The sequence below is a fragment of the Uloborus diversus genome, chromosome 6 (assembly GCF_026930045.1).
Source record: "Uloborus diversus isolate 005 chromosome 6, Udiv.v.3.1, whole genome shotgun sequence".
In the NCBI taxonomy this organism is placed as follows: Eukaryota; Metazoa; Arthropoda; class Arachnida; order Araneae; family Uloboridae; genus Uloborus; species Uloborus diversus.
The window spans coordinates 107,199,132-107,723,739 of NC_072736.1; the positions used below are offsets into that span (position 1 = coordinate 107,199,132).

Genomic DNA, 524,608 nt, shown 5'->3' on the forward strand with positions numbered 1-524,608 from the left:
CTTAGTAATTTATAAGTATTCTTCAAAATAGCATCAATCGCGAGTAAGATCTGTTATTAATAGTTTCATAAGTTAAACAAAATTAGCTTAAGAATGCACAGAAGAAAAAACATGTTCTACAAACTACTTGTCTTGTAGTCCGGTGTATGAATAAACGCTTGCATGTACTTAAATTAAACGTTTAAGGCAGTAGCATGTACTGTATAATTAACTATCCAAATCCCCAAATTTCATATCCACCCTATAATAAGAATGCACGAATCTGTGAGCGTTTCTCGAGGGAAAATTCTATGTAAGTGGTTTTATCTCGGCTCCAGAGGCACCTTAGAAGTCGGCTGCTTTTTATTCTCTTCAGACCACGCGTATCAATTACGTGCTTTTAAAGTGCTTCCTAATTGCTAAGAAGCCTCAACAGTGTCCATCAATCACATTTTATTTGAAGAGAGCTGTCAGCGGGAACGCCCCTTTGAAGAATGACGTTGGATTGCTGGCTCCGCCTACGGTTCCACCTCAGTGACACGAAACCAATGACATAGGCGAGTCCGATCCGAGTGCGGCCAATGAAATCAGAGCCGAAAGTGGCATTTATTCCTCCGGAGTAAAGGGGACCTCGCCGGGATTTGTAGGGTGCCTCTCGGATGCATTCCGAGATGTTGCCCCTAGAGAAAACGAGTGATTATGAATCCGTGCCTCGACTTCTACTGAAGATGCCGAGAGTTGTCGTGGATCAAAAGGCCAAGTTCGAATCCGATGAACTTTTCAGGAAGTTGAGCAGGGAAAGTGAGGTAAATAATAAAGTAATCTTTCTTAAAGTTAATTACTTTATGATTTGAATAAAAAAAACTGTTGTATAATGAACATTAGCGCAGTCAGAATTTATTTTCTGGAGGGGGAGGGGGTCATCATAGTCCGCACGTGAAAATAAAGTTTCTGTACTGGGATTGGTAATAGTGATTTAAACTCATGTATTCCGGGGAAGGGGGGGGCTGACCCTCTAAAAATCCCCCTTTGCTGCAATCCTGAAATCAACACTTAAAAACTCGACAGCGGCGGATTCAGAAATAATTTTTGAAGGGGCCCTGGAAATTGAGAAACGTAGACCCACCCCGTCCCATGCAATTGTTTCATAAAAAAGTTTTCATGACTTAATTGTTATTTATTTATTTTTTAGGGTCCCTTAAAGTCAGCGAATCTGCATTGAAGTTCATAAATGTTGTGCAGTAATGTACTTTGAATGCGGACATTAAATATTTCTAACATTTCAAGCCAATTAGTTACTAAATCCTATAGGGGAAGGTTGCCGTCAATGAACCACATAACAGTTTTCGATTTTTGAGAAAGGAAATCTAACTCAAATTTCACGTTAATTACAGGAACAATTTCCCCTTTATATTTCTCTTTTAATAAAAATATTCAAATTCATGATAAATATACACAATAAAGAATGAAAATTAAAAATAAATATTTTAGTATGTGGTCCATTCATGGTTACCGGTTGCTATGGATGGACCATCGAGTTCCCATCGATGAACCACATTCTCAAATGAAAAATTCAATGCGTAAATTACAATTATTTATAACGGGTGATCACTAAACAGTACAAATAACAATAAGTGGTAGAAAAATAGATTTATCTTCTTAAATGTTTTGTTTTTAGATAAGACGAACATAACAAAAACCCAGCACTCACACAACACACAGCTGTTGTCATCACACCTCGTTCATTACTTGACATTTTCCCAACCTGTGCTACACTGTTCTTTGCTAATATATTTTCAACCTTTTTTGAACTGCTGAGAATTTTGTTAAATCGATTTTGAAAATTTTCATTCGACGCAAGATCGTATTTGCTCTCTAAAACGTCAGAGAACTTAGTGACCATTTTATTACTGAAACTAGAAGCTTAAGTCTCAAACTACCAGAGAATGTAGTACTAACAGACTTATTGTATTAATTAACCCTGTGGGACATGTTATTTTTCTCAGCCTCTTGAAAGACCAATTCCCACAATTTTTCGGAAGTAATTCCAAAAACGTCTTCTCTAGTTTCAAAATATGATTCACTAATCATATTACTATTTCGGAGGGCTTACCTCCTAAATTTTTAATAAGTGACTAAGGTAACAACAAACCGGATTTTATCTTCCCCATGGGACTGTTTAAAGTTGCTTTCAGGGATTTATATTGTCGGCGGTCTGTGCCACCATTTCTGTAAGCTACTGTAGCACGTTACATGCTCTCACTTGTCCACTGGCCACATTTTACTAATTTTCGCATTTTTCTGGAACAGCAAAAGTATTTGGAACTGTATTATTTATGCTTTAAATTTTTAACCAATTTTATAAAAATGTTTGACTTGAACTTATAATAAAGTATAAGAGTTTTCACGAATTACTGAGATTATTTTTTTCATTGTCATATTTATTTTAAAACAATTGGGCAATTTTCAAAGGCAATTGAGCTGAAGTTACAACAATATTTTGAGATTTTCCATGAATGAACCAATTTGTCATATGGTCCATTCGTGAAAACACCTAGCGGTCCAATGATAGCAACTGCGTCATTTTGAATGTTCTTGTAAGTGTTACTGCTGTGACGAATCATGATGAAACATGAAGTATAGGGAATTGTACTTTAAAAAGGACTCTTTTAAATCAATGTTCACGTTTAATTGATCGGTGATGATTAAAGCATTTTATAATAAAATGAAAATTTCAATAATTAGTAAGATAATAGTAGAAATCTTTTTTAACCAATTAGCGATGTGATGAAATAATTTTAGCTACTTGACGACTCTGCAGTAGACTGTTTTCAGATAAAAGAAGGTACTAAAACTAATTACGCGTCTGCACAAACTCTGGTACGGGAAATATCTTTGCGGTCTAGTCATGGAACCGGTTCATTTACGGCAACCTTCCCCTATAATTTCACTAAGATGCTGTACAATGAGTGGTTTATAGGAACATTGTCACAATGGTTATAACACGAGTTCAAAGCTATTAAATAAATCCAGACCTTATTTGAGCTTTTGTAACTTAATTCATACTTTATTTATAGAATTTTATGTAATTAAGAAAATCATAGCTTCATAAAAACATAAGTTTTTATTCAGAAACTTTCTCTGTGAATTTGATATAGTTGAGACAAAATTTTGATACTACATTCCATTTCCACTAGTATTATGGTTTTGGCAAGAATCTACCATGTGATTCTTTTTTTTTTTTTTCATTTTGCATTTTTAATAAGTTGAAAAAGGAATCTATTATTTTGAAAATAGCTTCCAGGATCGAAATAACTCCTCTATAAATATACTTCTACACATATTTTTTAAAAAATGTTAATTATTTGCTCCATCAAAAAGAATGAGTGGAAGAATCGCGATATTGCGTTTTCTTGAATTCGAAACCTTTAAGTTAAATGTATTCTGGCATCTCACTCCAGTATTTCTTCTTTAGAAAACAAAACTACTTTTATTCGAATATGCTCTGTGCGTTTTGTGTTTGTGTAAAAAGATTTCTTTAAGTTTCCACAAAAGCGGGTTACTTTGGCCCTAGGGTCCTTCTTTGGACCAAATTGAGAAAAAGATACAACGTTCTCTGTAAACCTTCAGGAAGCAATTTTTAAACATATTTTGACCAAATCCGTCATAGAGAAAAATCCTCAAGGACTCCGTAATATGTACAAAGCAGTTTGATAGCTCTCCACAAGGAGCAACACTACTAGTTTTCGGTTCCTTGTGCTAACATGTGGCTTTTTATAACTTATCAAACTTTTGCATGACAGACAGTTTGTACTTCTCCTTTTTGTTAAGGTTTTTATTTAAAAATTTCACAATAACGACATATCTCCTAACTTAAAAATTACGACCTACTTTGCTCAAGCATAAAAACTTGGAAAAATCCGTCAGAGAGATTTGGAAAAGAAAATAAGGCTAAAAATAAATCTCTAAGCAGGAAAAACACAAGAAAAAACTATGAATTCTCAGCAACGGATTAAGATAGCGATTACAGACTCAAATCCTCAGGGCTCAGCAAGGCCCGAACTGAAAGTGAGGCCCTAGGTCACAATGCTTTAGAGGCTCCTCTCTCTATTCTATCACTTTTAGTCAATGCAAAATAATGCTTAATATTTACTTAAAAGGGGATTTTTTATTATTTTCACAAAAATACATGATTTTTTAATGCTATGCATGAGTTTTTTAAAAATTCGGGGCCCCTTAGAAAGATGGGCACCAGGCCGAGGCTTAGTTGCCTGTGCTTTAATCAGGCCCTGGGGCTCAGTCAGATGCCTATTATTATGGCAGATGAAGAGAAACTAAAAGTTGCAGAAAATTTAAAAGAAGTTGATCCAGTTACGTCTAATTCTTACAAATTTTGTTAAATTTGTTATAAAGTTTACGGAATTTTGTGATTGCAGGAGGAAATGAGCTCAGGTTTACAGAGATAACTGTTCAAGCAAGAGAAGAAGGATCTAATGTTGAAAGCATGAAAAGTACCAAAAAGTTTTGGAAGCGACCGAAAATTTAGGATCTTGTTGGATGATGTTATCTTAGTAAAATTATGCATTCTCCATAAAACTGACGAAAATATAACTGTTCTCCGTGAGTAATTTCTGAGAAAATAACTAGGTATGCTATGCACACACATTGAAAAAAAAATAATAATTTTCCTTAAAACAAATACGTGGGACTCAAACTTCTGCCAGAAACATATCTTAGGGAAAAACAATAAATTCGAATAATTCTGAATAACCCACTTTATCAGATGTTTCGCCTTCAGCTCAGTTACGGCTCTTCAAGATTAAATGAGTCCCAAACAAGGGTGAAGTGCAGTCTCTGGATACTGTAGCTTTGCAAAGAATTGCAGGTAAATATGATTTTCGGTATTTGCTTGCATTTGAGCCCCAAACAAGTGCGAAATTCAGTCTCTGGATATTGTAGCTTTGCAAGAATTGCGGGTAAATATGATTTTCGGTATTTGCTCGCATTTGAGCCCCAAACAAGTGCGAAATTCAGTCTCTGGATATTGTAGCTTTGCAAGAATTGCGGGTAAATATGATTTTCGGTATTTGCTTGCATTTGAGCCCCAAACAAGTGCGAAATTCAGTCTCTGGATATTGTAGCTTTGCAAGAATTGCGGGTAAATATGATTTTCGGTATTTGCTTGCATTTGAGCCCCAAACAAGTGCGAAATTCAGTCTCTGGATATTGTAGCTTTGCAAGAATTGCGGGTAAATATAGTGTCCGGCATTTTCATGCATTTATGTTTAAGTTTAGGACGCGTTTGCTTCAAAAGCTTTCCTAGTAAGTCTGGAAGGTGACAAACCATTGCCATAAGCGTATCTAAGATTTCTCTAAAGGTTCCTGATTAATTCCAGTGCAAAGGCGGAGATTGTGACTGAAAGGTGGGGGGAGCGGGGACAAAAAGAAAAAGTAGGATTTTTAGCGACAGCAAAAAATGAAAAAAAAAAAAAAGAGGAAAAAAAGTACAACATTTTACTAAGGTTGGTTTTTAGAGCATATGAGTGATAATTGATGCAAATTTAACAGCTTTACTCACATTTTTTAAAAAGATTTTGATGAATTATGTACACAAATACTTTCCCCAAAGAAACACTAGACATGAATTAGATTTACATTATTTACCCCAAAGTATTTTGAGAAGGCACAAATACTCGGTGTTCAATTCATTAAGCAAATATGGCTTGTTTTAGGTAAACAATTGATTTACTAATATCTAAACAATGAATATATAAACAAAAAGTTACTGCTTGTGCTAAATAATATTAATTAAACAGATATACAAAGTAAAACAAATAATTATGATCTGAAAGCTTTAACACTTCTGCTTTTTTGTTCTTAAGTTGGAAAAATAAATAAGTAATTGAACTATAAAAGGGGGGGGGGCGAATCGCCGCCTCTGTTCCAGAGACAAGACTAGTTTTCATTCGGGAGGTTTCTGAATTCCTTCGGAAAGATTCATGTTAATTTCAAGAAGGTTACTGAGTTTTAACGGGAAACTTTATTGTTTTTCTCCAGATATGTTACTGGTAGAAGGCACGCATTTAGCTACCTATTATTTTTCAGAATCGTTTCGAATTGTTATTTAGTGCATAGTCCTCTTTTTTTTTTCCTGCATTTCACTTCACTAATATAAATTTCACTCCCTTAAAAAATGTCAAAGAGTTTTTTAATACCTTGGAAATCCCAGCAATTCGTCCGATACAGAAACATTTTTAATAAGTCAGCAATGATCAATATGTGATACATATCCGATGATCTTTCAGAAACCACAAAAAGGAATAATCAGATCAATGCGAAGCGAAGGGGGGGGGGGGATGAAAACACTCCACAGAGCCAAAGGTTTTAACATAAATGCAAATTCTAATGCAGTAGTTTATGCACATAAAAGAGTTGTTTTGATCAAAAAAAAAAAAAAAAACCTTCAGAAGGTATTGTTGATCAAAAAATCCCCTTCAGAAGGTATTTCTCATGAAAAAAAAAACAGTAGGTATTTTTGATCAAAAAATCCCCTTTAGAAGGTATTTTTCATCAAAAAAAATAGGTATTTTTGATCAAAAAACCCTCCAGAAGGTATTTCTGGCTGGGCTAGTGAATCAGGTCAGTTGAAAGACATAGTAGATAAAACTGAAACTCTAAAATATAAAAAGAAGCCTTAAAATGAAAAAAAAAAAAAAAAAACTCCAAACGTTCTCATGAAGAGAAAACGAAACCAAAAATAAATAAATAAATAAATAAAAAGGTAAGGAAATGTCATCAAAATTGAAATTACACATTATGCAGTGTATAGTTTTGTGAATGCCCTTTAACGTGTTTAAAACGACCTTCAAAATGCCTCTTGTTAATTTATTTATATGGATCAAATGAATTGAATTTTTACTGTTTCGGAAAAAAAAAAAAAACTGGAATGTGCGTTTTATACTTCTGTTTGTATTTCACTTATTTTCTCTCTTATTAATCCACTTGATTTAAATGCCATTATTTTTGTTGAATGTACCAATGTGATTTACATGTCAAAGCGTGTTGTATATAAAAAATCAACTGACTTTTGAAAGACACTCGCCATATGTGAAAAATCGCAAGCCAGTGAACAAAAATATCTTGCAATTCCCTATCCATCATCTACAATTACTATCAAACGCAACTTTTAAACATTATCAAAATTAATTTCTTTATTTTCAAAGATCACCGAAACCGAAACTCTCCGCATTTTGACATTGGGGGTCATTTATTAATTTCGTAAGGATGATTTCGCTAATTTTTGATCTCCTCCCTGTCCCATGTAAGGGTGCGTAAGATTTTTCAAACCCCTCCCCCCTCATTCTTACATAAGATTCCATTTCGTTTTTCAAAATAATAAAATAACGGACTTGACATCACTGGAATCGATATTAAATTTGCTACAATTAAATTAAACCTTTTTGGGTAAAAAAATATTCACTAAAATGTTGGAATCTAGACTGAAAGTTTTTTCGACTTTTTTTGTACAAAATGCGATGTTAATTAAAAATAAAACATGCCATACATAGTGTGATTCTTTCATTATATTCAACACTATTCTTCTTTGTAAAACAAATAAAAAACAGCTCATCCTAATACATGTTTTACTCTCCAGACGCAAAGGAAATAGATCAATGCCAAACAACTTGACCGCGCGAATATAGACTTGAAATATATTAGGTATTAATGGGTTTGGCCCCTCCCTCAAAGTAAGGGTATGTAGAGATCCCCCCCCCCCCCCATCGGGAGCCTTAGGTAATTAATGAATGGCTCCTTGCATGCAATATTATGCTGATATTTCCCCCTACATTTCCCCTACAGTTTACTACAATCTTAAAACTTAAATGAGAAACCTGAGAAGTAACAATAACAATTTTTATCAAAACTTTGTTGCGTTACCGAGATAGCTGCTGAAAATGATTATACTGTCTACGATTTTGAAATAAATTTACAACTACTTCTGTATGATCAAATCAACTTTGTGCCAGTGTGCCTGGCATTTTGTTTACATTTCGTTGGTGAAACATTTTTCCATGTAATTTCAGGTACGATACACTGGACACAGAGACAGACCTTTAGAGGAAAGGCGCATGAAATTCAAGGCTGCCTGTAAAGAAGGCTACACAGAAATAGTAAGCGATGAATTTATTTTCTATTTTTTTCAACTTTCAAAACCTAAGGCTTTTGTTTGGTGGGAAAATGTGGTTTATCACCAATATCGTCGACATTTAAAATTTCCTCCCCCCTTTACTATATCAAAGTGTATGATTGAAACTGAAAAACAGAGAGGGGGGGGGGGTTGTGTCGGCGAAACAGGGGAGACACCGAAAAAGTATTTCTTATGTCCATCTTTGTTGCGTTATGCTTGTAAGTATGGCAATTTGATTTTAATGTTTTGAAATTCGAAATAATCATGAAATCAAATCGTTTACAATTTTGTCTCTATAGTTTTTTTTTTGGAAAATAACTTTTATTTTACCCAACCCTCCTGTCCCAGATTCATCACCTGCCCCCAGCTAAAGTTGTAAAAAATAACTTCATCTGTGTTTATTTCTTCGTTTCCTGTCAAAAAGAAGGAAAGCATCGATCGACTCGTGCTTCAAAGGGTCAAAAGGAGTCGTAATTCGACTTTCAGACAGCACAGGAGAAAGATGTCTGGGAGGAACGGCTGAAAAACCCGCTGGACGGTTATAATTTTCGGCTGACGGTCACCCCGATAGTATTTCATTAGTAAATTGTGACTGGATTACTTTGCAAAGAGTCCAAAGCTTCCACTTTTAAAAACTACCCATTTAAAAAATATATATGTCACGTTAAAATTTTTTGAGCAATCACGATTGCTTATTGTTCTCACTTGACTGTTTTTGGCGTGCTATCATTTTATTTTCCCACCGCTACCCTCTGCCAGCACCGCCGTCGACCGGCCGGCCGGCTCACGATGCTGCTCCTCTAACGAAAACCGTCACCACGTTGCGTCCATATCCTACAATCATACATACACACACGCATGAGTACACACTCACACACACACACACACACATACACACACATACCCACACACTCATGCCTACACACAGACACACAAACGCCTGCACACAAACACACACCTACACACAAACACTCACACACACGCATGCCTACACACACACACACACATACCCACACACTCATGCCTGCACACAGACACAAACACACACCTACACACACACACGCCTGCACACAGACACAAACACACACCACTCACACACTCACACACATACCCACACACACTCACACACATACACACATTCACACACATACCCACACACACACGCACTAACACGCATACCCACACACACACATGCCTGTACACACGTAAAAAAACACGTGATTGCGAAAAACATAATTTGAATTCTAGATGTCAAAATTTAAATTAATTAATTAATTATTTTTTGAAGACTCTTTTCTGTTCTTCGGTTTTTAATTTAGCATGTTTCCTTTATTTAAAATCATTCAGCTTTTTTCGCTCGTCGCTCATTTTCATTTGCCTTCGTTAATATTAACAGAAAACATTTTTTTATTGTTAATAATGTAGAAAAGAAAATAAACGTCACAATACTCAAGAAATCAGTACCGAATAAACTTTAGTATAACGCTAAAAATCTTAGTCAAATTCCAATCTTCTTACGTATCGTTTTTAACCTATTTTTCGGGCTATCCGCGAAATTTGCTTATCCGTGGCTACCGTGCAAAACCTGCGGATTCTCGGAAGTTAACGATATTTCAAACAGAATTCTCATCAGGGAGATTGAATAAAAACTTCAATCTCTCAATCGATTTTTTAGATAATTCTGAGATCACTTGCATTCTAACTGCGTGTTCTAACAGGCGCATCACAGCGAACGACCCTAATTATAAAGTTACCAACTTAGAAGTTTTTAGGGATGCTTATTGAGGACTAATTTATCAAAAGGGAACATATCCATTTTCCAAAATGTTCAGGAGGTGAGAAAAAAGAATTTGGGTAAGAGCAAAATAGTTTTATCAACTGCTCTGGGTACAGAATTGTGCACAAAATCATAACAAATCATGGCCTAGAGTAAGAAATGTTTGTATTTAAAAAAAAAAAAAAAGGAGATACCGCCCTCTTAATTTTGGATATGTACCCTTTTTAACGAAAACCTGAATGTTGAAAATTCCAATTCCACCAAAACTCTAATATTTCACCTTCTCATAGTCTCTAATCGAAGTACACGAACCTAAAAGTAATGGATTAAAATTTGAGGATTTTGGACATGTGTTCCTTTGGATCTAAAAGTCTTCGCACTACTGATACTTTCAGGATGTGTCCCTTTTTGTTCAAAATAAAACGCGCAGAGGACGGATTTGTTAACTTTTGATCAAAAAGCCACACTTTACCCTTAAATAAAATAGGATTTTCCACGTTTGGACTTCTTCAGAGTAAGTGATGGACATTCTTTGAGAATGCTGAAAACATTAGCAATCAGTTTTTATTGTTCTGTTTCGTCTTATTTCAGGCATTTGAAAGATTTAGAAAATTCATAAAATGAATTTTTCTAAAAAGTGGATATGTTCCTTTTCGATAAATTACTCCTCAACTACCATTTATAGCGAAACAAAAATGTTCCGTTACATTCTTTGAGAATGCTGAAAACATTAGCAATCAGTTTTTAACCGACTTCAAAAAGGAGGCGGTTATCAGTTCATACCGTATGTATGTTTTTTTTTTGTTTTGTTTGTCCACTCATAGCGTCTCACCTAGTGAACCGATTTTGATGATTCTTTTTTTAATGGATAGGGGATGGCTCAACTTAGGTCCCATTACTTTGTTTGACCATATTTGTTCTTTAGAAAAAAAGTTATGGGCAAAAAACAGTACATTTTATGCAATTTCCCTATTAAATGATTAAAATGATATTGTAGCGAAGTTCGCACTTTTCATCCGTGGATAATGGTGGCTCAGTGGTAGAATTCTCGCCTCCCACACGAGCGACCCGGGTTCAAATCCCGACTAGGACAAAGTGAATTTTACTAAAATTTCGTTTCTACTGTTTCCCGTATTTTCTCGAATGTTCCATTAATTTCTGTAGCTTTCCAAGTCTGGAAAGTTCCAACACTGTCTCAAGATGTATATAAGGAGATGTAACGTTCATTCGTGGTTCTGAATAAAGATCTCGAGTTGAGACTAACGAGTATTCGCTTCATTTGGCTTTCACATTGTCTTCGCTATCTTCATCTACGCGACAATATGAAACTCATTGTTTTAAAAATTTGGTGCCATATAACATTAATAGTAATAGGGAAGTTTTCGATTTTTCAATTTTATTTTTATATGATAGAGTAACATGTATGAACATCATAGGTGAAAAAATTTTTGCGATACGATAAGTAGTTTTTTTTAAATTAATTTTTAAAGTTCAAGCGCTTGTGACTTCAAATGGCACAGGAAGTGACGCCATGCGCTCTTCCGCCGAGAGAGAAGGCGAAGGACATCCAGTTGGCTTTGAAGACGAAACGTAAGGCTTACCTCCTCGCATTTAACTCCTCGCGTTTTTGGAACATTAAACCTCTTATCCTCTCGGAAACATTCGAATACCATCATTGATGTTACTTAAGGAATATTATTTAGATTGTACTTTAACGAATTCGGCCTCCATAGTGTGTTCAAAAGGATTATTGAATTTTTAAAAAATAAAAATATCAGCGCTCTCAAAATGTACGTAGCGAAAACTAGGGATCTTCGGCGGAAGGCAGACCATTAGTGCCCTGTGACGTAAACTCGTGACGTTTCAGAAGAGCGCACTTTTGCGCGTGGATTTTAAAAAAATCATTAAAAATCAATCACGGTGTTTTAAAATACGGCGATGGTGAATTTTTTAGTTTTGAGGGTCTATTAACAATATCCAATAGTCAAAATATGAACATTTAATAGGTTACAACTTCCCTATTGTAATGATAATTTTGAATAAAGGCTTTTCTAAAGCAATACAGTGATATAGAGCCGAACTTCTTACTAGGTAACTTCTTACTTTTACTGAAATATCTACATTTACACTAAAAAGAATGAAATAAAAAAATTTTGAAAAAAAAAAAAAAAAACAGAACCGACTTCAAAATTGCTCTAAAAAGTGAAAAATAATTTTATTCTTTAAACACCATCGATAATGCTTTTAAACATAATTTTTGAAGTTGGCGCAAAAACGATAGATAAAATCATTCACAGTCATAACTCAACTACAACTATAAATTTAACCAGGCCCAGTTTCTTCACTATCACATAAATTATGCATTGATGACAACATATTTGAATAACGATATAAATGTTTCGTTCGTAACTTTGGATGCTTTTCTGAAAAAAATATGAACTAAGCATGGTTACACTGGATTTTATGTTTTGTTTTTGCGCCAACTTCAAAAATTATGTTTAAAAGCATTATCGATGGTGTTTAAAGAATAAAATTATTTTTCACTTTTTAGAGCAATTTTGAAGTCGGTTCTATTTTTTTTTTTCAAAATTTTTTTTATTGTTCTGTTTTGTCTTATTTCAGGCATTTGTCAATACGGGAACAAATTTTCAACTGTTGTTTGGCCCATGTAGCAGCAGCTGCAGAGATCGCTGCGAATTTGACACAGACAAAGGCAAGGTAAGCTTTTATATTTTTTGATTGCGAAGCGGTCTACAAATTGCAATAATATTCCACAACCATATTAAAAAAAAAATTAATTTGAATTTTTGGCATCTTGAATTCAAATTATATTTTTCGCAATCACGAGCGTGTGTGTTTGTGTAGGCGCATGTGTGTGGGTGCGTGGGTGTGTAAGTGTATGTATGCATGTGTGTGAGTGAGTGTTGTGTACGTGCGTGTGCGTGTAGGTGTTCGTGTGTGTGTGTAGGCGTTCGTGTGTGTGTCTGTGTAGGCGTTCGTGTGTGTGGGACATGGACGCCACCGCCCAGCAAAAGTGGATTTCGGGGGACAGTGCTCAGGACCAGCTACGCCGCCGCCGCCGGTGGACGGTGGTGCTGCAGGCCTGGTCCAAGCTGAAAAAGGAACCACAACGCCAAAGACAGTCAAATGAAAGCAATAAGCAATCGTGATTGCTCAAAAAAAAAAAAAAAAAAAAACTGTCTTTTAATCGATCAATGCAAAATCCCACATTTTAAACTTATGGAAGAGATGGAAAATAAAAACTTTTCACCACGGATTAGAGATAAGGAGAAAACAGTATGGGGTCTTCTCGTTTTATCAATAATTGTTTTTCAGAATGGCAACATTGAACAAATATTCGGAACTTTTTCTAAAAATTATAAATAAATTATTAGTATTATTTTTTTTTTGTTAGGATTTTTTAAAATTTCACATTTTGCTTTAATGCCGTTAAGTAAAATTCATTTATATCAACGCTGCTGTTTACTTTCATAAACTAGTATGTTGTGGCCATCACGAAACTTTCTTCTATATCTTTCTTATAATTTTAATCCCTCCCCATGCTTGACGAGGAAGCAATATTCCCAACAAAAATGAAATTACACACGCCAAAACTTGACGACCATTCCAATTCCTGATTTATCTCAAAAGCAAAGCAGAAAATGAAAAATGAAAATTATTTTAAAAGCTTTGCGATGGCAACAGTTAGAAAGCTTAAATTATCGCGATTTTCTGGTCATTTTCCAACAATTAAAATAATACGCAGACGACAGAATATTACTATTTATCTTTCTTATTGTTGCAATTATAAAGCTATTTTTATTCACAAAAAAAAAAAAAAAAAAAAAAAAAAAAATCAGCCCCCCATGGAGCGATTGGTTGCCAAAATTGAACCAACGCTTGTTTACATATGGATTCACATTTATTCCAAATTTAGCCCAGAACGTAGCAGGCATTACTGCTTGAGATACGGCACTCACAATGGAAAAAAAGAACGTTCGATTGCGCCGCCCTCTTTTCAGCTGTAGATGGCAAAATAGAATCAGCTTTTATACCCTCTAAGGGCTACTTGTCGATGAATTTTTGTTTGATTCCGTTTATTATTTCTTGAGATACAGCAGTCACAATTGACGACAAAAAACGTTCTATAGCTCAACCCCCGTTTGAGTTATTGACACCAAAATTGAATCAGCACCTGTTCCTGTTGATGGCAACATATGGATCAAATTTTGTTTGATTCCGCCAGTTACTTTCTGGGGAATAGCTCGCATAACTCAAGAAACGTCCCACTGCTCCACCCACCTCGGAGGAATTCGCTCCAAAAACCAATAGCACAAGGTCACATAAGGTCACATATGAGTACCAAATTTAGTTCGATTCCATGCGGTAGTTTTTGCTGTAGAGCGGCCACAAAAAACTGGTTACACACATACGTGACACACACACACCGACACACACATACACCGACACACACATACACGGACACACACATACACGGACACACACACAGACAGACAGACATTTTCCAAAAATGGTAGAAATGGACTCAGCACACCTCAAAACATTTGAATCCGTCAAAATTCGAAAATTTGCACGAATCCAATACTTCCTTCTTTATATTAGGATAGTAGAAAATAATAAGGCCCCTATATAGAAGGTGTATAATAGGTAAATATAGCGGCTCTAAGGAAAAATACTTATACGTAACAACTGATATAAAATCTGAATTTAATTACCTTTCTTACCATCACAGTACTGGCACAAAGTTGCCTATCTGCTGCGGGATTGTACATAAACGGTGTATTCAACAGTGACATATCATTAACCTTTACAATTAAGAAGTAAAATCCTCAAACTTTTAAGCACGCACTCTTAATTTAGACTACTAAACAAACTAGAGATGTACCGAGTACTCGGTAACTACTCGGTACTCGGCCTACTCGGCCAATTTGCCGAGTACTCGGTACTCGGCCAAATTCTGATCAGATACTCGACCAATACCGAGTAGTTGGAAAAAATTGAATATTGTCCAAGACAGATACTAAAATTTATTAAAAAAAGAGCAAGTATTATATTCTGAAATCATTTACAATTAAAATCTATAAGTCAAATTTAAATTTTGAAAAAAAAAATGAACTGCTTCAATGAAATAAATCTTTATTTTAATGTCCCCAAAGTTAATAAAACTTATTTATTAAAAATTATGCAAAAAAGGTAAGTATAGAAAATATGGAATTTTTAGATTAAAAATGGATTTTTGCTACAAACAAAAATTAGTTATAAAAAATATAAAAATACCTTTGCTCAAAAAATAAAAGGAAATAAAACAATGTTAAAAGCACAGTGCAGGAACACTGCAGACACGTGTTTTGGCATTACAAGGAATTTCTTTTTCAATGCACAAAATGGGAGCTCGTGGATTTAAAGGCATCAGACAAAAGTCGGATTTTTTTGTCGTATGTCTTTACATTCTTTAGCTCACATGTTATGCAATGAAAAAGACGTTCCTTGTAACGGGGGTCAGAAACACGTGTCTGCAGTGTTCCTGCACATTTGTTTTACTGCTTTTAAAAATAATTTATGTTTGGCGGACTAGAACTATAATTGATTGGTATAGTGAAACCCCTCCTAACGGACACCCCTCTTATGCGGACAATTTTTAATTCCCCAGTTCCAATGCAAATAACATTATTAAATCCCTGTCCTGCGAACACCTCACTATTGCGGACAAAAAAAAAAAAATTGTCCTGTTAGTGTCCGCATTAGAGGGATTTCACTGTAATTTGTTTTAATTCCAACTTGATTAATCATACCTTTTATTTATTTATTTTTAATTTAAAAAATATTTTTTTTTAAATTTTTGACACAAGTAAAATTGTTTATATAATGCGTAATTAAATTTCAGCAGGACTTTAGTTTATAAAAATATTATATGGACAAGGAGGTCTATACTACTATTCCAATAAGTTCAAAATTCATCACATGTGTGTCGGTGGTTCTTCTTAAAACATAATTGGTACTTGGTAACTCGACCGAGTAGTGAAAGGCTGAGTACTCGGTAACTCGGTACTCGGCCGAGTAGTGAAAGGCCGAGTACTCGGTACGTCTCTAAAACAAACCATTAAGCAAAGCATCGTAATTTTTTACTCGTATTGTAGTATTTGAGAAAAACCAGTTTAGCATTTCTTAAAACCTTGACTTCGTTTATTACTGTTTTTACTTCCTTTTTACATAGTAAATAATGTAATGAATAGATAAATGAAGTATCGCGAAAGGTTTTCACTCAAATTTCAGGCAAAATTCCTGTTATACTCACCCCCGAATAAGTGTATAGTAGTTTTTTTCCGAACGACGAATAGCTGCAAACACAGGGACTGCCGAAATATCCATTTTGAACGATTCCAGAGTATCTCGTGACGTCAGTGTGTGTGTATATGTACGCACGCATGTATCTCGCATTAGAGCGCCTTGAAAAGGACAGGCTGACTATACCGACGTTTTGGTTCCAAGACAGAATTGGATCCAACTTCGTTTCTGGTATTTATAAATACGTTATAATATTCGCTGGTTGCTAGGTCGTAAAACAATTGATGATAAGTTGAGTAAAATGTCACTTAAGGTGAATCTAGAAAGATAACTTAGTTCACAAATTTAACAAAAATGTATCGGGAAATATTTACTGGAATGAATCTCATTTTCACACCTTATTTGTTTTTAATTTGTATTAATGAAATCACCTTGATCTACAGAATAAAATAATCAAACATCAATCAGGTAACACATCTAAAGCTTGGACACCAATTTCCAGCAATGAGGTTTTTGTACAAAAACAGTCGAGTCCCTACTTACGCGAGGGATGCGTTCCAAGATCCTTCGCGTAAGCCGAAATTTCGCGTTGTGGAAAAGGGTATGTGTAAAAACTTTTATAAACGTATCCAATTATTTTAGACACTTGTAAACACCCCCTCAACTGTTAAAAACCATTTCGTAACTAAAACTAAACATTACTCTTTCTTACATAAAGAAGTGAATGTTTCTAACATTAAAAAAAAAACAAGAAGTTCTGTCTAGAACTAAACGAGCCTACTTTCCCATATACCCATACAACTTTCTAGTACCTGATCAATATTCTCAAAAATAGCTAAAATCGCAAATTGTTTCAAAAATATTTTTTTAATATTTTAAGCTGATTTCTAGAAATAAAATATTCCTCACTCATCTTTTTTTTTTTTTTTAAAGCAGTACCTTTTAAACAAAGCAGCTTATTAATTTTTTTTCCATTAAAAAAAATCTTTAACAGCTTTCAAAACAAAAAAATAATAATTAAAATTAATAAGTTTATTAAAATAAATACATTATATCAAAAAAAAAATCGTTTCTTTTTCCCTGTTGTCAAAAATATTTTTTTAAATGAATTAATGCAATTACCAAAATAAATAAAAACAATAAAATGTCAACTTAAAGAAATAATTTTCATTGTCAAAAAAAAAAAAAAAAATTGTCTGCGCACATTTTTATGTAGAAACATGAATGACTTCGAGTTTATTCGCCGAAAACTGAATGCCTAAATTAAAACTTTAGCGTGAAAATAAAAAGTCATATCAACAATAATTAAAAACATAGTTAAAACCATAATTGCGAAGTCGGAGTCAATCTCATTTTGGGATAAAGGAGTCGGAGTCGAATATCCAAGAATCGGAGTCAGTCATCTGTCCTCCGTGTATAAATGTTTGCCAAAGCAGGAGTCGGAGTCGGAGTCAGGTGCCCCTAAATTCTCGGAATCGGAGTTTGGAGTTTGGCGTCAAGAGCTATTTCCAACAAAATTTGTTTGAAGTAAATCCGCCTTCAAGTACAGAATCTACGTTAACTTTCAGTTTCCCCGTAGGCGCTAATGTTAAGGAATTTGAACTGTTCAAAATTGAACGGAAAATTGTTCAAATCAAAAAGATATTTTATATACAAGTTTTTCATCAAAAGTTTTTTTCTACAAAGTTTGTTTGAAGCAAATTCGCCTCACAGTTAAAATTGCCTTGAATTTCCCCGTAGGCGCTAATGTTAAGTTTTTTTGAACTGTTCAAAATTGAACAAAAAATAGTTCAAATCAAAAAGTGAAATATGAGAATGAGGTGTCCTCGCCGAGATCTTTCGAACAAAAAAAAGTTTGTTCGAATCGGACTATTCATTCAAAAGTTATTAGGGGGGGGGGGGGATAGACAGACCGACAGACAGACCGACAGACATTTTTCCCCATCTCAATACTCTACTTTCCAATTTTTAATTTTTCAATATTTATCTAACTATTTTATTTATTTTTGACTTTTTTTTTTGTTTTTCGGGATATTTTTAAAATGCATTAAGCCTTCTTTCATGCTTTTTTCTTCTTTCTCTGACTTTTACTGGGAAAGTATAGGCTAAAAACGTTTTATTCAACGTTAAATACTGCTACAATGCACAAAATCAATGATCAATGGGAAAGAAAGACAATTAACCAATATACGGTGCGTACAGTGTATAGTAAGAAAAGCTAATGCACTATGTTGTACTGTACAGTAGATCCAGTAATGATATTTGTAACTTAAAAAGTGAAGTTGACAATCATTTATGCTGCGTAATCAAACCGTTAAACTAATATATTTTTAAACAGTTGCTTCACTGTTCAGTGATGCGAAAGGGATGAAGGTCTTTTTTCACGAAAAAAATATTGTAGCCAATTACAAAGACAATACTTGCACACCACGATTCCCCACCGAAAAATTTCGCGTTGCGGGTGAGGAATTCACGTTAGGCCTAAAATTCTTTACTGGTGAAAAAATCGCGTTATAGCCATTTCGCGTAAGTTGGATGGCGTTGTAGCGGGAGTCGACTACTATTTTTTAACCCCGACAATTTTGGAACCAAAATGTCGGATAAATAAGCTCCCCTTATATAGGAGCCTTATCTTGCATAGCTCGGATGCTAAAAACAGTGCTGAGTAGAAGGTTGAAATTTCGTAGGTGGGATCTAGTTGCGCACTTCTCTTTTGGTTGCATGTGGACGGCCCCAAAGGGATGTTTTACACGATTTTTTTAGGGGGGTTGGAGGAGTGTTGATAAATTCAATCGCATCAGTGTAAATTCAATGCAGACTGAAGTGATGTCATAGTTTGGCAACCATCTGGTGATGCATCGTCAAGTTTTTGTCACCAAATTCGAATTTTATGTCAGTTTGGTGATATCGGTGATATTTTGCGAGATTCCCATACAATCAGCGTGAAATTGTCAATATTTGGGAAACCAGAGGTGCCCACCTAAAGGGGGAGTGGATCGTTGCCATTGAGTTTTTATGGGAGGGGGTATTTACAGGGGCATTTTTTCTCTTTTCTGCATGAGGGCTCTCATTTCTAAAGAGAACAAAGTAGTCCTGGAACAAAGTGCCCTTGCTCCGGACGAACACAGGAAAGTTTTATAGCACAAAGAGGAGGAAATTACTCCCAGGACGCAGGTGTGGGAAACGAACCTAAGACTTCTGACATAAGAAACGAAGCTTCTACCATAAGAGCCACGGTGGACCCGAGTTAACTGTTAATAAAGTTAACAAATTGATTTCAAGGTTAAACTTAAGCAAGCATAGAACTGTGTGTTTGGTACTTTTAAAACTCGGTTTCCTGGGTTTAAGTCATCAGTTTAAAAAAGGTTTTAGAATCTTTTTTCATCATTACTTGTCCTTCATTTTCAAAAGATTCAGAGTCAGCAAATAAGATTAGACAGAAACGCAGACCTGGCGTAATAATCTGGCCTCTTGGGCGTAAGAATATCACGGGTTAAGGGCGTTTTGAGGCTTTACCGCATTTGAGTCATTAGTCAAAGAGGGGACGAAGAGCTCCTTGAAAGGACCCACCTGTTCGAATCCTTGTTGTGGACACCCTACCCTAGGTGGTCCCCAATTACAAATTTCGCCACACCAAGCGCATCAGTCAGGGCACTGGGTCAGAGGACACCCACGCGCAGTGGTGTTTCCATAGGGTATACTCCACATACGCCGTATACTCTCAAATATTTTTTAGGCATATAGTGTATACCCTCAAAAATTTTCATATAATGACATATTATGCATATGATCCCATACACATATTGTGCGTAATTGATTACTGGGAGTATACCTTCAGAAAAATAGATGGGAACATCAATGCCGACGAGTATATTTTAAACTGGAGTTATCTAATATGAGAAAATTAACGTTGTTACAATACAAAATGAATGCGTATACGTATTGGCGATACAAAGAACCCCATTTTCAACGTGAAAATGTTTTAAGCTTACAAAAGATAATTGCAACAGCAGTAGGACTCGACCCATGCATCGGCCTGTCCGATGCATCAGCGCCGATGGTTCATCAATTTAGCCATCGGCATCGGCATCGGCGGCCGATGCTAACTTGCAGGAAACGTCGGCCCATCGGCCTTAAAAAACATCGAAAAGCCGATGGAATTGGCCGATGTTTTTGAAAAAGAAAGGACCTTTGCTGTTTTATTTTTTAGTACAAAGTAAAGGGAGTTATTGTTATTATATAAAATTGTTTACTTAAATTTCAGTATGAATTTCTATTTTAGTCACCCCTAAAAGAGTTTTTAATACTGCATTCAGGTACCAAACAAGTTAATTATTGCGTTATTTCTTGCAGCTGGATGTACGTATGCATCTCTCCTAAGTCATAACTCAAAAATGGTAAGCTGTAGAAGGATAAATTTTCGCATGAATGGTGTGCGTACGTTCCAGTTGTGCACTTCCCTTTTTGTTTTCGCTCGGGTGTTCTGAAAAGCCTGTTTACTCATTTTTTGTGGCTATTTATTACTTATTTCAATGCAAAACTAATATAGCATCTGAGACCATGGAAACAAATATGAGATGGCGAAACCAGTTTTTGTGTCATTTTATCAGAGTCCCTTTGAACCGACGGCAATTTGTAATTTTTCGGTATTTGTTATATGAATCACAGTTATGCAGTCTTTTCTGTATCGCTTCGACGGAGTTACAAGTTTGGGGCCCGTCGAAATACATTTTGGGGCCCTATTTCTCTATCACAGAAGTTGTAAAACATTTATCATAAGCATTTTTGTAATTCCTACGGTGCCCCTATGGTTATGGGGCCTCTCGCGCAATTGCAACATTTGCTATATTTTAATTCCGCCACTGCACGTCAAAACAAACTCGGGTGCAAGTTTTGAAAGGGTTTTTCTGCTGAATGTTTATGATTATTATGAACTCTATTTTTTACGACTATTTTTTGAATTTCCGAGAACACTTGCGTGCCCCTCCTTCCACTCCCTATATTTCTGAAATTAAACTCTAGTTGTACTTCTGAGTTGTTTAAAACTAACACCGTTCATAAAATTAAAGATTTTTTTTTCAAACTTTATCTATTGTTTAGAAAGAATTTAAAGTATTAATGTAAGAAATTGATTAAAGACGTTTTCAATGGTGACATAATTCGGAAATCAAAGGGACTTCTGAATTTTTTCTTCGGAAGTGCTGAAGTAGATTCAGAAACTCTTCCGAGGCGTTGGGGGTAGCGGTTCTGTACTAAAAAAATGAGACCGAGGTTGGGGCCGAAGTGTGAGTTACTCCAAAATCAGAGGGTGATCCCCTAACCCTACCTCGTCGTTTCAAGCATTTTTTAAATATTTAGCGATTATTTATTTTGGTCAAGGAGTGTCATTTTGCGTATTTCTCATACTTGTTTCACTTATATTTCGTAATGCGCCGTCTTTTTTGCACCATTAATAGCAATCGATTTTTTTCTGTTGTAACTATTTTTATGTATTTATATAAAATCAATGAATAAGTTATTTTAGTTTTTTAATTAAAAGTTTCAAAGATTTTCTATTATGCAATTTTTTTAAATTTCAGAAAATTATTGTTAAATTGAAAAAATTAATTTGAACTTGTTTGTTAAGCTTCATAAAAGATTAAACAGTCCAACTGCTCAATATTGTGCAAACATCAGATCACGTAGTATATGTATTCAGTTATTAACTTGGTGTAAATATTGAGTTTTTTTTTTATTGTAGTTGCATTTTAAGAATCTCGCTCTTTTCATGGCTACTTCTTTTTCCAGCAAAATTTATGTCACTGTTATAGGTTTTTTTGAAAAATGCAAACTTTTCTATTCATAAATTTTAAATAAGTATAAAAATATTCCTGTTTCATAGTTTTATTCTTAATTTTTTTGAATGATTAAACAACATAATTTAATGTTTTTTAATTATGTTTAATGTACCTAAATCCATACATTATTACAATATTACTGAAATCTTAGCTATATGTTCAATTTATAAAAAAAAGACAAATCAATTGGTTATTAAACAGTCTCTTTTTTTTTTTTTTTTTGCTGTTGTTCTTTCTTTTTAATCACAGCAGTCAAAAAAGGAGAAGCACAACTACACCCTATACAGATTGTACGTAGTACGATCCAAAAGTTCGAGGACCAGCTGTATAAAACCTTACCCAGAATAGTTCACATTACCGAAGCACATCCACCTTCAAAAGGTCGTCTTATGACTGTGTACTTCTGCCAGTGTTCATATAACTTTTGGAATCACTCCTGGAAACATTTTTCGCTACCTTCTATGATGCATCTTTATCTTCTCCTCACGGAAGAAAGCGGCGCGCATTTTTTTTTTTTTTTTTTGCTGGGAACAGTTAAAAATCACACGGAACTAAGTCCGACGAAACGTTATGTTATTTGTTTGTCATATCAGAGTATTGACCAATCGAAACGTGCATCCTCAACATGAAAGTCGCCTTCTTCCCCACGATGAAGTTAAAAGCAGCAGCGCAAGAGGCCTTACAGGAGGTTACGAAAAATGTCTTCCAGGAGTGCTTCTAAAAGCTATACGAACGTTGGCAGAAGTGCATAGTCGTTAAAGGTGACTATTTTGTAGATAGATGTGCTTCAGCAATGTGAACTATTCGGGGTAAGGTTTTATAGAATTTGTCCTCGAACTTTTAGATCATACTACCTACATACGTATGAGTTTTCAACTTACTATTTCATAACGTTTTTGAGGGACGCAAGTTTACGCGCATGAAGACATCACAAGAGTATATGTATAAATATGGTGATCGTAAAATCGAAATGTAAGTCGAAATCTAATTTTTTTTTTTTTTTTTTTGTGTTTACAATTCCTTATTCGTAAAAAGGAAGTAAAGTGAAATGAATCAATGATACTTTAAATCCCTGACAATCTCATCAATTTATTTCTGTTTGATTTTTTTTCTTTTTCTTTTTTTTGCCATCGGTCAACGGCATCGGCCATCGGCCATCGGCCATTTGGAGGAAAACAATCGGCCATCGGCCATCGGCCATCTTTGAACAATCGGCCAACAATCGGCATCGGCCCATCGGCCAAAAAATGCCATCGTCGAGCCCTAAACAGCAGTGTCTCTCTCACTTGCTTGGGGGCTTAGCGCTGCAAATTGCGCAACTGTTTTGCAATGGAAAAAAATAAAATAAATCCGGTTCATTTGTAAGAAACATGTGGAGGAAGTGTGGATATTAAGGAAAAATTTGACTATATATAGAATACCGAGATTTCTCTTCCGTTAACTCGCATGTGCTGAATGTTGCTGTTTTGCAGTACCGTAAACTAATTATTTTCTGAAGCTCAGTAGTCATCAGTAATCAGCTTTGTTCGTTTAGTTATCTGCACTTGCAGTGAAAGAATCCTTGTTTTCGACTTGCAGAAATTTAGCAAGGAACTTATCAAAATTCTGTACCAATCAATTCGTTGCAAGAGGTTATGGCATCCGGGGCAAGTGGTCTTGTGCGCCCCATCCCTAAACCAGTGGTGTTCTCCATATATGCCGTATACTCTCAAACTTTCTTGAGACATATAGCGTATACCCTCAAGCTTCAAAAATGTTTATATTATTACAAGTATGTATCGCATACACATATTGTGCATAACTGATTACTGGGAGTATACCCTCAGAAAAATTGATGGGAACATCACTGCCCTAAACTGTTATTAAATAAGAAATATGCTCTGAACTGTTTGTTGTTGTACGTAAAAACAATGTTTCGTCTTCCAAATTCCACTACTTGCTGCTAGGGTTTCCAATCCCGAATTCCGCGGGATCCCGCATGATGTTTTGCGAGATTAATTCCGCGGAATTAAGAGCAAAATCCCCAAGATTTTCAATCCCGCAAAAATTTCCCATGCAAAGTTTTTCCAACATCTGTTGCTCATAAAAAGAATGTTTTCATAAGCAACATCTGAAGTTTCGAATCGCCTTCCTCCACTAGCGCAGCCAGAAATATCTTTTTGGAGGGGTTTTTTTTTTTTTTGGATGAATCATGGATGGGGTTTTGCGGTCAAAAATAATATCTTCTAGAGGAGTTTTTTTAATCAAAAATACCTTCTGGAATGAATTTTTTGATCAAAAATACTTTCTGAAGGGTTTTGTTTATAAATCATTACAGCCCTTTTAATGCACAAATTACTGTATTAGAATTTGCATTTTTGTTAAAACCAATGGCTCTGGGAGGGTGTTTTCACCCCCTGGGGTTTGCCAATTAAGAACACAATAAAAGTAGAGCACATTTCTCTGAGAACGAATTAGTATTCTCATCCAATGTTACACATACGTTCAGCGATTGAGAAAATGCGTAAAAATTATGAATGTTTTCGAAAACATTCACTAAAATTTGAAACCCAGAAAATTGTGCTTTGGAAAAAATTGAGAAGTGTATTCCATATTGCAAAACTCGCTGGAGTAGCCTGAATGCAATATGTTGGAACGCTTCTGTCTGAAACGCGTTTTCATCAAGCGTCATGTTTTTTGGCGTGAAACTCCTCTCCCGTTTGCGATGCTTTGCTAAGATGCGTTGGACTTTTTTAGGAAGGCACTTTTGCATACCAAACGATAGTTACTAATTGGGATGTGACTTTGTAGTATCCTACAATTCGTTTATTGGATTCGAAAAAACTACTTCTTCAAGGAACAAATGCAGTCCTTCCTAAGAAACATAATTTTTTCCTTTTGACATTAAAATCTAACTTTTAGAAGAATAAAGTCAACCCCGCTGGATTGGCTTCTCACACTCCCGAAATCCCGCGGGACTGAATTCGGCGCGGGATTGGAAAGCCTACTTGCTGCCCTTCCCGTGTGCTTCATAACCATTCATAACCTTTTCGATTCATAATCATTAACTGCAGGGAAACTTTCGCTTTATCAATAAAGCTGCGTGGTAAAAATATTCGACGCCTTTCATGCCCCCCCCCCCCACATGTTCTTGGTATTAATTATTGGAAGTATTTACTGCAAGATGAGACTAAGCCTAATGGACGCTATGTCATTCATACTGTGGCAGTTTTTTTTTTTTTTTTTTTAATTTTTAAGTTGATATCTGTTTTCTGTTTAGTTAGGAGGTTATTTATTGATAAGATGGCATATCCGATTATATGGAAAACTATGATGGCGCCCTCACATTGAGCGCCGACGCACAGTGTGGCATAGTGGGCAAAAATCCACCGAACTCGCGGGTTTTGAGCTAGAATCTTCTATTATGGCTCAAAATACGGTAAAATTCTTCGACTATTTCGTAGTGGTGCTAAAATTTTGAATTTCTCAATCCCCTAAGCCCCGCAGAGCTCAGAATGGACCCAAGTGGCGATTTTGAAAACTAAAAAGTATGACCATATTTTTTCCCTGATATGTGGCTCAATGCATAGTATAAATCGAGGAATTGGATAGTAAAACACAACTTTTTTGATCGCTGCCGGGTATTTAGAAATGCTTTTTCCCACCGTATAAGTGATTAAAAACATGATTTTTCAGGTTTTTCCGTTGAAAAAATGGGTTTTAACGGTCTTCAGATATCTCCTGCTCAAGAACAAATATATATTTTAATTCTAATCTACAAGTTTTCAATCATTTTTCAAAGTTCAAAAGGTAAAAACCTCCCTAAAACACCGAAAAATTGCTCAAAGTCCGAATTTCAGCTCGAGATCCTACCATAGTCCACGGGTATACATCTGTGTAATAGCGGCAAACAGCTTATTTTATAGGTATACATTAATGCGTATACATTTTGAGAATAAATCGTTTGCATTCGAATTAAGATCTTCACATTTAGAATTTCTGAATGCTTTTGATGTTTTTAAGAAAATTTAATGTATTAAAGAAACAGTTGAGCAAATGTGTAGACGCAAAATTAGTATGTTTGTCTGTTTCCTCGGAATAATCGTAATATTTGAATTGAAATAGGTAAATTCACTCTTTTACGTAAGTGTTTTTGTTGGAATTCTAACTTAAAATGTAAAAACACATGTTAAAATGTTAATGTGTTTTAAACTAAACAATTAATGCTCAGATGAACCCTTTTAGCCCCAGTTTTGTTCCTAACAACATCATTTATAAGTTATAATACAGCTAAATTTAGGGTAGGGATGAAAGGATTAATGAAATTATATGATTTTATTTCACTCTATTTAATTTACAAAACAAATATTTACAAATATATGTCCATTAGCTTTCACTTTAGAAGTATGAAAAACAGTTAAGACATGTTATTTTAACTTTATTATAAAATTTTATTGAATTTATATTGAAATTTATGTTGTTTTGTTAATTTTACACGCAGAAACTGTTTTTTAAAAAATGTAATTTACATAATTTGTTTAAATACTTATTTATGTAACAGAGAACAACGTTTTCTATTTTGCATACTTATGTAAAAGAGTGAACATACCTGCCATAATTCAAATATTCCGATTAATCCACGGAAACAGACAAACATACTAATATTGCGTCTTTGCTCAACTGTTACTTCAATACATTAAATTTTTTTAAAAACATCAAAAGCATTCGGAAATTCTAAATGTAAAGGTCTTAATTCGAACGCAGACGATTTATTCTCAAAATGTATACACATAAATGTATACATATAAAATAAGCTGTTTGCCCCTATTGCACAGATGTATTCCCGTGGACAATGGTAGGATCTCGATCTGAAATTTGGACTTGGAGCAATTTTTCGGTGTTTTAGGGAGGTTTTTACCTTTTGAACTTTGGAAAGTGAGTGAAAACTTGTAGATTAGAATTAAAATATATATTTGTTTTTGCGCGAGAGATGCGTGAAGACCGTTAAAACCCATTTTTTCAACGGAAAAAACCTGAAAAATCATGTTTTTAATCACTTATACGGTGGGAAAAAGCATTTCTAAATACCCGGCAGCGATCAAAAAAGTTGTGTTTTACTATCCAATTCCTCGATTTATACTATGCATTGAGCCACATATCAGGGAAAAAATATGGTCATACTTTTTAGTTTTCAAAATCGCGACTTGGATCCATTCTGAGCTCTGCGGGGCTTAAGGGATTAAGAAATTTAAAATTGTAGCACCACTACGAAATAGTCAAAGAGTTTTGCCGCATTTTGAGCCATAATAGAAGATCCTAGCTAAAAACCCGCGAGTTCGGTGGATTTTTGCCCATTATGCCACACTGTGCGACGGAGTGAAGTGGTCACTGGTCTCTTACACTCAAAGGCTCAGGTTTGATCTTGGGTCCAGCCGGTGGATTTTCAAGATGCGGAAAATCGACAGTGACCATGTCGTGTGATTTTGCGGCATGTAAAAGATCCCTCGAGTACTCATTTAGCTTGGAGTGCTCTTGGAAAAATTAAATTCCTAGTGCAGTTTCGCATCGAATAGATGCTTCCATCTGGTGGGGAAACTGGGTCTCAAAATGCTCTTGGTAATAACGTCCTCCGATAGTAGTGCTACAAGAAAGAATGGATCGCACTTGGTCTGCAAAAGGCAGTGCATTTAACGCTGTTCCATTACAAAGAAGAAAAAGAAAAAAGAAGACTCACATTGAGCATTTTGCAGTTCATGTAACTTTAGTTCAAGTTATTGATGAGCTGAAACAACGAGTCATTGCAGAAATACCCGCTAAAACGATGCAAAACACTTGTTGCGGAAATGAATTTCGGCTTGATATTTTGCATGCCAGATACGGAGCTTACATGGAACTTTAATAATGTTTAAACTTGTGTTGCAAAAACTGTTTTATGTTGTCTTTCCAATAAAAAATAAAGCATGTACGCATCCCAATTTGTTATTTTTTTCAACCAAGGAATGAGCTCAATACTTTTGGCCCACCTTGTATTTTCGAATAAACTGTGTTCTAATCAAGCAGGATAGAAGGTTCTTCTATCCTCCTTGGTTCTATCCAGGGTCTATTACTGAATACGCAGATTAGGTCATAGCCTAGGCTAGGACCCCACTCTTTAGAGGTTCCCAAACGGTCAAAATTGTTTCACTCAATGGCTAAAATTGTACAGTTAAAATTATACAGGGGGGTCCCAAAAAATTATTTGGCCTTGTCTAGAAATTGCTGTATTTATTTATTCTTGTTTTATGTAGCAAAATCAGTTGAAAAAGTTACATTTGGGTACATTTCGCTAAAAACCATCACAGTTTAATCTCCTTTCCGGTCATTGAATCCCAGAATACGACTGCTCGCTCAGCACATGGCTCCATTCCTATGGATTCCTCTTAGTTCCACCACTCGTCAGCGAGGGTCGCGCGCTTACGGATCTTCTGCAGTTGTTGCAACTAATGGGCTTTACTCAGTCCTCGCTCGAATGCCCTCGCTAATCACTTCGCACCTACCGAGGCTGAGTTGTATCCAGTGCCCTTTGCGGGGATCCCCTCCTCGACTTTGTAAATCCTGCATCAACACAAAGGAAGTTGATTCCATTAACGATTTTCCCCGCCTGTTCTGATCGGGGCTGTTGACGTTTTAATGAGAGGAAAAAGGTGTTTAGAGACTCATCTCGCAAAATTATCTGCTTAATAGAGACATTTATTTGTGGAACTGTTGTTTATTTCCTGAACTAATGCAAGCGGCAAAAATAATTGTTTCCTTTCATTAAAAAATGGTTTGTTCCCGTATTACAAATTTATTTCTTTTTTCTTTAATTTTAAGATATATCACTGGCAGGGTGCAGAGAGGGGATTTGAAGGCTTGGAGGGTTGACAACTACAACTCTTGATTTTATGCAGTTCTGTAGTCGACAACAAAAATTTGGGGGAACTCACCTTTAGATTTAGGTGGGATTCACCGATAGAAATAGTGGTTTGAAACCAATTTACTTTACACATTTGCATTATTTTTACAATAAAAATCAACTGTTAAACGGGGATGGTTTCCCCTCCCGTTTTCTATAACCACAGCACTGAATTTAAGCATATCGTTAGTCTTAGTACGTTAGCATTTTAGCATGTAATAACTTCATGACCAACCTCCCTCTCTTGACGAAATTTTGGCTTGTGCCCCCCCCCCTCAGGAGAAAATTCTGACTGCGCTATACCGCAATGCAATGTGACTTCTATTTTTTTTTATCGAGAAATGGAACGCTTCTATTGGACTGCATATAAGATGCTATAGTTGAGAAAAATCAATCACATTGTCGGTGAAAGTAATTGTCATTACCAAAGGACCACGTTCTTTTTGAGCAATCACATTGCTTATTGTTCTCACTTGACTGTTTTTTTTTTTTGATGTCCTATGATTTTATTTCCTCCCTGCCTCCCTTTGCAGTACCACCATCGACTGGCCCCTCCCGATGCCAGTCGATGTTCCTCTAGCGAAAACCGTCTCCAGGTTGCGTCCATATCCTACACACACACACACACACATACATACGTACCCACACACATACACAAACACACACATGCACAAACACACATACACAAACAAACACACACACATAAAAAACACACATACACAAACATTCACAAACACACACACACACACACACACACACACACACACTCGTGATTACGAAATACATAATTTGAATTCAAGGTGTCAATATTCAAATTAATTTTTTATTTATTTATTTATTTTTTCCTTTTTTTCATTTCTAAATAGCGTTCTCACATTCATCAAACAGTTCAGTACAGAACCACATCTTCTTACAGGATGAGATCGTTATTATCTCATTTCATAACATAGTTTTTAATATGCAACAATTTCCCACGCGGTAAAAATACGACGCGACAAGGTAAAAGTGAAAAATACTATCTAGAAAGGCTACACACATTTCAGATGTGATGGGTGTGGTTGCAGGTGAGAAGTGTGGGTTGCAACTCTGCCTCATAACTCTGCTTTCATACATTTAATGCGAATTGAGTTCTGATCAGTAAATCAAGTTCATGGTCGTGTTGCTGTCAATTTGCAGCACACATCGTACCCCTGCGTCCCGACAACAAAAGTGACGCATCAAAAGAAAAACAAACAACATTGGAGAAAATAAGGTTTTAAGTAATACTCCTTTTTTCCGATTCATTCCAATACTTCAATACGTGTAAAACTTTTATGCTGTTGGGAGGAGGTGGGGGTTTATAGTCTAAATTAATTTTAAAATGTGTTCTCTAAATTAGGAAATTTTAATGATTTATCACTATTGGGTATATCGTTCATACGGCATCACGCACTAGTTATGTAACCCGACGTTATTTTAATACAATTTTTTTTTTTTTCAAATTTTTGAGTTGTGTCACTTTCGTTTCTGTTATGGGTCATTTTCAGATACTAGTAAATTTTGGTTTTAAAAGAATAAATAAGTTTGATTTTTTTTCTGCATGAACTCCACATTTATTACAGGGTCCCCTTGATAGATCATGGTTCCTTTCCAGTTTTGTCTAAAGTTGGGGTAAAGTTTAACAACTGTGAAGGCTACGAATAGCCTAATCACCCCATACGTACACTGCCAGGTTAGCTTATTAGACCCCAAATATTATTAGGTTATACAGTTGAATCTATCTGTCTATTTTGAATTTCACGAGACACAGACAGACAGAAGAAAAATTCGAGGTATAGAGGTTTTGAGATGAGACACAAAGGTTTTGATAAAAGTTATCAAAATAAGCTATTGGAACAAAGAGTTAACAGATTCTCATTCATTGATACTGTTGATAACTTTACAGAATAATATGTTGGGATTACACATTTTACTAAATTCTAAATGCAATGATTATATCAATAGCAAATTTGTGCACATCTTAAAGGATGAAATTTGTATTTTAATAATTCGCGTTCAGAAATTTGTCGTTCAAGATTTTTATTTTTTCCTCTAACCAAATAATTTAAACCTTAGTCCTGGCGCTCTAACTAATGACTCTAAATCCAGAAAAATCAACAAAATTACTGTTCTCAATATCTCGAAAGTAAAACTCACAAAAGTTTCTCGCTATTCAACGACGACCGCTCCCTCCAGTTTCTGAGTGGATAGAAAATTTTCTCCTTGTAGATGTATAGTTTTCCTTCGTCTACATACAATTGTATTTCACAAAATCTGGAAGACGATATGCCTGTTGATATTAGAAAAAAAGGGGGGGGGGAGGGTTGTCTTCAAATTTTATTATTGATAACAATCACCGGGGATAGTATGCGAATAGGACTGAGAAGTTGGAACTTGAATTATTAAATGAAGGAATGTAAAAATAATAATAATAATAATAATAATAATAATATTTATATAAATGAGTACGGAAGTGAGTTAATAAATGATTGAATAAGTAAGCGAAAATGAACTATTTTACTCTGCCCCATCCACTAAGCCAGCATGCGCTTGAGTAATTTTACAAAATATTTAAAATAAAAATAAGCTTAAATATTAAATAAATAAATACTACATCGAGTATTAGTGGGTTTCAGTTAATATTTAAAATGTTAATAACCCTAATTTTATCACTTTATAGTAACAAAAATTTTTTTTGACTTACTGCAAAATATTACAAAATGAATATCAATTTTTGAAAATTGCTTATATTCTCATATTGCTCTGATCTTCAGAGATACCTTTTTCCTGATTATAATAGACTACATTATACTAAAGACTACTTAAAGTACTACATGATTAAAATATTATCAGATAGGTGGCGTTAAAAACAGAGTTAATATCTCACCTTTTCACTTCGCCCCACATTCCTCTACTTTCTATTTATTCTTCAAAGAGTCACAAAAGCAAATTTTAATTTTTTTAAGGGTTTGATTATTAACTCTTGCTGCTAGTACCCTTAAAATTTCTTTGGGCTTAGTCTTCAGAAACATGTGCTCTACTTATGCGATTTTCGCAGTTCTGCAGACTATTTTAGAAGCGGCTTTTAATAACATTAAACAAGAAGTTCCGTCTAGAACTAGACGAGCCTACTTTCCCGTATACCCATACTACTTTCTAGTACCTGATCAATATTCTCAAAAATAGCTAAAATCGCAAATTTTTTCAAACATATTTTTTTTTAATATTTTAAGCTGATTTCTAGGAATAAAATATTCCTTACTTTTCTTCAAAAAAACGAACAAATAAAATAGCAGCACCTTTTAAACAAAGCAGCTAATACACTTCTTTCCATTACAAATTTTTTTTAACAGCTTTCAAAACGAAAAAATAATAATAATAAGTTCATTAAAATAAATACATCTTATTAAAAAAATCGTTTCTTTTTCCCCTGTTGCCGAAAATAATTTTTTAAACGAATTAATGCACTTACCAAAATAATAATAAAAAAAAAACAATAAAATGTCAACTTAAAGAAATAATTTTCATTGTCAAAAAAAAAATCGTCTGCGCATATTTTTCGAGTTTATTCACCGAAAACTAAATACCTAAATTAAAACTTTAGCGTGAAAATAAAAACAAATCATATCAACAATAATTATTTCACAGTTAAAACCACAGCAGCGGAGTCGGAGTCGGAGTCAATCTCATTTTGGGATAAAAGAGTCGGAGTCGAATATCCAAGAATCGGAGTCAGTCATTTGTCCTCCGTGTATAAATGTTTGCCAAAGCTACGAAGTCAGAGTCGAAGTCGGGGAGTCGGAGTCCGATTAATTGTCGGGAACAGGAGTCAGAGTCGGGGTCAGGTGCCCCTAAATTCTCGGAGTCGGAGTCGGGAGTAGGTCCTCAAGAGCTATTTCCAACAAAGTTTGTTTGAAGTAAATTCGCCTTTAAGTTCGGAATCTATATTGACTTTCAGTTTCCCCTTAGGCGCTAATGTTAAGAGATTTGAACTGTTCAAAATTGAACGAAAACTTGTTCAAATCAAAAAGATATTTTCGATACATGTTTTTTATCAAAAGTTTTTCCCTACAAAGTTTGTTTAAAGTCACTTCGCTTCTAAGTTCAAGATTTATTTTTGATTTGAATTTCCCCGTAGGCGCTAATGTTAAGTTTTTTTGAACTGTTCAAAATTGAACGAAAAATTGTTCAAATCAAAAAATGAATTATGGGAATGAGATGTCCTCGCCGAGATCTTTCTAACAAAAAAAAATTTGTTCGAATCGGACTATTCATTCAAAAGTTATTAGGGGGGGACAGACAGACAGACCGACAGACAGACCGACAGACAGACCGACAGACAGACAGACCGACAGACAGACAGACAGACAGACCGACAGACATTTTTCCCCATCTCAATACCCTACTTTCCAATTTTTAATTTTTCAATATTTATCTAACTATTTTATTTATTTTTGACTTTTTTTTTGTTTTTCGGAATATTTTTAAGATGTATTAAGCCTTCTTTCATGCTTTTTTCTTCTTTCTCTGATTTTTACTGGGAAAGTAGGCTAAAAAGCGGAATTTTGAAAGTTTGGAAAATGTGCTATATGAAACTCGGGTGTACCAACTATGTTAATGTATATCCAGGGCTGTCGTTGGAAAAAGAAAATATTTAGAGCAACTTTTTATGGGATAGATGTCATACTTGACGGATTTTTGAATAAACTGGATAACAGAAACCAGTTTAAAAACCTTAAGCCAATTGTGATTTAAAAAGCAATTTTTTTAAAGGGTGAGTTTGTTCGAAACCAATCCACACAAAACTTGCAAAAAATTTACAGTAATAAAATACCCCCCCTCCCCCGCAACTGCAGCACTGTATACATTATAGATTTATATTTATATGTAATGTGTTCTCAGCACCGCTCTTAACATTTAAACACCTTTTTTTTTAAAATTGACAGTAGATCTGTTTTACAGTTTATCATACCATCTATTAAATAGTTAAATTAATTGCCTTGTTTTTAATCAACTATGTATAAAATATGACTACATTTATTCGTTAAAACTTTTAGCTTTTTAAATATAATTTTATCGTGATAATTGATTTAATTATTTTATTTTATTTCACAAATGCTGTGTCAGTTGACCATTAGGTCATTAGACCATACGGACTATCCAATATCTCTCGGCAACACACTTAAAATTAATTAACGCGGAGCTACCGTTCAGATGAGCAGCGTCCATGACTTGTCTTGAGTTACATAATGCAGATCGGAGAATCCGTCAGGTGAAAACGGTACAAATAGGCATTGAGACAATCGTGATCGTATCCAGTTAAAAGTCTGAAAACAGCCACAGCAGCAGCTTTAGGAGAATTCGAGATGCGGTGGGACGTCTCGCACAGTTTTCTCCTGGGTTTACTCTCAGCAGCCCGGGAAACATGACAAAACGCATTTCTGTAAATTCTTTTGATCTACAATGTAGTAGAGAGGAGGGGCAAAGGCTTCAAAAAACCTTTGGAGAAAACAAGTTTCTTTTTTTTGACCAATATGTCAGCCTTCTTATTTCCTGGCAGACCACAGTGGGATGGTACTCACTGAAAAGCTACCATTTTCCCAATACCCCTCAGGAGTTTTTTTGCAGCTTACGAGAACCCTTAATATCTTGGCAATTACTAGACAGAGCCTGTAAAGCACGGGTTGAGTCTGAAAGTACTACTGCTTTTTGGAAAGGATGCAGATGAGAATCAAGTTGTTGTAAGGCCACATGAATGGCTTCGAGTTCTTCATCGAACTGGCTTGTGAAAGGTCCAACATGTTGGTACCCCATCGCAATTTGTACTCCTTCCTCCAGGAAATTGTTTTCTCCTTTTTAATTTAGTGTTTGTGTCGTGAAAATGTGATTCTGTCCTTTTCTTGTTTATCATGGTGAATTGTCCAACTATTGTTTTTTCCATTCTTTCTGAATTCATACGTAGTTTAAATGCTTTTAATGTTTACATGTTTTATACTACTTATTTTAAACTACTGAATTTTTATACCTTTTACCTCAAAACACATTTACTTTTACAATATCACGACTTTATATAAATAATGTGAAACAGAAAACGCTTGGCGTAGTATAGCCCTCAAGGGCTCTTGCGCCATTAAAACTAAACCAACCAATCCAACATGCTGATAAAAAGAAAATTGATTTAATTATGCATTGATAACTTAGTTGATTTAATTATGCATTGATACATTTATCTATACTTCTGCATAGTTGAAGAATTACATTAAAAAAAAACATGAAAAATAGACTACAAAGACATTTTGTTTCTAAAAAGATTGATAATGAAGGATTTAATTTCGAAACAAGAACTAAGTTCAGCCTTGAAAAAGCGACAGCAACAAGAGCTTTATTGTAATCATAAAAGAGTTGATGAGCGGAGGAATTTAACTTCAAGTTCCTCAAAGGAACGATAGCCTGAAAAGTTTGAGGAAGACTGCTTTAAATGTTACCGTGATCATTGTGACTCAGAAACAAGGTAGTTTAAAATTGAAAGGATAATAGGTAGTCATTTACACCTACAGCAGCACAATTAGATACGCTAATCTGTCGCAGCAGACGCACGGCGGCCATTCCTTTGTTCTTAAAATAATGCATATGATTTTCAGCTTTCGTCTTGTCAGCCGTAACGCTCGAACAGCTCAAAAAAAAAAAAAAAAAAAAAAGACTACGGTACATGTTTGATAAAGATGAAGTGATTGGACATAAATCCGGAACATTGCGGGAGAAGGGGATATTTATTCTCCATGTGTTACTATATCAGGGCCGGATTCACCTGTAAACTAAACAAGCTATATCTTAAGGCCTCCGTTTTGTTGGGGGCCCCGAACTCCCGAAAAATTGCAAGATTCGTTCCTTTAAAAAAAAAGTGCATAAGAAAAAAAAAGTGCATGAAAAAATATATTTCCTTTTCAAGTACTTGAAAACCTTGAAAATATAGACAAGTGTGGCTACAAACTTTAAATTTTTAAATTTCTAACTATTGGGAGAAGGGAGGGGGGGAAGAATGCCAAAATATGTCAAAGTCAGCTCTTTGCTACATTCTGCATTAAAAGTGTAAAAAATCATGGTTCACAAGTTTCTGTAACATATTACTAAAGATACATTTTTGACACTGACATGTTTAATTTCTTGCCATTTATTTATTACCGATACACTATTTTGGATATCCTTCTGTTATTGCTTGCTTTTATCTTACTTCTACTGCATATTGTAAATCTGTTTAGCCCGAATGAATGAAAGAATATATATATATATATTCATTCGGGCTAAACAGATTGACAATATGCAGTAGATATATTTTAAGTTTATGTCTATATATATATTTTAAGTTTAAGAGAAATATATATATATATATATATATATATATATATATATATATATATATATATATATATATATATATATATATATATATATATATATATATATATATGTACATGTATATTTTTTTTCTTTTAAACTTAAAATATCTGTTTCTTACAAAGTTAGAATAATACTGTAACACGATACAATCAAGTACTAAAATTAAAATGTGATGAGACTGGAAAGAGCAAAAGGAGTGCCTTAAATAATTTTAATTGTTCTAGTCCTTAAAAATAATTGGATAAGTCTTTGAAACTTTCTAAGCAAAGTGTGCTTCAATTTTATTTCATATATCAAGTGAGTATAAATTATGAATTATCCAAATCGGTAGTATGTTACTCTCTTGTTACCTATTTTCTAAATTTATATACCATTTCTTTAAAAGCATTTTTTACTGTTGATCATTTTACGTTTGAAATTCATTGTTGTATTTGTCCGTGGGTTGGAGCGGTGATCAAAAATTAATTGTGTACCGAAAGCTGATGCGAGCAAGTAACAATGCATTATCTTTTCTCCCCCCTCGCTCTTTTTCTTTGTCGACTGCTGCCATTGATTTGTCGAACCAAAAACAATGATTATTGTGTATTATTTCAATTTGCAAAAGAGTACAGCTTTACAAAAGTTTTGTGTGCATATTGTTTTCATCGCGTGTTTTAATTGTTGAAACTTCTGTTCTTTTAATTCATGATATTATGTTATGAGAAAATATTTCATGTAAAGAATAATAACATTTTCCTTTCTCACTTGTTCTAAACCTTAATGAAATCTTTTGTTCTTGTGATTGATGATATTGTACAGAAATTGAATAGCAAATTTCCAAAAGGGCCTATTTTGAGAATTCTTCAAATTTAACTTTTTCGTTTTTTTTTGTCCGTATACAATTTAATCTAGGTTTTTTTTTTTGAACAATCACGATTGCTTATTGCTTTCATTTAACTGTTTTGATGTGCTATCATTTTATTTTCCCTCCAATACCTTGGTCGACGGTGATGCTCCTATAGCGAAAACCGTCTCCAGGTTGCGTTCATATCCTACATACACGCGCATACACACACACACACACACACATACATACACCTACACACATACACACACACTCATACAAACAGACACCTACATATACACACACACCTACACACAACTACCCACACACTCATGCCTGCACACAGACACAAACACATATGCCTACACACATACACATCCCCCTACCACAAACACTCATACACACAACTACCCACACACCCATACCTGCACACAGACACAAACACAAACGCCTACATACACACACACACTCGTGATTGCGAAAAACATAATTTGAATTCCAGATGTCAAAATTCAAATTTTTTTTTTTTTTTTTTGAGCGAAAAACGAATGAGATTCGGTAATAAATTTCGAAAAGTTTCTATTTCACCAAGATAGGCCTTCTTGAAGATTTCTGAAGATTCTCGAAGATTTTTTGAAGGCTTTTGATGTCTTCTATGCAGGCATTCTGCAGTGGCTGACAGATGAGGCATCATCGATGGACGTCGCAGATGATTTTTAATGAAAACATCATGGCGGGGGGGGGGGGGCATATTTTTGTGTGATAATGCAGTCACAATGCATAACAATATATCGAAATGTTTTAATAGAGTGGTATTTGTACTAAAACTTTTACTAAAACTATGTTGTATTCTTAGGTATTTTTAAAAAGTAGCTTTATCATGAACGGTGTTTGCGTAAGGTGGTGTGGTTCTTTAGATCTGGAACGGCTGGATGGAATAGGCTGCTTGGAATTCGACGAGGAATTCGCACAAGTAAGACCATTGCACAATTTGTGATAATTCAGAAAAGGTACTATTTTAGATTCTGTGACACTCTTCGAATCAATGTTTCTGAATGATTTGAATAGGATGATTGGTTCAAGTTTTTGTTTTTGATTGTGTGATTTCTAAAAACGAATGCAGGATTAAGTCAGGCATAATTCTACTGATCTGTTTCTTTCCACAATAAATCGGCAGAAACAACTGGAAAAAAAATGATTTAATGTGTTTAATAATGTATAAAAGTCAACATTAATTTGATGCATTATTCAGTTTGCACAAATTTCAGTCTGTCTTTTCAGGTTTTTATTCTCACTAAAGCAATCATCTTTACTAATCTTTACTAATAATAAACCTGAATGTCTGGATCTCTGTCCGGATCACTGTCTGGGTGTCTGTGACGCGCATAGCGCCTAAGACCGTTCGGCCGATTTTTATTAAATTTGGCACAAAATTAGTTTGTAGCATGGGGGCGTGCACCTCGAAGCGATTTTTCGAAAATTCGCTGTGGTTTCTATTCCAATTTTAAGAACATTTTATCGAGCAAATTATCAGAACATGGACGAGTAAATCAATAAAACGTGGATGAGCAAATTACCATAACGTGGACGAGCAAATCACCGTAACACGGGCGAGCAAATTAACATAGCAAATTGGCGAGATATTCATCATCCATTATCTGTAAATATAGAGGCGAACCAAATGATCTATTAATTTTCTACTACGGGCAAATCCGTGCGGGTACCACTAGTAAAATAATAAATTTATCTATGCAGTAAGTAATACAAGGTTACTCCAAATGGTTAATTCTTTTCGAAACGCTAGACGTATGCATATATCCAAAAGTATTGCACGTACATTGATGTATAGGGTGTCTGAAAAGTCCTTGACACACTTTAAAAATTCATAGAAAAGCAAAAAAAAATGCCGTTTCAACGTTCAAGAAAAAAGTAATTATATATGAGGCAGTGAGAAGCAAAGGGATGTAAATGGCAAAATTAAAAATTTGGAGATAACTAGTACAAATGGTAGATGAACCTCTCCTCTGTCTTGAGGTAAGAGATAGTACTAATAGCCCTGGTATGTGCTGTTATGCAGCAGAATAGGGAAGTTTTCGATTTTTCAATTTTATTTTTATATGATAGAGTAACATGTATGAACAACATAGGTGAAAAAAAATTTTGCGATACGTTAAGTAGTTTTTTTTAAATTAATTTTTAAAGTTCAAACTCTTGTGACGTCAAATGGCATAGGAAGTGACGTCATCCCCTCTTTCGATAGGGGAGAAGCGAAGGTCACGCATTCGACTTCGAAAACGAAACGTAAAAGGCTTTCTCCTCGCATTTAACTCCTCGCGTTTCTGGAACATTAAACCTCTCATCCTCTCGAAAATATTCCAATATCTCATTGGTGTTACTTGAGGAAGATTATTCAGATTGTGCTTTAACGAATCCGGCCTCCATAGTGTGTTCAAAAGAATTATTGAATTTCTAAAAAATAAAAATATCAGCGCGTTCAAAATGTTCCTAGCGAAAACAATGGATCTTCGGCGGAAGGCTGCCCATTTGCGCCCTGTGACGTAGGCTCGTGACGTTTCAGAAGCGCGCACTTTTGCGCGCGGATTTTTAAAAATTCATTAAAAATCAACCATCCCTTTGTTTCTCACTGCCTCGTATGTTATTTATTTTAACTGCTGCATCGTCACAGTAAGAAAAACAAATTCTTTCTGTGACGTCACAGCAAGCTATAATATTTTTCTTTGTTAGTGTTTTTCTTTTTTTTTACAATGTCATAGAAAATTCTAGAACCTATAAAGTATTATAATGCAAATCACACATTGATACGAGAATTTGTTGCTTTTCAATGAATTTTTATAATCTGTCAAGGATTTTTCAAACACCCTGAATGAAAATGACCATGGACACATCAAGATTGGAAATTGTGGTGGCTATACAAATGCAGTATTTTTAAAATGGCGACAAAACAAGATAAGCTATGTTTTTTTTTATGTGTGAGTACGTCCTGGTATCGTCCAGCGTCGTCCTGGTATAACGTCATCAACGGCAGGTGGAAGCTTTGAGTTCTACGATTTTGGTAGTAGGGGTTCTTAAAGAAAGTGATTAATGTGCCAACAAAGTATTGCAATAACAGATGAACTTCACGCATATTGTAACACACACACACAAAGTTTTTCCTGTTTTGTCGCCATATTGAAAATACTGCATTCGTGTTATGACCTGGTTAACACAATTCCTAATCTTGGTGATTTTATGGTTATTTTCATGTGTTACACATCGTTGTTCATGCAATAGTTTTGGAAATACAGTAAAACCTGTCTACAACAATACTGTTGGGATCAAAAAAAAAAAAAAGAAAAATCGTAATAGACATGTTATCGTTATAGACAGTTTGATTATTCATGCTGACATTTGCTGGGGCCAAAAAAAAAAAAAAAAAAAAAAAAAAATTGTTATAGACTGGTTATCGTTATAGACAGTATCGTTATGCACAGGTTTCACTGTATAGCGTTTTGAAAATGAATGAACCACTAGTGGTACTGAAAAATAAGAGACACTGTTAAAAAACTGTAACGTAATAAAGTTATTTATCTTAAAGAGGGGGGGGGGGAACATATTCTGAATGAATTCATTAAAACATATTTGTTATGAAAAGAGTCTTAAGATATGAATAAAAGAATATTCACTACACCGTATCTATCGCATCTTAAGGTCCTCAGGTAAGCGACACGACAGCGCTTTACCTGAGGTCCATTTGTCACATGAAACAATGAATCATGTGATTTGATATGTACCAATCACAAAATGAATAAACTAACGCCAAGCCACAGCAAAATGAAATTAATCTACAATTTCCGTTGCTCAATAACTTGAAAGTCATCCTGAGCATCGCATAAAACGCAACATTTTCATCCGCATAAAATACAACGCATTACAGTTTCAGTTTAATCCTCATATAAATAATAGCCAATGATCGAGTAAACCGTGTGTTTCTACAATGAAACTCGCGCCACGGCATGATCATTTGATAATGTGTTTTGGTAATGTTTAAGATGCAGAGACAGGCCTTATTGCGACAAGGCTGAACTCGATCCGGTAACTTAACTGTTTTACTGGTAAGACTGTGTCATTTTAGGGGAATGAAGAAACGTAAAAGCGGTCAACTATGAACGCTACCTACTGGAGTTAAGGGTTAATCCACTGGAGTTAGGGTTAACCATCAAAATATCACCATCAGGCAATGGCTTCGTTTAAATGTAGAAACAATTTTCACCCGTCATACCTTGATGGGCGACTTTCTGGTTTGAAATAGTGCTGAAGGAAAGTTGAAAATGAGCGTTTTAATCCGCATTCGAATCTGAACGTTTGTTGAGTTCAATCGAAACTCGTGCCAATGGTTAAGTTACGTGCAAGCCTACAACTGATTTATTGGTAAAGGTTCAGTAACTGAAGAGCTTTTAAATACAAAACTGTAATGTATTTTTACATGCTTGTTTGTTTAAAAAATCATTTACAAGAATTTGTCTTTTTTTGTTTTCAGAAAGAAGATGTCCGTCTTCAACAACAAATTGAAACATATAACAAAAGAATTCGAGATTTTGAGAGCAAACACAGGGCGTTTCGGCCACCTCGGTTTCATCGTCCAAGGAACGAGGTACTTGTTATTATGTTATTTATTGTTTCGTACTTTCTAAAAAAAATATATTGTGTGTTGTAAAGCCACACGATATAAATGAAACTTTTATCTTTTCTTTTTTATACATTACATTCTGAACTGTCACTTCACATGCACGTTTTCTCTCACTCCACGCTCTTAATTCTTCTGCACCTGGCTTAGGCATATTCATAACACAATTGTGCATTTTAAATGAAGAAAATACATTGATGTGCAAAAATTAACGACGAGACGGTTTTTTCAATAAAACTTTGTACAAAAGCTTTCCAAATCAACACATTTAATACCGTAAGATCCAAAATACGTAAGGACATGTGTAATGTAAGCAATACTTACTAAAAGAGAAATCCGAGGGATAAAAAGAAGCTTTATTGGAAAAGTAGCATTGAGCGTAATGCGACAGAAGGCCGAAACATCCCTATGATGGGTGTCCAGCAAGAAACACCCGGTCTTTAGTAGGGGATCTTAGGGGATCTTTGATATGATCTCCCCCGACTGCTAGGCAGGTTTCACAGCGTCTGCCCATGCTGAGAATGAGGGTGTCAATGAGTTGTTGAGGCATTGCTGCCCATTCGTCTTGCAGCGCCAATCGAAGCTCCCGAATCGCTACTGGTGGTAAGGTACGAGCTGCCAAGCGTCTGCCTAGAAAATCCCATACATGCTCGATGGGATTGAGATCCGGAGATCGTGCCGGTCAATCCATACGTTCAATATCCTTACTCTCTAAGAGCTGTTCGGCAGCTACTGTGCGATGACATGGTGCATTGTTGTCCATGACAACTAACTGCGGACCCATAGCGCCTCTAAAAAGACGCACATATGGAAGAAGAATCTCGTTAAAATAACGGGTCCTGTTGACTTAACCTGCCTCGAAGATGTGAAGGTCTGTACGACTACCAAGCATGATGCCTCCCCAAACGAGAACACCGCGACCTCCATACCTGTCCATTTCAATGATGTTCGAGTGATGATTGCGGCTTCCCCGCTCTCTCCAGATGAGCATGCGATGAGAATCGCTACTCAGACTGAATCTGCTCTCATCTGTAAAGAGTACTCGTCCCCATTCATCGTCTCTCCAATTCTGGTGTTCCCGGCGCCACAGAGAACGCTTTCTCCGATGGACAGGCGTTAGAGGTACACACCGTATAGGGCGTCGTGCAAATAGACCACCAACGTGCAGTCTTCTGGCCACGGTGAAACGCGATATCGGTCGTCCAGTCGCCTGTGTCGTGTGTCTAGCGATTTCTCCCGCTGTCTGCCGCCAGTTTCTTCTGGCCTGTAAGACAATATACCGGTCATCTGCTGGTGTGGTTCCTCGTGGACGACCACTACTGAACCCCCGCATAGCTGTTCCTGTAGTTTGAAATTGTCTCCAAAATCGTGAAACGATGCTGTGAACAATTCCGAACTCTGCAGCCACACTTGTCACACTGCGGCCTTCCTCCAACTTCCCAATGATTCGACCTCGGGTAAAAGCATCCAGATGTCGTCTAACAGATTGATTATTCGCCATTTCTCGCTTAGGCAGCAACTCGGTGTGATTGTAACTGCTATACGGCGTGCAATCTCTTTGCCAGAAATACTGATCGTACACCGACAACATGCTTTATACTACTCAGACATTGGTCTTTCTGTCCGCTCTGCCTCTTCGTTCAGCTGATATGCTAGTTTTTCGACTTCGTCCTTAATTTTTGCACACCAGTGTATATTTCAAACAACGAGAAACTAGACAATACTCGAAATCAGCTTGCTTAAGTTCAGTCTTGAAATTAATTTGTTGTTTGTTAACTTCTAACTTCATAATAAGCATTATTTTTCATTGTTTTCGGCATCAATTAAAAATCAACTACGTCACTTCCGTAACACAGGTAATAAAGGTAATAAAGATAAAGATTTTATGGCCGATATCCATCAGTACACTTTTTCATAAAGATTATTTACAGCGTATAACGCTGTGTATTTTTTTTTTTTTTTTTTTTCTTATCCATCTTAAATGATGAGAATTAGTAATCTGAAAATTTTGTATTGAGATGAAGTTTTGCAGTTTAAATTCATCTATATCGGAGTTTTTTCCTGGAAAAACGTAATTTTACACAGCCCCCCCCCTCCCATTTTTAAATGGAAAGTCTGCTTGAGTTATGCCCTGAAAAAAATATGAATAAAATCACACCGCCGACAATTTGTAATTATGACGACGAAAATTTCACTCTCTAAATAAATACAAAAACAACCAGAGCAACATCAACATTGGTCAAGTGAGGATAATAAGCAATTCGTGATTGCTCAATAAATAAATAAATAAATAAATAAATCTCCTTCATACCTTATAGCGAAATGGCTGTAGCAAACTCATAAATAAGAAACATGCAGATGAAAAAATACTGCCCTTAATTAATTTAGTCACATTATTTCAATGATTTTGGAAGCTCATAAATACAAAGCAGATTAAAATACCAGCTCCTTTAATAAATAAAATGTTTCTTAGCTGTTGTCATTGACATTCATCATTTCATTTTAACGTTCGGTAAAGAGAACGGAAAAAATAAAAGATAGGCATTTAACAACTCGCATACTAAGCACTTCATTAAAAGCTTGATTTATTAAGATTCGGGTCTTGGCGCTGGATAAAGATAGTTGGTAATTAATTGGTACTAATTGCAATTTATAAGGATGATGTTGTTAAAATTTGCTTCCTTTTCCAATAAATTCTAGCTCCACTTTTGATCTACTTCGTAAACGATGTATCAATGCGTCAGCAACGAAAGCTGTTTTTCCAGTACTGATTATACAGGGTGTTCCGTTTTAACCTGCAAAGACCTTTATTTTGGCAACCGTTAGTCCTAGATGTATACTTTCAATTGCAAAAATGTTCACAATCAGATGCAGAGTTACGATATTGAAAGTTTGAAGCAAAAATGAAAACGAGTCAAATAATACGAAATTTAACTTTTTATACGGGCCCTAGGTCCCCTATCTCGTATTTAGAGAAATAATCTCCATTAAAAACTATTACTGACACGAAAAACTTGACATTTGTGCGACCAAAACTCAAGGAGATATTCCAATTCAAAATTTTAAGGGACCATGCTGAAGATGAAATTGGAACTTATCGCCCTTTCAGAAGAATGACATTTCATTCAAGTAAATAAACAAGATATTTATATTTTTCATTGCTATTCAAAAATAAATGCAAATGTCATGCCGTGATACGCAAAAACACACAACTAAACCTCGAACCATTTGAAAAACCACACGCTATGCACACATAAAATTTTTAACACTTGTTAACCGCTATATTTTCCCCCAAAAAGTGTTATTGACAGTGAGTGAAAAGTGGTGTAAGTCACAAAACGCTGCGTTTCACATCTCGGTGAATATTGGTCATACTAATTTCAAAGTTTTTGTGTTGGAATTATTTTTCAATGGAGATTATTTCCCTAAATATATGTTAGGGGACCTGCGGCTCGTATAAAAAGTTAAATTTTGTATTTTTTGACTTCTTTTTATTTTCACTTCAAACTTTCAATTTCTTAACTCTGCATCTGATTTTGAACATTTTTGGAACTGAAAGTATACATCTAGGACTAGCGGTTGCGAAAATTAAGGTCTTGCAGGTTAAAAGGGAGCACCCTGTATACAGAGCTGCCAACGTTTGAAAATCTAAATCAGTAGCAGAGTTTTGCGTGGGGGGAGGGGGGAGTAAAACGGCACTTATATTAACGAATGTGACAGAGACAATGAATAATTTATGTTCGTAAAACCCTGAGGGTCCCCCCCCCCTTTTTTTTTCAAAACCAAACTGATAAATTTCAGTTGGATCGGAGGGAGGAGCAATGCATATTTTTTTGAAAATTGCTTTTAGTATTAATTTAAGAATTTGAGTGTGCAGAAAAAGAAACAATAAGTATGAATTTAATATTAGTATTAGACAAAAATTATAAATGGATTAATATAGCCTTTTATAATTTTATAGATGCAATAGATTGTGCATGGGATGCCATTTTTTACCGCAAAAGCACCTGAAAATTCATCATATACTGAATGTTCTAAGGTTTTACAAGAAATGAAAAGCAAAATTTTAGTGTAGTTGTTCCAGAATAGAAGCAAAAATTGAAATCGCGGCATAAAATTCGTGACAAGAATCCCAATTTTGAAAAACCGCTTCACAAAATTTGATCGTAAAAACGGGCAAATCTTATGGCAAAAGAAAAAAAAAGATGAAAATCGTAAGTTTTGGACGTGTTTTCGTAGCATTGTAGTTCGTAGAAACTACAATTTTTTTGTAGCAATTGGCAACTCTGATTATATATGAAGGGAACAAAACTTAAATCATTCGCATTGTACTGGGCCGTAGTTGTAGTAGACAAGAAAGTACTTTTTATAAAACTCGATTTTGTTTTCTTTTTACTTCAATTTTAAGCGTATTTTTCGCATAAATTTCTTGATTTGATGGTAAGACATCTTTGCACGTGTTTGATTTTCACACCAATAGAAAGATCGGAACTTATTTCGTAAGATGAACTTTGTTCGAACTGCTAATGCGGTTGGATAACTTAGAACCATTTCAACACAATTCATTTTAAATGGCTTTCATATTTATTATTTCTTAATTTTCAATGAATAAGGCTTGTTCCAGAAAGTTTTGCACATTAAAAAAAAAAAAAATTTTTTTTTTTTGAGTTGTAATTTTTTTTAGCAAACCCTGAATTCTCTGTATATCAATGGAACGTTTGTGTTTCGAATAATTAATCTATGTTATACATATCTATGTGTTATTCTTAGAAAATCTTTGTGAATAAAATGACATCAAAACGTGAACATGGTTCGTTCGAAAATAACAAAGAAACTTACAATGGGATTACAAAGGTGATTTTTTCCACAATTAATGAACCACATTTAGGTACTGAGATTAAGAATAATATTCCAGATTCTAAAAAAAAAAGTATCCATTTAAAAATATGGCAGCAAAGTTCTTGTCTGGCCGGCCGAGAATTCGTCAAAAGACTCACGCTCACCATTTGCCACGAAGACACAATAAATTCCACCGTTTATGGTTAATGAGTGCCATCGGAACATCTTCTAGCATATCTAGAAAAGTAAAGGTTCTGTACGCTTCTGGTCTGATTTAACTACTTTACATTACTCAAAATCGGCAAGAGATTGGTTTTCTCCAAAAGACAAAAAAGCTTGACTGGTTGATACGAAATTCAATCCTTCTGTCCTAATGCTCCTGGTGTGCCTATTGAGTGTTGTTGGATTTTTGCTAAACAAATACTTTGTAAAGATGATAAATGTGCCGAAAATTTCTTAGCTTTGAAGAAAATATGGTTGCATGGCAGCGAAAAACTTAAAACTAATCGTGCGAAAATTGATATGCACAATCGAGCAAAAAAGTGACTATTTTTCCCTAAATATTTGATAAAATCGTCTTTTTTTCTTTTATAAAGCAAGTGTATAATCTTAATTTTGCACAAAGAAATTGCCTTATTCACCTTCAAAATATGTGCAAGCCTTTCTTGGACAAGCCTTTCTATGATGATTCTGTTCTAAAGCTTTTCCGATTTACGGCACCCTTTGAAGAATTAGAATTTTCTCACAGCATTCTTGCCTATCCCTATTGTATTATAATATATTGATACAATCACAATGAAGATTTCGCGGCACACGAACCTTTTTTCTACGGCACCTCAGGGTGCCGTGGCACCCGCATTAGAAAACCCTGCCTAATACAATTAATTAATCAGTTTTCTTTTTAACACGCTTTTATTAGCTTCACCTGTATGTATGTATGTATCTTGAAACGGAATCTTGCAACTCAAATTTCGCCCACTCCTTGTAATCGGATTCTTTTGAAATTTGGCACGAGACCTCAGACCCGATGACAATGCAATATTCTATGATCAAATTAATCAATTAACTATTAATTGATAGTTTATTCCAATTTTAATCAATATTTTGGCCTTAATTTCAACAATGTAAAGAAGAAAAAATTTTAAAATATACATAAAAATGCTCGCAAAAATTATTTAAAAATATTTATAAAAACCTTTGATTTTTCTGCATCAGACAAAAAATTTTCCATTGTTCCAAGGTTAGAACATGTGTTTTTTTGTTTTTTAACTAACTTCATGCCAAAATTGACGTGAGAATTCAATTTGCAATTCATTGCTGATCAGGCCATTGATGAACAATACTTTTTTTAAAATGTAGTACCTCAAATTTTCAAGATAGTGTAAATATGATTTCCGCTCCCATACATCGATGACTGAGATGGATTAGCTGGATTAGACAATTAGTCGACAGGCAATTTATCAGCGCAGCTGAATGTTTTTAGAGCTCGGTTATTACACTGTAAGGGGTATAGTATTCTTTTTGGAGTTGGAGAGACCGCGTTTCGAATGCTGCCCGAGAACTTTAACCGCTTTTTTGGGGGAAAATTTCATGAATATAAAAGATTTTGAGTTATGTTGAAATGAATATTTTTTCGTAAAACAAGTTAAACTGAACAAAAAAAAAAAAAAAAAAAAAAAAGAAAAAAAGAAAAAGAAAAAGAAAATAATAGTTTAAAAAACTAAAAAAAAAAAAAAAAACTCGCTTTCGTAGCAAAATGAACTAAAAAGTAAAAAATAATCTTTGAATGATAGTAACAGACCAAACACTTAATTTTAATGTAATACAAAAAAGCGTGGGGCTTCTTATCCCTTGTCTTGAATTTCTTCCATTTGTTGTCCATGCAAAAATGTAAATAGACAGCACCCCACGATTTTTTTATTGCATTAAAATTAAGTGTTTACTCAATTACTAGCATTCAAAAATTATTTTCTACTTTTCAGTTCACCGTACTAGTCTGAACATCGCTTATACAAACAACTACTCCTCATTTTCCTTTTTTTTTCATTCTGAATATTAAAGTTCATGAAATAAAATGATACCTAAAAGCGCTGTTTCATCTTGTGAAGATAGAAAGAAAATAAGAAAAATTCCGACAATTAAAAAAAGTAAAGATTATGTGCTTGAACAATTATTAAATGCGTCGAAGATATCGCGACAATTAGGTATGAGTGAATCTTCCATATGTACAATTAAAAGTCAAAAAAAAAAAAAAAAAAAAAGGAAATCCGTAAAAGTTCCCCGAATAGTATCTAAGCAAAATGCATAAATTATGAAAAGGGATGCTGCTCTTATATTGTGAATTTAAGAAACCAGGAAGAGGGGTGTTGCCATAGATGGAAACGTTATAAAAGAGTGAAGCAACTGTATTGCGTGTTTAACGGTTTTATAAGAATAACGGTTTGATCACGCAGCATAAATCATCATCAACATCATCTTCACTTTTTTAAGATAAAAATATCATTACTGGATCTACTGTACATTACAACTATAGTGCATTTGTTTTTCTTACTACATACTGTACGTACCATACTGGTTTATTTTATGTCTTTCTTTCTCATTCATCATTGATTTTGTACATCGTAGCACTATTTTCTGTAAAATAAAACTTTTTTTTTAAATACAAATAAAAATTCCGTTTTTTATGTAAGAAACAGTAATGTATAGTTAAGAAATGTTTTTTAACAGTTTAAGGTGATATTTACAAGTGTCTAAGGTAATTGGGTATGTTTATAAACGTTTTTACACATACCCTTTTCCGCAACGCGAAATTTCAACTTATGCGAAGTATCTTGGAACGCATTCCTCGCGTAAGTCGGATCTCGACTGTAGTTGCAAAAGCGCAATTAAAATGTGAGTGATGCAGTTAGAAATAGGGAAATTGTGGATCGAAATTACCCTAAATGAATGCGAAGGCATTAGGGAACAGCAAATTCCGTTTAGATTTCTGCTCCCAGAAATTGAAATATTAGATTAATAGAATATACTGCAACAAATCACCTCTTTCTTTTAAATTGATAAAAGCCATCCTTCGAGGGTAAGATGAGATCATTCGCACGCTATCCCCCCCCCCCCTCTTTTTCTCCGTAATAAATGGAAGCGAACGAAAACGGAAAAGACGGATCAATTTTCAAGCGCGCTTTTTTAGCGACGATCGACACCATCTGCTTACTGGGGACAATTCCTCACTCGTATGGTGTGAATTGGAATAAAACACCACTCCGTGCAGGCTGTTAATAGTAAAAAAGAATATGAATATGGAACTTTTTTTTTCTTCTTTTTCTCACTCTATATGTCCCGCGTAGGATTCATCCCTTTTAAAAAGGGGATGATAACAGAAGGACACCCAAGGGTGTAAATCTCTGTTAATGATTCGGCATACGCGTGGCAAAACCGCAAAGCATAACCATCTGCCGAATTGTCTTCTTAAAATTACAGAGGATTAGTTTGGAAAATGATACGTTTTTGAGAGTGGTAAGTAACACGAGGGAGGAGTTATCACTTGTTAATGGCGAGTAGAAAATATCTGAATTTTAAAATTATGCATGGAAAAGATAACGATTATTTTGTAACTAGAAGGATTTACTTGATGATAGTGGCTATCTATAATTTTCGCCAAGGGAGGCTGTATAACAGCTATCAGGCGTGCAGCGAGGAAGGGATTTTAGGGGTTATATCCAGAGTTCAATGTCGAACAAATGAAGTGTGGGAGCCGTACAGTAGGATGGTTCAAAAAAAAAAAAAAACTTTTCTTCAGCTAGAGTCCAGGCAACCCTTATTTTTTTTTTTTTTTTTAACTTACTAATAGTATTATGCTGTAAAACTTTTAGCTTCTTACTCAAATTTTAAAAGGGTGCTTAATAACTCCTTAATTTAACATTAGCCGTAGTATAGAAAATGCCTCAAGTTTAGAAACATGTAACTGTCCCAGCTGTTTTTTTGAAAATAATTATTTTATTACAATGTTTATGCATATTACTAGTGTATATTATAATCAGTTCATTGTGTTTTTTTAAACCCCTTCCTCATACTTATGAAGTTTGGGGGAGAGGGTTGAGCACCCTCTTTCAGTTAAAATAGGGAGCTAAAATTCTTCCAGTATACTACCATCCACAGGTTTTAAAAATATTGAGGGGTGTCCCGTTATCAAAGAGAAACTTTTTTTTACATGTATTTTTGAACCATCCTACCGTATAGTCTTCAGAGCTTAGTTTTATATCTTAATTACCCGAATTCCATATAATGTGGAAAAATTTACACAATATTTGACTAGAAGCAACATGCTGATTAAGCCTGGTTATACCCCACCCCTTGAACCCTTTGTGTTATGCCAAATTGCCAATTCTAGTACTAGCAAGGAGAAGGTATGGGGAATTATTTTATTTTCAACCAAGTGTCAGTGTCCCGATGCTTTTTAATGCAAAGTGTTTTTAAACACCTATGCTTTAAAAACTGAATTCTGACATAAAATTAATTTAAAACACAAATTCTTCATCACTGTAAATAAATCAATTTTCTTTTATTTATGTAAATTGATTAAAAACTTAGACTCGTTAAGCAAATCAGATGTAAAACAACTGAATTGCAAACTCTGGTTTCAAATACTGAAGCTAAAAATCCCCCAAAATAAAGAGGGATGAGAGAAATTTTCATTTACTGTGTGGGCATTCTCACGAAAATATAAGTGCATGTCCGACACCTCTGAATTTTGTTTATCAATTTTAATAATTTCCGCCAACTAATCTTTCTTTAGGATTGATTTTTCATTTATTTGTGCATAACCAATTATCAATGGAATGGTTTGCATACAAGAAATTTAAACGCCCAAAAAAAAAAAAAAAAAAAAAAAAAAACGATCTAATTATAAAGAAAAGTTACGATTCCAGAACTAGCATGAAATGAGATAATGATTATGAAACTAATTCTGTCTGCAACTTTAAGAATAATAACAATAATAATAATAAAACCACACACACACACACACAAAAAAAAAAAAAAAAAAAAACAATAAGAAAAAGAAAAGTAAAAACACACACACACAAAATCATTATTACAAATGTAACAGGGTGGAAATTTAAAATTCAAAATTTACTATCACGAAAAAAAGATTAAGACTCACTTTGTTTGTAGAATTCGAAGTGGCAAACTAAACACAGAAGTTATACTACTTATAGGTTTCTAAACATAATTACCAGACTAGATTCAACGTAGAAAGTGTTCACTTTATTTTCGAAAGGGTTGGAATAGACAATATGAACATGAAAAAAAAATGTTGGTGCATTAAATAAAAAACTTTTTATAGGTGGTCCCCCCCCCCCGGCAGTCGTATTGCGAAAGCTATTTTGGTGTGAAAGATAGTGATATTTTATGTTGTGGCTGCATTTCAGCATGATTTTGAGTGTTATTTTAAATTCCAATGATTTGAAACTGGCACAATATACTTCCTTTTCCCAAAACAAAATATTTTTTAGTCCTTCTTAAATTACTAATGACACAATTAAATGGAGAATCAATACAAAAACGATCAATGGGTTGTAATTACTAAAATTAATTTTGAAGAATTTAAAAGTGTTGTAAGTTCCATTCTCGTGAGGATGACTCAAGTGCAAAATCAAATTTTCAGAATCTGTACACTGATCTTTGGCTCAATACGTTTTTCTTTTCCTTCCTATCTTTGTGGCACTATTGTGCAGTTGTCAATGCAGGAATAATCTTTATCCTAATCTACAAACAGGCTTCCCACAACGTTCGCTTGTTGCCGGTGATGCTATCTGAAATTCGCCAACCCCACATTTCCCCCTGTTTGAAAGATGATAGCACTTTGTGAGAGAGAATTTCATATTTTTTTTTTGAATCTCACTGTTATATTTCATGAGAAATACACAGCTCTATTTGAGACAAAAACTCCCTTTTTGAAATTGCTTTTGTTTAGGTTCCAGCAATAGAAGAAATGAGCCCAAGGAGTTCTGGATCGGCTAGCAATTGACAGTGAGAGAATTATCTAAAAGTTATATACGTAAAATATGCACACAACTATATTTATGTAAATAAAAATAATTAATTGTTTCATATATCTAAAGGAATAAAAATATTTATACGTGTAGTTTTATTTCAATTTCACTTCTTTCTGTTTCTTGTTTCATATTAATTTTTAAATCATCCACACTTCAAAAATGAAATGAAATAAGAATTATGTACCGAGTTTCAGTACTACCGAAATAAAATTAATTTCATAAGAATTCAAATATCAGTTTGGATGGTTTTGGGACACGGTTAAAGAAAAGTTTTTCCTGCGTACGCTTTTATGTACGGATTTCCAAATTACTTTTTATCAAAAAAAAAAAAAAAAGATGGGGTATCACATCCCGTCAGGAAAAATGCCCCAGTATCTGTATTCACGATTTCAGCAAGAGCGTTGCGGATTTTTCTTCTTTTTTTAGTTTTTACATCAGTTTTTTTGATAATGTTCGTACTTTTGACGAATGCTCATTAGCTTTTACGATTTTAGGCAAAACATCAACTTTTTTCTGACATTGATAAAATCAGTTTTAAACTTTTAATGTTTTTTCAGAAAGCGACAGCAATTTTCATTAAATTTCAGCAATATTTCTCCACGTCACGATGACTAGATTATTTAGATTTCCATATGGCAATGACGGACTTATTTAGTTTTGAACTTTAAAATTGATAACTTACTGTTTAAGTAATATTTAGAAAGTAAGTGAAGGGCTATCCCCCCCCCCCCAAATTTCAAGGTTGCCTTGCCTCTGAGTTAGGATACTAAAAATAGTCATTTTAAAAGCCCTAAGTATGAATAGGTTTTCCTCTTATTTTTTTATAATCCAACAAAAGGAAAAAGATTCTCGAATTTGCCAAGAACAAGAGTCCTGCCATGTAAATAGGACTCAATAGGTAATTTCAAGAAATATAAAAAATTAAAATATTTTTCTCTCTATCATAAAAAAAAGCTAAATAATAAACTAGGGGAAAACAACCAAAACAGTTTAGTCAAACATTATCTTGCTCATTTTCTACAAGAATACCTCTCGCATTAAAATTCTTGAATCATCCTTATTTATTTATTAAATTGTTTTCCATTGAAAAGAAAAATAATCTTGGATTTGCCAATAACAAAAGACTTCGCATGTAAATAGGACTTTATGTGTGATTTTAAAAATTATAAAAACATAAGAATATTTTCTCTCTAGAAAAAGTAAATAATAAATTGAAGGGAAAAATAAAAACAGATCGTGAATAATATCTTCTTCATTCCCTTCAAGAGTACTACTATTCGAATAAAAATTTTGGATCATCTTTATTTATTTATTTATTTATTCCGACAAAAGGAAAAATAATTTTGAATTTGCCCACAACAAAAGCCCTGACATGAAAATAGGGTTCAACATGTAATTTTAAGAAATGCAAAACCATAAAAATATTTTTCTCACTATCGTAGAAAAAACACAAAGAATAAATTAAAAAGAAAAAATCAAAACATTTCAAGAATATCTTCTTTATTTTTCTTCAAGAGTGCCACTCGTATAAAAATTCTTGATGCATATTTATTTATTTTTCGACAAAAAGATATATAATTTTGAATTTTCCAACAACAAAAGCCATGCTATGTAAATAGGACTTAATATGACATTTCAAGAAGTATAAAAACTTGAGATTTTTTTTCCTCTATCATAGAAAAAACAAACAAAAAATTAAAGAGAAAAAAACAAAACCTAATATTTTTCTTTTTATCGTAGAAAAAACACAAACAATAAATTAAAGAGAGAAAATCAAAACAGTTCAAGAATAATATCTTCTTCATTTTCTTCAAGAGTACCACTCGGGTAAAAATTCTTAATGTATCTTTATTTCTTTATTTATTTTTCGACAAAAGGATATATAATTTTGAAATTTCCCAACAACAAAAGTCATGCCATGTAAATAGGGCTTAATATGTAATTTCAAGAAGTATAAAAGCATAAGAATATTTTTTCTCTCTATCATAGAACAAACACAAACAATAAATTAAAGAAAAAAAATCAATTCACGAATAATATCGTCCTCATTTTCTTCAAGAGTACCATTCGGATAAAAACTCTTAAATTATTTTTGTTCATGTTTATTTTCGACAAAAGGAAAAATATTCTTGGAAAAGACAACACCTAAAGTTAATATGTAATTTCGAGAAGTATAAAAAATGTAAGAATATTTTTTCTCTCTATCATAGAAAACACAAACAATAATTTAAAGAGAAAAAATCAGTTCACGAATAATATCGTCCTCATTTTCTGCAAGAGTACCATACGGATAAAAATTCTTGAATCATCTTTATTTATTTATTTTCCAACAAAAGGAAGAAGAATCTTGAATTTGACGAGGGAAGTCGTCCCAGTCCTGCCATCTAAATAGGGCTGATTAAAAAGACTGCATGAAGGGTCATTGTGCTTAATCGGAGACCTTTATTATTAGCTTAGGTAAATGGTTGGGGCGGTTCTTTCTCAATACTCTGGGCGGGGACACTCGTCTTTCCGTCATGTGTCTGATAAAAGAGGAAGAAAACATCACAATGCAGCTTGAAATTGCTTTCAGATCTGAAAGCAATTTCATGACTGGCACCATTGTGTGAGGCTACTTACAAGCAAAAGCCCTACACATGTCCTACATTGTGACTTAATAACCACGTAAGACGTTGTGTTGTCGAAGCTGTCAAAACTTTCCCCTCCCCTCTTAATGTTTGTTGATTTCTTTCCAGAGATTTGAAATGAGAGAAGTGTTAGGCAAGTTTTCAGGTGGCTATGTGAATCGTTGACAAACAGAAATTCTGAAACTAAGGTGCCATAGTGACTCGATTTTCTGACATTCTATTCTGATTTCAATGTTGTTTTCAACAGGGTTGTGGAGTCGGAGGAAAAATGACCGACTCCGACTCTGGGAATATTAGAGTTTTCGACTCCGACTCCCGACTCTTTTATCCTAAAGTCAGTCCAACTCTGACTCCGTAAACACTGGTAGAACTGCGGAAAAATGACCAATTCCGATTTCTTTACCCCAAAATAAGTCCGACTTCGACTCCGACTCCGAAACCCTGGTTTTCAGACGAAGTAAGGTTTTCCTTCTTTTAACTTGCTTTTTCTTTTCGAAATTTATCGAAAAGAAATGCAGAATTTTGCAATCTATTTTGGCTTTCATGAAAGAAGTTAAATCCTCTTTCACATGAGGCAACTTATTTGAATCAACTCTCAAACGGGCGGTTATCAGGATTTATAACCAGATAGAAGGAATCGCCCGGCATCCTTCACACGACAGTAAACCTGTATCATACTGTCGCTATCTTTCAGGCGTATAGAACACAAAGCGGCCTAGGTCAGGCCCTTCTTCATTTCCATCCCAAACTTACTGAATTCAAACAAACAGGGTGTGATCGCTGAGACGTGACGTTGTCAGGGGCGTGGTTTGGCGGAGCAAGAGCTTTCAATTACATACATGATAAATATGATAGCGTGTCTAAATTTGATGCTTAGTTATACAGAAGACTTTGTAATGTCCTGATAATACGTTGTACCAATGTAGCCAAATAAACGCGATTTATTGCTGTTATGATTTTAGGAAATGTCTTTTTATTTTCTTTTTTCATGGTTTGCTGAACTAAGGGAGGATAATAGTTTTAAGTATAAAATTATGAAATGAATGAATTTCACAAGTTTCGATTTACTTTTTAAGCCTAGGAAAAGTACTTTTTTAAGTGGGTAAAACTTATAGAAAGTGGGGGAAAGTAAAAATAGAAATATGATTTTAATTTTCGGAGGAAAACACATTTGTCTACAAAAGAAAGTGGTGTTTTCACAAATTTAAGTAAAATTTCTTCGGAGTTTTTTAAAAAACGGAAAATATTATTTACAATATGGTTTTCACGACTTACGATATGGTTACAACTTGTTTTCACGAGGAGAGCTTTAATGGGCAGTTCTCAAAAGGTGGGAGCAAACACAGACCTCAACTTTGAAGCTTCAACACCAAATAACTTTCATTTTAATTAACTCAAAAATTTTTGAGTTAAACTATAATACTGTATAGAGACAAGAATTGACATAAATTATGGAAAAAATGCTCTTCAAATGCCCTTAAAAATATATTTTCTTTGATAAAAGGCACAATTTTGGACATACCAAAACGTTAACTGAGCAAATGTACCATTAAAAAAAATTTTTTTTAATTATTTCCATACATTTCAAAAAAAAATTAAAGGCATGAATCTTACACTGAATAACTTTTTGTTAATATTTTACACAAATAACAAAAGTAAAGATAGGTTATTTACTTTGTAAGCGATTTAAAAAAAAAAACGCAAATTTGAAATTTGATGTATGTCCAAAAGTTACGATCTTTACAATGCTATTATTTGAGAACTAAGTATATGATGTTTTCGTTTTAAAGGTATTTATCGATCCTCAGAATCAATTTTTAATTGTTTAAAAGTGTTTTCATAAGCTTTTATGCAGTATCTTAGAAGAAAAATGATTTTTCTTAAACATACATGTGAGATGTCCAAATGGCGTTACGATCTTGACGCCGATAATTCTGCCCGTTTATTCATAATTTTTGATGATCCACTGTCTTCTAACCTCAATAAAAAAGGTTATTATAATGTTATCTTCTTTAATCCATCGGTATTTTGCATAATTAATACGTTACACATTGAACAATACATAAATTACAGTAGAAACATGGCTGGTTATGTTCGTAACGAAAGCCATTTTGCGCTAAAATCGCCACCAGAGGGGAATTCCAGTTTGACAAATGTAGTTTATCGTCAGCTGCACCAGTTTTGGCGACTTTATCACCTGCGCTAGCAATATTTTTATTCTTTATTTTTTCGTCTGCAGTTGATTTGTAAACAAATATCAGTTGGTAATTTTCATTCTATCTTGAGATTTGAGAGATAGTAAGCCTTTTGAATTAACAACATGTTTTGAAAAAGTGCTTTAAGCAATTTAATTAAGTTCTTTTCTGGAATTTGTGTTGTATATGTTTTTTGAAGTCATTATTGATTTTTAATACCTATTTGCAAAATGATTTATTGCAAAGTTTAATGCTCACACGAGATTATGTCTCCTAGAAGTAGAACAAAAAGTGAGGTTCTGGTAGAAGTACATTCTAAGTTTGGAAAATATCTGCAGAAATGAAAGTTAATAATCCAGAGAAATACAAATGTTATTGAATAAAAGAAGCTACGAGTTTGTATAGTTATTTCCATGAAGGTTTTTTTTTACCTTTCATCAACTTCTTCAAAATCATTCCAAAACTTTATTATATGTAAAGAGCAGTATGTATAGCCATTCAAGTACTTCATTAATATCCTCTTTATTATTAAATTCCAAAATTCAAAAAGTAATAAATAAAATTTTCATTGGAAAAGTTAAAAATCAGATTAACAATTGTCAAAAATGGTGAAACTTACATTATGATGATGTCCAAAATCCGTTACCTACAGGACAACAATGTCCAAAATCTGTTACCTACAGACTGCTGATTTGATTTGCTAATTAACAATTTTTACAAATACCTGCTGTCTTTTCATGTTCATATATTGTGTTCTAGGTACGCATGCTGTAGAATAAAAGCAAAATTGATGTCAAATTTGAAAAATTTTGAAATTGCTCAAAGTTAACTTTTTTGTTCCCACCTTTTGAGAACTGCCCTAATATTTTTGTCAAACTTTAGTAGAATGTTAGGAAATTATTCGCTCGTAGCGCTAATGTTACGATATTTTCCCCTGAACTATTCAAAATTGAATGGAAAATTTCAAATCAAAAAGATATTTTCTATACATGTTTATCGTCAAGACCTTTTTAGTTCGTTTAAAGCCCACAAGTTTGGGATTTATATTTGTCTTAAATTTTCCTATAGGCGCTATTGTGAAGTTTTTTTCAAATGTTCAAAATTGATCGAATAATTGTTCAAATAAAAAAGTGAAATATGAGAAGGTCTATAGAAGGTATAGATGTCCTTGCCAAGGTCTTTCGAACATGAAAAGAACTACACATATTTTCCCCATCTCAATACCCCACTTTCCAATTTTAATTTTTTCGAAATTAATTAAATTATTATTTTTATTTTGGACTTTTTTTTTTGTTTTTAGCGATATTTTTCGACGCATCAAGCTTTCTTTCTTGTTTTCTTCTTCCTTTTTTTACTTTTACGTTAAAGTTGCTGAAAATGGGAATTTTTAAACTGTCAGAAATGTTATTTTTCTGTTAAGAAGCTGCATTACTTTTCTTAAAGTAACTAATTGCGTTGCCCAATGTTGCAGGGTCTATCTCGAAAATAAAGGTTGCGTCAAGTGTAGAGATGTAAAATTTTCGGAAATTTTGAAGTGGTGGAAAAAACCGGCTTTTTACCGGGTTTTTTTCGGGAAAAATTGAAAAAAATTGGAAAAATTAATTTTTTTTATGAATAAAAATAAGATTTTTTAATATCTCTGAGTTTTTGGGAACATATAAAGGGCTAAACATTAAAAAATATATGCAATCCAAACTTCTTCCTTTTCTGCTTGACAGTATTACACATAAAGGTAAGTTTAATTAGAAAAAAAAAACTTTTTATTTTATAACTAAGAGCTTTCTCGGTCAAACACTAGAAATAAGTCAAGTCGTCGTTCAACTAATAGCACTAGACAAGGTGTGTCCAATCATAACAATTACATTTTCTTTTTTAGATTGCCTTTGAAACTTGAAATAATAACTGTAATTTTTGACTTTCAAACATAATTGATATTGTTTGAAATAAAAATAAGTATGATTTCCCTTCCTTACAATGTAACTTTACTGTCTGAAAATGAAAGCTATTGAGTTTTGATTTTTTCCAATCCAGTCGAAGTCCAAATCAAAACTAAATTAGTTTTTATTTTTCTTCCCAACAGAAACCCTAAACCAAAACTGCATAATGGTTTCTAAAGCTGAACCAAAACTCAAACTAGAGTTTCATTCAGTTTATTTCATACGGCCGTGCCAGTGGCGCACACAAGAGAGGGGTCCAGGGGGTCCGGACCCCTCCCATAGGTCCTGCTTTTTCCCCCGATTGATTACGATTCTATGTATTTTTTACGTAGAATAATTTTAAACAAAAGTAACAATAATTTCAGTTCTTATAAGTGAAAAAATAAAATCCTCATGTTAAAAGATTTTTTTTTTAATATTGTACATTTTTCCTATAGCGAACTGCCAATAAGAAGCATAATGGTGATTATAAATGAATACACTGTAATAATGTTTATAGTTTTGTAATTACAGATTAAAATGAGATTCATGAACTTGAATCCATTTTTTAATTATGAGAAATATGAAATGGTAAATTATTTTGCTCTCTTATTAGTCATTTAAGCAAATATATTTCATTATATAATGCTAATTATTTATTCAATTGTTTATTTTTTACTATTTTTGGTTCTCGGGAATTGATAAAATCATGTCAATATGTTTGTTTGACGGCGTATTGATGTATAATATCAGAATGAGCTTTCGACCTTGAACCCTCCCCTTGCAAAATTCCTGTGTGCGCCACTGGGCCGTGCTAAGCACAATAGTAAAAGTAGTCATACCTGCACTTTTGAACGAAACTGAGTTATTATAACCAAGTTTTTCTCTATTTCTTATTTTATTGTACTTGATAAATAAAATGTTTTAGGGTCATTTTATCAGAACTATTTTGCTAAAAAATTTTGAAAAAAAAAAAAAAAAAAGACATCTGAATTAAATGTATGGATGAACCAAACTTCAAAACACAATATCTCAGCTTGAGCTCAACTGCAGATTCAACTTTTGTGCTTAGCACGGCAGTGTACAGGGTGCAATAAAAAAAAAATAAATAAATAAAAAAAAAATAAAAAAAAACTCGGACAAAGATTGGATTATCGAATTGAAGTAAAGTAATTTCATTTTGAATAGTGTCTCATTTGTTTTTGTCTCTAACTTTATTAGAAAATAACCTACATTCAATATATCTCCTAGTTTATGTATTGTTTTTCGATTTTCTTACAATTTTAAGCAAAAGACCTGCTATTTTAAAGTTGTTTAACCAAGCAGAGAGACAGTTCGTTTGCTTGTTGTGCCTCTGCAAACAGTATTTGATGCGGTATGCTGCTTCAAGTGGCTTGGATGATAGTCGATATCCGGAAAGTGTACAAAAACGAACAGTGAACATTTTAGTTAATCGTCAGGTCATCCAAAAGTGAGTTCAATGAAATTCTTGGGTTTCCACGAGAGAAGTTGTTTGTAAGATGGGGAATTTATAACCGAAATGTGAAATTGAAGGCAAAAACAGCTCAAATAGAAGTTTTACGAGTTCCAAAAAGTTCAAGCATTCGTATGACTCCACAGATGCCAGAAACGTTTGAGACGGGCCGCAAGTCCACGCTGGAAGAGATAACTTTCACTGATTTACCGTTCATCCAACTCATACTTACAGCTCTTACTTTTAATCTTCAATAAGATTTAAAAGTCAGCTTAATCTTCGCCACCCGTGTGTGGTGCACGTGCTACTATCGGCCCTGCTATACTGACAAATATCTTTGGTTTTTGTGGATGAGGGCCGTGAAATGAATCAAAAAGTGTGCCAGAAAGGACATTTTAGAAGCTGTTGTACTTCTGCGAACCTACTTCCGCATAGCAATGTGGAGAATGGATATTTCAGTTTGACTCCTTGCCAGTTCATACGGCCAAAAAGACAAGAGTGGTGCAAGGCGCATTGTTTTTGACATGTTATCAGCTTTAGAGTGGACGCTCTAAACTCGCTAGACCTCAATCCCATTTATTACATTGTATGGCCTGTTTTAGAGTCAAAGGCCTACCCTAAACTACACATAAGTTTGAACTCTCCAAACCAATTGCTTTGTAGGGAATAGGATTGATTAAAGGACTTGAGGCCCTTGAATGAACATTTCAATAAACAGTTGCATCTCTGTATTACTTCAAAAGGCGGCCAGTTTGAAACCAATTAATTTATTGATTACTAAAGGTTTTCTCATAATATTATTTTTTATGTTTTGTTAATTAATTCATTTTTAATAAAGTTACGAGGAAAGTTTTGCCAAAGTATTAAATGTTTTTTGATCTATATGCACATTATATTATCATACAACAACTTGCGTTATCAAAGTTAGACAATATTTTAACATACAAAGGGGGGGGGGGATTGCATCAGAAAAGTTGAAAAAATAATTTTTCAATTTTTCCGGAGTAAAAATAAATCCTTTCAAAAAAAAAAAAAAAAACGTCTTTTTTTTTTTTTTTTTTTTTGAAATTTTTCAGTTCTTTTCCGACCGTTTTCATCTTTAGCCAAGTGACGCATGCTCAACAATCAGATTTAAATAAAAGAAAAAAGCGCAAAATTTCTTGTCAGTGTGCGGAAAAGAACAATTTTTGGACTCAAAATTTAAATGTAAGCCTTTATGAATTTTTTAAAATTCCAAAAATTCATTCATTGTTATTAATAGAGGTAATCATTCCGTTTCACGGATTTTTGGCGACCCCCCCTCCCCTATGTGAATTCCTGAGCATAATACCTTTCTGCCTAATTTGGGAAAGATCCGAGGAAAACTTTGAATCAATGCTAATAACTCATTGAAATGGCTTTTGTAATTATTATTTCTTAATTTTGGATAACTATACATCATTTTAGAAGTTTCTCTTCAATTTTATGACATCAATGCAGTAACACTATCAATTATATGAGTGGGGTTTGGTTAACATAGCGAATTTGTGGATTGAAGTTTCAATGGATTAATGCACACACCTTTTCTGTTATACTTCTGATAAAGTACTTTTAACTGTCTTTCTAAACGGGACACTTTCCCAGCAGACGAAATCAAATTTGCAACCTGAAAGGAAAACTGCTTCGTACATCGAAAAAAAAAAAAAAAAATCATTGAAAGCCATTTAACTCGGCTACTGAGTTTAGAAAGATAACTGCTGTCATTTAACTCGAAAAGACAATAGTTCATGCAACATCTTCAATTTGATAAACTCGGATGGATATAACCTGTTGGTTCCACCTACCCTATCAGATCGCCACTGAAGCGCGACGTTTCTTGACTAGAGCCACCAGATTTCGCTCACCCTATCTCAGGATCAAACAAGTGAGACTACTTATTTCAGGCAAAAGAAAAGAGGAGGAGGACGAAAAAGAAGCCAGTATCTTGTTAGAGCCCTTGATCAACGACGTGAGCAGGACTCTATAATTAAAGGTGCTTGCTTATCATCCACCAGTTGTTCCTTGCCTGAACAGCTCAACAAGACAGAAGAATGCGACTCAACCGACGACAGACTTTATTATGTACAAAACGTGAGAAAAATGGCTAAAAATTCAGCAAGTTGGGCAACCTTGGATAAATGGTGTTGTTGATAGCATCGATGTATCCCCCCTTCACCACTTCCGCCTCGTAAAGGTAATTATAAGGTTACTTTAAAAAAATGGAAGATTAATTAACTGGCCTGCTTCCTCCTCGACTGCCTGAAGCTTTTCGTCGTTTCGCATTCTTTGTTGATTCAGATATTAATTATCTGTCAATAATCAGTTTTCATCATCTGCGTAAGCTATAAACGTGCCCATTCGTGGACAACTAGGTAATTAATGTTGTTCAGGAGCAAAGTGTCTGCTCTGGCTGTGAGAGATCGTTAAGGCTGTTTAAGAAGTTATTATTGAATATTGAGTGTTCGATCTGACATGTATACACATGGCATAATGATTGCTTAATATTTTCAGTCAAAAATTTTTAAGAAAAAAAATTGTCTTGTGGCGTAGATTCAGTATGCATATAAATCTGGCTCTTTAATCAAAATTTCCATAAACATAATTTTCCGCAGTTCAAACCGGTCTTACACATTTTATCTTTGAAGACTATCATGATTTACAACTTATTTTAATATTATTTTTAGTTTTTATTTTTCTTGCTCTGTTGTTGGTTGGTGGAACAAAATAAAAACTGATAGTTATTTATTATGAGGTAAATAATCTTTCTCATTATATATATATATATATATATATAAATATATATATATATATATCCCCGATGGTGTTTCTGCCTTGAAGGGGCGGTGGAGCTTGCGTGCACCGATGACCCGGAAAGCTATGCCGGCGATAGCTTTGCTACTGGTAGGGTCTCCCAAGCCGGACAGGTCGAAGGGTAGGTGCCAGACTAAAAGGAACACCCTGGTCCCCTCCAGGTTGGGGGTTGGGCACGAGGCCAACAACCTCACCCCGGAAAACATATCTTGTTCAGAAATCTCAAGAAGCTAAATCCGGACGGAATCGACGGAGACGACAAGGACCTTAAAATTTTGGGAGTGAACAGGTGGAGAAACCTGGCAACGTGTCGTACCGCCTGGAGGAAGCAGACGGAGAAAGCCTTGGCCTGCACCAGGCTGTTGTGCTGATGAAGAAGAAGAAGATATATATATATATATACAGGGTGTCCCAAAATGGCCGCATAAACTCTGCACAGCTAGGTTCCTCGCTGGGATGCCAAAAGAAGCGTTTCTGTACGATATATAGTTTACGAGAAAAAAAAAACGAGAAACAAAGTATGACGTCACTGCCGATGCAAGAAAAAACACTTTATTGAACACATCAGAAGCAGTATACGTACATTACGCATAACAACAAATATGTGTAAGCCCCCTATATATACGAGCCGGCGCATCAGCTTAAGATCAGCCATTTTGGATCGGAGCGCGTGTTTGAGTGGTTGTCTTTTCTGGCAAATTATCGCGTTTGGTGATTGTTCACTGCGAGCGATTATTAGCTGCACACACGTGAATTGTTTATTAAATAAAATATTATTTGCGGCAAATTTGGAGAAACAAGAAACTTTGCTGTGGTAATCCTAGCTCCGCAACAATGAAAAATTCGATCCAAAATGGCTAAACTTAAGCTGATGCGTCGACTTATCTATATATAGAAGCTCTATCTGGAACGTTATGAAAATACTGTAGTTGATGGGTCCAAAAAAGTGTTATGTACTTTCACCGGCAGTGATGTCATACTTAGTTTTTCGTATTATTCTCGGTAAGCTATGGATCATACAGGAACACTTCTTTTGGTAGTTTTTACGTACTCCCAACGAGGAATCTAGCTGTGCAGAGTTTATCAGGTCGTTTTGCGACACCCTGTATATACTCGTATAGTAGCTTGTTTTGAACGCACAGCCAAAACTACTGAGGGTAGAAAGCTTAAATTCGGAACATAGGTTATTTCATAACGTAAGCGCGTGCAAAGAAAGGATTTTCAGAAGTTTCTATTTTAAGGGTATGAATTGGGATGGGGTATTTTGCGCATTTATACACAAAATTCTCGAGAACGGGCTCGAGTTCAGGGTCGAAAAAGATATTGAAAAAATCGAAACTTAACTAGGATTACGAATATCAGAGCCTCATCCACGTAGAACGCTAATTAATGGAGAAATTAACTAAAAACTCAGTTTTACGTCCAACTGAATGTACATCTATGCCAAGAAATAGCCCAATCTTTTCGATTTTTTACAATTGTAAAGCCTATAAAAAGATCCCTTTCGAAAATTTCCATATAAGGCTTCTAACCTCGGAGTGCCATAGGTGACTGCAAAATACACTGGTGTGCAAAAATTAAGGACGAAGTCGAAAAATTAGCATATCAGCTGAACGAAGAGGTAGAGCGGACAGAAAGACCAATCAGGAGATTAAGTAAGATGATGTACGGTAGCAATGCGCAGATATGCAGGCAGACGTAATGGGGGAGTGTCTGAGTAGTATAAAGTATGTTGTCGGTGTAAGTTCAGTATTTCTGGCAAAGAGATTGCACGCCGTATAGCAGTTAAAATCACGCCGAGTTGCTGCCTCAGCGAGAAATGGCGAATAATCAATCTGTTAGACGACATCTGGATGCTTTTACCCGAGGTCGAATCATTGGGAAGTTGGAGGAAGGCCGCAGTGTGACAAGTGCGGCTGCAGAGTTAGGAATTGCTCACAGCATCGTTTCACGACTTTGGAAGCAATTTCAAACTACAGGAACAGCTATCCGGGGGTTCAGTAGTGGTCGTCCACGAGGAACCACACCCGCAGATGACCGGTATATTGTCTTACAGGCCAGAAGAAACTAGCGGCAGACAGAGGGAGAAATCGCTAGACACACGACACAGGCGACTGGACGACCGATATCGCGTTTTACCGTGGCCAGAAGACTGCACGGTGGTGGTCTGTTTGCACGACGCCCTATACGGTGTGTACCTCTAACGCCTGCCCATCGGAGAAGGCGTTCTCTGTGGGGCCGGGAACACCGGAATTGGAGAGACAATGAATGGGGACGAGTACTCTTTACAGATGAGAGCAGATTCAGTCTGAGTAGCGATTCTCATCGCATACTCATCTGGAGAGAGCGAGGAAGCCGCAATCATCCCTCGAACATCATTGAAAGGGACAGGTATGGAGGTCGCGGTGTTCTCGTTCGGGGAGGCATCATGCTTGGTAGTCGTACAGACCTTCACATCTTCGATGCAGGTTCAGTCAACGGGATCCGTTATTGTAACGAGATTCTTCTTCCATATGTGCGTCTTTTTAGAGGCGCTATGGGTCCGCAGTTCCTTTTCATGGACGACAATGCACCATGTCATCGCACAGTAGCTGCTGAACAGCTCTTAGAGAGTGAGGATATTGAACGCATGGATTGGCCGGCACGATCTCCGGATCTCAATCCCATCGGGCATGTATGGGATTTTCTAGGCAGACGCTTGGCAGCTCGTATCTTACCACCAGTAACGATTCGGGAGCTTCGATTGGCGCTGCAAGACGAATGGGCAGCAATTCCTCAACAACTCATTGACACCCTCATTCTCAGCATGGGCAGACGCTGTGAAACCTGCCTAGCAGTCGGGGGAGATCATATTCCTTACTAAAGACCGGATGTTTCTTGCTGGACACCCATCACAGGGATGTTTCGGCCTTCAGTCGCATTGCGCTCCATGCTACTTTTTCAATAAAGCTTCTTTTTATCCCTCTGATTTCTCTTTTAGTAGTGTTGCTTACATTACACATGTTCTTACGTATTGGGGATGTTACGGTATTAAATGTGTTGATTTGGAAAGCTTTTGTACAAAGTTATATTGAAAAAACCGTCTCGTCCTTAATTTTTACACGCCAGTGTAAGTTATAAGCGTATGAAGTAAAAATATATTTATTTCTGAGAGCACTTAAGCTATCTTTCCCTTTTGATTACGTTCCCACAAATTGAGAGACGATTGATGTTTCATGTACGATTTTAATGGGTGTGTAGTATACTCCTTAGTAAAATCTGACCCTTACTGGTTTTGCTAACGTTATTTTTAAGAATGGATGATGCTAATTAGGATTTTGCCGGGTTAATATGTTTTACTGGCGATATTGGGGTATACTTCACTAAATTTGAAAGGTTGTTTTTTGTGCCATTATTCCTATTCTGATGAATAGTGGCGTACGCAAGATTTTTCTCAAGGGAGGGGGGCTCGATTTTTCCCAAACATGCCCTCTCCTTGCCTTCCAAAACCCAAAGTAAACAAAGTCTAAAATTGTGGCTAATATATTACTGTCAGACTGTGGCTAATGCAATACTGACGGATTGTACGGAAAGGCAAACATCCGGTTTACAGGCAGAAATGGACACATTTATAACTTTTTAGGGATGTTAGCTTTTGCAGATGTATGTTAGCCTCTAAATTAAGCAGAGTCTCATTCATATGAGCGGAACACGAGCATCAAATTTTATTTTTCTCCCTCACTCAGATAGACTCGTCTTAACTGGATGTTGCCAATTACATATAATCCGTGGTTGAACTGTACCAGCACTGGGCATTTTTTGAGCAATCACGATTGCTTATTGTTCTCATTTGACTGTCCTTGGCGTTACGCTGATTTTATTTCCCCCCCCCCCCTCTCCCTCTGCAGCATCACCGTCGGCCGGCCGCCTCAAGATGCTGCTCCTCTAGCGAAAACCGTCTCCACTTGCGTCACTTATTTGCCTACAAACACACATACACCTACACACACATACGCTTACACATACACCTACACACACAAACACATACACATACGCATACATACAGACACACAAACACATACACACACGCATACATACACACACACAAACACATACACACAATTACCCACACAGACACATACCCCCCACACATACACACAACTACCCATACACACACACATGCTACACACACATACTCATACCCCTCACACACACAAACACACACGCCTACATGCACACTCGTGATTGCGAAAAACATAATTTGAATTCAATATGTCAAAGTTCAAATTAATAATTTTTTTTTTTTTTTTGGGTGTAGTAAATACAATTTTTGCCACTTTTTACATCTGATCTCAATAAAGTCAAACAATGGGCTGAACTTGAGCAACTTCTTTCCCCATTCATTTGTTGAGACTTTTCTCGTGCGGCAATTGAATTTGAGTTGCGAACTACATTCAGTTCGAGCATGGAAATTCATATTCCGCAGTTAAAGGATTTTTTATGCAAATTTGTACCAAGTTATGTCACTAAAATTAGAACTATGAGCTTGTAATGAATGAATGAAGATAATGAGGCACATTGGAGTATCGAAGACCCTCCTTTTTTGCGATGGTCTATTTCAGACGTGTCTACTTGGATGGAACATATTGGATTTCCTCAATATAAAGTGAGATGATATTTCTTTACCAGCGCACTCAACGTTTTTTTTGAGTAAGCGAATTACTTATTGTTTTCACTTGACCGTTGAATGATGTCAGCGTCCTTTGATTTATATATTTTTCTATGCTTATAATGCAGGCGTCAAAGTGCCTCGGAATCGAATTATTTATAAACGACCTTCTCGACTTTGGACAATCCTCTTTACGCGAAAACAGTATCCAGCACATAATATCAATCATACAGCCCCCGGCACTCATTTGAATTTTGACGTCTTGAATTCAAATTATGGTTGCGATAAAAGCCATTAGTCGAAACAAGAAACCCAACAAGTAGGGTCCTATTGCAATTCGTGATTGCGAAGAACATAATTAGAATTAGAGATCTCAAAATGCAAACATTTTTCTTAAACCATCGGCAACTTTTTTGACGCCAAAGACTAGGAGATAGTGTTTTTCTGGTAGAATTACGGTAACCGGGTCGCGCTGGCGTATTTTTCAAAAACAGCCAAATTTGGCACCTACGACTCAATGTAAACAAAGTACTACATTGCAAACAAAGGAAATCTTCCAATGAGAGACACCCAAAGAAAAGTGACGGAGCTTCGGATGGCTCAAATTATCGCCTTGGTAACTAGAACTGTTTATTAATCTTTTTCTCTTTCTAAATTATATTCGTAAAGAAGCAAAAAAAAAAATAAATAAATAATTTGAATTTTGACATCTTGAATTCAAATTATGTTTTTCGCAATCACGAGTGTGTGTATGTAGGCGTGTGTGTTTGTGTGTGGGGGTATGTGTATATGTGTGTAGGCATGTGTGTTTGTGTCTGTGTGCTGGCATAAGTGTGTGGGTAGTTGTGTATATGAATATGTGTGTGGGGGGGGATATGTGTATGTGTGTGTAGGCTTATGTGTTTGTGTCTGTGTGCAGGCATTAATGTGTGGGTAGCTGTGTGTATGTGTTTGTGTGTGTGTGTGCGTGTGTGTGTAGTTGTGTATGTATGCGCGTGTATGTTGGATGCAACCTGGAGACGGCTTTCGCTATAGGAGCAGCATCGTGAGGACCCGGTCGACGGTGACGGTGCGGATGGTGGCGGTGGGAAAATGAAATGATAGGACATCAAAACAGTCAAATGAGAACAATAAGCAATCGTGATTGCTCAATAATAATAATAATAATTATAATATTAATCAAAAATTACATTAATTTGAATTTTTGGCATCTTGAATTCAAATTATGTTTTTCGCAATCACGAGCGTGTGTGTGTATGTATGCGCGTGTGTGTTTGTGTAGGCGCATGTGTGTGAGTGTGTGTGTGTGTATGTATGCATGTGTGTGGGTGCGTGTGTGTGTGAGTGTATGTATGCATGTGTGTGAGTGTTGTGTATACAGTGCTGTGCGTGTACGCGCGTGTGCGTGTAGGTGTTCGTGTGTGTGTGTGTGTAGGCGTTCGTGTGTGTGTGTATGTAGGCATGTGTGTTTGTGTCTGTGTGCAGGCATGAGTGTGTGTAGTAGTGTGTGTATGTGTAGGTGTGTGTGTAGTAGTGTGTGTATGCGTAGGTGTGTGTGTGTGTGTAGTTGGGTGTGTGTGTGTATGTATGCGTGTGTGTGTGTAGGATATGGACGCAACCTGGACACGGTTTTCGCAAGAGTAGCAGCATCGTGAGGCGGCCGGTCGACAGTGATGCTGCAGAGGGTGCTGGTGGGAAAATAAAATCAGCGTAAAGACAAAAACAGTCAAATGAGAACAATAAGCAATCGTGATTGCTCAAAAATTCTTTCTTCATTCTTAAATGATGAAAATATAGCGAAATATGCAGAAACATATCAAAAAGCCTAATTTTTTTATAGAACTTTATTAATTTTCTTATTTTGAAATTAAGTTTGCAGAATAGACAAGTGAAAGGTAACTTTTTTCAAGACGTTAACATAATTTGTGTGGGAAGATCAAGCGCATAAAACGAAAAGGTCCATGATATAAATGATGTTACACTTTTCATGTTGGATTTCCTTAGGAACATAAAGATGAAACATATATTTCTAGCAAATTTAACAACATTAAAAGTTGAATAGAAAACTACATTAGTCTGAAATAGTTCGTCAAAAAATAGAAAGAGCCCTTAAGTAAATTTAATGTTCCAATAAAACTTAAAACGATCAACTAAATAAATTAAATCATATCAAAAGATCCATCCAGAGAACGTTAGAACTAAAATTTTAATTCAAACTTACTGAATAAGTTATCACGATAAGTAATGAATTTTAAATTGAAGATGGAACAATAAAACACGAAGGAAATTACTTACTGCGAACAAATTTCAAAAAAGTATCCAAAGATATAAATAACTAGCTTTTAAATCTATAACTTAAAATAGTTAAAAGTGAAAAACATTCCACCATGTAAAATTTTATAAAATGTTGCTAAGATCTAAAAATTGAAGAAAAACAATACAGTGGCTCCCAAAAGTGTTCGTACACTTTGAAATTTTTTAGTAAAACCAAAATAACTCAAAACTGAATTCGAATATAATGTCCAATATTTTTTCACATCATTCCTATGTCATTCTAAATATAACCCATTGGTTTTACTCAAAATATTGACGGATCTTCTTTTTGAAATACAGTGGCTCCCAAAAGTGTTCGTACACTTTGAAATTTTTTAGTAAAACCAAAATAACTCAAAACTGAATTCGAATATAATGTCCAATATTTTTTCACATCATTCCTATGTCATTCTAAATATAACCCATTGGTTTTACTCAAAATATTGACGGATCTTCTTTTTGAAATAGGTCAGAAAACGAAGAGACAGGGAAATAACACGCCACAAAAGTCATCGTACACTCAAATATTTTCGAATAAATTCATGATTAAAATTATCATATGCCGTTTTATTAATATTTTTGCATTGTGTTGACCCTTATAAGTCATTTGGCTTTAATTTTTTGTTTATTTATTCCTTAATATATTGCTTACTACTGTAAAATGGCTGGTATTCGTAAAAAAACGCAAACGCCATTCAAAATTTGAATTTTTTTCCCATAGTAGTGGTAAATTGGTTTGAAATGTCTCTGAATTAGTTAATTTATTTGTTTGTATAGTAAGGTGCTTGATAAAATGCTTTAAAGAAAGGAATCGCACCGAAAACAAGGTAAGAAAAGGTCAACTGGCAAAGTTGACAAAATGTGATCGGAGATTTAAAGTTAAAAAAATTATGAAAAATGCACATTTGAGAACTGTAAAAGTTTCTGCAGGGTTAAATGAAACATTTTACATTTAATTTACAACTAACACTGTTCGCCAAGTTCTGTGATTAGCTGGATTAAATGGGACCTCTTCCCGCTGAAATTTTCTTGGTCGTGCGAAAAACAGAAAGCTAACGCTTTTCGCCCCAAAATCAGTGATAAATAAGCTAAAAACAGTTTAGAAACATGTCCTACTTACAGATAAAAATTAATTTAACATTCTTGGTTAAATTGTTGTATAACTGTAAGTAGAAGAAAAAATTAGGAACTTAATCTTAAGAACTTAGTTGGATCAGTTAATCAGGACGGTGAAGGTGTTTTAGTGTGAGGGTGCATATCAGTATCAGGACTTGGTAGTTTGTAATTTTTTGATGAAATAATGAATCATGCTGTTCCTTTAAATATATTAAAAACGAATTTTGAACTCTTAGTCAAAAATTTGGTTATTGGGAACAACTTTGTTTTTTATCAAGATAACGACGATAAGCACACGGTTTTCAACGTTTGCGTCTAGTGCCTCAAAAATTGCCCTAAAGTTTCGAAAATACCCCCTCAATCTCCAGATTGTAACTTAATGTAACGTATTTAGAGATATCTGGAGGCTAGATTACGAAAATGGGGCTTTAAAACGAAAATAGAGCTAGAAATAGTAATACTCGAAGTGTGGTAGAACACTTACTCAGAAATTAAGCTAAAAAACGAAAGAAAAAGAATGAAATCTATTCCCAGACATTTAAAAGGTGTTATGAATACTGTATGATATTCTACTAAATAATAACTTAATCAAAAGTTAGATTATTCAATAATATATAGACATTTTATAAAGTGTACGAAGACTTTTGTGACATAAAATTTCCGGCACTTTTCGGTATTTGATTTAAAAAAAATTAAGTTTTAATATTTTTTAAAAACTTTTCATGCAGTTTTGTTAAAAATTGATCATAGATCTTATAATTAAATACCTATTCCGAAATATTAATTCTAACCAATGATTTGGGGCCTATTTCGTTGAAAGTCGTAGGTGTACGAAGACTTTTGGGAGCCACTGTATATGTTGCCAGTTCTCAGGAAAAAATCACCTTTGAGGATATTAAAAATATTGTTCTACGTAATTAAAATAAAAATATTTAGTAGACAAGTAAATTACAATTTTGTGTAGTGAACTCTGAAATGGTTGATTGGTCACAAATGAATAGCAAATAAGCTTTGGTGTAGGGTTGCCGAAATTGCTCCGTCGCCAAGGTAAGGTAGCGGGTTGCCAGAATGAAATATTTATCGCTGCGATCCGGTTACCGTAATTGTACCATTTTCCGGTTTTGCCGGTTGAGGGGGGGGGGCTATTATTTAAAAAATTATTCGATCACGTCAAAATGTATTCATGACGTTTACATTTGGCGATTTTAAAATTCTTCGCCAAAATAGTCGAAACAAAGCACGTATCTGCATCTAATATTCCAAAAACAATGTCGCTGACATAAAAAAATAAATAAATAAGACTAAAAGTCCCTTAAAAAGGAAAAATGATCCGCCAAATGATTAAATTAAGCTTTTAAAATGCTGAATTATACGCTAAATAATGTATCAAGTCATAAACAAACAAAGTTTAACTAAAATGTAAATTTAAAGCATGAAGAGCAAGCATGGGAATATCAATTTCCACAGCGAGAAAGATTTCCGGAGATTTTATTGGTGACATGTATTGCTGCTTTAAGATTTTGCTAAGGAATTAAGATCAACCATGTATTCCGATTAGGACACTGAAAAATATTTTTAATGCCATAATACTGTTTGACCACACTCGACGTTAAATCCCGGTTATCACAAATTTGCCATTTCAACTGCGCTTGCGTGCGGACTTGGCTGATTTCAAAAATCTTGCTAAAATTAATTACAAGCATTTTAAATTTGTTAATAAATATGAGATGGCAACAGATAAAAATTAGAAATCACAAAGCTTTCTCTGATTTAGTTTTTAGCATAGACTAAAAATAAGAGTAGACCGAGCTTTCTCATTCTTGCTGATAAAGAAAATTGGTTCATAGATGTATCATGTGACTAGTGGAAGGGCTTGGCGAAGACTTTGGCAGCATGGTTGCTAGATGGCAGCATTATCTATAGTTTGGCACTCGACATGTATTTTAAGACAATGTGTTTTCATTAAAAAAAACTTCCAGGTGCAGAGATTGAACTGTTTTTCTTTTAGTTATGCATTATTTTGACATTAGTAATAGTTTTTGATCAGTTTTCGGTAACTTTTATTTCATTTGGAGCTGTCAGCGTTGGCGTGAACGAAATGGCGTAAACGTTTTGCGTTAACGCAAAAATGTACTAATCGGTATCTTAAATTGAAACTGTAGGTAAAAATCTTACCGTTTGCTGATTCTTCTTGGTCGCTTGCATCTTTTATTGCTTAGAGAGTTATTGAAATTGACTAAAGAAAATGCACAATACTATCTAAACGAAAAACTCACTATATTAACAAAATATTTACAACTTAGAATAACAAATTTACAAATCGGACTCCATAAAAGATCATTCTTCCGTGTTCCATCAATTCTATTTATTTTTGTTGTTTATTGCACTTAACATAAGCCTTGACTAAATTTAGTTTTATTGTTTTTGTGCCACAGCGGCAACAATACTTGAATATATTGGTAGAATAGTTTATTATAAAATTATGAATGTATCTTGTAGTCTTGTCTATTAAATGTTACTTTATGTTGTTAGTCATCCTCTGTAATGCATCAAGTTTACAGGTTATGGGGACCAGGAATAGCTTCTAATTAGTGAGTACTTTAAAACTGGAAGATAGATTTTTATTTTAAGTAGTTATTTTGAGTTTAAATAGAGTTGAATATGGATAAGACAAGTGCGATAGTGCTAACAGGAAATAACTGGAATTTATGGAAGTTTCAAATGAAAATAATTTTAGAAAGTAAAGGGCTTTTTGAAGCTATTAATGGAGATTTTCCAGTTGAAGTTGACACAGAGGATGAGAATGATTATTTAGAAAAATTAGCTGAATATAGAAAGAAAGATTTGAAAGCTCAAGAAATAATTGTGAGTCGAGTAGAAGAAGGTCCGATGGCTCATATTATCACTTGCGAAAATGCAAATGCTATGTGGAATAAACTGTGTTCAGTTTATGAGCACAAGTCAGAAGTGAGCATTTATATGCTACAAAAGAAGTTCTTCAATTATAGTCATGATGGAAAGGATTTGTCTTTGTACATATCTGGACTTGAAGAAATTAGGACTAAATTAAAACAATATAAGGAAAATATCTCCGATCATATGTTTATGACCAAAGTCCTTATGGGCTTGCCTCAGGAATATCAGCATTTCATCAGTGCTTGGGAGTCAGTACCAGTTGAAAACCAATCAATTAATGAACTGGTAAGTAGACTGTCGATTGAAGAAGAAAGAATGAAAAATATGTCCAGAAAAACAGAAACAGCTTTAGCAAGCAAGAAAATGAACCAGCATACAAGGAAAAATCACAAGAACAAAAATATAACTTGTACTATTTGCAAGAAAGAACATTTTGCAAACCAATGTCCCTTAAAAGAAGATTTTGATAAAAATTTATGCTTTATATGTCATAAGCCAAACCATAAAGCAAAAGATTGTCATCGAAATGAAATGCATAAAGGAAAGGGAAAGTACAATCGTGCTGCTTATACAACTATGGCTTTGTTCACTGAAGAAAAACTTCAAGACAGAGAATGGTACGCAGATTCGGGTGCTAGTGAGCATATGACTTGCAATAAAACGTGGCTCCAAAATTATACAGAATTAACAAATGCGGTGAAAATTAAAATAGCTGATGGTAATATAATTGATGCAGCAGGTCAAGGTGACATCAAAATTAAATATTTTAATGGTAGAAAATGGGAGTATGGAGTTTTGAAAAATGTGTTATATGTTCCAGCTTTAAAATGCAATTTGTTTTCCATAAGCTCAGTTACTGACAAGGGATATATATTTGAATTAGATAGAAATACATGCAAGGTAAAGAAAGAAAATGATGTCAAGATTTTTGGAAAAAGAGATGGAAAACTTTATAAACTAATGTTTGAAGTGGAAGAAACTGCCTTTTTGGGAACATATTGTAGAAAAATAGAAAGTTTGAAAGTTTGGCATGAAAGGATGGCGCATCAAAATATTCATCAAGTAAGAAGAATTCTAAAAGAAAATGAAATAAAATTCCTTGATGAAGAAAACTTTTTCTGCGAATCATGTATTTTTGGAAAACAACACACCTTGCCATTTACAAGAAGTAAAAACATTGGTAAAGTCCCGGCTGAAGTCATCCATGCTGACGTATGCGGTCCAATGGAAGAACCATCTATTGGGGGATCCAGATATTTTTTACTACTTAAAGATGATTTTAGTCATTATAGATCAGTTTATTTTTTAAAAAATAAATCTGAAGTAAAGAATAAGATTAAAAAATTTGTACTACTTGCTGAAAATGTTACAGGAAATAGAGTAAAAATTTTAAGAACAGATCAAGGGTTGGAAGCATTAAATGCAGATATAGCTTCATTTTTAGAAGAAAAAGGAATTAGACACCAGAAATCCTGTACATACACTCCACAACAAAATGGAAAAATAGAAAGAGAGAATAGAACAGTTGTAGAATTAGCTAGAAGTATGCTTTGTGCAAAAGATATGAAGAAAGAATTCTGGGCTGAAGCTATAAATACTGCAACGTATGTTCTTAATCGTACGGGAACAAGTACTATTAAAGGGAAAACTCCTAATGAATTATGGTTTAACAGGAAAACTGATTTGAACAAATTACAAGTGTTTGGAACAGATGTATTTGTTTTAATTCCTAAACAACATAGAAGAAAATGGGATCCAAAAAGTAAGAAAGGAATCTTTGTTGGCTATGAAGAAAATATAAAGGGATATAGAGTTTATTTTCCAGATACTGGAAAAGTAGAAATATCAAGAAATGTTATTTTTAAACCGAACTTTGAAACTGACAAATTTTCAATTCTTAAAGAACCGAGCTCAAATAATGCTAATATTATATCAGAAAGAGTTGATGAAATATCTGAAGACATAAATACATTTGAAGAAAGAGAAACTTCATGTATAGATGTAACAAATGAAGTTTCACATGAAGAAACAACCAATTTAAATGAAAATGAAACAAACGACAGTAAGGAAGAAAATTTTGACACTAGAGACAATAAAGTTGTTGAACAAACTGAAGGAGGAAGACCAAAACGCGATAGAAAACTGCCTGCCTGGTTAGAAGATTATGATCTTTCTGACACTTCTTTTCTTTGCGATGAAACAATTGAGTCATCATCTTCAGATTGGAATGAATCAATTAAAAATGAAATCAAAGCTCATATTTTGAATGGAACATGGGAAATTGTTGAGAAAGAAAATAATTTCAATGTAATTGATTCAAAAATTATTTTAAAGGAAAAACTAAATCCTGACGGAACTTTAGAAAGGAAGAAAGCTCGCTTAGTGGCAAGAGGATTTGCTCAACGACCAAATGAAGATTTTTTTGCTACCTTTGCGCCTGTTTCAAAACTAAGTTCAATTAGATTTCTGTTGGGTATTGCTGCTGAAGAAAATTTAAAACTTTCACAACTAGATGTATCAACAGCATTTTTAAATGGAAAGTTGGAAGAAAAAGTTTACATGGAGAAACCTAAATGTCTTGAAAAATTTCTTCAAGAAATACTTTTGGAAGAAACTGAAAATGAGATCAGTGAACTTTTCTTAAAAACTCAAAAAATGTTAAGTGACATAAAGAAAAACTCCAAAGAAAAGGTTTGCTTATTAAAGAAGGCATTATATGGACTTAAACAAGCTGGAAGACAATGGTTCAAAACAATTAATGCGAAGTTAATGGAACTTGGATTTTCATCATCCACAGCTGATCCATGCTTATACTCAATGAAGAAAGGGGGAGATAGAATTCTTTTAGCTGTGTATGTTGATGATATAATTATTGCGACAAATAACAATGAAGCTGTAAACGATCTAAAGAAAAGTTTAATGGAAAGTTTTAGAATAAGAGATCTAGGAGACTTAAAATATTGCTTAGGAATGGAATTTGAACAATCGCATGATAAAATTGTAGTCAAACAACGAAAATACATCAAAGAAATTCTAGAAAAATTTCATATGAGTGACTGCAAAACGGTTTCAAATCCAATTGATCCTGGTATCAAATTAGAAAAAGCGCACTCTGAAGAAAAGAATAACATTCCATACCAAAATTTGATAGGTTCACTCATGTATCTTTCTATTGCCACAAGGCCAGATATTTCTTATGCCGTAAGTTATTTAAGTCAGTTTAATACATGTTGCAACATGCAACATTGGAATGCTGCTAAAAGGGTTTTAAGGTATCTCCAAGGCACTAAAGACTATGGTCTAATATTTAAGAAAACTAAACGGTTAACGAAAATATAACTGGATTTACTGATGCAGATTGGGCTTCGTGTACATTAGATCGCCGTTCCTACACAGGATATTGTTTTATATACGCTGGAGCTGCAATTAGTTGGGAATCAAGAAAACAGAAAACGGTTGCTTTATCAACCGCAGAAGCTGAATACATGGCATTGACTGAAGCTGCAAAAGAAGCTTTACATTTAAAGCAACTTGCAAATGACATGTGTATTCCTCATCCTAGCATTCAAATATTCAATGACAATCAAGCAGCTCAGAAGCTTGCATCAAATCCAATCATAGGTTCAAGATCAAAGCACATTTCTGTCAAAGAACATTTCATCCGAGATATTGTTGCCAAAAATGAAATTCAGATAGCTTATAAAAAATCTGAAGACATGCTGGCAGATCTATTAACTAAAGCTCTTAATGGTCATAGAATTAAAATATTGTGCCAAGGACTTGGACTTATAAGCTTATGTTCGTGAGGGGGAGTGTTGTTTATTGCACTTAACATAAGCCTTGACTAAATTTAGTTTTATTGTTTTTGTGCCACAGCGGCAACAATACTTGAATATATTGGTAGAATAGTTTATTATAAAATTATGAATGTATCTTGTAGTCTTGTCTATTAAATGTTACTTTATGTTGTTAGTCATCCTCTGTAATGCATCAAGTTTACAATTTTATTTCTCGCGGGCGTTGATCGTCTGCTACTATTAACGCCCGCTGTTGCTAGGATATCCACCAGTCACATGGTTTGGTTTATGAGCAGCAAAAGGGTTGCCATAGCTCGGTCTACTCTTATTATTAGTCTATGGTTTTATGTCCTCGGTAAAGATTGAGTTTTGCGTCTTAATTATTAATGGATTCGAAGTCTGATTTTCTATTAAACAAAGGCCATTTTCAGGGCCAAATTTTTAAATAAAAGCCGAACCCTTAACCTAAATGAAAATGTATAATACTAAGCTGTATACGCCTAACGTAAAATATCCGCAAAAGACATATCTATACTCATGTTCCAATCATTTTTGAAGTGCACAACGTGTTTTACGTTTATGTTAAATAAATATTTCCAAAACCAATAAATATTGAAGTGTCATTTTTCTCTTTACATTATAAAGATTATCAGTTATTCATATCCGTGGTTTCATATAATATATCACGAAATCGCTGTGAAAGTATTCTAATCGCATTCATTAATTTGTTGGGACTCTAGCTCAGCCTAAGTATAAACTAGCAACACGAAATCATTAAACAGAAAGCCCAAAAAGCGAAGTGTGCGCGCAAGCGCAGTTGAAATGGCAAATTTGTGATAACCGGGATTTAACGTCTAGTTTTGACCACGGATTGTATGTAATCAGGCAATCTGCCAAGTAAAGACGATTCCATCTGATTCAATCTAGCAGGGAAGATGGGAAAATAGCGATGGCATATTGATACACGCGTTTTATAATGTCACTAGTGCCTTATTCATTTATTGCACTCTCAGAAATAAAGTAAGGGGAAACAAAGATAGTTACCATGGAAACAACAAAAAGAAAATAAAATTTTTTCATTTCGTTCAGGAACGTAAAAGCAAAATGGTAAGCTCAAAACTTTGTTGTGAATAAATAAATCTATTAACTTTTGCCGTGAGGATAGAGATCGAATCTACTTTAGTTTTAAAAAATGTTGCTGCGAGCAAATTTTCATTTTTACAAAACTAAGGCTAAATAATAGAGATGCAAAAGTGCACAAACCAATTAACACCCCTATAAACTAATAGATACGTCCATTTCCGCCTATAAACCGGATATTAGACTTTCCATGTAATCGATGGTCAAACTGTTCTGGTACTATTGGAAATATATAATGAAATTTTGTTGTACCAAGTTAGTACTGTCTGACCACGGATTGTATGGAAAGACAAACATCCGTTTTACAGCCGGAAATGGACAAATCTCTCATTTTTTAGCGATGTCAGCTTTTGCAGAAGCAGAGTCTCATTCAAATGAGCGGAACACGCGCATCAAATTTTTACTTTTCCCCCTTATTCATAGATTCGTATTACCTGGATGTTTGAAAATTCCATGCAATCCGTGGTTGGACAGTAGACTAGATACCCTGCAGGAACTGAAATTTTCACTAACATATAGTTAAGGAACGAAACTGAAGAGTAAATTTTGTGGCGCATTATAATGGAAAAACGAAATGACCTGAAATGAAGACTCCATAAAATGTTATCATGGGGGGGGGGGACATGGCCCCACTAAATTTCGCTTACGCTTAAAGGCCGTGACAATCGCTGAAACTTATTGCACCAAAGCGGGCACTACAGAGAATCCCTGTTTTCCATTACGTTGCCATTGATTGGTGGATGCCAGGGTTCCGTTCAGCGCCTCTTGCGTTCAAAAAATAAGCCAACTTTGAAACACAGAAAAGTCATGAATTGTCAAGGCCGAAAGCGTCAGTGCCATCTAGTGAGGGCCATGCATGAAAGTAAAGTTCGTTTAATAATTGGGTCGTTTCCAAAATTTTAAAAGTTTTTTTTTCTGAAAGAACATGCTTAAAAACATAGGATCAGGATCTGACCATTTTTTAAATAAATTGTTTAAGTTTTAATATTTTTAAAAAATTATTTAAATCGGCACGCTTTCAATGTTTATGCTTCTGTCCGATGACATCACAAATGATGAAATGCCATTGTGTGTTGCCATTCACAGAGCAAAATATTTGATTCGCATCTTTACTCACGTGTATTGGCAACGATATCGTTGATAGCAAGCGTAGAGCGCAATTTTAATTCGCTTCTTGATTATCATAACGTGGAATCGCGGTAGAAAGATGCTGCCAAGTGCATCATTTGTGACGTCATCAAGACCACACCTTGTTTCAAAAATCAGGCATTTTAAAAAATTAATTAAAAAATAACTGTAGGGAAAATGAAAGTATTTTCTGGGTCCATGTTATTTTTGAGCAATCACGATTGCTTATTGTTCTCATTCGACTGTTTTGAATTCATATCATTTTATTTTCCCACCACCTCCCTCTGCCAGCACCACCGTCGCGTCGACCGGCCTCACGATGCTGCTCCTCTTGCGAAAACCGCCTCCAGGTTGCGTCCATATCCTACATACACACGCTTACACACACACACACATACACACTCATGCCTGCGCACAGACAGAAACACACACTCCTACACACACACATACACACACTCATGCCTGCACACATACACAAACACATATGCCTACATACACACATACACGAACGCCTACACACACAGCACTGCATATACAACACGCACACACATGCATACATACACACACACACGCACCCACACACATGCGCCTACACAAACACGCACGCGCATTCATACACACACGCGCTCGTGATTGCGAAAAACATAATTTGAATTCAAGATGCCAAAAATTCAAATTAATATATATTTTTTTCTAATTTTTTTTTTTTTTTTTTTTGCTTTTTCTATCAATTTCAGTGACTAGAAGTACTACTTTTGACTAAAGGAAACAACCCTATTGGCGAGAAATTCACCATACATTATTTTGAAAATATACAGGCGAACCAAAAGACCTTTTAACTTTTCTACTACGTGCAAAGCCGTGCGGGTACCACTAGTTTAAAATAACTTTCAATTTTCGCTCTTTGCTTTGTTTTTGCGATAGTTCGGAAATTGGGACGGTCCTCAAGTTTTTTTGTGTGCGTAATTTTTCTTTTTCTTTTTTTGCGAATATTGCTTTCTCCTCAAGCATGGGGAGGGGGTCAGAATTCATAAAAAATATATAGAAGAAAGTTTTGTGATGACCACAACATACTTGTTTTTTTTTTTTTTTTTTTGCTTTTAATAAGGATAGATAACAGGTAAATATGCTTTAAACTTCAAAAAGTTTCATCTCAAAGTTCATTTCAAAACGGAAAAACTAAAATGTAAATTTTGTTTTTAAATCAAAGGACTATTTATTCGCAACTCCAATTAATTATAGGGGGCGCTGCATCCACTGTCTAACTGCGAATGAAAAAGTAAAACAAGCAAATGCCGTAACTTATAACTTGCTCTTACGCTTTGTGAATGACAGTAATTTTTCTTCGTGTTTGTGCGAAGCTTTCTTTTCTATTCTTCTGAAATTACATTATACCATAAACTGTTTGAAGCCCGTAATTTACCCCAAAGAAATCACGTTGAATGGAATGTTTTACTTTTTTCGATATTATTGTTAATCATCACAAGGTAGCGTATTCGAGCTCTGGAGTTGCGAATAAGCTTCGTTCGCACTAAAAAGTACAAAATAAAATAAATAAGTAAAGAAATTACATAGAGAGGCTCCGCTATACTAAGAAATTGAAGTCGGAAATTGCACCGCTGCATTCCAATCCTTAGCTTCTTGCTAAACATCTTTAGATACAATTTAATTCAAAACATTCCATTATCCATTATTGGATTTCAATTGGTAGTTAATTTAAACTTAGATATTAAGTTTATGAAGCACGTTTCTGAAATCGCAAATGAATTAAAATGCAAACCAATAAATCAATCCGCCAGCTACATTATTCGATCACTTCGCGTGATTGGTAAAAACTATTCTCGGGAAGCGACCATGTTATCATAAGCCCGCTTATAATTGCACCGCTGTATCCCATAATTACAGCTTCGATTTCATATCCTTTTTAGCACAGACGGGGTCTCTCTATGTGTATTTCTTTACGCTATTTCTTTATCACAACATTCAAAAGTTGCAGTTCAGCAGTTCATATTAATCACTTTATGCTTAAGTGCATTCTAAAGCAAGCAATAAAACGTGAACTAAAAATTGAGAAAAGAAGGAATACAGGCGGTATACATCAGCAATGGAAAAAATTATAAGGACACGTTGAAAAAGGAGTGTTATGTATGAAAGTAATCATCAACTGCAATCAAATTCAAACATAATTTACTACTTGTAAATAGGAAGCATTAGAAACCTGTTATTATGAAATTAAATTACAATATAATTGTTAAAACACAAATTAACACAAATGTATTACGTGACACATGGGAAAAATTATAAGGACATTGAACAAATATGTGCCCTCAAAAATTAATATTCTACAAAATCATTGTTTTTTCAATTACTCTCATCAATCATCCAGTCGTCAACTCAGAAAGTTCAATTAAAGTTGATTCAGAAATATTTTTACATGCCCATTCAGTGGATGACGTCCGTTCGTCTTAATTTGCATGTTGTGTCCCATCCTTAGACACTTTTCTAGTTAAGATGACCCACAGATTCTCTATGGGGTTTAAATCATTGAGAAGGAATAGATGGAAAGAGTGCAACCCTACTATCCCGATACGGCAACAGTACCATGTGACCTGCGGAGCAATTTCGAGTTGACCGTAACCGCTGAAGAAGTTTTCATTAGCTGAAGCCATGCATGATAACAACCTTTAACTGTAGAAGGGAAAAATTAGATTTATAGTAATAGTGCAGCATTCCAGCATTGTAAACTGTGAGGAAAAAGCCACACCAGGAGGTCCAGTAACTTTTCCCTAGCATGTACGAATGTTTTTTTATTTCTAAATAAAGAAAAAATAACATTTATATGCATTCAACGAGTACAGTTGCCTATAATTTTTAAATTTTTGTACTTATTTTACCCATAAAAGGTATAAAACATTGTATATTTTGAGTGTAAATAACATTTTAGTTCCATAAAAACACTTTTTACTTAACTAGTAATTATTTTAACGGCTCTTAAGCATTTTGTGTACATTTGCTTTGTTGGCGAGTATCTTCTCGCCAAGCTCCTGTGAACAGCAGATGCGGAAGAATAAAGATTTGCTATTTTTATGCTTCAATTTAAATACTAGTATGCCTGCGTATGAAATCATTTCAAAACATTGATTACTATACATATGAATCCATAAATTTTCAGTCAATAACAGAATACTTTAAACTATTTGTACATGCCCGTCATTTAAGGGAATAAACATCAAAATACATGAAAAATGCAATTACATTATATTTTAAAATCCGGAAAAAAGTGGGAAGAGGGAATTTGAATGATAGGCCTGTATTTGTATCCGTTATTTATTTATTTATTAATTATTATGCGGTAAAGGAGTTGGAGCCAGAGTTGCTCTGATTTGTAGCCCCGACTTCATAATAAGCGCCGGCTGAAAAATATTTAATGCCGAAAGAACGATTGCGTGCCAAAACGCGACAACTTCCCAGCCAAACAAGTCACCTGACCTGGGAAACATTGGGTCCCAAGCTTATTTCACTGAGACATTTGCTATGGCTCCCTCCATTAGTATTCCTTCTCAATGGTTCAAATAAAAACTTCTTGTCGGCCAGTCCAAAATTATCACTGAATTTGCCTCAAACCATGAATGTGATCCACAAGACACGTGGCAACTTGCATTGTCCTGTTGAAACAAATAATCACTACCTGTGATTTCTTCAGGCAATAAATTTTCAGTTAGCATATCAACATATGATAATGAATTCAAGGGAGATCAAATGGACACAATTTGTGGTGCTCCATTAGCTGCAAAACCTGTCCACACCCATCACAAAACCGTCTCCGAATTTTCGTTTGAAAAAAAAAAAAAAAAGGTTTCGTTTTGAAAATCATACCAGTAATGATGAAAATCATCGGGTTCGTGCAAATAAAAGTTTTTTTCATCAGAAAATACGACATATTTCTATCGAGACCCAAAAGAAACGGGTTTCTTAGCAAATTACAATCAAAGTTTCTTTTGAAAATTTGTAAAAGGTAAATGTGACCGTAGTTTAGCATGTGTAACTTTGGAACTCTTTTGCAAAACATTACGCACTGTTCGGTTAGTGCAAGGTACATTCATGTATCTTTTAATTTGAATAGAACTCTGTTTCTTTAAGCAAGTTCCATGAACAATTGCTCGTTTCTGGCGCTTAGTAAGAGTGCGAAGCTTGCCCGTACGCTTTCTCTTGTCATAATTTTTTTTTTTTTTTTGGATTCTTCAAAAAATTATAAATTACTGTTTTATATCTGTTACCTTTCTTGCACTAGTAAAACCTTAACAATTCATGCATTTTAATGATTTTTCAATATCTTTTAAGCAAAGTTTGTTTGAAAATGTTTCATTTCATGTATCTTTATCGTGAAAATATTTGCATACCTTTCTAACCAAGTGGCACTTAGAATTGGTGACTTTTTGCTTGTCCTTATAATTTTTTACATGGCTGTAGTAAAGGCTATTCGTACAAAATTGACTAACTCCAGTATCTTCACTCAAATTTTTAATTCAAATTTTATAAGCTGCTATTTAAATTAACTTTAATATTAAGATTAACTTCAAATATTGAGTGTTGGAATGCAGTAATTATATACTTGTTTGATTTCACACTTTTTACAGCGAACCAAGCTTACAGAAATGGTCTTCAGATTAAAAACTTATTTTTTATTATTTATTGATCCTGGAGATTATTTTCAATTTTATTTATTGTCGTCACGTTTGGTCAAAGTTAGAGAAACTACTAATTGATTTATAGTTTATTCTTTTTATTAAGTTTTCACATGTTGGGGAAAATCTTTAGAAAAATCGTTCGGCGGTACCTGTTATTTGATCCTTTCTTCGGATTTACACTACACGTGATTTCCCATTTAAAATCAGTGAAGCTTTGGACAGACAGATCTGAATACAAAAACAAATTTATTCTGTAAATGTCGTTTCTTTGCAATCACAGTGTCAGTGCGGAGAAAACAGCACTGCTTCATAGATACAGTCGATCGCACCTACTCCGCAATGCTTGGAACCAAATATTTGCGAATTACGGACGTTTGATTGCAAAAATTGTTTTGTGTAAATATTGTTTTGCTAAAGCTTTCTTAAAAACTTGACGTTATTTCTATATACAGTCAACTCTCTATAACTCGAAGTCCCAAGAGACCGGGGACCTTCTTAACAATAATTTTTATTTTCTTTTTCAGGAATACTGCATAATGGATAAACTATAACACTTATAGATAGGATAAAATTATTCATTTGTACAAAGTAAAGACATGTTTACAGATAATAAATTTTACTTCGAAAAAGGAAGTTATATGTTTGAATGCTTACACTTTTTATCGCATCTCTTGAGTCACCATCAAGTTTGTATGTCTTAGACCCAATTTCTTTCCTCTTGATTTCAGTTCGTATTGCTTTTTCTGTCTTTTTGTCCTAAAACCTCAATTGTTTGAGTCATCCAGAAAATAAAGGATTTTTTTCTTCAATTTTTGTCAAAATTTTAGGTCTTCCGAAGAATAGCCAGCAATAAAATTTTAGGTCGTCAGCCACGGCAAAAAGTAGCGCAATCGACTTTTTGCCGATAGAGCTATAGTACTAAGGGGATACTGGGTACTGCAAAACGGAAATTTTCAACGTTTGAAAAGTAATTTTAAAATTAATGGTCAAAATTAATGGTCCATAGTAATATTTTGCGTTTTAGCTCCAAGCTTGAATTGAGTTTAGCGACTTTTGTTAAAATACATGCTGTTCTAATTAATTGAGAAAATTGGAACAAGCTTAATCTAATGAAAAAAGCTTTCTTGAGTGACATGGATGTGGGAAATCTTTCATCCCTATTATAGACAATTTATGTGAAACTTTTGAGCTTAAAAAATTAATTGCAAAAAATTCGAAATTAAAAAAAAAACGCCACGAGAGGCAGCAAGCAAACTACCGAGGGTCGAAGTAATTTGATGCCAAATTTCAAGGTTGTGGGTCGATGGGCTCTCATAGACGCTGGCTCGCCACAAACATCCTTTCACAATTTCTTTGACGCTACTTTTTTTAATATACAGTTGACTCTCGATAACTCGAAGCCTTATAACTCGAATTTTTTTTCTCGAAGTTTTCATTTGGTCCCAGAATCATTAGTTTTCAGTACTAAGTTATATCTATACCTTGAATGTGCTTCTTTTAAGTCGAAGTTTTTACGAACCTTTCGTTTTCATTTTATGCATAAAAATACAGCTAAAGAGAGGGGGGGGAGGTTCCCCCTTTAACACACAGCTTTGCTTATCAGCTTGTGTGATGAAGATAATTTATTTACGCTAGTGCTCCTTAATGCACACATTGTTGCAAGCCGACTCGAATATTGAAGGCAAGGCAGGTATATTCATTAAGTTACCGCTTTATTGCCAGGGCTAAGGCATACATGAAATACACCGCCAGCTCAGTCTCCAGCCGAGGACTGCAGTTTCGTGCTTATTAGCACTCATCAGCCCGGCATAGGAGTGACTGAGCTGGAGGTGGTAAACCTCTTAAGGAAGCCTAGAATATTTGAGTCTAGCTTGCCTTCAATATTCGAGTTGAACCGAACCATTGTTTCGGTCACTCGTCTGGTCAGTGCTGATTCTGTATTAGCTACCAATTTGTGTGGCACTCTAGGCTTCCTTAAGAGGTTTTCCACCTCCAGCTCAGTCACTCCTATGCCGGGCTGATGAGTGCTAATAAACACGAAACTGCAGTCCTCGGCTAGAATTGACTGAGCTGGCGGTTATTTCATGTATTTACGTAACCAGTTTTTTTTTTGGTGAAAAAAATGGAGAAAGGAATATTTTTTAAATGATGAATTGTAGACCCTTACTTGAATTAGAACACCAAGTCCAGAAAATTCCCATTAAAGGAGAACAAAAGCAATACCTATTATGACTTCTCGTCAGAATAATAAAACATTTACTAAAAAAGGACATGTTTCTTAAAGACCTTATTCAAATAAGGACAACTGCTCCTGTAAAAATCCTCTTGATATCATTTGGTCCATAAAACTATTAACGTTCCTAATATTATTTTTGTAAAGTGTTTTTTTGTGGGAACGCCATAACTTTATTAAATCCTCAACAAACTTCACGAATAAGGTATCATTAAAAAAGTTAAAAAAAAAAAAAAAACCGCTTATGAAGAAAAATAAATTAACAGCTTACATTTAAAAAAAAAGATAAAACAACAGGATGGATTATTCAATGTAAATTTCAAACTCCTGCATGCATTGTTAAACGGGAGAGCCGGAAATAGGCAGAGCGTAAAATGATTTTGTTTCCCCTGTAAAATTTAAAAGAAGTAACTAAAATTAAAAAAAAAAAAAAAAAAAAAAAAAAAAAAACCACGACTGAGTCGCAACTGTAGAATCAAGAGGGAAAATTGAAAATCCTTTTAAGAGTCTTATAATATTACTAGTGGCACCCGCACGGCTTCGCCCGTAATAGAAAAATTAAAGGTCTTTTGGTTCGCTTCTATATTTACAAATAATGTATGGTGAATTTTCTCGCCAATTGGCTTGTACCGACGTTACAGTTCCACGTTATGATAATTTCGTATCTCGCCAATTGGCTTGTGCCCATGTTACGGTTCCACGATATGATAATTTCGTAATTTATGATAGTTTTTTTCTTAAAATTGGAATAAAAAAAGAACCACATCGAATTTTCGAAAAATCGCTTCGAGGTGCACACCCACATGCTACATACTAACTTTGTGCCAAATTTCATGAAAATCGGCCGAACGGTTTAGGCGCTATGCGCGTCACAGACATCCAGACATCCTCCGGATAGAGAGACTTTCTGCTTTATTATTAGTAACTAGTGGCACCCGCACGGCTTCGCCCGTAATAGAAAAATTAAAAGGTCTTTTGGTTCGCTTGTATATTTACAAATAATGTATGGTGAATTTTCTCGTCAATTGGCTTGTACCGACGTTACGGTTCCACGCTATGATAATTTCGTATCTCGCCAATTGGCTTGTGCCCATGTTACGGTTACACGTTATGATGATTTCGTAATTTATGATAGTTTTTTTTCTTAAAATTGGAATAAAAAAACAACTACATCAAATTTTCGAAAAATCGCTTCGAGGTGCACACCCCCATGCTACATACTAACTTTGTGGCAAATTTCATGAAAATCGGCCGAACGGTTTAGGCGCTATGCGCGTCACAGACATCCAGACATCCTCCGGACAGAGAGACTTTCTGCTTTATTATTAGTAAAGAAGAAGAAGAAAAATCAATTTCAAGTATTTTATTTGCTAACAAATAGAAACTGGCAACAGATAAAAATTTTAAACGATTGCGTTTAATTTCTTTGTCGGCCAACAATGAATGTGGTGATTAATCACGTGAATAAAGGCTTAGCCGTTATTAAAATCTGCTTTAAAAAGACGGTATAATTCGAATTCTATATAACATGGAAGAACTAAACACATTCTATCAGACGCAAAAAAAATCTCTTTATTACGGTATTAAATTTAAAATTTTTTAAATATGTTTTTATTGTAAAAATTACAAAAGACCTTTCAGAGGTTTTTAATTAATATCTTCGTTAATTAATGTCATCCAAAGACGCAACCTAGCTAAGAACACTCGATCAACTCTCCTTTCGTTCAAAAAAAAAAAATGTTTTACAAAATCGGTCCATCCGTTTAGGCGCTAGAGTGCCACAGACAGACACACAGATACGTCAAATTTATAACCCCCTTCCTTTGTGTGTCAGGGCTTAAAAATGGATTGAGCTGGTTTTGATACGATAAACGCTTCTTTTTTCCACACGTTGAAAAGCATTAATTTTTTTAAATGGCATGCTCATCATTAATAAATGTTGTAGATATTTAATGATACCTTTTAGAAGATTAAAAGCCCAAGAAATAACTTTTGCAAAACATATATATATAATTTCGAAATCAAACTAATTTTTCACATTTTCCAGGAATGTTTTGAGAAGAATTTCATCACAGGAAGGAAACTAATTTTAATAGAAGCATCTCGCTTAACAAGGATGGGAGTCAGAGATTTCGAAGATATCAAGGTGATATAGATTTATTTTTAATATCAACTTAAGCCTATTGCCATGCTTACTCGCATGAGTTGCATTCTTGTTTTGAAGCAGAAAATTATGCCTAAATATTTCCTTCACCACATAAAATTCGCAGGCTTTCTCGGGGTAATTATCATTTTCCAAAGTAAAAGGCATCTATCACTTGAACCTCAGTTCTCAGTTTGGGGCACAGGCCCCCTAGGGGCGTGCAAGGCCTTTAAGGGATGAGGGAGGTAGTCCATGATCTGACAGAACTTATGTAGGAAAGTTTGAGTAGAGAGAATTTTTTTTTTTTTCAAAAATATTTAGTTGATGTCCTAGAAAGTATTTTGAACTTGGGTGTGGAGATCCATCACCTGGTACATTTTCCTACTATGACGTCATCAAAATGGCGGCCGCGTGCTCTCATAAATGCTCACATCTATATTAATATTTGACAGATTAACATGACTGTATTGCACATTTTTATACTATTTTGTCTAATTCTAGTTTTTCTTTAAGTTACACATGAATTTTATTTATTTATTCATTTTTTTTTATATTTACAAATACGCATGTGACGACCAGCAACAGGCTCTCCTCAGTCAATTAATTAGTCCTCAATGAAGATCAATGGCCCTCTTAAAGCTATCCACCCCCTTGCTCATTACCGCCTCTTCCGGTAAGCTGTTCCAAGTGCCTACGACCCTACTGAAGTAGTAGTTTTTCTTGATTTCCAAGTTAGGGGGCCTGAGATTTAAATAGCTTAAAACAATAACCCCTCGTCCTGCTTTCCGTGCAAAAATTTAATCTATTAACAGCTTTCATTTTGATAAATTAAATAACTGAATCATGTCCCCTCTGACTCTCCTTTGCTCCAGGCCATACATATTAAAGCCTATTAAGTTGGTATCATAATCTAAATCTGAAAATCCCCTTACTAGTCTAATAGTTACCCTTCTTTGAACCCTTTCCAATATAGAAATATCTTTCTTCAGGTAAGGCGACCAAAACTGAACAGCACACTCCAAATGAGGTCTTACTAAACTCCTATATAAAGGCAGAAGAATCTTCTTAGATTTGTTTGAAATAGATCTATTGATAAACCCAAGCATTAACCTTAAGAAAGGGCATCCAAAGAATTATTTGTGTGAAAAATGTTTATTTACTGTTTTCACCTATTGTGACTAATCAACAGAATCATTATTATTCGCTCCTTTAAGGAGGCGGCACAGACAATAATAATCAAACGCATTGTTGCTCTTAAAAGTAGGAAGACGGAGACTATCGAATCATATGTAAGGTGAATGTTAGACTTTTGGCTGATAAAAATGTATGTATGTTAGGGCGTAGTATACCAAAAGTTTGTGCAAGAATGGGAGATAACACATGAGGAAATTCTCATAAAATCTTTCTCGAGAGGTAACAGATTCGATTGCTTTCGTGGGTGGATGTTCAAAGGTTTGAAAATGTCATCCACCAAAGTTTTTCTGATAAGTAAACTTACATATCAGATGCAGAGATTGTACCAGTGTTTAATATATGCTACACATGATGGAAACCCCTTGGATATGCTCCCTAATCTGTTACCCAATCCAATCCTGGTTGTGACCGATCACCTGGGGGGGGGGGGGATCATGGCGCAGGAGTACACTATTGAAACTTTTAGGAGGGGGAGAGGTTGCTTTGAGGGAATTTTCACTTTTTTTGGGGGATGGGGTTCTTTGCAATGTAGGGGGTCCCCTTGCTCTTAGGGGGGTTGGCACCCCAAACACAATCCACTAAGAAAATAATTTTTTTAGAAAAATACAAAGGAGAAGATGTTAAACTTATTTAAGATGGGTCAGAACATGTGTCCATACACTACGCAAAACATGATACAGGGACAAAGCAGTAGGAATCTCAAGTACCGCCCATATCCTGTATTTCATTGCAACAAAGCACAAAATTTAGGTGCTACATTAAAAACTACTAAAAAAGATGTTGAACAGTCAGTCTCGTCGCATCATATAAATAGCTCGAGCTCGTTCATATTATATGCAAGAGGATTTTCAGTATAAACTATCTGAAGCTGTTCATTGTTCGAGGTTAATGAGAAAACCACAAAAATACTGCATTGTTAAAATAGCTACAAAATCTGACAAAGAAACCTGTTATTAAATGAATGAATTACCAACATTTTAAAGCACAAAGTTATCCCTTTCCTCCAATGATTTTTCATTCAAGAGCTCACACTTCTTTGCATTGAAAAAATTGGTTCCTTGCAGTCCTGAAACATGTCGCTGCAGTAATTTGCAATTTTTGTGCATTAAAAAGTTTGTAAGTTACTCATTTAATTTTCAAGCACAAAGGTATTTATTTGCTAAACCTGTTATTATTTAATGCATTTTCGATTTTGGAAGAGGAGCAGTTGCCCTCCCTTGCCTCCTCTGGATACACCCATGCACGATAATCCCTAATCATCTATACATTAAAATAAGATGTTTGTGTGTGGCGCGCATCCCGGGGAAACAGTAAGGCCTATAAAGATGAAATTTGGTATACAGGTGCAATGTTGGCCGACAGTGTGTACCTCGGGCTTCGATTTTAGATATTTTAATTAGAAAAATGTTTATTTAATGTTTTTTGTGATTTTTAGCACTTTTTAGTCATTTTTTCCTCACAGACCCCGAACCAATCGCCCCAGACAAATTTTTTTTGTACTATAGTGTAGGAAATTTAATTTTAAATGTGATGACCGAAAAAGCTTTGAAGATAGACCAATTTTTGTATTTTTTATGAATTAAAAAAACCCCTTTATTTTGCGTTTTTTCTTAGGTTTAATTTTTTTCCAAACTCATCCCGCGAAAAGTATAAAAGATTCCTTTCTGAAAATTAAGAGTGTAATAGTGAAAACATTTCACCCTCTTCAGAAAAAAAAGTCGCAATAGTTTTTTTTTTTTTTACAATTTTTTAAATGCAGAACAACATTATCGTATCTTTACCCATTGGTCGAAAAAACTATTCTTCTCTCATGCTGCTGACGTCACAACCTGGTACATATAATGTACTTGAATGTGATTTAACGGTAGCGCTTCCTTTTTTCTTTTAAATTTAGGATTTCATTTCTTTTTCCAGCTCCCCCCCCCCCCCTGCTGGGCGTTATGCTGTACCTAAAACACATTACGTTACATATGTGCAAATTTAATTCAATTAAAACCAAGGACGGATACAAGGGACCCTACGCCCAGAGCTGATCAATACTACGAATAAATCGTAGTTTCTACAAATTACAGCTTTCAATTAGGACACTACAAAAGCGGGTCCAAAAATTACGATATTTTGTTTTTTTAATTTATAATCCCAAGAAGGAAGGGAAAAAAACAAACAAACAAACAAACAGCATGAAAACTAAACTCGCAAAGTTTAGAAAATCAAACTTTTACACCTGTGCTGATGGTATCTGCACTACAAGCATCGCTCTTCGAAAGTTGCATGGTGTAAAGATGGATCGGTTTTTAGATCGCGACGCTGATCCAGTCATTGAATCTTCGGCAAAAAAGCGGAAAAACTGCCAAAAATTCCGTGAAGAATACAAACTTTTTTATTCCGTATTAATATTTTCGGCATCATATTTGAAATTTCTTAAGTATTATTGTTTTTGTACTTTATACTGTTGACAATTCATCACTGTTTAAATCTGCGGCAGCAGTCATCTGCTTTTTATCATCCTTTCTTTATTTTCTTTTACCCGCAAAGGCTATCACAGAAGCTATACGGAAACTCTTGAACATAAAACTGATTCCATACAGCCGAAATCTTCTGCGTCTACCAAGAGAGCCTTGGGCTTTGTACCTTGAAGAACGGAGTAAAACTGGAAATCACGGAGATAATTTGACCTACTCGTACTTTCTGAAGGAAAAGGGTTTGAAGCATACGGATGAATAAAGAAACTTTTTTTGAAGAAAATCAAGCCATGAAAATATTTTCAATTTTGAAGTTTTTTTATTTTTTGCATTGTTTTGAGTGTTGATTTAAGGTTGAATGCGTTAGAATATTTTAGCAATAAATTCCTCAATTTAGATGCATTTCTTCATTTTTTTCAGCTAAACAGCTAACAAAATACAGCTCTTGCCAAAATTGCAGATTTTAATGTCAAGTTTTCAATGAAAGCACACTGATGACTACTCTATTTGTTTTAAGTTAATGGCTGTTGAAAGATATAAAACAAAGAGATTCAGTAATTTATAATCTGGTTTTAAACTTACTGAATGATATTAATCTTTCTTTGCATTTATGGGGTTTTTCATTTCTATTCTCTCAAAATACATTTTTTAAGTCTTGTGGATCTTAGTCTTATGTGACAAGAGATGAGAAATCAAGAAGTAGAGAATTTACCTTTTTTGCTAATTTTTTAAACCACCGCAAGGTGCTGCATTCAAGCTCTAGAATTGCAAATAGTTAGGGGAAACCTTACTTGGCAGCTTTGTGAAGGCTACAAAGATTGTAATCACAGCATTAGGACACTTCCAGGTTAGGTTTACCCCACTTCTAGAGTCTCAAGCAAAGTATTTTTTATTTTACACATGAGGCTAACCAGATTCGAATGATCAGTGAACTATGAACTTAGTATCCTGCCTCCATTAACAGCACAGGAAAGATTTACATCCCTAAGGAAAGGAAATTACATCCAAGGGGGAGGTGGGAGCTAAACTTCCAAACTGGGCGCAAGTGATTCACGTATAAACTGTTTTAAATGCTTTAACTGCAATGGTGACCATCATGTACATAATAGAAAATAGAGAGATACTGAGTACTCGGTAACTACTCGGTACTCGGCTAATTTGCAGAGTACTCGGTACTTGGCCAAATTTTGATCAGGTACACGGCCAATGCCGAGCTGTTGTAAAAAATTGAATATAGTTCGAAGCAGATTTTACTATTTATAAAAAAATGCAAGCATATAATATACTGCAATCGTTTACAATTCAGATTTACAAGTCAAATTCAACTTTTGAGAGTAATGACGTTTGTTATGTTTCGATAAAGTAAATCTTATATTTTAATGCCCCAAAGTTAATGAAACTTATTAAAAATGGGGCAAAAAGGTAAGTACAAAAAATATGAAATTTTTATATTATTAAATGGATTTTTGCAACTAACAAAATTATTTATAAGAAGCATAAAAATCCCTTTTAAAAAATAAAACAACGCTAAAAGCACAAATGTGCCGGAGCACTGCAGACACATGTTTCTGCAATACAAGGAATGCTTTTTTCAATGCACAAAATGTGAGCTCGTGGATTTAAAGACATCTGACAAAAATCGGATTTTTTACACTCATTAGCTCACATTTTAAGCACTGAAAAAGATGTTCCTTGTAATGCAGAAACATGTGTCTGCAGTACTCGTGCACATTTGTGCTTTTAGCATTGTTCCATTTGTTTTTAAAAATTATTTACGTTTGTCAACTAGAGGTATAGATAGATATAATTTGTTTTAATTCCAACTTGATTAATCCTGCCTTTCATGTTTTTATGTATTTGTTTATCTTTGATTTAAAAAATAACTTATTAGTAAAACTATTGACAGAAATAAAATCTTTTAAATAATGCATAGTTAAATTTCAGCAGGAATTTTGTTTTAAAATAGATTATTTGGACGTGGAGGTCCATATTACTATTCAAAGGAGTTCAAAATTCGTCACGTCTGTGTCAGTGGTTTTTCTTAAAACATAATTGGAACTCGGTACTCGGCAGAGTAGTGAAAGGCCTAGTACTCGGCCAAAGTGCTACTCTGTACGTCTCTAATAGAAAAGTTTGAAAATAACAACCGGAGAAATAAATTCAGGTACATGATCAGCAAGCATGACAAGGTTTATTCGTTGAGAGCTATTATTTTTTGATTTATGCTTGTAAACAAACAAATCTAAACACGCACACAAATATGTCTTCATAATACCAGACATTTTTTTTATAGCCCGTAAAGTTCAAAAAGAAATATAATGGGATTTTTAACAGTGATAAAATTTTTGGGGGATGCTATGCAGAATTTAAGCTGCAGTTCTGAAAAACAAGAAGTAGTTTGAAATTTGTTTTATGAACATCTTCAAAAACCTAAATTTTGAAAACGATACCGTATCAGAGAAAATACTCAAAAATATGCCGCATTTTTCAGTAAAAGAGCTGTCAAATTCATTATACAACAATATAGTGTGAGCTTTGAAAAAGATAAAACAACATTTTAAAAATATAACTTTTAATAATGATATAAATAGAGCTTAACTAATTATAAAAATAGATATAAAATTTGAACATATACCAACAAAAGGTAGACTAATACATTTTTGACTTTAAATAATAAAAATACTATTACAATACGATTACAATAATGCGTTCCCATGCATCAGATCAAATATGAGAAAGTGAGAAGCAAAGGGATGTAAGTGGACATTTTCAAGTTTTGAGTAAAATGCATATAAAGAAAGATTACGTCTTTTCATTGAAACACTTTTCTAAATCATATTGTATAACAGCACCCACCAGGGCTTGACACCTGACACCCTCAGAGACCACCCGCACCTACCAATTTCTTGGTTTATCGGTTTTAATTGCTCAGATAAATCTGAGCAAGTGGGTACCCATCAGGGCTACTAGTACCATCTCTTGCCCCAAGACACAGGAGGGATTCATCTACCATTTGTACTGGTTATCCCCAAATTCTTAATTTTGCCACTTGCATCCTTTTGCTTCTCACTACCTCATATAACAAATAAATAAGTGTACAAGAAATATACTTTTCTTTTCAAAGATTTTGTAATTCTTCAATTCACTGGATACTAGGTTTTAATCAAGGTATTGGTAACAAAACTGACCCTTATTACTTGTTCAATCTTTCATTGTAACAAACAAGTAGATAGTTCTCATTGGTTACACGAATAATAATGTCATCAAAATGAATTATTTACTTTCTAAGATAGAAAAAAATAATAAATAAATAAATAACGCAATGTTATAATAACACAAATACTGCAGACACCTGTTTCTAATTTACTAAAGAACCCTTTTGTAATGAATAAAAACAGATTCTCATGCAAGACATCCAACCAAACAACTTTTAAAAAATATATATTTTACTAACATATGAATAGAGTTTTAGTGATTTTAAAATTAGAAATAAAATTTGAGCATATTTTAGAAAAGTTAAACAGTTTTGTTTCTTCATGATAAAAATAAAGCAATTACACATTCCAATGTATCAGAACAAATCTGTACCTCAAAATTGGGTCAACAAGTCACATTATTCAGTATGCAGGAGAGTGTAAAAACTTTTACGAGCTGCATACAAAGGTTCGGACTCTCACTCTTGTAACAGTGGTAAGTAAATAGAAAGGATTTTTTTTTTATAGAATGATGATGTTATACAAATGTGATGACCAGCAAAAGGCTCTGAGTCCAGCAAGAGGTCCTAGTCAATTTATTAATCCTCAAATCAATGGCCAGCTTAAAGCTATCTACCAGTTTGTTCATTACAGCCTATTCCAAAAAGTTGTTCCAAGCAGGGAAATGCATAGAAATTTTGGGGCCAGTCACAAATGACTTTCCCCGGCCCCCCTCCATATTGTTAACCCTTATATTTCACCCCTAGTTTTAAAAATATTGGGCCTTCCTCAGGTTCAAGCCCGGGTCAATAAATGTCCCTTCTCTCCCTCTGTGCACACCTCTGGTTCCAAATGTCCACAACCCTACTAAAATAATTCCTTTTCCAAATTTCCAGATTAGTCTGAGATTTGAATAGCTTAAAACAGTGACCACTCATCCTGCTTTCCGTGCAAAGATTTAACCCATTAACAAGTTTCATTTCGATAAATTTAAACAACTGAATCACGTGCCCTCCGACCCTCTTTTGCTCCAGGCTGAAGAACCTTATTAGATTTGTTTGAAATAGATCGATTTATAACCCAAGCATTTGTTGGCTTTGTTACTCGCAATGCTGCACTGCTGACTAAACTTGAAGTCCTGATTTATTGAGGCACCCAGATCAAACCCATTTTCTGCCCGACTTATGACATAACCCTGTAAATAATAACTTGTATGCTTATTTCCATGACCTAAATGTAGCACTTGGCATTTCTCAACGTTAATTACCATATTCAACTTATCTGCCCACTTAGTAATATCCTCTTGTAGCTGTTTCACTTATTATTCACTTTCTACAATCCCCATAACTTTGACATCATGAGCAAAACCATCTATGTTTCAAGAAATATTTTCATGCATATCATTTATAAAAATAATAAACAAAAGAGGCCCCCAAAACTGAACCCTGCAGAACCCCACTAAAAACATCACTCCATTTAGAATGATTTCCCGTTACAACTACTCTGTTTCCTTTCAGTCAGCCAATTCCCAACACAATGTAAATCCCTCCTATCAGCTAGTTTGTTGAGAAGAGCAACATGTGGTATCCTATCGAAAGTTTTTTGAAAATCAATATAAACAACATCTACATACTTTTTGTTATGTAAAAAACAAAGAAACCTTGTCATAGAAATGCAATAAATTAGTAGAAAGCAATGTACCTTTCCTGAAACCATACTACAAACTAGTCAACAGACTATTAGTTTCTGAGAAATTCATTATTTTGATTAAAGTTTAAAAGAATTTCCCAAACAACTGAAGTAAGACTTATGGATCTATGATTCCCTGCATTACCTTTAGACCCTTTCTTGAAGAGTGATGTTATGTTAGCCAGCTTCCAGTCCTGTATTGATGCAGAATAAGATTCTACTTACAATGCAGCAATAAACAGAAAATTGCCGATTTCAGACTTACGTTAGTCTGTCCAGTCCTGTATTGATGCAGAATAAGATTCTACTTACAATGAAGCAATAAACAGAAAATTGCCGATTTCAGACTTACGTTAGTCTGTCTGGCTCTGAGGTACAGAAATATAACACATAAACACACAGTCAAAAAAGATTGGTTATTTTATGCATAGATATTGAGTTAAATCACTGAAGCGCATGTCCATATCTTGATACTATGCTGAACTAGAGCCGATATCTTTACGCAAAGGGTGCCTACAAGAGACTGCCCCAGTCATGGCACACACCACAGTCTTGTTCTTAAGTGGGTGGAAAAATCTCTCTTGAAATGCATCATAATCTTTTCAATTTAATTGTTTAATGGCAAAGTAAAAAATCTCTCTTACAAAGCATCATAATATTTTCAAGTAAAATAACTTAAAACCATGTTCAAAGCTCTTTGCTAATGTATCAAAATACATGGGAACAGAACACTTTGATTTTCAAAAGAAAAATATATCATTTCTAACTAAAGTATATTGAAACAAATAATTGAAAATGAGTTATTTGTCAAAGTGAAAGATTCACACATGTTTATCAGAACATCCATCAGCTTATACTCAAAGTTACAAAAACAGTAGTTCTGTAACACAAAATACATTTGATTTAGCAACATTAATAAGAAAATGAATGCCAAAACAAACACTTTTTTTCTGACAATAATGAATAAATTAAGTATATATTTCTTACACCCAACATGCATTATAAATATTTACAGAAATTTAAGTATGTAACAAATTATTTTTAGCAGGCAAAAAGCTAATAAATAGCACCCATTAAAAAACATCATGCAACATTTCCATTCCATATCCATGAACCAGTTACTGTACAGAATGCCCATTTTGAATTTGATGTCTAATGTACAAAACATACTTTAATAAAATGAAGAAATGATCCAGTTATATTTTTCAGTAATTAAATCAGTCATTTAAGAATTATGGGTTTTCAGGTTTTGATTTTGGTAATGAAATAGACTGTTAACTTCAATGATACAAGATAGTATTTTTTTTTAAACTTAAACCTCAAAATTTTAATCTAATTCTGTGAATCTAATTTTCATCATCTTATACATATAAAATCTGAGTATCTATCTATCTATCTATCTATCTATGTCCAAGCTTCTTCTCCCGAACGACAGTGAACTGACCATCGAACCAGGTATCGATGGATTCGTCATCTTCCCGTCTTCATGTTTGGCTATTTAACATAATCCTCCGATAATAATTAGCGGAGATATCAATTAAAAATTATTAATTATGACTGTTAGATTACAAAATCAAATCCCTATTTTTCGAAGGCTTTCCTCCATTCAAATTATTATTCAGTGCTTCATCTCAACTTTCCGCATCAACGCTTTTATTAAATTGTATAGCGTGAAGAAAATTATTGAGATGAAAGATCTGTTGCAGTTTTTTTTCTCGAATATAAAGAAATAAAATTAGGCTTTTGTTTTAAGGCTTTTCCTGTAATCAGGGTGTTTAAGTTGTTTACTTTTCGATTATTTTGCCGTAATCTGCAGCAAAATTTTGCTGTTTTTTTTTTTTTTTTGTTCAAGCCTGATTGTTAAATACGCGTCACATGACATAACTTTCATTTTCGAGGAGGACCGTGCACGTCGTAAAGTAAATGAGTGATTTACAAGTTATTTGAGTTCTTTGAGGGTTTGTACCTGGAAAACGGATTGATGTAATTCTTGTACGACCATGTGGATAGAATCCATCCAAATATTTATCTGAGTGGTATGTTGCATTAATAAACAACAGGGCAACGCCGGGTAGTAGACTATTTAATGTAAAAAGCGGATTGTTATTGTGCATAAATATTTCCGATATAGTCTATCAGATGTAATTCAGTTTAACGTGAGTAAAGATTATAGTTGATAATGCATATATTTTCCCCTTTTGTGCTGACTGAAAATGTACTCATAACTTGTATCATTGATAACGATTATTAACGTTGATGAGGTGTTTTGGCAAAAATATGTTTTACTGGTGTTTTGCAAACCTTGCTTTACGCGCATTTATTTATTCCTTAACGCGTTAGAAACTAGTGTCAGTGTACTACAAAAGCATCAACTGGACTGCTCTTACATTTTTTAGGTAGCCCGTGCAACGCCGGGCACGCAGCTAGTATGATCATAAATTATGCTTATGAATTATTTTTTTTACTTATAAGGCCAAGCATTTATTGAAAAATAAAACTTGATTTATTTATTCATAAATATCTTAGATAATGAGTTTAATATCAACTAAAAACCACTAATTAGGCACATTAGATTAGTGATGCATGAATAATTCACACTTTTTTTAGTTATCATTACTTAATAACGTATACATAGTCATGAATACATAAAAATTAATTACTATATAAAACAAATTTCATTTTCAGATTCAATCTCTTTTGGATTCAAAAGCATTTGAAAATTAGAATTATTTAGCATTCCAAAAATGTATTGGTAGGTTTGAAAAAAAAAAAAGAAAAAAAAAAAAAAAAACAGAATGAATGAAATGCAAGGATTATTTAAAGCCTGCAGCGGGAATGACTGCCTTCAGTGATCATGAATTTATAACAAGATTCAAAGAAACTGAAATTTTAATTAAATGAGGATATAGTTAAAAGTTTTGGATAATTGATTTTCTACTGTCTGTACTAATGATAAAAATATTTAGTACAAACTTCCCTTGAAACATTATTTACAAAAAAATAGAGCAAGTTATGTGATCTTATCAAATTGAAAAAATATCATCATAAATATCTTCTAAAAATTTCTATTTAACACAACTTTACGGGTTTTAAAAATCTTAAATATGATTCCAACATTAAATGCACATTTAACTGCTTTGTTACATGCTTGCAACATTTCAAACCACGCACATAGAAAGGTATGATCATTGGCAATACGAAATAAGCACCACATTGCAAAATGGGAAAATGAAATAAATAGATATGAAGCTCGATATTTTTTCCTAAAGCTAAGCAAACTTCTGAACAAAGCTCAAATTATTAAACCACAAATAATATTGGTAAACAAAAATCCTAGTATAAGCTAAAGTTCTAGCAAATGTAACTTTTAAAACACCTAGGAAGGATTTACAATTTTTCAACTTTTCTTCATAAAGAGCTTTGATGCAGCATTTTGACATGGCAATAAATGATCCAGCGGCACCTTTCACACCTGAAATAATTCATTAATGATGTAATAATCAAGTATTTCTGTTGCTAAGAATTTCAGCAATTAACAAGATGTCAGACTAGTATCTCTCAACCAATACTAGTTTGACATCTTGTTAATTGCTGTAGATGGGGATAAAATATTTGGGAGAACCTCGGTAGCAGAAACAGCGTGACGCACATCCCAGATTCTTGAGAATGTTTGCCGATTATTTTTTAATTAGGGGAGAAAAAACCTAAAATTCTTAAAGAAAAATTTCTTTTAATTGCAGCTGTTAAAGATTTGTATCATATTTTCTGAGATATAACCCACAGGTAGCATGTACTTGCATTAGCTTCTTATTTTTAAGCATTTCTTAGTACTGATTTAAGTTTTACAATTAATTTAATGTTGGTTTTTCTTGCATACTATTTTTTAACTTTTGATTCGCATCAAAGATTTCTGAAAAAAATTCTGCTACCGGAGTGAGAACAACATTTTCATAATCTAGATGGCAGGGTTGATGGACCTTTATTGTTTCAAAAAAGGTCAGAAATAGATTATTCTTAGTCAGCTTTACTCTAAAAAATATTTTAAAATGCTGTTTTAAAAAAGATTTACATTAAATTAGCCTTATTTCTACAATATCAGACCAACATGGGCGCCCATATGCAAAATCTTAAGGGAAGGCTCAGATATTTTCCTCATGGAAACTGATTTCAGTACAGATTAGAGTTATTAAAATTTGACATTTTTAATAACTTATTGATTAATGGCTGGAGAAGAAATGTTTTCATGTTTTTGCAAAGAAAAAAGTACTAAAAGCAAGGAAGTTCTAATTTCTAGGGGGGGGGGGGGGGCTCAGCCTTCACTTGCTCCCCTATATAGGCGCCCATGCAGATCAAATATTTTGGGGAACAACATAAACTGTTTTAAGGTTAAAGATAATTTAATAGCAGCTGCCCCAAAAAACTTTATTAATGTGCTCCAAACAATGTATTTCTTACCTATGCTTAAAATATCAGAAATTCTTTTTAAGTTCTTATTTTGCAATTGTTTCAGCATATATTACATATAAAAAAACTCTTTTAAGGTAGTGCAACAATGGCTAAAAAAATGCATATTAAAAAAAAAAAACTTTTTTTAGTGAAGGAAATTACTGCTATAAATACAAAAATAAACGTACATACACGCATATACACGCAAACACACATACACGCAACCACACATACACACCATAAATATATGCATAGCTTACCTAAAGATCCTTCAATACCTCTCAAGAGATCGTTTGTTTTGAAAATAAGTAGCATTTCTCTAGGTACTTTGCTTAAAACTGTAGTAATTTCAGGTAAATAATTTGCAGCATTACTACGAATCTCTTTTTTCTATTAAAAATAAAAATGAATAAATCAATGGTTTTATGAGGGAAAAAATCACTAAAAAACAATTTTAACTTCATTAAAAATTTTTTAACGTTTTATAACAATCAGATAAAAGAAATTGCAAATTAATTGCAAAATTCTAAATTATAAAATTCTGATGATGAAAAAATTCTGAAATGAATTTATGAAAATGAATAAAACTGCCAACAAATATTCAAACCTTATCTTGCAACAAAAATCTCAATCATCAAAATGAAGTTTATAAAATATAAGAATACTGTATAAATTAGTCACGACCAAATAGAAGATACAAATTATCCAATTATACTTAAGCAAACTCAAAGCATTGCATCAGGAGCAATTAGTGAATGATGCCTTTCCGTTATCATTTTGCAACTGCTAATAACTGATAATATATATACTTTTATCTTTTGTATACATGTTTGAAATGAAACTAAATTTTTTTTCGATAAGGCAGATTTAAAAATAATAATTTGCCACTCGGCTCCAAGAAATAAACAGTCTACTTTGATGGCTAAATAAAATTTCTAACTGACCACAATGAAAATTCCTAACAAGTCAAGGATCATTTTTACATTATCTATCATTCATTTTTTAAATCTATAGTAGAATACCTTTATAATGCTGACCTACATAACACAATTCTCTATAAACTGCTGTTTTCCTTAGTTTTACAAAATCATAATAAACTTAAGTTAAACACTAAATCAAAATTTCGAGTGGGTGTGGCAAGATGATGAGCTTGCAAGTCCCCTACTACAGAACATGAAAAATAAAAATAATTAAAAATAACAGTAAACAGAAAATTAGCGATGTTGAAATAGCAGAACCACATATAGAAGAAAAACCGGCGAATTTTGCACAAATGGATGCAATCGGCTTTGGAGATGTAGAAAAAATAGAACTGACGAGTCAAAATGCCCAAATTTACGTGCAATCTGAAAAAGTTGGCAAGAATGAAAAGGGATTAATTTTTCACTAATTTTCAAGCACTTTTCAAGGACCCATCAGAAAATTTCAAAGATTTTTGAAGGATTTATTGGAAAATCAAGAGGCCTCTAGTACAGCAAAATAAAACTCAAGGAGTTGTCAAGGATTTTCCAGGACTATGAGAACACTGCTATAAAAAGTCATGAGTACTAATAATAAAAACAAAAAAGTGGCAACTAGAAGCAGTGACATGCGGTCTGCCCAAACAATCCAAGCCTGCTTGGATTGGCGAAGTAAAACACGCTTCTTCGGCAGTCTCCTCTTTCTGGACAAAAGCTAGGGTGACGTGAGTTGTCATGGCAACAACTCTTCATTCACGTTTCTACTTGGATTAATCTTGCTGAATTCTTGTGAGTTGCTGTTTGTCAGATGGGTGAAATGTGCAAGGGGGATCTTGGTTGAGCTGCTCGCAAATTTTGCTTATTTTGAGGAACAGAAAATAATATTCATATTTCATGTCCTGAATGAGCATAAAAATAACAAATTATTATTTTTTAAAATTTCTATTTCAGAGTGCCCAAGCATTGTTTGTTTTGCTAGGGCGAACAGCACGTGACTGACTTTATATGTCAACCAGCCAATGGTTTCTAACTAAAAATTTCAATTTTCAGACCTGCCATAATGTGTGCTAAATATCAACTCCTACATTTCTAACAAGATTATGGCTAGAAAATAATCAAAACTTCTAGAACATTTTGATGGAAACTTACTTCTTCAGATGTTGGTTTCACTTTTTCAATGCCTTTTGTTACAGCTGTCCATGATCGGGCTGTGATCATACAAGCCAACAAACCATACAGCTCTCCAACACCAAGTTTACGTCCCCAATACTCAACACCTTTAACATCAGCTTTGATTAATGATAACCACATATTGCAGTAATCCATTCTGAACTGATCAGTTAAATCCTGAAGAATGAAAATAAGTTAAATAAATAAATCCGATAATAATACTGAATAATAGCATGAAGATAGTCAGCAGTAATATGAAAAAATACTAAATCTATTTTCAGCACATAACAATTTCATTTTTTAAAATGAGTTCCACAAAAAAGATAAACTCAATTTTTAGAAATCTTGAAATCTTCCAAAAAGTTATTTTATTCATTTATTTATTTATTTTCAAATCAAACCTTCAAACAGTTGCAGATTGAAACATTTTGCACATAAGGACTTAATTTGCATATGAGCATATGGAAACTCGGCTCAAGCACTTCTTTTCAATTTTATGTGTCTTGTACATATTTTGCTGACTTTCGACTATAACCACTATGCCTGCACTTTGTTTGCTGGAAAAAAGCTCTGGAATGAAGAGTATAGAAATGCCAATTAAAATTTCATCAAAGATATTGAAAACTGCCGCCATGATCTTATTCTTTAAAATTTCATAATGGATTAACATTACCATATTTTCTCATGTATTATCTGTTAAAAAGTAAAATTCAGGGAGTGTGGATCATACCCTGGCGAGGAATATCTATGTTTTTTTTTTCTCAACTCCAATGCATTGAACCTCAATTTGCAGCAGGATTCACCAATAGAGATCGTTTTGCTGACCGTAGGGTTTTTTTATTTTACATAGCTTGAATTTTCCCCTTTTGAGAATTCAGGTTGTGTAAAGTAAAAAAACACACAGTTAAAAAAGAAGCCTTGATTTGCACAAGATTCAACTGTTTGCTCCTTTGTCTTTAAATAATTAATATACTATAAACACTTTTTCAAGAAGAAATTATTTTTTTGATTAATTTTGGCTACAGCATAAAACGTATTACTTCTTCACATTTTTAATTTAGTTTCTGAAAAATTGTATGTTATCTCAAAACAACTTCGTTTTTTTACACCGTATTATTTGCGGATATGGCGAAGATTTTTCTTCTTCTTCAGGCTGATTTTAGGACCTGCGGAATATACATAGAAAAATATGGTATGTACAGAAACCACTAAAATTCAATTTGTGCAACAGTGGAGCACCCCAGTCCATAGGAAGCAGATTGTACTTACTGTATAAAGCCCGTGATCAAGTAACACAATTTTTGCTTCCTGACTGTTATCATCTTTTTGTATCAGAATGTTTCCAGGATGTGGATCGCAATGAACATAACCATTGACAAAAATCATTTGACTGTACAATTCACCCAGCTTTCTGGAAACCTCTGCTGCAGATATGTTATGGTTGCTTATGTATTCTTCATCATCAACCTGCCCACCTTCACAATACTCCATAGTAAGCACTCGAGTCGTAGATAAATTCCAATATATACGAGGAATCTGTAAAAAGTAAATCAATAAATTAAAAAATGGATTGCTTGTGATGCATTAAAGTGTTTGTTACTTGTATTACTTAATGAGTACCCGGACGACCGAGACTCGCTCGGCTTTAAAAGAATTTTTTTGCCAGCTTGTTTTTTTTCTAAGGTTTGATACTTTTTCAAATATACTTAAAAAGCATTACGTTAACGAAATATTAAGGCTATCACCAGTCGTTCGTTGGATATGCTTCTGAGAAACGAGTGATATACATGTAAACACTTCATCAGCATTATAATCATTTCAGCTATAAGAAGCCTACTACTGAATATAGGCCTCCTCTCTCCCACAGACATCCACCAAGAGAATCTCTGAGCTGGTTGCGTATAAATATTTAATGCACGGTATTGACAAAAAAGTAGTTTCTAAGAACAAACATGGCGACAATAAATATGAAAAATTGGATTGAAAATGCGCCACGACCTTCTTATAACATCAAAGTACCGAATAAAGAAGATTCTGAATGCAATTAAATCAACATTTTGCTTTAAACTATCTGTTACATTTTTGTTTCCACTATACAATTTACCTGTCATTTATCAAAAGAGTTGCGATTAACAATTTTATCCCAATTGAGATTTTCATTTGGAATAAGTACTTTTAGTGTAGTTGGTCTCTTTATGTCAGAAAATGCTACATACAGCATGCTATACATAAAAACCGATGATCCACAAACCACTCCAACAAATTATAACAACAAAATATAAACAGCCTCACAACATACATATAAAACTATTTAAAGAGCAAAAAAGAAAATAAGTAAATACAGTAAAATAAGACGGTCAAGCAATAGTTTTGCTGAAAAAAAAAAGCCTTGCATCGACTTACATAATGCTTTTGAATTTGTTTTTAGCCAAGTGTGATTGAAATTAGCCAAAGTGGCTAATATCAACCAAACCTGGCAACCCTAAGCAGGTTTAAAATTTTAAAGCGAGAAGAGACGGATTTTCATTGTTATGGTTGCAAATCGTCTGCCTGATGTGTCAATTCAGTTTTTTTCAAGGCTTAACTTAATTAGTCTTTATATTAAAAAACTGTTTTTTGTAAAAAATCGCATTTTTACAGAAAAAACACTGATGTAGATGAACTTGGAATGCAAAACTACAATTAAATCCAAAATATCATCCAAATCGTTAGAGCCGTTTCCGAGATACGAAATATAAATATATATACCCACAAGAATTGCTCGTTTAAAGATATAAGATAGACAAGAAATGGTTTTGCACATTATCTGAAGGTTATTCAGTTTTTGTTTTTTTTTTTTTTAAATGCCACCCACATTAACTTCTGTAATCAATACTTGCCTATTCTTGCATGATTAACTTGTGGTTTTTAGTTGTTAAAATTACTGATCCTGCTTGTTTTTACATTTGAGGCAGTGAGAAGCAAAGGGATGTAAGTGAACGTTTTTAAGCTATAAGTATATCCCGTGCAAAGTTTGAAGCCTGAGCATGCTCTGAAAAGTTTTCTGAAATCAAGCTGTATAGCAGCACCCCTTGCCGGAAATATTAGCACCATCTCTTGTACCAAAACAGATGGGAGTTTCTCCTACCATTTGTACTAGTCATTGCCAAATTTAAAACTTTTGTGCTTACACCTCTTTGCTTCTACGTGCTTCATTTATATTTTGAAGAATGCAGATGTTTATTTATTTTTTTGAACCTCTTTTGAAACAAAATGTTCATTTTTTTAAACCTTCATGTAAGTCAAAATATCCACCTATATTTTCATTTGAAATCTTTTAACTGCACATTTAATGACAGTTAAATATACTTATAATGTAGGGCAAAAGTCATCAGTTTTATCGGATGTTTTTTCACTTATAACTTTATTTCTTCACATTGAAAAGAAGAGTTGCAAGTCAAGAACGGATCTAGCTTTCGTTTTTGGAGGGGGTCATTTTTGGGAGGTGATTAGTGATTTGGGCATAAGTGGGGAGGGGGATGAGGCAAATTTGTAGAGTAAAAAGTCCTGAAAACCCAATTTATGCTATCTTTGGTCACTTGAAAGTTGTCTTACCTCCCCCCCCTCTCCTTCTGGATCCATGCTTGTTGCACGCTCAAAACACATTCCTGTAATTTTATTACTATTTGAACATCTTCACATTGCTATAATATTCTTAAATTTTACAGGGAGGTAAAGATTTCCTTTATAAATGTTGCAATTCTAATTGTGGTCCACCTTACTATTATTGGCACTCAGCAAACTAATGAAAATCAATAATTTTAAATATGTACCACTTGCAAATTTGTTAACAAAAGTCATTGCTTCACGAAGAAAACTAGTCGAGCCAATGTTCGATTTTAGCAGCCTTGGCTTCTCTTATTTTCAATCAGTTTTGAAGTAGATTCGACCAAAGATGGATGTTATCAACCATGAGGTACACAATAAGGGGAATTAGGGCTCCTTGGATCAGTTTCAATGGTTTTAACTATTAACACTTTTTGTTTAAATTTCTGACTAACAAATAGCATTTATATTCCGACAAATGCCATAATGAAATTTTATGGTACAGAAACATTGGATAAATTTTATTTCAGAAAATGTCATTTCAGTAGTGCTGAGTAACTTTCAGAAGTCTGCAACATTTTTTTAAATGGTTTTCATCAAGGCTAGAGCTATAAATTGCAATCCTCTATTAAAGTCAATTCTTTTAGCTCAGGGTTATATGTTGTTTCTTCATTTTTTGTCATAAGAAAAAATGAAAGCATTTTCTCAGACCAAGACCCCGGAGCACGTTGAACCACTTTTAGATGACCACAAAAACAAAAACTTTTAGAAGAGTTAAAAGCATATAGTTTTATATGATATGTTATATTGATCTTAAAACTTAACATTTTTCATTCTAAACAAAAAAGAAAATAAGTTACTGTACAATATTGGATAATATATATCATTAAAACCTTAACAAAAGTTGTTTGCTTAATGTCCACCAACATACTTGTGGCACGGGGTATGTTGTTCCACTTTACAAGGTTCCGATAAACAAATAATCTAAAAAAATAAATAGCAGATTTTCAAAAAAATCTGGGAAGATAAAAAATATTTGATGAAACTCAAGGTAGAAAATCAAACTGCTCATTTAATTTTTCAATCAGCTAAAAAATTAAAAGTTAAAAAGCAGACCATTGTGCCCCAATGCTCTCTACTATTTCTGTTATTAGAATTGCAACATTTACAAATAAAATGTTTACATCAATTGACCCGACGTCATGTAAAGGGCAGAAAAAAAAGTTCAAATTTGTTGTACAGTGTAATTAATGACATAGTTTTACACATAAAATATTTTTATTGCTTTCATTTCATTTCATGATCAAAGTTTATGGCTGAAACTTATCTAAGTGTAAAACTGTATGTAGTCTAAATTATTACACATCTACTTTTTAGATGAAAAAATTACTGATACATTTGGAGTGGAAAGAGCATATTTACTTACTTTCAACCAAGAGAGAGATGAAAACATTCTACCAACTCGTTCTGCATTTTGGCCTTCATGAATAAAATCTAGCTCTATAGGCAAGTTTCTTTTAGTTTCTTCTGCAAGCCACATGAATGTGAACTCAGGAAATAGCCATGCTACAATGTTGACTAGAAGCTAAAAATAAATAAATAAATAAATATGTTTATAATATATGCTTCTTAATTAAGACAGAATCACATGTAGAAATCTTAAAATTATCTTAAAGATTAATGTGTAAACGCCTATAGATTATTCCATTGCAAAGCTAGGCACTACATAGGCAAAGCTAGGCAGTTTGAAGCTGTGAAAACCAAACAAATTCCCCTTTTCAATGTATTGGCTGTCAGATCTTTTGGAGTCATTTTCTTAACATGTGAAAAGTGTTTAGATCTGAATTCAAAAAGTATATCAAAAGTTTTCATCTATGTCCCTACTATTTTCACTTTTAATTTCATAAATCATATCAGTGCCCCTGTAACACTAAATGCCAATTGCTTTCTAGTTTTTAACATCGTTCAAAAGCAAACTTAAACTTGTTTAGATATCACTACCATCTATTAGAGGTATTAGAAATTAGTAGTGGAGAAATTAGTTTAAATTAATAAATTAACTTGTGGATTATTTCTAAATTTCAATTTAGAAATTGGATCATTATTTGGATTAATTGCTACTGCAAAGCCTCTCTGAACGGAAATTCCGTTTTTTTGAGGCAAATGCGATAAGCATTTAGTATTATGGAGGCAATGCTCAGAAATCATATTTAGGATTATGAGTTTGTCTGAAAATTGACTGAAATACGTATGTGTTTAGATGTTAACCTACCTCCATAGTAGCCATATCAACTCGCGCATGTGCCTGCACATGCCTGTGTTGAACTTTAACAGCAACTTTAGTATCATCTTGCAAGGTTGCTAAATGTACCTGAGCTAAAGATGCAGCACCTATTGGATCTGGCTCAAAACTTTTAAATACTTTAGCAGCCTGGAAAACCCATAAAATATGCATTAATTTTTGACTTGAAATTATGTCACGTCAATAAACCAGTACAAGCTAACTAAATCACTCAAACAAATTAAATAATTTACTGTATGCATATTATACTCAGGCTTCAGGCAAAGAAAATTTTATGAAATATGGATGTTGTAAATGGGTTATAGGTTAGCGGGAAAATATGTAATCATTAAATTAACAATATTTATGATTTTCAGAAACAGTAAACAACCCTAAATGAAAAATGATCAAATAACCTTTGTGCTAAAATATGATTGAAGTGAAAATTAACACAAATAAAGCACAAATTATCAAGAAAATACAGCATATAGATATTTTTAGGCTACGATGATCAGTGCAAAAATGCTCACCCAATAACAAATAAAGTTGTGAGAGAAGAAAGACATCCTTTTCATGAAAGTTTGTAGGTTGGTTTATCATTTCAATAATAAATAACTTTGCAACATGAATAGCGTCTTTTAGTACCAAACCAAAGGGACAGTGGTGCAGCCACGGTGGCCACGGAAGGGGTTATCGGGTTAAAACCCCTCCCAGAACACAAGCACATTCATTTCCTCCATTAAAATCAAGGAGAAAAAGCAGAGTATTTCAGCTTTTCCAAGCGGAATAGGTTTCAAGAAAATATCTTACTGCTTTTAATGATCGGGAAGCAGTCAGAAATTACTTTTCAATTCTTAAATATAAAAGTTGTATTTCATGATGAGCACCCCACATCCCCACTGGTATAAGATAGCTAAAATGGTGTCAATAAAGCTCCACAGGGTATCATGGTCATTCAGTTCTTCCATCACTGCAAATCCTTTTCAGGGACATCTAGAGAGAGGAAGCCAGCCGCACCGGATTTTCTGAGGCTCTTAATCAATTCTCATTGAAAGATCAAATCCGTTATTAGCTAGCATTTGACATTCATAAAGACATGAATGAATTTGAGGAGGAGGTTTTAAATGCTCTTGCGAAAAACACAAAAAATGAATATAAGATTAAAGTAAAACTAATAATAAATATTCTGTGTTTTTTCCCACTTTCTTTGTATCATAGTGATATTAATACGAATTATTAATTGTTTTTAAGCAGTTACTTTGAATGAATAATTACTAATCTGTAGAAATTCTTTGATACAGAATAATTACACATTGTAAATGAATGGGAAAGAAAGCAAGAATTTTCGATTTTGAAAACCCCTCCCAGAAAATTTTTCTGGCTGCGCCACTGCAAAGGGACAACCAAAATAAAGGAACTTAACCTTTAAAAACATGGATGGCATACTGAGTACGCCACTCAGCAAGAAAGCAGCTAGGAATTTCAGAATCGTCACTTGACAAACACCTGACCATTATTAACCCTTTTTCAAAGGTCCTTTAAGTGACGTACTGGTATCTAAAGTAAAAAGCTGCCATTTTGTCTTGTTCTTTTCGATTATTTTTCATAGAAACCACACGTGAATGTTCCAGTTTTGTATGCAAAAAGCGTATAAAAAGTAACAAAATACAATTGTGAACTGCAATAACTGTTCAACAAATGCCAACAAGTTGTCTCAATGACTAAAATATCATTTATATGTACACATTTTTAAAAACATTTTTTTATATTTTATATTCGTGAAATTTGCAAATTAAAAATTATCATTCTTTACTACATTGAGATTGTATTCATTTTAATTTGTTCATCTGTTCATTCAATTACATCTTTGCTCGTTTTATAATATTAATAGACATTGTATTAAATACGAAAATCTTTAAAAATTGATAGTTAAGCTTTAAAAAATGCTGGCGTATGTACACCACCCGTATTCTTATGTTACTTCAAACTGTCTGTGTTCTTAAAGGTTAATAAACATAAATAAGGAGAAAAAGGAACAAAGCTATCATTTCACCATCTGTTTTAAGTTTGAAAAATAACCTTAAAGTTAGAAGTTCCCAGTTATAAAGTTGTAGAACTTTTGTAACTTTGAAAAAAGGACTTTATTATTAACGAACCTCATCTCCCAAATCTTCTCGTATGACATGTAGAACATCATCTATGTCAGCTTTAGGTGCTTTATTATGCAGAATTTTAAGTGTTGATACATATTCATATGGTAATAAGTAGTTTAAAGCTCCAATATGCTGGCCAACTTTTATAAAAGCACCTCCATTCTTGCAGCACAAGTCCAGGAGCTTTTTAGCTGACCTAAAATGTACCTGTATAAAATCAAATAAATTTTAGTAAGAAAACATTAACTATGATATACACTTTTAACAATGAACTAGAAATAAATCAAAGAAATAAACATATAAATATTACAATTAATCGAGCAGACATGCATGGTGCAATAATTAGTGAAGAATTACCAGTAATTTGAGTATTTAAAGAAGTTGAATACAATTTTCAAATTGAAGACTTGAATTGAAAGATTGAAAAGTTAAATTTAGTAACTAATCAACAATGTCCATGGGTATCATTTTAACCTGCTCTAACAAAGAGAACTTCGAAAAAACACATTTATAGCATTTAATATCCAACCTTAAATCACAATGTTGAATAACTAAGTACATTTTAAATGAAATTATTCAAAGACAAAAACTTGATCAAAAAACAATTCGAAGAAGTGTAAAACTGACTACGATCTAAGTATTTTATTTTTCCTTATTAATTGAAAAACATTAGCTCTCTTTTAGTATTATTACTGTTGATTCTTCTACTGCTGTTATGACACCACCAAAAATACATACCGTACATACTTGCATATAGTTAAGAAATTTATTTTATTGATATAAAATCAAAATAAAAAGCAACTATTAAAAAAATCATAACAGCAAAATTGAATCCTTTACAAAAATTGCGATTGCAAAAGTGAACCCTTATGCTGCAAAAGAATAAAAATCGGATATTTTTAAAGATAAAAATGTTCATTACATTTCATTTTCCTCTTTTCTATAACACTTAAGTTTAAATTTAGCAGCAAAATGCTTCCGTTTTTTTCCAAAAGTGGGGACTCGACTTATACGCAGGTTTTCAATTTTCCCCGATTTTTCTTCTACAAGTAGGGGGGTTGACTTATACACGAGTACATATGGTCAGGCCCGGACTGGCCCGCCGGTGCGCTCCTATGCCAGATTTTTTGTTTTTTTTTTTGGTTCAAAAAGGTTTTTTGCAAAAAAAAAAAAAAAATTAATTTGAATTTTGACATCTTGAATTCAAATTATGTTTTTCGCAATCACAAGTGTGTGTATGTAGGCGTGTGTGTTTGTGTGTGGGGGTATGTGTGTTTGTGTGTAGGGGTATGTGTATGTGTGTAGGCATGAGTGTTTGTCTGTGTGCTGGCATAAGTGTGTGGGTAGTTGTGTATTATATGAATGTGTGTATGTGTGTGTGGGGGGGGGGTATGTGTATGTGTGTGTAGGCATATGTGTTTGTGTCAGTGTGCAGGCATGAATGTGTGGGTAGTTGTGTGTATGTGTGTGTATGTGTTTGTGTGTGCGTGCGTGTATGTGTGTAGTTGTGTATGTATGCACGTGTGTGTAGGACATAGATGCAACCTGGAGACGGCTTTCGCTATAGGAACAGCACCGTGGGGAGCCCGTCGACGGTGACAGGGTGCGGAGGGTGGCGGTGGGAAAATAAAAAGATAGGACATCAAAACAGTCAAATAAGAACAATAAGCAATCGTGATTGCTCAAAAAAAAAAAAAAAAAATTATTATTTATTTATTATTTTTTCTTCTTAAAAAATATTTTTTCCCCTTTAACTGTCGATTTTTCTACTCTCTATTCCTGGCACCTTGAAATTCTTCAGGCAAAAGTTTCACGGCAATAAAAGCCTTTTAGCTAATCACTGAGGAGCCTCGAATTATCTTGCCTTCCTTTTCAAAACTTGTTTCTTTCTTTTCAATCATTGTCACTGGGCGACTTTAAAGGTTATTTGACGGTCAAAATCCCTGGTCCCCCACTGCTTTGGACTAAGGTGTCTTGAAAAGACAGCTGAAGGTAAGTGGGAAAGCGCCCTTAATAAATTCCCGGAACCCGGAACCGCTGATAGCTTACTCAATACCACCCAGAATCACCTGTGAAATTCTGGCAGGGAAATTTTACATTGGTGATTTGGATGGAGGGAGGAGAGCGGGTAGACATGGATGAAAGAAAGTTCAGTTTTTATCTTGGGTGATTCCTTTAAGTAATTATCAGTTGTATATATTACATTATCATTTTTAATAGTAATATAAGGTTTGCCTAATTTTTTTTCCTAAATAAAAATTGTACAGATCGTTTTGTTTCTGTAACAGTGTATTAGGACCGCAATATTTCCCATTGCAATTTTAATCATCAGTTTTCTTGCTATCGTACCTCCGATTGCATTCACACAATTAACGAGCATCTGGAGGTGGCTCATCTTTATTTGGCAGAAGGTAACATCTTGTTACGCCCTTTTGCCTTCTAACAAGTCCTATAGATTTTTTTCCCTTATGTAGACAAACACCTCGTACCTGTAATCTTTAATTTTTGAACGCCCAATTGCGCCCTTCTGTCATTTTAAAGCGCCCTGCAGCCAAATTGTGACTCCCCCCCTCTTTCCTTCTTTTTTTCAGGTCTTTAAAAGAATAGTTTTTGAGGGGCCCGTTTTTGTGATCATTAATTTCAAAATCACTTAAACTTAAACAGATATTTTCAGACATTGAAAAAACATTTTCAAATAAGATATTATAGAATTAAGACAAGCCTCCCGTACTTGTAATTATTAGTCAGTTTCTAAGTGCTCTGTTGCACTTTTAGATACCCCCTTCAGTTATTTCATGTTATCGCGACAAAAATGTCTCTTTTCCAAGTTTGTGGCGAGTCAGAGGCGAAAAGCCCGAAGTCAGGCTGATTTTAGGGTAAAGGAGGCCCCCTGTGGTGTGCCCTGCCCCCCGCACTGCGGCGTGCGGTTACGTAAATCCGGGCCTGCCTCTTCCCTAATTTTTCAGGTCTTCAAGGATTTTTTTTATACATTGTTGTAGGCGAATAGTTTCTTGAAGGGTCCGTTTTTGCCATGTTGAATTTTGGAAAGACTTATTAAAAATACATTTTGAGACAACAGAAACTTCTTGCAATTTACAATGAAAAAGTTATTGATGAACTGTGGGAAGGTATTCAAGAAATGAGACTACTTTTATCACTGTGAGAATATTTATTAAATTAATCCTTTAAACTTTATATTTATTACCTTTTACTTTTTTGAGGAAAATGTTTCCTTTTTAAGAGGCATCATTATGCACATATATTGTTAATTCATATCTTCTCTTATCTGATTCCACAATCGCTATTATTGACTTCAGTTCATTTTCTCACTTCGTAAAATTTATTCACAATTATTTATAGATTTTCCGTTATTTTCCGATAACATTATATTACGTTTTTATTTAAATGTTTAGTTATTTTACTTTAGCTCCGGATGTGGTAATAATGTTGACCACAAGAGCAATTTCTTGACCTTGTACACTATGATACGGTAATCACAATTTTTAAATATAATTTTAAATCCAAAAGAATCATATTTTCCTATTATTATAATGAAATATTTAATATTATCAAGTATCGGTAAACAATAATATTTTAATTCGTTCAAAAAGAGCAAGAAAGTCAATGAAATGTAATCAGTTAAAGTAGAAATGTCATAAAAGCTTTACAGGTTCCATTTGCAAAATTTCTATGCAATTATTAAAGAAATTTTGGTTGGAGGTCAGTGGCGCAACCTGAAGGGTGTCCCTCCCCCACAACGCTGAGTTGAATGTTTTTCAGAACTATTCTTTATTATTGAAGAGAAGCAAAGAACATGTATTGGAAAAACAAAGCGATTTTAATGTAAAAAAAATAATAATAATACAGTAAGGAGAAAATCTTAATTTCTTTTGAAGAAATCTTTGAATGAAAAATATTCAATAGTTACAGCTTATTCAGTTAATTATCCCCCCCAATCCCTATTCCTTTCTTTTTTTCCTATTTCGTCTGAAAATAAGTAAGTCTTCAAAATGCTACTCCTCCGGACCCCCCCTTCCCCCCTCTTTCACACCAAAAGCATTATGTAGCATCTGAAATTTCATGTCCGAATCTTAAATTTCTCAACTTCCAGGGGAGGCTCCAAATACCCAGCAAGTTCGAAAATCGCTAAAAATTGCGTTTTTGGAGCTTTAATTTCGAAAAATTACTTACTCTAGTACAGTGGCCGCCGCTTATATGAATCACGTTTGCTCTAAACAGTTTTGATTCCATAAAGTGGATAATTATTCAACAAAGCTGGATTTTATTCTGTTTTTGACAATTTGATTCTTTAAAGCAGTTGATTCAATTAACCACTGATTCAATTAACCGGAGTCCACTGTATTACAATCGTGTTTTTAAGACATATGTTATATACGAGCAAAGGTTCCCGAACCACCTTCCTCTAATACAGCGGTTCCCAAACTTTTTCAGCTACGTACCTACGGAACCCTCAGTACTTCACTTACACTTCAAGGAACGCCCAAGAAAAAATGCTAACAATCTGAAAATCAAATGAAAAGTAATTTTATTTTTTTAAATTCCCAAACATAATGTAGTAAGTAATGCAGTCTTTTATAGTAACTAAACAATCACCCATCAAGGTATGACAGGTGAAAATTGCTTCTATATTTAAATGAAGCTATTTAAATCTCAGGCTAACACGGATATTAGGAAAAACTATTATTATAGCAGGGTAGTGGAACCTTGGAACAGCATACCGGAAGAGGTGGTAATGAGCACAGGAGTAGATAGTTTAAAGAGGGCCATTGATCTTCACTGGGGATTGTAAATTGACGAGGAACAGTCTAGCTGGGCCCAGAACCTGTTGCTGGTCGTCACTTTTGTATTTGTATTTGTAATAATCATTCGCTATCATAATTACTTATATAGAAAAAACTCTGTTTTGAGAAAATTTTCATATTTTGACATATTAGCCAGTTTTCATTTGTGTTAACCTACTTTAAGTATTTTTCGAATCTGTCCGTGTGTCTCCGTCTACATGTATTTGACTGATTTATTGTGGGCACTCCAACTCAAAGCGTAAAGCATAGAATCGGATGAAATTCGGTACATATTTGTTATCCCTATTGCTCCGAGTAGAAAATATTGAAAGCTTACAGATACTGATGTTTTTTATTCCAGTTAAAAAAGCTTCCGTTCATCAGGAAGTTCATTCAATCTCATAAAAACTTTTCCTGCGGAAAGCAAACATATTTCTGTCTGGGAAAGTAGTTATTTGTGTTAACTACTCATGTCTCTAATATGAATAATATAAATATAGCTGAATAGTCTTAACTGGAGGGCATGAAACTTGTTAAAAATACTGTTAAAGCTAAAGGAAGAATTTGCTTCAAATCAGATGGAATTTTCTTTGTCATGCTGGCATGGCGATGCGAAACACAATGACGACTACAACTACAATCTGTCATGGCACTCTAAATCCTTGATGTTATTTTTTTTTTTAAATTTTTTATTAGTTTACTGTAGAAAATATGTTTTGCAATAACTAATTTGTGGCGGAACCCTAGTGTTCCACAGAACACACTTTGGGAATCAATGCATAAAAAAATAGGTTCTTTAAATTACACTTAACTCCTTACCTTTTCCAGGGAAAAGCTCCAGAACCTCCTTTCCGTAAAATCTTCAAAGTTTGTCGACAAATGAGTTTTTTTTTAATTTTAATTTCGAAAATTTGAAGGGAGAGGAATAATTAATTTCGATTTTTTTTTTTTTAAATCGATTGGGGCCAGTCCTTGAAGCTCCATTCCTTACCCAAATTCAGTAAATCTGGCCTATTATCGTTCTTTTAAGGCTTCAATCTCTAGAATATCCGCTGAGACCAATGTACTTTTTTTCCCCCTAACATCAGCAAAGAAAGTCTAAAATTGCGTTTTTAAAACTACAAGTGTCAAAATTTTTCCGGGGAGCACCCCCGGACCCCACCCTTTCCTTCCTTCCCCTTCCCTATTAGATCTGAATCTTTTTATCTTTCTTTTTATTTTCATGTGTTCCTTCTAAAGAAAATTCTTCTTGCGCCCTTGTTAGGAGAAAACCCTAAATTTTAGAGTATACATATCTCACTTAAAGGAAAACCCTGCAGTACTCTCCTAATACCGTTCCCTCTCTTCAGATCAATCAAAAAAAAAAAAGATAGCAGGCAAAATATTATAATCCCACGCACACACACACACAAGGACGACGACTCCCCTCCCACCGAAAATACCCCGCAAAACGCCCAAATAAAAGTTTAAATGCACCTCTCGTGTGAAAACGTATACAAGAAGTTTTGTAATTAGTAATGAGCAATGACACATCATGAAAACCTTTTCTCCCTCGCACCCCCCTTGTTATATATAATATACAATTGGTAAATAAGTGCAGACATATCATGCGCCCCTCTGAAGTTCTAAGGTTTGCGCCCCTTTGAGGAGTCCAGTCCGGCCCTGCATATGGTATATGCTCAAACTCAACCATTTATTAGAAATACTGACAGCCATAATCAATTGAAAGATTATGAAACCAATCATACGGTTATTTAAAACTTTTATTGATTATGAATGCAGTGGTTATTCCTAGGCAGTGGCGTTGTCCTGGAATAAAGTGAGCTTACAGACAGGTGAGTGGGCTTACAGACACGAGCATAATATAATAAAATGAAAATGTGGGAGGACCCTTGTGTTAAAAAGTTTTAATTAAAAGGGGGTTATGACAGGACTGTCATTTGGGCAATTTACTTCTATTATTAATATTCCACCATATCTAAGTTAAAACTTACTTCTGATTTAAGCTTTTCATAATTCTCAGTGTCAACATCTAACCCTTTTAAAGTCAGTTTGTAGTCGACAGCAATTTTTCCAACCTAAATATCATAAACAAAATCAATTGATTAACAACTGAACAAATAACTAATTTACATAAATATATAGTAGATCCTTGTTTTATATGGAGGTTATGTTCCACGGAAATGCGGCCAAAACAAAATCATGCAAATTAAGAATTAATAGTAATGTTGTTAAAATAAGGGATATGTTTCATAGATTTCAAAAATACTTCATTCTAATGACAGATAAATGTATAATAAGCTTAATGTGTTCTTATTTCGAAACAAATACACAACGTGCATGAAGAAAACGTGAAAAGCATCTGTATAAAAAAGATGGTTATGATAGTCTTTTGGCAATCAATTATTTTTTACTATAGTTTTCTGTGGGATATAATTACGCAATCATTATCGCTCAAATCGATTTCATGACAGAACATGGAACAGCTCAAAATTTTAAAATGTGAAAGCTTTTGGCTGTGTGTCATCCGTGTTGGTAGTCTCATTAGTTTTGTTTTCCTTTGTCACTTCCAACAGCTCTTCTTCAAGTGAGCTCTGAAATGTGCGAGTTCAATAAATTTACTTCTCAATAGAGCTCTGGAGTAGAGATGAGTTCAGGCTCATTTTTGAGAGCCCGGTCCCACCCGAGCTCGAAAACTTGTAACCGAGCCCGCCTGGGCCTGGATGATATTGTCTCGGATCAAAATCCGAGCCTGAAGGAAACTTTCTTGTATCAAAAACCGAGCCTTCTACAGTCTGACTGTTAATAAAAAATGTTAGGTCAAATGTTCTTCATTAACAGAAATTTCTAAATTTTCTCAAAATGCTCCACTTCAAATGCATTACTGTATGACATATTGCAATAGTAATCGCAAAAAAACATTATAAACAAGCGTTAATTTATTTTTTCTAAGTTTTTTTTTTTTTTGGTTTAATTTTCACATTGATTGAACTGATTTAAATGTTCCTTTCATTTTCTCACAGTTGGAAAGTTTTTATTTGTTTTGTATAGAGACGTACCGAGTAGCACTTTGGCCGAGTAGCCGAGTACCGAGTACTCGGCCTTTTACTACTCGGCCGAGTACCGAGTTACCGAGTAACTCGGCCTTTCACTACTCGGCCGAGTTTCCTAGTACTAATTATGTTGAAAGAAGGACCACCGACACACACCGATGAATTTTGAACTTATTGAAATAGTAGTATAGACCTCCTTGTCCATATAATAGTATTTAGACTAAATTCCTGCTGAAATTTAACTACAAAATTTTGCAAAAATAATATTTTTTAAACTAAAAATGAATAAATAAAAAGTATGACTTATCAAGTTGGAATTAAAACAAATTATACAAATTTATTCATTATAGGTCTAGTTCGCTAAACATAAATAATTTTTAAAAGCAAAAAAACAAATGTGCAGGAACACTGCAGACACGTTTTTCTGTGTTACAGGGATCGTCTTTTCAGTGCATAACATGTGAACTAAAGAATGTAAAGGCATACAACAAAAAATTCGACTTTTGCTGGTTGCCTTTAAATCAACGAGCTCACATTTTGTTCATTGAAAAAGAAATTCCTCGTAACGCCAAAACACGTGTCTGCAGTGATCCTGCACTGTGCTTCTAACGTTGTTTTATTTCCTTTTATTTTTAAAGCTAAGGTATTTTTATATATCTTATAACTAATTTTAGTTTGTGCCAAAAATTCCATATTTGCACAATTTTTAACAAAAAAGTTTTATTAACTTTTGAGACATTCGAGCCAAAATTTACTCCATTGAAGTATTTCAAACTTCATTATTCTCAAAATTTAAATTTGAATTGTAAATGGTTGAAGAAAATTATATATGCTTGAGCTTTTTTGTAAATTTTAATACATTCAATTTTTTGCAACTACTCGGTATTGGCCGAGTATCTGATCAAAATTTGGCCGAGTACCGAGTACTCGGCATATTGGCCGAGTAGGCCGAGTACCGAGTAGTTACCGAGTACTCGGTACGTCTCTAGTTTTGTATTTGTTTGGCGATCAACAATTGAATATCTTTGTTTGAATCCGAGCCCGAAACCTATTTTCGGTTCTAGAGCCCGAGCCCACTTCCGGCCTGGGCTCGGGCTGTCAGGCCCAGGCTGAGCCCGTCTCATCTCTAATCTGGAGCCAATTGCAAAAAATGTCTCCATCCATGTGAAATCAAAACTCATCTGCGTAAAATAAAATAAAGGTGTCGAATCATAAACTGTGTACAATCAAATCCAAGAAAAAAAAACAAACAAATAAACCAGCATAAAATGAGAATCCACTGTAATTACAAAATTGTTACATATACCATAGTAAAAATTAATGCTTCATAGCAGTTCATTTATTTTTTAAAACATATAGTACATAATACTTTGTAAAATGTAGTAATTTCCCAAACTAACAGAGGTGTTTATGTTATGATTATTTCTAGAGCATTTGCTGTAAATGATAATTTGAAGTAGTGGGGAGAAAATTCAAAATTTCATATTAACGCCTTAACTGTGACATACAATTCAGAAAAATGGACCAAAAACGGGAAAATTTTGACTGTTTAATTCTATACTTTATATTATTATTTTTACATTCACATTTTAAAGTAATGTATTACACATATATCTTATTCAATTATAGTAAATTCAATTACAGTATTAGAATTATAGTAGTTCAATTATAGTAAGCAAAACAAAATTTTTATGCTAAAATGAAATAATAAAAATAATAATAAAAAAAACACTACAGTATGGTTTTGAATAAATAAATTTTACAAATCTTTTACTAAACTAATAATTTTTACATACACATAAAAAGTAATGGATTGCACATACAGTGCAGAACCTTTTAACCGGGAACCAAAACAACCGGGAAACAAGAAAACCGGCACCTTTTTGCCGATTTTTCTGCCATTTAAAAAAAATAAGCACACTTGGCAATTTTTGAAACATTAAGCATATTTTTGAAATACCTAAAAGAATATAAAAGGTTTCTTAATAAATATTATGTTACTCACATATAACTTGGGAAAATGTTTACAAAAAACGAACTTCAAAGGGTTATCCTTTACGCAGGGCAAACTTTCTGAAATATTATCTTGAATAAAAAAGTACACTCGTAAGTATAAAATTTTTGTGTTTTATTCCAACTGAACACTAAAGAAATAATATTGTCGCATTCTAATGCAATATATACTTGAATTGCCTTTCAATAAAGCCGTTTAGATTGCAAGTGACGTTGCAAAATGTGCGGGAAGCGCCGAAAACCAGATTCGCGAGTTTTCCGGATAGTCGATCATGGGATCAAGAGATTGATTAACACAAGACTGTAATAAGGCTGCAAGAACTGATAAATCAAATTTCTATTGATATTAATGGAATGCAAAAGCAATAGTTACCAATAACTACCATAATCGCAAACACAAAATCTTTAAAAAATTTTAAAAATAAAATAAAACGCATTCATGAAAACAATTTTTTTATACACTATAGTAGAAAAACTGCACATTTACGTTCAAAAACTTGTTTCTTGACTTTCCCTTCATTTTCTTTCCTTCCTTTTCATTAAAACATGTTTAAATTTCTCTCCCACTAGTAGTTTTTAATATTTCAAAATTTATAGGCATTTCTGAACTGTTTTCTTATTATTTTAATATGTATTACTATTCATTACAATAATTTAAGTTTTATGAGCAATTGGCCAATAGAGCTTTTTAGCAATCCAGAAAGCCATGAAATTCAGATATCCGGGATAGCGATAGTCCCGAACTTCCCGAATAATTGGTTCTCTACTGTACATCTTATTCAATTTGTGCAATTTAAACTAAGTTTCAAAGCTAAATACAATATAACTAGCATAATAAATAACAAAAACACAAAAATATGATTTTCAATACATAAAGTTAACAAATCTTTTCCAGTATAGTACATCTCAAAGCATACTACTATACACAAGCCCATATCGCATTTTTTGAAGTTGCATTGAAGTTGTATGTAATGGGCGAAAAAACAAGACCACTAAAACCATGTATTAGGAAAATAGTGAATTAAGTATGTATCCCAAAGTCGAAACAGACTAAGCTCGGGCCAAGGGCGGATCCAGAAAATGTTCAAAGGAGGTTGCGATTGTTTTTTACTCTACTCTTTAGAACCTCAATTTCTAAAAACTTTTGAAGGAGTGCGCTGATGAATCTTATTGCTTATCCTTATGTAATCAAAGGTGTCCTACGATTTTGTTTCTTTCGAAAAATATTCAGGGTGAGCCTTTGAACCTATCCTTTATACAGTGAAACTTCTATGAGAGATCACCTTCATTATTGACCACTTTTCTGAGGTACCGATTTTTCCCCATAATTGCTAAATTAATTATTAATGCTAAAATACCTAAGGTAAAAACCATTGAAACCTCTCACAACGACTGGCAAATTGTAAACCTCAGCATTAAAAAATATAGGAATTTTTGTTAGAGAAAAGTCAAAAAGAAAAACAAAAGAAAAACAATAGAACATGGAGTTCATATACAGACCAGTTTTCTCATGTTGACAAATGTGGAAAGAAACTAAGAAACCAGAATAAGGGATTTAAATCTATTCTCCTGTGGGTCCAAACATGTTCCTTTCTTGCTCTCTGCTTTGAACCTCAAAAATGTCACAAAAAGGAGGGCGTTGTTTTTCGGAGAGAAGAAGGTGGCACATGCAAATCTCAAGGCAAGTAAAGCGTGTGCCTTTCATTGAGGGATGTTGATAAGAATAGAACTTCGTTAAAAGGTTATTTCTTGGAATTTCTTGGTTGCTGACGGGAGAGGGGGTTAGAATGGAGCATTTCTAGTTCATCAGCGTGGACAAAATCTATTTTTCGTGCCTTTGAGTAGCTCAAAAACTGGTTTCACTAATTACATTGCAATCAAAATTTCGAAAAAGGGAGTTATCTCATGCTCAAGAAACACTTAGATGCCATGAACTTACACGAGAAAGGAAAATCAGAAAGGAAATTGAAGGAAATTAGCGGTAAAAAAAATGTTTTTGTCTTTCAGGCACACAGAATCCGATGAGGAAAATGAATATGATGAAAATGTGGAGTTGAGTGATACTGTATGGCCAAAGCTGTAAGCACAATAAACTCTAACAGAAATAGATACTGTTATCTTGTACCAATAATGACATATTAGTAATTTATTTTTGCAGCTGAAAACTAAACTAGAAACCAAAGTTGTTTTAGACAAAACAAAGAATAGGAAGCTAACAAATCTCTTTGCATATTTTAAAGCTATTAGTTTTATAAATAGAAAAGTCATGTACAAAGTATATTTTACATTTAAAATTAAAAAAAAAGTTTTTATAAATACTTTTTTATCATAATATTCTTGATTAATATACTGCAGGAAGAAGGTCAATAACAACTATGGTGCTATATTTGCATTTTGGAAAAGGACTTCTAAGAGCGACCAACCTCCATTAACAACCACTTTTTTCAAGAACAGAGAGTGGTCGCTCCAAAGAAGTTTTACTGTACCATCTAAGATTGTCTAGAATTGAGATTTTAAAACTTCAATTTCAGAAAAATTCCGTAGAAAGTTCCGATCCCAATCCTCAGAGAAATTAGAGATGGGCTACGATCGCGTTTTCAAGACTTCAGTTCTGGAATAAGTCTGGGAAAGGGCACCTTTTCTTATGACAGCCTTGACTATTTGTAAAATTGCGTTTTTGAAACTTTAATATCGAAAATGTGCACGAAGAAAGTTTTTGTTTCTCGGCTTATGGAGGGGGCGATCTCCCCCTCCTTAAGGATGCAAGAACAGATCCCTTGCATCCGTCCTTGGCTTGGGCATCACAAAGTAGAAACATTAATTTTTCTCATGCCTGACGTAAGTTTGGGCATTAAAAAAACTGCACATAGTCATTGTCCAAACTGGATTTGGGCGACAATAGGAGTTAAACCTTTCCAACTGTCCAATTCTAAACTGTCTAAGAGATCTTACCTAAGATTACTAAAAAGACTTAAAGAGATCTTTTGGTCTCCTTATCTTTAAAAAGATATTAATATATTGGAAAGGGTTCAAAGTTGGGCTACAAGGCTAATAAACGGACTCTCTCATTTAGACTATGATTCCAGGCTTAGAAGGCTAAAAATGCAGTCTTCAGCAAAGAAGAGACCGAGGGGACATGATTCAGTTGTTTAAATTTATTAAAATGAAAGATGTTACGGGGCTGAAGTTTAGCAATGAAAACAGGACAAGGGGTCATTGTTTTAAGCTATTTAAATCTCAGGCTAACATGGGTATTAGGAAAAATTATTATTTTAGCAGGGTAGTGGAACCTTAGAACAACTTACCGGAAGAGGTGGTAATGAGCAAGGGAGTAGATAATTTTAAGAGGGTCATTGATCTTCACTGGGGATTATAAATTGACTAGGGCCAGTCTAGCTGGGCCCAGAGTCTGTTGCTGGTCGTCACTTTTGTATTTGTATTAGATAAGAAACTTTTTGAACAACCAGAAAAATAAACTAGAACTAAACTAGAAACAATAGTGCACAATTCATGTCTACTAGACAACAAGTAGTAATTGGAAATTTCCTACCAAACTATAATGTACTAAAAATAAAGGGGAAAAATAGCTCTTAAATCATGTCACACTGATGTAGATTCAAATTTAATTAAGGAAAACAGCTCATTACCAAATAACATAAAACTTTTAAGAAGATCAAAGACAGTCAAATGTGGAAATATAACTGAATCAAATATATTTTATAACAAAAAAGAAAAAATACAAGCATTTCAAAATATTTTCTTACTGTAATAGCAGCACGCCCAAAGCGAAGAGCACCTATAGTTGATACCTCCCATTCATTTCTATGTAATGATGAAACAGTGACACCAGCAATTCCAGCTATGAAACTCCATTTTAAAACTTTTCGCAGGTACATTAGAGTAATCTAAAATAAAATTTATTATTAATAATGCAAATAACAGTGATTTACAACTAAATTTTATATTTCATTGTTTAAAACGCAATACTTTATTATATTGGATAAAAGTCAAGGAAGTCATTGCACTAATTATTTTCAACAGCAAAAAGTTGATGGACAATTAAAAAAAATAATCAAATATACAATATATGAACAACATCACACTTATAAAAGATGATGTAGAAATTATATTTAAAAAACTAAAAGTTATGTTGGAAGTATACTGTCATGCTAAGTGCAAAAGTCGTTCCTGCGGGCGAGTTCAAATTTAGATATTTAGAGTTTTGGGCCTCCTTGTACTTGATTCATATGAAAAATTTTCAGAATTAAAAAAAAATTTCTTGTAGAGGAATGACCACAAAACATTGCATTTAGGTAAAATATGTGACAAAGAATCACATGTTGACCGTAACTCAATTTTGACAAAAAGTACAGATACGATTTTGTGTTTAGCACGGCAGTATTATGAATGCAAAAACTTTCGGAAAATTAAGAGAAAACTGGGGAGATTCTTAGTTACCACTAGATAGTACAACAATGCTTGGATGGGCGTTCACCATAACCTTTCCAAAAATTTCCTTATTCAACACATTTGGAGACAATATTCTTTACAAAATTTTACAACTTTTTAACGATGCAAATGTCCCTTATCATTAGATGCTATGCTGTTATGGTTGAGGTATCCATAGTGCAAGAAGGTTAGATGGGGCCAAATGAACGAAGTAATGCTTTGGCCACTTCTTCAGCATGGTCAGAGAAAACAAGGTCTTTGGTACAGTTAATATCGATGCTGAAGAGGGCCGAAGCCATAGCTGGACACTAGAAGAGATGATGATGGTCTAGTTGTGTAGATGAAGTGTTGACACATTGAATCGTAAGCTCTGGACTCATCTGGAAAGATTTTCATGCCTTTTAAGTGTCCAGTCCTAAGACTTGAAATAGGGATGGTGACCTCTCGGGAGCAGTTGAGCTGTGCAGTAGGGAACTTTCCTCATGGGCGAATGGACAACCTATGTTTGGCAACTGCGTTAGCATCAGCAAGTGTGGTTAACAATGAGGTGGTATCAAGAGTTCCAGCTTCTTTAGCCAGAGAATCAGCCTGTTCATTTCCGGCTATGTCTACATGGACTGGAATCCACTGTGAACTGCACTTCTTGCCCTTTTCCACGATGTTGTAAATCTCGTGACTTAAAAGTCCTTTCTGTACGGCTTGTAGTGAAGACTTGCAACCTGAGAAAATGACAATGCTATCAGATGGAGAACCTTGAGAATCATAGGCGGATTTAAGCCGAAATATTTGGGGGTGCAACAATAACAGGGATCTGGGGAGGGGGTATTCCCGGAATAACAAGGCAGTGGCGAAATCAGAAAATAATTTTAGGGCAGGACACACTTTTAAGTTTGAAAAACGCAATGTAAACCATATTTAGGAAGATTAGGGGTTGGGCAATTCTTAACATTTCTAACTGCAGAAAAAGTCTTAAACGAAAGTCGATATTAGAAGCAAGGGGTGAATCCAGCTACTGGTTTGGAATGGGATTCACGCCTCAGAAAAAATTTGAAATAGTAGTTTTGAAAACGCAGTTTTACAGTTCTTGGTGATATTTTGGGGGCAAGAAAGGTACGCATGGCTCCAAGGTCATTTTTAGAAATTTTAGTCATATAAATGTAATTATAGTCCATATTTATAGTTTGGGTTAGGAATAACACTCATAGACTGTCTCCAATCGATTTTTTGAAAAGCAAATAGAAATACGTACCCCTCTCCCCTCCCCCATGCTACCTCTTTAACTTTTCATAATAAAAGTTCCAAAAATACTACGGAGGACAATTTTTGATACTGTTACCGGACAGGGTGTTCTGGAGCTCTCCCCTAGAAAATTTTCGAAATTGAAATCCTAAAAATGAAGTTTTTCTGTAATACCTCCATGGTATTAAAAAAAAGGATTCTAACACTTAAATATTTCGAAATATAGTAGTTTTCAATACCAAAATGTTAACACTTTTGATGATATTAGAGAAAGGGGAGTCGGAGGGACTAGTTCGAATATTTTCCAAAATTAAATTCTTAAACACATGAGTGTATGACCATATTTGGTAACGTTAGGGACACTGCAGTTTTTCAAAACTGAAGCTCCAAAAACGCAATTTTAAACGATTTTTGATGTATTTAGGTGATTAGAAGATCTTCCTTGGAAATTTTGCGAAAGTGAAGCCCAAGAAACGAAATTTGAGTTACTCTGTAATAACTTTGGCTGGAGAAAGGGCTTTGGAGAAGAAAAATTTTGAGAACTAATAGGGAAAATGAAAACGAAATAGAAAAAAAAAATGAAAAAAAGGGAGGAGGGAGATATGAAAGAAAAAGGATTTTGCGAGGAGGAGGGAGGAGGCACAAAATTCACCACCAATAATCTGAAGCTGTTGAAAAATTTAAATGTCAGTATTTCTTTTTGAAAGAAATTAAAATTTTTTCCCAATATTCTTTTTTTTTTCGTAAAATAACTGTTTTCCCAAAATGAGATCTTTTCTTCTCTTCAATAATAAGAATATTTTTTTAAAAATCTACTCAGCATGTGTGGGGAGAGTCACCAGTCTTGTGTCCCCTCCCCCCTGGATGCACCACTGCAGCAAAATGTCCGGGAGTCCTCCTTCAAAAATTTTTGAAAATTTACCTTAAAATGTTAGTTTTCTGTTGTTTTCGGTGTAGATTTTATTGATAAAGTTTCTTGCAATAGCCATGGTTTTTTTTTTTTGGACTTTATTAGCCATTGTTGTTTCAAAATAGAAGAATTGGTATTGATATACGAATAAATACCCAATTACAGAACATGCTATTATTCTATACAATAACACAGCACTGAACAATATATTGTTGGAGAAGTGTTTTTATTTGCATGAAATTATTTATTAGGTTTTTTTTCCAAATGGATAAAATTACTTACATTCTTAATATCAGCACAGTTACGTTTTTCTTGCACTAGCGACGTGTGGTGATACACTGGATTCAAGTAAATTTACTAGTATAGCAGCTATGCATCCCTCCCCCCCTCCAACTGCGTTTCCGAGTGAAATATACTAAACTATTTTTTTCAAAACCCAACCAAAAATTTTGGGGGTGCGGCGCACCCCCTGGCACCCCCATAAATCCGCCTATGCTTGAGATGAGTTGCAGACGGAAAGAGCTTCTCTAATAGCAACAAGCTCACTTGTAAAATTTGAGGCACTCTTTCACACTGGGAGTTTGTGCTTTGAGCTGCTGCCATTAGGATTTATGTAGAAAATACGAGCACCTTCTCTGTCACAGTTCGAGCCGGATGAACCATCCGTGTAAACTGTCATCATTTCAGAAGTCTAGATAGCTATGAATGTAGAATGATATGTGTGCGTACTCTATTTTATCATTCACTAAAATTTTAGTTTCCTTCGTCAAAATTAAATTTCCCTCCACCCAAAAGCTTTAGTTTGAAGTGCCCCTGGGCTGGTAGAAAGAGCTTCAACAGTAACTGCTTTTTAAGAATTGTGGCCAGCTTTTTTTACTCTAAGTGCTAAAAAGTTATTTTTTATTTTGTTGATGTTTATACTCCTAGAAAAACTAATGTTTAAGCAATAAACTTTTAATAATTTCTTATAATATGAGCATCTTGATTTTGATGAAAACATTTTGCAAATTACTATATGCTTGCAGTAACTACACTTTAAGATTATTTGAGGCAGCGACATAGCCAGAAATTTTTTTCATAGGATTTATACCTCCTCAATGGTCAGAAAGGGAAAATTTTTGAATTTCGGAGGGATATATGATCAGATTTATTCCTTTTTAATGGTAAAAAGGGGAAAATTTCTGAACTTTGAAGGGGGATGTATCCCCAAATCCTCCCCTCTGGACAAACCACTCTAGGCAGCGATTGACAGATGATTTAAAAACATAATTTCTTTCATTTATCTACCTTGGAGTCAATGATGATCACAAGTTTTGCCCTTTATGAGAAAGTATGAAGTAGGAAAGATTTTCAAAATTGAATTCAAAGAGTCACAGCACATATGGCAGGGGTATGTGTGTTACTATGACACTTAACTTCATTACTTTTTCCTCTTCATAACTTCACATTAATTTATTTCTGAAGATCATGCTGTCCAATACTGCAGAAGTACGTAGCATACAGCTTTATGTTACTTTCCTATCACATTATATGGAAATCCTGTAACAGGTTGTTAGTGTCTACTCTTCGGATTTTCCAAGCTGGGACGAATCTTGAAACTGCCTTCCAGACCATTCTTTTTTCACGTTTTAATATCTAGTTTAAACGAGACAAAAAACAGAAATAAGGTAAATTTGCACCCAGGCCCTGGCTTACTCCTCCCTAGATCCAGCACTGCAGATTGTAGTGTTAATGAGAATACCCACAATTTAATCAATTGCTATTTGGAGTAACAACTGAAGTAAGAGGATACCCATATAATACATTCTCTGGAATTCTTCGTGTATTAGCCAATAGACAATAAATTTATACATTACAAATGAATCCGAATCTAATAACAGCAAGTGCCTATGGCTAGGGGATGTAAAAAAGCATAAAATGTTTTTTGAGCAGCTTCATAACTCACTGATGACTTTTTAAACTCCAAGTAAAAACTTGCACTAATCATCAAGTTACCAAACGATTTACTTCACTTTGTAAACGTCACAGGGTAATTTTGATACTTAAGAATTCGATCCGGAAAAACTGCAAAACTAATCACAGGAAAAATGTTAAATGCACATTCAACAAAATTTAAAAGAGCAAAAGGCAGAAAATTCCAAAATTGAAATTTTTTCTCAGCAAAACAGGTAAAGGAAAAGAATGACTTCTAAATTATTGATTTACGTAACTGACTTTAAAGAAGCTGGCACTAAAATACTTCCAACCAAATTAAAGAGCTATTTTCACGTTTTGAATAAATTCATGCATATTCATTAAAAAAAGGAAAAATTACCAAGAAAACTTATGTTTCTTAATATATATTTTTACGTAAAGCTTCCGAGCATTTAAACCATACGGCTCAAATCAAATACAAAACCACGAGTACGTAACTACTTGTTTAGTTGCCACTACTGCTTTTCTTAATACTAAAATAAATAACATAAATAACAAGACACAACGAATTGAACTAGAGTCCCTATATTAAAGCGTGAAAAGATCGCTTGATTTTTTTCGAATGAAAATGAAATAAAATCTGACACGGGTAAATTTTAAACATGTTCTTTATATCAGTGGCTACTTAAGTTTCATTCATATTTTAAGCCGGTGCTTTTTAGAGATGTAAGAAGGAAAAGGGAATTTCACATACATCAAACTTGTTTAATCCTGTTTGAAATAAAAGAAAAAAACAATCCTTTTGATGCAGTTTTGTAAAATTTTATCGACTGTGTGATAACTTGCTTAGTATGTGGTTTTTGAACAAAGTTTAAAACCTGAAATTTACTGGTACAACATCTGGATCACGGAGGCAGTGATGCGTAAACAATGTTTATGACATTGGCAGCTGTTTCTCAATAATCATGACCGTTACAATTATCTTATTTTTTTACGTTCTCCTCTTGTTCTGCCCTAAATTTTGGAATTTTTGTTTTCTTATTCAGATGCTGAGTGTTTCTAAGTCTCAGTTTCCTGAGACGAGAAATAGCTGTTTTTCCCTCGTTAAGTATTTAAAATTGAAGTAATGTTAATAAAAAATTATGGCTTCAGCTCCAAACTCAAACATTTCCCGACGAAATCCCCAAGATGATTACGAGTTGATACAGAGAGTTGGAAGTGGGACTTATGGTGATGTTTATAAGGTTTGTTTCATGTTTTCCTGTTTTGCTTGTGATACTTAGTTATTTTTTCGTTTCAAAATGAAAGATGACTTGATTGCTCCAGGAAATATGGTGTAATTTTTTGCTCACTCGAAGTAAATAACTTGGTACTTCAATGTAAACAAACCAATTTTGTTTTTTAAATCTTCCATTTCTTACATTATTAAACTATTTCATCCCATTTAGAAAGTAGCTTTCATATTTGTCTCATCATTTTTTTGTAAATTAATCAAAAGTCAACTGCTGAGAGGGTAACTTTGTAGTTTTAATGTCACAGGCTTTGATCATGAATGCTAAAAAAATTTGTGTGTGATTATTATTTTTAATTTTAATTTTTTTTTCTTGATCGATAAATCTAGATCTTGTGAAAAAAGTACGACTTGATGACATTCTGTTGGTCGACCAAGAATTTTAAATATGTAGTACTTAGGGTGGGCCGATATATATTAGTCGATATATACTGTCTGACCATGGATTGTATGGAAAGACAAACATCCGTTTTACAGTCAGAAATGGACGAATCTATTATTTTTTACGGATGTTAGCTTTTGCAGAAGCAGTCTCATTCAAATGAGTGAAATATGCGCATCAAATTTTGACTTTTCCCCCTTATTCACATGATTCATCACATCTGGGCGTTTGAAAATTCCATGCAATCTGTGGTTGGACAGTATCATGATATATATCTGGGGGATAGTTCAATATTTGGGAATCTGGCGATCTTTCTTCACTGGCGTCAATTTTTGACTCCAGCGCCTACGTGAGAGGTATTTTTCTTTGCAAATCTAAACAAAGAGACTGGAAACATCTATTCACATAGAGTTACTATAAACCAGCAGTGTTGCCAAAATAAAACTATTTACGCCAAAGATGAGACGTCCGTGCTATAGTCCCAATTATCAAAATATCCCCTATATGCGAAATTTAATTTGAAAATATGATATTTTGATATTACCATTACCACTCAACTGTATTAAATTTCATTCCACTATGATGCTTCCTTCATGGTGCTGCAATTTTCACAAGCAGGAGTGTAGTTGCTCTAAATTGATGCAATATTTAAATCTTTGCTGCTGCAAGCTGCTCCTAGTTTGCAAATTTACTACTCCAGGGTGCTCCAAATTTGCAATTTTACTGCTCCAAATTCACAGCTTTACTGCTCCAAACTCACCATTTTCCTGCTCCCAAGATTGCTCGAAAAGCAAGTTTTGGTCGGCATATCCCCGATATATATAATGTGTGTGTAGTAGTTCCTTACATCAAGACATACTTTTTGCCGCTCCAATTACACTATTTTTGTACTCCAAGTTTCTACAAAACAAACTTTTTGGTCAGCCAAACTGCTCCTAGGCCACATTTTCCTGAGCCAAGCTGCTCCAAAGTCACTATTTTCCTGCACGTGAGATTGCTCTAAAAGTGAGTTTCAGCTGGCACATTCCTGTATATATCTTTTCATACTGGCTATTTTATAAAATACTAGTGGTACCCGCACGGCTTTGCCCGTAATAGAAAAATTAAAAGGTCTTTTGGTTCATCTGTATATTTACAAATAATGTATCGTGAATTTTCTCGCCAATTGGCTTGTACCCATGTTACGGTTCCACGTTATGATAATTTCGTATCTCACCAATTGGCTTGTGCCCATGTTATGATTCCACGTTATGATAATTTCGTAATTTACTCATCTACCTTATGATATTTTTGTTCTTAAAATTGGAATAAAAAAAGAACCACAACCAATTTTCAAAAAATCGCTTCAAGGTGCACACCCTTTGTGCCAAATTTCATGAAAAGCGGCCGAACAGTCTAGGTGCTATGCGCGTCACTGACATCCTCCGGACAGACTTTCAGCTTTATTATTAGTAAAGAAGTTCGGTGAAGATTTTGGGTATGAATTAATTTTTGTATGGTTATGAAATTTATATTTTTTGCTTCAATAAAGATATGTTATTTTTTTAATAGGCAAAGAGAGTAAAGGATGGATTGTTTTCTGCTGTTAAAATAATAAAACTTGAACCAGGTATGTATCTTATTAAAAATTCTTCTAATTGTTCATTAAAAAGTTTCTGCTGAATCTTAATTAGTTTAACAGCATAATAATCAACTTTTCTAAATAAAAAATTAACAGCTCTTAAATATGAAAGTGTACCTATTCAACCAATAGCTGTAGAAGTCAATCTGTAAACAATTTTTAAAATCATAAATCAAGGCTAGAAAACTTTGGTTTGTTTCTTGCATTTCTTGGTGAATCTTTTTTGACATTAAATTATGGTAAAAATATTCTTGTTTAAGAATTAATTTTATAGCCGATTATGTGCTTAATTCAAGGCAAGTTTATAAAATTAGGAAAAAGGGTACTGTTTCAAAACCAACCATGGTTTCTATCTTGAAAATAAATTCTTTGCATTTCAGTTTCATAATTTCATCTTTAACAACAAAAGAAATTGAAATTCATTTTCCTACAATTTTTTAAAATTTTTCAAAGTCACATATGCGTCCCTATTAGCACCGAAATAGTAAAGCAGTGAAAAATATTTTCTTTGAACGAATTACAAGAGTTGAACTCTCATACAAATTAGCTCTGTAGCCCAGGGAGCTCTAGTGAACTTTTCTGCATTGGGACATTTGGTATGATCTTATCGTAGACTGCTATCAGTAAGAGGTGTTCTATATTCAGAAAAATGTCATTAAATTAATACCATTAATTGGGTAAGTGGAACATAAAGGAGTTATAAAACAATGACCTTAAAATTAAAAATAAATTGAAAACTGTAGTAGAGCATAATGTAAAAGAAAAACTTTCAGAGATTTCGCTTTACTGTAATAGTACTGTACAAGAAATAAAGGTAGTTTTGCATCATAGCCACTCTACCAGTCTGTTCTAAGAGATAAAACTCATGAATGTATAATTTTTGGTGTTAGAGAAGCTGCTAGCTTGTGTAGCAAGTTATATCAAATGTGTGATTTTTTCTGGAAAGAGAACAGGAAGTATAATGCAGGAAGAAATGGCTATATTCTTCAGTTTCAGAATTAATGTTCTGGTGGCGTAGGCGACTGGTGCACCAAAACAGTGGGGAGTCAAAAGAAGTGTGTACGGTTAGGAGGCATGGGCCCTGGAACTGTTTTTTTTTTTTTTTTTTTGTTTTTTGTAAAATTAGACTTTTAACATTATTTATTATGTGACCTCCAAAAAATGGAATATGGCCTGAAAACTTGGGACGGATGACCACCGTAAGCCTTCTCTTCTAATTCAGAGTTCCATTTTTATGAAATAAGAGGGGACAAGTTCATTTATTAGAAATTTTAAATTTTTACTTCTGTGAAATAAATCAATCCACCCTATAAAACATCATTTTTCAATCGATCATTAATTTAAACTTTGAAAAGTGAGGTGGCAAGGCCCCTTTACTTTTTAAAGTGAGGGAGCAGTTGCCTCCGCCTATGTCTTGGGGCTCTGGAATCCAGTATTGATAAGCTCTGATGCTTAACGCCTAATTTGCAAAAAATTATTGCAAAAAAAAAAAAAAGTACCAGAGCTGAGCTCCTATGTAAACTAAGCCCTGCTACCGCTACATATTTATTATTGTTCTTTATGTATTTAACAGGGGATGATTTTTCAATAATCCAGCAGGAAATATTGATGATGAAATCTTGTAGGCATCCAAATATAGTTGCATATTTTGGAAGTTATTTGAGGTATGTTTTCTTTACTAATCTAGGATTTCTTTCTTGAGAATTATTGAAAATCTTGTTCACTTTTTGTTTTAAAACCTCAAGTTTATTACATTTTTATAGAAGATTTTTACTTATAAAATAGGTGTTCTCTGGTTCAACAAATATCTATCATAAACAAACGCAAAATTTAATAACAACAATTACACTGCAGTTTGACTCTAAAGTCCCAATTATAATTTAATTTACAAATAACGATATTCAAATTTTTTATTGTAACTTCTTTTAATGTCTTTAGTTTTTAGAACATGTTTTGTTTCGAAAATTTGTCATTATTTAGAACATGGATCATGTAATGTCAAAGCACATGTCTGCAATGCTTTGCAAAATACTATATGCCTTTTTTAATGTTATATTGGTTATTTTTACTTTTTAGCACCATGGTGTTTATTTGTTTATTTCTTACTGTAATTTATGTTTGACTTTTTTGTTTTTTAAAGGAGGAGAAAAAAAATTCCATGCAAAAAAAAAAGAAAAAAAAATTGACAAACATGTGAAAACTTTTAAAGATTTTTAGTTTTGAAACATTATTTGAGAAAAATTGGCATTAAGAATATTGATTTTTTTTAAATATGTTTCCAATTTGTTTTAAAAAACTAAGCAATGAGTAATGTTTGAAGTTTGATATGTTGTCCTGAATAATATTGTATGTCATTAAAAGTTTGCTATGTTTTATTTTTTTTTAATTACCTTAAATAAGGTTTTGCAGGATGCTTTTCTGTGTTTTATTTTAGTTTTAGTTTTTATAAGTTTTCTGCATATATTTTTAATTGATATTGTTTTAATATTATTTTTCTTTTCGTAGAAGAGACAAATTATGGATTTGCATGGAATATTGTGGTGGTGGATCCTTACAAGATATTTATCATAGTAAGTTATCTTTTGAGTGATAGTTATTGTTGTTTCTTTTTAGTGACAGTATGTGCATCAATAATCCTGTATTTATATTATGCATGTAAAAGAAACACTTTGGTCCATCTGTATTTTGACAAACAAACAACAAAAACATATTCATCTAATCATAATTATGTATAAAAATTTTGTTTCCTTCAAAAAAAAAAAAAAAAAAAAAAGAGATGGAGGTAGAAATTTGCAGATCCATATTGTACTTAAAGGGCTATGACACATTTACTAATCCTTTTTTTTTTTGACTAATGTTGATTTTATTGTTTCAAACAAAAGGCTTGTATTTCTGCACAACTTGAACACCGATATGATTTGCTGTGATATCATTTGAAAATTAGTGAGTTGGACTAGTTTTTGGTAGATTTGACCCAGTGTTGCTCATACGATTGTTTTTGAAAATGCCGTGCACAGATTCTGGAGCAAATTCAACTTTGAGTACTTCCAATATTTCAAAGCTTGTAGCTCGCTGAAAAATTTAACTATCTTGATGAATATAGTGTTATTTCATTGCATTTTGTCTGCTCTTTTGCTCTTCCCAAATATGTACAGTGAAACTTCGATAAGTCGAAGTTGCCGGGAATGCAAAAAATATTTGAACTATCAAAAATTCGGCTTATCAAATACAAAAACAAAACGATAGAATTAAATAAATACCAATACAAAGACTAATTAAATTTATAATATCAGCAAAAAAGAGATAGAATAATGCATCTAAGATACTATTGTCACTTCAAGGCAACAATAGGATATCTTACTGTTATTCCTGGGATTAGATGTCTTACTGTTGCTCTGAGGCAACTACATATGCTTGACATTATTAATGTATAATATAATTATGTAAATTCATGAGTTTGTATTGTTTGAAAACAAATTTATAATTTTATGTTGGATATAACAATTTTTACTAACCAATAAATAAATAAATAACCTGTTTTCAAATATTGCTCTTAGCAGAAATATGTTCTTTTATTAAATAGCCCACCAATACTTTCAAAGCATCTAAGTTGGGAACATTTGGACAGGATTCTGTAAAACGTGCAATACATCTGCTGCTTTTCTTGCACGTTGAATCGAAATGTTTTTTCGATTTTTTAAAATAAACTTAGAGGCACACCAAACTTCAATCCTATTCTTCAATACTATTCTTTCTAACCTGCTAGTTCTATCCCAAATGGTCAGGAATCATTAAAACGGCACCATAAACATTTGCTTTCTATAACAACGAAAGAAAAAAGCTACTCTTGGAAAGACCAGCAGCTTTGTAGAATATCCCAAAAATAGCTGTTCCGTCCAGTAACTCCCCCCCCCCCCCTTTCGTCAAAAGTGGAAATTTTCCATAATCCTGAGCATACACACCCTTCCCTGTAATTTTTTTTGATCCCATTTTCAAGCCGCACTGAATCAGAGCTTGGTTTCCCCCATGTGCAGGTTTTTCTTTTATACTGAAAGAAATGAAGTAAACATTAATTTAAAGCAAAAATAAAAAACAAACTTACCAAATTATGCGCAAATAATCAATTTCAAAGATTTTTTAGATCCATTTTGTCTATACCCCTTTTGATACAATACAATGACTCGAGTTTCTTTCTTTTTGTTCATACTTTTTGGGGAGTAAAAAAAAAAAGATTTTCGCTTATAGAGTTGACAACAGTCAGGAAATAATATTTGACTTGTCGAATATTTCCACTAATAGAAATTTGGTTTATCGAAAATATGTAACATTAATTCTCCCTTCAGTTATGCGGGAATAAATATTTAATTCGGCTTATTTTCAGATCATTGAAGTTTAATTTATCGAAGTTTCACTGTACTTATTTTGTGCGTAGATTATCCAAAAATTTCAGAAATTGGTCTTTTTCTCAGAAATTTGTTTTTTTTTTTTTTTTTTTTGCTCATTTTCATTCTATTTACCATACACCAGGGTTCGTACGCTCCTTCAAAACTCCTCCATTTTTCTTTTAACTCCTTTTTTAGTTCAAGACTACATAATCTTCCTCTGTGAAAGTAATTTAAAATACTCCTAATTACTACTACAACTTACTACTTAAATACTTAACTACTTAATTTTGTCACAAGGGCGATGTTATACGGAAAATTTTAATGTAATAGTAATTTTGTATATTTATTTTTTCATAAAGATGTGATTTACAAATTGATTATGAAAGTCATAAAAGTTGAAGGTAAAAATATTATGTGGCTAAGACATTTCATAAGTGAAGTAAATGTAGTTTTATGATTTTTACTTTTCCTTCCACCACTTTCAGCAGCAAAAGTCAGTTTATCTAATTATTATTTTAGTATTTAAAAATACATAAAAGTAGATGTGGTTGTGTTAAAAGAACAATTGTTTAGTAAATTGCAGTTTTGACAATGTAAAAAGGGTCATCCACAAGTGATATCATGCCTTGAGGGGAAGACGGGTTTATAAAATTGTGACAAGGGGAAGTGAGAAGGTGATAAAAAGTGACATCATGCAGTTATTATGACAATATATTTATGAAAAATTTGGCATGTGACAAGGGGAGGAGTAAGGTGAAATGTGACACTTTGTGACAAAGGATGAAGTCGATCGAATAATGTTGAAAAAAATGTGACATCATTTAAGAACAGCCCGAAGGTACTCCTTCAAAATCTCATTTTACTCCTTCAAAACTTCTCCAAAACTCCTTCATTTTATTTCTGGAATCGAGTACGAACCCTGTAACACAGTTACAGATCAGACTTGGGCTCTTTTATGCTCCACTTGGGCTCTTCTATTGTGGTTTCGTTTGGCAGATTAGGTCAGTACAGTATAACCTAGATTGTCAAGCAACTGGAAAAAGTTTATCGTTAAATCAAGGAGTATAAATATTTAATACAATCAAATCTGGACCAGTGAAACATATCATTAAATTGAGAAAATCCTTAAATCAAAGTTATACTGTATATATATTAAAGCCCAACTTTTATAATTTGATGCTACAAAAAATCATTTTTCGAATGTGGAAGTAGTGAACTTATAGGTTGAAAAAATGTGCACTTTTGTTGGATGCTTTCACTTGTTTTACATGCAAAGAGAGGTTCCTTATAATCCCAAAACATATATCTTGAAATGTTTTGAAAGTGTTACTCTTTGATGACATTTTTAGCATTTATGTTTTCAGACAAAACTCCAGTTTTAAATTCTGTTTTATTATTTTTATTTTATTTATTTATTTTTTTAATGCATTGTTCTTAAAATATTAAGTGTTTATTTGAAAAGTATTTAATAACAATCTTTTTCCAGTCAGCGGACCATTAGCAGAACTGCAAATTGCTTATGCTTGTAAAGAGACTTTAAAAGGCTTGGAATATTTACATTCATTAGGCATGATGCACAGAGATATCAAAGGGGCAAATATTTTACTAACAGATGATGGAGATGTAAAATTAGGTAAATTTATAATTTTAATTATCATTGCTTTTTAATAATGTATTTTTGATTGAAAGACTGAAGTGTTTTAATCATTCAAAGTTTTTTCAAATGAAAGTTTCATTTTTATTCTTATTGAAATGGTTTTGTGGTTGATCTGAAAAAAAAAAATAAATAAAAAGAAATTGATAACTCATAAATGTAAGATTGTGTTGTCAAGGTGCCAAGTACCCCATTATGCTGTCCTAGTTTAAGCACACATTGAATATAATCTGTGAAATGCTCCAATTGTGTTGTAAAGCTGTAGTTTTTTATTTACTTTTAAAAACTAAAACAATCATTATGTTTTTTTCATAACATTAACCTAGAATCTATGTTTGAATTTTTTCTTTAGCCGACTTTGGAGTATCAGCACAGATCACTGCCACCATAAGCAAGCGAAAATCTTTTATTGGCACACCATATTGTAACTTTTTCATTGCTTGTATCTTTTTTTGTTTTTCTTTTCTTAGTAATTTATTGTGACGAATAGTTAACATTTTTCTCATGAGGGGCTGTCCATAAATGATGTCACATTTTAAGGCCGATGGAAGTTCATGAAATTTTGAGTTTGTGCTGGGAGGGGGGGGGGGGAGGAGAGTATCAAGAAATGGGACATCACACATTATTTATTTTAATATGTGTATGATAAACAGCATGACATGTGACAAATGAAGGGGAAGGGTATGCTGAAGCGTGACACTGAATGGAAGTCAAAAATGTTGGAAAAAAAGTGTGACACCATTTATGGACATCCTTCTAATACTACAAATGAACAGTACCAAATAAAATGGCTATCATTCATAAAATTTTCTAAATTATTGTATCAATCACTTTGTTGATCAAATATCAGAAGAACAGATTTGAATGTAAGATAACAAATGATGGAATTTTATTGCTTGTTAGATTAACAAATGGAAAATGCTAGAATCAAAGTATTATATATAATCAGTAAGATTTTTTAAAAGATGCTATTACTTTTGTATCGAACGTACTAAGTGCTTCTGAAGCGCATGCTTTCTTAGCACTTATTTCTTCCAAAAATGCACATTTGAAGCTATTATCCCAGCATCCTAAACAAAAAATGGGAATAATAATAAATTAATTAGTGGAATTGACCCATTTTACCCGCAGCATTATTAAGTAATCAAAGTATTTTTTAAATAATGCTTAAGATGAAGATTTGCTCAGGCAACTGAAAGGCATGAATGCTAGAAGATTGAATTGCATAAAATGTGAACTTTTAAGAACATGACCTAAAGTGAATTTCCGAAGTTCCTGCAAAAACTCCAGGAAACAATGTCTGGTGCACTGTGGAATCTAGGAAAAAGAATTAAAAAAATGACTTATACATCTTTGTAAATGTTGTTAATTATTTTAACAGTTAAGCTCACACCAAACGTAAAATATAGGGGCCAATTTTTTAAAAGCGTAATAGCCCGTCCCGAAAGGAGAGAAAAGAATGTTAACTGTTGCATAATTAAAACTTTTAGCAGAGAAACATATTTTTCATTGTGCATTCACATATTCTTTGTGTCTGCTGGGGTCAAAAGTTTGCGTATCCACATCGTTTCTGTTATGTTCATTTTACACTGGATGCTAACTATAAGTTTAATTGTAGACAGATTATTTGACTGCATAATAGTTGTATTGAAGAACTCATTGGGGGAGGGGGGGGGGTTAAGAATAGCAATATACATGTGAGTGTGAGTATATGTGCACTATATGATATGCTAACATTTTCTTTGTTACTATTACCATTTAATTTCCAAAAAAAAATTATAATTAATTGTACTTTAACATTTTTTAGGATGGCACCTGAAGTTGCTGCAGTTGAAAGAAAAGGAGGCTATAACCAACAATGTGATATTTGGGCTGTTGGGATTACTGCCATTGAGCTGGCTGAACTACAACCTCCAATGTTTGACCTTCATCCAATGCGGGCTTTGTTTCTAATGTCAAAATCAGGATTCAAACCTCCTACATTGGCAGATAAAGTGAAATGGTTTGTGTATTTCTAAACTAAAAATGAGGTTTTGGTTTATTTGTTTACATTTATTGATTAATATTTCTATATTTGAAGGTCAGGCATGTTTCATCATTTTGTCAAAGTGACATTAACAAAAAATCCTAAGAAAAGGCCAACTGCTGAGAGACTATTGCAGGTAACAAAATTTCAGTGCTTTATTTTCAAATTTTAATTATGTTTGAAATTATTCTTTAATCAAACTGGAATGCAGGTAAATGTGGCAGTAGTTTATTCTGAATTGGTTGAGGGTGAAACTTACCTAGTGTACACAAGAATTCCAGGGATTTCAACTGACAAATCCTGGAATTCTAGTACTTTAAAGGTGTTTACGTTTGTGAATGAATTCATACCATCATCATTTCAATAAATTCATATGTAAGGCTTTCACTTGAGGCAAGAGCAAATATTTCATGACAACTGCGGGATGTTCATCACACATAACTCTTTAAGGGTGTTTGACAAGCTCACCTTGTCATTGTAATTTTACACTATAGATGTGTTTGACGAGTCCTACTCATCATGCAATTTTAAAGTCAGCATTTCTACGTGTGTGATGGAAATAACTCGTCATATTAATATATTCTTATTAATTTCAAACGCTGCCACCAGATGGCAGCATCAGACAATTTCTTAGAATAAAAATAGAGCGATGCTTATAAGCGCTTTTGTGAGAAAAGACTGATGTTATCAAATGATTCAAGTGATTCTGAAGATGAGATTTTGGATCATTCTGACTTTGAAAGTAGGTCTGATGACGAAACAATAGTCAGGTTACAAATCAGTTACAAGTTACAAGTCAGGTGAGGAAACAAACATTTTGGATTCAGCGCAGAAATAGTTTCAAGTTCTGCACAAGCTCCACCGCATTTTCGATTTGATGGAAGGCCTGGAACAAATTTTCAGAATAGAAATTACAATAATTCCCTAGACTTTTTGAATTATTCATAAGTAATTATTTGGTGGAAATTGTTGTAAAATAAACTACCTTCGCGATAAGCATTCCCCAATGCAGTGCGCGGGCGGGAAAAAAAACCACCTACTTAAAGGGTTTAACGGGTACTTTCAAATTCAGGAAGTACAAACAATCATCAGTAAGAGAGGGCTAACACATAATACCATTAAAATTCTTCCTTGCCTTCCCCAACAGAAGGTATGTGTGACAAAACAATCGCTTAGGGTCATATAAGCGTGACTACATTTTTTTATATTAATAATTGCAAAATGAGATGAAAAATTCTTCATCTGAATGTTTTTAATAATTTTCATGCACTGTAAAAGTTATTAGTTAAATCAAAAGTTTTGGAGTAATTTGCTGTGATTTGTTTATGGACTGCCAAAAATAGCCATTTTTTGGGACAATATTTTGGAAGGTGGCGGAGCAACTTTTTACAAATTCCTTTTGGCTGCACAACTTTTTTACATGCGAGTAGCAATTTTCAAGATTTTTTGGATCCAGACCAAATTTACCCTCATATTCATTTTCACTTCAAATGGGTTCTACGTTGGGGGGTTTGCACAGGGTTCTAAAATCTTTCTGATTTTCAGCAGCTGTCATAGTACTTATTTTTCTCCCTAGGCAAGCATAGAGCAGTTCATCACAAATACATTTCACATAGTGTTTTTCCCCCAGAACAGTTGTCTCTGGTTACAGTGTTTTTTTTTTTGTCCAAGGGTGTTTGAATTCCCCCCCCCCACCCCCCATTTTTTGTTCTGCAATAAAACTTTGTTCCTTGTTTGGGAAAAATGCTCTAGGAAGTGTTGAGATGTTAAACACAACTTATAAGCGCAGTCCTATGATAAAAATTGAAGTTTATTATTAAATTTCACTGTTCAAAAAAAAAGGGGGGGGGACTGTTGCTCAAGGGAGAAATGGACCAGCAAAAATGTCAACAATAAAAAAGTGCTTCAGCACCAACAAAAAGCCAACAAAGCTCTGGATAAGTTATTTGCCTTATTTTTTATTTAGGGATTCAGTTAACCAATTTTTTTTTTGTGTTCTTAAACTGGAGACTTTTTCCTTCATTTTAAGATTAGTTTGAAAATTTGTACAAGTTTTTTTACGCTCCTTCATGTATATATGTCTCTGTGCATGAGAACCCATATGTAATATTTAAGGGGGGGGGGTTGGCTCAGATATTTTCCCTATGGTTTAGCAGGATATTTATCCCATGGAAACCGATTTCAGTACAGATTAGAGTCATTAAAATTTGAAATTTTTAATAACTTATTTATTAATGGCTGGAGAAAAAATGTTTTTCCATTCTTGCAAAGAAAAGAATATTAAATGCATGGACGTTCTAATTTCTAAGAGCCACTTGTCCCCACTCCCCCATATGAGTGGGCATGTCTCTGTGCTTTTAGATGTAGCAATTTATCCTGTAATTTTCAATGCTTTTTATAATTATTACTATTTAAAACAAAATTTATTGCTGATAGATTGTTTTGTTTAATTCAATTGAATGTTATGAATAAGCAAAACATTATTTTTTCAGCATCCTTTTTTGGCAAGAAATTTAACGAAACAGTTGGCTAAAGATCTTTTGGATAAAGTGAATAACCCTCATGCACACATTAATTTTACAGATGAAATTGATGATGATGGAGTAAGTATTTTAAACATCTTCCAATTTTTCTTAATTTCGATATTTCTATATAATTTTTGCTTGTTTTATCAATGCATAATAGAAAGTTCAGTTGTCAGTGCAGACTTTTGTTTTCATTTTGCATTAGTTCTGAAAATTCATTCTACTCTAATGCTACGTCTAGTGTTTCATGATTTTCATATCCAAAATAGATACTACCAGATGTTCCTCAGCGGATTGCTTCTAAGAAACCTGCTCGTGACAAGCAACGCACAAGATCAGAACTTCACAGTAAGTTATTTCATTTTCTTTTAAATTCTAGTCTGATTGTTTATTATAAGTCTATCTTGTTTTTTTTTTTTAAATTTAATCTGTATTCTCTCTATTTTATTTTAGTTTATTTTTTAAAGGTTTTTAATGCTAATAAGGAACAATATTATGTGCATTAGTAAATAACTAACCTATTAAAACTGCTAGGGAAAATTTTACAGCTAAAAATCGTTGCCAAAGCACGAAATTTTACAAAAAAAAAAAAAAAATGGATATGTTCGTTTAAGTTTCATTCTGAAAGGATATGAGCAAAAGGATATAAAGTTCTTCTTACTTTCTTTTTAGCACAAATATACTTGTTCCTTTTTTAAGGCTATGAGATATTAAAATATAGTACATATATATCTACAGTGGCTCCCAAAAGTGTTCGTACACCTACAATTTTCAATGAAATAGGCCATTATCCATTGGTTAGAATTAATATTTCGGAATAGGTATTTTATTATAAGATCTATGATCTATATTTAACAATACTTCATGAAAATTTTTAATAAAACATTAAAACATAATTTTTAAAAAATCAAAAACCAAAAATTGCCGGAAATTTTATCTCACAAAAGTCTTTGTACACTTTGAAAAAGTGTCAAAACATTAGTAAATAATCTAATTTTTTACAAAGTTATTATTTAGTAGAACATCATGCAGTATCATCAAGAGCTTTTAAACGTCTGGGAATAGATTTCATTGTTTTTTCTTTCTTTTTTTGCGTAATTTCTGAGTAAGTGTTCAACCCCAGTTTGAGTCTTACTGTTTCTAGCTCTATTTTCGTTTCAAAGCTGTATTTTCGTAATCTAGCCCCTAGATATCTCTAAATATGTTACATTAAGTTCAAATCTGGAGATTGAGGGGGTATTTCTAAGCTTAAGGACAATTTTTGAGGCACCAAACGCAAACGTGTGCTTCTTATCGTTATCTCGATAAAAAAACAAATTTTGGGCTAATAGTTTAAAATTGCTTTTTAAAATATTTAAAGGAACAGCATGATTCATTATTTAATCAAAAAATTCCAAATTTCCAAGTCCTGATGCTGTAATGCACCCTCACATTAAAACACTTTCACCGTCCTGATTAACTGATCCAACTAAGTTCTTCAGATTAAATTCCTCATTTTTTCTTTTATTTACAATTATACAACAATTTAACCCAAAATGTTAAATTTATTTTCATCTATAAGTAAGACGTTGTTCCAAAACGTTTTGAGCTTATTTATCATTGATTTTGCGACGGAAAGCGTAAGCTTACTGTTATTCGCACGAACAAGAAAATTTCTGCAGGAAGAGGTCCCATTTAATCCAGTTAATCAGAGAACTTGGCGAACAATTTTAGGTGAAAATTAAACGTAAAATGTTTCATTTAATTCTGCAGAAATTTTTTCAGCACTCAAATGTGTATTTTTCATAATTTTTTTAACTGTAAACCACCGATCACGCATTGTTAACTTTGCCAGTTGACCTTTTCTTACCGTGTTTTCGATCCTATTCTTGTCTTTAAAGCATTTTATCAAGCACTTCACTATAGAATGGTATAAATTACCTAATTTAGAGACATTTCAAACCAATTTACCGCTACTGTGAGTAAACAATTCAAATTTCGAATGGTGTTTGTGGTGTTTTTCAAATACCAGTCATTTTAAAGTAATAAGCACAATATTAAGGAATAAATAAACAAAAAATTAAAGCCAAATGACTTTTAAGGGTCAACACAATGCAAAAATAATAAAAAAATGACATATGATAGTTTTAATCATGAATTTATTCGAAAAAAATTGAGTGTACGACGACTTTTGTGGCGTATTATTTCTCCGTCTCTTCATTTTTTAACAAATTTCAAAAATAAAATCTGGCAATATTTTGAAAAAAACTACTGAGTTTTATTCAGAATGGCATAAGAATGGTGTGAAAAAAAATTGGACTTCATATTCAAATTCAGTTTTGCGTTATTTTGGTTTTACTACAAAATTTCAAGGTGTATGAACATTTTTGGGAGCCACTGTATATATAGTGTATTTTTTGTCTTCCAAAGCTCTTATTGTAAGTGAAAACACAATATTATTACTGTCTTTCATAACAGGGGAAGAAGACAAGTGCTATAATTCATATTTTTTCATTACAAGTATAGAAAATGTCATTTCTCCATTATTAAAAATTTCTCCAAGTTCTTCATCCATTGAAAGATAGGAATATTTTTTTAAGTTTGCATCACAATAAATTATTTATCTTCAAAAAGAATTGTAATTGTATGTATTGCTTTTATTTAAAGAGTTTTTATAGAATGGACTTATTGCTGTAACTTTCTTTATATTTTATAGTGGAAAGTGTTAATTTTGATGCTCCTTTGCTAACTGCATTGTCAACATCTACAGACCAGGTACTCTTAATGTCATTTCATTTATTAAAAGTTGTTAAAACCAATTTCATTAGTGTATAAAAATTCTTTGCTGTTTGGTTTTTAACTATTAAATTTTGTTTAACTGAGCGTTTTTAATGTGATTCCTGTTTTAATGTACTTAAAGCCTCATGAAGAATCTGTTGTTTCTGAAACTTGGGGTATTTCAGAAGTGAGTATCTTGAATTTTTAACTTTTTTTTGTAAGAAGAAGAAATATTTATAGCAATTTTTGCTTATTACAAATTTTTGCCATTATTTTATTTTGTTATTTAAGCAGGCTCTTTACTTGTTTTAAACTTTCTTTGAATTGTATTTTCTTAAGCCCCTGTAAAGCTTTGAAAACAAAAAAATAGTTAATTAACTTGTTAATATATGTTCTAACTCATGTTTGTGATAAGATTTTGTCTTTTTTTACTACTTTTTTAATTTATGCAAAACTCCTTTTTACATTAATCTTTGAATTGCAGGGGGTCCAGCTTCTGGTTTATGTAGGGTAGGGAGTCATTATTAAATTATGAACAAACATACTGGAAGGGGGGAAGGGGCATAAGTGTTATATTCAGGCACAAATGGTTTGGGTGGGTCCCTCCAGTAATTTCTTGATACTGATATCTTCAAAATGCAATTATAGGCTATCATTGTTTGCATAAAGCAGGAGAGGGGATGTCATCACTCCCAAGACACTCTTCCTGAATCTGTGCTTGCCTCGAATGGATTAATCAAAAAAAAGCTTAAAAGGTCCACTAAAAGTTTTTTGGCCAAAAAATGGGAATCATACATGACAAAAACAAGATTACTTATGTATTTGTTTTCAATAAAAATGCATGAAATATCCGGCAAGAGTTTTTTGCCGAAATATTTGGGGGGGGGGGAAAAAACGTACTTTTTATCCTTGATTAATAGTTGATTTTTTAAATTTCTGTTGTACATTGAAACAAAATTCATTACCAATTATTTTTTGATGACCATCTTATATATAAAAATGCAGTGTCTGTATATTTGCTACAGCAAAGCATAAGAACTAGTGGATGGATTTATTTGAAATTTTTACACAACTGTAGAATAGTGTCCCAAAAACTTTTTATCCTGACAATTCTAAATATTTCACAAAGATTAATTTAAAATATTTATGTCTGATTAATGATTTGTGTGTATTCTTGCCCTTTGTTCAGCTAGAACTGAAATAAATACTTAACCCATTACTAAGGACAGCAAGAAATTCAGCCCTTTCACTCATCTAATATCTAAAAATACTGCTTTCAATTTCATTTCTTCAAGGCTTAAATGAAAAAAATTATGTCTAACAAATATATTTATGCATTTTAGCCTATTTTTAAACAAAGACTGAAATAAATATTCAGCCCATTGACAAAGGGACAGTAAGAAACTGAGCTCTTTTAATCATTTGTTTAAAAAAATTGATTAAAATGACTGAGTTTCTTATTGTTCGTATTGCAACAGGCTTAATATATGATTTTGATAGTAAACATACAATTACAAAAACAATACATCTCTGATTGTCAGTGGTTCTACACGTGACCAGAACTCCATTTAATATTTCCTGTTTTCCAAAATTTTCTCACAAATTTTTCTTCCTAGAGTGCAACACATATTATATAAACGTAGTCATAGAAACGACAGCAACAAATGGATTTACATCTTATGTATACAAATGCAGGGACCATACATTAAAACGCCAAACTCGAAAAGTAGTCAATAAATTAATTTGAAAATTTCTCACAACATGTCTTTTCTACATAAGACTGCTTTTTTATAGCTTTTATCCCAAAATTTTGAAGCATTTCTTGATAGTTTGTTTTTAGCAATTAGGTTTGACAAATAAATTTTCTTTGAATGAATTACTACCGAGAGCAGGCTTTATAAGTAGGGACTGTTATCTTTTCTGAAATGGGAATATTTGTAATGGGAGCGTGTCTTTCATTTTGCTCTAATTGCAAAGCTTATTTTAATTAAATTCTTGTTTATGGAGGGCCAAATTTTGTTTTCTTATAACTATAAAGTGCCTTTGTATTTATTCATCTTTTCTTCAGGATAAGGTGCTTTTAGGACTGCTATTATTATTCTAATAGGGGATTTTAATTCTTCACAGAGCATTCTTGAACCTTAGGTTAAAAAATATGTGCATCTTAATAAAAAATAAAAGAGAGAGTAAAAGATTTTTTTTTAAGCATGGGAGGAGATCTGTAAAAATTCAAGGGACTTCCTTTAAATTCTTTGCACGGACATCGCCGTGTGGGTACAGCTAGTCACATAATAAATTCAGTATTACATAATTTCCTTCAAGAATATTTTTAGCTTTTATGACATCAAACTCAAGTAATATGTTTGATTGTGACTAAAATATTTTAATTCCACAATTAGCTACGTATACTTAAAAATACCAAAAATATGCATTTTATGTTTGAGAAAAAACATATTACATTTTCCTGACTTTTTTTTTTTTAACTTTACAAGCAAGGTAGTTGTTGTATTTTTTTTTACTGTGCATACATCTTCAGATTCCTGTACTGAAATAATTTTTGGTTTAGGAATCTGCACAAAATGAAGTTTATGATTTGCCAACAGCATGGATGGAACATGATGACATTGACATCATAAGAAGGTACTCATGCATATTTATGTTAAAGTTGTAATGTTAATTAAAATAATTAATGGATTTCACACATGTACAGCTATTTATTTAGAACCATAAAATGCTAAATTCTTTTCCTTTAAAATTTTATTTATAGGGACGGGATAACAAATTCTTCAGAGGAAGGAAGAGATTTTCAGTTTACTCAACAGTAAGTCTTTTTCTTTTAGACATTTTTAAATCATAGCAACTTGAAAGAGTGAATATCTAGTAACACTGTAATCATTTTTAGGGCAACCTTACCACTTAGTGAAAGAGGAGACTATTCTACTGTCGAAGTAAGTTTATTGCTTTATTACTCAACATTTTTACTCTTCTCCTTTTTAAGTAAAACAAAGAGTTTGATTTGAAATAAATGCATTTTAAATTTAAATGTGAATGTCATTCACAGAATCGGGAAACGTGTAGTGAGGAATCAACTTCATCAAGCCAAAATGAAATGGAAACTGCTCCTAATCAAGAATCCAATCAGTTAGATGATATAGGTATGCAGTTAAGTTCAATAAATTTATTTGCATTTTGATCTTTTATGAGGTGTTCCAAGAAGTTATGTACGACTATGTTTGTGTGACCAACATAAAAAAGTTAACGCATGGAGTATTTAGTATTAAAACGAGTTCAATCCATGAAGTTTCGGATGTTTGTTTTTTCATGACTTGACACTGTCTACAGGCCCACACAACAAAGCCATTGGGAAGGAATTCCTTTCAATCAGGTCAAAAACCCGCTTTACATTAAAACCAGCTCAATCCATGCAGGTTTTAATGTAAAGTGGGGGGTGTATTTTATGAAATAGACCCAGTCAAAATGTACAGGTTACATCAACAGAATTATTGTAATAAATTGCTCAAACAATGACCAGTACATGGCGTAAAATTCAGATAGCAGTTGATTCTAATTGGAATTTGAACAGGGAAAAAATGTCTGATTGACTTAAAAATAAGCTCGATCCAAATTGTTTTTATCTCTATAACTATTACTCCTAATTTAAAAAAGAAAACAGAAATAAGGTCTTACACTGATTGTTATTAAAACAAAAAAGGAAAAAAAAAGTTTGCAGAACCTGAAATGTGAAATGTTTTTTGTCTCTCCTGTAATTTTTTAAACGATGGATTGAACTGTTTTTTTATTTAACTCCTCACATGAAGTAGTGCATGAAAATATAATATTTTCCTTTGATGACAACACAAAGAGTGCTAAAATGCAGTTACCAGAATATACCATAACTTTGTAGTTCATAAAATACGCTACGTACGTTTCCAAAATATTATGAACATATGATACATATTAAATAAAATTCCCACTCGATAAAAAGCACTTGTCACTCTACTGAGCTTGTTAGGTAGTGCTTCTAAATCAGTGTGCCCTGACAAGGTCCTTGATGTGCTACAATAATTTTGGAATTATAGAAAAAAGAAGCATGTTTTTATATGTGCAAAAGTTTCCAACGGGACACAAAAGGTGGACTATAATGCTGCTAGATTAAATCCCCCTGTATATTGAATTCAACTCTCCTGCCCCCCCCCTTTTTGAAAGCATTCTTATTTCTGAAGTTCTTTATCAGGCCCGAATCTACAGATTTTGGGCCCCCTGCAACAAAATCTGTAGCCCCTCCCCCTTCCCACAATATCCCAGAGGCCAGCAGTGTACAGTTGCAACATTAATAAGTCTTGGTGCTAGTTTTTTGCAATTTCTTGAGCTTTTGGGCCCTTTAAGGACGTTCCCCCTTGTACTGGGGGTCTTCATGTAAGCAGATCCGAGCTTGTTCTTCACATGCAATGTTTATTATTTATGCATGCATTTGTTTTAGTTTTGTCAAAATAAAGGTTTGTATTAATATGAAGTGTGCCTCTTTATAGAGCGATATAGGATTGCTACAGCTGCCAATGTAAGCGATCTTCCTGAAGAACCTTCCACACCTCCTGTAGAAATGGAAATGTCTCCACCTGAAGTTCCACCGAGACCAAGAGACAAAAAACGAAGCACACCTCCTGTAAGTTCATTTTAAAAATGGAGTAATTGCAATATTTTAAATGCTAGTGTGAGGAGGAAGGAGCATATTAACTAAATTCAATTTTGGAAAAACATTTTATTCATAATTTTCTTCCATAATCTTACTTTTTATTCAGATATTTTTTCAAATGCTAAAAATCAATGATTTTAAAGACATTTTTTCTAAATGTATCCTATTTTAGAATTTAAGGTTTCTTCTTTCATGCTTTTTGCTCATGTTTGTTACACATATGGCAAAAATTTAGCTATGTAGTAATATCTTAATCTACCTTTAAATACATACATGTGCATAGTTACCAAACGTGTTTTTCTTGGTTAAAACTTAAGAATTTAATTACTTTTATGTCTGCTGCTGATTGCTGCAAAGTATGTAAAATATAAATTTGTCATAGATTATTTTTCAATTTATGCTGCAACTAGGGTTGATAAAAATCACGATCAAAATAGAATTTTTGAAATTTAAATGTATTTAAGTAACATTTGATGCTAACAAATAAAGCTGTTAAAGTTAATGTCTAAATCAAATAATTCTTTTTATATACAGTAGACCCTCTTTTCACGCAGGTTTATTTTACACGGTTTAAGATTTGACACCTTTATTTTATTTTACCCGGATCAGTTTCAGTTTTACGCGGATGCGGCAATGAAAACATATAACATTTTCCTCTCTTTCAAAATCAAAACTCCTAAAGATTGCAGATTACACGTAATAAACTGCATTTTGGCGAGCTAATAACCGAACTTGGGCCCCTGGAGAGATTTTATGCGATTGGTTAAAGAGCTCTTTCCAGAAGTGAAGTTATAAAACTAACAATAGTTCAGAACTCACTGGAAGAAGAGCTTTTAGGAGTGACAAAGGAGGCCAAAACCAACGAGGATACCAACGTTGGTGACGCACAACCAAAAACGTCCACTTTGAAAATTTTGTGCCATTCCTAGCAATAGAAATGATCTTTCTGGTTTGTTAGTGAAGAAAGATTCTATCATGGAAATGATGAAAGTGATCATGGATGTGTTCATACTCTGCAAAGAATTATAGAGAAAAATTCTTAATGACTGCCAAAAGACTATCATAGCCAGCTCCTCTTTATAAACAGAACACGAAATTAGTTTGTTTTCTTTATGCATGTTGCGCGTAAAAGTCAATATAAGTACACATTAAACTTATTACACAATTAGTCATCACTAGAATGAAGTATTTTTTCATCTATGGAACCTAACCCCTACTTTAACACTATTATTAGATCTCAATTCAGGCGACATTTCCATGGAAAGTAACTCCCACGTAAAACGAGGGTCTACTGTATAAAGAAAAATATGTATAGTTAAAGTTGGCTGGATTGGATAATTTTAGCCACATCTGGCATGAACTGCAGGTGCATGTATGAGTTTGACAAAAATTTGCTATAATATAAAGTCCTACAGCCAGACAGATCTATTTCCCAGACATTTTATAGAATCAAAATAAACAATGTCTTTCCCTTTTCTAAAAAAAAAAAATAAATAAATAATAATAATAGTAATAATAAATTAAATTTTGAAATTAAAAAAAAATGATAGTGTAAATAAAGAATAAAAATAACATTGAGCATTGAATAATCTTCCTCAAATAATGATTTTTTTTTTTGATAAAAGGACCCTAAAATTAAATACGTGATTAAGAAAAGAACAAGAAGTTCTGTCTAGAACTAGATGAGCCTACTTTCCCGTATACCCATACTACTTTCTAGTACCTGATCAATATTCTCAAAAATAGCTAAAATCGCTAATTTTTTCAAACATATTTTAAAAATACTTTAAGCTGATTTCTAGGAATAAAATAATCCCCACTCATCTAAAAAAATTTTATGCGTAAAAAAAAAAAAAAGCAGCAACTTTTAAACAAAGCAGCTAATACACTTTTTTCCATTAAAAAAAATCTTTAACAGCTTTCAAAATGAGAAAATAATAATTAAAATTAATCAGCTCATTAAAATAAATACATCATATCAAAAAAAAAAATCGTTTCTTTTCCCCTGTTGCCAAAAAACATTTTTTTAAATGAATTAATGTACTTACCAAAACAAAACAAAAAAAAAAAAAAAAAAAAACAATAAAATGTCAACTTAAAGAAATAATTTTCTTTGTCAAAAAAAAAAAAAAAAAAATCGTCTGCGCATATCTTTATGTAGAAACATAAATGACTTTGAGTTTATTCGCCAAAAACCGAGTACCTAAATTGAAACTTTAGCGTAAAAATAAAAACAAGTCATATCAACAATAATTATTTCACAATTAAAACCATAGCTGCGGAGTCGGAGTCAATCTCATTTTGAGATAAAGGAGTCGGAGTCGAATATTTAAGAATCAGGGTCAGTCATTTGTCCACCGTGTATAAATTTTTGCCAAAACTACGAAGTCAGAGTCAAAGTCGGGGAGTCGGAGTCCGATTAATTGTCGGGCACAGGAGTCGGAGTCGAAGTCAAGTGCCCCTAAATTCTCGGAGTCGAAGTCTGGAGTTTGACGTCAAGAGTTATTTCCAACAAAATTTGTTTGAAGTAAATCCGCCTTCAAGTACGGAATCTTCATTGACTTTCAGTTTCCCCGTAGGCACTATTGTTAAGGGATTTGAACTGTTCAAAATTAAACGGAAAATTGTTCGAATCAAAAAGCTGCGATACGTTCACATATTAATGAGACGTATTGCAAAAAGCAAATACGTCTCATTAATATGTGAACGTATTTTGTTTTACTGTTATGATTTAATGGAAGGTGAAGAGGATTGTATGATTGTTTATTTTTAAATGAATAATTAATTAGCTTAAGTCCTAACAGATAAATGTCTAATCTAATTTATTATGCCTAATTTCATTGAAAATAAATATTTAGTTTCTTATATATCTTTTGCAAGTTCTTTGTTTTTAAATTTTATTGCTATTTTGAATTTTTCTTTTTTTCTTCAGTTTTGATTTACTTCATTTAATAACAATATGAATCATTGATTTTTCTTTTATTAAGATTGTTTATTATTAATATTTGTTTGTTTATTGTTTTTTCTAATAAAAATATTTTGATATTTATGCCCATAAAAATTCATTCTTCTGAACTTCTAAAATTTTAATATTTAAAAATCATGATTTAAATCAATGATTCTTTTAAAAATAATTAACTGATTTTAATCACAACTTAAACCAGGATTTAAATTGCTCAACCATGGCTGCAGTTGTATACTTCACTGTATCTGTAATCATTAACCTACCGTAAAAACTGCAGTATTGCCTGTTTTTTTTTTATATTTGAAAGACCAAATACAGACATATGCAGTTGCCATTTATTATAAATATTTGAGTGTGATTTAAATCAATGGTATAATTTATAGTGTTTGTATTTTAGAATATGTTTAAAATTATGTTTTCAGTTTGCAAAACTAGCAAACAAATACCTGTACCTCAGAGGCCGACTAATGCAAGTCACTGCAGGAGAGCAAAAAACCTTTCCTCTGATGCATACAAAGGATGGGACTTGATCTCTTTTATGCTGATAAATAATTATAAAGAAATATTTTCGATTGATTTGCATTGTGATTTCTCATTGAGGAATAAGACTCTACATATAAAGCAGTAATAACCTGAAAATTGCTATTTTTGGACTACGTTAGTCTGGCTCTGAGGTACAAATATAAGGAATGAGCTCTTGATTTGAGTACAATGAACTCCCTCTATCCGAACACTCTCTAATATGAACACCCTGATATTCTGAACACATTTTGATGGTCCTAGCGAAGCACCGTAGACTTAATATTGGCTTAGCTCGCTGTACTTTGAACACCCTATAATATGAACACTCCAGTATTAGGAACGCTATTTTCAATCCCCTTCAGTTTTCACCTCTCTATATACTGAACATGTCACAATCAGTACTCAGGAATTCCTAAGAATCAAATTGGAAAGCTTAAAATACTTTCACGATTTTGTCACCAATTGAATGGCATTAAACAGAAAATTAATAGAGGAAGAAGAAAAATTATTTTCCTGGATATTACTGCATCACACGAAATCATTCAGCTGAGCAATATGAGCATGATGTTTCTGCCACTGAACTATATTTCAAGAATCCAACCATTGTATCAAGTTGTTTTCAAGATCTTTAAAGTATGATTAAGGAAAATGCGACTGAGAATCACCTGGAAACATTTTCACTTTTATGATAGCACATACCTTGCATGAAGATACATAATGCAAAAACAGATTAAAAATAACTTTATTTTTTCAAGTATTGTACCGATAGCTGTATTACAATATTTTACTGTTGAATGTTACATTAAACATTCAAATTAAAAATAAAATAAATAAATGCAAGGGTTTAGGTCCTACCAAGTTGAATTAGACATGGCACTAATCATCAATCCAAAATTCAGCACCTCTACCTCATTCACTGTATAACTCACTGGGCAAAGTACTGAACATAGTCCACTAGTGCAATAGAATGCATATACAATGCATTATTCAGCCTCCCTCTATAACAAACACTCCCATAATCTGAACACTTTTGTTCGGTTGCATTAGTGTTCAGAATTGAGAGGGCACTGTATTTTGCTTATTGTGTTTTGTGTTATACTGTTATTCGTAAAATTGAAACTGAGCGTAAAACTACAAAATTTTGCTGTTCAAAAGATTTTTGAATGTGTACATTGCAGGCTTCCTTCTATTTCAAAATAACCATTAATATGTAAATTTGTGTTCTTAATAAAATGCAGGATAAAATTGAAACTTTAGTATTAGTTGAAAAATTTTGATTCATATATTTAAATTTAAGGAGTTTATGTTTTTAATTTTTTTGAAACTTTCTCTTTTTGTAGAAACCAGTTTCAAACGGGCTTCCTCCAACACCAAAAGTACATGTAAGTATAATTCATTTTTTATGCTAAAATATTGCTCTTACAATATTATCTTGATTGTGGTTCACCACACTTCATGTGGTGAAACTATTGTTTTTTCCTTTTAGCATGTATTATTTCACTTTTATCAGTACAAAATATTTTATTCTTTCCGATGGGGCTGCATAAGAGACCTTAGACTTTTTCACATTCATTGTGATTTTCCAATATGGCATCTAGTTTTTCATAATTCACCATTTTGTATCTCGCAGCCAAACTAATGTAAGTCACACAATTGCTACTTTACAGGAGAGCGAAAAAAACCGTAGCTTGATGCATACAAAGGATTGGACTTGCGCTCTTTTAACACTGGTAAATTATTGCAAGGTATTTTTTTTAGGATTATATTCATATGGCTAGATGGGGAATAGGATTCTACATACAATACACTAATAAACGGAAAATCACAATTTTCTGGTTTGCGTTAGTCTGGCTGTGAGGTACAGCATTAAGGTGCAAATGTCAAGACCACAGAGAATTTTGACACCCAGTTTCTTACCAGATGGGCATCTGGGTTCTCACGTTGGGAAAATACATTAGAAATTTAATCTGATCAAGATTGCCTCAGCCCAACAGACATTCAAGGCAGTAGTACTACCTGAAATTACCTTCTGAGTGGGGTTTTGGTCATAACTTCCCTTTTATGTATATAAAATACTGTATTGAAATTGTGGGTTCTGGTAGAGATTTTAACCCCCAAACCTCCTCCTTGACTGCACCACTGACTTAAAGAACCAAATGCATACAAGGCCTGCATCTAACCGCTACACGTCTCAACCAACTTATCTGTAATTACAGTTGTAGTTTGCAATTGCTGCTATCTTCTAATAGCTTTTATATCAGTAAAAGTCAGTTAAACATATTTGTTTTCTACTTCCCTCTCCTTTGCATTGTAAAATGACCCCTAAATTCTGTATTGTTGGAAAAGTTTTTCATTTAGATTTTCTTCTATTGAAAAACTTGTAATAGTTTAGAAACTGAATACGTAAAATATATATAAACGTGATCTGCTGTACTTTATCTTCTTTTTCAATGTATACAATTACATTTACTGAAATGGTGTTTATGTATTTATTCCGTAACAGATGGGTGCATGTTTCTCTAAAGTTTTCAACGGTTGTCCCCTACAAATTCACTGTACTGCCAGTTGGATACATCCTGAAACAAGAGGTAAGTATTAGTTTAAAAAAGAAAACAATTGCTTGTGAAAACTCGTCAAATAGAACAAAAACAAAAATTGTATCAATTTTTTTCCATTACATTTAACACATTGTGTACATACACGGCTGTTTCACAAAATATTTGTGCTTGTCTTTAGTGAAATTAAAAGCAAAAAAAAATTAAGTCTTGATAGATGAGAATTACCAAACAACAGCTTTCAAGCAGTAAATACTAGAAAATTTAAACAAATCAAACCTTTGCAGAACATTTCATTCAAAAAAAGATTTTGATTTTAATGTTATAACTCAGTTATTGAGAGTTTCATTAAAATTATTATATGCCACATTTTTATGACCTTATTACATTCAATTTGTGACACATTTTTAAGCATTTAACTTACTGGAAAATTCGTGTATCCAGAATTTGGTGTTTCCCTTGGTTTCCAGATTGTAGATCTTTTACTGTAGTTTTCCTAATACTTTTTGTCATTCCCTCATTTATTTACTTGGCCCATTTTGGACTCTTTTCTTTATTTTTTTTTTTAATTTTTTTATTACTTATTGTTGAAAATTATGTTGTAATTCAAAATCCTCAATTGAATCAGAAAATAAGACATGTAAACACATAGCTAAAGTAGTATAAGGAAGTTTTTAATTAACTTTGAAACTAATAAAATTCTCCACTCAATTTTAGAAAATTCTCCCTAAAATTTAAACAAACCCTGGTCTTTAAAATGCTACAACATTTGAAAAGATGCATGAGCATACCTTTTTCCAATCTCATACTAGGAATATTCATATCTATCTAGGAATATTTATATCTTCATTAAAAATTAATAATAAAAAATATAACAAAATCTAATTTCATAGAGATTGGTTGAAGTGCTCTGCATCATAGTCTAAAATATTTTAATAACAAAATCCAAAATCCATCAAGTGGGTTTGATGTCATACAAAATTAAAATTAAGACTGACACACTTTTTATTTTGTAATTTGTAAGTATAGCACAACCTATTTTACTTTCAGACCAACATATTCTTTTTGGATGTGAAGAAGGTATATACACATTAAATCTGAATGAGCTTCATGATGCTTCTGTTGATCAGGTATTTGGTTAAGCATTTTATCTCATTTATGTTTGTATTAGTTTTTGGCTAAATAAATAGGCAATCAATTTAAACATAGTAGGAAATTTTGTATATAATGTATTCATTATTATTTATACAGTGAAACCTCTCTTAACGGACACTCCCGAACAACGGACACCTCTAATTAACGGACATTTTTGCAAGTCCCTGTCCCTCAATATAGGCCATTTCGTGTAATTCACTCTGAATAACGGACACTCCGAATAACGGACAGTTATTTCACAAAAAATTTCCCTTGCGATCGTAGCACTTCTGGGGTTTTTTTTTTCTTTTCACAGAATATCTTAGTAACTGCTTGCCTTACAAAGCCTTTCATCCCCCACAACTGATATTCCACCCTCCCCCCGTCATTTCCTGATCACTGTTTCTTGGAATTAAAAGGGTGGTAATGGGCAGAGGCAGCGATTGGGGCTTAAAAGTTGGGGGCAGAAAAAAAAGAACTAAAAGACGTGGTACTTTTTGCAGGCAGCAAAAAATGAAAAAGAAAAAAAAAAGTTATAATTTTGTTCCGGCTAGTTTTGAGAGTATTGAAGCAGATAAATGAAAACTGATATCAGTCTAACAATTAACGTATGTTTTTCTTAAGATTTTAATGAATTTTGTACGCAATAACTATTCAAAACTTAAGATAAAAAAAGGAAACTGGGCCCTTTTCTAACTGGGGCTCTCATACGATGCAATTGAGCAGACCGGCGCCGGAAGTAGTCGGCTTTATGGCTGCAAAAAAGCTATCAGGGTTCGTACGAGTCATGGAAATCCTGGAAAGTCATGGAAAAAAAAATTAGCAAATTTCAGACCTGGAAAAGTCATGGAAAATTGAAATTTTCTTTTCAAGTCATGGAAATTTATTTGAAGTCATGGAAAAATGTCCTGACTGAAGAGAAAGTAACGGTAGCTAAAAGAGCATTAGAAATTTTGAGTGATTTAACAGCATTGCACATAAAATCTATTAAAACTGAAAAATTGAACGATCCCAAAAACAAGTCTGAATTTTGAAATCTTATTGCATCCACTTCTGTTGTAGCCATTCATCTTTTTTTGCATTGTAATTTTACTACTTGGATTCATTTTTAATTTACTATTATTTTCAGCACTTCTGTAGAATCAAACTTGCAGATTTTTGATTTCGTCCACTCAAAAAATGCGATTCAATTGCATTCAAGTTTTCCATCACTTGTAAAAACTTTATTATTAAACTTATCATAGTTTATCTTAAAATGAAGATCTTTAGTCAGGCACTAGGATACAGAAATAGGGGAATTCTAGTACACTCTAAAACAGTAGTACCCACCATGTGGCCTGCAAAACTAATCCCTGCTATTCACTGCTACGTTCAATGACAGGAATCAAAAACAATGTTCTGGAATTTCTGAACCTATTTATTTATATGCATTTAAAAATGTGCAAATAAGTTAACAAGTAGTTATGAATCAGAAAATTTATTCATTACTAAAAGTTTTTTTAAAACAAATATCTGGTTTAGAAACATGACTTGACTAAAGAATGTGTGTTCTCTTTAAAAAACGAAAATACTGTCATATTATGTGCATGGTTAAATGCGCAGTTGACATTAAAAGGCAACTTTTGAACAGATCTATTGAAACTCAGTAATAACTCATTCAACCTTTGACCCATTCATTATCATTCTGCCTGTTAATAAAATTAAGAGTAATTAAGAATCACTATATTCCATTTACTGTATTTTTACTTTGCTTTGAGATTTTAAATTTATTTGATGAAGACAAATAATAGATTTTTAGATATACACTGATAATTTTGCAATTACAAGTGCTTCGATGAGGTAGTGGCACTCACGTAGGAGTTTTGCTAATGCTTTTTTCTGAAAAAATTGGCAAATTTGATATTAAATAGTACTATTCCCTTCTTGCAACAAGGTCATGAAAAATTTTATGAAGTCATGAAAAAAGTCTTGGAAAAGTCATGGAATTTTTTCATCCAAATAGAGTATGAACCCTGAGCTATGTCAAACTATTTTAACTGATTACTTTAATTGATTAAATGCTTTTTAAGACAAGTGTGTGCTGTCAATATACCTTTATTATGAAAAAACAGATTAATTACACTTGACGTAAAATGTAATAAACCTTTCGCAATTGTTTTGATTGTGTTCTACAAAGGGAACAACAGCCCATTTTGAAAAAGGTAAATTAAGTAGTTCCTCCTAATAGCGGACACCTCCCAATAACGGACAAAACTTCTAGTCCCTTGACTGTCCGCTATTCGGAGGTTTCACTGTACTTGATTTTATCATGAATTTTCTCATTTTTCCTTTTGAATATGTAGTGGATTTATTTGGTTGTCATATTGACTGAGATGTCCTCTTTTGTTTCAGCTGTACCCAAGGAGAACTGTTTGGATGTTTGTCATTCAAAATGTGTTAATGACGCTTTCAGGTACTTTCTAACTTCATTTTGTAGTTATCTTTTGTGAAGTCATTGAAATAATAAATATTACCCAGTGACTAAAGCCCATGCGCATAAAAATGTTTGATACTATTCAATGCAGCCAAATTATTTAATGCAAAAAACATATGTATGTATAGATTTTTTAATGTAAAGCTCTCTCTCGTCCAAATGTTTAGTACTATTCTGTATAGCCAAATGTTTAATTTGAAAAAATATTTAATTTTTTTTTTAATTGCATTATTAAAATTTCATATGGCCAAAAAAAGAAAAAATCCTTGGTGATTTTTTTCCCTCAAAACTTTTACGAAGACAAAACGTTTTTAAAGTATCCTGTTGTAAGTTTCAGGGGCAAAAGTCTGTTTTTCAACTAATCTTTTATTCAAAGTACACAACTAATTTTTTTTCTTTTTTTTGTCTTCAAACAATACTTTTGTTTAAATTATGACTCTCAGCAAACTTTGGCAAAGTTGATCGAAGCCTCAGATTTCTTTTGCTTTCTGATACATTCTTGGGTCCCTAACTGTAAACATCATTTCATGCACAATCATTTCTCAGAAAAATTCACTCACAAAATCTCACAATTCTTAAAGAATGATAGTTGATGCTCCAGTATTGGTGGTTCATTTTCAATAAAATTCTACTACTCAGGAAACCTTAATTTTCTTTATATTTTACCTAAAATCTAGAATAATTGCTCATGTATATTTTAGATGGTTCTGAAAACATATTTAATTAAGCACTTTTGCTTTCTATATTTTTTTGTGAACTGTTTTCCTCAAAATTGTGTGTTAATTTGTCAAGTCTGTTACCAGACATTTTCAGTTGATTTTAGGCATGCAGGTAAAAATTAGCCAAAACTTAGTTTCAATGTTTATGTTTTGTGTCCCTGTAAGTAGGAGCACAATATTTTAATACTTGGTGAATATATTTAAATTTGAATAAAAACAACTTATTCTGAGATATTCAGAACTGTCAAATCTGTTAGCAGTAGCATGGTAACAGGTTTGAGAGTAACTGCAAAATATCTTCCAAACCTTCATGTTAATCCTCATAAATATAATAGCAAATTCACTGATCGAGTAATGCTGACGTCACCAACAATGAAACTTGCGCTACAGCACGATAGTTTGATAATATTTTTTGGCAATGTTTGACATGCTGGGAAATGCTTTATTGTGACAAGCCTGAACTGGATCCGGTAACTTAACTGTTTTACTGGTAAGACTGTGTCATTTCATTAGAATGAAGAAACAAAAAGGTAGTCAACAGTGAACGATATCTACTGGAGTTCAGTGTTCATCCACTTGAGTGAGGGTCAAAATTTCAACCATCAAAATATCACCAAACTAGAAATTGCAACAGTTCAAATGTAGAAGCAATTTTCACCCGTCATGCCTTGACGGGTAATTTTCTAGATCACTAAGGATCATATTTTTTCTAGATTAACTAAGAATTATATTCAAGCAAAGAAAGCAATATACTAATACTTTTACCACAAATATTCGGTAATGGACTTGATGCTAAAAGTACATGAATTAAAATACTAGCCTTTAAAACAAATTATTTATACTACTACACTGTTATTTTTCAACTGAAAAGGAAATGGCTCCAGATAAATTCCAGCATAAACTAATGGGGAAAAAAACTGAAACAAAACTCTTTAGCAGAAATCTTTATTAAAAAAAAAAAAGAAAACCAGTAATATTCTCAGAATTTAAAAATAATAGTTATTTACCTCATGAAATGTTGCAATTATTATCCTTTTTATAGTAAAAAAAAATGTAATTGAATTCTAAAAAAACCAATGCAGTACAGTTATTTTTTCATCTAATAGACATAAAAGTTTAAATTTTGTAATGTAAAAATAAGTGATTTTTTTTTTTTTTTTTTGCATTAGATGTATGTTGTGTAATGTACTTTTAAAAAAATCTAATATTTGCAGTCAGTTTTAAATAACATATTGAAAGTATAATCATCTTTTTCACCGTAGGACAGCATATGTATGAATGTTTTGAAGATGGCTAATTTAGTCATCAAACTAATTTTAAAAAAAATTCTTATTAATGCCACTATTTTTGTACAGTTTTACATAAAAAAGTCAATTTTTTTTTAAAACTTCATTAGGTAAATCTCCACAACTATATCAACATGATTTACTTCAGATGTATGCCAAGCAAACTCATAAATTCTCACTGCCTGTGAATTTACCTGAAAAATTTGTTCCAAGGTAATTAACTGTTTCTGTTTTTATGTACAGTAAATACTTTATTTAAAATATATTACCTAAATCAGTAATGTTGCTATTTTCTCAATAACTTTACTATAGGAAGTTCTCTGCGACATCTAAAGTGCCTGACACCAAAGGTTGCAAACGTTGTTGTGTGGGCAGGAATCCATATAATGGTTATAAATATTTATGTGGGGCTATGAGAAATGGCCTTTTCTTGATGCAATGGTACAATCCCTTAAAGAAATTTATGCTATTGAAAGTAAGTTTGAGTTACATGTAAAATGACTTATTAATGTTGGATTCATTTTTTTTAGTGAGGCTTTTTCTTTCTTTTATGCAGAAGCTTAGTAAGAGGTCATATGGAATATGCTGTTAAGAAAGATATTAACTTATTAAAAAAAGTTCAGAAGAGGGTACTAGGTTAGCAAATGAACTTTCAGATTCCAGGCTTAAAATGCTTAATATGTATCGTCTTAAGCAAAAGAGAGAGAAAAGGAATATGATCCAGTCATGAGTACCCAGGGAGGGGGAGGGCAAGGTAAGACAGCTGTACCCCTTCCAAAATACAAAATATTTAGATTAAGTAATTTATTTATTTTTTTTTTTTCAAAAATATAATTAACTGATGATTGCTTCAATTTCTAAACTTATTGATGATTTAGTCGCTTGTAACATAGTGCCTGGTTTTGAAAGTATTTTTGGGGGGGAGCTCATTTAAGTAAGAAGTGAAAAAGGGGGTGCTCGAAAAGAGCGCAAGCCCTGCGACCACTGGTCTATTGTACTGTACCTGCTAGGACCTCTAGCAGAGCAGAATAGCATAAATGAATTTCATCAGTTCTCTAATCAATATATTAGGCAGCTCCCAAGGATCCACGTAGTGGTATCTTAAGTGTTCGAATCTTTGTGCAGAATAATGTCACATTCATACAGTACATGAATTAAGCTTTCTTCTGCCATTTGGCATCCTCTAAACCAGGACTTCCCAAACTGTAGTCCGTGGACCCCTAGGGGATCCTCGGCGAACTTTGAAAAAAAAAAAAAATAAAATAAAAATGGTAAGTGATATTAAAATAATGTTTTTGCACTTCAAAAGAATAATTTTCTGTTAGAAACTGGTAAAAGAATTACTATTTCGGGTTGAAAATTCCACAAGATTCAAATGGAGGGAGAAAATATAATAAGGGCTGCATGAAAAAAATGGTTGGCCAAACTATGGAGTCGGGGCTATTGAAGTTAAGATTTTTCACAATACTATGTGGTGAAATTGAAAGCCTTCAAGATTCTGTGCTTTTCCTTATATAAATGAAGTGGATATCTCATGGGAAAGCCTTTTACACGATTACTGGATTTCTGTTCTAAAGTCTTAGACCTGACAAAAAAAAATCTGCTTTGAATCTGATGAGAAGTGTTGTTCTGTATTGAATTATTTTTCAAAGAAAAATAAAGTGGAATCTTAAAAAGAACTCTTTTCCTGATAAAATAGGTGAACACCTTCGAAGCACGGAGTTGTTTTTTGAGTACTACATCCTGCGGGATCATGCATAGGTGGTCAAACCATTTTTTGTTTTGATGAAGTCATGCAGTCTTAATTAGAAAGAAATAATCTGAATTTCTTTAAACTTAGAGTATATTTTACTTCTTTTGAAGTACACCTTATAATTTTTTGAAGTTATTTCCACCAGAATTAGTGGAGTTACAAGCTGCAGTCTATGGGCGCTCGCCATCAGAGCTTGCTGCTGGTCGTCATTACTAAAATCATAATTTTTGTCTGTAATCATTACAATTTTTCTTTCTCTTAAACAATATATTTACCCTAGAATATGAACCTAATTGTGATCAGAAAAGTTGAAAATTGCACGTTTAATAAAAATATTTTTTAATGCAAGAAATGTGAAGAAAAAAAGGTAGAAAAACACAACATTGTAATATCGTCTCAGTATGGCTGTGAAGGTAATACAATGCCAAAAACATTTTCCTTTCGCAAACTCCACACAAAAACTTCTTTCTTAAACAAAAGTGTGTTATAATACAAGATCCCCCTTCCCAAACGCCGTGAAAAAAAAAAAAAAAATGTACCTTCCACAGGCCCACCATTTCAGAATTTACTTAGGTTTCTTTCTTTCTTTCTGTTTCTCAAAAGAGAAGGAGACTTTTAAAAGTTGTAACTTTAATACTTTCAACCTTTTGCTCACTGATTACAACAGTATTTATAGCACAGAAGTATTCAGTTCCCTGAAGACTCAAAACATGAACCCTGTCTGTTGATCCTTGGAGAAACAAGTGCTCAGAAATTTAAATCATAAAAATTCTGGATAAATTTCCATCACCAATCACCAGTAATGTGATATCTAACCATAATTTCTGATGAAAAAGTATTCATTTCTATGACACCTTTTTCTAAACTTCATTTTGGGGGAGGAGGGGGGGTGGGGGTGTTGAATGGTTATTTTCTAAAACCATTTTATTTTATATCAAGGAAGATACTATTTTTTGAACTTTTATTTTTACACTTCAGTTACACGTGTGTTTATTATGAATTTACTACTGTTATATTTCAATGCTTTTTTCTGACTGACTTATGTACTGAATTTTGCAAGAAATGCCTTTTATTTATTTTGTACATTGTTATTTGTTTACTTTTTACAGCAAGTTGAGTGTTATGTTCCTGCAATTCTTAATGTGTTTGAAATGATTATTACTCCTGATTTGGAGTATCCAATGATTTGTACGGGTGTCAAAAAAGGGTAAGTGATTTTCAGTGTGTATTTTCATTCATGTAATCTTGAAAAAGACCCAATAATATATGTACTGTAAAACTTGTAAAGTTAACCACCCATATAAGTTGACTGTATTTGTCAGGCACAAAATGAGTCAGGACTATATCATAATATATGTCAACCTCTATGAGTTGACTGCCTGTCTACATTGACCACTACAGTACTTCCCAGCAAGTGGTCAACCTATGCAGGTTTTGCTGTATACAGCGAAGAAAAATAAGTTATAATATGCATTGGAAAATGGGTCTTTATAGTAGCTTTTCAAAATCAATGTAAACTTAGCTCATTTAAAGTATTTGTAGTGTATGCAACAAAATTGTATTACATTTTTCTGTTGGAAGAAATGATTCAAGAAATGCATGCAAAAAGTTCGTACTTGTTAGCTCTATTATGTGACTGTAATTTTTTTAAATAATAGCTATAATGTTTAAATGTTATGTCATAAGTTTTCTGAATTATTTTTTTATCATAAATTTTCTGTTCCCAGATATGACAAAAGTCAGCTTGAACTTGATATGATTAACTTAAACTCTTCCGAAAATTGGTTTAATGATGATTGGGAAGGAACAGATACCATAGTTCCTCGCCATGACACTATGAAGATCATTAATGTAACTCAGCTCGAAAAGGATGCAATTTTAGTCTGTTATGATAGTAAGTTTTCATTTTTGCATGAAATATTATGCACTTCTTTCTTGGTACAAAAAATTGCCTAATGTGAACTAAAAATGTTTTAACAGATCAACTCTGTAGGTATGTACTTTTCTATTCATATAAGGTGGGATGTGTGTGGTGAAATAGATGCCTGAGTACCTAACTCTAAACTGTTGAAGATGGCTGAGGGTATTGATATAGGGGCAGTTCTCAAAAGGTGGGAGCAAACACAGACCTAAACTTTGAAGCTTTAACACCAAATAACTTTTATTTTAATTCACTCAAATATTTTTGAGTAAAATTATAATACTGTATAGAGACAAGAATTGTCATAAATTATAGGAACAATGCTCTTTAAATACCATTAAAAAAATGTTTTCTTTGCTAAAAGGCACATCTTTTGGACATTCAAAACGTTAACTGAGCAAACGTATCATCAAAAAAATCTTTTTAAACATTATTTCCATATTTTTCAAAAAAATTAAGGGTATGAATCTCAAACTGAATAATTTTTGATAATATCTTCCAGAAATTGCAAAAGTAAAGACATATTATTTATTTTGTAAACAATTTCGGAAAAAAAATTAACTTGGAAGTTAGATGTATGTCCAAAAGTTACGATCTGTACAGTGCTATTTTTTTGAGAACTAATTATATGATTTATAAGTTTGAACGGCATTTTGTGATCCTTAAAATCAATTTTTAATTATTTTAAAGTGTTTTTATATGCTTTTATGCAGTATCTTTGAAGCAAAATCATTCAAACATATGTGAGATGTCCAAAATACGTTACAACCTAGACGCCAATAATTCTGTCCATTTATTCATAATTATAAATGATGTATTGTCTTATAACCTTAATAAAAAAGGTTATTATAATGTTAATTTCTTTAATCCATTGGTATTTTGCTTAATTAATACGTTATGCATTGAACATTACATAAGTAAGAGTAGAAACACAAGTTCACAATCCTAACAAACGCATTTAAGTTAACAAAACAGCGGCAGCTCATAACATTTCGGACATGATTATCTGTTATTTTACTGATATTTTGGATAAAAGGTTTTCTGATTACGACAAATCGAAACCTAAATGGAAATTATTTAATAAATAGTTCTTTAATGTTATAATATTTAGGTATTTCTATTCTTTGCACAAAAATCGTCTAGCAAACCTCTATTGACGACAACTCACAGCGCACGATAAGCATAGGGTGACCAGCGGGGAATTCCTTCGCCAACTGCGCCAGTTTTGCAACTTTATCCCCTGCGCTGGCAAAATGGATGTTTTTTTTTTTCGCACTCTGCGAAACCATAAAATTTTATTATTTTAAGACCAATATATAAAGTCATTCAAGTACTTCATTAATCCTCTCTATTTTTAATTGCAGAATTTAAAAATAGATAAAATTTTCATTGGAAAATTTCGAAAATTGTGAAACATAACATTATGATGATGTCCTGTTACCAACTATGCGCAACTATATGCAAAATCTGTTACCTACAGACCAATCATTAAATTTGCTATTTAATATTTTTCATAAATACCTGCTGGCTTTTTATGTTTATATATGATGTTCTAGGTGTACATACTATGCAATAAAAACAAAATTGATGTCAAATTTGAAAATTTTAAAAATTGCTCAGAATTAACTTTTTTGCTCCTACCTTTTGAGAACTACCCATAGAATAATGCCAAGAGGAAGATACAAAAGCAATTATGGATTTAAATGGAAAAAATTGCACCCTGTTATAGAGCACTTGCTAATATTCGTCCAGTTATCAGCTCTTGTGCTGAATCAAGTTATTAGCTCTTATTTTTGATTGGGCAGTCAAATTAGTGACTTCTCAGGTTAGAGGGCTGGTCCATCACTGACATGGTAGAAAGCCATTGTTTTACCTAGCTCCTCTCTTTGTTGAAAAGAGAGAGAGATGTGGTTGACCAAGTAAAAGCCGCCTGGTCCCTGATTGTATATTTGGACTGATGATTGCTTAGCTTAACTCTTGCGGTTGTCAGTCCACTAAAGGTATTTACTCGGTCCTGAACCCTACAATCGAGTTTTGCTATGATTAAATTTTAAGTACTTAGTGGTTAATATGTTCTGTTTTTACCTTATTGCTCACACTGAGAAATGGAGGGTTCGAAATATTTCCTATCTGTGGGCATTCCTAAAACTGTCCACCTATGTATTTGTGTTTAATTTTAGCATTTCAAATTATTTATAAGTCTGCCTTTATGTTGACTTCTAAGTGCCTTCTGTCTAAGGTCATATGTTGATTCTGCTTATTGATAAGTGCAAATCTATCTCTATGCAAAATTATCTGCGCTTCTGCATTGATAGTATTTTGATCATTATTCAAAGTATATAGATCTAATATTTTCGCAAACGTTTGAAATCTTATTAGTTTGTGGAAAAAAGCTCACATACTGGTAGTAAACACTGCTATATTGTGCTTAGTTAACACTGCAAAAGGTCATGAAGATTTCAGACTTCTGTATGTTTTTTCTTTCACTGTGTAATTTACAAAATTTGGTTACAAGGCAATTAAAAATCATTGTTATTCAATGTGAGTTTGGGGATTGCAGCCAACTTATATAGAATTTCAAATGCAGCATTTGGGATGCAAATTCTGTCCATATTTGATTTCTAGTTAAAGATTTTTTAAATTTTTAGATCATTTCTTACATTTTCCTACTATACTTTTCTTGGTCTTCATCATTCTAAATGACCCATCGATTTCCAATAAAAAAATTTTACTTGTGTGGTTTACATTTGATCCGGATAAAAATTGATACTCATTACTAGGCAATACCTTTGCATATGATTTTTTCTAATTTAATACCAATCTTAATGTAAACCATGTTTAAATATATTCATGCTTTTTCTATATTTTTCTAGATCTAGTCAGAGTTGTTAATGTTCAGGGAAAACTAAAGTCAAGTCGGAGACAACCAGCCGAATTAGTTTTTGACTACAAAATCGATTCTATTGGTAAAAATATTTTTATTATGTAATTAAAATTTTATTTATAAGTTGACAACAAAACATTTATGAATCATTGATGATATTTAATTTCTAAATTTTCATTTGTAAAAATTATTTATTGTTTGTACCAAAAATTGTTTGGTTGTTAATATATGTTGATAATATGAAATATTATTTATTATTAAAATTGTATACTTTCACTTACTCTATTTTGTCCACTTTGAATACTGATAGAATTTTCTTTTTTTTTATAAAAAAAAAAATGTCTTTATTGCTGAATTTAAGAACCCTTTAGTTTAGCCAATGCTTGTGTTTGTATGTGTTGGTTTTCTTATTTTTTTGTGTGTGTATGTTAGCATTGAGCAGTAATTGTTCCATTTTATTGTTTTCTTTTCAGTTTGTTTAACTGATAGTGTATTAGCCTTTCATAAACATGGTATGCAAGGACGCAGTTTTAAGAATAATGAAATTGTTCAAGAAATTACAGATCATTCAAGAATCTTTCGTATGCTTGGGTCTGACAGGTGAGTTTTCTAACTATTCAAAGTACATAACGTCGCCTCAGAGCAACTGTAAGACATCAAATCCCAGAAATAACAGTAAGATATCCTACTGTTGCTTTGAAGCCACGATAAGGTAAAGAAAAACTTTAATGGTTATTTTCTTTAAAAGTTACGTATGTTAGTAAGGTATGTTAAGGCAATGTTTTTAACCTGTCACAATATTACTTGGAATGCCTTACTTATTTTTCTTTGTGCAAGTAATTTAAAAATTTTAATCTTTTTTTTTAATGCTGTAACCATTGTAGAAAATATTTTCAGCTCATTGTACCATCTTTTTCTAAAATTTATTTTATACAAAAAATGAGCAAAAACCACTCTTTAGATTTGGAGGGGCCAGTTTTTTTAATTCCCTGATTCATCAAAGAGAAAGATGATTAAATGAAATAAATAAATAGCAATAAAGAGATTTATTTTGAACCTTTTTGTCTGCTTTTTTTTTTAATGAAAATTGGTGCATTAAGAAGCAAAAGGATGTAAGTAATTTTAAAAAAAAAATCAAACAAGGGCAAAGCTCAAACCGCATCGAAGCTTCAATAGTTGTTAAAAACCATGCTAGCTAATCACATCTAACAGTACTATCACTATCATCTCTTGCTACTCATCAGGCATGCAAAATTTTGGCATTTTCAGGAAAAATCTTCTAATGGTTTTCAAGCTCATTTTTTGACTGATCTAAATCTGAAAAATAATTATGACTGAAAAAAAAGCCAATGATTTTTGTTTGAAAGAAATAAGTTTTGCATGTTATATGCAGATATAACATTGTTGTACACTAGCTAGTGCTGTAGTTGTAAAAAAATATTTAGGAGAACTCCCCTTGGGATTTCAGGGGGCACACCAAAAGAAAAGGTGGTTTGAAACCAATTAACCTTACATTTGGGTTATTACTTCCTTGTACAAGGTACAAAAAGTATTGTATTTGCAAAAAAAAATTCCACTCAAATTCCAGCATAAATTTGCCTTTTACTAACTCCAAAATAAATATTGAGTACTTTCGACCCCTTTGCACGTGCATATCTACTTATGAACGAATGGACTGCAGAAACATCAATTTCAACCATCCCCAAGTTATTTTTACTATAAAATACCAAATATTTCAGAAGACGGTATCCCCACGTTCTCCCCAACTACAGCCCTGATGCCAGCCATTGCGCTCCTGCAATATTATGCGAAATTGTACTCTAAAATATTTGACAAAATGTCATTCAAGTAAAATGATCTGGATTTCATTTAGTGTTAACTGATATTTTTGTTTAAAAAAATCTTGATATGTCTTTGTTTTTATCCACAGGATAGTCGTTTTGGAAAGTAGGCCTACTGATGATCCTAAAAGCTCATCCAATTTATACATTTTGGCAGGTCATGAAAACAGTTATTGATGCTCTGACAATCACAATGTTCAGTATTATGTGTGTGTCAAATTAAAAACCTAATAAATTAATGCTGTTTTAAGCATTCATTGACAGTTCAAAATGCACATCATGTAGAGACCCATTATCATCAAAATAGTGTAAACATATGGTCAAATCATAATGTACAGTATTTTTATTGCTGGAGCAAAAAAAATCTTGTATTATAGTGTGAATTTTGTAAAAGTATTTTTTATGATAGATAGTTTGTTTTGTTTGTGCATAATTTAATTTTTATGTAGGATTTTCGATTTTGAAAATTCCTCCTATTGGGGTGTTCAAGATTGTATTTTGTCACTGAGCAATATATTTTAAAATCTGTTACCAAGTAACGAAATAAAGTTACATACATTTGATTCAATTTTTTAAAATGCGAACTTGATGGTGAAATATTTTCTTTAAGCAAGTTTTATTGTATATTCTTTGAATACATGTGTATTAATTAGACTTTTAATATAGACAATTTTTGTCTAAAGTCCTCTCTTGTGCAATATTTAATAAATAAGCACTATAATTCATTTTAAAAAGAATGAAAGTAATGGATGGCACAGTATTGTTTACCTATTTTTAACAAAATTCATCAATATATATATATATATATATATATATATATATATATATATATATATATATATAAAGGGTGTCCCAAAATTAACGCAAGATTTGAATTTGCTGCCATTTTTGCAATAAATGGTTGGCAACCCTGAAAAAAGAACAATTTGACAGCTGAGAGTTTAGGGTAATTAAAAATGGAGCGTTATACGATACAATAACGCGCTTTCATTATTGAACAATTGTTTCAAAAATAATGGAAGTTGAGGCTGGTCAAGCAGTTACTGTTATTGGCGCTCAGTATCGCAACACGGTAATGCACGGGTGGTTGTGGGCTTGTTGACATAGACCTTTGAATTCAAATAACCCCATAAGAAGAAATTTTAAAATGTTAAATCACACGATCTAGGGTGCCAATTCTGATGACCGAAATGAGAGAGTACGCAACTAGGAAATGCCTTATGCAGTAATTAAAATGTTTCACTCTCTCTAGCTGTATGGTACAATAACACCCCATTTTTACTAACCCTAAACTTTCAACTGTCAAATTGTTCTCTTTTCATGGCTGCCAACAATTTATGGAAAAAATGGTGGCAAATTTAAATCTTGCGTTAATTTTGGGACACCCTTTATATATATATATAATATGATGGAATAAAAAACAATTGCTTTTGTGTTTTTTAGTTATATCCTGCATTTTCCTTGCATTTTTTTTCTCCATTTTTCTTTATTTAGACTGTTTACGTTCAAAGCTATAAACTTATGACATTTTTTTTCTTCTAAATTTCATTGCACTGACAGGCCTGAACTTTTTTTGTTTATTTAAGCTATATTTTTAAATGCTCCTCTGTTCTTTCCTTACCTTTGACCCCCAAAGTAGAATACTGGACAATGTTCTGCAACGTAAGATCATTTGACCAAAGTTGTTCTGCAAGTACTTCACAAGCATTGTATACACAAGCAAACTAACGTGACCCTTTCCACAAATCGGGGTCCCTAAATCAAAATTTCATACAGGAGGGGGGGGGGAGTTTTTAAAACGTCAATTTCAGTTTTTAAAACTTCATTGTTGCTATGCATTCCTGCGGAATCTAAATCGATTGAGATTCTCCAAAAATATTTTATGCACTTTCTAAAATGCATAAAAAGAGCAAAGATACAAAATTGTATAAAAATTCGAACCTTGGTGTCAAACTACGTTTTTTTTGGTTAATTTTACATGTCATGAAGGAGAAATTAAAATAATGTTAATAAATAAATTACTAAAATAGTAAATAAAGTGAGTCGAGTTTTGGTAGCAAATAATAAAACACTTCAAAACTTTCTAAATAATTGAAATATTTTCCAGATGCAAAAGGATTTAAATCTCAAACAAGACACGAAATTTTTGGCGATGGACGTGTTTCAATGTTGGCATATTTCCAAAACATACGTTTACGGAGGAAATCGCAGTGGATGAAGGTCAGTTGGGAGAAATGAGGAAAAGGGGAACCAAAGTCGCTAGAAACAGCAGAATGTTTTTAGATTCAGAATATGAAATTTTTGCAAAAACTGCAGATTTTCTACAAATTTAAGTTCAAAGAACATCTGAAGTTCCTGCAGATGACTTATCAAATTCAACATTTTTGGCGAGCTTTCCTTCGAATTATTGTAATTTCCGAGAATTTTAGATTTTCTTCTAGAAAAAAAAATCTATAGAATTTGCAAAATTTCATTTTAAGTTGGAAGATATTTGCAGTTTCTGCAGAAAATTTGTCTGAGTTTTTTCCTCTCACATTTGAACAGAAATGTTCTGGAGCTCAGGGATCTGTTCTGCAACGTACGTCACAAATTTAGTAGTATTTTGCTTTGGGGGCCTTGATATTTATTGAAATACAGTTGGTTCTCTATTTAACAACTTTCAAGGGACCACAAAAAATGGTCCTTAAGTAGAATGCGTCCTTAAACAGAATGCTTTTAAGACTACAGTGAAGCATTCGGGACTGTGAAAAGTTGTCTCTAAAGAGAGAAAGTCGTTAAATAGAGCATCCTTAAACAGAGTGCCAACTGTAATTGTTTGAAAACCCCCCAAAAAAGAATTTTTAGCATTAGCAGTATTATCAGTAAAACAAACCAAGTCCTGTGTGGTGTACTGGTTAGGGCTATCGGCTTTGAGTCACACAATCCAGGTTCCAGGACATTGGAAAGAACCTACCACTTCTCCTATGGCAGTTCCGAGACTTCATGTTAAAGGGTAGGTAGTTTTTGGAGAGAAGTATTACAAACTATTTTATGCAATAAATGGCCATTATTATCAATACCTAACATCAGTGATAGAAGTCCTTCTGTAACATGCAACCAAATTTATTATGTGCAGAAGGATGCAAATAAAAGTTTTTATGATTAATTATTAAACATAATCATAGTCGGAAAGTATCGATTATAATTATTTTGGAACATGTGAGCTTTGATCTATGCTTTTACTTAGAAATTTCATATGATTATGTTAAGATACACGCATTTTGTCTTGTCTTTAGTCTTTTTTTTTTTTTTTTTGAATTGTAGATAGGAAGCATTCTTGTTTATGCAATCTAGTTTTGATTTTAACTTACTGAATTACCCCGCATTATCCAGCATGCCGCAAAATTCGGGGGTCACCAGATTTTCAATACCACTTGCCTGGTCCTTTGCGGCATGCCAGAAAAGTCGAGGTTAGGGAAAAAAGTTATACTATAAAAAATATATGTTAAGCTTAAAAATGAATATAAGTTCTATACATATCTTATTAGCATTAATAAACAGTTTAATTTTGTAAAAATATTTACTAACAATGTCATTTGTTGTTTCAACAAGATAAATATTGTATAATAACGAATAGTTTATAAAAATTAAACTAAAACTAAGTAAGCAAACATTTAAGCAGTAAGTTACTAAAGAATTTACCATAGCTATTCAATAAATAAAAATTAAACTTACCTCTCTAAAAGGACCCTAAAATAATTTATTTAAACATATTTAAATAAAATATGAACAAATTGCAGTAATGATGATTGCTTCTAAATTGATTACTTTATTGGCATATAATTAAATTGATTGATAATGGCCTACCATAAACAACAAGCACATTTATATGCAATACACATTTTTTTTTTGAAAGAAGGTTATTTTCTGGATTTAGGAGCCAGACGACCATATGCTCCAGTTTATGCCTTTAGAAATTTAAATATTAATTTTATAACTTATCTTAACACATACACTTTTCAAAAGTTAATTTATGTGTGTGTGTGTTTTTTTTTTCTTTTGCAATACTGAATCAAGGCATTATCTTGCTTTTTCTCATGAGTAAGCGACCTGGGTTACTACATATCCCCCCCCCCCCAAAAAAAAGAAATGAACAGAATTTTAGGGGTTTATTATATTTACTGATATACCAGTAAACGTCAATAATTATATTACTAGTATATAATTACTGCTATTCAACATTGTATATAGCTTGCATTTATGCTTTTCTTTGTAAAAAAAATTTATTACTTGCATATGTTTTGGAAAAATTAAAAAAAAAAAAAAAATTCCAAGAAATATCAAGTTTGTTTTACTTTAAATGGTATGTTGTTTCAAATACACAAGGAAAATGCAGGAAACCTGTTCACTGATTATTATAGCAACCCTGCACAAGAATATGCTTTATTGAATATTGTTAATCATAGATTTTACTAGTAAGTTAATATGATTGTGTATATTTTCAATTGTTTATGCATTTTTGTTTCCTTGAGTTGAAATTCAATGTTCAACTTTCTGCTAGTCATACTAAACATTCATATCACTTGTATTTTATGAAAGACTTGAATTTGTTGAAAATGAATTTTAATTTCTATGTTATTTTTAGCAAGTGTATATTTTTCCATATTCATTCATTTTATCTATGCATTCACTTGTCTCACGAATTCTTTAATAAGGGGGAAAGAAAAACGCTGAAGTGTTAAACCACATGTCAGTCATTGATAAAAGTATGTAATTTAAGTAAATATGTACATAAGGAAGAAACCCATTTTAAGATGTAATTGGTATCTTAGTACAGTGCTTTTCAACCTTTGTGCCTCGGTACACTGGTGTGCCGCAGCAAGGTCCTTGGTGTGCGGCAGTATTTTCAGAGTTGAAGTAAAATGAAGAACAGAGATGTATTTTAGTTGCGTAAGATATCAGTTATGATGTTCCTAGTTTTATTAATTGCTGAATTGCATTGAAAACTGCATACCAACGGTAAAACATTTATTTTTCCAGTGTATAATGAAATTGTATGGGGAATGATAAGTTCTGATGCAATGAATGAGGTAGTCAGACTGAAAATTCCAGAAGATGTTTTTGGATGACGAATTAACGACATGATGGGTGACATTTGAAAAATATTGGTTGGGAAACTAAAAATATCTAGAAAATTTTTATATCAAGTTGATGAATCAACAGAAATAAAACACACTTTTTTACACTTTTGCTTATTAGGACAGCATTCAAGATCCATATTTTTTCTGAAAAGAATTTTCTCAGCTTGGTGAAGAACTATTCAAGTTTTTTATTCGTGTAACTATTCAAATTACATGAATTAAAAAAAAATCCTATATTTTAATCAAACTTTAATCATCATGTAAATTTGTATTGCTTAGATTACAAAAAATTGTATTTTCCTTGAACTTTAAACAGTGTTGAGTTGTAATAATGATTTTATTTCAAAAACGTTTGTGTTTATGTATCCCGCCTCTCACTTAAATCTAGTTTTCTCATGTTTATTATTTTCGTCTTATACACCAAGAAACAATTGTACTTATCCTCAAATCTCATTATTTTTCAAGTGTTAGATAATATTAATAATATAAAGATTTTTTTGTTCAAATAGTAGCAAGGCAACACTATTTTTAAAAATTTGATTCTGTGTTGATGCTAGTCAGTATTTATGAAAATAATTTGTTGACCTCAAAGAAGCACATTGTAATGTTTGGTTAGCATTGCTGTGACTATTTTTTCTCCAGGAAAAAAAAGTCAAAAAAATATTTTTCCAGTTTGTAGCTGTAATATCTTTAATTATGTGAATGTTTTTTCTTGTGTACATAGTCCTTTTTCGCTCATCAAGAGATTATTTTTATGGCTAATAAAATTTTAGAAAAGCTACCAGACAATATTAAAAGTTTCAGTAGCATAATCTTTAAAAACGCTATTTTTGTTCAATCAAGATTCAAACTACATGATGTCTCAGGTTCATATGCAAATATTTTTGTACCAGTGTATATTTTAAAAAAGTTGTCTTGTAATAACCAAAATGTCATGTGTACATTCTAATACGCCTTCATGGTAAAAATATTGAATTGAAAAAGCTAATTTTGAAAGTTTTCTTGAGCAATGAGAAGTTCTCCTGAGTGGAAAATAATTTAAAATAGCTTTCAAAACCTTTTTTTCTCTCCAACGTTTGCGAATGAATGTCGTGGCAAAACTCTAGCTTGAAATGTTTTTAATGTTTAACTCAATCATTGTGTGCCTGAATCAAGCTTTTATAGTGCATTTCTGCTTTTAACCAATTTGAAGGAATACATAGATTTATTTTTTAAGCATTTGATTTCATTGGAATACGTGTTGCAATTTTTTGTATTTTGGGAAGCTAGGGCTAAATTATTTTCATGACAAACTCTTGGTTAAAGAGGAACATTTGGTTGCTTTCTCTAAATGTAGTTTCTGCAATTCTATAGCATAATAATAAGGCTTCAATTTTAAGAGTTAATGATGATGCAGTATAACATGTGAAGTTGACCACCCTTGTAAGTTGACACCTGTCTAAGTTGATCGCTTTTTTCAGGCATGGAATTAGCCCTTATCATATAAATCAACCTTTGTAAGTTGACCACCTGTTTAAGTTGACCACTAAAGTAGTGCACTGCAAGTGGTTAACTTACACAGGTTTCACTGTATATGTTCATATAATGTGCCATAAGGTTCTAAGGAATTCTAATACAAAATGAATAAAATAGGAATCTGAAAATTTTGATGTTGGAGAAAATACTTTTCTTTAAAATGACTTAAAACGGATACAGTATTAGCTAAAAAATGTAAAACAGGGTACTATTGGGCAATTTTAATTACTTATCAACTGTTACGCAAACACTGTAAAAAGTCTCAAGACATGTTAGATCCTTGTTGATATATTTTCAACATGCGAATCTATCTGTGCTGAAGGGTTGCGAGAAATTGGTTTTCTCTGCATAAAAAACCAATTTCTTGCTACATCATAAAACTTTGAGTTATTTTCTATATTGGACATTTTTTGAGGATCTCTATCTACTGCATAAAAAAAACAAGGAATTCTTACAAACTAAAATATTTTCTTTTTTTTTCTTCATATATTTTATAGTGTTTCAAAAATTTTTTTGCTTTTTTTTTTTAAATTAATTCCTAACCTCAGCACTAGCATAACAAGTTTAAATGTATGAATTTAGTAAACATAGATGTATATAATTAAGGGCATTACGGGAGGGGGAGAGAGAGCGTGTAGTTCGCGTCAGGTAACATCCTTCTTGGGGGTAATGCCCAAATGGATTTAAAATTTTATCAAAAATATAAATACTTAATTTTTTAACATTTTATACAATACATCTTAAATTATATTGGGTAAATAAAATGTCAACAAAAATAGCACAATACTGCGGAAAAGTGTCGGTTACCTAGGTGTCAAGGGCAAATTATACAGTAAAATGGTTTCATAATTTATATTTGTCTTTTTATGTATATTAGCTAGTTTAAATTTTCATTACACCACACAAATAAAAGAGTTATTTCTGTAAGTTGTTCATACTTCCTGTTCACATAAAACTTTGAAGGGGAATTTTTTTTTGGGGGGGGGGAGGGCACCAAAAATTACGGACTTGGGTGAGACCTATTCTAAAAAGGCACTAATAAAGATGTTTTTGCATTATTTTTTGGAGAACTAAAGGATAATTGCCAAATTAAAACTTTTGGATCAAAAAAATATGTGAGAAAGAAGAATAGTTGAAATAATGTAATAAATAGAAATACATTCTTACAATTTGGCATATTCACTTCTGCCATGTGTTAAGGACTACTAAAAGAGGAAAGAGAAGAGAAAAAGCAATATTAAAATCATGTAATAAATAAGTTCTTACCAATATGGCATATTCACTTCTGCCATCTGTTGAGCGTCAACCTTGTGTATGTATTTTTTTTTTTTTTCAATCATTTTTTTTAAATCTAATTTTATTCGTTTATTATATTTTTCTACATTTTGCAAATAAGCAAAAATATAAAGACTAAGTTAATTATTTTAGTAGTAGAATATATGTGCAATGTTATATTAATATTTAGCAAACTATTTAAACTAAATAAATTTTATTGCCATTTTATTAATCTTATCCCAGTGATTTCATATGAATGTAATTTAGTGTTTGTTAATAAGTGTCCAATTGCACTTTTGTATATTAATTACAAAATTTGTTTTGAACGTTTCAGTAGGTAATGTTCAAGTTTTAAAAGCAATAATTTTCTATTTTTTTTAATCCTTTTTTGTAGATGTAATGTATTTTCTATGAAAAGCAGGGTTCAACAGCTAATTTGCGGTATATTTAAACAGAACCTTGCACAGTAAAAATTTAAAAAAAAAAAGGCTGGTTTATTCAAGTGCATTTTAACTTTTATTCTGTCTCTCTTTCTTTCTATCTTTTTTTTTTTTTTTTTTTTTTTTGTTCCCTTTTGAGTTAATTTTTGATTAACCATATGTGTTTCATCAAATTCTATGTTAGAAGGTAAAAATGTTAATCTCTCTTTTAAATTACATTTTTTTTCCAACCAGAGTAGTAGGCACCAGTTTCTTCTGAAAAAGGTAGGGCGAATCGAGTGATGAACTGTCAGTATTACTAATGATGCATCATTGACGATTGCACTTACAGGTTTCAGAGCTAAAAGAAAGATATAGATATGATATGTAATTTTGTGTAAATGCTTTGCAAAAGAAATTATGATGTGTTATACTCCAGGCTAAAGACACCAATCTAAATTGTAATTTGATGACAAGTTTGATTACACCTTTGCTAAGCAGATTCTTAGCTGCCAATTTAATCATTTATTGTATTTTTTTTTCTTTGTTAAATTCTTTAATATCTGTCCACTTTTTGATCTAGCTATAAGTTTACTTTAAAGTAAACTGAAGCAACTATGATGAGTATTTGAAATCCTTAACTACATGCTTATAAGCAATATCTTCCCTGCATTTAAACTACCATGAATATGGGCTACTTCGGTTCAAGAATCCATCTTTGACCTAAACTGTGAGAAAAATACAACATTCTGTGTTAACCTTTAGAAAACAGTTTTTTAATTAACTTTAACAGTTTTTGCTAGGGAGTTGTGTCAAACCCACAGTGATGTATACCAAGCAGATTGGTACCTCTCCACAGGAAGCATTGTTAGTGTTTTTGTTCACTTTGTGCCTGTATAACCTCTTAAACTTTTATATGTAGAAACAGTTCTACATCAGCTAAGAGTTTAAGTACCTATTTGTAAATATTATTCAGTACTTTATGCGGTAGGGTAGTTGTACTTCTCATTCCCATTAAGGTTTTTATTAAAAAATTTGACAATAACAATAGTTCTCCTAACCTCAAATATACCCCCAGCACAAAAACTTGAAAAAATCCGCCAGAGGGATATGAAAAAGAAAAGAAAGGCTGAAAGTGAAGCTCTAGACTGGAAACGCACAAGAAAAAGAAAAAACTGGGAACTCTCATCAACGGATACAGAGAGTGATTACAGTCTCAATTCATCAGACCACAATGACATGATTTTTACTATGGAAGATCTAGAGGAACAGGAAGTTTTTGGTAATCCCAAAGAAGTCCACACAGTGGCATCTACTTCTTACATATTTTGGGAAATTTGTCGGAAGGTTTAAGGAATTTCGTTGTAAAATGGAATGAGTTCAGGTTTTCAGGGATAGAGCCGTTGATGTGAAAGAAGGAGCCGCTGTGATTGAGTGCGTGAAGTGCACCGGCAAGTTTTGAAACTGGCCAACAATTAAAGATCTTCTCTTCTACAATAATGGTGTTCTATTAATAAAATTATACAACCTCCAAAACTAATGAAAATATGACTGTTCGTTAGTAGCAGTTTGTGAGATAATAACTAGGCCTGCACACATATTTTTAAAAAAAAATAACTTTCCTTCAAACAAATATGTGTGACTTTCATATAAAATGCATTTTTCTTTCAAGCAAATGGATATCTGTATGAATACAAATCTTTCTTTAATTCTAGTTCTACATACAATGATTTAAATGGGGAAAACTACCTTGGGCCAAAGTAACCCAAAAGCAAAATGTAACATTGTCCCCCCCTCCCCCTCAAAAAAGAAAGAACAAATTAAAAGGAGTTATATTACTTTTACTAATTAAAGGAGTTTTATTACTATTCAAAATTTAAATTATGAGTACTCTATATGTGTAAAAAAGATCACTACTGCTTAAAAATAGGAAAAGTTATTGGGAAAAGATGAATAAAATTCCAAAATGTGTGCCAAAGTAGTCCATATTCATGGTACATTTTAGAAAAAAAAATTGGGATATTTATGCACCTGGCTTGAAAATTACTTTGGAATACTTTTTTCATATTTTTTTAGGTACAACAAGATACTTAAATGAAATAGTACATGAAATATGTAAAATACATTTTGAAAAAACTTTTCATTGTTAAATTTCACACTATTGTAAGTTCTGTTATGCAAATATTTCAAGTTTGAAATATTAATCTATGCCAGAAGAATATGAACTATCTACGTACTATCAGAAAAACCATTAAAAAAGTTATTCTAAAAGCCAAAACTATTATATAGAGTTGGGAATTTTGTTGATAGTATCTATGTTGAAAAGGTTTAATAGGATTAAGAATGAACTAACTCATGAATATATTTCTGAAGATTGCAGTTATCCATAAGTTAAACTAGATGATATGTATAATGAATGTCTTCTACCGGTCTGTAAGTAAAGGTAAATGATTTATAATGGGTTTACTTTAAAAACAAAATATATCATTTTCTACATTATATTACACATTAACAACTTTAAATCGGTATATTTGACTTACTTAGAATTTAGGAAGGACTGGTGCCAATAAGAGTAGATATAACATTCTTAAAATTTTTAAGTTAACTGATTTTATTTAAAATATTCTATATTTTTAAAAATTTCAAAAAGGTAACAACATAACTTAATTTAAAAATTACATTGGCTTTGAGAACTCACAATTTTTGTAAAAAATATTCCTGCCTGACTTATCAAAGTGATTTTGAATGATTAGAGTTTTGTAACTAACATAAAAGTTTGACTTATACTGTATTGTCAAAAATATTTACATTCACTATAAAAGGAAAAGTATGTGTATGTCATACACTTAACTTTAACCTATTGAGCTGAATGTTATTTTTAGGATTTGATGATATAAGATGTTTAGTGGCTTTAAACGAATGAAAAATTCTCCAATGTATGTGATATACTTTGAATGCATTTGCATAGAAAATATTTTATGTTGTGCCAATTTCAAGTAAATTGTAGCATATATTCCTATTTCAGAATTTTTCCTTATTGACAAGAATCATGCCTTCTTCCAGTACCTTTACTGCTGTTTTCCTTCGTGTACAGTAAATCAGAATGTAATTTTATAGTAAATAAATTAATATTTATACAGTGCCAAGAGCAGTTTGTTTTCTTTGCACCTAGGCTATCATGTAGAACATCGGTTTCCAAACTTTTTAGGACACGGAACCCTTAGTCATTTGCTTTTACCTAAAGGAACCCCAAGTTTTGTTTATGACTAAAAGACAAAATGCTAACGATATAGGAGTTAAATGATAAATACGAAAAATGATCATCATTTAATTACTTTCTTCTGCATATTAGAAACTATTGATTCTAATATGCAGAATGTGCATCTTCATGTGAGCTGGTGTTGATTAGTTTTGGCACTAATTTCTTCAGGGGTTGACCTTATCCAACTATTTCTTCTTTTGACCTGACTTCTGTCTGACAAACAATAACACAAAGATACGCTTAAAAATTGGTACGCATATGCGTACCAATTATGCGCGTCAATGGGGGAGGTGCAGATAAATTCTTGCCACAAATCATTTCCAAGAGATGACACGACAGAATGACTTTCTCGCTAAGCATTACTTTTTCTATCTGGGAAAATAATACACGAATTCAAAAAAAAAAAAAAACTGAAAGAAAAGGGAACCTTAACTGAAACATTTGTGGATTCACCTTCAGTTTTGGCACCTATTGCTCAAGAAAAGGAATTTGAATGCTTTTGTCGTCCAGCATGACTGATATATCCTCTTCCATAACTCAGTGCCTGTGCAATGCGCGTTAATAGAACTGCGGCCAAGGCCAACTTTGTTGCGATGACATATAAATTTGAAATTCCTCCAAGGCAACAAATTGAGCCAACCTTGCTGATATAAATCCTGAAGTTCAAATGTTACAATAAAACCGAATTTTGGTAAATGGTGATAAGAAGTAAGCATCGATTACTCAACTGAAATACAGATAGGAAAGTTTTGCTATGTCCACATCATACTTCACTGCACAAATCAAGTTCATCTGCAAAGGCGGATTTTTCATGTCGCAAAAATCAAAAGTTCTCCAATAATTGTGAACATTTAGCAAAAGACTCCTATCAATTTCATCACCTTCTGAAATAGATTTTTCTTTTCTTATGCTTGATTTTTACTCAAGTAACTTTCTGACCAAAACGATGTCTATTGAATATGTGTTTTGCTGTACCCAACTTAGAATGTACCTTTCATTGAGTATAACTTGTTGCTTCATTCGTTGGACATAGTATCAATGGATTTGATTCATTATAATTTGATCTCTCACTTTAAAGAGACATTCAAAAACTTGAACAGCTTAACTTACTGCACTGTGAAGCGAGTCATCCAGTGTTTCATCCAAGTTTCTGTCGTCTCTTTTAGATTCGTGCCGAATTCTCATATAAATAATAGCCGACGATCGAGTAACCCGCGTGATTCAACAATGAAACTCGCGCCACGGATGATAATTTGATATGTTTTGATAATGTTTAACATGCAGGGAAAGGGTTCATTGTGATAAGGACAAAGCTGAACTCGATCCGGTAGCTGAACTGTTTTACTGGTAAGACTGTCGTTTCAGGGGAATGAAGAAACGAAAAAATAGTCAACAATGAACGCTACCTACTGGAGTTTAGGGTTCATCCACTGGAGTTAGGGTTACAATTTCAACTATCAAAATATCACCAAACTTGGAATGGCTTCGTTCAAATGTAGAAGCATTTTTCGCCCGTCATACCTTTATGGGCGATTTTCATTGCTTTCTTCTTTGGAGAAAAATATTGTGAACTTTTTGTAAATTAAAGGTTTTCAGTGCATTCCTTAAGTTTACAGAAATGCAGCAACATTGCATTTAGGCTACTGCTGCGGTTTTGTAATCTGTAATATACTTTCTCTCTATTTTCTAAAATGTAATGATCTGGATTTTAAATTTTAGTGATGGTTTTTGAAAATGTGTGTAAATTTTAGGCCTTTTCTCTATTGCTGATGGTATGAAAAGTTAAACCTCGAATGAGAATATCAATTCGTTCCCAGAAAAATATACTCTATTTTTATTGTATTCTTAAATGGTAAATCCACCGTTTATCATACGAGACACAAAGTTTTTCTTGCTCTTCCTGCAGATATACGAGGAAGGCGATTCAAACTTCTGATGATGCTTCTTTGTGAAAAGAGTCGTTTTATGAGCGGCAAAAGTGGGAAAAAACGTTTGCATAGAAAAATGCGGGATTGCAAATCCCGCGGGATTAATTGCGCTGTATATCATGTCGGATACTGCGGGATCGGGATTGGAAACCCTAATCAGAAAAGGACAAATTTGTGTGCAACAAAATCAGCAAACTGCGAATCGGCATATTTTAAAACAAAATTAACTTGGGAGGAGCTCTTCATCTTCTTTAGAAACCAAATCAAAAACCTTTTTTTTTTTTGAGAGAGAGAGAAAGGGTGATGGTGATGAAATGAAGTTAACAAAAGTAAAGTATGTGCACAAGACACCAAGGTATCTGATGAAAATCTTTTGCTCAAACTCTTATTTTCTGTAATCAGATATGACAGTACTTGAAGAATGCCTATCAAATTTGTGATAAATCACTACTCACTTTTTTCATGTGATGAGCTTTCCACCCGAATTACAGTACTGCGCCAAAATTCCGCCATCCCTAAACCCGCCGAAGCCCAAAAATCCTTATCACAATTTGTAAAAAAAAATGTCTAATTTTTTAGTATTAAGAGAAAAAAACTAGCATTTTAAAAGGTATACCAAGTTGTGTTACTGAACAACATCTAATGATTATTTGTAAAACTAGAAGGTTCCTCCCCCTGCTCGCTGACGCTCACCAACCCCTGAAGATTGCTTCGCAATCTTATTTGATTCGCTTTAAAATCGTCGACTAAAAATAATCAGAATAAAAAGCGAGTTACGAGTTCCGCTTCGACAAAATGAAAATCCTCCTCTCCCACCCGTAGAAAATAGAATCAAAGTAATGAGCTCATAATTAGAACAAAATCACGCCGCCACCCGAAGACAAAACGAACTTGATAGAAATATGCATGACAGAGATATTTAAGAGTTTTTTTTTTTTTTAAAGCTGGACACTTTTGATAGTTGATGTGTTCAATTTTCGTAAAAATTTCAGGATATGTTAGTGGTACTATGATAAGAAAAAGCGAAGTTTCTTTTTCTAAAAAACTGATTTGTTTCGTGACTGCAATGACTGAACCAAGCCAATTCTTTTAAATAAGTATACTACTTGATACTAGGTACATGCTAGCATAAATATTTTGGTGGCTCGCTCATGGCTTTGAGGGCAAAGGTCTCCCGGATATCTGCTAAAGCCGTGAGTAACCCTTGGAAATAAGTATATGATTAACTGCTCACCACAGTGTAGTACTAAGAAAAGTATAAAATAGCTTTCGCTTCTCTTGACTTAAGTAATTAAACGATCTCAAAGTCGATGATTTTTTTAAAATGACCAAGTTTAAATGTTAATAATTTTAATCATGACGGGTCAACAACTTTGGGACACAGCCAGCTGTAGTTATAGCTCGAGTGGTGTAGTTTAAGGTCCAGGTTAGAAACTCATGGCAATTAATCAACTTTTTTTAATTACGCGGACTCAAAGTTCATAATTTGAAACAAAAAGAATCATAGTTTTAGGTCAATTACTCTAAAACGCCTGAGTCAATAACTTCATGAAAGAGCTGTAATTATGCTCTACTTGGTATAGTTTTAGATTGATGTCAGAAAACCATGAGATCTAATCATCTTGCTTAATTAAACGGTCTCAAAAACGATGATTTCTGTATAAAAGGGCGTTTTTTTTTTACGAGTTTATATTCGTGCAGCGTGCTACTCAAAATCTTAGGAACTCAAACTCACATAAATACTAGAACGAATCAACAGCCAAATGTACTTTAAGCTCCCAAAATTTCATGCTTCCAGTGTAATAAAATTTTCTGTAATCTTGACCATAACATGGCAATTCTTCTCACAAAGCTGATCCGCCATTTTGGAGCACTATATTTTGGAGATCCTAGATACTCAGGATTCGGCTCTCGGAAGCTGAAAATTAGCATCAGGTTAGTTTCAAAGACATCTCTACGCCTCTATAAAATTTCATCCCATTCGGGGATGATCGAGCGGGGACAGTTTGAAAAATCATGCCAGTTGACGTGGAACCACTCTGATATAATCACTATGCACATTTCACCTGCATCTTTTGTTATTGTCTAAGAAACTTTTTTTTTTTTGACGTTATATTTATATTTTTAATTTTGAGTCTTATTTAATAAATTAGTTTATTTATAGAAGTTTATTACTAAGTAATATATTTGCAAATTCTACTGTAATTATGAACTCAATCTCTTACCCAATTGCAATCCTCTTCCTAAAATATAGCATTGATTTATGATCATTATAAAGTCAAAAACAACAAAAGATGCATGTGAATTGTCCTATTGTTATATCTGGGTGATACCACGTCAACTGACCTAAATTTCTTAAATTGTCCCTGCTCGATCATCCCCGAATGGGATGAAATTTTATAGAGGTGTAGAGATGTCTTTGAAACTAACCTAAGCAAATTTTCAGTTTTCGAGATTCGAATCCTGAGTAAGCAAATTTTCAGCTTTCGAGATTCTAATCCTGAGTATCTATTATCTCCAAATTGCAGATCAGCTTTGTGAGAAGAATTGCCATGTTGTAATCAAGACTACAGAAAATTTTATTACACTGGAAGCATGAAATTTTGGAAACTTAATTTACATTTGGCTGTTGATTCGTTCGAGTATTTATGTGAGTTTGAGCTCATAAGATTTTGAGTAGCACGCATTTAAACTCGTGAAAAAACGTTCTTTTATACAGAAATCATCATTTTTGAGACCGTTTAATCAAGTAAGATGATTAGATCTTATGATTTTCTGACATGAGTCTAAAACTACACCACGTAGAGCATAATTACAGCTCTTGCTCGAAGTTATTGACTCAGGCGTTTTAGAGTAATTGACCTAAAACTGTGATTCTTTTTGCTTCAAATTATCAACTTTGAGATCGCGTAATTAAAAAAGTTGATCAGTTGCCATGGGTTTTTAACCTGGACCTTAAACTACACTACTCGGACTATAACTACAGCTATGTTCGAAAGCTGTTGACCCGTCACAATTAAAGTTATTGACCTCAAAACTTGGGCATTTAAAAAAAAATTATCGACTTTGAGACTGTTTAACTACTAAAATCAAGAGAAACGAAAGCTATTTTATATTTTTCTTAGTACTATACTGTGGTGAGTAGTTAATCATATACTTATTTCCGACGGTTACTCACGGTTTTAGCAGATATCCGGGCCTAAACAAGGCGAAAAAAGTTGCAGTTTCAATTGACCTTTGTCCTCAAAGCCATGAGCCACCAAAATATTTATGCTAGCATATACCTAGTATCAAGTAGTATCCTTATTGAAAAGAATTGGCTTTGTTCAGTAATTGCTTTTGAAACAAAGCAATCATATATTTAGCTCTTTTTTCTCTCGACCCTAAACATTGACCTCCACTCGACGGCCAACAAGTCAAATTAGGGAGGAAATAAGATGCACTTTTTCTTATCACCATACTTGTGTCCTGAAAGTTTCAGGAAAATTGAAGGTGTCAACTATCAGGCCCCCATTAACTTTGTCTAGCTAAAAAAAAAAGACTCTTAAAAAAAAAAAGTTTTGAAGAACACCCCTTTTCCAGGTTCCAAAGAAACTTGCACCAGCTTGCACAGATATAGGTGCTGAGGAGCTCCTAAACTATGCAAAATGACAGTTTTGTACGTTTGAAAAGTCGCTTTCAAATTCGTGGTGTCAAGTAATATATTCTGCTCTCAAATCCGAGCTTGAATTAAGTTGAGCATTGGACTTTTCGCTAAAATAGAAACCCTTATGTCTGCTGTTCTAATTAATTGGGGAAATTGGAATAAGCTTGATGCAGAAAAAAAAAATTTCTTTCGAACGATATAGAATGTTAAGAGGTGTGGGAATCTAATTTTAAAGAACCGACTACATACAAAGCGCTGAACAGGAGCGTAAATTACATGTTTTGTAATTGCAATACGCTCCTTAGAGAGGTATTTTGTTTTTTTAACTATCTATGCAATTCGAAAATTTCGGCTTGACAACCAAGAGTCGTTCATTCAAAAAATAAAATTTTCGAATTCCCTTAAATCTTAAATTAAAACATTTTTCTATGAATGTTTCAAAATTCTGCACGATGGATCTTTCAAAATCATTTTCGGAAGAAAAAAAAGTCTGAGAGAGATCTATTTGGAATGAACTCAATTTTGTTGATGATAAACAAAACGAAAACGTATCTCAATAACGATTAAGCGTTGTGCAAAATTCTGAATTGATTTGTGATCACGTGGCATTAAACTAAACAATAATGTCAGCCTCTACCTGCATTAAACGAAGGGTTGCCATGGTAATGGCCTCAGCACCTGCCACAACACTCTGTGCGACTTGTCCACCTCGCCGGAATAATTTTTGTTGTCAAATGGTGCCCGTATCTCTTTACCGTTCGGTTCTTAACATAGAAATGCTGTAAAGCTCGAAATGGAACAACTGAAATTATGCTGCCGCCGGTGAATGCGGAAGGACATTCTATGCCGTATAATGGTAATATCTAGAAATGTCGATAAAAGCCTGAGAACCATCAAATCAAGTAAGTATACTTTGCCAGCGAAATTATTACGCAGCTTGTGTTCTAATGCAAAAACGATTTGTTTACTATTTTATGAAAATTTAGGTAATTTTACATTCCACAGTAAACAGTATTTCGTTCAATTAATGTTCACGAATGGAGTGTCATTTTGAATGAACTATTATCTTCGTTTTCTTAGATTTTATGTATGAAATTAATTATGTATAAAATATTATGTGTAATATTTTATGTGTATTAATAATTATGTATTAAAGTGTATTAATAATTATGTATTAAATTATTAATATTAACTAAACATAATTATTAAGTGTACAATACATAATTATTCATACACTTAATAATTATGTATTAAATTATGTATAAAATAAGGATCATATTTCCATTGATTATACCCGTAGAAACTTATTCGATAAAAACCCTGATGAGTTTCTATCGAATAAGTTTCTACGGGTATAATCTAAGAAAATATGATCCTTATTTTATTTTCCCGTATTTATTTTATATTTATTGAGCAATCACATTGCTTTTTGTTCTCATTTGATTGTTTTGAATTCCTATGATTTAATCCCCCCCCGCCTCCCTCTGCAGCACCACCGTCGACCGGTCCCTCCCGATTCTGTTCCTCTAGCGAAAACCGTCTCCAGGTTTACACACCTACAACTCATGGCTGCACACAGACACAAACACACATGCCTACAAACACACACGCCTACATACACACACAAACACATGCCTACATACACATATACACACAAACACTCATGCCTGCACACAGACACAAACACTCGCGCATACGTATACATACCTATACACGCACATACCCACAACCTCATGCCTGGACACAAACACACACACACCTACATACACACACACACTCGTGATTGCGAAAAACATAATTTGAATACAAGAAGCCAATTCAAATTAATTTATATTTTTTGAGCAATCATATTGCTTATTGTTCTCATTTGACTGTTTTGAATTCCTATGATTTTATCCCCCCCCCCCGCCTCCCTCTGTAGCACCACCGTCGACTGGCTTCACGATGCTGCTCCTCTAGCGAAAACCGTCTCCATGTTGCATCCATATCCTATCTACACACACACACACACATACACACCAACACACACATATACACACACATACACACGCATACATATACACCTGCACACACATACACACCAACACACATATACACACACACAGACACAAACACGCCTACATACACACACACACTCGTGATTGCGAAAAACATAATTTTAATTCAAAATGTCAAAATTCAAATTAATTTTTTTTTTATTTTTTAAATTTTTTTAGAAATGGCATAGGAGGAACTTTTGTTGCAGTAAAGGCACAGTATAACATAGTGAACTGTAGTTAATTAACATAAAAAATACTTACTCGTTTTTAAATTAATTTAGCAAAATCTTGCAAATATCGATTGCTTGTAACCAGGGATGCGGAGTCGGATTGATTTTGTTGTGTCGGAGTCGGGAGTTGAAGGTTTAAAGTTCCGAGAGTATGAGCCGAAGTTGATCATTTTGCTCCAAAGTTTGCTACTCTGCTCGTGGTTGCTTTGGGGTAAAGGAGTCGGAATCGAAGGTTCTAAAACTTCCGGAGTCGATGTCGGAACCGGAGCTAATCATTTTCACTCCGAATCCGCAAGTATCCCAATTTGGTATTTTAAGAAGATTTGGATATTGGTCTACTCCACGGAAAATAATATTTCTTCAACTAATGTTCACAAACAGAGCGTCATTTTTAATGATCAATTAAGTTTTGTTTACTCAGATTTTGAGAAATTGTTATCGAATAAATTTCGTCGGAAATTTTAGTTATAACCAATGAAAGTATGATCTTTAGTTCATTTCCTAGATTTTTATTCTTGTAGAAATGGAATGGGATGATTTTTTTAACTGCAGTGAAGGCATGTATTGTTATGAATTGTAGTTCATTAACAAAGAAAATACTTACTTCAATGGGGTCGTTTCCAAAATTTTAAAAGTATTATTTTTCTGAAAAAGCATGCTTAAAAACATGGAATCTAACCATTTTTTTAAATAATGTGACTAAGTTTAATATTTTTAAAAAATTACTTTAATCGGTGCGCTTTCAATGTTTACGCTTCGCCAATGACATCACAAATGATGAAATGCCATTTAGTATTGCCATTCGCAGAACGTAATATTTAACTTGCTTCTTTACTCATGTGTACTGGCAACGATATGGTTGATAGCATGCGTAGAGCTCAATATTTAATTCGCTTCTGAATTATCATAACGTGGAATCGCGGCAGACAAATGCGCCAAAAGTACATCATTTGTGACGTCATAAAGACCACGCCTTGTTTGAAAAATCGGACCTTTAAAAAAATTAATAAGAAAATAACTGTTGGGAAAATTCAAGTGTCTAAAAGTAGTACTTCTGACTGAAGGAAACAACCCAATTAATTTAGCAAAATTTTGCGAATATCAATTTCTTGTAATTTTTCCAACGTAGCTTGGTCGAGAGAACTTTGAATCGTTTCTTATTCATTGATTTTTTACTGAAACGTCATCCTCATAATTGGATAAATTGGGTAGAAAGTTGACTGTAGGCCATTGCCTTCCTTAAAAGATTTCTCGACAGTGATTTCTTATTGACCTTCGATCTCCAGTTGTCGTCAATTGATGAAATATCCGACTTAGTCGAATCAGCTCATCTCAGTCATGATCGGCTACGCTTTCAAGTGGGTTAAGTTGCAGTTGAATCGCAGTGAAGGGAGACTGGAGTTAGTTGAAACAGGGTACGGTTGGAGCAATATTAATGTTGCCGAGGGAATCATCTACAGTGGGGAAAATTCTAGAAGAACAGAAGCAGCTTTCATGCAGTGGCGGCTTCAGATGGGGCCATGGCCCCCTGCGAGAGCCGAGAAAGATTTTCAAAAATGGAGAGCTGGGTCTTGATTATTTAAAATTATATTGATTGTACCAATAGTTTTTGCATGGGAAAAATTTTAATACTTTTTTTTTTGAGTTCAGCTTATCAAAAAAAAAAAAAAAAATCTTCATAGAGAAAATTTACTTTACTTTATTTGTTTTCAAAACCAATGTTTCGTTTGAAAAAGCACCACAATATAAATACAGTAGTACAGTATGTTAGCACATTACTTGTACTTTTGGTTTTTTTGTTTCATAAGTGAATTCTTTAAAACTTCATTGTCGAATTTTATTTATTTTTTAAACACTGTGGCACATTTTTTTTAAATTCAGAACGAATTTAATTTTTTCATTAAGAATAACAATCAGGTTAGAGAAAAGCAGAAATGGCCCAGAGCACAATATATAGCAAAATATACTATGTGGGGCAAAGCAATTTTTTTTTCTTCTAAAAAGAAAGAAATGGAGAAGTTTAAGGGTACATGAAAATGGTGTTGTGAGTGTTTATTGCCCCGCATGGTTATCTTCAAATGATTAGGAATGAACAGTAGGTTTGGTATCAAAAACGCCTCAAGCAGGTTCGAATCGACTCGCTACAAACAATTTTTTTGTAGCGCATATAATCAATTTATAAAATTTAAACGCTTGTTATCTAAGGTTACTTTTGCGATACTCTAAAATAGTAAGCATAGGTGTAACCAAACTTTTTTCGTATTTTTTTCAAATTTAATTCGTAGCTAAAATTTTTAGTTTAAGCTTTTGAACTGATATGACCCTATTCGCAACTCCAACAAGTTATAGGGGACGTTGCAGCCACTGTTCAATGGCGGATGAAAAAGGTAAAACAAACGCACTCCGTAACATATAAATTGCTTTTAAGCATAGTAAATGACAGAAATTTTTGCTCGTATGTATGATTTTTTTTATTCTTCGTCTTTTGAAAAGATGTTTCAAAGTCTTTTGGATATTCTGACCCGTGTAGGAAGAGATGAGGAATCAAAACGTATTACGAAAGTAAAAAATTAATGCAAAACACACAGTAAGTTGTTCTGAAGCAGCCATTTTCAACATGTTGAATTCAATATTCATAAATTTTTGGTTCGCTTCGAACAACATTTTCATTTTGTACTGTTGTTTTCTATACATTACTAAGTATTATGTCCAGTTTCGTGACCCGGCTTTTGTTGACATTTTTGTCACATAGTGCGCATACGTGACCGTAACACTGTTAAGAGTAACATTCAATACTAGATAATTTATTTCTATGACTATATGATTGGATATCAAAAGAGGAAGATGATATTTCATTCTTTTATTTAGCTGGCGCAAATTGTTTTATTTATGCAATTGAGTTATTTCTTTGAATCGGTTTATTTTAATTCTCGCTGTTTCATATGCTTCTATTTCTCAACTAAATGATTAAATTCTGTCATGCTTGTTGTGTGAATCATCTACAAAATGTTCACAGATATGTAGTGGAAGTTCTGTTTTAAATCATCATGCATTTAATTCATTCGTCATGGAAATGATTTAACTGATAAGCGAAATCTTGTCAAGATACATTATTCTTTCACACAATACTGAAACCATAACCCTATAAACCATGGCGAAACTCTTCCACCGATAATAACAGCTTTTGCAGAGCAATAAAGTAAAGTTGGCGCACTATTTTAGGATAAAAATTCAAATCTTTTATTTTTTATTGTTCAAATTCTTAACTTTTTTTCTGGATTTTTTGATTCTTTCTGCGATAAATATTTTCAAGAATATTTATTTGCATACTGTCCGTTTCAGTTAGATGCTGTAGTAACAAGGTTATTTAAATCAATTATGTGGAAGGAAAAGCAGTAATTTTTCAGCATTGACCTTGGTGTTCAGCCATCACTATCTACAAGAAGACCTCTTCAGTGGTTGCCTTAAATGGGCGATGACGTACTAGAAAACGGCCTAGTCAAATCCTTATTTGGCTGTTTAGCACTCTCAGCACTCGCCAACCGGAGCGCCAATCTCAAATTAAGTTTCGAATTCTTTGCCATTTGTTTCACTTATGCTACTGACAGCAGAGTTTAGCCTGGATTTACTAAAACTCCTTTTTATGGTTAAATTTATTAAGCAAATATAAAAGCATTTTAGTAATATTACACTATAATGAAAAATAAAAAAATTAAAATCTTTGATATTTAATAATCTATAATGGATATAATTTACAACATAAAAACAGGTAAAAAAATTTGTTTTCTTTTTCAAACCATCCTTGTTCTTTCTCACAAATTCCATTTTTGCAATGAAAGAAATATTTACAGAACTTTAACATTTTAGATATTTTTTTATATTTTGCATAAAAGAAATTCTGATCACTAAATGTGTTGTCATCATTTCAATAATTTTAATAGAATGCAGCTACTAACTTCACTAAAATTCGTAACAATAAAGCTAAAAACATGTTTTAATTGATTGAAAGATGGAATTTATGTCACCAGGGAAAGTAAACGAGAAAAAAAATTTCACTCACAACTGACATTTTTTTAAAATATTGCTTTTTGTTTCGCAAATATTCATTTGATTAATTTCTGTTGCAGATAATGATGCATGATTAATATAATTCCCGTGTATATTTTCGTATTTATGCAGAACGCGTTTCATATTCAATTATACACTTTTAGAATACTTTATTTTGATAGCCATTGTGTTACTACGATAGTGGATGGGGAAATTTAAAGTATGTCGTTCTTGTTTAAACATGAGTCATAAATTTTTCATTTATGTTTACTTCGTTATGATATTGGTAATCAAGACATTAGTTTTCGAATCTAATAAGACTCCTTAAAAATCATACGGATATGATAAAATGTATTGAAAATTTTGGCTACTCCAATCTTGTTATTCCCTAAGTTCTTTCTTATATATTTGCTCAATTTAAAGAAAAAAAGAGCTTTAACTTGTGGAAAATAAACTTTTGATTTCTCCTTTGATTAATGTCAGTATGTTTTGTGAACTACTTTTCACCAAATAATAGCTTTAGTATGTTAAGCTATATAAATTAAAGCGATTTTCATCGGGAAATTTCTTCTTTTCGGTCACGTGACGAAACCAGTGATAGGGCTTTCTATATAGGAGGTGGTGGTCCAGCCCATGTTGTTAAGTCCGCTTTTTTTTCATTGAAATGAAAAACTAATGTTTATTCAAATTCACTCAGAACAAGATAAATAAAATGTGTACTCACAGTGTTTTAGGTGATACTTTTGGTGTTACACTGTTGCGGATGACTATTCCAAATGATGAGTTACACAAATAAAAAAAAATACACATAACAAACTGCTTGTTTTGCCCAAAATGGAACACGTGGAACGAATGTTATACCTAATATTTTACCTTTTTCGGCAATTTTGTAAATCATCGCAAGGTAGCGTATTCGAGCTCTGGAGCTGCGAATTCCCGGGATCCAGAATTTTATTATTCTCTTAATTTTGCTATTTATTTCTTACTCGTGTTATTTGTGGGCGACAAAAATGAAAGGCACTCCTATTCGGCGCCTTTATCGTATAACTGGACAAAGTTTCCCTTTTGAATAGGTATTCCACCAATAATTATACAAACGGCGAAGCATATTTTGAAACAGAATCTATTGCCACACTCAGGTCTTCGATTCTATGTGTCTTAGTTTTTGTTTGCAGCTGTTCCAAACGTCGTCCAGCAGATTTGATGGAGCGATACGAGAAGGTGTCCAAGATAGGCGAAGGATCCTACGGAGTGGTGTTCAAGTGCAGGAGCCGGGACAATGGTCAACTGGTAGCCATCAAAAAATATGTGGAAACAGAAGATGATCCCCTCATCAAAAAGATAGCACTCAGAGAGATTCGCATGTTGAAGGTAAATTTCAGATCTTTTTTGGAGATGAACGCTTGTAGACTTATTGACTTATGTCTAATTGGAAAGCGATACTGGTGAATTATTTGAGCTTTTAGGAGCTAAAACTTATATTTTATTGACTAAACCTCCCAGTCCTGTCAGTTTTCTAACACTACTACATTATTTTTACTGCTTTTTGCCCTGGCGGAATCAATTGGTTCTAAAGTTGATGTCTGCGGAAGGTAATGTAAAGAGCTTTGAAAAAATCATGAACTAAAATTAATTTATTTACCTATAATTTCGAGAGGGGGTATTATCAATAATAATTTTAAGATAATATATTTTATAATAATACTAAACTAAGTTACTTGATTTATAATGATATTTGATGATATGAGCAAGAATTGCTTACTTATTTTCGAACTTTAACTAAAAATTTAAATTATTTTTCACGCTAAAGAAAGTTTTTTCAGTTTTTTCAATTTTCCTTAAACAACACTTTGTAATAGAGAAAACAACAAGAATATATTCAGCATAGCAGTGATATCTTCTGAGAAATCATACATATTTATGATTTTAGCCTAATATCACTGAGAAAAATCATTGAGTTAATTGACCCAATGTTCCAAAACGTTCCCGATTTATTACTCAAAATTCCCGGCTTGTTTCCGTTACTCAAAATCTGAGGATTTTGTTTCTCTAATTGTGGATAACTTTTGTAAAATTCAATTCCTTGAAGCTGTAATTTACATATTTTTTCCTAATCGATGTGGATTAACTATATTATTTTAGGTACATATTTCATTGCGTAAATGGCTTACTCATATGGAGCTCCATTTTGCTTTGCGCAATTGAAAGTAGGGGAATGTGAAGCAAAGTGAAATAGTTATGAAAAAAAAAAAAATTGTTTTGACTATTGCAGTACGTAAAGAAAGAACAATTAATTTTATAATAAAACTTGCATTGAACCTTTATTTTATATTTTCGGAAGTAAATTCTCACCTGAAAAGAAGTGGAAACGTTTCCTTCTTTTTTAATATTACTAATTAATATAAATTTATTAATGAGTAAATGATTACTTAAGTGATTTGATAAGTTATTAAATCAGTAAACGAAATGAACAACTATGTACTTCACTTTGTCCCCCGTGCACTTAACTAATGGTACAAAACATTTAAAATGAAAATAAGCTTAAAATTGTATAAATAAATACTATACTTAATGTTAATGAGTATCAGTTTATATTTGAAATGTGAATAACAAGAACTTTATCATTTTAATATAATTTTTGGCTAACGACAAAATATTACAGTATGAGTATTAAGTATGTTACAGTGTGAATATTTGAAGATTAGGTTAAATAAATACCTTTGAGCATAAAAAGTAAAATACTGTTAAAAGTTTCGGTGCGACTTTCACTTTCTTGAAATGAAGAAACAGTTCTTGAGGGAAACGCAGGAAATTTATTTACACTATGTACAGGAAAGATCGGTAACAACTGCTAAATTAATCATCAGAAATTAAGCAAATGTCAATCAACACCGTAAACTCAACAGTTACACATATATTTACATCCAAATACGTAAAACAACACAGCAAAATGCCTCGCAATAAACAGAGCTAATTCACTCTCAGTACAAATTCTCAACCGAAACTGAACTCTTTATCATGCGTAACGGCTTTTTATATACACCGAAAGAGAACTCTCAAACATTCCACAAGATTCCAAATTCTTCTCGAAAATCGTAGACCGTTATTTTATTTCTTTTCCATTCACAAATTTTATCATTCAGAAATGAGGGGGGTCGCATACTTCAGCCGAATGAATAGGGGCTGTATATTCATTACAGGAAACTATTTACAGGTTACGTTACTACAATAATTTTAGATGACAGAATTTGTAACAATACGAAATAACAACGTCAAAAAGCACACATTTTTTGACGTTATTTCTTATTTTATTATTTGAAGATTGCTTGTTTTATCATATGCTTTGAGTTACTTTTTCCTGAACAGAATAGGATACGCGTGTTACTACACAGTTAAATTATTACCAGATAGGTGGTGCTAAAAACAGACTAAATATTTCACCATTTCACTTTTCCCTACATTCCCCTGCTGATGTTTCAGCTTGCATTCATTGATGATTTTGTTGAATCATCAGTGAAAGAAATTAATGAATTCCGTAAAAGCTGTTTCTGTGCTAGAGCAGTATCAACGCGGAGAAAACAACATCAACCAAAACTGCTTTTGTTCATCCAATTGACACCGATTGCTATGTGTTCTAGACATGGGCAATGTCGTTCTTTTTAATGATCTGTTCATCGGAGAATCATTCATTTTTTTAACCTGTAGACTGAACTTGTTCATGTGAATGTTTTCGTTCATTTAAAAATGTTTCAGGTGATCTTTCTGCAAGACACACTCACGTACATTTAAAATGTTTGATTGGTTTCGTTATATTCTTTTAAGGAAAATCAACTAAAATAAACTAACAGTTACAAAATGTACCAAAAAATTTCATAAAAAATATTTTATTGATGTTTAGCTGTGTAAAGCAATTATAGTTCACAGCTGCTTTTGTGAACAATTTCTTGGTAACCGAGGGGTAAGATATCAGTTTTCCATTCCAAAAGTCGCAGGTTCGATTCCTGCACGGTACAAAATTAAATTATCAAACTTTATTTAATAAAATAAATAAAACATACGTGACGACAAAAAACTTGCAAAATTTATCTTTAAAGAAAATTAAATAAATCAATAAAAAATCGCTGAATGCCGTCCTATGAAACATTTTGAAGATGAATATAAAACCAAAAATGATTTTGAATGCGTAAAATGAAAGTATAATACAAAAAGACATAAAAAAAACGTTTTAATTAGGAAATTTAATGTGTCAGAAAGAACTATATAAAATAAATATCTTCGTTCAAAAGAACGGCCTTTCAATTTTTTGGGAGATCGTAGGAGGATTAAGGAGTCCATCATTTAGACTCGTTCGTTCATGAAGGAACGAGTCATGACACATCCCTAATGTGTTCGCTAATCTGAACTCATTCATTGAAACACCTATATTGATTTGAAGTATTACTTAAAACTTTGGTTTGAATATTTCCGAGCCTTTGTAATTCACTGATAAGTTGAGCGCCAGAAATGAGTTGTCTTTATGAGTTATCCACTCTTGACCATCCATTTAGCTTTGTATGTCTTCTGTTAATTGTTTTTAGGCTTTTAATTTGATCACACGTTGAATCGACTTAAAGATATGGAAGAACTTCAACTGTTCACTTTTGTCTTTCCAACTGACTCTAAATATCAGAAAACCTTGAAGCCATTCTTTGGTCTCAGTTTTTGAACAAACAAGGAACGCTTGGAGAGAAAAAGTTTTTTTTCCCTAAATTTCTCTTAATTAACAGAATTGTCAGACGATGCAACACAATGTCAGTAATTTGAGATGCTTATGATACTAAATCCTTCAATGGTATTTTACCTACGGGGTTCGTACGGATCATGGAAAAAAATAAACAAATTTCAGACCTGGAAAAGTCATGGAAAGTCAATATTTTTATTAAAAATCATGGAAATTTATTGAAAGTCATGGAAATTTTTGTTGAGAAGTAAGAAAGTTAACAGTAGCTAAAAGAGCATTAAAAATCTTGAGTAATTCAAAAGTATTGCTTGTAAAAGATATTAATACAGAAAAATTGATTGATCCAAAAAATAAATTTGAGTTTTGGAATCCCGTTGCATCCGCTTGTGTACCAGCCGTCCGCCTTTTTTTGTAATGTGATTTTACCACTGGGACATCACTAATTTTGAATTCTCTATTATTTTCAGCACTTTTTATATTCTATATTCTGTAGTGGTGAATTACATGTTCTTGATTTTGCCTCGCCCACTTAAAAAGTAATTAAATTGCACCTGAGTTCATTTCAACCACTCGTAAAAAAAATCATTATTAAATATATCAGAGCTTATCTTAAATTGTTGAAGGCTTTAGAAAATCAATACTTTTGTCTGGGGATAGAACATTGAAATAGGGGAATTCTAATACTCTAAAACAGTGGTGTCCAACATAAATATCTCCAAACTGATTCATGTGGCCAGCTGAAATATCTTGTTTAGATAAATGAATTTACTGAAAAACTTGGCTTCATAATTTAAAGAACGAAAATACTGTCAAGTTGCAGGGATAGTTAGATGCACTGTTAACACCTAAGGGCATTATTTTTATAAAGTAAATTTATTATTTGAAACTTTAATGACATGCAAATTTTTGCCCTATTCATTACTATTTAGTAGACATTCAAGCATTAGTATATTGCATTTTCTATATTTTTACTTCACTTAAATTTATATGTTAAAGACAAATAAGAACAGATTATAATTAGTTTCTATATAGTGTGTACTGACACTAAAACAAGTAAGTGTTTCGGTGAGGTAGTGGCATTCACGTAAATGTTTTACTAAATGCATATTTCCGAAAATTGGAGAGTTTGATATTAAATAGTACTATTCTCTTCGTATAACAAGGTCATGAAATTTTTTATGAAAACATGAAAAAGTCATGGAAATTTTTTATCCGAAGTGAGTATAAACCCTGTGTACATAATAATTTAATTTAAACTTTAAATCTTTTACGAAGTTTCTAGATTCAAGCAGAATATGATCTATATTTCTGGTTTTTTCATAAACACCGCTAACTATATATCAACAGTAACTTTTTTTTAGTTACGTTTGATAACAAAATAATAATAATAACAATAGAATTTAGAAACTTTGGATTGAGAGTTACACATCTTTTCGAAATACGGACTTCAAATTGTCAGAAATATAAATTTATCTTAAGTCACTTCTTTGTTAGTGATTTTCATGATAAATAAAATAACTAGTTTTACTCTATCTTTTGAATTACTAAGCAGAAATTTAACTTCATGCCGCCTGGAGGCTAACCCACCATCTTCTGCCCTTCGTTCTCTTAAAAGAAGAAATAACCTACTTCGACTTTGAAAACTACAAAAGTTTCTAAAAAGGAGTATTGCCAAAGTAACAAAATCAAGTTTGTGTAAAGATGGTGACTTTTTACATTATTTTATTCGAAATGTTTCGGTTTAACTTTTGGTAAAACATACCTTTTACTGTCATGTTAAAGTCAAAGTTATTTGTTCTTAATGAAATTTTTTTCGAATCAACTAATTGTTTTTTTTTTTTATTTTAGCAACTGAAGCATCCTAATTTGGTCAACTTAATTGAGGTTTTCCGAAGAAAGAGAAAATTGCATCTCGTTTTCGAGTATTGTGACCATACAGTTCTAGACATTTTGGAAAAACATCCAAAAGGGTGAGTGTTCTTATTTCTTTTAATGCCACAAAAAAAGTGAAACATTCTCTCAAGTAATACTTCAAAAAACGTGAAATATTACGGGGACAGTATTCATTTTTTCTTAAAAATTAAAGGTGAACTCAAGTTTTCCCTGAAAAATATATTCCAAATCATTATTATTTTCTTCTTGATCATAGACCATGCGACTTATAAACTTGACTTGGAGATGGACCTTTGTAAGCTTATACTACATACAAAGTGTCATTGGTGGACATGTTAAGAAAGCGTACCATCCTGCCAAATTAGTGAGAAAAACTTTCAAATATTTCCTTGCAGTGAATGTAGTGCGAAGTGGTCGTTGGGACACAATACCTAATGGATTAGAATTTAAGCCCAATTTATACGAAATTAGTATTAAGAAAGTTTCTGAATCAGAAGGCCCACGGACCGCTTCCCATCCAAAATCGCTAAAACCCAAAAAATAAAGCTTGAGAATAACACAAAAACAAGAATTTCCCACTTATTACCCTTTCCTTTTTGCGACGGGGGATACAAATTAGCTTCGGAAATGATATCTCATAATTTAAATAGGGAATGAAACCTAATTTAAACAGAATTTAATAGTTTTTTATTCAAATATTTAAGAATTTTTAGAATAGAAAAGATCCGTTTAAGATCCGTCAAAAAATACCGGATACGGATACAGATCCTTATTGTCCCTCGAATATCCGCGGATATGGATACGGATATCCAGAACATCACTACCCGCAATGCTATTTACAAAGGATAGCACCGATAATGCGAAGAATTTAAACATTATTTTCTGCTGACTTATAGAGGGGGGTATTTTAATTTAAACCTCTAAAATATTGGGGGATTCCATGTCTGACAATGCCCAAAAAATTCGGAGTAAAAGGAACGCGTTTGATAACACATTGAAATGAATGTGCTCTCCCGCCTAATAGTGCCATTTTGCCCAGATCCTAGAATCTAGCCTGAAAGGAGAATGTACTAAGCGAAAGTTTGATTATACATTGAAATAAATGCATTTTCCAAAAAAACTGTCCTACCGCTTACGGAAGGAAAGTTTACACCTTTCAGGCCTTACAATCTGCTACAATACTAAATTGAACTTTTCCGGTACTGGAAAGTTTACGGGTACATCGCACATCTCTTCATGGTATTCATCACTCTGAAAGACAATTTAAATAATTATAAAGGGTGTTTTTCAGAGGTATAGAACTTTAAGTCGGGAACACTGTTTGATCTGTCGGCCATTTTGATAGTTGTCACTTGTTTTGTGTTTAGTTTGGTTTGCCATTTCATCATGAATAGACAACAGGACGGTGCAACATGCCACACAGCGCGTGTCACGATTGATTTATTAAAAGAAACTTTCGATGAACGAATAATTTCGCTTAATGGACCCGTGAATTGGCCTGCAAGATCATGCGATTTAACTAAGTTGGACTATTTTTTATGGGGCTGTGTGAAGTCTCAGCTACACCGACAAGCCACAGACGATTGACGCCTTGGACAAGAACATTCGCCACATATGACTCACATACGGCCCCCATTGCTGCAAAAAGTGATAGAAAATTGGACTTCCCGATTAGACTTTCTACAAGCCAGCCGAAGTGGCCATATACCAGAAATCACATTTAAATAAAAATGGCAAAGAGTCATCTTTCGAATAAAGCCACATTTATGGCGATTTATATCATTTAACGGTGTTTTATTTGAACCTTAAGTTTTATACCTCTAAAAAAACACCCTTTAGTTGTATTAAAATTCTTCATTATTTTTTCTCGAATTATTTTTCTACAAAATCGCTTTTGTTTTTCTTTTAGTGTTCCAGAACTGTTAACAAAAAGAATCCTTTGGCAGACCCTACAGGCCATTAACTTCTGTCATCAGCACAATGTAAGTAATCAGTGCTGCTTATGTATCGTGTTACTTATATGTTTTTAAAACTATATTGCAATGTTTTTATGTAAGTATGAATATAGTAAATAGACATAAATTTAATTTGAAACTGGATGCAAAGTTTCATGTAAATTTACGTTAAAAGTTTATGAATTTCATGAAAAGAAAAAGTTACAACTACAACATATCTTCAAAAGTTGCGGGTCGTACTTCAATATAACGGAAACTGGTAACCTTTTTCTTATTTATTTACAGAGGAATAATACTGGTAGAAAAATAGTAGTTTCAAACCTTTTTTCGATTGATACACATGCTGTGTCATAAGTGATATTGAGGAAATAAAAGTAGCATGTTGTTTCACTCAAGAAAATGTTTTCTTTTTCTTTCATATTAAAATTTTTTTAATAAGTAAAGAGGCAGCATTCGCTTTGAACAAATGGCGTTGAGAGCAAATCAGCACCAGTTCCTATCAGGAGTCATCTGTCTGCAAATTTATGTTTCAGCTTTTGCATCATTTTTGTTCAAATATATCAGTCACGAAAAAAATCCGCACCAATTCCTATTGGGATCCATCAGTACATGAACAAACGTTTGATTGATTCTCTGCGTCAACTCTTGATGTATAGCAGACACACTTCCAGCAGAAAAATCTTCTACTGAGCCAACCCCAGCAGATTTTTTTTCTTTTTTTTTCTTTTTTCTTTTCTTTTCTTTTCTTTTTTTTTTTTTTTTTTTTTTTGAGCAGAGGCTAGTCAGTACTGGGTCATGTGAGGGTTATTTGTGAAGGGTACACTGGTGCACGTTTACGCGGTTGTTTTTGAATGAATTTTCTTGTTTTAACTTAGGAAATTTTAGACATGGCGATTTTATGAAGTAGTTAATGGAGTCAAAATTGGTATATTCAGTGGTTGCTCAGTTTGTGTATTTAACCGTTAAAAAAATATTTTTGAGTTCAAGTCGGCTGCGTAAACTTGCCCCGGACACCGGGGCACGTTTAGCCATATTTATTTTGATATTTAACGTGTTTTGTTGGTGTTTTGAACATAAGTCTTACCATCGGTAAAATAAAGAAAATTTATTATATATTGAATGGAGTATAAAATAAAAGCTGAATGGGCATGAAGACAGCACTAATTGATTGTAACCTATAAGATACGAATTTGGAACTCATTAAAAAATAAATATTGGTTTTCGAAACTAAATAGCCTGAAAATACTAAAAAGGTTTCAGACAGTTCGGAGCGAAAAAACGTCATGGCACGTTTCGAAGTAAGAACTCGTAAGAACGTGCGTAAAGGTGCTCCGACGTCAACGCATAAACTTGCCCCGTTGCCAAGTTTGGATTAATTTTTAAAATAAAAAAAAAATTATAACATTTCAGTTCATACAAGTACAATTCTCAAAAAATTATAAGACTCTGCTAATTTTCTTTCTTAACTAAGTATTATTTATTCACAATGAGCTTCAAAACGTTCATCACAAAACTTACTCAACTTGGTAAAAAACAGATTTTTATTTCTGCATGTTATACCGAAGCTCGACTGATACTCAAAAACTTGTGAGAATATGTGCCAGAGAGCAGCATCAATCTATTATGACTGTTGGTTCTCCAGTTATAATTCGTTTAAAAAAAAAAGGGCACTGCGTAAACGTGCCCCGGTCTACAATACCAATTTTTGTTTTATTACATACGTTTTAAAGAAATGGTAGTCATATGAAACGAGGATAACGTTCTTTTTGCGTTTCGATTCGCCAAATGCATGTGCGTTCAATTACCCCCTTCTATTAATTGGCAGTAAAACGCAACCTGCTACATCACTAGCTCCCATTGAAGTACAACTGAATACCACCTTTTGTTTGATTCCTTGCCAAAACTTCTTGAGACGAAGTAAATTACGATCAAGGTTAGTCCAGTTCGATTGCGTCATCTCCCATGCAGTGATCGACGGCAAAAATGAATCAGAAGCAATCTCTATTAGTAGCAATTTGTATACCAACTTCACTTGGGGAACCCTAACATATTTTTTTTCAGAGATAGCAACCACGCTTTAGGGGCGGAAATCCAATCGCATCCTCTCCCATTTGTAGCGATTAAAGCCAAAGAATAATCAATGTGCAACAAATTCTGTATTATTCCTTCCATGACTTCTTGACCAGTCACGATTAAAACGAGCAATGTTTGATTCGCCTCCCCATTGAAGTGCAAAAAACTAATCAGCACCAGCTTCTATCAGGGATCATCTGTGCACCGAATTTTTTTTCTCTTTTTCGCATTACTTTATGAATTAGAATGCCCACAGAAATATGTTCATTGCATGTATCGTAACATGTTCAGTTAAATATGTTTTTGTCAGGGGAGAATTCGAAATTTTTCTAGCACCGGAACGCCAAAGAAATATATTTGAATTCTGAGCAGTTGCCAAAAAAAAAAAAAAAAAAAAAAAGGAGAGTTTTTTCCCGGAAAAGCAATAACCTCAACGGTGTTCCTGTGTATTCCTGCGCCGAATTATGTGCCTCTTACCTAATGTGCCGCCGAATTATGTGTCTCTTATGTGCCGAATTATCCCGGGTTTACACCCGGGATAATTCGGCACATAAGAGACATTTCCTGAAAATGGCCAAAGTTTTGTTCAGCACTTATTAAATCCTTATTTATTATTAGTGTTTAAAAAATTCTTATTTTAACACTTATCAATACTTATCCGTCAAATTTCGAAAATCGATAGCTTTCTAGAAAAGCTATCCATAACTTTTATCTGTTTCCATTTAAAAATCTAGAAGAAATTCAAAAGGAAAAACATTTTGATTTAAATTTCGTATGATTGTAGTGTGTTAATGAGAAAATCAAAGATCCAACAAGGGTAATTTTTCTCTAATAAACTTCTAATACCCCACCAAACACGCAATAACAGGTCATTAGATTAGATACTAATTAAGGTCAATGCCTGAATTTACAACATCACTATTATTCTAATCCTTACGATGTTCGCAGTAATTTGGCTTTTGATATGAAAATCCGGAGACGATGAATGGTTGTTCTTGTACATTGTCAATGGGTCTTCGGAATCAGTTGCTTCACGTTAATTCCTCGGATCACGCTAGTCTTCTGACATGCTTTGGGTATGACTTTGAATGAACTTTTGATTTCATTAACATAATTGTTAAATACTGAGTAAGCAGTGTCATTGCTGTGACTTTTGTAATGAAGGGTTTTTTTCATGACATAAGTAATGGATTAGAAACAATCGTTTTGAAATATCGCAGAAAACCTGCATTTTTATTTCTGATATAAAGTTGATCTACGCTGATCTTTTCGCAATGAAATTTCATATGTTGGAAGAACAGTTGTCGAGTTCATAGACAACATTGGTAACTATTCTATAGATTTTTTTTCTAGCTTTTTCGATGCATTTCACTGAATCTTAAACTTCTTTGACATCCCTTGAAATATTTCTTTCTGTTTCGAATAGGAAGAAAATTTATTATTATAAACAGTATAAATTTTAATACCATAGTTTTCTGGTCTGTACTTACCTTGTGATGAGAAAAACTTCGTGTCATAAACAATAGTTGGGGAACATATCGCACCCCGACAACAAAAGGGACACAACTCAGAATTTTGGAAAAACATTCTAACTATTGAATTAAAATATAAATTTTATTTCCTTTCTTGCCATAAAACTCGCACGAAACTTACATAACTGATGCGTGGAGGCGTACAAAATATAATCAATAGTGACACATCGTAAAAATTACCTAATTTAGAAGGAAAAATTTCAAACTTTAAGGATACATTATTAACTTAGAAAGCAAAAACTAACGAGGAAACATGTAAAATGTTTTGCGCGTATTGTAATATTTGTGACGAAATCGCTTAAAACTGCTATTGCGTAAAACTATTTCTCCATTGCTGTTTTTTGAGTTACGTCACTTTCCTTGCCAGGATGCGATATAGTTGTCCAATCAGGCCTCGCACCAAGTGCCCCTATGAATCACTGAAAGACCTAATACCATTTTAAGTGGGATTCGAATTACCAGAACATGATCGGAAAATGTGCTAAAGATTTTCGTGCTCTTACCCATTAATAACATCCATTCCATAAAGGAAATAAAAAGTAAATAAATACCTTTGCGCATAAAAGTAAAATTAAAAATAGCAACGTTTTGTTTCACAAAACTTTCAGTTTTACAAAATAAAGCGTTGTTATTTTTGATCCATTCTATGGTCGAGATTTGAACCTGGTCTCACATGCTGAAACCTTGTGGTGTACAGACTATGCCATTGGACACCTTTCCCCTCCTTTAAAACCAATGATTTGACGAAATGGAAATTTTCCTCATTCTGTCACGTACTCTCTAAAACAACATTTTAATAAGGGACCTATAGGCAGTTTTTTAAAAGTAAAATATGTTTAATATTTTTCGACACATATTTTTTTTTTATTTTTTTAAAATGAAGTTCTTGTGGTAGAGTCCTTCGTCGGAAAGTCGATTACTAAACAAACTTAGTCATTTTTTTTCAGAATTTGAATGACGTATTCTGTCAATCTCATAGTACACTGCTGTCCAAAATTAAGGACGCAAACTAAAATCTGCGAAAACTGAAAAAATATTCACTGTGTTGCCACGCAATTTGACTCAGAGGTATATTACAATGGAAGAAAGAACATAGAAACATAACAACAACATGGAAAATATTTTAATTGGGAATTAAGAAACAAAGTATATCAAAAATTGCTAAATTATGAATAAGAGATAAAGCATTTGTCTCGGGAAAAGCTTGCCTAATATGAGGGTGTCAATAAATGCTTGGGGCATCAAAGCACATCTTCCAAAACAGCGGCTTTTAACTCTTGGAGGATATTAGCAGAGGGGTTACGTTGTGAAATGGCCATCTTCCTAGACCATCCGTAACATGTTCAACAGGATTGAGATCCGAAGATCTCGAAAGCCTGTCCATACGTCGAATATTTTCTTCCTCAACATGTTTGTGACCTTAATTTTGGACATGAGTGTAAAAGAAGGATTTAATGATTTATCTAGTTAAAGAATTTAATCATTAACGTGATTTTTGTACAATTTTACAATTTCTTCTGGTAAATTCGATTATATTTCTAATACTGCAGTAAAGAAAATGTAATGGTTACGAACCATCTTTCTTTTTTTTTTGCAGTGCATTCATAGGGATGTCAAACCTGAAAACATACTTCTGACCAAAGACGGAATCGTTAAACTCTGCGATTTTGGATTCGCTAGAAATTTAAGTAAGTAAATAAACCTATATATAAAATATGTATATGAATTTTTAAATCCATTTACGTTGAAAGTACTGAAAATTTGAAACTTTTATCACAAGTAAATATCTTGTTTCATTAATCTGGACTAATGCAATGAAAAAAAGAAAAAACTATTCTTGCAATACTGAGAAGGCTGGTATAAAGCTCGAGATCGCAGTTTAAGTAGCGACACGTCCGCCATCTTGGGGCAAAATGCCGTTTTCTTCCTATGCCTGCTAAAATGAAGTAGCGTGTTTTGCTTTTTGATTGTGGTACTTCTTGATTGTGGATTAACAAATAGAGTTAACAAGAAATCACAATCAAGAAGCAAAACACGCTAATTCACCATAGCAGACATAGGAAGAAAGAATCGTTTAGCTCCAAGATGGCGGACGTGTCGCTCCTTAATTCTAGATTCAGGACTTTAGGCTGGTATGCAAATACACATTATCCGTTATTTTTATCTGAATATGTTTCGAATAATTATTTGAACGATTATCAATGATTCTTATACAGGGTGTTCTAAAATTAACAATCCATTTTTCTTATCAGCATGTTTAATGAAAGAAAAGAATACATACACAGACCAAGGAACATAAGTTAAAATAAAATTATGTCAACCCTGTACATCACTCCACAGAGACCAACGTTTCGCCGTAGAATGGAACCTATCCTTCAGTTGATAAGCTATGATGCTGTTGTCTGCTTCCACAATCCTTATCCTCAGCGGATGCAGACTTGTCATTTTAACTCAGTAGGCAAGAGATTTGATGTGACTCCAAGCGAAGAAGTCAAGGGGTGTTAAATCAGGTGAATTGGTTAGATTGGTGGCTGTTTTCCGCAATTTCGCCTTTTCAACTGACATACGTACCACTTTATTTGTTTTACCACCCAGTTTTGTGGAAACGAGGGCTACTCTTTCTTCTAAGGAGAGCATTTCTTCAAACACTTGTGAAAGAAATGAATACTGAACTAAATGAATGTTTTAATGGAAATGGATCGTTATTTTTGCAACTCCCTGTTTATAAAAAAGTAGCTCAAGTGTAAGTAGACACCATTTCAAGTTTTAAAAACTTCGTGACAAGAAGAAATATCTTACAGAGCCAAACAAAAAAGATTTAACATTGATTCCATATTATAGTATTTTTTCGGATCTAAAAAGGTTAATAATAATAATAATAATAATAATAATAATAATAATAATAATAATAATAATAATCATAATGAAATTCCTGTCCCAGGGAAGTCAGCCGACCCTTTGACCCTCCTCTGAATACGCCCTTGCCAGTAGTTAATTTTTTTCTAATCCAAAGAGGTATTTAAAATGTAGCAGAAGCACTGATTGAATGCTAAAAGTATAAAAGGCTCTTAGTAATATATTTTGAGGAAAAACAATTTAAGCATTGCAAAAATGATTTTCTTTTTCATTGGTCAACTTAGTGGTTAGCTGTAAGACAAAAATAATTAATCGTCAATGAGTTTCAACCACATTGGTGTTGGGACTCTTTCTTTTTTCTAAAAAATGTCTCTTAAAACAGCTTTGTCTATTTCCAGTATTCGATTCTTTTTATTTCAAATATCGTAAAGAGTTATGTTTTCTCTGACTCTACATAGGTCCTGGCGAGAACTATACGGATTACGTGGCCACCCGCTGGTATCGCGCCCCAGAACTGCTGGTCGGGGACACGCACTACGGTCCAGCCGTGGACGTGTGGGCCGTAGGCTGCGTTGCTGCCGAACTCATACGTGGAGAGGCGCTGTGGCCCGGAAAATCGGACGTCGACCAGCTATACCTCATCAGACGCACACTAGGTGAGTAATGAACAAATTAGTGCATATTACACCCCGGCAATAGAGCTGACACAATGGGGTCGTTTCCAAAATTTTAAAAGTATTTTTTTCTGAAAGAACATGCTTAAAAACATAGGATCTAACCATTTTTTAAATAATTTGTTTAAGTAAAATATTTTTAAAAAATTACTTAAAATCAGTGCGCTTTCATTGTTTACATTTCTTGCCGATGACATCACAAATTATGAAATGCCGTTCTGTGTTGCCATTCACAGAGCAAAATATTTAATTCACATCTTTACTCACGTGTATTGGCAACGGCATGGTTGATAGCAAGCGTAGAGCGCAATTTTAATTCGCTTCTTGATTATCATAACTTGGAAACGCGGTACAAAATGCGTCAAAGAGCATCATTTCTGACGTCATCAAGACCATGCCTTGTTTGCAAAATCGGACATTTAAAAAAAATAATTAAAAAATAACTGTTGGGAAAATAAAAGAATTTTCTGGGTCCATGTTTTTTTTTTTTTTTTTGCTTATTCTATCAATTTCAGTGACTAAAAGTACTACTTTTGACTGAAGGAAACAACCCCTTTCAAGAAAAAATAGCATTGGGGAAAATCGAAGTTTTGCAAAATACTACTTTTAACCAGCGCTGCGGAGTAAGAGCCATGTATTATCCGTTTTCCACGAGAAGGCACTTCGAGTCTTCTCGAACGCAGAGCTCCATTTTACGCGCGGGTGATCGGTAATCATATCCCCGCGCTTGTAAATGAGACAACCAGACAACCTTAACTTTGGCGTGCTTTTTAATGTGCAAAAAAGGTCAGTGTCCTTAAAATCACTCGCTTCATCTGTTTCTACTTTCGTTATTCTTACATTTTAAAAACTGCTGCTTTCACGACAAAGTGCTATGATTCGAACATGCCTTCTGACGAAAACAGCGAAATAGGATCATCGGATACCACGCGACAAAGGCGGAGTCAAGTGCCTTCTCATGGAAAGCGGACAATAGTCGGAGTGGACTGATTTTGGGGTAAAGTAATCGCAGTCGGAGTCGGAAATAGGAGACTTTAGATTACAAGAGTCGGTGTCAGAGTCGTGGAGTAGGAGTAGGATTGATTGTGGGGTAAAGGAGTGGTAGCCGGAGTTGAAGTAAAAGTTTCTAAAATTCCAGAAGTCGAAGTTGGCCATTGATTGATTTATTTTCAAATGCTTGAATAAGCGCAAAACATTTATCATGTTATGTGAAGTGGTTGGTTTTTGTTGCTAAAATTTATAGTGCCTAACTCAAATTCGAAAAGTTTCCTCCTAAATTATGAAATTTGAATGATGTTTCACTCTTTATCGCATTGCTGATATTCCACTGCGTACCAGGTATATAAGCTAACTTTTTGTTGAGTTTTATTTTAATGATGTGTCGTTATTTGTTATATCGTTTATTCGTCACCACGTACCAATTACGTAAATTAACTTTGTGCAAGTTTTGGGGCAAGAAAGAGAATTTAATTTATAATAGATCTTAAATCAATAATTTGTTCGTTTTTTAAATTGTTTGAGTTGCGTCATTGGTGTTGCTGGGATGCGATATGTGCAGCCATTGATGAAGATATAGCGTGGTCGAAGAGATATAGCGGGGTCGAAAGGCGCCAGTATTTTTCCACTTACCGATACGCCGTTCCAAGATACTATTTCAAGTAATAAATTTATTTTATTTCAAAGTACTGATTTCACTCCAAAACAGACTAATTTGACCTGGGGCCTGTCTAAACTGGACATATTGTAACGAGTTCAGTGCAACTTCAAACTTTCTTCGAAATAACGATTCCTATCTTGATAAAAACACAATGCATTTATTTACAAATCATCAACAATAGAGCAGGTAACAATTGCAAACATCCAGCAATTAATCGAATATCGTTAAACACTGTACATTACTCAGTACGCCACGCATTTAAACCCAAAATACGTGAAAAGAACAAATTCGAAAATCACAGCGCAAGCGCTAATACATTCACAGACAGCAGTGAAAAACGAGACTAAACAGTTAGAAAGCAAAACTGGCTCTCCTCTTCATTCACAAGACGCCCGGCGTTTTATACCAGCAAAGAAATATCCAGAAAATCATACAACGTTCTATCAATTTCTCATATTTTCTTTTTATTCCATTCACAACTGTTATCCGGGGACCATATACATTCTACGAATGTTGTGAGGTTGTATATTCATTACAAGAATCAATTTACAAGTTAAGTTACTGCGATAATTTTAGATGAAAATTAATGGAGCAAACGCCAAAATTAGCTAGATTACAACAAATTAATCGTAGAAACAAGGACTATTTACAGAATTTGTAACAGTATTTTGAAACCTATTCAATTCATATTTTTAATGATGTTACTTCAAACCAGTAAACCAAACTGTAGCGTGTATCTAACGCCCATGATTTGGTCCACCACACTCGCCTCTGCCGACACACCGATCACTCCAAGCAAGGCCTGATTATGGCACAGGCAGATTAGGCCTAGGCCTGGGGCTCCATCTTTCTAAGGGCCGCCAATGTTCTTAAAGAGTTATGCATAGCATTGCAACTATATGAAAAATAGCTGTATTTTTAAAATAATAAAAATTATTATTTTAAAAATACACGTTAATTGGGGAAAAAAACTTCCCTAAAGGGAAATTTTTAATCATTCTGCCCGTAACAAATTTACTCTGTCACAATTATGAGGGTATTCATAAATGCACATGATAAATCATTTATACATAGATCAGTGATTAGACAAAGAAGCCCCCAAAAGTGCATCCCGGCGTGCCCTAAACCTGTAAATCAGCCACTGCTTAGTCTTCAGTGGGTTTCCAAATTAATGCGGGCCTAGGGTCTCACTTTTAGTTACTTGGGCCCTGACTCCAAGCACCTCAACTTAGAGCAGTTAGCAGTCAAAGGAATAATTTTCAGAATTCAAGTATGCATCTGCAAAATACGGCTGCATTCAGAATGAAATTTGCGTTACAAATGTAACAAAAACCTGTCCCAGCAGTTGAAAACTGCGAACCAAATATTTATTCTGATGGTCTGCTGAGCAGCCGAACCTTTGATGCATGAAAATGTTCTTCATGATCGTGATACTAATCTAAATGGGTTTCAGTTAGTTTGTTCAAATAGCAATTATCGTGGGACAGCAGAGTTAAAACGATGACTGAGAAATAATGGAAGATGTTTGACTGAAAGGAGTGAATTATGGGTGAAATTGGATACTCTGATTGCGATAACCTGACGCTTGACCTTGTACTAACTCATTTATATTTGGATTGGTGGGAGAAATTGTTAGATCGGAACAACGCCGTTAACCGTTATCGTCAATATATGCCGACTTTCCTAACTATACTGTTTCCTCAAATCGAGTCGTTCAACTCCTTTTCTACCGGATGCCATATCAACGATCTAAAACTATAAGAAAGCGGCATTTACCTCGCATCGTAACATCGAAGGTGTTTTGAGATTTACATTAAAAACCACCATTTTGCCTGAGCAAATAATATCAAAAGTTAAGTTTCTCATTCAAATTATTCTAAAGAAAAACTAAAAACAGTTTTCCATTATTATTATTATTATTATTATTATTTTTTTTTTTTTGCTTAAATTGGTTTGCTAATAATTTTGTTTTCATTTGATACACTTTAAATGCTTTTATTTGTGTATAAATTTTTTAGCAAGATCGAGGAAGGGAGAGGGAGGTGTTGATAATTTTGAGAGGTAATGTTGAATTAACAAATTGTTTTCCACGTTTTCCTACGTTAACTAAAAGTTTTTCAATCTATTTTAATTTTATAATTGCTCCAATCCGTTAGATTGATCTTAGAATGAGGTACGGACCTCAGGGGGGGGGGGGAGACACTGCGCTTGCCTAGTCTTCATTCACCAACAGTTTAATTTCAAAAATTACCACAAGGATGTTGATAGAGTCTCTTGCCATTTACCACATGCTTTCTTTTACCTCAACTGGCCCTTCAGCTGTTGGCAAAACTGCAGTGCAAGATTCCATGCGCAAAGTTCTAAACGAGGCTATAAAATATTTACGAATCTTTTTCGGTAAAACATTAACACACGTATTAGGACTTTTCCTCGGAAGTAATTATTTATTGATCTTTCAGAATCTTCTCGTTGCGTGTAAAACATTGAGACTGTAAGCACGCAATAAGCTCGAGCATTCACCTACAACATAACGGGGCGTTGTCACTTAATAGCTTGGAAAAAATGAAGTGCTGGTGAAAACGTCTGTGTTCCTTTTAGGAGGAACATTGAACTCCGAAATTTTTCGAGATTTTTACTCTAAGAGTTTTTTGGTTCCACGATTAGCACCCGGAAGTTGGAATTTTCCCCAAAATTGTAATCAAAAAATAAATAAATAAAGTCATTTCTTTCAGAGGTTGTTGACCTTTGAAACGAGGTACATGGAGCGAACATAAAAAAGTACACAAGATTCTAATTTTTATCTTTTAATTTACTCTATTTTATCTTATTTTATTTTGTGTATGAGCATATTGTGCATTTCTCTCTTACTCCTTTTATTTTTCGTTGAACATTTTTGTTTTAAATTTTTTTTTGAAAGTTGATTGCTGTGCCATAGTGCTATGGTTGTAAATATAATGATTACAAAAATGCGACAACATTATTCGCAAATACGTGTAACACTTTAAAAATTCTTGAAGAATGTAAATTCTTAAGAAATTTAGAAAAGCAGAATTTTATTGACATCAAAATGATGTTATTTCTTTTTTTAGAGAGTAAATAGAGAACCCCTTTTAGAGAGTTATAATGTATAACACAGTATACTCTATTTACTTCCTTTTTTTCAACTATTAATACTCATTAATTGTTTCATGTTTGATAATCATAACATGATGTTAGTTCGAGAAATCCTAGTTTACTTAAAATGCCGAAGTTCCGTTGTACTGTTTTCCTATGCTTGTTCAGTTGAGACTTCGCTGTTATTACCATCAGGCTCTTTTCCTAGGCGTCGAGTGCCTGCATGTAGGCTTTTTATGTGCTCGCCTGTAATACATAAAACAAATTAAGGTAGAAAAAACATCACTACATCACTATTTGTGTGTGGGGAGGTGGGGGGAGAGATTGGGTTGAACTTTAAATTGTGCTTTTTACCCTTCAACCTCCGACAAAAACAGTAACGGACGTTTGCTATATTGAACAAAAAATCTTTGTATTTTAGCTTAGGTACGGGAGTATTTGCTATTTACAGGGCATCGACTAAATTTGGCCCACTGCACACGAGGCATCATTCCCTGCATACTCATTAGAAATAGCGCAGTTCAGACCCGTCATTTAGAAGAGCCAGGAAGATGGCAATTTCCCCCGCCCGACTTCTACAGCCAACTCACAATAACTCGAAGCCTTAAAACTCGAGTATTCTTTTCCTTGAAATTTTCATTCAGTCCCAATTTTGATGTAAGAGAGCGTGATTTTTGCTGTTTTGCACATGATTTTCATCGACTATATATATCTTGCCCCTTGTGAAAACCCGAGGTGACGGGAATGAGACTGTATACAAGTTATCTTATTGCGGCAATTCCAAAGATGCTTTAAAAGACGAAAAAACATCTAGAGCAAACTAGTATTTATTGTTTTTGTAATTTTAACTAAGGATTGTTACACGAGTTTCTTATTTTTAATTGAATTACTTAGTAAATATTTCTAACTTTCAAATTTATTTTTCAGGTGAACTTATTCCTCGACACATGCAGATTTTTAAGAAAAATGATTTTTTTAGTGGAGTTACTATTCCAGAAGTAGACGTGAGAGTACGTTCTATTAATTTCTTTTAATGAATTAATTTTAAAAATATTGATGATATTTTCCTCGTAAAATTAAAAATCAAAATTTAGTTTAATGGAAATTATAACAGTGCTCAATCTTCTAAAATTTCATGTTGTATTTGCATGTGCTCATTTAGTAAGCGGTTAGAGTTCTTGTTTGCAAATAAAGCTTAATGTGAAAGTAATTCCATTTTCATTACACTATTCATCATATACTTTTCATTCATAATAAATCTCATTATTATTGCAGGAAACTTTAGAAAGCAAATTTTCTCCTAACATATCGGAACAAGAAATGGACTTTTTAAAGGTAACTAATTGCGTTTTGTTCTTACCAATCACGGTAGCCTGTTAAGATCCCTGATGTTTCTTCTAGTACTTGCCGCTTGACATACGTCGTACATCAAGTTCATAACCACCATAAGTGCAAATATTTAATTTTTGATTTTATGGCGGTATTACAACGCTTTCATGTTGGACTTCGAAATGAAATGCAATTAAACTCGATAAGTTTAATATTCATGTATAAATACTAAGTTTGATTGTATTTTATTTCAAAGTTCAACATATTATCGCTGCAATAACGCCATAAAATCAAAGATTAAAATTTTGCACATATAGCGGCATTGAACTAGATGTGCGATATCAGTTCTGAGAAAATTTCAATCCAGTAGATTATCTCAATTAACTGGTAGCATATTAACCAGATAATAGATTATCTAAGAGTCCTCTTTAAAGTGTGATAATATTTAATGATTTGACCCTCTAATGGAATCATTAGCTGTCAAATCATTAAATATTATGTTTCCATTAATGGCCCCTTAATGGAAAGGCTCAAAAATTTCATTGAATGATTTCTTTGTGTGCAATTTAGGACAATATTTTCATTACATTTACTATTGTCTTACTTTTCTTTTATATTCTCTTCAAAAGTTATGTTGATAAAGAGCGGTGTACCTAGCATGGGTGACACCTGGGGCGGTAGTCAGGGCCTGATTACTCAATAGGCCAACTAGGCCGTAGTCTAGGGCCCCCAAATGCCTAAAATTGTTTTAGCCAATGACTAAAATTGCAAGTTTTGAGTACAAAGGGGCCACAAAAGAGCTTTTGGCCTTGGGCCCCCCGATATCTTAACTAAGCCCTGGCGGTAGTTTGTAGTTTCACCCCCTCCCCCACCCCCACTACAAACGAAAAAAAAGAAAAAAAGGTTTTAATACTCTACGTAAACATATGAAAACATAAAATTTATGCAATTTCAGAAACAACTACTGTTGCATTATAACGGAATTTTAAGTGGGCTGTTGTACAAAAGACAAATAAATACTATGAATGCTTTTTATATACCTTGTCCTGGACTCAAATGTGTCAGTCGTCAAGAGGTCAAAAAATAAGGGGGTGTATGAAATTGATGGTCCCATTATTATTTCAAACATATCTGAAATCCCCAGGGAAAGATAATGGGCTTAAGTTTTTCTAGATCAAAGTATTGACAATGTGAACCTAATCATCGAGTGAGTATAGTATTCACTCTAGGGGGAGGGAGGGGGGCTTAGAGTTTTACCCCCGGGATTTTAAAAATGCATTTTAGTTTCATATTTCTCAAAACCTGCGATTCCACTTTGGGCTTCATCCCCCTGACGGATGACACCCGGGGTGGGCCCCCTCCTCCCCCTTCGTAGCGACGCCACTGCTGATAAACCATACCTTATTTTAAAAATATTTTATTCTAATCTTTCCACTTACCATCAACCGAAAGTTTCTGAAGGTAGATAGGGAGACATTTGTCAAAATATAGCCTTTTTTCATATCAGACAGGTTGATACCCTGTGTAGAATAACCGGGTTAAATAATATCAATTCGGAAACCTCAGACAGTATTCTACTAAGCATTTGATAATAATGATTCTTTTGGTTATGTATTTCACAGAAATATGGGTTATCCATATGGTTTAGCTTGCCCACTGGAGCCCAATATACAGCCCGTGGAATACATGCGATCTGCAGAACTGATCTGTGTGACCCGTACTTCGTTTAATTTTACAAGTCGAGAACCACGATTAATCGCAATGTCCCAAATTTGTAGCCAAATATTCAAAAATTGGTCTCTGGAAAACAGATGCAAACTTTTCATTAATAAAACAAGCATCAAATAATGATAGTAACAGTTCTTGGTTTGTAATTTTCTTCCCCTTTTCACGTTTTTCCCGTATTTTTTTGAACATTTTTAAATTTTTGGAATTTTATCATGTTCTGACCCGAGTGATGCATCTTTACGGTGCTGCTCTCTGGTAAAAAAAAAAAAAAAATGTTCGGCGCCATTGGACTAGCCTATTAACGTTGAGCCATGTAATTTAACTGCATTGACCATTCACTGCTCCAGTAGTTCAATATTAAGACAACTTTAAAAAGTGATTTTTAAATTTCTATATAGATAAATATCTTAACATATGCTTTATCTATTTCTACGATGAAATATGAAGAACTCCGGTTAGTTCACTCTCTGATTTCATTTTCTCTGGCCCATTTCCCGAGCTACATGACTGGAGTCGGTGATCAAATAGACTACATTAAATAATTAGTTTCAAAATGCGTGCGCAATTTATCGTGTTTCGTCTGTTGATCACAATGCTAAAAGTAGTTCAATTTCAATTATTTTATTAAAAATAAATGTAAGTAAATTCACATCCCACATAAGCCTGTGTAAACTTCTTGGTGCATGATAGCGTTTTACACTTTCGCAAGTATGATATTTCATACGATTTAAGTAAGAATATTTTTTATTTGGGGTTTGTTTTCTGCATTCTACTTCTACGGTATTAGTAAAATTATACTAAGAGAGATTTGTTATTTTTCTAACATAAATCTTCCTCGTTACTTCATAATCGCGTAGTCCCATAATACTCTGTCAGCTAAATAGTAAGACAGTTACTGTTCAACCGCCGATACAGCTATTAGTTTTCAGGGATGCCAGTTTGCCGATTTCGAAGGAGGGGCACATCGAAATGAACTGAACACGCGCATTAAAATCTCCTTGGTATTTTACCCTATTCCCTGCAAAATTCATTGCAAGAAAATCGTCTCAAGTGACCGCTTGCCAATTTTTTGTGTGAAATGTGGTTGGACATTAAGTAACTAAATCGATTTTATCCCGAAAAAAATTAGTTCATATGCAAAGTATATTTACTGCTATTTTCTTCAAGTGCTACAAGTTTTTTTTTTTCTTTTTAATTTTGACAGTAGATTTTTTGTTGATGTTTTGTTAGTTCAAAAATATGTTTTCTTTTTAAAGAAATGCCTGGACAAGGACCCAGACAAGAGACACAGTTGCGAACAGCTCTTCCACCATCCTTATTTTGATGGATTCAACAAGTCTGAATTCGACTATGACATTCTCTCTAACAGGTTTCGAAGAGACAAACTCAAGGTACGTCAAGACGTCATTGCTACGATTATGTGAGACAACTACTCTTTCTTGTTTGAGTTCTTCAAAAACTTTTTTTCATTTTTGTATTTTTTGTGCATTAGTGATTTAAAAAATGACTTTCATCAACCTTTAGCATGAAAACGTAAGTGAACGTTATAGTAACATAACTGCTATCTTCTGTTTTAGTATAACAGTGGTACCTAACCTACGGCCGGCGAGCCATTTTGATGTTGAATCATTCATGTGGCCTGTTGTTATGCTCGATATTATTAATCAAAAAACAGTTCCAGAACATGCAAAGCAATATTTCGTTTTCATTCTGTATTAAACACGCTTGCTTCAAATTTTCTCAGAAACTGGTTTCCGAAAATTAGGAAGTAAACTTTGTATGAATAAGATAAACATGTAGCATTAAAAAAACAATTGTAGGTTTCTTCTTTTCTCTCCTTTTCCGTGCTTTCCCAAGTTATAGTCTATGTAATGAGAATTGGCGTGTCAAGACCAATCAGCCGTGGCCAGGTAAAGGGCAGTAACTGCAAATTTGTCTTTCTTTCTTTTTTTTCCTCCTTCTGTTCTTCCCCTAGTATGGAGTCCAACACTCATTTCTTCAAATATCTCGAAAACTTATTTCTGCCGATATTGCCCACACAGTAGAAATAATTTTCTCACTTGCCACTCTTTTCCACTTCAAGTTGTCATAGTGGCGGAATACAAACTTTTTCTGTGTAAAAAAAATCGCTTTTGTACCATTTTTATTCTTAGAAAAATACACGCGTTTGAAACTCCACCCCATTATTCTTAAATCATCCCGTAGATTTTAAATAACATGGTATCACGATCCCAACCATTTTATTTTAGATCTCATTTCTATCGTTTCAGAGTGGTCATTATCAGAGTATGCTTCCTCAACTCTCCACGAATTCCTTAGGCTCCTCCACTGACCTGAGATCCAGTAACGCCCGCTCCATGAAAAAGTATGACCCGCTCCCGAACATTTGACAGAGCCCTCGCTCTAACATCAAACTTGTGTTCTCCCGCGGCAAGAACAAGAAATGTGTGTAAATTAAAAACTGAAAAAGTGCTGCTTTTATGCGTGCTCTTGTGTATCATATGAATAAATTATATATCTGTATATATCTGCTTTGTATTTTGTACATTTATGATACTTTAAAGAAATATAAATTGTTTTTTATGGTGCAAGGGGGTGTTAACTCTCTCTGAACAACGCGCAAATTAAGAGGAGAAAAAATTTTAGATGTCACAAAGTAAGCTTATTACTTTTGATGAACTAGTGAATAAAAAATAGACTTGTCATGCTTTATTAAAAAAAACCCGAACAGCTTTAAAGAGTGGAAAATATTGGATTTTGGAGAAAAAAATTTTTAAACGAGTTCTTTCATAGCGTAAAGAACGAATTTTGATTTTTGAGAATTGCAACGATCATGGCAGAAATTACCATTTTTAGGACGTTGGACATTTTCGAATTACAGTGGACACTCTCTATCTGAACTCTCTCTAATGTAAACACCCCTATATTTTAAACACATTTGGATGGTCCCGGTGAAACTCCATAGGCTTGACATAGGATGAATTCTCTGTACTCTGAACACCCTATAATATAAACACCCCAGTATTATGAACGCTATTTTTTTTTAACCCTGTTCAATCATTTATTTTCAGAATATGTTCACAATCGATACTCGGGAATGCCTGCGAATCAAATTAGAAAGCCTGAACTCCATTTACAATTTTTTCACAATGATTGAAGGGTGTTAAGGGGAATGTGGAGAGAGAAAGAAGGAAAATTATTTTCCTGGATATGACTGCATCACATAAAGTCATTCAACTGAGCAGTATGAGCCTGAAATTTATGCCACTGAACTATTTTTCAAGAATCCAACGAATGTATCAAGTAGTATTCAAGATCTTTGAAGTAAATTGCGGGTGAGAATCACCCGGAAACATTTTCACTTGTATGATAACACGTACCTCGCATGATAATACACAAGGTAAAAACAGATTAAAAATTACTTTTTTTTCCTCCGGATATTGTACCGAAAGCTGTATTATAATATTTTATTGTTGAATGTTGTAAAAAACTTTTTAAATTAAAAAAGAAAGAATACAAGACTAGGTCTTGCATTCTTTCAGGCATTCGTCTAGGCAAGACTTAGGTCCTACTAAGTTGAATTAGACATTGCACTAGCCACCAATACAATATTCAGCACCTCTATCTCAGTAACTGGTATAGCTCACCAGGCAAAAATATTGAACATAGTCAATTAACTTAATAGAATACATATATAGGGTGGTTATGAAATAACGTGAGGTGTTCAGAGCCCTCTAGCGAGTGAAGTAGTGGACGAAGCATTGCCGAATTTCATGTGCATGCACAGTAGACCATGAGATTTTGATTTCTGAAATAAAAAAATAGTACAAAAAATCGCCACCAGGGGAAATTGTGGCGTGGAAAAGGTGTATTACTGTGACTATTGAAGGATTAAATGCTAACTCATAAAATATGCATCAATTTTATTGACAAAATATGATTTTTACCAACAAGTGAGATTCAATATGACCAACATCGAGATTTTCCACGTACTGCATACAATGCACAATATTTTCCACACGTCTGGGGGGGGGGGGAGATTAATTTCGCCTACCAGTAACATATTTCTAGTTGTGAAAGTTAAACATGTCGCAGATACACAACGCCGTTACGAAACCCCCATAGTGCAAAATCACAAGGTGAAAGATTAGGTGAAAACGGTCTCCCTACCGTAGGAAATGCATGACTAATAAAACTGCTATCAAAGAAATGTTGCCGCCATACACTCAGTACCTAAAGCCCAACATGGGATGGTGCACCATCATACATGACTATTGTTCAGAAAGAAATCCTTGCTGCCGCGCCGAAATTTCTTCCTGACGACTTTTGGTAAAATTCTTCTGTTGTTACAAATTGAAATTTCTTGTTGCTTTTATTGAACCTCATTTATAAGTAGCAATTATTTGTAGCAATTATTTGTAGCAAAAAACTTGATGTGTGCTTTTGATTGACATTTTTGGGCATATAAGTTTTCAGTATTCGCAAGTAACACACTTTTCTAGCGCCAAAATTTCTCCTGGTGGTGACTTTTGGTACTATTTATTTTAATTGTAGAAATTGAGATCATATGGTCTGCTATGTACGCTCATGAAATTTGGCAATGTTTCGTTCAATACTTCACTTGCTAGAGGGCTCTGAACACCTCACATTATTTTATAACCCCCCTGTACATGCATTATTCAGTCTCCCCCCATAATGAACACCTTTAAAATCTGAACCCTTTTGTTCGGTCCCATGAGGGTTCAGAATAAGGAGAGTCCTCTGTATCTCGTTTTGATGGTTACGTTTGACTATTAACTGAAGTGATGTTGATAAGAAACACACATTTAGACATTATGAATTATTTTATTGTTTAAAAACAAAAATAAATAACACCTATAAATCAGCATGATCATTAAAAATTTAAAATAATTTAAAGTTAACACATTGAAATGATGACTATAGTAAATGTGTTCATGTACATATTAATTATAATAAAATTTCAAAACAGATGTAGATATGTTCCACATTATTTTCTTTTTCCCTTACAGTCTTCTTCAAATAACGTCTTAGTGCATTCCTGCGGAAAAAAAAAGTTTATTGTTTTCGAGTTATGTTAATGATGTGTTGAATTAAAATTATTTTTCCGTCCTTTTGCAATTAAAAAATATGGCTAATGATATTTTTGAAATAAATAGTAATATTAAAGTTCTCATTGAGTTTTAAAATTAATTTTCTTACCTCAAAATTAAGCATGATTTTCTTCTCAGGGAAGGCCAGCTGAAATAGGAATGTATATGTAATGCATGGTTTGATACGAATATGAAATTGGATATAATGTTTTAACAATCTCACAATCTGTGTATTCAGGTAAAATTACTGAATCAGTCTGCGATTATTTATTTTAGGCCATTTCATGACCTTGCTCAAGTTTTAGCGTATCAATACTTTACCGTTATGTTCATTTGTTTTTATTGAATTTAATTCGCTTTTAATATCTCATTTTAAAGGTCCCAGGGGATCCCTATATTTTCTGCTTACATCGCTTCTTCAAATTTAAATTTTATAAATTTCGTTTTATACTTAACTTTCATTTTTATTTCAGGGGTATAGATACTACTTTTTATGCATTAATTTTTGTTAATCCCCCCCCCCCACTTTGTTTCATATCCCTTTATTTATCATTTTCTTTTACACGTAACATTACGACGTGACAAAATTCTGTATTGTTTTATACTATGTTCTGTATGCTTTTATTGTCTGACCTTATGTTATTGATTATTGCTTGTTACAGACTACATATTCTCAGGCCCGTCGCTTCAAAATTTTCCGGGAGGGGGGGGGGGAGGGGCAAAACGGTTTGTGTTCAATACATTTTGTAAAGATAAAACAACATAATACGTACAAAAATCCCTAATTTCATTTTATTTCTAAAATCCAGGATTGTCTCGTCATCTTTAGACGACTTGACATTATTATGATCTCATGTGCTCTTTGACGCGCATCTGCGCTGAGACTACGGTGGAAAGCCAAATTATGCAATCATGGAAATTGAAAAAATATGTAACCATGGAAACCCCCACAAGCGTTACACCATCCTAGTGGAGCATATATTTTCTTACATTATGAAAAAATAATTTTTCTTCTCGCTTTTCAAACTGAAAAATTTCACTCTGGTTCTACTCTAGCTCTCCAAAAGGGATCGTTAACATTTCCTAATTTTTGAACCTCACATCCATTGTCACTGTTCATTAGAGCATAGGCAGGAAAGCAGTGGAAATTTAATTTATTTTTTTTAGTTGAATACATCGAAAGGCAAATTATTTGTAATCATTGAGAGGAAAGTTCTAAATATATTCGAAAACGTTGAATCATTATTAACGTCGTGGCATTGTTATGGAAGCAATTTTAGAGCTAGTTCTAAGGTTTTCATCCACAGGTGCGCGATATGTGTAAAACTATAGCTGGCGAGCACGAGTGTAACAAATGAACGATTAAGATTTGCATAGTTTTACTAACTTAATAATATTTTAGCGTATTTTTTCTTTTTTCTGAAGAAATATGAAGCACTATAACTTACCGTTCCTACTTTCTCAACGACACAGTCGAAGATCTGAAATAAAAAATAAGAGCACGGATGAGTTGAAATATTTTTTATCTAGTGGGTTTTCTTACCAAAGAATGCTAAGTTCCTGTTCTCAAATAAGGACTTACTAGATCAATTTTCCACAATGAGATGTAAATCAAATATTATGCATGATTTTTAAGTAAAATAAAGTCGTTATATTATTGGAACAATAGAAATAATTGTTAATGAACCAAAATTCTTCTGTGGTTAACACGAGATAAAATAAATAATAAAATTTAAAATAAAAAACAACTGGCAAATACAGTCGAGTCCCGACTTACGCGAGGGATGCGTTCCAAGACAATTCGCGTAAGTCGGAATTTCGCGTTGTGGAACAAGGTATGTTTAGTAATTTTTTATAAGCATACCCAATTGTTTCAGACGTTTGTACACACCCCTCATATTGTTTCAAACCATTTATTAACTATATATTGCAGTGTCTTTTACAAAGAACCGACTTTTCTGCATTTTAGAAAAAGCGTTATTATTTGGCATAAAATTCTGTAACTTAGCACAAAATCAAATGATTAATGGGGGAGAGAAACTTAAAATAAAGCAGTATGGTACTTACAGTATGTACACTGTAGCATTATTACAGCCTTAACAGTATAGATATAGTAAATATACTTATAATTTAAAAAATGAAGAAGGTTTATGCAGCGCGATCAGAATGTTATCAGAATGTATTTTGTCAACGTTCATATGCAAAATGAAAAAAAAAAAAAAGTTAATCGGAGCGGTTATTTGTATAAACTAAAGCAAAGCGTTGTTTAGACCAGCGGTTCCCAACCGGTGGTTCGCGAACCCTTGGGGGTTCGCGAGAGGTTTTTAGGGGGTTCGCGCAAAAAATACTGTAATGGCGGAGTTTTAACATGCCTGTTTGTGATGAAGTTTTATGCTCAAGCAGTTTCAAGCAAGCCTGTTTGTGATGAAGTTTTATGCTCAAGCAGTTTCAAGCAAATGTTACTCATTTTTTATTCATTTGTCTCTCGCACATTTGATACTCTTAGCTTGAAAATATTTGCATACTTCCTGATATATTTTACATTCAAATACATTAGTCTGTCATTGCAAAGTGCCGGTTTTAGCGCTTCCATTGACAATGATAGGTGATAGCTCTGAAGCCAAGATGAAAAAGCTTTACTTATGAATACAATGTCCTCAGATGAAAGAATTTGAAAGCGTTCGTTTCCTCAGAAGTTTTTGATTGGAAAGATTGATTAAAATCGATGAAAACATTACATGGAGCATGAAACACGTACGAGAGTCTAAAATATTTTGATATTTAGTTTTTTTACCATTTGAGTCCGACGAAGAGCTACCGATCTTGTGTTGTGTCAAAAATGCATAGAAGTGTGATCATGCTGTTGTTTGTTGCTATAATTTTCTCATTACACTTTATTGCCTTTTAAAAGAATGGCTAGCAACGCAAAAAATATCTATCAAGCACTTAGGCTCGTAGTCCTTTTCAAGAAGACTTAAACCAAGATCTTTCTCATTTTACTGTAAGAAAAAAAGTTAATTTAGTTAATCTGATGAAAGTTCCCTGAAAGGTATTTTATAGATCATTCTTTAATTGACTTCTGATTTAGTGATAATAGAGATAAATGTACGCCTAGGGTCAAAAAAATTTCACCCAAATTTAGAACCACTATGTTCCACAAATATCCCATTTTCATAATTGTTTCAAAGTTGATTGAAGCTCAACACAGAATAGTCACTCTGTTTATTTTTTGGTGAATTTGTTTTGCATTCATTTTTTAGCGATCATTTTAGTTCGTAGCAATATTTGTAATTCTTTATTTTGTAAGTATGTTATCGTTCTTGTTATAAACTATGTAGCAGCATCAAACTAAAAAAAAAATCTCTCAAACTTTATTATCTATGTGTATTTGTGTGCGTGCGCGTTTTATTTATTTATTTATTTTTTGCTTTTTACTAATTACCTAGTACTCTAGGGGTTCGCCAACTTATTTTGGAGTTTGGAAGGGGTTCGCAAGGGGGAAAAGGTTGGGAACCGCTGGTTTAGACTAATACAGTGGGTGAACTTCCGCTTTCAGTGATGTTTATGGGGTGAAATTCCATTCACAAAACCGAAGCCCATTCTAACTCTCCGCCGCTCTTTTCCGAAAAAATTTCATGTTGCATGCGAGTAATTTGTGTCCGCACTAAAAAATTCATCTCACGAAAAACTCGCGTTATAGCCATTTCGCGTAAGTCGGATCGCGTTGTAGCGGGATCCGACTGTGAACATTAATTAGAGAGAGAGAGAAAGTAAATTTTTAAAAATATATTTACAACTGTTGGGTATAACTACAAGGATAAGGAAGTCAATATTTGGATGGTAAAATGATGGAATACTCTGTCAACACTTTATTCAATCAATAAGTATAATCATTATTCTACGGAACTATATCGTGAAAAGATAATTGCATACGAAGTCATCATGACTTTCTAATGAACCGCAACCACAAGACAGCTATGAAATGATCCGTTATCTATTTCAAAAAGTATTGACTTCATAGGAAGTATTGGTGTGACATCAATATCGATGTTTTCAAAGCATCGATGTTTTTATCATTGATATATTTGAGTGAATGTTTTTCCTATCATCCATGTTTTTCGTTCAATGTAATATTATTTTTTCGATGTCGATGTTTTAGTTAAACCAAAAGTATTAAACAGAGAGAGAAAAACATGACAAGATCATGTGAAATACACCGCCAGATCAGTCATTTCCAGCCGAGGACTGCAGTTTCGTGCTTATTAGCACTCATCAGCCCGGCATAGGAAAGTGACTGAGCTGGAGATGGAAAACCTCTTAAGGAAGCCAAGAGTGCGAAACAAACTGGTAGCTAACCGAACCATTGCTTCGGTCACTCGTCTGGTCTGCTAATTCTATATTAGCTACCAGTTTGTTTCGCAGTCTTGACTTCCTTAAGAGGTTTTCCATCTCCAGCTCAGTCACTTTCCTATGCTGGGCTGATGAGTGCTAATAAGCACGAAACTGCAGTCCTCGACTGGAAATGACTGAGCTGGTGGTGTATTTCACGTATTTCTGCTTTAGCCCTGGCTAATGGGCGGTAATTTACTGAATATACCATGCCTCGCGTTCAATCTTCGAGTTGAACCGAACCATTGCTTCGGTCACCTGTCTGGTCTGCTAATTCTATATTAGCTACCAGTTTGTTTCGCACTCTTGACTTCCTTAAGAGGTTTTCCATCTCCAGTTCAGTCACTTTCCTATGCCGGGCTGATGAGTGCTAATAAGCACGAAACTGCAGTCCTCGGCTGATGACTGAGCTGGCGGTGTATTTCACGTATTTCTGCTTTAGCCCTGGCTAATGGGCGGTAATTTACTGAATATGACAAGATCATGTTTATGTAAAAGTTATATTAAAAACTACACCATCAATAAATGGTCGTGTCATCCATTCTGTTGGAATCATTTTTCTATAATTTGTTTTTTAAAGATTAAAGAAGTAGACTTGCATTGCAGAAAAGTTAGCATTATCGTTTTCTGGTATTAAGTGTCTAGATCTAGAAAATTCAGTGTTATTATAATTTCCCTCTACTAGTTAGGGGTTCGACATCGCGGTCGACGAAATGTCGATGCTTTTGTTAAAACATCGATGCGTTAGAGTCGATGTTTTTCCTAACGTCGACGCTTTTTGTAAGATGCTTCTTCGTTGTCAATATTTTACAATTGGAACAAAATTATGAAAAAAAAAAAACCTGGTATGATTCAGTCCAAGAAAATACAGTTGTGCTGAAAATTGTGCAATTATTCAATGGTCGCAACATCCACTCCATAGGCAAAAGTTTTCTATCATTAGTTGTCTAAATATCGAAGAAAAGTTAGCAATCTTTTTTTCCTAACACAATGATTACCAAAATGTTTGACTGTTGTTATATATTTACCTTACTTATAGTTTTTACCCCATAAGTCGTTGATTTAAATTGACAAATTCTAGTTTTATCTCAAACATGCACCATTAGGTTAGTAGTGATAGCACATGTATTTTCAATCACTACAAATATATTAAAATCATTGAGCATGTTTTAAATAATATCACTATCATTAAGTCAAAATTAAATCTACTATAACAAATATTTTCCCTTATGAATCGCATTTTTTCTTCTATCTTTCAAATTATCTCTTTTGAAACATTTACCAACTTCCCTAATTATTAGACAGACTTCTTAAATGCTTCATTTTTACATGAGTTAAATAATCCTTTGTATTACTTTAAAAATAGGTGATTCTGGTCATGCATGCATGCATGCATTAATTTAAGCATTATTATTGAAGTTTTCCAGACAACTCAAAAATCTTAGTTTTAAATTAATAAGTATAGGCAGTGAATTCCCTTCTACGAAAGCATTTGTTAGAGTTCACAAGGCTTAAATGTATTTAAAAATTCGTTGTTATATAACACCGATGTTAAAAAACATCGATGTTTTTGGGTTTCGATGTACCGATATCGTCGATGTTTTAAATTGGAACATTGATGTTTCGAAACATCCTCACCTTTTCAGGAACTTCCTTTGATTCGAAAACGATGGAATGGGGTGTGCATCTTTTGATACCGTCTGGAACAACTTCAGCTTTACATTCTTCTAAAGCAAATAGAACCTGAAATAAAAGGGAAAATGTATTGTTTCGATTTAAGTTAAGGAAAATGAAGCATTCATTCATTCGCTGATTTAGTTTAATGCTCTGTTTAACTTTCTGTCGTGTATAGTATTGAAAAGGTTCTTGCGCCTTCGGAGTTGAGCGTTCAATTTGATCCTTATTTACGGAAGTCTTTCCGTCGCCTCAGAGCAATCGTAAGGCATCTGATTCCAGAAACAACAGGAAGATATCGTGCTATTGTTCTGAGGCGACGATTTACTTTTCCTCTATTTTCTTCTTTGACAATGTATTGCATCGTTAATATAAAAAAATTATGTCTGTTTTCCGCTTATATATTTCAATATTGATCCATTGGTCAATCCCGTGGTTTGGATATTGTCCCACTTTGAACTAGATAATTATTGGGCCATTCCATGGGAAATACAGATATTTTGTCCGCACGAGGCAGCTTATTTGTTTCAATAAAAATAATAATTCAAAATAGTGATGAAGAAAGTTTTGTGACTTATAAGAAATCACAATTGTATGAGTGATTTGTTAAGAAAAACATTTTGGTCATTACCTTTAAGAATGATTACTTTTTAATGAAATACTTGAGCTGTCACGTACAGGACAAACTAGCAGCTTTTTCGTGAAATGGAGTCATTGCAGTCTTACGTAATTGCTCTGTGAGATTGGGATTTGTTTATTGTTTTAGTTTTCGTTTTTAAAAATACCATATTGGTTAATAAGTAAACTTCAGAACTTTCAAAGAGTTGATTGTAGAAATATATGTATACTTTCATTTTAGAACGCGCACTAAAACAACGAGTATTACTCGCATTCAAGTAAAAATAGAACTTTCGACACGCTTCTTAAAATTCAGTTTGAAAAAGGTTGTCGTATGTCTTGAGTCTTCTCCGTTACAAACTCTCTCCGAAGCAAGGAAAAACTAGTATTCTTTACAATATAGGACCGCAAGAGTTCCTTGAATATAAAAATGTTATGAATTACTAGCAGTTTTTTTTTTTTTGGATAAATCTTCTGATTAAGAATATTTGTTACAGAACTCGTTTTTTTTTTTTTTAACGATAATTATACTAAAACATGAAACCCACCATGTTTAAAAGGATTTTTTGTTATTTCTTTCTTACTTTATTTATTCATATCATGTATTTATTTATTTTTCCCTTTTATTTAGGTCGCGCATAAAGGCCTTTGCTTTCCTTTGTTAACACTGATGTAGTTTTTGATCGAATTTGTTGACTAAGGTTTTATTTTACCATGTTGTATCACTAGGGATAAAAACATTTTTGCTACCTTAGCTACTTCAAGAAAAAAGTTAAAACAAAAATTTAAATCATTGAATTTTTCGCCATACATGTCGTAAATAATCTCTTAATTTTTTCGTCAATTCAAAACAAAGCAATTTAAAAAGTCTTAAGATGTCACAACAAAAAAAAAAAAATATCAGCATATTTGCTTACTCTTGGAGCCATGAGCTTTTCACAAGTGGCAAATTTGGTGCAGAGGAAGGGATTCTTACCTACAAATAAATAATACAGATTTGTATATGTTTCAATGCACAAAAATAAACATTTCTGGCTTAAAATACTATATGCATATATTTATGAATATTTCATTCATGATATTTTTATGAAAATTTCACATCAGTATTAGCTATCACAAAATGTAATATTATTACTAGCTACGTCGATCGGCTTTGAACGGCCCACCTCGAAAATAAAAGTTACGTCAAGTGACGCGTGTTCAACAATCAGACTTCAACAAAAAAGAAAAAAATAATAAATAAATAAATAAAAAATCCGTAAAATTTTGCGGCATATTTCGGAAAATTAACCAAAAAGTAAACATTTTAAATCCCCCGGTTACAGGAGAAGCCTTTAAAAGAAAACCCAGAATTTTATTTGCTCATATTCGAGACAAAAAAATGGCAACAGATCTTTCGTCTCAATGATTTTCTTCACGCTATAAATTTTAATAAAAGCATTGTTGCTTAAAATCGAGATGAAGCACTGAATAATAATTTGAATGGAGGAAAGCTTTCGAAAAATAGGGATTTTATGTCGAAATCTAAGTGTCATAATTAATAGTTTTTAATTGATATCTCCGCTAATTATTGTCGGAGGATTATGTCAAATAGCCAAACATAAAGACGGGAAGATTACGAATCCATCAATACCTGGTTCGATGGTCAGTTCACGGTCGTTCGGGAGAAGAAACTTGGATACATAGGTACGTACATAGGTACATACGCTCAGTTTTTAATTATATAAGATTTAAAACACCCACACACTTACACACACACAAAAAAAAAGAAAGAAAGAAAGCAGTGAATGAGCTCACTCTAATATTAGTGTAAAAATTACACTACTTAAAAGCAAATTTACTGACTTCTGACAGTTAAGAGTTACAACCAGTGGTTTGCAACTTATGATTGTCAAGTCACCTCGTGACCCACTAGGAACATTTTAGTATTAACCTAATAAACAATTTTTAATTTTACAGCGATCCAAACCCTTCTGTCTTATTCGCAACTCCAATAAAATATAGGGGGCGCTGCAATCACCATCTAATAGTGGATGAAAAAGGTAAAACAAACAAATACCGTAACTTATAACTTGCTTCGACGCTTAGTGAATGACAGTAATTTTTTATCGTGTTTGTGGGAAACTTTCTTTTCTATTCTTCTGAAATTACATTACACCATAAACTGTCTGAAGCCTGTAATTTACCACAAAGAAAACACGTGGAATGGAATGTTTTACCTTTTTCTTTAATATTGTTTATCACCGCAAGGTAGCGTATTCGAGCTCTGGAGTTGCGAATTAAAAACGAATCAAATTGAAATACTTTCACTGTTTAATAAAAGTCGTATGCTTTTATTTTCCTAGTTCTAATAGAATTATGCTCAGTAAATTATTCTTTAAAGTCAAGTTGTTGCAAGGTTCTTTCCAAAACGCTAAATTTCAGAAAAATGTAATATTTTGCTTGAAGTAAGAAAAGAAAACTGGAAAACTCTTTTATTTCTTTCCAAGCTTCTCCTGGTTTATGTGAGTATAACAATTTTTTTTCCTTTTGTCTTTCTTTATACAATTAATGAAATAGAGTTGAACTGTACCTAAAAGTGTAATTATTTAATTATGCACTATCGGTTTATTACTTCTGATTCTGATTTAAACTGTTAATATTTCTTTTTAAATAATAAATGATTTTCAATTTTAGTTATTGCAGGAGGAAATAAATACTTTGTTTTTCGTTTAGAATTAATATCGTTTACGGCTTGGTATTTGATTTATTACTAACTAGCGACCCGTTCCAACCTTGCTCAGGTTTAAAAAAATCATCTATCATTAAAAAATATTATGCTGTTACTTTTTAATTTAAAGTTCAATAGTAAGCCATATTTTTTGTTTGGTTTTTATGAGATTTGAAACAAATTGATTTACCTCATTTCCTGATCAAGAGAGACCAACATATACTTATCACTGAACAATGCAATCTTCCCGTATGCACCGTTGTACTACGTACAGCAAAGTTGTGCGCTTGAACTTCAGATTTTATGATGGTGATGGCATAAGAAATTTTCATTCGAAATTGTAATCACTTAAATTGGAAAAGCAAATATGCAGAGACCATGGGGATGCAAGGAATATGAGCCAACTGATCTACTGCTGATGCTGTAAGAACAATGCCCTAAATCTTATTATTCCTTAGTGATTTTAATTGAGGTTCGATTCCCCCCATTGCATAGATTAGGCAAATTAAAGTTGCGCAATAAAATTATTGGGATATCGCCTTTAATTTTAAAAGCATGAAGAGAAGTCCAGAGGAGTTAAGGGAATCAAGGAATTTGTGTGGATGATGCACAGCGATGTTGGAAAAAACTAGTCCCCTCTCGCACATCCACGTGTAATATTTTTGACAAAGAGTTTTGGTTTCAGGATAAACATTGAGGAACAAATCATTTAGAGAGAATTTCCTAACTCATTTATTTTGATAAGATATCCTTTTGCAGGTATTTTCCCGTTACTTATAATAAAAGACTCTAAGAATGCGTATTACCCTCTCTTAAACGAACTCTTATAGTTGTTCTTAAGATATAGAGATTGTAAAGGGCTGCTAAAAGTAGACGATTTTAATCAGGATTGAAGTATATCTGCACGCGTTTCTCTAGGGCGTCTCAGGAAAAGCTTGATTAAAGTCACCGTCAAGTTCGAAGGTGACACCTCTCATAATTTTGTCTGAACCTTTTTATATTTTAGGGTTCTATCCACGCCTTCTATAACCAAACGATGGCTCATCGAAAATTCGTCCACATTATGAGACACCTTCTTGAAGAAGTTGTCATTGCCAAGTTTTTCTTGTGGAACGTACGGAGTCTTTCTGCAGGAGATATTCAAAGTAGTTTTAATGTGGAATAGTCCGTTTTTGAACCACTAAGTAAAGTCCCGACAGTTCCGTAAAAAAACCATCGCAAAAACAAGTCTGCCTGTAGATCGATTTTTGGCTACTGTTGAATTTATTAAATTTTCCAGTTCCATTGGGTATGCCGAAAAACATTAATTAGCGTACCTGGTTTTCATGGACTAATCTTGTTTTTGTAGAATTTTTTTAATTAAGTTTTCGCTTCATTGACAAATTTTGCCTTTTAAAAAAATAGACTTTAGTTTATATTGTTTGACACTAAACGACTATGTTAGTTTTTCTGTTGACGCTCTTCTTGCAATATATCGTCACAAAGATCTTTTTTAAATGTTTGCCTCAGAGCAATAGAATCTAAAAGTTCGCATAAGTGTTAAAATAAATTGTAAATTCTGAGCTTAGGAGCGGAGTCAGAAAGCTTCATGTATCAAATAAGGTTAGCTTTCAAGGTTTGTCGTCCTCTATAAGACTACATGCTGCTTGATAGGTTGGTAGGACCTTTAACTGTCAAAAGACTTTGAATATATGTTGTATCACGAAACTGTTCTAAATGAATTCTTAAATGACAAAATTCCGATTGGCTAGTAGGATGAATATTGTATATTCTACTAAGAGATGAGTCTTTTTCAATCCCGGGATAAATTTCCACCTCTTTTACTCGTTTTCTTTGGAAAACACCTTATCCTCTGCAGCCTCAAATACATGTAAAGCTTTCGGCGGGGTTCTTATGCTGACATTGTGAGAAATTCTTTTCGTTCACTTGTTTCCATCATCACTCAGCATTTAGTTCAATGAGAGCCTCCATCCATTCTGTGTTTGAAAATGCTGTACAATCTTGTTTCCTTCCCTCAGCATTCAGCTCAAAGAGAGATGCATCCATTTTGTTACTGCAAATGCGGTACAATCGGTTCGTGTTTTTACGTTTATAAGAATTAAACTATACAAAACATAACCAGTTTCCAAAAACTGGAAGCGAAATCAAACTAATGGTTTTAAAAAATATTTTGAATGCATATATGCATGATTTATAGCCTATGTCACTCAGTAAGGATGCACCTTTCATGTAGTGAAATAATTTTTCAAATAGTTGCAATGTAGCCCGGTCAATTTAGACATAAAAATAGTGATCAAATAACAAAAATTCCGGGAAAGCTAAATTTTTGTAGAGATCTTGGGTTTAGCATTACAAATAAAGTGCCAAAAGTCCCCGTCAATCCCATGTGCGCTAAAAAATTTATTCGGGGTCAAAGGTCAAAATTTTAGGTTTTTTGGATTTTTCTCAAAAACGGTAAGTTTTATCGAAAAGTACCTCAGACCAAAGTTGTAGATCTCAAAATTCTCTATAAAAATGGTCCTTATAATTTTTATCTCCAAGACCAAACCATTTCCCAGATATTGCGTACTCTCAAAAGACAGCCAGTCACTTACAGAATCCCCTCTACTCGCATGACCTTGAATAACATTTGGTTATTCTAATCCGTGCGGCATCGTTCACGTACCCGGAGGTGCCCAACCCACTAAGGGCATGGGCGCACCCCTCAATATCGTGGAGCCCCCCCCCCCTCAAAAACAAGAGCCTTCTCCAAAAACTGAAAAAATGACCCTCTAAACAACCTCCCCCCCCCCCTTAAAATGTTTTTTGATCTCTCAAACTGTAACCACATTTCATACAATAAAACATAGTTTGGCTGGAGAGTCGCATTATTATCTTGACTCCTGACAATGTTTGGCCTTAGTGATACATTGTAGTTAAGATTTCTAGATTCTAAAATCCATCTCTCTTGGTTAGACAACAAACTGTGGTTGACGCTTCTTCATCTAATTTTGCGCGTCGTCTCACTGCTTTAGTATAACGTGAGGTATTGGAAATCATATAATTCAATAGTTACGCAATCAAGCACCATTTCTTTTAAAGTTTTATCTGATATTCCTTTTTTAAGAAGATGATTCGAGTTTTCCCACTTCTGCTTATCAAAGAACTCAAGTTGAAATCTGGAATAGTAAATTTTCGCTGTACAATCGAATTCTTCAAACTTGTCATCGTATTATGTTTGGATCATCAGCTCTTGTTCTGCAAACTGGTTACTTTGAGATTCTAAAAAATATAACACTAGGTATTGCGGATGGTCATCAGAGAACTTGTTTCGAGACGGATTACGACGATCAGTTCGAAGATGGACAAAGAACATTTATAATTCCAGATTTCAATTTTGAAGCTGAGAGAATACTATGAGCTCATTGATAAGCAGAACTGGTAAAACTCGGCAGCTCCCTCTTTCAAAAAGGGGACTTTCGATAAAACTTTGAAAGAAATTGCTTGATGGCGTACCTACTGAGTAGTATGGCTTTCAAAATCTCATATGTCATGCTAAAGCAGCGAGACGATAGGTAAAATAAGAGAAAGAAGTGTCAGGTACAGTTTGTTGTCTAACCAAAAGGGGTGGATTTATTCGATTCAGATTAGAATCTAAAAATATTAAGCCACAATACCATCAAACCACAATTTCAATCGACTGAAAATTATGAGAAGCAAAATAGTTCAACTCGCACGCCAAACTTATGTTTTATTGTAATCAATGTTGTTACAGTTTGAAGGCTCAAAACCCATTAAAGTGTTTTTAGCAACGTCATTGTTTTAAAGGGTGAATTATGTGGGCTGTTGCAAGCCACATTTATATTTAAAAATTTTTATACTTAACCTTCGTTCTCTATCATAGGTAAATTTGACATTTTGAGCCAAAGTTATGGGCTAAGTGGAGAATTAACATTTTTTTTTACTAGATAAGAAATGCTTTTATTGCTCTTTTTTCCGTATCTATGTAAGAATTAATTAATATGAAAGCAAACTTTTACAAATCATAACTTCTAATGTTTTTTCTCTAGGTACGGAGCAACACTGTGTTAATCAATTCTCACACTATATTGGTCAAATTCAAGATTCAACGCATGTGTAAAATACAGTTTATTATTAAAATGATCTTATGCAATGTGTAATCTACACAAAAAGCCTGCTCTTAAGAGCGATAACATCAAATTTATCAAATTTTGATACTTGATGAAATTATTGTAACTGTTTCCAGTTTTTATGCATTTATGATCAACTTCAAGGCGGAGCGACACCTCAAGATATTTTTTGCGGTCGAAATCCTTTTGCCCATAACCAAATATCTCTACAAAAGGCAACTTTTCCGGGTTATTACTTAGCGTTTATCAGATTTTCATTTTTTTCAGTCCACCCTAATGAACATATGCAGTACTTCAAAAGTAAGTCCACCTCGTACTAGAGCGGTATTAAGTGAATATGAATCCAGCTTTTGTTCTAAAAAACACTGCTTATTTTGTGGCGAGGAAGCGGATGAAGAGGCTGAGAAGAACAAAACGCAGAATTATGGCAGAAAAATTCTTAAATTTTCTACACTTGCATTCAAAGAATCCCTTTTAAAATTACCTAAAGATCGTTCGAAGGTGTGTCAAAAGCTGTCCTTGCACGTTTTAATGTTGAGTATGATTTAGTCGCTGCTTTATGAATATTTCTGCGATAATTCTGCGCTTTCTTCTTCTCAGCCTCCTCATCCGCTTCACAGCCACAAAATAAGTAGTGTTTTTGAAAACAAAAGCTGGATTCAAATTCACTTAATCGCGCTACAGTACGAGGAGGACTTACTTTTGAAGTATTTGGCCTTGGAATTGAATCTTCAATGTTGCCGCAGAGATTGAACTTTTCCGGGTGTCTGATTTTCTGCAATACACGCGAATTGTAACGGACTTTTGACTTCATAAATAATCAACATTCTTATAACTTCTCCCGACACTTGCATCGACTAAAGTTGGCATTCCACGACTGCCCAGCACAACAGTTTCACCTTCAGTCAAAAGTTTGTTGCAAATAAAGCAAAATCGTGACATTTTTCTTAAGTATTGATAAGCACAAACAGTACACGCTTGTAATAAATACGTTTATTCACTCGAATTGCACGTTTAACTCTAAAAGAAGCATGTACGTCAGCCCACCTAGAAGGGGTCATGGCCCAGACTGCGCCATCGAAATTTTTAGGGAGGTTGTTTTGAGGGGTATTTTTCTCAATTTTTGGAGGGGGGCTCTTGCTTTTGAGGGGGGGCTTCGCGATATTGAGGGGTGCGCCCATGCCCTTAGTGGGATGGGCACCCTTGGGTAGTGAACGACGCCACACGGACTAGAATAGCCAGATGTTATTCAAGGACATGTGAGTAGAGGGGATTCTGTAAGTGAATGGCTGTCTTTCAAGAGTACGCAAGATCAGGGAAATGGTTTGGTCTTGGAGATAAAAATCATAACGACCATTTTTATAGAGAATTTTGAGATCTACAACTTTGGGCTGAGGTACTTTTCGATAAAACTTACCGTTTTTGAGAAAAATTCAAAAAAAACTAAAATTTTGACCTTTGACCCCGAATAACTTTTTTAGCGCACATGGGATCGACGGGGACTCTTGGCACTTTATTTTTAATGCTAAACCTAAGGTCTCTACAAAAATTTAGCTTTTCCGGAATTTTTGTTATTTCCATTGTCTAAATTGACCGGACTAATGGTTCTGGAGATTACCTCGAACATATAAACATACAAAACTCCGCTCTCTCTCTCTTTATAATACTAGTATAGATTGAATATATTAAAATCAAATGTGTAACATTTCTTTATAAGCGGACTGTTCTAACGAATTTTATTGAATAAACAAAACAAATGCTTTGAAATTCACAAATCATAAAGTTATACTACTTTTGGCAAGATAAGATTACATTTTAACTTACATTGGTAGTAAAATCACGGAAATAATGGAACGGAAGTGGCTTGACGGTAGCTTAGAAATATCTCAAAAATGTTGAAGCCGTAATGTGCTAAATTCAGTGATAAGCGAACATGAGTACATGTAACCTTGTTTTTGTTTTCTTTTGCGTTTTCCCCGCAGAAAATAGTAAACAACTGGTGGCCGTAGAAGAATTTTTTTCGATCTGCCGGAAATATGTAGAGATTTTGGAAAACAATATTAATGTAAGGATAACAGAAGTTGTAAATATACAGGCGAGCGAAATAACCTTCTTATTTTCTACCACGGGCAAGGTCGTGCGGGTACCGATAGTAATAAATGAATATAATTTACAATCGAGGCAGTGAGAAGCAAAGGGATGTAAGTGGACATCTTCAAGTTTTGAGTAAAACGCGTATAAAAATACGCGTATACGTCCTAGGTAGGCTTTCATTGATTTTTTTTCTAAATCATGCTGTACAGCGGCACCTACCAGGGCTACTAGTACTATCTCTCGCCCCAAGACAGAGGAGGAGGGGTTCACCTACCATTTGTACTGGTTTTCTCCAAATTTTTAATTTTGCCACTTGCATCCCTTTGCTTCTCACTACCTCAATTGTTTTTCAGAAGCTTCATTTTCGCAGCCACTTTAGTAGCTTTTTTTAAAAATAATATTTCCAATGGCAGATTATGAACAGCTACGACATGAATATAACAGGAAACAAAAAACGAAAAGAGAAACAAAGTTCATTAATCCAACCATTTAGTAGCAAGTTCTTTAAAAATTTCTTTTTCAAACGATATTAATTTTTCACAAGAACTGCTAAACTGAACATATTGTTGTACCCTAATATACCTACTATTGCATTTTGACACATCATCTTTACTTATAATAAAGCTGAAAGTCTCCCTGTCTGGATGTCTATAGGATGTCTGGATCTCTGTGACGCGCATAGCGCCTAGACCGTTCGGCCGATTTTCATGAAATTTGGCACAAAGTTAGTTTGTAGCATGGGAGTGTGCACCTCGAAGCGATTTTTTGAAAATTCGATGTGGTTCGTTTTCTATTTCCATTTTAAGAACAAAAATTATCATAAGATGGACCAGTAAATTACGAAATTATCATAACGTGGAACCGTAACATGGGCACAAGCCAATTGGCGAGATACGAAATTATCATAACATAGAACCATAACATGGGTACAAGCCAATTGGCGAGAAAATTCACCACAGGCGAACCAAAAGACCTTTTAATTTTTCTACTACGGGCATATCCGTGCGGGTACCACTAGTTATTAACATTTCTGTTGGAAATAACTGCTACATAACCGATAGTACGTCACGTCACGAACGTTAGGAACACAAGCTAGACACATTCACGTCTTACGTCATACTCTGATGATATGCTAACTGTTGAGTTTACCGTAAAAAATTAACTTTCTTAAAGTATGAAATACTATTGCCATATTTTACACAACTGCCTATAGATAAGTGTATTTATTTATACTTTATTCAAGTGAAACATATGTAAGGTGCGTCTTTTATTGAATAGCATAAAGCAAAATTTCGATCCTAAAAATTGAGTGTCAAGTCGATTATAAATTTATCCAAACATTTAGCTCCGGTAACATAAAAATGGCCTCCTTCGAGTAGAGTGCAATTGGTAAACTTATGAAACATAATATACATTTCTAACGTATTCTTTATACATTTAAGTTATGACTAAAATATTATCGAATGATTTTTAAACATTCAACTTACTTTTCGAAACACAGTCAACAACGTCAATAAGTTCCTTTTTTTCCATAGTAACCAAGTACGCACCAGGACTGCATACTGCCCTTGCGCTAAAAATGGCAGATACAAAATATAGTGAGAATGCAAGAAAGTGCATAGTTGAATTAGTTTCGAGTGCAAGAGATGACTTATCAAAAAACTCTTTCTCTACACAATCTTTTTGACGTATGTTCACAAGAATATATGAAGTCTCCTTAAATAGTCAAGGAGTTGAAGGATTAGATGTTTTATCTCGAGGGTCATTGAACAATTGCAGATTCCTGGTGCAAAAGCTTAGAAAAGAAAATAAACCTAAGCGATTTCTTTGGTAAAATATGAAATAACGATTATGATTCGAAAGTCAGCCATGCGTGTTCACTGTCCACCAGAGCTGCTAACAGTAAGTCATACGACCTCAAAGGTGGGATTAACTCGTATTTCAAGAAAATTGAAAAAAAAAAAAAAAGATGATGCTGAAAACACAAGTGTTTTTTCGGATGAGTGGAGGAAACTTGTGTTTGAAATTATTCAGTTAGCAACCAGGGATAAACATTTTAGTGTTTTAACTTTCACTTCTTTAAAGAAATACTGAATTTCTAAATAAATGAAAAGAAGTTCCATCTAGAGCTAAACGAGCCTACTTTCCCATTCTACACGCCAGCATCGATTTTGCAGAGTCAGATAAATATTCTCTAACATACTCTCTCAACAACTAAAACTGGTTTCTGAAAACAAGGTATGCCTCTCTGATGATCACAGATACACATTTCATCCATCTCAAAACTTTTATGAACTTAGAAACTTTTATGGGTTTAAAGAAAATGCAACTCCAGAAAATGTAACTTTTGAACGCAAATATTTTCACTTTTGATTTATTTTTATTTTTATTTTTACATGAAAGTGTTACTAACTAGAAGCAATCATAAACAATGGCTCAGCTAAATTCCATTATTTTATTCACAAATTTAAAAAAATAAAAATAAAAAAATGCCTTGTTCACGGGGAAAAAAAACTTTTAATGTTTAAAAATCGAGGCCAGTTAAATATCAAAGTAGTAATTCTGTTAATTGTGCAAACAATGAGCTATTTTAATGACTAGTGGGAATCTAATTTTTTGCTCTCTTAATTAAAGTACAGATTAATTTTTAGTTATCCTTTTAGTTCAAATGTGTGTCACAAAATAGTATTTAGTAAATTTGAGAATATACAGGCAATTTATAATTTTGGTAGAATGCCTAATTTTGATGTATCCCCCCCTCCCCCATCATTTATTTTCACCTTAGAAATAATGACATTGGTAAGGTCTGTCACAGAGGTGTGGAATTTTCCATTAATATATACCTAATGGATACATTTTTCAGGGAATTTTTTTTCCTTCGTTGCTAGAATCTGCATATATTAAACATATGAAAACATGTTCATTTCTTTTTTACATTAATTTATATCCCTGAAATTCAAGTTCACGGAGGTGAGAGTTCATAATAACCACACTTAGATTTTCAATTAAAATCTATCTTCTTGTTTTTCGAAAAAAGTCCCACAACTTTTTTATGGCTTAAAATGGGTCCCTTGAATCACGGAAAATAAAATGTGATGTCACTTACTGCAAAGTGTTAATGAGAAATGGTGTTTTGTGTTTACGTAACGGAGGTGAAAATTTATTGTGTGACATGATTCCTTATCCTACTAAAACGAGCTAAAACACAATATTAAACAAATAAATATACTTAAACAATTAGTATTTGAGACACTTGTAAAAGGAATAATAAATAAATAAGTACATACTCTTAATTAAACAAGTTATTATGCAACATAAACAGTCACACCAGGTGTGTGACATGCCACGGAGGTGAGAATTCACATGTTGTGAACAAAAAACATATTAAAATGAAAATTATTGTTAAGAAATTGTTGGCTGGTTTAAATAGATATATTTTTGATGAAATTAAAAAGCGTTGTTAAATTAATTGTTCCTTAAAGTTTTCACAGTAAAAGGCGTGTGATAGAAAAGTTACACTTTTTGAAGAATGAGCCTTATGTTTAAATATTTATATGATTATTCAATTTATTTTTGAAGAACTAATTTTTCTTTTTTTTTTTTCTTTTTTTCAGCGATATTTTTGCAGTACATCAAGCATGTCACGATTTCTCTCCTTTTTCTTTTAATTTACGGAAAAGTAGCCAAAAAAAGCAAACTTCACAATAAATTTTAAAAAAAGTGAGTCTAAGTTAAATTAATAAAGAGGCAAAAAAAATATGAAGAGAAATACTCCATTAACTAATTTTCTTAATAATTTGCATTCCTTTTTTTCTTTTCTTTCCCATCTCTCTCTCTGTCTTTTGTTTTCTGATGACTTCAACTAAGAAAACTAAAGCATTTTTCTATTGTTGCTACCATATTCTAAATTATTCTTTAAAGTTTTCCGTTCCCATACAAGTATAGCCACCATATTTCATTTCTTCTTCTTTTTCTTTCTTTCTCATGTTATTTTAACAGTTTCTTATTTTATTACATCTTAGACGTAACGTTTACTTTTCCAAAACATTTCTTACATTTTTCATATTTAAATTCTTCAATCTGTGTAAACTGAAATGGCACGCAAAACTATTCTTAAGGGTTAATTTTAGAAATAAAATGATTCATATAACCTTAAAATTCCTCATACTTCCTATAAAGCTACAAGAGTAGTGATACTACATTTAAAGTTTTAGTATTGATTATTTCAACCTCAAAGGCAAATAAAATCACTAGATAAACTAGTCGAACGATGTCAGCAAATAAGGTAGACCTTAAAGCTTACGTTTTCATTTCCAGAATTCAATTCTAAAAACCGATTTTCTATTCTTAGAATAACGAATTTTGAGTGAAAACAAGTCTCGATTAGAATTCAGAGATGGAAAACAGTATATGATTACTTTTGGAACAGCTTTATAGGTAGTCAAGCGTGAAAAGCAATGGTGTTAGTAGCTTTCTTTGTTCTTATTCATTTCACGGAATAATGATCTATATTTCTCGTGCGTAAAGTGAAGGAAGGTTATTCTGGCATCACGTTTGTTTTTTTCTTTTCTTTACATTCTTAAAATTAATGTACAGCTCATAAATTTTCTTTGGCTACGATATTTTGCAAAAATAGTTGTGCGGTGCAGCAACCTAAACCAGCCATTCCCATCAGATAGTTTCCGCTATCCATTCATTAAAGAGGTATACCGAGTAAGTAAAGGAACTTGAGAATGATTATGTCTGTTACATTGAGATTTGAAAGAAACGTATATTTAGGATAATTTCCCTTTAAAGTTAAAAAAAAAACAATTATAAAGACATGAAAAGTGGCATAATGCATTGTAAATATATTGCTAAATATGGGGAAAAAATAAAAATAAATAAAATGATTAAGAAATATTGAAAAATTAAAAATTGTTAGAGAGGGTTTTGAGATGGAGAAGATTTGTCTTTGTCGGTCTGTCTGTCCCCCCCCCCCTCCCCTCCAGTATCTTTCGAACGAATAGACCGATTAGAACAAACAATTTTTTTCTTTGAAAGATCTCAGTGGGGACACCTTATTCCCACGGTTCACTTTTCGATTTGAACAATTTTCCGTTCCATTTTGAACAGTTCAAAAAAAATCCCAAACTGAAAGGCGATTTTGTTTTAAATAAACTTTGTTGGGAAAAGCTCTTGATGAAGAACAGGATAGAAAAGATCTTTTTGATTTGAACAAGGTTTTGTTCAATTTCAAATACTAGTTCAGAAAACCTTAACGTAAGTGCCTACGGGAAACTTAAGGATAATGAAAATCCCACACACACAAACTGAAGCGTAGATTTGTTTCAAACAAACTTCGTTGGAAATGGCTCTTGATGAGGAGCATGCATAGAGCAGATTTTTTTTTTTTTTTTTCATTATTATTTAGCTATTTTAAGGGTACATTTTGAACAATCCAAAGCTTTTTAACATTGGTAAAATGCGAAAAATTGTTTTTTTTTTTTTTTTTTTTTTTTTTGGCACCAAGAAATGGAAAATTTAGTGTAGGTTCTGAAAATGTTCTCACTTTTTGGTTTCAAGAAATGGAAAAAAAGCTACCGATAAAAATCAAAATTAATGTACCGTAGACTTAACATTGACACGAGTAGACAAAATATGACTGAAATAAAATAAAATATGGTTTTGCCAGTATCTGGAGTCGGCGAGAAAATAATGGACCCCAGACTCCGACTCCTAGAATTTTAGGGCCGTCGACTTCGATTGTGACTCCTGTACCCCAAAATTATTCGGACTCCTACTTCCCGACTCCAACTCTGACTCCTCCGCTTTAGCAGAAATTTGGACTCGGAGGGAAAATGACTGATTCCGACTCTTAAAAGCTTACAGTCTTCGACTTTCGACGCTGACTCTGATTCTTTTATCCCAAAATTAGTCCGATTCCGACTCCGAAAGCATTATCAGAGTTGCCGAATTTGAGTGAAAATGACCAACTCCCGACTCCCAAGTGTTTGAATTAAAAATCTTCGAATCCCGACTCCGACTCCAACTTCACAGCCCTAGTTTTTACTGTAAAATAAATATTGTTGATATGATTCGGTTTTATTTCCACTCTAAATGTTTAATTTATGGCAGCGGCATTGTTGACAAATGTGTTATTTTTGGCAACGGCAAATAAAGCGAAATTCGGAGTCCTTTATGTTTTGACCAGGGTTGCGGAGTCGGAAAGAAAATGGCCGACTCCGACCCCGACTCCGACTCCTGTATTTTGAAACGCCCGACTCCGACTCCAACTCCGACTCCGACTCCGAATTTTTTTTAATTTTTTTAATTGTATTTTTTCAACTCCCTCTCTCCATTCAAGGGAAGGGGGAAAACCTCTTCACACAGATTGAAATATTAATTCCTTTTTATGAAAATTTCACATTTTGTGTTTTATTGTAAACCCAAGACGCCATACAACGTTAGAAATTCAATTTAAAAACCAAACTTTCCAATAGTTACGAGTTAAAAAGTGAGATGACTTAAAAATCCCTTTTAAAAATTTTAAAAAGGATTATCTGTAATTTCCCCCCTTTAATGTTTAACAAATAGATATTGATCAAATCGTGTGCTTTCAATTTTTGAAAGCTGTAACTTGAGAGAAAAAAACCTTTTTTTCTAAATCCAAGTTCTTGAGAGGGGGTGGTTTGTCCCGGGTGACACCCATCTGGTAGATGACACCCAAAGTTAATTTCAGAGTTTATAAAAAAAATATAAATACTTTAATTCTGAAAATTTTCACGAATACATTTTAAATTATATTTCATCAAAAAAATTTCAACGAAAATAGGGCACATATACGTCAGGAGCTAATTTTACATAAAACGCGGCGGTATACAAATTTGTACGAATAACTTTTACTATACCTATATTTCTTCTTCGCTAAATTTTTAATTTAAATTTTATTGACTGCTTTAGAATTAACCTAAATATGAAGATTTTAAGATTAACTGCAATTCTTGAGTGTTGTAATCAAGATCTCATTTACTTATTTTGTTCCATACTTTTTAGTGAGAACCAAGCTTACAGAAATAGTCTTAATAAAGAAAAAAACATTAGATTATTTCATCGAATCTTTTGGATTCGTGCTTTCGCGCCAGAACTTCTTTGAATTTGCCGATCACACTTAAACGTTTCAACCTTAGCTACGGGTGTCGACTTACTAATTTGTTACGTTTCTTTTACTATTTTATAAGTGAGATCAAACAAAACACTATATTTCATTTTTATTTGAAAGTGATTACTTGAAAATGTTAGGCAACAAAACCGTTTGCTGACAGTTGCTATTAGTTAAGTTAAAAAGCAAGCAAACTAGGGGACAGCTACAGAAAGTTCGGTAAGCATTCAAGCTAGCTAATTGCCATAATGGCAGTTATTTTCTCATTAGTATCTTTTTATACATGTAATCGAACCAATTGGTAATCAGTTTTTAAAAAATGCAAGGAGAGTCAGTGAAAAGGAAAGAAAAAAAGAAGCCCGGAGTCGGAGTCGGAGTCGGCATGTTTTCTAACGACTCCGACTCCGACTCCTTTATCCCAAAATCAGTCCGACTCCGACTCTTAGACTCCGACTCCGACTCCACAGCCCTGGTTTTGACACAAAGAGCTGCGCAGATTTTTTTTTTGATGATTTCATAAATTATTTCTTTGAGTGGTTTTTTTTAGTATATATATATTTTTAATACTACTTTTGGGCAACGGGGGAAAAATAGACATCGAGGCACTTTATTTTTACCCGAAAGAGCTTAACAGATTTTTTTTTTTTTTTTTTTGATATAATGTGCAATAAAAGATTTTTTTTTATCCTAAGAAATGTATCAGCTGCTTCGTTTAGAAGGTGCTACTGCTTTATTTTTTCGTTTGTTTATTTTTTACATATATATTTCATCAGATGAGTGATACATATTTTTCTTCTAGAAATCAGCTTAAAATGTCGGAAAGGTATGTTTGACGTAACTTGCAGTCTTAGCTAATTTAGAGAACATTGATTAGATACTAGAAAGTCGATATTGGTTTTCGGGAAAGCAGGCTCTTTCAGTTTTGGACGAAATTTCTTGTTTTTTCTTTCCTTTACTTTTACGGGAAAGTAGGCAAAAAAATCATTTATTCATTGCTGCTTCTTTTCTCTGCCTCAACCTTTTTCTACCTGCTCAGCTTCAGTTCGGCGCACTTTTCTGTTGTATCCAATCAGTAAGCGTAAGGTGAAACGAAAACAAAACTGCTGTAGCAGTCCCCCCCCCCCCCCCCCGACACTTGTTATTTAATCTGAACTTGGCGACACGAGCTTGACCAAAAAGTTAATTTGCACTTTAAGTAAATTTACCATTAGTTGAAATTTATAAGGAAAAAATTAGTTAATAAGAGAAATTATAAAATTGTACATACATAGTAAAAATGATGCTGAAATTTGAAATGCTTACCTTTCAGCTTACTCTTAGCTGTTTTTTTTAACGCCTGCCTTTATCTTGTTCATTTATTTTTCTCATATGAGTGTTAACTATTTATGCGACTGTCAACTACTGTATTGTTAAAAATTCAGGAAACTTGTATGGTAAATATTACTGTAAAATAGAATATTTACAATACAGAAAATATTTATAGTAAATTGTACCGAAAAAAATAAACGATTGCAACGCCAATTGATACACCGCGCGACTTACAGTGCGAAGCAGATAAACCCGTATTTTCCCTCTCGTATGGTGAGCAGTAAAGCCGCCTGCCAATCCGAAGGTCACGAGACCGAACCAGCTGTTTGAATTTTTCGTTTTTTAACTCTCATTTACTCTACCGATAAATTTTACAGTAAACTAGGATTTCACGGTAAAAGTTACTGGCAACACGGATGCCAGTAACTTACCGTAAAATTTCAGGATTTTTTAAAGCAGTGTACTAGCCTTCATTGCAGCTTTAAGGTTCCAAAATAATAATTTCAAAAACTAAAAATTGCTCCCGAGTTTTTCTCTTTGACCTTTTGTAATTAAACTAAAATGCATATGCGATATCTTTGCGCAGTAGACACATAAAAATGTCCTCAAAGGAAAATACTTCCAAAACAAAACAAAAGGTTCTGTCATCATCCATTTTACTTAGCTGGGCTGGTTTAATATCCATAATTCTTTAGCAATGTTTGAAACCGTTGGGTAAATGTCTTCTAATGGATGCGCTTTTGTGTACTTATAAGCCCTTAATCGTCTTGAACGATCGTTTTTAATCGATATGATTACTAAATGGGCTCTATAAATAAATGTATAGCTCTAGCAATAATGGCTAAGTGCTTGTCATTCGATTAATACGACTTTCTCGAAGGAAACGTTAAAAAGTTTAAGTAAAGTGTCTCAAAAGTAAACTTCGTCTGTTACTTCTTTTTACAAAGTAAAGGAAGTAGTGTAATCACGAAAACGTTTCACTTAAGTTTTGGTCTGAATTTCTATATTTACTCCCCCCCCCCAAGGAATGGTAAGTACTTTTTTTTCAACCCGACCTTACGTAAGGGAGACTGTTGTACCTTGGCCCACTTCTAAAACTTTTTGGTTTTCAAAAAAATAATGTGTGATTTTTATGGTTTTTAGTTATTAAAACTTAACTTCAGGCATTTTTGCATAAGTAAAAAAATATTTCGGATTATAAAAAAAAAATTTCTATTTTTGTATATTTTTTACAAATTTTATGTAATTTGGTCCATGGTACATGACGCTCGTGTACCTTGATAAAGACGTCTTGTACTTGCCTCTCTAAAAGTCATTTTTTTGTCAGGATCATTATTTCTTACTGCTTCAATAGCATTTTGCAATGCCTCAACATCTACTGGATCCCTCTTGATTCCAGTTAATTTTCGAAGCATGATGAAATCCTGCCTTAAAAAAAAAACAATCATTACAACCTATTGTACCTATTGTACCTTGATCCAGTGGTTCAAGGTACAAGATGGAGCTTGGTTTCAAGGTACACGAGGGTGCATGTTTATACAAAAATGGCTTCCCGAACCTAACAGCTACGTAAAAAGTAAAGACTAAATGTTGAATACACATACCGAGAGATAGGCAATAGATATAATGATTAATCAGTTGGGTAACACTAGTCTTTAAAAGTCCGATTTCATTTAAGTAACACTGGGATTAGTTACTTTTGTTTGCACTAATCACAAAACAATCACTGTCCACATAAAAGCTGGAGTTTCAACCTACAACTCACTCTGGCAGGTGGAGAGACTGTCATGGCTGACATAGTGCCGTCATTCCTCACTACGTAAAAGCGCTAGCTGATTAGAGTGCATGGCGCAAGGTACATCATGGTCAAGGTACAACAGTCTCCCCTATATACAGGGTGTTTCAGTTAAATGTTTCAGAACACCTAGGATGGGTGCATCCTGACGACTCGAAATCATACAGCAAAGGGGGGTCGGAAATGCTTTCCTGAAGCTGCGATGTACATAGAAGCCCCTTAAAGAAAAGAGACGGAGAGTAAAAAATCTTTCTAATTTTACATGTAAAAACGCAAAAGGTACCTGGGAAAAAGTAAGTGCTCGAAGTTTTTTCCCCTGTCTACAATGCACACCTCACATCTTCGGCGCATGGAACTCCGAACAGTCTGGAATAGTTCCGGCATATCATTTCCGACCCCCCTTTGCTGTATGATTTCGAGTCGTCGGGATGCATCCTACTCATCCTAGGAGTTCTGAAACATTTAACTGAAACACCCTGTATGTATCTATACGAATTTATGGTTGGCAGAAATATCAATTTTGACCGCCCTTGAGCTGATTGTAAAGAGTTTTCGCTCGTCGTATATATGTATGTCTCTACACACATTGTTCGCATGGGGCCTACTCTAGAGACACATGTGAATAATTGAAGACATTTTTAGAAATTTCATAAAGTAAAGAAATTTTTTTTTTTTTTTTAAATCTCTGAAAATTCCATCACACTAAGAAAAGACTATTCAATAATAAAGACATTTTTGCTCTTAGAAATTGATAACATTTTTTGAAAAATAAAGCAATGAAAAAAAAGTGTTTTCATGTACGCCCCTTTCCCCTATGTAGCAAACTCAAGATTATCCGCGGGTTGAAAATCTGTGCATCAAGTTATCCGCAGTCTTTGGTGATCACGTTTTTATGCTGATAAATTAAAAAACAAGCACAGGGGCCATTCCACGGAAAATGGCAATTTTGTCCCGCACGTGACACTTCATGTATTTCATAAAAAATAATAATTTAAAAAGATGATGAACAAAATTTTGTTGCTTAGGAAATCACAAACGCATGTGTGACTTCTTAAGCAAAAACTTTGTTTAAAAATTATTTATTTTTTAGAAATACAGGAACCGTCACGTGCGGGACAAAATGACCAATTTCAATGGAATGGGCATAAACATATTTTTTTTTCAATGGTTTAAATAATTAATTCTAAAACTAACGTTTCCTTTAAGTTTGAACCATAGCTTTCAAAATCTACAATTTGTTTCGTCATTACTGTATTAATAGAGCAAAAATATTAGTTTATTCATAAGCAAGTTATCAGAGGTTGACTTTGGATGTCCCGTACGTGACGCATGTAAATAAATTTTATTTTAAACTAGCATTCCCGTATTCGGCATTGCTCGGGTAATGGAATTAGCAGGGGTCAACAGTGCTTGGTGCACCTAGTTTCGAAAATCCCCTATAATAATTACTTATTACCTATAACTTTTTCTAATTTGGGGAGGATCCCGGGGTCCCTGGACTCCTTATATATATGCCCTTGTCCTTAACCGATCTGTAACTGTTATTAACTATCCTTTCAAAGTATTGATTATCTTTGCAGACCATCCACATTTCATTGATATACCTATGTTTAAGCAAAAACTTCTTTGTATACAACATTTTTAGTTTTTTTTTTTTTTTTTTTTGAGCAATCACGATTGCTTATTGTTCTCACTTGACATTCCTTGATGTTCCGGTTCCTTTTTCAGTTTGGACCAGGCCTGCAGCACCACCGTCCACCGGCGGCGGTGCGGCTGGTCCTGACCACTGTGCCCCGGAATCCACTTTGGCTGGGCGGTGGCGTCCATGTCCTACACACGCATGCTCATACACACACCCCTACGCACGCACGCCTTTACACACATACACACGCCTACGTGCACGTAGCGTGTGTATGTGTGCCTACACACACAACTATACACACGTAACCACCCAGGAGGAGGGACATGCTTGGGAGGGGGGGAGCCAATTCTAGAAACAATAACTCTAACCAGTAGAGTCTTGTCGCAACTCGTGATTGCGAAAAACATAATTTGAATTCAAAGTTTCGGAATTCAAATTAGAGTTCATTTTTTTTTTCTGTTGCTGAAATTATTAAGCTGCTTGATGAACTGACTTTGGAGCAAGCTACATAACATTGGCCGTGTGAAAAAAAGTCTTCTCTTAAATCGATCCCTGCTACTTTTAATGTCTGTCCATGCGACTTATTAATGGTTATTGCAAAGCAAACTTTAACAGGAAACTGCACTCTTCTAAATTCAAAAGGATAGTCCGCCTGTGATGATGTTCTTAAAAACTTCGTTTCTAGTTTTGAAAAAAAATGAAAGCAATAGACAGAAACATTATGATTTGACTTGAGAAAAGCCTCGAAGAATAACGTGAGAAACAAAAACAATATCAAATTTATAGTTCGCTATCGACCAAAAGTTGAGATGAAGTATTGAATAATGATTTGAATGGAGGAAAGCCTTCGAAAATAAGGGATTTGAATTTCAACGACAGGTTTTAATTTCTCAGAAATTAATGGGTTTTAATTAATTTCTCCCGAACTAATTGAGATTTCGAAAAATCCTTTCTTAGTGGTTACTTTCGTAATCATGCGGACATGCCTGCCAAATTTCAAGTCTGAAGCTACAGTGATTTTGGCTGTGCGTTGATATATATATATATATATATATATATATATATATATATATATATATATATATATATATATATATATATATATATATATGTTATCTCAGGACATTGATTTTTATATATTAAGATAACACAAAGTTGTTTAATAAAACTATAATTGTGTCAGGAGTATCTTTGTATCAAATGCAAAGATTAAAGAAATTGCTTACCCCTTTTTCATTAAAATATTAAGAGATATGACGAAATGTTAATGAAATTTAAGCGTATTTTTGTCCCGCACGTGACGGTGGGATGGCCCACAGGCTTGTTAAAAGACAGTACATGAGCTAAATTTAGCAAGTGCAAAATCTGTTAAGCAAATGCAGATCTAATCAAACTAAGAGGATTTTCTAAACAAAAAAAAAAAAAAAAAAAAAAAAACTTTTCTGGAAGGGAGGACTATTAGCGGAGCAAACTTGAGGAAAATAAAATCTATTTTCATCCTTCAGCTCTTTTTTTATTTGAATTGAGAAAGGGGCTTGATAAACCCGAAACAGGTATCTGCACTTTGTATTGCTCTTTGTGCAATTTTTTAAGGTTGTTTCTGTGATTTTAACCTTTTGCACAAAATAAACATTTTATTTGTGTAAGTGAAAACATTTTTATCTCCAAGCAAGTAATATTTTTCAACTCAGAGATTAATGAAAACTAGAAATCAAGTAATTCCATAATAAATAAACATTATAAGTAAATAAAAATAAATAAGCAAATACACATTAATAATAATAGTAAAATGCAGTAATTAAAGTAAATGAAAAGTTTACATAAATAAAATAATAAATAAACAATGCAAATAAAAAAAAACACAAAATATTAAAATGAATAAAAGAATAAGAAAGCAATGTAAGTAAATAAAAATAAACAAACAAATAAAAAAGTAAATAAATAAATCATAAACAAATAAGTAAATAATTAAATAAATCGCAAATAAGTAAGAAAATAAACACAGAGTTTAAAATAATTGGACCTTTGCTTGGAAATAAAATAAAAGAAGTGCAACAGCTCTTTCTTGGAGCTATGACGGGCGTCCATTCCAAAAATTATGAAGATATTTATTTCAATGATGATATTTATTTCAAACTGTACAAAGAAAAATCTGCTTTAAGACTTGCACTGCTTAGGTATGCTACTTACTATCTTAAAGAATTTTTTGAGAAGTCAAGTACGTGAAGAAGTACCAAATTATATAGTAGCCTATAAAATCAGTTTCTGTTTCTCTCCCCTATTTCACAAAGTAGGGGAATGCGGGGGCACAGTAAAATAGCGCGGCAAAGTGAAAAGGTGCAATATCTCCTCTGCGCTTAGCGCCACCTATATAGTATTATTTTAACAATGTAGTTGCACATGTAGTCTATTCCAGCCAGGAAAAAAATACCGCCGAAGATTAAAGTATACAAGCAATTTTTAAAAATTGATACTCATTCTGTAATATTTGTTGTAAGTCAAAAATTATTTTTGATATTATAAAACTACTAGTGGTACTCGCACGGCTTTGCCCGTAATAGAAAAATTAAAAGGTCTTTTGGCTCGCCTGTATATTTACAAACAATGTATGGTGAATTTTCTCGCCAATCGGCTTGTCCCGGTGTTACGGTTCCACGTTATGATAATTTCGTATCTCGACAATTGGCTTGTGCTCATGTTACGGTTCCACGTTATGATAATTTCGTATCTCGACAATTGGCTTGTGCCCATGTTACGGTTCCACGTTATGATAATTTCGTAATTTACTCGTCCATCTTATGATAGTTTTGTTCTTAAAATTGGAATAGAAAAAGAACCACATCGAATTTTCAAAAAATCGCTTCGACGTGCACACCCCCATGCTACAAACTAACTTTGTGCCAAATTTCCTGAAAATCGACCGAACGGTCTAGGCGCTATGCGCGTCACAGAGATCCAGACATCCTACAGACATCCAGACATCCTCCGGACATCCAGACAGAGAGAGTTTCAGCTTTATTATTAGTAAAGATAAAGTCCTTTTTATTAACATTTTAAATCCAGACATCCTACAGACATCCAGACATCCTCCGGACATACAGACAGAGAGACTTTCAGCTTTATTATTAGTAAAGATAAAGTCCTTTTTATTAACATTTTAAATCCAGACATCCTACAGACATCCATACATCCTCCGGACATACAGACAGAGAGACTTTCAGCTTTATTATTAGTAAAGATAAAGTTCTTTTTATTAACATTTTAAATATCAATTGAGACCTTCTAATATGCGGTGCAATATTTATTTAGTTAATACTAGTGTTCACCCAGTGGTCGAAATTCGACCCTATTCATAAATGAATATTTGAGAAACCTTGTATGAATTTAACTATTCCCAACAATTTTATTTCTACTTTTACTCTTGTTTACTGCATATCTGGAAACATACAATTTTTATGCGCACACACAATAACAAAAGGTAATAATTTATTCCAATTTTGCATTTTGTCTCTTAATCTCAAAATATGTGGATGAAAAGGGATATTTCGGTAATGGGAACGCTTCCGAAATTTTTAAAGTGTTTTTTCTGAAAGAGCAAGCTTAGAAACATGGGTTTTAACCATTTTTTAAATAATGTATTAAAAATTTAATATTTTTTAACAATTATTTTAATCGGTGCACAGATTGAAATTTACGCTTCTGAACATGGCATCAAAAGCGATGAAATGCCGTTCACTGATGCCATTAGCGCACAGCGCAAATTATCATAGCGAGGAAAGAAGGTTGACAGCAAAGCGTAAACATTTAGCACGGCAGTGGAGTAGCGCGCCAAAGTACATCACTTGTAACGTCATAAAGATCACGCTTTAATTCCAAAATCGAACGTTTGAAATATTAATAAAAAATAACTGTCGAGAAAACAAAAGTTTTTTCTGGCTCCACGTTATTTCTTTTGCTTATTCTATTAATTTCAGTGACTAAAAGTAGTACTTTTGACTGAAAAAAAACAGCCCATTGAGAAATTGGTGCGGTCGTCAAATTCTTGGCTTGATTAATTTTTTTTGGATACCATGTTGCTTTGTGCTAACCCTATGCAAATAGATACTTCCTTACTCTTTGTTTATGTATGCAAAGGAAAAACATTTTTTTTCGCTTGCATTGGAAACAAAAAATTTGACGCCAATGGATAAAAATCGTCAATAATACAATTTTCGAAATCTTCCCGTATGTAATGAAGTATCAAAACTCAGTTTATACGAAAAACTTCTGTGTGAACAATATTACTTAAAAAGTCTACTATTACTGAGTAAGTAGCTTCTTCGTCATTAGAAATATAAATTTCTAAGCATCAAATGAACGAACTCTACTCGTGGCAACATATAACTGTCCATTAGAAAACACTGGACGTCGCAATAATAGTACAATTTTTAAAAAATGTCATCTTTGACATTTGTTTATGATTGAGGGTGGTGCATAACTGATGTCACACTTTTCAACATTTTCGACCGTCTCCCCTCTTTGTCAAAGTTTCACAGTTCACCATACCCCTCTTCCATTTGTCACATGTCACGCTGTTTTTCATAAACGTTCATATTAAAAAAAGGCTTGTTGTCACATTCTCCTCATTGTATGTTCCTCTTGTCATTTCTTTCCTCTCCCTAGTCACAAACTTTTACTATTTCGTGAAACCCACCTTAAAGCGGGACTTCATTCGTGGACAGCCCCTGTTTTGTGATAACCGTACGAAAATATATATATTTCCCTACTCTTTGTTTACGTATGCAAAGAAAAACATTTCTCACGCTGCAATTGATGCAAAAAATTTGACGCCAATAAATGAAGAGCGCCAATTTCCCAATTATCAAAATTTTCCCGAATGAAATGATGCTGCAAAAACTCAGATTATACGTAAAACTTCTTCACGAACAATATTTCTTCTAAAAAGTTTAATATTATTGAGTAAGTTGCCTTGACCTCTTCCATTAGAAATATAAAAATTCAAACAGACAAATGAACGAATGGTACTTGCTACATTAAAAATTGTCCATTCAAAAACACTGGACATCGTAATAATAGTGCAATTTTATAAAAATAATTGTTTTTGTGATATGTTTACGGTTTAGGAAAGAACTGACTTATGCTCTTTTCAAAATTTTGTCACAAAGTTTCACACTTCACCATGCTTCCTGTTCCCTTTGCCACATGCTGTCATACTGTGTTCAATATAGTTTCTTACCAGAAAAAGAAAAGGCTTGATGTCACATTTTCTCCATTGTATGTCCCTCTTGTCATTTAATTATTCCCCCTTGTCACGAACGGTTAATTTAATGAACCCCACCTTAAAGAGGGACTTTATTCGTAGTCAGCTCCTTGCAAATAGATATTTCTCTACTCTTTTTTTTACGAATGAAAAAGAAAAATATTTCTCGCGCTGGCATTTTGGTGCCAAAAAATTTACACCAATGGATGAAGTTCGCCAATTTCACAGTTATGGAAGTCTTCCTGAATGAAATGATACCGTAAAACTCCTTTAATACGTAAAACTTCTGTAGAAACAATATTCTTGGTAAAAGTAGGCATGACCGTTGCCGTAAGAAATATAAAATTTTCAACAGTCAAATGAACGAATTCTACTCGTGGCAACATAATTGTCCGTGCGAAAGCACTGGACATCGTAATAATACGCCAATTTTATCAAAAGTTCCACCTTGAGATTTGTTGCTGACGATAGCAAATGCAGGTATTATTGTGAAAAGAAGGTAATTTTATCGAAACTGAAAGCCTTCCCTCCCTCCCTCACTACGTAAAAGGATTTATTTAAATATTAAAATCGCGAAAACATAATCAAAATGAAAATATTTTTAATGCTCATAGTTACCCAAAAAGCCTCAATAATAATAATAATAAAAATGCAAGTATTTCATTTCTTTATGCTCAAGCGAGGAATGGCAACAACCCAATATTATCCAGCAATTTCTTCACGCTAACTATGTCGCGTGAAAAAGCAAATAAAAATGAATTATCACTAACTTATAATTGCTTCTAGTTTATTTTCTAGTCATCTTAGCGGGTTTTCGTTTTTTTTCGTAAACGGGGGGTAAACGTTTCTAGAAGTACTTTTCACGAGCTTTCCAACCATACCAAGCTCAAAGCACTAAAATGCATTTTTCGTGTAGAAAAAGCGGTTTAAAAAATGAATTAAAACTAAATGTTTCACGCTTACAACAATGAATTTCAGCAATAGAAAACAGATAAAATTAAAATTTTTGAGTTTCGCTAACTAAAAACGCTTATAACTTTTTTTCTAGTGGATTTAGGTTATTGGACCTTGGGCTCCCTGACAATTTTTTCGTTAGGAGTATTTTTTAAAGACCTTTCCAACCATACCAAATTCGAAAAAATTGGACCGCCCGTTCTCATAGAAAGAGTCATTTAGGACGAAAATTCGTTTTTTATTAATATCTCCGTTAATTAGCGTTCGATTAAAAAAAATTTTATTCATGACACTAAAACTCGGCAATAGCTACTGAACAAAAAAAGAATGAAGGAAATCGGTTCACAAACAGAAGAGGAATCGGAACCGAAAGAAAACAGCTTGCCTATTAATATATAAAGATTAAGCTTATTTGTATTTTAAATATTTTGTTCAAGTAGTCGAGTACACGCGGGGCAAAGTCAAATAGCTTGTTTCGTTTACTTACTCATCATTTACTAAAACACTTACTTATTCTTTTATTAATTCATTCATTTAAATTCCCTCATTTAGAAAGTCACTTATTTATTCATTCACTCACTTATTTTCGTATTCATTCCCTCTTTTACTCACTCATTTATTTTTCTTCATGCATTAATTAATTTATTAATTTAATTATTCGTTTATTGTTCCATTTTCTTTTCATTTATTCATTCAAAATTTTATTTACAGATTTATTTTATCAAAAATACTTTTTTAATAAAATAGAAAATTATTCATTAGAAATTTTTTTTTTTTATTTTTCACTTTGTCCCATGGAAAAAATAAGTGAAAATTTCCCACTTTCTTTTAGAAGCTCAAATTTACTGCCAAACTAAAAAATAATCTTTCAATGAAAGTTTTATGATAAAATACAATGTTCTTTCTTTTTGTTCTGTAATTTTCAAAGCAAATTTCCAATTGGTTCATTTTGAAAACGCTCAGTCATCTTAGCCACTTCACTTTGCCCACATTCCCCTACTTTGAACAATTCCTTTTCTTGAGTATCTGATAGTCATTTTCAATGTTTTTCAAAAAACGTAACATTTAGTTTTCAAAATTAGCTTTGCATATCTTTCTTTAAAAAATGTCTCACGCAGTAAACAAAAATATATGTTCACGCTTAATTTTTGAGAAGAATTTGACATCATTTTTTTTAAAGAATGTTAAGGGACAAAATAATTAGTTTTGCGTCTTCTTAAAAAAAAACCACTGGTGTAGCCAAAGCTCACCTTTTTTTTTTTTTTCGGGGGAAGGGGTGGGGGTCATGAAAGTTCTTATACGAAAAAAATACCATTTTAGGATTGGCGTTATGTGCTGAAACCAAGGGTTTAGAGGATTGACCTCTAAAAATCCCTTTCTCTGCTATCCCAATTTGAAAATTAGTGCGGCTATCTAAATATCAAGTAATGACCATTTTATTTTGTAAAATTTATCCGTTAAAGAGTTAAAGTGGTAAATGGAGTACTGGAGTTCAAAGTAGCACTTCAATTTCAGAAAATTATTTGTCGGAAAAATCTTGATTTCAAATTGAACTTATAGATGGCAGCACTAAAAGAATGTTTCTTTCCTGAAATGAAGTTTCAAAAAGGAGAAAAAAGATGTATAAAAAAATTAGTATGAAAATATTAAATTAGTGTTTAATAGGTGCAGGCCCGTCAGTTAAAAATTTCCGGGGGTCGGGGGGATTTGTCATTTGGGCAATCAGGGGAGTGAGGAAGTCAGGAATTGACCACCCTGGATTTTAGAAACATAATGCAATTAGGTATTTCTGTGCTTATTTTGCTGTTCTTCAGGGGTGCCCACAAGGGGGGATTATGGCGCAAGTTGCGCCATCAAAAAAAAATTTTTTTGGGGGGGGGGGGAGATTTTTTTCTTTCCAGAACTTTTTTACTTTACAGCATGAAATTTTCGTTTTTTCGAAGGAAGAAATATTTAAACTTATTCAACAAGAAATAGATGTATAAATAATACTTTTTTCGCGTACTCTTTCCAAAATTTAATGACCGTGTCTCTTTTTCAATAAAGGGAACATCAGAGACGGGATGGAGTTGGTGTCCGTTTCAAAACTGGATCAGACGAGTTGCTTTCTTTTTAATTCATTATAAATTTTATGGAAGTAGCACAATTCTGCATGATGAATGCGTGTGACAGTGATGAGAGAGAGGGAGAGGTCAAAAATGACTGAAATAAAAAGTTTTCCCCTCTTCTTCATGTATTGTTTGTTATAATTCTGACCACTATGCTCTAGTCTTTCATTGATTCATTTGCACCTTGACACTCGTTAAGAACTAGTTTTGAAGTTTGCGAACAACATATTTTTTATCCCTCCAATTGACAATATATTTTCTTCATAAACTAGTTTAGATTCATGTTAATTTTTCATTTCACTTTACTATTATCTTCTCTACCATTTTTTAAAAATTGTTTCAATTTATCATTAGATGATTTTTATTAACACTTTTAGTGATGTTGGTCTTCGCTGATGGAAGTAGAACAATCTGTTCTTAAGGTGTTTTAATTACTTTTCGTGAATCATTTTTACTTTCTTCTATATCTGATATGTATAGAAGGATATTTGATTTCTTAAAATTCTCCAGTTCTGATTTTCGATGGTTGCCGAATAACTGAATCCATTTTTGAGGATTTCCGAAAAATATCTGTCCCAAGGTATCTGTGTGTGATCCATCTTTATTTGACTATGCGACTTCAGTTTTGGAAAAATTCCAGGAAAGCGCCCCACCAGGGGCGCCCATATAGGGGGGTAAGTAGGGGTTCAAGCTCCCCTTAGAAATTAGAACTTCCTTGTTTTTAGTACATTTTTCTTTCCAAAAATGCAAAAACATTACTTCTAAAGCCATTAATGAATAAGTTATTAAAAATGTCAAACTGTAATAACAAATCTGTACTGAAATCGGTTTCCATGCAGAAAATATCCTGCTAAACCATGGGGAAAATATCTCAGCCCCCCTTAAAATTTTGCATATGGGCGCCCATGGCCCCCACTGTAAGGCCCGAATAACACCCTATTTATCATCAAGAGTCATCTGAAACTGAGTTCTAGAACTATAATTTTGAAAAATTTAAAAGGGGAGAGCCCCTGATTCCCCCCTCTCCTTAACACAATAAAAGACATTCCTAGAATTGCGTTTTTGGAGTATCAATTTCGAAAAATTGCCGGAGGAATGGCACAGAAATTCACCTTCCACCAACATTACCAAGATCTATCGAAACTGCGTTTTCAAAGCTACAAGTTCGAAAATTTAAGTGGAGCGCCCCTCTCCCTTCCCCCACTCTCGTCAATATTATTAAAGATCACCTTGAATTTGGTTTTCAGGACTTCAATTTCGAGAAAATTCCGGGAGAGTTTCCGAAAATTCTTTTTCTTAACGTCACAAAGGTCGGCTTCAATTGCGATTTTAGAGCTTGAATTTCTGAAAACTGCCAAACTGCCAGTCCCCCAACCATACATAGACTAAAATAGCGTTTTTAAGACTGTAATCGCGAAAATTTTCTGGGAGCGAGCCCCCGCATTTTTTCTTTCCCTAACATTACCACAGATAGTCTAACTGCATTTTTAGAACTACAGTTTTGAAAACTTATCGGATTAGAGCCCCGAACCCGCCACCTGTCCCTGACACAACGGCAGACTAGCTACAACTGCGTTTTTGAAGTTTCAATATTGAAAAATTACCGGAGAGGGGCCACCGAGCCTTTTATCCTCCTAACATCACCAGAGAGCGTCTAAAACTAGTTTTAGAACTACAATTTCGAAAATTTTCCGGGTGAGAAACCCCCGAACCCCCTATCTAAGTGAATACTATATTTTTCGTTTCAAGGTTCATATTGTATACATCTAGTAGTGATTCCATCCCAAACCAGAAAGTTCAACCCACTCTCCTTGTAAATTATTCATAAGTTAGAAAAAAAAAAGGCACAGCAAAACTAGGGGGCTCCCAAACTTGTTTACTCAAGGTCCACGTTGTAAATTTTGGGAAGGCGAGGCCGTTCAACAATCTAATAACATTTCAGCTCAAACGATATACGCTACACCCCCCCCCCCCCCGTGAATTTAACTGGAAATTACACACTCTAAAGACTGTTTAACCCGATTCGAAAGCGAAAAAATTTGGGGGGAGGGGAATTTGCGACATTGAGCTTGGGGGGGATGGGCACCCCTGCTGTTCTTTCCCTATAAAATGTATTGAGTTCAACCCTTTGAGCTTTGACCCAACCTTAGAAAATTTTGAAATGACTGGTCTGGAGAAAGGGGGGAGGGGGCAAAGAGTACATACTCAGTGTAAATTTACCAAAACGCGTCAAAAACCCCATCTACTTACATGTGAATACATTTATTTTTAAAAGTCAGGGAGCGGGCAATTGAACCCAATGGCTCCTCTCCCCAACCCCTAAATAACGGGCATGTACTGGTGATTTTTTTTTCTGGATATTTCACGAAACATCGTGTCTGCTTGCTATGCAGTTTTTAAACTAACATTTTGAACAAAGACATTGGAACTAATTAAGTAATACCAATGAGTTATAGCTACTAAATTCTAACTTTTTTTTTTTTCAAAATTTACTTCTTTAAAACTAAAATGAAATTTATATCACACCTTCTATATGTTTCCGTCTTTGAAAAACTTTACTTTTCACTTGTAAATTCATTTATGGGTGGCACGAATCATCACATTTTCCTTAAAGCCATGCTTGTTCTGTTGAATGTGAAATTAGGCTCTACATTAAAAAAGTTTAAATGTAACGGGCATTTCCGTGAGTGCCTAGGGGATCAATGTGCATGGGGGTGCACTTGCCTGTAAATCACAAAAAAAGAAAGAAAAAAGAAAGAAAAAAGAAGAAGGAAAAAAGAGAAAGAAAGAAAGAATTTTTTTTTTTTGAAAAATTTACTTGTATAAAAAAAAATTGAGCTATTATTATTTTTTTTTTTATTTATTTATAAATATTTTCGTCTTTGTTAACATTATTGAATTCATAAGTTTTATTTCTCTGATCACAAAATTTTTAATTTTGTAATGTGTCCTTTCCCTAAAATAAATCAAATTTCGCTTCAAAATTAATAATTAGTTTTAAAAATAAAAAAATAATAATATTAAAAAGAGCATTAAAGTAATATGACTTTTTAAAATTAATTTATTTTCTTGAACTTCATGCAAAGTTAAGTTTAGTTGCAACTATATTATTTTTCATTAATAAACTGAGTAATGAACCTAACAATACTATAAAAAAAGAATTGTTTGGTAAATTACTTTTTTTTTTCTTTGAATATTTTTATGTGTGTGGGGGGAGGGGTAGACAATATCTTCTGAACTATTTAATTGAGCTATAAAAGTATTAAGTTATAAAATGAATATAAAAATGCAGTGGTGCTGCTAATCATAGGCAAACAGTGGGACTGCACAGTGCACAGGGCCCCGGGGTGCAAAATGCAAGTGATAGTACCGAATTGCGGAAAAATTAAACATTATTTTGAATTAACTTAAAGTGATAGAATAGAGTAGGGAGGTTGTGCTCCAAATTTTTGTAGGCCTTGGGCCTCACTTATAGTTAGTCGGGTCCTGACCATACCTAAATTAAACTATGATTTTTTTAAATATTTTTCTCATAATGGGGTAGTTTCCTTCAGTCAAAAGTACTACTTTTAGTTACAGAAATTGATAGAATAAGCAAAAAATAATAATAACATGGAACCAGAAAATACTTTCATTTTACCCAACAGTTATTTTTCAATTAATTTTTTTAAATGTCCAATTTTCAAACAAGGCGTGGTCTTTATGACGTCACAAATGATGTCCTTTGGCGCATTTTTCACTGCGTTTCCACGTTATGATAATCAAGCAGCAAATTAAAAATTGCCTCTACGCTTGCTATCAACCATATCGTTGCCAGTACACGTGAGTAAATATGCGAATTCTTCACTGTGGCATTTCTGAATGGCAACAGTGAAGGCATTTCATCATTTGTGATGTCATCGGCAGAAGCGTTAAACAATGAAAGCGCACCGATTAAAGTATTTTTTTTAAAATATTAAACATAGTCAAATTATTTAAAAAAATGTTCTTTCAGAAAAAAATAATTTTAAAATTTTGGAAACTACCCCATTTGTACAGAAGTACAAAGCTGAAAAACATATTTTCAAAAATCTCGCATTTAAGGGTTAATGAACAAGATTCGAACCTTGTAATGACAATGCATGGAACCAAAACATCAATAAGAGAAAAAAGACGACACATAAGAGCGATGAAAATGTCTTCCGAAATGCCGGGCGTTCCGAAACACTTTCCATTACGGCCTTTGATTCGGTTTGATGAATGCTCCTCCATACCCTCAGCGACGGTTCGGGCGACAAACTATACTCCCGCTAAGTACTGCCGACATTTGTGGGTGTAGAGACATTTAGAGACACTCCGGTTGATAAGTGTCTCGAAATGTCTTCCGGATGGGTGATCTATTAGGGAACATCTTGTAATGGACTAAGGGGAATGTTGCTTCTTGTTCGACTTTTGCAACAGGCAGTGTATCAAATTTAGGGGATAATGCTTTTTTTTTTTTCTCTCTCTATTGAAGTGCGGTATAAATTGTTTCTGGAGGATTTTATTGAAAATGCTGCGGATTCTCCTTGCAACCAAGAAATGAAACCCTCGATAGAAAAAAGATTTCTCTCTCTTTCTCTCTCTCTCTCTCTCTCAGAAGCCAATATGATATTTAATCTTATATTTCTAAAGCCTGTACCTTAACTGGTCGCTCTTCTCCCCATTTATTTCATTTATACAGCTGGTGGCGGTGATTAATCCTAAATGTTCTTCTGGTGAAATTTTTAAAAATATAATCGGACCCTAATTTTAAAAAATAAGAAAGCAATTTCACTCCAGTTAGATGAGCAGTTGAGGCAGTGAGAAGAAAAGAGATGAAAATAGACATTTTAAAGTTTTGAGCAGAACACTTGCAAGTTCAATTTTAAGTTGATTTTTAAATTCACGTTCTTTTTTTTTATCTTTATAATTTCTGACAGTGTAATTACACTTTTTCTACGTTCACAATTATTTTCTTCATCTGAAGGAGAAGGAATAATGCGCAGCAAACTGCATGCTACAAGAGTTAACTTTTGCAAACTTGAAAATTATGAATGCAGATAACTTGCCCAGCAACAAATGGCATTACTGCATTACAAATTTTCCGCGGTAAATTATTTTATCTTACCTAGGATAGGAATTCGGACGTACAGGAAATTACACCACTTATCATTTGAGACAGTGAGAAGCAAAGGGATGTAGTAAGTGGCAAAATTAAAAATTTGGAGATAACCGGTACACGTGGCAGGTGAACCTCTCCTCTGTCTTGGTGCAAGATATGGTACTAGTAGCTATGGTAGTTGCTGCTATACAGCATGATTTAGAAGAAAAATTTCAATGAAAGCCTACCAAGGAATCTATCTTTAAACACGTTTTACTCAAAACTAGAAAATGTCTACCTACCTCCCTTTACTTCTCATAGCCTCATTTCATGATTTTTATCACCATCATCTTCTTCTTTAAAAGCACAACAGGAATTGGCTTTCACAACAGCATGCTTCTTCCAACAATTCTTTCGACAGCAACAATTCACTTATTTCAAATACTTAAAGTTTTGAGGGGTTTTTTCGGGGTTTTCTAGCCATCAAGTTGTAAGTTTTCCTTTAGATCGGGATCCTTCAGGCCTTTTTGAATATCGCGATCTTAGTGGGATTGCCTTCTGAGCTTCTCCAAACAAGATATTACAATGGATCAAGTGAATGCGTATGAAGAAGAACTTCTTTAAATACCACACAGGCTCAATAATGAAAAAGGCTCCATATAAACGAGGTGGCATCCAAACGTTGACAACCATGCATTTGAAAGTTCACAAAAGACGTGCTAGTTTTAATCCCTTTGATACTACAAGATTGTTATCGGCAATCAAAATACGTTACCAAGTAATAGCTAGATACTATATAAATACTGTACAGGTTTCAGCGAAAAAGGTTGCACACAAAAGAAGCGAAGAGGTTTTACTCTGAGGGATTACAACTATGAGCGCATTTGAAAGTCTGTAAAAATCATAATTAGTTTTAATTATTTGTTACTGCACAGTATATATTAGGTATTCCAATCCCGAAATCCCGATCCCGAATCTCGCGGAATCCCGCATGATTTTTTTTGCGGTATTAATCCCGCGGAATTGAGAGCCAAATCCCGCGGGATTTTCAACCCCGCCAATTTATTCTATACAAACGTTTTCCTACTTTTGCCGCTCATTAAATGACTATTTTCAAAAGCGTCATCTGAAGTTTGAAGCACCTTACTTTTATATCTGCAAGAAGAGCAAGAAAAACTTTGTGTCTCATATGATGAACGGTGGATTTAAGAACACAATAAAAATTGAGTTTATTTTCCTAAGATTGAATTGGTATTCTCATTCGAGGATTCAATTCAGATAATGGGGATCTTTTGCAAAATATCCACAAATATTTAATCTCAGTAAAAATAACTGCAGTGGAGTCACAGTACGTGTTTTCGTCAATCGCATTATTTTTTGAGCAAAAATCCTTTCTGATCCTATACGAGCGATGCTTTGTTAAGACGCATTGGACTTTTTCAGGGCACACTTTTGCGTTTCAAACAATAATTACTAATTGGAATTTGACTTCGTAGTGCTCTTCAATTGGTGTACGGAATTCAAAATAATAATAATAATAAAACTACTAATTCAAGTAACAAAAGCTGTCCTTCCTAAAAAGCACAACTTTTTCTATTTTTAGAAGAATAAAGTCAATCCCGCGGGATATCGTGATCCGGCGGGACTAGCTCCTTACAATCCCGAAATCCCGCGGGACTAAAATTGGCGCGGGATTGGAAACCCTAGTATATATCGGTAAGTTTAAATATATATGTTCGCAAGAAATGACCAGCAGCTATATTAGTAGTGTACACGCTCAATGACAGAGGTTCCATACAAAAGAAGTGTATGTCTGTCATCCTGAGAGATGACAACTATGGGCACATTTGAAAGTCTGCGAAAGGAATAATTAGTTTTAAATCAATTGCTACTGTACAGTATTTATTAGTAAGTTAAAATGTATGTTCACGTGAAATGGCAAGTTGTTATATAAATATTATATTCGCTCAATGAAACAGCTTCAAATACAAAAGAAGCAAACAGGTGTCGTCCTGAGAGATGACATCTTTCGGCTCAATTGGTTTAAAACTCATTATTCCTTTTAAAAACCTTAAAATATCTTTAAAGACCTTAAAATGTCTTTAAAAGGAATAATTAGTTTTAAACCAATTGCTCCTGCGGAGTGTTTTTCGGTAAGTTATAATGAATGTAATGGCCAGCTGCTATACAAATATTGTACACTGTCAGTAGTAGAGGTTCCATTCAAAGGAAATGAATTCGGTGTCACCTTGAAAGATGACAACCACAAACACATTTTAAAGTCTGCAAAAAGCATAATTGAGGCAGAGAGAAGCAAAAGGATGTTAAGTGACAAAACTAAAAATTTGGAGATAACCAGTACAAATAATAGAGGAACCTCTCCTCTACTTTGGGCAATAGATGATACTAGTAGCTCTGGTAGGTGCTGCTATTACAGCATGATTTAGAAAAAAATTTAATGAAAGCCTACATAGGATCTGAACTTTAAACGCATTTTATAAGAAACTTTAAAAAGTCCACTTACATCCCTTTGCTTCTCACTGCCTCAATTATGGTTTTAATCCATTGCTATAACACGATATTTAACGGTAAGTTAAAATAGATGCTCGCAATTGAGGGGAGTCTCCTGAAAAAGGTTTCTTTGTAAGAAGAAAAAATAGTTTATTAGCAGTATGTTTTTTATTTCCGACTGCATTCTTCTTGGTGCTTCGAAATCCCAAATGGTGGGCAACTTGTGTTGCCATCCCTCATATTTTTGCTCGACATTTCTTGACATTTCTCCGGATTTTCGGATTCCCATCATTTGTCATCAGGTTCTCGACAGTCCCAGAATAATGAAGGACATTTTTCATCCCGTCTCGTAAACCATTTTCTTTCGGATAATGCATCTTGTGTGTTTTTTGCTCTTTGTTGAAGCTTGTAGTTTAGCTCGCGATTGGTTCAGCTTCGTTAATATTTTCTTTCAGCTTCATTGTAGATTTTTTTTAATGTTTGTTTCAGCTGATAAATTTTATAAGGACAAAACAGGGAAGCATACTTAATAAAAGAATACATTTCAATTTGTTTTATAGAAAATTAATTTTTTAATAAAGTATAGATTGATTCAAGCATTGTTCTCATTAATATGAAAGTCTCAAAGTTGGGATGATAGTAGCTTCAGATCTTATTCGTTTCATACACAGAAAAGTCATTTTTATTTGCCGTCTCTCACATCTATTTATTTTTGACAAGGTTGAAGAAACTGAATGCTGCACACATATATAAGCGATTTTCAACAATAGAACATAATTTCTTTTTTTTTTTTTTTTTTGAGTAAAGGAAGAATAAATGAGGATAGGGAATCAAGATGGCTGAAAACCCATTGGAAAAATAACATGTGAGTGATTGGCAATGAAAATGAGCTGTCAGCATAATAAATAGAATTTCGGAGAAAAGAAATCTGCTTTGTTTGCGTCAGTGAAGGCATGGCAGTGAATACATCCATTTACCGAAACACAAATTAGAAGTGTCCACATACGTGCATCACCTGAAGTACAATGAAAAACTCAAAAAGTTTAACAGAAGTGCACAAATATGTGCACACTGCACATGGCTGGTGATGCGTTAAAAGAGAATCACACACAAGCCCCAGTTGCGGAATTTGTGGGAGTAGGAGCACGGTGAGGCGAATACTGAACATCAGCCGCCCCCCCCCTCCCCCAGAATCCCTGAGTATAGACCATATTTCTGATTTCCGTATAATATTTTACACGCAAAGACTATTATGACCCTTACGAAGAAAACGCCCACTGCTTGTTATGCCCCGAAGAATCACAGGCGGATTTAGGCCGAAATATTTGGGGGTGCAACAATAACAAGGATCTGGCGAGGGTGGGGGGTATTCCCAGAATAACAAGGCAGTGGCGAAATCAGAAAATAATTTTAGAGCGAGACACACTTTTAAGTCTAAAAAACGCGATGTAAACCATATTTAGTAAGATAAAAGGATGAGCAATTCTTAACATTTCAAACTGCAGAAAAAAGTGTTAAACGAAAGTCGATATTAGAAGCAATGTGTGAATCCAGCTACTAGTTTGGAATGGGATTCGCGCCTCAGAAAAAAAAATTGAAATAGTAGTTTTGAAAACGCAGTTCTATAGTTCTTGGTGACATTTTAGGGTTCAAGAAAGGTATGTGTGGCTCCAAGGCTATTTTTAGAATTTTTAGTCTTATAAATGTGATTATAGTCCCTATTTATAGTTTGGGTTAGGAATGAGACTCATAGACTGCCTGCAATTGATTTTTTGAAAAGCAGATTGAAATATGTATCCCCCTCCTCGCCCCCACGCTGCCTCTTTAACTTTTCATAATTGAAGTTCCAAAAATGTTACGGAAGACAATTTTTGATGCTGTTATCGTATAGGGCGTTTTGGAGCTCTTCCCTGGAAAATTTTCGAAATTGAAGTTCTAAAAACGAAGTTCTTCTGCAGTACTCCTTGGTATTAAAAAAAGGATTCTCCCATTTAAATATTTCGAAATAGTAGTTTTCAAAACCAAAGTATTAACACTTTTTGATGATATTAGAGAAAGGGGGTCGGAGGCTCTTGTTCGAATGTTTTCCAAAATTAAAGTCTAAACAAATGAGTGTAAGACCATATTTGGTAGCGTTAGGGACACTGCAGTTTTTCATAACTGAAGCTCCGAAAACGCATTTTTAAAGGATTTTCGATGTATTTAGATGATTAAAAGATCTTCCTTGGAAATTTTGCGAAAGTGAAGCCCAAGAAACGGAACTTGAGTTACTCTGTAATAACTTTGGCTGGAGAAAGGGCTTTGGAGAAGAAAAATTTTGAGGACTAATAGAAAAAATGAAAACGAAATAGAAAAAATGAAAAAAAAAGGGAGGGTGGGATATGAAAGAAAGAGGATTGTGCGAGGAGGAGGGAGGAGGCACACAATTCGCCGCCAATAATTTGAAGCTGTTGAAAAATTTAAATGTCAATATTTCTTTTTGAAAGAAATTAAGATTTTTTCCCAACATTCTTTTTTTTCGTAAAATAACTGCGTTTTCTCAAAATGAGATCTTTTCTTCTCTTCAGTAATAAAGAATTTTTTTCCAAAACATCTACTCAGCATTATGTGGGGAGGGTCACCAGTCTTGTGCCCCCTCCCCCTGGATGCACCACTGCAGCAAAATGTCCGGGAATCCTCCTACAAAAATTTTTGAAAATTTACCTTAAAAATGTTGGTTTTCGGTTGATTTCGATGTAGATTTTATTGATGAAGTTTCTTACAAATGCCATGTTTTCTTTCTTCCTTTTTTTTGGGGGGGGGGACTTTATTAGTCATTGTTGTTTTAAAATAGAAGAATTGGTATTGATATACGAATAAATACCCAATTAAAAAACATGCAATTATTCTATACAATAACACAGCACTGAACAATAAATTGTTTGAGAAGTTTCTTTATTTGCATGAAATTATTTATTAGGTTTTTTTTTCCAAATGGATAAAATTACTTTAATTCTTAATATGAGCACAGTTATGTTTTTCTTGCACTAGCGACGGTGTGGTGATACCCTGGATTCAAGTAAATTTACTAGTACAGCAGCTATGAATTTTTTCCCCCAACTGCATTTCTGAGTGAAATATACTAAACTAATTTTTTTCAAAACCCAACAAAAAATTTTGGGGGGTGCGGTGCACCCCCTGACACTCCCGTAAATCCGCTTATGCGAAGAATTTTCTGGCTGCGTTTAGAGCTTGGGAACATCCTGGAATGTGATTTCTAGGGTTTTGAATCGCTGGGGGGGGGGATGTGTACAGTAAGTGCCACTGATGTCCAAGTCAAGGCCACAGGAGCATAACCGAATTAAGACTCATATTTCAGGCTATTGGGCAAATTAATGTCGTACGATAAACACCACTCTTCTCCGACTATTCCTTTATAACTGGAATGTCATCCCGAGGAAGCTCAAACGGATTACCGAGTATCTCCTCACTGACCTGTATGAGGACAAATGCCTGGAGGTTACAGATGCTGTCTGAACCACCTTCGGTCCTATTTAGACACATGGGCAAGACAACAACAGTAGCGGGCTGCGATAATGATATTAATAATGATTCTGAAAACTATAACAATAAGTAGAAATAATAACAACACATGGTTCCGGACACTTTTGACCACCACTTTATCAAAGTTACACTTGAACAAATATAAAATTAGATCTATGATAGCATTGAGTGAAAACAATGGGCAGTAAGACTGATAGCAGTAAATTTAATTGGACACCGAGCATTCTTCCCAGCAATTTTTCCAGTTAAATTGTAACTGCTTTCTTATTCCTTCAATTGTCAACCAAGATTGATCGAATAACTGAGAATTCATCTTATACATATAAAATCTGAGTATCTATCTATCTATCTATGTCCAAGCTTCTTCTCCCGAACGACAGTGAACTGACCATCGAACCAGGTATCGATGGATTCGTAATCCTCCCGTCTTCATGTTTGGCTATTTAACATAATCCTCCGATAATAATTAGCGGAGATATCAATTAAAAACTATTAATTATGACTCTTAGATTTCAAAATCAAATCCCTATTTTTCGAAGGCTTTCCTCCATTCAAATTATTATTCAGTGCTTCATCTCAACTTTCCATAACAATGCTTTTATTAAAATGTATAGCGGGTGAAGAAAATCATTGAGATGAAAGATCTGCTGCCATTTTTTTTCTCGAATACAAAGAAATAAAATTAGGCTTTTGTTTTAAGGCTTTTCCTGTAATCAGGGTGTTTAAGTTGTTTACTTTTCGATTATTTTGCCGTAATCTGCAGCAAAATTTTGCTGTTTTTTTTTTTTTTTGGTTCAAGCCTGAGTGTTGAACTCGCGTCACTTGACATAACTTTTATTTTCGAGGTGGACCGTGCACGTCGTAAAGTAAATGAGTGATTTACAAGTTATTTGAGTTCTTTGAGGGTTTGTACCTGGAAAACGGATTGATGTAATTCTTGTACGACCATGTGGATAGAATCCATCCAAATATTTATCTGAGTGGTATGTTGCATTAATAAACACCCGGGCAACGCCGGGTAGTAGACTATTTTATGTAAAAATCGGATTGTTATTGTGCATAAATATTTCCGATATAGTCTATCAGATGTAATTCAGTTTAACGTGAGTAAAGATTATAGTTGATAATGCATATATTTTCCCCTTTTGTGCTGACTGAAAATGTACTCATAACTTGTATCATTGATAACGATTATTAACGTTGATGAGGTGTTTTGGCAAAAATATGTTTTACTGGTGTTTTGCAAACCTTGCTTTACGCGCATTTATTTATTCCTTAACGCGTTAGAAACTAGTGTCAGTGTACTACAAAAGCATCAACTGAACTGCTCTTACATTTTTTAGGTAGCCCGTGCAACGCCGAGCACGCAGCTAGTCAATAATTAAATTTCGTTTTATCTTATCACTTCAGTGATTTAGTGTAATAGATAATCTCCGTTTCACAATGCTCTCTTTATAGCGGGTAAAGGAAACCTAAAATTATATATATACATAAAAAAACCAAATGCATTAAAAAATTAAATTTGTTTCCAGACAATTTTTCCAGGTAAATCACAACGACCACTTCATTCTATCCTGTCACCTCCATCCATCTCTGCCAACATCAAATAGAACGAAGGGAACGGAACCCTCTTGGAGGGGGGGTATAGGTATGTCGCTGGTGGTTAATTGATTCTCCCAGGAGTGTCATTATGTGCTCCTCCAGTGATGCAATCGTCAGGTGACAGTGATGGATGACCGATGACATCACTTCTGCTGGTCCCCGTGACGTAGACATGCCACGTGGGAAAGTCTGCAGCAGTTGCCATCATTCAGAGAGATGAGATAGAATTTGTTTCTCGCTTCTTCCCCTGATGGAAATAGTGCGATTGTTGACTACAACAAATGATGTAATATTGAATAAGAGCTTGTTCAATGAAATAGCTTGCAATAAGTGTGGTCTCGAAAGGTATCACTTGTCTGTAGGCAGAAAAGGGTGCATTATAGTCAACTTTTGCTTTTAATTAGAATAAGTGAAAGTATTTTCTTATACAAGGAAGTGATAATGCAAATGCAACAAGCAACGCAATGAAAATATTTGCAACAACAAATTGCCAAAAGTTGACAAAAGTACAACTCTGGAAGTCATAATACAATCATAACAAGCAACTCAATGAAAAACTCAAATATTTTTGACGTGATTTATTAGACGTCAGGTTATATAATTGGCTATTACTTATTTTTTCTAATGGGACAGTGTGTTGCTCCTTACCATTATGCAGCCATAGTTAATTTTTTTGGGGGGACTGGCATTCATTCTCTCATGTGGCATCATTATGGACGGTTGCTATTGCCATTTTCAAATTTCTGACGCCCAGTTGATAGAAACTTGATAGAAACACCTGGGATCTTATGATTTTAAATTGCATTAGAAAGTTAATTCAACCGAGAGCCAAACATATTTAAAGGATCTTTGACATGTAGCATTATCTTCCGACATAGACAGTGGCAATTTTCTGCATCTTGAAAACCCGCCAACTGAGGCCAGGTTCGAACTCACGAAATTGGGCAAAAGAGGCCAATACTTAACAACTATATCATACAATCAGTCTTGGCTATATTATTGTAGCGTAACGTAACTTCTATAAAAATTCTGCAGACAGTAAAGGGGAAAAGCACAGTAACAATTTTTCCCTTGAAGGACATGGGCGGATTTATGGGCGGGCAGAGGGGGGCAATGCACCCCCAGTTTTGGGAGGACTTTATATAGTACACTATAGGACTTTATATAATAACAACACATCTTCCAAAAAAATTTTAAAAAGTCTTTTTTTTTTTTTTGACTAGTTCAGAACGGAGAATTTTTATATTTGGATTATTATTTGGATTTATTGGAGGGGGGCATAGGGGCAATGCCCCCTAGTTTTGTGAGGACTTAAAATAGTAAGAACACATGTTCCAAAATCTTAAAACAAAAAAATCCTTATTTTTTTCTTTTTTGAATAGTTCAATGAAAATGAAGAGAATAGCGAATGTCTTTTTCTGATTGGAGAAAAGAAAAAAAAAAAAAACAGCATTAAATACAAATAGTACAGTTGTCACTGGGGTGCTAAATATATGCCTATATTCACTATTTTGGACTGAAAACCATTTGCGCAAGTATATAAATGAAAACATAGGCTAAACGAGCTATGCATTCAGCTTCAACACTTATAATAATTGACAAGTATTAAATTAGAACCTAAAACAAAGAGAACCCCCCTCCTCCATTTGCGCTAACAGAACGATCTACTCGTTATGATTTGTTTTCTTTCTCAGAATGTTTATTTTCAATTTGCGTGACTTCAAAAACATTTTGTATACTCTTACAGGCAAAAGATTTTGAAGAACCTTCTGGAATTCACACGTTCAGATTGGTAAAATTGTAAAAACCAATTAACCGTAAAAACTGACGAATTTTCGAAAAAATTACAAAAATCTGCAGGGAAGAGTGAATTACATATAGGGCCGGATTTGCCTATAAGATAAACAAGCTATAGCTTCGGGCTACTGCTTTGAAGTGGGTCCGTAACTCGTAGAAATATTGCATGATTTGTTCCTTCAAAAATGAAAAGTGCTTGAAAAAACTAATTTCATTTTCAAGTGCTTGAAAACCTGGAATATTTGGAAATGTGTGGTTACAAACCTGAAATTTTAAAATTTCTAACAAATGGTAGGGGGCGGAATGCCAAAACATGTCGAATTCAGCTACCTTGCTGAATTCCTTGCTACATCCTGCAACAAAAGTGTAAAAATCATGGTGCTTACGTTTTTAACATATTACTTGAAATAAATTTTTGTGACTCACATGTTTCATATCTTGCTATTTATTTAATACCAAATGCAGTATTTTGGAAATCCCTTGGATTGATTGCTTTTATCTTGCTTCTACTGCATATTGTTAAGGGGTCTAAGGACATTTAACCTTCAAAATTTTCGATTTTCTGGAAAAAATATATGTTGTGCATATATTAATTCTAAACAATTTGATACCTTATATATTACCATACGCAAAAAACTTTTCAAGTTATCGTAAAAAATGCGTTAACTTTCCCCATAGAAATTTATGTTAACAGCAGCTGTTTAAGCCTCTTTTTCTCAGGTCCCGGTTTCTTCGGTTTTCTCGTTTTGTGCGCATGATATCTCAGAAAGTTTCTTATATATTTCCGTAAAACTTTTCATGCATGTTTGTCTAGTTTACTTTTATGATCTGAACCTAAATTGTAACTAAAAATAAAAGTTAATATTTAAAAAAAAAAATTTTTTTGCCCAAAATTTTGGAAATTTTCGATATTAACTTATAAAATTTCAAAAAAATAAATAAATAATTTTAAAAAAAAATAACTAAATTTAGGTTCAGGTCATAAATATAAACCAGATAAACATACATTAAAAATTTTACGGAAATATATAAGAAACTTTCTGAGATATCATGCGCGCAAAACGAGAAAACCGAAGAAACCGGCACCTGAGAAAACGAGGCTTAAACAGCAGCTGTTAACATAAATCTCTACGAGGAGAGGTTACGCATTTTTACGATAACTTGAAAAGTTTTTTGTGTATAGTAAAAAATAAGGTATCAAATTGTTCAGAATTAAAATATGCATGACATATATTTTTTCAAGAAAGTCAAAAATATTGAAGGTTAAGGGTCCTTAGACCCCTTAATCTGTTTAACCCGGAAAAAATGATACACTACCTCTATTCCTTTTTGTTTTCTGCACTGCTTATAATTAAAAAGAAGGTTGTTGTAATGAGAGAATTCTATAGTTTATTTTTTCTTTTAAACTTAAAGTAGCTGGTTTTTTTTTTTTTTTTTTTTTTTTTTTTTTTTTTTTTTTTTTTTTTTTACAAAGTTTGAATAATACTGTACAATTGTATAATCTAGAACTCAATTTCAGAGACTGAAAAGTGCAAATGAGGTGCCTTAAATTATTAAATGTTCTAAAATCCTTGTAAAGAATTTGCGCAGTATAACCTACTAGGGCTCTTGTGCCAAAACACCCAACCTAACCAACCAAACATTGGAAATAATTAGACAAGTCTTTGAAACTCCTAAGCAAAGTGTGCTTCAATTTTATTTCTTATCAAGTGTATAAATTATGAATTGTTCTACTAAGTAGTATGCTACTCTCATGTTACATATTTTCTAAATCTGTATAGCATTTCATTTAAAGTACATCACAAAGCACATTTAAATCATTAAATTTAATAAAGTTTTTTTTCCCCCCGAGATTTTTGTCTATCCAATTAACTCTTTTAAGGCTTCGAAATGCAGAATTTTGTATCCATTTTACGAAATTTTCTCTGGGGGACAAACCCCCGGACCCTCTACATTAGGGAATATTCTATGTCCTACTTAAAAGGGAGCCCTGCGTCACTCTCTTGATACCAGTCACCTCTCTTAAGGTCAATTCAAATAGGACAGCATGAAAACACATTAATGAAAACAACACAAAAAAGTAAAGCATGGCCTTTTGCATCACAGGGAAACAGACCAAAACATCGGGGGGGGGGGGGGGGGGCAATTTAAAATGTAGCTCAAAAAAAAAAAAAATCCTGCCCCCCCCCCCCCCCCAGGAACTCAGCCCTAAATCCGCCTATGTTGAAGGAATACATGCATCACAATGTTTAGAAACACTAGTACTGGAGATGTTTGATCAAACTATCAAACTACCCATGAGAATTTCTATTTGTCCATACTGATTCATATGACTGAATTTTGAACAAGGCTGTCGACGTACTCGAACTTAGTTGTTACTCTTAATTGATGTTACTTTGCGGCACTTAAAATATAGTAAAAAACTCTATGCATTTAAAGTAAGCATTCACGAAGCTAAAACCAATTAAATGTAAATAACAAAAATGCATAACTACATAAGCAGTTAATGCAAACATTAAAATGCTTAATGAAAACATTAAGACGACTTACGGTTAATTTAAAATGAATTCTTCCATGTTGACTAAGAAGTGTTTAATCAGCTTCCAAGAAGTCTTTAGCATTAAATATAGGTATATAAAGTGGTCTGGTGCTTTTAGCAAAATATCTAGCTGCTCCATTGATTGCTGGCAGTATTAAGAAGTGGTAATACTCTTGAAAAAAAAAAGATTTTCCAGACCCTTTATTTAGGCAGGAGATATATCCCCCTTCAGAAAGAAGCATAGTGTTCTTATACATTGAGAATGTACCATTTTCCAAGCACCCCCACCCCCATCATCTTCGTAAAAATTTGAAGTGCAGATTATTTCCGGCTGTTCTTCATATTCCACCAAGGCTGATTCCAGCTTCTAGTTTTTAGGAGGTCATTTCCGAAGGGAGGGAAGGAGTCTAAGTGTCGTTATTTGGAAAAATATTGGGGTGTGGGGCGAATTTTTCGAAACATAAGTTTTAAAAACGCGGTTGTAGGCTTTACTAATCACCTCAAGGTAAGTCATGACCCCGAAGATCCCCCCACCCTTCTGGATCCATGTCTGTATTTCACAAATATTAGTCTATACCAGTGGTCCCAAGATCTTTTTACCTGAGGGTCACACCTCATACAAAGATGAATCTCACTGGCCAGAACATATATTCAATTAAAATGTATTTCAATCCTTTTAGACAACATTGGAAAAAGCAAAAAAGGATGGGAACTTACAAACCAAGAACTGCTGTACCTTACATGCCAACTTTATTGATGCGAAGTTTCCATCTGGTTTTTCGAAAACCCATATTATTTGGTTTCAAATTTGCGACAATTATTCGTAATACCGAAAATGGATGACTGAATGTTTTGGAAAATACATGTATATAATTTTCGGTTTTTAAGATTGAACATAACTACGGGCCACATGGATAAGCTTCGTGGCTCACATACGGCCCGTGAACAGTTAGTTAGGCACCACTGGTTTATACTATACAATTTACGTTTCTGTAGGTATTTCAGGGGAAAAAATGTAACTTTTTCTATCAATTGCTACAAAATACATTTTTTTTTTTGAAAGTATCTTTTAGAAAATGTTAAAAATCGATAAAAGAGAATTTTAATCAATACACTTGTAAGGGTTAGGATATCATTCATTATGGTGTAAAATGCACGGAGTTAAATTTTGCTGCGAGCATGCTTTCTGTATTTTTTTATATATTTTTTAAATTTTAAACATGCTTATAATTAATTTTCATAAAAATAAATCGCGTAATATACAGTGGCGTACATAGCACTCCCGTAACCGCCGCGGCAGGGGGGGGAGGACGTAAGAAGTATGAGGGCGCAGGTTCATGCACAGAAATTTTTGGGCCTGTAACAAAAGACTTTTCCGCCCCCCCTCCATATTTCACCCCTAGTTTTAAAAATATTGGGTCCCCTTCAGGCTCAGGCCCAGGCCAACAGGCGTGAGTGGTCCTTTCTCCCCCCCTCCCTCCCCGTGCACGCTCCTGTGAAGGCGCATTCTTTGAAAAAATAGTACTATGTGAAAATTAAAAAAAAAATATGTATATAATAACATATAATAAGGGCCCCTTATAAATCTTATAGGGGGTGGGCACTTTCAAATCGTGCGGAGGGGCGCACCGAAGACTATTTTACGCTACTGGGAATACACAATATTTTCTTCTTTGAGAGCCGATACTAAAAGCGCTAATACATATGTATTTTTTTAAATGATTCCTAGATGGCAGCAGTAGTCACCGCGTTTTCGGTGAGGTTCGTTGCGTTGCAGCAAAGACTCACGTAGATGCGGCAAAGATTACCAAATATTTAAAAATCTAGCTATATTTGATTTTTTTTTAAAAGTTGCTTTTTAATTCCTTACTACTCATGTTTTTTTCCCATATTTTCACGAAGAAAAATCAGATTTGTATTTTTTATTTTCATGACCCTTATTCCAGTCCCGTCATTTCAAAGCTCTCCAGTGAATTAGGGGGAAAACGGTATTTACGCAATACCCTTTATAAGAAAAGAACAATAAATATTTACACAAATGCACGGTTATGGTGAAATTCGTAAGTATAAGGGATCAGAGCAATTTACACCCCTGATCTCCCAACCTGCTTTTCCGCACAAATGTTGCGCGAAAACCGAACAATAATTTGTTAGTTATTTGCAAAATAACAGCAATTATTATCGATCACTAATGATCGATCTGTCATTGAAATATTTTGTAACAATGAAACTTTTTTTCTCTTTGCATAGCTGCTCCGAAATGCAACATGTAATCAAATTCAATGTAATATACCGACAGCCCGGTTATAACATCCAGAGATTGCATGAATCCATGTTATGGACTCATTAGTCTAGAATGGTCAATAACCGAGCTGGAGGTTGTTGCCTACTTTTTGACTGCTTGAAATTTTCTACGAATTCATTTTTGCCTCTTTAATTAATTTTTTTCATTTGTGTTAATGTTAAATTCATTTCAGATTTTGTTCTGTCGTGAACCAAAATTCACAGAAATTTTTGTTCATCCGAACGGGTCAAAAGATTTTTTCGGAAACTGCGTCGACCATTTTTGACGGCATTTCTGCCTAATTTTGTGAATGCTTTTACTCCGTTTTTTAATTTTCATATTAATCTTCATTAACTGTTAATTTTTGAGTGTTGTGTGCTTTTTATGAGTTGAGATACAACACATTAACTTCAATCTTTTGATCAAGCTATTTTTTTTTCATCCTTCAAATTTTCAGAACGGATGTGACTTTCATTAAGATATTTCAAAACTTTGATGGTTTCTCATGCTCTTCGTAGATGTATTTTTATTTTGCTGTTTAAAAATTTGCTTAAATATCACAGTTTGACGGCTTCTACTAAGTTTTTTCTATTAAGATTCGCTGACGTTCGATGTTTGCTAAAACAGAAAAACATTTTTAACTTGTAAAATTTGAATGTAGTTTTTTTAGCATTATTTTTTAAAGATTCTTTGGTTTCTAAGGCCATGCCCCCGCCTTCGCACTTCAGTGCCAGTGGGTATGTAGATCCCCGTGTGCTTGCCTCCCCCCCCCCTATAATTGCTGAGCACCAATGGACTTCTGTGCCAAATCTGGCAAAGGTCTGACGTAAACTGGATTTGGACCTAAAAAAAAGGCATACCCGTAACCAACATAGTAGCTCTTTAACAAAAACGCTCTTTAATTGAATGAGTAGTGTACATTGTCAGACTGAATAAGTTCATTCTAAAAGTTCTACAACAAACATATACACTGCAGAGCTAAAACATTATGATCACCTAATCAATAAAACAGCTCAAATTCGTCTTGCCATGGATGGCACAAGTTCTTGGTAGATGACTGGAGATAAGCTATACCAAATGTCTAACCGGGATTCAAAATCTCGAACCACTTGAACACAATATGAGCCTTGCGACATGAGATATTACCTCTTTGGAAAGTTAGATTTCCTGCTGGGAACATGCACGCCATGTAAGAGTGCGATTGATCCGCGATTACTTTCATATGGTCAGTAGTATTCATAACATGTTCTACCACAACTAATGGTGTCAGAGCAGACCCTGAGATCGCTCTCCAGTAGATAAAACACTGCCACCACCGGCATGCATATAACCTGCTGTACAAAAAAGTAGCAACTCTTCGTCGGGAAGACAGCGGCGTGCTTTGTCACGATCATTAAACTGATGAATAAGAAATCGAGATAAATCCGACCAGGTCTTCCACTTATCCATGGTCCAGTCTCGATGTTACCAGGCTTTTTGTCGAAGTAGTTAACATGCACCCGGTCAACAGAGATACACGATTGAGCTGACTATTGCTCAGCCCCACAGGTGTACGCTGAACTGTGTCTTCATAAACACTTGTACTTATACCGTTGGACCTGCATTGTAGGTTGTCAACTCAGCCACTGTATGGCGTCGATTTAGCTTTACGAAGCTGGACGGTCTTCGAGATTTTTTTCGTCACGTGGACGTCCTGAATCTTGGCGTCTGCTGTTAGTTTTACCGTCCTTTTCCCACATTTTAAAATACTAACAACGAAAGATCGTGAATAACCAACCAGTCCTGTAGTTTTGGAGATACTCTTTTCGAGTCTTTGAGTCATTACAATCTGCCCTCTATAATACTCGCTTAGACCAGCTGCATTTCCTCTCACTCGCAAAAGTAAGTTCAATAAAAATTTCTTACCTTCTCTAGCATCAGTTGCATATCATTCCAACTTAATCACGTGCTCTCCTCGTCATCCAGACGAGTTCACTGAAAAATGTGAAGGTGGTCATAATGTTTTGGCTCTTCAGTGTACATTGTTGTATAATAAAAAACAAATGTTTTTGATTACATGACGAAGATTTTAGATAATTTGCTTCCCCGAAAGTTAAAAAAAAAAAAAAAAAAAAAAAAAAAAAAAAAAAAAACTGCAATCTACAAAGAAATTTATTACTGGAAAATGGCAGCATGGGTATCTAGTAACTATATCACTGTAAAACCATATCATACAAATCAGATATGATGTATCAAATCCTAGGCTAGAAACTTGATGGTTTTGTACGAAATCAAGAGTTATAAAAAGAGAACCTTCTCTTTGAAACTGTGCTAAGAACTAGGATATTTCACACATTGAACCAGGAAACTATGTTTTCTTGTGAATAAAATGATATTTGACTTGCTGGTACGAAGTGTGTTTTATATTTTAATGCTGATATCCTATTTTTGATGGATTGGTTATGTTAAGGTACATATGCATGCATATATAATTCGTTATTTTATTAGTAGTTTAAATTTACGGGAGTGATGAAAAGCGTTTTTAAGTTATTTCATACAAATGGAAATATTCCTCACATTTATTCAATTTAAATGTTTACAAGTCAAGAGCTCATCATATTACAATTGTAGGAAGTTATTCTTATCAAGCAGTTCTTTACCTGGTCTTCCTGGTTACGTACCACATCCCCAAAAGGAAATTAGGACACTACTACACACCCAGCAAGTACTCCGACCGTACGAACTCAATCAACAAGTCAAGAAATGAAAAACAACACAACCGTAGCCAATCTCCGCAGCATTTTTGCTCCGGAACAAGATTAAGTAATGCTAAGTGGCAGCATCTGGTAGTGTCAATGAAAAATGTCGCTCGGGGTGAGAGGGGGACGTCTCCCAAATGACGTAATCCTTCATGCATGGCGGGCCCGAGCTCCAGGAGTTAATGCAGGCATCCTTTATTCAATTCCGTCACCTTCTCGTGGAAAGGGGAAACTCTCTCGTGGGACATGAAAGACTGGAATTTGCATAAGCGGTGCAATTGCTCGTGGAGGTCGAGTTTGATAAGAATGATGTCGAAAAGACAGCGGAATAATTACTTCTCAGCGGAATTTGTCGAGTCTGAGGATTTTAAACTAGTGGCATTTCAAGGATATTAAAAACGTTTGAAATGGTATCCAACTAGGTTCAGAGCAGTTTTTTTTTAAGAACCTCATTATGAAATAATATTAATGTTTTTTTAGAAAGAGAAGAATCTTAAAATAGGGGGTGCCCAACTAGGGGGGGGGGGGCATGGCGCAGACTGCGCCATTGAAAGTTTTAGGAGGGGTTGAGTGGTAGTTTTCTCTTTTTTTGGGGAGGGCTCTTCCTTGGGGGATCTTCGCCATATTTAGGGGGGGGGTGTCCTTGCTCTTAGGGGACACCCCTGCTTAAAATATGTATTTTACTTTAAAAAACCATAATATCATTCATTTTTTAAAAATTGGTGATTATTCGGTAAAAATTACAGAAAATTACCAGTTGGGAGAAACGCTGCATTAAAAAAAATAATTAGTTACATACAATTTGCTTGGATTATTTCACATATATAAATGTTACAAATGTAACAGACCGCCGGTAAAAAAAAAATTTCAAGAATTTAAAGATTTATGACAAATTACGTGAATTTATTCAGAAATTTCTTCAAAACTAGTCACCTTTTTTTGATAAAAAGTCTATAAATCAAGAAATATTTCATCATTTACATAATCTGAGGTCTATTACACTCACGAGTACTTATAAGACAGACATGCCAAATTTCATGTTTCGATATTGAATAGAGTTTGCAAAATCATGTTTTTCGTAGCCTACAGAACGAAAATTGCCTTCTTCAAAAAACGAAAATAAAGATTCAACTTAACATGTGTTATACTGCAGAAACTTAGTATTCAAATGCTTATAACTTGAGTTCTAATTCACGTAGATTAAACATTTAAAATGTTTTGTAACCTTAAACAAAATGGGTCTGTTCTATGAAATTACGTTGAGAAAAGTGACTTTGATCAAAAATCGTCTTTTCAACCTATTCGGATTTAAGTATCCGAATAGGTTGAAAAGACGATTTTTGATCAAAGTCACTATTCTCATAGTAATTTCATAAATCAATTAATAATCAGCCCTTAAATGCGTGATTTTTTTTAAAACACTTTAAAATATGGTCCTTAGCATTAAACTTTTGTTCAAATCAGGAGAAAAATACTGTAAAAAAAAATCATATGTTTAATTTAGGTATGGTTAATATTTAAACAAAACTGACATCCAAAATGTTACATCAATGCATTTTGGTGCAAAACCCTGATTTTTTTTAAAACCGGAATTGAAATTTTTCATATTTATTCGGCAAAAAAGAAAGATTACGAGGGTATTTACATCATTGATTAAAAATAAAATTGTTTGAAAATCTATTGGTTTGAAAAAAAAAAAAAACGATATTACCTCCATGTCCCCTTAATATTTATATTTGTTGCACTAGTTCACTAAAATGTAAACTTTCTGTTTTTTTATTATTGCACTTCGTGAAGTGAAACCTTGATTGTGACACGTAATTTATTTCGCAATCTATATATTTTTAATCACATTTATAGGTAGAGAAAAAAATTAATAAATACAAATCTCTGAAATATAATTTTGCAGCAGATTCAACTATCGCAACTACCGCCCAAATTTATTTATCGCAATAAAATACTCCAGATTATTATTTGATCTAATAATGTGAAATATAGATTTCTGAAATGCAACAATCCCCTTTCATGGAAAGAAAAAAAAAAAAAGATGTTGTATAAATAAGGTTACTGTTTGTAGAGGGTTGATGTACCAGGTTTCCCTACTCCATCCCCTCAGAATGTTCGAATTTTTCATGCAAATGCTTAGATGTCATTATAGCTGTTAAATATCAGGGGAGGGATTTTTGTGCTAAATGGCCCTAGAGAGCGACATTGTTAAAAGGTATGTACCATGTGCACAGTTTAAATTCGGCAGAAGACAGCCTAATGTCCCGTGAATGATAAATGGCCCCAACAGCGTTCCTTTCTTGAGTTTGATTCTAAAAGTTCTATTATTGCTGAGTAACAGTTTTCAGTTTTGTGTTACTAATCAAAGAGATCTTTGTTTAAAATTTTGGATTTTGATAATTAAGCAGGAGTTTTTGTTAAAAAGAATTAGTCATTTATTTTAAGGTTCCTGGAATAAAAAAAAAGCCTTAGACACACATATTGACATATTTAATATTTTCCTTTTGCACTGCAACTATATACAGATAGATTAAGCAAAATTTATTTAATGAATAGAGCCTGTATTATATGCACAATAAAAGCATCAAAATATGCATGCAAATATGCACTAAAAATTCAAAAAATATATGACTAAACTTTTGTTTTATCACGCAAAAAAATTTTCATTTCTGAATCAATATACGAGTGGCCTATCTATTCTTGCTTTTTTTTTTAATTTTTGTTCTTTTAACAATAACTTCTAAATTTTACGCGGTAATATGCATAATAAATAGTATGCAAAAAAATCAGGCAGCCCAAGAAAAACCCAGAAGTTACCCCATTTTTTGTTCTTTATGAAGAACAAAATAATTATGTACAAAAGCAGTCAGAAACTGTACAATGAAATAAGTAAAACAGCAACAATGTGTATGCTTGTACATTTTTTTTTTCAAATTCTTTTTTTTTCTGTAGAGGTATACATGGTGTGGTAATTTTAACTCAACAACATAATTGTTTGTAATCTTCCTTTTACGCAAAAAAAAAAAAAAATCTAAAACTGATTGAAAAACACAACAATATGCAATTACTTACTCTCTGGCCACGGATTGTATGGAAAGACAAACATCCGTTTTACGGCCGGAAATGGACGAATCTATTATTTCTACCGATGCCAGCTTTTGCAGAAGCAGAGTCTCATACAAATGAGCGGAATACGCACATCAAATTTTTACCTTTCCCCCTTATTCACATAGATTCGTCTTATCTGGACGTGTGAAAATTCCATGCAATCCGTGGTTGAACAGTACTGCAAAATATGCAGTTGTTTTGAAAGTTTGCCGTTTTCATGGATTAACGTCAAAAGAAGCAAAAATACGTAATTGCATACGTACATATAAATTTGCATATAATACGGGTTCTAGTTTTGAGATACACACACTTAAACTTATTATTTATTTTTTTTTTAGGAAACAGCCTAAAAATTATATCCTTGATAAGTATTGCACAAAAACTGCACTAAGTGATTTTTAAAAAATTTCTTTTTTCGTGATGAGATTTAGAATTTTTTTCATTGGAGGAAATTTTTGGTCTAACTCAGTTCTAAATGGATTTCGCTTTTGTTCGCTTATACTCTGTTAAAAAAGGGCTTGAACTTAAAGTGTTCCTAATAATAATTAAATAATAGTTATACATCAATAGGTGGCAATTACTGAAACATAACGTCTAACATTGACAATATATATATATATATATATATATATATATGTATATACTAGCTTATTACCCGGCGTTGCCCGGGTGCTTCTCAATGCAACATATCATTTAGGTAATTAAATGGATGAATTCTATCTAAATGAGAGTAAAAAACTGCATTCACACCACTCTAGGCTCAAATTTTCAAAAGACTGTAAATAGCACAGAAAGTTCAGCATTTGCTGGAAAAATAGCATCAAGTAAAAACGAAAAAGCAATGAGACATGTTATCGGAGTTCTGTCAACGATATTCTTTGGTTCTGCCGTGTCCACTGGCACGTTATCTGCGGTCGAATCAGACGGGCGGTACATCCAATGTCTTAATGCTGAGACAAATGATTGTCTTGCATATCTTGTGGGATAACCTTTTGCGTGGTGCTTCGAATACCGAAACCATTGTGCTGCCTTTGACGGTTTTGTATACCTCAAGACATTAAAGCATGCTATAGTACTCTTCACATACATTTTATTCTGGAAAAAAAAAACTTGGAGTGTTTTCCTAGAAAGAGTCGTTAATAAATTCAATGGCTTTTATTAGTTACAAATATATGCAAAATATGCCACCGTTACAATATTTTCAGATATGAAAATCATCCTCAATGTCCCAAAAGCTAAACAGATAGTCCACTGTACCGAAAATACGGAATTCGGTCATTATTATTAATATCCGTTAACATTTCGTTTTACGGATAATTGGCGGTGTTTTTACTTTCAAGGTTTCACGTGTTAGGTAGACTCATTTTATAATTTTTTGTAAGTGTTCAGGAATGTAAGCACATTCCGTAGAAAACGTTCACTTAGTATAAATAACTTCATAAAATGTGTCTGTTTTCCCTTTCCGTGGCGATTTAGTATCATGCCATGGAGTAATATTAGATAAGTGTAAGTTGCATAAAAAGACGTACGTCAACTGCATTTTATTTCCTATATTTATTTCAAATTTCTATTTTCGTAGGTAAAAATGACAGTTAGATATTAATATTGGTGTCTTGCAACGATTCAAAAGTTGTCTAGATTAAAATTTTATTTCAAATTTTTAAAACCTCACACTTGCCGTAAATGTCGTTCATGATAACTCAAACTGATGCAGGTAGTAAGATCACTTATTTAAGTGCTGCTATGAAGTATTCCTTTGAGAATATCGAAATTTTAATTTGCAGAGGCACAGTCGTCATTAGGGGTAGGAATGGTTCCAATGAATAATAGTTGCCATAGAAACAGTTACCGTTATTATTTTAAGATACAGCATTAAAAATGGAGTACGTGGAGGCGAATTAATGGAGCGAGCTATATAAAACCCGTCAATTGAACTGCCTTATAGAAAAAGAAATAGGCGTACACATTTTGGTCACTATACGCGTCGTTTTTTTTTTTTTTTTTTTTTTTTTTTTTTTTAAACTATTTGCAGGCCAAGAAATTAAAAGAAAGAAAAAAACCGTCTTGTTTCTACTCACAACTGTATAATAGACGATTCTTTTGTTTATGTTTTACAAAAGCTTGTTGCACATTCTGTTCCCCATATCCGCAGCTTCAAAACGAAGGAAATGTATCACCATGTTTAGAAACGTAATCCAAGTACTAAAAAGTTAAATTATTCAAAATTTTCTAATTCTTAAATTTAACTCAAATCTTGCTCCTAAATACAATTCTTAGTCCCCCTTCCAGCAGCAAAATGAAATACATTTTTGAATGAACCCAACCTTAAGCATGAACATAAAATTATCTATATGGGAAATAGGTAAATTTCACATGCATTTAAAGTACTTAATCGCCTGCCCTTCTGACTTATTGATTGTGATACAGAACTTAAGTCTCACTGGAGATTTTAATTTCTTGAAGTTTAAAGAATGATGTATGGCGATTAGCGGATATACGTGAGATACAAATTGTTTCACCTTATCCCTCTACTGTGAACAGAGTTGCTTCTATAACACTCATACGTATCCATTTTTATCTTACAGCATATTTTCAATGACGGTTGAATTACTTAGTGTCAAACAAAGAAGATTTTGAATGTAATTAAATCAACATTTTGTTTTAAACTATCTGTTACATTTGTTTCCGCTATACAATTTTCTTGTCGGTAATTAAAATATTTTGACCTTGGAGCCAGTTTTGTTATGGTGAAATCGGTTTTTAACCGAATACTTCCTTTCATACTATGATGCGTTTTACGATTTTATCCCAATCGAGATTTTCTTTTTGAATAAGTACTTTTAGTGTCGTTGGTCACTTTACGCCAGAAAATGCTACATAGAGCATGATATCCATCAAAACTGATGATCCACAAACCATTCCAACAAATGATAACAACTGTCTTAACAAAACATAAAGTCTCTAGACATATGTTTTTTCGAAATAAAATTTAGATGCGTGATTTAAAAAAAACATAAAACTATTTGATGTGTAAAAAAGGATATAAGTAAATAAAATAAGACGGTCAAGCAATAGTTTTGCTTTAAAAAAAAAAAAAGCCTTACATCGACTTACATAGTGCTTTTGAATTTGTTTTTAGTCAAGTGTGATTGAAATGAGCCAAAGTGGCTAATGTCAGCCAAGCCTGGCAACCCCAAGCAAGTTTAAAATTTAAAAGTGAGAAGAGACAAATTTTCATTGTCATGGTTGCAAATCATCTGCCTTATGTGTCAATTCACAGCATTTTTCTAGGCTTAAATGAATTAGACTTTGTATCAAAAAACTTTTTTTGTAAAAAAAATCGCGTTTTTACAGAAAAAACACTGATGTAGATGAACTTAGCATGCTAAACTACAATTAATTCCGAAATTTCATCCAAATCGTTAAAGCCGTTTTCGAGATACGAAATATATAAATACCCACAAGAATTGCTCGTTTAAAGATATAAGATAAAATTTTAAACGATTAAGAAATTTGTTTACGTAAAAAATGGAGACATTTTATGCATTTTAAAAGTTTAAATGTAAATTAATATTTCTTTTCGTTTTTCAAACTTTAAACTTTTACCCTTCTAAAACTATGAATTCCGCCGTATTTAATTTTCGTGTGGATTTCGAGTTTAAAGGTGCACAGCCTTTTTAGCCTACCACACATTAGCAATCCTAGTATGATAGTTTATGTAAATGTAATGAACCCCATGGCTATCCCCCTTCCCCTTGAAAGATAAATTCAATCTACGCTACTATGCACAGAAATGATTATTTTGCAATTCATTAGCCGTATTAGTATTTTTACCCCTGGTCTCTGATAACATGGAGCGATTTCTGTGAAACTTAGGTGAACTGAATTAGGTAAATCATGGAATAGTATAAATAACATATACATATTGCTTTGTTTAAAGATAATACAATACTAAATTATATTTCCGATGCAATGATGTCGTTTTAATATAAATTTAGTATTCTAATTGTAAAACTATTGAAGATTGTACTTCGATAATACCTATCCCATTTTGTTATTTTCTGTGCTGTTTATGTATAGAAAATGCAGATCAAAAGTTCGTTTACTGTTACGGTATTATTACTTGACAACTTATTAGCAAAATGCGCAAGCAAATTGAAGAAACACCGATGGTGATTTCAATGCATTCCTGTGTCTTTGCAGGGTGCAATTTAAAAACTACTGAAAGACAGCATTTCTTTTTCGTTCGGCTTTTTTGCCAAACATGCTATACGTTTGTCGCTAATCGACATTTACAGCCATTGTTGAGGATACTTTTTGTGTTGATTGCATTTAAAATATCTCCTGGTGGTGATATCTTGTTAACCATTTTCATTTGCTTTGAACCAAGGTTCACAAATACTGCTATATTTGAACTGAATTACTTAAAGATTCGACGTAAATCAAGCAATAGTATAAAGAAAATTTACAAATTGCAAATTGGTTTGATAAGGATCATAGAACATTAAATAAAATTTCTGTTGCAAGGATGAAATAGATGTGGTTTTAATAAAAGTAGTCTAATGTTGAAACAGTCGAAGATTGTACGTCAATATTAAATGCAATACTATTACCTTACTCATGTTTGTATTTTCTTGCTATTAAAGGGATAAACACTGATCAAAAATTACACGAAGCCTTACTGTTGTGGATTTTATAATTAAACAATATTTAAAAATTATAATTAAACGGTAACATCAAATTAAGTAGCACCATGAGTAGCATCAATGGACCCCTGGGGCCTCGTAGGTCGCAGTTTAAGAAACGATGTATAGCATCATTTATTATATCTACGGTTTTCTCGCCAAACATGCTTCAACGCTCATCGCTAAACGGCATTGACGGCCATCGTTTAGGATACGTTTTGTGTTGATTGCATTTAAAATATCTCCTGGTAGTGATATGTTGTTAACCATTTTCATTTGCTTCGAACCAAGGTTCACAAATACTGCTATATTTGAACCGAATTACTTAAAGATTCGACGTAAATCAAGCAATAGTATAAAGAAAATTTACAAATTGCAAATTGGTTTGATAAGGATCATAGAACATTAAATAAAATTTCTGTTGCAAGGATGAAATAGATGTGGTTCTAATAAAAGTAGTCTAATGTTGAAACAGTCGAAGATTGTACGTCAATATTAAATGCAATACTATTACCTTACTCATGTTTGTATTTTCCTGCTATTAAAGGGATAAACACTGATCAAAAATTACACGAAGCCTTACTGTTGTGGATTTTATAACTAAACAATATTTAAAAATTATAATTAAACGGTAACATCAAATTAAGTAGCACCATGAGTAGCATCAATGGACCCCTGGGGCCTCGTAGGTCGCAGTTTAAGAAACGATGTATAGCATCATTTATTATATCTACGGTTTTCTCGCCAAACATGCTTCAACGCTCATCGCTAAACGGCATTGACGGCCATCGTTTAGGATACGTTTTGTGTTGATTGCATTTAAAATATCTCCTGGTAGTGATATGTTGTTAACCATTTTCATTTGCTTCGAACCAAGGTTCACAAATACTGCTATATTTGAACCGAATTACTTAAAGATTCGACGTAAATCAAGCAATAGTATAAAGAAAATTTACAAATTGCAAATTGGTTTGATAAGGATCATAGAACATTAAATAAAATTTCTGTTGCAAGGATGAAATAGATGTGGTTTTAATAAAAGTAGTCTAATGTTGAAACAGTCGAAGATTGTACGTCAATATTAAATGCAATACTATTACCTTACTCATGTTTGTATTTTCTTGCTATTAAAGGGATAAACACTGATCAAAAATTACACGAAGCCTTACTGTTGTGGATTTTATAATTAAACAATATTTAAAAATTATAATTAAACGGTAACATCAAATTAAGTAGCACCATGAGTAGCATCAATGGACCCCTGGGGCCTCGTAGGTCGCAGTTTAAGAAACGATGTATAGCATCATTTATTATATCTACGGTTTTCTCGCCAAACATGCTTCAACGCTCATCGCTAAACGGCATTGACGGCCATCGTTTAGGATACGTTTTGTGTTGATTGCATTTAAAATATCTCCTGGTAGTGATATGTTGTTAACCATTTTCATTTGCTTCGAACCAAGGTTCACAAATACTGCTATATTTGAACCGAATTACTTAAAGATTCGACGTAAATCAAGCAATAGTATAAAGAAAATTTACAAATTGCAAATTGGTTTGATAAGGATCATAGAACATTAAATAAAATTTCTGTTGCAAGGATGAAATAGATGTGGTTCTAATAAAAGTAGTCTAATGTTGAAACAGTCGAAGATTGTACGTCAATATTAAATGCAATACTATTACCTTACTCATGTTTGTATTTTCCTGCTATTAAAGGGATAAACACTGATCAAAAATTACACGAAGCCTTACTGTTGTGGATTTTATAACTAAACATTATTTAAAAATTATAATTAAACGGTAACATCAAATTAAGTAGCACCATGAGTAGCATCAATGGACCCCTGGGGCCTCGTAGGTCGCAGTTTAAGAAACGATGTATAGCATCATTTATTATATCTACGGTTTTCTCGCCAAACATGCTTCAACGCTCATTGCTAAACGGCATTGACGGCCATCGTTTAGGATACGTTTTGTGTTGATTGCATTTAAAATAGCTCCTGGTGGTTATATGTTGTTAACCATTTTCTTTTGCTTTGAACCAAGGTTCACAAATTTAACGATTAAAGTCAATCTTTGAAGAAACTTCATCTAGGGCAGTTTTTTACGGGCTTTTCATTTAGACTAAATTTATAACTATACAAAAATTAGTTCGTGTAGAAAAATGCAATTTTATGACTCAAAATATGAAATTAGACCTCTTTGGTTGTTTTTAAAATTCCAAAAACCCGCCTATATGAATTCCTGAGCAACAATTTACCTTTGTGTCAAATTTGGAAGAAATCCGAAGAAAACTGTGGATTTGTATAAGGAATATACACACATACCCACACACTCACAAACATACATCCATTTATATATATATATATATATATATATATATATATATATATAATTGTTTTTTAGTACTAATAGTTTTCGTTTTGCATAAAAAATATTCTACTAAAATGATTTTTAAACAATTTTAAATTTGAATCTATTTTATAATTTTACTGTTCAAAAAAGTGGAAAGAAAGAAAATTAACACATTTTAACGCGATTCTTTGCCCACTCCCGCAATTTTTATAAGACGTTCTCAATGTTTAACCATGATTTATTTGTAATTTTTTATATATATAATGTCAGATTTTGCATGTTTAGATATTCATTAATAAATTTGACGTAGTTCATCTCATTATGGCTCCAGAGTCATATAACCGACCAATCAAAGCTCAGTCAACTTTCTTTTGCCTAAAAAATTTCTTCAGGTGTTTTAATCCCCTTTTTTAAATACATTGATACAAAAGTTTTAGTTTCTTTAGCCTTGCGGAAATGGTGTTATATAAGGCTGCTTCATCTATGAATATCTCTTTTAAACACACACACACACACACAAACCAAAATTACGAATATATCACCCTATATTGTATAATTCATTTTATTAATTTTTTTATTTTATTATTATTTTTTTTTTCATTGAACTCTACGACTCTATCGTCCATGCTTCTGAGCTTATTCGGTTTCTCTAAGAGTCTAGATCCATACGAAAATAACTTCCGAGAGCGGTTTCTCCATTTTCCTTGACTTAACAGCTAACGTTAAAACTTCTGCAGGATTCAACCTTTTAGCAAGTAATCTCACAAAAAGGAACGAAAACGGAAAAGTGAAATAAAAGAAAGAGAACGTAAAGTAAGTACTTCGACAAATTTAAAACAGGAAAAAAAAAAAAAAAAGGAGCCTGGTCGGGTAAACGTGCTTCGCGCAGCCATCAGAAGTAATCAGTTGTCTTCTTCACCGCTTGAAAAAAGAAAAAAAAATCTGCTTCTAGAATCGACGAATCCTTGTTAAACATCTCTCACAGAGCGAGAAAGTTTGTGGGACACGCAGGCCTTTTACCCAAGAGTCCTCAAAACGTGAAAAATCCAATCGACCAGAGTCGGTCCACAGAGAACACAGAGCCCAAAGTTGAAATCCCTATTTTTACCATGATTATTTCTTTCCTCCGTGTCCTCTCGCAGCGCCCACCATGTTTAATTCATGGTGTTCCTGGTCACTTGGGGTCGGGAAAAGTGCGACTTGTAATCACATTGCGGTGAACGGCAATCTCGCAGCAATCTCGCGATTGCTCCTCGTCTTCTTCGAGTCATTAGTGGAGCAGCATCCAGCCCGTTTCTTGCGCCCCCGCGAATTTCTTTTTTGCGCCCTCCCCGCTCGGTTAATGGCCTTCGGAGGTCAGCGTTAGATGAATGGGCCGATGTGCCAGGGATGGCACCCGGGTGCTCTGTCCTCGGTGCCATTGCTTATTTGCTGCTTCCGATTATGGTCACCATTCACCTAATGGAAACGATATTTCACTTTCGCTGTGGTGTCTGAGCTTGTGCGGTGTCTCAATTATTGCATTAGTTAGCTCTTAATCAGACGGACCAAAAGTTGTGTTGTGACTAAAACACATAAACTTGGCAACTTTTCGTACTTTGTGGTCAAATTTATTAGTCTATCTCCGAGGGAAAAACCCCAGCAAATCATAAAATAAAACTTAAATTTTAAGCATACAGAGATATATCTTGGGGTTTTTCAAAACGTGAAAGTACTCCTTGACATTTTTTTCGGATACATTTTTTATTTAGTGACTGAGCTTGTGATATCTCAATTATTGTTTCCGTTAGATATTTATCAGGCGGGCAAGTTACGACGGACGTAACATCGCCTCAGAGCAACAGTATAGGATATCTTAGTGTTATTCCTGGGATTAGATGTCTTACTGTTGCTCTGAGGTGACGATAAGGTTGTATCGTGACTAAGTCAGGTGTAGGTAAATTTTCTTATTTTGAGGGCAAATTTATTATTTTGTCTCCGAGTGAAGAATAAGAGCAAATTATAAAATAAATGAAATATTAAGTACTCAGATATTTATCTTGGGTTTTTTTCAAGTTTGAAAATACTCCTAGACTTTTTTTCTGTAACATTTTTCATTTAGTAACTGAGCTTAAGGTATTTCAGTTATTGCATCTCTCAGATCTTAATCAGATGGACAAAAAGTTATGTTGTGACTAAATCAGGCGTTGGTAATTTTTCATAGCTTGAGGCCAAATTTATTATTCTATCTCCGAGTGAAGAATCCCAGCCAATTATAAAATGAAATTTTAAGTGCACAGAGATATGTCGAGGATTTTTTTAATGGGAGAAAATACTCCTTGACTTTTTTTCTGTGAGATTTTTCATTTAGTGACTGAGCTTGTGGTATGGCAGTTATTGCATTAGTTAGCTCTTTTAATAAGACGGACAAAAGGTTATGTTGACTAAATCAGACGTTGGCAACTTTTCTTAACTTGAGGTCGAATTTATTATTCTGTCTCCGAGTGAAGAATCCGTGCAAATTATAAAATGAATGAAATATTAAGTGTACAGAGTTATATGTAAAAAAATAAATAAATAAAAACCCTTGAAAATGCTTTTTGATATTTTGTTCCGTGACATTTTTCATTTAGTGGCTGAATTTGTGGTATCTTATTTATAAAACTAGTTAGTGCATATTATAACTATCTTGTAACTATGTAACTTATCTTATAACTAAATCCTGCGTCGTAACTTTTCTTAATATGTGGTCACATAAGTCTGTCTCAGAGTGAAAAAAAACGAGCAAATTTTTTAACTAAATCAAATTTTAAGATACCGAATTAGTTAGAGGTTTTTTAAGACATTAAAACACTTCTTGACTTTTTTTCAGGGTCATTTTTCGTTTAGGGACTGAGCTTGCTGTGTCACAATTATTGCATTAGTTAACTCTAAATCTTTTAAGGACCATAAGATATGTAGTAGAGTATGGGTATTTTTTATTCATAAAATTAGTGAATGTTGACGTAAATACGGTGTCCAGTTTTGTGAAAAAGGGTTCCGTATATTTTGTGTAAATGGATGAGATAAACGTGTCTATATGGTCCATAACTGATATAAAGTTGCAACTGTTTGCAGACATTTTCTTAAATTATTATTCAGCTCAGAAATATCTTGATAATTAATGATACTACTTACTTTTTTAGTTTTTAATTAGAAAGGAATCTTACTTAACTTGTGATCAAAATATTGTTCCGTCACCGCGTAAAGAGTGCAAGTAAATTATAAATCAAAGTTAAACTTTACGATATACGTATATAGAGATATAGCAAGGTTTTTTAATGTGTAAAAGTACTCCTTAATATTCTTTAGATGAGTGAAATTCGATTTGGAGGAGTGAAATATACGAAAACAACAAAGGCCAGAAGAGTGATCAGTTCGACAAAAAAAAAAAAAAGAAAGAAAAAAGAAGGAAAGAAAGAAAGAAAAGAAAAACGTTCTCTGGATATGGAAGATGACAAAGGGAGCAGAGATGAGTAATATTTTTATTTTTAACGTTTAGAATGTTTGCGAAGATTAAGTACAAAACAGTAAAATGAAATATATTTTTAGTCGTTGTTCTTTTATTTACATTTTCCACGTTGTTAGTTTTTTTTTTTTTAAATTTATAAAAATGCTGAATATCAGGGTTTGATCATTTAAATTAGCTTGATTTAAATAGTGATTAAAATCATGATTTAAATCAATTGATTTGAATGAAGTGATTTTTTAACAAAATCATTAATTAAAATCAGTTGATTTTACTTTTATAAATTCGTTCTGTATTTTTAGGATGTATTGCTCTAAATTTAACTACACTGCATTATACTATCTTAACTTCCACAGGCAAAACTACATAGATCTCTCTTTCTGTGTGTGTAACAGATTTTCACTCTATTGATTTTACTACAAAATTAGTTTAGAACAAAATAAAAATTTTGAGTTTTCCTCACACACCATGACTAATATAGTTCAGAAAAGTAATTGTTCAACACATTCTTTTACACTAAAAACGTACATGATGATGGAAACCTTATCGTTAAGCAAAGCTTAAAACAAAATCACATCTTATCTAAGCATTATAACGTATTTATAAATCGTAAATAAATCGTATTATTGAATAGTTAGAGAACTTATCTTAATTTTAAAAGTAAGTTGAATGGATTCATCTATTGTATGAAATATGTTTATAAATTTAAAGTAATTAGTGTCTACAAATCTTTGAACATTAAAGAAAAATAAAAAAAAAGTCTGATTTAAATTTTAAAAAAATCCGATTTAAATTAAAAAAAATCACGAACCCTGCTGAATATAATAATGTTGAAAATATATTCGACTAAATTTTTGAGGTGTGTTTCAGTTTTCCAATGTGTGAAATCCGCTTGTAAAAGCGTTTAAAAAGGTCTCTGCATCCACATTTGATTATTTGTTTCATTCATTTATTTGTTTTATTTTCTTTTTTATATTTATTAATTTTGTTTTTATTTATTTTTGTAGTTGTTTACAGATGTAAGTTTAAACATATTTCAGTTTTTAAAAAATAACATAAACTAATTGATAATTACTGATTTAAAATTCAGTAAGCTAGATAACGTATTTTTCGAAACACTATACTATAAAATCTAATTCGCAACTCTAATAAACTATAGGGGGCGCTGAAGCCACTGTATAATGGCGGATGAAAAAGGTAAAACAAACAAATGCCGTAACTTATAACTTGCTTCGACGCTTAGTGAATGACTAATTTTTTATCGTGCTTGTGGGAAACTTTCTTTTCTATTCCTCTGAAATTACATTACACCACAAACTCTCTGAAGCCTGTAATTTTCTCCAAAGAACTCACGTGAAACAGAATGTTTTACCTTTTTCATTAGTATTGTTAATCACCTCAAGGTAGCGTATTCAAATTCTGGAGTTGCGAATTTGTCTGAAGACACAATCTTCGTTGAAAATTTTTTCTAATAATATTCTTCACGTTGTCTACTTCAATAAAGATGTTACACAGGTTGTATTTTTTTTTCTAAATGATTCATAATTACTTCCATTGCAAATGGATTTCAAAAATTTAGATTTTCTCCGAAGTTTTACCACTTGAAAATTTATTTTAAGTTTGTTTTGCAATTAATAGCTCTATAGCTTTATAATACACCAGAAAACATTTGCTGTTTTATAAAACTTATAATGGTATCAGAATAATTTTGGTAGGTTAAATCACTGCTGTGTTATGTTTGGAACAAAGCAACTAATAACAAAATTTTGGTACTTCAGAAATTAAGTTTTAAGTTTTAGAAACAGACAAAAAAATCGGTATTTCGACCGACTTTTGAAATTTCAATTTGTACACTCATTTTAAATCAGTTTTCATCACTATTCTAGTCATTTCTTCTCTTTTTTCGAATTAATCAGACTCCCAGGGGCACAGCAGAAAGGGGGAGGGGACTGGGTTAACCCCCCAGAGATTTTGATTTTAAAACATATTGCCAATCCTTCGTATTAAGTATGTCTCCATTATGTATGTTCGCATTTCATACATAGTTACAGTAGGCGGTTTGGCGGTTAGCTCGTGGTGGATACGCAGAAGGGGTCAATAATTCGAAGTGGGGATTAAAACAGAAGCCTTTAGCACCAGGCATCCTATGACAGCGAGAATACCGATCTGTCACTGAAGCTTCCAAATTTTTTTATTTATTTATTTTCTTTCTTTCTTTCTTTATTTATTTATTTTTTTATTTATTTATTTATTTTGTGGCTAGTTTTAATTATATAAAAAGACTTAGACTACGTACATTAGAATAAGCAAATTAGGTTACATTTGTGCTTTGTATATTGCTTAGAATAACATGTTTTGCACTGTTAAAATTGTCACATTCTGTGATCGGATTTGTAATTCATTTTATTGAATGCTTTTTCCAAGCAAGCGACTCAATAAATCTCTACACTTCGGCCGATTACGGTGTGAACGATCCAATATCGGAATTTGTCAATGAGCAATTAATCTTCACCTAGTTTTCTTTAACAGTTTGAAAAAACTTCAAAGCACAAAAATTCGAAAATAAAAAAAGGCTCAATATATCGAAAAAATATGATTGGAAATAATTTTGAAAAAGCCAAAAACAAATTAGTTTTGTAAATATTGGAAAATAAAACAATTGAAAGATGGAATTTGTGCACTTTTCGATATCTTCTTTTCTGGAGGTGTTATGGTTTTTTTCCCCCCAAAATCCATCAAGCTGTCCAGCTTTGGTGACCAATTTTGTTGCTCTGTTTCCTATGGGTAGAATTACCAGTGAAGAAAAATCTGTAAATGTTGTTTTTCTGCTAGCGCAGTGTCAATGCCGAGAAACCTGCCGCAGCGTGAATGGCTGCTAATTCACTCCGCCATTACCAATCGCTTCGGATGAAGTTCAGTCCTGGTGCTTGTGGGTCAGTTTATTTTACGTTAAAAGTATCCAGATTACGCAGGGGAATGTGAGGCAAAATGAAATAGTTAAGATAACTCACTTTTTCCAAAATGAAAAAATAGGAAATTTGTTTTGAAAAAATTACGGTTTATAAAGAAAGAACAATATTTTATTTTTAAAAAATAGCATCGAAATATTATTTTTTATTTTTCGCAGTGAATTTGTACCTCCCCTCCCCACCTCCACCCCCAAAAAAAGTGGAAAATGTTCACTTTTTTTTCATGGGGCAAAGTTAAACATAAAACATTTTTTATTTGATAATTAAAAATATTCTTGATCAAATGAATGAGTAAATGAAAGGATTATGATAAAAGAAATAGGATTAATGAATAAATGAATACATAATACAACAATAAACGAATAAATAAATTAATTAATGTATGAGAAAGAATAAATGAGTGAATAAAAGAGTAGATAAATAAGAAAATAAGTGAATAAATAAATAAATAAGTGAATTATTAACTCAAGGAAAGTATATAAATCAGTTGCAAATGGATGCGTAAATGATTAACTAAGCAATTGAATAAGGTTGTAAATAATATAATAACTACTTAATAAAACAATAAACGAACAAATTAGTTAATTAATGGATGAGAAAGAATAAATGAGCGAATAAAATAATGAATAAGAAAATAAGTGAATAAATGAATAAATAAGTGTATTTTTAAATCAAGGAATGTAAATAAATCAGTTATAAATGGACACGTTAATGATTAAGTAAGTAGTTGAATAAGTTTATGAAATGAACTATTTCAATTGTCTTCATCCTCTTTGCCTCACATAAAGTTGACTAATTGTGCAAAACATTAAAAAATTTTAGTATCATTAAAGCAATTGTACTGGCGAATATAGTTGAATTTACTCATAAGATCATAAATCTTCCTTTGAAAGAGGAAAAAATAATATTCTGAATTTTTTGTTGTAATTTTTTCCAAGTATTACTGATGGTCAGGAATCAACTTTTGTGTACCTACATGCACTGTTTAGGATACTTTTTCAATAAAATTAGTATTTTCTACTAATTCATTTGATTCGATGAAAGAAATCAAAATCAAGAAAATTGATTTAAAAGAGAAAAATTGAAAGAATCAAATTTAGGTTTCTTGTAATCTTTATGTCGTTACATTTTTTTCAATTCCATTAAATCATTCACAATCACAGAAATACTCGCAGCTCTTACATTTATTTTAGAAGCTACCCCAAGCTTTAAAGCTTTCTTTTGCATTTCCTTGCTTAATTTCTGTTTGAAATCAAGAAATCATGTTAATCGCATCAATAACATAACTTTCTTTTAATTACCTTTTCATTACATACTGAAACATGTTTACATTAAGCAGCTTGTCCCTTAAAGTGGAGCAAATCAGCATTGGAGTATTACACGTAAATCGGGGACCATTTTTCTTTCCCAACTTTCCCGAGAACAGGCTTTTTTAAGTGGCATCGGCAAACATTTCAGATTTTTCACTTACACCTGACTGCTTGTAGCGTTCGCAAATCGCAGGAATAAAAGAGCACTAAAAGGGAGTAACGAAGGTTTAGAGTTGAGCTTCGATTTCCGACTCAGACGATACAGTTGCCGCCTCCTCCTTCAATCACGACGTGGCTCTGGGTCCTTAATTTTGGGGTAATTGCCCTGACTGCTTGTCATCAATATAAGAGGGACGGGCTTAACTCGCAAAGCCCGCGGAGTCAGGGGTGACATTCATCACATTCACCCTCATTAGTCCGGCATCAACGGGTTTATCCGTCTCTCGGTCCCTTTGTTTACGATCGTCTTGAGGGGCGGAGTTGAAGTTCCGGGTCACAATTTAGAGATTGCTATTCCTGCGACAAGCATTTGAAGTAATTTCAACAGTAATTGTATATTTTGAAAGACATTGCTCCAATCAGTATTCTCAATCATCTGGGACATCAAAACAATCACTATTCCTGCAACAAGTACTGAGAGTAATTTCAATAGTATTTGTATATTTTGAGAGACATTTTTCCAATCAGTGCTCTAATTCATAAATAGCTCACGATTTTGAGACTATCACTACTCCTGAAACAAGTAGTGGAGGTAATTTCAGTAGTAATTGCATATTTCGAAGACACTGTTCCTATCAGTATTCTAATTCATCTAGGAAACGACTTCGACAGTATAGCTATCTCTGCAATAAGAAGTGAGGGTAATTTCAATAATAATTGTATATACAGAAACACATTGTTGAAATCTGTATTCTAATTTATCTAGGTCACGATTTCTATATTATCGCTATTCCAGCAACAAGCATTTGGGGGTAATTTCAATAGTAATTTTATACTTTGAAAGACATTGTTAAAGTCAGTACTCTAATTCATGTAGGAAACGACTTCGAGATTATCGCTGTTCCTGCAACAAGGAATGAGGATAATTTTCATAGTAATTGCATATATAGGAACACATTGTTCAATTTAGTATTCTAATTCATCTACAAGGCAACGATTTTGAGACTATCGCTCCTGCAACTAGCAGTGGGGGTAGTTTTAATAATAATACTGAATTTCATAAAACATTGTCCAAATCATTATTCTTATTCATCACTGAAGTAACGAGTCACGATTTCGAAGCTGTTATTCCTGCAACAAGTAGTCGGGGTGATTTTAATGCTATTAAAAATTCAAATAAATACAAAACAGATTCCAAAGAGCAATTATTATTAAGCAAGAAATTATTTTTTAAAACGACTGCTGATATTTTCACCACAATTTTAATACAGTACTTTTTTTGTTATGTGCAAAAAAAAAGCATTTTTGAAAGCTTTCAGTTAAATAAAGCTCTTTGTTTGCTCATAATACTCCGCGGGGCTAAAACTTCTTTCTGAAATTACACTTTAACTTGGAGAGCAAAGTTTTGGTAAAACTCTTGAACGATGGAAATTTATGAATCATGGTAAACTTTCCACCAGTCAAGTGTACTATGATCCGTGGAAAATTAAGCAAGGACAAATTTAGATCATGCAGTTCCATTTCAACTTCTTGGTTTAAGTTGGCGTACCGATTGATAGAAGATAATCTAAACCTATTTTATAATGTTGGGGGCACATTTGTTTTTTTGTTTTTTCAGATCCATCGCCTATTTGTAATATATAAATGAATGACAAAATTATACGAATACCTTAGAAATAAGAGAGGAACTTTACTAGCAGAGGGTTGTAACACCCTTTGACTTAATTATTACAAATTTTAAGTGATGCGTAAAGGATTCATAGGGGTTGCTAACAACATTTGATGGAATATGAAGCCATTCTTCTTAAAGAACAGTTAAAAATTCCAAAAGCGAAGATGATTGAGGAAATCAAGCGCGGAGTTTTGATTCTATCTTCACAAATGTTGAATAGTGCTCAAGTTAGAAGCAGTGGCTGATACAAGAGAATGGTCATGGGGGTCGTGACCCCCGTAAACCGTTCACAACACACACACAGTATCCGTCTGCACTGTGTTCAAATACTTTATGAGTAAAAAGTAAACGATTACAGTATCTTTTCAATTCATTTATTATTTTTGAAAGTAAATTATTTCAACTCCTACTTTGTTTAATTGCTTATGAAATTAATTTTCAACGTTTATCCCCAATTAGGTGCCTTATTCCTGGCCGTTTGGAGCTTTTTATTAGCCCCCAAGCAGTTTCAGAAATTTTTCGTGCCTAGAGTAGTAGGCTCGTTCATGGGGGGGGGGGGTCATTCTTCAGCATGAACTCCCCTCCCTAAAATGGTTTTCTGTATCAGCCACTGAGGGAGTCAAGCGAGATGATCTATTTCCTCCTCATACCCATCATTTGGAGGTTTCTCGGATGACTTTTCATCCAGAAGCTCACACTTCTTTGCATTGAAAAAGGTGTTCCTTGTAACACCGAAACACGTGTCTGCAATAATTTGCATGTTTTGTGCTTCAATACGTTGGATAATTGATTATTTCATTTTGGTGGGTTCTGCAGTGTGAATAGGAATTCTTGTTGTCTTGGCAAAACAGACGTTCTCTTGGAAGCAAATTACAAACAAAAGAGTGTGCCTAATCCCCTAGAACAGCGTTTCTTAATTTTTTCGATAAACGGAACCCATTTTAATATCCACTTTTTTAAAGGAACCCCCGATCTATCTTCAATAGTATAATTTAAATGCAGTATTCAAGAATGACTTATTAATAATAAAAATGAAAAACATTCTAAATAACTTATTGTCATCAAAAGTAGCACTTTTTTATTAAATGTCATTTCAATACAAATTTCATGTTCTTGTGCTAACATAGTCACAGGTCATATATTGACAATAATTGAGTACATGATTCGCAATTTGTTTAGATATTTTAATTGCAGTTTATTCGGAAAATATGGGTTGATACTTCGTTCAGAACTTTTTTAATCGACTTTTTAAGTTACTATTTTGAATTAAAAATAAGAACGTGGAACCCTTGACTGATCTCTATGGAACCCTGGAGTTCCGCGGAGCACAATTTAAGAAACGCTGCCCTAGAATATTGGCATAGTGGAAAACTGATACAGTAAAACCTGTAAAGTTGACCACCTTTATAAGTTGACCACCTGTCTATGTTGACTGCTTTTGTCAGGAACGGAATTAGTCCTATGTTATATAATGAAGGAAAACCTGTGTAACTTGACCACCTCTCTATCTTGACCACCTGTCTATCTTGACCACTAATGAACACCAAATTTGGTTTGGAGTATTGTAAAAAACCCTTTGTAAGTTGACCACTTGGTTTATTTTTAAAATTTTACTTAGCAAATTATTTTATTTTATTTTTTTTAAAGCTTTCCAAGAATATTTTTGATACCAGAACAGCATTTTACTAACTAAATGGAACAGCAGCATAACTAAACCTCCTTTTGAGCTTAACCACATGGGAAAACTACTAAGAACCCTATAGAGAAGTACAAAGTATTTTTTTCCAGTTGCAATATTTTGTGGCAACAATGGAATTGTGCTAAAGAGTAAAGTTACTTGCATTGCAGTATTTCTGGTGCAAGGGATTAAGAGATACGACATTTTCATTTTCAACTGCTTTTTTGAACTATGAGTTTCCAACTTGTTGCTCTTTGTGTTATAGTTTTACATAAAATGGCTTCAAAAAGAAAGTTAGTTAAACTTGAGATTGATAAAAGATATGAAATATTAAAATTAATTGAAAAGGGAGAAAGCCAGAGAAAAATAGCTGACACATATGGAATTTCTAAAACTAGTGTCTGATAAGTGCGCCAACTTTAATAAGGAGTTATTTTGTTGAAAAGTAGATCATCATGGGGTTATAAATGTATAAAAAATTTGTAATTTTTGAGAAGCTATGAATTTTTAGGAACTATTAATATCAAATGAGTAACTTTTCATATTTTTTTTGATCAATTTGCTGAAATTTTAAATTTGCATGACACATTATGCGTCATTCCGGGAAAATAATCTTTAAAAATATTTGAATAACATTTTAAATTATTGTTTCAAAGTAATGCTAAACAATGAAAGTGAATTGAACAGAAAGAGTAAGTGTCAATCAATCAAAAAATGAATACATGGTGCAAAAAATGACAAAAAAAAAAAAATCATTACCCCCTTTATAAGTTGACCACCTGTCTAAGTTGACCACCAAAGTACTGCACCGCAAGTGGTCAACTTACACAGGTTTCACTGTACCTTCCAATGCAGGGTAACAAGCGACCTATACCCTGCACCCAATCCATAAGAGAACCACCTCCGTACTTCACAGTCTACAATAGATAGTCAGAAGAAAATGCGTCTACGGACTTTCTCTTCACATAAATGCGACGAGTTGTCTGATACATGGTGAATGTTGTTTCATTGGACCAGATGATTTGTTTTAGCTTTTGAAGAGGATGCAATATTAATTACAAAAATATTTATTTGTGAATGTTATTGCAAACAATCTTTCATTCATTGAAATGGAACAGAATGTAATGACTACACAAATCATTGGAATTTGTGACCGCGAACGTCATGGCTTAAACGCTAGTCAAGCTTGCAAGATCGTCGGGCGTAATCAAAAATACCAGCTATTTTGGGAATGTCCGCTACGGCGACAGGCCTGAATCTATAAATTTTGAGCCCCTTCCCCTACAATAAAATCTGTAGAGCCCCTCCCCAGAGGCCAGCAGTGTATATTTACAACGTTAATAAGTCTTGTGCTTGTTTTTTTTTTTTTTTTTTTTTCGATGTACTTGGACCGTTGGGCCCCTTAAAAACGTTGCGGGGTCTGCGGGTACACACATCCGGGCTTGACTGCGAAGTCACAATGTTATTTGGGGCCCTTAGTCAAACGAAAACATTTCTTCATGAGCAGGTGTAGATCTCTTTCAGCGCCCTTATGTCGTGGGAGCCCCTTCCGATTGCGACATTTCCGACACGGTGAATCCGCCACTGAACGGACCTTCAAATTAGACGGCGTCTTATGTCTGTTCCCTGAACAACAATCCTTCTGCTATTTGAGTCCTCGTTCCTGAGCGCTGTCGCCCCTTCGGAGACCAATAAGGAGGGTCTTTTATCTTAAAAGAGAGTTTAATGCCGGCCTTACAGGGGATTCGACAAAGGTCCCGGAAGCGGGGATTACGTCACTCCCTGTAAAGAACGCCCATTAACATTGCTGCTTCGAATCCATCCTTCCATAGCATACACACACTTGCAGCTACTTTTTAAGGCGCTCACATAAATATTACGAGGCAAATAATGGCGGCTGAAAGCTTTTTTATATCGCAGAAGCCAGGGAATCTTTTTCTTTCGCCTCGCGTAAAAGGCTCTGATGGGTTTGTTCGGAGGCACTGTTGCGTTTCGGAGAAATTTTTAACGATTTTTCGATGTCGTGGCAAATGAAGTCTCGTGTTTGAAATTAAGAAGGTGTAAAAACATTTAAACGAGAATAACGGTCAAGAAATAAGAATCACTTCTGATTTAGTTTCAATTCATTAATTAATTAAGTTTTAAGCCATTGGTAATTTTTTATCCCATGAGTTCATTACGGACTTTGAGGAAACTTCGATGTTTAATCTCCCAATGATGAAAAAAAAAGTCAACCGTCATCAAGATACATATGTAGATGCTAGTTTTACCGGCATTAAAAATCCTGTGACTCGAGACTAAATAAATAAATAAGCAAATTGCTTTAAGGAATCAGGTTATAATATTCCAAGTCTAAAGACATTTTTTGAATTGAAAATTACCGTCACTGAAACTTGCCTGTAAACTTCCGTTACTTAGTTACTTTAGCAAAGGATCCATTTCACGGAAAAGTAGACATTTTGTACTGCAAGTGACAACTTTATATTTCATTTCAAAATGTGTAATAAGTAAAAAGTGTTTGCCTAAGAAGTCATACATGTATATGTGTGATTTCATAGGTAAAATATTTCTGTTTACTATATTTTTTAAGGATTACTATTGAAATAAATACAGAGCTGTTACGTGCAGGACAAAATGTATCATTTTGTGTGGAATGACTCAATATTTGTTTCGTTTTTATACTAACACTAAAAAAAATTAACAGGGAAGAAAAATGTACATTTAAAACATTTTACAGCAGTAGATTCGGAGGATATTTTTCTAGAATTGCAAAGTCTAACACTAAAGCGAAAAATATGTCCTGCTAGTAACAGGCGAATTTTGCACTAAACAAATCATAGCAATTCAAAAAGGTACAGTAAAAAATTTGTTTGCTTAACAAATCACACAAGTAAATTCCTTTCACTAGGTTTAAAAAATTTTAACTTTCAGCTGAATAATTTGTATATATATGTATATATATATATGTGTGTGTGTGTGAAAATATAAGGAAAAATTTAGTCCAAATTGTCCCAAGAATGCATAACTTTTAGACAAACTATTTGTAGTTTAATTTTGTCTTAGTAGTTTTGTCAATCTCTAATTTTTACCATTTAAACTGTCTTTTGTTTCATCTCGTTGCTTTTCTCGGCTGACTTTACATCCAAAAGATCACATTTTTGTGTATTGTTAAAAAAGGCTACTTAAAACCCAGAAACACGTGTCTGCAATCAATTGTTAATTTATGCTTCATCATCGTTGTGTTTACTACTGTTACTTTGTTGCACAAAGGTACTATACTTCTTTATTTTGTATTTGCATGTGCTTAAAATTAAACACGCGCATAGTTAATAATAATTCAGGAAATACAAAATGTTATTTCATTTGAATGATGCCATTGATATTATACACTGTTAAAAATTTCCCTGAAATGTAACGATAAAAAGTACTGCCATACATGTTAAAAATACTTTTTACCGTAAAATCATATTTCATGGTAGAAAAAAACGAGAACGCTAGGCATATAGTTGCGCTGAAGGAAAAGATTACGATGAAAGTTGTAGGGTTTGAACCTGCTTTCTTATTCTTCAGAGTATGGTATGCTCTCCCCTATACTGAAAATAAGGCTCGACCCCCTATACTGAAAATGGGGCTCGACGGGGCAGCAGAAATGAAGAGATGTATGCTTTGTACCAGAAACGATGTGGTGTATCAATTGGCTCTGCAATCGCTTTTTTTTTTCGGAGCTATTTCCAATAAAGAAAAAATTTTCTCCGTAAACACTGCATTTTGCAGTAATATTTACCCTTAAATTTTCCTGAATTTTAACAGGGTGTGCTTAATAGAAATTGTATAAGATTTTGTCGAAATGCTAATGAACCATAATGTGGTGTTGCCCAATTTTTATAGAGATGTACTAATGTAGCTTCTCACAGCAAGGCAACCTATGCTTTTGGCAAGAATAGATAATTTACACGGAATTCCGTGCTTAAAAAGCCATTCCTTCAAATCCCCTTCGTTACACTTCCACTTGCATTATAATAGCTTAAAATTCAATGAATTTTATAAACATCACCTAAGATAAACATCGTATTTTTCAATCTTTTCTCACAGACACTACGTTAGCCTAAAACTTCCTTAATAACTTCTGAGAACCGATAACACAGGGGGAAAAAAGTTTCACCTTAAGTAGCGCTCATATCTTAATATAGTAATTTCGGAAAAGGTGGGTGGGAGAAAGTCTCATATAGTACCTTAAGCACCTCTTCGGGGCAATTTTGTCGCCGCAGGTCGACTCTTAATCGTGTCCCGTGGTTACTCAATATCAGAGTTTAATAACTTTCCAATTTGGAGGCGCATTTTATTACCTTTATTTTATATATTATGAGTCTGGAGGCTGTTATGAGAAGGGCTTCATCATTCCGGTTAAATCGATTGTGAGCCATTTACTCTTCTGGAGGAAAAAGAAGTGGTTCATGAGAGAGAATATCTCTTTCTTGAGGCTGTCAGGGCACTGGGAGGAATATCTTGCTTCAAAGTATGTCTATGTTGTAAACCGGTAAAAATAGTCCCTATTATCAGAACGAGTTTTAATTATTTTGTTTATGAATTATGATGGGACAAAAAAAAAATCCTTCACAATTTTCCCCAGCCAATAGTTATTCATGCTTTATTGTTTTAAAACTTTATGAACAAAGGTTTTAAAATACTTTTGTTACTTGCCAATCCTAGGCGTTTGGCAACTAAACGAACTTCCCAATATTTTTGAACAACAGGAGTAAAGTCAAACGAAGCAGTGCATATAGCCTAGTCATCTTAGTAAATAAGTAATCTAGAATCATATATCCAGTAATACATACCCAGAATACTAAAATCATTGAACTTCTTTACTAATAATAAAGCTCAAAGTCTCTCTGTCTGGATATCGGGATCTATCTTTGTATGGATGTCTGGATCTCTATGACGAGCACAGCGCCTTGACCGGTCGGTCGATTTTCATGAAATTTGACACAAAATCAGTTTGTAGCATGGGAGTGTGCACCTCGAAGCGATTTTTCGTAAATTCGATTTTGTTCTTTTTAACCGACTTCAAAAAGGAGGCGGTTATCAGTTCATACCGTATGTATGTTTTTTTTTTTTTTTTTTTTGTCCACTCATAGCGTCTCACCTAGTGAACCGATTTTGATGATTCTTTTTGTAATGGATAGAGGATGGCTCAACTTAGGTCCCATTACTTTGTTTGACCATATTTGTTCTTTAAAAAAAAAATTATGGGCAAAAAACCGAAAATTTTATGCAATTTCCCTATTAAATGATTAAAATGATCTGTAGCAAAGTTCGCACTTTTCATCCGTGGATAACGGTGGCTCAGTGGTATAATTCTCGCCTCCCACACGAGCGACCCGGGTTCAAATCCCGACTAGGAGAAAGTGAATTTTACTAAAATTTCGTTTCTACTGCTTCTCGTATTTTTTCGAATGTTCTATTAATTTCTGTATCTTTCCAAGTCTGGAAAGTTCCAGCACTTTCTCAAGTTGTATATAAGGAGATGTAACGTTCATTCGTGGTTCTGAATAAAGATCTCGAGTTGAGACTAACGAGTATTCGCTTCATTTGGCTTTCTCAATGTCTTCGCTATCTTCATCTACGCGACAATATGAAACTCATTGTTATAAAAGTTTGGTGCGATATAACAGTAACATTAATAGTAATTGTAATGATAATTTTGAATAAAGGCTTTTCTAAAGCAATACAGTGATATAGAGCCCAACTTCTTACTAGGTAACTTCTTACTTTTACTCAAATATCTACATTTACACTAAAAAGAATGAAATAAAAAAATTTTGAAAAAAAAAATAGAACCGACTTCAAAATTGCTCTAAAAAGTGAAAAATAATTTTATTCTTTAAACACCATCGATAATACTTTTAAACATAATTTTTGAAGTTGGCGCAAAAACAAAAAGTAAAATCCATTGTAACCATGCTTTGTTCATATTTTTATCAAAAAATCATCCGAAGTTAGGAACGAAACATTTATATCGTTACTCAAATATGCTGTCATCAATGCGTAATGCATGTGGTAGTGAAGAAACTGGACCTGGTTAAATTTATACTTGTAGTTGAGTTATGGTTGTGAATGATTTTATTGATAGTTTTTGCGCCAACTTCAAAAATTATGTTTAAAAGTATTATCAATGGTGTTTAAAGAATAAAATTATTTTACACTTTTCAGAGCAATTTTGAAGTCGGTTCTATTTTTTTTTTTTCAAAATTTTTTTATTGTATTCCAATTTTAAGAACATTTTACCCAGCAAATTATCATAACGTGGAAGGGTAAATTACGAAATTATCATAACGTGGAACCGCAACATGAGCGAGCAAATGAACATAACAACTTGGCGAGAAACTCATCATCCATTATTTGTAAATGTACAGATGAACCAAATGACCTTTTAATTTTCTATTACGGGCAAAGTCTTGCAGGTACCACTAGTACTCCATAAAATCGGTGGCAGCATAGCTGTCTTCACTGCTGTGGAGTAACTTTACTGATATAACTGAAGTGAAGTTACACGTCGCTTGTGGAAGATTACATTGCGGTAATGTAACTGTAGCATAACGTTTCACAAATTTCTGTGTAAGATTACGCCAAAAATTTCTGTATGCTTGCAGAGAAATTGTTTGAACGGTTATACATAAGCAAAAATTAAGCTTTTATCTGACTTTGTTGGACGGTTACTCATTTTTAAGTGTCGGTTCACTTAGACTTCACGTTAACTGTTCGATGGTTTATATTATTCAAAGATATTAACTCATCGAGTAATAATTTCTTTAGACACGTTCTAAATTGAAAGTTTAAAAATAAACTAGTTAGTTACAATACTTGAAATTTCTTTATAGTAGTATATAAAAAGAGCAATTTCATGCTAGTTTACAGCATGGTGTGGGGAAGGGAGCAATCTCGAAGAGTTTTTTCAAAAACCATAGCATTTTTTCTATTCCAGTTTTAAGCTCATTTTTCACATAAGTTCTATCGTACGAGGGATAACTATTTCATGCACATTTTAAAACATTAGGTCATTCTAAAGCTTGGAATTTTCTGCATAACATGAAGTTTGTTCGAAGTTTTTACGAGCAGTAGAGAGCTACCTGAACTGGTTTTAGGAATCCGAGGTTTACCTCAAGCAAGGCAAACGATTCTAAAGGATTGAGATCGAGAATAAAATTAAAAATCAAGGATATTCTTTTTCGCAACTAAAGTGTAAACATTTTTGTTGTTGCTATGGTTAAACCTTTTTGCTGATGCGTTTTTTTTTTTTTTAACATGTTTTAACATTTGTACAAAATACTTTATTCCGCGGTGATATAAGCCCTTCTGTATCATTAATAATGAAAAAATATAATATTTTCACTGCAAAACTCGTGCACAATATTTAAATCCCTTAGTTCAATGTATTGATTGGAATCTTGGGCTGAATTTTTACTGTTAAAATTTTCAATATTGTTTCCTCGACCAAAAAAAAAAAAAAAAAAATCAAATAATTTAAGAATCAGCACATTTTATTCAAAGTCAAAGAGTCAACTTTGGAACAAAACTTTACTTTCCACGAGTTTTATTATTTTAAATCAAGTTCGAAATTTACTTAAATAAAAACTTAATTTTTGAAAACAAAAATGCAAGTTAAAGCATAACGTATACATATAAACATCAAAGAGTACATCATACTAAAATTTAAATCAAAAATACTATCATCAGCTCAAAAATATCCCATGTACTGGTTCATCAATAACGAGACGACGTCTTAAGATTTTCTCTAAATGAGAAATGGCGTTGTTTGTGAAAAAGATTTTTTCTGTCGCATAATTTAGTTGTTTTAAGAAAAAGAACTTTTCTGAACAGGCTGTCAATTTTACTCTTCAATTAAGTGCCACGCAGCAATTTTCCATGCAAAAAAAGGCAACCATTTTATCATTAGTTTAAACTTCTACCATGCAATTTTAAAATTTTCCACTGAATAACATTTTTTGGCTAATCCACTCGACTGAACCGTCACGCGCGAATGCTTTTGTTTCTAAAATCCTCCAGAATTTTTGACTTAGAAGAGTAGCAGCGTGTTATTTCACTTTTTTCCTCATTTCTAGAAGTCAGCGCGAAGAATTATCCCAGTTAATGATAATTTCACAAAAGACAAGAATAAGCGCTTTCCAAACAAAACCTTCCCCCAGATGTTCAAATTCCGCCTTCCATCCCAAAAGATTCATCACCGAGAGATATTCCACAAGGAGAACAGATCATCACCATCCTACTCCAACTGATGATTAGAGGCCGTAGTCAGTCACCCAAAATGTTTTGCGGTTGTCTCTAATTGCTCCGCAGCCTGTGTCCAAAGGGATCTTAATGACTCAGGTGGAGGGAGGGGGACAGAAGAACAAAAGAAAAAATTATCCCGAAACAATGGGTTGAGACTTTGGCGTATGAATGATGTGTCCCACGCTGCTTGATGAATTGTCAAAGCGCGACGCCACGACATGACACCTGATAATTAGCCGGCGATCGCACAGAGGTGCGAAAGATCACTTCTTTTGTTTTGTTTAGAGGGTGGACCTTGAGATTTCAGGGACTGATCACAAATTTCAAGTTTTAAAGAGCTGTTCTGTATTATTGCAACTATTCATTACAGTTTAATGATTTTCAAATATTTTTGAGAGCAAAGATGTACAAGGTATTTATAAAGTCTTGAACGGATTTAAAAAAAATTGAAATTTTTTTTTAACTTTCTACTTCTCACATCAAATTTCATCATTATATTTCTCTAGGGGCTTTATTCTGCTGTGGGAAGGAAAAGTGTAGTATCTGCAGATATGAGTTTTTGAGATGTTTGGAAACACACGTTTTCGATTCCATACTAAGAAGAGAGACGTGTTGAAATTCGACTCTTTTTTTTTTTTTTTCGTGCTTTATTTTCAGTGTAAATCAAATAAGCAAACTTGTACTACAAAGTAAAAGTACAACATATGAAAAAAATGCGGAAAAAAAAAGAAGAAAAAGAAAAATTTGCAGTTACTGCTCTTTTTTTTTCCCCATGGTAGTGTTCCTTTGTTGACCAGTGTTATATGAGTGGTGCAACATGGCTGCTTTATATTTAGGTTGTTGGCACCGACACAAGTTAATATTTCTTTCACAAAATCACAAACATATTTTAAAAACACAAAAGCTTTGAAAAACAAAAAAAACACCTTATGTGTACTAAATATATTATTCTTTAACATTCTGTACAAACAAATATTTTTTCCGCAGGAAATAATAATTTTGGTAGTAAAGAGTTAAAATTTATACATATTTTTTTTATCTTTATACGTCAAGTTTACTCCATTGGGACAATATTCGCTACAGCCATGTTGGTGGTGCTAATTTCGACGTTAAAAGCGTTATAAAAAAACCGTTTTGAGACAGGGATCAAAATAAAATAAATAATTATGTTGAAATCTGAAAAAATATTATTTTCTTAAAGAACTTTTTTGACAGTGCAAGACTTAATGAACAGTATGTAAGTTATTATTTAGTACTATCAATTACGTTTTTTGCTCTGTTTCTTTTTAAACATGATTCCTAATCAGATTTTTTTTTATATGCGTCAATTCGCACAGAAAATACTGACCAGGTGGTAAGACATAGAATTTGTGAATGGAAAATCATGTAATAAAGTAGAAAGTCCAGTGAAATTGATACAAATAATCAAAATTCTTGCTCGTATTCAGCAAGAAATTTCAAATCTAACACATCTTAAGAATCTTATAAACTATTCTGTTATTTTCTATTAATTAATTTGAGTTATTAAATAACTATATTTCATTTGTATTAATAGTTTTTTTAAAAAGTTTTCTGGGTTTCCAAATTACATCAGAATTTCTGTTTTACTGACTTTGCTTTATTTTATGCTTGTTCTGTAATTGAAACTTTTCCTTATGATTAGAACGCTTTTTTTAAAGGCATAATTTTTCACCTTGTTATTTGTCCTCTCCGTTACATAACAAGATGGTTGAAATATTTTAAAAACCCCTAAAAACTACAGATGTACAAACAACTGACATTAATAAATGGAGAATCGATTTAAAAAATACGATTAATTGGTGGAATTATTAAAACTGATAAACAAAATTCAAGTGTTGGACATGATTTGTATTATTTTTATGAGAATGACCTTAAAACAAAACCCTTATACTCTCCTCCAGAGTTCGAAATAAGCTGTCGTTAGCCATATTTTACATATAAAAAAAAATAAAATTTCGTTTTCACGACCACGACTTGACATTCTGTCTTTATTTTCAACGTCTAAGTTGTCAGAAAAATATCACCTGATGACCATGATTTTAATGATTTTGACGATTTTTCTGTATTTTATTTCGCTAAGCGCTAATGAAAATAGGCATCTATCTATACGCATGCGTACACTTAAATAACATAGCCTTTTTCTTCAATTTTTTTTCTATAGAAATTCACTTTTAAAACTGGTTTTTACATGTCCATGACTTTGTCAGTAAAACTGCTCGATGTCTTCAGATACTTTTTTAAAAATGCATAACATTTAGTATTTGGTTGATCTGCTCAAAAAATTTGAATTATTTTTAAATTACGCCAAAGACAAAAATTTTGACAACTAAAACAAAAAATACCAGGTGACAATGATGCCTAACTTATGTGTCCTAATTTCTAACCCTGCTTTAACCCTACAAATATCGAAGGGTGACATGCTCAGTCCCTCCTTCGGAGCAAAAAGATCAGTGGGACATTAAGGCTATTGATTAGTCCGGTGGCAAAGTAGGGATTAGGCGGGGGATTGTGCCTGGCTTAATGAACACCAGAAGATGAAACACATGAATCACTTGCCTCTATAAGGCGACAATTACCTGGCGAGTTTTCTTTTTTTCCCCCTCCATCCTGCAAATTAGGCGGATTTTCGCTCCACATCAAATGAGTGTTCCCTCCAGTTGATTTATCATTTCGTGCACTTCTTTCGAAAAGTCCCAGAGTCGTTTAAGATGGGAGGAGGGAAGGTCCTTAAGAGTCAGTCACTACGTTGTTTTCTTTTTTCATATCTTTCGACTGTTGTCTGATGAAAGAAGAGATTGGTTAAGTATCAAACTTACCGAAATGATGATCTGATTATGATGTATGTCTTCCTGTCCTTACCTGAATTTTTTGAGATTGAAATTCGGGCTACCATTTGCAACAAATGTGCAGAACGGTGTTTCTTTGAAATATTTTTAAAAGCAATGGCTCTAAAAGCATAAAGCAAACGACGCATATCGACCGTATTCTCTAGCCGAGTTGAACCTCAGTCAGACCCGAACCGCCAATTGAAGCCTTCTGTTTGGTTAACGAAAGGCTTAGAAAGAATCAAGCAAACAACTAGGGCTGGTGAGCGAAGCGAGCATGTTGCAGAACCCTCTAGAATTAGTTTGGAAATGCGAAAGACGTGTGCAAGTTTTGACCCACGGGAGATTTTCGTTCCTATAGATTTCTGTTACTATAAATTTCTGGTGACTTTCGGAATTTTTCTTAGCCAAATTGTGTAGAAAGATATAAAGCAAAAGTTAAGCAAGGAAATAAAAATGTAAATTTCTGGAAGCCAATCTGAATTGGAAACGTAGGGGCTTCGAAAAGGACCTTGTTTCTCTAACTCTTATTTTAAGATAACTAGACAAGGTCGCCTTTCATCGCCACCGCATTTTTTATTGGCCTCATTTCCGCCAGATGATGCTGCGGGATCCGTTGAACTTTTGACAGTTTGAAATTTTAAAAGTTGCTTTATTTCACTTCTCATACCGGCCCCCTATTTTGGAAGACACCTATTGCTGTTGCACCCCCTAGTCTCCTCATGTGGGAGCCATGGGATCCTCAAACCTGTAACTCTCCCACTGATGGAGAAACTGAATTTGTTACAGTGGTAAAGTGAGCTTTATACTGTCAGACCACGCTTGCTTTGGAATTGGCAAACGTCCAGTTAAGACGAGTATATCTGAATGAGGGGAGAAAAGTAAAATTTTGATGCGCGTGCTCCGTTAATTTCAATGTGAGTCTGCTTAATGTAGAGGCTAACAGACATCTTCAAAAGCTGGCATCCCTGAAAACTAATAGATGGTTTCACTTCCGCCTCTAAACCGGATGTTAGCCTTTCCATCTCATCGGTGGTCAGACTGTATTTGCCGATCCGTTTGCCGAAACTGTTAAAATTGAGTACTGATACAACTGCCAATTTTTCAATACCAACAAGACTTTTCCAGTTCATACACTAAAACACATAAGTGTTACGCACGCTCATCTAGTTTAATCGAATTCATTTAGATGTTAAAACATATGTTTTTTATTTTATATTTAGTTAATTAACAATGAATGTGTTGTGTTTTGACAGTATTTTAATTCAACATTGTGTGCATTTCTTGCTGCATAGATAATTATTTTTCGACGATTTCTTTATGTATTATGTTACAACTATTAAAGTGTTTCTATTTATTCGCGTTCTTTTCGCTTGATATTTAGTGCGAATAAAAAAAATCTGAAAGGATAGTTCAAAATTTATGTGGAACTTACTTTTAAAAACATGGAACAGTCAACTGCAGAGAACAAAAAATTAAAAATGAAGAAATGCTTGCAGAAAAAAAAAAAAAAAAAACAGAACCTGGCTGCAATTCTTCAGTAAAAACTTCAAATTTGTCAGAAAAACTCTTTAAAAAGAAATTAAGCATGATTAAAAGAATATACTGTGCGCATTCACTTATAATATGAAATGAATGTTCAAAAGGAACAAAATCAATATTTTCTTTTGCAGAAAACTACTCTTGAATTTCTGGACACATCAGTATGTCGACAGCATGTAGATATTTTCACACGAAACTGAAAAACTATCTCTTTTCGAAGAAAACAAACATTTTCAAAGAAATTTTAAATTACGGAGAACCAAGAGCAAACAGCTCCTCCCTCAAAGCATACTGCAACTTTCTGCAGTTTTTACTGCATAGATAATTCATGTTTTGATGATTGCATTGTATTATGGTACAACTAACAAAGTGTCCAGATTTATTAGTGTCCATTTTGTATGATATTTAGTGAAAATAAAAAAATTCTCAAAAGAAAGTCTAAAATTTATGCAAAACAATAAAACAGTGCTCTGATTTATTAGTGTCCTTTTTGTGTGATATTTAGTGAGAATTAAAAAAAATCTCATAAAATAGTCTAAAATGTATGCAAAACCATAACTTTTGTAAGCATAGGAAAATTAACTATAGAGCATGGAAATTTGAAAGGAGAAAAAAACCTTTCTAAAAATAAGAAGAAAGAAAAAAAAACCTGTGTTACAGAACCTGGCTTCATTCTTTATTCGTAAAAACTTAAAGTTGTCTGCCTCAAACTTCTGTTTTTGAAGTGTCAGGATTAACAAAATATGTAGTGAGCCTTCGTTTACAATGCAAAACGAATCTAATGTTCAAAATGAACAAAATTTACACTGTTTTTTTTTTCCAGAAATTAACCCCTGAACTGTCGGACACATCATTTTGTCGTAAGAATATGAGTACTTGCACTTCAAGCTAAAAAATAATGTCTTTTCGAAGAAAACAAACAACCCACACAAAATTTTAAATTACCAACACCCGAGGAAAGAGCAAACAGCACCTCTCCTAAAGCATAAAACTGCGAAATGAAGGACAGTCGCAGCTTCATTATGGAGAGGGGCGAAGTGAGGGTGGGGGCGATAAGGGAAACATCGCCCCCATACATCAGCAGCCCTGTCATCTTGGTCAAATATTCCCGGTCACGTCTAGAGGAGCTTCCAACGTCACAGGTGTCCCCCGACTAATTAGGAATGGTAAACAAGACCCACGTGTCGTTATAACTCGAAAGGGGTACACACAAGACAGCCGAGGACCCTGCGCCTCGCTTGAGTTATGGCCGCGCCGGAAGAGAGAGATTTACATATTCAAGATACGTTTTATATGCACGGGGTCGAGCGAAGTCCGAAATTTGTGTGTTTGGCCTTGCCAGGCGAAAATTGACGGCACGGTTTCGCAGCGAATATATTTCGCGATATCTTGGGAAGTTTCTCGGCTCTTAAAAATATATCTCATCGCTGATGACGTAAGTTAGAATAGACATCGTCGGTTAGTGCCAGGATTTTAGAATGAACAAAAAAAATCAAGATAAAATAATTAATTGCAGCAGTTTTCGCTCGTAGTGACGCCAGGTAAAAGATGGGGCAGCGTTAAGAGACAGAAAAGGTTTTTAAAAAATGCCGTTTTTAACGAAAAAGATATTTTGACGCATTAAAAACGTTAATCTGACGTAAAATAAGTTATCCTGCTCAAAAGCATGCCGTTTTATTTGTAACAATAGATAGCTTTCTGAAACTTTAAAACATCGGTTATATTGGTCTAAAAGATAATTGTTTTATTTCGCAAAAAATGTCTGAATTTGAAACCAATATTGAAGAGACATGTATCAGTGTTCACGAAATGTTCTAAAATGCGTCCTCAAAAATGCTAAAACGTATGCTGAACATAAATAAGTGTTCGGAAAAGTGTTCTTAGAAGTGTTTTGAAAACTATTCCACAAAGTGTTCTAAAAAAAGGGGACAAGTGCCAGTGTTCAAAAAGTGTTGTTCAAAACGTCTTCAAAGTGTCGGGAGATGCAGTGTAGCATTGGTTTATTCTTATTGCACTTCTCTCCAAGATGTTAGATGTATGTTTGATAAAAGTTTCATAATATAGATTTTATCAAAAAAATTGTTGCTTCAACTGTAGAGGGCGCAGCTTGCCCTGTGGATGTATATAATATTGCCATTAAAAGTTTCAGTTGTTGAAAAATCAAGTATGTGTTAGTGGCTTGCTTTGCATTTGAAACAGCTGCTAAATTTGGTGAACGCGATATTGGGTTGCTTCCCATTTTTCAAAAATGTCTTTTTTTTTTCTTTTTTTTCTGAAAGAGCATAGTCAATAAATCGGGTAAGTTACTTTTTTTTTCTTAATTTTGACTTATTTTCTACCTTAAAAAAATAATCTTAAAAGACGTTCAGTCGTTGCTTTCATTTTCGCTGCTGACGTCACAAGTGAACAAGTTTCAAGGAGTTACCACTACCAGAACAAAGTTTCAGGATATTTCCAAATTTTGCCAAAAGAATACTTTGTTTGATCAACAATTCTCGTTTCGCTAATAATTACTCGAAGTGAAAAATCATTACTAGGCAATATCTTGCCAGAAAAGACAACCACGCGCTACGATTAAAGATGGCGGTCTTCTCTTGTGACGTCACACGAGGAAGCATTTTGGTTTAGAAATCTGATATTTTAAAAAGTTAATTAAAAACTAAATATTGGGAAAATAAAAGTATTTTCTGGCTCCGTGTAAATTATTATTACTTTTATTATTATTATTATTATTATTATCTTATTCTATCAATTTCAGTGACCAAAAGTAGTACTTTTGACTGAAGGAAACATTCCCATTGTTATTCTTCTGACTTATGGTGGAAAACATAAGCATAAATGAAAGTTAGCGCACACAATGTCCTTTGCAGTCTAAGACGACACGAAATTGCAATTTCTTACGATCCCCAACTATCAATTTGCTACTTGCAATTTCGTCACCTTCGGTCGTCGACGTTTATGTTAAGTACGGAGCAAAATGAACGTGGGTGTTTCCGTTTCGGGCTCTTTTCATCATCACATCATCTCTTTAACTCCGTTGATGCTAGTTGATCCATCTTCTAAAATACAACTCATCACCATGACAATGCGATCTCTCCGCGTTGACACCTGGTGATTAACTCTGGGACCCACTTTTGTCAAATAGCTTCATGCTAATACCAGGGCCCGTCGGGTCTCCACTTTGTACTTGTATGGAAATTTTCGAGTCTGGTGTTTATTGTTCATCTAAATAGAAAGGAAAAATATATGCCATAGTCTTTTCCAGAATTGAAAAAGAATATAAAGAATGGTCGATTAATATTAATACGGAGTCACCTAGCGTGGAAACATCTCTTTGGAGTACGTAGGCTCAAAGTGTTTTTCGAGTTCGAGGTGTTTTGAATATTGTGCAATTTACGGCTTGTAGCCCGTTGATATTGTGAAAAATGTCAGAAAATGTTACCACGTGTGATTTACTGACATATGCTGATTGTAGTCTGTTGCATCATCAATGTCAGAACGTAATGAATACAATTAGAAGTGCAGTCAGATCGTAATTTAATGAAGACGCAAAATTCATAGAAAGGTTTTGTTACGTAGACAATTCGTTTAACTAATGGTATATTGAACGACTACAACAGATTATCAAGAAATTAATGGCGTGATTTTTCAAGTATTCATCAAATTTTTCTTACTTATAAGAAATATTTTCGTTGCTTAAATAGTAATATTTCACTACTCACATGAGCTGAAAAAATGTATGCAAACATGTTCTAAAATGTAAAAACATCATTTTTGAAATTAAAACACGAAGAGGAAAGGGAGGCAAAATGAATTACTGGGGCAAAGCGAAATTATAAAATAGTTCAGAGATTTTCAGCCACCTATGTCGTGAGGCATGTATGTGATACCAGTCAAAAAACGATTCATCTAAAGAACAAGATAATATGTAATAATGCAAGGTTTTTTTTTTTTTTTTTTTTTTTTTTTCAAATTTTGATACTCCTATTTTGCAGTTCGTGAGAAAAAGTTCTAGTTATTATAAAAATAATTTAGTTCTCGTAACTAACATTTTAAATATTAATTGAGATCTTCGTTTGTCCAGTGCAGTATCTATTTATTCCACATGAGTCGTGATTTGATTTTAAATAATTACCATATTTTTCAAGTGCAATGCGGAGCAAAATGAATACGACAAAGTGAAATAGTTTACTTCTCTTTCTAAATTGTTGCTGTAATCGTTACTTAATTAATTAATTTACATTTCTTCATTTATAGTCACTTATTTTCTTAATCATGCAATTTTATTGGACCATTAATTTACTCATGTATAAATCCTTTTTTTGTTTATTTGTTTACTTCATTTATTCATTCATTTGAAGAGAAATATTTTCAATAAGCAATTGCAAAATGTTTCGTTAAACAAACATTTAAATCATCACTTTGCCCCATATATGAAGCAAAGAGATGATTTCCCACTTTAACTTGAAGGAATTTGCAGGTTTTATTTGAAAGAATAAAAAATAGTATTTCAGTACAAGTTTTATTTCAAAACGCATTGTTCTTTCTTCATGTACTGTAATTTTCAAAACAAATTTCCAACTTGTTCATTTTGAAAAAATAAGTTACCTTAACAATTTCACTTTCCCGACCTTTCTCCACTAATGATTTTACTGACTTCAAAAAAAAATTTTTTTTTTTTGAAAAGAATGAGGTTTTGTACTATATGTTGTTATGATTTGATAACATTTATTTTTATTACAATAAATAAAATTTTCGAGACTTTTCATTTTCACTTTTGGTCCTTCAATATCGATTGATCAATGGTTCTGCAGCAAAACTACTTTGATAAAACTCATCTTCGAAACATTGATCAAACGTACTTTTCATTTTGTTCTTGAAAAAATAAATGAAAGTGCTAATTTTCTTAAATTCATGTACTTAAAAACAATTTAAATTAATCTTGAAAAAGTTGTTACGTCAAGTCAAGTTGAAGTGTTATGAAAAGAGCAACTTATACTCAAATTAATGTTAGCATCGAAATTATTTGAAATAAAAATGAAAATTAAAAGAAATCTAAAAGAAATTCCAAGCTGCTAATTGTCTTCCACAAAACAAAGAGCCATTTTTTGTTCTTACATTATAACACTTGGAGCTTAGCGATATTTATGCCTTTTGCATTCTACCTCCTGAAATAGCCGGTGGTCTCTTTCCGAGAAATAACGAAGTCGGAATAATCCCGTCAACTACGGTTACATTTACACCATAACTTTTCCCCCACCCTCGATTTCGTCGCAATAAATTACGCAAAAGGCGAAAATAATGAAAAAAATCCCCAACTTCACTGCGCGCTACACCTCAGTTTAATCTGGCCCGCTCCGCTGCCACCGCGATTGGATTAACTCGTATATTTTGGTTTGGCGAGAGCAAAAATTATACGCTTGTGGAAGACGTATTTCGGAGGTCTTGTTTGCGCCATTAAGGACCCTCCGACTAACGAGGAAGAGCTGGCGAAACGACAGGTAGGTGATAAAATATGCGGCCGTGCCCATTCTGGAAAATGGCTACTTTGTTTGGCCAACCATTCCAGTCACCCTTTTTGAAACAAAGATAAAACGAATGCGACATATTTCCCCTTCGGCGCGTAAATTGCACCCGTTTTTAATTTCCTCAAGTGACGCAAAGTTCACAGTTTGTAATTTACCAGTTATATAAATCCGTAAGTATTATAAAAAGAAGCAGCAAGAAAATTGAGCAGATCCTGCGCAATCATTTTCTTGGTCCATGGCCCCACTTAATTCTAAGCGTCAGCGCCATCTACGAGGGCAAATCAAAGTCTTTGCGCTTATTTTTTTTAGCCAAAATACGGCTGTGAATGCAAAGCAAACATATACATTCCCAGCAGTAAGTTCCTTGAACCGTACCAATCGTATCTGTGTTTTGCTCGAAGGAGCGGAGCTGGTATCAGTCATTTAAGATGTCGGTTGTTCTTCAGACGTCCACAGCTTATGAGCAGCGAAGTGATATTCGTTTTGGGTGGAGTAAGGGACAAAAAAAAAAGCCCATAGCAATTCACAGGGAAATGCGCCTATAGTCTAGTTGCCCTAGTGATTTTCACCTTTCCGCTCCACTGAAGAAGTTTTTGGCAGGACAGAGATTCACATGTGAGGAAGAAGCCAAGAACGCGATCCGACGGTGGTTTCACAGTTAGCCGGAAGAATTTACCATAGGGAGATCTCTAATTTAGTGCTGCAATGGAACAAATGTCTAAACCGGTGTGGTGACTATGTGGAGAAGTAATGTAGTACACTACGTATATTTGTAAATACCTGTATGTACCTGTTTTTGGCGAATAAAAAATAGGCGCAAAGACTTTTTGATTTGCACTCGTAATAGATCCATACTTGGTCATTTCAAGTAGACATCCAGAATTTAAATGCAATTAATTAGGAAGATTGACTGGGTTGGGAAAAAACCTAACCTGCCAGCGTCTTAGTGCAGTGATTAGAGTCTTCGAAGCCGTCACAATGCTGCGAGGTTAGGTTTGCCAAAAATAAGTTATTTAGTGTACTAAAATTGTTTCTTCGACTTACATACTGTTAACAGCATTTCAAAGACAGCAAAGTCTCTGCAGTTTGTTAAGATTTAAGCATCAATTTTCCAGTCAATTTGAAAAGAATTGGTCAAATGACATATTTACCAATCAATGCATAGATTGCATCCGTTTTTAGTTATTTTTTTCAAGTGGCGTTCAAGTGAAGTTCACAGTTCGTAATTGACTAGTTATATAAAACAGTAACAAAACGAAATAAGTGTAGAAGAAAATTGACCAGATTGTGCACAGTCATTTTCTTGGTCATTTCAAGTGGACATCAAAAGTGTAGATACAACTACATCTCTGTTTAAGCCATTTAGTGCAATAAAAAATGTTCTTTGACATTTCGTCACCTCAGAGCAACACTAAGACATCTAATCCCAAAATAACACTAAAATGCCCTACTGTTGCTCTGAGGCGACGATATATACAGTTCAGTATTTCTAAGACAGCAAAACCTTCGAAGTTGTGAAATGTGATGCATCAATATTCCAGTTGATTTGAAGAGCATTGATAATACGAATGCGACAAATTTTTCTCTCAGCGCACAAATTGTATCTCTTTGTTTAGATTCTTTTAAGGAGTGAATAAGTTCATAGTTCGTAATTTACTAGTTTTAGAAAGTATTATTACAAAAAGAAACACTAGTACAAGAAAATTGACTAGATTTTATGCAACCATTTTCTTGATCATTTTAAGTAGACATCAAAAGGTTGGATATAATCAAATCTATGTCTAAGTTATTAAAGTTTCGATACCACCATATTTATGTCTAAATTATCAAAAGTCTTGATACAGTCACATCTATGTCTAAATTATAAATGTTTCGATAAAATCCCATCTATGTCTAAATTATTGAAAATTTAGAATCACATCTACGTGTTTCAGTTCCGATACAATCACAAATATGTCTAAGTTATCAAACATATTTATACAATCACATCTATGCCTAAATTATAAAAAGTTTTGATAGAATTCCATATACAGTGGCTCCCAAAAGTCTTCGTACACCTACGACTTTCAACGAAATAGGCCCCAATCAATTGGTTAGAATTAATATTTCGGAATAGGTATTTAATTATAAGATCTATGACCAATGTTTAACAAAACTACATGAAAAGTTTTTAAAAAATATTAAAACTTAGTTTTTTAAAAATCAAAAACCAAAAAGTGCCGGAAATTTTATCTCACAAAAGTCTTCGTACACTTTATAAAATGTTTATATCTTATTGAATAATCTAACTTTTGATTAAGTTATTAATTAGTAGAATATCATACAGTATTCATATCACCTTTTAAACGTCTGGGAATAGATTTCATTCTTTTTCTTTCTTTTTTTTGCGTAATTTCTGAGTAAGTGTTCTACCACACTTCGAGTCTTACTGTTTCTAGCTCTATTTTCGTTTTAAAGCCCTATTTTCGTAATCTAGCCTCCAGATATCTCTAAATACGTTACATTAAGTTAAAATCTGGAGACTTAGGGGGTATTTTCTAAACTTTAAGACAATTTTCGTGGCACTAGACGCAAATGTTGAAAACCGTGTGCTTCTTATCGTTATCTTGATAAAAAAACAAAGTTGTGTCCAATAACCAAATTTTTGGCTAAGAGTTCAAAATTGATTTTTAAAATATTTAAAGGAACAGCATGATTCATTATTTCATCAAAAAATTACAAACTACCAAGTCCTGATGCTGATATGCACCCTCAAACTAGAACACCTCCACCGTCCTGATTAGCTGATCCAAATAAGTTCTTAAGATTAAGTGCCTAATTTTTTCTTCTACTTACAGTTATACAACAATTTAACTAAAAATGTTGAATAAATTTTTATCTGTAAGTAAGACATGATTCTAAAACGTTTTTAGCTTATTTATAATTGATTTTGCGACGAAAAGCGTAAGCTTTCTGTTTTTCGCACGACCAAGAAAATTTGTGCGGGAAGAGGTCCCATTTAATCCAGCTAATCAGAGAACTTGGCGAACAATTTTAGGTGAAAATTAAATGTAATATGTTTCATTTAACTCTGCAGAAACGTTTACAACACTCAAATGTGTATTTTTCTTAAATTTTTTAACTTTAAATCTCCGATCACGTTCTGTCAACTTTGCCGGTTGACCTTTTCTTACCTTGTTTTCGGTCCGATTCCTTTCTTTAAAGCATTTTATCAAGCACTTTACTATACAAACAAATAAATTAACTAATTTAGAGACATTTCAAACCAATTTACCACTACTGTGGGAAAAAAATTTAAATTTTGAATGGTGTTTGCGGTTTTTTACGAATACCAGCGATTTTACACTAATAAGCACAATATTAAGGAATAAATAAACAAAAAATTAAAGCCAAATGACTTAAAAGGGTCAACACAATGCAAAAATATTAATAAAACGGCATATGATAATTTTAATCATGAATTTATTCGAAAATATTTGAGTGTACGATGACTTTTGTGGCGTGTTATTTCTCTGTATCTTCGTTTTCTGACCCATTTCAAGAAGAAGATCCTTCAATATTTTGAAAAAACCAATTGGTTGTATGTAGAATGATATAGGAATGATGTGAAAAAATATTGGACTTCATATTCGAATTCAGTTTCGAGTTATTTTGGTTTTACTAAAAAATTTCAAAGTGTACGAACACTTTTGGGAGCCACTGTATATCTAAATTATTGAAGTTTCAGAATAACATTTACGTGTAAGTTATTCAGTTTCGATACAATTACAACTATGTCTAAATTATTGAAAGCTTAGAATCACATCTACGTGTAAGTTAATCAGTTTCCATACAATCACATTTATGTCTAAGTTATCAAAATTTTGATACAATCACATCTATGTCTAAGTTATTAAAATTTCTACCGACGTTCACTTAAATGATAGTTTAGCATACGCTAAAATTGAAAGTTACATCTCAATTCTAGTGAATAACCACTTCGTTTTTGATAGACGATATTCGTCAATGATTTCAGCAAAGGAATTTCTTTATTTCTCTCAAAAGGTTTATTATCTTGAAAAATTCGTTCTGTATCGACATTCGCTCAAACGAGACTTTAAAATTATTAAAACTGAATTGTAATTCTCAATTCTATTAAATAATCATTTTGCTTTTGCAAGGGCTGATATCGACAAAGGAATTGATCAAAATATTTCTAACGGTGTGTTATTTGGAAACATTTGGTTGTACCGGTATTTGTTTAAACGAGATTTTACTGCACATTAAAACTGATTTTTAGTTCCCAATTCCAATGAGTAATCACTTCGCTTTTGATAGAGGAGTCGTCGATGATTTCAACAAAGAATTTGTTTTAACTACTATTTCAAAAGTTGAGTTGTTTTGAGAAATCGTTCGCTCAAATGAGATTATCAATTGCATTAAACTTAAATTTCATTTCTCAATTCTAATAAATGCTAACTTTGTAAGGCAAATCGTCACTTAGCTCGACAAAGGAAATCAATAAAAATGCTTCAAAGGAAGTGATATTTTAGAAAATTCGATCTTCCGACATTCATTTAGACGAGATTTTACTGAACATTAAAAATATATATTTTACCCCTTATTTGTAGTGAATTCACTTCGATATAGACATATTGCCAATGATCTCAAGAAAGAAATTGCTTGCTTTAACGCTTTAAAAAGGTTTGTTATTTTGAAAAATTCATTACTGACGTTGGTACAAGTGATGTTTTGTAATAAACTAAAACTGAACTTTTGTTCTTATTTCTGAAACATAATTGCTTTGCTTTCGACAGATGAGTCGCTGATGATTTCTATGGATTTTTATCTTATTCTCTCAAAAGGTTTGTTATTTTGAAAAATTCACAAATACCGATGTTCATACAGGAGATATTTTAAAATAAATCAAATTAAATTGTACTTCTAAATTCCAGAATCTAACTAATTTGCTTCTGATAGACGAGTCGCCGATGATATTAAAAGATTTGTGTTTTAATTTTCTGAAAAAGTTTGTTATTTTGAAAAAAATTTTACACTGACGTTCGTACAAACGATATTTTTTAATAAATCGAAACTGAATTTTTCTCCTTAATTCTAGAAACCACTCTAATTTGCTTTTGAGAGACGAGTCGCCGAAGATATCAAATGATTTTTGTTTTGAATCTCTGTAAAGGTTCGCCATTTTCAAAAATTCGTTGTACAGACGCTCGTTCAAACGAGATTTTACAATAAATTAAAACTAGATTTTACAGTAGACCCTCGTTTTAAGCGGGGGTTACGTTCCACGGAAATGCCGCGTAAATCCAAACCGCGTAAAATTAGACCTAATACTAGTGTTAAATTAGGGATATGGTTCCGTAGATAACAAAATATTTCATTCTAGGGATGACTAATTGTATAATAAGTTTAATGTGTACTTATGTCGTTTCTATGCACAACATGCATAGAAAACATAAATTAGTTTCGTGTTTATGAAGAGGAGCTGGTATGATAGTCATTTGACAGTCATTAAGAATTTTTTCTCTGTACTTCTTTGCAGAGCATTATCGCATCCATGATCACTTGCGTCATTTCCATGATAGAACTTCCTTCAATATCAAATCAGAAAGGTCATTTCTAGTGTCTAGGAATGGCTCAAAATTTTCAATGTGAACGTTTTTGATTGTGCGTCACCGACGTCGGTATCCTCGTTGGTTTTGGCCTCCTTTGTCACTCCTAAAAGTTCTTCTTCCAGTGAGTTCTGAACTGTGTGAGTTTAATACTTTTACTTCTGGAAAGAGATCTGGAACCAATCTCATAAAATGTCTATAGTTGCCCAAGCTCGATTATTAGCACGCCAAAATGCAGTTGATTAAGCGTAATCTGCAATCTTTTGGAGTTTGGATATTGAAAGAGGAGAAAATTTTATCTGTTTGCATTGCCGCATCCGCGTAAAACCGAAACTCATCCGCGTAAAATAAAATAAAGGTGTCAAATCTTAAACCACGTATAATCGAAACCGCGTAAAATAAACCCGCGTAAAACGAGGGTCTACTGTACTTCTAAATTCTTGGGTTTAATAATTACATCGCTTTTGCCAGGCAAGTCACCGCTGACCTTTAACAAAGAAAAGCATCACTTTATCTCAGCTTCAGTTATGATATTTCACTTGGGGTTGAATTTCAAAAACGACTAAACTCTCTCTCTCTTTCTCGCTTTTTTTTAATGCCTTTAAAACGCCGTCTAAACTGTCGGCTTTCTAGGAAGCCGAACGACAACCTTTTAATTAAAAAGCCCACTCGGGCGTTGCTGTAGACGGTTTATAAGCCGATGTTTGCCTTTCAAAAATACCAAAAAGCATTCTCTGGCTTGTTCTTTTTTTTACAAGCATTTACTTTTTTTTTTAAGCACACTGCTTTCAATCCACCATCCTCTTCTACTTAAAGTGACTTTTTTCTTTGCTATGTTTGAAGCGGCATTAAGAAAATATATTTAATAATTAGAAACCGAAAAAAAAAATCTTAACTTGCCTTCATACTCTTCACGCTTAATTTCTTCTTAGCCTCAAAGCGCTTTTAGAATTAGGAAGAAAAAAAGAGGAAGTTTCTTAATATCCTAAATACGTTTGTTGACATTGACTGAGTCCTCGAACAACAGCTAGTGCAAAATTTAAACGTGGATGATGAAAAGACCAGATTTTTTAAAAAATTCTCTTTCTTCATAAATTTCTTCTTTGCACTCAAGTTTAAACGCTCGACAGAGCTTAAGTTTGATGCTTTGAAGTCTTAAATTTGACAACTTGTGAGGAGTTGTTAATTAACTGCACCTTTCTTTGCGCTTTTTTCCTCCTTGCTGTGGTGAACGAAGAATTTAAAATTGTGATTTGTGTAGTGGCAACGTCTCTTAAACTCCCACGAAATGTCCACAGAAAATATTTTCGGTTCATGCTGAATAAATGAGTTTCGTAAGATGGTATCTTTTATGTAAAATTAAAGCCTTTAAACTTATTCTCGGCACTATGTTTCTGAATTATGAGCCCCAAAAAATGAAAGAAAAAAAGAAAGGAAAAGGAAAAGAAAGAAAGAAAATGAAAAAAAAGGAACGAAAGAAAATAAAAGAAAGAAAGGAAAAGAAGAAAAAAGAAAGAAGGAAATTAAAAAAAAAAACAATAAAATTAAATCTGCAAGGCAATTTAATTGAGATTAGATAAAAATATATTTAAACTACAAGTTTTATTTACATGAAATGGGTCCGTCATATCAACCTCTCGTATTTGAAGGGGAGGACGCTGCGTGAGTTGCAGTGGAGAAAAAGTTGCAGTACCGCCGTGTGTTGTAGAAGAATACAATCGTAATGATGGTTCTGTAATTACAGTAAAACCTTTTAAGTTGATCACCTGTCTAAGTTGACCGCTTTTTTCAGGCACGAAATTAGCTCTTATCATATAAATCAACCTCTGTAAGTTGATCACCTGTTTAAGTTGAACACTAAAGTAGTACACCGCGAGTGGTCGACTTACACAGTTTTCACTGTACTACTAAAACATTATTTCGCATTTAGTTCCAACTTGGTCAACGTGATCCTGTTCGAGATAGAAAAGCTATTCACGCTTGGGTATCAAACTTCAGAGCAACAAGTACTTCAGTGAAAACATAAGAGCCTGGCCAGCCCCAGATCGTAACAACGTTGAAAACTATGTGACATATGAGAGCGTCCATCCAGGAATCTCCTAAGCGTTTAGCACTTAAACGTGTAGCTGCCGAGCGATTCTCTGACAAGAATGTAAGAAATATCCTGTACAGAGATCTTCACAAAATGAATCGTTTTTGCAGCCGAAGCGGTTCAGTACGGCCAAGTTGGAATTGAATGTGAAATGTTTGCAAGAGTAGTAAAATATGTGACATATGAGAGCGTCCATCCAGGAATCTCCTAAGCATTTAGCACTTAAACATGTAACTGCCCAGCGGCTCTCTGACAAGAACGTAAGAAATATCCTACACAGAGATCTTCACAAATTGAATCGTTTTTGCAGCCGAAGTGGATCAGTTCGGCCAAGTTGGAATTGAATGTAAATGTGGATTAACTCCGAAAAATTTAACATCGTTCACGCATAATGTAAAAATTTCTCAAGCTCAAATTCATAATTGAAACATAGATTAATAAGGAAACGATCCAAACTAGGTTCACTCCGATTCATTTTAAGTTACAAATTATAGAACACATTATTTTGCAAATACAATCATCATTTTACCACATGACAAAAAATAAGTACTGACTTATATTCGACACTTGCTTACTTAAATTTTTGTTTCATTATTTATTTGGACATAATTCAGAAAAATTTTCCTCAAGTTGATTTTTTACGTAGGATACAACTGGTGGATTTGACACTAAATATAGATTTATGGTAAGTGATTTGTTTACAGTACGAACAAGTCAGTTTTATTAGAATTCACATTTAAAAATCTTATACTATATTGAATATTGATTTATATCGCCACTAGTAACGAGACAATATATTTTTTCTGTAAACGTAATATTGTGGCATCTAAATCATAACTGGTAAATAGTTAAGTAAATGCACTCTACAGCAACGAGAACAAGAATTTGACGTCAACCGGGAGGTTAACTCTTTAAAAAGTACATCATCTTTCATGAAAATCTTTTACAATGAAAATCTTTCTACCATCGATGCCTCTTTCTTTAATCCTGATTATAGTTAATTTTCTTATCGCTACTTGAAAGTATTGTCCAAAAGTATTGTCCTTTTTTTTTCTTAAATATTGGGGATGGGGAAATGCAGAGATGATGAACCATTGTAGATTTCGTTTTTTCTTTATCTTCTTTTTTTTTTTCTTTTTTTTAAGTACAGAAAACAATCATGAACAGAAAATACTAACTACTTGCTAAACAAGTGGTTTAAACTAGAAACGAAAGTGTGAAGGTTACTAGCATTCTTTATTTTTATTATTATTATTTTTTTAAACATTTAACTTGCAAGAACTTCAATTGGAGTAACCCGGCTAATTCCAGGTATATCAGCTGGTAAATTTGAAACATAAATAAATAAATAAATATGTGTGGGTTTTTTTCGTATGACAAACAAAATATTTTTGATTTTAAGAATTCTTAAGTTAATCTGACCAGTAAATCATTTTAATAATTTTCACCCAAGGAAGAAAGTTTTTATTTTCTGTTCATGATTTTTTTCTGTATTAATAAAAAGAAAAGAATAAAGAAAACTACAATGATTCATGATCTCTGCATTTCCCCGGCACCAATATTTATGAAAAAAAAATTGGACAATACTTTCAAGCAGCGATAAGAAAATTAACTATGCTCAGGATGAAAGAGAGAGTCATTGAGGGTAGAATTTTTGGGTCTGCTCCTAAGGGAAGCACGTTAGTTCAAAGCAGCATTAGTGAAATGCAGGTTGCAATGTAAATGAGTGTTATCGGAAATCCCTACTCTTGACTTTCAGCCGGTTCGCCACATTTCTTTGTAATTTTCCATTATGGTAAAAATTTCAATGTTGCTCGTCCTATGTTTACCATACTTTTAAAGGTGTAGGAAAGTATCTAAAAAGTTATGTAGCTATGAAGTTGTACTTCTAACGTACTTAAAAGTACACGCTCATTCTTTTGAGTTATTAAAAAATATCGATTCATCTGTAAGAAGTTATGTGGGATCCATATCAGCTTTTTAAAAATTGATTTAATATTTCTTTTGAAACACTCTGTGCATCGATAAAGTTCGAAACATTTTTCTGAACTAAATTCATTTCCAAAGAAAGCAAAAGGAGAGTCCATGATTAAAGTTTTGAAACACATTTAATTCACCTCCCCTCTCATTTTTTTTTTTTTTTTTTTTAGCTGACAGTTCGAAGATTCTTAAATTTAGAGCTTTATGTGACTACAAGCTAGACATATTTGCTGAGCACTATCCATTCCAGTTTCCTTATACGGGAAAAAAAAAAAGATAAAGAAAAAAAAAGAAACCAATCTTTCTGATAATGCAATCCGCAATTTCTCGTTCCATGTGACTCTTTTTTCCATTTTTTTTTTCTTTTTCTTTTTTTTATCATTTCATTTTCTCTCCAACTAAGGGCACTATCTTTTACAGTATTACCTTCAACGCCTAGGACCAGAAACAAAAGAAGGAAAAAAATAGAGAGAACCATTTTTTAATCTATTACGCGGCATTCTCTGGCTTTAGTTCACCACTGACTTTTTTTTTCCCTTGATCCGAAGGCATAGGTTGGCTATAAATAAATAAAGGTGGTCTTTGAAGGTTTTGTTTCGTGGCCACAATTTAATTGGGAGGCTGCGGTATTCTGTGGGCGGGGCAGGACAATCGGCTTAACTTGGTTGGTTGGAAGAGGGGAAAAAGAGATCTCCGGGTCACGTTGTCAACTCGCAAACTCTTTTTCATTAATCGGAAACTCTTTTTCAAAAGGAGTTTTTTTTGTGTTCTTACTGGTGCCTTCTTGGGTGTTAGGATAGAATATTTCGCGCTTCTTTATTTTTCACAGGGTGCATTCTCAAATTGCTTTCGTTATTCCTCCTGAGCAAGCCAATGAGGGAAAATGGAGTCAGATCGCGTTAAAACGAACCTCGCTACATCAAAAGCCTCTTTTAAGAGGTTTCTAACAGTGCACATTTTTTAAAAAATCTAAAGAATCTAAACCCTAACCCAGTAGCACAACAGCCTACTCCGCACATCTCAAATTTCCCGATCAAGGACTCTCTGAGGTGCAAGGCAGATGTTCCGGTTAAGTGGTCAGTCGAACGCGGAACCCCCAGGGTTCAGTTCCCAAGCACGCTTGGTACTCATTTTATTGACCCAATGAAGGTATGCGCAGCTCAAAGAATCTAAACATTTAGCATTTTCATTATCACCGCTTTTCATTAATATTCATAATACCCTGGTAGAGTGGCATAGTGGTTAAATGTTGCCTTCTTACGCCTGTTGGGCACGGGCTTAAACCCGGTTCCAGACTGGATTTTCAAGATGCAGAAAGTCATCAGTGCTCATGTCGTGTGATGAAGATGCATGAAAAAGTTCCCTTGATTACTCAAATCTTTTGAGAGATTATTGTCCTCCTTTCACCCACAGTGCACGTTGGGTTAAGGATGCCAATTTTACACCCTAGTTAAGGGTGCCATTTCGGCTCACTTTCTGATGCCGCTGGTGCTACAAGCGTTTCACCCCTGAAAGGTACCAAATGCAACCTGCAGTTTTAATAATGTAGTTGCGTTGTAATAAAACAGAGAAATAAAAGAGTATCCATTAAATTAAACGAAAAACAAAAAAGCAAAAACATGAAAAAAAATTGAAAAGTGAACCAAAAAAAAGGGGGGGGGGGGAAGAAAAATGAACATTCAGAAAATTTAGCTGTCTTTATAGGATGCTATCAAATCAGTTAAACATGTGAGAAGGCAGGTACGGAAGTCTCGCTAGTGTAGCTCTTTTACAATCTATTGCAATCAAACAAGTGGAGGAACAGCAAATATTTTGGTTAGTGAAATTTAAAACAGATAGGAACTTCCACTTTAAGGACACACCTTGAGGAACAAAAATTTTCTTCTCCTTTTAATCAAACAATTTCTTTCGAACTAGACTTTTCATCCTAAAGTCACTTCTTTGCCTTGAAAAAGGGATTCCTTAAAACCACAAAACACGTACCTGCAATCGATTTACTAATTTGTGCTTGATATAAATGTTGTTTACTATTGTTGCATTGATAAATACAGATTACATTTTCAATCCCTTTTAGAATATGTAACATTTATTACCGAGAGGAATGATACGTGGAGATATATCGAACATTTCGTTTGGAGATTTCCCCCCAGATCCGACCGCGGCTGATTATGGTAGCAAAGGAAGATGACATTATTCTGTATTTTTATAGTTATTTTATACTACTCAACAAACAATTTAGAATGGTGTATTATTTCTTTCATTCCGTTTGTTTCATGGCGGATTACGTTTTGAAAAGACGATTCATTTGATCCGCAATTTACGCTCGTTTTTATTCTCCCTCTTTGTCGCTTCTGAACAAATGAATCCTTGTTGACTAGCTATATAGATTTAAAAAAAAAAAAAGGAAAAATGGAAGAAAGGAGAGGGTTTTTTTTTTCCAGAAGTTACTGTTGGTGATATTTCCTTTGAGTTCAGTAGTTTTATGCGCAGGGAATGCTATATTTTTCAGTCATCTTGAAATTCTTTTATTTCATATCGTCAATCTGGGCATAATTTACATGGGAACTTATAGGAGCTGCACTCCTGCGCTTATTTTAAATTTTATGTGCATTTTAACATTTTAGACGAAATTTAGGGTATTTTCGCACGAAAGCCAGTTGAGGACTAATTTATCAAAAGGAAACATATTTTCTAAAAATGTTCAGGAGGTGAGAAAAAGTAATAAGGGTAAGAGCAAAACAGTTTTATCAACTTCTCTGGGCACAGAACTGAGCACGATAGCACAGCAAATCATGGCCCAGAGTAAGAAGTGTTTCTGTAAAAAAAACAAGGAGATATCGCCATCTTAATTTTGCCCTTTTGAATGAAAACCTGAATATCGAGAATTACAATTTCCCCAAAACCCTAATATTTCACCTTCTCTACATGAACCTAAAAGTAGTGGATTAAAATTTGAGGATTTTGGACATGTGTTCCTTAGGATCTAAAAGTCTTCATACTACAGGTTCTCTCAGGATATGTCCCCTTTCGTTCAAAATAAAACGTGCAGAAGACGGATTTGTTATCTTTTGATCAAAAAACCGCACTTTTCCCTTAAATAAAATAAGATTTTCCACGTTTGGACTTCTTGAAAAAACCGATTTAATAAATCATCCGAAATATTTAGAAAATGTCAAAAAATAATTTTTTCTAAAAAGTGGATATGTTCCCTTTTGATAAATTACTCCTCAGTTCTGAGGACTATTAGAGCTCCCGCACTTCTTTCATTCACATTCAGTCCTGTCGTAAACGCTTTTGAATACTTATCACAATAAATAAACTAAAACAAGCACTAAGCCTGCGTACATGCTGAAAAAAATGGTTTTAAAAGTTTGGTCAACTTTATTAATAAACTTGCGGCCCAATGCACTAATATTAATTACTAATATTATGTACTAATGACATTGCAGCAGGTGAAGTTGAAATATTCGGCACCTAAATTTTACAAACTTTAGACATTTATATACAGATATTTGCAATGGCTTTCTACTGAAACCATGATTTACGCAACACTCTATCTCAATCTGAGGAACTTGGGGACGAAGTTAAAGTAAAGTGTAACAGCAATTTTACCGAACTGTTAATAAAAATTTCATGGAACCACAGTACCTAAGTTCAACGTCTGTACCACCCGATACGAGAGCACCACAGGAAAAACACTACCTGTCCTAAAAGAGTCTCCAGTTCATCGCTGTCATCAAAAACAACATTCACTTCTCGTGAAACACTTCAAGGAGCACGTAACTTCCAGATCCTTTTGTGCTTTTCATTGGTCACATTTCATTTTGTCTGTGATTGTCGCCCAATTCATGAAGAACTCTGATTAGCTCGATCGCAGGCTCTAAAAAATCTGTAACAGTCCACCGATCTGCGGTAAACGGTAACCGATAAAAGTGCAACTTCCAAATTGGGTTTCAGTGGACGCGACACCGAAAAAGACAGAACTGTGTCCCAGGTTCATTCATGGTGCAGACTGAACGCAATCACCTCTGTGACTGTCCGAGGTCTAACATCAGTAGAAAGGAGGTTAAACATGTCATGGGGGAGGGCGCAGTTCCCCGAAATATTTGTCGTTTACAGTAACAATAACGTATATGAATGCAAATTGGTTTCAAACCACCTTCTCTTCTTTTGATGAGTCCCTCAAACTTCAAAGGATCCACCATTTTTTTTTCCTATCCACAGCACGGGTTAAAACACACTGTATTGTTAATTGCATTAAGGTGTTGAGATACTACAAAATCTGTTTTTGACCCACTTTTATATGTACATGAGTCATTTCACGTCAACTGACTTAATTTTTCATATCGCCCCCAGTCGACCATCTCCAATTTCGATGAGTTTTAATAGAAGTGTAGAGATGCTTCTGAAACTAACCTTTGCAAATTTTCAGCTTCCTAGATCCAAAACCTGAGCATCTAGGATCTCCGAAAAAATGTGATCCAAAATGGCGGATCAGTTTTTTGTGCCAAATGACCATATTTAAACTAAGTTTACAGAAAATTTTATTACACTGGAAGCCAGTGTTGCCAGATTGGGGGAAATTTCCCCATTTTGGGGAAATCTGGTGCTCTCTGGGAAAATTTTGGGGAAATGGCTTTTGAGGAGAATTCTTTGGGGAAAAATTTTTTTCTTGGGGAAAACCTGGGGAAAAAACCTCGGGGGGAAAAAAGAATTTTTTTCGTATTTAGATTCGCGTCAAGAAGTAGTAGTTACATTGTTTATATCAAACAGCGTTGGTTTAGCTTTGCTCAACTTTATGGAATTCGCATTTCGCATTATGTGGAATATTATGCTACTTAATTCGCAATAATAGTTCTGCGTGAATAACTAGTCGATACGTAAAACAGGTAAAAATAAGTGTGATGAAGAATGTTCTTGGACAAATGTATACAAAAAAGATTGTTTAAATGTACATACAGAAGCAGAGTAGTCAATGCAAGTAGAAAAAAAAAAACATTTGGCTATTTCTTATCTTTCGATTAAGCGCTTGTATTTATGACTAGTGGTACCAGCAAGGCTTTACCCTCAGTAGAAAATTAAAAGGTCTTTTGGTTTCCCTGTATATTTACAAATAATGCATGATAAACTTCTCGCCAATTGGCTTGTCCACGTTACGGTTACACATTATGATAGCTTGGTAATTTACTCGTCCATCTTATGATAATTTTACTCGGGAAAATGTTCTTAAAATTGGAATAGCAAAAGAACAAAATCGAATTGTCGAAAAATCGCTTCGAGTTGCACACCCCCATGCTACAAACTATCTTTTTGCCAAATTTCATAAAAATCGGTCGAGCGGTCTAGGCGCTATGCGCGTCACAGAGATCCTGACAGACAGAGAGATATCCAGACAGAGAGACTTTCAGCTTTATTATTAGTAAAGATAAAGAAGTCAAAAAAAAAAAAAAAAGCGAAAATGGGAAGAAAAAAAGTTGGGGAATTTTATAAGAAAATTTGGCTATTTGGGGGTATCAGAGGAAGTCGATTCATTTTATGAAAAGATTAGCGGAAAAATAATTTTTGAATTTGGGGAATTTCGATAGAAAACATCGCTTTTTGGGGAAAAGTTGGAAGGGAATTGGGGAAATCTGGATTTGACCATCTGGCAACACTGCTGGAAGCTTGAAATTTTACGCGCTCAAAGTACGTTCGGCCGTTAATATATTCAAATGTTTATGTGAATTTGAAATCGTTAGATTTTATGTAGCATGCGCGTGAATTTGTGAAAAAACGCGATGTGGAAAATGTTCCTGGGTTGTCATAAATCTGAACAAAAATTATTCAAAATCTCATGCTTCTTGATTCCATTGTAAAAGTACTTGTTTTTAATGGGTTACAGTTGCAGAGCTTAAATATCTATTTTCTAAAAGATATTGACATTCAAAGTGGCTATCAAAACCGTTCAAGTGAAAAATAGCCTATTTTCAAAGCGCTATAGCTCAAGTTTGTCACCTCGCATCTCCTTTTCGTTAAAACCATTAGAAAAAACAGATTTTTTCCTTTTAAAATATACCTTTTCTTTGATGGTGTTTTTTCGTTTAAGGATAAAAAAATGAGCTTAAAATTTGAACTGTCGTAATGAATTACAATGTTTAAGAGCAGGTTGCGGAAAATTTTATCACATGGAAGCCTGAAATTTTAGGGGTTTAAAGTACTTTGGTTGTCAATACGTCTTAGTATTCTTATTTCATTAACTTTTATGTAGCCGGCATGCAAAGTCACAAGAAAAACGCAGTGGAGAAACTTTTTCCTGGATTTTAGAATGTCATAAATTCTGAACAAAAATATTCAAAAGCTCGTACTTTGTAATTCTATTGTCAGCTTACATGTTTTTAATGGTTTATAGTTGTAGAGCGTAAATATTGATTTTCTAAAAGATATTGGCATCCAAAGTGAATCTCAAAATCGTTCACATGAAAAATAACCGATTTTTAATGCGCTGTAGGTCACCTCGCATCATTTTTTCGTTGGAACCATTATAAAGAACATATTTTTTCCTGTAAAAATAGTTTTTCATTACGAGGGTGTTCTTTCAGATAAGCATTAAAAAATGAGCTTGAAATATTGTTTGTCGTTTGCAAGAACGTCTCGCTCTACAATAAAGAAAGGATATTGAATGCCGTGGGCACCGACTAATAGGGATTTCGCAACTGTTATTAGTCAGAAATAGGTATGTTAATTCTCTTCTCAAAAGTTCTTTTGCAAATTAAATGTGTTAGAAACAGAAAAATATCCAGTTCAGGAAGGGGCATTCCAAGGTATTTTTGACATTTATGTAGAGTCCGTAACGTGACCTTTTTTGCCATAACTTTTTAATTTACTGTTTGATTAACATATTATTTTATTTTGATATTTTCGTACCAAAACACCAGCTGAAATTAAAATAATTTGCAAATCAAACGGTAAATTAAAAAGTTATGGCAAAAAAAGGTCACGTTACGGACTCTACATAATGTCAAAAATACCGTGGAATGCCCCGGAAGCAAACTGATACATCAGACAGAACTAGAAAATTTTGTTTTTCTACCATATTTCATTTTCGAAGTGAACTTTTGTCAGAAGTCAGAAACAGTTTCAACTGTTTCTGACTTAACAGTTTCGGTTTCCACGGTATTCACCATTTATTATTTATTGCAGAACGAGATTTCTCGCTAACGACATAGTATTTCAAGCTCATTTTTTTACGCGTATCTAAAAGAACACCACTGTAAAGAAAAACTATTTTTATAGGAAAAAATATGTTCTTTCTAATGGTGCCAATGAAAAGACGATGCAAGGTGACAATCTTGACCTACAGCACATTAAAAATAGGCTATTTTTCATTTGAACGTTTTTGACAGCCACTTTGGATGCCAATACCTTTGAGAAATTCAACATTTGCGCTCTGCAACTATAAAACATTAAAAACGTGTATATTGACAACAGAATTACAAAATACGAGCTTTTGAATCAATTTTGTTCAGAATTTGTTATTCTAAAATGCAGGAAAAAGTTTCTCCACTGCGTTTTTCTTGCAACTTTGCATGTGTGCTACACAAAAGTTAAAGAATTCAAATTCATAAAAATACTAGGACGTATTGACAACCGAAAGTACTTTAAACTGCTAAAATTTCAGGTTTCCAGGGTGATGAAATCTCCCGCAACCTGCTCTTAAACATTGCAATTCGTTACGACAGTCCAAATTTTAAGCTCATTTTTTTATCCTTAAATGAAGAAACACCATCAAAGAAAAAGCATGTTTTGAAAGGAAAAAATCTGTTCTTTCTCATGGTTTTAACGAAAAGAAGATGCAAGGTTACAAACTTGAGCTACAGCGCTTTGAAAATAGGTAATTTTTCACTTGAACGGTTTTGATAGCCACTTTGAACGTCAATATGTTTTAGAAAATAGATATTTAAGCTCTGCAACTGTAACCCATTAAAAACAAGTACTTTTACAATGGAATCACGAGGCATGAGGTTTTGAATAATTTTTGTTCAGATTTATGTCAACCTAAAACCCAGGAAAAATTCTAAAACCAGGAAAGTTCACGCGCATGCTACACAAACTCTAACGAGCTCAAATTCACAAAAATACTTGAATATATTAACGCCCAAGCGTAATTTAAATGCCTAAAATTTCAGGCTTATAGTGCAATAAAAATTTTTGTAAACTTAGTCTAAATATGGCAATTTGGCTCAAAAAGCTGATCCGCTATTTTGGACCACATTTTTCGGAGATCCTAGATGCTCAGGATTTGGATCTAGGAAGCTGAAAATTTGCATAGGTTAGTTTTAAAGGCATCTCCACACCTCCATAAAATATCATCCGAATCAAACATGGTCGAGTGGGGACCCCTAGGTCACTTGACATTGGAATGACTCACATAACTTCAACTGCTGTGAAATTCTCTGCGTATGGAAGAACGTAAATCGAAAATTAAAATTTCTAATTACTTTTTGTTGGTTCATCAGTTGGTCACCGTAGGCAACTTGAACAAACAAAATCGTTAATAAAATTGCTGAAATATAAAAACAAAACATCTTTAAGATTTATGCTAAAAATAAAGCCAAATTGTTATTGTCATATGATTTATGAGATCAACGAAAATACTTTTAGAACCCGTTCACGTTCCATTTAGCAGCGTAACCGCTCGTTAGCCTATCTAATTTCCACATTCGAATGCGACACGACCAAAGAAAAAAAAAAGAAAAACGATAATAAACAAAATCATTGCCCGACCCGGATGCTAAAGACAGAGACTCCCGAGCTGATGCCGCGAGAAAAGATGGGGGGGATGAGGGAGAGAGAGAGTGCACATTTCAAGTCCGAGGGATCATTTCTCCGCGTAAAAAATGGCACAAAGCGAAAGGGGGAACGGTATAAAATAAAAGGTGAGGCTTTCCCTTCTTTTGATAAATGGAGTTGGAGCTTTTGTGGAGCTGAGGTCGCGGCGCTGGCGACCGCCGTGGCGTATAATTAAAGTGCGATATTATCACGGATATGCGGGACGGTGACGCTGCATCCCACGCGAACGGGGATGGCTATGTGGTTGCTTACATGGGACCAGCACTGATTATGATGAAGTGTAATCGATTGTGATTATAAGTTGTTCTTCTTTTGTCTGTCTGTGTGATGGTTTCGGACTATCATTGTCGCGTTTCTCGGCGACATTCCTTAGAATTCCTTAGGAGGAATTCGCAGAAAATGTAATCGAGTCGTGCGTTGCTCATTTAGCTAATACCGATTGGAAAATCATGATGAAGGCAATATAACTTCAGGTAAACAAATACAGTGAACCGCTAGCTTCAGTAATCCGAAAGTCCGCTTAACCAAATGCTGAAATTAGGAAATATTTTATATTGGGTATGTTAAAATAGAGTAACTACTTAACTGGTGACTAACCAGGCGCGTTCTAATTGAACCACCAGTTGATGAAAACTGAAGAAAACATCCTATGATCACTCACCATGAAGTCATCAAATCAGCCACTGATGTCACTAATGAACCAACCAGTTCAAAGCAACCAGTTACCCTATTCGAACCTACCCATGGAGTCGAAAGGAACTTAGATTGCAAGGAAACAGCCGTAGGGGAGGGAGAGTGTTGTTCCTTGGGTGGCTGCTAATTTCTAAGAATCTATTTTTAGTAGCCATGTTTTTGTAATCTTTAATAGCAACCTTCACCACTAAATGGTGCCATAGTAACAAACAGCATCAAAAGAGTAAAATTGATGATTTTGTGAGAGAAATAGGTTCTTCCAGTCCAAGACTAACCAGTCTTTTATGAGCCCAATTTTTTGAGAGAAAAAAATTTCATGACTCCAGAGTAAATATTTTCTTCATTTCTATTTCATTTTCTGTTTTTGTATTTGCGAAACTAATGAACTGAATTTTATTTTGTTGTAAAAGAGAAGTACTTTAAATATTTTGGTTATGAGAAAATAATGATCGTGCATCTAGATTGACCACCATCTTGGTTTTTCTTAAACCACGTAATGATTGTACTTGGGACAGTCAAACATATTGTACCTTAGGACGCGTTCCAAGATGCAACATATGCATGGTTCTTAAAAATTAAGATATGCTTTGGAACATGGAAAAATCTTCTAATCTGATGTAGTCTTTTAAAAACATTTAATGATAGACAATAATTCGTTATTTATTATTCATAATTCATTATTCATATTTTAATTCATTACCATGATTTTTTTTTTTTTTTTTTTTTTGTGCAAAATTGATTTAAGTATATGGCTGTTTTCTGAATCATGAAGAATTTCCCATCGTACCACATGATGTATCCCAAGACTAGAGATGTAAAATTTCCGGAAATTTTGAAATGGTAGAAAAAAACCGTTTTTTTACCGGTTTTTTTCGGGAAAAATTGGAAAAAATGGAAAATTTGATTTTTTATGAATAAAATTAGGGTTTCTTAATAGCTTTGTGTTTCTTGGAACATATAAAGGGTTAAGCATTAAGAAATATATGATATATCCACACATTTGCTTGACAGAAATACATATAAAGGTCAGCTTAATTAGAAAAAAAAAATGTTTTATAACCGAGAGCGTTCATGATCAAACACCAGAAATAAGTCAAGTAGTCATTCAACCAATAATATTGGGTAATGTGTGTCTAATCGTAACAATTACATTTTCCATTTTAGATTGCCTTTGAAACTTGAAGCATTAATTGAAATTTTCGACTTTCAAACATGATTGATTTCTTTCTTTTTTTTTTTTTTGAAAGAAAATATAATACAATGCAACTTTAATGAATGAAAATGAAAGCTATTGAGGTTTGATTTTTTTCCAATCCAGTCTCAGACCAAATCAAAATTAAATTGGTGTTTCTTAAGCTGAACCAAAACTTAAACTACAGTTTCAATTTATTCATACGGCCGTGCTAAGCACAGTAATAAAAGTCATACCAGCACTTTTGAACAAATTTGAGTTATTATAACCAAGTGGTTCTCTGTTTCGTATTTTACTTAATAAATAAAATGTTTTAGGGTCATTTGATCAAGAACTATTGTTTCGAAAAATTCTTTAAAAAAAAAAAAAAGACACCTGAATCAAATATATGGAAGAGCCACACTTTAAAATACAATATCTCGGCTTGAGCCCAACTGCAAATTCCCCTTTTTCGCTTAGCACGGCAGTATACAGGGTGCGGCAAAAAAAAATATCGGACAAAAATTGTATCATCGAATGGAAGAAAGGTAATTTCATTTTAATGAGTGCCTAATTTATTTTTGTCTCTCACTTTATTAGAAAATAATTTACAATATATTACCTAGTTTATGTATTGTGTTTTGGTTTTCTTACAATTTCAAGCAAAATATCTGCTATTTTAAGTTGTTTAACCAAGTAGAACGACAGTTCACTTGCTTGTTGTCAATCGACAAACTGTATTTGAAACGGCATGCCGTTTCAAGTGGCTTGGAAATGATAGTCGGTAATGTGTACAAAAACGAACAGTGAACATTTCAGTTAATCGTCAGGTCATCCAAAAGTGAGTTCAATGAAATTCTTGGGTTTCCACGAGAGAAGTCGTTCGTAAGATTTAAATTTGTGACCGATAAGTGGGACTAAGGGAAAAAGCAGCTCAAACAGAAGTTTTACGAGTTCCAAAAAGTTTAGGCATTCGTAGGACTCCAAAGATGCCAGAAACGTTTGAGACGGGCCGCAAGTCCACGCTGGAAGGGATACTTTTCACCGATTTACCGTTCAACCGGCTCACATCCCCCCGAACCATAGGATTTGGTCTGTAGACACTTTACGCACCTTAGAAAGGTTTAGATATCGCAAAAATCCGAAGTCAGGCTTGGTCTGAGATGGAATCAGCACAAGCGACAAAAAATCTGTAGTTGTTTGTGAATAAGGACCGTAAAATGAATTAAAACGTGAACCAGAATGACATTTCAGAGGTTATTGTACTTCTGTGGGCCTAAAAGCACTTCAGCATTGTAGACTGGACATTTTCCTTTAACTCCACACCGATCCATATGGCCAAAAAGACAAGAGTGGTGCAAGGCGCAGTGTTTTTGACATGATATCATTTTAGAGTGGAAGTTCTACTCGCTCGAACTCAATCCCATTTATTACACTGTATGGCCTGCTTCAGAGTCAAAGGTCTACCCTAAACTACACATAAGTTTGAACTTTCTAAACCAATTGCTTTATAGGGAAAATGATTGATAAAAGGACTTGCTGCCCCTGAATGAAAATTTCAATAAGCAGGTGCATACCTGTATTACTGCAAAAGGCTGCTAGTTTGAAACCAATTAAATTCATTAATTTGCTAAAGGACTTCTCATATTATTTTTTGTGTTTTGTTAATTTATTTGTTTTTAATAGAGTTTCTTGGGAGATTGCTTGCCCCCCCCCCTTTTTTTTTTGCTGCACCCTGTACATTTTGTTCGTACAGTCAGCAGAAACACAGTTTTGTGATAAGTTATGCTTGTTTGTTTTATGAAGAAGGAAAATTAATTCTTCACTAAGGTTATTGGTTTAAGCTTTTTTGCAAAAAGTATTATTAAACATTTTATGCTCTATATGCAAATTATACTGTCATACAACAACTTGCATTAATGTTCGACAGTATTTTAACATAAAACGGGGGGGGGGGGGGGAGGAAATTGCATCAGAATTTAAGCGTGAGAAATTTCTAATCACTTTTTGATGAAAATTTCAATTATAACCTTGAAAAGTTGAAAAAATTATTATTTTTTTCAATTTTTCCCAAGCGGAAATTTACATCTTCGGAAAAAAAAAACGGTTTTTCTCCGTTTTTTCGGAAATTTTCCGGTTTTTTTTCCGACCGTTTTCATCTCTACCCAAGACACAATAAGATGTTGTACCTTAGGATATCTTGGAAACCTTACTTTAAATGGCTGTCAATATTTTATTTTCAAACTGTCTAAATTTTAAAAAAGATATTGCAGAGAAATATGTTGGAGTATTTATGGGACTTTTAGATTTTAAATTTGATTTTAGTAATTGACGTTAAAAATTAAAATATGAAAAGTGTCCCAAGGTACAACACTTTCCTCTAATGCTAATTGAGTGTGAGTTTTTCTTTTTTTCTCTGTCTGTATGAAGATTTCGGGCTATCATTCAAAAATTTCTTTGTGACATTCATTTTTAATTCCTTAGCAGAGGTTGACGTTTCTCATTCAGCAAGTACCAATTGGAAAATAATGAGGATGGAAAGTAATGACGTGGGTGACAATAAAAGCGCGTTGTTAGATCATGCGTCGTCCCGCAAACGTATCATTTATTGTTGTGTTTGTGAATGAAAGGATTAGTTCGAAAAAGAATTGTTCTTCATATGTCAAAATATCCAACAAACCATAAAAATGGGGCACGGGCGTGAAAATATCACAGTCATAAGAAAAAAAAAGAAAAAAAAGTGGTTGCAATATTTATATATTGCAACCTTATAGTAATATAATTTTAAGTAAATTTGAACTATTAAAAGAAAACTCAAAGTTAAACAATGTACTGAACTACATTGGTTCAAAAAAAAAAAAAAAATGCATTTCTTTTTTCCAAGAGAAGAAAAATTGAACCAGGTTGCACCAGTGCCTAAAAATTGGTATCCACTTGCTCCTAGAGATGCTTTGTGCCGCCAGGTTTTAAGTTATAAAAGTGACAGAAATTGACCTACTTTTCCGCAACAATGCACATATGTGGGGAAAGGAATAGGTCCTTCCTATAACGGGGTTCGACACCCGGTCGTAGCAAGAAGCCCGAGTCTATAATGGCCCAAACCATTAGACCACGACTTCCAGTATAGTGCACTACATTGCGTTCCTCGATTTTATTACTAACTTTGTCATGAAATTTAGTTATGTTTAGATAAACCGTATAAAACCACGCGTATGCAACAAGGTTATTTAAACAACAATGTTGCTTAATCCAAAATATTCACTAGTTTGAGAGGGGCTTTTTCCGACAACTATCTCTTTTTAGCGTAAAGCCTTAAGGACAGTTCACTTATCGGCCGTCCGTCCCGTCCATCCCGTTTTTTGACGTGACGGACTGCCGACGAAAGCAGAGTAGCATTCACATACGGTCGCCGTACATCAATCACGTGGCTGAATTCACCCGCCAGAGAGAAGAGCGCGCTGCTTGGCGGAAACGAATGAAATGCTGGCCTACTTTTGACGGCCGTCAGGTATCGAGGTTTTTCTAATCGAAACGGCTCCCGTCGAAGATGGCTTGCTGTCATGTCAACCAACTAAGAAAACCTGTTTCGGGTGAAAAGAATCAGTGCGGACGTGACGGACGGCCGATAAGTGAAACAGCCCTTATTAGGATTACCTTATGGAACGGAAAAAATGGTAGGTTTCCCATGACCTACTCCGAGGATCGAACTCGAATCGTCTAGAACTAGGAAGACTAACCAGTCTTTTACCAGTCCAAAATTTTACACAAGAAACCACTTTATATTATGTGAGTGAAAGTGGACGAATTCTCCACACTTAACTGCACAGAGCTGTAATACCTTAAATATGATCACAACCAGTCTGATTTTTTCAACGTTTGAAACATTAGACAACCAAAATTTGCTGCACAAAGCATCTGAGCAATTTAAAAATAACTTTATGAGATTAAAACTAAAATCTTGTATCGCGCAGAGTTACCCTCCCCATTCAAGAAATTTCGCACACCACATGTACCAGCTAAGAAAATATACGATGCAAGAGCGCCCATATAGGGGGGAGGCAAGTGGGGTCTCAAGCCCCCCCCCCCCCTAGAAATGAGAACTTCCTTGCTTTTAGTGCTTTTTTTCTTCGCAAAAATGTATAAAAATTCCTTTTCCAGCCATTAATTATAAGTTATTAAAAATGTTAAATTTTAATATCTCTAATCTGTACTGAAATCGGTTTCCATGGGGAAATTGTACTACTAAACCATGGGGAAATTTTTTGAACTCCCCTTAAAATTTTGCATATGAGCGCCCTTGATACGATGTTTTATTTGTTTCAAAACAAATACAATCGTCGACAGAGCTTAATTTTTCACAAAAATGAAGTACAGGAACTATGTTCTTCATAATTTTTTTTTCGTACTTAGGAGGGTTTGTAAGGTCCTCATGCGACACTGATAATTGACACATATTTTACGTATCGCTGAGCATTATTATCGGTGGACAAATTATCTTGGTTTTCTGATATGAAAAAAGAAGGAAAGAAAAATGTCAAAGCTTATCCTCTTGTTTTCCATTTGAAACGTGTTCTTGGGCAAAGTTTGAGATCTAATGCTTTATTCCGTTCGCTTAGGGTTATTTTAGTTCTAAGAAAAAAGCGAATTCTAAAAAATATTGAAGTGGTGTAAGTCAAAATCATCACCGAACGTTTGAGTTTTATCAAAAAAAGTTAATGATGTCGTAATTAGTTTTTTGTAAAAGCTAAATGGTTTTGCTGTTACCTAGAACACAATAAATTATTTTTAGAAAACTAGTATGTGGTGGCTATCAGGATCGAATTTAGCTCAATGCCGCCCCTTTTGAAATCTGCCCCCCCCCCCCTAAAAAAAGCTAAAACTTAAAAACACGCAAAAATGGGTTCCCGAAATTTAAATTGTCAAGCTTATGAAGAAATGATGACGTTTCACATTCAGGGATGCCCCGATGGGAGGTCACAACAATCTCCCCCCTCCCAAAAAAAACTCCTTATTCGGCAAATTTTGCTGATGATTCAGAAAATTTAGAGATTACATTGCAATATATTCTTTTTTCTTTTTTTTAAATTCTAAAAATTATTTTTTTAATGATACCTAACGTTCCTTCTCATTAGATGTTATGTACGTATGTATGATATGCGTGTAAGCTGGTGTTTTATCATTCGGTAAAATTAGAATTTTCTTCCCCCAAAAAGTTATAGTTCGATGCTCCTCTATTTATATTATTTAATTTTGTACATCGTTCATGACTCAAGTACTGCTCTTGAGCAGGTTATCACGCGATTAATATAAGATCAATATAAATAATATTTACAATATGTATATTTTTTTTTCAATTATCAATTAATAGAGTGTTTTTTTGGGAGGGGGGGTTCATGGCCCTATAGTTTCATAAAACATGTTCTCTTTCATTCTTTGAAGTTTTAAAACATTTCCTTGCAATGACAACGCAGATGAATTACTGGAAAATGATATAGACTTGAGTTAGACCTATTAGGGAAAATATAATGATAGAAAATGGGGAGATAAGGAGTAACCGAGATTTTTTTCGAATGCTAAGCATGTTAGTGTGTTTCATATAAGACAGCATCTTTATTTTCAGAAAAAAATAACTAACTTCTTTATTGTTTCATTATTTGTTATCATTTGCTCAAAAAGACTTTTTAAATTGAGAAGAAGAAAAAGGAAAAAAAAAACGATTACATTCCGAATAAAATTCACATAAGGGTGGGTCTACTAAATTTCGTTAGATTTCATGCAGTAGTTTCAGACAGGACATTTTCCAAAAATGGTCAAAATGGACAGCACACCTCAAAGCGTGCAAATCCGACGAAATTCGAAAATGTTGACAAATCCAATACTTTCTTCTGTATATTAGATACCATCAGGCACTGGTGCCAAAAAAATAAATGAATTAAGATCGTCAATTTCCCAATTATCGAAAGCTTCCTGCTTTTGCAATTAGCAGAAATTTGTAGTAGCTATTACGTTTCGTTATGGAGACAACATACTAGTTATTTTTCACAGTTATTTTTCCCACCAAAAAAATCTGCATTTTATTATTAGACAGCTAGCGAGTTTTCTCTACTTCGATTATAACAGAAGCAATCTCTGTTTTCGCATACTCATAACTCCATTGTTTAGTAAAATAACACTAGTTCATGAGCCCCACAGTGTTAGGTTTATTAGCTACTTTAGAATGTGCATAGAATTTTTGAGGATATTATTCTGTGATTCAAACTCATTTTCCATAGAGATCGGACCCTGCGTCTTCTAAAGGGTTACGCCACTTTTTATCTGAGACGTTGATTAGAGATGCATCAGTATTCACGCCGCGTAGCTCTCCAAATGATATCTCTAAATTGTTTCTTGGCGAAATGCACGCTATATTCGTGCCAGGCCTAGACAAATCACTGCACAAGGTTTAGTGTCATTCCAAACGGAACAGGAAAATATTTTGAGGAGAACAGGCTTTTATTTTTTCCTGATGACGCTTCCTCAGAAAGTTTTTCACTTATTTTGATGGTGAAATAACACAGAAAATTTATAAATAATGAGACAATTTCTTTGTGCATTATTAAGACTATGTAGGGTAAAAGCAGCAGTAGTTGACCTTTTAAGAGATCGATTGTTAACTTTGTAAAAGTATAAATTTCGGCAATTACTGCAACAGCGAAAACATTGTAAAATTTTAGGCTATATACTTATCTAATTGTTTTCCACTTAGGGTAACGGCACCAGGAACAGACATGCTTAAGACATTGGGTCAACTCAATTTTCTGAGCCTTTATATAAAGTATATGTATTTAGGCTTTTAAAACTATTTTTCTCCCATGCAACTACATCTTATCTAATGTTTGGCTGCTTGGGGATGCTCTGTTAATTCTATTTTTATTTGCTCAATTTCGAGAAAAGGTCCGACCCCCAGTAACAGACACCAAAAAATCTGATGATAACCAGGAACAGTTAGGATGAGGAAAGGATGAGTATTGGAAAAAATTCCCTTTTTCTCTTCAAAATGTGCAAAAGTTCTTTACTCTTAGAACTAAAGCCTTATTAAATTTATGTGAACATAAAACATCAACTGACATCATGGTAGCTGTTCATAACATTCCACCACTGCCTTGTAAATACCAATTGGCTCATAAAGTTCACTCTAATAACACTAGATGGTTGCACCGTATTCTTAAGCCACAGCAACATTAGTTTTACTCACCTATAAGTCTTATTATTTAAATCCAAACTGTCTGTTACTGGACCCTTGTCTGTTATCGGCGCCGTTACCCTAATTGTTACAGAAATAACACATATATTTTCAAAAAGGAAATTGATTGTGTGTAATAAAGACACACGATAGAAGTGAAACTTATATATTTTTTTTTTCTTTTTTTTTTCACTTCACACTTACGTTTTCTTTCACGCTACGTTCTGTTCTGTTTTTTTTTTTTTTTTTTTTTTTTTTTTTCTGGTCCTGACTTAGGCATATTCACAAAAAAATGGATGTTTTGATAAAGAAAATAGATTACAAACAACGAGAAAATTAAACATACTCGAAATCCGCTTTTTAGTTACTGCCAAAAACAATGAAAAATCACTGTGTGACACAGTTTTTCTAACACGAATACTATTGCTCGAATTGAATTAACTTTCACAATTGTAACCAAAATTGCTAAATGACATCTATATTTAACACGTCATGTTTCGTAGTTATAGACTCTACAACATTTTCCCATACCCTCGTTTATAATGTGATAAAAAAAAAATTCCATATTTATTTCAATAATTAGAGGCATAGAAGAGCTTATTAGTATGTAATGTCAAAAATATCATCTGCAACAGTTTTTGTTAAGTACACTTTTTTATTTCAATTAGAATTGCGGTAATTTTCTGAACTGGCAACATTTAATTTTTGAATTTTCCTCTTAATCAGTAAGAAAATAACTCTTCCGCCTTTACATCTAATACTTGGTTTGACGAAAATTTTTGTCAAAGCTACGAAAAAAAATGGCAAAGGATTTTTGTATTTTAAAAGTATTTTTCCAAATCGGGTCATGTTAAATTAAAATTAAGGCATTTTTGTCAACCCACAAATAAGAAAGCTCATAAAGAACGATGACCTCGATGTAAATCTCACCAAAAAAAAAAAAAAAAACTAACGGCTTGGTTGTCGCTAGAGGAGGAAATTCGAGGATTTTTAGTCGGTTATAAAACTAAAAATGCCAAGTTTTAAGTGAAAAACTATGAAACAAATGCGTTGCAGAATGCCATTTGAGATACATTTCTTGCATTCTCACTTCGATTTTTTCCCTCTTAATGTTGCAATGGTGAATGATGACAAAGTTGAAAGGAGATATATTCGATCTTGTGACTGAAACTTTAGGTAAAATTTCTCATTAATTTCTGAGGATGTTTGCATATAGCTGTCAAAGCTTTTTAAGACGAGATTTCGCATCAATTGAAGCTTGTAAACATCAAGTGAGTTCTCGGATGAAACGGAACACGATTATATTCTACAATCTTAATCATGGAAATCGAGGGGGGGGGGAGAATCCCTTACGCGTAAATGCCTCATTCGATTAACTAGTGTCATCAGAACTATTTAAATAGAAAACAAGTGGTGATTTCATCGGATGATTCCATTTTTAACTTGTAACGATTGTTTGTATTTTTAACGATTTTCATGTAAAGTATAAAAAAGTGCCCAAGTCCTTTTGACTGTGTCGTTCTTGAACGAACCGGTCTAAAAGACCGATTCCTGATGAACGGTGCTAAATGAACGGTGCAGTACGATCTTCTAAAAAATTAACGGTCGTTCTTTTGAATGATGATAATTATTTTTTATAGTTTTCTCTGTCTCATTTGATTTCTTAATTTTATTACTTTTTACATCATTGATGTTGCTTTCATTTTACACACTCAAAATCATTCTTTGCTGTATTTTCCCTTACAAATTGTTTTATAGAACGGTTTTGGATTTTATTTATTTATTTATTTATTTTTTAAGGATCAATTTTGCAATTTTTTTGACGGCATGTCGATTTATTTTCTTTTATTAAATAAAAATTAATTATTTTATTTTGTTCCATTCAGGAATAGAATCTGCGATTTTTGGAATAACATGTCTTACCACTTGGTTACTGAGAAACAGCTTACAAAATGAACAATAATTGCCTAATATATCTAAATCAAAATACAGTAGTTCTTTATTAAATTTTTATTGGTAAATTTTGTAAGTGTTGTGTACTTTTAGTTGCTTTTCCAAAAGATCTAACAAAATCAGTGAAACATTTTCAGTAGAGATATCACTTGCAACATTTTTTTTTTTATGAACGAAATCGTTCAAATGAACGAGTCCAGTTGAACGGATCAAAAACACGAACAAGCCTCCAATGAACGGATCGTTGAAAATAGCGACATTGCTCACCTTTACTTCGGACGGACTACCCAAAAACATTTCACCCTTGGTCTTCAAATGTTCAGAAATGGCTCGTGGAAGTACTGCGCAATATATTCTGTACGATGTTCTACAGTAACTGTCCATGAACATTGGAAAAACAACTCTATATGAGATACGTATACTGTTTATAATTCTCCTGACTTATTTGTATTCTTTCAGCAATGCAACCAGATTAATAGCACTTTTTACAAACAATGCAGCAATTGAGACATCATTAAAGTCTTCAAACGCAGTTTAAATCAAACGATCACAACGTGTTTCAGATTTATTTGATATCTTCTTTGCATTGTGCCAGGGCAAACTCAAATGAATTTCTTACATTGTAAATGCGAGAGAATTTAGATGTGACCTGTTGTTACTGCATATGTTCGAGATCTACTCAACATATTTATTCGTGGTAATAGCAGATTATTTGCGTTCAATCCTGATGCATTTATCAACCTTGTGCGCATTGAAGCGATGGATTTCGTACAAAGAAGTGATGATTGCGCTTTAGAAATTCGTTTTGACGGTATGAGACAGACAATAAAGGCTTGTCGAGATGTAGAAATTATTCTGCTCAAAAGATTGCCACTTGTTAATCCTCGGAGTTGCTAACGCAGATTCCACCGGATCATTTCAACATTAGAGTTCGCTTAGCTCTCTCATAGGACATGAAAGTACAGAGAAACCCCGGTTTTACGTCCCGTGAATCAGCGTTTGCCCCGCATTTCACGTTTTTTTCTCATCAGGTCCGAAGTTTGTCCGTATATTAATAATGTTAACTTAACTTGGATGAAAAGTACGTTATTTGTGAATTTCCCGCATTTTACGGGGCCCCTGGGAAGGAAAATAAAAATCGAAAAATTTTATTTCTAAAATAAGCAATATGTTTTATTTGACGCTATTTTAAAGCTAATCCACCCTGTTGAAAGTAAATCTTTGGAAACAGAAATGCTATTGCTCCATCCGGTTATACTACAGACAAGTATACGGACTATTCACCCAAAACGCCCGGATTCGCAACTAAATGTGTTAAAATGATCTAAAATGGTATGTATGTTCTTTTCGTAAAATATAGATATTAAACCTTTTCAAACAGTCATCTTTACTAACTTTAGTGTTTTTCTATTTGATTTTTGTTTTCTATGCTTTTCCTGTATTTTACATTTTCTCGTATTTTACGTTTTTTTTTTTTTTAATAGTCCCTTGAGGAACGTAAAATTGGAATTTCACTGTATCTTACTCTACTGTCTGACCCCCGATGAGATCAGGACCTGATTACTGAATAGTCCAGCTAGACCGTGGTAAAGAGCCCAGCCTTTCAGAGCCAAAGGCTAACTAAATGACTAAATTTGTTTTAGCCATGGTCTAAAACTGTAAGGTTTGACTACAAGGGGCCACTCGGAAAACTCTCTTTATCCTAGGGCCTCCCAACATCTTAATCAGACCCTGGATGAGATGGAAAGGCTAAAGTTCGGTTTACAGGTGGAAACGGACACATCTATTAGCTTGTGGAGATGTCAGTTGTTACAGATGTGTTGGCCCCTAAATTAAGTAGAATCACATTGAAATGGACAAAACAGGAGCATTATTCTTTTCTTATTCATTGTCATTCAGATAGACTCTTTTTAACTGGCCTCTTGGCCATTGCATGGTAAGCGTGGGCGGACACGGTACCTTTATCACAATCACAGGAAGAATTAGTACTCTATCAACATTTTGTTCTATCAGTTTGCGAATTAACACGATCTGAAAGTTGCTAGTTTGGAATATCTTGTCGTTTGTATGAAGATATTTTGGTTTTCCCAAGCATATCTGATTCCTTTCCAACTAATAACTTTTAAGTACAGAGGGGTGACAAGAAATGACTTGAACACACATGATACGGGTTAATTTTAATGCAAATGAAAATATTACTTATATATTTACTCGCCTTATATATTTACAAATTTTCAAAGTGGCTATATTTAACCTTAATACAGAGCTTTAAACGTGTCATAAAATTTTAGGCTATGGGCCGCAATCTCACAATAATGATATTATCACTTAATGATTTATCCCATTCCTTGCATAACGATTTCTGTAGGAATGCCAAAGTTTTATTAGGGTTAGCACACTTTTTGTAGTTTCGGAGCGCCAACCCAAGTGAGGCGGATTATAGATTCAACGCCAGACACACCTGGTGTAGAAGGCTGTATTGAACAAGAATCGTCCGTGTAACATTCGTACCTCTGAACACGTTTAATGCTTGCATTTTCTCAATTTGATGCGCCATTTGTCTTGTTTATGCACGACGTTTAATTTAACGTTTCATTTGAACCACCAAAATTGGTGTTTGCCACAATGTGTGTCACGTCCACAACTTTTCGTCAAGTCTCTGTAAAGATGATAAACTGCAGCAAATAATAGCTTGCCTCAAAGATTTACCAAACGGTAACACAGCTGCAAAATACCAAACAGACTCGGAAGAAAAAAAGAACCTAACGTTCGAATATGTCCTTGTTCTATTTTGTATCTAAATGTTCCTTTATTTCTTTGATTCGTATTCATGTTCTCTAGTCCCCCCACTCGGGTCGTGACTTAATTTTTCCCAAGAGCTCTCACTGGCAGTATAGTGTCCCGCCGCAAACCATCAAAAAGTGGCCCATTACGCGGGGTGGATAATTGCCCATCGACCGTGCGTGAGGGGTAAGGGGGAGGGGATGGCGAACAATCTGGGAAGAGGTTGCTGAACAATTATTTGTCTCTGGTCGGATAAAAAATGTTCTACAATGGGATCATCAATTAGACCATTGGCGTTGTATAAGTGATCTGGAATAAGGTTGTAGGGTTCAAGACGTCCGCCAAGTTTGGCATTTTTTTTTAATGTCCTTATGTAATTAATAATACTAGTTGCGTAGCCCGGCTTTGCACGGTCCACCTCGAAAATAAAAGTTATGTCAAGTGACAAGTGTTCAACAATCAGGCTTGAAAAAAAAAATCAGTAAAATTTTGCGGCAGATTGCGAAAAAATAACTAAAAAGTAAACATTTTAAATTCTCCGATTACAGGAAAAGCCTTTAAAACAAAAGCCAGTATTTTATTTGTTCATATTCGAGAAAAAATGGTAATAATTCTTCTCAATGACTTTCTTCACGCTACAAATTTTATTAAAAGCACTAGCTGCGTCGCCCGGCTTTGCACGGTCCACCTCGAAAATAAAAGTTATGTCAAGTGACTCGAGTTCAACACTCAGGCTTGAACCAAAAAAAAAAGTCAGTGAAATTTTGCGTTGAAATTTTTTTTGTAGTTTTTGCAGAATTAAATAAAGCATTTTACGTTTCAATTTTTACCTAAAATTGTTCGCCAAGGTTTCTGATTAGCTGGACTAATTGGGATCTCTTCCCACAGAAATTTTCCTGTTCATGCGAAAAACAGTAAGCTTACGCTTTCCGTCGTAAAATCAATGATTAATAAGCTCAAAACGTTTTGGAACAACGTCTACTTATAGATAAAAATAAATTTAATAATTTGGGTTAAATTGTTGTATAACTGTAAATTGAAAAAAAAAATGAGGAATTTAATCTTAAGAACTTAGTTGGATCAGTTAATCAGGAAGGTGAAGGTGTTCTTGTGTAAGGTGCATATCAGCATTAGGACCTGGAAATTTGGAATTTTTTGATGAAATAATGAATTATGCTGTTCATTTAAATATTTTAAAGAACAATTTAAACTATTAGCCCAAAATTTGGTAATTGGGAGCAACTTCGTTTTTCATCAAGATAATGATAAGAAGCACACGTTTGCGTTTGGTGCATCAAAAATTGTCCTTAAACTTAGAAATATATCCTCAATCGCTAGATTTAAACTTAATGGAACATATTTGGAGATATTTGGCGGCTAGATTACGAAAATACACCATTGAAACGAAAAGCGAACTAGAAACAGTAAGGCTCGAAGAGCGGCTGAACGCTTACTCAGAAATGGATTAAAAAAAGAAAGAAAAAACAATAAAATCTATTCCCAGACGTTTAAAAGCTGTTGTTGCTACTGCATGATATTCTACTAAATTATAACTTAGTAAAAAGTTAGATTATTTACTAATTTTTTGATATTTTTTCAAAGTGTACGAAGACTTTTGTGAGATAAAATTTCCGGCACTTTTTGGTTTTTGATTTTTAAAAAATTAAGTTTTAATGTTTTATTAAAAATTTTCATGTGGTTTTGTTAAAAATAGAGCATAGATCTTATAATAAAATACCTATTCCGAAACATTAATTCTAACCAATGAATAAAGGCCTATTTCATTGAAAGTCGTAGGTGTACGAACACTTTTGGGAGCCACTGTATATAAGAGATTGTTACGGAAAGTTGAGATGAAGCACTGAATAACAATTTAAATGGAGGAAAGCCTTCGGAAAAATTAGGAATTTTATGTCGAAATCTTTGTGTCATAATGAATAGGTTTTAATTGATATCTCCGCTAATTATTATCGGAGGATTATGTTAAATAACCAAACATAAAGACGGGAAGATTATGAATTCATCGATACCTGGTTCGATGGCCAGTTCACTGTCGTTAGGGAGAAGTAACTCGGACATAGATGACTACATACATAGATGACTACATAGATACATTCGCTCAGTTTTTAATTATATAAGATTCTAAAACAAAAATCCTTTGTACTAATTTACCAGTGTTGAAAGAACATGAGTCCAATCCTTTGTATACACCACACAAGCTACCGTTTTTTCGCTCTTCTCTAAAGTAGTGATCATGTGACTTACGCTAATTTGCTCTGAGGTAGATGTGTGCTGTAAAAAAATAACATCAAAAACTGCAATGCTACTAAAACATCTCTAGAAAACCGGGAAAAATAACCGGTACAGCTTCTTTTTAAGCAACGTTACTGCATTGGCAACGAAGAGTCTGCTTTTCTGTTGGCGTGTAAGGGTTTTTTTTTTTTCATCTTTTTACTTTCTTTTACGAAGTAAAGGAAGTATTGTATTCGCGAAAAAATTTTCAACCAAAAATCGGCCTTAATTTCCATTTTGCTCGACCCCGAATGAATATTGAGTTTTTTTTTTTTTTCATCCTGACCACACGTGGATGTGTTGCCCAAGAACAGATAGACAACCGAAATATCCATATGACGATCCCCGAATAAATTACAACGAGTTTTCTCGTGACGTCTGTATGTACGTATGCATGTGCGTATGTGTGTATGTACGTATGTATCCGTTACCGTCGCAAAAGTCGTGTGTTGCGACGGCATCGATGTATCTCGCATAACTCAAAAACGGTATGTCCTAGAAAGTTGAAACTTGGTACGTCGACTCCGAGTGGGGTCTAGTTGTGCACCTCCCCTTTTGATTGCACTCGGATATTCCAAAAGACCTTCCTTTTACTCCTTTTTGGGACTGAAATCATTGTAAATTTCAATGCAAACTCAAGTGGTGTTATAGTTTGGCAAACACTTGACGATATGCCACCAACCTTTTGGTCGCCAAGTTTTTTCGCCAACTTTGCGACAAGTTTGACGTTTTTTTTTTTTTTTTAATCTGGTTTTATTTTGGCCACTATTGGCGAGAGAGTTAACCATTGAATCACATTAAAATGTCCAATATTGGGAAAATTAATCTGTATAAAACGATTTTTTGCTTCACTTTGCAACAAACGGTAAAAATATTTAAAGTTTCTTTGCTTACTCCAAGGGACTATTATAATTAAATTTGGCGTAAAAGGAAGTCATGTGATGCACGCATCAGCTCGTTTATTATAATTATTATTTTTTTAACTGGGTATTACAAAACTTAAGAATGGGTAAAGCTAATGTGAAGAAACAGTATCACTTAATGAAAATAGCTTTAAAAAGATTAAACTGTAAACTATTCGTATACTCATGAGGAGTCAATAAATTTCAGGGCAAGATTTATCATTTCTGCCAATAAATTTCAAGAATTTTGAAAATACCATGAGCTTTATTTATCGGAAGTAGGGGTGCGACATCGATGTCGATGTTTTGGAAACATCGATGTTTTTGTGAAAACATCGATGTTTTTAACATCGATGTTTTATTTTCGATGTTTTCGGAACATCGATGTTTTGGTTTCGATGTTTTTTCGATGTTGATGTTTTTGTATTATAATTGAAAATTATAGTAAAATTTGCTCCAATTTTCTCGCTAGGTGATTAAGTTACTTATGGAATTGCTCCAAAAATGTCATTTATTTACGCACATTTAAAAAGATCGATCTTTCTGTGTAAAAGATTGTTTTGAGGAAGATCACTACAAGATGGTAAAAGATAACTGGAGGGTGAGGAAGAGGTCAAAGCTATTGGAAGAACCCGACAATGGTAGTCTGTTGCCAGTTCTTGCAGTCGATTCTAAGACTCCAATTCTTAAACTAAAGGAGAATCCTATATATTACTACGGTGAATATTATAACTGTAAAAATTCAGAGCTGTTAAAAGTTGTGCCGAAGTATTTGATAGTGATGTCGACTTATGTTTCATTGGAAAGAGTTTTTTCGCTGCCTGCTGGAATAGTTAGCGAAAAGAGAAATGCGCTTAAACACCAAATATTGGGGGTTACTTATCGTATACCCAGGGGCGGATACAGACTAACATTTTAGGGGGTTCATGCTAAAGAATGACCCCCACCCCCCTTCTCCATGAATAAACTTATGGTTTTTGGTATGAAATATTTCTGAAACTGCTTAGGTGTTTAAAAAATACCACATCGGTCAGGAATATGGCACCTAGTAGGACAAAAACCTCACGAATAAATTTTATAAACAATTAAAAAGAAGTAATATTTCAAGTATTTACTTTTAAAAATATTCAAAAACTGAAACAAAAATTGAAATCATTTGCATTTTATCCAATGCGAACGGATAATATATTCGACGTTTTAGGGGGGGTTCATGACCCCCATGACCCTCCCCTTGTATCCGCCGCTGCCGAGGTGGGCACCCCTGCGAGAACCTATGTATGCTGAGGTTTTCTGCTAACACGACACTCAAATTTTACATTTCTTGCACGATAATAAATCCTAAATACTGATTTAAACTAATAAACTATTTACAGACATTTAAAAAGAAACTCAGTACGACTAAAAACTGAACTATCTAAAAATTACGTCAGAAAGAAATTCTAATCTATAGAGACTTTACATTAAAAAAAAAATCTCAAGAAAAGCTATATTTACTGTCTACATATTTTAAATATATATGCTATAAATAGAAAAATGACAGTTAATATCCCCCCCCCCCCCAAAAATCGAGAAACATTTACTGTTTTTTATTATAGTTTCCGTCCGGCCTTTTTTTTTTCAAGCAGTCATTTTCACTACTCAAATGCAATGAACCTTGAAACAGATTACAAAGTATTGTCACAGATTTTGATGGGAGGAGGGGTTCATGACCCCCATGATCCCCCCTCCTCCTTGTATACATTTCTTACGGTTTCTATCAAGTTTTTTATTTTTCCGAGCAAACATTCAAATACTGTTACGGGTTGGGGGGGGGGGGTTATGACCCCCTTATTTGTATCTGCCACTGCGTCTACCCCCAACAAACCGCCCCTCAATAACTGACAATTTGTGTTTAATTATATAGCACTAACAGTACAAAACATATTTCTTGCTCTTAATAATAATTGTCAGAATTAATTTTGTACTTTAAATATAATTTGCACAATTCTTTCTCATCATACATCAACTGACTGTAAGTGCTATGATATATTTTTTCGCAGATTTAACTAGTTTGTATTAATTGTTGCATGTCTTATTATCATTTTCTGTCTTATTATAGTGCCAAGATGTTGCGAAATTATTCCTATTAAATTGTATTAATGATTTGCAGTTCAGTAGTTTCAATATATTCGTGGGGTTCGTATTCTTTTGTATTGCTTAATGTATAACTTACGCAATGCCAAAAGAATTCCTTGTTCCATTAAGAAACATTTGTTAGAGATTATCCTCTATGTAAGTTTGTAGTGTAGTATATTAAAAAATGCATGTTAAATATTGACAAAAAGATCGATGTTTTAAAACATTGATGTTCGGAAACATCGATGTTTTTTGGTCGATGTATCAATACTATCGATGTTTAAATTTCCAACATCGACGTTCTGAAACATCGATGTTTTGCCATCGATGTCGCACCTCTAATCGGAAGCAACGATTAAGAAATTCATGTGTTGTTTAAAATACTATGCAACAATTTTTGAGAATGCTGAACTCAATAAGTCCTCACGGGACTATATTGTTTACGATGGTACAATTTCCTCATGTATCACAAAGCTTCAGAATGATTACAGATTTTGTGAAATAGTTTCACAAGAAGAATTATCTTAGAAACAAAAATGTAAATACAATAACCCCTCGTTACATCGCGCCTCAGTATATTTCTAACTCGGATATATCGCACTTTCCTTCTGGTACCTGAAAAATTAAAAGTAATAAAACTTTGTTCTATATTTGAGAACACTAGTAGTAAAAATCTTATTAATTATTTATCTTCCCCTTTTGGCGAAAGAATAAAACAAGGTCCATTTAATTCTTTTGAATTTGCTGCGTTTTCAGTCGCAATAGTTAGAGACACTTTTACATGAAATACACCGCCAGCTCAGTCATTTCCAGCCGAGGACTGCAATTTCGTGCTTATTAGCACTCAACAGCCCGGCATAGGAAAGTGACTGAGCTGGAGATGGAAAACCTCTTAAGGAAGCCAAGAGTGCACAATAAACTGGTAGCTAATATAGAAGTAGCGCAAACCAGACGAGTGACCGAAGCAATGGTTCGGATCAACTCGAGGATTGAAGGCAAAGGCATGGTATATTCAGTAAATTACCAGCATATAGCTAGGGCTAAAGTAGAATTACATGAAATACACCGCCAGCTCAGTCATTTCCAGCCGAGGACTGCCAGGGGCGTAGCTAAGGGGGGGGTTTGGGGGACAAAACCCCCCCCGAAAAGTTAGTCTCAAAAAAAAAAGAGAAAAAGAATAGAGAAGAGAAAGGAAAAAAAAAGAAAAGGAAAAAATTCCAAGCGATTATACACACACATATATATATATATATATATATATATATATATATATATATATATATATATATATATATATATATATATATATATATATATATATATATATATATATATATATATATATTAAATATATATATATATATATATATATATTAAATATATATATATATATATATATTAAATATATATATATATATATATATATATATATATATACATATATATATATTAAATATATATATATATATATATTTTATATATATATATATATATATATATATATTAAATATATATATATATATATATATATATATAAAAGAAGTAACCCCCCCCCCCCCCCCCGAAAGTCGGGTCTAGCTACGCCACTGAGGACTGCAGTTTCGTGCTTATTAGCACTCATAAGTTGAACCGAACCATTGCTTCGGTCACTCGTCTGGTTTGCGCTACTTCTATATTAGCTACCAGTTTGTTGTGCACTCTTGGCTTCCTTAAGAGGTTTTCCATCTCCAGCTCAGTCACTTTCCTATGCCGGGCTGATGAGTGCTAATAAGCACGAAACTGCAGTCCTCGGCTGGAAATGACTGAGCTGGCGGTGTATTTCATGTAATTCTGCTTTAGCCCTAGCTATTGGCTGATAATTTACTGAATATAGAGACACTTTTCATGAAAAAAACCATTAACATATTTTAAAATGTTTTTTGTACAATTTAAAAAAGCAATTGAAAAGATAATTCTTTTGATGTTCTTATTTAAAAGGTCATTCTAATATAAGGATGAACTATACTTATTTTTGATGCACTTGAAACTTAGTTCAATCATTATTTTTAACGACCTCGGTTACATCCCGTTTTCGGATAAATCGAGCTTTTTTATTGTCTTCCGACAATTGCTATATAAAGAGGGGCTACTGTAGTTCGAAATTTATACATACATATGAATGAACAGAAAATTTTAACACTCAAAGACTCAGTACCAATCAGATAATTTAGTTCTAAATATGAGATTTGAAAAAGAGGCTAAAAAATTCAAATTTTGTTTTTGAATTATGCAGGAGAAATATGTTATTTAAATTAATATATCATGAGCAACGGATGGGCTCATGATGAGTATTTTTTTCTCTGAAGTGTTCCGTATTTAGCTTTTATCTGCAAGCATTAAGTTTCATTTCCATATTAAAATTCAGAACTATTTAAAATTTGCTTTATCATATATAGTTGCTGAGTCAGCACACAATCTAACATAGTAATGAATTCTCCTGTTTTAGAAGTTCAGTTGAGCTAGAATTTTAACTATGAAGGGATAGACTTATTTTCTCTTTTGTTTATGTTTAAGACATGGAATACATTCTCCATTCAAAAAATTCTTTCACATTTTTCAGCTTGAGCTCAACATCTCAGCACGTTTGCCCAGTGAAAATATTCATTGATAATTAGTATTTAGTTTTTACCCGCTAATCTTATGTTTCGTTTCCTTATTAAAAGTGTATGAAATCTCTTTGTCAAAGTATCTCGATCAGAATACGATCAAACATAACAAAGAGTTCTCCTGTTTTGATGTTCAGATGAGCTAAGTTTTTAACAACAATTAACTGTGCTACGTATTTCTCCTTTGCTTCTATTTAAGCAGTGAAATACTATATCCTCTACTCAAAAAATTCTTCATATTTTTTATCTTGAACTCAAGACCTCAACACGTGTGCCCAGTAAAATTGATTGAAAAGTGTTTTTCATTTTACAAAGTGATTAGTATTTAGCTTTTATCTGATAACATAACGTTTTATTTCTTTTTAAAAACGCAAAAGTATTTAAAGCTGTTTTATCTAATTAGAACATAATCTAACATAATAAGTAGTTTTAATCTTTCTGACGTTCATTCGAGCTAAGATTTTAACTGCGAACGTATATACTGTAATACCTGTATATCTCTTTTTATTTTACTTCTGCTTTGGAAATGGAATACATCCTCCATTCAACAAAATTCTTTCATATTTTTCAGATTGAACTCAACATCTCAACACGTGTTCAGAGTAAAATCTTCATTGACAAGTATTTTTAAAAGATTGGTATTTAACTTTTATTTGCTAACCGTAGTATTTAAAATTGCTTTATCAAATTAGAATACTATCTATAACATGACAACTTGTTCTAATGCTTTGGGAGTTCAGTTGAGCTAAGCTTTTAATTCCGAACGGATATACTGATGTTGTGCGTGTGTATGTGTGTGTGTGCATGAAAATATAACTTTTTTTTTCTTTCACTTCTATTTAAGAAATAGAATCGCCCATTCAAGAAAATCATTTCATCTTTTCCAGTTTGAACTCAACGTCTCAACACACGTGCCCTGTAAAAACATCTGTTCCTTCTTCTGAGGAAGGCGTGACAAAACCGATCATTTTTAATGCCAAGAGCTAATTATGACACAAAAAGGTCACTGACGTCTTGGAACATAACTCATTCCACCAGACTAAACAAAATTTGCATCTGCAGCTGACGAAATAGCATTAAAAAGCGACAAAATGAACTTCAAAGCAAAGAAATATATCAGTTTCATTTTATTCACACAACCTCAGCTGTCAAAAAGAAACGACATAATTCATTTTTCTGTTTTTCTTTTTCCTTATTTATTATTAGTGCCTGCTTCAAATTAAGATAAAAAGCCCCAAGACTTGCAAGTTTAGTCATGAGCATATGGATCACTTGCCAAATCGACTAACTCCATAAAACATAAAAGTAGAGAATAGTTATGAAGAAGATGGTGTTATATCCATAGAAGTAAATAGGCCCTCGTGTTACATTTTCTGTCATCACATGGTCAGAAATGTACTAAATTAAAACTTTAATATAAATTCACATGCTAAGCATTGAGAAAGCACTATTAAAGCAAAAGAAAAGTTCCTCAGAAAAATTTTAACTGAATAGACGTTGAAGTGCTTTATAGTGGATACAAGTTGTGTTGATCGAACTAGGAGAGAAATTGTTTCCCAAAGCTTTATAATGGCAAAAGAAAAACAAAATTTACACCAAAAGACAACAAAAATTATAAATTTATAAATTTAAAACTGTAAGCTTAAAAATGTCATGCACTTTCCACTCCAGAGTCCCCCGTACCTACAACTGTTTGTGGTTAAACCAGTTGGATCAGACCCTGAAGACAGGGTGCTGCATATAATTTCAAAAGCATATTTAAAAACTGATTCATGTTTCAGAACTTTAGCATAATGATGAATTTGAGTTGATAGCAGACATTATTCAAAAGATCGGTTATAAAAAAGCATTTTGTCATTATTAATACGTAAAAATATAAATCACACAAAAAATGTCTTTTTGATCCTTGAGTGATGGGAAACGATAGCATCAGGATTTTCTCGTGATTGCTTCGCTTCATGATGACAGAAATTGCTTTGAGTGTGACTTTAATTTATGAACATTTCCGCATAATTTAAAGGTCACGCCAGCGACATTCCTTTTTATCCTAAGGCGTGGGAGCGGGGCTGGATTTATGTATAAGCTAAGCAAGCTACAGCTTAGGGTCCCATTACTCCCAGAAATTAGCATGATTCGTTTCAAAAAATTAAGAAAAGTAGGTACTTGTGAAAATAAATTTCATTTTCTAGTGTTTAAAAACTTTGAAAATTTGGAAGTCACAATTTCACGACCCTCTCCTCCTTAAACATCATTTGTGTTGCAGTGAAATCCGCAAATACTTCTTTATTGTCCAACAGGATTGTCGAATTCATTGAGGAAAGAGGAAGTGCGCGATTCTTTCGAGTTTGAAATTTGTGAATGGCAAGTTTTCCATTTTTTGCCATGAAGGTGCCTGTTTAAAATTCTACAACTTTCGATTGGTTGAATGAAATATAACAGAATAGCATATCAAATTGAAGGAAATTTAAAGCTCTAGAAATTTGTCGAGGACAACTTTCATGAATACTGATCCTGGGAGGTGTTAGGAGCAAATGTTTGACGAAAAGAGAGAATTTTTTCGAAATCATTGATTTTTCATAACATATACCCGGAAAATTATTGCAAATTTGACAAATATGTGAAGAAACAGTTTCATAGGAAGTTTATTTAGCTTGAATTTTTATTTTAAACGCATATTTTCCATCGTTTCCGACATTTTCTCGAAAAACTCAAAATTTGCTTCCCCCCTCCCTCCCACCTTTAGCTCACCCCCTAGGGAAGGGGTCTTTTACTTACTAACTACCTCTAACAATATTCTGAAGTCAAAAACAACCGCATATTCCATGCACGCTACTTTCCTGCTTTGAGCACTCATTGACTGGACTATGTGACACTTAGTAAAAAAAAGATGGAGGAGGTCAAAATGTTGAAAAAAAGTGTGACATCATTTATATATGGACAACCCCTTATTGCACGTTCAAAATTAAGGTGAGAAAGGTTTTTTTTAATGCATAACTTACCGACAAATGTAGCTTTTTATGGCATCAAAAGATTTTTCCTCTTCATTCTGTTGTCGCTACTAAATAACTTAATTTTCTGCAGAGATGGTCGATTTAGGCAATTTCAGTTGGAATTCAAATCGAGAATTTTAATGCCATCATTATTCTAATAAGGACTTATACATCAAGTACAAATATCGCCGAGACGGTAAATCACGTTGCGTTAAGACGCAAATTTGAAATACCACAAAGACGGCAAAACGTATAGTTGTGAATTGTGATTACACGTAAGATCGGAGTATTATTCATTAGAAATTTATAGAAGTTATGTGATAGCCATAACATGAATAGTTTTGCAAAAAGTGTTCTTTATTAACAAAGAGCGAGCAGTAATCGATTATGAGACTGACGCGCTTCCAACTGCGCTACCAAGGCACTAGAGAAAGAGAGAAGTAATCTCATGATAACATTCTAACTCATCTATTTACTCTTCATTTCCTCTGCGTTTTCATTTAAAAAACCAAATAAATACGGCAGACGATAAATAAATTTATTGATCTCAATGAAATGTAAAGCATTACAGACGATAAACAAACTTACAAATCACAGTTACACTAAGGCACTTAAACTACACAAATATAAGCCAATATTTGTGTTCTTTATTGTCAATATTTTCCCCCCGTTAATTCTAAATTGTAAACTTAATAAAGGAGTCACTGAAGCAATTTTCGAAACTGCTTCTCTCGAAGCCAACATCATCCTTCGCCAAATATGCCAACCTGGCACGTTTCGTGGTCCATTGGTTCGTGGCGCGATGAGAGACGAGAGAAACTCTAAGGGACTAAACTGATTAAGCGGGGTGGGGAGGCAAATAATTTAATTTCTGGGGGGTGGGCGACGACGCCCTGTGTGTGCCAGGTGCACGGGTGTGGACAATGTCACCTGAGCTCGTCAGTGGCAGAAAACTCGGCGCTGTCAGAAGAGTTTTGGTCGGCATCTGATAAACGCTGAGCAGACCACATTTCTGCAGCGAAGGTTTCTGCGGGAGTTATACATGATTCACATTTGTTGAACAAGAGGGTGAGGGGAGTTTGTGACATGTTACCGGCTTTTACGACGCCGTTGTCAGAAATCTGGGTTGTTGCTACTTTGCAGGCGCAGATTGTTATCACTCCTACGTCGTGATGAACGAAAGGGTATCGCATGCTTCTAAAAAAAATGGACACAGATTTTCTTTTTTAATGGGCATAAAGTTGACAATTGGAAAATTATGAAATAAAATTTTGTTCATGTGAAATACAAGATACTTTTTATGAAATATAGTTCAGTTGCAGTTATAAAATATTGTTGACATTTCCCTTGCGGACGCTTGGTTGCCTGTGAGATGTTCTTTCCAACCAATCATCACATCCGGTTTAAACCGCACCAGGGTAGCTACGGTGGTGATTGATGGGGTTTAAATAATAAGTAAATAATGCAAAATACATGAAAATAAATTTTTCTTTTCCGCGCGTATTTAGTGAACACAGTTTACCAACGGTTATGAGGACAACTCATTCAGAAAGCTTTTTTTTCTGCAATGTCTTATCTTTTGAGTTCCATGTATATAGTATAATTTCAAGTAAATATGTTACTTGAAATTATACATCATTACGTGCTCAATACACACTAAAGTGACACAAGTTATGGGACAGCAATATGTAAATATACAGAGAGTGTACAAAACGTATAAACGAACTGTTCATTACCAAAGCTTTCATTTGTGTCAGGTGTACATAAGAAGAGGTTTCTAACGCGATTATGACCAGTCGATGGAAATTTAGACCTTGTAAGCGGAGTAGTAGAACGGAGATAGAAGCGAGGGACATTCCATTTTGGAAACTGTTTGAGAGTTCATCGTTCTGAGATTCGCCAGTGTTAAGAGTATACCGAGAATACCTAATGTCAGTCATAACGCAGTGGCAGAACGCGTGCCCTAATGACCAAGACCATACAGATTAAAATTGCCAGATTAAACTAACAAATAACTCTGCTTGAAACTATCGCAGGAATCAGTTTGGGACGTCGATGGACAAGTATGTTAGAATAGTGAGGAAAGATTTGACTTTTATGGGCTACGGCAACAGAAGACATACTCCTAGGCCTCAACAAACTGCACAACATTACCTGGAGTGCCTCTCTTGAGCTCGTGACCCAGAATATGGTTGGAACCTATAGTTGGGGCAAACCTAACCTGGCAGCATTGTGGAGGATAAGCAGATACTAATCACCGCGTTACGAAGCTGCCAGGTTAGGTTTCCACCAACTATGGACGGCTGGCAAGCCGTGGTTTAATCCAGTATTGGATCTAAAGCAAGCCAGGGTCCTTTCCCCGGGTGGCAACTTCTTGGGGGTAGAAAATTTCCCGCGCGCGTGTGTGTGTCGTTTTTCTTTCTTTTTTTTTTTTTTTAAACCCCCGACACACAAAGGAAGGGAGTTATAAGTTTGACGTGTCTGTGTATCTGTGTATCTGTCTGTGGCATTCTAACGCCTAAACGGATGGGCCGATTTTGAAAAAAAAAAAAAATTTGTTCGAAAGGAGAGTTGATCGAGTGTTCTTAGCTAGGTTGCATCTTTGTATGACATTAATTAACGAAGATATTAATTAAAAACCTCTAAAAGTTTTTTTGCGATTTTTGCAGTGAAAACATAGTAACAAATTTTAAAATTTAACACCAAAATAAAGTGAATTTTTTACGCGCCTGATAGAATGTGTTTGGAACATGCATGTTTCAGAGAATTCGAATTATAAAGTTTTTTTAAGTAGATTTTAATAAAGGCTAAAACCTTTATTCACGCGATTGATAACCGAAGTCCTTATTGGCCGAAAAGGAAATAAAACTCAATGATTTAAATTTTTATCCCTTTGCCAGTTTCTATTTAATAGCAAATAAAATACTGACATTGATTTTTAATAATATAAGGTTTTTAAAATTATTTTCAATTTTCCCTCTTGATTCTGCAGTTGCGACTCAGTCGGATTTTTTTTTTAATTTTTAATTTTATCGTTGCTTGTTTTCGTTCAAACTTGATATAAAAACTTGAAGGAAGATAATCAAGTTCAGTAGTTTCAAGTTTTGTCCCAATTCGGAAAAACCATAGATCCGGCACTGCTAGTCAGATGAGCAGCAATTTCGTTTGTGTAAGCGGATTACAAGTTCAAACATGGGCACAGGGCTCATAAAGTCATGGACCCAAGTAATTGACAAAGCATTGAGCAAGCTGGTGGTAGCTCCGTAATAGTGTGGAGGGTCTTCGCACAGCATAGACTGAGTCCTGTGGTCCAACGTCCAACTGCATCGATAATTGACCCAGATTATGGTTTATTTAATTTTTTATTTATTTATACAGAAGCTAATGCTTCACATACACAGATGACTGTGTTCAATCGCCTTGCCTCCGGACATACACTGGAAAGATTTACAACACAAGAGAAGGAAATAACTCTCAGGGCACCGGTGGAAATCGAAACCACAACCTCCGTCTCAGAAGACGAAGATTTCTGCCACGGAGGCTCCGACTCGGAATGGTTATGTTTTTCTACTTGGAGAACACTTGCAGTTAGTTATGAACTTCATCTATCTTGAAAAAAAAAAACAAAAATGGAATTTTTGTGCACTCAAATTTGTTGTGTCACTGGATCCATGACTGTTCACGATTGGTTTTGGGCATTTCCGATGGATGATTTGGCTACCTAGATCGTCCAACATGAATCGCATCGAACAATTATGGGACATAATCAGAGGTCAGTTCATGACAAAATCATGTACATCAACAACATTTTCACAATAGACGTAAAGAAGTTGAGGCAGCATGGTTTGGTATATTTTTTAATGGGATTTCCATATGATACCTCCATGGATTTCCAACTAATTGTTGAACTACAGCATTTGGTCTAGTAAAAGAAAGTCCGGAACGATATTCGGTGGCTTCTCATGACTTCTCAGCCCAGTGTAAAAATCATTGCACATAAAATACTTTCTGAAATTCAATTTTACTTTTCTTATGTCACTTATCAACAAAAATCTTTAAAAAGAAAAGAAATACAGAAAACGTTTTGTTGGAGGATGTTGTTATAATGAAGCAAATTTAATTGATCAGATAATGTTAGTGAGACTTCTGATGATGAAATAGCAAATAAAATGAAAGTGTAAAGTGATGCAAATAATCTGAACAGAGTGAAATGTAGCATCATTTTGTATTTGTCTTTTAGAAAGCAAAATATGCTTTAAGTTTTCCTCATCGCGCGCTTTTGCACTGGTTTTACTCCAAAAGTGAACATAAGAATGCTACCCCCCCCCCCCCCCACACACACAGCGCAAAAAAACTTCAAAAACTGATATTTTTCATGTTTTTTCTGCTTTAGCTCTTGACAAGAACCAAGTCTGTCAAATCGGATGCAAGAAATTAAGAATTTCACTGCATACGGTACGACGAACGAACATTTGTTCATTCCTTAAAATTTTATCACGTAATAAAATGATAGATAAGCGTGCGAAATGGCGAAAGACGAAAACATCCAAGAAACTTTGTCATGATACGGCGACATTTAACTTTTTAATGGTTAGGAGAGAAACAAGAATAGAGATGAAACAAACGCAAAAACAAAAGCTCATCAAACCTTTTTTGTCGAGTATCACAAAAATTTATGACAAATTCCGAGCCCATTCATCACTGCACATTTACACATTTGTCATCTGCGAATGCGTTATATTTGTAACTTCGCGAGTTGCCTTGACCAATTATATGCGGATTGTGAGAAGATAAAATATTAATAGTCTTGAGAAACATTGGTGTATCTTGTGAACTGATTCTGTCACAAAATTTAATGATTTAGTGCAATTGCGAAATACTTCCATGCGTTGTCGTGAAATGAACTTTAGTTTTTGTCATAAAAAGTGCCTGTTTTTTGGAAGGACCAGAATTAAGGCTTATTTTCGATGGCATGGTAAAATATTTGTTTCCAGGGTTGACGGTCGACATATTTTTTATATAAAAGCATTACTACATTGCAATATAACTGGGGAGGATTTAAAGAATGTGGCTGAATTATTTTCGGTCAGTGTGGAATGCGATAATTTGGAATACAACTGTCTTGCCATACGCATGGGACGTCTCTGCAAATCATACGGTAAGTTTCCCTCTTCCTTCAAAAGAGAATTCTGTCGTAGAAAGGTGAAGCGTAGTATCTGCAGAAAAGTTTTTGAGATAGTGGAGAAACGCCTTCGGGAATCCATACCAACAATAGGGAAATGTTGGAGTTTGACGTTTTTTGTGTGCTTTATTTTCAGTGTAAACCAATTAAGCAAGCTTATACAATAAAGATGAAGCACAATAGATGACAAAAATACAAAAAAACAAAAAATGTAAATACTGCGCTTATCTTCCCACGTTAAAATAAACATTGGCCAAAATTTGGTGTATGTAAGAAAACGGGTGTAAAGAAAAATGGAGAAAAAATGTAAAAAAAATTGGTAATAATAAAAAATATGCAAGAAATTTGGATTAAATACGAAACAAATTTTGGGAAGAAGGCAGGGAAACTGGTGTAAAAGAACACTATAGCTGATCCGTAAGAAGCATCCGCGCTCGAAATTTATAGCCCTGTTGGGAAAAAGAAACATGTAAAAACACCATATGTAAAAATTAACATATGGCCGTGTAGAAAATTACCTGACTCAGTAACTCACGGTCTAATTTAGGCAATGACAGGCCCGTCATTTCGATTTTTTCCAAAGGGAAACAAAGGATGCATAATATATTTTGTATACTCAATGAAAAATGTTATAGGAAAACAACAAAAAATACTCCCAGTTTTACGAAAAAAAAAACATTAGTTTTCATTGCCCCCCTCCCCCCATGACTTAATAATACAGAAAATACAATTTGCTTCTTTCGAAAAAGCGAAATGCTTTTCCGCTGCATCAATTTTATCAAGTGTTATACGCAAAATGCTTCAAAACGTTGTAAAGGTTGACAGCTCGAACAGCGACTCGATTCTTGGACCGCTCGGTTGAAAGCATATGCAGCTCGTCCTTTGAACAATGCAAGCAGAAGTTGTACAATTCAACCGTACGAATCCATCCGGTTTATTTATGTGTAATGTTTTTCAAAATGTGAATTGTTGGTTTAATTTTCGTTGAAAGTAGGGGAAACAAACTTTAAAGCGATACCTTATTTATGAAGTTGGTTGTTGTATCAAAGAAGTTATGGCGTCACCCCCCCCCCCCCAAAAAAAAAAAACGCATTTGAGAGATAACAATACTAGCTGACCCGTACAAAACATTCGCTCTCGACAGCGGCAATTTTTCGCCGATGGAAGTGGAAAATAAAATAAAATGATGCCTTATATTTGTAGTTTTATGAAGACCCGCACGGCTTTGCCCGTAGTAGAAAATTAAAAGGTCATTTGGTTTGCCTGAACATTTACAAATGATAGATGATGAATTTCTCGCCAATTTGCTATATTCATTAGCTTGCCTATGTTACGGTTCCACGTTATGATAATTTCGTAATTTACTCGTTCACGTTGTGATAATTGGCTAGGTAAAATTTTCTTAAAATTGGAATAGAAAAAGAACAACATCGAATTTTCGAAAAATAGCTTCAAGGTGCACACCCAAATGCTACAAACCAATTTTGTACTAAGTTTCATGAAAATCGGTCGAACGGTCTAAGTTCTATGCGCGTAACAGGGATCCTGAAAGACAGAGATCCAGACAAAGAGACTTTCAGCTTCATTATTAGTAAAGATTAAGGGGGGGGGGGAATTACAAAAACAAAAAAACCCACCCTTAAAAATTATTACTTACCATACTGTGATTTACTATGCTGAAATAAACATTTACTTTTCTGATTTTAATACAACACTACAACTGTGTTCCAGAATACGGCATTGAGGTTAAATTATATTGAGCCGCTCAGAAGCCAATGCGGTTAAGTCCATTTTTGGATATTTTCTGATTTTTGGAAATTTTGATAAAATAAATGTTAATCTTCTTAGTTATTAAAGGATTTACTCGTTGGTTATTTTTTTCTAGGTTAGACAGCCCTTTTTTTAATAGCTTCTGAACATGTTGTATAATAATTTCAGAAGCCATTGTGAATAAGTCCACCTTTTATTAATATTTTTTTACATAAACTTTGAAATAAAAATTAAATTATTCTTCTTCTTTCGATATTTGTTGGTAACACTGAAAAACAAAAAATTCATTATACAAGAAGTCATAATCCCAGTGGCAGATACTTGAATTCAGATTTTTCTATTGCAAAAATGTATAACCTGTATGTCGAACAATGTAATGAAGAGCAAATTGTACCAGTAAAGGAAAAGTTTTATTACCATATATTTTCGACAAAATTTAACTTACATTTTAAGCAACCTTCAAAAGATACTTGTGCAACATCCGATTATTTGGTAATAAAAAAGCAATCTACAATAGATGAAGAAAAAAATGCAGCTGAAGTTGAATATGACGAACACTTGCGAGATGCAGAAATTGCCCGTAATAGTATGGCTAATGATCGACTAAGAGCTTCAGACGAAATATGCATGTTCAGTTTTGATTTCAAAAAAGCATTACCATTTCCGAAACTATCCACATCAGTGGCTTATTACAAGAGAAACTTATTTGTATACAATCTTGGTTGCCATGATTTAAAGACTAACGAGGGTTACATGTATGTTTGGCCTATAACTCAAGCATCGCGGGGTTCATAAGAAGTGTCATCGTGTTTATCTAAACACATTAAATTGTACGCAAAGGATTTTCAAAAAATTATAATGTATTCAGATTCATGTTCAGGACAGAATCGAAATATAAAAACTGTGTTAAGTTTAATGAAATTGGTTCAGAGTGAAGACATAAAGGCTGAATCAATTGAGCTTAAATTTTTATTAAGTGGGCACAGTTATTTGCCCAATGATGCTGATTTTGCAGTTATAGAAGCTTATGCAAAAAAATTCTGTATATTTATAACCCTAGTGACTGGTATCATATAATACAAAATAGTAAAAGGAAGGACCCTTTCAGAGTTGTCGAAAAGAATCCATGAGAATTTCTTTTCACAAGAGCATTGGAAGAAGCTGTTACCAACAGAAAAAAAAATCAATAAGTGGATTAACAGTCAATTGGCTTAATATGAGATGCATAAAATTGGATCCCAAACAGCATTAAGTTCAAACATAATTTTGACGAGGATGATACCTTTCATGTAATTGATTTTAAATAAATAAATAAAAAAAAGGTAGGCCAGTAAATTTAAAAAATATAACTCAACCTATATTCAGAACAATTTCAAGAGAAACAAAAAAAGACATCATGTGATCAGTAAAGTATATACCTCCAATTAAACACTACTTTTACAGGACATTAAGGACAACACATGGAGATCAAGATTTACATTTAAATAACTTGTAAGAAGATGGTTTTTGTTATGATGAATAAACATAAAACTTATGACAATAAATGTTATTTTATTATTTTTACATAAATTTCTTATATTTTTCATCTGCCAAAAGGTATAAGTCGGAAAATTTTTAAGATGCTGTCATTATTTCAATAAATACTTACGTTTTTATTTACACATCCTGTATATATCTTGTTTTTTTGCAGAGTTTACATTTCGAAAAAAGATTTTATACACTTTTCTAATTAAATTAATAAACCAAGAATTTTAAAAACTAATGTATCAAAAAACATTAATTTTCTCAATTTTTGTGTTTTGGACTTAACCGCATTGGCTTCTGAGCGGCTCATATATTCTTGGAAATTTAGACTACCTCAATTATTAACTCGAGGGGAAAAAGTCATGAAAAGACGACAAAATCCTTGGTGGGATCGAACCGTTACCGTCTCAGAGTCTGATACAAGAGCTCCGGATATGCTTCTATCCGTTTTGGGTCCATCAGTTTTTTTTTTTTTTTCAACTTTTCAAAAAAGACAACACTGTTTTGTCGCCCGAACACTTCATAATTTTTGTTACAGGTATTCCTTTTTCTAACAAACGCGGCTTTTTTCAGCAGTTTCCCTTTAATACGATGGGCTATTTTACGGGAACCCTGGTATAACGAGGTTTTGGGCAAACAAGATACTAAAATTTTACATTTCTTGTCCGACACTAATTCCAAAACACTGATTTAATCCAACTTTTTGCAGCTCATTTAAAAATAAACTCAGCAGGAACAAAAACGAAACTATCTAAAAATTACAAGAGAAAAGAATAATCTACAGAGGCTCTGAATAAAAAATAGTTACTCGTTACAATAACTATCGACGATTAAATTTGTTCTATCAAAAGCGATCGGGCGGCAGACACTTCTTTGTTACATTTTTCATTATACTGGCGCCTGAATACAGCTACCGTGAAGAAGAGACTGTCTCAAGCATATCTATTTTACTGTCTACATATAAATAAAACAGTGGCATGTAATACCCCCCCCCCCCGCCCCCCCAAAAAGCGAATTCAAAAACTATTTCCTCTCTCTTGTGGTTTCTGTCTTTTCTTTCTTTTTTAAGCAGTCATTTTCACTACTCAAATGAAATGAACCTTGTAACACAGGGGTTCTCAAACTGGGTGCCGTAAAAAGAGACGAGGGGTGCCGCGAAGCGTCCATGGTATTAATATATATTTAAGGTGGGTAAGGAAAATAAAGTCATTGTTACCAATTAGGTCATCTCCTCATTGATGTAGCATAGTAAAAATTTGCTAGGTCTTGACTTCATTGTCATCAGAAACATTAACCGATGATAAAGTGTTATCAACAAGCAGTTTCTAATTACCAGGCAACAGAAATTAGGCAACAGAAATTGATACAGAACAGTGATGTCAAAACTACCTGACCTTATTTTACGGTAAGTTTAGTTTCTACAAAGATCACTGTAGGTTACTAGTATGAAAACAGTTATTTATTGAACTTGAAGCCTGATTTATGTTCCTAAAAAAACTAGACCGTTTTTCTTTGTTAAAACTGCTGGAAAACAGAATTAATACTAATATTTTCACTTGTTTAATTTTCTTAGTTTTTATGCTGAGTCATCTGGTGACCATGCAAAAGCTGGAACCAAGTCGATCATGAATGAGCGAGATACTAGGTTATGAACCTCAGGATGGTCTTTTCTGGTGCGCTTACGTTATACAATACAGATGGACTGGGATGCTGCGAAAGAGTTCTAATTCACCAAAGCTGGAACCAAGTCGATCATGAATGAGCGAGATACTAGGTTATGAACCTCAGGATGGTCTTTTCTGGTGCGCTTACGTTATACAATACAGATGGACTGGGATGCTGCGAAAGAGTTCTAATTCACCAAAGGGTGTAACGAGTCGAAAAAGTCTGAGAACCCCTTTTATAACAAATTAAAAAGTGTTGTCACAGATTGGGGTATGGGGAGGGGGTAGGGTTCACGACTCCCATGACCCCCCCCCCCTCTCTCTTTGTGTCCACCACTTCATGTATTGACCAAAAAAAATTGAATTCAAAAAATATTTACTTTTTTTCATGGTTTCGACTTTTTTTTTTTCAAACAACCATTTAAAATTTTTCCCGCGGTTTGGGATGGGGGTCATGACCCCCTCCTTGTATCCGGCACTGGCCAGGTTAGGTTTACCCCAACTAAAGTTCATATTTTCACGATTAGTGCCAATGAAAATACCAACCCATTACAAAAAAAAAGAAAAGAAAATTAATTTGAATTTTGATATCTTGAATTCAAATTATGTTTTTCGCAATCACGAGTGTGTGTACGTAGGAGTGTGTGTTTGTGTGTAGGGGTATGTGTATGTGTGTATAAGCATGTGTGTTTGTGTCTATGTTCTGGCATAAGTGTGTGGGTAGTTGTGTATATGAATGTGTGTGGGGAGGGGGTATGTGTGGTATGTGTGTGTAGGCATATGTGTTTGTGTCTGTGTGCAGGCATGAATGTGTGGATAGTTGTGTGTATGTGTTTGTGTATGTGTCTGTATGTGTTTGTGTGTGTGTGTGCGTGTGTGTGTAAGTGTGTATGTATGCGCGTGTGTGTAGGACATGGATGCAACCTGGAGACGGCTTTCGCTATAGGAGCAGCATCGTGAGGACCCGGTCGACGGTGACGGTGCGGAGGGTGGCGGTGGGAAAAATCAAAAGACGCCAAAAACAGTCAAATAAAAGCAATAAGCAATCGTGATTGCTCAAAAAAACACCGGATCAAATACAGAGGCAATTTGGGCAGATTTACTGCAACGTGGTCGTGGTGATTTTTCAAAAATTCAAAAATTTCAGAAAAAAATCGACCAAATAATTAAATTAGGCCATAAAAAACATTAATTTGAATAATCCACCAAATCTATATATATATAAATGAATGTTTGTCTGTATGTCATCCATGAACTCAAAAGCTACCTGGCAGATTTGGCTGAAACTTTCACCGTTTGTTATTTTTGGTACTGGGAATGTTTATAGACCAGTTCGAAAAAAAACTGATCGATGGTTCCTTTTTTATTCCAATTTAAGTCACAATCCATTGGATAAATACGAATAAAATTATCGGCTGCAGAAATTAATTCGCGTGAAAGATCTCATTGATAAGAAGTTAGCTGTTGCCATTTTTCTTGAGTTTGAACAGATAAATTCTTTCTTTATTGTTTTATGGTTTTTCATGCAACGGGGGGATTTAAAACTTTTTCTATTTGATATTTTTAGCGATTGATATATCTTGCAAACTGCGTGAGTACAAAATTTGAGTATAATCACGGCTTCACTTGATACCTGGACCGATTATTATGAAAATTGCTATATATATATATATATATACATATATATATATATATATATATATATATATATATATATATGTGTGTGTGTGTGTATTTTTCCACGGAGAAGGTGCATAATATGCTCATTGAAGCCACTCGCCACCAGGTGGCACTGCAGAGTAGCAACTTCTGCCCCGTTCAACCGATTGTCATGAAAATCAGTATAATGATGTATTTTTTTGTTGGCGTTTGTCGGGACCAGCAAGTAAATCATAAAAATCCATTGAATGATGTTAAAAGTTCCTCTAAAGTTTAAAATAATCCGCTAATTCCATTATTTATCGCCAATTTAGAAAAGTGACCATGCTACCGCATCTACTGGTGATTTTCTAATATCCTCATATTTGTGAACTTTTCAACTATTTTTTGTGTTTCTTCTCGGAACAGCTTTGTTGTAATCCCCGGGATTGGCGACTTTTCGGCTCAGCAATGTTTTTTGATGGCAAAAACTAAAAAAACTAAAAAAAAAAACCTCAGCGCAGAATGCAGGGCTGCCGACAGAAACGGCGGGCCCCTTGTCAAATTGGTCACCAGGCGTCCTTCTCCCCCCTCCCCCCCCTAAAACTTTTACTACTCCAAATCCGAACCGTGTCCTCTCAAGGACCAGGCCTTTAGTTTCTGACATTGCTTTTCGCTGGCACAGGCAGATCTTGGCAACAGAATCTGTAAAGTTCAACCAACATATTAGACAGCAACACACTTGGCGAATTATCACCGAAAACGTTTTTAAAAAAAGAACGGAGCCAACCCGAGGATTATATTGAAGCTAAATAAACTCTTTGTTTTTAAAACTTTTCTGCCTGAACAACCATAAATGATACATAAAGTGAGGATGTTTCGATAATTGGAAATCTGGCATGGTCGTCTCATTTTTGGCGTAAATAATTTTATTTTGGTAAACCTGCTGATTTATAGCAACCCTATGTGAATATTTTTTCGATCTCTGTTTACATTTGCAACGAAAAATAATCTCTCGCGAGGCGCTGAAGCGAAAAATTGACGCCAGTGAAGAAAGACCGCCAGATTCCCGATTATCGAAATCTTCCCCAGAACGTAAAGAAAAAGGAATAAATTACATTTAAATTATTTTCTCCATCCAGTTGACTCGAGTATCGCATCCAAGGCAAGTTTGGGGAGAGGAAAAATGGAATCAAACACGATTTGAAGTTTTTTTTGAGTAGATTTATTCTCTTCGTTGTCTTCAAACACGGTGTTCCCATCTTAGCGATTCTGATCAGAGCGAATCGCCTTGCACAATTCTGCCATATTGATGTAAAACAATAACTGTGTCAAAAATAGAATTTCCATCGCATCGCTCCCCGTTGCTGTATCTTCCCGTCTCATATTTTCTTGGTAGACGAATTCGGCCATTAAATCCATTACGTTATCAGGGTGCATTCTTTGAAGGGCTTGAATTTTTTTCCTGTCGTCTGATTTGCGATTGTTTCCACGCTTACTGCTTTTTCTCGACATAGTACTAAAGTTCTAAGATTTAAACTCACTGTTCAGCTAAAAATTCATAAGAATTTTGACATGAATTTACGTAAAGATACTTCAATGAAAAGACATCATTGGAATTTTGAAAAATTTAATTCAAATTAGTTGCGAGATCTACGTTGTATAAAATTTATAGTGGATTAACTAAATAGTAGTTTTTATTTTTAAAGATAGCTGTTGCCAATATTTTTAAAGTACTCAAAAATAAAAAAACAAATAATTTAGGCCTTTTGAATCGTTACAAGGCATTCTATAAGCATAGGTCATAGGCATAGACTTTTTCTATAAAAGAAAGCTTGACGGACTTAGCCGGATTTTCACAATTTGTTTGTTTTCAAAGTTGGGGGAGATTTCGATTATTGGGAATCTGGCGATCTCTTTAACTGGCATCCAATTTTTGGCACCAATTGCATGCAGGAGGGAAAATTTTCCTTTTGCAAATGTAAACAAAGGGAAAAAGTAATACGGAAATATCAAGGCACATAGGGTTGCCATAAAGCAATAGAGGGAAAAGGTTACCAAAATAAAATATTTATCGCCAAAAATTTGAGGACTCGCCAAATTTCCAATTATCGAAATGTCCCCCAAAGTTGTTCACTTCCGTTGTGCGTAACTACTTGGCGAGTATGTCAACGCCGGGGAAATTACCATCATAACGTGGAGTATGCACAGTGGTGAAAAATTATCCTTTAAAAAGTGCTGTTTGTTATTTTTTGCTCCTTTTACTTTAATTTTACATTTTATCGGAACTCTTATCGCTTTTGAATGTCTTAATATCTTCAATTAGCAGATATTTTATCTGAAATTGCTTAATTGGATTACTTCGTGGATTATGTTTCACCTAAATGAAACTTTAAATCAGTACTTTTCTGCTAAAGGTACGTATCTTGGTTTTGCGACAATAGAAGAATTGATTAAAGCGATTGGAGATATCGACAAGTATATGGCAACCCTAGGATTTAAAAAATAAAATTGTTGAAAGTCTCCAAGTACGAAATTATTTGTTGAAAATTGAAATCGACAAAAGTAAAAAATGTGCCAAGTGACATAGTACCTCCTAAACGAACAAGTCTTTTAATCTTGTTTAACGGCTTGTTTTGTTTCAAAACTAAACATTTTTACCCAAATAGATTTTGCTAACGTTTGAGGAGAAGACAAGCGCTTTATTTTGACTAGTTTGGCGAACATTTTGGAAAAGCGTTTTAATTTAATGAATATTAAACTCGTTGGTGGTTTAATGATGCATATATTTTACATTAGTTAAAATTTTGATTTATATTTTCCGAATTTTTCGAAACAGGAGAATTATAAAATATGCAAGAGAAATTTTTTGTCAATATCCTGAGATGGTTTGAATAAGAACCAAAAGTATTTTTTTAACTCGCTTTTAATAGCTTCACCTGTATGTATGTATATATGTATATATCTTGTAACGGAATCTTGCAACTCAAATTTCGCCCACTTCCTGCGGTCGGATTCTTTTGAAATTTGAAACGCGACCTCAGACCCGATGACAATGCAATATTCTATAATCAAATTAATAATTATTAATTGTCAGTTGGTTCCAATTTTAATCAATATTTTGGCATAAATCCAACGATGTGTAAAAGAAACAATTTTTAAAAAAATATCAAAAAATTGACGCAATTTTTTTTTTTTTTTTTTTTTTTTTTAAATATCTATAAAAAAAAAAAACCTTTGATTCTTCTGCATCAGACAAAATTTGTTCCAATGTTCCAAGGTAATTAGAACATGAGTTATAATTGTTTTTAATTAATTTCATGCCAAAATTTAGGTGAGCTTTCAATTGGCAATTCATTATTGATCAGGCCATTGTTGAACAATACTTTTATTAAAATGAATCTCAAATTTTCAAAGTAATATAAATATGATTTCCGCACACATGCATCGATAACTGAGAAGGATTAGACCAGCGTTTCTTAATTTGTTTCATACAGTGCTGGTAAAAAAAAAATTGCATCACCCTCGCATTTTCCCAACAATGGGATTATGTGAGAAGTTTTGTTCGATCGATTAACGATGAATGTATGTGAAATTCTGCAAAACTTATGAAATAAATATTTAACAGCAGGAATCCGATAATTGTTTACATAGATCGGGGCTGTTTCCGGGCCAAGGCAAACTGCTGACCCCGTGCTCATTTTTCTATTTCTGAACCTGCGTGTGAGTTTAGAGAAAAAAAAATACTTAACCCCTTGTCAATTTAAGTCAAATGGCAGGATAAAGGTTTTTAAATTGTTTCTTACCAGTTTTGCCTTATGGCACGGAGCAGAATCATCCTGGCAAATGACGTTTGGAACTGAAGTAAAGTGATCCCGGTTAGTAGAAAGAAATTTCTCCTCCAAAATGCCAATAGATACCTGAGCGTTTACTGTTCCTTGCACAAAGTGAAGCCCACCAACTCCTTGATCGGAAATACATCCCCAAATCATCTGGAATACCGGATGCTTGACTGTGTGGTGAATGCAGTTGGGATGATATTCCTCTCCTTTGCGGCGCGGAAATTTTTTTTACCACCGCTGTAGTGGAACCCTTTTGAATGCCCACTTTCTTCGTGGAACCCCTGTGTTATTCCTAATAGTATAATTTGCATGCAACATTCTAAAAATGGTTTATTTTCAACAAAAGTGGCTTTTTTGTTTAAAAAAAATATTTTTCGACTAAAAACACTAATTTAAAAATTAACTCGAATTTTTCTCTGAATACTATCTACAACTCGTTTCAGAGAAAATTTTAAAGTTTTTATTTAAAGTAAACAAGTTGCATTCTCAGATTAAGTTCAGCACTATGTCTGTGGTGATATTTAGTTTTTTGTTGACAGATAAGTTGAAAACATAAATTTAGTTGCAAGGAGTAAAAATGCCAAAAAGAAATTTCGTGACACTTGAGGACATTCATTTTTAAAATTGCACTAGAGTTTCATTGGATGGTATTATTTTATATTTTCGGTGCAGGGAAGGATCATTTGCTATTTCAATAAAAGAGTCGCTTTATAGAGCAGACATAATTGAAGGTCATACATTGACAATTAAATGGCATTTTAATCCACAATTGAGGCAGTTAGAAGCAAAGGGATGCAAGTGGACATTTTCAAGTTTAGTGTAAAACGCGTTTAAAGATCAGCTCCTAGGTAGGCTTTCATTGAAAAGTTTTTCTAAATCATGCTGTATAGAGTGCGATGCAAAAGTTTAAACAATAAGCAAATTCAGACAGGTTTCGAAATCTATTCATTCAGTTTTCCTTAAGACTACTTTAGTCTAAGGTGCTATGCATACTATATAATATTTATAGCAATGAAAAGTTGACTTGTGCATTTTACAAGTTTTTACATTGTAACAAAAAATTAACATTGTCTCAAAAGTTTCGAAGAAACTAAATCTTGCATGGTTTAGGGCTCAATTTCGTACCATACTTCCTCAATAGAGCTCTTAAGTTCCGATACAGAAGTATATTGTCTACCATTGCTGTAAACTTTGCGACACATGATGCCCCAAAGATTCTCTATAGGGTAGAGGTCTGGGCTACACGCTGGCCAATTGAGAACTTTTATATTATTTGAATTTAACCAAGATTTTGTGTTTCCTGCAGTGTGAATCGAAGCATTGTCTTGCTGAAATTCCCACTGAGGGTCCCCTATAAGCTCAGCAAATGGTAGGAGATTATCCTCTAGTGTCTTAGTGTAATGCTGTGATGTTTGGCGACCACTGGTAAAGTTCAAAGACCCTTGTCCATTGTAGCAAAACGCTGCCCAAACCATCACAGAGCCACCAGCTTGTCGGCGAGTGAAAAAACATCTGGGTTCCTTCCGTAAGTCATGCCAGTACGATGTCCAGCCATCTGGACCATCCAGATTTCACTTTTTTTCGTCGCAAAATATTACTGACATCCATTTCGATCCATATGACATATGATTTCGAGCCCACAACATTGTGATTTATAATGTGGCTTTAGAGCTGGTTTCTTTTTCATTTTGCAGTGAACCATTGTCACTGTTTCCAAAATTCGTCTACGAATCGTATTCTTTGATACCGAAAGCCCCAAGGAGCTGTGAACTTCACGAACGTCATTTGTTGGGTACTTGCTAGTCTTTGGATCTGACGATCATCCCGTTTATTCGTCACACGCGGCCTCCCAGATCTGCGTTTTGCTTTATAATTGCAGTGACTTGGTAAAACTCGATAAATAGATTTCTTTGATCTATTAATAATAGCCGAAATTTCAGGAACAAGCTTTCCTTCAGCTTTCAACTGCCAAATCTTAGTTACCTCATCCGCTTTAATCTGCTCAGCTCGCGGCATCTCGACTACCAAGTGTTATCGTTGGCAGACCTTAAGTACAAGAGGTCTGTGATGTCATCTCTTTTAAATTTGCATATACGAAAAAAACTCACAGAAACTAGTAATAGAGTCTAAACTTTTGCAACAGGCAAATTTCTATTTTTATCCAAAACAGTATTGTTAAAGCATATCAAACAATTGTATTTTGGTTATAGTATTTCAAAAGAGTTTTTGAATACTGTTTGACCACGGATTGTATGAAATTGGCAAACATCCAGTTAAGGCGACTCCATCTGAATGAGGGAAAAAATAAACATTTTATGCGCGTATTCCGCTCATTTGAATGAGACTCTGCTTAATTTTGAGGCTAACTTACATCTGCAAAATCTGACATCCCTGAAAACAAATAGTTGTTCCATTTCCGCGTGTAAACCGGATGTTTGCCTTTCCATACAATCCGTGGTTAGACAGTATGTTTGCAGACTTTTGTGTTTCTACTATCCCAATTCTAAATTCTACAGCTGAAGAACGTCATTGTCTAAACTTTTGCATCGCAGTGTAGCAGCAACTACCAGGGCTACTAGTACCATCTCTTGCCCCAAGACAGAGGAGAGGTTTACCCACCATGTGTACTGGTTATCTCCAAATTTTTAATTTTGCCACTTGCATCCGTTTGCTTCTCACTTCCTCAATTGTTAATTTCTCAGCGGAAAATACTCGTCAGATACTTAACTCAAACCTAATTTTTAAAAGACTTTTGAACATTTTGTAAAAAAGAAAAAAAAAATGCAAGTTTCGTGGGACCCTTGAGTGATCTCCATGGAACCCTTGGGTCCCGCGGAACATAATTTAAGAAACGCTGAATTAGACAATTACTCGACAGGCAGTTGAATGTTTTTAGAGCTATTGCACTTTAAGGAATACAATTACTCTTTTTGGAGTTTGAAAGACCGCATTTCAAATGCTGCCCGAGACCTTTATTCGCTTTTTTTTTCTTTTGGGAGCAAATTTTATGGATATAAAAGATTTTGAATTATGTTAAAATGAATATTTTTTCGTAAAACAAGTTAAACGAAGTAGAAAAAAAAGAAGAAAAAGAGAAAACAGAAAAAAAAATAGTTTAAAAAACTAAAAAAAAACACCCTTTTGTAGCAAAATGAACTAAAAAGTAAGAATAATCTTTGGATGATAAGTACATAAAGTAATTGACCAAACACTTAATTTTAATGTTAATACAGAAAAGCGTGGGGGAGCTTCTTATCAGTTGTGTTGAATTTCTTCCATTTGTTGTCCATGCAAAAATGTAAGTAGACAGCACCCCACGGTTTTATTTTATTGAATTAAAATTAAGTGTTTGGTCAAATACTTTATGTACTTATCATCCAAAGATTATCTTTTACTTTTTAGTTCATTTTGCTACAAAAGCGTGTTTTTTCTTTTTTTTAGTTTTTTTAAACCATTATTTTCTTTTTTATTTTAAAATCCACCAACTGAAGTCCGAGCTTGGTTAACTATTCGTACCATTCATCTCTCAGTCTCATCTTCAAAAACTAAGAACATCAGCAGACAATTTGAAAAATGGACAATGGCTGGAGGAAAAAATATCGGAACTCAAATTTTCATAGTACTTGCCCACTCGGGAAATTTATGCTACAGAGCGGACTTTAACAGATAAATGTTCCATTTCTACATGTGGAATGGATTCGAATGCCCCGGGAATACACTGCCCACTCCAAAGCAATTCGAATTCCATCTGTTTGGATGTGACCATTGGCCAGAAATTGCTTGCGTACGAAACAAGGGTGAAAATAAGGCATAAATCCTCTGATCCCTAAGGGGTGCAGGAGATTTGAATAACTGGCTCGAAAAAGAATGAGATTAACACTTGAATCCTGGCGGTCATTTGACCTTTTTCGGTAGGGATATCCCTTTTTAGAGATTTTCTTTCGCTATCCCTCATGCACCCCCTCATCGTCAGTTTCAGATGTTCGAGTTCGAGGTTGCCAGAGGGCTTTTCAGGCTGCGAAACGCATCATGCATCGCCAAGTTTTAAGAATGGGAATGTATTTATTTGGTGCTTCTTGATGTGGTAGCTACTCAAATTCGTTCAGAAAAAAAAGTTATGTTACATTTAAGAACCACAGGACCCAATTTTGTCTTCGCAGAGCCTAGAGCGAAGACAAAATTGAGAGTTTGCATATTATCTTATACCCCCCCCCCCCCCCCCCAATGAAGGATTATTTTTACATGAAACCAAATACTCACAAACCAAAGGAACTCGCAGGCCTTTAGGTCTTTCTTAGTGATATTTCTGTACTACTAAGCATTTTTATACCAGTCAATTCTTAATAACTCGAAATCACAAGAGTCCGCGGCTAAAATTTTCGAGTTGTTGGTAGTTCGAATTATTCAGGGGTGCCCACCTGTAGGGGGGGTGTCATGGTGCAAACTGCGCCATTGAAATTTGTAGAGGGGATGTTTTGAGTAGTATTTTTTCCTTTTTTGGGTGGGGTTCTTGCTTTTGGGGGGCTTTACGATATTTAGGGAGGTGCACCCTTGCTCTTAGGGGGGGGGCACTCCTGAGTTATGGAAAGTTCCCCTCAACCTTTTAAAAACATAAGAATGAAAACTTCGAGATAATGGAATTTTCGAGTTCAAAGGCTTTGAATTGACTGTACATGAGAAATAATGCATGATCTTAATTAGCCTTTATGATTTTGTATACGCCTTATATTCTTCAAGCCAAAATTAACTTTTGTAAGTCAGATTTTTTTTTTTTTTCGTTTAGGCTTCTATACGGGTTTTGAATTTTTGTTAAATTTTTGAAGGAAAAAAATCCTACCTTAAATACAAGTCGACTTTTATTCTGGTACGCATACTTAATATTCATTGTAAACTAGAAAAAAAAAAATGTTTAGGAAATAAAATATTCTGAAACTTCTGGAGATTTTCAATTTACTTATTGCCAAATATTGTTGAAACAGCTATATTAATTCTGAGAAACATATAAAAGTGAAATAACGGGACTAGAGGGCCCCAAACAGAGGGAGGCCCTGGGAAAGTGTCCAACTTACCCTTTCGGAAACCAGTGTCTGGATAAACAATGTGTCCATCAAAAGAGAGGTTTTAACTTTAAAAATTAGTAAATAGAAAGGTATTTCGATATCAGTAAAAACTTTACCTTGCTCTGTTATTATAAACTTTTACAGTAAATTTCTAATAACTTTAGAATATGAAAACACTCTAAAGCAGAGACATTATTCTGTCTCAGGGTGTATATGGATACTTTAGTATTAAGTTTTCAAAATGGAACTGAAGAATTCGATAATAACCCATTTCAAAACTGTCCCATCCAATTGATTGTTTGTAATATTTTATAGCTACAAAACATTTCACAAGGTAAAGAAAGTGTACGTATAGGATATTTAAACTGACTGAAGTCAAATTTCATGGAACTCAATCATAGACAACCAAAAGAAAATGCAGTTTCCCTTCTTTGCACCCCCCCCCTCCTCTTGCATCAGGAGTTAGATTTTTTTTTTTTAAGGCATATTATCAGGCTCATCATTGAAGGGGGTCAATTGCTCCTCTCTTTGGCAAATCAATGTTTACATAAAAGTGGGCGTGGTTGTTGCTGTTTTTTTTTTTTTTTTTTGGTATAATTTACATTGGGTAATAGCTCAATGCCTCCCCTCCCCCCACCATGCACCAAAAAAATTTTAAATGACGGGCTTGACTATTTTTATGTATTCATATTGAAATAAATTGATCGTTAACAATTTAACTTCCGCAAAAACAAATGTGTACAAAAACAACCATATGCATTTGGGGGGGGGGGGGAGGGGTGACATTCTCATTTTAAATTTAAAAAATATATCTGCTCTCACCCAAGTTGTCATTGCGCCAATTCTGCGCTCTACGGCCAAATATGGATTTTTCAACTCTTGTCCGACATTAGGCAAACATTTATTCGAAAGTAGTCACAACATTTTGTCTGACCCTCTGCATATCATTGGCGTGTGTAATTTCCCAGCGGGGCGATACCCTTTACTAGAAGTGGACTAGAGTGTAGAAGGATACGAGAAAAAAGGAGAGGAAAAAAAAGTCCGACTGCCGCGTCTAACTTATGGATTTTGACAGCCGAATCCGTCGATTCCCCTGTTGGACAAAATTCAATTTCAACTGAAATTCAATGCAGAGTGATTCTATTTTTCCTGGAGAATAGTTTGTTTTTTCTAAAACGAAAAATACATGAAAAAACAAACGGAAGATATTTCTGAAACAAATAAAACAAGTTTTAAGTTTTTAAAATGTTTTTTCTATCCTACTTAATCATGATAACTAATATTACTATTGTTGTTATTACTTTACACAAAAATAAAGCATTTTGTTTGCTCTAAGTTCTATTCTGTGGACAAGATTTAAAGAATAATATTGCTGTGAAAAGACACCAAATTGAGAAGTTACCCATAGGCGTAGCGAAGGCTATAATGGAAGTTATGTTCCTTTTATGGAAATAAAAACGTTTAAATCAAACATTTACTCTTTGATTGGAATGTGATACTCTATGTGACTAAAGATATCTACATTATAGTCTTAGTATGGTCTCTATGTATGATGACCAGTGGGCAGTGGTGGCCTGATCGGAAGGACGTAGGACTCGTGACTAAAGAGTCATGGGTTTGACAACAGCCAGATTGAAAACCCTGGGTGTTCCCTAATAGCGACTGGGACACGTTAAATACATCATGATCACGAAATCCTACAAGTTCCAATTTCAAACCAATATCTCTGGGGGTGTTGGAACAGAGGTTGCTAGGCTCCTGGTCTGGATCAGAAAGAAAGATCTGTCTTCAGGGCTCCTTCCAACGGGTAAACCACATGTAGTGATAAATACGGGGGACCCTGGAGTGTAATGTAATATATGTGACCAGTGTTCGTACATTTATAACGATTTTTTTGAGCAATCACGATTGCTTATTGTTCTCACTTGACAGTCCTTGATGTTCCGGTTCCTTTTTCAGCTTGGACCAGGCCTGCAGCACCACCGTCCACCGGCGGCGGCGCGGCTGGTCCTGAGCACTGTCCCCCGGAATCCACTTTTGCTGGGCGGTGGCGTCCATGTCCTACACACGCATGCTCATACACAGTCGTCTACGCGCGCACGCCTTTGCACACATACACACGCCTACGTGCACACACGTAAGCCTACACACACGCGCACACAACTATATACACGTAAGTACCCAGGAGGAGGGACATGCTTGAGCGGGGGAGCCATTTCTAGAAACAATAACTCTAACCAGTAGAGTCTTGTCGCAACTCGTGATTGCGAAAAACATAATTTGAATTCAAAGTTTCGGAATTCAAATTAGAGTTTTTTTTTTTTTTTTTTGAGCAATCAGAATTGCTTATTGTTCTCACTTGACCGTCCTTGATGTTCCGGTTCCTTTTTCAGCTTGGACCAGGGCTGCAGCATCACCGTCCACCGGCGGCGGCGCGGCTGGTCCTGAGCACTGTCCCCCGGAATCCACTTTTGCTGGGCGGTATCGTCCATGTCCTACACACACGAACGCCTACACACACACACACACACGAACGCCTACACACACACGAACGCTTACACGCACACGCACGTACACAACACTCACTCACACACATGTATACATACACTTACGCACCCACACACGAACGCCTACACACACACACGAACACCTACACGCACGTACACAACACTCACTCACACACATGCATACATACACTTACGCACCCACACACATGCACCTACACAAACACAAACGCTCGTGATTGCGAAAAACATAATTTGAATTCAAGATGCCAATAATTCAAATTAATTTTTTTACCTTTTTTTTTTTTTTTTTTTTTGCATGTTGGTGACGTCTACATTTTAGATTGACCAGGAATATACTGCACTGTTCATAATTCAGATTTCGTTTCTGTATTTTTAGAGGAAAAAAATATGGCTGATATTTTCTCTGAATAAAATTTTCAAAATAACCTTTAAACCAAAAAAGGAGACTTATATTTTATAAAATCTATAATGTAGATTTATGTTCCTCCCTCCCCCCCCCCCTTTTTTTAATGAACCTTAGGTTGCAGTTTGGATTACGCAAATTCAGAAGCGTCCATATCCTATACACACGCATACACACACGTCTACCCGCATACACACACACCCGCCTAAATACTCACACACGCCTGTACACACTCGCCTACGCACACACACGCACGTGTACACGTATACACACATACCCGCCTACATGCAGACACACACACGCCTGCACACTCACATACACACGTCTGCACACACACACACAGACCTGCACACACACACACAAGCCTGCACACACACACACACACACACACACACAAACACACACACACATACACACTCGTGACTGCAAAAAGCATAATTGTCAAAAATTCAAATATTATTTTCTTTTTTTTTCTTTTCTCGCCGAAGAAATCACACATAAAATTCGCTCATTACACGCTTTGGATATTACTTTTGAGCCGTCATGTGCAAGACAAAATTTCTGCTTTTCCTTGGAATGGGCCCATGGAAAGCCACTTTATGTATTTACCCTTGCTAAATGAGAAAAAAATACTTAATTTCATGGTAAAAGCAGACACTTTAAAATGCCAGCAGAAAACGCATTTTGAATACTCCAGTTATGAGTGCAATCAAAACAAAATCCACTTTTACTGAAGCTAAATAATCCGTATAAACAAGGGAATACAGCATATACAAAACTAAATAGAGGGGGAAAAATCAGCAAGCCATTTAGAAATTACGTTCAAGTGAGCATCTAGAGTTTCGCACAGCAAAAAAAAAGGTAAAAAATTCTCAGGAAAGCGGTGTATCTTGACAATAATCGAAGTAATCTTGCGGTGTAAAAAAGAAGGGGAGGGAAGAATTTGAAGAAGTTTCTACTGCGGTAAGAAAACGAAATAAAATGAGAGAGCTAAGCGAGTTCATAATGTAATTCTGCCGTTCTGGGTTTGTTTAGGCATTACAGAGATAAGACTAATGAAATACTGACCCGTTTTGGCGAGGAAAATGCTGCTCTTCATTCATTACTTTTTACCAGAACTAATGCAGCAACTATGGAAGGGTTGCCACACGATTTTAAATTATCGCCAATCAAATTTTTTGTGCCAAAGTTATGAGTTCTTATTATATAATACATCGATTTTTTTTTTCTTGAATGTTGAATATTTATCGGTGGCTCCAACGGCGGGAAAGGGGAGGGGAGGGGCAGTCGTGCTTTAGACTACGCCATTGAGAATTTTAAAGGGGGAGGGGGTAAATTTAGAGGAGTTTTGATCTCATTTTGGGGCAGCTCTTAATCTTTGTGTTTGGATTCCCTTTTTTATTCATTCATTCACTCATTTTCATATTCATTCACTCTTTTATTCACTCATTTATTTTTCCTCTTGCATTAATTAATTACTAATTTCTGTATGTATTAGTTTATCATTTCGTTACATTTTAATTTATTCATTCATCCATTTATTTACTCAGTCATTCGATCAAAAATAATTTTTACAATCGAATAGAAAATATTTCATTAGGAAAGTATTCCATTTTTCCCTTTGCCTTATGAAAACTGATGTGTGCAATGTGCATCACATGACTTCCTTTTACTCCAATTTAATATCATTTCCCCATTATTGGCAATTTCAATGTGATTCAATAGTTTACTCTCTAAATATCACCAACAATGACCAATTTGAAACCAAATTAAAAAAAAAAATGCGCCAAATTTCTCGCCAAGTTGTCGACAAAATTTGGCGACCAAAAGACGTTCGATATATCGCCAAGTGTCCGACAAATTATAACACCACTTGAGTTTACATTGAAGTTAACAATGATTCCCCCCCCCCCCCAAAAAAAAGGGGCAAAAGACCTCTTTAGAAACACCCGAATGCAACCAAAAGGGAAGGTGCACAACTAGACCCCACTAGGAGTCTACGTACCAAATTTCAACTTTCTAGGATATACCGTTCTTGAATTATGCGACATGCATACGCACATACGCTCATGCATACATACGTGTATACAGACGTCACGAAAAAACTCGTTGTGATTAACTCGTTAATCGTCAAAATGGACATTTTGCGTGTCTATATGTTCTTGGGCACTTATCCAGGTGTGGTCGAGTCGAAAAGAAACCCCTCAACATTCATTCGGGGGTGAGCAAAATGGAAATTAAGTAATTTATAAATATTATCCGATTAAGCAGGATTTTTTTTTTTTTTTTTTTTTTTTTTTTTTTTTTTTTTTTTTTTGCCTTTTCAAACTGATAACATTTGTCTTAAAACGTAATAATAATAAATCAATATGAAAATAATTAATATTATTGGTAAAAACTTTTAAATAAGCTAAGTAAAAAACAAATTAGCACAATAATTAAGTATGAAAAAGGAAGTATGAAAATTATAGATATGTAACTTTCAACATGCAATATTAAATCTTTGTTTTGTCACTTTTTTTCAGTGCAATATTTTTTGAATAAGTCTCTACTATTCTGTCGTGTTTCCTCTCGAACGTTGCTGCCTATGTCAATGATTGTTTACTTACTTGCAGTGGCGGCTCGTGGGAGGGACCAGAAAGGGCCTGAGCCCTCTCACTTTTTTCAGACAATAATCTTTAACTTTTTATTTATTTATTTATTTTTTTTATTTATTTTATTTTTGTGTGTGTGTGTGTGTGTGTGTGTGTGTGTGCGTACGTGCTTGAAATTTAAAAGAAAAAAAAAGGAATTCATCGTGTTATTCTCCGGATTATCTGTTAAAAAAGTGTAAAATCAATGATGTGCGGATTATCTTAGTGTGTGTGTTTTCTCTTCCCCAACACCCAACACCAACATATTGAACCTCGATATTTACAGCAGGATTCGCCGAGACGGTTACCCTGCTCGTATGTTGTTCATTTTACATAGCTTGAATGGTCTTACGCGATTCAAGCCATGTAAAGTAAACAACACACAGTAAAGGATGAAGCCTTCATTTGCACAAGATTATACCTTGCTCCTCTCTTGACTATTTTTCTTCAAGTAATTAACGTACTATAATGAGAATTTAGAGAAGAAATTATTATTTTTAGGTAATTTTTATAATAGTTTTGAATATACCTTAAAAGTTATTAAATGTTCACGTTTTTAGATAGGTTGCTAAAATTGTATGTTAAATGAAAACGTACCTGAGAAACAGAAAAAGGCAAAAGAGATTAAAATTGGAAAAAAAAAATTAAGTTAGGGAAAATCTTATTTTATTTTAAAAAGAAATCTTTGAATTAAACATTTTCAATAGTTACAGCTAATTGGTCAGCTAGTAACCCCCCCCCCCTTCCGTCCTGTTTCATTCTTCTTTTTTCAAGTTTGTCTGAAAATAAGAAAGCATCTCCTCCGAATCCCCCCCCTCCTCCAGCCAAAAACATTACGGAACATCTCAACTTTCATTTACAGATCTTCAATTTCTCAAAATTTCTAGGGAAAGTTCCATACCACCTTACAACATTGCTAAAAAATTGCGCTCGAAAATTGCTTAAAATTGGGTTTTTGGAGCTTCAATTTGGAAAGATTGCTGTCCATAATGTTACCAAATATGCAGTAGCGTAACTATGAGAGGTCTAGCGCCCCTGACGTACTAAAGAAATTTCGCCCCCCCCCCCCCCACACACACGGGTCGCCCACATTGGAAATCGATTGTGACCTCCAAAAAAAAAAATTTTTTTTTTGTAACTTTTCGATTAATTGATTCGGCAAATAGGAGGCAGCATTGTATTTTTTTTTTCTTATTTTCTTTTTTGGAATTGTTTTCAATGCTGCCCAAATGTTTCTTCTCAGTAGATGTTATGTATGTGTTTATTTATATATACACCTTCAAGCTCTTTTTCTTGCGAGTTTTAAAAAAAAAATTTAAAGCATTTTTCAAATTCTATGATAAAAATAAAAATAAAAAAAAAACTCTTAATTTTTTTAATAAAATCAGTCGAAATGCCAACCCCCCTAGCTGTGCGTTCCTGGCGAGAGCCACTCCTGCCAACCCCTAGTTACGCTACTGCAAATATGATCCTACAATTGCGTTTTTAAGACTTCATTTTCAGAATTTATTCAGGCAACGGTCCCCGAAACGTCTTCCTTTAATATCATCAAAAAAAAAAAAAAAAGGTTAGGTTTTTTAAATAGCCACTTATGAAAAAATTAAGTGGAATAGTCTCTGAACCCTTCTCATAACATCATAGAATATTGTGCTTAAGTTTTTAAGACTTAAATTTTGAAGAAAAGAAAATCCAAGGAAGATCTACAGAACCCCATCTCGTAAAAATCTTCAAAGTTTGTCTACAATTGCGTTTTTGGAGCTGCAATTCCGAGAGATGGGAAGGGGGAGGGGGAATTGATTTTTATTTATTTTTAAAAAAGGAAAAGAAAACGATCAGGAAGAGTCCCGGAGCTCCATCCCTTACCCTAACGTCTATAAATATGGCCAATAACTGCGTTTTAAGGCTTAAATTTCTACAAATTTCCGCGGCGTCCCTTGTACCGTTCTTTTCCCTAACATCACCAAAGACCATCTAAAGTTGTGTTTTTAAAACTACAAGTTGAAAGAGAGATTTAATGATCAAATCAAATCAATCAAATTGATGAGATTTTTTTCCTATAGTGCCCCCTACCCCACCCGTCCCCTTAAAAATTATTTTCTAGTTGCACCACTGTTGTGTTGTATGTATCTGTGTACATATATCGTTACAAAATTATTTTTTTAACTCCAAAAATTGCCTTTCCATTGTTAGACAGAAATTATTACTTGTTTTAAATTACTGCTCATGCAGATCTAAGAAAATGTGGCAAGTTATTAATAATGTGAAGAATAAAAATTCTGAATCTGGCTCATGGCTACCGGCAGATTCATATGCAGAAGGGTACACCCGCATCCCCGCATGTAAATCGCTAAGATTTTTTTTTACTAGGTTTTTAATTTATTTATTTTTAGTTTTTTAAAATTTAATTTATCTATTTTTATTTTATTTGTTTTAAAGCGAATACTGAGATTATATTTTCATCTTTGTTAAAGTTAATTTATTTATAATTTTTACATATCTCTCTGATCAAAATATTTTTGCACTTTTGTAATTTGGTCTTACTTAAAATAAAATTAGTTTTATTCATTCAAAATAGCTATTAGAAGATTAAAAATTAAAATATTACTCATAAAAATATTAGATTAGTATTGCTTTTTAAAATTTGTTTATTTATTTTTAAAAAGCCAGGGGGTGAAAGTGCCTCCCTTGCAGCCCCGTACTGGTGCTGCAAGGGAGGCGGACTCGATATTAACGTGAGATTAATAATTTTCGTGATGTATTTTTTGCAGCTTTTCCCTATCTTGATTAAGTTTTATTTTTAAAAGTCGGGGATGAAAGTGCACCACTCTGCCCCTGCTGGCAGTCATGGACGTAACATGAGATTAATATCTTTCGTGGTTTACTTAGTAGTTTAAGTATTTCGTAGCTTGTCCTGTGTTTACAATGAATTTAATTTTATTAATTTAACACAAAAAATTAATTTAAAGAAGTTTAAATACTAAAAATATGTATGTTTTTTAATTTTTTTCCAAAAATTGGGGGGGGGGGGTCCTAGAGCACTCATGATCTGACCCCCTCGCTTTTTCAAGGCACGAATTGCCACTGCTTACTTGATTTGCTTTCAATTTTTTCTCAGCAAAAATATTTGCGAAACTGATCAATATTATTCGATTATCCGGGGAAATTATTCGATTAAGCAGGGATCTTTAACATTGCGTCAATGGGGAAATATTCGGTTTTGAGAGATTTTATTCGTATAAGCGGGGAATTTGTTTATCCGTTACCCGATTAAGTGGGACTGTCTCTGAAAATTTCATGTTTCTAGCTCACGGGGAAGTACATGGCCGAAAACCTAGTAGAAAACTTAGGGGCCCGGCCCTTAGGAAGCCTTGCTTGGAATCGGTGTAGCATGAGTTTCATAGGTTTTATGGAAGGAGGAATCCGAGAAGAAAACTGAACGTCTCTGTGGAAGTTAGTTAAGGATTAATCGCAAGATTTAGTTCAAACAGATATTTATGACAAACCAAGTTAATAAAACAGGGTAAAATAACTGCAACTATTTGATCAATCCTTTTTAAAAGCTTTGCACTTCAAAACGCTAATCAAGAACGTATCATCAACAAATATCTGAAGCATCGAATCATCAAATCGAAGTTTTCAATGAAGTCGTTCTTCGCAAGGCGTTCTGATGTGATTTTTATTACTTTTCTTGCCTATTTTCTAGAAATAGTAAAAGTAAACCTTAAAAAAAAATGCACGGAAGAAAACCTTATGTATCGGTGAACCGAAAAAATATTTCTTAGGAAAAAAACTGGATTTCCTTTGAACAAATTAAAATTTTTGCAATCAAGGATTGTAATCAAGTTTTGAAATGCTTTTTTTTCTCCCCGAGCAGCTATATGCTCTATAGTTGATTACACTGTGTTTGTAAAAATTCGAGTTTGCAAAAATATCAGTGTATATTTTCAGAAGGTTTTTTTTTTTTTTTTTTTCATACTGAAGAGCAAGGGCGTGCACAAAAATTTTAAGGCTCGTCACAAATGACTTTTACTGGCTTCCTTCATATTGTTTACCTTAATATTTAACCACGCATTTTAAAAATTTCGGGCCTCCTTCAGGCTTGGGCCCGGGCCAATAGGCGTCCTTTCTCTCCCCCCTCCCCCCCCCCCGGGGACGCCCCTGCTAAAGAAACGCATCTGTTTAAGCACCACGCCCGATCTCTTTCGGCAATGTCTGGAATTTCCCGACCAACGTCCGTATTGTCGCAGAGTTTCTGCACAAATTTCCCTTTTTTATTTCCTTCTAAACTTTAAAATGGTTTAAAAATGGAAACGATTGAAAAATGTTTTCTATTTCCCAATTAGTGGCGAAAATTCTTAAAATCTACGAGTTTTAATTTTCAGTGGAACCTTGCCATTATTTCATTCGAATTAATAGTTGAGCTGTGTGCCTGCGTCGGGGATATAGCAGGGGTGTCCCCCCCCCTAAATTACGCAAGGTCCCCAAAAGGCAAAAGTTCCCCTAAAAACGAGAAAAAATAGCCCTCAAAATATCCCTCCCCCTTAAAAATTTCAATGGCACATGGTTATGGTGCCATTGAAACCATATGCATGGTTTGATGGCTATGGTTATGGCCATCAAACCATAACCATGATTGATGGCAATATGGTTATGGTTCATCCATATGGTTCATCATATGGATGAACCATAATTTGACTCTTTTATTAAATTAATTTTAACTTTTTTTATTAACTTTTTTATTAAATATCAATTGATTTTTTTTGTAATTAATGTGTTAATTATTAAATATTATTAATTAACATATTTAATGATTTGCTCATCATTAAATATGATGAGCAATTTGTCATCATATTGCTTTCAAAAACAAATAAAAACTGGCACTCATTTGAATTCTTACGTCTTGAACTCAAATTAAGTTTTTCGCAATCACCCTTAGAACCCTATTTTTTGGGTTTCTTGTTTCTACGAATGGGTTCTATTGCGATAATAATTGCGAAAAACATAAAGTAACGTCAAAATTCAAATGGATGCCCGAGGCGGGATGCTAGATGCTGTTTTTTTTCTAAAGAGCAATGTGTAAAGTCGAAAGGATCGAGTATAAATAAAGTCGATTCCGGGAGATATGAATACCACCGCCCAGGATTTCTGTTTTTTGGCTCTTCATAACACTCTGAAATTCATTTACCTAAATTACTTGCAAGAATTTATAAAAAAGAGAAAATGCCTCTGGTTTTTGGTCTTCTGTGTGTTTGCTTGATACAATAGTTTCATCTTTTGAACGAGATGTCTTGTGAACGCTTTTAGATGGGTTAAAGTAATTTTTAGAAATTCTATGGTTAAAGAAAGATTGCGCATTAATTTTTTCTGGTTCTTGAGAAGGCACTAAGTACTACACCCTTGTGCGAATTAATGGAATCAAGTTGGGAATTTTCAAATTTCGAATTTTTTAGGTTGTTCAATCTTTGTTTCTAACAGCTGTTTAGCCTACCAGTTGAGTAAGCGCTATAGCCTCACGTTTTTTTGTCATAAATATTTTGTTTCCTTTAAGTGTTATAAATTTCTACATATTTTTGCTGTTTTTTCTCAATCCGGTCACTTTTTATCTTCTTGTTAGCCATGGATATTTCGCCACGGAAAAGGCAGGCCATTGTAGCATTGAGTGAAACTCAGATTGCACAACAAAATAAAAGTATTGAATAGGGAGGGAGGGGGTCATTTTTTTTTCTTTTATTAATGTTACCCCATCATCCGGGGTTACTTTGTAACAACGTGTTTCCTCCATCTAAAACGACTGTTTCGGTGGTTTGTAACAAAGTTACCCTATCCAAAAGATAGCCTGAGTTTTCTTTAATAACAAAGCTCAATTTTTCCATTTTTTTTGGGTTTAAAAAGCTAGTTTTAAATGAAAAATGGTTCTTAAGTCATGTAGAGTGGTTCCTACCACTCTAAGCATGTTCATCTAGCAGGAATCAGGTTTGAATCAAACTAAAAAGAGAGAAATTCATAGGAAACTTCTTTTATTATAAAACATCAGTTGAAAAAGCTTGAAATCACATCAAGCGTGTTTTTTAAATGTAAAATCACAGCCATCGTAAAGATTTTCTTCATTTCGACAGTAAAAATATCAAGGTAACTTCATTTGATTAGAATAAAATAGAACTTGAACTAGAACTTGAAAAGAATAGATTCAAAAATTATAAACGCTCGAAAAGAAATTAAGAATAAGGCACAAAAATCACAAACTTTTTAAAATAAATGAGGCACATGAGATCTTTCTCATATTGTGAACATTATCCAAGGTGCACTCATAGCAGTCTTTGATCTATGGCTTCAAGTCAACTGAAAACACTGCATTCTCTCCAGGTATGATCCTTGGGATTCGAATCCTGCAGCAGATGCGGCGAGATTCAGAATTCCCCATGTATCAAAGTTACCCCTTCAACTTGTGTTGTTTTATGTTTTAATTCATAGTAAATCGTAGAATTGAGTTACAGAAATAAAAAAAGGACAAAATCATCTTAAATAGTTGTGTAATCGGAAAATAACTCACCCGAATTCAAAAGGTTTCTCAGTTGGTGACACCAGAAGAGGTTAGGACAACAAACTGAAAACAGCTGAAATCACGGATAACACATAAATCAGTGTTGCCAAAACCATTTTAATGTTTCAATCAATTGGCGATATCAGCGCACTCTGAAAAGTGATTTTTGAAACCCTGAGACCTCCAGGGGGTTGCCAATTGTAAAATTAAGCCCGCCAGAACGGTTCAAAAATAAAAAACAGGTTTTTATAAAGTTACCCCGTCAGTCTAAAGTAACCCCGGTTTACGGTATTGTAAAAAAATTGGCTTGATTCCATTAATTCGCATAAGGGTGTATCTCTGAGAGAGATCGTAAGTAATCATAAGTTACGCTTTTTTTTTTTTTTTTGCATTACGCAGGGACCTATATTAAATTTCTTGTATCTCTATCTTACATTTAACAAAATTTTATTGATATAAGATGAGTGAAAAATACAAGAGACAGACACACACAAACACGACAGATACTCTACAAAAACATAACGACAGAATTGATGCCAATCGACTTCTCGGAAACATGAAACTTTGGTGTTGCCACACAATAACTTCAAACTTATCTCCAACACTCTACACCTTGTTGCAAATGTACAATTTGTTTAGGTTGTAAGGTGTGAGCAAAAACCAATAGCCCAAAAAAATTTATATAAAATTTCATTTTTAGAACCAAAATACTAAACCAAAGAAGAAAATTGCAGTGGACAGGTAAACGGCAGTATCTGCAGAAATGAGTTTTTTAGATATTTGAAGAAACGCGGTTTGGATTCAATACTAACAATAGGGAAATGTTGGAATTAGACGTCTTGTTCGCGCTTTTTCTTTTAGCGGAAACCAAATAGGCAAAACTAAACAATAAAGCTTAAGTACAATCGATGACAAAAAGACAAAAATAAAAATAAAATAAAGAAAAAAAAAACGAAATATGAAAAATTAGCAGATACCACCTTTTACCTGCCCACGGACACATTCCTCTTCAGAAAAGCACCAAGAAAGTAAAAAAAAAAGGTAGCAAATTATAAAACCAAATTGAACTACTGAGAAAGTAATAACAAAGTTCTTCAAGTTAACCGTGCCTCAAATATCATATTTTTATCGTTTCGAAAATTAATTTTAAAAAACGTAATGGTTAATTTTGGATAACTTTTAGAGCAGTCACAAAGGGGGGGGGGCGTTATTTAGCTCCAATGATGTTCCCACCAATTTTCCGAAGCGTATACTCCCAGTAGGTAATCCATTACGCCACAATATGTGTATGCGATCATATGCATAATATGTCAAAAAATGTTTGAAAACAGCGGCAGTGGCGGCGACTCCATGGGACCTGAGGGGGCCCGAGCCCCCTCAAAAAAATTTTTGAGGGGGCAGAGATTTAAGAAAATTATTAGTTATTTAATGCTTTAAAAACTCACAAATTTGTCTCAGTATTTTTTATTTTCCTTGTTTGAAGATAGTTAGTTACCTTGTAAAATACATTCAGTAATGGGTTACAACAAATAATTTTTACGGTAAAAAGCAGGTTAACTGAAAACGAGTTGTGTGAATAATGATAGTGTAACGTTGCTGCGAGAGCTTAGAATTTGTCCCAAGTGTGTGAACCTGCGAATAGTCTGTTCGATCAACAATGGGGCAGAAGCGATTGAACAACTTGGCTGTTCTTCATAACCACCCAGATGTTTTGGATGAATTGGATATTCGACCAGTCGTCAACGACTTGAAATTCAGTAAAATTCAGTAATCTAGTCAGGCGGTCGACATTTGCACCTTTCTAAAGACAACCCTAATATTGGTATTTAAAGCAGTTTTAAAAATCTCTGTAAAATAGATAATTAACTACATATCGAATGTTAGATTTAAAACTTCGAAATATTAGTACTATTTTATTACCGTATTACTATAGTACTGCATTAGTTATTTTCAAATACTTAAATATATTTAGAATATAAGACCCTATAAAAACCCGCTATTTACATACTATATTAACTTTATTAAACAAATTAACTGTGGGATATTATTTTTATTTAATGAACTCTGAGCCTTATTCAAAGCAAGTTTAAATTAGCTATTTCACTTATTAATCAAAGTGCGACAGCAATATCTTATGCTTTATTTTTTAAATGATAGTTTAAGATTTATTTAAATATAATTTCAATCTTTTTAGATATATATTCACTATTCTGTAATAGACTAAAAACAAAATTATTATACTATAAATTAAATTAACTTTTTACAAAAATACCGTACATGTGGGTTTTTTTTTTTTTTTTTTTTTCGTTTTTCAAAGCCAAAACATGTGTTGAGTTAGCGAGAGTAGAGTTTTCGGGATTCTAATGTTGATAATATATTACTCTAAAATGCTTAAAAAACTGTAAAACTTACTTTTTCCATCTCCAATTAAAAAAATTTCCCGGGGTTAAACCCGTGGTATGCCCCCCACTCTCCCAATATTTTTTGTATTTGGGCGCACTGGGAGTGCCCTTCCATGCAAGTCAAGTGCCCTACCTTATATCAATGCCTAGCCACGGAACAGCACGATTTCTCCCAAAATAGAACTGTAAAAATGTCCCACAGTGAAGACAAGTGACATGATCTAATTGAACCAGAAAATTTGTATACAAATTCTTAGATTGACTTTGAAAACGCCATGCCGCATATTGTTTGTCTATATAATTCATATACACCAGAAAATATGTAAATTGGCATTTTCAAGGTTCAAAAAATCTGAACTGTTTTTTTTTTTGGAAAAGGGGGGGGGAGGGGGGACGCCGTGGGATTACATAACCCATGGATCACCGGCGACGTCTAGCCCCCTCAATAATTTTTGCAAGTCGGCGCCCCTGAACAGCGGGGTACATAGAGGGAGAGTTGAGTGAAAAGTGGAGAGTCAATCAGGGCTGTCCCTATGGGAACAGCCCTGATTAACTCCCCACTTTTACTTCTAGTTCAGGGGATGCCCCCTAAGAGCAAAGACGCACCCCCACCCAGTTATCGTGAATATCCCCCCCCCCGTGAGAGCAAGAGCCCCCCAAAGAGAAAAATTCCCCTCAAAACACTCCCCTCCTAAAATTTTCAATGCCGTAGTCTGCACCGTGATCCCCCCCCCCCCCCCAGTGGGCACCCTTGAAGTTGTCGTGAAGAAAGAATCAAAATACCATCGAATAAAAAACGTCTAAAACAGCGATAAATGTTCGCCAATAGCAGCTTAAGACTGCTTATGCAAATACCAGGAGCTCAGAACAGGTGATTGCATTAGTAAAGCATTTCTTTAAGAGTTTATACCAGTTGTGTATGTATCAGAAGATGTTTTAAACAGAACCTTTTCCACGAGAGGTGCGGGGAGGGCATTTATTGTTTTTCATTCCGTTTCCCTTCTTCCAAATCCCTAATCCCACTTTAATATTCCTTTAATGAATTCGAAATCGGAGTAAATGGCGCACGGCTATTTACAAAGAACAGAAAAATCGAGTTATAGGAAAAGAAATAATAAAACATTCCGGAGGTGAAATAATGCTTGGAACACGGAAACGAAGATGGAATGATTAGATTTCCCCTCCTTATTTCTTCGCCGAAAGAGGGGAAAGTAATTTAAGAACGTTCTTTCGCATTCGAAAAAGTAGATATTCGACGTGCATTTAATTTTGTCTCCTTCGCGGGGTCTTTTGTTCCAGAAGTAAATAGATTATACTTTTTCGAAGAAAAACTCCATCGTGTAAAACACTAGGATATCGTGCTGCAGCAGAGGGAGCGAAGAAATTGAGATTAAATGCATGCTGAAATTTGCTGATTCTATGTTGACTTTTTCTGTCTTCAAAAAAGAAAACTTCCGCAAAGAACAAATAAGTTTTTGTGGGAGTATAGTTTATTAAAAACATTTGACAGATGGCTCAAAAACACGTAAAAGATTACCTCTTTGGAGTCAGAATAATTAATAAATGTCATGCATCTATTCAGAAATAATTCCTTTTTCCCTCTTCCATTAAAAATTTTAATAAAACACGTTTCCCATTTTTCAGACGATTAGAAATTTAATTTTCTGGGTAGCGGTTGGTAAGTTACAGACTTTTCCTCCGAGAAAAACTATGAAACATTCTTTTTTTTTTATGAATGTCTTTGTCGTTCATTAGTTGCTACAAATTTTCTTTAAATGTTTGGAAAAGAAAGGTAAAAAGTTTTTCTTCCTTTGTAATTTAGAATTTAATGGATAGCATTTAAAGTAATTTTGTTTTCGAGAAATAAAATAAAAGGGGAATTATTTCAAGTGAAGAAAATGGCGCACCCTCTCTTTTTTGTTGCGAGAATTCCCAAGAACGGTTTGCTGGACATGATAAATATTGAATATTCTTTTCAAAGGAACAAATTCGATGAAGGATCTCAGTGATGATTAAAAGTTCAAAAGTTTCAAACAAACCCCTTTTATTTTGATTATTAGACTTCCAGCAAAATTTTCGCGCGTTGTCCTCCACAACCTTGGTGCAATCCTCTTTGACTTTGTCAAAAGATTTCAAATGATGTCCCTCCCAAGGGCCGGGCCCCTACTTTCCGATTAGGCTGACATGGCCTATAGTCGGCCCTGAATCAACGAACTTTCAAATGGTACTTCACATTTCACTTCACACACCAGGGTGCCCCGTGCTGCCCCAATTCATGATTTAACCATTGAGAAGAGATAAAATGGAAAGAGTGAAGACTTTCATTCACGAAACCAAGGCTCCAAGTCTCGTGATAGATTTTAAATCAAAGCATTGTGTGGAAGAGATCATGTTTCTTTCGCTTGTTTCACGCAAAGCGTGCCAACAATTCGTCGTTGTTGAGTCACGTGACTTGGGGTCTTTGGGTCAGCGTTTGCTAAGTCAATGATTGGACTTGTTCCCTCCATTTTAATTCCTACTCTAAGGGTTTAACCGTTTGGAGGGGGCCTCAAGGTGTTGGGATTTTTCTTGTTTTGGTAGCTTGGAGAACTTTGTGACCACGAACATATTTAACGTGCCCCAGTCACCATTGCGGAACACGGAGCATCTTCGACCGGATGGCATCGAACCCATGACCCTCCAGTTACGAGTCCGAAGCCTTTCCGATCAGGTCATCACGGCCTCTTTCGAACGGCATAATGAATTGAATATTTCATTCTCATGTTATCGGCTTTGTGGTAGTTGATGGTAGTCTCGGTCTTTTGGCTAAGATCAAAGTGTGATGGTAGTTGATGATGACCGTCTAGTGCGGACTTCATCGCTGTCCATTTGGACCCTCCGAAAGGCCTTTTTAATTCTCTTTTCATGAGCTCTTTTATTGTTGATTTCGATTTCAACAATTTTTGTGCATTTTTGTTTTAACAAAGCTATTTTTGCATTACGTTTTATTCGAAAACATAAGTAACTTTCAACATCTTTTTAAAATCATCCACGTAACGTTTGCTAAATAGCTGATCTTGGAAAAAAAAATTAAGCCCTAATATTTACTATAATTAATGAATCTTTACAAAACTAACTGAATTAAAGCTTGTACTGCAATTAAAATTTTACACAAGGAAACAACTCTGATTTTTCAAGTCATGATTTATTTTTGTCATAAAAATCTAGTGCGTAAAAAACGTGAATTCAAACACCTGTTAAATTATCTAAAATCTGCGCTTAATGAATTTCGTTTTTACTCAAATCTAAGACCATTGATTGGGAAATTCCAACCATCATTAAAACACATACGTATTTGTCTAAGATTTCTTTTAGAAAAATTTATTTTAGGTTTTTACTCCTAAAAACGTGCTATTAAATGACTAGATGTGATCTCAACTGCAAGTTCTAAATTTTGAAAAATTTATAATGGCTGAATAAAAATGCATTTTCCTCAAAGTGTGTTATTGATTGCGTGCAATTAAACTGAACTTATATTGCAACGTAGAAAGAAGTTCTTTAATTATGCCGCGTTTCCAACTGACGGAACAAACGATGTTTCGGTAATGCCTTAGAAATTAATAAATTCTTAGAAAATAAAGAAATACCCGGAAAGTGTAAAATTTTTGACACGTAACATGAATCACTTTTGCAGTTCGTTACTAGAAGTATAATAAATAAAGTTCTCTTTTTTTTCAAAGCTGTAATTTTGACTGGAAGATTTGAAATTCACAAGCTTTAATACACACACATGTGTATGTGTGTGTGCTCGAATTATTATTTATTTCGAACTAATATTTAGTATTCTGGAAATTTCCAATGCACCCAATGTTAGAATTCTGTTTTAAATTCGAATTTTTTAAGGTTTGCTTGGTTAATTCGGAATCTGAATCAGCAGAGCAGAAGGAAAAAACAATACATTTGAAATTCTGAGCTTTAGAAAACTATTCAAAAAAAAAAAAAAAATAGACCGGTTTTTAACTGTTAGGATTTACGTAATAGTTTACTACCTGTCTACTACCAAATAATTTAATAGTTTGCTTTCTAAAACTTCCGGATTAGTATAGGAAATATAAGTTAAAGCAAGGATTCTGGGGAGTGGACACGTCCCCTTATTCTTACTGCGCCAATATATAAATTTTAAACTTTCTGGTAAAGGACCCGCCATGGCTCTCGGCGGCCCTGGCCGCAAGTTGAGCATGATTGAAACATGCTCATTTTATTTTACTAATATATTTGTCATACTCAAAAATTATATTAACTTCTTCCTATCGTTCAAAATTTCGATTTTTTTTTCTTTGAAATGCCAGGACGCCAATTTCCAAATGATGCTTTTGCATCTACGCAAATTTGAAAATTTGACAAAACTGCCATTTCTTGCTTCGTTCAAGGAAAAAAAAAACTTTTGACAATGAATTTTGCCAAGCCTTGCAACCTTGGCGTCCAAATTTCGTCATTGTTAATAGCGTGGCGCTGTAACTAGACAATAGGTGACAACTCGACCAGTTATATTAAGACTGAAGTTGATAGTCATTGTTTATTTCTTTCATTTAAGAAAAAATTACGTTTGAATATGGTTACGTTTTATGTGAAGTTCTAACGCAATACGAAATTGTCATTTGCTAAGATGTCAGTTTGTCGTCAAGTGGTGTATGGGCAAGGTGTAATACGAAACTGAACTAAACAACGATTCTTCTTTTCGCCATTTTCTACTCAAAAACATACTGTTCGTCAATCTATACTTTCCTGCGATGGTGGTAAGTCCAAATCAAACTTTCTTGTCTAGTTTTGTTTTTAAATTTGTATGACCTTTATATACGATTCACTGTCTTCCAAGTCTTCAATTCTTCGAATGCTTTGAAAATTTGCAGACGGTTTCGCTTTGGCGTAGTTAGGAAGTATGAAACCTTTTTAATAAAAGAGGGTACTTGTTTATTTTTTTATATTTAGTTTTATTTATTTGTTTATCTGTCAGAGTAACTTCGTATTTCCTCTATCTTTCGAGAATTACTTTGAAACTCAGGACAAAATTTGGGGGGGGGGGGGGGGGGCTACTGATGCACCTCAATTTAATATGTTACTATCCCCGCCGGCTACACATCGTGTTCATATTTTCACTTGGGGGGGGGGAGATCAAGAGTGAGCAATTGCTCTCCACCCCCAGCTTTGAGAGATTAATGTATTTGCATACAAGTAGGGGTGATTTTTGTTGTTTTTAGAAAAAGTTTGTATTGAGTATAAATCCTTCGTACCTAGACTTCGGTGTGCCCCCACAAGATTTATAAGTACGCCCCCCCCCCCCCCATGATACATGTATATATTTTTAATTTTCACATACTATCATTTTTTCAGAGTGTGCGTCCTCATACCTCTTGCACCCCCTCCCCTCGCGCCACGGGGATTGTGGTGTGCTATGTACGCCACGGCGTATAAGCATGTCATTGGGGGGGGGGGGGGGAGAATGCTGCCTTCTTGATTTTAAAATCCACACACATGCGTTTATTTGTTATCTGTGTGTTGACTATTGAATTTTTAACCTTTGCGCGCCTCCCCTCCTCCTTTCTACGTTCAAAGAACGATTTTGACCTAGTAAACGAGAAAATGAAATGACCTTTTTCTTGAGCAACGGTTGATTTATCTTGAAAAACTTGAATTTTCAAAAAATATATCTGTTTTAGACCGGTGTCAATTTTTAAGACAGCAAATGAAGTGCAGAAAAGTATCAAAAGGTGTTTTATCATACCCGTCATTTCGAATTGTTTCGGGGTGTGGAGGGAGAGGCGGGTGTTCTCAATACAAATTTTATCGAAAAAGAACAAAAACCACGCGCATTTATAAGTAAAAACACTAATTTTTCAAAGTCAAGGGGGGTCAGACCTCCTTTCCCCCTGGTACCTGACAGTGAATGACCTGATTATAATCTAAAACAAAGACCATCAGGTACCTGTGAGTGACTGTCACGAAGCGTTCCGTCCCAGGCCATGCCAGTCATTGGCATAGGTGACTAATCATAAACTTTCGATTCAAATCGCGGGTTTCATCGATGACTGAGAGCATAAAATTCGATAATTGCACTTTTGGTGATTAAGAATTGTATCATTTACGTGTGTTAGCATTATTTGTCAAAAACCGATTTTTTTTCTTCAAATTTTTTAAAGAGAAAAACGGTTGCACTTAAAACCTTATCTTCGTCTTGTGTGCGTGACATGATTGAGAATTCCTCACAAACGCGCTTGCCATTTAACGTACTTTAAGCACAATTTGTATACAGGATGTATCAGTACAGCGTTTGCAGACTTTCAGGGCAGATAGAGTACACCTAGATGATGGGAAATCACATAGCAATGCATGGTCGGAAACGCTTTCCTGACGCGATAGTGACGACACAAAGCACAAGATTGACAAGACACAAATAAGAGGAGAAAACGTGTTTTAATATTTTTAATACAGCAAAAATATTGGTTTTGTCTAGTGTACACGATAGATGTTGTTACGTAAACCGAAACATCAGGTGACGGTGCATGCGCACACGCGTGAAGTCCGGAACACGGCCTTTATCTACGTCAACGTTCGATATTCAATGCACCGGCGATGTTAGGTAATTGTGAGGTGAGTTTTATTTTAGAACACCTACTTTGATGACGATCGTTGGCTCCTTCATGTTCTTCTTTCTTAGTTTTTTGCTTTACTAAGGATAATAAACATGTTTTCTTCTCTTATTCGTGTCTCGTCTTTTTGGTGATTTGTATCGTCACTACCGCGCCAGGAGAGCGTTTCCGACCATGCATTGCTATGTGATTTCCCATCGTCTATAGGTGTACTCTATTTGCACTGAAAGTCTGTAAACGCTGTACTGATACACCCTGTATAAAGAGGTCTTCCACAAATGATGTTTTGAGAGGAGCGGGGAGGGGCGGGGTCGTGAAAGTGTAAGTTAGTGAGAAAGGGGGAGGAGGGGGGAAAAGGGTAACACAAGAGTTGCGACATCAAGCACTTTTTACAAGAACATGTGTGTATGAAAATAAATATCCTGATAAGTGACAAATGAGGTGGGGAGGGGAAGGGGGGCAAAATGTCGAAAAAATTTGGCATTATTTATGAACAACCCCAGAATTAAAAACTGGTTTTGTCAGTGGCGTAGCTAGACCCGACTTTCGGGGGGGGGGGGGGTTACTTCTTTTATATATATATATATATATATATATATATATATATATATATATATATATATATATATATATGTATGTATAATCGCTTGGAATTTTTTCCTTTTCTTCCTTTTTTTTTTCTTTCTCTTCTCTCTTCTTTTTCTCTCTTTTTTTTTTTTTTTGAGACTAACTTTTCGGGGGGGGGGGTTTGACCCCAAACCCCCCCCCTTAGCTACGCCCCTGGGTTTTGTGCTTTAGCATGATACTTTTTCGCAAGCTCTATTCCTGCCCCCTTGTGAAATAAAACAAAACATTCCAAAATCATAAGACCACAATTTTTCCTTACGACCAATCTGGGATTAAATATTGTTTTTTGAAAAAATTGTTTTCACAAAATGTTTTTCATTTTGCTTCAATGTGTCTCTGTCCATGGCCCCACTGAATACTTAACGGCCGTGGCAATCGCTGAAACTCATGGCAACAAAGAGGGCACCACTGGCTACCCCTGTTTTTGTTTCCACTTGGCGTGATTGTGAGCGTTGGCGCTTTGGCATCTGTGAATACGTGATTTCTCGACTTATTGTCGGGCGTACGTCATTTGACGAAAATTTCAATTTCAAAAAAAGGAATGAAGCGAAAAAGTGCTGAATAAACATTGTATTACAAAGGTGAAGAGCATTTCTTGTCATTATTTTAATATTATATCAAAAATTACGCGTAATAAAACATTTTAACTAAACACAGAAAACATATGATTTTTTTTAATATTAATGCGTAATTCTTAATATATTTTTTCAAACTTTTTTTTTTTGAAAGCTTTGAATAATTTTCAAATTTTTTATTGAAAATCCCTTGGGGTTTCCTTTTTGGATACAACAGTTCTAAGATTGATGATATATGGCAGGCAGCCCTCATTTCTAATTTTACATGCTCATTTACATGCGAATTTTTTTTCTGCTCAATAAATTACATCGAAAAAAAAAAAAAAAAAACACGCTCCGCAATCTGTAAATACATTCATTTCGCAAAACTTGAGAGGGTCATTCATTGCCCCTTTTGACCCTGATGGGGATTAGAGGGGGGGGGAGGGGCGTATAGGAATTTACGTTAACAATTGCCATTCTTTTCACTCGTAATGTAGTGTATATTTTACAACGAATAGAATTTAATTAAAAATGTACGCTTGGGAACAGGTCCGACATTTAAAAATTCGCGGGGGGGGGGGCAAAGGTTTTGTGTTCGGGAAAAAACAAGCATAATGCCTAATTTTAGTATGTTTGTAAAATTTAGGGGTGTCATAATTGCCCCCCCCCCCCCCCGTGATATCCCCACTTGACAGGCCTGGTTAGGAATATTCTTTTTCAAATGAAGAAGAACAATAGAAAAGTTAAAAATATGATGGCAATTTGAGAAAATGAACCATTCACATAATTTTAAAAACATTTAAAATCAGAGTGTGACTAATACATGGTTCTACGACGGGTCCGTGGTTCTCGCACCAATATTTTACCGACACCAAAATAATGTCATTTATCTTTTTCCCCTTCCATTTTTAGCACATCTCATGTTATAATAACTTTAGTGTAGATTTTAGTAGTATATTAGTGCACAATACGCATAGAGATGCACAAACGTTTAGTGCACAAGAGCTATTTCGAAAAAGTGCAGATTTTTTTCCTTACAAAAGGAAATTCATAGCATAATCAAAAAATAAATAAAAATAACATGGAACTAGAAAAAACTTTCATTTTTCCGAAGCTTAGTTTTTAATTTTTTAAATGTCTGATTTTGAAAATAAGGCGTGGTCTTTATGACGTCACAAATGATGTATTTTGGCACATCTGTCTACCGCGTTTCTACGTTATGATGATCAAGAAGCGAATTACATATTGCACTCTACGCTTACTATCAATCATATAGTTGCCAACACTTTTGAGTAAAGAAACTAATTGAATATTGAGCTCTGTGAGTGACATCAGTGAATGGCATTTCATCATTTGTGATGTCATCTGCAGAAGCGTAAACAATGAAAGCGCACCGATTAATGCATTATTTTTTAAATGTTAAACTTAGTCAAGTTATTTTAAAAAATGGTCAGATCCTATGATTTTAAAAATGTTCTTAAAAATAAAAAAAAAAAAAAAAAAAACCCTTAAAAATTTTCGCTTGTTTTATAAATAATTTTTATAAATTACACAAAAAAAAGTCCGCACAAAAACAGGTTTGAGTGTACATACACACATCGGAAGGCGCACAGACCGGAGAGCGTTCACTTTAGTTCAGGTTCTATCCCCACCCCCAGGCTCCCACCTTACCGTTAGCATCCCAGGTGCTATTACTTCAATATATTTTTCAATTGTTATAAAGTGTTCACGCAAATAATAATTTTTATGATAAAGGTCAGATTCGGCCATAAAATATTTATCTTATTTACAGACTCATATTACCTATTCTAGAAAATCAACAGTCATATTATGACGGGTGCAAATTTCTTGGTCATTTCCATTTCATTCCATTTGTAGAAACAAGAAACCCAACGAGTAGGATCCTATTGCAATTCATGATCGTGAATAACTTTATTCGAACTCAAGCAGCCAAAATTCAAATTATTATTATTTTTTAAAATTTATTTTTAACATTTAACAAATACATGCAATAGGGAAAGAAACTCCTCAAATATCTACACATGAATTTGTGAAACTAATTTTTTTTTAAAAAAATGTGGAACAGATTATTTTACAAAATATCAACACTGTTGATATTTTGTAAAATCCTAGCAGGGAAGAGTTCTGTACAAAATTTATTTTGTCCTTGCAAAAGCAAAACAATGATATGATTTTTTTTTATTTGCCATTTTAAAGATATTTTTAAACATACATTCGATTTGCGATAGCTCGAATGTAAAAAAGAAAGATGGAAAACTTCGACTTATCGAAAGTTTGACTTAACGATAGTTTTGGTTTTTTATATTTTAATACTAAAAACCATCGAATGCTTTAATATGTACATATAACAGACAAAATTATAGAACTTAAGTTTTTTAGCATAATATGCACAGTTTAATCAAATGTATTGATAGAAAAAAATCAAAAGCATGCTGGAACCGCTTGAATAGAGCTGATTCTACTTCAGGAAATGTGCACATCTTCGTTCGTTTCAAATTCGGATTGGAAATGAAGGTGAAATAATTATTCTCCCATAGTCACTTCTTTCTTTCTTTTTTTTTTTTTTTTCGTTCTTTCGAAATAAATTTCGAGTAATCCTGGAAAAAACTTCGAGTTGAAAGAAGTTAACTTCGAGTTATTTATAATAATTAGAATGAAATTAAAGACAAAAAAGTAGGGACTTGATAAAAATTTCGAGTTATAGTAATGTTTCGGACTTCGAGTTATCGCAAATCGACTGTATTTTTAAGAAAATTAAAATATTTAGCGATGTAAAATCCTGTAAACATTGAATTCTAGTCATAAAAAAACTATTTTCTACACTTGAAAAATGAATGAGAAAGGAGCTTTGAACTAGAAACTTTGTAAGATATTTGATCGCCAAGTTTGGCGAAAATTTGGATATGAATTTTCTGTTGGAAAAATAAAACACACACAGTACATAATACACACACACAGTAGATCGTCAAGAATCCGCAGGAGTCTAAGATCTGCTTACAAATTTTTGTCATCTTCTTCTAATTGTATAACATTAGGAGCAGCTCTAAATATCTAGCATTTCTTAAAATAAAAAAAGGGTGGGGAGGGGGGTAATTTTCCGTTATAGGTACGTAGCGGTGCATTTTTTAAGCTGGCGATTAGTTTCAATTTTATTTATTGTCATGGACTATTTCAAGTTACATATAAAGTACTTATTTGGCGATACCATGAACTATTTTGTCGTTTTAAAGACTTATAAGCGAAGCAAGCCTAGAAACAAGATCAAAAAGTCCATTAAAATAAAAAATAATCCTCTGAATAATTAATTTTCTCCATTAAGCGTAAAATAATCCAACAAATGAAGCACAAACTATAAATGAGCATGTAAAATTAAATTAAAAGAAATTGCCAAACCAACTTTAGATGCTCAATTTACGCATTAAATAATCAGCTGAATAACATTACTGATTCGATTCGAATTGGTTGATTCGTTATATTTCTGAGTATCTTGCGAAATATTAATGTTTGTTTTCTGTTTCATTTATTAATTAAAATAAACAAGCTTTGAAACTTGTCGTTGATTGGTTGATGCAACCGTGGCTTGTGGCGCCTCCTTGCGGTCAGAATGGGCAAATATGAAGTTTTGAAGTTTTTCCATCTAGTGTGGCCATGTTCAAGTGCAGGAATAGTTGCCCCGGTTTAACACAGGAAAGTCAAAAATTGTCAAGGCCTGGTAAGCGCCAGCGCATTCAGTGGGGCCATGCTCTGTCCAAAGCCAAAGGACATGTTTAGTTCATTAGAAATTCACTGTGAAAAAATTTAAGTAGTTTTTATGAAACAGTTAAAACGTTTTTAGTAAAACTATTTTTCAAAGAAAAGTACACTTTATTTTTGCATTAGAATCTTTATCTTTCTGTACAATTTTTTGTAGCGTTTGTTGATGTACAAAACAATGTTCAGTAGGTATAGTGTTAATTTTCGAGCTTTTTTTTACATGTAATGAGGGTCTGATTGTGGCATGGGGATTGGAGCAGACATTTCTGCGGAGCTTCTTCACACATTCTTTTGATCATCAGAAAAAAATGAAAGCTTTCTTGTAAAATTAAATAGTAATAAAACAATGCAGCAAAAAGTAAGCAATGACTAAAACACAGATTTCCTTGTTTTTACCAGTCAAATATCCAACTGATTTTTGATCAAGAAAAATTATCTTGCTGTGGTCGATTCGTCATGATATGAAACAGTGAGAAGCAAAGGGATATGGTGGACATTTTCAAGTTTTGAGTAAAACGCGATTAAAGATAAGGTCCTCATTGAATGTTTTTTTCTAAATCAGGCTGTACAGCAGCACCTACCAGAGCTACAAGTACGAAAGATCTGGTACCATCCTTTGCCCCAAAACAGAGGAGAGGTTCATCTACAATCTGTGCTGGTTATCTCCAAATGTTTTAATTTTGCCACTTACATGACTGCTGCTTCTCACTGCCTCATATTTTTTTGAATTCTTAACTTGTTTTCTTGAAATAGAGAACATAGAACCATTCAAAGGGAAGCTCCCCCTTCTCTTCCAAAATATTAAATATTTGAAACCAAATATATAAATAAATATACAAATAAGTAGTCTATGGGCCGAGTGCAAATATCGTTCAAGTTCGTTTACCAATCTTAGGGACTACGTGAACTTGCTTGAAATCTATTATAAATGATGAACTCAGTAGAAAAATACAATGTTCACAAGCTGGAATTGTCTCATTAAGTTTTAATCAGTAATTGAAATAGGAACTATGTTCCGTGGACTGTTAGCACTTACACAAAAAAAAATTTATCTCTAGATGGCGCTATTAAACACAATATTTTTAATCTAAAAATTTAATAAACAGTTTTCCAACCGAAATTTTACTGTTTTGCTCAATTTTTCGTTGCAAAATATATTAATACGTTTTAAATTACTTACTTTCGCTTAGTAATTTTGTAACTAAAAGGAAATCAAAAATTGTATCAATCCGCAGCTCTGAATGATCTTCATCTCAAGATTTCGTTTATTACACTAGAGCCAGCGCACATAGACATTGTTAAGTACAAAAAATTAGAAGGCATTTACTTCACAAAAAAGATATTAATGAATCACCGAATAGCAATGATTGACCTACAAAATCTTAAGAACATAAACAACTCTAACAGATGCCATCGATGTTTAAAAAATATTATAAAATCAAACATTGCAGACGATAAATTAAGAACTAAAAAGTATATTTCATGTCACGATGTTTTATCTTTTCCTTTTTTAATAACATTGCTTTTCGATTACAGACGATATTTGGAGCTCATTTTTAGCCTACTTTCTCGTCAAAGTAATATAAAATAAAAAAGGACATAAAAAGTGGTTTACTGTGCTAAGGTTAATGTATCGTAAAAATATTGCTTAGTACAAAAAATAAGTCAAAAAAATAGATAAAATAATTAAATAAATATCAAATTCAAAAGTAGAAGTTTGAGATGGGGAAAATATGTGTCTGTCGGTCGACCTATGTGCTCCCCCCCCCCCTCCCAAAAAAAAATTAACAAATCGTTCGATTCAAACAAATTTTTTAACTTCCTTTTACAAAAAAGGAAGTATAGTATTCGCGAAAAAAAATTTCACTCAAAAATTACCTCAATTTCCATTTTGCTCAGCCCCGAATGAATGTTGAGTTTTTTTTTTTTTTTTTTTCGACTCGACCTTACGTGGGTAAGTGCCTGGACACACGAAATATCCATTTTGACGATTCCCGAGTTAATTACAGCGAGTTTTCTCGTGACGTCCGTACGTACGTATGTATGTGCGTATGTGCGGATGTGCGTATGTATGTCGCATAACTCAAGAACGGTATGTCCTAGAAAGTTTAACTTTGGTACGTAGACTCCTAGTGGGGTCTAGTTGTGCACCTTCCCTTTTGGTTGCATTCGGGTGTTTCTAAAGGGGTCTTTTGCCACTTTTTTTGGAGGAAATCATTGTTAATTTCGATGTAAACTCAAGTGGTGTTATAATTTGGAGGACACTTGGCAATATATCGCCAGTCTTTTGGTCGGCAAGTTTACAAATTTGGCGATTTTTTTTAAAAATCTGGTTTCTTTCGCCACTGTTGGTGATATTCAGAGAGTAAACTACTGAATCACAATAAAATTGCCAATAATGGGAAAATTACATTAAATTGGAGTAAAAGAAAGTCGTGTTTTTTTTTAAAGATCTTCCCGATGACACCTCATTCTCAAATATAAAATGCGAACTTAAAGACGGATTTGTTTAAGAAAAACGTTGTTGGAAAAAGCTCATGATGAGAATATTTTTACAAAATGTTTTTTAACTAGCCATTTAAGGGCAATTTTTCGATAATTAATTTTTTTTTTTAACATTAACGACAACGCAAAAAATTATTTTATGTCACCAAAAATTGATAAAATGGAGTAGATTCTGAATACATTCTCAATTTTTGGTGACAAGAAATAAAAATGAAAGTTATTAATAAATGTAGAAATAGCATATCTCATAGACTTAACATTGATGAAAGTCAGAGATTAATATGACTGAATCAAAATGAAATGAATTTAAAGCGCAAATGTTTTTACCAGGACTGCGGAGCTGGAGTGAAAAAGAACCAATTCCGAACTGTGACTCTTACTCTATCCCCTCGTTTGTGCACTTACTATCAAGCAAATATTCATTGCTGATGCTTGAATAATTTAATCCAGTGGTGAATAACCTTTTTTTTACCTGCGGGAGACAACTCACATTAATAGGAATCTCGTGGATCAGAACAAATATCAAATTTATTTATATGATTTAAGTTTTCTAGATAGCATGGGAAAACAAGGGAAACAAAAGACAATTACAAACCAAAATTGCTGTCTTAATTACTACATGCTTATTTTATTGCATCTGTGTTTCAGAAATCAATTTATGACTACTTGACTTCAAAATTCATAACACCGAAAGAAGATTACTAGCATTTTTGGAAGGTTTTAGAATATATTTTTCGTTTTTTAACACTGAATACAACGACGGGGCACATGGGTCATCATTTGATCCACGGGCTGTAGGTTGAGCACCACTGATTTAATCAATGCTCCCAGTTCATCAGAACACTGGATGGACTATAAATGCGGGGAGTATTGAAATACAATTTAGCACTATTTCCATTGCATCAGATAATGTTCAAAAACTAGTCTCCTGTACATGCCCGAAAACTCGGTGTTCTTCGAAGAGATGTAGTACATGCAAGACGTAAAATTGTTCATGCACATAATTTTCCTCTAGTGACTGTAGCTGTATAAACTCTCAGGAGGAAAATAACTCCATACGCAAAAACAGGATAAATGAATTCAGTGATTCTGACGATGATACTTCAGAATGAAGAGTTAGCTTCTTGAAAAAAACTATTTTTTGATGTACATACATAATGTTTTTAACGTACATACATAATATTTTAAATGTACATGTATAATATTTTTTATGTATTTAAAATTTGTCTGCCTCTTGCTTGTCAGTTTCACTCCTTTTCATGTATCTTTAATGGTCTGTAAAAAAATTATGAGACACTATTTTTTTGTGAACATTAGGTTTTTTTCATCTGCAGACACTAAGGATTCAGAAAAATATCACTTTTCGTAGTCCCAGAAGTTGGCAAACGAAACCATGTTTTTAAGCATCTTTTATGCCTTCGTCCCACAGCCTAAAGTGCTTCGTTGACAATTATTTAAAATTCTAAACTTTCGATGTGTTTGGCTCTGCAGTAAAATTGTGCTTAATTTTGAAACGTGTATATTTTTTCCTTGGGGAGAAAAAGGAAAAGGGAAAGTTATTGGTTTTTAGTTTGGTTCCAGGTCGGAATTCCGCTATAAAGGCAACGGCTGGTAATACAGAACCAAAAACTTCCCTTTTACACCAAAAGTGTCCTTTCTTTTGTAAAATTGTGTTATTACACACGGCACGGCACCCTCCCCATATGCACAGTGAAAAAGTTTCAATTTAAAGAAATTCCTCCCCTAGCCCGTCATTTTAGAACTTTCCGGTGGGAGGGGAGGGGGCAAGGGGTATAAAATACTCAATGCATTTTATGGGAAGAACAATAAAACATATTCATGCCTAAAATGCATGCTAATTGTGTAACAAAATGCATACATAATTGCAGTCAGGGGCATCCCGAAGTTAAATTTTTGGAAGGGCGGGCATATATAATACTCATTGCATTTTATGGAAAAACAATAAAATACATATATGCCTAAAATGCTTTCAAAATACATACATGCAATTACAATCAGGAACGCTACTAAGTTAAAGTTTTGAACGAAAATTCTCAATTTGCCGGATAGAACTCCAAATTTCACAGAATGATAATAATTTTTCCGAGTCGTCAGACAAAATTCCCGAATAAGGACATTTTTGGGAGGTCACAGTGACCTCCCATTGGAGCATCCTTGATTACAATATTTCCGAAATCGGGAGAGGAAGGAATTGACCTCCCTCGTTGTAGCCCAAACAACGGGCTTGCCCCCCCCCCCCCCCATTTTGAGCTGGATAGCCGTTGACAGAGACGCAAATTAATAGAATGAAATTTACAAGTGCTTGACCCCCAAACGATATTTGCCCAAAAGTTTTGCAACACTCTGTATTTCTAAGTATAGAAACTTAGGAAATGACATAGCTTTTGCGTCAACTCAAATCTCGATGAAGCAAATTTTAATGAGTGATGACAGGATTGGGTTTTTGACGTGACATGTCAAAAACAAGTCGAAAACTCAAACACTGACATTACTGTCATATACAGTCATTATTGACATCTTATTTATGTACGTAAGATTTCTTTTTTATGATTCTACGCATCATATCAATGGAGTCAATTAAAAATTAACTTAAAAGATAATTTATAAATTTTGCTTTAAATTAATTTGTTATGCTTCAAAAATAGTTATGGATACTACTGTAAAATCCAGTTTTCAAAATAGTTCTGTTGAAATATTCAATAACTAAAACAGTTAGAAGTAATTTTATAAATTTGAAATCCTTCTAGTCAGGATTTATGGTTTTTTTTTTAAAACCTTTTGAGTAAAAGTAAAACTACGTTGATCAGCACTCAATGATTACTGTAAAAACACTACAATAAAATGGTAAAATTTTGTGCCTAGGTTTCAACAATGGGTCACTGTTGCCATGGTAATGATTTCGCTATCTAGTGGCATCTTTTTCGAACTTACGAGTTCCAAAAAATTTAACCAGGTAGCGTACCATTTAGGTAGCTAAAGACGCCTTATCAAAGATTACCATTGTTGTTGTATACCTTAACTTAGATATTGTGTGACTCTGAGCAGTTGAGCTCCGACTCTGACAATGTTTACCTCTGTTTCGGAAAATAGGGAGGGGTAATTGGCGCTAAGTTGAGTTGAAAAACTTTCTTAGTAGTTTTTCAAAAATATTCCAACTAAAATCCGAGCCAATAACACGTCTATTTTTCACTTCCATAAAACAGGTAAACATAGTCAAGGTCACAGCTCAACTAACCAGAGCTGCACTATAACTCAGTCGTTCTTAGTGCTTGATTCGATTCACTCGTGCAAGTGCCAAAAGTCTCCTCTGGGCAAACCACTTATACTGTGTTTCAAGATCTGGTAAGTTCAGATTTGCTTTAATATTTTGTCAGTTACGAATTAAGCCACTTGTTGACTTAAAATTTTTCATAGTTAACACTAGCTTTCAACATTTATCGAAGATGGGAATGTTGGGGTACAACAATGGGCCACCTATTTTTCATGTTTTTAGTGGCTTGAAGCTTCATTTCATTTTCTTTAAGGATGCTTTCGTCATATTTTTTGTCAGTTGTTGTAGATAATGACAAGAAAAGGCAGAATAAAGCTTGGGGGTCGTCCCTATCACCTTAAAATGTGCTTATTTTAAAAAAATCCTTAAAGTATGACAATTTTAAAAAATAATTTACTTTGATGAGCCTTGGAATGTGAAATGTGATTTCACATTTCTTTTCAAAGTTTTTGTTAATCTCGTTTAAAACTTGTCAGACCTACTTAGTTCCTTGAGGCCAAAATATATGTACCTAGCCTTTAGTTCGTGATATTTTTCTAGTTTTCAAATGTTTCTATGTCAAAACCTAGGTAGATAATAAAGAACGTTACTTACAATTACAATGTTGAACTTTATTAATCACTCGAGATGTCAAAAATGGATAAAACCTTGAAAAATTGAAAAAAAAAAAAAAGAGGTACAAAATGGACTGAAAGAATTTCTTTATACAGCTTCCAGCAGAGGGCAATTTGTAGCCTCAGACAACAATAGGCCAGATCAAGTTTTTAATGTGTTTTCTGATTAAAATGAGGTGGTCCATAGATGTAATCCTTAAGGGTACAACTATGGGCCACGGGGGAAAAATTCCCCTTCATTTTCTATACAACTTCATTCTTTTAAAGCATTTCATTTAAAAGACGAGATGTATGGCTACCATTGCTAAAGTCCTCAAATTTCTAAATCAAAGACGTACACGGAATTTTCATCGAAAAGTTGCCGATAGTTGGATCATTTTACGGTAATTTTCGTGAAGCAGAAATTTTCACAAGCCTGTTGCAATAACGAAAATTTGAGCCTCGCGAAATAGTTAAGCGTTATTTATAATTATATTTTCAACTTTCGGTTCAGTTCGTGTAAAATTCGCGAAATTTTCAGCTCGCGAATCGCAGATACTATATTTTCGCGAAAATAAGTGCTTTTACAGCAATTATAAATTAGCTGAATATTTTTGATGATGTGCAACACCGATTTTACGTATTTCGTCGTACCAAGTGGGAAAACGTAAAATCGGGTACGTATATAAAAATCTATCGTTTAAATTTGATATTTCCCCAATGAAAGAAATCTATTCTTAACTTGTTTTTCGTTTTCTATTTTATTTTACCTTCACCTGTACGTATGTACTATCATGTAACGGAATTTTGCAACTAAATTTTCGGCCACTTCCTGTGATCGGATTCTTTTGAAATTTAGAATGTGACCTCAGATACGATGACAATGAAATATTCTATAATGAAATTAATTAATTAACTCTTAATAATTATTTTACTCTAATTTGAACATTTTTGCATATTCCTCTAACATGAGAACGAAAAAAAATCTCGTACAAACTAAACATCGATATAGAAGTCCCTGAATTTTCTTCATCTGATAAAATTGTTTCAATATCCCACGGTAGTTAGAAGAATGTGAACTATAATTGTTTTAACTAATTTCATGACAAAATGTAGTAGAGCTTTTTCAATCATAACTTACTTCGTACTCATATTTTTTTTTTTTTTTTTGCAAATTGGATTATTGGTTTTTTTAATAAATTTGAATCAGAAGACCAAAAAGAAAGAGTTCATGTGAGTTTTGGGGAGGAAATTTGATTTGATTTGCTTTGAGAAAAACCTTTTAAGCAGATTTTCGGAAAAAGGGTGACGTAAAATCCAAGATATTTCAACTTACCGGGATAGCCATTCGCAACTCCAGCGCTCGGATACGCTACCTTGCGGTGATTTACAAAATTAAAGAAAAAGGTAAAACATTGGGTATAACTTTGATATACCCCCCCTCCCCCCCCCCCCAAAAAAAACGCGCCAAATCTGGCTCTTCCTATGGACTTTTTAAGGTTTACGGCTTTTTAGGGTATTGTTTCAAATGGTGAAATCCAATTTGAAACAATATCAATTTAGTATATGCAAGGCATATCAGATTGGTGAACTTTCAATGTAAACGCTGGAACAGGACAAAATGTAATATAAAATGTTAGGTTGAGTTGCAATTTTTTAAGCAGATGTCTTTTTTATTTATTTATTTTTTTTTTGGGGGGGGGGGGGCATCTCTGGTATATTTTTGTAATCGGATAAGTGTTTCCAGCTCTTTCTGGGAGAAATAAATGTATGATATTTGTTTATATTTCCACATGAAAAATAATCTGCTTGTGAAGACCTTTTGTTGTAAATTAGAGTAAATAAAACTAATTTTTTTAGGATTACACTTACAATGTTATTTATTGTACATGTGCTGTTTAAGCAAATTTTATCGACTGAACAAATTTACCGAACTCCTTCATCGTCAATTTAACCGTCTCTGTCATTCTCAGGGTGTTCCGTTTTAACCTGCAAGACCTTTATTTTCGTAACCATTAGTCCCAGATGTATACTTCCAATTGCAAAAATGTTCAAAATCAGGTGCAGAGATGAGATATTAAAAAATGAAGCAAAAGTTAAAATGAGTCAAAAAATACAAAATTTAAATTTTCATAAGTACCCTAGGTCCCCTAACATATATTTAGGGAAGTAATCCTCACTGAAAAATAATTTCAACACAAAAAGTTTGACATTAGTATGACCAATATTCACTAAGATATGAAACGCAGCGTTTTGTGACTTAAACTACTTTTCACTCGCTGTCAATAACACCGTTTGAAGGAACATATAGCAGCTAACAAGTGTTAAAAATTATATGTGTGCATTGAGTGTGATTTTTCAAATTGTTCGAGGTTTTGCCGTGTGGTTTTGCGTCTCACAGCACAACATTTGCATTTATTTTTGAACAGCAATGAAAAATATAAATACCTTGTTTTTCTTACTTTGACGACTTATCATTCTTCTAAGTGAGCGATCTCACTTCCAATCTCATCTTCTGTATAGTCCTTTAAAGCTTTGAATTGGAACATCTCCTTGAGTTTTATTTGCACAAATGTCAAGTTTTTTTTGTGTCAGTAATAGTTTTCAATAGAGATTATTTCCCTAAATATAAGTTAGGGGGACCTGGGGCCCGTATAAAAAGTTAAATTTTTTACTTTTTAACTCACTTCTTTTTTTACTTCAAACTTTCAATACCTTAACTCTTCATCTGATTTTGAACATTTTTGCAAGTGGAACTATACATATAGGACTAACGGTTGCGAAAATAAAGGTCTTGCAGGTTAATACGGAACAGCCTGTATAAAATAGATTGAAACATTTCAGACACACAGTGCTATTGAAAGCAGAAAATAATCAATTAAACAAATTTTTTTTTTAACATATCATGTTTTTAAAATTAACTAAAAAGTATAAAGTAAATACTCAAAGTTTCATATAGATTTAAAGCCCCATAAAGTTTCAGAGTTTCTTACAGACTGTGTAATAAATTTGTGAGTGTCAGTTTTTAATAGCTACTGTCTGACCACGGATTGTATGGAAAGACAAACATCCGTTTTACAACTGGAAATGGACAAATCTATGATTTTTTTTTACCGATGTCAGCTTTTGCAGAAGCAGTCTCATTCAAATGAGCGGGATAACCGCATCAAATTTTTACTTTTCCCTCTTATTCACATAGATTAGTCTTATCTGGACCTTTGAAAATTCCATGCAATCAGTGGTTGGACAGTATCAAAATACTTGTAAGCTAAGGATAGTTTTCAAATTGTTGCTCAAGTTATAAATGCATCAATAGTCTACTGCATGGGCCCTATATTTTTCTTAAATCTTAAAAGCATTTTGTTAGCTATAAAAAGCGCACAATCACAATTTTTCCAGAGTATCCTGTAAGAAATTCTGAAACTGTATGCGCTTTAATTCCAGATGAAGCTTAGAGAAATCATTTTACACTTTTAGTTCATTTTAAAAACATGGTACTTCTTTTATTTCATTAATTATTTTCAACAGACGAGTAGCTTGTTGAATCAAAATTATATTTTTAATTTTTTACTGTACATCATTCTAGAAATCTATAACAGTCGAAAAATGTCCTTTAATGTATGAAATAAAAATTGTAAAATTAAGAATCACTTGTTACGGTAACTTGGCTACCAATATAAATTTCGGACAGGTTTTTGACAACTGTCAAAAAACATGTCGAAAAGAGGTTTTAAACATGTCGGTAAAAACCGTAGATAAAACCAGATAAAACTACCACCTGTCTAAAACTCTTCATCCCTGAGTTGTGGTAACAAGAAAATACATTTTAAATTATAATTAAAATACTTAATTAATCGAAATTAAGTCTTAATTTTACATTATCGTTTCATGCTAATTCAAACTATGTTAAAAGACGAGTACAATTAACTATTTACTTTGAAATACACCCTTCACCATTTTGATTAAAATCCCACTTAATTTTAAATCGTCTGCCTTAAATCAAGTTCGTGTTAATTAAATATTTTTTACTTATGAAAAGTCATTTAACATTTGAACCATTGAAGAGTAAGGGGTAGGGGATTTTTTTTCCCGCCTTTATTAAAATATCCCCTACCCCAGGGGATACATTTTTTATGCTTAATTTTAGTCAATCTGTTAATTTTCCTCTCCCGTGACTATTTTTTTAGGAACTTTTTCTTTCCTTATTTTAATGATTTTTTTTTTTTAACGAAAGCTTTAATATGGCGTTGATGGATGTAATAATTTCTAAATGAAGTGCAAAAATGTAGCCGGCGCGACGTGAGATTTTAATTATTAAGTTTTGCGTTTTGAAGTTACGTAAAAAAAATTAAATAAAAATAATTCAGAATTTTACAGTAAATTCTTATTTATGTCAAGGAAAAAAAAGTAAAATTTCTAGTCAACGTGAGAAAGAAGCACTTTTTTATGACTCAAAATCTAAGAACCCCTTAGATCCTAATCCCTTTAGACCTTTTTTCTAACTCCAAAATCTCAGTCATTGTTATTAATAGGCGTAAACATTCGTTTCACTGATTTGGCGAAAACCCCTGGTGAATTTCTGAGCATCTAAGGATCTCCGTGTGAAATTTGGCAAAGATCCGACGTAAACTGTGGATTTGTATAAGTAAATGGGGAGCAAAATGGAGGTTTTGCTCCCCATAGGGGGAAAAAAAGCAAACGGCCAGTTTCGACGAGTCTATCTGAATGAGGGGGAAAAGAAAAAATTTGATGCTTGTGTTTCATTCATATCAATGTAGTTCTGCTTTATTTAGAGGCTAATACATATCTACAAAAGCTGGCATCCCTGAAAAAGAATAGATGTGTCCATTTCCACCTCTAAGCCAGATATTTGCCTTTCCATCTCATCGGTGGTCAAACAGTAGTCTATCTGCTTGCATGTACAGTAAACTCCCGATTATCGGCGGTCGGTTTATCCGCGGCTCGGATTATCCGCGGGTCTTTTCACTATTTCTATTCAACCGTCATTAAATGTTTTTTAAACTTTTGATTGGGTTATTGTTCGTTTTAAACTTTTACATGTGTATATTTTCTATATCCCATATTAGTAGGCGGAATATAGCAATGTTTTTAGCTATAATTTAAATGTTTATGTGAGTGTCTTTCATATTTTTTAGCTATTGCATACAGTAGTAACATTTTTTACCTATTATTCGGATTATCCGCGGTTTTCGCTTAACCGCGGTTACCGTGCCACCCTATTCCGCGGATAATCGGGAGTTTACTGTATTTTAGAAGCCAGAATTTACCTTCTTTAGATTTCCTTACAGTCCTTACAGGTATATAATCTACCGTTTTGGCAATGCATGTTAAAACCAAGGGCTCTACATGGGGGGGGGGGTAATAAAGTGACCTCCACTCCAGATCCAAGGTAAGCTCCTTGTCAGGTGTGTTACCCCCCTCCCCCCCCCCAAAAAAAAGGGGAAAAGAAGGGAAAGAAAAAAAGCAAGAAAAGAAAAAAAATTCAAAACTGCTTTCTAGAAAACAAATATAACTCTATTTTAAGTGTGCTACGCCAGTAAATTTTACTTTAATTTTTAAGTTTTTGCTTATTCGGAATCGCCTCCAGTTTCTTTTGCCTTTCTTTTTTAAAACTTTTTTTTCGTCTGTGTCAAACTCCCCCCCCCCCCTCCCAAGACCCGGGTCCCTAGTTTGAGACTAGGATGACATGGCCTCTCGTCGAGCCTGCTTCACCCCACCCCTCGCTGCGCCATTGTGCTAAAGCAATGGACGACAAGTGACTTCAAAGTGAGTTCTTCACACAACTACAATTAAAATTTAGTTTGAATTCTAAATATAGCATAGGAAGTGAAAAGGGCACTAATGCTCTTTTGCACAATTGTTGTTCATATCATGACATCTATGACACATCGTGTTGTCTGCATAGTTATTTAACAAACATAAAGCATATTGATTTCTTTTTTTAATTACTAGCTGCGTTGCACGGCTTTCCACGGTCCAGCTCGAAAATAAAAAGTTAGGTCAAGTGACGCGTGTTCAACAATCAGGCTTGAACAAAAAAAAAGAAAGAAAAATCGGTAAAATTTCACTGCAGATTGCGGAAAAATAACCAAAAAAGAAAAAATTTTATATCCATCGATGATAGGAAAATCATAAAAAAAAAAAAAAGCCAAGATTTTATTTCTTCATATTCGGAGAAAAGAAAATGGCAACACATCTTTCTTCTCAAGGGTTTTCTTCACGCTATAAATTTTAATAAAAGCATTGTTGCGGGAAGTTGAGATGAAGCACTGAATAATAATTTGAATAGAGGAAAGCTTTCGAAAAATAGGGATTTTACCTTGAAATCTAAGAATCATAATTAATTGTTTTTAATTGATATCTCCGCTAATTATAATCGGAGGATTATGTTAAATAGCCAAACATAAAGATGGGAAAAAGACGAATCTATCGATACCTGGTTCGATGGTCAGTTCACTGGCGTTCGGGAGAAGTAACTCGGACGTAGATACATACATAGATACATAGGTACATAAACTCAGTTTTTAGTTATCTAAGATTATTCACTCATTTTTTAAACAATAGTATAGTAGACTAACAAATAACTGATTAGGTAATAATGGTTAAACACATTATGTTCACAAAACTTTGTGAGTACTTTTGCTTTCAAAAGCAAAATATGTTATCAGTAGGTAGGTACATTAGCTATTCTTTAAATCAGTGCTGTTCTCTCTGTTCTGTAACTTGTGTACGGCAGCATATGGTCTGCAGACTCCATCTGGTTTTCCCACAGAATCACACCAAGACGACGGCGTGGTTGGAAATTACTCCCGAATTCGGCAAAATTAAATTACGAAAAAAAGGGGGATGGGAGAGGGGAGGCCCAACACCGTTCCGCAACAAATTGCAACTCCCCCAAGAAGCAAAGGGGAAAATCCTCGGTAGGTTAAATTGGAGCAAATGGATCTGTTTTCTTTTGGTCGGTGATTATTCAAAACGGAGCCGAGATTAAATGACATAAAGGGTCCGGAATCATTTCCGCTTTCGGAATTTTTTTGCATAAAAATGGCGCACTCTTGGAAGAATTTTGATTGATGATACGACTGCAGTCGTTCCGTTAGGCCTTCCCTGGTTGTATCTTTTGAGAAATAGGTATTCATTGGCGTAAGGGTTTAAGTGGGATTCTTGGGACGTTATCCCTTAATTCGACCTGTGCAAGGGAGAGATGCTACATTTGTTGATACGAGGGAGCTGGAATTGATTTTTTCCCCCTTCCAATGTTCTGTTGCGAATATTCTGTTGTCTTCTGTTGGGAATGTTTGCAATTTTTTTTCTACGCTTACATAACGTGGCGTTTGCGACACATCCATTTTTCAAATTGGATCGTTTGTCGTATCATAACTTGGAATGGATTCAGGAATAACACTGTAGGGGCAATGTTTATTGAAAATAAGTTTTAATTTCAGTTAAATATATATTCAACATTTGCAGAGGCACAGACATCTATTGCTTCTAATCTACAACGTACAATACTGTCGTGGGAACCAGGTAAACGGCAGTATCTGCAGAAATGAATTTTCGAGAGGAAACGCGTTTTGTATTCAATACTAATAATAGGAAAATTTGGAATTAGACTTTTTTTTTCAGCAGGAACCAAATAAGCAAGCTTGTGCAATAAAGTTAACGTACAAAAGATGGTAAAAATGAAATATAAAAAATTTGCAGTTACTGCCCTTTACCTGCCCACTGCAGAATAACATGGCGATTGTTCTCTCATAATATTTTCATTAAATGTTGCCACTCACAGAAACATAATCAGTTGCGCAGTCCTTTGATATTCTGTTCAAGTATTTTTTAACTGGAGTGTAGTGAGGTTCGGTAACAACATCGTTTGTTTCAGAAACCCGCTGAGCACGTTCTATCTTTAACATTAAGTAATTTCTTGAATGAACAAAATTTAGTTTTAGTTAATATGCATGGACGGTTCCTGCGACAAATTCTAACAATGTGACTGTTTTTTAAAATCATCTCAAAATGACTTATTCAAGCTCTGGAACTGCGAATACTATTGCTACCGGAATATGTTTGAAGCTTTCTATATTTCGTCCGTCCGAGGTTCTCGACAATAATTATGGCACTCTTTTACATTTTTACTTGCAAACAATTTGACGTCTTTATCATGTCTAATGTAACGAGGTTATTGACATTAAAATTCGATTATCACTCGTCTACCATTTTGCCAAATTAATTAATTCTCTTTTTCACCCACGTCAATTAGCGTGAAGGAAATTAATCGGGCTAAAATACTTCCGTCCAAATAACTCCGGCAGAAATTCTCGAGAAATATTGGCAGCGAGATTAAATGAAAATTCAAGATTGCGATCCGCAAAAGCGCGAGATTAAGTCCTCTCAATCAAGCTTCATCCTCCTCGCTTACGAGATCATCTTGATTACCAACAACTCCCCCCCCCCTCCCCTCTCTTTTTTCGATTAATGCCACTAGACATCATCCGGTGCGCTTTTAATAGCGTTTACGAGCTTTCAATTAAGTAAGACCCTTGTTCCATTTGTGTGTGTAAGCTTGGGCAAATAAATAAGGCAAATCAGTGCGAAAGAGAGTGAAAAAAATAAGTAAAGCGTTTTAACGATCCGCTTGTGATCATCAAGTAGTTTCTGGAGACTCATTTAAGGGGGCATTTTGTGCTCAGTAATTACTCGAGGAATGCATGTTTTTGGGAGTTAATTTGATAGTTTTTATCCTGTAAAGAAAGGCTTATGGGTGTCTGCTGAAGAGGTGCAGAGTAATCAGGCTTTGCGCAGGATCCTGTTTATGGAGAAAGTCAAAAATGTATGTGAAACTGGTTTTCTTTTGAAGTGTCTTCTGATTTATCATTCTGTATCATGGAATGAGAAAACGTTTGGATGTTTTGACATTAACTGAGTGTCATATACAGGCCGGATTTAGACTTAATGGGGCCCTAAGCTATTTTATGTTTGTGTTGAATACAAACATGAAATAGCTTCTTTCTCCTTTGTATTCCCCTTTTGTTGTTTGAACAACGTTTTTCTCTGTGGTGTAAGAGGCAGTTCCCCCCTTTACTATGTTTGTCTCTTTCCTCTTATACAGCAATACTTTTACTTTTTAAAAATCGTTTTTTAATTTTTTTTTCCGTAATGTCCTTTTTGAATTGACTAAGAGAGGGAATGATAGCAATAGAGATCCGAAATACGGAGAGATTGGACAACTTCGGAACGGCGGCTATCTTATGTCCAAAGATGCTCACTCCCGGTAGACCGTAATGCATCTTCTGCCACAAATATCACTGCAAATTGTATCGAAAAATTGGAAGGATATTATGATATTATGAAATACAATGTGCAGATCACAAATATCTGTTTGTTTTCTATCTTCATGAACAAATTTTTGAGAAATAAAAATTTCTTTGTACGCACTATGACGATGTGAAACGATTGGGGCCGAATTGTCAGACTTGGCGCTCACTCCGTTTAATGAAAATACGAAGAGAAAAAAAATCAGTTTGTTCTTTAAAGATTTCAAGTCATACATTCCGTGAGAAAGCTAAAAACTCACACTACACAGCATTTCGAGCTGACAACACTTGGACTAAACATGGCGGAGATCAGCGCGCCGTTGTCCAATCTCTCCGTATATAGGATCTCTAGACAGCAAGAGAGTGACCCAGGACTCCCCTTTAAGTGGAGTAAAGGATATCCCCAATTGTAGGGGATCCGAAGGTTTTTCCCCCCGGAGGGAATTTTGAAAAATACATACAAACATTCTGCACTTTGAAGCCTTATAAGATGTAGTTGGAGCTACAAAAATGTCAGGACGGAAGTAGGCAAACAAAACTTTCTTAAAATTATATACTCTTTCGCAAATTAAGATAATACACAGTAAAAATTGCTTTTGATTCAGCAGTTGACAGAGAGAAAAAACGCGGTAATAGAAAGTACAATGCATTGTTACTCATATTAACTTTCGGTATAATTAGTTATTAATCACCCTGCTAACCCACCAACAAATACAACAATGAATTAAATATAAAATGATCAATAGTAAAAAATGCTTTAAAAGAAATGGTGTACAGATTTAGAAAATAGGTATCAAGAGAGTAACATACTGCCCATTTGAATAATCCATAATTTATGCACTTGGTAACAAATAAAATTGGAGCCCACTTTGCATAGGATTTTCAAAGGCTTATCTAATTATTTTCAAGGACTCTAGAACAATTAAAATTATTTAACGCACTTCATTTGTATTTTTCAGTCTGATATTTTAGTAGTTGATTGTAAATTTTTAGTCCTGTTCTAATTTTGTAAGAAACAGCTATTTTAAATTTAAAAGAAACAAAAAACTATAGGCTTCTCATGAGAACAACTTTTCTTCAGTTACAAGTGGGACCGAAAACGAAAAGGAATAAATGTAGTGTTTTTTTCCCCCATGTTAAACAGATTGTGCAGAAGAAGTAAGATAAAAGCAGGCAATAACAAAAGAATTTCCAAAATACTACTGCATTCGAAATTTTATAAATAGCAAGATATGAAGCATGTGAGTAGCAAAAAATTTGTAATATGTTTCAGAAACGTGAGAACCATGGTTTTTACATTTTTGGTGCAGGATATATTTAGTAAGCAGCTGAATTTGACATCTAATGGCATTCCTTCTCCCTACCCTCTCCCATTTGTGGTTTGTAGCCACATTTTTCCAAATTTTTAAGGTTTTCAAGCATTAGAAAATAAAATTTATTTTTTCAAGTATTTTTCTTTTTTTTTTTGGAACGAATAATGCTAATTTCCGGCAGTTGAGGGCCCCTAACAAAGCGGGGCCCTAAACTATAGCTTGCCTGGCTTGTACGTAAATGCAGGCCTGGTCATATACAGGGTGCGGAGAAAGTTCCCACAATTTTGTTTAAAACGCTTTTTTGGCGTTAAAATCGTATGTTGGCGAATTATTTGGCACATATTGTTTATTGACATTAAAAGTATTCGAGGTTTAATCATTTGTTCTTTGTTAGTTCATTGAGTTAGTGAGTTATGAATTGTGAAAATGTGTGTGTTACTGTCGTTGAATTACACAAGAAGGGAATGGAAACAGCCGATATCATTCGAACGACTGGATTCAAGAGTAAAACAGTCTATGACGCTGTGAAACGCTACAAGGAGACTGGAGGGACTGCCGACCGTCTACGGAGTGGTCGTCCAACTACTGCAACGACTCCAGCGAATGTGCAGAAGATCCGCTATCGCATCCGTCGCAATCCAAAGCGCTCAATGGGAAAGATGGCCAAAGAACTGGAGATCCGCAAAAAAAGCGTCCGAACCATCGTGAAAAACAAGTTGGGACTTCGTTCTTACAAGATCAATCGCCTCCACTTCCTCAATGACACAGTGAAGCAGAAAAGATTGATAAAAGCTCGACGGATGCTTCGCTTGACCGCTGGTGCTCGCCTTTCGAAGGTTCTCTTTACCGATGAGATCTTCACCATCGAAATCACACATAACCGTCAAAATCATCGCCAACTGCTTAAGAAGGGTCAGAAGAAGACCGCTGCTGCAAAAATCATCGGACACAGTCACTTTCCAGGCTCCGCAATGGTCTGGGCTGGCATTTGTGCCACTGGGAAGACCCGCTTGTTTTCATTGACAGAAACGTCAAAATTAATGCTGCGAGCTATCAGCAGCGGTTTCTATGCGATGTACTAAGGCCATGGGCAACAAAACACTTTGACCAAGATGGATTCACACTCCAATAAGACTGGGCTCCTGCGCATTCGGCCCGATCGACGATTGCCATCTGCGAAGATCTGTTCCCAGGTTTTGGGGGCAAGGATGTTTGGCCAAAGAATATCTTTGGTTTGGCCCCCTAACTCACCGGACCTCAATCCGCTGGATAACTCGGTGTCGTCAATCTTGGAGGAAAAAATCTCGGGAAAACGATACGCCACGGTCGACATGCTCAAAACTGCTCTGAGGCGTTCTAGAATGAGATAACGGTGAATACGTGCGCGAGCATCGTCTGCAATTTTAGACTGAGGCTCCGTAACTGTATTGAAGCCCAAGGAGCCAATTTTGAACAATTGTTATAATTTTTTTGTTTAATGTTATTATTATTGTTTCAATAAAGAGTTTTTATTGCTTTAACTTGTTGATTTGTTGAATTATGTGTTAGTTACAGCCTAATGAAATATCTAATAAATTTGTGGGAACTTTCTCCTCACCCTGTATGTAGCAAAGTAGAAGAAAGGCTACTATATAAGAGGAGTTGACTCATCCGACATTTTGGTTCCGAAATTGTCGGGGGACAAAATTAGCATTTGTACAAAAGCCTCGTTGCAAAAAACTGGTGCCCAAGCTTTAGATATGTTACCTGATTGCTGTTTAGTTATTTTATTCTATAAATAAATAGAAGATTTAATTAATACAAATTAAAAACGAATAAGGTGCAAAAATGAGGTTCATTACATTAAACATTTCCCGATACATTTATGTTGAATTTGTGAATTAAGTTATCTTTCTAGTTTTACTTTAAGTGACATTTTACTCAACTTATCATCAATTGTTTTACGAGGTAGCATCCAGCGAATTTTATAACGTATTTATAAATACTAGAAACAAGGTTGGATCCATGTCTTGGAATCAAAATGTCAGATAGGTCGGCCTGTAATTTTCAAGGGGTTCTATGCTGATGTGTGCACGTTTTAGTTCAGAAATTTCGATTTGCCTACACTGTTAAAATTTTTCCGGAAAATTTACGGTAATTGTTACTGGCATCCATGTTGCCATTAACTATTACCGTAAAAATCAAATGTTACTGTAAAATTTTACGGTTTCCTCGGTAGCCCACAGCAACCAATTGGCGCTGGGATCGCTTATTTCTCCGGTGGAAATTACCGTAGAAATCAGCGATGCGTTAAGTCCGCTATTTTACAGTAACAATTACCAGAAAATCTTCCTGAATTTTTAACAGTGTATAAGGAATGGGCTTTGGCATTGGAGGGATATGCATCGAAAAAGAAAAGGAATTCTTGATCGTCAAATTTTTACTGAAAAACATTTGTTTGTTCTTAGTATTTAAGAAACAAAATTAACTTTAATCATTGAAAACGATAACTACATTAACTAAATATGTTTTTACATGGATATGTGAATGAAATAAAAATAATCATGCGGTTTTCGCGACCAGAGTTTTATTAATTGAGCAATCACAAATTAAAAAATAGATAAATACCTTTGTGCGGAGAAGTAAATGGTAATCAACAACGTTTTGACGCACGAAATTAGCAGATTACTGCATACACGTGTTTCGAGGTTTCAGGGAACCTCTTTTTCAATGAAATGAGCTTTTGGATGAAAAGACTAGCTGTCACTGTTTGCATTGGAATAGAGGTTCCTAGAAACCTCGAAACACGTGTATGCAGTAATACTGCTAATTTTGTGCGTCAAAATGTTGTTGATTACCATTTACAATCGCGTATTGCTTATTTTCCTCACTTGACAAAGTTGCTGTTGCTTTGATTTTTCAGATTGTCTTGATTATCTCATGGCGACGAGAATAAGACTAGCTCGTTCTCAAAAGTTGTTGGGAAAGGACAGACAGACGGCGACAAAAACATTTCTCCATCTCAAAACCTTACTTTTATTATTTTTTTTAATTTTAAAATCTTTACTTATTCTATTTATTTTAGACTTTTTTGCTAATATATTTATGATGCAGTAGCCTTCTTTCATGCTCTTCTCTTTCTTGTTTTATTTTTGCTGGAAAATAGGCTGAATGACGGCGACAATTTTTTTTTTCGAAACAATTTAATCAAGGTTTACTGATCCGTGTAATATTTTGTGCTGGAGATAGGAATGGTTTAAAAAAAAAAACGAAAACCATTAAGGGGGGGACGGTTTTTCTCCGATTTTTTCCGAAGGGTTTTATTTTCACTTCGGAAAAATTGAGTATTTTAAAAATTCTAGTGCAAAGTTATGTATTTAGAAATTTATAATACTTTCATTTGAATTCTATTTTTGTTTAAATATTTTTTTTTTTTCAGTATCCCACATGAAAACATTAGCTTTGTTTATGCAAGCTCTAAGATATCTTAATTACCCTGTACACCAAAGTATTATTTGCTAAATTTTCTCTTCGACACTGTAAATGTATACACGCAACAGAATTAGTGTATGCTATTAATGTCAGTTAGTGTAAATGCCTCAGTAAAAATTTGAATGTATTTTCATTCTATTTATGTATGTATATGTGCACACATATACTTATCTATACAGGCAAGAGTCTAAACTCTTGGAAAAATTTTAAGGGATGTTAGCGAGTTCGGACAAGAAGCAAGAATCATAGGGACAGGGTTCGCCGACATAAATCAGTCGATGTATATCGTGATATATATCACGATATATATCTGGTATTTATTTTGAAAATATCATAATAGTTTGATATTTTCGATATTTATTTTTTCAACTACGGTATTTTCGGTATAAAAATTGTATTAATCATACTAATAGTGTCCATTTGTTATTAAAAATAACCAAAAAGTTATGTTCTATATTTTTATGATGCATTAACACTTCATCATTAATATAACAAAGTAATGTAATACTCCTTTTTATTTCATATTCATAAAATTATTAGTATTAATGTAACGATTTTAATTCATATTAAAAGTACCTAATTAAATATTAAACAATGGTCATAAAAAACGAAAATGTCTAATGATTGTGCACCAACTAATGCATATTTTTTATTTCTGAATAATATGACTGAAAAAATAGTTAACAGAAGAAAAATGAGTAAAACAGCTAATGCTAAATTAACTCCAGTTCCTGGACGACCGAGCCTCGCTCGGCTTTAAAAGAATTATTTTTTGTCAACTCGTGTTTTTTTAAGGTTCAATACTTTTCCAAATATACTTAAAGCTTCACGTTAACGAAATATTAAGCACTCGACCTTCTTATAACACTAAAGTACCAAATAAAGAAGATTCTGAATGTAATTAAATCAACATTTTGCTTTAAACTATCTGTTACATTTGTTTCCACTACACAATTTTCTTGTCAGTAATTAAATATTTTGACCTTGGAGCCAGTTTTGCTATGGTGAAATCGGTTTTTAACCGAATACCTTCTTTCATACTATGATGCGTTTCACGATTTTATCCCAATCGAGATTTTCTTTTTGAATAAGTACTTTTAGTGTAGTTGGTCACTTTACGCCAGAAAATGCTACATATAGCATGATATCCATCAAAACTGATGATCCACAAACCATTCCAACAAATGATAACAACTGTCTCAACAAAACATAAACAGTCTCAAGACACACGTTTCTTTGAAATAAAATGTAGATGGGTGATTTAAAAAACATGTTAAACTATTTGAAGTGTAAAAAGAAAATAAATAAATAAAATAAGACGATCAAGCAATAGTTTCACTTAAAAAAGAAAAAAGCCTTACATCGACTTACATAATGCTTTTGAATTTGTTTTCAGCCAAGTGTGTTTGAAATTAGCCAAAGTGGCCAATATCAGCCAAGCCTAGCAACCTTAAGCAAGTTTAAAATTTTAAAGCTAGAAGAGACAAATTTTCATCGTTATGGTTGCAAATCGTCTGCCTGATGCGTCAATTTACAGTTTACTTCAAGGCTTAACTTAATTAGTCTTCATTCTAAAAAACTGTTTTTTGTAAAAAAATTGCGTTTTTACAGAAAATAACACTGATGTAGATGAACTTAGAATGCAAAACTACAATTAAATCCAAAATTTCATCCAAATCGTTAGAGCCGTTTTCGAGATACGAAATATAAATATATATACATACCCACAAGAATTGCTCGTTTAAAGCTATAAGATGAAAATTGATTTAAATGTAAAACGAAATATTAAAAATAAATAATGAAAGAAACATTAATTTTTAGTCTGCATATTGCAATATCAAAATATCGGATATTTTCGATAGTTTGGAAAATATCATGATATTTTCGAATTCCGCATAGGGAGCATATGGTCGCAAACGCAATACTGACGCGCTACATGCACACAAAGGCAGACCCTCATGGATGCAAAACAGGTCACAATTTTATAACACAAATACAACATTTTGGTTTTGAGAAAGGTTTAGAGCAGTTGGTTAAAAGTTAGGCTTATAGTAGCTCTAATACACGAGTCGTAACAAAGGTGCAGTGATCGATAAAAATTTCAAAATGATTCGTTATTGCGACCATGAGTGCTTTGTCATTGCGACGCATGTATTACGACTGCAGCCGCAGATTTCAACAACCACTTTGAACCTTTCTTAAAAACTAAAATGTCGTGTAAAATCGTTTTTGTGTAGTAAATTTGTGACGACTTGCATTCAGCAGTTTCTGGCTTTCTGTTCATGTAGTGCGTCAACATTGCGTTTGCGACTACATGTTCCTTATGATTCTTACTTCTTATCCTCCCACCTAACAAACGCTCTTTAAAGTTTTGCCCAAGACTTTAAGACTCACCCTGTATATATAAGCATGAAGCAAATAATTTTAAAAAAAAAGAAAAAACTTTCAGTTTAAAATCTTCCTATTTGCAAAAATAAAATAAATAAATAAATGTGACAAAAAAAATGATTTAACAATTTTTAAATTCACATCTTACTCAAAATTAAATGGCTGATTGATGATTTGACTAATTTATATAATTTTTGATGTTCTGAACAAAAAAAGGCTGCTGGCTCTTTTTGAATGTAAAAGTGTTTTTGTAAATTATGTTTAAAAGAAAAGAAATTAATTCGTAAAAAATCAATTTTTCAATTCTTTTTACAAAATACCGGATTTTTTTTTTTTTTTTTTTAAATCCCCGCCGCCTCAAAATTTTCGGAAATTTTACATCTTTACTTTGTCCTGTATCATTTTTTTAAACGTTGAAGTATATGTTTTTAGGTACATAGCTTAGGTATGTTTTAGATACATAGCTTAAATCGTCTAGATTAGGATTAAATCACGTTTTAGTCCTAATGGGGGAAACTTATTTGTATGTATATTTTCAGTTAGGGGTTGCTCTTCTCCGATAGATGGCTCTAGTTGCGCCTCAAAATCGTCGCTTGAAAATCTTTCCTAACTTTGTGAAACGCTGTTTTCTTTACATCGGTCATCGATGTTTTCATTGCATTAAAACCAAAATTTGTTCTGCTGTAGAATCAAGCATATGCTATTTTTATTGCACGCATAGGTACAACTATGAAAATATCAAAAAATAAAATATTTCAGTTCAGACAGCGACAGCTAAAAACACATTTATTGTCATTTTCTTTCCCCTAATATCGATGTCTTTTTTTTTTTTTTTTTGAAGAAACAGATAGTGACATACCGAGTAGCACTTTGGCCGAGTACCGAGTACCAATTATGTTTTAAGAAGAACCAGCGACACACACGTTATGAATTTCGAACTCATTATTCGAACAGTAGTTCGAACCTCCATATTCGTATAAAAGTTTTTGAAACAAAATTCTAGATGAAATTTAATTACGCATTATTTAAAAGATTTTGTTGGTGTCAAAAATTTTATAAAAAGGTTATTTTTAAAATTGAAAATAAATAAATAAATAAAAGGTATGATTAATCAAGTTGGAATTAAAACAAATCATATCAATCTGTTATAGTTCTAGTTCACCAAACATATTAATGTAAAAATTTCATATTTTTTACCCTGTCTTATTTTTAATAAATAAGTTTTATTAACTTTGGAGACATTAAAATAAATATTTACTCCATTGAAGCATAACAAACTTCATTATTCTCAAAATTTAAATTTGAATTGTAAATGATTGCAGTATATCATATGGTTGAACTTTTTTTATTAATTGCAAAATCTGTCTTAACTATATATTCCATTTTTCACAACTACTCGTACTGTCCGAGTATCTGATCAAAATTTGACCGAGTACCGAGTACTCGGCAAATTGGCCGAATAGGCCGAGTATAGAGTAGTTACCGAGTACTCGGTACGTCTCTAGAAATGGACATGACATTAAACATTGAGTTTCAATTATCACGGATAAATACTTACCTTATAAGGCAAGCAAAAATTGAGAAAAAGAATATAAACACGTACTGATAATAATTAACTAAATAAATAAATGAAACATTACCGTGGTTTAAGGTCAAGGTGTTAAAAAAAAAAAAAAAAAAAAAAAAAAAAATTGGGGAAGAAAAAAAATCGTGTTCTTTTCATATTTAAATCGGATTTTATTCATTTAAATCTTTTTTTTTTCAAACAGACTTAAGAAACTTTTGTTATTAATTCATTTACAGTTATAAATTTAACTAAATTTGAAATTGATATTTTAAAAAAAACTAAATTATTACATTGCAAATATTACTTCACCAAACAGCTTTCATAACACATAACGTGATGAAAAATCAATTGGCTTTGGCTTTTATCATTCTATATGCTCACTTCTTTCGCATTGAAAATGGGTTGTCTTGTTTCCTAAAACACGTGTTGGCAGTTTTCTGCAAATTTTTGCTTTTTAGTCTACTTTCCCAGTAAAAGTCAGAAAAAGAAGAAAAAAGCATGAAAGAAGGCTTAATGCATCTTAAAAATATCGTAAAAAACAAAAAAAAGTGAAAAATAAATAAAATAATTAAATATATATCGAAAAATTAAAAATTGGAAAGTAGGGTATTGAGATGGGAAAAAATGTCTGTCTGTCTGTACCCCCTAATAACTTTTGAATGATTAGTCCGATTCGAACAAACTTTTTTTTGTTCGAAAGATCTCGGCAAGGACTTTTGCTTTGAACTATTTTTTGTTCAATTTTGAACAGTTCAAAAAAACTTAACATTAGCGCCTACGGGGAAATTCAAGGCAATTCCGAACTGTGAGGCGAATTTGCTTCAAACAAACTTTGTAGGAAAAAGCGTTTGATGAAAAACTTGTATATAAAATATCTTTTTGATTTGAATAATTTTCCGTCAATTTTGAACAGTTCAAATCCCTTAACATTAACGCCTACGGGGAAACTGAAAGTCAATGTAGATTCCGTACTTGAAGGCGGATTTACTTCAAACAAATTTTGTTGGAAATAGCTCTTGACGCCCAAACTCCAGACTTGACTCCGATTCCTGTGCCCGACAATTAATCGGACTCCGCCTCCCTGACTTCGACTCTGATTTCGTAGCTTTGGCAAAAATTTATACACGGAGAACAAATGACTGACTCCGATTCGACTCCGACTCCTTTGCCCCAAAATGAGACTGACTCCGACTCCGCAGCTATGGTTTTGACTGTGAAATAATTATTGTTGATTTGACTTATTTTTATTTTTACGCTAAAGTTTTAATTTAAGTATTCAGTTTTCGGCAAATAAACTCGAAGTCATTTATGTTTTTACATAAAGATATGCGCAGACGATTTTTTTTTTTTTTGACAATGAAAATTATTTTTTTAAGTTGACATTTTATTGTTTTTATTTATTCTGGTAAGTGCATTAATTCATTTAAAAAATTGTTTTTGGCAAAAGGTGAAAAAGAAACGATTTTTTTTTTTTTTTTTTTTTTGATATTAGTCTATGGATATGATGTATTTATTTTAATGAGCTTATTAATTTTAATCATTTTTTCGTTTTGAAAGCTGTGAAAGAATTTTTTAATGGAAAAAAGTGTATTAGCTGCTTTGTCTATTTTATTCCTAGAAATCAACTTAAAGTATTTTAAAAATATGTTTAAAAACATTTGCGATTTTAGCTATTTTTGAGAATATTGATCAGGTACTAGAAAGTAGTATGGGTATACGGGAAAGTAGGCTCGTCTAGTTCTAGACAGAACTTCTTGTTAGCATTGCAGTATTATATTTTGAATTGGGTAGCGTTCAGGGTTTGGCTTTTTAAATAATCAAATTTAATCAAATTTAAACTCAGTTGCATTTAATTCAGTTTACCTTAAAAACAGTACTTGGTTAGTTAACTTAATACTTAACTGATATCTGGCTTATAAGTGAAGATTATATGTATTTAGATGAAGGACATGTGTTTAAGCTTAGCCACTTTACCCCCATCTTACTTAAGTTGTTCTAAAATATTATACAAATGAATCCAGCTTAGCTGTTTATGCAGACGTATTCTAGAGACATCCGAGAAGCTGCCTGTACAAGCAATCTGCTAAAAATTTTAATGAGCAAAATTTTACAAAGGAGTTAAAAGAGGTGTTCAGGTTTTAAAATGTTCCATGTGCACACAAAACGAATTTTTTCACGAAATAAAATACTGCCAGATACAAAATTTTGAATTCAGAATATAGATCATAATTGGTTAAATTTAAAGTAAAAAATTTACCCTCATTCCTTCATTTCTTTCGAATGTATTGCTCTTTATTTGATTCATGACCGCTTTACCCTATTGGCCACTTTCCCTTAGCAGACCCTATAGTTGTATATTTAATTAAAATATTATTAATTTAAGTGTGTAAGGTGGCAAATTAATCCAGACAAATGTACACCCTTACTTTTTAATATACAATACTTTTATTCTATTCTAAAATTAACTCTTTTATTCTACGTACAAGCAGCTTATTGAATAAAAATTATGTTTGGAATTTTTTAATTTGAATCATTTTGAAACTCTGTAACAGTCAAAAAGTTTCTTTCAGTGTATGAAATAAAAATTTATAAAACTAAGAATCACTTGCTAAAGTAATTTTGCTGACAATATTAACTTTTGATAAGTTTTTGACATAAATTTATGTGTTTGAAAATTTTGTCAAAAACCATGTCGAAAAAGAGTTTTATAGCGGTTAAAACCGGATAAAACCTCCAAGTGTAAAAAATGTGCCAACCCTGGTAGCGTTATATGATGAGATAAAAAATCAGAAGAGAGTTAATTGAAGGAAAAACAAAATCTGTATTAAATTCGTTTTCGATTTAAAAAAAAAAAAAAAAGCAACACCCATTTGCAGTATCAGATTTTTTAAAAAAAAGTTTTACTCTTTATGTATATCGATAGTATCTTACAATCAGATAGCTATGTAATCAATTTTATTTGCCCACTTTCTGATAAAAGTTAAAAATCTGTATATTCACTGTTTATGTACTGTATAATTAGAACCAAAAAAAAAAATCTTCAACCACTTCATTTGATTAATATTTTTTAAATATCTTTTTTGTTTTTCTAAAAGCAAAGTCTTTCTCAAGCAATTTTGATTTGGAATTTATTTTGGTCAAAAAAAGTTTGTTTTGCGCATTTTATTCAAAAATTTTGCTTGTTTGCGAAAAATGGAATTTTATTCAGAAACCAACAAAGATAGATCCATCACATTTAGCTTTTATGAAACCCTTGTTTTGTTGCGTCGAGTGCCACTTTTTTCAGTGTTTTATCTCAAATAGTTCGCGAGTTATGAGTGTTTTAGCAAACGGCTCCCCATACTGCTTCCCCCCTCCCCCGGGGTTGTCGACCACCCAGGGGGGCGACGACATGTGGTTTCATAATCACCATCATGCCTGTAACAATAATCAGAAATAATATTGCGTCAGCCTTTCCATGCATGCTCAACCCCCTTCAGATCCCGGTCTTATAGTTGAAATTTGAACTTTTAACTCCAGTGGATTAACCCTCAACTCCAGTAGAAAGCGTTCATTGCTGACCACTTTTTCGTTTTTTCATTCCCCTGAAATGACAGTCTTACTAATAAAACAGTTAAGTTACCGGATACAGTTCAGCCATGTCACAATAAAGCCTTTCCCTGCATTTTAAACATTACCAAAACATAGACTCATGTTTGTGAAAATTGCAACAACATGAAGTTCTCATTGGAAAGGAATAAAATTTATTGCTCATATTACTCATAGTGCTACAAATAAACGATCAAAATTACAGATCAATGAAATAAAAATAACAGGCGTAAATTGATATCGAATGTAGCTATCACGCGCAGCTATGAGAGCCCTCACACGTATTGATATCGAATAATCGAATCATAGAGGTGCTGAATATCACGATTGGGAATAGCATCCCATATGGCTTCAGTCTGAAGCCAAAGTTCATCCGTACCAACTGCCGGACGAGACACATCGCCGAGTCTCCGACCAACGCAATCCGAGACATGCTCGATGGGTGTCATATCAGAAGAACGGGCAGACCAAGGAAGTAGCGTAACCTGTCGTGCACCGAAGAACACTTGTGCAATACGTGCGACATGTGAACGTGCATTGTCCTGCTGAAATACTGCACCAGGAATGCTCTGAAGAAAGGGTAGTACCTCGGACGTCACGGCGACCCTGAAGTAGCGCTCGCTATTGAGGTTACCCGTAATGTGGGCTAGATGCGACTGCCCTTGATATTCAATAGCGCTCCAGACCATGATGAATGGCGTTATGCTTGTATAACGTCGGGTTATCCACTCTGGGAGGTGACGTTCTCATGTGTAACGTCTGACGCTTAGACGCCCATCGTTATAGTGCAGATTAAATCTGGAGTCGTCCGAGAAGACGACCTGTTGCTAGACTGCACTCCATTGTGCGTGTTGGTGGGCCCATTGAAGCCGGAAGTAACGATGGTTCAGGGTGAAGGGAATCCTGCATTGGAGAATCCTTTCATCCATGCCCCGGCGTAGCAGACGTCGACGAACTGAGGATGCAGCAAGTGTGACACCTGTAGCAATACTCCAACGTTGTATTAGCGTACGAAAGGACATTATATTATCTATTACAGCTAGGCGGGTGGGTGTCGAGAATCCCGTGGTGTCGTTCGGTTGCGTGGGCTTGGCGAGACCTTCGGCTAATTTTATCTTCCTCTGACCATATTTTACAAGTATGCATCAGAGTTGAGGCATTACGCCACGTGCGGGCACTGATTTGTCTATACGTAAGTTCACCCTCAAACATGCCGATCATGCGGCCCCATATGAACTCCGTTACTCCTTCGTACGACGCTCTGCGTTTTGGACGAATCATATTGAGTACTAGAGAAACATCTACCTTCGGCAGATCATCATACAATGATTTTGAAAAACCTTTACAGCCCTTTATATACAGGGTCTACGCCGCAGTTCTTAGGACGTTTCATGGTCCACGCATGTGCGACGTCTCTGTAATTCTAATCATTTGCATATCTTATCCGGTTATACATTTCCTGTGAATTTCGGTTCATTTGCATAATTCCTTCTTGGTGTTGCAATTTTCACAAACGTGAGTGTATTATCTAATTATCATGTCGTGGCGCGAGTTTCATTGTTGATGACATCAGGAGCGTTACTCGATCATTGGCTATTATATTTATGAGGATTGACGTACGTAATTTTGATGTTTAACAGTACTTAAGATTTTTATAATAATGTGTTGTTTCCCATTGTTTGGAAATATTTTTTTCTAAAAGAGCATGGTACATGGGGAGAGTTATTTTTTTTCTTCGTTTTTTGAGCAAGTCGCTACGGTTATCAGAACAAAGTTTCGGGACAGTGCCAAACTTCGCCAAATGAATATTTTATTTAACTAACAATTCTCCTTCCGCTAATAAATTGTTCGCTTGAAAAATCACCAAAAAGAGACGGTATCTTGCTGGAAAAGAGAACCACGTGCTCCGATTCAAGATGTCTTCATTTGCGACGTCACACGATGAAACATTTCGTTTTAAGAATCTGATATTTAAAAATTAGATGTTATGAGGATAACAGAATTTTCTGGCTCTATGTTTTTTATCTTTTCCTTATCCTATCATTTTCAGTAACTAAAAATAGTACTTTTGACTGAAGAAAACACTCCTATTGGTTGAAGCATTGAGCTGGAGAAAAAGTATACATTATAAGCTTTGCGTTCTTTGGAGCATCTCTAGTTTCGTCAATCCGTTCTTCAATTTTCTTTTGCTAATCGCATGTTCTTGAAAATGGAAGTGCCAGGAAGTGCCATCTCCTGGCAACCGGATTTAATTTGTATGCATTTTAAACAATGTCAAAAACTTAAAATTGAGAGGTTTTTTTTTTTTTATTCGAATAATTCCAGTATTTCTATTTGGGCACTGATTGCAAAATTTTGAAAAACGTCAACAATTTTCTCCAAAGTAATTTTTACTATATTTACGTTTCTGAAACCATCAAACAATTGATCGGAACCTTTTCAAAGACAATAGCCTTGAAACGCTTTAAAATAAAAACATTATCGAGCCTTTTATGAAGTGTCTATCGAACCGAGCTGCTACAGAAAGATTTCTTTCCGAACTTCATTAAATTCTACAAAAATCTTATTTTTGATTCGTCACGCATTGAAAACCTCAAATGATGGATTTCTGTCTGGAACATCCCTCAAACAAAAGGTGAGAATCTGGCTCTTATGTTCCTTTTGTGTGCATTTCTTTGTTTACTTGTTCGAGAGCACCAGTTCATTGTCTTCGTTCAATGTAATTCTTGATGACTACTCACCTGACGCCAACCCTTTTCCCCTCTGTCGAAGTTGCCGATGAGTCTTGAAGTTACGTTCTTTTTTTCCCCCCCCCCCCTCCCCTCCATTCGATGAAATTACGGAAACGTCGAAATGTTGGAAAAACTGAAAACAAATCACTCGTAATTATAGGATGTGTGAAAGGAAGGAAAAAGCAAAAATTAGAAGAGAATGAAATTAAAAATAATAGAACCTGTACTTTCGTGAAAGGGTAGCTTCTTTTGCTTGATCGGCTTTTAAATGTCGCAAGTTTTTCTGGGGGCATTCAACTATCGCTTCATGTATTTTTCAAATTATTTGTCGCTCTTGTTTTTTGGGAGGAATCGGAATGCAACGTTCTGCGTGTCATTAAAATTACTATTTAATTTTTGCTTGTTCAGAAAACACATTTAATAGCAAGGGTCGATCCAGATTTTTATTTTTAAGTCCGCATTTTATGAAAAAAAAAAATGGTTTTTATGAATTTTTTTCTTTTTGTGAAAAAGAGGAACTATTTATTGGGCATTTTTCTTTGTATATTTTTTTGTGAAAAAACTCTTGTAACATCGTACGTTTAGTTATTGCAAATTTAATGTGAAACACCTTTTAGTGAAAGGACTTCACTGGAAATGACTTGGAAGTTGGAGTTTTTTTTTAATTAATGTGTTGCATTCGGACGAATTGATTGAATTCAGAAGTTATGAAAGAACTGTTCTTGCAAATGAATATTTGTCAAAGATTTAATTTTAAAATATGATATTTTGTGAAGGTGGCCACTTTTAACAATACAGAATTTTGTGAAGGGGCAGCAAAGAGGACCAAATTTGCGTTTGAATCGAACCCTGCGTGAGCATGGTCGGAATTACGTAAATAGAACTAAAATGTGCATTCTGAAGCAGTGGCGGATATACGGGTTTAGGGGCCTGTTGCATTTCATTTTTGTGGCAATGAACTGAACGAAAACTACTTTTTTCATTTGCCTTTTTGAACTTCTTCGGGTTCCTTATGTTATGGGGAGCCCTCGCAATTGCGACAGTTACCTAACCCGCACTGTTTGGAGATTAGGAGTTGGTCATAAGAGTTCTTGAATAAACGCAAAATACTTTTTTACGGCAATGTGTGTTAAAACCAAAGGTTCTGAGAGCTTTGACCTCCTCTCCCTTTCCCTCACTGCGCTCCTGTACATAACGAAGTAATTAAACACCCGACATCTATTCGATTTCTTTCCGATTTGGCAATTATGTGAAGTCTTCGCTGAACTTTCAGTATTTTCTCAAAGCCTGCAGAAAGTCGACAGTTATTTACGCAGACAAAATTATTAAAAGCTTGCGTGCAGCAAAGGAAGTTTGGGGTTGGGGGTCAAGCCCCAGAACCCTTGATTTTTAGCCATATTGCCAACTCTATCATAGAAGGTTAAAATATGGAAGGAGTTAATGCTTTGTATTATCAAGAGTTTGATTTCCTTTCGATACTTGGAGAAGAAGTCCCACATCTTGATCCCATCAATTTTCGAAGTGTGAAACTACATCAAGACTAAGTAACCAGTCATATCATAATTCGAAAGCTACCTTTGCATTCCTCGCAAAAGAAAAAAAAACTTATATACAGGGTGTTCCGTTTTAACCTGCATGACCTTTATTTTTGCAACCGTTAGTCCAAGATGTATACTACCAATTGCAAAAATGTTCAAAATCTGATGCAGAGTTAAGATATTAAAAGTTTGAAGTAAAAATTAAAATGAGTCAAAAAATACAAAATTCAATTTTTTATACGGGCCCCAGTCCCCTAACTTATAGTTAGAGAAATAATCTCCATTGAAAAATAATTCCAACACAAAATGTTTGAAATTAGTACGACCAATATTCACCGAGATATGAAACGCAGCGTTTTGTGACTTACATCACTTTATACTCGCTGTCAGTAACACCTTTTCGGGGAAGATATAGCTGTTAACAAGTGTTTAAAATTATATGTGTGCATTGAGTGTGATTTTTCAAATTGTTCGAGGTTTTGCCGTGTGGTTTTGCGTCTCACGGCACAACATTTGCATTTATTTTTGAATAGCAATGAAAAATATAAATACCTTGTTTTTCTTACTTTGCCGACCTGTCATTCTCCCGAAAGGGCGGTAAGTTCCAATCTCACCTTCTGTATGATCCCTTAAAACTTTGAAATGGAATATCGCCTTGAGTTTTGGTCTCACAGATGTCACGTTTTTTGTGTCAGAAAAAAGTTTTCAATGGAGATTATTTCTCTAAATATTAGTTAGGGGCCCTGGGGCCCGAATAAAAAGTTAAATTTCGTATTTTTTGACTTTTTATTTTACTTCAAAGTTTCAATATCTTAACTCTGCATCTGATTTTGAACATTTTTGCAATTGGAAGTATACATCTAATAGGACCTAACGGTTGTTAAAATAAAGGTCTTGCAGGTTAAAACGGAACACCCTGTATAGGGGGTATTGTGCGTATATACCTTTTCAACATATTCCTGCAAAGGTGGTGCCCAGCAGTTTCGTCTATGGACTATAGACCCTTTGGTCAGCTGAAAAGAGATCTATCTCTAAACACGAACAAACTACCATCAATGAACTTCAGAGAGTTGTGTAACTAGAATGCCACTGCCTCTAGAAATGTTATAAAAAGCCCTGCTATAATGAAAGCACAATGTAGACTTAAGGAACAAGGTTATCAGATTGAACATTTAAATAAATAATCTTTGGGGAAATGCATAAATTTTCAAATAGTTTTTTTTTTTTTTGAGCAATCGCGAATTGCTTATTATCCTCTCTTGATCAATGTTGATGTTGCTCTGATTTTTTAGACTATCATGACAACGAGAATAAATCTAGCTCGTTGCTTTAATATTTATTAAGAGGACAAATTTACTTCGCCATGGTTACAAATCTTTTGCATTCATTCAAATATTAATTTAAACATGAAACTTTTCTTTGAGAACTCCACTATGCACCGACCTCCGCGAATGGGACTACTCCTAGGCGGTGGCGTCTATGCCCCCCCCCCCTTTTGATTGCGAAAAACATAGTCAAAAATTCAAGTTTTCCGTTTTTTTTTTTTGATAAATGTACTCTGTCAGTGAAAGACTTTTTAAACACTATATTATTTTCAAAATAAATGAATAATAATTAAAATAAAATGTTGCGATATTTTGGCGTTCCTCAACTGAAAAGTTTGCCACTGTAATTTCTGATAAATCCCTCATAGGAATCGACGAGTGAAGTCCACAAAAGGTGTGTCGAAGTTTCGTCGCGGGCCGCTTGTTTTGGTCTAAAAGGTTTTTTTTTTTTCCTTTCCTTTTTTTCTTGAGAAATACCAATATGTTAGAATCCCTCACGGTGTCAAACACCTAGATTCACTTCATGCTCCTGTGCTTTCATGATATTGCTATAAAATAAATTTTAATTATTTCTTTTTACTTCTCGCTGAAGATTTTTCTCAGAAGTAACAATAAAATGACGGACTTGTGTGCAATTTACGTTACAAGTCGAAGTGCAAGTATATGAAGCAAGCTTATATGTTTCGATTTGCAACGGAGTGGAAAGGAATTTCGCTGGATATGAAGTATTTCTTTTGTTTTTGGAAAATCTTTGCACGAAGTTTTTGATGCAATAATAAAACTTCTGACACTCGTGAAAACGATCATTAAGAAACGCTTTATCTTAAGAGTTCTTGTCACTTCGTTTTTTAGCCTACTGTACCGTAAACGCAAAAACAAAATAGAAGGGAACACATAGATAAACGCACAAAAAAAGGCTTAGTATCTCGTTTTTTTTTTTTTTTTTTTTTTTTTTAAACTAAATTAAGACCGAAAATATAAAATTAATCGATTCAATAAATATTTCTCGTTAAAAACTTGGAGTAGATAATTATTATACTGGTGAAATGTCTTTTTAACCCCCTACTCCCCCATACAGTTTTCGCGAGGATAGTAAGATTCGAGCTTTTTTTTTTTTTTTCTTTATGAGCAATCACGATTGCTTATTGTTCTCATTTGACCGTCTTTGATGTCCGTGCCTTTTTCAACTCCCGCCGTCATCTGCAGGCGCGACTCCGTCCCCTGATAGCCGCTCCTAGTCGGTGACGTCCATGTCCTACACACATGCATGCTCGCACACACATACACACACGCCAACGTGCATACACACAGGTCTACGCACACACAAAAGCCTACACATACACACACAACTAATACACACGTCTCTGTTCAAGAGGAGAGGTAGGCTTGAAGGGACAGGAGCCGTGTCTGGAAACAAGTGAGTAGGGTAGTAACCAATGAGTAGGGTCCTGTCGCAACTCGTGATTGCGAAAAACATAATTTGAATTCAAAATTTCAGAATTCAATTTAGTTTTTCTTTCTTTTTTTTTTTTTTTTTTTGAAATGATACTTTTTTAGCAAAGGTTTTGAAATTCTGATCGGCAAAATCCGTTTCTTTTTTGGTTAATATTAAGATTCTGATCTTTCAAATAACGTGATAATAATTGTATGTTATCTTGTACAACTAAAAGAATTCATTGAAAATTAAAACAAAAACAACCACAGATTTGAACTTTTTTTTCTTTTCGTTAATTTTGATCCTTATCTCAAAACTTTTTTTCACAATTTTACAGAAGATTTAGATGATTTTCAACTTTGCACCAGGGACTAGAAAAGCGAGAATTTACCTGGGGGGAGGGTGATCATAGCAGTCCTAATATGGATAAAACTGACACAATAGAGTTGGAATTGTATCTGTTGAAGCCAAAGGTTCTGGGGGAGGAGGGAGACCTTCAAACTTTCTTCCATGGCTCTCCGTCAGCAAAAAAAAAAAAAAAAAAAAAAAAAAAATATATATATATATATATATATATATGGGAAGGTGGGGCAAAGTGAAATGGTTAAGATGACTGAACAATGGAAATTTATTTTGAAAATTACAGTACGTAAAGAAATTATAATAAAATTTTCATTGAAACAGTATTTATAATTTTTGGCAATACATTTGCTCCTTCAAAAATTGCGGAAACTGTTCACTTTTTTACTTCCTTTTACAAAAGAGGAAGTATTGTATTCGCGAAAGAATTTTCACTCAAAAGTCGGCCTTAATTTCCATTTTGCTCGCCCCCGAATGAATATTGAGTTTTTTTTTTCGACCCGACCACACGTGGATATATGCCTAAGAACGAATCGACACCCGAAGTATCCATTTTGACGATCCCAGAGTTACAACGAATTTTCTCGTGACGTACGTATGCATGTATGTGCGTATGTGTGTATGTATGTCGCATAACTCAAAAACGGTATGTCCTAAAAAGTTGAAATTTAGTCCGTAGACTCTTAGTAGGGTCTAGTTGTGCACCTCCTCTTTTGGATGCATTCGGATATTCCACAGATGCCTTTTACACCTTTTTGGGGTAAAATCAATGTTAATTCCAACGCAAACTCAAGTGGTGTTATAATTTGGCAAACACTTGGCAATATTTCGCCAAGATTTTTATCGCCAAGTTCTGTCGCCAACTTGGCGACAAATTTGACTTTTCTTTTTCTTTTCTTTTTTTTTTACCTGGTTTCAATTTGGTCATGTTTAGAGAGTTAACCATTGAATCACATCAAAACTGCCAATATTGGGAAAATTTATCTGTATAAAACGTTTTTTTTTTTTTTTTTTGCTTCGATTTGCAACAAACTTGGGGTGAAAATATTCAAAGTGTTTCTTTGCTTACTCCGAGGCACTATTATCATTAAATCATAGACTAATAATAAGAGTAGACCGAGCTTTTTCATTCTTGCTGATGAAGAAAATTGGTTCATAGATGTATCACGTGACTAGTGGAAGGGTTTGGCGAAGACTTTGGCAGCATGGTTGCTAGATGGCAGCATTATCTATAGTTTGACACTCGACATGTATTTTAAGACAATGTGTTTTCATTAAAAAAAAATTTCCAAGTGCAGAGATTGAACAGTTTTTTTTTAGTTATGCATTAGTTTGACACTAGTAATAGTTTTTGGTCACAGTTTTCAGTAACTTTTATTTCATTCGGAACTACTACGTCAGCGTTGGCGTAAACGTAATGGCGTAAACGTTTTGCGTTAACGCAAAATGTACTAATCGGTATCTTAAATTGAAATTGTAGGTAAAAATCTTACCGTTTGCCGATTCTTTTTGGGCGCTTGAATATTTAATTGCTTACTTAGAGGGTTATTGAAATTGACTAAAGAAAATGCACAACACTTTCTAAACGAAAAACTCACTATATTAACAAAATATTTACAACTTAGAATAACAACTTTACAAATCGGACTCCATAAAAGATCATTCTTCCGTGTTCCATCAATTTTTATTTATTTTATTTCGATCGTCTGCTACGATCAACGCCCGCTGTTGCTAGGACATCCACTAGTCACATGGTTTGGTTTATGAGCAGCAAAAGGGTTGCCATAGCTCGGTCTATTCTTATTATTAGTCTATGCATTAAATTGAAGTAAAAGGAAGTCATGTGATGCACACATCAGCTCGTTTTTCCATGGGGCAAAGTGTAAAATTAAGTACTTTTCTAATGAAATATTTTCTTTTCTGTAATAGAAAATATTTGTGATCAAATGAATCAGTAAATAAAAGGTTTAATGAGTAAATGAAAAGATACTGAAACAATAAACTGAAAATTAAATTAGTTATTTAATGAATATATGAAGAAAAATAAATGAACAAGGTAAAAGAGTGAATGAATAAGAAAATAATTGAATGAAAAAATAAATCAGTGCATTACTAAATGGAATGAATGAAATATTAAATGAATACGTAAGTGATTTAGTAAATGAATGAGCGAGTCAACAAAATAAATTATTTCACTTTGCACCGTCCACTTTGCTCCGCATGTACTTGCCTGATAGTAGAAAATATTTGAAATAGAAATAAGCTCAATATTAACTAAATAAATATTTCACAGATTATTAGGAGGTCTCAATAAATTTTTATTCGTTAAAAACAATAACTTTATCATTGTATAGTAACAAAAATAATTTTTGACTTGCAACAAAATATTACAAAATGAGTATCATGTGCTTTAATCTTCGGTGGTATTTTTTCCCTGACTGGAATAGATTGTATTTGCTACTACAGTTAAAATATTACCAGATAGGTGGCGCTAAAAGCAGAGTAAATAATTTATCATTTCACTTTGCCCTGCTATTTCACTTTACCCCACACTCCCCTATATCTATATTAATAAAACAAAGAATGTATATATATACTTATATATGTGCGTGTGCAGGCCCGTGTCTAGATTTTCATAAAGGGAGGGGTTTTAATCTTACCAGTAGGGGGGGGGGAATTCAACCCCCTTACAGCTTTTAGTTTTACGACAAATTGCCGATCCCAGTATGGCGTTTATTCACATGTAAGGACTGCTGTATTCTTGAAGGATACCTCTAGCTGTACAAGTTACCAAAGTATTCCTTCGTTTCACAGATTCGCTTTAATCAAGCTTTGCTTGCTTCTTTTTAATTAAATCTGCTTACTATGTAGTATATTGCAATGAGTATTAAAAACTCTTCACAAATTCTTTTATAATGTAGAATGTATATCAGGTTGTTATGTTCTGAAATAATGCTTAATAAACTAAACAAGAAAGAGCTCTTTGCAGATGCAAGTTACATAGCCAAGCACAATCACTAATGCATCTTCATAGATGTAACATATGCCAAATTCACCATAAGCTCCTTACAATAAGCAATATTCTTTCTTTGCATGGGTAAGATCATTCAGCGGTTCGTCCGCCATACTTTTTCCGAAATATTACATCAGTTTGTAAGGCTTTAGCAGTTGTAAATCGCAAAAAACTTCAGAGAGAAAATTAAAATAAAAACGCTGAACGCAAACTTTCTCATTAAAGTAAATTTAAGTTAAACATAAATTTTCTTCATTTTGCTTATTTTTTCCTTAAGGGAGGGGTTTAAACCCTAAAACCCTCCCCTTGGACACGGCGCTGTGCGTGTGTGTATGTTCCCTATACAGATCCACAGTTTTAGTCGGATCTCGACTAAATTTGGCAGGGAGGTACTTGGGGAGGGACGTAGAGGGGGTTTTCAAACGCCAAAAAAAGTACCGAACCGTTCGAATTTTAAATTTAGGGCCTGGAAATGGTATTAAGTCTACCCGAAATAATCATCCGATCAGTTCAATTTTAACGCCATTCGAAAACCAGCGAAAAATATCCATACAGTTGTATTTATGGAGGGTTGTTAATTTATTCGGGAATTTTTATTTGGCGTTCTCTTTCTTTAAGAAAGATTATTTTGACGATAAATTTTACACTATTTTTTTTTCTGTAATTGAAATCCGATTGTTGAACATGCGTCACTTGACATAATTTTTATTTTCGACGTAGACCGTGTAAAGCCGGGCAACGCAGCTAGCATATATTAAAAAAAAAAAAAAAAAACACTTCTCCTCGCATTTTCGATGATCATCGCGATGTCGTTTGTGCCATGCGATGTCTCAATTCCTCCTCCTCCTCCAAACTATAGCTATCAGGTCTGTTTATCACCCGTGCATTGTAATTGAAGCCTTTGTGCTCTTTTTTCTGGACCCTATTGATATTCAATGCTCGGGCGGGAAAAGGAGCGATGCGATCGCAGCGACGACGGTATAGCCGTGTCGTTGCATGCAAATGAAGTCACATGACCGGGATCATCGACAGCGATCACCCTCGTTCGCACCCCCTCCGTCCACAAGATGTGTAATTTCGGATGTTCTGAGTTTCGACTTTCCTTTTTAACTTTCTGGTGTTTTAGCTGTTTGTTTACCATGGTATTTGAGGAAAACAAGTTTTACTCTCTTTCTTCAAGAGACCAACCCTTTTGTAAATAAGGTAAACGCTCATATACACATTGCTTATGTGTATATGAGCGTGTACACATTGCTTATGTAGGGGAATGTGGGGAAAATGGAAATAGTTGAGATAACTTACTTTTTTCAAAATGAGTCAATTGCAAATTTGTTTTACGAATCGCAGTAATTAAAGAAAGATCTACGTATTTTTTATATTAATAATAAAGGTGAAAGTTTGGAACTCTATCTGGATGTCTGTTACGCGCATAGCGTAACATCCAGCATTGGCACAAAATTACTTCGTAGGATACGGGTGAGCAACTCGAAGCGATTTTTCGAAAATTCGATTTTGTTATTTTTCTATTCCAATTTTAAGAAATTTTATCGAGCAAATCACCACAACATGGACGGGTAAATTATCATAACGTGGTCGAGTAAATTATCATAACGTGTACGAGCAAATTGGCGAGAAATTCATCATCCATTATTTGTAAATATTCTAGTGAATCAAATGACTTTTTAATTTTATACTACGGGCAAAGCCGTGCGGGCACCGCTTGTTTAAAATAAAACTGACATTGAAACATTGCATGCAATATACCAGACAGCCCGATTATCATGTAGTTCCCCCTTGGCCCAGGCTTAGGGGGGCGGTAACTTACTGCTAAATTGAAACATTATTTAAAATTTTGGGAGTAGATCTGTTCCCCCCCAAAAAAAGTGGAAAGTTTTCACCTTTGTTTTTTCCATAAGGCAAAGTGAAAAATATAATATTTTGCTAATGAAATATTTTCTATTTCATTAACAAAAATATTTTTGGTCAAAGGAATGAGTAATTAAAAGAATGAATGAATTGATGAAAGATGATGAAACAATGAGCGAAAAAATAAATAAACAAATTAGTTTATTTATTAAGAGAAAAAAATGAGTAAACAAAATAGCGAATGAATGAGGAAATAGCTAAGTAAATAAGGGAATTATTAAATGAAGAAATGTAAATGAATGAATTAATAAATGAATACGTAAGTGTTTTTAGAAATGATTGAATAAGTAAACGAAATGAACTATTCCCTATCCACTTTGCCCCGCATGCATTTGAACAAATAAACAAGACATTTAAAATAAAAAAAAAGCTTAATATTAAATAAATAAACAATGTATCGAATATTAATAGCCCTTAATTAATATTTAAAATGTTAAATCCAAGAACTTTCTCATTTTATAAAACAAAAATAATTTCTAACTTACAGTAAAATATTACAAAATGAGTATCAATTTTTAAAAATTGCTTGTATTAAAATATGCTTTGATCTTCAGAGGAAAATTCTTTCTGACTGCAATAGCCTACGCGTGTTTCACATACTTAAAATATTACTAGATAAGTGGCTCTAAAATCAGGGTGAATATTCCATTATTTATTTCACTCTGTCCCACATTCCCCTACATACATCCAGTGCTGTAATAAGAGAGAAAAGAAGTTCCCCAAAATATTTGATTTACTAGCTGCATTGTCCGGCTTTGCACGGTCTACCTCGAAAGTAAAAGTTTTGTCAAGTGACGCAAGGTCAAATTTAAAATGAGACCCCGCAAACGATAATTTTCCGATTTAAAATTTCTGTTCCATTAGGTTTAGCAGTGCTTTTTAATTTTTTCCCGGTGGTTTTACAACTTTTTTTTATTGCATTTCGAAGGAAATGAATGAACTCTGTGGGTGTTTTTCGCGGGCTTTCGAATGTCACCTGAATCGAAGAAATTGGATTATTATTTCGGGCAGAAAGAGCCATTTAATGCCATTTTCGGGCCATAAAATTAATATTCGAACGGTTCGGTACTTTTTTGGCGTTCGAACATCCCCCCCCCTACGTTCCTTCTCGAGTGCCCCAAGTACCTCCCTGCCGAATTTGGTTGAGATCTGACGAAAACGGAGGGATTTGTATTGGGAACATATATAAACATACACACATATATATTCTTAGATTTATTTATATAGATTATTATAAAAAAAATAAGCAACTTTAAAGTAAATTAGTTTCTAACCAGCTTTTTAAATTAAAACTAACTGCTTTGTCAGGCGCTGCACAGTCTATCTCAAAATGAAAGTTGCGTCAGGAGTGACACGTGCTCAACAATCAAGCTTAAAAAGAAAATATACAAAATTTTCCGTCAACGTGTTGAAAAGAGCAATTTTATGACTCAAAATTTAAATTCAAACCATTTTAGGTTTTTTTAAATTCCAATAGTTTAGTCATTGGTTTTAATAGGCGTAAACATTCCATTTCACGATTTTTCTGACGAGTCCAATGTGAATTCCTGAGCATCAAAGGACATCTATGCCAATATTGGCAAAGATTCGACGTTAACTGTGGATTTGTGTTTTTTAAAACACCCTATATGAATTCCTGAGCGTCAAAGGACCTCTGTGCCAAAAACTGAGAAAGGCTTCTTTCCCGTACCTACACCGGTTTTGTGGCACCAATTATCAGTTGTCATGTATAACTCCAAGTTTAAATTATTTCAAATAACATTTTTCATACTTTAAACTTTTTTATTGCTTTAAACCGAAAGGAAAATTGCTAGTTATTACAAAAAGTATATCAAATTTATTCCCACCCGTCGCTGTGTTTTAGTAAATTTTAAATATCAAGATTTTTTAATAGGAAAATTCGTGAAGTTCAAGCACGGTATTTTAGTAATGTAAGTACACAAACGGAGGAAAAATTGAAAGTGATTTGAAAAGAAAACGTCCCAATATAAAATCTCGTTATTAAAGTCAAAAATTAAGGAATAAAATCCGGAGAGTTTTCATACAGTGCTTTTTTCAGGCACTTGCTGTCAAAGCCTATTTTTGTGAAGTTTTAATTTTCGCGAACCCGTCATAATAGCGAAAATTTAAGCCTCGCGAATGCTTTTTCTTTCCCGAAATTTTCATAAGCAGGGCTTACTTCCTTTTCATAAAAAAATATGCTTTTAGAGTAATTTAAAATCAATAAATATAAAAATTGCTTTCGTTTCATCCATAACTTTATTAAATTTAACACCGAGTATAAACACTCGAAGAAGATCATCCTTCAACACTTAGACATTCAGCGCATAGATATTCATATATATATATATATATATATATATATATATATATATATATATATATATATATATATATATATATATATATATATATATATATATATATATATATATATATATATATATATATATATATATATATATATATATATATGTGTGTGTTTTTTTTTAAGTATGTTTCAAAGAAAATTAAGTATCTAAAAAATATTACATACAATTTATTATCTGCGGCGTCGCTCAGAGTACATAGACAAATTCTATTAATAGAAAACGAGAAATTCCCAAAGAAATTTCTTTCCTGCAGTTTTTCAGACAAAATTAGCATGAAGAAGAGAGAAAAAAGAATTTTAATTGAACTGAAAAGGCTGCACAGAATCCAGCACTCTAATGACAATTATAGAGTAGGAATTTGTAAATTATACACTGCACAAGGGAGGGGAGTAAAGAAAGTTACCAATGTAAATTAAATTTACATTAAACAAATTTGACTCCGAAAAGGTTAATAGTTCGTAAAACGCGTCTTAAAGGTAAACTACAAGATTCTGCAATTAATTTACTTATAATGAAACACTACTCGTCGAAGTAATTGTGCTTTCTCATAAGTTAGAATGCATCCTTTTTTCTCTGCATATGTGTGGTAACATTTTAAAAAATGAGAAAACATTCTTTCTTCTTCTGATGCTGAATGCTCTTGGGATCGTAGATTCTTCTTTATGCTCCCAGATAATGGAGCTTTTATTTTAGTTCAGACATTTTGCATGCGTTTAATTTGTGAACACTTTAACTTAATATGGATAAAATAAGTGCTAAATAATCGTGAATGTTTATTTTGAAATTTTTGGATTTTCTTTGCATTCGGATAATCTATAGTATTAAACTACTACGGCTGAAAATTGTTTCTACATTTGAAGGAAGCCATTGCCTTACCCTAAACTCCAGTAGGTAGTGTTCATTGTTGACCATTTTTTACCCGATTGCGTGTGCGCGACGCAAAGGAGGGTAATGTGTTTATCAGTCTATGTATGTATGTATGTCTGTTCCTATGTGGCGTTCTAGGGGCTAAACGCCTTGGTCAATTTTGGTAATTCTTACGTCAATCGATTTTTTTTAACCTTGGGAGTGTCACTAAACACATGGCAGTAATCAAAATTCACCATATCAACAACCAGTTGCCATATTTTGTCAGTTCGGGATCGGCGCACAATTGGTGTTGTACACTGCGTCGCACGCTACCTACGTGCGACAAATGCAGGTAGTTTTCGCTGCCTGAATTTTTTTGTTGACCAAGTCTACTAATTGGGATCTCAGTGGCAGAGTGGCCTAAGCGATTGCTTCTCCCACTTGAGGCGGTGGGTCAAGACACCCTCGCTCCGGATGTACTTTCACTTCTTTCTGATGTAAATTCTTTCATGTGTTCTTTATTTGTATTCTGTAACTGTAATAAAAAGTATATTATGCGTAACGAAGGCAAGACACTCAGATTGCAGTCGTCATCAAAATAAACCCGTGCAATAAGCATCAAAAGAAAGAAAGTCTACTAATTCGATTTTCATCCCTAACATGTTGCATTCGTTTTTGCCTTGATTCAAGGGACAGAGTTTCGCGACGTGTACTTTCTCGACATATTTTTACTTTCTTCTGTATCTAATATATAGAAGAAAGTATTGGATTCGTGCAAATTTTCGAATTTCGAATTTTGATGGATTCGAACGTTTTGAGGTGTCCTGAGTCCATTTCGACTATTTTTGGAAAATGTCTGTCTGTCTCTCTCTCTGTGTGTGTGTATGTGTGTGTGTCCGTGTGTGTGTCACGTCTGTGTGTGACAAGTTTTTTGTGGCCGTTCTATAGCAAAAACTACCGCATGAAATCGAACGAAATTTGGTACACATATGTGCCCCTATGTGAACTTGTGCCCATTGGTTTTTGACGCGAATTCCTCCAAAAGGGGGTGGAGCAATGGGACGTTTTTTGAGTTACGCGTGCTTGCTATTCCTCAGGAAGTAACTGGCGGAATCAAACAAAATTTGGTCCATATGTTGCCATTAACAGGAACGGGTGCTGATTCAATTTTGGTGTCAATAACTCAAACGAGGGTTGAGCTATAGAACGTTTTTTGTCGTCAATTGGTGACTGCTGTATCTCAAGAAATATAATGAACGGAATGAAAGAAATATTTATCGGCAAGTAGCCCTTAGTGGTATAAGAGCTGATTTTATTTTGGTGTCAACAAGTAAAAAGGGAGTAGCGCAATCGCCCGTTCTTTTTCTCCATTGTGAGTCCCTATCTCAAGAAGTAATGCTACGTTCTAGTTGAAATTTGGAATATATTTGAATCCATATGTAAACAGGCTTTGGTTCAATTTTGACGCCAATCACTCCAAAAGGTGTTGATTTTTTTTTTTTTTTTTTTTTTTTTTTTTTTTTTGCGAATAAAAAAAAATAGCTTTATTAATGCAACAATAAGAAAGATAAATCGTAGTCTATGATCGTAATAGATTGTCGTCTGCGTATTTCTCGTGATTTTAATTGTATGGAAATGATCAGAAATATTATCTCAATGATTTAAAATGTTTAACTGTTGCCACCTTATGTTTGTTAACAAATAAAATATTTGTAATTAATTCAAGCAAGGCTTTTAATATAACTTTCAATTTTCGCTCTTTGCTTTGTTTTTGCAATAATGCAGACATTGGGATGGTCGTCAAGTTTTTGCATGTGTAATTTTGTTTTTGATGGGAATATTGCTTCCTCGTAAAGCATGAGGAGGGATCAGAAAAAAAAAGAAAAAATATAGAAGAAAGTTTCGTGATGGCCACAATATACTAGTTTAGTTTTGCGAGAAAGATTTGATTGACGACGTTTCCGATTTCACGTCATCATGAGTTATGCAGGCTGTTTATAGCTGTGCTGTGGTTAACTTAAGTTCGCGCATTTTTGCTGAAGGTCAAGCACATGTAGCTTTAAGCGGAGTTAGGTCCCTAGAGGCAGTGGAGTAGCGAGAAAAAATCCTTCGGGGGGGGGGGGATTTTTTCTGAAGTTTAAAGTAAAGCCATGCCCTCAAGTTTATACACACACACACACACACACATATATATTACTCTTTATCAATTAAACAACAAAGGACATTATAAATGAATTTCTTCTTTGAAAATACCTTGATCAATACTGCCGTCATAAGAAAGAAAGCCCTGTCTCCAAGAGGAAAAATGTTGCACAAAACAGGAAGACATAAGCTTTTTACCGTCATAACAGCTATTATATTAAATAAAAATCTTTTAGCTCATAAACAAAACCCTTCAGGTTCGACTGAAAAATGATTTTTTGGAGCTCATGGGGGGAGGTTCTTACCCCCTATCCCCCCCATGGCTACGCCACTGCCTAGAGGGACTAATTATCAGTAGTTTAGACCATCGCAAGTTACTTAATAGACCTCACGATACACAAAAACTCTCTCAATGAAATGACAAGATTGCGAAATGTACCGTCTTACTATCATAACAACTAAGTCAATGAAAATTAACTAAAAAGTGTCAAATAAAAAATTATTAAATTAAAACAAAAAACCCGACTGCGTAAAAACCAAAAAAACTGAAAAGAAAATATATATAAGCCCAGTAGTTTAGAATGTTATTAAGAACTACTGAATAACTACACCGTTGAAATAGTTTTATAACCGTACACAGATAAGACAAATAATAAATTCAAAAGCACAGAATAGAAGGATTAACAGTCGGGGCTCATTCAAATTTTACGGGGTTCCTTGAATCAGAAAGGAATCGCAAAACTCAAGAATTACCCCAGAGCCTTCGTTGAAAATTTCAATTTTATTTTAGCACTCGAAAAACTTATAGCAGTTGTTCCAAACTGGGCGACGTTACTCCCTAGGGGACGTGGAAGAATTTCAAAGGGGGCGTGAATGTATTTCAAAAATAAAATAAAAAAGGCAAAGCTAACTATAATTTACTCAATTCTGAGGTCAAATGTACAGCTTTTCGTTATTACCGTCGTTTTTGAAGTTTTTAGTCTTTAGTTCAGTCAAAACGTCTAGTTCCAACACTTCTCTATTGCAGCATTGAATACAAAAACGGGTTTCTTCAAATATGTATCGAAAACTCATTTCTGCAGACGCTGCCGTTTACCTGCCCACGGCACTATTGACCTGGTCGACATTGACTATCCAGAGGAGATAGGGTTACAGACACACCCACAGACAGACGCGCACAGGTTTTAATAGTATAGACTAGGGAGCTCCATCCCTAGCTCGCTTCACTCGCCAGCCCCCCCCCCCCCCACCCTCTCACACACAAATTAATTCATTAGATGACAGCAGTGCTAGGAATGCAACTGTGTACATTATAAATATATGTATGAATGGAAGAATTTTAAATACTTGGCAATGTAAAATGACGTTTAGTTAACGAAAAATCTAAATTCTTCTGCTGTGTTTCCAACGTGACGAAAGTGTTTGAAACGTTCCTATGAACTCATAAATATCCTCATATATATAATAGCCAATGATTGAGTAGCGCTCCTGACGTCATCAACAATGAAACTCGCGCCATAGCATGCTAATTTGATAATATTTTGTGGCAGAGTTTGACATGCAGGGAATTGCTTTATTTTGACAAGGCTAAACTAGATCCGGTAAGATAACTGTTGCACTGATAAGACTAATTTTAGGAGAATGAAAAAAAAAAAAAAAAAACGAAAAAGTGGTCCACAATGAACGCTATTTACTGGAGTTTAGGGTTTGTCACTGGAGTAAGGATTAAAATTTCACTATCAAAATATCACGAAACAGGTATTTGGTTTGTTCAAATGTAGAAGCAATTTTCACCCGTTATACCTCTATGGGCGATTTTGTTAGTTAATCAAATAATAAGTAAATGAATAAAACGGAGTTTCTTAACATTTATTTTTTCCACTGTTGAAAAATGTTTCAAGTTCTTTTATGTGAAACTTGAAAAAGTAATTACATTTTTGGTGGGGAGGTAGTGACACTAAAAATTAACTCAATTGGTGATACCAGTGCCGCGAATGAGACTGTATATATATTATAAATATATGTATGTAAAAGAATTGTAAATAGTAGTCAGTAAAAAAAAAAAAAAAAAACGTTAATAGCAAAATGAAAACCTAAAAAATGACGCTTTAATTAACGAAAAATCTTAACTCTTCTGCTGTATTTCCAACGTAACGAAAGTATTTGAAACTTTCTTATGAACTCATCAATATTTATAAGAATAACAAAACGTTTGTTTAAAATGCATGAGAAAGTTCGACGCTGTTACTTAAAATAAAAATACATTCTAAAAAAAAAAGTCACCACGACTTCTGTATCCATCTTCGATATCTTGGAATTTCGATTCGCACCTTATCTAAGAGACAAGAATGCGATTTTGATTTATGGGCACAGCCGTCACCTTAAAGATTCAATCTGAGGGCTCGCGACGAGTTTTTATTTCTGCCTCCGAACCTGGGAACACAAATGGAACGCATCCCTTTCGCGCGGGGAAAAAGGATTCTCATCGAGATCGATATTCAATTGGTCGGATTATGAGTCATGATTGATTCATGAGCGAGGAATGGGAAACCACTTGCGAGCTCGATATATCGGCCCTCGACGCAAATGAAGTTGCTGCAGAGGAATGGATGGATGTTGTCGACAACAACTCCACTATGGATGTCATTTGTGCCCGAGTTATCTGGTTTCCGAGGTTTCGATTTAAAACTCATTTATGGAAATGTGACGTGGGATGGTGTTCGATTTGTCTGATCTTCCATTTGGAAGTCTTTTGCATAGAGATTTTCGAATTTGAATCTGCATCGTTGTTAGACCTGCTGTGTGCTGTTGTGTTTTGTCTCGGCAATTTTTTTTATTGTTAATTATTATTATTTTTTTTTTACTTACGGCTTTTAGCTATAATTTGTAGAAAAACTTTTATGATTTTCCCTTCAAAGAGTTTTTTTAGTTGAAAAAAAGCAAAATAAGAGAGTCCTTGACATTAAAATATTACGTTTGCCAGACGACAAATTTAAATCATCTTGTCTAATTTGGATGTTTTTTGCGTAGAGATACGTGAATTTGAACCTCGTCGTCGTTATTTCTTCTTAGTGTTTTGTCCCGGCAAAGTTCTTTACCGTTTTCAACGACAATTTTAAAAAAGACATTTTAGATTTTTCTTTCAAAAAGTCTTCCTCGTTTTTTTAAAACAACCAAAGAGCTCTTGACGTTAAGTCGGTGGTTTCCAAACTTTTTATAACAAAGCCCCCCCTCCCCGCACTTTTCTATGCAGAAATTGTTTTACTATCCCCTCCCCCCCTTTCAATTATTATATAATTTCAGCGATACTATCCTGCTGTTACAAATTATGTAATAGGTTAGAAAACAATACCTTATTTTACGTATAGTAGTTTTTATGCACTAAAACATTAATAATTCGAGTACTGGTACTTTGCTGCTTTTCACAAATTGTTCAAAGTTACTGAAAAATTGACGTTTAAAATACAACACGAGTGAAGTATTAAAACAATATTAATGCGATGGGAGAGCTTGTTTTTGGGCGCACATTTTTTCAAACCATGGTGCTACTGAAAATGAATTTCCGTTCTCAATACTGGCGTTTAAGAGGATCATTCAACTCGACTGTATTCGATGTATACCCTGTAGTGTAGCGAGAACTTTCCTTCTGGGACGAACAACATTTCTTGCTACACTATTGGTAGATAAGTTAATCGTATTCGATTCGATCAAATTCTATTAAAGTTGAAAGAAGCCCTGATTCTGAATAGTGGTGACGTTTTGCTGATTTTTATTTTCCAACATCGAGTTATCTTTTTTTTCTCTTCAAAAATGTTGGTCACAGCAGTGTGCCCCCTCCCCTACCTAAAATATTTGTATATGCCTTCCCACGTATTAATACCTCACAGATTGAAAATCACTGCATTTAATGATTGCGCTTAATTTTTCGGAGGCTTTTGCAACACGCAAAGATTTAAACCAAATTGGAGCTAATTTGACAGTGAAATAAAAAATCTAGTCTCAAACTCTAAGTTACTGCCCTTCAGGTTAGGGCAGAACTCCATGGAATACAGCGATAGCCCGGTTATCACATCCAGTATGACCTGCACTTTTGTTCTTGTTACGAACTCATCAGTCCGGAATATAGAATAACCTAGCTGTGGAGGCAGATGTCATCATATTAGGGGCAGCTTTAAAAGGGTTAAAAAAGAATAATAATTGAAGGGATTAGTGGATAAAAGTGTTAACTGACACTGTTTTGAAAAGGAGTTTTGTTGATGGAGAAAGGTGTTAAATGATAATTATTTTTCATGTTAGCTACATAACATTGAAAATCCTATTCTGTGTACTTCCAGAGATCCTGAATGATAAATGTGTTATCTAAAAGAAACCACAAAGTTTCTAGTGGTTAAAAGTGTTTACGTATGTTAACATATGATTTGTCAGTTAACACCTTTATCCACTGACCCTTCAATTATGAAACCAACTTCGGGACGAGCAAGATTTTACTGTGCAAATTTTTTGATCTATTTCATTGTAAGTATCCAAAATACTTTTTATTCTGCTCAGTGTTCGCTTTTGAATTCAATGCGCGGTCTTTTCACAAGTTTCCTTTTTCTTAAAAGGTAGAATGTTAGCGTTTCATAAATGAATACTTTAATGAATGAGTATTGTGTGACTCATAACTCATTTTCCATTCTGATTGACGCGTTTGTTTTGACAAGAAATAAATTTTTATTGTCGCTAAGCTCAGAAGTAGTTTGTTAATAATTACTGAATGCACCCGTTTTTATACCGAGTTTGGCGTTGTTATGTATGTATGTATATATATATATATATATATATATATATATATTTGGAGAAGGGTCATTCTGCCTTCGGAATTTCCATACTTGGGTTCTTGCCAAGTTTAAAGAGGTTATATTAGTGATAAGTTTTCTATCATAGAGTGTTATCCATTGCATAGTTTCAAAATATCGCTCTCCGACAGCATAAGTAAAAGAACTCAAAAAAATAAAATAAAATAAAATAAACAAATAAATAAAAAAAAAAAAAATAATAATAATAATTTGAATTTGGACCTCTTTGAATTCAAATTATGTTTTTCGCAATCACGAGTGTGTGTGTGTGTATGTAGGCGTGTGTTTTTATGTGTGTGGTGTGTGGGGGGATATGTGTGTTTGTGTCTGTGTGCAGGTATGAGTGTGTGGGTGGTTGTGTATATGACTTTGTGTGGGGGGGGGGGATGTGTATGGGGGTGTGTAGGCATATGTGTTTGTGTCTGTGTGCACGCATGAGTGTGTGGGTAATTGTATCAGAGCCGTGTCCAAGGGGAGGGGTTTTAGGGGTTAAACCCCTCCCATTGGGGAAAAAATAAGTGGAATGAAGAATTTTTTTGGGGGGTGGGTGGGGGGGACTTAAATTAATTTTAATGTAAAGTTTGTGTTCAGCGGGTTTTTTTTTTTTTTTTTTTTTTTCTTAACTTTCTCTCTTTTCTTAAGTTTTTCTGCAATTTACAACTGTTAAAGCTTGATCAACTGAAATATTATTTTGGAAAAACTAAGGTGGAAGAACTGCTGAATGATCTATCAATGCAAAGCATTAATATTGCTTATTGTAAGGAGGTTATGATGAATTTAGCATACGTTGCAGCAATGAAAATGCATTAGTGATGGTGTTTGGTAATGTAATTTGTATCTGCAATAACCTCTTTCTTGATTAGTTTATTAAGCATTATTTCTGTTATTTAGAACAAAAAAACCTGATATACATTTTACGTTATAAAAGAATTTGTGGAGAAATTTTAATATTTATTGCAATGTATCGCGTAGTAAGCAGGTTTAATTAAAAAGAAACAAACAAGATTTGATTAAAGTGAACCTGTAAAATGAAGGAATACTTTGGTCACCTGCGCAGCCAAAACTCTCCCTCAAAAAAAAAAGGGGGGGGGGGGTTCAGCAACCCTTCCAGGTGTATAAACGCCATACTGGGATCGGCACTTTGTCGCTTGGGGGGGGGGGGTTGAATTCCCCCCTCCCGCAGGTAAGATTAAAACCCCTCCCGTTATGAAAATCTGGACACGGGCCTGAGTCGTTTGTAGGTATGTGTGTATGTGTAGGTGACTGTATGTATGCCTGTGTGTATGTGTTTGTGAGTGTGTGTATGTGTTTGAGTGTGTGTATGTGTTTGTGTATGCGTATGTGTTTGTGTATGTGTGTAGGTGTATGTGTGTTTATGTGTTTGTGTGTATATGTATGCACGTGTGTGATATGAACGCAACCTGGAGACGGTTTTCGCTATAGGAGCAGCATCGTGAGGAGCCGGTCGACGGTGATGCTGCAGAGGGTGCTGGCGGGAAAATAAAATGATAGCACATCAAAACAGTCAAATGAAAGCAATAAGCAATCGTGATTGCTCAAAAAAAACCTAGTTTGAATTTTGAGAGAATTCAAGTTATGTGTTTCGCAATCACGAATTGCGATAGGACCCCATACTCGTTTTGGATTTCTTTTTTCTACTAGTTGCTGTTATCGCAAACTTAATTTGAATTCAAGACTTCAAAATTCAAATGAATTCCAGGGGCTGGATACTGGACACTTTTCGCGTATAAGTCAAGAAGGGAGTTTGTAAATAATTCAATTCTGAAGCACATGGACATCTGCATTACAAGCATAGAAAAATAAAATCAAAGGCAGGACGTCATTCAACGGTCAAGTGAAAACAAGAAGCAAATCGTGATTGCTAAAAAAGTAAAATTAAATTAAAAAATAAAATTGATGAAATAAACTGCAATTAAATTTAATGAAAAAAAATAAAATGATAAATATGAATAAAATGAACTAAAATAAAATGATAAATATTAATAAAATGAACAAAAATGAAATAAAATGGGGGAAAATCAAGGTGTTACGCGATACTATTTTTAGCTGATTTATTCTCAAATACTACGACGCGCAAGACATGATGTTATGCTTACTGGTTGGTTTTTGTTGTCTACATTATCAGTGCATACTACTTCAAGTTTGACCATTTTTCTTCCATATTAGGAAATGTTAATGATCGCTATTGATTGTCAAATTTATAATCCATCACGCACCAGTTAGGTGAACTAACTTCGTGCGAGTTTTGTGGCAAGAAAGAGCATTAAATTTAACTTTTAAATCAATAATATAATCAAAATCATGAGGTGTATCACTTTATTGCGTAGATGCGATATGTAGAAAGTGATAAATTTTTCGAAGTGCTAGTTCTACTTCTTTTTTGCTAAATTCTTCTACCAAATAATAATAATAATAGTCCAGTAATCAATCTTGGACTTGAACTTAAAACAATTTTTAAACGCCTTAGTAAACCATTATTTTTTTGCATTGAAACATTTAAAGTTATTGTTCAATAAATAAAATGATTTTTTTTAATCATCGCAAATTTTCCATATTTTTCTTCAAAGCTTATGGTCCTCGAATTATTACGGGTACTAGCATTAAAAATAAAAACGTTAGAATCTTTACTAATAATAAAGCTGAAAGTCTGTATCTCTTCTGGATGTCTGTTACGCGCGTAGCACCTAGACCGTTTTGCCGATTTTCATGAAATTTGGCACAAAATTAGTTCGTAGCATAGGAGTGAGCACATCGAAGTGATTTTTCGAAAATTCGATTTTGTGATTTTTCTATTACAAATTTAAGCCCATTTTACCGAGCAAATTATCATAACATGGAATGGACGAGTAAATTACCATAACATGGACGAGCAAATTACCGTAACGTGGACGAGCAAATTACTATAACAAGGGCGAGCAAATTAACATAGCAAATTGGCGAGAAATTCATCATCCATTATTTGTAAATATACATGCGAACCAAATGACCTTTTAATTTTCAACTATGGGCAAAGTCGTGCGGGTATCGCTAGTATTAAACAAGAGAGACATAAAAAGAAGAGAATTACAAAGCTTGACACACAAGAAAAGAAAAGTCGTACCAATGTAAAAGAAAGATGGGGGGGGGGGGGGGGGGAGCGAAGGAGAGAGAGAGAGATAGACCAGCTATTCGATACTGACGTAATAACTAGGTTCCACATTGACGATATAAGTGTTTTTTTAGTCCACAATCAAGTGATTTATAAAGCACACTCTCAACATTTGTTCATTGAGGAAAATGCCAAAACAAATGACTTTCTCGTCGAAGTTATTTTCCACAGCACAATCTCTCACCCGAACACAGCCGAAGAAAGGACCGAAAATGGTTTTAAACATCACGCTCAACAATTTCTTCGAGACGTCAATTGCATTGGTAAACACACAGCACACAGGCGTGCATTAACACGACGTCAACCCATAAGAGCAAGACGCATGAAATCAAGGGCTTTTAAAAGGTCACTCGGGGAATGCTGCAGAATCGCTGCAGATCGTCTTCTTTTTCAGCGATGGGGGGCTCTTCCACGCTGCGATTCGATGTCATGCAGAAAGAAATGGCGCTAAATACTTCCTCCTTCGGCGGCAGTGACCGAAAGGGCTTGGGTATAAACCGACACAATAAACCGCAAACAAAGTTTATCCGGTTGAAAAGACACATACACAACCGAAAGCGACCAATATGAGAACTTTGGCAGAAATAAAGAACCAATATCGGTCTCGCATGGATACCATCGGGAAGAGTTGAGGACCTCTTCCACACCTCTGAAACGGCGGAAACTGGTGAAAGGATGATGTTTAAAGCTGAAAATTGCGGACGCGAAGTATTGGGGATAATGAAGAATTGGGAGAAGGGGGAAGTGGTGTGAAGTTATTGCAAAAACAGAAAGCTGAGTATCTGAGAAGCTCCTTCCAAAAGCGTGTTTTTATTGAACTATAAAAAGTCTTCTTTGGACAGGATTGAACTGATTCGGATCAGAGTTTCGAAAACTCTTCTTCTTTTTTTCTTTTTTTTTTCTTATCAAGAAATCGTCCTAGTCTGCTGAGTCACATAAAATGTACAGCAGCGAAAGGTTGTTTGAATTTCCTTTATCATAAGACTTCATGGAGAAAGCAGCCCGAAAGCCAGTGGTGCAGAGAAGGGGGGTTGGGTAAACACACCCCAGAGCCATTGATTTTAACATAAGTGCAAATTCTAATGCAGTACTTTATGCATATGAAAGTGTTCTTTTGATCAAAAAATCTCTCAAGCAGGTTTTTTTGATCAAAAAAAACCCCTGCAGAAGGTATTCTTGGCTGCACTAGTGCCGAAAGCAATTGTTTTCACAAATCTGTTGTAATACGAAATCTAGAGAAGAGAGCGAATATCAATATGGAATGTGTGTGTGTGTGTGTGTGTTTTCACCAAACGCTTCGTCACACGAATTTACAAATATATAATATTGCTGCTACCTTATGTGGGGAAAAGTTGGCTTGTATGCTGAGAGGCTGTTCACAAATGATGACACACTTTAAGAGGAGGGGGGCGAGAAAGTGTGACAGTTTGTGACAAGGGGAAGGAGGGGTTAGCAAGAAGTGTAACGTGACGCATTTTTTTTTTAATAAGAACATGTGTATGAAAAATTGCTTGACATGTGACGAGGAAAGGGGTGGGGCATGGTGAAGTATGACACTTTAATGACGGGGGGGGGGGGGGGGTCAAAATGTTGAAAGAAGTGTGATATTATATATGTATGGATAGTCCTTTATCAGAAGGTAAAAGGAAAAGTTTTGGGTTAACCCCAAAGAACCCGTGGTTTTTGAGCCATATTGCCCATACTTGTGTATGAAAATTTATATACATTAAAGAATGTAATGATTGACAAAATTTTAAAGAAAATTGCACACATGTGTTTCGAAATTCGTGTGACGGAATCATTTAGTCAGAGCACCAAAAAAGAGCAATGAGAGAAAAATTAGCTTCTCCCATGCCCTTTACTCTCATGTTTTTAACTCATTTTTTTTTATTTAACTTTATTTCTTCTTCTTTATTTGGTTAATTTTTGCTTTATTTGCATTATAAATTACGAAGTATATAACCCTGGGTACGTAAATTTATTTGTTTTAGATTATGACTTCATTTAGATTAATATTTATTCGATATTTCTTATTTTAAATTGATTTTGCTGCTTTTTTCTTCTTAAAAATGAAATATATAAACCGTCCTAGCAGGAAATTTTAGTAAAACTCTTATACTTTACTGAACCAAAACACTCTATCTATCCATCTCTTAACTTCGTTAGTTTTAAAATTTAGGAGAAACGTGTTTCGAATCTTTCGTTGCCAAACAAAAAAGTATTGTTTATGTAAAATTTTAATTTTTTCCAGAGCTTCATGTTAAGTATTTTTCGAATTGCTCAACATTGAGGGACGAAATAAAGGTAAACAAATCAAAAGTCAGATGTCCTGGCCAAATCTTTTGCTTTTTAAATAAAAGGGATTTCGTTCGAATAGAACTAGAAGATATTGGGAGTAGAAAAATATAAATAGAAAATGGAATAAATTAAGTGCTTTTAAAAATTTTAAAAAGACTTACAATCCTTGATTTTCGATTTTATTTTATCTATACACAGTAACGAAAATTTCATGCGCGTTTCTTTTAATTCTTACGAACAAGTTATAAATTAATTGGCCACGGTTTCCCGCCTCATTTTTCTCCCGACAAAAGTATTTTCTTCAATTATGTAACTTGCCCGAAAATGAACGGAAACTTTTAGAAGAATATTATTTCTTATTTTGAAGAGAAACTAATTTTTATAGAAAATATATTGAATTGGAAAATCAGAAAACCTTGTTCCAAAAGCACTTTTTCATGTTCCTACTAGCGGTTTCTACACCTAAACTTAATCTAATTGTGCAAATGTTGTCGAAATATGAGCGGAAATGTTTTGTAGAATCATCCATTATTTTCAAGAGAAACTTTTTACTGAAGATACAATGAAGAGGAAAATTGGAGAAACCCCTGTTCCAATTGTATTTTCGGGCGCATGCACGGGGGGGGGGGGAAGGGACTCTTGTTAGCCCGGGCTCGAGCCTGAAGGGGGCCCAATATTTTTAAAACTAAGAGTGAAATATAGGGGTAAACAATATGGAGGGAACCGGAAAAGCCATTTGTGACCGGCCTTAAAATTTCTGTGTGCATGCCCCTGAATATTTTTGTTCCTAAAAGCGATTGTACACCTAAAATAATCCAATTGCGTAATTTTTGTCCAAAAATTAACGGTAACTTTTTTCTTTTCTTTCTGCAGAAGAATTTCATTATTTTGAAAAGAACCCTTTTACATATATGTTACCGTTAAAGTATGAAATCCGTTATTTTATAGAATACCTAGTTATTGCATGGAACAACTGATCGTGTCCGTTAAAGTATAAAACTCTCTTGTATTTCATGGTTTGACTAGTTATTTCATAGAATAACGAACTGCAGCCCGTTAAAGTAAAATAATCTAGATCATATATTTTGTACGTCAGATATACATTTAGAAATAATGTTCTTTTTAATTCCAAGTGCCATTTTAGTAATCCTCGTTGTAAAGTAACAAATGTTTTTGTGATACGTTTCCATAAATACCATTTCTACGCTGCATAAATTAGATAAATTGCTTCTTTTTCATTTAATTGTCTATCATTAGTTTATTTACAGAATACGTAGTTATTTCATTTTGGATAAATTGTTTATTTTACACTTTAACTGTCTCTCATTAGTTAATTTATAGAATACCTAGTTATTTCATAGAATAACTAGTTAAAGTGGCAAATTAATAACATATTACACACTTTAACGGACACGATCAGTTATTTCATGGAATAACTAAGTATTCTATAAAATAACTGCATTATGTACTTTAACGGTAACATATATATATAAAATATAATGAATAAGAAAATCAGTGAAACCCTATTCCCAAAAGCACGATTTTCATGTTTCGACCAGCGGCTGCTGCACCTAAACTTAATCCATTAAAAAAAAAAAAAAAAAAAAAAAAATCTCGTCTCAATAAGAAATGAGACACACTACACACGAGAAGCAGATAATGACTTTCGAATGAAATTTTCATTTTCATTTTCACAGCAGGGGGGCATCGAACTCTTCTAAAGAACTCCCTCTAATGGGAAGCCCGAGAGCGATGATGACCCGAGTGCCATATCGAAAAATCGGTTGCGGCGACAACTGTCACCCAGTGCCCCAGGTCGCATCTGGGCCACGCATTCCTCATGACGTTTTCAGTCTCCCCCTTTTACTAATCTATCATTGGTGTTCGGAGGTGCGGGGGGAGGCAAAATTTATTGATTTATCGGCGGCCACGCCGGACCATTACTCCCGTCATTAGGAACACACATTTATTTTGGGGATAAAATAATGACACTTTTCTCATTTTGAGACTTAGTCTCCCTCCCCCCCCCTTTTTCCTTTTACTTCTTGGCGCAAGTGATGGGCGTCTCCCCCCCCCCCCGTTCGCGAATATGAGGGGTGAAAGGATTGATTTGTCGTCGATTATTGTCGCCTGAGCCGTGTGATGGGGAGCTGTGTCGATTATCGCTTTGCCGATGGTTGTGGAGGGCAAGTGAGGGTACTTCCCCAGTCACGCTATCCCCCTCGCAGACGAAGAAGGAAGGATGTATGTGTTAAGATCAAGTATTCCGGAAAATTAACGGAGAATACAGAAGCAATTTTCCTCTTCGTCTTCTCCGTAAATATTTTTCCCGAAGTCAGAAGAAAAGCTAATTTAGTGCTCGACTAGATTTATGGATGAATCTTAGCAGCTCTTCGATGCGAAAAGGTATCTTACAAATAGTTTTTAGCCTGATTTTTTTCAATATAAAAAATAAAGTCGACCTGCTGAAATAATCAGTATCGTATAATACTGATTAACAGGTATATTAATCAATATTCATTACATTTATCATAGTAATCCAAGATAATTTGAGTTAGTCTCTATTTCGTGAATTTTTAATAGTTGATGTAAAATTTTTCTTATTAATGTTTGTAAAACTTCTGAATTATTTCAAAAAAAAGACAAAATATATCATCTCTTATAAATAGTCTTGTCAATATCTAAGTATTAATCCAGTATGAAATTTCGTTCTAAAAATTACAAAATAAAAATAAAATATCGCTTTTAATTGTTATGCTAAAGGTACGTACATCAAATTACTCAGAGAAAGGTAGACGAACAATAAAGTGTAAACTGGTCAAACAATCAAAAACCAAAGTAAAACAAAAACAATAAAAAAAATAAAATAATAATATTAAATAAAAAATCAAAATGAAGGATAGAGAAACATCCGTTGAGTGCTTTGAGAGTGCTAAAAATATTCTGTCTCATATTTACAAGGTGCAAAGTGTATTCAAGCTACTGAAAAGCAAAGTAAACTAAAAAACATTTCTGCAAGAAAAACAGCTCGGAGAAAGCACTAAAAATCGCAAAACATTTTGTTTCAGGTTCATAAACTGCAAACTGTACTCCAGTCGTTGAAAACAAAAAATTTGGTCCGATAAAATATGTGACAGGTGAAGTAAGAGCAGAGGCTCTCAAACTTGGTACCCCGGGGTGCCGCAAGAATACCTATAACCCAATATTAAGGTGTATCAGTGTAGCGTTTACAAACTTTCAGGACAGATAGAGTAACCACATAGCAATGCATGGTCGGAAACGCTTTCCTGCTGCGGTAGCGACGAAACAAATCACCAAAAAAGACGAGATATAAATAAGAGAAGAAAACATGTTTTCTCCTCTTATTTGTCCTGTCTTTCTTGTGCTTGAGCAGCCAACTTCAGGAAAGCGTTTCCGACCATGCATTGCTATGTGATTTTCCATCGTCTAGGTGTACTCTATCTGCCCTGAAAGTCTGTAAACGCTGTACTGATACACCCTGTATATAATGTTACAAATTCTGTAAATAGTAATTATTTTTATGATTAATTTGTTGTAATCTAGCTGAATTTGGCGTTTATTCCATTTCATCTAAAATTATCTTACTAACCTAACCTGTAAATAATTTCTTGTAATGTACATACAGCCCCCTAACATTCGACTGAAGTATACGGCCCCCCCATTTCTGAACGATAAGATTTGTGAATGGAATAGCAAGAAAATATGAGAAATTTGTAGAACATTGTAGGATTTTCTGGATATTTCTTTGCTCGGTATAAAACGCCGAGCGTCTTGTGAATGGAGAAGTCAATTAGTTTGCTTTCTAACTGTGGAGTGTCATTTTCAGCGTTCTGCTGAAAGTGTGCCTTTGCGCTGTGTTTTCGCATATTTTGATATAAATACGTGCGTGGCCGTTGAATTTACGATGTTAATTGATATTTGCCTAACTGCAATGGTTAATTTAGCAGTTGTTAACGATATTTCTTGTACATAGTTGTAAATAAATCTCCTGTGTTTTTCTCAAGAAATGTGTCATCATTTCGAAAAAAGTTTGAAGTGGCACCGGATTCGTAAAAATATATTTATAAAACAGAGATAGACAAGGGAATATACTAAATGGAATAGTAAATAAATAAATGTATTAAATTTAAAAAAAAAACCCTTAGGGATCCATATTGCACGCACCTCGGGTCAAAGGAACAACCTACGTTTTCAAAAAATTAAATTCGGCTCATTTCGTGGCTAATGAGGATAAATTTGAAATTGATAGTGTTAAACTAAAAAGCAAGTAAAATGACAATGAAGGCAATACTTTTTTTTTTTTTTGAAATTTCTAGCGCAGAAAAAAAAAAGTGGTTCCATATTACTACCAATTCTTCTACTACATAAAGAGTAATATATTGTGAGGATGTTTTACCCAAAGAATATTCTGACATAACTATTAGATCCTTCAGAAAGGCAGCAGAGTTCTAATCAAAATTCGTGGCGCAATCAGATCGAGAGCCACAGGGAACAGGGACAAAATATCGGTGGTTCATACTGTGTACTTTTGTCATGTTCAATATTTTCACTTTTCGCTGCGGTGCAGTCGCAAAATAGGATAAATAGGATCGTTTTATTGTTTGGGCAGTGTGCAGGCACAAAACCTGAAAGACGCGATTTTCGTCGCTGTTAGTTCTGATCTAAAACCAGCTGAATACATCGTAAAACTGATTTCAGAATCCATAATGGCTGTTTTGTTCTTTTCGGAAAAGAAGTGGCCTAATTTGAGGATTTTGAACATTAGTTTTCAAAGCTATTTTTATTTTTGACGTTCGATTTTGTTTGGGCATCTTCCAAATTAATTTGCATAAGGGAAAAAAGCACCAATAGTCATCGATTCTTTATCAGAAATCACACAAGCTTTTAAAAGCGTTTCTTAAATTGTAAATAGGAAGAAACGAAACACCTGTTCCTCACAGAAGAACGAAAAAATCAATCCGAAATTTGTATCAGAAGTGGGGAAAGAGAAAAACACCTGTTCCACTCTCGCCAATGAAAATGAAGACAACGACAATTAAAAGTTAGGAGCTCGTTCTGTTTTCGATATTTTTTCATCAATTTATTTTTATTATTTATTCAATTTTAAACTATTTTGTCTCTTGGTGTTGTTGAAACTTCATGTCAATTTTTTTCATTCGTAAAAAATTATGTCCCCCCCCCCCCCCTCTAAAAAAACTCCTTTGTCCACTACTGAAAAAACTGTAGCTGTTAATTTCATAAGTACTTGCTTTAAACTGTTTATTATCTCATTCATTCTTTAATTGGTTTCAATTCCTTTACAATTCGTCATTCTTCGTTACTCATTTTATAGTTCATTTTCTCAGCATAGGTTGTATAGTCCGGCTCTGGTAAAAAGATGCTTGACCTTAAATTAGCTCATTTGTGTTTGGGTTGAAAGAGAAGAAAATCTTAGACTGGCACAAGGTTGATAACCGTTATCACTTACGCAAACCAGCATTTCTCACCTCTATTTTATTAACGAATGGAATCGTTTAAGCATCAGCCCATCGGAAGTCAACATATCAAACCCTGAAGTTACTATATTATTGAGTTTAAAGGGTGGTTTTAATTCAAAAATAAGTTCGGTTATATAGCAGCATTACAGGTAAACTATGATTTAATTTGAATTCATGCATTTTGTTTGTAAAAAATTTGATTTCCCTAACCAGTTTCGAGTTCAGTTCAGTTGCTCAAATAGTCCATGTTTTACTTTGATGTCTATGGCAGTCATCTTTTTTGCATGAAGATATAAATGTGTATGAAACATATTTTGATATTTTTGAACCACTTTAGGGAAGGGGGTGGCAGGGCAGGGTCACTGAAGCCCTTGTCATGCATTCATACCCAGGATCTTCACCAGGAAGATCAAATCAGGAAGCTTGTCTCATTAGAAGATATCTCTCTCTTTAAACTATCTGTGTCCACAATATTACTCTTCTCTGCATCACCCCACCTCTAAGCGTTACGCCTTGTCCACAATATTACTCACAAACAGTGAAGCACACAGGAATCTCTCAAGGGGGGGGGAGGACCTATTTTTCGGGGGAGCAAAAAGCATTTTAAAAAATTGAATAGTTACTTAGCATTAGTTAATAAAATAAATTTATGAATAACAAATACTTAATTAAAATACCAGAACGCACAACAATGAATGTAGTTACCTTTCTCGTAGTTAAAAATAAAAATAACGAAGCAAGATGATCATTCTAGAACAATTTATGTTCACATACAGTTCGAATTATAGTCGGGGGAAAATAGAGAAAAAATGAATTTTTCATTTTTTTCACTCTTTAAATCTGTAATTATTGTAACTTTTGTTTGGAATTATTTTACGTGCTACATTCACAGGATTAAACTCAATTAAAAAAAAAAACGTAAGGGCCATGGGAGGGGTCCGGACCTCCTGGACCCTCCTCTTGTGTGCGTCACTCCTCACAAATACCTTCTTTCCATTCAAAAGCTGCGAGTATGGGACTGTTGAAATGTGACCACAGCATTGTAAGTAGTTTCCACTCACCTCAACACAGCCCCCCCCCCCCCCAATAGCTCCCAAGATTTTTTTTTTTTTTTTTTTTTGCCAGTCTTCTTACTTTTTTATCCCTTAACTCGGAACAAAACCCTGGAAGCGCTTTCGTGACCACACCGAAGCCACAGTTCCCTCTTCCCTCCCCCCTCCCCGCCATGTATAGTTCGATTCTCCGCCGCCGCCGCCGTCGAAAAATCTGTTCGTGCCTTCGAAAATTCGAAGGCCCAGGCAAAGGTTCGATAATGGGAACAGCTGCTGCTCAGATTCCGTCATTGTTTTCCACGTTATAAATGAGGCGAGCCCCTGGCCCTTGACGTTCCATGACAGAATCCTTCTATTGCTCTGCCTCCCCACTCTCTGATGCTTCATCTTTTAACCTTCCCCCCACCCCTAGTCCGTATGAAATTGCACAGGAGCCACTCGATTAGTGGTGATAAACAGAACTCCACACAACCCCCCCTCTCACCGACATGTTTTGTTATCAACCACCTTCCCCCGCTTCCAATTTTACCTTTCTTTTCTATGTTCCTATTTCTAATACATCCGACTACGATATTCGGAACCCCCACTTTTCGGAAACTGTCACGGCTATGGTCCTGCTTCAGTCCCCCTCTCTCTATCAGGATGCAGATGATCTCTCCCCTTATTCATCTTTCTATCTTTTTCCGTTTTTTTAAGCGACCGGTGGATTAGGGCTATTAATCACAAAGCCTCTGCCCACTAGTTTTGCCCCTATATCCTCTAAGCTCACATACCTGGTCGCTGTATTTGAATTTCCCTTGTCGTTTTTTGGCTTAAACATTGCTTACTTTAAAAAAATACAAGCGCGACCCTTTTTTTGAAACAAATGCAGTGAAATCACGTTCCAAAGAACTTCAACACTGAGAAAAATGAAATTTTCAAAAATAAGTACATTCATGCTTTCAAATGTTTTTGAAACCTTTTGTTTCAAATATGTGTACAATATGTTTTCAAATATGTTTCAAATACTTTTCATGCACGCTGAGTTATTTCATACTCAAAAATGAGTACATAACTTGGTTCATACTCAATTTTGAAATTATTACCGTATTATCTGACATGCCGCAAAATTCGAGGATCACCAGATTTTCAATAACATTTGCCTGGTCCTTTCCGGCATGCCGGAAAAATCGAGGTTAGGAAAAAAAATTAATACTATAAAAATATATATGCTCAACTTAAAAAACAATTTCTATTCATACCTTATTAGTATTAATAAACAGTTTAATTTTGTAAAAATATTAACTAACAATGTCATTTGTTATGTTAACAAGAAAAATATTATTCAATAAGAATAATTTTTATAAAAATTGAATTAAAACTAAGTAAACATTTAAGCAGTAAGTTACCGCCCCTTAGCCAGGGTTAAAGACTTTACCATAGCTATTCAATCAATAAAAATTAAACTTACCTCTCTAAAAGGAACCAAAAATAATTTATCTAAAAAAAATTAAAAAAATAGGAACGAATCGCAGTAACAATGGTTTTCTTTCTGATTGGAACTGAATGGGAAAAATTATTTTTGTTTTGTTGAAAAATAAACCTTAAATTATCCGGCATGTCGGAAAATTCGAATTTCCCGGCATGCTGGTCAACCTTGTTTTTTTTCGGCATGCCGGTTAATGCGGGGTAATACAGTACATTTCCAAAATGAGTATACAAATACCTCAAAAAATGATCATATGATGAATTGAGTATTTGAATGTTTCAAATTTGAATACCACAAAGTCGGAGCCATTTTGACTCTGCGATATGTTCAAATTTGAGTGCTTTTTCGTCATTTTTGAAATTGTTGTTTTTAGAGTAAAGGGACTGCAAATATTATTCGTGAAAACGGGAATTTCGTTGTATTGAAATTCAAGCATTGTAATGGAACTTAAATTGGGACTGAAAATTTATTTCTTTTAAACGGGTATTTCGTTCTATTGGTAATCGTGTATAAAAGCCAAGAGTTTTTGGAACCTTTTTTAAAGATAAAATTGTAAAGAAATTAACTTAAACAAACATCTGCTGCATTTGCTAAAATAAATCCCCACTCTTCTTTGGTACTTGCATAAGCGATATAATACTGACAAATATAAACGCTTGTTGTTTTATTTATTTTGTTTCTTTAAAAGCAATTAACAACGTGAATCACTTGGTTTGTTTTTACATATTTGCTTGTTATTTTTTTATCATAGCCTAATCAAAATGGATAGCAGCGATGTTGTTGTGAGAGATTTCTCTAAAAATGCAGTCTCCTGCAGGTGCAAAATTGCCACGTAGGGCTTTTCTTTCCGCTCATAATTTAAACAAAAATAGAAAGAACAGCATATCAGGGAACTGAACTTAGAACGGCAAATACATAATTAGAAGGGGGGGGGGGATGCGACTGCTTCAGAAAATGTTACCAGTTTTAAAATTACTGCCATTTTACTCCTGACTTTAAACTTTTTAGCGACATGTTTGAACATTTTTTTTTTTTTTTGGAGAAAATTATATGGTTTTTGTATTTCTGATGCTAGTTGGGGTGATCGTGTTTCGGTTGTATTTTGGAATTGCCGTATTGTTCCGCGTGTTAAAACTGGAAGTCAGGTATTGTCTCTGTTATGCTTTTATCTACCCACCTCCGGAATATTTTCCTTTCTCCAAATTTTCTTTGAATATGTCGGTGATTATTAAAGATATTAATCATGTAGACCTGTTAGAATGCCATTCTAAAAGTACTTTACGGTAATAAATTATTTTATTAGCCATCATTTTAAAAAAATGCGATCTCTTTGCACCTGATATGAGAATAGGGAAGTTTTCGATTTTTCAATTTTATTTTTATATGATAGAGTAACATGTATGAACATCATAGGTGAAAAAATTTTTGCGATACGATAAGTAGCTTTTTTTAAATTAATTTTTAAAGTTCAAGCGCCTGTGACGTCAGATGGCATAGGAAGTGACGTCCGATAGGAGAGAAACGCTAGCGAACCGGTTCCCATGTCATGGGAGAAATCGAAGAACGTGCATTCGACTTCGAAGATGAAACGTAAAAGGCTTACCTCCTCGCGTTTCTGGAACATTAAACCTCTCATCCTCTCGGAAATATTCGAATATCACCATTGATATTATTTGAGGAGGATTATTTAGATTGTGCTTTAACGAATCCGGCCTCCATAGTGTGTTCAAAAGGATTATTGAATTTCTAAAAAATAAAAATATCAGCGCGGTCAAAATGTCCCTAGCGAAAACAAGGGATCTTCGGCGGAAGGCTGCCCATTCGCGCCCTGTGACGTAGGATAGTGACGTTTCAGAAGAGCGCACTTTTGCGCGTGGATTTTTAAAAATTCATTAAAAATCAACCACGGTGTTTTAAAATTCGGCGATGGTGAATTTTTTAGTTTTGAGGGTCAATTAACAATATGCAATAGCCAAAATATGAACATTTAATAGGTTGCAACTTCCCTATTGAATTCTACTCAATTTTGATGCTAATACGCTTTGTTAGAAGGCACATAAGGGAAATTTCTTTTAACTTTTATTAAAATCATTGCTCAAAATTTTCAAGCGAAATTTCGTGTACTTAGTGAATGTCAAAAAGTTAAACACTGACTCGTTGGTTTAATGTTTGCTTCAACTCTTTGTTGACAGATATTAACAATATGTTTATCGTATACCTTTTATATGCAATTCTTGAATATTTTTTTTAGAATACATTTTTTTATTTGCCGATTTTATACTTTTCATGCTTTCACTTTGAAAATTGTGATCGCTATGCATCCAATACGGGAGTCGGATTATTCTTATTTTTGGTATTTATTTGCTTTGTTAAATAGTATGATCAATAAGTAGTTTATTGATCATACAGTGTGACGCGAGTCATTGAAATTTAGAATCTTGAAATTTAATATAAGAGTTTTGCCGACGTGTGTTCCTCATTGCCCGATTTTTGTTTTAGAAAAAGTTGTTACTTAATGTTTAATTAAGCAGATAGCATGATAAATGAAGTAGTGAAGCACCGTTTATACGTTTCTCTTTTATACGTTTTTATCAATCATACGTTTTTTTCCCGTTGTTCCCTGCAGTCTAATACACATTAACCTATTAGACAATTTTTTACACCTATTATACATTTGTGCAACCTATTTTACCTAATGCACATTAACCTATTATACAAACTATACCTAAAACTATTGTACATTTTTTCGTTTGTACGCTTTTTTCAAATAGTCCTTTCAAAAACGTATAAACGCTGCTTCACTGTAGTTTGTTTAGTGTGATGCGCTTCACAGGAAAACACTAAAGTCTAAATTTGGAAAAAGGTTTGTCTTTTACCGACATTGAGCATTGTGTCCCTCGTCGCCCGATTTTTGTCTTAGAAAAAATTGTTACTTAATGTTAATTACTTTTTCCACTACAGACTCCGAAATAATTGTGTCAGCGAGATATTAGTTAGTTAAAAGAATCAGTTTTTTTTTTCTAGACACTAACAATGAGATGATGTCGATGCGACTGCATAAGTTGCGATTTCGGTTGCTATCAGATGGAGAGGGAAAAAATCATACTACAAAGAAAAAAAAGCCTTTTTCCCGACTTCTGTACAACATTTTCCCTTTCTAGCAAGCCATTAATACAATTTTGTTTCTCAAACAGCTATGAGCCACCCAAGCATGACGGCAGAAAATAAAATGGAAATAAAACTTGGACATTGTCTTCGTTGTTTTTCGCCACCCGCTGTTCACTTACATTTTGAGACATCTGACCAATCGGTCAAATAACTCTCGATGGCTTGACTTAAAGGAACTGGCTTTTAAAAAGCGGCTGCAATTTTCCTTCTCGCTTGTTGTTTCCAATCAAACACAGTGACGGGAAGCTCAGGTTAGACAGGTTAAAAGCCATCCCGGTGTATTTTGTGCGGTCCCACAGCGATTGAGAGTTTAGACGCGAGGGGGGCACGGAGGTAACAAAAAAATAGTCAATTGTCGCTGCTAGCTTTTTGTGGACTTAAGGTTGAGTAGATAGGAAGCTTTCACACGGAGCATTTAGTGTCAGTTAAAAGTCAAGTCTTTTTTGCTTTCCTGACTGTGTGTGACTAGCACGTGCTGGATTTATTGGCATGGTTTGCTGGAAGCTGTTTTTGGCGAAAAATCGCCTTGATTTCATTCAGAGAGGAACATTTTCAAAGAAAATTAGCAAAATGTTTATAAAACCCTTGCGCAAATATAGGAAAGGCTATTGAAGACCTCGGTGCAAAAGAGAATAGCTCTACTTTTTGAAAATTTCAAGAATTACAAAACTACAATAATAGAATAAACTGCTTAGAAAATTGCTTTTGAAGATTTTGTCTTTATAGATCGGGCTTTCTGGTATATTGCATGTAGTTCTGTCTTAGCTCTGGCTTAGAGGCTGTAACTTACTGCTAAATACCCAAGCCTTGCCTTCAATTCATGAGTCGAACCGCACCATGCTGCGGACACTCGCTGGTGAGGTAAATTAACTTTACCAGTTTGTTGGCACTCTCAGCTTCAGTGGGTGACATCTGCCTCCAGCTCGGTTATTCACTAATCCAGACTGAAGAGTTCTAATAAGAACGAAACTGCAGTCTCTGGACGTGATAACTGGGCTGTTGCATGTACTCAATATTATGGTAAAAATTGTATGAAACCAATTTCAATCCAGGTATCACACATAACGTTTAAACGTTTCGCAAGCGTTTATAAATAATTGTATAGACTATAATTTTAGGGGCTCCATAATAGGGTTAATTTCTTTCTTTTTCTTTGTTTAAAGCAACTGCTTTGAAAATGGGCGGATTTTTTGTGGAAGGAAGCACCAAAATTTACCAGGACCTCGGCAACACTTTTGCTTGATCGAGTCCTGATCGTCAACCTGGAATTGTCATTAAGCCCTTTTCTCTGACTACATCAACCTCATGTGGAAGGAAATCATTATTTCTATTTACCTTTAGTCTCTGGGGTTAAATGGGAATATGCGGGGGTAAATGGAAACAGGGTTTCATGTGCTATCAAATAGTCATAAAGTCATTCTTTTCATACGACTTAATGACTATTTGTTAACGCATTACTTTATGACTACTTGTTAGCTTTTATAATCCGTACTCAGCATTAAAGATAGGAGACGGAGGTTGATTATATAAAAATTGGCATCAATTCAAAAACAGTTTCAGAAACAGTTTTCACATCAAGCGTTTTCCTGAAAAGAATATTATTTTTTGTAATAATACTATTAGAAGTATAAATTGTGCCAAGGAAATTTTAAACTTACCTTTTGTTTAACCTGTACACAACTAAGTATAATAACCTTCACTTTTAAGATCTCATATTATTTTTTTATAAACCTTCACAAAAGTTTAAACTGACCCGGGGCAATTTTGAAATTTTTCAGCTAGATTTTCATAAATTCAAGAATCAATCTTGAAGTTGACTATCTTTCTTTTTGCAATAACAGAAGCACTGTGCTCGATCTGTTCTAAATGTATTTTATGATCGCATTTTCTGCACTGCGATCAACTTAATGCTCCTTAAACTATAATATAAATTTATTTATTTTCTTCCTGAATGTGCTTTGTTGTTTCAAATGTTTTTTTTCTTGCAATTTGGAAGCATAGAAAATCTAATAGCTGATTTTTTTTTTTTTTTTTTTCCTCCCGAAAATGTCATGAGACAGTTATGAAATTAGGAAACAGTTTTCTTAGGAAACAGTTTTCGATCAGTAATAATTCATAATTGATGTTAAACACTTTACCATTTGAATTATTTTTTATTTAAAAAAAAAATAGAAAATCTAGCATTAAGTTGTTCATATTGGCGGTACATTGGCGACAATCGATGAGCCATCGGAAAAGAAAAGAGGCAAAAAAATATACCCTTTTGAAAGTAACCACCCGGCATGCAATCCCCGTAAAATGGAAGAAGCCAAGAGGTCAATTCGCGGCTTTTAAACGTCGCAAGAAGTCTAGCTAAAAGATCCGCTCTGAAAAAATACCCCCCCCCCCCTCTCCTCAATGAAGTCCTAAAGTAGTTGTCGTTGAGACTAGAGCAAACATTCCAACGCCTCTCTGCGTCCCTTTCCACCTCCTCTTCCCCTCAAATCACAGTTGGATGAGAGGGGACAGCGTTTGATTTGGGGGAGGGAGAGGGAACACCATTTGCGACAAAGTGCTGGCTCCCAGCAGAGTGAGAAAATAATTTTCTGAATGGTTGGGGCAATTTTCCCCATCCGCAACAGACTCGGTTTTTTTCTTTTTTTCTTTATTTCTCCCTTTACATGTGTGATTCTATTAATTTTTCGATGCCGTTTTTCATATGTTTTTCAGAATACGCAGGGTTCGTTGATTTAAATCAACTTGATTTAAATCCTGATTAAAATCAAGATTTAAATCAAGTTTTTTTTTAAATTATTGATTTGAATCAAGGGATTAAAAAAAAAAAAAACCATTGATTTAAATCAATTGTTTTGAATCAAGTGATTTTTTTTTAAACAAAATCATTCAGTTTATTTTATTTTCATAAATTACTTTTGCATTTTTAGAATATGTTGCTCTAAGTTTAACTACACTGCCCTATACAATCTTAACTTCAACAAGCAAGATACATAACCCCTCTTTTTGTGTGTGATACGAATTTTCACTCTTGCAATATTGTTTTTGCTCCAAAACTACAGTTCAATTCAGTACAGAACCAAATAAAAATTTACATTTTTTCTTACACAGTATTACTAATATAGTTAAGAAAAGTAATTGTTTAACATATTCTTTTATACTAAAATGGAAACCTTCAAAATCACTTCTTATCTAAGTATTATAACGTATTTATAAATCTTTAAAATGTATTGAATAGAAAGAGAACTTATCCACTTATCCTAGTTTTAAAAGTAAGCTGAAAGGATTACATACTGTATGAAATATATTACGTTAATAAATGTAAAGTAAATTATAACTACAAATTTTTGAAGACTTTTTTAAAAATCGAAAACTTCTGATTTAAATTTAAAAAAAAATTCCATTCAAATAAAAGAAAATCCGACTTTATATATATATATATATATATATATATATATATATATATATATATATATATATATATATATATATATATATATATATATATATATATATATATATATATATATATTTTTTTTTTTTTTTTTTTTTTTAAATCAAAAAAAAAAAAAAAAATCACGAACCCGAGAATGCAGTTGAACTCTCCCTGAATACGATCACCATAAAACGAACATTTTATTCGTTAAGTTTGGTATGCTATCTAATTACATTAAAAGTTTCACATATAACACGCACATTAAATTGATAGTCTCGGCTAAGATGAGCAAAAAATATGTGACCTCTTTACTTGTTGAATACCGTAATTTTCGTTTTTAGGAATTATTCATCATTTTCTTAGGTATTATAGAAGTCCCATTGTGTATCGAGAAGAAAATATTAAACATTTTGCATAGAAAATAAAGCCGGTACGTTTACCTGTGGACATTTCAATTTCCTCGGGGATAAAACTGTTCATCTTCCATTATGGATTGCAACCTATTCTGGGATTGTCGATTTTATCATCTTCCTTTTTAAATATTTTCCAAAAACATTCATTTATAAGAAATAAGTGATTTTTTTTTCTGAATGTATTCTTAGTTATATTACAATGTGTGTATTAGTGGTAGTATTTTTAAAATATAGAAAAGCATTTTTTCGTTTTTTCACAAATCACTCATTTACGGTTGTTATGAATAACGGCTAATAAGAACAATTCGTAGATTTTTAACACTTCGTATTAACCGAGCTCAACTATAATTATTTTATTGTACTTGCTCTTTTTTGGGTGGGCTGGTTGGTGGGACAAGCTTTTTTAATCAGGGTTGGCAAGGTTTTGGATACTACGGTAAAAACCACGGTAAATACCACGGTTTTTACCGTGCTGTCCAAAATCCCTGTATATACGTGTAACTTATTAAAACAGCTGATTCTAATCTAGTTACATAAAAATTGAATTCTTTATTAAAAATTTCAAATTGTACGTATGTTTTATTTTTTTATAAAAGTAACCAAATTTTTCAACGTTTATGCATGTGTGCCCATGAAAGTGTTCAAAACGTAGTGCGATAATTGACTTAAATGCAATAAATGACAATTTTTGAACTAAAGGAAAACAAATATATATTTTAGGGTCTTTTTTTTTTACATCTTTGAAAATTTTGTTCTTTTGTCTATGGTGCTATTTCGTGATGTACAGTTAAATTACCACAAAACTACTTTAGAAAAATGCTAATAATTTTTCTTTTTTATTTTAGTTACAGAATGTATTATATTACAAATATGAGTAAAAAAAAGAATCTGCACAAGTTTTAAAATATAAGCGCATATATTTAATCATCAATTTATTGTTCTTTTATCTGTGATATGAAAAAAAATCTTTTTAAAACACCATGCAAAACTCATATGCAAAAACTATTAAAAAATTAGGCTTTTTTTCTTTTTTGCAGCTAAATATTACACATTTAATAGCACTCCTTTCAGTTATAAATGGAACTATAAAATTGGTAGTATTGCGAATTTCCTTTCATAACTCTACCAACTGTTACATAAGGAAGATTTTATGTAATAGAGTTATTGGCAATTTTTTTAAGTAAAATATTTTTTGAATAGCATTTCAGAGAAAAATATTATAACACACTCATTAATTAATATCAATTAATACTTATATTTATGCATTACGAATATTGCAGTAAATACGAATTGATTAGATTACACTCCTTTAGCTTTTGCAAACTTTTGGACAGTTTCAGACTTTTCGACAGTTTTTGACGGTTTTGGACAGTAAAAACCACCTGTCCTGTCCTGTCCTGTCCTAAACCAGTTTTGGATAGTACAAAACCCAAGTCTGTTTTCAATCGATGTCAAAAACAAGCATGAATACTAGCAATCCTTATATATTATTTCTGTAGCCTGTTTTTGGTTTCTACGCCAGATTTTTCCTCAATTCTTGATTTATTTCTTTGATTTACACCTTATTTTAAAGCTTATCGTGCTGGCTACTGACGAAAAATAGACCCACGGTCTAAAAATTGTTTTTTTTTTCAACCAAAAAACCTGTTTTAAAGAACCAGAATGAGGTTTTCGGTTAAATTTATAACTTTAACTTGCACTAAGACCAACGGAGCTGAATAGCTTGATCGGCAGAGCGTTCTCCTCGTAACCAGGAGAATGAGTGTTCGGGCCCACGTCCGGACAATCTGCATCAAAAAATTAGAGAAATATCGCGCATTACGTCAACACTAAATTTAGTGAATAACAAATATCAGGGAATAGAATAAATGTGAAGGAAACGCTATTTGCTGTTATGAAAACTTGATGTGACATTGTGCTAAATTACTTCTGAATTGTAAGTTTTTTTTTTTTTTTTTTTTAAGCTTTGGCTCTGGCAAGAAAATTAGAGCATAATATAAGCGAAAATATAAATAACAGGTTTAAGATTTCAGACTACAATAGAATTGCTTTTTGTTCAGAAAAAAATAATAAATCGTACATTAAAATATATGTTTTTGACTCTTTGTACAAATAAAAAAATTACTACCTCAATTTGAAGGGTAAAATATATATATTTTCTTCTTTTTGCAAAAAAACAAATAGCTTATCACATTTTTACTACATTCGAAAAACTCGAAAATAAAAACATTTCTCTTCAATATCTTATCTTATATACTATTCCCCTCTCATTTTAAAATTTATCAGGCTGGCTAATAACGAAAAATAGACTTACGTTCGAAAAATCAAGTTTTCGGAAACGCCCCTTGCTGTTTCAAAACCTTGATGCAGCCTGTAGTTCTTATGCATTTTTTTAAAGCAAAATTCTAATACAGTTTTCCAATTTTTTACGTCGCTTTCGGCAAAAAAAAAAAAAAAAAAAAAAAAATAGCCTGTGTGTGTGTGTTCATATTTTAATAAAGCTTAAAAGCACTCGACTTAGTTGTTCGGTTAAATTGATAAGTTTTTTCGGTAGAACGTTCGGCTATAAACTATCTGAACTTCGGGCAAGCTTGGGCTGTCCGACATAATATCAAATTTACATTAGTATTACGCATTACATGTACTCATAACATACACACGTAATAAAATAAATGCAGTGGGAATGCTACTTGGTGTTTCGACTCCTTTATGCAGGCTACAGTTATCATTCGGATAAGTTGACTGTTAATCGAAGGGTGTTCTTCCTTTTTTTTTAAGCTTTGACTACATCCAGACAACTCAGCATAATGTAAGCATAAAAAAGTATTAGATTTACCTCAAGGAAATCCTTTTTGTACAGAAAAACATTTTCATTGTATGCTGAAATGTAGATGTTTCTAATAGCAGTGTTCGACCTTTTGTACAAATGAAAAAATACTACGCCAAATTAAAACTACGAGTTTCACCCAGTAAATCTTTAATTATTTATTCGAATACGATATAAAACATTAAAATTATTATCAACTTCATTAGTAAGAAATCATTTTCTACTACTCGGCTTTCGGCTGAAAAAAACCATTTTGTCTACGTTCGAAAAATTACATTTAAAAAACGGACTCAGTTCAATTGGTTTTGAATTTTAAGTGTTCGATCTAAAGAGAAACATGTGCGGGCATTTAAGCTGTAACGGTTAAAGCAACCTTCTATGTGAAATAGTTCAATATTCAAAGATGAAAAGACTTATTTTCAATCTAATTTATTACTCCTCTAAAATGTATGTTTCAATCGCTACGTGAGATCTTCGTCATTCTTTAATCAAATTCCATGCTTTACGAATAATTTTAAATCGTTTCATGCTGGCTGGTTAATGACAAAACATAGAAGCATGATCTTATTGTTATTTTTTTGGCCAAAAGCTTTTTTGCTGTTTTTTACTACGCATTCCTTGAATGAATAGCTTTCGAAAAGGAAGGCGCAATTGATAGGTTTGATGGGGTGTCGGGCTGTTAATCAGAATGGCGCCAATTCGAATACGTGCCAATAAATATCTCTTTAATGTTTCTTTTTTTCCCGTCAGATGCTGACATGTGCAGGACTGTATTTGCCACAACCTGTTTTTTCACATGCACAATTATTGCTTTTTCACGAGTCACCACTCAGCCACACTTTTACTAATATTTATGTTTGCATTGAAAATACGTACGACCAAAAGGTGAGCGATGATCAAATTATCACAACGTTGTATTTAACGAGGTTTTGTTACTGATGTCTTTATATTACATGCCTTCTCTTCTGCGCTTACTTTTTTTCGGTTCTTCTTCATAATGTTCTTCTTCTGAAATTTCATAAGGCATTTCGCTCTTTAAAAACGATTCGAAGCACAGTGCGGTGTTCCGCACGGGTCGACTAGTTATAAAGTTAATATTGTTAGTAAAATTAGCAAATCGATGTGTCAAGGTCAAACTTAAGCAAGAATAAAATTGGGTAATTCTGATGATAGAAGTATCAATTGTTGCACTGTAAAGTCACTAAAGACTCCAAATATATATCTTTTTTGAAAATCATGGATTCTACATCTATGTAATGCAACTGAATTTTGAAGATCTCCTGAAACCTTTTTTTTTTTTGAGGGGGGGGGGACTCAGTAACGGACGTATCTTTCAGATACGTAAAGAAATCAATAATCATGTTCAACAACTAAGTATCAGAATAAATAGAAAAAAAACACTTAAATACCGAAGTTAGTTTGGGCGAAGTTATGCTCAAAATTTAAGCTCTCTGATGATTCAAGGACATTTTTTGAGTGAAATCACCTGTTCTTGTAATAGTCTTTCTTCTTCCCCCACCCCAAGACCAAACATTGGATAATATGGAATTTCTGACAAGTGAAGGTCGGATAAAGGAAATTCTACTTAATAGTTTCTACTTATCTGAAGCAAAACTGTGGTATAAATTCTTAAGATGAAAGTCATTAAGTGCTTCGTTTTCCAAAACGTGCGAGACACATAAAACGTTTTTTAAGTTTTTAGAAGTGAGTCTTGGACTGTTATACGCTAATCCATTAATGAGGAGTTATTAATTTTTATTATTCAACAGCTGCCTTTAGAAAATCATTACAGGAACCCACATTTACGTTCGTACAAAGAACTACAAATATTCGCCTTCAGAAGCAGTAGCGTAACTAGAGGTTGGTAGGAGTGACTCTCGCCAGGGGCGCAGCAGCCAGAGGGGGGCGGCATTTCGACTGATTTAAAAAAAAAGAAAGAAAAAAAACATTAAGAGGTTTTTTTTTTTAATTATAGAATTTAAAAAAGTTTTAAAAAAAGCTTCACAAGATAAAGAGTATGTATATACACAATACACACACATAACATACTGAGAAGGAACATTGGGCATCATTAAAAATAATTCTAAAAAAGAAAATAAGAAAAAAAAATTACAATGCTGCCTCCTATTTGTCAAATCAGTTAAGGTCAGTTGGGGTAGTGCGGTTTTGGGGCAAGTGCAGCTTAGGTTAATAATCAGAAACCGGGAATATCTGCAAGGCTGCTGTCATCTGGGTAGCTTGGTAAACGTTATTACTTTGCAATGCGTGCGTTAGATCGCGCTACTTGAATGGTAACTCTACTCCTTCCCTGGTTCCTAACTTTTCTCATTCCCACAACAGTGCCATGTTGTTATGGTTCGTGAAATCATCGTTTCTTCTGTTGTTCTCACTTTTTCGTGCTTCCAAAACGTAAGTACAACTATTTCATGTCTGCTTTTCGTATTTTTAAAGCTGAGATTTATTATTTTTTACTTTTAAATCAATTAATTTTAGGGCTGCACTTGCCCCAGAAAATTATACGACTGGGAAAGTGCGGCCCGAAAAAAAGGGGCAAGTGCAGCCTCGCATTTTTTGGGGTTGCACTTTCCTATTAATCTGGCAATGTTATTTTATAACATATAATTTGTTCGCAACGATTTATTGAAGCAATGTAATTAATTTTTAATTCTTCCGAAATTACGAGGAGGAAGAAAGTGACGATAATGAAAATATGAGTTTAAGGGAAGGTTTACATGATGATTGCCACGAAGAAATGATTGCCACAGAGCAAAAACAGCAAGAAGATATCATTCAGTGGGGAAGGCATCCAACGGAGAGAAAGGTAGGCGACTGGGTTCTTGTGAGATTTTCTACAAAAAAGATGATTAAACATTTTGTAGGACAAATTACTAATATAAATGATGATAATTTCTGTGAAATTAAGTTTTTAAAGTTAAAAGCGGCTGGAAATTATAGCACTGTGTTTAGTTATCCTTCAAGAGACGACGTTAGCGAGATCCAAGACGACGACATTGCATCAATCCTTCCAAATCCCTCTTCAGATCGTAGAGGAAATTTGATATTCCAAGTAACGTTTTCAGAATACAATATAAATTAAGTTGTTAATTACTATACTTATTTATTGTTAATTACTATACTAAGTGTACTTATACAAAAAAATATGTTCAAGTTCGCCAAAGACATGTTACCTTTTGTCAGTTGTATAGTTACCTTTTGTATTATTAAGTTAATATTTTATAAGTTCGTTGATATTCAAGTTTTAAAGATTATTCCTTGGTATGTAAGTTTTGTTTTTGTTTTTTTAAGCTTATTAGCATAATAAAAGTTATCTTTCATGTTCCTTATTTAATTTAAAATAAAAACTCCCTAATTTTGTTGAATAATCCATTGTTCCTTGAACGTTCTTCATTTTACATTGACAGGTTTCGTTAGGAAAAATGTAATAACTTCCCAATGAATAGGTGAAAATTAAAATAAAAAAATCGTTTTTAATCAGGAAAAAATACTCTATTGATTGCATTTGCCCCTTATTTTCTCAAACGGTTTTTTAAAAAAAATCAGATAGGTGATGCTCTTGCCCCACTTTTTATTGAGAAAGTGCGACCCTAGAACACAATAGTTTAAAATGTTTTTTTCAACGTTTTTACGTGCAATGATTTTAACAGGCTCGTGTCTCGGGAAACACATTAAAACATGTAACATATGAAATAAAAATTAAAAAATTTGTATCAAGTCTTGTAATGTCTAGGCCTTAATAAAGTCGAACTGTACAATTTAAGGGCTGCACTTCCCCCAACTCACCTTAATCAAAATTTTCCTTTTTTTTTTTTTTTTTTTGTAGGTCACAATGACCTCCGGTGACTTTCCATGTTGACGACCCTTGGGGGAGGGGGGGGGGCGCAATTTCTTTAGTTCGCCAGTGGTGCTAGACACTATAGTTACGCTACTGTTCTGAAGTTCTGAATTATTATACAATTTCAAAATTTAGCATTGAAGTAAAAAAAAAAATTCAAAAAAAAAAAAAAAAAGTGTCGTAAAGGCATACGATAGAAGGGAAGCTTTCATCTTTTCGTTTATAGTTTTTTTATATTCTGAACTGTCACTTCACCCGCACGTTTTTTCTCACGCCACGTTCTTGTTCTTTCTTCACCTGACTTAGGCTTATTTACAACAAAATTGTATAATTTAATGAAAAAAAAATAGATTGTAGATAACAAAAAAACTAAACAATACTTGAAATACGGTTTTTAATTGTTGCCAAAAACAATGAAAAATAATACTAATTATAATGTTAACTTTCTTAATAAAAGTTAAACTATTTTCAAGGCTGAACTTCTTTTAAACTGATGACTTGATTTGAATCCAAGAAATCTTCGAAAACCTGCATTATTTGAAATTGCTTGCTTTATTTCAGCCTTGAAATTACTTCGTTAAATTTACTTACAAAACTAACTTTATAATTACTGTTATTTTACATTGTTTTTGGCAACAATTAAAAAACAACTACGTCACTTCCGTCACACTGAAAGGTTGCGGATCAGAATTTCAAAGCCTTCGCATCAAAAGTCTTACTTCAAAATTGTGTATAGACTTTTTAAAGGAATGAATTATTTAACAACTTATTTGTCGGAAAAATAACTATTTGAATTTGAATATTTTGCTTCATTTCATAACTAATTAGCTTGAAATAAATCTGACAAATTTACTTTGGAGTCGTCAGTTTTGCGGTCCAATTAATGTGCACACACGGCTCACTAGTTTTGGGGAAATAACATTGAGCTTCGTCCCATAGGATGCAATCAGGGGCGTGCACAGGGGGGGGAGAGGGAGAAGGGACACATGTTGGCTCGGGCCAGAGCCTGAAGGGGGCCCCAGATTTTTAAAATGGGGGTGAAATATATGCAGGGCCGCAGAGAATCATGGCGGGCCAATAGTCAGTTTTGTCATCAGGCCCCCGCACCCAATAAGAAAAAAAGAAAGAAGAAAAAAGAAAAAAAAGAAAGAAAAAATAAAAACTGCTTACTTACGTTTTCGCTTATTCGGAGTTTTTTCCCCTTTTTTCTTCCTTCCTTCTTTTTCTTTCTTTCTTTCTTTTTTTTTTTTTTTCCATCAATGTCGCCGGGCCCCCTTAAGGCCCGGAACCTTAGTTTCCAATTAGGTTGACATGGCCTCTCGTCAAGCCTGAATATGTGCAGGGACGTAGGGGTAAACAACATGGAGAGGACCCGGAGAAGTCATTTGTGATGGGCCCAAAAATTTCTGTGCACACCCCTGGATGCTATGTCAAAGAGAAATTAAAACTCTAATTACTGGATGACGACAAACTATTTATGGTGAAATCATGAAGTCATGTACAGAATACAATTACTGCTGGACAGCGTGTTTCAATTCCAAAAAATATAGAAACTTCTCATGTTCTGATTTAAGATATTTTTTGTCGTTGTACATTTTACAAACGCTTCGAGGTCCCTATTTGTGTTGAGCGTGAGTGTGATGCAAAATTAATATGAGATATCCAGAGAGACCGATAAAGTTTCACCTCTTGAACTCAAAATGAAAACACATTACATGTAAAATGTTTGCTATTATTCGTATGCTGGTGTTATTAATACCGTTCCTTAAAATAATTTTAAAAAACATTAATGTATATTTCCGCGATTTATATTTTTTTTTCCTTTTCATAACTGACTTTGCGGATAAACAACCAAAATCGATAATCAGTTTCATATCGCTATATATGTATTAAATATTAGCAGTACCCCGCACGGCTTTGCTCGTAGTAGAAAATTAAAAAGTCATTTGGTTCGCCTGTATATTTACAAATGCTATGATGCAATATGCTATGTTAAGTTGCTCGTTCATGTTATATTAATTTGTTCGCCCATGTTATGATAATTTGCTCAGTGCAGGGGAATTAAATCCACCAATGGTGGTAAAAATAAAATTATAGAAAAAGAGTAAAATCGAATTTTTAAAAAAATCGCTTCGAGGTGCACACCCTATGCAACAAACTAATTTTGTGCCAAATTTCTTGAAAATGGGCCGAACGGTCTAGGCGTTATGGGCGTCACAGAGATCCAGACATCCAGACAAAGTTCCATACTTTCAGCTTTATTATTAGTAAAGAAGAGTTAAGAATCAAGTATGAAACTACATGGGTAGAGTCATTCTTTTAATTAGTAATTGATGAAGAAAACAACTTAAAACTTGAAAACAAAAATAAACATCATCCTGAATGGGGATTCCATTTTCAATATATTAATAAACTTTCCTTCCTAACTTTCTTTTTAATGAACGTGGCAGATATTAGATTACGTGTTAGGAATTTATCTTTTTAAAAGGTATCTTGCATAGATTTCATATCACCTAAGAAAATTGTTTGTGATTTGTACTACACTGGCAGGTAAAGTTATCTTAATCGAAGATACTTTTCTATACTCATAGCAAAACAATAACGTCAATTTTCCGCATGATATTAATTGTTAATTAACAGGAGGTGTTTGATAATGAAATATACACAAAATCCTTCCTAATAGCCCCCTTATCATTTTGATTATATTAATAACTTGTTATTTTTAATACTTCGGCACCAGGCTAAACAAACGAAGGTGATTTTTTTTTTTTCAGGGGAGCCAAAAGAATAATTTTTAACCACCTGAATAAGTTTAGTTATAGTTTAGCTTCATTGAAATTAAACATTTTATTGAATGCTTAATTTTAACAATAACGAAAAGAACTTTTTATCCAAAAGCTCACAATTCTTTTCACTGAAAAAGGGGTTCATTGCAACCTCGAAACACGTATCTGCAGTAATTTGCAATTACTGTGCATTAAAGCGATGGTTATTCATTCATTTAACTGAGCTCTTTTGTTTTGGTTCAAGGTTTTTTCCCCTATGTTTTTAGCTTTTGGTTTAATGTATAATACGACTGATACTTCTTGTGGCATTATGATATGTTTTTCCAAATACGTATATATATTTTTTCAAGAATATCGGAATCCTTATTTTTTAATCAGAGGCGGCGATTGGGGGGGGGAAGGGGGGGGGACTAAAAGCCGTAGGATTTTTAGCGCCAGCAAAAAAAAGGGGGAAGATTTTTTTTTTGCTAAGGCTGGTTTTGGGAGCATTTGAGTGGTAATTGATGTTATTCTACAACGACTTAACAGACTTTTTTTGAGCAACGATTGCTTATTGCTTTCATTTGACTGTTTTTGACGTTCCTTTGATTTTTCTCACCAGCACCCTCCGCAGCATCACCGTCGACCGGGTCCTCACGATGCTGCACCTCTAGCGAAAACCGTCTCCAGGTTTCGTCAATATCCTGCACTTACACGCATACATACACGCACCTACACACATATACAAATGTACACCTACACACACATACACACCTACACACATACACTCACATACACACAACTACCCATACACTCACATACACACAACTACCCACACACTCATGCCTGCACACAGACACAAACACATATGCCTACACACACATACACATACCCCCCACACACACCTACACACAACTACCCACATACTCATGCCTGCACACAGACACAAACACACATGCCTACACACACACACACATACCCCCCACACACAAACACACGCACTTACATATACACACACACACACACTCGTGATTGCGAAAAACATAATTTGAATTCAAGATGACAAAATTAAAATACATTTTTCTTAAAATTTTGTTGAATTATGTACGCAATAATTTTTCCCCAAGAAACACTTAGAGATGAATTAGACTTACATTATTTACCCCAAAGTATTTTGAAAAGTCACAAACCCTTGGTAATAATTTCATTAAGCAAGTATGGCTTGTTTATGTAAAACGATTGATTTACTAATATCTAAGAAATGAATACATAAACTAAAAGTTACTGCTTGTGCTAAATATTGTTTCGTAAACAGATATACAAAGTAAAACAAATAATTATGCTCTGAAAATTTTGACTTTGCTGCTTTTCTTATAATTTCTAGTTTTGGTTTCTAAATTAAAAAATAAAATAAATAATTAAGCCATAAAAAGGGGTGAGCGGTCCTTCCCCCCTAATCGCCACCACTGTTTATAATTATAGCAATTAAAAAAAACAGTTCATTAAATGCAATAGTAAAAACGTTTATTATTATTTTACAAAATATCTTAGACTGCAATTTGTTTTATTGAAAAAGCTTGATGTGGCAGGCGGAAAGTGCTATCTATAAGTACCTAGAACTTTTTTTTTTTTAATTGCTGACTGTGAGTTGCAACTTTGGGATTCAGAAAAAGAGCAGGTTTTACTTATACTTTATCTTTTTTTAATACAAGATATTGTGTGTATGATATTCATTAAATTTACCTTCCTAACCCGGTGTTTTCCTTCGCCTACTAATGATACAGTATTTATTTTTAATTTGTTTTATTACTAGTACATTTACTAAACATTTTTATCATGATTAAAGTAACCCTTTCTTTTTAAAATAATAGCGATATAATAATGCCAGTTATATTCAACAGCAATTTATCTAGCTAAATTTGATTAATTTTGCAGTAAAAAATAGCCAAAAAACGTGTAAATAACTTTTGTATGGATTTATAAGGTTATGATTAAAATACAATCATTATGCTTTCACTAAATAATTAAGTAAAAATATTTTTTAATAAATATTTTAATCAATTTATGTAACATTTCTAACTCATCATCATTGTTGTATGTATTTCATTGTCCAATTTCTTCCACTACCTTGGACTTTTTACGGGGGAAAAAAAAGAACGAAATATAAACAGGGGCACTGAGAGCCATGGCGAACCCCTTGTCACTAAGGTCGTCTGGCCCCTGTCTCTCCATAAAACTAACTTATAAAATATATACTACTCGGATTTCGAACCGGGCTATCCCTAATTCCGGGCGCCTAGTTTCCGACTAGGTTAATGTAGCCTGTTGTCGGCCCTGAATACCAGCCCAGACAAGGGGGAAAATGCAACATTCGTGGAAGAAAGTAAATTTCTTTAATTTAAACTATTTTTATTTTTGAGTCATAAAATAAAATTTAAAACAAATTTTCAGTAAAATCATTCATGGGAACTTTAAACCACAATTTCTCTATTTTAAACTGCCCCACTCATCATTTAATAGTTTTAATGTGTTTGCTGGTATAAAACGGAAGACTCACTTCCTAACTATTGCACAGTTATCCAAAATTAAGAAGTAATAATTATTGAATCCATTTGAAATGAAATATTAACCTGGTTCTGCCATTTAGGGACATTTTGAACCACGCAGGGGCGTGCACAGACATTTTCGGGCCCGCGACTAATGACTTTTACGGCCCTCCCCCCTACATATTGTTTACACCTACGTCTCTACATGTATCTCCCTCCTCATATAAAAAATCTCGGGCCCCTTTGAGGCTCGGGCCTGGACCAACAGGTGTCCCTTCTTCCCTCCCCCTGTGCACGCAGGGTTGGCCGGATTGGACCCAATTGGGTTGGACCCAGTGGGTTTTTTTGAAAAAACCCATTTAAAAAAACCCATTATTTAGCCCACTTTTGGGTTTTTTAAATTTTTCCGAGAAGTTTTTAAAAAAATAATTAATTTAAATACTTTCACAATTTAAACTTCTTTTTTATTTGTTCTTCACCACAGACAATGGATATAAAAAATGAATTTTGAACTTTAATAGTATTTCTTAACTCTTAACACACTAAAAAAAACACTTCAAAGATTTTAAATAAATATATTTAACTTTTTTCTTTAAATGGTCAATAAATAACTCAAATTATCTTGACTAAGTCCTGTCACATCTGATTTTCTCAATATTTATAGACTATACAGAGGAAACTATTCTAGCTAGCTAAAAGACTTTCATGTGAATTATTTTCTGCAAACCAACAAGTCACAAATCTCGAATAAACAAGTATATTTTTTAGAAATCAACAGGTTTTCAAACGGTCGGACAGAAAACAGAAAAAGGAAGTACAGTATTTTCATTATCTTACGAAAAAGTTTAATATTTGTTACTCTGTACACAGAAATAGAAAAACAGGCAACATAAAATTCAAAGAAATGTCTTGATTAAGCTGGAATTCAGTAAAAAGGGATTTAAACTACTTGAGGTTCTACAGTAGTTTTGCATAACAAAATGAAATACAATAAAGTAAAATGCAAAAAAAAAAAAAAAAAAAAAAAAAATGTAGTAATTACAAACGAACAATAGATTTTATCACTCGAGAAGTAACTCTGCCTTAACTGTTGATAATCATGGAAACTAAAAAAAATCAGAAACTTCGCCATTCTTTGTTTTTGTTGTCTTTTTTACTTTTCTTCAGAAAACGCTGAATTTTCCAGCTTTTTTTTACCCCAAGACAATTTTTGTGCTTTGTCCATATAGTTACGATACAATATGCTACTACCCCACATTTTCCATAAAAAAAGACAAAAAAAACCCACATTTCTTTTAAAAAACCCAGCTTTAGTTGGGTTTTTTTGGGTTTTATTGAAAAAAACCCAAAAAACCCTGGGTCCATGGGCTTTTTTAAAAAAACCCGGGTTTTTGCCAACCCTGTGTGCACGCCTCTGGAACCACGACACAAACGGTATATAATATAAAATTTCCAAACGTTCAAAAACCCTCCCTGTATACGTCTCAACATCACATTTTTTTAAAAATATTGCATGCAGTATTACAATGTAGGAAAAGCACTCTCAACAACTTCCAAAATAGCTTCAAAACGGCAACTTCAGAAGGAGCGAATGGTGCAATGCAATGAGCTATGTAAAATACGGCCAACTTCATTTATTTAACCGTTTAATAAAGAGCAGAAAACATATTTGACAACCTTGCAGGTAGAGTGCAGCTCTGGGCCTTCTTTTTCTTTTTTTTTTTTTTGAGCAATTACGAATTGCTTATTATCGCCATCACTTGACCAAAGTTGATGCAGCTATGATTTTTCAGATTATCATGACGACGGTTGTTTTTCATATTTATATTTCGACAGCAAAATTTTCGTTTTTGTGCAAAATTACGTTTTTTTTTCTCATCTATATAGATGAACTTAAACAGCAAAATTTCATCTAAATACAAAATTTTCAGATTACGCATCATTCCCATCGTTTAAGATCGATAAGAAGTAAAAATGCATAACATTGTACTCTGTAAATAATCTTTATAATAAGTGTACTGGTGGATATCGGTCACAAAATCTTTATTCTCATTACCTCATCCTAACCACAATTTCCTTTTTTCATGGATATGTCTCGTATTACCTATTCCAGAAAATTAATAGTTATAATAATGACGGGAGCCAATTTCTTGTCCATTTCCGTTATGTTTCATTTGTAGAAACACAAAACCCAACGAGTTTTGTTCCCATCGAAATTCATGATTGCGAAAAATCTAATTTGATTTCAAGACGTCAAAATTTAAATGATTTATTATTATTATTATTATTTTATAGTTCAAATGTACTAAAAATAGAAAACGCTCAAAAGTTACTACCATGGATGAAAGTTACTGGAAAAAACTTACATTTATAATTCATTCAGTGTATAATCAGAGTACAGATCATAGTGCAAAGTCCCCCACCCCCACTTCGTATTAAGTTCATTGGAGGTATCGCCGCCCTCACTTTCACATCTGTTGCCTAGAGACCTTGTTTAACGAATGTTTGGCGCGAGAGAAAATATTTATCGTGGTCTCTCTTTCCAAACCGTCGTTTTATTGATTCATATCTATGAAGCATACGTGATTCATTTCGGCAATGATCTTCGTAACACAAGCAGCGCAGTGAGATTCGCTGTGGTGTTTTTGTTCGTCGAGAAAGCCCTCCAAATTGTTCCATCCTCACTAATTAACGAGAGTGGAAAGGGGGAAATAGAAAGTTCCCCAACCGTGAAGCGCGGAAGGGGGGGACGGCAGAGAGACAGACCAATTACCAAACAGTCAGCGTCAGAGGCTGTCGTAGCGCCGCTCTGATAGGATGCCAAATTGCAAACACCACGACAGAGACGACACCGTGTCGTTCTTGATTTGTCACGTGATGTCGTTCGTCGCCAGAAGGGGCGGAGCCCTCTGCTCGACTCTCATTGGACAAAGATCACCAGGTAGGGAACAGGTGCTGGCTCCACCCTGCCCATGTGTCGGAAAACTTTCCGTTCAGTTGATTGGGATACCTTATTAATTCCCTGCTTTTCTTATAAAATGGGGAGAACCGAGGGGGGCAGAGCAGACAATGGATCGTGGCAGGTCAATGCACGGTCGAGGTGGAGGGAGGGAGTGATTGGTCTTGTCTCTTCTTCAGCTGTTTCCCCGGAACTAGATCCGGTAGAACTGAATTTTCCGCCATCGCTTCGCGACCTGTTTCTCGCCAAAAATTCTGGAATTCTCGCCAATGGTTTATCGATTGGGGTCGTGATTTATGCATGCTCACGTTTCGCAATTCCATTGTGATGAAAATTTAAGAAGATGGTGTCAGCGGTTTCGGTTTATAATTCCATTTTCAAAGATGGCAATGCAGCGTTTAAATGTCTTGATCAGGGGTCTCCAACCTTTTTTACTCAAGAACTACATTGTAAATTTTTGGAGGCGAGCAACGATATTTCAGTTCAGATGGTTAGGTTGAGCTAGTCCCCTACCCCAGGAGCGTGCACAAAAATTTTGGGGCCCGGCACAAATGACTTTTCCGGGGCCCCCTCCATATTGTTTACCCGTTTATTTCACCCCTTATTTCAAAAAGATTGGGCCCCCTTCAGGCTCGAGCCCGGGCCAACAGGTGTCCCTTCTCCCCCCCCTGTGCACGCCCCTGCCCTTCCCTCATACACTCTCGAATTTATTTTTAAAGAGCTCAGTCGTTACATTGAAGTTCAAGGGACCGCAACTTTTGTTCGTTGTAACGGGAACTCATTGTGATGGAATTAAAGCAAAATGGCAATTAAAACGAAACTGAATATTTATTTCGTTGTAACAGATATTTCGTTGAAATTGTGTTCGCTGTAATGAAATTTTTCTGCATTATCCAATTGATGAAACGTTTTTTTTTTTTTTTTCAATTTGTAAGCTTTCTTTAGGTTGGACAAAAAAAATTTCGCATGCCGTAGGTTGGAGACCTCTGGTCTAGATTCTATAGCAAGGGCAGATTCAGGTGAGGGGGGGGGGGCTAAGGGTCAGCTGACCCCTCTGTGATGCAAAGCTTTTTTCATCAGTTGTGCAGCTATTAGCAATACGTAGGAGATGGTATTGGATTTTTAAAAAATGTCAGTAAAATAAATTTAAAGTCTGTTTTCTTTACTTATTTGTTTTATTAAGCTTCTTTTGAAGAGTTAGTACTGGTTAAAGAAATCAATAAAAATTACTTTTCGCTTAAAAAACACTTTTAAAAGAAATAGGGAACAGATTTCGAAAATAAGTAACGAGAGAGTAACAAGAAGCCATTCAAGCAATTCATAGTTCATATACTTGTTAAGAAATACAATTGAAACACTTTTCCAGTAGTCTTAAAGACTTGTTTAAGTAATTTCAGGGACTCTATAACAATTAAAATTTTTTAAAGCACTTCCTTCGTACTTTCCAGTCTTTCACATTTTAGTACTTGATTGTAATAGTTCTACAAAATCGTTCTAACAAAAGAACTTCCAAAATACTAAATTTATGATTGAATATTTAGCAATATACAAAACATGTGAATCACAAAAATTTTTCTCAAATAATATCTTACTGAAACGTGAGAACCAAGGTTTTTACATTTTTGATGTAGGAGGTAGCAAGGGACTGAATTTGGCAAACTCCCTCCCCCTCCTTCCTTTGCATACGTTAGAAATTTTTAAATTCAAGCTTAGTAACTACATTTTCTCAAATATTCAAGGTTTTCCAGCACTTGAAAATGATATTTTTATTTTCAAGTAATTTTCCTTTTTTTAAGGAACGAATCATTAAATTTTTCGAGAGTTGGGGCACCTAAGCTTTAGATTGTTTAGCTTATAGGTGAATCCAGCCGTGGATTTGCAGTCTGTGAATTTGTATTAAAGTTTCGGTTCGGTAGATTTTTGACCATGTGAAGGCAGAAAATGTAACACGCGGATCCATTTACTCCAGTGGATAACACCGTCTTCTTCACTATTCTCTACTTTTTTTATGAGTTAATCGATTTGGCGAAAGAAGCATTCAAATTGGAACCTAAGTATCAAATATGGAACATTCCACCTCGAATCACCCAAATTAAATAGTCGGCCGTGCCGTGATGTCTCTGATTTTGTCCATATATTTTTCAGATTTTTTGATTAAAAAAATTACAATCAAATCAAAAATTCTATTTTTGATCATTTTTTGGAGTCACCGTTTTGGCATGAATTTAGAAAAATCTCTATAATTTCTTTATTTTTCAACCAATTAAGCTGAATTTGGTATCAATTTCAAGCTAATACTTTTCCCTTTCAGTGTGAACAAGAGAAAGTCGTCCTTTAGTGTTGCCGCTCCTTATCTAAAACCAGTTTTTATGCGTTTTCAATGTTAGGGAGATTAAATAAGTCATATCTCCGGAGTACCAACTATGATCTGCATCAATTTTTTTTATTTTTTTTGTAGCATATTTAAGTCATTCTCTTGTCTTGCTATGTAGAAAAAATTAGAAGGGTATTTTTTGTTGTTTTGAAATAAAGTAATAAAGTTTGTTTTTCAGAAAATACAAGTTTTCTATTACTTTTAAGCATGTTTGAGCTTTAAAAGCTCAAAAACTTTTCAGAACAATTTATACTGGAATGTCAAAGGATAAATACTCGTTTGTATCAATAGCTAATAGTTAAAATATACTAAATATTAAGAAGAAGAATAAGAAAAATAGCGTAAAAAACATTTTTATCGGCATTATTTTGTAGTTTTTTCGACATAAAAAATAAATAAATATACTATTGAAAAGTTTTTATAGCCTGAACTTGTAATATTTTTCTGATTGAAGTATATTTTAAAATATCTTTGGAACTTATTTAAAAATTAATAAAAATTCTGATTTTCTAGTCTAGGAAATGTGTTCCATCTTTCGAAAGAGATCAAACAGAAGGTACTGAAGGAAATTTCGGATGTTGTTCTGCAATAAAGAAGAAAAGAGTGAGATAACTTTTAATTGAACTAGGAATTAGAGTAAATTTTTGAGATAAATTCAGTCCTCACAATCATGCCTTTCATTTCACATTTTACAATCGGCGAAAGCTATACGTCGATTCACTTTCAAAGCGCAAGAAGAATGATGCGTACATTGTATGTATAATATGCGCACAACAGTGTTTTTTGCATCATTGACATAATGTAAACAGTGGGGTTGTTTCCTTCAATCAAAAGTAGTACTTTTAGTCACTGAAATTGATGGAATAAGCAAAAGAAAAAAAATCACATGGACCCAGAAAATTCTTTCGTTTTTGCCAACAGTTATTTTTTAATTAATTTTTTAAAATGTCCGATTTTTCAAACAAGGCGTGGTCTTGATGACATCACAAATGATGCTCTTTGGCGCATCTTTGTACCGCGTTTCCACGTTATGATAATCAAGAAGCGAATTAAAATTGCGCTCTACGCTTGCTATCAACCATATCGTTGCCAATGCACGTGAGTATAGATGCGAATGAAATATTTTGCTCTGTGAATGACAACACGGAATGGCATTTCATCATTTGTGATGTCATCGGCAAGAAATGTAAACAATGAAAGCGCACCGATTTAAGTGATTCTTTAAAAATATTAAACTTAAACAAATTGTTTAAAAAATGGTCAGATCCTATGTTTTTAAGCATACTCTTTCAGAAAAAAATACTTTTAAAATTGTGGAAACGACCCCATTGCTTGCACTCGTATACCAAGTACAAAAATTACGTACTTCTTACCGAAAAGAAACTTTGGCAGTGAGTAACAACCAGGGTTGGCAAAAACCCGGGTTTTTTTAAAAAAGCCCATGGACCCAGGGTTTTTTGGGTTTTTTTAAATAAAACCCAAAAAAACCCAACTAAAGTTGGGTTTTTTAAAAGAAATGTGGGTTTTTTTGTCTTTTTTTAGGGAAAATGTGGGGTACTTGTAGCATATTGTAGCATAAGTATATGGACAAAGTGTAAAAATTATCTTCGGGTAAAAAGCTGGAAAACTAGTTAAAATTCAGAGTTTTCTGAAGAAAAGTATAAAAGACAAAAAAACCCAAGAATGTTAAAGTTTCAGATTTTTTTAATTTTTATTATTACCAACAGTTAAGGCAAAGTTACTTCTCGAGTGATAAAATCTATTGTTCGTTTTTAATTACTACTTTTTTTTTTTTTTTGCATTTTACTTTATAGTATTTCATTTTGTTATGCAAAACTACTGTAGAACCTCAAGTAGTTTAAATCCCTTTTTACTGAATTCCAGCTTAATCAAGACATTTCTTTGAATTTTATGTTGCCTGTTTTTCTATTTCTGTGTACAGGGTAAGAAATATTAAACTTTTTTGTAAAATAATGAAAATACTGTACCTGTTCTGTTTTCTGTAGACTGTTTGAAAAATCTGTTTATTTCTAAAAAAATTACCTTGTGTTTATTCGAGATGTGTGACGTGTTGGTTAGCAGAAAATAATTCACATGAAAGCCTTTTAACTAGATTAGTTTCCTCTGTACAATCTACAAATATTGAGAAAATCAGACGTGACAGGACTTGGTCAAGATAATTTGATTTATTTATTGACCAGTTAAAGAAAAGTTAAATACATTTATTTAAAATCTTTGAAGTATATTTTTAATGCCGTTAAGAGTTAAGAAATACTATTAAAGCTCAAAATTCATTTTTTGTGTTCATTGTCTGTGGTGAAGAACAAATAAAAAAGAAGTTTAAATTGTAAAAGTATTTAAATTAATTAATTTTTTTACAAACTTCTCACAAAATTTTAAAAAACCCAAAAGTGGGCTAAATAATGGGTTTTTTTTAATGGGTTTTTTCAAAAAAACCCATTGGGTCCAACCCAATTGGGTCCGATTCGGCCAACCCTGGTAACAACGAAGCCATTGCAAAGCTAAATGAAACTTCTGAACTAATAATGATTTCACCAACCACAGGTAAAAAATGACCTGGTTTGTACCTGCTACTAGTACAAGCAGTTGTTTGGATTCCTTTCCTAATGCAAGCAACACAGTTTGTGAGTCATATTTACACATCTTTCTTCCAATGCTTTGAAAGTGAATTGACTATAACTTAGTCGATTATAAAATGTTAAATGACAGGCATGTTTATGCAGAATGCATTTATTTTAGATATTTATATTTTTTCTTTATATTATTTCTTATTTCAATTAAATGTTTTCTCACTCTTTTTTTTCTTTATTACTTATAAAATTTCCTTCTGTTTGATCTCTTTAAAAATATGGCAGATAGAACACGTTTCCCTTGTATCAAAAGATGAGAAAATCAGCTCGGCATTTCTGTCAATAAGTTTCAAAGAGGTTTTAAAATATACTTCAATCAGTAAAATTAATCTTCTTCAGAGAAATCTATAGTTGTGCTGCAAGCTGCATGAGTATTGTAAGAGTGGAAGATCATTGTCATGTCTTACGTAATGCAGGGTTGCTAACTGCTCCGCATTTTGCAGAGTGGCTCCGCAAAATTGCTGAAACTCCGCGGCTCCGCTAAGAAGTTCTTTTGCTCCTCATTTCACGGCTGAAAGTTTTCAAGCTTAACTTCTGCTATTTTATCATTACAAACATGTAAATATAGGAAATTAAAGATGCTTACTTAAAGATTGAAATATTGTTTAAAGTTATTTTGTTAATTTAAAAACAATTATTTTTATACCCTTGTTTAAAATGATTCATTAAAGCTATAAAACAATTTTAGATAAGGGGTTTTATTTATGTGTATTGATTTTCATACAAAATACCGAACCGCTCCGCAAAATTTTAAATTGCTCTCCAAAATCACAACAGATGCTCCTCAAATTGTTTCTCCAAGGTTGACAACTCTGCGTAATCCAAAAAAGTTCATGCTGTAAGAACTTTTCAATAGCAATTTTTTTTTTTCATTTGTCTTTTAATGTCCAACAAAATGCAAAATAATGCTATTTGTAATATGTTTTACACTATTCTTCTTATTATTATTCTTAATATTTAGTATAGTTTCAATCAAAAGTTTTCTTTTTTCCTCCGTCTGAAACGGAGGTTTTTGCACAATTATTTTCCAAAGTGAACAACTTTTTAACAATTAACTATTGATACAAATCAATTTTTATCCTTTGACATTCCAGTATTAATGTTCTGAAACGTTTTGGGATTTTTTTCAGCTTGAAAGGTCTTTAAAGTGATAGAAAACTTGTATTTTCTGCAAAACAAACTTTATTTTTTTGTATCAAAACAACAAAAAACTCCCTTCTGATTTTTTTTCTACGTAGCAAGAGAATGGTTTAAATATGCCACAAAAAATGATGCAGATCATAGTTCGGAGATGAAAAAGAATTGAATAAAAACTGATTTTAGATAAAGAGTGGCAACACCCAACTGTTCATAGAATGCTTTCTGTCGTTCATACTGAAAGAGAAAAGTATTAGCTTGAAATTGATACCAAATTCAGCTTAATTGGTTGAAAAATAAGGAAATTAAAGTTATTTTTCAAAATTCATGCCAAAACGGTAATGCTGAAAAATGATCAAAAATCGAATAAAAAAAAAATATTCTCCAAAGTGTAATTTTCATTCAAAAATATAAAAAAATTATTTTGAGCTTTTCTTACAGATATCTATCCGTAAAAAAATAATGGGCAAAATCGGAGACACATGACGGCACACATAGCATTAGGCGATTTGATGTGAAATGACACACACTTAAAGAAGTTTAAGGATTTTCTAACTAATCCAACTTAAAGAAGTTTAAGGATTTTTCGGACGTCCGGTGTCGGAAATTGCAGTAACAATCTCTAAGTGTCGAAGGTGTAAAAAAAAGGTGTAGTGTGGTTCCATTAGCGCAGCCAGAAATACTTTCTGGAGGGGGGGGGGAGGTGATGAAAAATACCTTCTGAAGGGGATTTTTTGATCAAAACAGCCCTTTCATATGCATAAACTACTGTATTAGATGACAACAGATCAAATAAGCTTTGTGCTACAATATGATTAAATTTAAAAACCAACGTAAATAAAGCAGAAATGAACACGAAAATACATCATTTTCGTGTTCATTTGTGCTTTATTTACGTTGGTTTTTCAATTTAATCATACTGTAGTAGAATTTGCATTTATGTTAAAGCCAATGGCTCTGGGGATGTTTTCACCCCCAAATTACCCCCCCCCCCCCCCGCTGCGCCACTGTGTGTCTCTAATAACTTGAACAATGACCTTGAAAATGTTTACCTTTTTTGATGTAAGCAGGGAAGGAGTAATTGGCGTGAGTTGAGCAGGGTTGCTTTTGCAGCAGTTCTGCAAAAGTATTTCAACTCAAATCCGCACCAGTAAACTGTCCCTTTTTCACTGAACGCCCTCAAAAGAGGTAAGCATTTGCCAAGGTTATAGCTCAATTTATCAGTATCTATTTATCAGTTCACTATACACTACTTTCAGCTTCCCGGTTTGTTGCATACGGATGCAGGAAAAACAGTTTTACGGAGGTTGTCGATAGATAACACTGGGCTAAATTAGCATAACAACAAAAGTGAATCATTTCTGATTATTTTCCCATTGGATTCTAAAGAACATAATGATCTTACAAAATTTGTGTGAATTGTTTATACTGCTTATGAAAACTAATTTTATTGATGAATACAGCGGCGCACACAAGGAAGGGGTGGGGATCCAGACCCCTCCCATAGGTCTTGCTTTTTTCTCCGATTGATTACAATTTTATGTATTTTGTACGTAGAATAATTTAAAACAAAGGTAGCAATAACTTCAGTTCTAATAAGTGAAAAAATAAAACTCTCATGTTAAAAAGATTTTTAAATAAGTATAGAATGGTGATTATAAATGAATACACTGTGATAGTCATATTTTTACTTTCTTCTATATCTAATATATAGAAGAAAGTATTGGATTCGTGCAAATTTTCGAATTTCGAATTTTGACGGATTCGAACGTTTTGAGGTGTGCTGAGTCCATTTCGACCATTTTTGGAAAATGTCTGTCTGTGTGTGTGTGTGTGTGTGTGTGTGTGTGTGTGTGTGTATGTATGTGTGTGTGTGTGTATGTATGTGTGTCACGTCTGTGTGTGACCAGTTTTTTGTGGCCGCTCTACAACAAAAACTACCGCATGAAATAGAACGAAATTTAGTACACATATGTGCCTCTATGTGAACTTGTGCCCATTAGTTTTTGGCGCGAATTCCTCCAAGGGGGGTGGAGCAATGGGACTTTTTCGACTTACGCGTGCTTGCTATTCCTCAGGAAGTAACTGGCGGAATCAAACAAAATTTGGTCCATATGTTGGTATTAACAGGAACAGGTGCTGATTCAATTTTGGTGTCAATAACTCAAACGGGGGTTGAGCTATAGAACGTTTTTTGTCGTCAATTGTGACTGCTGTATCTCAAGAAATAATGAACGGAATGAAAAAAAAATTTATCGGCAAGTAGCCCTTAGTGGGTATAAGAACTGATTTTATTTTTGTGTCAACAGCTAAAAAGGGGGTAGCGCAATCACCCGTTCTTTTTTTCCATTTTGAGTGCCCTATCTCAAGAAGTAATGCTACGTTCTGGTTAAAATTTGGAATATATGTGAATCCATATGTAAACAGGCTTTGGTTCAATTTTGACGCCAATCGCTCCAAGAGGTTTTTTTTTTTTTTTTTTTTTTTTTTTTGCGAATAAAAATAGCTTTACTAATGCAACAATAAGAAAGATAAATCGTAATAGATTGTCGTCTGCGTATTTCTCGTGATTTTAATTGTATGGAAATGATAGGAAATATTATCTCAATGATTTAAAATTTTTAACTGTTGCCATCTTATGTTTGTTAACAAATAAAATATTTGTAATTCATTCAAGCAAGGCTTTTAAAATAACTTTCAATTTTCGCTCTTTGCTTTGCTTTTGCAATAATTCAGACATTGGGATAGTCGTCAAGTTTTTGCATGTGTCATTTTGTTTTTGTTGGGAATATTGCTTCCTCGTCAAGCATGGGGGGGGGGGGGGGGATCAGAAAAAAAAAGAAAAAGAAAAATATAGAAGAAAGTTTCGTGATGGCCACAACATACTAGTTAGTTTTGTAATTACAGATTAAAATCAGATTCTATGAACTTGAATTCATTTTTACTTTCTTCTATATCTAATACATAGAAGAAAGTATTGGATTCGTGCAAATTTTCGAATTTCGAATTTTGACGGATTCGAACGTTTTGAGGTGTGCTGAGTCCATTTCGACTATTTTTGGAAAATGTCTGTCTGTCTGTGTGTATGTATGTGTGTGTGTGTATGTATGTGTGTGTGTATGTATGTGTGTGTGTATGTATGTGTGTGTGTATGTGTGTGTGTCACGTCTGTGTGTGACCAGTTTTTTGTGGCCGCTCTACAGCAAAAACTACCGCATGAAATCGAACGGAATTTGGTACACATATGTGCCCCTATGTGAACTTGTGCCCATTGGTTTTTGGCGCGAATTCCTCCAAGGGGGGTGGAGCAATGGGACGTTTTTTGAGTTACGCGTGCTTGCTATTCCTCAGGAAGTAACTGGCGGAATCAGACAAAATTTGGTCCATATGTTGCCATTAACAGGAACAGGTGCTGATTCAATTTTGGTGTCAATAACTCAAACGGGGGTTGAGCTATAGAACGTTTTTTGTCGTCAATTGTGACTGCTGTATCTCAAGAAATAATGAACAGAATGAAAGAAAAATTTATCGGCAAGTAGTCCTTAGTGGGTATAAGAGCTGATTTTATTTTGGTGTCAACAGCTAAAAAGGGGGTAGCGCAATCGTCCGTTCTTTTTTTCCATTGTGAGTGCCCTATCTCAAGAAGTAATGCTACGTTCTGGTTGAAATTTGGAACATATGTGAATCCATATGTAAACAGGCTTTGGTTCAATTTTGACGCCAATCGCTCCAAGAGGTGTTGATTTTTTTTTTTGAATAAAAATAGCTTTATTAATGCAACAATAAGAAAGATAACTCGTAATAGATTGTCGTCTGCGTATTTCTCGTGATTTTAATTGAATGGAAATGATCGGAAATATTATCTCAATGATTTAAAATTTTTAACTGTTGCCATCTTATGTTTGTTAATAAATAAAATATTTGTAATTAATTCAAGCAAGGCTTTTAAAATAACTTTCAATTTTCGCTCTTTGCTTTGCTTTTGCAATAATTCAGACATTGGGATGGTAGTCAAGTTTTTGCATGTGTAATTTTGTTTTTGTTGGGAATATTGCTTCCTCGTCAAGCATGGGGAGGGATCAGAAAAAAAAAGAAAAATATAGAAGAAAGTTTCGTGATGGCCACAACATACTAGTTTATTTATGAAAAAAGTAAAAGCGTAAATTATTTCGCTTTCTGGGTTTTTATTTCGGTATGTTTCGTTGAATAATGCTAATTATTTATTCATTAGTTTATTTTTTACTGTTTTTCGTTCTCCGGAAACGAAAAAATCAAGTCAATATAATTGACGGCATATTGGGTATGATAAAGAACTTGTGACTATCGACCTTGGACCCTCCCCTTGCAAAATTCCTGTGTGCGCCACTGGATGAATGTAAGATATAAAAACTGTAGTTGTTGTTTTCCCCTGTAATTTTGAGTGGCATTGTCTCTTTTCGTTAAAAAACCGGTGAAACTTTTCATTGAATTGTTTTTATTTTACCCCCCCCCCTTTTTTGGTTTGTTGTTTATTTCTTGAGATAGAGCGTAGATTTGGTAATAAATAATTTTCCTTCATACCTAATTCATTGCTTTTGAATTTTGAGGACTGTTGCACTAATTCTTGGCTACAGTACATTTCATTTTCAATTTCTGGCATAAAGTGGCATAACTTCCTCTATTTTTAGTGACATATTAGGACACCCCAGTGCAACAAAAATCATTTCACCAAGGGCTGTAATTCAACGTTTCCCAAAAGTTCAATTTCTGGGATTTGGTTTGGCGAAACGAAGCACCAATGTTTCGTGAGACAACGGATTCCAAGTCTGTATGTAATCTACACATGAGATATTACATATATAGGTGTGTGTTGTCCGTTCTAAAGAGCATTGAGTTTCGCTAAAGTTTCATTCGTTAATTCACTTTTTAGAAGCTGACAGATGGAAAACAGCAATTTAGTTGCTTAGCTCTGTCGGTTGTTCTCTTACTATGGTCCTCCGGGTCTATAAAAACGATTTCAGTTTTAGTCTATCATGTCAGGTTTTAAACCTCCTACATAAGAATCAAAACTAGCGATTTGCAAGTCATAGCACATTTTTGAAAAATTTAGGAAAAAGGAAAATGTGTTTTTAAATAATCATTAACTTACATACATTGCTGCACACGATGCAAGAAAAATACCTTTTCGTGTTACTGATGAACGCGGAATTATCATATACGTTTCTTACGGAAAATTTATTTTTTTGCCTTGATAATAAAGTGAATTAAAATTTGTCACAAACACTAAAAATAATATTTTGGAAAAGAAACACTTTACGTCAATTTAAAAAGGTTTATATCAGCCAATAGAAGAGCAGTGGGGATTCTGATGGTAACACGCGGGTCAACCATTTAAAGCGGTCACGTTCTCACAAGGTGTAGAGAAAAAAACTTGAAGAAAATAGAAAACTCTAACCACAGTTTTAAATCAGCATTGTTATTTTCCTCTAAAACAGCTCAAAAATCGAAATCGACAGAAATTGCGTTACAAATTGTTCACCTGTGAATCAATTCTAAAAATTGTCTTTCATAGCACAAAATGCTTTTGTGCTATGCACTGCTTTTGCCAAACAGTTCTGCGAACATCGATTATGGTAATTTATAATTTTCTCCACATTTCTGTGAACGACAAGTAGCTTTTTCACGAAACAGTTAATTTTAATGTTTATTAAACAGCTAATTTTAATGTCTCATTTAAGTGAAAATTAAATGAGAGTTTCAATTTTTACCAAATAATTCTGCTGCGAGCATCAAGCAGAATTTCGTACCTTCTCTAGTAAGCAGGGCTTTCTGGCAATAGACGGGAGCTTTATAGACTTCAGCATTTTCATTCACAAATCGTCTGATGTGTGAAAACTCACACGATATTGACAATAAGTACAAGAACTACGCTCCCGTGAGCTTCCACTGAGATCACGTATTGGTTACGGGTGATGGAAATAGAGTAAACTCCCTATTATCCGCGGAATAGGGTGGTACGGTAACCGTGGATAAGCGAAAACCGCGGATAATCCGAATAACAGGTAAAAATCGATACTTAATGAAAACAATTGCTAAAAAAAATTAATAACACTCACACAAACATTTAAATTATAACGAAAAGCATTGCTTTAAATATCTACTAACATTGAATACAAAAGTGTGTCAAATATAAAAGCGAACAATAACATAATCATAAGTTTAAAAAAAAAAAAAAAAACGAGTTGATGTGTGCATCACATGACTTCCTTTTACTCCAATTTAATGTAATATCCCTATTATTGGCAATTTTAATGTGATTCAATTGTTTACTCTCTAAATATCACCAACAGTGGCCAAATTGAAACCAAATTTTAATAAAAAATAAATAAAAAAATAGCCAAATTTTTCACCAAGTTGGCGACAAAACTTGGCGACCAAAATACTAGCGATATATCGCCAAGTGTCCGACAAATTATTACAGTACTTGAGTTTACATCGACATTAACAATGATTTCTGCCAAAAAGGGGCAAAAGACCCCCTTAGGAACATCCGAATGCAACCAAAAGGGGAAGGTGCACAACTAGGTTCCACTAGGAGCCTACGTACCAAATTTCAATTTTCTAGAATATACTGTTTTTTGAGTTATGCGAAATACATACGCACATACATATACGTACATACGGACGTCACGAGAAAATTCGTTGTAATTAACTCGGGGGTCGTCAAAATGGATATTTCGGGTGTCTGTAGGTTCCTAGGCATATATCCACGTGTGGTCGGATCGAAAAAAAAAAAAAACTCAACATTCATTCGGGGGGTGAGAAAAATGGAAATTAAGGCCGATTTTGGAGTGAAAATTTTTCCTTTATTAATGCTTCCTTTTTTGTAAAAAGAAGTAAAAAGTTGTAAAAAGACCCGCGGATAACCCAAACCGCGGATAATCCGACCGCCGATAATCGAGAGTTTATTGTATACTCCTTCCACTGAGGCGCAGCGAGGAGGAGGGTGACTCATCTCCATAGAACCCTTGGGAACACAGAAAGCCGATCCTAATATGGTAGTTCCTATCCATAGAACTACAGTTCCCCCCCCCCCCCAGAAAGTAAATTTTGGTTGTGCCAATCCCTCCTTTACATTCAAACAAAAGAACGTAATTCCGCCGCAAAATAATGATTATTGATAAATGCAGAAGAAAGATTTAACCTTGAAGTTGAGCTCTTAGCAACATCTCTTATTTCTCGGAAAAGAGCATAAATGCTGATTAACTTGAATCACGAAAACAATAAAACGCTTTTAATAAAGACCACACAGTTTAATAATCATGCTCGGGCGAGTTTGCTGCCTGATACGTGATGCGAATTCTTGTCTTACCACCGATGCACGTTGGATTCACTTCGTAATTCATTCAATTGCGTAAAACCGTGTGATAAAGTGGGAAACCGAACCGTTTAAAGCTCGCAGTAAAAATCATTTATGTGAAAAGGTTCTGAAAAAACTGTAAGTAGATGTGTGTGATGTCTGTTGAAGAGAGAAAAACCTACTGCAATCACAACGTATTTCTGCTTCGATTGTAAAAATTTTCATGTATTTGATTTCTGTTAAGAAGAGGAAAACTTACTTAAAAAGTATCTTTGCTTTCCATTGTAATTTTTTTAAATATATTTGATTTGTGACAAGGAATGAAAAACCAACAGCAGTTCAAAAGTATGTTTTAGATTTTTTTTTATTTATGAATGTAGTTTTTGATGAGGAGAGGAAAAAACTTACTGCAATTCAAAAATATTTTTGTTGTAAATTTTTTCATGTATTTTTTTTATTTTTGCTAGGGAGAGGAATTTTTTCTGCAATTCAGAAACTGCTTTACATTCGATTGTAAATTTTTTCATGTTGGGGAATGTGGGGCAAAGTGAAATGGTTAAGATGACTGATTTTTTTCTAAATGAACGAATCGGAAATTTGTTTTGGAAATTACAGTACATAAAGAAAGAACATTGTATTTTATAATAAAACGCGTTGAAACAGTACTTTTTATTTTTGGCAGTAAATTTAAATCTTCAAAAAAAGTGGAAATTTTTCAATTTTTTCTTCATGGGGCAAAGTGAAAAATAAAATATTTTTCGAATGAAATATTTTCTATTCGGTTAAAAAATATATTTTTGATTAGAAGAATTAATAAAGAATAGGTTGAATGAATAATTCAAAAGATAATGAAACAATAAACGAATAATCAATTACTATATGAAGAAAAATAAACGAGCAAGTAAAGAATGAATGAATAAGAAAATCAGTGAATGAATATATAATTAAATGAATTACTCAATGAAGAAATGTAAAAGAATTAATCAGTAAATGAAAATGTAAGTGATTTAAATGATTATAAAGATTTATAAGATTATAAAGAAAATATAAATGATTGAGTAAATAAATGAAATAAACTATTTCACTTTGCCCCATATGTACTTGACTAATTGTACAATTCATTTAAAATACAAATAAATTTAATATTATCTAAATTAATACTGCACTGAATATTAGGAGGTCTCAATAAATATCTAAGATGTTAACAACAATAACTTTATCATTTTATAGTGACAAAAATAATTTTTGACTTACAACAAAATATTACAATATGAGTATCAATTTTTGAAAATTGCCTGTATCACCAAATGCTTTAATCTTCGGTTGTATTTTTTTCCTGACTGGAATAGAATACATTATGGTACTATATAATTAAAATAATACCAGATTGGTGAAGCTAACAGCAGATAAAATATTTCACCATTTCACCTTTCCCCGCTATTTCACTTTGCCCCATGTTCCCATAATTGATTTCTGATAAGCAAAGGAAAACGTATACATTTCAATACTGATTGTAATTTTTTCAAAGGGCAATGTGGAATTAGATACAGATTGTTAATTGTTTGCTGCAAAATTGCTGATATATGTTTTAGGTTTGTTTTCCAGTTTAAGCCCTAATAACTATTTGTAAATGTAAATAGAATCCTTAGGTTAGAAGTTTAATTGTGAAAACCATAGCTGGATTATCCCCTTTGCACTGCTGGTCGTTTTGAAGTGAAATTCTATTTCAGGCACACTAAGCGATTTTTGGAGAGAAAAATTACGATTTGCCAATGTTTCGCTGTCAAAAACAAGAATGAATAGTTCACAATTCAGGTAAACTCTAGGAGGCACTGCAGTCTTTGGGTAATGGCTGCTGAAAGAGGTAACCGACCCATTTACATAGGATATGATTTGTCCAATGAAACATCTTCTTTGTCTGCAAAAATCTTCGGCTAATTATTTCAAATGACCGCAAGGTAGCGTATTCAATCAGTTATATTATAATAGAGTTAACAAATTAGCTGAAAACTTGAGCAAGCGTAGAGTTGTGGACAGGGGCGGCATCTCACCATTTCATTTGGGGGGTCGAGTTTCTTAAATATGTATAACCCCAAAGCGAAACCAAACACACATTAGCTAGCAAGTTGTCATAAAATCGGTTTAGTATGAATAAAATTAGTGTTTAGAAACAATTAAAATTTTGATTCATTGACTAAAAAGTTATAATACAAAACATCTCGCTACTAAAGTTTTTAGACCTTTTGGAAAAGTTATAATGCATGATTTTTGGAATTCGGAAGAGCAGGGAATCGTGTTACTAATCTATCAGTGCCCAATGTCGTGCTTTTTTGCCAGTTCAGCTAAATGGAAAAGTTTTTTTTTTTTTTTTCCCCCACTTTTGTGCTTCGAAAATATTTCTCTAACCTTCTGAGACATAAAAAAATCTTTCTCTACTAGCGGAGCGGATTCTAAGAGTTAAAAAATAATTGAAGTAACACAAAGTTATGTATGAAAACACTTTTTATATCTTGCTCTTCAAAATCACCCAGGCTACTTCAAAAACTGTGAGGGGCTTAAACTTTTCATCATTGAATAATCTAGTCATGTCAGCGCTCTCAGCTTCAATGAGATATCATCTGCCTCCAGCTCTGTTATTCACTATTCCAGACTGATGAGTCCATAACAAGGACGAAACTGCAGTTTCTGGATATGAAAACTATTCTGTCAGTATATTGCTTGTAATTTTTCTTGCCTCATGCTAAAAATTTTATTCACAGTTGAAACATTTTATTTTTCGTTTTCAAAATCCAATCCAAATAACCATAACCCCAGCCAACCATACAGAAAAATAATTATCATCAAATCTTGTGTTAATTTCACTCGAAACTGAATCTATTACTTCATACAAAATATTCAAAAATCAATGTTTGACTTCACATCATCATGTGGATTTTTGTCACCTTTTTTTTTTTTTGCGCCTCTTTAAAATTGGCTCGGAGGAAGAATTTTTTTTCAAAAATTTCACGATTGATTGAAATATACAACTATAAAAATCTATTTTTAGCTTCAATTGTAGATTGAACTGTGGTAGTATGGTGCACAAATCAATTGTAAATTGAACTGTGGTTTGAATAGTCGAGTAGCGGATTGAAGATATAGATTTTAATAGAGTAAAGCATTTTTCAAAAACCTTTTTCCGATGCAAACAAATTGGATAAAAATTCAAACGAAGTCATACATGCTAAAGGGCATGAGCTTTTTCACCATTGAAAGAATCGTTTGGCAATAATTCTTCCAGTCAATCACTGTTGAAGTTTTCTAATCACTGTTGAAGTTATAGAGAAATGTTTTCATCGTTTTAACTCTTAAAGATTATCTCGTATCACTCCGCGATTACATAATTAATAGATACCCATAAAAGGTATTTGGTTGATATATCTTTTTTATTCAATTATCACATGCATTTTTAAGAAGTTTCTATGAAAGCATTATAATGTATTGAGCATCAGCTGAAACGTGTTTCTAGCAAAAGAAAGCGATGAACACTCATTAAATAAATATACACTTAGAAAATGAGCGTAAAACTGAATGTAAAATATCCTGGAATTTTCTTGTGAAAACCACGCTGCCACACCACTTTTCACGAGCCTCTCATATTGAGCATACCATCGTTACACTGGACACACAAGTGTGAAATATTTAGCCTATATGAGGCAATGTCTTCTTCAGTTAAAATTAACCATGATTCTCTATCAGTATTTTATGTTCTGAAAAAGCCGAAAATTCTTCATGAATTTCTAAGTCATCATCCAAATAACAAAAAACACTTTTTCTAGTCTGGGAATGTGTCGAGTTTCATCAAATAGTTGCTGAGAACCAGCGAGATTTCCTTTAATGAACATTGTTTTCCGACTTACATAAATTGAATTCATCCATTTTCTGTCATTCTGCTCAAAAAATTTTGGGGTGCGACCGCCCCCTCTTGACCCCCCTATTTGCCGCCCCTGGTTGTGGATAACGAACATAAGAAACTTTAAGTTATAATAGTTTTTAAATCGTTGCCTAAAGTCTAAATGAATAATAAAATTTTAAGTTAATATGGACCTTACATTTTGTCGGCGGTGTAATATCTTATCGGTTAGCGTCACCTACATACTAAAAATGCAACTCCTTTTACTTTCTTCTATGTCTAATATAGAAGAAAGTATTGGATTCGCAAAAGTTTTCAAATTTTGACGGATTTGCACGTTTAGAGGCGTGCTGATTCATTTTGACAATTTTTGGGAAATGTCTGTCAGATGTTCGTGCGTCTGTATGTGTGTGACTGGTTTTTTTTTTTTTTTTTTTTTTTTTTTTTTTTTTTTTTTTTTTTTTTTTTTGTAGCCACTCTGGAGCAAAAACTTCTATGAAATCGAACAGAGTTCGATACACACATGTACCCTCCGGTATATATGTATTTTAAACTTTCTATAAACCTTTTCAGCTGCTTTTAGGTGTTAAGTTAAAGAGATAAGTAAAAGAGAAAAAGAAAAGTTACGTAAAGCATTTTGTGCCGCTTATGTAGGGGAGTGGGAAACAAATGTAGTTGTTTCTGAAAATTGTATGAATTTCATGTTTGCATAAAGCATTACAACCTTTTTTTTTTTTTTTTGCGTTCGTTGGGGGGGGGGGGGGGGTCACCATAATTTAACGCCATGGGATAAAAATAAATAAATCATTTCTTGAAAACTTCCGATGTTTTCTCAGGTTAAAATGAACGTTCCACTGTCCTTCACATTCTAATCGCTTCCCCCCCTCCCCCTTTTTTTAGATCCTTGAATGTTGAATTTAATGGTGCATTCAACAATATTTTGCAAAAATCTCAACTCTCAAGCGTGCTTAATCATTAAACCTATTTTTGAGTCTTGTCTAGTGGTCGGAAGTAGCGCGCTACAAGTAGCGACGCTACTGTAGTAGATACATTATTTAGTAGTTTGTAGTGCATCACGCTACTTTTATATATATATATGTAAAAAAAACGTAGAGTTGCTAGTAGCTTGATGCAAAACATTAGTATTTTGTAACGATTTCTGGAAACTACTTTTAAGTTAAGTTAAAAAAATTTTTATCAGTAGCGTAAGAAAGGGGGAGGTGTGAAGATCCAGATCCTTAGCTTGAAGTTCAAAATTAATTAATTAGATCCTACAAAATATAAGTTCCCCTTTAAATTCCTATAAAATTCCAATATAGAAAATTAAAGTTTTTCTCCACTAGTTTAAAATATGTGTTCCTCGTCTAATCAATTTTAGGCACCATATGTATGCCGATGTAAAATTTAAATCAAATTATGACTGATTTTATTTACATTTTTCAAATGGCCGAATTGTAAAAATTTGAATCTTTCAACTTTTTAATCCGTTTTTGCAGCGAATATTCGTAAAAATGGTTTAAAAAAGAGAAGAAGGAAAGAAATGACAATTCTAAGTAATATTGCATGTTCAAATCTCAGAGTGGTTCAAATAAACTAATTCATTAATATGAGCTTTTCGAATTTTTTCGTTCGATCTTCAAACGGTGTGTGTGTATGCTTTATTCGTTTTTAAAAAATAGCGAAGTAGGACTACATTTCAAAAGTACAGTAGAACCTCTCGATAAGGGACACTAAGGGGACCAGAAACATTGTCCCTTAAATAGAGGTGTCCCTTCTTCGGAGGTAGATGTATTGATGCATGCTGAGTACTTAACTCCATATAATTTCTTAAAAACTAAATGCTATTAATATTCAATATAAAATGCTAAAAATTATTAATGTACACTGAATTAAATCAAAATTATTCAAACTCAAAATTCATCTTTTTAATAATTAAACTTTAATCAAAAATTTGACAATGGTAAAGTTTTGTAACATAGATAAATTATGTTATAGTATTTCCTTACATGAACTTGTTTGATTTCAGACAATTTAAAATTCAGTAGAATTTAAATTCCAATCAGTGTTCACATTTGAAGTTTTATTTACACAAAAATATTCATGGGTCGTTGACTATCCATTGGCTGTTAGCCTACTTGAATAAGTTGGAAAAAAACTCGGATGTAAATTTAAGAAAAAATTTTACAATGTCAAAATTTTACTAGTTGAATTTGAGCCACTTAAATTTTTGTAAATTCAATGCTTCGTATATATTTACACATTAATTTTTGTAAGTTTTCTCTGTCTTGTCCCTTAAATAGAGTGTCCCTTATTCAGAGGCAAATACATGGAGGTCCCAATTCAAAGGGACTGGGACCAGAAAAAACGTCCCTTAAATATAGAGGTGTCCCTTGAAGGAGGTTCTACTGTAGTTTGTAGTCGCTACATTAAAAAAAAAAAGTTGTTGTAGCTAACTGTAATTGAGTAGTTGTAGTTCGCTACAAGAAAAAAAAGTTTAGTTTTTCCAACCACTGATTTTCTTGTTTAAAACTGTTTCCCCATCTTTTGTGTACTGTGTAGTATAGCTCTACCTGTATTCAACAACAATACTTGGTAATTACATAGTTTACTTTTATAAACCTTTCTCCGTGTCCCACTGTACCCATGTCATGTCCTACTGTACACCACAGGGACAATTACAATTTTTTTTTCAAAGTATTTTTTTTTAAATATAACGGGAATGGGTTTTGAAAAACAATTCAATGAGAACTAAACGTTGCAATATAATGTCCTACATTCAAATTTACTTTTATATTGACGTGAACAAAATTATAAGAGGCTGTCCCCAAATGATGTCACGCTTTGAGAATGAAAGGCTTCGTGAGAATTGTGATAGTTTGTGACAAAGGGGAGGAAAGAGGAAGTGCGACATCATGCATTTTTTATGTGAAAACCTTTAGGAAAAATAGCGGGACATGTGACAGAGGGGATGCTCAAGTGTAACACTTCGTGATACAGAAGGGAGGGGGTGCAAAAAGTTGAAAAAAAAAAGGGTGACACCATTTATGAATTGCTGTCTACTGTGTTTCCAGCTTATGGTAATACAGAAGCGAATTGAAAATTGCGAATGGCATTTCATCACTTATGATGTCACATGATGCAGAAGCGTAAAAAATGAAATTGAATCTGCGCACCGATAAAAATAATTAAAAAACATATTAAACTATGTCAAATTATTTTTAAAAAATGGTCGAATCTTTTGTTTTTGAACATGTTCTTTCAGGGAAAAAAAAATAGTTTAAAATTTCGGAAATATCCCCAGTATGTACTCCAAATTTCATTCGAATGTTTTTCGCCGTTTTCAGGTGCTAAGCTGAAAAGATAAATTAAAGTCTGATTTAGCATTTTGTGCTGCCTACTACAACTTTTCTTCAAATGGTTTCAGTCGTTTTTAAAGCACAAGAGATAAATAAAAGTTAGAATGAGCATTTTGTTCGCTTTTGTAATTAAAACTAGGTTATATTTAGTGTGTCTAATATAATTTTTGTTAACGTAATATTCTGTAGTTGTAGATTTAAATTGCATGCATTTTTTTCCGTTGACGAAATAATTGTTGCTAATTCTTAATCTATGTTTATAAAATTGGTTCACAGTTAAATTTTTTCCCTACGGGCTTCTGAGAAAAATATCGGAAAAAATAATGTATAATGCCTAAAACCATTAGTACAAAATTAAATGCAGTGGAACCCGATTAACCGAACTTCGATTAACAGAGGTTTCTGTTAACCGAACCGATAATGAAGTCTTTTTTTTTTTAAATATTGTACATTTAATAAAATGATGAATTTTCAATTTGAAAATAAAAATATTTTCTGGAATATGCGTTTTTGAAATGCATCTCTCTTTTTTTTTTCTTTGTTTCACTTTGTAGTATTAAATAAAAAAAAAATTAAAACTTACTACAAGTTATTTTCCATTTCAGTTTTTTAACTGTAAAACATTAATTTTTATGTGTTCATCTTTTAAAAATATTCTATTGTATTTTTGATTCATACATTTTTATAATTTGCAATACTGACAAGTTTTTATACAAAGTTTCTATTAACCAAGATTTCCGGCATCCGAGGCACTGCGGTTCCAATTAGCTCGGATAATCGAGGTTCTACAATATTGAGGAAATTGTAAACTATCCAGTATTTTACTTCACTACTAATAAGCATTTTCATTGGAAATACGTGATGAAATTACAGCTAAAAACAAAAAGCTGTCAAATAAAAAAAAATAATAATTTGAATTCTGAAATTTTGAATTCAAATTATGTTTTTCGCAATCACGAGTTGCGGCACGGCACTACTCATTGGAGTTATTGTTTCTAGAAACGGCTTCTGTCCCCCCAAACCTGCCCCTCCTGGGCGGTTAAGTGTGTATATTGGTGAGTGAAGGCGCGTGTACGTGCATGTGTATGCTTGTGTGTGAGCGTAGACCTGTGTGTATGCACGTAGGCGTTTTTGTGAGTTTTAATGTGTGAAAGTGTGTATGTGTATGAGCATGCGTGTTTGTACACTCTTAGTTCAAAAGAACGAAAAAATAACTCTTAAAAAGAGTGAAATCTATTGCGGGTGCATTCATTCTTTCCGAGTGCTAGCTTTATCGAAAAAAGACGCTTTACGAAAAAACCAAGACTAAAACTTTTCTTTATTGGCGTGAAATTCGGAAAGACTCCTTTTGATGAGAGAAAAATAAAAACATTCTTTAAAAGGACTCAAAAACATTTTCATTGGTTCGATTCTGTCACGTGATTTTGTTTAGGGAGAATCTTCTATACCTCCACGTTCGGCTTAACTAACGTTGGTCGCGAATACCAAGTGAATGTCGCTATCTAAATGTCTTCATTTACTGCATTAAAACAATATTTGTTTCCCAATGAGGTTTCTGAAGGAAATGCACAAAAACTGCATGGTAAGTGCGAAGAATTTTCTTTTTTATTAAAACTTGTAACTGTTAATATTTCTTGAACTGCTCGTATATCGTTACAAATCACCCACGTGCAATGTTACGGCGAACTTTTTGTAACTTTTTCTTCCAAATTAATGAAACTTTCATCAACAATTTTGTTTTGGTCATCGAATCAGAAATATGACATTTGAAACAGTCGTTACCATCTTTGGTGTGCGTGTCTGTACTGTATATATATTTTAGCCAGGTGTTACAGATCCGACCGTGCGCAAACCTATAGGTCGGATACCGAATCCGCTCCCGATGGTCGGAGCTCCAATCACTGCTTATATTTTAAATTAATCAAATATTGTTTTTGTGTATAATAAACTTTAAAGAGTATCATAAACTTTGTATAATACACTCATTCATATGTGTAATGGGCCATTCATTAAGTAAAGGTCCTTAGGGGTGGAAAATTTTATATTAGAAATCCGCGGTCGAGTAGTTTGACAAATATTATATTTCATTTGCTTCAGGAAGGTAAAAGTATGCATTATAGGAGGAGCTGTGTTTTACTTGTGTTTCGAAGAATGAAACGTGTAAAATATAATAAAAGAATCGCACTGTGTTTTGCATGTCTTATTTTTAATTATTATCGCATCATATACAAAAATTATTTGTCGAAAAAACATTCGGTCTAGATTCCTTACAGTAAACATTTCTTTACTCGAAAATGTTAAAAAAAAAAAAAAAAAGTAATGATAGTTAATTTAAGAACAATCCAAGTTATGTAATATTTGTTATTTTATTATTGTGAATAAAAAAAAAAGAATCTTACGTAAGATGGGGGGGGGGGGGAGTTTTACATACCCCTTACATAGGGGGAAGTGAATGTCGAAAATTGCCAAAATTGTCCTTATTTAATTAATGAATGGCCCCGAAGAAAAAAAATTGAATTCAAACGTATCTTGTCACAATTTACGAGTGACTTTTTAAATTAATTTGGACTGATGTAACTTTTAAAACATTATTAATGTTAAAAGGCACACCGAGAATATCAATATAGAGTTTAAAAATTTTTAATCTATTTATTTGGAACTGTGTGGGTTTTTTAATTTTATTTCAATCTTTAGATTCGGAAATGTACGTAATATTGCACGTGGGTGATTTGTAACGATATACGTGTAGTTCAAGAAATATTACCAGTTAAAGTTTTAATAAAAAAGAAAATTCTTCGTACTTACCATACAGCTTTTGTGCATCCTCTTCGGAAACACTAAAAACAGTTTTTTTTTTTCATTTTTTTTAACTTAAAAACTAAATTTTTTTTTTCAAATGAAATAACAGTTTAAAAAACAGTTTTAAATTCAAATACACAGCATAAGCACATGAAAACACGTTTAAAAAAACAATTTTCACCAAATGAGAGTGAAATGATTTTACCTATTTTATTCTAAAAAAGAGTGAAATAGCGGCTTTCCAAAACGGAAAGCAGCCACTCATTTAGGATATTAATTTAGTCTTAAAAAAGAGTGAAAAACACTTATCAAAAGGGAGTGAAATTAACTTATCCAAAAGGAGTGAAAATAACCGCTCCGCAAAAGGAATGAAATTCACTCCTATAAGGAAAATGCGTTTTCAATACTGGACGGGAGTGAAAATTTACTCAGTCTGAGTTAAAATCGCTGGAATTTTTTAAGAGAGTAGGACATGGACACCACCAACCAGGAGCAGTGGATTCCGGGGGACAGTGCTCAGGACCAGAGGCCGGTGGACGGCGGTGCTGCAGAGGCCCCTGGTTTATCCTGAAAAAGGAACCAAACGCCAAGGACGGTGAAATGAGATCAATGAGCAATCGTGATTGCTCAACAAATAATGTTCAGGATTTTTATTTTATTTTGAGAACTTGATTGTCTCCCTCCTTTTCAAAATAGTAGCTACACTTACGTCGTAAACTGTGCCTCCCAAGTAGTAGACATTTGAAAACTTGTGCCTAAATGTTGAAACTGATGATTATATGATTTTTATCAAACATTTAAAACAGTTCACAGCCGTAAAATAAAAATTAGGTTTCTACGAAGAGAAATGTGTCTTAAAAATCAGAACTGCTGAGTCGGAGGAAAAACGGCCGACTCCGACTCTGGGAGTTTTAGAACCTTCGACTCCCCCGACTCTTTTACCCCAACCAGTCCGACTCCAACTCCGAATCTGTGTCTACAAACAATGGCATAGTTGCAGACTTTGGGAAAAAATGATCGACTCTGACTTTTGAAATTTTCAACCTTCGACTCCTGACTCCGACTCCTTTACCCCAAAAAATCGATCTGACTCCGGAAGTACTGGCACAGCCGTGGACTTAAAGAAAAATGGAAGACTCCGACTCTTCGACTTCGGCTCCGCAGTTCTGTTTTAAAGTGCTCCACGAATGAAAAGCGCTTATGATGCCTAGTTTTCAGTGTTTGAAAAGCGCGCCGCCAAATCCCCCCTCCGATTCCTCCTACATGGAGCTATGTATGATTGAATGCCAAATCTGGCAACCCCAATCCGTGATCGTGCTGCTTCAGAGAATGGGAGATCTTGCTGATCCTTCATTGGAAAGCCATACCAGTCGGGTGAGGGGAAACAACGCATGCTTTCGACCACGTGGAAGGAAACCGAAGCAGACGATTATTTTTCCTCTCCGCATCGAAAAATCCCTAGCGGCCGCAATAATTGCCAGCAAATTGTTATCCCCCCCCCCCCGTTTTCTTTAGTGATACCAATCCGTCTTGATTTTTTTTTCTTTCGCTCTCGTAATTGTTTCTGAGTGAGAAGAAACAATGTTGATCCACATCATTGTAGAATCAGCTAGTGGACGAAACGATTGTTTTGAAAATGTGTGCATCCATTTTTTGTTCTGCCTCAGGTATCTTAGTCCAAAGATGTCCTTGTATTGAGAGTGATCTCTGCGTTTGATGAATGTGGACATCAACTCAAATTCGTGTTTTGAAATCTTTTAAATGTTGGATGTGTTTAATACCAAGTATTTTTGATTGATAGAATATTGAACATTTTATAAACTCTTTTTGACACTCCTGAGACCTAAATTGCACCCTGGAAACACCAACTCTTCAGTGTAACTGAGTGGATTGCCCAAAGTCAACGTTGTGACTGTGTGAATAGGACATTAAATGTTTGTGATGTATATCCGAATTAGCGACTTTGGGCAACAGTTTGCTTCGACCAGATCATTTAATTAAATCGAAGTTCATAGTCTGTAACAATGTTTTTGGAACAAAAACAGTTGAGAGATTGTGTCAGCAGCAACTTCTATATTGCATGTGATTAAACAACTGTATGATGGATATCCAAATGTGTAACACGCAATAGCAAAAGTTGAATCTAAGTTAAAATTAGAATGGGATTACAGGAGAGTTAAAAATTTAACGTCTTTGTGAGCTTTCTGCTGATGTGACTACTTTCAACAAGAAGTGACAGTTGAGAAACGGTGAATTTTGAAAAGGAATATAGATTTGTCATTCTGCAGAAATCGATCCAAAAATACCACAAGTCGAACAAGAAGTAATTGAATGTAAAAGACAACAATATTGGAAATGACCGATAATATTTTCGCATAAAGAATTGTTCAAATTTGATCGAAGAAGAT

At 33.8% G+C, this 524,608-nt stretch overlaps 5 protein-coding genes across 6 annotated transcripts; 3 read left to right on the forward strand and 2 right to left on the reverse strand.

The window, feature by feature from the left end:
* Positions 1-567: 567 nt before the first annotated feature.
* LOC129223932 (protein big brother-like) lies at positions 568-52,897 on the forward strand. Its single transcript, XM_054858312.1, has 6 exons — positions 568-785; positions 8,064-8,150; positions 12,567-12,662; positions 38,096-38,212; positions 41,777-41,890; positions 52,734-52,897. Exons 1-6 carry the CDS (start codon positions 639-641, stop codon positions 52,785-52,787), a joined length of 615 nt encoding a protein of 204 aa, XP_054714287.1. The 5' UTR covers positions 568-638; the 3' UTR covers positions 52,788-52,897.
* Positions 52,898-101,746: 48,849 nt separating this feature from the next.
* On the reverse strand, positions 101,747-126,875 carry LOC129224724 (aarF domain-containing protein kinase 1-like). The gene is made up of 10 exons (XM_054859274.1): positions 126,744-126,875; positions 119,904-119,991; positions 119,324-119,334; positions 113,115-113,318; positions 110,950-111,108; positions 110,104-110,262; positions 106,362-106,628; positions 105,072-105,269; positions 103,224-103,353; positions 101,747-101,989 (listed from the first exon to the last, which is right to left on the reverse strand). The coding sequence occupies exons 1-10, from the start codon at positions 126,873-126,875 to the stop codon at positions 101,787-101,789; spliced, it is 1,551 nt and encodes a 516-aa protein (XP_054715249.1). The 3' UTR covers positions 101,747-101,786.
* Positions 126,876-132,633: 5,758 nt separating this feature from the next.
* LOC129224912 (mitogen-activated protein kinase kinase kinase kinase 5-like) lies at positions 132,634-173,055 on the forward strand. The gene is made up of 28 exons (XM_054859459.1): positions 132,634-132,735; positions 134,716-134,773; positions 136,359-136,449; positions 137,291-137,355; positions 140,657-140,803; positions 141,177-141,248; positions 142,631-142,826; positions 142,905-142,986; positions 145,343-145,453; positions 145,645-145,723; positions 148,071-148,129; positions 148,275-148,319; positions 150,699-150,772; positions 150,900-150,953; positions 151,035-151,080; positions 151,194-151,287; positions 152,662-152,795; positions 157,653-157,694; positions 158,816-158,900; positions 159,918-159,997; positions 162,393-162,453; positions 164,590-164,692; positions 164,792-164,954; positions 167,342-167,439; positions 167,960-168,126; positions 171,027-171,119; positions 171,511-171,637; positions 172,968-173,055. The coding sequence occupies exons 1-28, from the start codon at positions 132,634-132,636 to the stop codon at positions 173,053-173,055; spliced, it is 2,616 nt and encodes an 871-aa protein (XP_054715434.1).
* A 17,698-nt stretch (positions 173,056-190,753) lies between these two features.
* On the forward strand, positions 190,754-222,400 carry LOC129224154 (cyclin-dependent kinase-like 4). 2 transcript variants are annotated; one of them, XM_054858570.1, is made up of 10 exons: positions 190,754-190,945; positions 197,522-197,730; positions 202,928-203,049; positions 204,882-204,954; positions 210,130-210,220; positions 211,847-212,044; positions 217,761-217,843; positions 218,109-218,168; positions 221,147-221,281; positions 222,161-222,400. In XM_054858570.1, the coding sequence occupies exons 1-10, from the start codon at positions 190,870-190,872 to the stop codon at positions 222,278-222,280; spliced, it is 1,167 nt and encodes a 388-aa protein (XP_054714545.1). In that variant the 5' UTR covers positions 190,754-190,869; the 3' UTR covers positions 222,281-222,400. The 2 variants fall into 2 exon arrangements, with proteins under 2 accessions (XP_054714545.1, XP_054714546.1); XM_054858571.1 differs by having other exon boundaries at positions 197,535-197,730.
* A 2,487-nt stretch (positions 222,401-224,887) lies between these two features.
* Positions 224,888-390,574, reverse strand: LOC129225267 (uncharacterized). Its single transcript, XM_054859851.1, has 7 exons — positions 390,536-390,574; positions 242,104-242,189; positions 232,600-232,658; positions 231,029-231,133; positions 226,450-226,482; positions 225,111-225,149; positions 224,888-224,949 (listed from the first exon to the last, which is right to left on the reverse strand). Exons 1-7 carry the CDS (start codon positions 390,568-390,570, stop codon positions 224,899-224,901), a joined length of 408 nt encoding a protein of 135 aa, XP_054715826.1. The 5' UTR covers positions 390,571-390,574; the 3' UTR covers positions 224,888-224,898.
* Positions 390,575-524,608: the final 134,034 nt, after the last annotated feature.

Coding starts and splice junctions, on each gene's coding strand:
- LOC129223932 (XM_054858312.1), top strand. CDS start 639: ATGCATTCCGAGATGTTGCCCCTAGAGAAAACGAGTGATTATGAATCC. Junction 786..8,063: donor AGTTGAGCAGGGAAAGTGAG/GTAAATAATAAA, acceptor ATGTAATTTCAG/GTACGATACACTGGACACAG. Junction 8,151..12,566: donor AAGAAGGCTACACAGAAATA/GTAAGCGATGAA, acceptor GTCTTATTTCAG/GCATTTGTCAATACGGGAAC.
- LOC129224724 (XM_054859274.1), bottom strand. CDS start 126,875: ATGTACCTGCGAAAAGTTTTAAAATGGAGTTTCATAGCTGGAATTGCT. Junction 110,263..110,949: donor TTGATATGGCTACTATGGAG/GTAGGTTAACAT, acceptor ATTTATTTTTAG/CTTCTAGTCAACATTGTAGC. Junction 101,990..103,223: donor AGGTATTGAAGGATCTTTAG/GTAAGCTATGCA, acceptor GAATTATTTCAG/GTGTGAAAGGTGCCGCTGGA.
- LOC129224912 (XM_054859459.1), top strand. CDS start 132,634: ATGGCTTCAGCTCCAAACTCAAACATTTCCCGACGAAATCCCCAAGAT. Junction 141,249..142,630: donor TTTTATTGGCACACCATATT/GTAACTTTTTCA, acceptor TAACATTTTTTA/GGATGGCACCTGAAGTTGCT. Junction 168,127..171,026: donor AATTTTAGTCTGTTATGATA/GTAAGTTTTCAT, acceptor ATATTTTTCTAG/ATCTAGTCAGAGTTGTTAAT.
- LOC129224154 (XM_054858570.1), top strand. CDS start 190,870: ATGCGGAAGGACATTCTATGCCGTATAATGGTAATATCTAGAAATGTC. Junction 203,050..204,881: donor TTGGAAAAACATCCAAAAGG/GTGAGTGTTCTT, acceptor TTTTTCTTTTAG/TGTTCCAGAACTGTTAACAA. Junction 204,955..210,129: donor ACTTCTGTCATCAGCACAAT/GTAAGTAATCAG, acceptor TTTTTTTTGCAG/TGCATTCATAGGGATGTCAA.
- LOC129225267 (XM_054859851.1), bottom strand. CDS start 390,570: ATGAATGAAGAGCAGCATTTTCCTCGCCAAAACGG. Junction 226,483..231,028: donor CAAAGGAAGTTCCTGAAAAG/GTGAGGATGTTT, acceptor TTTTTATTTCAG/ATCTTCGACTGTGTCGTTGA. Junction 225,150..226,449: donor TCGTTGAGAAAGTAGGAACG/GTAAGTTATAGT, acceptor TTCCTATTTCAG/CTGGCCTTCCCTGAGAAGAA.